Source organism: Suncus etruscus, chromosome 16 (assembly GCF_024139225.1).
Source record: "Suncus etruscus isolate mSunEtr1 chromosome 16, mSunEtr1.pri.cur, whole genome shotgun sequence".
NCBI lineage: Eukaryota > Metazoa > Chordata > Mammalia > Eulipotyphla > Soricidae > Suncus > Suncus etruscus.
This window is the reverse complement of record NC_064863.1, coordinates 61396983-61973698: the sequence shown is the minus strand read 5'-3', so window position 1 is coordinate 61973698 and position 576716 is coordinate 61396983. Positions and strand designations below refer to the sequence as shown.

At 35.6% G+C, this 576716-nt stretch overlaps 1 protein-coding gene, 1 non-coding gene and 1 pseudogene across 2 annotated transcripts; all 3 read left to right on the top strand.

Annotated features, from left to right (window-relative positions):
- Nucleotides 1-79671: 79671 nt before the first annotated feature.
- On the top strand, nt 79672-80077 carry LOC126032266 (protein transport protein Sec61 subunit gamma-like; annotated as a pseudogene).
- Nucleotides 80078-267533: 187456 nt separating this feature from the next.
- Nucleotides 267534-516259, top strand: ADAMTS3 (ADAM metallopeptidase with thrombospondin type 1 motif 3). The gene is made up of 22 exons (XM_049789927.1): nt 267534-267644; nt 269119-269146; nt 289044-289450; nt 383471-383627; nt 445216-445415; nt 469747-469830; nt 470721-470877; nt 471609-471714; nt 472070-472213; nt 472888-473020; nt 475801-475914; nt 478375-478520; nt 480001-480176; nt 482609-482742; nt 484614-484737; nt 489974-490054; nt 492598-492761; nt 495992-496157; nt 499684-499816; nt 503988-504195; nt 505775-505892; nt 515424-516259. Exons 1-22 carry the CDS (start codon nt 267576-267578, stop codon nt 515981-515983), a joined length of 3609 nt encoding a protein of 1202 aa, XP_049645884.1. The 5' UTR covers nt 267534-267575; the 3' UTR covers nt 515984-516259.
- A 13081-nt stretch (nt 516260-529340) lies between these two features.
- Nucleotides 529341-529445, top strand: LOC126033109 (U6 spliceosomal RNA). The gene has a single exon (XR_007504263.1). It is a non-coding gene; the product is annotated as a U6 spliceosomal RNA (small nuclear RNA).
- Nucleotides 529446-576716: the final 47271 nt, after the last annotated feature.

Genomic DNA, 576716 nt, shown 5'->3' with positions numbered 1-576716 from the left:
TGCTAGAGGTAAGGTGTCTGCCTTGCAAGCACTAGCCAAGGAAGGATCATGGTTCGACCTGCAGGCATCCCATATGGTCCCCCCAAGCCAGGGGCAATTTCTGAGCATTAGCCAGGAGTAACTCCTGAGCATCAAACGGGTGTGGCCCGAAAAACCAAAAAAAAAAAAAAAAAAAAAAGTGCATCTTGTAGAAGCAGACTGGTGTGAAGCAAAAAAGGTTTGTCATTGGTGTGAGGAAGAAGAAATTGGGAAATAAATTGGTGTTGAAAAATTGTATTTCTGAGACTCAATAATGAATAACTTTATAATTTAACAGTGATTATATAAAAACATAAAATAAAAAATTCTACCATATGAATTTTTGGACATATGATTTTCCTGTGACTATTTACTCATTTAAAAGATGAGGACAGCCTAATTATTATTAGGCTTGTTGTAAGACATAAATACAAAGGTATTGAAATTGTACCTGGGAGCTAGCAATTATTGCTATTTTAAAGATCTGATGCAGTACTGGAGGAAAAAAACTGGAGGAAAGGCTTTGGTCTTGCATTGGCTGTAGCAATAGTAAATCTAGTTCAAATGCTCAGCCATATATGCTCCCCATATATGAGATCACTGCCAGGTGTGGCACTAAGTCACCTCTGCTTCATTCCACAAATAAAAAATATCTTAGGCCTGCTGGTTTTTTTTTTTTTTTTACTGAAAGGGATGAACATTGGGAATTTCAAAATGTATGTATTTTAAATAAGCACATATCATTGTAGCATATATGTATGTATTATGTAACTACAAAAATGGAAACCAAATCTGTTGAAATAAAATAGTAAATCTCTTTGGAAGGCAAGAGACTGTTTTGCATATATATAGCCACTGGAAAAAAATCTGAACATCTTGAGTCTACTTTTAGTATTCTGTATTTTTATGCTATGTTTTCTTCAATTTTATTTACTAGTACACCACAAAACAAACAAGGGCAAGCTTCTTTATTCTTTCAAAGCAATTGTTTTATATGAACACATAAATAAACAAAAAATAACAAAGAACAAGCTTCTTTCTTCTTTCAAAGCAATTGTTCTTAAGATAACATTTCTAACTTTAATCAAATTTAGTGGTTTAAAGTGCTGATAAACTTACAACATATAGCTCAGTAATTAAGGATTTTCTCCCTATCTGGCACCAGTGGTGATTAGTCATAGCCTTTAACAAATTACGTTGTATGCTCAGTGCTTAGGATTTTTTTTAATTGCTTGAGTCTGAAGACAGTAATAGCTTTTTTCAAGTGTCTTTGTTTCTTAGAATGTGTTGTTTATAGATGGAAATGCATCAAAAGTTTTCTCATTTCTTTCTTTTCATATTTTTTAATTTGTCAATGCAGGATTTTGCATATGGTTTTAGTTACCATAGGGATCCAGAAACATTCCACCGAGGTCATAGATGTTCCATATGTCAGAGTTTCAAATGGGATGCAGATGTTGCTAAAATAAATATCTATCTTTTGAGTAGCTTTATACTAAGACATATCAAGTATAATTTTTAAGATGATCAATGTTATAGGAGTTGTTTTTCTCAAAATTTATGTGATTAGGGAAGGTACTGAGGCATCTCTAAAATAATTAGAATTTAGAAAATTTTAAGTGAAAGAATTTAAGTTGATTACTTATTTTTATTTTGGTATTGAAAAAGATATTCATTAGTTAATAATAATATAGGAAACATGAATGTGGTATTGGCATATCTATGCATATTTTTAAATTGTCTTAGCCACAATTTTAAGAGCAATTATTAGATATTAATCCATACTATATTATTATCCAATGCTAGAATTATTGTATAATGTATCTATTATTTTATCAATACTGTTCTAACATACATTTTTAAATAGGAAAATTTATTTTATCTTTTGTTTGCAAAGTCTCATTAAATTAATGAAAATCAAAATACTTTATATTATTGTGAATATTTTAAAGGAATATAGAAGTATAATCTACAATTTTAGAAAGAGTAAAAATAGTTAGAAATACAAGTAAACATAATCTTAAAACACATAAATATATTCCACAAAGCTATGATTAAGTGTAAATACTGAAAATTATTGGTTCAGAAAAGGAATTAGAATAATTGCTGAAACATCTGAATCCAGCAGTGATTAAAGTAGACAAACTTTATGATTGCTAGTTTTTAATTTTTATAAGCATATATAATAAATTTTTGAATAAGTCTATTTAAGGTTTAGAGATAAAAGAAAACAGTTTCCCACCTTTCAAGAGTTAATATAACATACAGGGGATGAGGTCTGAGAGTTGTCAAAAGGCTGATTGGTTTATGTCATAAATTTGAGGACTGGCTGTTATTTAATTTCTCCCTACCTTCTTTCCTTCCTCCTTCTTTAGTTTATTTTCCCTCCCATTTCTTGCTTCTTCCTTTTCTTAATTAATTCTGTAATAATATTTTGAGCCAAATTTATAATTCTTAACATATTGAATACACAATTATAGAAGATAAATATATTTTTTTATTTAATGCTTTATCTAGTTCACATTCAGTGGTGTTATGAGACCTCGTGAGAACCTCATGATGAAGTTCAGAGGGCCCACGAAGGCTGCACCCTGGCAGTGTTGGTTAGACAGGTATGTGGTGCCAGTAATTGAAATTTAGGGTCTCAGACAGCTAGGCATGTGCTCAACTTCTTACTAAAAATATTAATTATCGGGGTCAGAGCGATAGTACAGCAGTAGGGCATTTGCTTTGCACTAGGCTGACCAGGATGGACCTGGGTATGATCCCCGGTGCCCCATATAGTTCCCCAAGCCAGGAGCGATTTCTGAGTGCATAGCCATGAGTAATCCCTGAGCATCTCTGGGTGTGACCCAAAAACAAACAAAAAATTTAAATTATCATTAATCTAAACCTAAAAAATTTTCAGTGACATCTCAAAATAAGTACATATGAAAATAAATACAATGATTTAATTTACTTAACTAATCTAATTTAATTAATAATACAATTCACAGTAATATAAATACATATATTTAAATATTAATAAATATATATTTATTTAAAATAAATATTTTATTTTATAGATAAATTATACAATTATTCATAATTTTTAGTAAATTATAAAAAATTTATTCTTTATTCTAAAATTTACCTATGTAAACCTTATGGAAATATTAAAATCAGCCATGTATGGTTTTTAAGATTACTTTTTTACCATTATGAGAAAACCATTTATGATATACAAAAATGAAGATGACTTTTTTAAATTTTTATTTTCATCATAATGGCTTACATATCTTTCACAGTAGTATTTTAGGTACATATCAACATTGAATCAGGGGAATACCCATCACCAAATTTGTCCTCCCCCCATCCCAATTCCCCTTCTGCAACCCATATACTCCACCATCACTCCCCGGACTGCTAGAGTAGGTGGTCCCCTCTTTGTCCTGCTCACTATTAGTGATCATATATCTGTTTGGTCCTGGTACCCTCCACTGTCTCCCCCTCTATTTAAGAAGCGGAGCTAGATAAATCGAGTTATGTGGCTTTGTTTGAAGGGAAGAAAAACAATAGATTGGTGTATAAAATAAGAGAGAGAGAAAAAAGAAGTCAAATATGCTGAAAATAGGCGGAGTCCCTTCCAGAGGATTCTAACCTCAGTTTGAGAGAGGATGTAAAAAAGGCAATTGAAAACACCCACCACAATACAGAAAGAAATATCAAATTAAATATCCAGTGAGCACCCACAGCAATAGACAAGCACCACAAACAGTCTTGGCTCTGAAATCAACTCATGCCGGAGTGCAAAAAGAAAGAGAAAGATAAGATAATATAAAATAATACTGGAGACATCAACTTCAATCTCTACACTAATATGAAGATGTCAAAAAATCGATCATTCTCTACAGATGACTGGTTGATAGAACCATGACCGGGCAGTATGTATTCTGGGGACCAACAAGAAAGCCCTAGTCTAGGGTCCGGTCTACGTCCTGCATAACAAACATGACCTCCAATGCCAGAGTCCTGACTGAGGCAATTGCAACTGAATGGGTCTTCTGGAATAATAACGAAAGACGATATCCCAGACCTCCATCCGAGCTTCAGCGCAAGGGCCAAGACACTAACCACCAGAAGACAGATTAAAATGACATTGAGGAAACAGAACTTCTAAAATCACAAAGAAAGTCATCATCATAAGTTCCACTCCATGACCTGTACACTGACTGAGACCCCTAGATTAAGGGGTCTGTCTTTATCATCCAGATCGGAGCAGAAGTCTTCCATACGGCACAAAAACACCAAGGGGAGAGTAAATGAACGTGAAAGGAGTCTATAGATAATCCCATGACAATATACTCCAAGGGTAGGGAAACCCTGTATCTCTTAGGCCAAGGAGATTCCCATTTCGGATGACCCCAACATTTACTGTGCCTATGTGGGGGCAGAGGGAGAGACAAAAAACACTAAATAATCCTTTCTTTTTTAAATTTTTAAATTTTTAATTTTTTTATCTACTTTTGATCGAATTCTTTGTTTTGGGGTAAATATTGAAGTAGTTGTCCATTTTTTAATTATATATTTACTTTTTCTTTCTTCTTTTCTCTTCTTCCTCCTTGCGCCTTGTCATATTTCCTATCTCAAGACCATGGAAACTATGTGGTGCATATTTTTATGGCTGCAGTGCTCACTGAATATCTTATTTGATTCCTCTTTTTGAACTGCTGTGGTGTTTCACCTTCTTCTTTTCCCCCTCATCTCTCAAACCAAGGACGAGAGCCTCTAGAATGACTCCGCTCATAATCGGTGTAGTCGATTTTTACCACATTATATTACCTTTCTCTTCCTCAAACAAATCCACATAACTTGATCTTTCTAGCCCCCGCCTCCCCAACTAGAGGGGGCAATAATGGAGGCACCAAGACCAAACAGTTATAAGCCCACTAAGTAATTAACTAGACACAGAGGGGACCATGCATTCTAGCAGCCCCTGGGGGAAGAGTGGAGGATATGGGAGGCAGGATGGAACGGTTGTGGGAGGACAATTTGGTGGTGGGAATTCCCCTGAATCAATGTAAATATGTAGCTGGAATATTACTGTGAACGATATGTAAGCCACTACAATTAAAATAAAAATTATGTTAAAAAATCGATCACTCGATAAATAAATATGTAGAAAAATAATTATTTTATGCTTTTTTTTTCTTTTCTTTTTCTCCCGCATAGGCACAGTAACTAATGGGGATATTATAGAGGGAATTCCCTTGGCCTAGGAGATACAGGGTTTCTCCCCACCCTGAAGTGTACTGTCATGGGATTAACTATAGACTCCTTGAATGATCATTTACTCCCCCCTCGGTGTTTTTGTGGTGTATGGAAGACTTCTGCTTTGTCATGGATGGTAAAATCAGACCTTTGTATCTAGAGATCTTGGTGACTGTGCAGCTCAAGGAATGGAGCTTATGATGAAGTCTTTCTTTGTGGTTCTAGCAGTTCTGCTTCTTCAGTGTCATTTTAATCCATTTTCTGTAGTTGGTGGTCTTGATGGAGCCTGGGATAAAGTCTTTCGTTATGTTTCCAGAAGACCCATTCAGTTGCGGTTGTCTCAGTCAGACCTCTGGAATTGGAGCTCTTGTTTTTGAACAGATCGTAGACCAAAAGCTAGGCTAGAGCTTTTTGATGCTGTTGTTGTTGTTGGTCCCTGGATGTGTACTGTCCCATCCTGGTTGTAACATCCAGTTCTCTGTATATAGCAATCTTGGCTTTTGCACAGATCAGAGGGTGACATGTTTTCTGATTTTGTCTTATTATTGGCTGATGAGGAAGGACAACTTGCTCTTAGATCAAGTTGTTCCCATTTCCTCGTTGTCAGGTTATCAATTTAGCACTGGCATATGTTGATGTCAGAGCAGCATTATGCATGCCCTGGAGGGTATTGGGCTCCTGGAGCTGTTGTGGAGAACTCTGTCGTTTCTATGTCTGGGGTCCAGGAGTCAAGGCTGGATGGTCGGTGTCGAGTTCCCCCAAAATGAAAATTTTTATCACTAATCTAAACCTAAAGAAATTTCAATGACAGTTCAAACTGTACATATAAAAATGTGGCCAGTGGCTTCAAGTCCAAATGCTGGCCTCTTTTACTGAATCAGTTGGTGATAGATCCTAGTCACTCTAATGTAAGAGAGATTACCAGTAGATGTGCAGGAATGTTTTTTAGCTGTTTTATAAAAACAACTTAGTTACAAAGATTTATTGACCAGTGTTAATGCTATAAAGATGATACATTTAATGAAATGAATTTGGTTTCTAAACAATAGAATATAATTCAATTATATCTGTGATATATAAATTTCTGTTTGCAAAGACCATGACCAAAATGATAAGCTAAAGGAATAGAAGCTTTTTATATAATATTGTAAAAGGGTCAATACTGGATCGTGGCTTTGAGACATATGCAAAAAATTTAAGTCAGATTCACACACACACAAACACACACATGTAGTTCATATGATAAAAGAAAACAAATAAATCAAAGTATTGTTATCATAAATCAATTTGCTATCATTAAGATAGTATAAAATATTAAGAAATGATAGCAAATAATGCTTTTGAAGTGATAAATTTATAGTTTATTATTGAAAACTTTCAAAAGTTTTATGAACTGTTTTCTGCTAGTTATTTTTTTTACTATTTATTGTTTTCTCAAATAATACCACATGATCATTTTATGCAAAAAAGAATATTTTAAAAGATAAATGGTATAGGGCTAAAATGAGAAAAGAATGATGACTAAAGCATAATATTTTATGACTACAATATAATACTCTGAAAATATGTGGTGAGATATAATATCTGTGTCAAAATAATGCTCTAAATTTTGCAGTACTAAAACTTGTCCTACATTATGGAGGTTCATTGTGGGTCATTGCCTCAAGTACATGATGTGCTGTGTAAAGTTTGAAACTAGTAATCTTAATGGTACTTAAAATGGTAGGATTGTGATGTGGTCTGGACAAGATGCCACAAGATGGAATACCAGAAGGAAAACATTACCATCACACTGTTTGCCTTATAATCATTCCTATATCTACTTTAGGTTTCTAGCTAGTTTGTTTTCAATTCAGATATCTCCTAACTATTTGGGTCAATACAGTGGATTCTTAAATACAGTAGATTCTCCTTATTTTTTCTTGTCATACAAATAGTTTATTTTTCGAAGTGTTTAAACTCACAAAGATTATATCATTGGTTCACAAAAGAAATTTATAGGAAATGTCACAAATACATTTCAATTTTGAGCCATCCCCTTTTCTTACCTTTATTATAATACAATGATTTACCAAGTTGCACATAAAACAGTGATTTTAGTCATTAAATATTCAAACACCAGTCCCACCACCACTGTGACGATCCTTTCTCTAGTATTCCCATTCACCCAACCACCACTGTAGTCTGCTTTCATTCAAGCACTTATTGCTTGCAACACAAAGACAACTGGAATCATTAAATCTTAAATCAATATAGGTCAATTTAAAATTATTTGTTTATATCTCTCCATGATAATATTAAAGTCATTGTCTGTGGTTTGGTGCTAGTTGAGCCTTCTGTGCTATTGGTTAGGAATCCTGAGGTGGGTAGATTACTATGTAACTTTCCCATCAGATTTCCTGTGATACTAGGACTGACACTCATGATCTTGAGACCAAAAGTGACCATGAGGTCAAGGATTTTTAGATCTAACACAAATAAAATTGTTTGGAGATTTGATAAGGTTAATTCACAGAGCTGGGCCCTTCCTGTCAGAGTGTGTTCAGGGCAATGTTGGACTGCAGTAGTTCATGTAGAAAGGGGAATATGGGCCCCCTTTTCTGAGAAGGTCACAGATGTATGAGCCTGGATCAGAATACCTAGGAGGTATTTCTGGCCATTATTTTCTTCTCATAAGCTTCTCAAGAGGAGAGGGCTTCCACAATTCTGTTGACTACAAATTAATCAGTCAAATATTTTCATGATTTAATGTAAACATCTGGGTTTCAAAAATGTTGATATTTTTCCTGAAATCTATTTTTGCAATATTCTCTTGAAAAAAATAAAACACCCAAAAATGACTATGATGAAAATTTAATTTTCTTATGGCAACTACAATAAGTAGTGAAATAGTGGCTCCTTCTTTCATTTGAGGCAAGCACTCTATCAGTTACCACCATCTGGCTACCTTCACATAACTAGTTTTTATGAGTTTGTGACTCAGAAAGGAGACTTACTTTAGTAGAGCATCACTGTAAAAATTTAGTTTTTAATAAAATCATTGACATATATCATGATACCAGTTTTATATGTGCAATCGGATGATTTCAGCTCTATATATTGTGAATTATCAACCTCTTTAATACCAGTAATTCTAATTTTTTTTTTTTTGGTACTTGGGTCACACCCAGCATTGCTCAGGGGTTACTTCTGGCTCCACGCTCAGAAATTGCTCCTGGCAGGCTTGGGGGACCATATGGGACGCCAGGATTCAAACCTATGACCTTCTATGCCTTGCCTCCATGCTATTCCTCCGGCCCCTAATTTGTTGTTTTTAATGTTTTTTATTTGTTTGGTTTGGGGCCACACTTCATAATGCTAAGGGCTTATGCTTGACTCTGCATTCAGAGATTACTCCTGGCATTCCTCAGGGTGCCAGGGATAGAACTCAGTTCCGCTGCATGCAAGGGAAATGCCTTTCCCACTAAGTACTATTGCTACAGTCTCAGTAACTGTAATTTTTTCTTTTTATGAGAAAATTTCAAATATAACCTCTTAGAAACATTTAAATAATCAATACAGTAGTATAACCATCATTGCTACAGCCTTCCAACAGTAATAAAGCTTGCCAAATAAGTTATGGGGGCCTTTTCTTTAAAGTTTTCAAGGGTGTCTTGTGTAGAGGGAATGTGCTATTTGAAAATTAGATATTAAATATTAATCTTTAAACTCCTTTGTTTATTAGCACAACATTATATTCTGAGACCAGTCTTTACAAACCTCTGTCATCTATTTTAATACTATCTTTAGAAAAAAAGAAACTAATTTTATATGTTAATAAATCCAGATATAGGACAAATAAATGACTTGTATAACTAATGGAAAATGTCTATTCCTGAGCCTACTTTCAGATTATTTAACATATATTACTGTTTATTTGATATTCATTGAGGACCTTGGGAATAGAAGTACTATAGTGAATCTGCAAAGTAAATGTGTCACCGGGAAATCCCATTGTAGCCACTGCCCCTCAGTGGTGAACAGATCATGTGGCAGTGACTGGGTCACATAAAAGCTTGTTTATTTTTCCAAGAGAAAAGAAAACATTTGAGTGTAGAATCTGGATTTAAAAGATAGTAACAACAGGTTACCAACATAGTGCTCTTATAGGTAGGATTTTATAGCTTCTGGTTCCAGTTAGTTACTATCTAAATTAGGACATGGGTATCAATTTGGCAATCACCAAAGAAGCAGAAGAGGGTGGTTGTAAAGTAAAAATCACAAGTTGTGAGACCACCACAGGTACCATATTTCTCACCCCCATGCAGCCAGGTCAGAAGAAGCAGGGTAGCAGTGAAAAATTAATACTAAGTCAGTCAGGAAAGGATGATCATGGCATTCACGACCTTTTGCCTCATGCTCTCTCTGCCTCAGTCCCAAGCCAGAACTGCTCTTTCTATATTTAAACCAATTCCCTATACCAGAATGGGGAAGATTGAATAATCCAGATGAATTTTTACATACCAAAAGAGAGATTTAGGGGAAAGAGGAAATTTGAAGTCAATTACTTGGTACCATCTTACATTCCCACCCTTTCTGTTTAAAACAAAACAAAAACAGTGAGAAAAGTTACAAAAATTTTATTCTACTTTTTTTCTGACGGAGGAGGGAACCCCAGACCAAAACTTAAAAGAGTGGTTGTTATTTTGCACAGTAAAAGTTGGCTGTAATAGCGTCAAAGTTTAAATTGTATACATGATTCTCAAAATAATCAGCTTTTTCCATATCTTTGGCTTGTATATCTCAATATTAGAACCTTTCTGTAGATACACTTAATTCAAAAATTCTTAAACATTCTCACACTGAGCCTGTAATATGAACCTAAAACATCCGAGTTCCTTTTCATAAACTTCCTTAAACAAAATCACAGGAATATTTCTGCATATATAAATAGTTTGAAAATAAGTTTGTTAAAACATTCTTATAATGAGCACTGTAATAAGAGTCTTTAGTATCCAAGCTTCTTTTCCATTGATTTATGTGCAAAAGAAAGAACATTTTTGCAGACATAATTTGAAAATAAGTTACTAAATAATATACACAATCAAACATCATAGCAAATGGGAAACATTTACTAGGATAGCTGAGAACTTTTAAAATCTAGCAAAATTGTGCATTTCCCCAGAACCCTGCAAACTAATATTTAACCACTAACGTTGGTTACAAAAAATTTTGTTTGCAGTAGGGCATAGAACAAAGCAGTAACTATAAAAGCTATACAGGTAGAACACACAGTTTAACCAGCAATAAAGTGACGGATGATATTAGAATTGATAGATTAACCTAGAAGAAAGTTATGAGGTTCTGAAAGCAGCTTCTCCATTGGGCTTCTGATGGCCTTGGACCCTCCATCTTCTCTAGTTAGGCTGCTTAATTAAGTCACCTGGGATGGAAAGAACTTTGTTCCTGAGCTGAAATCTGCGTTGGGGGACCAATCATCTGCCTGCTATTGGTTCCCATCTAATAGAGCTTTCTTTTTGGCTTCTACCCATCAGTGACTTCGACAAACTGCTGCAGGTTGGGAGGCCGAGGTTCTTGCACAAAGCACCTTTGGTAGATTTTTACTTTACAATCAACTTTGGTAGAAGAAAGACAGTAGGCCTCGATCTCTGGGACACTGCTCTTTCCCCTTTACTGCTTGCTTATGTACCGCATGAAGGGATCTGTGCCGCATTCAGAACAGGAGCCATGTGCACCAATGTTCCAGTGATGGGCTCAGCACACTCAGTCCAGATGAAGGAGGCTGAGATGGTGATTAGCCACCAGTCAAGGCACTCATCATTGTTTGGGTCTTCTCGGGTCCCTAGGTCCTAGGTTGCTTTTCGAGCACCAGTTGTAAAATAAAAATTAAAATCCAAGAGACGACCCCAGACACCATATTTAAAAGCCCCATGCAGTCAGGTCTGAAGAAGCAAGGTAGCAATGAAAAAATAATTCCAAGCCAATCAGGATAGGATGATCATCGGTGGCTTTTGCCTTGTGCTCTCTCTGCCTCAGCCCCAAGCCAGAACTGCCTTTTCTTTTATTCAAACCAATTCCCCATACCAGGAGAATGTTGAGTAATGCAGGTGGGCTTTTACATACCAAAACAGAGATGGGGAACACCTTTGTTTGGGGTTGATTGCTTAATATCATTTTACAGAGGAAATCTCCATCAATACATGTTGCTGCATAAAATGTTGCCCCATTTCAAATTATCTCTGCCATTCTTTATTTCCCTCTCAGGTAATTATTTGATCTGTATTGAAGCATATGCAAAAATCCTGAAAGCGTTCAACACTGGCTTTCTGCCCAGGAGTTTTTCTATTTTATACTGAGCAGGGGTTTACACCTAACATATGCTGAACATACTTTCATAGAAGTTTATATTTAGGTATGAGAAATAGAAAATAAATATGTACATCATTTTAGAGAGTTGACATGTGCTAAGAAGAAAATAAGGCCCATTAAGACAATCTGGGTGTTCATTTTTATTTTTCATTTTATTTATTTATTTGGTTTTAAGGCCATACCCAGTGATACTCAGAGGTTACTCCTGGCTATGCGCTCAGAAATTGCTCATGGCTTGGGGGGACCATATAGGACACCAGGGTATTGAACCATGGTTCATCTTAGGTTAGTGCTTGCAGGGCAAGTACTCTACTGCTTGTGCTACCACTCCGACCCAGGGTGTTTATTTTTAGAAAAGGGAGTCTGAAATGACATCCAAGATTGGAACATTTATATAATCAATAAATTCAATTATTTTTCAAAACTTACAAATATATGCAGTTATGGTGGCAGAAATGAATTATTCAAATTACAGTAAAGGTGTTATAAATGAAAGCTTGTAGACGAAAAGCAAAGAAAGAAAGAAAGCTACCTTACAGGGAGCATTCTAACTGCCACTGGAAGACAAAATTTTAATCTCAAGAAATTATATATTTGATTTAGGATTTAGAAGGTTACTTTGGTTTATTTGTAAAGAAGATTCAAGGAGAAAGTGGAGGAGGGACAAGATTTGTATAAACTAATTGAAAAGTAGTTCTTGTGGGCCCGGAGAGATAGCACAGCGGCGTTTGCCTTGCAAGCGGCCGATCCAGGACCAAAGGTGGTTGGTTCGAATCCCGGTGTCCCATATGGTCCCCCCGTGCCTGCCAGGAGCTATTTCTGAGCAGACAGCCAGGAGTAACCCCTGAGCACTGCCAGGTGTGGCCCAAAAACAAAACAAACAAACAAACAAAAAAGAAAAGTAGTTCTTGTAATTTCAATATTGTTAAGATGAAAAGTGAGAAGTATGACAGTTTATGTTGGAACAAGAGTAGAAAGGACTTAATAAAAAAACTCAATTGATAAGAAAAAATTATGAATTAAGGTTGGAGCTGGAGTGATAGTAGGGTGCTTGCCTAGCATATTACCAACTCAGGTTTGATCCATATGATTGCCTGAGAACTTCCAGGAGTGATCCCTGAGCACAGAGCCAGTAGTAATCTCTAAACATCTCAGGTATGGCCTAAACATTAAAAAAATATAAGCTCACCACAAAGAGTGATGAGCTTAGTTAGAGAAATAACTACATTGAGAACTATCCTAACAATGAGAATGTATGAGGGAAATAGGAAGCCTGTGTAGAGTACAGGCAGGGGTGGGGTGGGGAGGAGGGAGAATCAGGACATTGGTGATGGGAATGCTGCACTGGTGATGGGGGGGGTGTTCTTTACATGACAGAAACCCAACCACAATCATGTTTGTAATCAAGCTGTTTAAATAAAATATTATATAAAATAAATAAAATACACATACACAAAAAATACATGATTCTTACTTGGGAATTGAGCAAGGGATATTATTGTGGTAATTTGTGAATGTTAGAAAAAAGCATATCTTATTTGAAAAATAGCAAATTAAATATTTTCTATAAATGATAAGGCATACCTGTCCAAAGGAAAAAGCTTGAGTTCTAAGCATCAATATAGAGTAAATATAACAAAATTGTTGGCCTTAAAGGGCTGATTGTCTGATAGGAAACACCAAAAAAATTAATGAGGGGGTCAGAGACATAATATAGGGGTTAAAATGCTTGACTTATATGCAGCCAATACTCGTATGATCATCAGCAATGGGAAACATCTTCCAAACACTGCCAGGAGTAAGCCCTGAATGTGTAATACCACTCGTAGGTGTTTCCCCTAAAAATGTCAAGAAAATCACTTAATGGATGAAGCATAGTTGTGTGGACCTGAAGCCTAATAAGTCTGTAGCAGATGCCAGAGGTCTAACAGTCTCTAGCAGTCTCTCTAGAGGCCTGAACAAGGATGCAGCCTGCCTTTGCTAGGTTAATCTGAAAGGTTACATGAGGCATTGTGACAAGTCAAAGGGAACACTGAGGCCTGTAACCTTGGGGAAAAAAAAAACATATTTTAGACAGAACATATTCTAGACACATTCCGTGGGTTGGGAGATGCAATATTTGTTATCTATGTAGCCAGGTGCTAGGGGAGTTATGTTAGGGGATCATTGTTAACTATGTAGCTAGACGACTTGAGGAATCTTAGGGAAAAAAAACTTATGCTGTTATCTGTGTAATCACAAGCCTTGAGAAGCTGCTCCAACAAAGTGTTTTGTTCAATATTTCTTTTTTTTTTGTTTCACTTAATTCTTTTTTTAATATATTTTTTATTTAAACACCTTGATTACATACATTATTGCGTCGTTTGGGTTTCAGTCATGTAAAGAACACCACCCATCACCAGTGCAACGTATCCATCACCAATGTCCCAAGTCTCCCTGTTCCCCACCCAACCCATGCCTGTACTCTAGACAGGCTTTCTATTTCCCTCATACATGCTCATTATTAGGATAGTTCAAAATGCAGTTATTTCTTTTTTTTTTTTTTTTTTTTTTTTTTGGTTTCTGGGTCACACCCGGCAGTGCTCAGGGGTTACTCCTGGCTGTTTGCTCAGAAATAGCTCCTGGCAGGCACGGGGGACCATATGGGACACCGGGATTCGAACCAACCACCTTTGGTCCTGGATCGGCTGCTTGCAAGGCAAACGCCTGTGCTATCTCTCCGGGCCCCAAAATGCAGTTATTTCTCTAACAAAACTCATCCCTGTTTGTGGTGAGATTCATGAGGTGAGCTGTAACTTCCAGCCCTTCTCTCTTTAGTGTCTGAAAATTATTATCGCAAGAATGTCTTTCATTTTTCTTAAAATCCATAGATGAGTGAGACCATTCTGCATTTTTCTCTCTCTCTGACTTATTTCACTCAGCATAATAGATTCCATGTACATCCATGTATAGGAAAATTTTATGACTTCATCTCTCCTGACAGCTGCGTAATATTCCATTGTGTAATGTACCACAGTTTCTTTAGCCATTCATCTGTTGAAGGGTGTCTTGGTTGTTTCCAGAGTCTTGCTATGGTAAATAGTGCTGCAATGAATATAGGTGTAAGAAAGAGATTTTCGTATTGTATTTTTGTGTTCCTAGGGTATATTCCTAGGAGTGGTATAGCTGGATCGTATGGGAGCTCGCTCGATTTCCAGTTTTTGGAGGAATCTCCATATTGCTTTCCATAAAGGTTGAACTAGATGGCATTCCAACCAGCAGTGGACAAAAGTTCCTTTCTCTCCACATCCCCGCCAACACTGCTTGTTCTTATTCTTTGTGATGTGTGCCAATCTCTGGGGTGTGAGGTGGTACCTCATAGTTGTTTTGATTTGCATCTCCCTGATGATTAGTGATGTGGAGCATTTTTTCATGTGTCTTTTGGCCATTTGTATTTCTTCTTTGTCAAAGTGTCTGTTCATTTCTTCTCCCCATTTTTTGATGGGGTTAGATGGTTTTTTCTTGTAAAGTTCTGTCAGTGCCCTGTATATTTTGGAGATTAGCCCCTTATCTGATGGGTATTGGGTGAATAGTTTCTCCCACTCAGTGGGTGGCTCTTGTATCCTGGGTGCTATTTCCTTTGAGGAGCAGAAGCTTCTCAGCTTAATATATTCCTATCTGTTAAGATCTGCTTTTACTTGCTTGGAGAGTGCAGTTTCCTCTTTTAAGATGCCTGTAGTCTCAATGTCCTGGCATGTTTTGCCTACGTGTTGTTATATATATCTTATAATTTCGGGTCTAATATCAAGGTATTTAATCCCTTTGGATTTTACCTTCATACATGAGGTTAACTGGGGGGTCTAAGTTCAATTTTTTGCAAGTGGCTAGCCAGTTATGCCAAGACCACTTGTTGAAGTGGCTTTCTTTGCTTTATTTAGGATTTCTTGCACATTTATCAAAAATTAGGTGATTGTATGTCTGTGGAACATTCTCAGAGTATTCAAGCCTATTTCACTGATCTGAGGTACTGTCTTTCTTCCAATACCATGCTGTTTTGATAACTATCACTTTGTAGTAAAGTTTAAAGTTGGGGAAAGTAATTCCTCCCATATTCTTTTTCCCAATGATTGCTTTAGCTATTCTAGGGTGTTTGTTGTTCCAAATGAATTTCAAAAGTGCCTGATCCACTTCTTTGAAGAATGTCATGGGTATCTTTAGAGGGATTGCATTAAATCTGTACAATGCTTTGGAGAGTATTGCCATTTTTTTTGTTCTCTCTTTATTTATTTTTTTTTCAATAAAACATTATTTATACAAGTACAACAATTTTAACCAATGGGAGCATAAACACATTTTGATGGCGGGAAGGATAATGAGGAACCTGGCAGGATGGGGGGTGGGGAAGCAAATTCTTAAACAAATAGCTGATTGATATTTACACAAATACAATTATTTGTTTAGCCTATTTTCCATTTAGATCTATCTTTTGTGCAAGCAATAAGGATCATAATTTAAACTTTACAAAAACATATCTATAACTACATGCTTGAGAGCAGTTACAAAAACAGGTTCCATGGAAAGGTTAAGGAATCTGGTTAAGCCAGATTCTTTGTGCTGAGCTAAATTTATTTGCAGAGTTTTCTGTTGGTTCGGAGCTATGCAAACTTTTGTGGTTTGAATCAGGCAGGTGGTGAAAAATTCATTCAGAGTTCCTTTGATATGTGGGGTGCTCGGTCTCCCACATCTCCCCCTGTTTAGTATACAATATGGAAGGGACAGACGTGCCTCGGTGGACTGGCCACACTGGGTGAAGAGGTGTGGGGCTTCCAGTCACCGCATCTGCTACCCTTGAGTCAGTCGTTTCCAAAGCTTGGCAAGGCTCAAGCGCACAGATTGAGGTCTATGCGCCAGCTCCTCGATAACTTCTAACTTAAGTGGTGGAGAGTTGGCAGGAGGGGAGATGTCAGGTGTCAGCTGGTCTTCTGAGGTGCATAGTTGTTGGTACAGAACCTTTGAGTCCTTTCTGGTTGCTTCATCCACTTGATTCTTTACGAAGGTGGTGAGTTTGCGAAAAGCCCAAGGACCAAAGGAAACTAGCAACATAAAGCCAATGAAGGGCCCCAAAAAGGCTGGGAGCACTGTTGTTATCCATGGAGTGGTAGAAAACCAATTTTTGTACCAGCTCTCACTCTGCTCTATATCTTTTTGTCTATTTACTAAATTATCCTCTATGTGTTGAATGCTATCTCTAGCTAAGCCGAATTTATTTTAAAAAGCAACATTTTACTCTAAAGATGACACAAATTCCCCCCTCCCTCAAAAAAAATGTTAATTTTGAACCACTGCGGTAATTCTGCACTCTTTGCTAGGAAATCAACAGTAGTGTAAACTTCTTTAAGTTTGTAAACATTTTTAGCAACAGTTATAAGGCATTAGCAGATTCTAGAGTATGAACCAATGAATAAATATTTGTGCTTACACCAATAACACCTAGGCCTTTTAATAAGGCTAGGGTGATGGCATTGTTTGATTTTTGTACTGCAGCGGGGGAGAGACACAAGATTATATTTAAGAGGTAATAAGGCAATTTTTGATCTAACAGTCAATTTAGACATTAAAACAACCAAAACACAGTGGTACTAGGACTAAAGAAACAAATGTAAAACAATGGGGGAGATAAGCTAGTGAAACAGGCAAAAAACGTTAAATTGGGGGCAATCATGAACTGAAAGGAGAAATCAACGGCAAGAATTTGATTACAATTTTAGGGGGAATCATATTGGGTACCAAAAGGCAAAGTTCAAGTTCCACCACCTGTTCCAAGGTGATGCCGAAGTGAGGCTTGGGGCTGGATTGCAGGGCGAGGGGGTCAGAGACAGGCAGGGGGTCGCCAAAGCAGAAGGGCGGTTGAGATGAATAGCAGATAGACAGGGTCAGTGATGGTGGAGGCGTTGACCATCTGCAGGATGAGGTTCGAGGTGGAAACTGGACCAACAGGTTTGATGGTTAATCTAGGCATTAACAAAGCTAATAGTCATGATAAGCAAGAAACATTTTAGTAACAATATGGGGAGAATGTCCAGTGGAGCTGGGGGCTTCAATGAAGATGGAAGTGTTATTAACCACAATGGTTTGATTGCAAATGTTTGATAGTTGGACAGGGGGGGCGCATATATGGTCTGAGTAAGCAAGTTCCCACGCCCATGACCTGTGTCAAAGGTATGCCTTGATGAGTCTCAGCTCCCCGGTGGAGGTCAGCAGGGTTGTTGGTAGCAGTGGGCATGCTGAAGGTTTATAGAAGGGCTGCCAGGCAGAGTATCATCCAGCATTCCCCTTAGGCAGAGTCAGTCAGAAAAGTATTGCCATTTTAATGATGTTAATCCTGCCAATCCATGAGCAGGGTATGTGTTTCCATTTCCATGTGTCCTCTCTTATTTCTTGGAGCAGAGTTTTATAGTTTTCTATGTATAGGTCCTTCACATTTTTAGTCAAGTTGATTCCAAGATATTTGAGTTTGTGTGGCACTATTGTGAATGGGGTTGTTTTCTTTTTTTTTTTTTTTTTGGTTTTTGGGCCACACCCGATAATGCTCAGGGGTTACTCCTGGCTATGTGCTCAGAAGTTGCTCCTGGCTTGGGGGACCATATGGGACACCGGGGGATCGAACCGCGGTCCGTCCAAGGTTAGCGCAGGCAAGGCAGGCACCTTACCTTTAGCGCCACCGCCCGGCCCTTGTTTTCTTAATGTCCATTTCTTCCCCATTATTATTGGTGTATAGGAAGGCCATTGATTTTTGTGTGTTAATTTTGTAGCCTTCCACCTTGCTATATGAGTCTATTGTTTCTAGACGCTTTTTGGTAGAGTCTTTGGGGTTTTCTAAGTAGAGTATCATGTCATCTGCAAACAGCAAAAGCTTAACTTCTTCCTTTTCTACTTGGATTCCCTTGATATCTTTTTCTTGCCTAATCTCTATAGCAAGTACTTCCAGTGCTTTGTTCAATAGGAGTGGTGAGAGAGGACAGCCTTGACTTATGCCAGAATTTAGAAGGAAAGCTTTTAGTTTTTCTCCATTGAGGATAATATTTGCCACTGGCTTGTTGTAGATGGCCTTAACTATATTAAGAAAGGTTCCTTTCCTTCCCATCTTGCTGAGCATTTTGATCAAGAATGGGTGTTGGACATTATCAAATGCTTTCTCAGCGTCTTTTAATATGATCATGTGATTTTTATTTTTCTTGTTGTTGATGTTGTGTATTATGTTGATAGATTTACGGATGCTAAACCATCCTTGCATTCCTGGGATGAAACCTACTTGATTGTAGTGGATGATCTTCTTAATGAGGCATTGAATACTATTTGCCAGGATTTTATTGAGGATCTTTGCATCTGTGTTCATTAGTGATATTGGTCTGTAATTTTATATTTTGGTAATATCTCTCTCTGGTTTAGGTATCAAGTTTATGTTGGCTTCATAAAAGCTATTTGGAAGTGTTCTCATTTCTATTTTATGAAAGAGTCTTGCCAGGATTGGTAGTAGTTCCTCTTGAAAGGTTTTAAAGAATTCATTAGTGAATCCATCTGGACCTGGGCTTTTGTTTTTGGGCAGAAATTTGATTACTGTCTTAATTTCCTCAGTAGTGATGTGGTTGTTTAGATATACTACATCCTCTTCATTCAACCATGGAAGATTAGAAGAGTCCAAGAATTTATCCATTTCTTTCAGGTTCTCATTTTTAGTGGCATAGAGTTTCTCAAAGTAGTTTCTGATTACCCTTTGAATATCTGCCATATCAGTAGTGATCTCTCCTTTTTCATTCCTAATATGAGTTATCAAGTTTCTCTCTCTCTCTTTGCCAGTGGTCTATCAATCTTTTTTATTTTTTTAAAGAACCAACTTCTGCTTTCGTTGATCTTTCGGATTGTTTTTTGGGTTTCCACTTTGTTGATTTCTGCTCTCAGCTTTATTATTTCCTTCTGTCTCCCTATTTTTGGGACCTTTTGTTGAGCACTTTCTAATTCTATTAGTTGCGTCATAAAGCTATTCAGGTATGCCCCTTCTTTTTTCTTTATGTGTGCTTGCAAAGCTATAAATTTTCCTCTCAGTACCACTTTTTCTGTGTCCCATAAGTTCTGATAATTTGTGTCTCTATTGTCACTTGTTTCCAGGAAGGTTTTGATTTTCCCTTTGATTTCATCTCGGACCCACTGGTTATTCAGTATTAGGCTGTTTAACTTCCAGGTGTTAAAGTTTTTCTTCTGTGTCCCTTTGTAGTTTACATATAATTTCAGGGCCTTGTGGTCAGCATTGGTAGCCTGCAAAATTTCTATCCTCTTGATATTATGGAGGTATGTCTTATGTGCTAGCATGTAGTCTATCCTGGAGAATGTCCCATGTTCATTAGAGAAGAATGTGTTTCCAGGTTTCTGGGGGTGAAGTGTCATATATATATATATATATATATATATATATATATATATATATATATATATATATATATATAATTAGGCCTCTTTCTTCCATTTTTCTTTTGAGGTCTAGTATATTCTTGTTGGGTTTTGGTCTGATTGACCTATCAAGTGTAGACAATGACTTGTTGAGGTCTCCCACAATTACTATGTTGTTATTGATACTATTTTTCAAATTTGTCAACAATTGTATTAAATATTTTGCTGGCCCATCATTCGGTGCATGTATGTTTAGGAGAGTGATTTCTTCCTGCTGTACAAATTCCTTGATTAATACAAAATGTCCATCTTTGTCCCTTATAACTTTCCTGAGTATAAAGTTTGCATCATCTGATATTAGTATGGCCACTCCAGCTTTTTTATGGGTGTTGTTTGCTTGGATGACTTTCCTCCAGCCTTTTATTTTGAGTCTATGCTTGTTCTGACTATTCAGGTGCATTTCATGTAGGCAGCAGAAAGTTGGGTTGAGTTTTTTGATCCATTTAGCCACTCTGTGTCTCTTAACTGGTGCATTTAGTCCATTGACATTGAGAGAAAGAATTGTCCTTGGATTTAGTGTCATTTTTCTATTGAAGTTTAGTGTGTCTGTTGGTCAGTCTTGTCTTAAAGTAGGTCTTTCAGTTTTTCTTTTAAGACTGGTTTTGAGTCTGTAAAGTTTCTGAGCTGTTGTTTGTCTGTAAAACCATGTATTGTTCATTCAAACGTGAAAGTGAGTTTTGCTGGGTGCAGCATTCTAGACGAAGCATTTATTTCATTGAGTTTTGTCACTGTGTCCCACCATTGCCTTCTGGCCTTGAGTGTTTCTTGTGAAAGGTCTGCAGTAAATCTCAAAGATGTTCCTTTGAATTTATTTATTTATTTTTGATCTTGCTGCATTCAGAATTCTGTCTCTATCTATGGGGTTTGTCATTGTGACTAGGATGTGTCTTGGGGTGTTTTTTATGGGGTCTCTTTTAGTTGGTACTCTTAGAGCATGCAGGATTTGATCGCATGTATTCTTTAGCTCCGGTACTTTCTCTTTAATGATGTTCTTGACCATTGATTCTTCCTGGAGATTTTCTGGGACTCCAATGACTCTTAAGTTGTTTCTGTTGAACTTATTATAGACTTCTATTTTCACCTGTTTCCATTCTTTGAGTAATTTTTCCATTGTTTGATAATTTGCTTTAATGCTTTTCTAGTCTCTTCTGCTGTATGGAGTTGTTATTCATCTCATCTTCCAGTGTACTAATTCTATCCTCAGGTGCTGTTAACCCATTGGAAAGCTCATCCATGTTTTTCTTCAATTCATCTACTGAGTTTTTTAGACCTGTTATTTGACATGAAATTTCAGTTTGGAGTTTTCTCATTTCTATCTATCTTCATATTCTCTTGGTTCTTATTAGTGTTCTCTTCTATACTTCCTTTGATTTCTTTAAACATCTTCCATATTTTGACTCTAAACTCCTTATTTGAGAGACTGACTAGTCGGCTGGCCATGTCTGGTCATCTGAGTTGCCGTCTTTATTCTCTATGTCTGGTGCTGGCCTGCTTTGTTTCCCCATTGTCACACTTGTATTGTGGATTTTTCTACGTGTTGTGGTTGTATTCATTGGGTCAATGGGCATGTAAACTCACCTCCAGGGAAGGCTAGCCGTCCACAGATAAGCCACACACAGGATGAAATCAGGCCGAAAATGCAGCACAGCACAGAAGACAGGCAGATAGGGGTGCTGGCACCTGAGTTCCAGCAGAGTTCAGCGGCTTCCCCTTTCTGGGTGTGTAAACTCACCTCCAGAGAAGGCTAGCCGTCCACAGATGAGCCACACATAGGATGAAATCAGGCCAAAAATGCAGCACAGCACAGAAGACAGGCAGATAGGGGTGTTGGCATCTGAGTTCCAGCAGAGTTCCTGCTCTATACTTTTTTTTACTGAACTTTGTTCCCCGCCCCCCCCCCCCATGAACAATATATAAGGATCTGCTCTCTTTATAATAAACAGAAGCTAGCTGGTTCTCACTAAATTTCCTATTTTCTTTGTGTGTGCTCTTTGTTTGTATGTTTTAAACCCATATTCCCTCTGAGAAATGAACGCACATTTGTGGTTTCCCTGCAGGGGCAAGGGAACTCACACATGTGGGTGTTCATCTCTGAGGTCATCACATGCTAGGCCCAGCCCCTCACTGCCACATACCACCCTTCACACACTTGACACAACAGAATTGACAACAGCAGCAATGAGGCAATCAAATTTCTGATGATATGATAGAGACATAAACAAAGTGAGAAGATAACATTCAGTATTGTTATCTCCTAATCAAGAAGTGAACAGAAATTTTTAGCAATGAACTCAATTTGATGCCTCATGTATGTCCAGTTGCCACATTTCCAAGACAACCACTTTATTTGTCACCAGGTAACTAATCTCTTATGGGGATAAGACTGGATTTTTTTTTCTCTTTTGGTTTTTGGGTCACACCCGGCAGCGCTCAGGGGTTACTCCTGGCTCTAGGCTCAAAAATTGTTCCTTGTAGGCTTGGGGGACCATATGGTATGCCGGGATTTGAACCAATTACCTTCTGCATGCAAGGCAAACACTTTAACTCCATGCTATCTCCCCTGCCTCATATGATTGGATTTTATTTTTTTCAGAAGCCTCTTTTCCTAACATTTAAAGTACCCCATTAGATCTTTGATTTTCCTTTTATACCAAATCATGGAAAAAATGGATATAGAACCTGTAACCTGTGTGAAAATATATGTCTTTCCTACAAATATGTTCATGGTTTGGTTTCAATAACCCCCCTACAACAGTGAATCCTATACCATTTCTAATCTTTTTTTTTTTTTTTTGCCACACCCGTTTGATGCTCAGGGGTTACTCCTGGCTAAGCATTCAGAAATTGCCCCTGGCTTGGGGGGCCATATGGGATGCTGGGGGATCAAACCATGGTCCTTCCTTGGCTAGCACTTGCAGGGCAGACACCTTACATTAGAGCCACCTCACCGGCCCCACCATTTATAATCTTATTTCCACTCTCATATCTCTTTTCTCTCTCAACTACAACTCAAAACCTTTCAACTGTTTCTTAATAATGCATATGAGCCAAGTTTTTGTTTCTTTTCTTATTCTCTTTACTTTCTGGCACTTACATCTTGGAGTATGCTAAAATTTCTAGCTGTAATTTAAAAAGCATTGAGGTACCATCTCACACCACAGAGACTGTGAGATGGCACACATGACAAAGAACAAAAACAATCAGTGCTGGCGGGAATGTGGAGAGAAAGGAACTCTTATTCACTCACTGCTGGTGGGAATGTGGTCTAGTCCAGCCTTTATGGAAAACAATATGGAGATTCTTCAAAAACCTGGAAATTTAGCTCCCATATGATCCAGCTATACCTCTCCTAGTGATATAGCCTACGAACACAAAAATACAATAAGAAAACTCCCTTCCTCACACCTATATTCATCGTGGCACTATTTACATTAGCCATTACTTTTTATGACTGAAACCCAACTACAATCATGTTTGAAATTATGGTGTTTAAATAAATATATTATCATTAATTTTTTAATTTAAACACCTTGATTACATACATGATAGTGTTTGGTTTGGGTTTCAGTCATGTAAAGAACACCACCCATCACCAGTGCAATATTCCCATCACCAATGTCCCAAATCTCCCTCCTCCCCACCCGACCCCCGCCTGTACTCTAGACAGGCTTTCCATTTCCCTCATACATTCTCATTATTAGGACAGTTCAAAATGTAGTTATTTCTCTAACTAAACTCATCACTCTTTGTGGTGAGCTTCCTGAGGTGAGCTGGAACTTCCATCTCTTTTCTCTTTTGTGTCTGAAAATTATAATTGCAAGAATATCTTTCATTTTTCTTAAAACCCATAGATGAGTGAGACTATTCTGTGTTTTTTTCTCTCTCTCTGACTTATTTCATTCAGCATAATAGATTCCGTGAACATCCATGTATAGGAAAATTTCATGACTTCATCTCTCCTGACAGCTGCATAATATTCCATTGTGTATATGTACCACAGTTTTTGTGTTCCTAGGGTATATTCCTAGGAGTGGTATAGCTGGATCGTATAGGAGCTCGATTTCCAGTTTTTGGAGGAATCTCCTATCGCTTTCCATAAAGGTTGAACTAGACGGCATTCCCACCAGCAGTGGATAAGAGTTCCTTTCTCTCCACATCCCCGCCAATACTGTTTATTCTCATTCAAATAAATATATTATTAAAATATATAAAAAATTAGAAAGAAATTGCTCCTGGCTTGGGGGACCACATGGGATGCTGGAAATAGAACTCAGGTCTGTCCTGGGTCAGCCATGTGCAAGGCAAAATGCCCAACTGCTGAGTTATCACTCTGGCTCCTATTTTTATCTTCTTAGTTGTACCCTATACACTTTAATTATTTTCTCTCTAACATGCTCTGACATCTAAAATTTTCCTTAAAACTGCATTAAAATAAATGTAATATATGCTGTTTTGCCAATTTAAGTAATTTGATGCATTGTTAAACATCATCATGAATAGCTTTTCCTATTAAAAAAGTTGAGAAAACATTTCATCCACTAACTTGAAACTCACTATATTTTCATTGATTTTTATTGGAAAATAAAAACAAGAGCACCAGAAAGATATTACAGCAAGTAGGGCTTTGCCTCACAGGAGGCCCACCTGGGTTCTATCCCCGGTAGCTCAGGTGGTAACCTGAGCCCAGCAGTAGTTGGGCTTTGTGTGAAGCCAGGAGTAAGCCCTGAGCACAGACAAGTGTTTCTCTCCACCAAAAAACAAACAAACCAACCAACCCCCCTCCCAAATCCCCAAATTAAAAGCAATAGTCACAAATATCTTATCTTCTTATATATCTAATTGCTTCTAATTAGGCATGAACAGAATAAAGATTTTGTGGTCTAACAAAACCAAGTAAAAAAAAATCTAAGGAAAGGATTTTGAAAATGAAATCTGGACATGATAATGTAACATACTGAAGATACATGTTAAAGAAAAGTAATATATGTAAAGAGTAAAAAAATGTCAAAATTCCTGGCTTTTTCATCGACACTTAAGAGCCTTTTGTTGTTGTTTGTTTTTGTTTTTTGTTTTTGGGCCACACCCGGTGAGGGTCAGGGATTACTCCTGGCTATGTGCTTAGAAATTGCCCCTGCCTTGGGGGATCATATGGGACACCAGAGATCGAACCATGGTCCATCGTAGGGTTTGTAAGGCAAACGCCCTACTGCCTGTGTCACCACTCCAGCCCCAACACTTAAAAGCCTTTTATAGTAAATTTCAGACACAGATTCAAGATAAATTGTATTTTGAAACCAAGCTGAATTTCTTATTTTCTATGTGCTAACAAAAAAATCTAAAATAAAATTAGTAATTAGTACAAACGTTTTTCTTTCTTTTAATCTACCATTAAGCCCAAAGCATTTTGTTTCATTATTTATTTTTGTATTAAAATTTTATTATCTTGTGTAATATTTATCTGCATAAGACACATGAATTTCTCATGTAAAATGGTACCTAAAATGGTATCTATGCTTTTTTTTTTTTTTTTAAATATATGTAGCCATTTGGTGTCACTGTTCACCCTATTTCTACTCTGTCTTGACTAGTCTAAGAGCCATTTGGGTAGAAAACCTGTCACATTTGGAAAGAACTATACCGTCAGAAAGAAATTAGATAGTTTTTCTTTGTCTGTCTGCTGTTCCAAGTTTCTGCTGGCATTGCCAGTTACTTAGAGGGATAAGTGTGGGGCTTGTTCAGCTGTCAGTGAGTATAAAGAAGGTTCGGTGGAATGTATGCCAGCCTATCCTTTTTGTCATAGAGACAGTAACCTGATGCTGGATAGGTCCTGGGGTCACTCCACTGAGACCTCCACAAAGGAAGCAGCATAAGCTTAAGAAGAAGACAATGTTTGTAAGACAGTTGTGAAACCGATGGCATTAAACTACTAGGAGAAGCTCATATTTTCCATCTTTGTATTTATGGTATTAATTGTCTTTGAGGACAAAATAACTCCAGGTAATACTATCCACAGAAGATGAATTTGTTGCACTGGTGGTATAACCTACCCCCACAGCATACTTTATTTTTTTTTTTTTAAAAAAGCTGAAACTTTTCATTATGAAACGTATGATATAAGAAAGTATGTCTGGAGTGAGCCCATACTTAATAAAAGTAAAAAGAAAATCAAAGTAAATCAAAGTAAGAAGTAAACAAATTCTACAAGTAATTGTTTTATATACATATCATTATAAATTTAGGAACTGCCATAGAAATTAATAATTGTTTGTCAGACTTTCAGGGTTAATACATATTTATTTCTAGATAGATGGCAAAAATCAGTGACTTTTTTCCAGAAAATTAGCACAGTATTTTCAGACTGTGACCTTTATTTATAAGAAAAGCATGTATTAAAGAACTAGTATAGAAAGGGATTTCCCTTTCCCCTCTTTTGATGTTTATTTAGCGATTATGTTGCTATGTTAAGGGCTTTGAATACATTATATCATTCAATACTTATAACAAATTTGAGGGCAATTCTATCAATCATCTTCATTTTATGAAATTGAGGCTGAGAGAGTTATTGAAGCAAGGTTAACAGCTGGAAAATTGCAAAGCCAAGTTGAAAACAGACCCTGCTTAATTTGTTCAACATTATACTATATATATTTTTTAATGATAGAGGTGCAAAAAACAATGTAAAAAGTTGTCTTACCCTCAAATCTGTTACTGATAACAGGCTAACATTTGAAACTGATTATTGAGCAACTGGTACATTTCTAAGAAACTAAAGAGATACAAGACAGACACTCTAGCATGCAATTTTGCAGGATAATGTTAACCATGATAACAATATAAAAATGTTTTCATGCAGATGTTCGCACTTAGCAAGATACAATATATAATTTTTTTTTGTTTTTGGGCCACTCGCGGCGGTGCTCAGCGGTTACTCTTGGCTGTCTGCTCAGAAATAGCTCCTGGCAGGCATGGGGGACCATATGGGACACCGGGATTTGAACCAACCACCTTTGGTCCTGGATCGGCTGCTTGCAAGGCTGCTACATACTCATGTAATAGCCTCATCTTTATCATGTGTCATGTTTTGAAAAATAGATTCTGTCATTTACTAAGTATGTGACCTTGTTCTTTGTTCATTTCTCTAATTTTCATTTTCCCATTTTCAAATAAGAATAATAACTTCCTATTCATAAATTTGGTGTAATGATTAAATGACTGTATATATATAAAAGATAGGATGATGCACCACAAGTTCTCAATTGTCAGCTACTATCATTTTGAATACTTTCTAGATTATCTAATTTCTCATAACAGAATTACTACCCAATAAGCACTGTTATCAGTGCTTTCTGTTTACTAAAAAGTCAATGCCAGTAGAAATTATTCACCCAATACTCATCAGATAAGGGGCTAATATCCAAAATATACAAGGCACTGACAAAACTTTACAAGAAAAAAATATAACCCCATCAAAAAACGGGGAGAAGAAATGAACAGACACTTTGTCAAAGAAGAAATACAAATGGCCAAAAGACACATGCAAAAAATGCTCCACATCACTAATCATCAGGAAGATGCGAATCAAAACAACGATGAGGCATCATCTCACACCACAGAGACTGGCACATATCACAAAGAACAACAACAATTGGTGTTGGATGCTGGTGGAAATGCCATCTAATCCAACCTTTATGGAAAACAATTTGGAGGTTCCTAAAAAAGCTGGAAATTGGACTCCCATATGATCCAGTTATACCGCTCCTAGGGATATACTCTAGGAACACAAAAATACAATTAAAAAATTCCTTCCTCACACCAATATTCATTGCAGTGCTATTTACAATAGCCAGACTCTGGAAACAAACAAGATGCCCTTCAACAGATGAATTATATATATATATATATATATATATATATACATATATATAATGGAATATTATGCAGCCATCAGGAGAGATGAAGTCATGAAATTTTTCCATACATGGATGTACATGGAATTTACTATGCTGAGTGAAATAAGTCAGAGGAAGAGAGATGCAGAATTGTATCATTCATCTATGGGTTTTAAGAAAAATAAAAGACATTGTTGTAATAATTTTCAGAGACAATAGAGATGAGGGCTGGAAGGTCCAGCTCACGATATGAAGCTCACCACAAAGACTGATGAGTACAGTTAGAGAAATAACTACACTGACAACTAACATAACAATGTGAATGAGCGAGGGAAGTAGAAAGCCTGTCTCAAATACAGGCAAGGGGGCAGGGTGGAGAGTTGAGAGATTTGGGGCATTGGTGATGGCAATGTTGCACTGTTGAAGGGGGGTATTCTTTTATGACTTAAACCCAACTACAATCATGATTGTGATCAAATTGTATAAATAAAGATATTTTTAAAAAGTCAATGCCAATAGCAAGTCGGTAGCATCGCATTCACGAGTGAGAATGCTGAGGCTAAGCTTAAACCCAGAATGTTTGCCACTGGAATCATCTTCCCTTTCTACCACCCTAAGGCTCATGAAGATTATCATCAGCTTTCTTAACTTGTTTATTTACTTCTTTAATTTTTTTTAATGTGTGTGTGGTTTTTGGGCCACACCCAATGCCACTCAAGCATTATTACTGTCTCTGTGCTCAGAAATCGCAGCTCCTGACTTAGGGGACCCCAGGCTCAAACCCAGGTCCGTCTTGGGCCAGCCACATGCAAGACAAATGCCCTACCGCTGCACTATTGCTCCGGCTCCACTTTTTTTTTTTTTTTGGTTTTTCGGGCCACACCCGTTTGACTCTCAGGGGTTACTCCTGGCTAAGGGCTCAGAAATTGCCCCTGGCTTGGGAAGACCATATAGGACGTCGGGGGATCGAACCGAGGTCCTTCCTTGGCTAGCACTTGCAAGGCAGACACCTTACCTCTAGCGCCACCTCGCCGACCCCTGCACCATCACTTATTATCAGGAAAACATAAATCTAAACAATGAGATATCCTCACTTGTGGGTGAGGTATATCAAAAAGACTAGTTAGTATTTTTTTTTAATATAATTTTTATTTTGATCATAGTGTCTTACATATTGTTGACAATAACATTTTAGGTACATATTTACATAAAATCAGGGGGGATTCCCATCCCCAAATTGTCCTCCCTACCCCTCCGTTGTTGTCCTACCTCCCATTTCCTCTTCCCTCACCCCCAGGGCGGCTAGAATATGTGGTCCCCTCTGTATCCAACCCACTACTTAGTAGTCTTGCACCTGTTTGGTCTTGATGCCTCCCTTATCTCCCCCTCTAACTGTAGGCAGGACTAGCTAGTTCAAGTTGCGTGGTTTTGCCTGAGAAGGAGAAGATAAATAAACTGGGGTAAGAGTCTAATACTCCCAAAATGGGTGGAATCCTTCTAGAGGCTCTCATCATCGATTTGGGAGATGAAGGAGAGAAAGAAGGTGAAACACTCCACCAGTACCAAAAAAAGTTAGTTAGTATTTTTATTGTAAATGTATTTTCTGCATTTTGCGGTATCTTTAGCTCTAAAGCTAGTTGAAATATTCATTATTGAGCAAGTACTTATTGTGAGTCAGTTTTGTATCAGGCATACTTCAAGGAGCCTAGCTTTATCAGTAAACAAAACAAAGTCTGTAATCTGCTGCAGTAATTTTCTAGTAGTAGTAAATAGTGAAATATATATTTTAAATGTCAAGTGTTCTTAACACACACACATAGAAATAATATAGGAAACTGTGGAAGGTAATGAATATGTCTTTGCATCCATGGTTTTACAAGTATATAATTAATTCCAAACCTAATTAGTTTTCTATACTAAATAAATATCATTTTCGGTGTCAATCACGAGCCAGTAATTTGATTGGAAAATGTGTTTTTTTGGGGGGGGATCTCACACTCTGACTTACTGATTAAATCACAAGAGTGGAACACTGAGAAGAAGAAATAATCTGGAAAAATGGTAATGGAGTTGATTTCTAATAATATGTTGAATTTGAGAACAAATCCAATAAAACAATGACAAAACTTGAATCATTTGTAAATGAAAAGGGGCTGCTTGGGTGTAAGAAGTGGAGCTGGAAATTTAGTAATTACTTTCTTTTTTTTTTGTCAGTTAGTTTTATTTTTAATTTTTATTTTGACCAAAGTGGATTACAAATCTTTCACAGTAATTTTTTAGGTACATGGTGACATTGAATCAGGGGCATTCCCACCACCAATGTTGTCCTTACACCACCCCTGTTCCCAAAATGCATCCCATATCCCCCTCCTTTTTCTTAGAGGGATAAATGGTGCAGTGGTGTTTGTAAACTTGCTGACTGAACAAAGATGAGAAAATAGTATGAACGTAGAAGATAGATTTTGAGAATTAAGAAAGTAAAAGAATAATCAGGTGAAGTTATCTAACAAGTGAGAACCAAGAAATCACAGAAAGAGGCAGAGACCAAAAGAGCAGTAAGAATAGCTGTGAGTTCAAGAATAATGAGATAAGAGAACATTATTTATTTAAGTAATAAATACAGTTGAAACTATGATAATGTAGCAACCATACGATCCAGCTATACCACTCCTAGGAATATACCCTAGGAACACAAAAATACAATACAAAAACCCCTTCCTTACACCTATATTCATTGCAGCTCTATTTACCATAGCAAGACTCTGGAAACAACCAAGATGCCCTTCAACAGACGAATGGCTAAAGAAACTGTGGTACATATACACAATGGAATATTATGCAGCTGTCAGGAGAGATGAAGTCATGAAATTTTCCTATACATGGATGTACATGGAATCTATTATGCTGAGTGAAATAAGTCAGAGAGAGAGAGAAAAACACAGAATGGTCTCACTCATCTATGGGTTTTAAGAAAAATGAAAGACACCCTTGTAATAATAATTTTCAGACACAAAAGAGAAAAGAGCTGGAAGTTCCAGCTCACCTCAGGAAGCTCACCACAAAGAGTGATGAGTTTAGTTAGAGAAATAACTACATTTTGAACTGTCCTAATATTGAGAATGTATGAGGGAAATGTAGAGCCTGTTTAGGGTACAGGCGGGGGTTGGGTGGGGAGGAGGGAGATTTGGGACTTGGGTGATGGGAATGTTGCACTGGTGATGGGTGGTGTTCCTTTTATGACTGAAACCCAAACACAATCATGTATGTAATCAAGGTGTTTAAATAAAAAAAAAGAAAAAGAAAAAAAAAAAGAAAAAAAAAAGAATAGCTGTGAGTTCAAGAATAATGAGATAAGAGAACATTATTTATTTAAGTAATAAATACAGTTGAAACTATGATAATGTAGCAACCAACTGCAAAAAGATGAAAGATAGCAAATGGTAGAAAATGGAAGCAGAAATAGATTAATAGCTGGAAGAGGCAATAAGTAATTCCAAAACATAGTTGACATAGGTCTGTTCCCAACTGGTCTTTGTGTAGATAGAACCCTACCTATGAACTTAATGAAGGTAATTATTAAAAAACATTAAATTATAATTTTGGGAGAAGCAACAGTTGACTTTCATAACACAACCACAGGGCAAAGAGAAAGTGCTGGCATTAAGGCACTTGCCTTACATGCTGCCTTCCACTGTAAAAATTCCCCCAGCATTCCACATAGTCCTCCAACCACTGCCAGGAGTGATCCCTGAGCACAAGGCCAGGAACAAGATCTAAAAACTGCTGGTTGGGCCCCCAAAACAATAGCAACAACTATATCTATATGTGTATAATCTATTTCTATATAAATCCACTCATCTAGAAGAAATTGTTGTGTCAGTTGTCAAGTATAAATTAGAATATACACTGTACCCTCCAATGTGAAAACTTTATCTGACTATACTCCTTCACATAGTGATTTATTTTTGCTGTCAGCAAGATAGGAACATTATCATCTGGTAGGTAGCAGTTTTGAAGCAAGGGAGAAAATGAAGCATACTGTTACAAGGTTACATTTATTTTAGGAAAATATCATTTTGGCAGAGAGACACTGTGATTTGTCAAGCAGATTAATGTCAGGAAAGGAAAGTTCTAATCTTATGGTGGAGATTTTAATATAACTCTCAGATAGGTTGGCTGCAGCCTGTGACTGCTATAGAAGTAAAATCTCAGATTATCAGTAAGAATCTAATTGGAATAATGATGAAGTTGAAGAATCTGGAAGACTCTATTTGTTCATGTTGACTGCCCCACATAGAAAATGCTTATTTATAGAATAACCTGTGTATATATAATACATTAGCATACTTTTGATTTGTCTTTAGGTTGGTTATATATGTAAAGTAGAGAAATAAGAGCATTTTTTCTCTATTAATTATATTTTTATATTTTCTTTTTTTATATTTTTATATTTTCAAAGTAAGCAAAATGCATTAACAGAAAAAGTTGAAGCATTACACAGAGTTAGAATTTTTCCTTAAACCATTAAGAGCTGTTTCAGTTGAAAGTATATTTAATGCCAAGCTCATTATTTTATATTTTAATTTCATTAAAGCCATTGTGATTTACAAGTCCTTCATAGCTTGGTTTTAGACATAAAATAAATCAGGGCCAATCCCACCAACAGTGTCCACCTCCTTCTACCAATGTTCCCCAAGTTAGATTCCAGACCACCACCACCCCCACCCTGCCAGGATAACAGGCCTGTTTTAAGTTTAGATTGTTAAAGTTTGGGTCTCTTAATTCCATAGTTGTTGCCTTTGAGTTTTATATTTAGTTCTATCCTTTTTTAACACTATCTATGCACCTGAGATGGGTTGGCCCCTGGCCCTCTAGCATCCATCTTTCCACATTTGTATTTCTTTTCTTCCACTTAGTTTCTTTTCTTCTTTCTATACTCTGCCTCCAAGGGTGGTAGAGGCAACTCCCATTTAGACCATTTCATTTCTTTATGCAGTTATTCTAAATACAATATATAAGTGATATCATTCTGTTTTTCTTCTTCTGGTTTAATTCATTTACATAATATCTTCCTGTTCCATCCATGTAGCTGAAAACGGTATGATTGCATCATTTCTTACACCCCTGTAGTATTCCATTGTATAAATATATATATAGACAAAATTATACTTATGTGTGTCTATATACATATATATCACATTTATAATCCATTCATTTATTGTTGAAAATCTAGGTCGATTCCAAGTGTTGGCTATTGTACTGAGTGTTGTTGTATATAGTCTTCCCCGTTAATATAACTTCTGCTTACTGCATTACAAATCCTTTTCTATATTTTCACTCACTTACCCCCTGATCTGTCATTTCTCCCTTTTTAAGCCTTTTGACCCTTAGTTATTAAATTCTCAGGAATTGGAAGGTTTCCCCCAACCCCCAACCACTGCCAGCCGGCTCCCAAAGCAAAAGGACAACCTCCCAGCCCACCTTGCCTCAGTTTAGGAAGAAGCTGCTGCCACTGCCGCTGTTGATTTACTCTCAACGGCCCCTTTTCTCCTACCTCACTTCTCTGTAAACTGTTGCTGAGTACCAAACTTTGCTTTGAGAGACCCTTGCCACGAGGACATTTCCTAATTTGTGATTACTGCGAGCCATATTTCAGACTCCAAAGACCATGCCACAGGCTAAAACTGTACTCCGGATTTTATTCCCCCTAGACTATTTCAAAAGACTTAAAGAGAATATGTATATTTCCTTTGTACATTTTTTAGATATATTTCCTTAATGGATGATTCTTATTGTGAATTTTTCTTATGTAGATATAGTTTTCTCTATCTCTTTTTTGAATTTGTTTAGTAAGAAATTCTAGTGCCTTAGGTAAGTTTCTATTAGTTTTGAGTTCATGTTAGAACCAGGTTATAGAGATTGTAGCTTGATATTTTTATTCCCATTTGCATCAGTAGTATCATGTGGCATTCATTGAACCTTTTTATATAGGCACATAAAAATGGGAAAACCTTACATATAGAAAGAAGTTCTTATCTAATATGGATAGGAACTCATAAATTTTATATTGCAGGGGGGCTTTTCATCCTGAATATTTGTCATAGTGACTTGATTTAGGCTTCAGTCAATTGGACATCAGCCATTCATCCTGGAACCTTGGATCCTATCTTTGGAACTGGCATGGTTTTCTACACTATCACCAGGAATCAGACTTCTACTGGCAAAGGTCTTAATGCTGCACTGGCACTGACTTGCTCCTTGTTCATATGACAACCTGATGACTTGAAAACAGCAAGAACTTGCTTTCAGGTGGGTTTTTCTACCTCACATCCTAATGGTGAGATGAAACCAGAAGATGCCCCATGATACCTTGACTTCAACATAGGATTTGTGCAAAAATGAAGATATAATGACAGAAGCCTGAGTGCAACAACCATGATTGAGCAGAATTTTCCTGGGATCATGAAGAAAGACTTTGGGGTTAGCAACTTAGTATGCCTGAACCCTGAAGTTGGTCTTATGCCAGGAGGCTTCATGGGAAGGTCTTCTTCTTTTTAGGCCAAAGATTTTTCTTTCTATTTTCTGCAACTTTTGCTGTGCCCATGTAAAAAAACTGCCACACCCCCTTTTTTTTTTTATCTTTTAGATAGGGGTTCCTGCCTTTTTCATAGAAACATGGAACTTAGATTACTTTGCTTTATCTTATATTTCTGCATTTTTCTATAAAATTAAAAAGGGGAAAAATAAAAAAGAATGGGGCCAGGGGTCAGGTGGTTTTAGGTGCATTGACAAAGATAAAAAAAGGACAGAACATAAAATCCAAGCCAAATTTAACAAAAATAGAATCAAGAGAACCAAACTATAACAATCTAAACTTAAAATAGGCCTGTTATACTGACAGACCAGGTGGCAAATGGTGGTAGAGGATGCATTCTGGGAACATTGATGTAGGAAGGTTGAAATGGCAGGTGGAATTGGCCCTGATTTATTGTATATCTGAAATCCAACTATGTATGAAGGACATTGTAAATAATCATGGTTTTAATAAAATAAAATTTTGAAACGATGTTTGGCTTTGGTAAAGCTTCATTTCATCTCTAAGTTATTGAAAACTTCTGTATACACCTTACTACAGTAGTCAGTGAAATGCTTTAAATGAAGGCAATAGTTGTATATTATTCAGCATATCTACAAAACACAGTGCAGTCATCATTTTAACCGTAGTAAAAAGAAGTTTAAAAACTGCACAGAGAAACCAAATTCCATGTTACTAATGCTTTGGGAATTTTAAATCACAAGTTTAAAATTTTAATATAGATAAATTATATTAAATGTTTCCAGCTTGCCACAGTAAGAAAGTTGACCCAGTTTGAGTAATGAATGAAACCGCTGACAGATTACAAAAGTACATATGCTGGGGGCTGCCTAATATGTGCATAAGTTGCTGCTACTTTATCAAATTGTAATATCTCTCCTTTCAAAATCTTAGACAGCTTATGCACACCATCTGCTCTCTGTCTTCCTTCTGTGTTTTTCTTAATCTAGAAAAATGGTTCTTGAAATTCTTACAAGACTCTTTTAAAACGTTTGCCACATATTTTGAGAAGCATCTGGTTGGAAAAACTCCTGCTTGCTGTTTTTGTTCCCAGTTTTCTTTGTGTGCCATGTTTCTTGTAAATCTAGTTTTATTAAATTCAGGGGCAAATGCTTTTACATTTGCTTCAATACATATTTATTATAAGTCTAATAGCTCAAAACTAGTTGCTAAGGATCATTGAGTCTCAGTGTCAGACAAACTTGACTAATTTATTTACTATCTAATGTGCACAAGGTTACATTGAAAAAGTGATGTCTTTTTTTTTTCCTTGATGATTTCAAGATGAGCTTTGCCCCTTTAAGAAGTCCTGAATACCTTGAATACTTTCTCAATCATTTACTCTGACTTCATAATGAAGCTTTGGGATAGTTATAACTTATGTAATTTTTACTTTAGCAAATAAGGTACATGCTATTAAGACAATTTTTCAAGGAGCTAAAAAATAATAAGTAAAGGTAACTGGAATCTTAGTAGAAACAGAGTTGCAATTATGTTAACTGTAAATGTTGTTTGCAACTTTTTAGATTAATTTTTCGTATTAATTATTAGACACATTAAAATTGGGAGTTTCAAAACCTATTTAGAAAAAATTAGATGAGACATTATAACTAGAAATAATATTAATATTTAACACTTCTGTGGTGTTAACTATAAAACTATGTGTTAACTATGAAACTATGTGACTATGAAAGAGGCACTATACTAAATGCTTGTTATATTAACTTTTTTAATTTATGAAGATTTTTTATATAAATTCTTTTACTCATTGTAGAGATAAGTACATTGGGACACAGGTTAAGTCTCTTGATCAGTGTCATTTGGCTGATAGAAATCAGAGTGAAGATTCAAGTATGAGCAATTCAGGATCTAAATCTTAACTATTATGTTGTGCCACTACTAATATGCATTCCTATTTCTATTGCTTGACATTCTTCTCAGGCTTAAAGTAAATTTAAATTTTTTTGTTTGGTTGGTCTTGTATTTTGGAGGCTACACTCAGCCGTACTTCTTGTTTGTTCTGAGAGATCACTCAGCAAACTCTGGGGACTATATGGGTTACTGGAGATTGAGTCTGAGACTACAGCTTGCAAGCAAGTGCCTGACCTAATGTAGCTTACCTGACTTAATTTTTTTAATTTAATTTAATTTTATTGAAACCATTTTGATTTACAAAGTTCTTCATAGTTGAGTTTCAGACATACAATGAATCAGGGCCAATTCCATCACTGATTGTCCACCTCTGTCCACAAATATTACCCATGTGCATCCCATAGCACACCCCCCTGCACCTAGCCTATCAGTATAACAGGCCTATTTTAAGTTTAGATTGTTAAAATTGCATGTGTTTATTCCATTTTTGTTGACCTTGGCTTGGATATTTAGTCCTGTCCATTTTTAACACCAATGTTTCTGAGACCATTTGTTCCCTGGCCCCATCCTTTCATAATTGTTTTTCTCTTCCTTCACTTAATTTCTTTCCCTCCCCTTGTGGAGTTAACCTTTGCGAGTACTTTGTATATCATAGATCATGTATATCAAACATTTAATTGATGCATTGAGTGCAAAACTTTTCTCCAACTCAGTTAGATGTCTTCTAATTTTAGCCTATATTTGCCTTGACATACAGAAAGTTTTAGTTTGATGTAGTCCCATTTATTAGGACTTGATTATGTAGACCTTGCCAATGGGCTTCTGGTAATGGGACACTTCTTTGAAGTCTAAATCTTGGAGTGTTCTGCCTGTGTTTTCTTCAATGTGCATTATGGATTCAGATCTGATCTCATGGTCTTTGACCCACTTTGAGCTGACTTTTGTGTAATGTGTTAGATATGAATTGATCTTTAATTTCTTACATATGGTTACCAATTGTCCTGTTACCATTTGTTAAAGAGGTTGTCTTTATTCCATTGTATGTTCTCAGCTCTTTGTCAAATATTAATTGAGCATCTACTTGGCAGGTTGTCACTGAATATTCTATTCCAACCCAGTAGTCTGAAAGTCTCTTTGTTCCAACACCAAGCTGTTTTGATCACTATGGCTTTTGTAGTAGAGCTTCAAGTTAGATAATGATATGTCTCCAAGTTTCTTGTTTTTCAATATGGACCTGGCAATCCTTGATATTTTTTGTTTAAAAAAATCCTTTATAATCGATTGTTTTAAGTCTATGAGGAATGTTTTCTGAATTTGAATAGGGAATACATAGAATCTATATAATAATTTAGATAAGTAGGTCCATTTTGATAATATTGATTATTTCACTCTAAGAGCATGGAAGGTTTTTTCATTTCCTTAGGTCTTTTTCCATTTCTTTCATACATGTTTTAAAGTTTTCATGATATAGGTCTCTCACTTCTCTTGTTAGGTTGATTCTTAGATACATAAGTAGTTTTGGACACTATTTTAAATGGGATGAACTCTTTCTGATCTCTTTCTAATCTGAGTCATTAGTTGTACAAAGAAATGCAACTGTATTTTGTATATTGACGTTGAAGCTGGTCACTTTGCTTTATTGGTTTATTGTTTCTAGGATTTTTTTATGGACTTTTAAGGTCTTCGGTGTATATCATCATGCTATCTGAAAATAGAGATAGTTTGACTTCCTCTTTTTTAATTTGATTTCCTTTCATTTCATTCACTTGTCTAATTGTTATTGCTAGGACTTCTAATATTATGTTGAATAAGTGTAGAGTCAGTGGACATCCTTGCCTAATGCCTGACCTTAGTGGACATGCTCTCAGCTTTTTGCCATTAAGAATGTTAGTTGTGGGGCCAGAGTGATGGCTCCGCCATATGGCATTCGCCTTGCACACAGCTGACCTAGGATGGACTGCAGTTTGATCCCCCAGCATCCCATATGCTCCACAAGCCAGGAGTGATTCTGAGCGCATAGCCAGGAGTAACCCTTGAATGTCACCAGGTGTGCCCCCCCAAAATGAATGTTAGCTGTGGGCTTTTTATAGATAGCTGTTACTATCTTAAGAAAGGTTCCTTCCACATTTATTGATGGTTTTAATCATGATTTCTGCTCTGCTCTCTATTATTCCCTTTCTTTTGCTTATGTTTGAGTTCCATTTATTTATTTTGGTCCAACCCCTCTGGGTTCCTTTTCTGTTGTTCTTGGTTTTCCAGACATTTATGTGTACCTTTAGGTTTTTGATTTTGTCTTTTTTTCTTTCCCTATGTAAGCCTGTATTGCTATGCATATATTCCCAAGTATTGCTTTTACTGTGTCCCATATATTTTAGTGATTTGTTTCTTCATTATCATTAATCTCAAGGAATTTCTTTAGTCTTCCTTGATTTTTTTTGATCCAGCTATTGTTGAGCAGCATGTTGTTTAGTCTCCAGTTGTTAGATTTCCTCAACATCTTATTTTTATAATCAATTTTGATCTCTGTGGCACTGTAGTTTGATAGGGTGATAGGTATAATTCTTTTGTTTGTGAATTTATGTTAGACTTGTGTCCTAGTATGTGGTCTATCCTAGTGATTTTTTCATGTGCACTTGGGAAGAATGTGTATTCAGCTTTTTGAGGATGAAAGCCATGTATACATCCATTAGTCTCAACTCTTCTAGTTTCTCATTTAATGCTCTTAAGTTTTTGCTAATGTTCTGCCTACTGGATCTGTCCAGTGTGAGAGTGGCTTGCTGAAATCGCTCACTACTATCATGTTTATGTTCATTTGTTTCTCTAGGCTTGTGAGCAAAAGCCTTACATACTTGCTGCCTCTACATTTGGTACATATATGTTGATTAGATTTATTATTTCTTTGTCTATTGCTCCCCTGATCAATAAGTAGTATCCATCCGTGTGTCTAATTACTTTCTTGAGGTAGAATGCCATTTAGTCTGATATAAGTATGGCTGTTCCCAGATTTATCTAGTAGATTTTTCTAGTTTTCTAGTAGATTGTATAATTGTTTCCAATCCTTTTATTTTGACTCCGTGTCTAACCTTAGATTTTAATGTGTGAATTGATTTTTCAATAAGTTTAAAGTCGAAGATTATGTTTAATTATTTGCCTTAATTTTGTCTACTTAATTTGTAACAAGTTTTCTTGTTATTTTAACTAAATAAAAACTGCCAAGCTTAATAACCTCTTATATTTATAAATTTACAAATATTTATATTTGCTTTGTTTACTAAACAATAAAAATACAGAAGAAACAGTTTAGGCTACAAGTCAGTACAAGTGGGTTTAAATTAATGACTTTTGAATAATCTCTCAGCCTCTATAAGCTTTAGTTTTTAGGTTTATAAAACAGCAGCAATAATAGTAACCATCTAAAGTATAGGAGTATTATGACAATAAAATGATATATTTATAAAGTATCCTTAAAAAAGTAAAGAGCATTGACCTAAGACCAGGAGGTCCTTTCACATCACCTAACACTAAGTGGAAATCAGAAGATGTATTGTCCTTTGAACTATAAAAATAAGAGCACTAAGTACAGAAAACTGACTTTGACAACCGTGTCTGGGCAGAACTTACCTTGAGACCATTAAGGAAAACCCTACTCTAGGCTATAGCCCAGGTCTCTTACAAAAGTCAAGATTTCTTAGTACAGAGGCCCAATTCTGACAACAGAGACTGAGCAGAACTTTTGGAACCATAATTTCCTAGACTTCGGCTTAGGGAACGAGCAAAAACATGGAGCACATGATACAGAAAACTGAACACACCAACAATGTTGAAACAGAACCTCTTGCTTAAAGTCTCTATCCTAGGCCTTGTCCTAGGACCTGCGCAAATACCAAGATTGCTTGCTACAGTGGCCTGATTTTTTCATCCACAATGGAGGGGAAAGGTTCCTGACACCACAAAAAAAAAAAAAAAAATCCTGGGATATGGCAATGAGAAGATATGGAGCCAGTGGTTGTTCCCATGACAATATGCTTCAAGAGTGGAGAAACCCTGAATCTCTTAGGCCAGGGGAATTTCCTTCCTTCCCCAATACTTACTGTGTCTATACAAAAAAAAAAAAAGGTGAGGTAACACCAAACCCTGCCACTCCAGCACTTTTTCTGGTTTTGTTTTGTTTTGTTTTTGTTTGTTTTTTGAGATTATTTTCCTTCTCTTTTTTCTTCCACTTTTTTCTTTCTTTTTCACTCTTGTGGATATTATTTGGTAATATTTTTCTTTTTTTTTCTTTTTTTTTAGTAGTTGATATCAAATTTTTTCTTCCCTTTTCCTTAACCTTTTTATCTCCAACAGAACAGCATAACTTGAATCATTCAGCCTCATAAATTGAGGGGGGGGGTAAAAGGATGATACCAGGACCAGTCATATGAACATGTAGTGTAAATAAAAAAATGACCAGACTGGAACACCAAACAGAATAGATACCCAACCTACAAGCTGTAGGTTTAAAAACTGTAAAGTGGAGACCAGTTACACTAGTATTCTGGGGGGATAAAGGAGGGATATACGGGAGACATACTGGGAACAGGAGTGGAGGGAGGACAACATTGGTGGTGGGAATGCCCTTCATTCATTGTCACTATGTATCGTAAATAATTCTGTGTAATGAACTTCAGTCACAATAAAAATTAAAAAAAAAAGTAAAGAGCTATTTACAAATGTTCAGTAATCGTATTTAACAACCACAATAATAATGATAATATCTAAATATAATTTGAAATTTCTGGAGGATATTTTTTATCAGCAATATATTAAAATAAATGAACACAAAACTGTCAGAATCTATTGAAGAACACTTTAGTAATGGTGGTAAAAAATGAAAATTTAATAATACCCACCATAAAGAAAATTTCTATGTATTTCTATTGAGATCTTTTTCTATTTTTTAAATGTATTATTTGGCTTCTTCTAATCTAATGTCAACAAATAGCTAAGCAAATTTATTTTTATCCCCTTTCTCATTTTATTATTATTTTGATACCTCTTTTAAAACTTTTTATTGAGATATTGGTATGAATAATAGCACTAATAATAGATTTGTATGCATATGATTTTCTAACACCACAGTCACAACTACCAATGTTCCAAAGTTTCTTCCTAATCATACCTTCTTCAGAAGTTCAACACTCATGTGAAAGACCATAGACCTTTATTAAAGGGTCCCTTATACTCCACCTATGAAAGAGTATTCTGTATTTTTCTCTCTCTATAATTGACTTCTCTCAGTTTGAAAACCACTGGTTCTAATTATGTAACAGTGAAGTTCATCATTCATATATTATTATTTACTGTACTAATTTGATCACATTAATATTCTATTACATATATTTCACAATTTTTCATGCACTCCAAAGTTATGATCCACAAAATGAAAAGAATAATGGGGAAACCATGTAGGTAAATTGCAATTGTGAATAGGAAGAAAAATCTAGGCATATCTTCAAAGCCATCAAAACACCTGAGCCTGCTCAATGAGGACCTAAAATCAACACTTAATTCTTTGACAACAGAAATCTAAAAGGCATTAGTCATCAAAATTAAGCAATAAATAGATAAGTAATTCAGCCAACTCAAATGGAATTGAAGGAATGGAATTATGTTAGCCAACCAGAGTAGCAGAATCACAGAGGTGGAGAATCATATAGTTAAAATTAAATTAAAAGTATGAGCCAATATTGATAAAGAAGTTAAAAAAAGAGAGAGAGACAAAGGATAGAAGAAAATGTAAGGTATTAATGAACAAAAAAAGAGAAATAATCTCCAAATTATAGGAATACCAGAAGTGAAGTAAAAGGGGAAGGGGAAGAACAAGTGGTGGCATGGATATTAGCAAAGTATTTCCCCAATTTCTGGGAAAAGAAAGCTGCACAAATCCAAGAAGCCAAAATAATTCCAAACAAAAAAGACTAACCTTAACAACACCAAGACATATAGTAATCAAAATGGCAATAAAACAAAGAGAGATGGACTTCTTAAATCAGTAAGGGAAAAGAAAAACCTTAAATGTAAAGTAAATAACAGGAATCACATCAAATATCCTATATGAAGCTATCCAGTCAAAGTGGATGACATATTCAAGTTATAGCATGAAAGAAATTTTAACCTAGAGCCCACTACCCAGTAAACTTCTCATTTATATGGGAGAGAGGTATAAAAATTCTCAGACAAAAAAAACTGGCAACATTTGCAAAAAATCAAACTGATTTTAAATGAAAAAAATTACAGGTCACTTATAAAAACAAAATAACTCGGGGCCGAAGCAGTGGTGCAAGCAGTAGGGCATTTTACTTGCACACACTGACCTAGAATGGACTGCAGTTTGATCCCTTGGTATCCCATGTGGTCCCCCAAGCCAGGAGCGATTTCTGAGTGCATAGCCAGGAGTGACCCCTGAGCGTCACTGGGTGTGGCCCAAAAAGCAAAATAAATAAATAATAAAAACAAAATAACTTGTGAACAGCACCAAACTTACACAATTTAATGACAGAACAGTGCTTTCTGTCATTAGTTTTCTTGAATGTCAATGAACTAAACTCTCCCATATAAAGACAGAGAGTAGAAGGTTTGATCAAAATACAAATCCCAACCATTGGCTACTTACAGAAAACACATAAGGTCTCAGGATAGACATGGGCTTAGAATAAAAGAGTGTAAAACAATTATACAAGCCACTGGAAAACAAAAATCTGGGGCAGCCATATTTATTACAGACCAAATTGCATTCAACTGAAAGAAAGTAATTGAGACACAGATGGACACTATCTATTGATCAGTTATAAGTATTAACTTCAATCAACATATATATATACCAATTTTTGTGTCAACAAAATATGTAAGCCTTTTGCTCATAAACCTAGAGAAGCACAGGATGCAGATGTAATAGTACTGAAAAATTTTAATACATTAGTCTCATCACTAGATAGATCCACAAGGCAGACATAAAGACCTAAATGAGAAACTAAAAAAGCTGGCAGTGGATTTATAAAGGGTCTTTCATCCTCAAAAAATTGAATATACATTATTCTCTGACAAACATGGAACATTATCCAGGATAGAACACATTTTAGGATGTAACTCTAACTTAAAGAAATTCACAAATATAAGAATCATACCAGGGGCCTGGAGAGATAGCACAGCGGCGTTTGCCTTGCAAGCAGCTGATCCAGGACCAAAGGTGGTTGGTTCAAATCCCGGTGTCCCATATGGTCCCTCGTGCCTGCCAGGAGGTATTTCTGAGCAGACAGCCAGGAGTAACCCCTGAGCAACGCCGGGTGTGATCCAAAAACAAAAACAAAAACAAAACAAAACAAAAAGAATCATACCAGGCATCCTATCAGATCACAATGCCACTGGGATAGAGATTGATGGTAAAAATAAGATGTGAAGAAACTTGAACACCTGGAGAACAAAGATCATGCTGCTTAATAACAGCCGAATCACAAAGGATACTAAAGAAGAAATAAAGTATGTCATTACTTGATACCAGTAATAATGAAGAAACAAATTACCAAAATATATGGGACATAACAAAAACAGTAATTAGAAGAAAACACAGAGTAATACAGACCTACATCAGGAAAGAAGAAAAGTATGAAGTCAAAAACCTAAAGGAACACTTTAAATATATGGAAAACCCACAGCAAAAGAACCCAAAATCAAGTAGAAAAATAATAAAAAATAGAGATAAAAATGATACAGAAACAAAATAAAACAATACAAAGAATTACCGAAATAACATTGATACAAAAATCCTCAACAAAATTCTAGCAAACCATATCCAATAGCACATCAAAACAGTTATACATCATGATCAAGTGGGTTTCATCCTGGGAATGCAAGAATGATTCAATATAGGCAAATCAATCAATATAATGCACCATCCATAAAAGGAAAGACAAAAATCATATTATTGTATAAATTTATGCAGAGAAAGCATCCTCAGAAAATTAGGCTTGGAAGGAACCTTCCATCAAGAAAGTAACAGCTATCTATAAAAAGCCCACAGCCAACATTATTATTATTGGTGAAAAACTGAAAGCATTCCAAACAGGCACATGAAAACTGCTCATTATTACTTATCATTAGGAAAATCCAAATTTATACAAGATAAAATATCATGTTACACCGGTGAGTATACACATATCAAAAACAGTGGGAACAACTTATTTTGGTGGGGATGTGATGAAAAATGGAACAATCATTTACTATTAGTGGGAATACTGCCTGGTCCAACCCCTATAGAAAACCCTAAAAGACACAGTATGTAAGGTTCTCAGTAAACTCAGGATCGAACTTCCAAATAACCCAACAATTCCACTTTTGGGTATCTATCCCCAGGACAGAAAAAATTCATCCAAAATAATGTATGCACACTGCTCTTCATCGCAGCACTTAGTACAACTATAGCTGAGAATTGTAACAAACCTAGATGTCCAACAACAGATTAATGATTTTAAAAGGTGTGTTACATAGATACAATGGAATACTACACAGCTGTAAGGAATGAGGCAATCATGCAGTTTGCTGCAACATGATGCAATTGGAAATATTATGTTAAATGAAATAAGCCAGAAGGCTACATACAAGGTGTATGTATATATCTACTCTAAATATCACACAGAAGTGATATATTAAATATAAGTGATATATGTGGTATATAGAATAACTGCATGTATAAATGCAGTTTTTTAAATTAGAGTTATAAAGAACACTCAGGGCTCAGGATAGTAAGGAGAAGAAAAAATATTGAGTGGATAAAACAAATATGAAAGGACAGGAACAGGGGCCAAGTGGTATCAGGTCATAGATGGTATAAAGAAAGGCATAACTAGATATATTATCACTAACAGTAAGCTAGACAAAGAGAGGACCACCTATTCTAGCAGCCCAGGGGGTGATGATGGGGGATATGGGTTGCAGGAAGGGAATGGGGATGAGGGAAGACAAATTTGGTGATGGGTATTCCCCTGATTCAATGTTAATATGTACCTAAAATACTACTGTGAAAGATATGTAAGCCAATATGATCAGAATAAAAATTAAAAAAATAAATAAATAAAAGAAAGGCAGAACTAAATATCTAAGCCAGAGTCAAAAACAATGAAATCATGAGGCCCAAACTTTAACAACCAAAATTAAAAAATGGGCCTATTATACCAGCAGGCTGGGGTTGGGTGGTAGAATGAGATTGAGTCTGGGGTCATTGATGGAGGATGATTGGCACTGGTAGTGGTGTTGGTTCTGAAACATTGCATATCTATAATCCAACGATGAATAACTTTATATATCACATTGGTTTAATGAAAATTTAAAAATTCCACATACTAATGGAAATTTAAAAAAAATAATTGCACTGACATTTTATATGAAATAAAATATTCTCCCAACTTTCACCAATTTTGTATATTGTCAGTAGTAGTTCTGCACATACTAACATGCTTTAGTATTTTCTTTAAATTTGAGGATTGGCACTTACATTAGAAATTCTAGCAAAACTGGGGCCGGCGAGGTGGTGCTAGAGGTAAGGCATCTGCCTTGCAAGTGCTAGCCAAAAAAGGACCACGGTTTGATCCCCCGGTGTCCCATATGGTCCCCCCAAGACAGGGGCGATTTCTGAGCGCTTAGACAGGAGTAACCCCTGAGCATCAAATGGGTGTGGCCCAAAAAAACCAAAAAAAAAAAAAAAATTCTAGCAAAACTGAATCATCATTCCAGCTTAAGTTAAATACCTGTCTTGTAATTTGTTACAAAGATAATCTTGAGAATATTTGAAACAAGAATCTCATTTGGAGAAGTCAGCATCAGCATCCTTCTGTCCTGCTCACAGAATATGCCATAGAAAATTCTGTAGTAAGTCTAGACAAAATATTTTTTGATGCTTTGAGCATATCCCTCCCAATAAACATTATTGCCAAGGGGTTAATTGGACTCCAAGATCCCTCCTTATGAGGTTTGAAAGTCTGTGATATAAATTCCATCTGTTTCTTGAAATGATTTTGGGGTTTGGCAATAAGATGTGTTGGCTTGAAAATTGTTTTAAAAATCATTTTTAGACTGGTACAGGTATATATTTTATAGTTTCAAGACTATACTTCAGCATTGTCTTAAATGATTTAAATTAGAAATCATTCCAGCTCTGCTTAAGATACCATTTTTGTTCTGAATAGGAATACCACAGAGCCTTATCCTAATTGAAAAAGTATAGTTCTTATACTGTAGTGTATGTGTAGTACAGTCTCCCTTCAGTTATAATGCTGTGAGAATTGGAATTGCATATACAGCAAATTTTCTGAAATATTTCTTCACTATACTTCTCTCATTTCAAGAAACTGTCTACATACTATCTTCATGATCTCTAGAATTCTGCCAATATGTCTGTTAACTTTACATGAATAATTGTCATATCATAAAGTCAGATTTTTTTTTAAAAAAAGTAAAATACAACTTTAAAGGTGAATATTTAGGAAAATTCAGTCTGAGAATGGAAGCGAGATCCAGAGTTTCATCTCTACTATAGCCATGGAAGAGAAGAGTTTGCTTCTCCTGTTTTTTTTTTTTTTTGGTCCAAAATCCTGATTTTACATATTTCATAGTCATTCTTAAAAAGGAAATGTTTTTGGTCTATATCTTTGCCCTCTTGTGTTCAGAAAAATCTTTGAATTTTTATTATGCCCACTCTATTTAGACTTATTTTTTTAATGTGGCTTAAAATACTAAACCTTTGGGCCAGAGAGATAGCATGGAGGCAGAGCGTTTGCCTTGCATGCAGAAGGACGGTGGTTCAAATTCCGGCATCCCATATGGTCCCCCAAGCCTTCCAGCAGCGATTTCTGAGCGTAGAGCCAGGAGTATCCCTTGAGCGCTGCCAGGTGTGACCCAAAAACAGAACAAAACAAAACAAAACAAAAAAAAAACAAAACAAAAAAACTAAATAAAACAAAAACTAAAACTAAAACTTTGTTATGCAATGGATCCCCCTTGAATTCTGTTTCTAGTCAAGAAATATTCCTTAGCTCACACACACCACTTCTAGCAAGGAATTCTATTCCTTCATCTGCACCAAACACTCAGGAAACTTGCTATTTGGACTGATGCCAACTCTTTCGATTTGATTCTATGAAGAAAAAAGCTTAGACATCTTTTTTTTTTTTTTTTTTGGTTTTTCAGGCCACACCCGTTTGATGCTCAGGGGTTACTCCTGGCTAAGTGCTCAGAAACTGCCTCTGGCTTGGGGGGACCATATGGGATGCCAGGGATCGAACCGTGGTCGCAATCTTTCCTTGGCTAGTGCTTGCAAGGCAGACACCTTATCTCTAGTGCCACCTTGCCGGCCCCTAGACATCTTTTTCAACTTTCAAAAAAAAAATGAAATGTCCCATCTATGAGGATATTAGATTAACTTCTTTTTTTTTTTTTTTTTTTTTTGGTTTTTGGGCCACACCCGTTTGACGCTCAGGGGTTACTCCTGGCTATGTGCTCAGAAATCGCCCCTGGCTTGGGGGGACCATATGGGACGCCGGGGGATCGAACCGCGGTCCTTCCTTGGCTAGCCTTTGCAAGGCAGACACCTTACCTCCAGCGCCACCTACCCGGCCCCGATTAACTTCTTTTTTATAATATGTCTTATCATTGAGGTAACATGATTATAATAATATATTAATTGTTAATATTCATACATTTTGTTTGTTTTGGGGTCACATTTAGTAGTTCTCATGTCTTACCCCTGGCTCTGTGCTCAAGGATCACTCCTGGAAGGCTTGGGGGAACATGGATTGCTGTGATCAAACCATGTTAGAGGCAAGCCTCTTATGTTTTGGGGGTATAAAGTTACTGAACTCAAGGCAACTTCTTTATCTGCCTAACTTAATAGGAAGTTTGAAGCCTTGATTTGACCTTTGCATTAAAAACACAGTCATGCTCCTTCCTGAACAGTAAGAGAGGGAACCAGGCTCTGTCTCTAGAACAGATGATGATAATTTTAGTAGCCTCAAATAATTTTTTGAGCAAAGTGAATCTGAAACACCAATTTCTGGGAAAAATATTTTATTAACTCTACTCTCATGTTCTCTTCTAGTCTTTTTGACCTGCTGCTACTTCCATCAATGATAAATTTGTGTCTGAAAATATTTTATCATCCCTTCCAATTCAGGCTTCCCTATTAATATATTTGGACTTTTCAAAAAGAAGAAAACAGAGCCTCCTTAACTCTATAAAGATTGTTGGAATCATGACAGAGTAAGCATCTGGAACTATTTCTTGCTTTTGTGGATGCCTGATGTCTTGGGATAATATTCCTCCCAACTGCCCTTTTGAACATGCCCATCATCCCAAGAGCTAGATAAAGAAAAAGTTCTATATTCACCTGCTTTTTCACTCAGGACTGTGTCCTGGCTTTATTTTTTAACAGATCTTCCATAGCACCTTCTCATTATCATCACCGTCTTTAGCCTCTTTAAATGTTAGTGCTTCCCTTCTTTATAGTTTCCCTTTGAAATGGGAGTTTGATTTCAAATTACCAGGTACATTTTCATCTATGATCTCTATAAGGTGATTTTGGGGTAAATACATGTATTAGACTTCAAATCCAGAATATGGTAACATTGACTTTGGCTTTTATGCAAGTTAAGTGACTAATTGAATGAGTGCTGTATTCTTTTACTTGTTCTCTAACAAATATAATGGTAAAAGTCAAATGCAGATTCCAGCCTGAATGTAATCAATAGTCTACTCCAAGCTACTGCTACTATCTGATCAATTGCATCTGTGAGCAGACATATGCTTCAGTATGGTAGGTAATTTTTAATATTCACCACCCAACATCGTGGCTGGCACTCATTCTGTCAACTGAACTGCTTTTGAATGAATAAACACACCCTGGGTACAGTTCAAGGGCACACGTGGAATTTTAGACCAAGTCCTGCATTCTACCAACAGTTTAATTATGAGTTTTAGAAAAGATGATAAAATTAAAGTATCAGCTCAGGTGACACTGATACACATCAGACATCAAAGTGACTATGAAATACTTCCACCTGGGACTTCAAAATTCTATTAAAATTATAACCTTGGGTTTAATTTATGGAGGTATTTCTAAGGGATGACAGAACAGCTAATGTCACTGAAAGACATTTATTATCTTTCTCAAGAGAAGGAGCACATCATGCCATACAGGGGCACAGGAGATACATCAGATTTGAGTTAGGGGCCAGAAATTGCTTTGATAGATATTCTCCAGAAAGGCAAAACAAGATAGGGGAAAGGAGTGCTTGATTTAGTCATTTGTTAAATGCATGGGCTCTGAGCTATAGGAATAGTCTTAGTCCTCTAATGCCTAAATTTGGGTGATTAGAAAGGTATAGTTGGCAGAATAGGTATTCTATTTTTTCTATATGAAATATGTTTTTAAAGTAAAATTTTAAGTATTTTTAGAGGTTAGCTAACTATGAAAGGGCTCATGTTACTCTTGATGTCTATCAGGTGCACCTGATAGAAAATAATGCATCATATCATATAGAAATTTATTTTAAATCTATTTTAATATACAAATAAATAATTGCCTACCAATTCTATATCCATTAAACTCTTTAGTCTAACCAGTCATCTAAGATGAGATCAGGAAAATGAATTTTGAAAATATGTGCTTGGAGAGTAGATGATTACTACAGATGACAGTTGCTTTCCTCGTACCAATAAAAATAGAGTTGGAAAGAGCAGTGAGTTCTTCTTTCTTCCCTTTAAATGTAGTGAGAAGAGCTTCTGTATGGTCTCTCTAAGAGTTCGAAGGTTTGTATTTACAAAAGATCGCTGCTTTACATCTCATGGTCACTTAATCAGTTCAAGGAAATGTGTAGACCATATAGTGAAGTAGATAGGACACAGATAAAAAAGAGGCAAGCTGATATTATTTAGGTCCTGTCCAGTGGTTGTACCTGGAGAATAGGCATCCAGAATTGCTACCTTGAATCCTTAAAACCTATAGAATGAACTGCAAAGAACAACTCTAAAGAGAAATGTTATTTTTGTCCAGGCCAAGAGAATTGTCAATGTCCAGAATTGTCAACTGCCAGGTGACCTTTCAACCAAACTAAACAGCAGCAGCAGCAGCAACAACAACAACAACAACAAGAAAATGAGCTATAAATATCTGCTAGTTTCAAGAAGCATGAAGGCACCTTACAGTAAAATCTGTTTAAATAATACCTTTCACCCTTAATACTTCTTTCTTTTCTTATATAAAAATGTTCCTATATGTTTAAAAACATAGGGTAGAGACTGAGCATACCATCCATTTTATCCCATTTCTATTATGAATTTCTTGCCAAAGCATATAAAAACAAGTTCTGTATATTTTTCTCACAAAACATTTCTAATTTCTAAATACAACTTCATTTTTCAGTTAAAATATTGTAGTTCATGCTGTTATTTTTTAAAATGACAGAAAATTAATAATAAAATATACAACAGTGTTTACTAATGGACTGGAAATTAAGCAACAAAGGATACAAGGCAATATACCTCTACAAAAAAGAGATATACAGTGTTTTTATGTAGTTGAGGAAGAGTAGAGTTTTGAATAAGTTGTATATAGGATGAATACTTTCTCCCACTTAGTGGGTGGCTCTTGTATCCTGGGCACTATTTCCTTTGAGGTGCAGAAGCTTCTCAGCTTAATATATTCCTATCCTACCCATCAGATAAGGGGCTAATATCCAAAATATATACAAGGCACTGACAGAACTTTACAAGAAAAAAACATCTAATCCCATCAAAGAATGGGAGAAGAAATAGGCAGACACTTTGATAACGAAGAAATACAAATGTCCAAAAGGCATATAAAAAATGCTCCACATCACTAATCATTATGGAGATGCAAATCCTAGGAACACAAAAATACAATACAAGAAGCCCTTTCTAACACCTATATTCATTGTCAAGCTATTTACAATAGCCAGACTCTGGAAACAACCAAGATGCCCTTCAACAGATGAATGGCTAAAGAAACTATGGTACATATACACTACCAATAATCAAATCAGTTCAATAAACTTGAATATTATGAGGCTGACCCTCAGGTCAATTAATTTTTGATAAAAGGGCAGAAAATACAAAGAGGAGCAAGAAAGGCTCTTCAACAAGTGATGCTAGGAATACTGGTCAACTACATGCCAAAAAGTGGCCAATACTAGGGCGAAGCCTAGGATAGAGTCTTTCATTATGTTTCCAGAAGTTCTGTTCAGTTGCAGTTGTCTCAGTCAGACCTCTGGAATTAGAAATCTTGGTTGTTGTACAGGTCTTAGGCAAAAGCCTAGATTAAGGTCTTTTTTACTGGTCCTGGGATAAGTTCTGCCCAGTCATAGTTGTTACAGTCAGTCTTCTGTAGTTAGCGATCTTGGCTTTTTCAAAGATCAAAGGATGATATGTCTTCTGATTTCATCTTATCATTAGGTGGTGAGGAAAGACAACCTACTCATAGAACAAGTTGTTGCCATTTTCTCATTGTCAGGATGTCATATCAAAACTGGTGCATGTTGGTGTCAGAACAGTATTAAGAATGCCCCAGAGAGAGTTTGGTTTCTGAAGCTGTTGTGGAGAACTGTGTCAGTTCTATGTCTGAGATCTTGGGTTCAGGGTTGGACGGTTGCTGTCTAATCACATGGAGTCTAAGTTGGAACCACATGACATATGTTCAAAGTGGGAGGTGCCCTTGTATTGTAAAATGTATGAGTTTTTATTTCTAGTAGATAAGAGCTTGTTTCTATATGTAAAAAATTCCCTTTTTTAGTATGCCTGTGCAAAAACAAATAGTGCTATATTATATTGCTGGTGCCTTCGGAAGTGAGATTGTCAGGCTCCATCATCTCTGTGCCCTGGTTTTGATCTGAGTTTTAATCCTGGGAAAGATTTTTTCTTGAAGGTTTTTGTACCAAACAGAACCAAAACAGATGAAGTTAAGGAGGAGAAGAAATAAAAAACTAGACTCTCTCTCTCTCTCTCTCTCTCTCTCTCTCTCTCTATATATATATATATATATATATATATATATATATATATACACACACACATATATATATATAAATGTGTGTATAAAGGAAAAATAAATAAAAATGAGTTTAAAAGAAGTAATTAAGGAACAAAGTGATGCAGGAGACTACCTCACATTTGGGGATAAACAGGTTAAGAGGTAGTATTATAGGGGCCGGAGAGATAGCACAGCCGTAGGGCTTTTCCTTAGATGCAGAAGGATGGTGGTTCAAATACCAACATCCCATATGGTCCCCTGAGCCTGCCAGGAGTGATTTCTAAGCGTAGAGCCAGGAGTAACCCCTGAGCACTTCTGGGTGTGACCCAACAAAACAAAAAAAAAAAGAAGTAGTATTATAGAGGTCTTAAACTTATAAAGAAAATATAGGTTTCCCCATTGTCTTTTGAGATATTTTTGTGGAATATAGAATCCAGGGCACATTTTCATCACACACCCAGTTCTTGTTGAGTATTAGAAATGATTTGCAGCACTTTCAAATTACTGAATAAATTTTTCAACCTTAAGTAGGAAGGGACAAAACATTCTCAGACAAAAAGAAACTTGCAGCATTTGTGATATCCAAATAGATTCTAAGGTCACTTATATAAACGAAATAACCAATTGTAACAGCAACAACCTTACACAATAGCCTACATAATAGCTAAAAAGCCTTTTATGTCAATAGTTTTCTTAAATGTCATGGACTAAACTCTCTTATCAATAAACACAAAGTAGAGTGTTAGGTTAAGAAACAAAACTCAACCATTTTATGCTTATATAAAACACATCAAAAATTTCAGGATAGACACAGACCTAAAGTAAAAAGATGGAAAACATTATACAAGCCACTGGGGGAAAAATCTGGGACATCCATAATTATTTCAGACCAAATTGCAATAAATTTCAAAAAGTAGAGAGAAGGGCCAGAAAAATGCATGGAGGTAGGGCATTTGTCTTGCATGCAGAAAGAGGGTAGTTCAAATCGCAGCATTTCATATGGTCCTCAAGCCAAGAGTGATTTCTGAGGGCACAGCCAGGAGTAACCCCTGAACATCACCGGGTAAGACCCAAAAACAAACAAACAAACAAACAAACAAAAATTAGAGAGAAAAGATAGACACTACAATTGATCAAAGAAAGAATAAATCAAGAAGTACTCTAATCAACATATATGCACAAAATGTTGGGTCAGCAAAGTATGTAAGGCTTTTGCTTACAAACATAAAGAAACACATGAATGCAAACATGACAGTAGTGCAAGATTTCTTTTTTGTTTGTTTGTTTGTTTGTTTTGGGTCACACTCAGCAGCGCTCAGGAGTTACTCCTGGCTCTTCACTCAGAAATCGCTCCTGGCAGGCTCGGGGGACCATATGGGACCATATGCCTTCTGCATGCGAGGCAAATGCCTTTTCTCCATGCTATCTCTCCAGCCCCAACAGTAGTGCAAAATTTCAATATGGCAATTTCACTACTGGATAAATCCACTAGGCAGAACATCAGTAAGGATATAAGAACCATAAAAGAGAAACTAGAAGAGCTAAGACTCATGAATTTATAAAAGGTCTTCCATCCTCAAAAATTGAATATACATAAGTTTCTGTGTGCATGGAACTTTCTATAGGATAAATCATATTGTAGGATCTAAGACTAACTTGCAAAAGTTTACAAATTTAAGAATTATACCAAGCATGCTATTAGATCACAATGCCACAGAGATAGAGATTGATGGTAAGAAAATGTAAAGAAAATCAAACACCTGGAGGATTAACAACATGCTACTTAAATACAGTTAAATAAAATAGGAATATCAATGGAAAATTAAAAGATTCCTTGAAACTAATGATAATGTAGAAACAAATTACCAAAATCTGTGGGACACAGTAAAAGCAGTAATTAGGGGAAAATACTTAGTGATACCGACCTGCATAAGGAAAGAATGAAAGAATGAAATCAACAACATAAAAGCACACCTTAATTATATGGAAAACCAATAGCAAAGGAATCCAAACACAAGTAGAAAAAAGCAATAATAAAAACCAGAGCATAAATCAATGACATAGAAAAAAATAAAACAATTCAAAGAATCACTGAAATTAAGAGATGGTTTCTTGAAAGAATAAACAAAACAGACAAACCATTGGCAAGACTTAACAATGGAACAAAGAAAAAGTGCTCAAATAAAATTGACCAGAAATGCATGGGGAGAAATTACAACACAACCCCCAGAAATTTAACAATATGAGAACTTATTATGAACAACTCTACTCTGTTAAGATAGAGAACTTAGAAAAAATGGACAGATTTCTGGATATCTATAGCCTCCCAAAATTGAATTAGCAGAAAATAAATAGCCTAAACCACCCACCATAAGCAAGGAAATTGAAACAGTAATAAAGAACACCCCAAGAATAAAAATCCAGTACAGATGAGTTTATAGGTAAAAAAAAATTTAAATTGACCATTGACCCTTAGCCTCTTCCAACATATTGAAGATATGAGAACCCTCCCTAATACTTTCTATGAAGCTAACATTATGCTCATTCCCACAGCTGAAAGTGATACTACCAAGAAAGAAGACTAGAGAGCAATCTCACTGATAAACATTGATACAAAAAGCTTCAACAAAATCTTAGCAAAACAAATCTAGCAGCACATCAAAATAGTTATACATCAGATCAATAGAGAAATCCAAAGTCAAACATATGTTGTTGGGAAAATTGTTCAACTACATGTAAAAAATAAACTCATACCTTTCTTTAACAACATTCACAAAGGTCAAATCAAAATTAATTAAGGACCTTGACATTAGACCTGAAATCTGGGCTGGAGAGAAAGCATGAAGGTTGGGCATTTGCCCTGCATGCAGAAGGACAGTGGTTCGAATCCCGGCATCCCATATGGTCTCCTGAGCCTGCCAGAAGCAATTTTTGAGCATAAAGCCAGGAGTAACCGTGAGAGCTGCCCGGGTATGACCCAAAAATAAAAAATAAATAAAAAAAAACTAAAAAACAAAACATTAGGCCTGAAATCATAAGGTACATAGAGAAAAACTTAGGTAGAACAGTCCATGACACTGATCTAAAGGAATATTTAAGGAAGAAAATACACTGGCCCAGCAAGTTGAAGCATGATAAATAGATGGGACTACATCAAATGGAGAAGCTTCTGTACCTCAAAGGAAAAGTGTCTAGGTTACAAAAGTTGCCCACAGAATAAAGAAACTATTCACCCAGTACCTATCAAATAAGGGTTAATATCTAAAATATGCAAGGCAATGATAGGATTCAGCAATAAAAAAAACATATAACGCCAACAAAAATAAGAAGAAATAAACAGAATATTTCTCCAAGAAAATATATGGCCAAAAGGTACATATCACAAAGAATAAGAACAACCAGTGCTAGCAATGATACAAGCAGAAAGGATCTCTCTTTCACTACTGGTGGAAATGCTGACTGGTCTAATTTTTTAGAAAACAATATGATTATTCCTCAAAACTCTAGAAATTGATATTCTACATTATCTAGCAATACCATTGCTATCAATATAGCTCAGGAGCCCAAATATACAATGCAGAAAAGCACTTGGCATTCTTGTATTCTTTTTTTTTAGGGAGGGGGTCACACCTGGCAGAGCTCAGGGGATATTCCTGGCTCTATGCTCAGAAATTGCCCCTGGCAGGCACAGGGGACCATATAGGATGCCTGGATTCGAACCACTGTCCTTCTGCATGAAAGGCAAACACCTTACCTCCATGCTATCTTGTATTCTTTTACAGCACTATTTACAAAAGCCAGAATTTGAAAACAACTCAAGTGTCTCTGAACAAATGAGTGTTTATCAAAACTATGGTACATCTACACAAATAAATACTATGCAGTTGTTAGGAAAAAAGAAGTCATTAATTTATATATGGATGGATCAGGAGGTTATGTTAAAGAAAATGAACCAGAAAGAGAGATAAACATAGAGTACTCTCACTCATTTGTGAGATAGAAGGGAAAATATATAGTTGGTATAATATCCAGATACATTGGAAATGGGGGCCAGCAGGACCAGTTCATGTGGTATGAAGCTTGCCACAAGTAGTGGAGCAGTGAAGTTATGGTAGAGAATGGACCACTATGATATGATAGTTTAAATTGATCACTCTGAATAAGAACTGGGTGCTTAAATGCTTAAAGTCATGTACACAGTACTCTTTCTTTAACAATAGTATAAACCATAGTGTCCACAAAGGAGAGGAGAGAGATAAGTAAAATGTCTGCTTCAGAATAAGGCAGCGGGGAGAATGGGAGGGAAACTGGGGACTCTGGTGGCAAAAATGTGCATTATTGAAGGGTGATGTATATTGTAAGAATAAAACTCAATCAGAAACATTTTTGAAATAAAGGACAAAATTAAAAGATATTCAATTAAATATTACTAAAATCTTCCTAAAATGAGAAAATGTGATTTAGCATCCATTTATTAAAAATCTTTAATTAAAATAAGGATAGAAGCATATCTCAGTATAATAAAATTCTTATACAAAAAGTTGTTAACATCTGGTTCTATAGCAAAAATATTTGAAAAGCTTTTTTCAAAGATCAAGCATATGATAAGGAAGTATTTCCACACTCATCACTGCCATTTAACATTATATTAGAATCTCTATCAAAACATATACAAGAGGCCCAGTGGGGCCCACTGTGAGAAACTGTGAGTGCTGCTTATATGTGTTTGTCTCCTATCCTGTCTCCTGAACCTGTTGTGAGTAGGCCAAAAAGGGCCGAGAAAATTCACTCTCCCAGAGGCTCACTCATGGACCAGAATGCCAAGGAACTGCTTCCAAACATGAAAACTGGCTAGAAGCAGTACTGCCCAGAAGGCAGGTACCCTGTTTGTGACGTCAGGCTGGGAAAATCTACACCTGCCCAGTGGTTTCAGACTGTGAGAAACTGCGAGTGCTGCCTGTGTGTATTTGTCTACTGTCCTGTCTCCTGAACCTCTTGGGAGTGGGCCGAAAAAGGCCCAGAAAATATTTTCTCCCAGAGGCTCCAGAAGAGCATGGCCGCTCTGCTTCACTACATGGCCATGCACTCTTTCTAATAAAAGAACACCACTGCAACAAGAAGAAAAAAATCACACTAGGAACTGTGCTGGATCACTGAAGCCCAGCATTTCTCTCAGGACTGTCTTCTCTGCTGCGTGCTCGGGCCTAAAATTTGATCCTGTGTGAGGCTTCATACATGGAGGGCTCCCCTTCCTTGGAGATGAGTCGAGCCACCCAGAAAGGGCGGAGCCAGAGAAGCGCGGCCGCACACATGATTTCTCCAATGAATACCACCGCAACATGTAGAAAAACCCACAATACAAGTGTGACAATGGGAAAACAATGCAGGCCAGCATCAGACATAGAGAATGAAGAAGACAATACTAATGACCAGAAAACAGCCAACCAACTAATCAATCTCTCAGATAAGGAATTTAGACAAGAAATATGGAAGATGCTCAAAGAACTCAAAGAAGCTATGGATAGTGTTGAACAAAACACTAATAAGAACCAAGAAAATATGAAGACAGAAATCAGAAAACTTCAACCTGAAATAACAGGTCAAATAACAGGCCTGAAAAACTCAGTAAACGAATTGAATGACAAAATGAATAAGCTCTCCAATAGGGTAACAGAAGCTGAGAATAGAATCAGTGCTGTGGAAAATGAGATAAATAGCTCCATACAGTGAGATAAATTGAAAAAAAAAAAGCAAATGAACAGACAATGTAAAAATTAGTCAAAGAATGTGAACAGACAAAAATAGAAGTCTACGATAAGCTCAACAGAAAAAAAATTAAGAATCAATGGAGTCCCAGGGACCCAGGAAGAAAATTTTCAGGAAGAATCAAAGGTCAAGAACATCATTACAAAGAAACTTCCAGAGCTAAACAATATATGTGATCAAATCCTGTAGGCCTGAAGAGTACCAACCAAAAGAGACCCCAGAAAAAATACCCCAAGACACATCCTAGTCACAATGACAAATCCAACAGATAGAGACAGAATTCTGAAAGCACCAAGATCAAAAAGGGAAATTACATTCAAGGGAGCATCCTTGAGATTTACAGCAGACCTGTCACCAGAAACACTCAAGGCCAGAAAGCAGTGGTGGGACATAGTGACAAAACTCAATGAAATAAATGCTTTGCCTAGAATACTGTACCCAGCAAAACTCATTTTCAGAGTAGAAGAAGAATACATAATTTCATAGACAACCAACAGCTCAGAAACTTTACGAACTCAAAACCAGTCTTAAGAGAAAACTAAAAGACCTAATTTAAGATAAGACTGACCAAAAGACACACCAAATTTCGATATAATGATGGCATTAAGTCCTAGGACAATTCTTTCTCTCAATGTGAATGCACTAAATGCACCAGTTAAGAGACACAGAGTGGCTAATTGGATCAAAAAACTCAATCCAATCTTCTGCTGCCTACAAGAAATGCACCTGAATAGTCAGAACAAACATAGACTCAAAAAAAAAAAAAGCTGGAGAAAAATATTCCAAGCAAACAACACCCATAAAAAAGCTGGAGTGGCCATACTAATATCAGATGATGCAAACTTTATACTCTGGAAAATTGTAAGGAACAAAGATGGACATTTTGTATTAATCAAGGGGTATGTACAGCAGGAAGAAATTACTCTCCTAAACATACATGCACCAAATGAGGGGCCATATTTAATAAAATTGTTGATAAATCTAAAAACTAATATCAATAACAACACAATAATTTTGGGGGACCTCAACATGGCTTTGTCAACACTGGATAAGTCAACCAGACTGAAACCCAACAAGAATATAGTAGATCTTGGGGCCAGTGAAGTGGTGCTAGAGGTAAGGTGTCTGCCTTACGAGCGCTATCCAAGGAAGGACCATGGTTCAATCCCCCAGTGTCCCATATGGTCCCCCTAAGCCAGGGGCAATTTTTGAGTGCTTAGCCAGGAGTAACCCCGGAGAATAAAATGGGTGTGGCCGAAAAAAAAAACCAAAAACAAAAACAAAGAAAAAATATACTAGACTTGAGAAAAGAAATGGAAGAAAGAGGCCTAGTATATATATATGACACCCCATCCCCAGAAACTGGATACACATTTTTCTCCATTGTACATGAGACATTCTCCAGGATAGACTACATGCTGGCATATAAAACATACCTCCATAATATCAAGAGGATAGAAATTTTGCAGGCTACCATCGCTGACCAAAAGGCTCTGAAATTATATGTGAATTCCAAAAAGACACAGAAGAAAAACTTTAACAACTGGAAGTTAAACAGCCTCATACTGAATAACCAGTGGGTCGAGACTACATATCAAAGAGGAAATCAAAACTTTCCTGGAAACAAATGATAATAAAGACACAAACTATCAGAACTTATGGGATACAGCAAAAGCAGTACTGAGAGGAAAATTTATAGCTTTGCAAGCACACATCAGGAAGGAATACCTTATAGGAATACCTTATCAGGAAGAAATACCTGAATATCTTAACGACGCAGCTCATAGAATTAGAAAGAGTTCAACAAAAGGAGCCAAAAATAGAAAGACAGAAGGAAATAACAAAGCTGAAAGCAGAAATAAACGAAGTGGAAACCCAAAAAACAATCTGAAAGATCAATTAAAGCAGAAGTTTGTTCTTCAAAAAAATAAACAAGATTGATAGACCACTGGCAAACCTAACAAAGAAAGAGAGAGAGAGAAACTTGATAACTCGTATTAGAAATGCAAAAGGGGAGATCACTACCAATAATGCAGAGATTCATAGGGTAATAAAAAACTACTTTGAGAAACTCTATGCCACTAAAAATGAGAACCTGGAAGAATTGGATAAAATCTTGGATTCTTATAGTCTTCCACGCTTGAATGAAGAGGATGTAGCATATCTAAATACCCCATCACTACTGACCAAATTAAAACGGTAAGCAAATATCTGCCCAAAAATAAAAGCCCAGGCCCAGATAGATTCACTAATGAATTCTTTCAAACATTCCAGGAGGAACTACTACCAATTCTGGCAAGACTCTTTCATGAAATTGTAAAAACAGGAACACATCCAAATAGCTTTTATGAAGCCAACATTACCTTGATACCTAAACCAGACAGAAATGCTACAAAAAAAGAAAATTACAGACCAATATTGCTGATGAATGCAGATGCAAAGATCCTCAACAAAATTCTGGCAAATACAATTCAATGCCTCATTAAGAAGATCATCCACTACAATCAAGTAGGTTTCATACCAGGAATGCAAGGATGGTTTAACATCCATAAATCTGTCAACATAATACACAACATCAACAACAGAAAAATAAAATCACATGATCATATCAATAGACACAGAGAAAACATTTGATAAGGCCCAACACCCATTCTTGATCAAAACTCTCAGCAAGATGGGAATGGAAGGAGCCTTTCTCAATATAGTGAAGGCCATCTACCACAAGCCAGTGGCAAATATTGTCCTCAATGGAGGAAAATTAAAAGCTTTCCCTCTAAATTCTGGCACAAGACAAGGCTGTCGTCTCTCACCACTCCTATTCAACATAGCACTGGAATTCCTTGCTATAGCGATCAGGCAAGAAAAAGATATCAAGGGAATTCAGATAGGAAAGGAAGAAGTCAAGCTCTCACTGTTTGCAGATGACATGATACTCTATTTAGAAAACCCTAAAGACTCCACCAAAAAGCTTCTAGAAACAATAGACTCATATAGCAAGGTGGCAGGCTATAAAATTAACACAAATAATTAATGGTCTTTCTATACACCAATAATAATAGGAAAGAGGGCCGGGAGAGATAGCACAGCGGCGTTTGCCTTGCAAGCAGCCGATCCAGGACCAAAGGTGGTTGGTTCGAATCCCGGTGTCCCATATGGTCCCCCGTGCCTGTCAGGAGCTATTTCTGAGCAGACAGCCAGGAGTAACACCTGAGCACCGCTGGGTATGGCCCCCCCCCAAAACAAAACAAAAAAAAAACAAAAAAAAATAGGGAAGAAATGGACATTAAGAAAACAACCCCATTCACAATAGTGCCACACAAACTCAAATATCTTGGAGTCAACTTAACTAAAGATGTGAAGTACCTATGCAAAGAAAACTATAAAACTCTGCTCCAAGAAATAAGAGAGGACACATGTAAATGGAAGCACATACCCTGTTCATGAATTGGCAGGATTAACATAATTAAAATAGCAATACTCCCCAAATCATTTACAGATTTAATTAGATACCTCTAAAGATACCCATGACATTCTTCAAAGAATCGTATCAGGCACTTTTGAAACTCATTTGGAAAAATAAACACCCTCGAATAGCCAAAGCAATTATTTGGAAAAAGAATATGGAGACATTACATTCCCCAACTTTAAACTGTATTACAAAGCAATAGTTATCAAAACAGTTTGGTGTTAGAATAAAGACAGACCCTTATATCAGTGGAATAGACTTGAGTAATTAGAGACTGCTACCCAAACATACAATCATCTAATTTTTGATAAAGGAGCAAGAAGTCCTAATTGGAGCAACGAAAGCCTCTTCAACAAGTGGTGTTGGCACAACTGACTAGCCACTTGCAAAAAAGCGAAGTCAGACCCCCAGCTAACATCATTTATGAAGGTAAAATCCAAATAAATTAAAGATCTTGATATCAGACCTGAAACCATAAGGTATATAGAACAACACGTAGGTATAACACTCCATAACATTGAGACAAAAGGCATATTCAAGGAGGAAACTGCACTCTCCAAGCAAGTGAAAGCAGAGATTAACAGATGAGAATATATTAAGCTGAGAAGCTTCTGCACCTCAAAGGAAATAGTGCCCAGGATACAAGAGCCACCCACTGAGTGGGAGAAACTATTCATCCAATACCCAGCAGATAAGGGGCTAATATCGAAAATATACAGGGCACTGATAGAACTCTACAAAAAAAAAATCTAATCCCATCAAAAAAATGGGGAGAAGAAATAGACAGACACTTTGATAAAGAAGAAATACAAATGGCATAAAGGCACATGAAAAAAATGCTTCACATTACTAATCATCAGGGAGATGCAAACAAAAGCAACTATGAGGTATCACCTCACACCACAGAGACTGGCACATATCACAAAAATAAGAACAAGCAGTGTTGGCGGGGATGTGGTGAGACAGGAACTCTTATCCACTGCTGCTGGGAATACCAGCTAGTTCAACCTTTCTGGAGAGCCATATGGAGATTCCTCCAAAAACTGGAAATTGAGCTCCCATATGATCCTGTTATACCACTCCTAGGAATATACCCTAGGAACACAAAAATACAATACAAGAACCCCTTCCTTACACCCTATATTTATTGCAGTGCTAATTTACAATAGCCAGAATCTGGAAACAATCAAGATGCCCTTCAACAGATGAATGGCTACAGAAACTGTGGTGCATATACACAATGGAATATTATGCAGCCATCAGGAGAGACTAAGTCATGAAATTTTCCTATGGATGTACATGGAATCTATTATGCTGAGTGAAATAAGTCAGAGAGAAAGAGAAAGACGGAGAATGGTCTCACTCATCTATGGATTTTAAGAAAAATGAAAGACATTTTTGCAATAATAATTTTCAGATACAAAAGAGAGAAGGGCTGGAAGTTACAGCTCACCTCATGAAGCTCACCACAAACAGTGATGAGTTTAGTTAGAGAAATGACCACATTGCGAAATATGCTAACAATGAGAATATATGAGGGAAGTGGAAAGTCTGTCTAGAGTGCAGGTAGGGGTGTGGAGGGGAGGAGGGATATTTGGGTCATTGGTGATGGGAATGTTGCACTGTTGATGGGGGGGGGGGTGTCATCTGATATGACTGAAACCTGACCACAATCATTTTTGTAACCAAGGTGTTTAAATAAAAAAAAATTCCATCCCCCCCCAAAAAAAAACATATACAAAAAAAGCAAAATAAGTTAAATAAACCTATAAGATAATAGGAAATAAGAGAAAAAATGATGAAACTTATTTCTTATTTATTTTTTAAAATGGTTATTTTACCAAAGTACTGCTAAATATTTAAAGTAATATTCATAAAGTCCGATTACTCAAAGAAATAAAATAGAATAGGCATTATTCAATAAAATCAAAGAAACATCAGTGATATTTTAATGGAACTGCAAAGATCCTGCATATCCAAACTGTATCTGAGAAAAAAGACAAATAGGTATTAAGTTCTCTGACTTCAAACTATATACAAAGCAACAATAAAAAGAACATTAAGGAATTGGAATAAAAGTAAGTATGCAGATCAATAGACTGATAATGACTGAAATGACAGATCAAAATTAAACTCACTTTTATATGGGCTATTTATTTAGGGCAGACAACTCATGAGCTTATAAAAAAGACAGAAAAATCCACCCCTTTGTTTAGGACACCTTTATATGGAAGACTTGCCCATCTTTGAACACCTGAGATGTGTACTCTCAGATATCCCCCTTTTGTGGTGAAGGTAACATGCATTTGAAAAATTTTAAACTTGTGCTCAAATGCTGTAAAAAATGTCTAAACAAATATTGACTCAATAGATATAAATCAATAGGGCCAAACAGAAAGTACAGGAGTTAAGACGCTTACCTTGTAGGCAGCCAATGCCGCTTCAATCACTAGAATCACATAACATTGTCTGAACACAAAAGGAGCAATTCTTGAGTATATAGTCATGTATAAGCCTTGATAAAAGTAAAGTGTTAGGTTCAATATACTCAATAATAAAAATAAAATAAATAAGGTATTTAATTAAAATTTAAAAAAATAATCAATAAAAAATAAAAATTTAATAACAATTTTTGGGGGGTTTTGGGTTTATACCCAGCAGTGCTCAAGGGGTTGGTCCTGGCCTCTACGCTCAGAAATTGCTCCTGGCAGGCTCGGAGGACCATATGGGATGTAAGGATTCTAACCACCGTCCTTCTGTCCTTCTGCATGCAAGACAAACACCCTACCTTCATGTTATCTCTCCGGCCCATTAATAACAAATTTTAATGATGAAGTTTGTTTGTTTTTTGAGCCACACTCTGCAGTACTCTGAGGGACTATCTAGCATACCAGGTCTCAAACTCAAGTTGGCTGCATGCAAGGTACATATCCTAACCACTGTACTATAGATCTAGCTCCTTATAATGAACTTTTAAATGTATAACACAAGAAAAGCATTTTAGAGATATTACAATATACCCGTCCATAGGTTCACCATCAAAAAAGAAACGAATATGCTAGTCAGTGTTTTACAAGAATATTTTTGAGATTTGTCTCATTAAATTTGGCATTGTAAACATACAGAGGTAATAGAAAACACACATGGAGATTTTTGTTAGGGTAAATTTTTGTAATGTGTTACCATAGAGAATAAATTTCTCCCAATAATAGCAAAAACTGAATAATGTGTTTTTGCTTATTTTTAAAGGAAAGACCTCTGGCAAGAGGAAGAACTCAAGTCATAGAGCACATGCTTTGTCTGTGCAAAGCCTGAATTTGATTCCCAGACTTGGTAACCTCCCAGCACTGCCAAGCTGAGGATCAACTTGTCAAACCTTCACCTCAGGGCTGAGTTACCAGGTTACCAGGGTTCCTGAAAACTCATGGAGTGATCTCTATCTATGTTTTCATATGTTTACATATGTTTTATATGCAAATATATAAATCTATCAAATAAAAAGCATAGCTTTAATGTTTTGAAAACTTTAAAATTCATTTAAACATTTAATTTAATGACATCATTTGTGATTAACAATTTTATTGTGATAAAATAGAATTTTAATTTAGGGTCCAGAGAGATAGTGCATTTATTTGCCTTGCACGCAGCCAATTCAGGACGAATGTTGGTTCAAATTCCGGCATCCCATATGGTCCCCTGTGCCTATCAGGAGCAATTTCTGAACACAGAGCCATGAGTAATCCCTGAGAACCAACAGGGTGCTCAAAAAATCAATCAAACACACAAACAAATAATTTTAATTTAAAATTTTATTAATTGAAATTTGTATTACTAATGTTTTAAGTGCTTAAATATTTAAACATTAAGTGCTAAATATTTGAAACATGTCTAAACTACACTAATCAAGCTTAAAAAGTGCTTCTAAAATGCAGAATGGTCTCACTCATCTATGGGTTTTAAGAAAAATGAAAGACATTCTTGCAATAATAATTTTCAGACACAAAAGAGGAAAGAGCTGAAAGTTACAGCTCACCTCAGGAAGCTCACCACAAAGAGTGATGAGTTTAGTTAGAGAAATAACTACATTTTGAACTGTCCTAATAATGAGAATGTATGAGGGAAATGGAGAGCCTGTTTAGAGTACAGGCGGGGGTTGGGTGGGGAGGAGGGAGACTTGGGACATTAGTGATGGGAATGTTGCACTGGTGATGGGTGGTGTTCTTTACATGACTGAAACCCAAACACAATCATGTATGTAATCAAGGTGTTTAAATTAAAAAAAAAAGTGCTTCTCAAGGAAGCACTCTAGGGTTGGAAGGATATTGGGGACATTTTGGGGGAAAGTTGACAGTGATCATGGGATTGTTTGGAGGACATTGTATTACTGAATATATAAATAACTGCATCTAATAATAGTCTTGAATAGCTTTGTAAATCATGATTCATATCTTAAATTTTTTCTATATATGTTAATTATATTTTTAGAAATTCAACTTTACTACCAATAATCTAATAAATATGTGTAAATGATATCACTTATATAGTCTAACATCTTGTTATTTTTATTGTAATATATTTGTAATATATAATAATTATATTCTAATAGTTACACACATACTTTTAATGCTTGTTTAATTAATATGTGAATCAATAATCTATAAATTACTATAGTGTATACTATATATTTATAATATATACATATATATTTACCTGTGTAAATATATATAGATATAAATATATATAAATATATAATATATAAATATACATATAAATTGAAAGTTAAGAATTCATAGAATTGACACGTTTAGGATTCATAAAATAAGATAAAATAAAAAAACAGACAATTGCTGTTATAGTAAGGTAAAAAGGCCAGATGTCTTAGCAAGACTAATTCCTGAGATAGAGCCAGGAGTAAGACCTGATGATAATGGGATATGCTCTCCACTCCCGCCAAAAAAAAAATAAATAAATAAAAAATTAAACCAAGTGGAGTTTTTCTGCTATTCTGTTATTTTTTTGTTTGTTTGTTTGGGGATAACACTTGGGAGGGTCTTAGGGCTTACTCCTGACTCTGCATTCAGGCTCACTTCTGGTGAGCCTAGGGAGATCAGATTGTATCAACTCATTCAAGGCAAGTGCACTATTCACTGTATAGTCTCTGCAATGACCTTTTATAGTTTTTAACTTTAAATATAATTTTTATTTTAATTATAGTGGCTTACATATCATTCAAAGTAATATTCCAGGTACATATTTACATTGAATCAGGGGACTTCCCACCACCGAGTTGTCCTCCCACAAACGCTCCCATCCTGCCTGCCATATCCTCCACTCTCCCCCCAGGAGCTGCTAGAATGTATGGTCCCTTCTGTGTCTAGTTTATTACTTAGTGATCTTATAACTGTTTGGTCTTGATGCCTCCATTACTGCCCCCTCTAATTGGGAGGCAGGACTAGAAAGTTCAAGTTATGTGGTTTTAAAGGAAATCGTCAAAGCTTCTAAAGTATTGGGCAAAAGCAAAACAGAACTCTGAGCATTTAAAATCATTAAAACACTAATGCTAAATTGTGTTGCAGTAATAATGAAGAGAACTACAAGAGAATTATATGTATGTTATGTAACTGTAAACATACACATTTAGCTAAAGAATCAAAACTTTGCAAGTTGAAAAAATGAACTACAATTTTACCTAGTACTCAGAAGAAATTTCTGTTGACATTTAGACATCTAGCATTCATTGTTGTGGTTGAGCAGGCTGGAGCTATTGAAATTTTTATTTCTTTGACGTTCCTTCTAGTCTCAAGAAACTTAGAACCTTATATTAACTTCCAGGATTTCAATGTTCACAATGATATTCTGCAACATTTAAAAATAAGTCAGAAAATTATTTTGAGGAGTATTCAGTTTACTGTTTCAGTGATGGAACTTCAGGGTTCAATAGCATCTGCAATTTTTTTTACTTTATTTCTTGTATTTTTTCTAAAATTCTTATGAGTCAGTTGTTAGACTGCTCAAATTTGTCTTTTATGCCTTTCACTTTTCTTTAGTGATCTTTGCTATTTCTTTCTGTTTTCTGAGACATGTCCATATCCTAATTTTATTTTCTAAACTTTTTACCAATTTTTAATTTGCCAATTTATTTTAAGTGATTATTTTATAGTAGTATGATTAATAAAATGTGAATCTGTTAGTTCTATATGTTGGAGATTATAATCATTGGCATTGCTATTATTATCTCCTTATTTTTCTTTTTATTCTAGGATTTTTTATTTTTTAAATTATGGTTCTGGGCTCAGAGGTCATAGTACAGAGGTTAAGACACTTGCCTTGTGTGCAGTCAAACTCTGTTTTATCCTCAGCACCACATATGGCCCTGCCCTCTACATCACTGCCAGGAATGAGTCCCTGAACACTGATTCAATACATTTATTTATTTAAGACAGGCACATCTGGCAGTGCTTAAATGCCACACTGGCTTTGTGATCAGGGGCTAATCTTAGCAATACCCAGTGAACCACTGAGCATGATCAAGTGTGGCCCAAAAGCCAACCAAAAAAAAAAAATAATGGTCTTAATTTTTTCAGCCATAATTTATTTTAATTGCCAATAAAAAATCTGATTTTTGACCTTTATATTTTATTTCATTTTCAAGTTGGCAACCTGTCATGCTGATGATCAGATGAAGACCAGGAGACATAAAAATATCAGGACATCAGACATCTGTTTTCTGAAGTTCTTCATGTCCTCCAAAAAAATGTTTCATTGTTCAAGTCTAAGAAGGTCTCTGCTTCTCCCATCTGAGATGGGTTATGTTAATGAGAGATGGAATGAGCCTCAATTCTTTGAAAATAAACCCATTGTTTTATTACCACCACCCCCCAAACAATCTTTCCTATGTTCTGGCAGGATATATTGGCTTACTTTTTTTCTGAATTCTCTCTGTAAATGTTCTACATCAAACTTTACTTTGATGCCTCATCTGTTTTTCATTCTACCTTACCTACCTACCATTTTCCAAAGTTTTGTAAATTCTAATGGCTAATCTCACCCTCTTTATATTTTTGGATCTTTTTCTGCCTGTCTCAGTTTTAATATATCCATGGAGCATCTGCTCTATGCTATGGAAGGTAAGACAACTATTGAAGACCAAAGACTCTGCCCAAAATGAACATAAATTTAATGGCAGATGAAAGTACATACAAGTTATAATGGAGCAGTGAATCATATTATATAGAACAAGGTTTTTATAGATGTATTATAAGACATATAGTAGTATAGACTTTATTATTATATATGTGGTTTATTATAGAGTATTATATAAGTATTAAGAGACCTCTAATGGTAAAAACATTTTGATAAAAAACATTTTGAACTTGGGGAAGGAAGAACTTGATAAAAGTACATAGCATTGTTCTTTCTCATTTTTTACGCAAGATATAGATTATCTTATCAATTTGATATAACATAAATTTATGCAACATCAAAAGATATGGCAATTTAGACAGACTATTAAGGAAATGACTAATGCAAAAGTAAATGTCAAAAAAGAGTGGAAACCACCTAATCAGAGTTTTACACTTCATGTGTGGAGTGATAATTGTAAAAGAATTTATACAATGCATAGCAAGTGGACCTCATAAACTATTTTATTGATAAGAAAACCAAGTGCTATTAATTCAATATTTCCTAAGTCACCCAAAGAAGAAGTATAGGAATCTAGCACGGATATAAAGAATCCATGCTCAAGTTCCCCTGATAGTCAGGTGGTCTGCATCTAATTTATGATAGCACTTTACAACTTCCTATGCTCATATAATTAAAATCATCCACATATGTAGGTAGGTTACCATAAGCAAACTGTAATGTATGATTGTGAAACAGAATACATTCTTTTGCATAAAAATTGCAGCCTTCATTCACTGTTTAATTTGTTAGTTAATTCATTCAGCATTTCAATCATTTTTTCCCTATGTAGAGGCCAAATATGGAAGTTCAGGTGGGAGGAAGCTTTCTTCTCCCAAAGAGCTTAATTTGTGGATAGGGACTCAGTTATATTAAGTGATCATATGTAACTAAAGCAAGTAATTTGATTATTTAAATTTTGGAGTTCATAGCTATTCTATGCTAGTGTTTCTAATTTTATTTTGTTGTTGCTGTTGTTCTTGTTGTTTTTCTGTTATTTCAATATGAAAAACAGGGTTAATATATTTTTCCTGATAAGCTTCACTGATAACTCTATAGTTAAGTAGATATCTAACAAAGTTCACAATAGTAATTTTTCAAGTTATTAAAACATATTTTAGATATAAAATAATCCCAAATACAGTTTTTCAGAACATTTTCACTCTTAATTTATAAGCATTTTCTTGAGTTAATATTTATTCTTCTTAGTCTTAATTCCTAATAAACCCCATTGTCTTCCTACTACTTAGAATCTTATATCAACTCATCCCTCGCATGCATTGTTTTTCTTTCAACACAAAAAACATAAATTTGAAGTTAAAAATATATGTTCATGGCCCTGTTCCATAACTTCCCTTCATGTTGAATAAAGTTTGTTTCAGAAACACAAGAGGCAGACAGGAAAGGGCAGGCCAATTTCTTTTCCCAATACTTTGGCACATATGTTTCTGCTGGATATTTCCCACATGCAAGTGTGATCATGAAGACAAAGGAAGACATTATTTTTCCTTGAAGAATATGCTGGCATTGGATATTTTTGTTGGAACTGGACTTCTGTGAAAGCTGTACCGAATCAGAAGAAAACCTTGATGGAAAGTTTCAGCATCATTCTGCCTTCCTACCTTTTTTTTTTTACCTCCAAGGGAAAAAAAATCCCACAGCGAATATGCAGTACATTCCAGGAGAGTTGTTCACTACTGTGCTTTAGCAGCCCTTAAAATACATTGAAAAGTAATCACATTAATCTTGTGGTGCCTGCCATTCCATATCTTTTTGCCTTCCAGTATCTCCCATGATTACTACTGTTGTTGCCATTATTAATATCGTGTGCATTTCATTGTGCTTTCACACAAAATCTTGGCTTTAGTTTCTGAAAATGTCAAAGAACTAAGTGCTGTAAAACTTAAAGGAAACGTTTTAAACTAAAACTGAGCAGGTTTAATCTGAACTTCATTAATGGCTTTCTTGAAGCCAAAAGCAGTCTTGGGAGGCCTATTAGCATGATCTTGAGCAGCCAAAGGCCCACATAGTTACTCAGAACCTAAAAATGCCTTACTTGAGCTGGCATCATTCCCTGAACTGTGCTGTTTGAGGTCTTTGCTGGGTCCAGGTAAAACTCATATCTTATTTATATCTCTTGATTCTCTCAGTTTAAAAAATGTATAAGATAGAGATAACTCTTTTGTAGAACTAGCAACCAGATGAAGGGTCTTCTCAGTTGTCAGGATTAAGTAAATTTTTCCACTTGTAACAACCTTTCACATTATATCCCAATCTTTATTAGTTTACATTAGTTTTATTAGTGTACCAAGTTTATTATTCTATAGTCAAACATAAAATATGAGATCCATAAGAAATCTAGCTTATTATACATACTGGAATGTTTCTGCATCTTAATGGAAAGGAAATTTATTTATTTAAGACAGGCACATTCTGGAGTGCTCAAATGACATACTGGTTTTGTGATCAGGAGCTAATCTTAGAAATGCTCAGTGGACCACATACATGAAGTGTAGAGAATCTAACTGGGGTTAGCTGCATAAAAAGCAGGTGTCTTCTCTCCTATAATATCCCTCTGGTCTCTGGAAAGGAAAATTTTAGTAACTTCTGAGTCCTATGATTGAGGAATATATATAGGTATGAAAAAAATTACTTGGTTATTGCCAGATTCCAACTGATTCTTTCTACTTGTTCCACCTATACCCACCCAATTTTTCTCTAGCAACCACCATTTTGTTGTCAGAGTCAGTTTGTTTTTCTCTCTGTCTTCCTTATTTTATTTTATATGCTCTATGTCCATCCATGTTGTTACAAATGACAATGCTTCATTTGCTTTTAAAATAGTTGATATTACATATATGTACCACATTTTTCTTCTTTTATCCATTAATGGGCACTTAGATATTTACATGCCTTGATTTGTATAAATAGTGCTGCAGTAAAGATAGGGAACAAACCTCTTGTGGAATTAAATAAATAAATTCAATTGTATAAGGGGTTGGATACCTTCTCAATAAAAATTTTTCACCAGGTTACAAGTATAGTCTATTTTTATTTTACTGCTCTTCTCCTCCTAACATTCTTTCTGAGAAAAAGATGATGAAATACCTAGATTACTTATCTTTCCTATGAAGAGCAGAGCTTCAGAGTCCTAGCCACTTCCCTGGGTAGCCTGCCAGAGATGAGTAGAGAGAATGTGGTAGATTCCTTTTTAGGGGCTGTTGCCTTCCTCAGACCCTTCATATAAGTCATCTGGGGACCACTACCACCATCAAGAATTCAATTCCTTCTTGTTTTGAGGAATTTTTATTTTTTATTGAAGCTGAACCAGACAATATTCCTACTGATGAACATGGTTATTTTCTCACCACATCCTTGCCAACATTTTGTATTTTTGATATGACAAAACATACCCAGTATTTTTGATATATGTCATTGTCACTGGTATGAGATATATCTCATTGTTGTTTTGATTTGCATTTACTTGATAATAACTGATGGTGAACACTTTTTATTAGACCTAATGACCCTCTGTATATCTTCTTTGAGAAAGTGTCTGTTCATTTTTGTTTGTTTGCTTATTTTTTTGCCTTTTTCAGCTACACCCGGTGATGCTCAGGAGTTACTCCTGGCTATGCTCTCAGAAATCGCTCCTGGCTTGGGGGACCATATGGGATGCTGGGGGATCAAACTACAGATCGTCCACAGACGCCTTACTCCTTGTGCCACCACTCTGGCCCTGAGTGTCTGTTCATTTCTTTTTCATATTTTGGAATGTGATTATTCATTGTTAAATTCTATAGGTGCCTTATAAATATCTTGGCAATTAGCACTTTATCTTATGCATTGTATGCAATAATTTCCCCCTTTTCCAAAGAATTTTTAATGCAAAAATTCTTAATTTGTTGGGACCAGAGAGATAGCACAGTGAGCAATACATTTGCCTTACACACAGCCAATCCAAGTTTGATTCTCAGCATCCTATATGGTCTCTTGAGCTTGCCAAGAGTAATTTCTGAGTGCAGAACCAGGAATATCCTTTGAACACTGCTGAATGTAGCCCCCAAACGAATAAACAACAAAAAAAGGATTCTTAATTTGTTGTAGTTCTATTTGTTTACTTTCATTTTTGTTATCTTTGTGATGGAAAACCAAATCATTAAAGACACCTGGGTTGGAGAATATTCAAGAAAATATGTATTCCTCATGTATGCTCTTGTATTTAAATGTTGAGCTAACATGACTTAAAACCGCTACAAAAAATTTACCAGTCTTTCAGAAAGCACATTTTACTATTATGAAAGTATAAGGAAAGGGGTTTTGACTCTCAATATGTAATATTTATATTAAAATAATTACATTTTAAAGCAAAATTAGAATGCATTTTTCTTTCAGAAAGAAAATATCACCAGAATTTCAGATACTTCATCATGACTGGGAGTAACCTGACTGAATTGTGGGTGACAACTCCCATCTAAGTTGTCTGTTCTAATGTTTGCCCTACAAGAGAAGAGAATAAATAATGAGAGCTCCTCTGCATGACTTGTCAATTTTCCCTGCCAGCTTCTCTATAATACCTATGTCATAGGAGCAAAAATTCTTTTCCACTTACAAAGACTGCTGTGAAACCTTCATGTAAAATGACATTTTTAAACCAAACTGCCCACATATATTTTATCATTTAATGAAAAATATGTTTGATCTGTTCCAAATTAAACCAAAAGGAGATTATAAGTGGAAATTTGTAGTTGGGTTGTGAGGATGCTTTTCAGGATGATGTGACCTGGCCAACTGACAGCTCCGACCAAGTAACAGGCAGTTCTATTTTCAGGCAGAGGTGATTGGAAAACAGTGTTTTTTGTTTGTTTGTTTTGTTTTGCAAAAAAATGCATTCTGGGTGGAGTTCACTCTCTAGTTTGGGATTCAGCCCTCTCATTTACACTGTCTTTGTGACTTAGTGGGGTTTCTTGCCTTATAAAACCTGACAGCTGACTCAATATTGTTTCTAATTGTGAAATATCAACATGTTATTTTTCTCATTTTTTGGACTTTATATAGTAAGATGCTGTGTGGAATTATTAGGTGAAAAACTAAACTATTTCCCTGAGAACTGACTCATTTTGCTGATATTGCTAAGACTATTTCTCAGCAACTGTTGGAAAGTTAAGTAGAGTATAACTCCATGTTTTTTTCTGTACAAAGCCAATAGGTTAACACTCTTACTCAATAAAGGTTTATTTTTTTCATCTCATGTCTAAGTATGTAGGAAGGTCATATGATTCTAAAAGGGTATTTATTTTATGTGATTCAATTTGACTCGTTATTGTTATTAAACAAGCAATTCAGAAGCATGTTGTTTTGTTTTCATATTTGTGTTTTTACCTAATTTCTTTTTACTGTATAACCTTGTGATTTTTTTAATAAAATGTGCTTTATCTGATTTAAATCTTCACAATTCAAATATTTTTATTTACATCTTAACATATAACATCTTTGAGAATGTTACAAGTGCATTTGAGAATATTATTTATTTACTTTGGGATGGGACATTTTTTTTTTATTGGGGGCGTACACACAGCAATGGTCAGGTTTGGTTACTCCTGGCTCTGAGTTCAGGAGTCATTTCTGGCAGGTTACAGGTAACCATCTGAATACTGGGGAAAGAACCTGGCTCAGCAAGCTCCCTACTTGCTGTACATCATTCTGGTCTTGGGATAGGAGTTTTTGTATAAAATCACTAGTCGCGAAGAGGGGGTGATAGCACAGCAGTAGGGCATTTGCCTTCCATGTGGATGACCTGGGATGAACCCGGGTTCAATGTACGGCGTCCCATATGGTCCTCCGAGCTTGCCAGGAGTGATTTCTGAGCACAGAGGCAGGAGTAACCCCTGAGCGATGCCCGGTATGGCCCCAAAACAAAAACAAACAAACAAAAACCAAACCTAAAACCCAAAACCCACTAATCTCTTGGATTTTGGGTGGCGGGTCCTACAGTAAGTGTTGTGTTTGTTGAGTTCTCCAAACAGTAGGGTTGTAAGGATTGCCTTAGCCTGCACGTAGTATTGCGTTCAAAGCCTCATCCGTCTTTTTTGGGGGTGGTGGTGGTGGAGGGATTTACACCAGGCATTGTTCAGGGCTTACTTTTGACTCTGCGCTCAGGAATTATTTTAGCAAATTACTCAAAAGGATTACACAGGAATTACTCAGCGAACCATTTAAGATGCCAAGGAGCAAACCTGGGTCTGCATGAGTAAGGCAAATGCTCTACCAGCTGTACTTCCACTCCAGCTCCTCATGCTTATTTCTTACTTTTTTTTTTTTTTTGGTCATTGTGCCGTCTTTTGTACCTTCCTGCTGCAGATCTCAAAAGAAGAGCTGTAAGGATTATCTCTACTCAGGCAGTCCTGGGATTTGAAGTTATGACCTTCTACTTGCTGAAAAAGTGTGTTAAGTCATAAAGAAGACTTCTTTTGCTTTCCTTAAGTATAATTCTAGTCACGTTGATTTTATAGATTCTATTTGACCCTTAATTGTATGTCTCGTGATTTCTTAGCTATGACACTGTAACCACTATCTTTTAAATAGATGCAGAAACAAATTCAGTGTGCACAGAGAAAACTTCATACAAGCATAGAGAAGTCATGGAGAAGGCATGCCATTTACAAATTGAAGCTATTACAGTGAAATAAGGTGTTGTGTTTTTTGTTTTGTTTTGTTTTTGAGATTGCATCAATATTTCCAAATTTCACATGGAGCCAAAGCTGCCATTTAGAGCCAAGACTAATAATGTTATCAATGGGGAGAAACAGAACTGAAAAGAGAGGGAAAGAGAATAGATAGAACCTTTGTCAGTGGTAAATTATCTTGATGACATGTTTAAAAAATTTGTAGAGTACTCTGTTCCACAAAATTGAGTTAAAGTTTTCCAGACAACATGGCTAATAAATGTTTAATCAAGAAAAATAAAATGTTTGGCCGAAGAGATAGCATGGAGGTAGAGCATTTGCCTTGTATGCAGAAGCACAGTGGTTCGAATCCCAGCATCCCATATGGTCGCCCGTGCCTGCCACGGGCGATTTCTGAGTGCAGATCCAGGAGTAACCCCTGAGCGCTGCCGGGTGTGACCCCAAAACCAAAAAAAAAATGAATAGCTGGTTCTCTTATTTGAGGGTGTCTCATGTCTAAAGAGTTTTCTTAGTATTTTTTTATTTATTTTTTTAATGGTTTTTGGGCCACACCCGGTGACGCTCAGGGATTACTCCTGGCTATACGCTCAAAAGTCACTCCTGGCTTGGGGGACCATATGGAAAGCCGGGGGAACGAACCTTGGTCCATCCTAGGCTAGCACTGGCAGGCAGAGACCTTACCTCTAGCCCCACCACGCCGGCCCCGTCTAAAGAATTTTTTGAGTGAGTTTGTTCCAACAGATGTCAACTGTGAATGGGTCATTTGTGGGGGTTTTGTTTGTTTGTTTGTTTGTTTAGGTTAAGTTTAGTGCATTATTTTCCCTCTTTTTTTCTTTCTTTTTTTTTTTAAATAAAATCTTTATTTAAATACCATGATTACAAGCATGATTGTAGTTGGGTTTCAGTCATAAACAGAACACCCCCTTCACCAGTGAATGGGTGTCATTTGTAAGTGAAAAGATAGCGAACTGCTAGAACCTCAGAATGAATTCATCAACTAAACTAGACACTTGTATCCAGACCTCAGGTCTTCTACTTTATCTGAGGATATACTAATGAAAACTTAGGTTCGGAAATTTCATTTGAAGAAATAAGATTTTGAATTAAAATCACATTTTTGTAATCTTTTAAGTAGTAATATCTTTTAATAGAATACTATGTTCTATTATACCTTATTTTAAATTTTTTGCTTCCCTCCCTTTTGCCCTCTTTCTCCTTCATCTACACTTCTTTCTACCTTATACTTGTTCTTAGCATTTTAAATTTCTATAAATAATCTCATTATTTTAATACTTAAAGTAAAGTTCTCCAAATACATAAAACCTTAGAGGAAAAACTGGAAAGAGCGCTTTGTTGTCATTGTTGTTTATTTTTGGTTTTGTGAGTTTTTTGGGAGGGGGTTGTTTTGTTTTGCGCCACACCCTGTGATTACTCAGGGGTACTCAGAAATTGCTCCTGGCTTGGGGGACCATATGGGACGCTGGGGGATCAAACCAAGGTCCGTTCAGTTCTAGATCAGCTGTATGCAAGGCAAATGTCCTGCCACTGCACCACTACTCCGGCCCCTGTTGTTTATTTTTGGACCATACCAGAGATGCTTAGGATTTATTCCTGTCTCTGAGCTCATGGATCATTTCTGGAGTGACTAGAAGACCATATAGATGTCAGGGTTCAAACCCAGGTTGCCAGTGCACAAGGCAAGTGTCCTACCTGCTATATTATCTATCATTGTGGCCCTAGGGAAAAATGTTAGCTTATTTTATGTTTTATCTTCAACTTTTATTTTTCTTTTAATAATCAAAACCACTGTTGCTAAAAAGAAAACCCCAACATCTGTAGGGTTCTGTGCTTAGTTAGGTATTTATTTCTATGCCCACAAAATTTTGTCTTCGTGTGCATTTTACCTTTTTCTTTTCAAATATCCCTGATGGCATAATATATTTTTAAATTAATATCCAATTAATATTCACAATTAGAATTTTACTTTTTCCCATACATATATTCATTTTTTTCTGAAATTTATTTGACATGAACTTTCATCCATCCCCCAAAGAGATATTTTATCATAGCTATCATAGTCTATTATACTAAATATATTATGGTCTTCTAGTAAAGTTTTCTTATTTGTGTTATTTCCTTTACTCTCTGTTCTTCTTCAACCAGGTCTAACAAATATTACCCCACAGTGTTTCTAGAAACTTGTTTTCTAGAAACCAAGGAATCCAAGGGATTCCCAATAGCACTCTTCTCATCACATCACCATCATTATTATTATTGGTTTCTGGGCCACACAAGGAAGCACTCAGGGATTACTCCTGGCTATGTGCTCAGAAATTGCTCTGGCAGGCTCAGGAGACCATATGGAATGTTGGGATCAAACCTGGGTCCAACCCAGGTCAGTAGCATGCAAGGCAAGCGCCCTATCACTGTGCTATCACTCCAACCCCCATAACATCTATTTTTCAGAATTTTCTATACACATCAGAATAGTAAGTTTTCATGTGGCAGGTTTTTTTTTTGCCTATTTTGAGTAGCTCATATGATACAGTGATTTTATTTGTAATAGACACTAGAGCTAATGTCTCTAACCCCATTATTCTGCATAATGTTGACTCTTAAAATAATATCTGTCATCAAAGAATGAACATAATACCCAAGGTAAATTTCCATATTCCTTTAAAAAATCTTTCTAAATATTTTAGCTAGTTGGTAATAATTTCATTTGGATAATATTAACTGCTAATAACATATGGGGTGGGGAGAAAATCTTCTAATGATGTTGTTTTATGTGATAAAATAACACTTGAAATATCTAATCAAATATCTTGAAATATCTAATATCTAATCAAAACTCAAAGGAAAGAGAAGAAAATAAACTTCAAAATTTTAATATATCTTCTCCTTGATTTTAGATATTGACAGCAACACAATACTACTTTTTTTGGGGGGGGTCACACCCGAGAGCTCAGGTGTTACTCCTGGCTCTATGTTCAAAAATAGTTCCTGGCAGGCTCAGGGACCATATGGGATGCCAGGATTCAAACCACTGTCCTTCTGCATGCTAGGCAAACACCTTATCTCCATGCTATCTCTCTGGCTCCAACACAATGCTACTAGAACACTTTAACACCCTAACCATACCAACTGGAATGCATCAATATTGAAAGCAACAAGGAAATAGCAATCTAATGAGGAGTCAGGATAGCTGTGCTTAATTAGGCATTTAAAGTGCTCTCTGCTTCCAAAAGTTTGATACATTATTCTCTAGAATATTTTACTACAGAACATTTTTTTTTTGTCCACACCCGGCAGTGCTCAGGGGTTTTGCCTGGCTACATGCTCAGAAAATCGCCCCTGGCAGGCACGGGGGACCATATGGGATGCCGGGATTCGAACCACCATCCTTCTACATGAAAGGCAAATGCCTTACCTCCATGCTATCTCTCCGGCCCATAACATTCTTATGATAAACCATTTGCTGTGGCATGAAACAAGTGTTGATAAATCACAAAGATTAGAATTACGTCAAGTATCTTTTCAAACAGCAGTGCTATAAAGTTCAAAATTAGCCAAAGGTAGAAAACTGGAAAAGCTTAGACATTTATAGATTAAACATAATTTTCATAGCTATTTAATAAATAAATAAAAAATCAAAGAAGAAATAAAAATTCATATGCAAAAATAAGAATGAAGGTATGATCTATCAGAACATATCAATACCAAAATATCATAAATAAGGGGAAAGTGTGTAGCAAGACAAGTGTACAAGAAGTTCAAATAAACATAAACTGATATCTTAAGGAACTTAAAAAATACCAAACTCAAAGGAAAAAATTAAATTGAGAGTAAAAATTTTAAAAAATAAATAAGTGCAAAAGATCAAAGAAACCATATCTGATTCTTTGAAAAATAAATAAGATTAACTTAGGTTCACAAAGAAAAAGACAAAACTTATTAATAGCAGCCACAAATAAAGGTAGAGAAATTAACAACTGTTATCATTGAAATAAGAATTAATAGAGAGAGTCCCGGCTGGGTGACAGTTTTTCAAACAGACCTCATGGATCAGGTAATGCAGTTTGTTGAGCCCAGTCAGCAGTTTGTGAAGGACTAAATTCGCCTGGTTAAAAGATGCACCAAACCTGATAGAAAAGAATTCCAGAAGATTGCAAGGGCAATAGCAATAGGATTTTCTATAATGGAATTTATTGGCTTTTTTGTGAAACTGATCCATATCCCTATTAATAACATCATTGTTGGTGGCTGAATACCTTTACAGAAGAATGTTTTCCATCTTGGAGACTGGTGAAGATGTGAGACTTGGAGAAGAAGACTTGGAGTAAATACTTGCCTATATATTTTGTTTTTCCCTTTTTGTTCTTCCAAGGTGTTTTCTATGTCTAAATTAAAATAATTTCAAAATAAAAAGAATTAATAGAGAATAATATTAACTATTTAAATAACTATTGAATTGAAAACCTAGAAAAATGGGCGAATTTAAGAATTATGCAAACTTCTTAAACTTAATAAAAATGAACAAAAGGAAACCTAAAATAGCTTATTCCAAGCAAATACATTGAAATAGTAATGAAAATCTCACCTCTATGATATATCAAGTCTGGATTCTAGTGATTCAAGTCTCAAGACAAATGAGTAGAAAAAGATGATATGGAATATGCACAATAAAATTTTGTTCAGCTATGATAAAAAGTTGAAATCATGTCTTTTAATTCAACATGATGGAATTGGAGAGGGTATTGCTAAATGAAATAATTCATAAAGGTAAAAAGAAATACCAGATGATATAATTAATTTTCATTGTATAATGATACAAAGTAAGACAGCATAAAATGCAAAACATCCTTAAATTCAGATTCCAGAATTTTGATTCAAAGGGGTTTTTTTTATATAGAATAGGCTAAATGGCCCAATGGACTGTTGGGAAGTTCTGTTAGTAGTTTGGTTGTGGCCATATCATAGAAATATGAATGTTTATATTTATATTACATGTTACAGGAATGTTTAAACTGTAAATGTTTAAACTATAAACTGGTATTACTTCAATAAAAATACATTTAAATTAATTTATTTTTTATTCTTTAAGACTTCATATAATATTTTTTAAAGTAGTCAAAATTTTGTTTATTTGAAGAAATAGTAGGTCATTTTACTCTGCAGCTAATAATTTTGAGTTTCAGGAAAGAGGTTTCCTAGTTATCGCTCTCAAGTTAATTTTACCATTTGGCTATCAAAAGAAATGCCCATTGGACCAGAGCAGTGGCACAAACAGTAAGGCTGTGAGGCATAAAGCAGTAAGGTAAGCCTTGCCCATGCTAGCCTAGGACGGACCACGGTTTGATTCCCTGGCATCCCATATGGTCCCCAAGCTAGGAGTTATTTCCGAGTGAATAGTCAGGAGAACCCCCTGAGCATCACCGGATCACTAGGTGTGGCCGAAAAACCAAAAAAGAAAGAGAATAAAAGAAAAAGAAAGAAAGAAAGAAAGAAAGAAAGAAAGAAAGAAAGAAAGAAAGAAAGAAGGAAGGAAGGAAGGAAGGAAGGAAGGAAGGAAGGAAGGAAGGAAGGAAGGAAGGAAGGAAGGAAGGAAGGAAGGAAGGAAGGAAGGAAGGAAGGAAGGAAGGAAGGAAGGAAGGAAGGAAGGAAGGAAGGAAGGAAGAAAGAAAGGAAGAAAGAAAGAAAGAGAAAGAGAGAGAAAGAAAGAAAGAAAAGAAAGAAAGAAAGAAAGAAAGAAAGAAAGAAAGAAAGAAAGAAAGAAAGAAAGAAAGAAAGAAAGAAAGAAAGAGAGAAAGAAAGATAGAAAGGAAGGAAGGAGGGAAGGAAGGAAGGAAGAAAGAAATAGAAAGAAAGAAAGAAAGAAAGAAAGAAAGAAAGAAAGAAAGAAAGAAAGAAAGAAAGAAAGAAAGAAAGAAAGAAAGAGAAAGAAAGACAGAAAGAAGGAAGGAAGGAAGGAAGAAAGAAAAAGAAGGAAAGAAAGAAGAAAGAAAAAAGAAAGAAAGAAGAAAAGAAAAAAAGAAAAAAAAAGAAATGCCCATAAATATTGTGAGCAATGTTACAGGAGATGACTATATTTCCAAGTATTTGTTGGACATCTTTTTAAAATCTGTTACTAGTTGCACAAGGAGAATGCAGAGCTTGAGATAGCACAGAGGAGACATCAAAGGTGTTTGGGGTATGTTTTGGGCATCCATTCCTACATTTGTATGAGCATCCTCCATATTTCTATTCTAAACTCCTTATCTGAGAAACTAGTTAGGTGGTTGGTATTTTTTGGGTCATCAGAGCTACCATCCTCATTTTCTATGCATGATGTTGTCCTGCGTTGTTTCTCCATTGCCAGGCTTATAGTGTGGTTTTTACTACATGTTGCGATGAGGTTCATGGGCTAGAAGATGTGCACGGACGCTCACCTTGGAAACCAGGAAACCAGGAAACCAGGAGGAGCACAGGTGCAGCTCTTTATAGTGTCCCCTTGTGCCAAACACAGGCAGGAATGAGCCTCCAGTCCTTGTGGGTGGAGACAAGCCTACCTCTGTAACATTTCATTATTTGTAAAATCTCTGGATACTCCACATTTTGAACGAGTCAGTATTAACATTTTTCTCACTTCCTGTGCAACTTCCACCCCACCCACATACACTTCTGTTGCTTTCATAATCCTGAATCTGACATTGTGAATTGGTAGGGAGGTGTTAGCAAATTACTTCATTCATCAAATAGGTATTAAGTGCCTTCCACATACCAAATCCTATGCAGGTGTGTTGGTGAGTAGGGATGAAGGTTATTTGAGTTTCTTTCTCTGTTCACACTTAAGTCTAGAGAGATGATGAGCGGAAGTTTAATGAGATATTGGAACCAAGTCATGTTATTCATTTTTATGATGATCGTTTGGCTATAAAATGAAGATGAAAGAACAGTGTTATGTCAATAGTATAAGCACATTAATGTTCTTCCAAGACAGTATTACGGGTATTGCTATATCACGTGAATACAACTAGTTTCTACTACTGATTTTATTTAAAACAGGAAAATTAAATGACCTGAAAATATCTATTTGTATAAGTTGATTAGCATAGAAGAGGTGACTGCAAAAATAAACAATAGAATAGAATGGTATGGAATTCAGAAAACATAAGAAACCAGTTATTAGTGCTTATATCTTCAATGTCACAGAATTATGGAAAATGAGGCTTCTAGTAAATTCCTAGTTTGGAGTCAACAAAGACTTTTGTATTGTGAGACAATATTCTCTCCATGTCACCTTTGCTTAAACATTGCAACTGGAGTTGGTGAAATCATGAGAATCAGGAGTTATTGTTATTGTTGTAGGATTCTTATTGTTATTGTTCTTTCTGTCCTCCTAACAAAAACCAATCCCAAGATTGGAAGAGTGTCCTAGGCAAAACAGTATAGAACTTAGGATATAAATAAACAGGAAAAAATTCTTTAAGAAAGAATCAAATAGATTATGGATGAGCAAAAAAATGCACCCAGAAAAAAATAGAATTAAACTGTTTCAGGATTTCTAGAGGTAAAAGATAAAGTTTTTACTTTAAGGATCCTGCTGATTGACTCTGAAATATTCCAGTCTCTTCTCTTAATGTACTCATTGAATTTGATGTGTTTAATAATTTATCTTAATGTCTATGTCAATTTAAACAATAACTCATTATGTTGGGAACTCAGGTTAGGAGAGCAATTGTTATACTGAATAAATGATCAACAACCTGTGATGGCCATCACTTTTGGATGCCAAGGTGACCCTGAAGCTTGGATAGTTTGTGTGTGTTCTTTTGCATCCTCATATGTTTATCTTATTCTGTAACCAACCTCTGCTAAACATAGGCCAAAAGTGCCAATCTGATTGTCTTTTGATGATTGGTATGATCATTAGAATTATTTCTATGCTTTTGACAATGTTAAGGTAGCCACATGGCAGTTGACAACAGCGATTGGGGACAAGAAGAATGAGTGATTTCACGTATCTGATATGGCTGGTAATTTGATAATGACACTTGAAGTATACCTTCTTAGCTTATTAAACATAAATAGGTAAAAGTTCAGTGGGCTATAATATCATTTAAATCATAATTGATTATCATTGTCATATTATCAAGTATTGTTAGCAATATTTTAACTTATAGAAAGATATACAGGGGGCCGGAGAGATAGCATGGAGGTAAAGCATTTGCCTTTCATGCAGAAGGTCCGTGGTTAGAATCCCGGCATACCATATGGTCCCCTGAGCCTGCCAGGAGCGATTTCTGAGCATAGTGCCAGGAGTATCCCCTGAGTGCTGCCAGGAGTGACCGAAAGAAAGAAAGAAAGAAAGAAAGAAAGAAAGAAAGAAAGAAAGAAAGAAAGAAAGAAAGAAAGAAAGAAAGAAAGAAAGAAAGAAAGAAAGACAGAAAGAAAGAAAGAAAGAAAGAAAGAAAGAAAGAAAGAAAGAAAGAAAGAAAGAAAGAAAGAAAGAAAGAGAGAAAGAAAGAGAGAAAGAAAGAAAGAAAGAAAGAGAGAGAGAAAGAAGAAAGAAAGAAAGAAAGAAAGAAAGAAAGAAAGAAAGAAAGAAAGAAAGAAAGAAAGAAAGAAAGAAAGAAAGAAAGAAAGAAAGAAAGAAAGAAAGAAAGAAAGAAAGAAAGAAAGAAAGGATGGAAGGAAGGAAGGAAGGAAGGAAGGAAGGAAGGAAGGAAGGAAGAAAGAAAGAAAGAAAGAAAGAAAGAAAAAGAAAGAAAGAAAGAAAGAAGGAAGGAAAGAAGGAAGGAAGAAAGAAAGAAAGAAAGAAAGAGAGAGAGAAAGAAAGAGAGAGAAAGAAAGAAATATAGGCAAGCATGATGATACATTTTAAAAGAAATTTTAATATTTGTTTACTCTATGGTGGCAGATATTAAAATACAGGGCTTCAAAAGAATAAGCTTGTGCTACTGAGCTATATTTGCAACCACTAAGCATGCTTCATTATTGTTAACAGATAATTTTAGTTAAATATACCTTCAAAGAGTACTTGTGTATATATTAGAAGTATATAACTATTATAAATTGTTCATATATATATATATATATATATATATATATATTTAGCACATTAAAAGGATCCCAATATTTAGATACCTTCAACATACCCCCAATCACTTTATTATATTTAAATGGTCTCCTGACTTCTGGGAAAATTTTAAATTTGTCTTTTTTTGTTTTTAAGGAATGAGAGTCATGTTTGTTTTTGTAGTTAATCATTGGACCTGCTAATAATATCTATTAAGAAAGCAAAGAGAAGAATTAACAAGGAAATGGGAAATATTAAACTAAAGATGAGGATTAAGATTTGACAACAAAACAAAAAAAAAGTAGACAGATAACTGTAGGTAGAAAAAACAACTAAAGGAAATAATATTGAAACAACCAGAAAACTATCTTAAGATTTTATGCAGAAGCAGGTATGAGGTTGAGATAAAATTTTCCTCATCAGTTGCTGTGCGAGTGAACCTAGAAAGATTACTTTAGGGAGCATGTCAGTGAGAAATTAAAAGCAGCAATGTCACAAACATCCTTGAGGCTTAGAACAATGAAATCACTATAATTGTAGCAGAGGCATTATGGGCTTAATCTAAAGAATTCCAGGTAGGTTTGCTCATAAGTTTAAAATTAGCTATTCAGCTAGCTGAAGTTGGTTGATCTGGGGATATCCTGAGCATAATGTATTAAGAATCTCTCAGATGCCTATTGTTAGCTAGCCCTGTTATAGTCTCATGGAAAAGTCAAGGTTGCAAAAAAAGAAAAAGAATAAAAAGTACCAAGTAAATTTTTGACTATGCTGTTGTTTTCTGTTGACCATAGCATGTCACAAGGATAAGTCCACCTTAACCACAAGGTTAAGTCACTATAAGAGGGCACCAACAAATGCACATTATAGGAAGGTGACATCATTCAAATTACATCTGCAGTTGAAAAAGTTGACCCTTTGGTGTTTGCCCACCAGAGAACTTTTTCACTATTTGTTATAAAAATTGATGCCAGATGTTCCTAGATGGCATAGAATAGATGGCGGCAGCTAGTTTGATTGGCATTTATATCTTATTTTTGCTCTCAGTCCCTGATTCTTAAAGATATTACTTCCAATATATTGGTCAAAACAGTTTAGTAGAAACTAAACTGATAAAAATATAATTCTTCAAATATATATAAATTTTTTTTTTGTTTTGAGTTTTGAATCATCCACAGCTATGCTCAGGACTTACAGCTCTGTGCTCAGAGATCATTCCTGGTAGAGCTTTGAGGACCATATGCATGTGATGTTAAAAGAGTGGTGTGGCCATGAGAAAGGCATGTGCTTTAACCTCTGTACTATCTCTAACCCTCAAAAGCAGGGGTCTCAAACTCGCAGCCCGCAGGCGTTTGTGGCCCTCCGTACAACATTTTGTGGCCCTGCCCTAGAGGAATCCTTTTTTGTTTTGTTTTGTTTTAGTGTTTGGGACACACCCCCAATGTTCAAGGCTTACTACTGACTTTGCACTCAAGGATCACCCCGACTTTGCCTCCTGTGGCCCCAGGTAAATTGAGTTTGAGACCACTGCCAAGTTTTATTCTCATGTTTGAATGCTTGAAAAGTTTTAGTTTAATTGATTTCTATTTTTAATACAAACTACTTAAGAGAGGATAGGCCAAGTCCCTGTCCTGTTCATGCCATGCCAGTCACACCCACCACTCACAACTGCCACTTGTCAATGAATCACCTTCTTCACCAACTAATGGTCGCTGCAGAGACCAACAAACCAACTAAAGTACCAGTATGCCATTATTTGGGCTGACAGCCCAGAACTGTTTTTGGATTGAATATGGGAACATTTCTCTGAATATCTTATATTGCTAGAAGGCCTGGCAGCCAAAGCTACATCCCAAAAGCCTCACTATCAGCTACAAAGCTTGTAATTCCTGGAATGTGTGGCCACATATTGTGTAACAACTACAAATTTTTTCAACATTGTCATTTCAGGAGAAACACACCAATTTTGATGTCAGGATGGCTTCAGAGCACCTAATGATCAGAAACAAAACAAGTAACAACTATAAAAAAATTAAAAATCAACTAGCAACAAATTACTTAGCAAATCTTCTGACAATGATTTGATGAAATGACTTGCTTGTGAGATGTATTAATTTTCAAATTTTTTCTTACTCCTCTACTTTTTTTCTTTCTACTAACTTTGTTACCACTTAGCTGTATATAAGTAATATAAAGTATATTATTTTGTTCCCACTATGGGGATAGGTTTAGAAGTAAAAAGGAACATGGGTATAATAAAAGAGAAGAGATAGTACAAATATAATTCCATTCACAATGTGCCTTGGAAAATCTTAGAGTCAACTTAGCTAAAGAGGTAAAAAGACCTAAACAAAGAAAATTAAAAAACAGTGCTTCAAGAAATAAAAGAGGACACAAGAAAATGTAAACATCCACTCTGTTCACAGGGTGGGAGAATTAACATAATTAAAATGGTCATTAAACATTAAAACATCCCAAAGCACCATAAAGATTCAATGCAATCCCTGTAAATTTACCCATGACATTTTTCAAAGAAGTAGTAGATCAAACACTCTTGAAGTTTGTTGGGAATAATAAATGTCCACAAATAGCTAAAGCAATTCTTGGGACAAAAAAGATGGAATTGCTTTTTCCAACTTTGAACTGTACTATAAAGAAGTAGTCATTAAAACAGTATAGTACTGGAATAAACATAGATCCTCAGATCAATGGAATAGACATGAATATGCTGAGACTGGTATAAAATATTCTGAAACAGGTATAAAGTCAATCTTTGAGAAAGGGGCAAGAAATACAATGTGGAACAAGGAAAGCTCCTTCAACAAATGGTGCTGGAAAAACTGGCAAACTACATGTCAAAAAGTGAACTCAGGCCTCTCTTTAACACCATGCACGAAGGTCAAATAAAAATGGATTAATAATCTTGATATAAGACCTGAAACTATAAGGTAAATAGAGGAAAATATATACAGAATATTCCATGACATTGAAGTTAACGGCCTCTTCAAAGTGAAACACTACTGTTCAGATACCTGGAAGCAGAGATAAACAAGTGAGATAAACTGAGAAGCCTCTGCACTTTGAAGCAGTGCTTCTCAATTATTTTATGTCATGTCCCCCATGGAAGAAGAAAACATTTTTCACGCCCCCCCCCCGCATGATTGTAAATAGTATCTTGATTAAAGAAACCTTTAACCTGCAAAACAAAAATATATAAAATAATTTGAAGGCGACATGGGAATGACATGGCTCCATGCAGTAGGCTTTTTGGCCAAGATTAAGGGAAGATGCAGCCTCAGCTTCCCCACCCCCCAAGTCTTTTTTCTCCTTCCTCCCGGTCCCCAGTGTTACCCCTTGCCGCCTACTTTGGGTCCCAGCAAGAGGGTTCCAGCGAGGAGTAGTTTAAAAGAGACCCCAAGCTTCCCCGTTCCTGCAGGAGATGGGGAGGGGACTGGTGAGCTTCCCACTTCCAGCAATTAGGAAGCAAACACCTCTGGGGGAGTCGGAAGCTTTAGCAGGCAACACGGGAATGACATGGCTCCATATGGTAGGCTTTTTGGCCAAGATTAGGGGAAGATGCAGCCTCAGCTGCCCCCCCCCCACAGCATTCTCTATTCCCATTTTCAAACCACACAGGGGCTTCTGCCTCACACGAAAAAAAAAAAATATATATATATATATATATATAATATCAGTTAATCCACTTTCATTATACAGTACAGATAATTAAATAGGATATTATAGGGGTTCATATATGTTTAAAATATACATAATGTCTATGTTGTATTATTACCCCCCCCCACCATTGTCTCACCACTATACAGGCTCATTTCTAGTCCTTTACTCTCACCTTCACTGTTTATCATCCCACATGTAACCATTTTTACCCTCAGCTCTTCACTCTTTATGAAGCAGATTAATATTCTCTCTCAAGCTAACAACTGGCAGCCAGCTCCCAAAATTAAAAAATAGACTCTCCGCCTGAGAAGAAACCAAAACTCTGTTCTTATCAATCTATTATCAATGGACTCCTATCTTCCAACTCTCTTCACTGGATACCTGTGCTTCCTACCATAACCAGTTTCCAAGACGCTCCCAGTCAAAGACATTTCCTGATATGAGGTGCTGTGAGTTGTTTACAGACTCTAGATGGCCAAATCACAGACCAATGTGGTGTCCAGGATACAACACCCCCCCAACTATTTCTAAAACATAAAAGGGACACGTGTATCTTTTTTGTGTATCTCAGTTGTATTCCCTTAACATCTATAACTCTTTTCTGAATATCCTCTTATATAGTGACAATTTTGCCCACTGTTCTTTTTTTCTGATTGTTCATTTGCTTTTTCCCCCATTGAGAGTGTTTTTTTAACCTTCTTTTTTAAAATTTTTTATTTAAACAACTTTATTACATACATGATTGTGTTTAGGTTTCAGTCATGTAAAGAACACCCATCACCAGTGCAACATTCCCATCACCAATGTCCCAAATCTTCCTCCTCCCCACCCAACCCCAGCCTGTACTCTAGACAGGCTTTCTATTTCCCTCGTATATTCTCATTGTTAGGATAGTTCAAAACGTAGTTATTTCTCTAACTAAACTCATTATTAAGATAGTTCAAAACGTAGTTATTTCTCTAACTAAACTCATCCCTGTTTGTGGTGAGCTTCATGAGGTGAGCTGGAACTTCCAGCTCTTTTCTCTTTTGTGTCTGAAAGTTATTATTGCAAGAATGTCTTTCATTTTTCTTAAAACCCATAGATGAGTGAGACCATTCTGCATCTTTCTCTCTCTCTGACTTATTTCACTCAGCATAATAGATTTCGTGTACATCCATGTATAGGAAAATTTCATAAGTTCATCTCTCCTGACGACTGCATAATATTCCATTGTGTATATGTACCACAGTTTCTTTAGCTATTTGTCTGTTGAAGGGTATCTTGGTTGTTTCCAGAGTTTTGCTATGGTAAATAGTGCTGCAATGAATATAGGTGTAAGGAAGGGGTTTTTGTATTGTATTTTTGTGTTCCTAGGGTATATTCCTAGGAGTGGTATAGCTGGATCGTATGGGAGCTCGATTTCCAGTTTTTGGAGAAATCTCCATATCGCTTTCCATAAAGGTTGAATTAGACGGCATTCCCACCAGCAGTGGATAAGAGTTCCTTTCTCTCCACATCCCCGCCAACACTGCTTGTTTTCATTTTTTGTGCTCTTAACACCCAGTCTACTCAGCAACAACCTGCTTGCAGGGCAGATTGCTCTGCATCTAATGGTGTGCTTAAACTAGAGCATGCTCCACATCAGCCTGACTTCGATGAAAGAAATGCATAGAATCCAGAATCTTTAAATATAGTAACCTGATACCAACAACAGCTAAATGTGTGAAAAAAGTTTCACCGGGAACACAGGGAACTCGGGTTAGACAGACTGGTATGCCTGGAGCCCAGAGTAGGTCTTATGCCAATATATTTCTGGGATGAGGCCTTGTAATTAGGCCAAGGATTTTTTTATACATTCTGTGACAAAAACTCAATTATGAATAATTTTGTAACCATGGTGCTTAAATAAAGTAATTATTAATAACAACTTCATTTTTTGGTGATCAGGGAAACCTGGGTGGCAAACATGCCTGCTATATAAGTAGAAGGCCTCAATTTTGATCCCTTGTGCTGCATGTATGTAGCACATTGTAGACTGGTAAGCAGCACATTGGGGTCTGCAAACCCCCACCATGAGCACTGCAACTCAACAGATCTGTGAGTACCAAAGCTAGTATGCATGCCCCACTACCACCCAACTCACCATAAACAAGTGTGTGAACACTTCAACTGACGGACTTCAGCTTCCCACGAGCAACATTTTTGAGTGGGCACACACCTGATATGTGACGTTTGATAAGTGCGACACCAAATGTGCATGATACATTTATATGACCTTGGGTCATTGCAACAACTTCAATAGAAGGCAAGGTAAGGAAACAAACAGATGTTTTTATATGATATAAAAATGACATAAAATGATACATAAAATGGTAAAAATGATATAAATATGATAAAAATCATATATAAATGATATAGAAGGGATTCATTACATGAGTTACCCTGATACAAAGTGTAAGAGATAGGAAATATCATAGGTGATATATTTTTGGTAAGGTTTTAGTTTCCTCAATTCCATGATTAAATAGATATATGGGTCATGATTGCTAAAAAATATATTTCTGGGCCAGAGTAATATAATGGGTAGAGCATTTGCCTTGCATGCAGCCAACTTGTTTTCTTTCTTTTTTTTTTTAAGGAGGTCTACTTTTATTTTTTAGGTAAATTTTTTTTTATTTAACCAACTTTATAACATACATGATTGTATTTGGGTTTCAGTCATGTAAAGAACACCACCCATCACCAGTGCAGCATTCCCGTCACCAATGTCCCAAATCTCCCTCCTCCCCACCCAACCCCACCTGTACTCTAGACAGGCTTTCTATTTCCCTCGTACATTCTCATTATTAGGATAGTTCAAAACGTAGTTATTTCTCTAACTAAACTCATCCCTGTTTGCAGTGAGCTTTATGAGGTGAGCTGTAACTTCCAGCTTATTTCTCTTTTGTGCCTGAAAATTATTATTGCAAAAGTGTCTTTCATTTTTCTTAAAACCCATAGAGGAGTGATACCATTCTGCGTCTTTCTCTCTCTCTCCCTCTGACTTATTTCACTCAGCATAATAGATTCCATGTACATCCATGTATAGAAAAATTTCATGACTTCATCTCTCCTGACAGCTGCATAATATTCCATTGTGTATGTACCACAGTTTCTTTAGCCATTCATATGTTGAAGGGTATCTTGGCTGTTTCCAGAGTTTTGCTATGGTAAATAGTGCTGCAATAAATATGGGTGTAAGGAAGGGATTTTTGTATTGTATTTTTGTATTCCTAGGGTATATTCCTAGGAGTGGTATAGCTGGGTCGTATGGGAGCTCAATTTCCAGTTTTTGGAGGAATCTTCATATTGCTTTCCATAAAGGTTGTACTAGACGGCATTCCCACCAGCAGTGGATAAGAGTTCCTTTCTCTCCACATCCCCGCCAACACTGCTTGTTCTCATTCTTTGTAATGTGTGCCAATCTCTGGGGTGTGAGGTGGTACCTCATAGTTGTTTTGATTTGCATCTCCCTGATGATTAGTGATGTGTAGCATTATTTCATGTGTCTTTTGGCCATTTGTATTTCTTCTTTGTCAAAGTGTCTGTCCATTTCTTCTCCCCATTTTTTGATGGGATTAGATGTTTTTTTCTTGTAAAGTTCTGTCAGTGCCTTGTATATTTAGGAGATTAGCCCCTTATCTGATGGGTATTGGGTGAGTAGTTTCTCCCACTCAGTGGGGGGGCTCTTGTATCCTGGGCATTATCTGAGAGACTGACTAGTTGGTTGGTCATGTTCAAGTCATCAGAGTTGCCATCTTCATTCTCTATGTCTGGCGCTGGCCTGCGTTGTTTCCCCATTGTCACACTTGTATTGTGGGTTTTTCTAAGTGTTGTGGTTATATTCATTGGCTAAGTGATGTGCATGTTTGCTAAGGGGAGCGGAGCGGCCATGCTCCTCTGGCTCCTCCCTTTCTGGGTGTGTCAAGTCACCTCCACGGAGGGCTCACAGGAAGGCAGGCCATCCGCTGATGAGCCACACACAGGATGAAATCATGCCAAAAATGGAGCACAGCACAGAAGAGAGGCAGATAGGAGTGCTGGCATCTGAGATCCAGCAGAGTTCAGTGGTTCCTCCCTTTCTGGGCGTATTGACTCACCTCCACTGAAGGCTCATGGGAAGGTGGGCCAATGGCAGATGAACCACACACAGGATGAAATCAGGCTGAAAATGCAGCACAGCATAGAAGAGAGGCAGATAGGGGTGCTGGTATCTGAGATTCAGCAGAGTTCAGTGGCTCCTCCCTTTCTGGGTGTGTCGACTCACCTCCACAGAAGGCTCATGGGAAGGCAGGCTGTCTGCTGATGAGTCACACACAAGATAAAATCAGGCCAAAATTGCAGCACAGCATAGAAGAGAGGCAGATAGTGGTGCTGGCATCTGAGATCCAACGGAGTTCAGTGGCTCCTCCCTTTCTGGGTATGTCAACTCACCTCCATGGAAGGCTCACGGGAAGGTGGGCCATCTGCAGATGAACCACACACAGGATGAAATCAGGCCGAAAATGCAGCACAGCATAGAAGAGAGCAGCCAACTTATTTTCAATTTTTGGCATCCCATTTCATATGATTCCCCAATCTTGCCATCAGTAACCACTGAGTGATGCTGGATATGTGTGGCCCCAAAACAAACAAACAACAACAACAACAACAATAAAAAGTGTATTTATTTCTATATTTGTAATAAAACTCATTGTACATAGGCCAATGGTGAGACTTCATAAGTCATGATTTATGATTTTATGTTTCATAAAAATTATAATTAATTTGGATGTATCATTCATGAAAAAAACAATATGACTTAAATTATTAAAGACAAATTATTTAACTTTGAAAGCACATACTTATAGTATGTCTTCATATTTATCTTTTCCTTCATTTCTTTGAAGAGATGACTTTGTTATCTATATATGTAAAATAATTTAAAAATCATTACTCTCTAATGATAATTACAACAGATAACTTTAATTTATCAATACTAGTCACTATACATTTTATTTCTTTTTAAGTTTGATTTTGTAAAATACAAGTAAAGTGTGAATTAGATAACCATGATTTTGTTTCTATCACCACTCTAAGGGAATATCCAAGACAGTTAATTGCCACATCCTATAATTTGGCAGAGATGGCTAATAAAGTTGCATAGATAGAGCAAAATTATTTTAGTTAGATTTCAAAATAACTAGGGTAAAAACATAGCCTGGTGTAAATTTATTTATTTCAAATGTCTAGTCAAAACAATGAAGAATAGTGAACATAAACAAAATGCTTAGAAATTATTATAAATAATGTTAGCAGGACAAATGGAAAATTAAGAAGTAAATCAATGTTGTTTACATTATATGTATTGTAGACCAGGAAGACAAAAATGTATCATAAAGAACCTTTCTATCACAATCCTTAATAAATGAGAGGAACCTTAGTGCTGTAAGAGACCAGAAAGAAAAAAACCCCAAAACCTGGCAGTCACCCTGAAAGCAGCAACAGATGTTTCCTTTCAAAAATGATTACCACTGGGAAGAATTAGTAACAGTAAGAGCCTGCAGAAAATAAGGGACCCTCATTGAAGAGGATACTCTAAAATAACTTACTGAGGCCCAACTGTCCCTGTGTGATACTAAAACTAAACTCAATTAATTCCTTAAGGAATTGACCATAAGAAAGACAAGTGAAAGGACTCCTTGTGAATTCAAGCACTGCAAAGTAGACAACAGAGAAAGTTATTTTTTCCCAGAAAAAAGTTTTTTGTTAGTCAGCAATTTATAAAGTCCACTAGGACATTTATGGAATCAAGAATATAAGATATTTAAGAGTGCCACTTTTGAAGATTAAATTGTTTATTGGGGCATTCTTTGGTAGGGAAAAATACAAATGTGGCTTCCCTCACACATCTGTACTTCCAGAAGTCCTAACAGCCATAATCACAACCAGAGCCAAACATCAATCCAGCACCACAGACTTAATATAACTTTTAAAAGAGAGGCAAGAATAGCAGCAAAATCTTATGTATGTAGAAATCTCATAGATGATCACACTGGGTCACGTCTGGAAGCAGGCTGGGGCATGTCCCCCACCCTGCTGAAGCCCTGGAAGCTGCACTCAAAGACCCACTCTATTACAGCTGTCATACCAATTGTCCATCTTTGCCACTTTGCCATTAATCTCTACAGAGACTTTTAACCAGAAAAAATTATAGATGTACTCATTTTTAGTTTGTTTTTGTTTGTTTGTTTGGGGGCTACACCTGGTGGTGCTCAGGGGTTGCTCCTGAATTTTCACTCAGAAATCACTCCTGGGGGCCAGAGAGATGGTTCAGTGGTAGGGCATTTACCTTGCATGTGGCTTACCCAGACTGGACTGAGGTTAGATCCCCCTGCATCTCATATGGTCCCCTAAGTCAGGAGCGATTTCTGAGCACAGAGCCAGAAGTAACCCCTGAGTGTCACCATGTGATGCACCAAAATCCCCCCCCCCCAAAAAAAAAAACAAAACAAAGAAAAAAGCAGAAATCATTCATGGAAGGCTCAGGAGACAACCATATGGGATGCCAGAGGACCAGGTCGACTGCATGCAAGGCAAACACCCTACCAGCTGTGTTATTGCTAAGGCCTTGGTATACTTGTTTTGTGGAAGGCAGCTTTTTGTGACAGCAGGAAACCCCTCACCTCCCCCACCAATGTGTCTGTACTTCCAGAAGAACTGGCATCCATAACCATGAACCACCACTGTTGCCATATGAGCTCATCAGTCCAGTTCCATAGATCCCAAAGTCCAGGATCACATGGCCTCTTATGTGACCAAGCAATATCTCCATAACTTTAATATTGACTTCCCAGTATAAATTTTATTAGAAATTATCATAAAAGCAATATAAGCCCAACAAACAGAATCAACAATAGAATGTTCAACTAGCAATAAATAGCTTAGTAAACCTATAGGCAGTGACATAATGACTCTATTGGGAAATACGACAAATTTTAAAAATTTTCTTTTAATGAAGTTTTTCAATAATCCCATTACCATTTATACTTAGCAATATTAAATACCTGCCAAGGGGCAAGCTTGGGGGATGTTGGAAAACTGGGATCAACAGTTGAGGGAATATCACTCTGGTGGTGGAATTGGTGTTGAAACAATAAATGCCAGAAATAACTGTATTATGAACAACTCTGTAAACCACAGTATTTATTTATTTATTTATTTATTTTTATCTTTATTTAAACACCGTGATTACAAATATTATTATAGTTGTATGATTACAGTCATGTAAAGAACACCCCCCTTCACCGGTGCAACATTCCCACCACCAATTTCCCAGATCTCCCTCCTCCCCACCCCCCTAGACCTGTACTCGAGACAGGCTTTCTACTTCCCTCATTCATTCACATTGTTATGATAGTTTTCAGTGTAATCATCTCTGCAACTGCACTCATCACTCTATGTGATGAGCTTCATGTCCTGAGCTGTACCTACCAGCCCTCATCTCTCTTGTCTCTGAGATACTGTTAAAAATGTCCTTCATTTTCCTTAAAGCCCATAGATGAGTGAAACCATTCTGCGTCTTTCTCTCTCCCTCTGACTTACTTCACTCAGCATAATAGAGTCCATGTACATCCATGTATAGGAAAATTTCATGACTTCATCTCTCCTGATGGCTGCATAATATTCCATTGTGTATATGTACCACAGTTTCTTCAGCCACTCATCTGTTGAAGGGCACCTTGGTTGTTTCCAGAGTCTGGCTATTGTAAATAGCACTGCAATGAATATAGGAGTAAGGAAGGGATTTTTGTATTGTATTTTTGTGTTCCTTGGGTATATTCCTAGGAGTGGTATAGCTGGATCGTATGGAAGCTCAATTTCCAGTTTGTGAAGGAATCTCCATATTGCTTTCCATAAAGGTTGTACTAGACGGCATTCTCACCAGCAGTGAAAAAGAGTTCCTTTCTCTCCACATCCCTGCCAGCACTGCTTGTTTTCCTTTTTTGTGATGTGTGCCAATCTCAGTGGCGTGAGGTAAACCACAGTATTTAAAATAAAGTTAATATTAAAAAGAATTTAAATATGTCATATTCTTTGTACAGCAAGTGATCCATGTCTCTGCTCAAATTTTATGTTCAGATTTTTGTCACCTTTTTTTTTTTTTTTTTTTTTTTGGTTTTTGGGTCACACCTGGCGGTGCTCAGAGGTTACTCCTGGCTGTCTGCTCAGAAATACCTCCTGGCAGGCACAGGGGACCATATGGGACACCGGTATTTGAACCAACCACCTTTGGTCCTGGATCGGCTGCTTGCAAGGCAAATGCCACTGTGCTATCTATCCGGGCCCTCTGTCACCCTTTTCAAAGCTCTCAAATCTTTTTCCATATGCTCCCTGTCTCTCTCTCCTCTCCTTTACCTCTCTCTCTAACTCTCTCTTTCTCTCTCACACACTCCATTTATGCAGGAAATTAGTATTCTCTTGATGATTTGGAGTTTAATGTTTCTCTATACTAAAAAATATCACTTGCTAAGTCACTTTCTAAGATTTCTAGGTAAGAATTCTAGGTTCATCTCACTGACTTAAAACAAGATAAAAAAAAAACTTTAAACACTTGGCAACAGTTGCCAAAAATGCCTGATTTTTTTTCCTTCTACAGAAACCCTGGAAAGCAGAGCAGTAAGCATGGTGTTGAACTACCAAGTTGTGAACTTTCAAAGTGGTGACAGACTAAGGAGGCTCTATATATAATACAGCAAGTACGGCATTTTTCTTGCATGTGGCCCACCTGGGTTTAATTTCCCATATCACAAATGGCCCTCCAAGTTATGCCATGAATAAACCCTGAGTACCTCTGCATATGGCTTAGCAATGGATGGCAGGGGCTACTCTCAGCTAACTTTCTTTTAGTGCACATGTGGAAAATGTTCTAAATTTCACCCAAGTGAAGAGACTATTGTGAATACCTGATTAAAGTGGGGAGCTGAATTCAAGAAAAGTGCTTCCAACTCTCTACTGGACCCTCCTCGGAGAAATGCATGGGTAGCCCAAGACTGGCAAAGCCAGTTATCATCTTATGGCTTGAACACTCACATCTCGCCAGCAATCAAACTGATCTTGGGATTCACTTGCTGTGTATGGCATGAGAGATGATCTCTGCCACTTGTTGCTAGATTGCTAGGCTGGAGCTAGGAATTTCTCTTTGCAAAAAAGCAAAGTCAGTTCTAACCTCAGCACAGGCTTTGCACTCATTGCTTTCCCTCACAGAAAGGTGTTTCAGGGGTGATATAGTGAAGCAAAATGGTTTTATTTGGGGGGTGTGTGTGTGTCACATCTGGCGGCGCTCACGGGTGACTCCTGGCTTTGCACTCAGAAGTCGCTCCTGGCAGGCTCGGGGACCTAATGGGATGCCAGGAATCAACTCCAGGCTCGTCCTGGGTCAGCCGCATGGAAGGCAAATGCCTTACTGCTGTGCTATCGCTCTAGCCCCTAAAGTGGTTTTTATTGAATGAAATTTACTTTAGCAAATGGGAGAGAAACGACAAAAGGGCAGTGCATGTTTAAGTGAGAGCATGGACTTTCTCTGATGAGGGGAAAATAGAAAAGGCAAAAACAGACAAGTTAGATATATATTCAAAGGAGAAAACATGGGCACGAAGAAGCAGATCCTGAGTGGCTTTTATGTCTAAGTTCCTCCTTTTGGATTTTTTTCTGGAGTTCTCTGAAGTCAATCTGACATCACAGGGAAAACCTTGCACTGTTATTTTTTTTTATATAAACTCGTAGATTCTTCTGGAGCTTCCTCTTTTCTGAAGGGTTCATCTATCTTTGGGTGAAGCTCATTGGTATCTTATTTTCTCCTTTCCAAAGAGCTCAGGATTTAAGTGTCAAAGGAACATGGTCTTCACACCTTAGTACTACTTCACAGTGAGCAATATCTTAGCGTATTATTTCCCAAACATACTCTACCAGGACCCACCCCCTACCTATCTCTATGTAACAGAAACAGGGAGAAAAGGGGAAATGGACAAGAAAAAAAGATGAGAAATTCTGGTGTAAAAGGGACAGGGTTCCTGGCAGATTCCTTCCTCAACTTATAGTAAAAGGTCTTGGTTGCATGACTAACTTATACCTCTTAAGAATAGAAACCATGGAAGAAATTCTTATTTTTTCTCTCCCTCCATTTTTTTCCTCCCTCTCCTCCTTCCTTCCCTTCCTCCATCCCTTGCTGCCTCCCTCCCTCTTTCTCACTTTTTTCTTTCAAAATAAATTTATTTTTAAAAATTTATTTGCAGAAATTCAGAAAGAAAGAAAAGTAATGTTAAATGACTTTTAAGAGATTATATCCATTATCTGCATTATTTTGCACTCTCTATATATCCATATATAATACATTTAATATTCATATCCTCACCTTTAGATTCTTCTGGAGCAGGGGTCCTCAAACTTTTTAAACAGGGGGCAGTTCACTGTCCCTCAGACCATTGGAGGGTCTGACTATAGTAAAAACAAAAATTATGAATGAATTCTTATGCACACTGCATAGATCTTATTTTGCAATGAAGAAACAAAACAGATACAAATACAACATGTGGCCCGTGGGCCATAGTTTGAGAACCACTGTATCTGGAGCTTCTTTTCTGAGGGGTCCACCCTCCTCCAGACTTTGCCTCAGTTTCTGCATCTCCAAAGAGCTCAGGAATTGCATCTCAATAAGTGCCTCTTGTCTTTGGGTTACTTCAAAGCTCAACAATTCTTTATAATTTTCTTACTTACCCAAAACTTATTACCAGGGCCAACCTAGGTTTTTTAACTTTTGACTCTCAACTGGACTTTAGAATATTATTATTGAACTGACAATAATTTATCTGAAGACTTCATAGAACTCTGAGAACCATGTATGCTCTAGTTATACCTGAAGATTTAATATATTAAGACAGGAGATGACTGTCACTTTTCTATATTGACAATTTTATGTGACTATATTATATATTTATAGCTAATATATTTTATCTATGATTATTTGTGAATTATAAGTGTTGCTTTTGTCAAACATATAATTACTTTACCCTTTACCAAGAACAGCTGATTTATGAATAGTTTTAAAAACAGTCACAGGTAGTCTCAGAGTTGCTTTTTAATGGAAATTAGCTTTACCTATTTAAGAAAAAAGAGTGCTTTCCCCCATCTCTGCCCCTCCCCCAATCGGATCTTTGAGGCTTCCAGTGGCTGCTAAAGGTTGGGGACTTTCCCCGTCTCTGCCCCTCCCCTGACTGTGCCTCCGAGGCTTCTAGCACCTACTGATGTAGGGGACCTTCCCCCCCCCCCCCCCCCGGTCTTTGCCCCTCCCCCCATCACTTCCCTGAGGCTTTCAGGGCTGGCAGACAGTAGGGGACCTTCCTCTGTCTCTGCCCCTGCCCCACTGTGTCTCTGCACCCCTGGGATGGGCTAGGAACTACAGGCGGGAGGGGCTTCTGGCAGAGGCCTGGAGGGGGCAGAGCTCTGCTGACTTCCACATAGGGGAGGACAAGGGAGCCAGGTTCAACAGCGCCCTTCACCATTGTGGCCAGGTGTAGTACTGCATGGCTGGCAACAAGAAGGGGCAGCAACTAATTAGGCTCCGCTAGAGGGCACTCTAGAGGCCAAACCTCAGCCAGCCCACCCAACAGTCCCACCCAGAACTACAATCCAGAGAAGGGACCCAGCCCCACACCACAGGGAGCAAAAACAGGCCAAAATCCAACATGCTTTAATGTTGAAAACACTCAGTAAAATAGGGTTAGAAGGAACCTTCCTCAAGATAGTTACAGCTATCTATGAAAAGCCCACAGAAAACATTATCCTTAATGGCGAAAAACTAGAAGCATTTCCATTAAGGTCAGGAACTAGGCAAGGCTGTCCACTCTCTCCTCTCTTATTCAATATAATCTTAGAAGTCCTAGAAATAGCAATCCGGCAAGAGACGGGAATCAAAGGAATCCAAATTGGGAAAGAGAAACTCAAACTATATCTTTTTGCAGATTATATGATGATATACATTGAAAATCCTAAAGAGTTCACAGTAAAACTCCTAGAAACAATTAACTAATACAGCAAAGTGGCTGACTACAAAGTCAATACACAAAAGACAGTAGTGTTTCTCTATACAAATAACGAAACTGAAGAGAGAGATTAAATATATAATTCCATTTAAAATAGTATCAAAATATTAGGTACCTAGGAATCAACCTTACAAGGAAAGTGAAGGACCTATACCAGGGAAACTTCAAAACACTTCAGAAAGAAATTGAAGAGGATCTAAGGAAATGGAAGAACATCCCATGCTCATGGGTAGGTAAAATTAACATAGTTAAAATGACTATCCTACCCAAATTACTATATAGATTTAATGCAATCCCTACCAAAATTCAGACATCATTCTTTAAAGAATTAGAGCAATCAATAACAAAATTCATCTGGAACCACAAAAGACCCAGGATAGACAAACACATATTGAAAAACAAGAAGCTGGGTGGCATCTCTTTACCTAAACTGCAACTATACTATAAAGCCATAGTGATCAAAACAGCATGGTACTGGAACAAAGACAGGATCTCAGACCAATGAATCAGAACAGAATTCCCAGATATAAACCCCCAGATATACAGCCAACTAATATTTGACAAAAGAGCCAAGAACTTGAAATAGAACAAAGAAAGTCTCTTTAACAAATGGTGTTGGTACAACTGGAAAACCACATGTAAGAAATTGAAAATTGACTCATACCTTACTCCTTATAGAAAAGTCAACTCAAAATGGATCAAAGACCTTGAAATAAGACCTGAGTCTATAAAGTTTATTGAAAAAAAAAATAGGCAGAATACTCGAAGACGTCTATATCAAAAAGGTCTTTGAGGATGGATCACCAATGGCAAGAACTTTAGCATCAAACATAAACAAATGGGACTACATCTAACTAAAAAGCTTCTGCATGGCAAAAGAAACCCTACTTAACACAAGAAGACAGTTAACTGAATGGGAAAAAATCTTTGCACTCAACATGTCAGATAAAGGGCTGATATCTAGAGTATACAAAGCACTCAGAAAGCTGAGCCCCCAAAACCAAATAAAGCCATAAAAATGGGGATATGAGATGAATAAAAACTTCTTTGAGGAAGACTGAAGGATGGCCAACAAACACATGAAAATATGCTCACCTTCACTCATTATTAGAGAAATCCAAATCAAGACAACAATGAGGTACCACCTTACACCGGTGAGGATGGCTCACATCAAAAATAATAGAAACAATCTCTGTTGGCGGGGTAGTGATATAAAAGGCACTCTCATCCACTGCTGGTGGGAATGCCCCCTAGTCCAACACCTATGGAGAACAGTCTGGAGAGTGCAAAAGGAAATTCAGAATTGAGCTGCCATTTGATCCAGCAATTGCTCTCCTAGGTATCTACCCCCAAGTTGGAAGGACATTTATCCCAAAGTATGTGTGAACCCCACTATTTATTGCAGCACTCAGTATAATTAGCCAAGTCTTGGAACCTTAATGTCCAAAAACAGATGAGTGGATATTAAGATGTGGTATCACTAAACAAAGGAATACTACATGGCAGTCAGAAATGATACAATCACAGACTTTGCAGCAACGTGGATGGACCTAGAACATATTATGTTAAACGAAGGAAGCCAGAAGACGAAAGATAAACACAGAATGATAGCACTACTCTGAAATATCTAGAATAGGCACCAAATATATAACCAAAAACCCACAATTAAATAACAGGGTGTAATAGAATAGAAACCTCAAACACTGTAATAATCACCATATACTGGGAAGCAGAGCCCAAAACAAAGGAAAGAGAAACAACATGAGGCCTGACTACACATTATATCATAAAGAAACCAGCAATAGCAGAAACAGCAGCATAGAGAGAACAGCTATGTAATTATTGTTTTACTACAATGGCCAATAATAATTAACTAGGGATCTTATACAGGAATACAGGTAAAGATTATGATGGGAAATTATTGACTCCAATGGAAACATTTCAAAACATTATGGTTGAATGCCTTAACCTTACCACATTTAAAATAACCTCTTAGTTTTTCTGCCCATAGGGGCTCCTGGATACAAAGGGTGAACATCCTACGGTGGTACCTCGGTGCTGAGTCACATGAGGCACCATACTCAACTTGCATTATGAAAAGGTCCGTATATAACTCTTTAACATACCCTTTATCTCTAGAATATGTCTTCTTTTAGGACCTGAAGTGCATGACCAGCTGGACCACCGAAGCAACAACCGTGACCTACAGATTTTTACTACGGGGCCTAAGCATTGAACATGTTCAAGCAAACTAACATGCCCTTGCTTTTTTACCCTCTCTTCTCATTACTTCATATTTTTGTTGGTGTTGTTGTTTAATTGTTGGTTTGTTTTGTTCTGTTTTGTTTTCAATTTTCTCTCTTCTTGTCTCCCTCTTCTTCCACCTTATTCTCCTCATTACCATCAATTCAATCCATGTCAAATAAAAACCACACACTTACCTCCTCTATAGGAAAGGGAAGAAAGCTGATATATAGAGTGCTGCAGACAATACTGCAAAGGGTAAACACCTATATAGATAGACCTCACTAACACAATGGTTAGTACTCGAGACACGAAACCTATACATATCCAAAAGTTGATCTATTAGTTTCCTTTCCTTACAAGTACTATACCTACCTATCTTTCTGTACTCAATGTATCCCTTGCCCTCCCCACCCCTCTATATTAATATATACCTAAGCTAACTTCTATATGTTTATATGGGGTCAGGAGCACACAGAGATAGGAATCCTCCTTAAGAGACAAACCTAAACCACAAACAATCCATACTTATACCATATATAACCCCTCCCATGTACTATCCCATCTCCCCCCCTCAGAAACCTGACTATCACTTCACCCCTTAATCCAATCCCTGATATCCCCACCATGATATAACTCTTCACCCTCAGTTCTTAACCCATTAGGCATCAAGACCAACCTCTTTTGTTGTTTTTTTTTTTTTGGTTTTTTTTTTTTTTTTTTTTTGGTTTTTGGGCCACACCCGGCGGTGCTCAGGGGTTACTCCTAGCTGTCTGCTCAGAAATAGCTCCTGGCAGGCACGGGGGACCATATGGGACACCGGGATTCGAACCAACCACCTTTGGTCCTGGATCGGCTGCTTGCAAGGCAAACACCGCTGTGCTATCTCTCTGGGCCCCAAGACCAACCTCTTACACCAACGAACCAGTACCCAGTTCCCAAGTGAAGAGACACTCACTCAAAGTCACACCCCGTTCCCGGCAAGAAAATACAATCAACACCCCGACTGACTCATACAGTGTGGCCCTCCTAATCACCTCTCCCTATTGTGGACTGTGGCTTAATACCGGATTAGCTCCAAAAGGACTCCCATTGCAAGAACTCTACCCAAGACCTCCCTGCCTGGAGCCCACACCTCACGAGGAAATCTCAAAAGACAATGGGGAAGCCTATACTATCATCATAAGTATAGACCTATATAATACTACTTCTTATACTGTTTCTGCCCAAATGTAATCTCCTGTATCACTTTCTCCCCTTTTCTTTTTTTTTCTTTATTCCCCCCTTGTTCATTTTTTTATTATAATTTGTTTTGTTCTACTTTTTGTTTTTTGATTTGGTTTGTTTTGTGCTTCTTTTGGGTCACAGCTGGCGGCTCTCGGAGGGTTCTTCTGACTCTGTGCTTGGAAGTTGCCCCTGGTGGGCATGGGGGACCATGTGGGATGCCGGGAAGTGAACTACTGTCCTTCTGCAGGAAGGACAGACACCTTGCCTCCATACTATCCCTCCTGGCCCCACTTTATTCCTTTAATTATGTCCTTTATTTAATCCTTTTATTTTCTTTTAAGAAACTTTTTTCTTTAGATATGTCTGAGAATATATATTTTTAGTTTCTGTCATGGGTCTGTTTTCTTCTCTCTCCACCCCCAAATCCACTAGCAATATAATGTAGCACCACTTCTTCCTGCAAAGGCATATTAAATATAGGGGAAATTTATTTACTAGGAATAAGAACTTATACTTTTTTACAACACAGGGACATCTCTCATTCTGAATGTATGTCATGGGGAACCAACCTAGACTCCAGGTAAATAGGCACCAAACGTCCAGCCTTGACTCCTGGACCCCAGACATAGAAACGACAAAGTTCTCCACAATAGCTCCGGGAACCAAGTCCCATCCAGGGCATTCATAATGCTGCTCTGACGCCAACATAAGCCAGTTCTAAATTGATAACCTGGCAACGAGGAAATGGGAATAACTAGATCTAAGAGCAAGTTACCCTTGCTCACCAGCCAAGGATAAGACAAAACCAGAAGACATTTCACCCTTTGATATGTGCAAAAACCAAGATTGCTATATACAGATGACTGGTTGTTACAACCAGGACTAGACAGTACACATCCCGGGACAAACAACAACAACAAGTTCTAACCTAGCTTTTGGTCTACAATCTGCTCAACAAACAAGATCTCCAATTCCAGAGGTCTGACTGAGACAACCGCAAGTGAATGGGTCTTCCAGAAACATAATGAAAGACTCTGTCCCAGGCTCCATCCTAGGAGCAACATAATGACCTAGAACACCAACTACAGAAGATGAATTAAAACAACACTGAAGAAGCAGAACTGCTAGAACCACAAAGAAAGCCTTCATCATTAGCTCCATTCCTTGAGCTGCACAGTCACCAAGATCTCTAGATACAGAGGACTAATTTTACCATCCATGATGAAGCAGAAGTCTTCCATACACCACAAAAGCACTGAGGGGAGAGTAAATGATCATGCAAGGAGTCTATAGTTAGTCCCATGACAGTATACTTCAGGGATGGAGAAACCCTGTATCTCCTAGGCCAAGAGAATTCCCTTTATAATATCCCCAATAGTTACTGTGCCTATGCAGGGGGAAAAAAAGATTAAAAAAAAAGCACAAAATAATCATTTTTCCACATATATATTGATTGATTGATTTTTTGACATCCTTATTTTGGTGTAGATATTGAAGTTGATGTCTCTTTTTTTTATTTTATATTACTTTATCTTATCTTTCTCTTTCTTTTTGCATTCCAGCATGATTTGAATTCAGAACCGAGACTATTGTGTGGTGCTTTTCTTTATTGCTGTAGGGCTCACTGGATATTTAATTTGACATTTATTTTATATTGTTATGGTGTTTCAATTACCTTTTCAAGTCCTCTCTCAAACTGAGGTTGATAACCACTAGAAGGACTCCTCCCATTTTCAGCATATTTTTATTTATTTATTTATTTATTTTTTTGCTTAATCTTTACCCCATTCTATTGCTTTTCTTTCCCTCAAACAAACCACATAACTCGATTTATCTAGCTTAGCCACTCAAATAGAGGGAGAAACAAGGGAGGGCACCAGGACCAAACAGATGTATGATCACTGAGAGTAAGCTAGACAAAGAGGGGACCACCTACTCTAGCAGCCCGGGGGGTGATGGTGGGGGATATGGGGTGTAGAAAGGGAACAGGGAAAGGAGGAGGACAAATTTGGTGGTGGGTATTCCCCTTATTCAATTGTAATATGTACCTAAAATACTAATGTAAAAGATATGTAAACCACTATGATCAAAATAAAAAAAAAAAGAAAAGAAAAAGGAGTGTACTGAAGATACTAATAAATTTCAAAAGGTCCATTTACATGATTTAGAGTTTATATATTTTGGGCATTTTTCTAGACATAATTTTGTCTTGTCATTTCGTTAAAGAGTAGCTAATATTTCAAATATTGGATGAGTCAGTTGAATAATAACTTACGGCAACTACCAAATCTTGTTCACAAATTGGAAGGTTAAAAGTAAGTGTGTAGAAACCAGTTGTTCTAAAAATCAAGAACTTCAGTCGTAAAAAATGATCAGACTAAAACACCAAACCCAAAGTCAATGTCAACAGAATCAATACCCAATCTACAACAAGCTATACACAGAAAGGAAAAGTTAACACTAGCAGAGGGGTGGGGGTGGCAAGAGAGGGAGATATGGGATGCATGCTGGGAATAGGGGTGGAGGAAGGACAACACTGTTGGTGAGAATGGCCCTGATTATTGTCACCATGTACCTTAAATATTACTGTTACTATGGAAGATTTGTAATTCACTTTGTTCACAATAAAAATTAAAAAAAAAACAAGTTCAGTTATCAATGCACCATAATACATATTTAACTAATTAAGTAACTAATAGGAAACCTAACTTTAGGAAGGAAATTACTTCATAAAATTTCCAATGTGAGAATTATCAAATTCTGGAGTGTCAACTCTAAATTACCAGGCAAGGAATAGTTTCATCAGGTTCCTTCCTTCACTTCCAAGTTCGTTTAACAAAAGCAGAAATTCTTCTCATGTGTTCCAAATTCAGTTAATGCAGAAAATTATCTATAAAATTTGGCATTTGTAATCATTTCACACTCCCTTATTTTATTTATTTTATTTTATTTTGGTTTTTTGGGCCACACTCTGTGACACATAGGGGTTATTCCTGGCTATGCACTCAAAAATCGCTTCTGTCTCGGGGTTACATATGGAGACATGGGGATCAAACCAAGGCCCAGTCTGGATTGTCTGCATGCAAGGCAAACACCCTACCGTTGTGCTATCACTCCAGCCCTTATTATTTGTTTTTAAATTTAATTTTAGACCACAATCTGAAGTTCTTTGGGTTTACACTTAGCTCTGAGCGCACTGATTATTATTGATAAAGTTTATGGGGCCATATGGGGTGACAAGATTGGCCACTTGCAAAGCAAGCATCTTACTCATTGTACTATCTCTTCCAATCCTCAAATTTTTGGTTTAATTTAAATTACTAGCAGAATTTTAACTTACATTTTGAAAACAAATTATACCTAGGTTTTAAAAATATACATAAATCATTTCATTTAAAGACCATGTATTACAAGTTGATCATAGCATATTAATTTATAAGTAAGTGGAAGCAGAATTATTTTTAATGAGAAAGAAAAGAAATAGAGAAAGAAAAAAAAGAAAAGAAAGAAAAAGAAAGAAAATAAAAAGCAAGCAAGAGGGACCGGAGAGGTAACATGGAGGTAAGGCAAATGCCTTGCATGCAGAAGGTCGGTGGTTTGAATCCCAGCATCCTATATGGTCCCCTGAGCCTGCAGGAGCGATTTCTGAGCATAGAGCTAGGAGTAACCCCTGAGCACTGCTGGGTGTGACCCAAAAACCAAAAGCCAAAAAAAAAAAAAAAAAAAAAGCAAGCAAGAAAGACAGAAAGAGAGAAAGAGAAAGAGAAAAAAAAATAACAAAAATTTTGATCTATTTTTTTGTTTCTGAACATGAGGTGGCTCCAAATACATGATGGCATCAAAATTGGTGTGTTCCTATTGGGATGTCTGTATTAAAAGATTTAGAATTGTCTCTGAATTCCAAGCTCTGTGGCGATAATATGGTTTTCATGGATGATGTTTCTGGCTGCCATGTCTTCTAAAAGTACAAGAAGGTAGAGAGGTAGAGGAGGGTGGTTGCACTCAACCCAAAAGGAAAGTCCTGGTAATAGCATATGAAATAGTGGCATACCTGGAATTCTGGTCAGATTGTTTCTCTGCAGATATTCTAACTGCCATTTAAATTAATCATCTGGCCTGCACAAAATGACAACATATCCCAAATTAGATTTTAAAAATTGGTACTCCGGAGATATTTATAATGGTTATTTAAACTGTTTTCTTCTGAAAGCATTATAAAAACTTATATATATATATATATATATATATATATATATATATAAAATTGTATGACTGAGATTGCAGAAAGCACTTCACACTGGTCAATATGCTGAGAAGGTGCTATGGTAGAGTGAATATTGGATAGAAACAAAGAAGTTAGGAAGTGCAATGACTGTGAAAGGCTATGGGCTAACAGGATGAATAACTGCTAAATGGAAATAAAAGTGCCCAAGAAATGTGGTGTATATATGTATACATATTCTGCTATATGCATATATACACATAATAGTATTCAGCTACATGAGAAGATTAAATCATGCCATTTATTTTTATGTGGATAAAATTAGAGGGTATTATGACAAGTGAGATCAGTCTGAAAGAAAAGACATTAACAGAATGATCTCTCAAATTGTCTAAAGAAACATATTGAAGGAACAACAAATGGCCAAATGGAACAGAACTAAAAGATTGTTCTAAGCTTGGAAGGGGTGGGTGAGATAAAGATAGGAAGAGTTCTGGGACACTGGTGAAAAGAAGCAGGCATCCTGGTGGTAGGTATAGTATTAGAACCATATATGCATGAAACTATTAATAGTAGTATTTAAATCATGGTTTTCAATAAAAATGAGGAAAGATAAACAAAAATGAATATATAAGGCTACCTAAATGTAAGAGGTTATTACCATGTATATGAATAATGTCCTAGCTAATCAAGATAAGGAGCATTTTTTTAATTTTGAGGACACATATAAACACTTGGCATGTGATAAGATTAATCAGGTTTTTTCAACTTATTCTCTAGAGTGGGATGTGAAACGGATAGATTGTGAAGAAACAAGATATATTTAATAACTTCCTGAACATTTTTCTATAATACCCTTTACCATGTCACCTGAAGATGGGCTATCTAAGTACAGTTTAAGAACATAGACTAGAAATTCTAAAGAATGAGTTGAAGTCATTTTCTAACAATGAAACTTAAATTTTTTTGTTTCTAATTTTATTTACTATAAAAATTAGGGGAAGTGTGTCCACTTTGTATATTAAAACTAAAAGCAAGGGAGCTGTGTGTGTTTGTGTGTATGTGTTAAGTGTAAATAGCGCCTTAACTATAGAAATACAACTCAAGTCAGCTTAGCTATTTAATCTTTGTGTGTCTACTAGGACTAGACTAAAAGCATCCAGAAAAAGTGAACTATGATACTTTGTCAACAAATTGTGTAAAAATTAAAGAATTTTGCTTTTAATTGGACAGACCATCCTGTATTGTGAATTTTCTTTTCCATTTTTGGCATTTGAAGGGTAAATGGCACTGTTGTGGAGATTAGTGGGGGAGGAGTGGATCAGACTGCTATGACATAAACAGGCTGACAGCTTGATGACCACATTGCAAAGTTTTCTGTTTTCTGATTTCCTCCTCCACATGCCTGCTGTGCAGCTCAGAAAGAATAAAAGAATAAAAGGAGAAAGACAGAGGCTTCTAGGTGGAGATTGAATTTGTGGGAATGTGGGAGGTACTGTGAAAAATAGAATGGGAATATTTGACTGTTAACAGCTATGAAATAAAATTTAAGAGGAATTACTGCTATTGATTTTTTATTTTCCCCTGGGGGCCAATTCATATTAATGAGATTTCCCAGTTATTTGTGGGTTAATACATCCTCACGAAGAGCAGAAAAATAAAGAAGTAGAATAATTGAAAGAAACTTGTAATAAATAGATGCCAGGGCATCTATTTTAAGGACCATTATGTATCAATAGTGCTTTATTTTTCGGAACTTGTTATAAAGTTAAATTCTTGTAGTTATATTATACAAGTCACAAAAGATATAATAAAACTATGATTTATTTATTTTAGTTATAAATATCTAGCAGAATATTCTGCAAATAGTAGTTGCATTCTAAATTTTATAAAATTAAAAAATAAGATATCAAATAGAAAAATAAAATAAAAGGAACAGTACAGAAAGTGAAAAAGGAGAGAGAGAAGGCAGGAGGAAAAGACACACAAGCTAGTGTTTACTTTTAGATATTTAAAGAGGACTGAGATCAATTAATTTCTTAAAGAACTCTTGAAAAATGTAATACGATATTCCTTCAAAAAATTTAGTGACTTTTGATTATTTGAGTTGAGATATTCTAAAGGCCAAAGATGTTTATATAATAGGATTACCTTGAAAGTGTATGTCTTTGAGATATTAAAAAATGTGTTAAAAAGATTGAATTTAAATAGAACTTAATTTTCCAAAGAACCATATTCAATAGTTTAAAATGTCATGTGTTTCAACAAACATTTTGCATAATGCAATTAAAGTTGCATTGCATTATTCTTTAAGAACAAGTCTGAGGGATGAGAAAGTCAACGTTAATAAAGTTATAGGTACTGCTTTCCGGCTTTAGGACTGAAACTTAAAAATAAAAAAATCTAGTGATTGAATACAGATCCAACCAAGGCCTATTTAGAAAAATTCAAGTTCTATTTGGTTTAATGAATGAATTAGTAATTTCTAAAAGTATGTTTTTATCCCTTTGTCAAGACAAGAGTATTATAATTAAGAGTCATCTTCAAGTTCTTAGAAGCTTGGTTATAGTATTTCTTTTAAATAGATAATTCCATTTTATATTTACTTTAAATATAAGGAAAAAATTGTAATTTAGTGTATTCATTTTTGTTTGTTTGGTTTTTGTTTTTGGGTCACACCTAATAGCGCTCAGGGGTTACTCCTGGCTCTGCAGCCAGAAATTACTCCTGGCAGGCTCAGGGGACCATATGGAATGCAGGGAATTGAACCCAGATCTGTCCTAGGTCAGCTGCATGCAGGGCAAGTGCCCTCCCACTGTGCTATCTCTCCATCTTCAACAGATTCAGTCTTAAGCAGAAAATAATACTTTCAATATAAACTTTTCACCTGTTTTTAATTCCCTAGTACATTCTATAAACTAAACCATTGCGCTATTGTTAATCGGAACACCTTTCAAAATTTTCTTAGCCTTTTGAGGTTGGTAATATTTTTATTGTTAAGCAATTTAGTTGCCATATTCATTATAATGAGATTTTGGAAGCTAAATGTGTAAAGTTTCATAACTTTGAAAGAAAATATTATACTTGTTAAAAAGGTGGTTTGCTGAAGTTTAACTACTCGCTCTGCAATGTACCATTTTTTACATATATTTCTATCTTTATAACTTCATCCTATAAGGAAGAAAACACTACTTTCCATTACTATTTTGATTAGCACCCATAGAAATATATCTTTTAAAAAGTGTGATATTGTAAATATCAAGTAGAGCTAAAATGGTGATGAGAGAGAATACCTTCAAATAACTTCATTTAAGGCAACTTGTCTCTATTTTAATTATAAAGAAAAATATACCAGTCTGTGAAGATTATCTTATAATAGAATAGAGCTAATAAACTTTAGATTTTTATAATATTTACATACAGACTGAGAAAATTAAATTGTTCAGAAATATTTTAGGAAGATCAAATACATTTCCATCTTTAAAGTTTATAAATATAAATCTATACTTGTAACTTCTCTGTTTAAAGGTTAAACTAGATTTCTTTCAATATGTATTTTCTAGCAATAGATAATATGGAATATGACTCCTAATTATTACATACAAAAATACTATATATAAACAATATATAGTTATACATGTGCATATTTTAGCATGCACTTTGTATATATTTTACATATAAATCCTGTAAGCAATAGGACCTGATACACAAAAAATTCAATAACTGTTGATATTAAATTAGTAGCTAGCACTGAAGCAGTATTATTTGAACAAATGGAAGATGGACCCATGATCCATACATCTTTTGCTTTTTTAAAACTGAGCCTGTATTATTATATCATTATTGTGAAGTATATTGACTTTCATAAGACAGAAAAAATAATTCCCTAGGTTGGTAAAAACTATGGTAGTTATAAAAATAAAAGGAAGTGGTGGAAAGAATGAAAATTGGGTCTATTTTTTAGTGGAAGGAATGGCAAAATTCCCACAAATTCCATAATACTCTAAGTCACTGATAACCCCATTGAAACTTTTTCTTAAGCGATTATTCTTGCTGACTCAAGGAAATCGTTCAAGTAGTAGATCTAAAACCAAGTTTGATTTGTCTACAAAAATCAAACAAGTGAACTAGAGTGATAGCACAGTGGTATGGTGTTTGCCTGACACGCAGCTGACCCAGTACAGGCCTCAGTTCGATCCGCAGCAACCCATATGGTCCCCCAAGTCAGGAGCGATTTCTGAGTGCATAGTCAGTCACTTGATGTGGCCCAAAAAACAAAACAAAACAAAACAAAAACAAAATATTAAACAAGGCCCTAAGTTTAAGTTTTGTCAAGCTGAGTTGTAATATAGTTTTATTCTTAAACTCTGTTAATATAAAGTCTTTCTTTTTTTGTTTTTCCTTTGTTTGGTTTTTTTTGGGGGGCACACCTGGTGACACTCAGGGGTTACTCTTGGCTATGTGCTCAGAAATTGCTCCTGCTTGGGGGACCTTAGTCCTTCCTAGATTAGTGCTTGCAAGGCAGACACCTTACCTCTAGCTCCACCACTTGGCCTAATATAAAGTTTTTCTAAATGAATTAACTTCCCCAGTTTAGGGGCTAAAATAGGTACTATATGGAAGAAATGAAAAATAATGAATAAACACAGCACATTTGTATTAATCTAAAGATGTAGCCCTTATATTTATCAAATGCCTGATTTTTCCTAAGTGGCATGGCCTTTTATATTAGTTTAAAGAAAAGAAATGTTATTATTTTATTGAATAGAAGTTTGTTTTATTTTCTTAAAATTTAAAGCTTATTCAATTGATTATCTTCAGACTTTCTAATAAAAATGGTCTGAAATAAAATATAAAACATTTTCACTTAAAGTGATTTATTTCTTGAGAAATAGCCAACTGTGCATAGAAATCATATTCTCATCACATTGGTGTTTTATTATGAGACTATATTTTAACTCTTTCCAAGGAAGACTTGTAGGCAGAAACTTACCAGTTCTAGGATAGTTATGTAAATAATTGCTTAGAAGGAATTTAAGACTACTTATGATTTTTTTTGCGTATCAAAGTGTGTAGAATTCTATTGCAGCAGTATTTGTGACTATTCAATGGATTTTGTAAAATATTAAGTAGTAATATTAAGATAAGTGGCTTGAATTAAATTGGCCAGAAATGCTTTTGCAAATGAGATTCATGTGTACTTTTGGAGGCATATGCAGAAATATTCTCACCCCTATTGTTCAGTAAGTGTTTCAAGAAATGACAAAATAAAGTTTTAAAGAAAAGTATGCCAATTTGAAATACAGGCAGGTAGTTTTCCTCCCTGTAGTGGGGACTACTCCTCATGCAGATAGAAAATCTTAAAGGTCAGCTAGCGGACACCAGAGCCCTCTTTCAGTGGAACAGAGTTGATAGGGGTTGAGGTTAAGTGACAAGCAGGTTCCTACTGTTAAGTACTTTGCTGCCATGACAGGGAGACTATAGAGGTGGAATGGCCTGGGGAAATCAGAGATCTTTTAGGAGTGTTTGGATCTGCACTGACTGGCTACAGCCTGGGCTCTGCTCTCAGCCTCAAGCAAAGTTCTAGAGATCAGAATCTCTGCCAACTCTGCAGAGGGGTAAGACAGACTTCCTCTGGGACATTCCTAGGGTTAGATGCCCAAGGCTATCCTTCAGATCATCATGCTAAACTGACCTTCTCATCTTTACATTGGCCAAGCGTGGGTAACCCTGATGTGACAGGTAAAGTATTAATGCCTCTATTGGAAAATCACCTGCTCTGTCCTTGACCAATTCCCAGATTCTCAGTAAATAATGGGGTGCCCCAGATGGAGATTTCTGTAGTCTTAGTGGATTTATGCAAAGAAGCAAGCCGAGTTTCTTTAACCATCTGGCAAGTTCAATGTAAGAGTGGAGAGAAAAGTTGTTTTCTGTAGGTGCTTGAATTAAATTTATTCTAGTGGGCTTAACTTAAAGCCCATTCCTCATGGGTAACCTATATGAAAGTGTACTTGCTGGTTTTAATAGACTGATCATAAGAAAGTAAAAGCTGTACATGCGATCACTAGTCTGGCAAGAACTTTATCGGGGAGAATTTATGCTAAATAGAAGTCATTGAACCTAGTGGGAGTTCTCAGTCTCCTCCAGTAAATACATATAAAGAGCATAATTTGAGGAGGACAGACCTTACACAGATGCCTAAATGCTCAGGGAATAGGTATATGCTATAATGCTTTGATTTCTGCTCCATGACCTGATTGGTTTAAATAATATTTCCCAATCTAATTGATCTGCTCTTTTTCAGGTGTTTAAATTGCAGACCAAACCAGTGAACTACCTCATTAAGAGGTAAGGCAGCATGAGTTTTCACTCCTTTTTATTGTTAGGATCTAGTTATAGAAGATGGACCTTCATCCACACCCACCTTGAGTGGCTGCTAAAGTGGAGAAATCTCTGGGAAAATGTAAAACAGGAAGGTCTGCAGGAAAGCTGCCAGGAAAATAAGGGCAAGAAGGGCCACAGGAAATCAATTAGCTAAGGCCATTGACATAGATTGGAAATTACATTATGCCCATTTAACCCAGATGTCAGGGTAAGTAGAAATAATTAAGCAGAAACTAAAGAATATGGGCAGTATGAGGAAAGGAACAAAAATTATGGCTTTCCTGGTAATGTTAAGGGTAAAAGAATTAACACCAGGTGTAGGAGGCATTTCTGTCTGACCCAGTGCAGGAAAGGTAACTGGATTTTAGGGCTCTGTGTTGTTCTCTCCACCCCACCAGCTATTTAAGTTGCAGGATTGAAGGAGGAGCAGGAACCTCCTTTCTCTTCATGGTGGGAAGTTACAGGCTGAATAAAAAGGACCCAGTGCAGATCAAGCTGATTCAGCTCTCAGGACCAGAACAGAATGAAGTAGTCCTGGAGTTCCTGCTGACTTTGCAGTAACTGCAGGATAACCAGCAAGAATGAACATCTTCTTACTCAGACTATGAATGGGGGGTTGTGGGTTAAATTGTCACCCCATAGATCCCTCTTCTAAACTTTGACTTACATAATTTGTTTGGGGGTTCTGGGTTTCTGTCTCCCACTACTGAGACATAAGTGTTTGAAAAATTTGGTACCAACCCATGTTTTGCCACTGCTTTAGCAAACCAGATGATTTTTGCATTATGGTCATTCTTCTGCTCTAGGTGTCATACCTGGTAGGAGAAGGTGGTTGGGAACAAGATGAACAAAGTTATCATCCCCATTGGAAGAGGACTGTTCCCCTTCTTATTCCAGCTCTTGTAGCAGCTGCTATTGTTGGCTTCACTGGCATGAGAATGGCCTCACTTGTCAAGAGAGACAAGCAACTAAAACAGCTCTCCCAACAAGTGGACACTGATATGAGAAGATAACATTTTTCTATCAGGATGTTAGAAGAACAAGTTGCCTCCCTAGCTGAAGTTGTTCTTCAGAATAGGCAGGGACTGGACATACTCTTCCTGATAGAAGGAGGGCTGTATATGGCTCTAGGGGAGCACTATTGTTTCTATGCTAACAAATTAGGAGTCATTCATTAGACACTACAGCAGGTGAAGAATAGTTTTCAGGAGCAGGAAAGGCGATAAGATTTTGCCTCCTGGTATAAACACTGGTTCACTCAATCACTCTGGAAAACCTCCTGGATAACAGCCTGGCTGTGCCAGAGTTCTTTTTTTTTTTTTTTTTTTTTTTTTTTTTTTGATGATTTTTTAGTAGGTCTTTACATAATTAATTTTCTCACCCACTTTATTCAGGCATGCATAGGTGCAGTTAAGATGCTTGTTCGAAAGTCCTAGTATGTGCCCACTAGTATAAACAAGTGCAAGGAACCTCAAGGAGAGTCAATGATTTGATTCAGGTCCATAAGAAGAGGAGGAAATGTGAGGTCCTAGGTTCTGGACAAGGAGGGATGCCATTTTGTAAAGGCCACACGGAAGGCTTCTCTTAAATTTTGAACAAGGAGGGAAACCATTTTGTAAGGATCACATGGTGTAATCCACATGATAGGTTTTTTCAAGCCTATTTTCATTAACACTTCCCCATGCTACCTGGCCATACCAGGTATCTTATTGGGGAAAGATACAGGGAGCAGTAGGAAAGTACCCCTAGACAACAGCCAATCATTTTAAAGATCATCAAAAAGCTAGAACCTCCCTATATCTCTTCCCTATATAATCCTATTCATGACCTTGGGCAGGGTTTATCTTCTAGAGAATGACCCTGATTGTCTGTTTTGGGGCTTGTTGGTAGTTGGATTAAAGTTTTGTTCAGCTTAAAAGAAAGTATGACAATTTGAATAGTGGTATTGTTCATTCATTCATAAGTAAAAGAAAAAAGTAAAAATATAATAGATTTAGGAAGGACAGTAAAAATAATCAGTATAGTTAACCTATTCTATAAGTTAGCAAAATTGAGCTATATGAAGAGAAATAACTTGTCAAACTTAGACTTTGATAAACAAGGCTGGAACTCTATTTTTTTGTATTTCATATTAGTTATCTATAATAAAAAATTTAAATTCACATACCCTAGGCATCTGGAATTTTTAATAAATTATGTGATACACAGTAAATAAAACTATCACAAATACAAAAAACCCCATCATTTTAGAGAAATGTATTTTACATCAAACATCCAGCAAGGGATTGATTTGCAGAACATATAAAGAACACATACAAACAACTCAATAACAAAATATACATTTGAGTAAACATTAACTAGATACTTCTTCAAAGGTAACATAGAGATGATAGATATTTAAAACTATTATATATATAATTTATTAATGTAGAAAAGCAAACTTACACCACTTTGAAACATCATTTCACTATATAAAAAATACTGAAACCAAAATCCTGGCATTGTGAGGAGAAAAAGGAATTCCTGTAAATACAAGCAGTAACTTAAATTGGTGCTCCCCCTATGGAAAATGGTATTAATTTTCCTTAAGAAAAGTAAAATTTTAAATACTGCGTAATCTAGCAATCTTATCACAGAAAATGAAAAGTGTTGATGCAGAAGAACCTTTGCATTCTATGTTGATAACAAGCACTTCAAAATAGTCAAAACATACAATCAATCTAAATGTCCATCAGTGGTGATTGGATTAAAAAGTTGTGACATATACACTCAATGCAATACCATCCAACTGTTTAAAAAGATAAATTGTGGGCTAGAGTGGAAGTAAGGTATTGACCTTATATGGTAGCTATGACCCTAGTTAAAATCCCCCAAATCATGTATGGTCCTCTAACACTTCCAGGGGTCACTGCTAGATATATTCCCCAAACTCAAAATAAAAGAGTCAGATTTTGTGTCTTTTTAAAAATTTTATACACAATGATTTACAGAATTGTTTATAATAGAGTTTCAGGCATACAATATTCTCACTTCCAATCCCAGTATTCCATGACCCCAAATTCCTCTATCAGTTACTACACACTTCCTCTTATCCCTCAACTTGAATCATTGACAGACACATTCAAAATATCTGTAATATTTTAATTTTAATCATCTGTCAATATAAACTTATCATAGTTCAGGTCATATTTTTAGTAGTGTTGGGCCTAATCATGCTTTTTATGAGAACATAAATAAAATTTAAGGTGATTGTACTAATTAAGGAAAATAAGGGTGCAGAAAACAGTTTCTGGATGGTTTTTATTATATGTGAAATATAAGTAACAAAGCAAATGAATTGGCAAAACACAAATGGATAATATAAATTGTACTCTGCAAAAATTATAGTGATTATTTCAAAGGAAAATGGCCTTGAGAGAGGGTAGAGGATATTATTTTAATAGTTTATGGGCATTGAATTTTGATATGTGCAGTGAGACATACACATATAGGGATATTAAGATTTACTTACCTAAATTTAGTAGCATGAATGTAAAGCAAAGGTATATCAATAAAATTTAATTCTAAAAAAGTTTAATTGTAAGAAAAATATCTGTTGCATTGTAACAGGGTAAAAAGAACATTTGAAATTGTGTTTGACATATTTAGTTTAATTGAGAAAATGGAACTATATTTTATAGTCTACTATATAACAGGATAGCAAAGAGAAAAATAAACCAGGACATTTTGGTGTTAAATTCTGTAAATAAATGTTAGTGAGACAAATTGTAATGATCATTTTACAATGCATTAAAATAGTAAATAATTATTTTTATACCTGAAACTAATATGTTTTATGTCAATTAGAAAAAATGAAATAAAACAGTTAGTTATAATAAAAGTGACTCCAACAACTTTAAGGACTGATATTAGGTTGGTGAACTGAAAACACAGCATTTATGTAAGAAAAATTAAACATAAAATAACGTATGTTTCTTAATTACAATGTAGCAATAAATAATTGTGATATGTAGATACCAAATTTAGAACACTAATGATGCAATCTTGTAGAGTTACTTATCAGTTTACTAATATTTCACTTTTTAAAGTGCTTGTCTTATTCTTTAAACTCCATTATTTTACAAAGTTTAACATATATTAAATAATTACTGCTCAATTATATAAGCTTTAGCAAGACTTGTCTGTAACTTAGAATATGATTGTATATTTTATGATCCTACCTATTGCTTTTGCCATTGCACCACCCAAAAACTGATTTAAAACAAAGGTATAGAATATTGTTTAAGTTGTAAAAATATAATATTTCACATGAGCATGGTTTTTAAACTCTCTGGTAGGGACCTCTCTTCTCTTTCACATTCATTTCTCATGCCTCATTTCCACCAGATGCAATTTAACCCACTTCTGCTTGAGCTCTGTCACTCTTAAACCCTACCACTTACCATCATATACAAACTCAGGTCAATTTACAACACTTTATACAAACATTGTCATGCTTGCCTGCTTGCCCATATTCCTTTCATAGTAGTGAAATCTCACAAAGTTCAAACCTCTTCTAATATAAACCATGCAAGTTCTAGGGACTTCAGATTCTCTTAGCGAACAACTTAATATATTTCTCCTAATTTCAATACAAGTTGAATACTTCCAATTCTGAATACAGACTATAATTAGAAAATTCAGAAATGACCATTCTAGTACAAATAATATTCCTGAATTAACCTAGAGTATGAATAACTATTTTATAAATTGTCACTGAAATGCTTGAATACGAATATATTATAGGGCACTAGCCTTGCATGTAGCCAACTCAAATTTTATCTCAAATTGGTCCCTTGGGCATCGCCAGGAGTAGTTTCTGAGTGCAGAGCCAGGAGCAATCCTGATTTTCACTCAATGTGGTCCTAAAACAAAGAAATTTTTACAAAAATCTTAATCCACAAGTTCCCATTAAACTCTCTTACCTGTATTTCTATGGCAATAGTATATACACTACATCATAATATAGCTTCTGTTTTATTAATTTGAGTTAATCTGTAGAAAAATATTCACATCAAAGATCCATCAATATTAAAGAATAACCATTATGTTAGATGTCTCAAAGAATCTTATGAGAGGCAAGTAAATATCATCTGAATAGAGAACTTATTTAAAAATCTCAGTATAGCTCCACAAATTATAATCAGTTATTATAAAATGTGAAAATTCTCAAGATTACATGTTCTGTTTTGAGATTAATCACTTCAAAAGGACCTAGAGGGTTTCAGTTTACTTGCCTGAAAATAACTACCACCTAACATCAATTAAAGAAAACTGTAGGTGCCCTTAATTCCCCTCTGATAGTCTCCAAATGCTGTTTGTATAGAGACAGTCTTCAGTGGAGACATTTCTTTTTTACAATTCTATATAATTTTGGCTTAGCTGCCTGGGGCACTCAAAACAACTGGAAGCTCAACCACAAAGCCATGTGTTTCTTTTGAATTGCCAAACAAGGTCAGTCAAGAGATGGCCTGATCTAGACTTCCAGTCTAATTATTCTAAACAGAATTGTCTATTTCTGGTACATAGTCCATAGTACCCATTTATACTTGAACATATGAAACACAGGACAAAAAGATAACAATGGACTCTAGTGATTGGTTTACATGCAGACTCATCTATACCTGGCACTTTTCTAATCGTCCAATCACCATCAGAAGACTCCAAGTTTTGAACCAGTAATAGCTCCCTAGTGTCACTAGTTTTAACCTCAAACCAAAAAAAGAAAAAAGTTGAAAGCATATTTCAGGGGAGTAGTCAAACTTGATAATGAGTTCAGTAATTCTGTGTTTTATTTTTTTTTTTCATGTTATTCTAGGCTAGTAATTTAAGCAGTGATTATTAATAAGGGGAAGAAAGTAGATACTTACTGAGGCAAGACTGGGAAGCTTCTCTGGTTTTAGGTTGGTTGCATAAACAGGAACTGTGAAGGAACTTTATTATAATGTTATGAGGGCTTTAGGTCAATAGAGATGTATATTGGGGGGAGGGATTTCAAGAGTTGCTCAAGGAGCAACTGGGACCATTCCCAGAATTCTCAGCCAGTATATGTTTGAATGATAGGGCCCAAGTAAGTGGTTCTTTTTCCATCCCTAGGAGACAGGGCCATCTTAGTAGTATTCAGGGGCTTCAAGATCCACACCTGAGATCTGAGATGTTCAGAGGTTTGTAAAAGTATGCCCAATAATGGTTTGGGGGATTGCATGTAATGCCAGGGAATGAAGATGGCTTAGATGCACCTTAATTCCTCTATCTGCATAGTCTAAAATGCTATATTTTACTTTTTAAAAATGACCTTTCTGGGTTTGGACTTAAACACCAAACCCAAAGTCAACAACAACCAAATCGATACAACAAGCTATACACAGAGGGAAACAGTTACACTAACACTCCAGGGGGCAAAGGAAAGAGATATGGGACACATGCTGTGAAGGGGGGTGGATGGAGTACAGCACTGGTGATAAAAATGGCCCTGATTATTTGTCACTATGTACCTCAAATATTACTATGAAAGATTTGTTATTCACTCTTGGTCACAATATTTAAAAATACTGTTTGAATTAAGAAAAAAATAAAATAAAATACAAATGACTTTTCTTTTTTCTATTAATATTTTTCTATTGTATTTATATGTACATGCATATGATTTTATTCAGCAATTCTGAGTAAGACATAGTAAGACTTTTATATTAATCTACTGTAGCCATAATGATAATATATCTAAGTTATCATAAACAGGAAGTTGACCTATGAACACTTTTACAGGTAAAATTTATTTTTCAGAAATTAAGCATGTCCTGGCTACTTCCCTGCTGTACCACTTTATCATGTTTGTTTACATATCTCAAGGAGCTCTCTCCCTTTCATAAAACTCTCTTAAGATAGAAGGGGAGCATTGCCTCAGTTTTTGTATCACTAATATTATTACATCTATGTATATATAGTGCATATATTTATACTCATCTCTTTCCACAATAAATACATTTTGTAGCAAAGGAACAAACTGTGAATTTATTTTTCCAACATTAACTAACATCCAACTCTTCAACCATCCTTAATCCATGGCCAACAGAATAATAAGAAATTCTCTTCCCTTTTTAATACCTTCCAGCTCAGATGCTTTGTCATACATTACCTAGTATAATTCTTGAATTTCAAGCAAGACTTTTCCTAAGAAATCCCCTAGGAACTTGAGTCCCCAGAACATGTGCGGAATTGGTATAAATCATCTCCTTCCTATCTACATTTTTTAAAATGGACTCAAATGCACTTTAATTCACACTGAAATGAGAAAGAAATATTTTTTTTATTTTGTTTTTGGTTTTTGGGTCACACCCGGCAGTGCTCAGGGGTTACTCCTGGCTGTCTGCTCAGAAATAGTTCCTGGCAGGCACGGGGGACCATATGGGACACCGGGATTCGAACCAACCACCTTTGGTCCTGGATCGGCTGCTTGCAAGGCAAATGCCGCTGTGCTATCTCTCTGGGCCCAAGAAATATTTCTTGATAACAAGAGAAGAGCTTAGTATATATTAGTATAGATATGTATAGATTAGTTTCATTTGATAAGTATTTTATTGATCTATTTTTCATCTTGCTCATGTTATATTCATAGATATTTATGTATATCCAGCTAAATTTTTCCGTCCACTATTTTAAAAACATCTCACAGAAGATACTTTGTTTCACTCATCTTTTTAGCCTTAGAAAATAAAAATATACATGATTCTTCAATAAATACTTGTTAAAGGAGCAAATAAATAAATAAATGGTGGGTTTTGTTTGTTTGTTTCAGTGACTGAACTGCTTAACTTTATAATACTCTTAGCATTTGTGAATAAGTCTGCTGTAGTTAAGAATTATGCTACACCCAGAAATCTGGAATGATGATTAGGAGACAAAGGATGAGGATTCAATAAGTTTAGTAACAGAATCATATTTTAGCTATCCTATTTTCATAAGCAAGTCTACTTGAAGTGTATCCCAAATTTATAATTAATTGGTCAGGTGTTTACTATTACTCAAAAATAAATAATCTTACTAACAATATCATGAAATGGATTTATCTTTTTTTTACCAACTCTTTTGCCATCCAGGCTATAACATTAATTTAATTTTGTAAGATATAGTAACTAATTATTTCAGAGTTTAAGTAATAGAATTATGACATATATGACATATAATCTTTAAAATGCTATGACATATATGACATATAATCTTTAAAATGCATTAAAATTTGGAATTTATAGCCAGAGTTTATGAAAGATTTCTAAACAAGGTGATGCTAGAAAGAAGTTAACCTGAACCTAAATCTCATTCCAAATATTCTTTCTAGTATGCCATTTTTGCAAAAGTTTCTGTGGAGCACTTAAACATGAATCAGGCATAGAGTATTTTCAAATTGCACATATTGTATATAGGTATACTTCAAGATAATAAAGTCTGATGCAAGGAAAAAATTGGCAATGCCATTAGAGAAATGCAAATAATTTTCAATAGCATAGAGTAGTGAAAACTAATTTTCTCTAGAAGAGGGAAGAAGTCCTCACAAATTGTTGAATAAAAGGACATTTAGGATGCCAAAAATTTGAATTGTAGGAAAAGATGATTTTAAGTTGAAGAAAACACACAAGCAAGTGCATAGTCTGTATTGAAGCTCAGGAAACAAGTGACAGTTTGGCCGGATCTTGAATGGGTGTAGTGCATAACATGGTTAGAAAGGTCAATTGGGGCCAGATTATGAGGAACTAAAACTCCAGACTAAAGCATTCAGATTTATTATGGAGAAATGATTACAAAAGATAAAATGTTTTGAGTGCATCCCTGATATTGTTGGTCAAGGAGATTTGAGATACTTGGATTGTGATGTACTATTATCCTCCATTTTAATGAACTCAAATTTTTCTGCACCTGTTTCTTTGGCTGATGTCAGGAAATCCTTTGATATTTCCCCAGGGTAATAGTTTCCTTATACACCTCAAAAAGGGAAACTGAAGATCCTATGTGCATTTCCAAGAAATGGACTGTCCCAGGGCAGTGAGCCCTGATTTCTTTCTGACAAAACAGGTCAGCTTTGAGCAGGATACTCAATTGATAGCAATGGGAAAAGCAGATATTCCATCTGCCAACAATCAAACACATAAAATCACACAGGAATGTACAGTATTCTGGTTTGAACTACATAGGCATTTGCCTGAACCAGAGAAAAAGACCTGCCTATTTATGTCCCCTGGTAAGGACATTAGTGAGGAAAACTTTGATGTTTAAGCAATCATATAATTGACTCTACTGTTAGATCCAGAAACCCAAGGTTGGTTTCAAGAATAAACACTGAACATTTTTAATGGCACCATGAATAAATGAAGGCATCTGGTAAAAAAAAATGCTAAGCAAATAGATAGAATAATATTTATGAACTATTCTGCTTCTAAAGATTTTTAACTTTGTCTCTAAAAAGTTACATTGCTGGTGTTTCTGAATTAATATTATTAATGCACCAAAAAAACAACATTAAAAACAAATAAACGGGATTCTCCAATGGTGCTTGGCAACACTTAGCCCAATACTTAACCCATTAGGCCATGTATAAACAAATTCCATAACTTCATTTTTCCTAACAACTGTGTAATATTACATTATGTATATGTATCAAAGTTTTTTTTATTCACTAATCTATTCTCAGGCACTTGGGTTGTTTCCAGATTATGGGTATTTTAAATAGTGTTGGAAAGAAAAAAAGAGTTCAGATGCCTTTACTGCATTGTATATTGGGCCCTGGACTATATCCACAGGAGTAAAATTTCTAGGTCACATGAGAGATAACTTTTGTGAGTATTGTCCATACTGTTTTCCAAAAAAGACTGGAACAATATACATAACCCATCAGCAGTAAATGAAATTGTCTCCCCACATCTATGCCAGCACTGATTTCCCGTGTTCTTTCTGTTGTGTGCTAGTCTCTCTGGTGTGAGTTAATATCTCACTGTTGTTTTGATATGCAACTCCCTGATGACTCATTATGTATAGCATTTTTGTGTGCCTATGGCCATCTGTATTTCTTTTTTGAAAAAGTTTCTTCTCATCTATTCTTATTTTTTGATGAGCTTAGGTGATTTTCTTATCAATCTTTACCAGTTTCTTATGTATCTTAGATGTTAATTCTTATCAGATAGGGTATTTTGTGAATAGTTTTTACTATTCCATAGACAGTCTTTGTATACTGCTGAAGCTTCTTAAGTTTATTATAGTCCCATTGGGGGGGGGTCACACCCGGCAGCACTCAGGGGTTACTCCTGGCTCTAAGCTCAGAAATTGCCTCTGGCAGGCATGGGGGACCATATGGGATGCCAGATTCGAACCACTGTCCTTCTGCATGGAAGGCAAACACGTCTTACCTCCATGCTATCTCTCGGGCCCCTATTATAGTCCCATTTATTTATCTTTTTTCCCACTTGCTTGCCTAGTGGTGTTTATCCCTGAAGATGCCTTTAGTTTCTTTCTTCTCTCTCTCTCTTTCTCTCTTTCTTTCTTTCTTTCTTTCTTTCTTTCTTTCTTTCTTTCTTTCTCTCTTTCTTCTTCCTTCCTTCCTTCCTTCCTTCCTTCCTTCCTTCCTTCCTTCCTTCCTTCCTTCCTTCCTTCCTTCCTTCCTTCCTTCCTTCCTTCCTTCCTTCCTTCCTTCCTTCCTTCCTTCCTTCCTTCCTTCCTTCCTTCCTTCCTTCCTTCCTTTCTTTCTTTCTTTCTTTCTTTCTTTCTTTCTTTCTTTCTCTTTCTTTCTGCCTTTAGTTTCAATGTCATGAGAGTTCTGCCTGTTTTCCAATATATACCTTGTGGTTACAAGTCTGATATCAAGATCTTTAATTCATTTTTGATTTGACTTTTATGTATGACATTAAAAAGCGGCCTGAGGTTTTTTCGTTTTGTTTTGTTTGGGAGCCACATCCATTGATGCTCAGAGTTACTTGGCTCTGCATTTAGGGATCATCTCAGATGATGCTCAGGGGACTCAACTGGAAGTCAGAGATCAAATTCACATTGCCTACATGAAAGGTAAATGCCCTACCAGCTGTATTATTGCTTTAATGCTGTGGAAGGAGCCTCATAGCTCAGGTCCGGAGGATTGGGGAATGCTGGACTGGAAGTGACGCCGACCTGTGTGGAAATAATCCACACAGGTTAGGGAGATAAACAGGTTCAAGGACTTCCACCACAAGCTATCTGCCAGTAGACAAATGGGCACCAGTAGGAAGTCAAACAAGTCTTGGGCCCAAACCAAAAGAAGTCTCACTGACCTGAGGTCTTTATTGGACCTCTCCCATGGGTGAAGAATAGATAGGGGTAGAGTGCCAATTCAGAGGTTTTTCTAACCAGGTGGGACAAATACATGTGAAGAGGAACTAAAGAAATATCTTGATTAGAATGAGAACCTGTTACTCCAACATATTACCTGAGTCCATTTTTATGCGTATAGCTGACCAATTTTCCCAATACTTATTGAAGAGGCTTTCTTTGCTCCATTATCAAAGATGAAATGATAAACCTGAGTGTTTGTCTCTCAGAACATTTTTTCTTATATGAATGCTCTTGATATTTTGTGTGCCAATTTTTATGTCAAGTACTTCTAGTACTATGTTAACTAGAAGTGATGAGAGTAGAAAATGTTGACATATGCAAGATCTTATAGAAAAGACTTACTTTTTCATCATTGAGTATAATACTTATTGTGGTTTTGTGGTAAATGGCTTTTTTGACAATACTGAGGAAATTTTTTCATAATACTGAGGAAATTTTCTTCAACTCCCATCTTGTTGAGAGTTTTTATTATTATAAAGCTACTGGAGCTTGCCAAAAACTTTCTTTGCATCTATTGATATGATCATATGATTTGTTTTATTTCTTTTATTCTTTTTATTTTATTATGTGTATCATGTGAATGACTTGTTTATGTTAAACCATCCTTGCATACCTGGAAGAATCCTACTTAGTCATGGTATATGAACTACTTAATGCATTGAATTCTCTTTGCTAGTATTTTGTTGAGGGATATCAACCTATAGTTCTTTTTTTTATAGTGTCTCTGTCTGCTTTTGTTATCAGGGTGAGTTAGCTTTATAGAAGTTATTTGGTAGTGTTTCTATTTCTTTAATTTCCTAAAAAGACTGAAAAGCATTGGTAGTAGGTCTTCTTTAAATGTTTGAAACAATTCACTAGTGAATTCATGTGGACTTGGGAAGACTTTTGATTACATTTTAATATTCTCAATGGTTAAAGGTCTATTCAAGTATTCCAATTCATCTTGATTCAACCTTGGAAGGCTATAGGAGTCCAAGAATTTATCAATTTCTTCCAGAGTCTCTAGTTTTGTGGAATAAAAATCCTAAAAGTAAAAATAATAATAACAATAATAAATGAAGGTAATATATATATATGTATATAAAAAATATCCAAGGTTTTGTGCTTTTTGCATTTTTGTTTTTTCCCTCTGCCCTGGCACAGTAAATATTGGGGTCATTCGAAACGGAATTCACTTGCCCTATGAGATATGGGGATTCTCCGTCCTTGGAGTATACTGTCATGGGATCAGTTCTAGTCTTTGCTCAGGACCATTACTCTCCCGGTGGTGTTTTTTTGTTTTGTTTTGTTTTTTTTGTTTTTGTGTGTGGAAGACTTCTGCTTTGTCCAGGGTGATACATTCAGAGCTCTGTGTTTAGTGGTCTCAGTATCTGTACAGATCCTGAGGTGGGCCTTATGGTGAAGTCAGTCTTTGTGAATCTAGAGGTTCTGTTGCCTCAGTGCCATTTGAATCCATCTTCTGTGGTTGGTGATCTTGGTCTTTGTACTGTCCCCAATTATTCTTTTTTTGTTTTTTTTTTTTTTGTTTTTGTTTTTTTGTTTTTTTGTTTTTTCTCTTCCTTTCTTTTCTTTCGTTATGTGCTACACCATGTTTCTTATTTCAAGACCACGGCGAGTTTTTTTGGTTTATATGTTTGTTTGTTTTTGTTTGTATTTTTTTAATCAGTTTTTTGTGGTGCTTATCGATGTAACTGGAGACCTCACTGGATATTTGACACTTCTTTTGGTACTGATGGGGTGTTTCACCTTCTTTTTCTCCTTCATTTCCCAAATCAACGAGGAGAACCCCTAGAAGGATTCTGCCCATTTTTGGGGTATTAGACTCTTACCCCAGTTTACTCATTTTCTCTTTTTCAGGCAAAACCACCCAACTTGAACTGCTAGCCCTGCCCCCACTTAGAGGGGAAAATAAGGGAGGCACCAAGACCAAACTGATGCAAGACTACTAAGTAGTAGGTCAAATACAGAGGGGATCACATATTCTAGCCACCCTGGGGGGGAGGGAAGAGGAAATGGGAGGTAGGACAAAAACGGAGGTGTAGGGAGGACAATTTAGGGATGGGAATCCCCCCTGATTTTATGTAAATATGTACCTAGAATATTATTGTCAACAATATGTAAGCCACTATGACCAAAATAAAAATTATATAAAAAAAATCCTAAAAGTAGTATCTGACTATACTTTGAATTTATGTTGTATCTGTTGTGACATCCCTCATTTCATTTTTAAAAATGAATCAATTTTTTTTTATAATATTGCAATTAGGTCAGACTTATAGAACAATAGGTAAGGCCAATTCACATCCCATATGATCCTTGAGCCACTACAGGAGTAATTCTTGAGTAGAATTAGTAGTAACCCCTGAGCATTTCCAGGTTTGGCCAAAAATAAAGAAACAAAAATTTGACTGTCAGAATAGTTTTGAAACATAGATAGAAAAAATCTAATTTATTGCAAAGGAACACAATTTTCAAGGATCTCATCATTAGAATTGGGGCTGATTTATTATTCTTTACTTCACTTGTATATCTAATAGATTTTATCAGTTTCCTTTGACAATATTATAAGAACTTTCCCCTTGTTATTATTTTGTTATAGGAATTTATTGTCTTCTATCAGATTGTGGTTTCCTTATTTATTTGTTTTATCTTTAGTATTTTTTTTATTATAGAGCATCTATCAAAACTCTCCTTTTCCTTTCCTATACAATTTTCAGCCAGAGCTATAATACCATGTATGGGGCTTGCTTTGCATGCCACTGACCTAGATTCAGTTCCCATCATTTTACATGGCCTCCCATGTACAGAATACAGAATCAGGAATAATCTCTGAGTGCTGCCAAGTGGACAAACTCCCAAATTAAATAAAATTAACATTCTAAGTTCTTGTCTTTGTTGCTTATATTTTTTACAACTTCATTGTTCCCTATTACCTACAATACAGAAGTTATCTTGATTGAGCATATTAAGTAGATTATTTTCCTTCAATTCATTATTTACTAGCACACTCCTAATGCTATCCAAAAATAATCATATTTCTGTTTTCACATTTTTTTAGTTTCTACTCTGCCATTCCATTCTATGATGTATAAGGCCATTCTTCTAATCTTCAAATATAAATTTAACCTTTTCCTTGGTTTAGATTTTTAATCAGATTAGTAATAAAGAATGTTAGATTTTTAATCTTTTTTTTAATTTGTTACTCCTTTTATTTCTTTTTTTTATTTAAACACCTTGATTACATACATGATTGTGTTTGTGTTTCAGTCATGTAAAGAACACCCCCCATCACCAGTGCAACATTCCCATCACCAATGTCCCAAGTTTCCCTCCTCCCCACCCGACCCCCGCCTGTACTCTAAACAGGCTCTCCATTTCCCTCATACATTCTCATTATTAGGACAGTTCAAAATGTAGTTATTTCTCTAACTAAACTCATCACTCTTTGTGGTGAGCTTCCTGAGGTGAGCTGTAACTTCCATCTCTTTTCTCTTTTGTGTCTGAAAATTATTATTGCAAGAATGTCTTTCATTTTTCTTAAAACCCATAGATGAGTGAGACCATTCTGCGTTTTTCTCTCTCTCTCTGACTTATTTCACTCAGCATAATAGATTCCGTGTACATCCATGTATAGGAAAATTTCATGACTTCATCTCTCCTGACAGCTGCATAATATTCCATTGTGTATATGTACCACAGTTTCTTTAGCCATTCATCTGTTGAAGGGCATCTTGGTTGTTTCCAGAGTCGTGCTATGGTAAATAGTGCTGCAATGAATATAGGTGTAATGAAGGGGTTTATGCATTGTATTTTTATGCTCCTAGGGTATATTCCTAAGAGTGGTATAGCTGGATCGTATGGGAGCTCGATTTCCAGTTTTTGGAGGAATCTCCATATTGCTTTCCATAAAGGTTGAACTAGACGGCATTCCCACCAGCAGTGGATAAGATTTCCTTTCTCTCCACATCCCCACCAACACTGTTTATTCTCATTCTTTGTGATGTGTGCCATTCTCTGTGGTGTGAGGTGGTATCTCATCGTTGTTTTGATTTGCATCTCCCTGATGATTAGTGATGTGGAGCATTTTTTCATGTGTCTTTTGGCCATTTGTATTTCTTCTTTGTCAAAGTGTCTGTTCATTTCTTCTCCCCATTTTTTTTGATGGGATTAGATGTTTTTTTCTTGTAAAGTTCTGTCAGTGCCTTGTACATTTTGGAGATTAGTCCCTTATGTGATGGGTATTGGGTGAATAGTTTCTCCCACCCAGTGGGTGGCTCTTGTATCCTGGGCACTATTTCCTTTGAGGTGCAGAAGCTTCTCAGTTTAATATATTCCCATCTGTTAATCTCTGCTTTCACTTGCTTGGAGAGTGCAGAGATTTTTAATCTTTAGAATGCCTGGACTCATAATTTCAGCGCTAAATTATAGGCAGCCTTACATTATTACTTAACCTTACATCTGAAGAGTGTTCCCAAATAAATTTACATATCATAAATCAAGGGTTATTTGTGGTGCAATTTTTGGAAAGTCAAGTTCTGAACAGTATTTTTTTTTCAACTTTTTAAAATCTTTCTTAAACTTTTTTTTTAAACCCCAGCAGTGCTCAGGGGTTATTCCTGGATGTGCATTCAGAAATCACCTGGATGTGCATTCAGAAATCACCCCTGGCAAATTGTGAGACCATATGGGATGCCAGAAATCAAACTGGGTCCCTCCTGGGTCTGCTGCAAGCAAAGTAAACACCCTACTGTTGTGCTATCGGTCTGGCCCTAGTTCTGAACAGTTTTATAAATGTTTTCAAAAAGAACTTCAAAATAATTTTTATTTTATTGTTGAGGGTTCTACTCCTGGTGATATCAAGAGACTTTGCCCCAAATTATAAGGGTTGAGTAAACAAAAAATGGCAGGGTTAAGAATCGAAACTAGAGCTTTACACATGTACATATTCATTTTTATCAGTTGATCCACATTAACACAATCAAAACTCATATTTGGGAGTTTTTAAATTGTATATTATCACTTTATTTAAGCATTGTGCTTACAAAATTGTTCATGGTTGAGTTTCAGTCATAAATTTTACACCACCCTTCACCAGTGCACATTTCCACCACCAGTATCTCTAGTATCTCTTCTACCTACCCTCTCCCATTTTGCCTCTCTCTCTCCCTCTCTCTCTTTTCTTTTTTGACACAGTGGTTTGCACTATTTCTAATGAAAAGTTACCATGCATTTCACTTTATCCATTTCCAGCACCAGTTCTTGAAAAGAGTGATCAGTTCCATCATGTTAGGGACTTTTAAAACATTTTGTTAAAGAGTTAAATTTTTTTCACATACTAAATATGAATTAAAGATGGAATAAAGTTTAGATAATTATTTTATCCCAAAACCAAATAGATTATGTAGCAATTGCCCAGTATTTGTTATTTTGTTTTAGACATTATTTCATAAACTTTTTATTTTTTTTTGCTTTTAGGGCCACACCTGGTGACGCTCTGGGTTAGTCCTGGCTATGCACTCAGAAATCACTCCTGGCTTGGGGAACCATATGGGATGCCAGGGATCAAACCATGGTCTGTCCTAGGCTAGCCCGTGCAAGGAAGATGCCTTACGGCTCGTGCCAACAGCTCGTGCCACCACTTCGGCCCCTATTTTATAAACATTTTATGCATAATTTTATGTAAAATTTTTAGCTGTTTGTGAGGTAGGTAGTTGTGTTCTCATTATCTAGAAATATAATTGAGACTCATAGAAATTAAGAAATGTATCCAAAATCACATCGCTCATAAATGGTGCTTAAGTTATAATAAAGTACTTAAGAATCCATATTCATTTGGGGGGACACATCTAGCAGTGCTCAGAACTTAGTCCTGACTTTGCACTCAGATCACTCCTGGTGGGTATGGGGAACCATGTGGAATCTTGGGGATAGAACTTAAGTTGGCTATATGCAAGGCAAATGTCCTACCCACTATACTTTGCTCTGGCTCCCAGAGCCATATTCTTAACTACTCTTTACTATGGTCTAATTGTGTTCTCCCATTCCCTTCTGCCCAATCTCCAGAGTGATGGTACTAGGACTAAAAGGTCCGGAACTATGAGACAAAAGTTTTTTCTGTTTAAAATTTTGTGGTGTTTTGTTTTATTATAGCAGCACTGGACAGAATATTTCAGAGTAGTCTAGGTTCCTTGAAGGGGCATCTGTTCTCCATTGTTATTTGTAAATATAAATGCATACTTTGTGGTAGAATATATTTATTTTATTGCTGATAATATATCACCTTGATAAAATGTAAGACAGTTTGTTCCAAAACAAAAAATAGCTCTACTCTATTATAAACAAATTCGAATATGCCTTAATGATGTGAGAACATTGAGAACTGTGATTTATATAAAACAAAATATATACTGTGATTGGGACCCAGAAAAGCAGTCCTACGTGGGAGAGTATTATGACTATAAATCCAAAGCACACATTCAACACTGAAAACATAAGATCTAAGCTATCATCACTGAACTGTGTAATTTACCTGTCAAGGTAGCAGGCGGATGGAGTGAAGATGGAGGTTTGAGGTATGATGGTATATATGGGAACACATGGTAAGAGTTGAGACTTGTGGTGGGATTAGAGTTGAAATATTAAAAGCCGACAACTCAACTATCAATAACCTTGTAAATAGCAGTTCTTTAAACTTAAATTTTTTTTTTGAATTGGGGGCACACTCAGCAGTGCTCAGGGATTATTCCTGTCTTACATTCAGGAAATACTCCAGGCAGACTCAGGGTATGGCAGGATTGAACCTGGATTGGTTGCATGCAAGTCAAGCACTCTACTCACTGTACTATTTCTCTGGTCCCCTAAATTTTTTTTAACCAAAGAAGTTACAAGATTATTGATGATAAGATAATATCAAGTTGTCATTCAAATATTATGATTTATACTTTAATAAATGAAGATATATTGAACTAATATTTTCTACCAATAATCATTCTTTTTTTTTTTTTTTGGTTTTTGGGCCACACCCATTTGACGCTCAAGGGTTACTCCTGGCTATGTGCTCAGAAATCGCCCCTGGCTTGGGGGGACCATATGGGATGCCGGGGGATCGAACCGCGGTCCTTCCTTGGCTAGCGCTTGCAAGGCAGACACCTTACCTCCAGCGCCACCTACCCAGCCCCCAATAATCATTCTTTTCAAAAGAAATGCCTATTATTTTTTCTAACTCTTGTCAGACTTTAGATTGTACTAATTGTTTTTTCATTTTGGAATTCTATAACTGAAAGTTATATAGATAAAGTTTGGGGAAAATTCCACATTTAGAGTTATAGCTTTAAAACCATATTGTAGAATGTTACAAAAACATAGCTGACCAGCTGATCTTAGTTTTCAGTGAAAACAAATAAAGAAAGTGGATATTCTATGAACATGAATGTTCAGTCAACAAATACGTGAATTTGAGAATAATTAACTTTTGATGTATAATTAATGTTGTGTAATTTAAATGTTTAATTTAGTATTTTTATTAATATTAATTAAGATGCCCACTGTCCCTTGAAAATATATACTATTAAACAGGGGAATTAGGAATGATTAAGTTGGTAAATTATAGCACCTTAGGACATTAATCTTTACTGTGGATGGACTGTAGACTAAAAAAATCTCTGACCAAAAAGAGAGTACAATTGTGTATCCATTCTCTCTCTCTCACCCCTCTCTCTCCTTCCCTCTCTCTTTCTCTCTACTACTTTCTCCCTCTTTTCCTCTCTCCCTCAATCCCCTCCTTTTCTGTTTTCTCTTTCTTTTCTCTCTCCTCTCTCTTTAGTTTTTGGGCCACACAGGACCATGCTCAAGAGTTACTCCTAATTCTGTGCTCATAAGTTGCTCCCGGCATGCTCTGAGGTCCATATAGGTTGCCAGGAATCAAACCCAGGTCCTCCAGGATCGGCTGCATGCAAGGCAAAGACACTACTGCTGTGCTTTCTCTCTGGCCCCTCTCCTCTCTTTTTTCCTTTCTCTTTCTCTCCTCTCTCTCTTCTCTTCACTCTCTCGAGAAAAGAAAAAAATGTGTATCCATAGGTGGATTGAACTTTGAAAGAAGAAAGATCATTCTAATCTGGCCAAAAGGCCTTACAAAATTCAATGTTTTTAGTTAAAAATTAGCTGTAACAGCAAAACCTATTGAGAGGCCTAGTTTAAAATGCTTGTTTTGAAGTCAGGTGCTTTGGAACTCATTGTGCCAATTACTGGTAAGTAGTCCGTGTACTCAGCAGTTGATCTAAAAAAATCGCTTTAATGAAATAACCTTTATACATTAAGCACTCTTTTAGGAATATAGTTATGAAAATAGTTTACAAAGGTAACCTTTGATGTCAAGGGGTTAGTTTAATTTTGAGACAATAATCTATGAAAAAGAAGTTATCCATGAGTCTGGGACACATAGACCCATTATGGGCACATGGTAGAATAACAGAAAATATTGCTCGAAGATTGACAAAAGTTTCTTTTACACCCTTCCCCTCAACACATTCTAGGTATTCAAGGAACAAGTGGAGGTACTTATGTACTAAGGTTAGTAGAAGAGAGGCAGTTTTGGCCTAGATATATGGTATCATCTATCTTGACACAATATCAATTTTAGATCAGAGACTACATCAGGTTCTCATTCTGGAAGGACAAATGGAGCTGAAAATACAATCCTCAGAATATTTCATCAGGGCCTCATGTAATAGAAGTTCTGGCATCTTTTATTAAATGCTTTGTGAAATGATGTTCCCTAAGAAACATTAGTGAGATATAGAAAATAGAATGTGAGGTCCATTTTCAAAGAGTAAGGTTTAACATATTTCCCATTACATCTTTATGTACCCTTAATTTAACGCCCTCTACTGTATAAAATACAACCATGAAATACAAAACAAAACAAAAAACTCATTGTTACCCTAAAATGAGAGAGGAGAATGCCAGATCCCTCATCAATAGGGGAGTAGTATCGTTAGGGAAGGATTATTTAGTGTCAAAATAATAATGAAAGACTAGTCATTTGGTAATTGTTTGCTAAGTGGCACTCAGAATACTGAATATAGTTCCAATTTGCCTCAAAGTTCAAATTTGAAGGCACAAATCTTAGACCCTGGTTTCATATTGTTTTCAGTCAGTCTGTATTAATTCTATTTCTACATCTTACAATCCTTTTCTCTTAGAGTAGTGAAAATCTGATTCATCATTTAAAACTCATTATTTACTACCAACTTAATAACTTTTCAAACTTTTTTCAGTTCAAGAAAATGGAATTTTTCTTCTCTAAACCTCCAAGGTAGGTATGTTTGTAAATATAAAACAGTAGATATCAATTGGAGGTGATTCTGTCCATGACCATGGTGCCATCTTGCCACATTTTTGCTTGTCATCATTGGGAAAGAGTGTTTATTACTATCTTATAGAGTATGGAGGCCATAGAATTGTTCATAATTCTTGTAATGAACAGAATACATTTATTCTATCTTGTGCCCCTGGTGCTGAGGCTAAGAAACCCTAAGAAGAGATAAAGAAAATAGCATAGTGTATATGTAGGTCTCCAATAAATAAGTTTATGATAAAATGAATTGAGAAAAGTAGAGGGTATTTAATAAGTTCAGGTACATTGTTTCTGGGACATATCTGGTTAAGGCTTTTATAGTTTTATATCTGCCTACAAATGACTCCGAATTTCTGAAAGCCATGAGTGACATTTCATCACTTTGGTAAGAGAAACAATCCGTTTAAAAAATATTTATAGCACTAGATTCTAAAGGGTTTAAGATGATCAATCTGCATGCACTTGACTAAATCCAATACCTGGCACCACATATGGTTTCCCAAGCATTGCCAAAAAATGATCCCTAAGCACTGCTTGGTATGTTCCCCCAAAATTTACATAATTTTCTCTTGTTATAAACATGGTTTTTTAACATTTAAAACTCCTGACAATGAATTCCCTAGGTGATTCTATTATTCCTTGGGTAGAGGTTGTAAGGTTCCATATATTATAGTCAGTTCAAGGATTTGCTATTAGTCAAATGCTGTGAATCAGTATCTTCTTCAGGATTAGAATCTGCTTCCCACACAAAAACATAACACAAATGCCTCTAAAACTCTTAAAATAAAAATAAAATCTTCCAAAATTTAATAACACTATTTAAAGTGCTTCTTGACTGCTCAATCTCTAAATGAATCTTCATCCATCATAACACTGGATTTCCTCTTTGTAGAGAAAGCATATGTTTATGTGGTTTCTGTAAGAAGTAATGATCAGCTAATTTATTTATTTATTTATTTTTGGTTTTTGGGCCATACCTGGTGACGCTCAGGGGTTACTCTTGGCTATGTGCTCAGAAATTGCTCCTGGCTTGAAAGACCATATGGGACACTGGGGAATCGAACCGTGGTCTGTCCTAGGTTAGCCGAGTGCAAGGCAAATGCTCTACCACTGCGCCACAGCTCCAGCCCCTGATCAGCTAATTTTAATGGTAATTAGTTTAGAATCTTCTAGCCAAATTTTAAGTGTGGGTATTTTCAAATGTCTTGAAAAAATGATTGGCAGTGTATTAATATAATCTGTGAAATATTTGTTTCATAAGACAAAAACTAGAATTATACATTTATTATAATTCTATCATCTGAAACTAAAGATAAAAAATAAATAACAATTTTGAATAGACTCATTTCTGATTTTTGTCTGACCTTTCTCTTTCACCAGTTTCTTCTTTTTTTGGGTTAAAAGTCCTCAGTAGGCTGCTCTGTGTTGAGATTCTGTGGCATTTGGGTAATGAATTGACTATATAACACCTGGAAAGAAAAAACACATTCAATTATAATTTCTAATTTAAAGTAAATTATAATTAAAACAAATTATTTGTGCATATGTTAAAGGATAAAACTAAAATGGTAGAAGATGTTATAGAATCCTTTATCAGTTCTGAATTTGACACATATGATGTTCTTTTTCTTTCCATTTTTTATCTTTCTTTTTTCTACCTTTTATAAAATTAAGAAAAATTAGGTTCCTGTCTATTCAGGTCAGAAATAAAAATGAGTTAAATAGACTGGAAAGTATATAAACATTTTTCTTGGGTGGTCTTCCTGTAACTTATTCTGTTTTTTTTTTTAACTTTCTTTCTCCTTATCACCTATATTTTAAAGTATTTCAACATCAGACAGATAAGCAATCTGAGGGGAAACAGCTTCTTAAACTCTACCTAAAGAGAGGGCAAAAAGAAATGCTAAGGGTAGTTAATAAGGGTGGTTTTAAATTTTCTCTCAAGCATTCAGTACAAGGCTAACTTTCAATGCTGTCTAATAAAATGAACCAAGAGTGAAAAGTTCAATATTAGGCTTTCCTGTGGAGCTGGATTCATGAGATCCTAAGAGCCAACATCAGCGGAGTGACAGAGGGTGTTCATGTTTCTGTCTAGTCTGTGGTGGACTGCTGAGATGGCTACTTGAAGCAAATAAAGTTCCCCAAACCAAAATTTAACCTGCATCTCAGAAGTTCAGTGACCTAAGGTGAAAGACCTTACTTCAAGTCTCCACTAACTTCCTCTGTTTTTCACCAGTCCCTCTCCCTAAATTGCCTCCTTAAAGCTAAACAAACAAAAAACGTCAAAACACCAGACTTTTCAACAAAAGTCATTTTGTTTTCTACTTACTGTTGTGTATAATATATGAAAGTTGCAGTCATGGCAGAAGGAAACTTACATTAAATTAACATTCCCCCAAACAACTTAAAATCAATGGATGTGTTTTCCTCCAGAGAAATCCATAATTACCTTGGCTTCAGCACAGCAGAAAATAACAGAGTATCATAGACAGCTTTTTGAACTGACTATAGTTCACATCAAGGTCCACATATGCTGCAAATCTCTGAAATGGCAAGTAACTATCTTGGACCTACCAAGTCATTTAGCAATTTAAGTGAGCTACACCAGAACCTCCAAATACTTTGGAAGCAAGTGTTCATTTCTCATTGGGTTTCCTGAAATGATCAGCAAAATGAAAGATTAGAGCTTTAAGCCTGTAGCTGTAGAATTGGAGTTTCCCGATAAAAAATAGCACACCCAGTCAAATTCGAATATTTAATAAGAAATGTACCATTTTAATATAGTATGTCCCAAACAATGTTAACTAAAACATAAACTTTACACTTTATTATACTTTAAAAAGTATAACTATATTTACCATATTTGCTGGTGTATAAGATGACTGGCTTATAAGACGACCCCCTAATTTTGCAGTTAAAACATAGGTTTAGGCCTATATTCGCTGTATCAGACAGAACGTTCCTGTGCTGCAACTGTATGTACCACAGTGAGCCAATCACAACAAGCAACGGTTCAAAGGTTATACTGTAATAGACTTCCTCTCTGACTCTGGCCAATCTGAGTAGGCTTTTTACAGTGTAGATTCGGGTCCAGAACATTGTCTAATTTGCATGCATCAAAGGCCTGCTTGGATTGACTGAGTTAGAGGGGTGGTCCGAGCAGCCTTGCAGTGATTGGTGCAGGATTGAGTTGGAAAATTTGTTTCATGGCAATATCCAGACGATTTTCATTTAGTGGCATATCAAAACATTTTTCGGGATATACTCGGCGTATAAGACGACCCCAATTTTCAGTTGATTTTTTTTTTGTTTCAAAAGTCGTCTTATACTCAGGAAAATATGGTACTATACTTCTAGTATAAGTAGGTTTACACTATACTTCTAGTAAAAATGCATTTGTTATTTATCTGAATTTCAAATTTAACTAGATGTCTTGGCTTTTCATTTTTTATTTACTGCCTTGCAAATCTATGAAGATATTTTAAAATCTATTGATTTCACTTAACTTAATTATATTTATAAAATGTTTATTGGCAGCACTGAATAACTAAGTGTTAAGTGTGTTATCTCACACACAATCAGATATTAAATAGCAAAGAAAACTTATTTTAACAACATAAAAAACTGCTTGCAGTTTGGAAAAAAATCTGAGTGTAAAATTTATCCTCATTCTGAAAGAAGGTTGTATAGCCACTATATATTTTTTTTACTTTTTTCCCCTAATTCATATTTATTTTTTAAACTAACATTGCACTATTGCATTGTATAGCTTCAAGTGTCATTTAATGTGTCATTAAAATTTAAATTCACATTTTATAAAACTACTGTATATATAGTCAACATATATATTATTATGCAGGCATATATTTAAGTCTGAATACTCAAGTACCTATAGATAAGTATATTATTATATTTATATAAGTACCTATATATAAGTATATAAGTACCTATATAGGTATAAATAAATATATAAGTATAGGATAGTAAGCATATGGGGCCTAGGAGATAACTCAAAGAATTAGAGAAAGTGTCTTTCATGTATACGGTCCTGTGTTTGATAATTTAAATCACAATGTTTTGTGAGTATCCTAGAGTACAGTCCTAGTCAGCCTGACTCTTCATGCCCTATCAGGCACCTAAACAGTTCAAGCCTTTCACCCTCAGGTTCACATGGCTGGACTGAATACCATTGGTAGAAACTCCTAGGCCCCTAACTATGGCTCAGAGTCTCTGTGTCTGCTTTGTGCTAGGAGACACATTGTTCTAAAATAGCTAGTGAATAATAATAAAATAAAATAGCTGAGCCTTCCTAAACCTGATGCATATTTTATAAGTCTCATACACAGGCTGGTCCTGTTGGTGCAAAATTATAGCATCTTAGATCATTGGTGGTCAGAAATTGTATTGATAATTGGGGATTAAATTTACCTTTCATATTGTCATAGGAACTGGACAGTTGATCTAAAGTTGACCAAAGTTGGCCAAACTTTAGAGTAACTACAATAAAACAATTCTTGTTTTTCTTCAAATTTTGGCTATTATAAATAGTACTGAAATGAACATAGGCATGCTTGCATCATTTCAGAATGTTTTTGTTTGAGGGATGAATTACAGGGTCAATGAGAATATTTTTTCTTTCTTTAATAACTTTAAGAACTATGATTACAAACAAGTTTGTACTTGGGTTTTAGTTATAAAAAAGTACACCTCCCTTCACTAGTGCAACATTCCCACCACTAATGTTCCCATCTCTCTCCTCCCCATTCCCTGCCTGTATTCAAGACAGGCATTTTATTTTTCTCATTACCATTGTCATGATAGTGACATGATGTGATGTGAGAAAAAGAAATGTGTTCAAGAGAGAACCTGAGCTTTTCCAGAGTACCCATTTCAGTTTGTGATAGAGATGTAGGTCTATCTTCAGAAAGGAGAATGTGCTTACAAAATCATCTTAAACATTAATATTGATGCTGCAAATTAAGATGCTCTCTGTCCCTTGGTGAAAGTTTATGTAATTTTTCTGTGTTTCATTCATTTTTGTTCTTTTTTTTTTTTGAGCCACACTCAGATATGCTCAAGACTTAGTTTTTTTCTTGCTTTGTGCTCGCTTCCAGAAGGACACTGAGGATCAAATGATGTACAAGGGATTGAACTCATGTTGGCCTTCTGCAAGGCAAACACCCTTCTAGATTTACTATATCTCTTAATGTCTACACACACACACACACACACACACACACACAAACACATACAAAAGTATAGGGACAGGAGCAATAGTACAACAGGTGGCATCATTGCCTTGCATATGGTCAATCTGGAATCAATTCTTGGCACCCAATAGGCTCCATGAGAACAGCCTGGAGTGATTTCTGAACCCAGATTCATGACCTCAGTACTGCCAGGTGTACCTAAAACCAAACCAGTTCAACTAGTATAAAAACTTGGTAAAGCAAAAAGCTGGGTGGCATTTCTCTACTGAACCTGAAGCTATATTTCAAGGCCATAGTGATCAAAACAGCATGGTACTGGAACAAAGATAGAGCATAAGACCAATAGATTAGAATGGGATTTCAAGAGATAAACCAGATACATAGTCAACTATTATTTGACAAAAGAGCCAAGAACTTGAATTGGAACAAAGAATGTCTCTTCAACAAATGGTTTTGGTACAACTGGAAAACCACCTGTAAAAGAATGAAACTCGACTGATACCTCACTCCTTATACAAAAATCAACTCAAAATGGATTAAAGACCTTGAAATCAGACCAAAATCTATAAAGTTTATTGAGTAAAAAATAGGCAGAGTGCTCGAAGACCTGTATATCAAAAAAGTCTTCGAGGATGGAGCACCAATGGCAAGAACTTTAGTATCAAACATAAACAAATGGGACTACATCAAACTAAAAAGCTTCTGCATGGTGAAAGAAACCCTACTTAATACAAGACAGTTAACTAAATGAGAAAAAATCTTTGCACTCAACATGTCAGATAAAGGGCTGATATCTAGAATATACAAAGCACTCAGAAAGCTGAACCCTCCAAAATCTAATAAAGCCATGGAAAAATGGGAAGATGAAATGAATAGACACTTTTCCGAGGAAGACCGAAAGATGGCCAATAAACACATGAAAACATGCTCACTTTCACTCATCATTAGGAAAATCCAGATTAAGACAACAATGAGGTACCAGCTTACACTAGTGAGGATGGCTCACATCAAAAATAACGGGAACAATCTTTGTTGGCAGGGATGAGGTATGAAAGGAACTCTTATCCACTGCTGGTGGGAATGCCCCCTAGTCCAACCCCTATGGAAAACAGTCTGGAGAGTGCTCAAGGAACTCAAAATTAAGCTGCCATTTGATCCAATAAGTGCTCTCCTAGGTATCTACCTGGAAGTTGGAAGGACCTTCATTCCAAAGTATGTGTGCACCCCACTACTTATCACAGCATTCAGTATAATAGCCAAGTCTTGGAACCAACCTTGATGTCCAACAACAGATGAGTGGATCATTAAGATGTGGTATCTATACACAATGGAATACTACATGGCAGTTAGAAATGATACAATTGTAGACTTTGCAGCAACATGGATGGACCTAGAAAATATTATGTTAAATGAAGTAAGCCAGAAGATGAAAGATAAACACAGAATAATAGCACTATTCTGAAGTACCTAGAATATACACCATACATACAACCAATACTCCATGATCAAATAACAGAATGTAACAGGGTAGAAACTCCAAACACTTTAATAATCAACATATACGGGGGAGTAGGGCCCAAAACAAGTGGAAGAGGAACAACACAAAGCCTTGACTACACATTATACCATAAAGAAACCAGCAACAGCAGAAACTACAGTATAGAAAGAACAGGTAAGTAATAAGGCTCTTACTACAAAAGCCCATAATAATATCTAAGGGATCTTATACAGGATTACAGGTAAAGAATACGATGGGAAGTCAATGACTCCAATGGAAGCATTTCATAACAATATATTTAATGCCTTAAGCTTACTATATTTAAAATAACCTCTCAGCTTTTTTCTTCACAGGGATTCTTGGATACAAAGGGTGGATAACCTAAGGTGAAACTGTGGTGCTCAGTCACATTAGATACCATACTCAGCTTGCATTATGAAAATGTCTTGATAAAATACTTTAACATAACCTTTATTTCTAGTTTATTTCCTCTTTTAGGAACAGAATCATGTGATCAGCCAGACCACTGAAGCAGCAACTGTGATCCACAGACTTATACTACAGGGTCTACTCATCAAACACATTCAAGCAAACTAACATTCCCTTGCTCTATTCTTCTCTCTTCTCACTACTTCTTTTTTTCCTACTTTTCTTCTACTCTCTCCTCCTCACTGTTATCAATTCAATCCTTGTCAAATAAAAACCACACTGCTACCTCCTATTTAGGAAAGGAAAGTTGTTATATAAGATGCTGTGGACAATGCTGCATAGAGTAAACATCTAGTACTCAAGGTGCGGAACCTATATGTATCCAAAAGATGACCTATTACTTTCTGTACCTTACATGTACTATATTTACCTATCTTGCTGTACTAAGCTTATTTCTTGCTTTCCCCCCTCTTTTTCTAAAGCTATACCTAAGCTAACTACTATGTTTATATGTGGGCATGACCACACTGAGATAGGACTCCTCCTTGAGAGCCAAACCTAAATTGTAAACAACCCATACCTATAGAGTATAAAGCCTCTCTTATATACTATCCCTTCTTCCCCCTTCATAAATCTGACTATCTCTTCACCCTCCAATCCCAACCCAGTTTTCCACCTTATTAAAACTCTCCACCCTCAATTCTTAATTTATTAAGCATCAAGACTGACCTCCTACCCCAATGAGCCGGTACCCAGAACCCAAGCGAAGGGACACCCACTCAGACCCACACCTTGTACCCAGCAAGAAAATACAAGCAACACACTGCTGACTCATGCTGTGTGGCCTCCTTATCACCTCTCCCTAACGTGGACTGTTGTTCATTACCAGACTTAGTTCCAAAAGGATCCTCACTGCAAGTACTCTATCCAAGACCTCTCTGCTGCAAATCTTTTCTCAATTTCAAGAAGGCCAGAGGGTGAGATAAAAATACACCCTGGAGCCCACACCCCACAAGAAAATCTCAAAAGACAATGGGGAAGGGAAAAAAAGGCAATGGGGAAGCCTATATTTCCTTCATAAGTTTAAGACCTATACAATACGACAGCTTAATCTGTTTTTCCCCAAATGTAAGGTAGTCTCCTGCATCACTTTGTTCCTTTAATTACTTTTTAAAATTCGTCTTAAAAATTATTTTTTCTTTATATATATGTGAGAATATATATTTTAATTTTAGTCTAATTTTTGTTTCCTTCTCTTTCCACCCCCAAATGCACCAGCAATATAAGGTAGCACCATCTCTTCCTGCAAAGGCATACTAAAGAGGGGGGGATCTTACATATAAAAACAAGCTCTTATCTACTAGGGATAAGAACTTATTCTTTTTTCCCTGCAGGGGCACCTCCCACCTTGAACATATGTCATGTGGACCCAATATAGACCCCAGGTGATTAGACACTGACTGTCCAGCCTTGAACCCTGGGTCCCAGACATAGAAATGACACAGTTCTCCACAATAACTCCCCTCCAGTTCATCCTTAATACTGGTCTGGCACCAACATGGGCCAGTTCTAATATGATATCCTGACAATGGGTAAATGAGAACAACTTGATCTAAGAACAGGTTGTTCTACCTTACCATCTAACATTAAGACAAAATCAGAAGACTTGTCACCCTTTTATCTGTGTAAAAGCTAAGATCGCTATCTACAGATGACTGATTGTGACAACCATGACTGAACAGAATGTATTTTGAGAGCAACAACAACAACAACAACAACAAAAAGCCCTATTCTAGGTTTAAGTCTACGATCTATACAATATCCAAAATCTCTAATTCCAAAGGTCTGACTGAGACAACTGCAAGTGAACGGGTCTTCTGGAAACATAATGAAAGACTCTATCCCAGGCTCCATACTGGGATCAGCGCAATGACCAAGACCACCAACTAAAGAAGACAGATTAAAACGAAAGTGAAAGAACAGAATTTCTAGAATGACAAAGAAAGTCTTCATTATAAGTTCCGTTCCTGAACCTGTGCATATACCAAGATCTCTAGATTTTATCACCCATGACGGAGCTGAAGAGTTCCATACACCACAAAGGCACCGAGGGGAGAGTAAATGAACATGCAAGGAGTCTATAGTTATTTCCATGGCAGAATACTTCAAAGGAGGAAAAACCCTGTAGCTTTTATGCCAAGAGAATTCCCTCTCTAATGTCCCAATATTTACTATGCCTGTGCAGGAAAAAAAAAACACACACAAAATAATCTTTTTTTTTTATTTATCTATTTATTTATATTTTTGATTTCTTTGTTGGGTTTGAATATTGAAGTTGTTGTCTCTAATTTTTTTTTCCTTTTTCCTTTTTGCGCTCTGTTATGTCTTCATTTCAGGACTGTGGTTATTATGTGGTGCTTGTCTTTATTGATGTAGTGCTCACTAGATTTTTTTGATTATTTTTTATGTGAGATCTCCTTTTGTATGGTTGTGGTGTTTCACTTCCTTTTTCCCTTTTGTCTCTCAAACTGAGGTTGAAAGCCTCTAAAAGCACTCTGCCCATTTTCAGCTTATTTTATTTTTACCCCATTTTATTGCTCTTCTTTTATTCAAACAAAACCACATAACTTGAACTATCTAGTACTGCCTCTCAAATAGAAGGGAAAAGAGTGGAGGTTATCAAGACCAAACAGTTGTATGATCACTAAGTAGTAAATTAGACACAGAGAGGACCACTTATACTAGCAGCCCCAGAGTTGAGGGTGGGGATATGAGATGCAAGATGGGAACGGGGGTTGAGGGAGGACAACTTTGGTGATGGGAATTCCCCTGACACATTGTTAATATGTACCTAAAATATTACTGTGAAAGATATATAAGCCACTTTGGTCAAAATAAAAATTATATCAAAAAAAAAAGACTAGATAAACAGTTAAAAAATTGGGAAAGCAATAACAAATGACCAAAGTCAACAGAACTGAGTTTGATAAAGGAAATTTTGGGGGGTAAATAGGAGTGGTCTATAGACATTTATGGAAGGAGGGATGCTAACACTTCTGTTGTAGGCTGTGGTCTTGTAAAGCACTTTTCTATGACACTAGCCACAACTGGAGAATAAGAGATTGATAGCCCTTCTTGCAAAATACTGGGATGAGGAGAAAAGAGTACCCATACTCAAAATATAAGATGTTTTGAGGTATTCTGCAAGAACTCTGAAACAGATTTTAGGAGTCAGATACCACCAGAATAATAGACCACCAGAATTGGTTTTTAAGACATAAAAGAAAATTATTCCCATTTCAAGAAATTACCTGGGAAGTAAAACATGGTATGAGTGATATATATGAAGTTGATTTGTTTATTAAGAGACTTCATTTTGCAGAAGAAATCTGGCTTACAGCATCATTTTTATCTTGGTAGTTGGAAAGCTTAAAGCTACAAGTATTTTAATGAGAAATCCTAAAGTCCGGGCCGGAGAGATAGCATGGAGGTCAGGCGTTTGCCTTTCAAACAGAAGGTCATTGGTTCAAATTCTGGCATTCCATATGGTCCCCCAAGCCTGCCAGGAACAATTTCTGAGTGTAGAGCCAGGAGTAACCCTTGAGTGTTGCCGGGTGTGACACAAAAACCAAAAAAAAAAAAAAAAAGAAAGAAAAAAAAAAGAAATCCTTAAATCATTAGAAGCTGTCAGGAGAGTGAAATCAAGTTACACCACCTTTTTCACTTAATGGATTTTAGCGCTCTCCTTTAGTATTTACTATTATAAAATTTTGTGTGTATATATATTCTAGTGATCTGGATTTGTAGATAAGCTGGGATTTAAATATGCCCAGGCATGTGCAAGGAGCCAAAGGGCTGTCTGCCAGAAGTATGCTCAGATGAGTGACTAGAAAGGCTTTGTGAAAGGTAGAGCCATTCATAAACTTGGCTACAATAGAAGAACAAAACTGAAGGGAAAAGTTAACCAATAATGAATCTACTTTGTCTCTTACTTTGTTACTGGTCATATGTATCTAGGACTACTGAGGATAAGTAAAAGTAAAACTGGGGTGAGAGTAGAGTTGTTTTATTAAACTCCTGCATGAAATAAAAGATCACTGCTTAAGTTTTATGAGACAGATTATTGCTTTGCCTACATATGGACACTTAAGTTTCTGAAAATTCACCACCATATCTATTGAAAGACAGTGGTGCATTGTAGGAGATTATCTTTGGAATTTGGCAGCACAGATTAATGTGTGAAGAAATAGTTTTGTTAAAAGCAGTAGTAGGAATGTCTGGCAAGCACTAAAATACACAGAGGAAATAACGGTGGTTGAATACAGTTGTATATTCCCCTGGTAATGGGAGAACTCCCAGCATAAAAACAAACAAACAAAAAAAAAACAACTAGCAAGACTTCCTGCTTAATTAAGTTTCAATCAATGTTCTCTAAGCTCTCTAGGCCTTAACTTGGCAATAGTGTATACCGACTGAATACAGGATTATAGTATCCACTTTTAGAAAGAATCTTGCTGAGTCCATTTCACGTGTCCCAGTTTTTATATATGATATACTAGAATACTAATCAATTTCTTCCTTCTCCTCCTTGGCTCCTTCTGATAACTCTATCATGCTTTCAGTAAGATTCTATCAATTTGATTTATTAAGAATACACCTCCCTGCCCCTGCCTGAATGGTTACCAACTGCGAGAAACTGTGAGTGTCACCTGTGTGTGTTTTTCTACTGTCCTGTGTCCTGAAACTCTCTTCAGTGGGCCTAAAAGGGCTCTCCTAGACTTGCTGGGGGCCTGAAAACCAAGGGACACAGAGTCTCCGAGTGAAAACCGGCAGTAGAGAGAGCTGGCAGAAAGTCAGGTCCTCTGTCTGTGTTGTTAGGCTGGAGAATTCTGCCCCTGCCCAAGTGGTTACCAACAGCGAGAGACTGTGAGTGTCGCCTGTGCATGTTTTTCTACTGTCCTATGTCCTGAACCTCTCCTGAGTGGGCCGAAAAGGGCCCAGCAAAATCGTTTTCCTAGAGGCTCCAGAAGAGCATGGCTGCTCAACTTCACTTTGTGGCCTTACACTCTTTCTAACGAATGAACCCCACCACAACTTGCAGGAAAAAAAATCACACTACAAGTGTAACAATGGGGAAACCTTGCAGGCAAGCACCATGCACAGAGAATGAAGGTGATAGATCTGATGACACAAAAATACAAACCATCTGATTAACCTCTCAGATAAGGAGTTTAGAATAGAAATATGGAGGATCCTCATGGAAATCAAAGAAAATATAGCTCTAGCTGAACAGAACACAAAGACAGAAATCAGAAAACTTCAAACTGAAATACCAGATCTGAAAAACATAGTAGCTCAACTGAAAGAATCAATGGATAGCCTCTCCAACTGGGTAACAGGAGCCAAGGATAGAATCAGTGAACTGGAAGATCAAATGCAGAACAACTCCATACAGCAGAAGAGACTGGAAAAGAACCTTAAGGCAAATGACCATACAATGGAAAAAGTACTCAAAGAATGTGAACAGATGAAAATACAAGTCTTTAATAAACTCAACAGAAACAACATAAGAATCACTGGAGTCCCAGAGACCCAGGAAGAGGATCGGCAGGAAGAATCAACAATGATACCATCACAGAAAACTCCCAGAGCTAAGGACTGCATGCAATCAAATCCTGCATGCCCAAAGAGTCCCAGATAAAGAGTCCCAAAGAAAAACACCCCAAAACATATCCTAGTCACAATGACGAATCCTACAAATATAGATAGAATACTGAAAGCAGCAAGATCAAAAAGGGAAATTACATTCAAAGGAGCATTCATAAAATTTAGAGCAGACATGTCACAAGAAACTCTCAAGGCCAGAAGACAGTAATGGGATATTGTAACAAGACTGAATGAAATGAAGACTTCACCAAGTATACTACACCCAGCTCGACTCACATTTAGGTTTGAAGGAAGAATACATAGATTCACAGATAAACAACAACTCATAAACTTCACAGAAACAAAATCAGCCTTAATGAAAAAAACTGAAAGGTCTACTTTAAGACAAGAGATACCAACAAACACATGAAACTTATACACAAAGATGACATTAAATCCTATGACAATCATCTCCCTCAATGTCAGTGGACTAAATGCACCAATTAAGAGATACAAAGTGGCGAAATGGATCAAAAAGATGAACCCAACCTTCTGCTTCCTTCAAGAAACACACATGAATAGTCACAACAAATATAGACTCAAAATCAAAGGCTGGATAAAAATCATCCAAGCAAACAACACCCTTAGAAAGCTAGGGTGACAATATTAATATCTGATTAAACCAACTTTAGACTCAGAAAAAATTTTAAAGGACAAAGATGGACACTTTGTACTAATCAAAGGATATGTGCAACAGGAAGAAATCAGACATGTATGCACCCTATGAGAGACCAGCAAATTATCTAAGACAATTATTGACAAATTTGAAAGAAGACATCAATTATAACACAATAATTGTGGGAGACCACAACACGACCCTGAAAACACTTGATAGATCAACCAAACTGGAACCCAACAAAAATATACTAGCCCTGAAAAGTAAATGGAAGAAAGAGGACTAGTAGATATATATAGGACACTCCATCCCCAAAAACCTGGATTATACATTCTTCTCCAATGTACATGGGATATTCTCCAGGATAGAGCACATGCTGACACATAAAACATAACTCCATAAAATCAAGAGGATAGAAATTTTGCAGGCTATCTTTACTGACCACAAGGCTCTGTAATTAGATGTGAAATACATAGGGACACAGCAGAAATACTTTAACAACTAGAAATTACACAGCCAGCTACTGAATAAACAGTGGGTCTGAGATGAAATCAAAGAAGAAATTAAAACTTTCCTGAAAACAAATGACAGTAAAGACACAAACTACCAGAATCTATGGGACACAGCAAAAAGGTCCTGAGAGGGAAATTTATAGCTTTGCAAGCACACATCAGGAAAGAAGAAGAGGCATAAGCTTAATGACACAGCTTATAAAATTAGAAAATTATCAACAAAAGGAACCAAAAATAGGGAGACAGAAGAAATTAACAAAGCTGAGAGCAGAAATCAATGAAGTAGAAGCCCAAAATCTATCCAAAAGATCAACAAAAGTAGAAGTTGTTTTTTTGAAAAAAATAAACAAGATTGATAGACCATTGGCAAAACACACAAAGAAAGAAAGAGAAAAACTTGATAACCCATATAAGAAATGAAAAGGGGGAGATAACTACAGATATTGCAGAAATTCAAAAGGTAAAAAAAAACTTTATGCCACTAAACAGGAGAACCTGGAAGAAATGGATAAATTTTTGGGCTCTTATAACCTTCCACGGTTGAGTAAGGAGAATGTAGCATATATAAACACCCCATCATTATTGAGAAAATTAAAATGGTAATCAAATGTCTGCCAAAAAATAAAAGCCCAGGCCCACATGGATTTACTAGTGAATTCTTTCAAACCTTTCAATAGGAAATACTACCATTCCTAGCCAGATTCTTTCATGAAATTAAAAAAACAGGCACACTTCCAAACAAATTGTATGAAACCATCATCACCTTGATAACAAAACCAGACAGAGATGAAGCCAAAAAAGAAAATTATAGATCAATATCCCTGATGAACACAGATGCAAAGATTCTCAACAATACACTGGCAAATAGAATCCAATACCTCATCAAGAAGATCATTCATGTCTGGAGGAAGGAGAAAAACCTGAAAATGGAATATGAGGATCAATGATGCAGACTGCTGGGTTTGATGAAGTTGGACTTTTATAAGTAGATTCATTAAGGAATACAAAGAAAATATTTAAAGGGATCAATAATGGTGTCTTCTCATTGCACAATGAGAAGTCTGTGGTTTTTTTTTTTTTTCATTATAATCAGCTTTTTACCTAATGCAGAAGAATAGTCTTGGCCCTGCTGTGCTGCTTCTGAGAAAACTGAGGACCTGAAGGGAGCCCTTTACTGTGCTTCTCTGTCTTTTCTGAATTCTTGCAGCTCTCCTCCGAGCCCTGGGAAGTGAACCAAAAAAAAAAAAAAACTGCATGCTGAAGCTACCCAGCTAGAGAGTGAGTAAGAAATAGCTGACTGTGGGGATTGCCAGGTGGAGTGCTGATTGCTCTACCTGCAGTCTCCGCCCTGCTGTGCATCTTCTGAGGAAACAGAAGACCTAAATTGAGCCCTGTCCTGTGCTTCTCTGTCTTTTCTGAACCCTTGAAATTCTCCTCAGAGCCGTGGGAAGCGACCCCCCCCAAACTGCATTCTGAAGCAACTCAGCGAGCGAGTGAGTGAGTAAGAAATGGCTGAAATGGCTGACTTTACAAGCCCAGAAAGGGGAAGCTGTGGAACTCTGCTGGAACTCAGATGCCAGCACCCCTATCTGCCTGTCTTCTGTGCTGTGCTCCATTTTCAGGCTGATTTCATCCTGTGTGTGGCTCATCGGCAGACAGCTCGCCTTCCTGGAGCCTTCACTAGAGATAACTTTACAAGCCCATAAAGGGTGGAGACAGAGGAGCACGGCTGCTCTCCTTTGCTTCCTGGCAGTGCACATCATTTAGACAATGAATACAACCACAACACGTAGAAAAACCCACAATATAAGTGTGACAATGGGGAAACAATGCAGGCCAGTGCCAGACATAGAGAATGACGATGGCAACTCTGATGACTTGAACATGACCATCCAAATAGTCAGTCTCTGAGATAAGAAGTTTAGAGTCGCAATATGGAAGATGTTCAAAGAACTCAAAGAAAGTATAGAAGAGAAAACTAATAAGAATCAAGAGAATATGAAGATAGAAATCAGAAAACTCCAAACTGAAATTTCAGGTCAAATAACAGGTCTGAATAACTCAGTAGATGAATTGAAGAAAAACATGGTTGAGCTTTCCCACAGGTTAATAGCAGCTGAGGATAGAATTAGTACACTGGAAGATGAGATGAATAACAATTCCATACAGCAGAAGAAATTGGAAAAAAAGCCTTAAAGAAAATTATCAAACAATGGAAAAATTACTCAAAGAATGGGAACAGATGACAATAGAAGTCTATGATAAGCTCAACAGAAACAACTTAAGAATCATTGGAGTCCCAGAGACTCAGGAAGAAAATATCCAGGAAGAATCAAAGGTCAAGAACATCATTAAAGAGATACTACCAGAGCTAAAAAAAAATACATGCGATCAAATCCTGCATGCCCGAAGAGTACCAACTAAAAGAGACCCCCCAAAAAACACCCCAAGCCACATCCTAGTCACAATGATGAATCCCACAGATAGAGACAGAATTCTGAAAGCAGCAAGACTGAAAAGAGAAATTACATTCAAGGGAACATCCTTGAGATTTACTGCAGACCTATCACTGAAAACACTCAAGGCCAGAAGGCAGTGGTGGGACATAGTGAGAAAAGTTAATGAAATAAAAGCTTCGCCTAGAATACTGCACCCAGCAAAACTCAGTTTCAGGTTTGAAGGAACAATACATGGTTTCACAGATAACAGCTCAGAAACCTAACAGACTCACAAACATTCTTAAAAGAAAAACTGAAAGACCTACTTTAAGACAATACTGACCAACAGACACACCAAACTTCAATATAAAGATGGCACTACCTCCCAGGACAATTCTTTCTCTCAATCTCAATGGATGAAATACACCAGTTAAGAGACACAGAGTGGCTAAATGGATCAAAAAACTCAATTTAAACTTCTGCTGCCTACAAAAAATGCACCTGAATAGTCAGAACAAACATAGACTCAAAATAAAAGGTTGGAGGCAAATCATCCAAGCAAACAACACCCATAAAGAAGCTGGAGTGGCCATACTAATATTAGATGATGCAAACTTTATACTTAGAAAAGTTATAAGGAACAAAGATGGACATTTTGTATTAATCAAGGGATACATACAGTAGGAAGAAATCACTCTCCTAAACATACATGCACCGAATGAGGGGCCAGAAAAATATTTAATAAAATTGTTGACAAATCTGAAAAATAATATCAATAACAACACAATAATTGTGGGAGACCTTAACATGGCATTGTCAACACTTGACAGATCAACCAGACTGAAATACAACAAGAATACACTAGGCCAGAAAAGAGAAATGGAAGAAAGAGGCCTAGTAGATATATACAGGACACTCCGGATACACATTCTTCTCTAATGTACATGGGACATTCTCCAGGATAGACTACATGCTAGAACATAAAACATAACTCCATACTATCAAGAAGATAGAAATTTTGCAGGCTACCTTCACGAACCACAAGGCCCTGAAATTAGATGTGAAATACAAAGGGACACAGAAGAAAAACTTTAATACCTGGAAGTTAAACAGCTTAATACTGAATAACGAGTGGGTCCGAGGTGAAATCAAAGAGGAAATTATAACCTTCCTACAAACAAATGACAATGGAGACACAAACTATCAGAACTTATGCGACACAGCAAAAGTGGTACTAAGAGGAAAATTTATAGCTTTGCATGCACACATCAGGAAAGAAGAAGGGGCAGACCTGAATATCTTAATGACGCAGCTCATATAATTAGAAAGTATTCAACAAAAGGACACAAAAATAGGGAGACAGAAGAAAATAACAAAGCTGAGAGCAGAAATCAAAGAAGTAGAAATCTGAAAAGCAATCCAAAAGATCAACGAAAGCAGATGTTGGTTCTTTAAAAAAATAAACAAGATTTATAGACCACTGGCAAAACTAACAAAGAAAGAGAGAGAGAGAAACTTGATAACTCATATTAGGAATGAAAAAGGAGAGATCACTACTGATAAGGTAGAGGTCCAAAGGTTAATCAGAAACTACTTTGAGCAACTCTATGCCACTGAAAATGAAAACCTGGAAGAAATGGATAAATGTTTGGACTCTTATAATCTTCCATGGTTGAATGAAGAGGGTGTAGCATATCTAAATACACCCATCACTATTGAGGAAATTAATACAGTAATCAAATGTCTGCCCAAATACAAAAGTCCAGGCCCAGATGGATTTACTAATGAATTCTTTCAAATCTTTCGAGAGGAACTTCTACCAATCCAGGCAAGACTCTCATGAAATCGAAAAAACAGGAACACTTCCAAATAGCTTTTATGAAGCCATCACCATGATACCTAAACCAGACAGAGATGCTACGAAAAAAAAAATTACAGACCAATATCGCTGATAAATACAGATGCAAAGATCCTCAACAAAATCCTGGCAAATAGGATTCAATGCCTCATTAAGAATATCATCCACTAGGATCACGTAGGTTTCATCCCAGAAATGCAAGGATGGTTTAACATCCATAAATCTATCAACATAAGACACAACATCAACAACAAGAAAAATAAAAATCACATGATCATATCAATAGATGCAGAGAAAGCATATGATAAGGTCCAAAACCCATTCTTGATCAAAACTCTCAGCAAGATGGGAATGGAAGGAACCTTTCTCAATATAGTTAAGGCCATCTACCACAAGCCAGAGGCAAATATTGTCCTCATTGGCGAAAAACTGAAAGCCTTTCCTCTAAATTCTGGCACAAGACAAGGCTGTACTCTCTCACCACTCCAATTCAACATAGCAACTGGAAGTACTTTCTATAGTGATTATGCAAGAAAAAAATATCAAGGGAATCCAGATAAGAAAGGAAGAAGTCAAGCTCTTGCTGTTTGCAGATGATATGATACTCTGCCTAGAAAACCCTAAAGTCTCTATGAAAAAGCTTCTAGAAACAATAGACTCATATAGCAAGGTGGAAGACTACAAAATTAACACACAAAAATCAATGGCCTTTCTATACACCAATAGTAATAAGGAAGAAATGGACATTAAAAAAACAAACCCATTCAGAATAGTGCCATACAAACTCAAATATCTTGGAATCAACTTGACTAAAAATGTGAAAGACATATACAAAGAAAACTATAAAACTCTACTCCAAGAAATAAGAGAGGACATTTGGAAATGGAAACACATACCCTGCTCATGGATTGGCAGGATTAACATCATTAAAATGGCAATACTCCCCAAAGCATTGTACAAATTTAATGTGATACCTCTAAAGATACCCATGACATTCTTCAAAGAAGTGGATCAGACACTTTTGAAACTCTAATAAACTCCCTAGAATAGTGTAATTGCCTCTGCTCCTGCCCTTTACTGGGAGAGAATTCCGGCCAGCAGCTTTCTCTCAACCAGGACAGAGGCAGAAGGCAACTACAAATAATTCGCGAGTGTTAAGCTCTTTTGTGAACACCTAAAAAATTAAGCTGTAGAAGTTAGTAAAGGGCTCAGGGTGACATGTGCCAGTCGAGAGACTTTATTAAGGGGAGAACAGGGTTTTTATGCCCTGCTCCAGTGGGAGGAGTAGTAACATAGGATTGAAACATAAACCAATCAGATTTGTACAAGTACAACAATTTTAACCAATGGGAGCATAAATTCCTTTTTTGGTTTAGTGCGCATACTGCACATACACATTTTGATGGCGGGAAGGATAAGGAGGAACCTGGCAGGATGAGGGGAGGGGAAGCAAATTCTTAAACAAATAGCTAATTGATATTTATGCAAATACAATTTTTTGTTTAGCCTATTTTCCATTAAGATCTTTCTTTTGCACAAGCAATAAGGATCACAATTTAAACTTTACAAAAACATATCTATAACTACATGCTTGAGAGCAGGCACAAAAACAGATTCCATAGAAAGGTTAAGGAATCTGGTTAAGCCAGATTCTGTGTGCTGAGCTAAATTTATTTGCAGAGTTTCCTGTTGGCTCAGGGCTATGCAAACTTTGTGGCTATCAGGCAGGCAGTGGAAAATTTATCCAGAGTTCCATTGAACATGTGGGGTGCACGGTCACCCACAGAATAGCTAAAGGAATCATTGAAAAAAAGAATTTGGGAGGAAGTTTTTTCCCACATTTAAATTGTACTGCAAAGCAATAGTTATCATAACAGCATGGTTTTGGAATAAAGACAGGCCCTCAGCTAAGTGGAATAGGCCTGAATACTAAGAGAATGTTCCCCAGACATACAATCACCTAATTTTTGATAGAGGAGCAAGAAATCCTAAATGGATGAAAAACCTCGATATCAGACCCGAAACCATAAGATATACAAAACCACAAGTAGGTAAAACACTCCAGGACATTGAGACTAAAGGCAGCTTCAAAGAGGAAACTGCAATCTCCAAGCTAGTGAAAGCAGAGATTAACAGATGGGAATATTTTAAACTGAGAAGCTTCTGCACCTCAAAAGAAATAGCACCCAGAATTCAAGAGCACCCCCAGTGAGTGGGAGAAACTATTCACCCAATGCGCATTAGACAAGGTGCTAATCTCCAAAATATACAGGGCACTGACAGAAGTTTTAAGAAAAAAACATGTAATCCCATCAAAAAATGGGGAGAAGGAGTGGACAGACACTTTGACAAAGAAGAAATACAAATGGCCAAAAGACACATGAAAAAAAGCTCCACATCACTAATCATCAGGGAGATGCAAATCAAAACAACTATGAGGTACCATCTCACACCCCAGAGATTGGCATACATCACAAAGTATGAGAACAAGCAGTGTTGGCGGGGATGTGGAGAGAAAGGAACTCTTATCCACTGCTGGTGGGAATGCTGTCTAGTTCAACCTTTATGGAAAGCAATATGGAGATTCCTCCAAAAACTGGAAATTGAGCTCCCATACGACCCAGCTATACCACTCCTAGGAATATACCCTAGGAACACAAAAATACAATACAAAAATTCCTTCCTTACACCTACATTCATTGCAGCACTATTTACCATAGCAAGACTCTGGAAACAGCCAAGATACCCTTCAACAGATGAATGGCTAAAGAAACTGTGGTACATATACACAACAGAATATTATGCAGCTGTCAGGAGAGATGAGGTCATGAACTTTTTCTATACATGGATGTACATGGAATCTGAGTGAAATAAGTCAGAGAGAGAGAGAAAGATGCAGAATTGTCTCACTCCTCTATGGGTTTTAAGAAAAATGAAAGACATTCTTGCAATAATAACTTTCAGACACAAAAGAGAAAAGAGCTAGAAGTTACAGCTCACCTCATGAAGCTCATCACAAACAGGGATGAGTTTAATTAGAGAAATAACTACGTTTTGAACTATCCTAATAATTAGAATGTACGAGGGAAATAGAAAGATTGTCTAGAGTACAGGCGGGTGTTGGGTGGGGAGGAGGGAGGTTTGGGACATTGGTGATGGGAATGTTGCACTGGTGATGGGTGGTGTTCTTTACATGACTGAAACCCAAACATAATCATGTATGTAATAAAGTTGTTTAAATAAAAAATTAAAAAAAAGAACACATAAGTTGAATTGTAGTTATAAAAGTAATGAAGGACATCAAAATTTAATAACCATATATATGTGTAGGCAGTAGCAGGGGATTCGTGAAAAAATTGCTATAAATAAAAAGTATTAAAATTTTCTCTCTTGTCAATTAAAATTGGTAACATTAAAATGAAGCTATCTTATAATTTTTAATGTTATATAGTAAAATTAATTCAATTGTACTTTATTTATTTAAAACAGTTTTCAATTAAGTAAACAAAGACTTAGTAAGAGTATTAGAGTTTGAAAGTAATATTTGCACAAAAAATAATTAATGTGTTTTTGAGATTATTCAATATAATTGTGATAAAGCGAAGCATTATTTTAAATTTTTAAGTATACAATAAAATTGTTCAACATAAGAATAATTATATAAAATTATATTTTAAGCCAGTGGTCCTCAAACTATGGCCCACGGGCCACATATTGCATTTGTATCTGTTTTGTTTCTTCATTGCATAATAAGATATATGCAGTGTGCATAAGAATTTATTCATAAGTTTTGTTTTCACTATAGTCAGACCCTCCAAGGGTGTCTGAGGGACAGTGAACTAGCCCCCTGTTTAAAAAGTTTGAGGAGCTTAAAATTTAAGCTATCAATAAGTACCAGTATGTTGAATGTACATAATATATAACTTTTATGTGTACTCATATAGTCATTACATAATGTTAAAAAAAAGATCACTCATTATGATCAAGTAGGTTTTATCCCAGGAATGCAAGGATGGTTTAGCATCCATAAATCTATCAACACAATATACAACATCAACAACAAGAAATATAAAAATCACATAATCATATAAATAGACACAGAGAAAGCATTTGATAAGGTCCAACACCCATTTCTGATAAAAAAAAAAACCTCTCAGTAAGATGGGAATGAAAAGAAACCTTTATCAATATTGTCAAGGCCATCTACCACAAGCCAATGGTAAATATTATTCTCAATGAAGAAAAACTAAAAAGCCTTCCCTCTAAATTCTGGTACAAGACAAGGGGTGTCCTCTTTTACCACTCCTATTCAACATAGTGCGGGATGTACTTGCTATAGTGATTAGGCAAGAAAAAGATATCAAGGGAATCCAAATAGGAAAGGAAGAAATCAAGCTTCACTGTTTGCAGATGACATGATACTCTACTTAGAAAGCCCTAAAGACTCTACCAAAAAGCTTCTAGAAACACCTCAAAGGAAATAGTGCCCAGGATACAAGAGCCACACACTGAGTGGGAGAAACTACTCACACAATACCCATCAGATAAGGGGCTAATCTCCAAAATATACAAGGCACTGACAGAACTTGACAAGAAAAAAAAAACATGTAATCCCATCAAAAAATGGGGAGAGGGAATGGACAGACACTTTGATAAAGAAGAAATACAAATGGCCAAAAGGCACATGAAAAAATGCTCCACATCTCTAATCATCAGGGAGATTCAAATCAAAACAACTATGAGTACAACCTAACTCCATAGAGATTGACACACATCACAAAAAATAAGAACAAACATTGTTGGCGGGATTGTGAAGAGAAAGGTACTCTTTCCACTGATTGTGGGAATGTATCTAGTCCAATCTTTATGAAAAGCAATATGGTTATTCCTCCAAAAATTGAAAATTGAGCTCCCATATGATCCAGCTATACCACTCTTAGGGATATACCCTAGGAACACAAAAATACAATTTAAAAATTTCTTCCTTACACCTATATTCATTGCAGCACTATTTACCATAGCCAGACTCTGGAAACAACCAAGATGCCCTTCAACAGATGAATGGCTAAAGAAACTTTGGTACATACACAATGGAATATTATATAGCAGTCAGGAGAGATGAAGTCATAAAATTTTCTTATACATGGATGTATGTTGAATCTATTATGCTGAGTGAATTAAGTCAGAGTGAGAGAAATAGACACAGAATAGCCTCACTCATCTATGAGTTTTAAGAAAAATGAAAGACATTCTCGCAATAATTTTCAGTGACAAAATAGAGGAGGGCTGGAAGTTCCAGCTCACTTCCTGAAGCTCACCACAAAGAGTGATGAGTGTAGTTAGAAAAATAACTACATTGAGATCTAACCTAACAATGAGAATGAATGAGGGAAGTAGAAAGCCTTCTAGAGTACAGGCAAGGTTGGGTTGGGGAGGCTGGATATATGGGACATTGGTGGTGGGAATGTTGCATTGGTGAAGGGGGGTGTTCTTTACATGACTGAAACCTAATCACAATCATGTTTATAATCAGGTATTTAAATAAAGATATCTATCATGCTGAGTGAAATAAGTCAGAGGGAGAGAGATGCAGAATAGTCTCACTCGTCTATGGGTTTTAAGAAAAATGAAAGACATTTTTGCAACAATCATCAGAGACAAAGAGAGGAGGGCTGGAACTTCCAGCTCACTTCATGAAGCTCACCACAAAGAGTGGTGAGTGCAGTTAGAGAAATAACTACACTGAGAACTATCATAACCATGCGAATGAATGAGGGAACTGGAAAGCCTGTCTAGAATAAAGTTGGGGGGTAGGGTGGAGATATATTTGGGACATTGGTGGTGGGAATGTTGCACTGGTGAAGGGTGGTGTTCTTTACATGACTAAAACCTAATCACAATTAGGTAGAAATCAAGGTATTTAAATAAAGTTATTTTTTAAAAAAAGAATATACCTCCCTCACTTCTGATATTTTCTCTTTAAAATTTTTCATTTACTGACTCCAAATTTCTTCTTGGTATTGAATCTCCACTTGCACATATTATATTCTAAAAATAACTCTGTTCTATATTGATATGTCCTGTCTACTAGTGCCATTGTTTCTGAATAAAGTATATGTTCACTGTTTTAAGTTTTGTTTGGATGTGATTTTCCTTAAGAGAAAGATTGAGCCCAGGTGACTACTTGCAAAACAAGTACTCCTGAACTATTTCTCTGGTCACCCAGTACTGTTTCTGAAAAATATGTATTAGCTAGATTAATACAGTACTTAACTTTTAATGTTTAGTGCAATATATTTTATATCTCTTTGGAATTAACTAATGAAAATTCTATAATGAATTTATCCATTGTGATGTTATAGACTGATTTATTAAAAATATTACCCCTTCCTTGTGTGACATATATACTTTTAACAACACCCAAAAATATTCTTAATTCTCGACTGTTTTTAGGAAAAAAATGGAATTTCCTAGATTTGAAGGATAATATTCTAATAGGTCTCTAAAATCAGTGTATATGTAGACGTGACTTCCTATACAGTGGTCCTCTCTGACTGCCAAGCCTAATCCATAAACAATTCATCTATATAATGTATATAAGCCCTCTGATATATTTCCCCTCCTCCACACCAGAGCCACTTCTACTCCCTTGTCTCCCAATCTGGATTCGTTATCTTCCCCTTAATTAACCTTCTTTACCCTCAGTTCTTTAATTCGTTAGGCACCAAGACGGACCTCCTGCCCCAACAGATTCTGCCCTTTTGCACACCCCTACAAAGCTCATTATTACTCCTTAACTCTCTCACCCCCAACCATAAGTACCTCACATTTACCCTTTTTAACTTCAGAACTACACAGTTCTGATCACAGACCAAAGTCATGCATTGGATTTAACAACCCCCAACTATTTTAAAAGACATAAAATGGACACATATGTCTTTTAAATATTTCATGTGTGTTTTCTTTAACAGCTATAACTCTTTCTAAATATTCTTTTACACTGACGATTCTATCCACTTTTTATCTTGTCTTCTCTTTGTGAACTGTTCAATAAGGAATTTTGGTGAAAGAATCCCTCAGTTTAATGCTTATGATTGAACCATGTCATGGGGATTGTTGGACTTGTTCTTATGGCCCCCATATGCGCCAATAGCGCCATGTGGCATTGTTCCTTGTTTGCATCGGCACATTAAAATGGGAAAATACTATACATACAAATAAGTTCTTATCTAATAGAGATTGGAACACACAAATCTCATAGTACAATGGGGCCTTAAACCCTGAACATTGATATAATGACCTGGCACAGGCCTCAGAAGAATGGACATCCTCCATTCACCCCTGAACCAGGGAAGCTATCTATGAAACATCCAAGGTTTTTTTATAGCAACACCTGGAAGCAATCCTCTACCAGGAAGACCCTACCACGGCTCTGTTATCGACCTGCTCAAAAGAGACTTCCCTTAACACTAAGAAGACTTGACAACAACAACGTCCTGCTTACAGGACAGAGTTCTCTGCATTGCCCTTTAATTATGAGGTGAAACGAGAGGATGCTGTGCACCATCCTGATTGCAATATAAAATATGCAGATTCCAGGATCTCTAATACAGAAACATGATACTAACAACAGAGACTGCGTGAAAAATAAATGTATTGGCACTACAGACAATGACCTGGATTGGACAAACTAGTTTGCCTGGAGTCTAGAGTTGTTCTTATGCTAGAAAACTTCAGGGGTAGGGTCTCCTTGTATTAAGCCAAGGCTTTTCCTTTCTATGTCCCTCATATTTTGGTGGGCCTATGCAAACAATAATTGCCACTCTAACACCGTTTTTACTGTGCTCCTTTGACTATAATCCTTAAGAAAAACAACCCACTTAAACTTTTGAGGTTAATTTAAACTAATATGTATGTGCATGGAGATTTAAAAAAGTACTTTGCCTTCAATATTTAAGGAGTTACATAAGTTTTATGTCTTTAGATTGCTTTGTGTGCTGCTAAGAAATATTATGTATTACAATCTGGGGACTTGAGCGACAAAGTAATTGTACATGGGTTCTGTTTTATTTTTCTTAATGTTCTTTGTCTGAAAGTTCAAAGTTAAGATATCAGCAATGGGACTACTGAGAATTCTGTTTATGGGTGATTGTCCTTCCACTGTAACTTTACCTTGTCCTCTTTCTTTGCATCTTTGTTCTCATAATTAAAAATAAAAAATGAATTACAAAAATAATCATAATAATATTTTAGTGAAATAGAGGACTCAAACTTTTATGCAAAATGTGTCAAAATCTGTTTCTATAGAGTGGCATATAAAAATATAAATTACATTATCTATGAAAAAAATATTACGCCTCAACTTTTCTTGGAGAAAAATTTGCTAAATTTAGAATTAAAATACAAAATAAAATACCTAGCAAAAAAAGAAAATAGATTGCTTAAAAAACAGGAGACTTTAAATATTTCTAAGTTTCTATCACTGTCTTTAAAAACTACTCTTTAAAAGAAGATGATTCACGAAGGATGGTGCAATGTCGCTGGACTGGGTCAAAATTATGGGACTTGTCTGAAAAATTATATTAGGAGTCTAATTCAATTCATAAGCAGAAGCAGCCAAAACTAAGAACTAGAGCATTGCCAGAAGCTGAGAAAGAAGGACAGAAGAAAAAGCATCAGAGCTAACAAGGGACAAGAACACAGAAAACTATTTGTAAGGATCTCTCCATTGCTTCTGGATAGTGTCCCCTTAGTATAATAAATACTGCATGTCATTATTTAAGCATGAACTCACTACAATGTTGTATAGGTGATTTTTATACTTGATACTGCAACCCTAATTTTATATTCTATACATGAAAGTGCAGTTTTCTCTCATGAAGGTAAAAAATGTTGATTTCTAAAATGGCCTCTCATTATAGATTACAATTATTTTTTGTTTTGTTTTGTTTCGTAGACCTATGTCTATTCCCATTTCCCACCCACAACTTAGTCATGGAGAATATCCTGACAAAGACTAAAAACTAAAAAATAAGTTCATGCATCTAGTCTTTTGTTTTAGAAGTAATATTCCAGATTGAGAATGGAGTCTAAAATTTTACAGTTCTCTGGGAGTCATAGCAGGAAGACTTAACTGTTAAGCATCTCAAAAGTAAGGAAAAATGGTGGAAATTTATCTAAGTTTTAAATGATCAGGTAAAAGATACGTGGTATCTTATAAGGTCTACTATATATGGTTTACTACTTACGTACTATGAATCAAATATTTGCATGGAGAAGTATACTTGAACTATTTGAGAATGAGATGCGACGTGTCCTTTTTTCTCTGACTCAGAGCTATGCTATTTGACTTGAAAATTTAAGATACTTGAAACAAATTTTTTTGTATTTTCAAACAAGGCCATTTTCTCTTTTGCCAAAAGAGGGAACTCTTACAATCTCAAAAAGGGAAAATAATATAAAGTAAATATGATGTGAATGGAAGAAGTTAATGGGTTGGGCACCTTCTGAGAGACTTAATTTTCTGAATCACCTGATTAGGAGAAGGAGAAGAAACAGAAAATCAAAAGATAGATGTCTGCAGGAAAAGAACCTTTCATTTGTTAGTCCTTTAAAAATCATCCAAATATATCTTATTTTAAATTAATTTTAAAAGTATCCTTTTGTTTTGCACTTTAAAGTCTTTTATGGGACAGAGAAATAGCACAGCGGAAGTGTGTTTGCCTTGCAAGCAGCAGACTTGGGACCAATGGTGGTTTGAATTCCGGCATCTCACAGCTCCTGTGTCTGCCAGGAGCGATTTCTGAACCAGGAGTAATCCCTGAGCACTGCTGGGTGTGGCCCAAATCCCCCCGAAAAGTCTTTTATATCACTAGACAATAACTATTGAGATCTTAAAATCATTTTCACTGTGGTTTCATTCCCTAGAACTTTCTTTTTGTGAAGAACATATTTACAACAACACTTAAACATGCTTGCATAAAATTAGGCACTATTTAATGAGAAAAAATAAATAAAATTTAGTACAAGATTTATAATACTGTGCAGAAAGGGTACATTACTTTTACCTCCGGTGAGATTTACATTTATTTGAAGAAAAAATTAACAAACATTGCATGTTTATATTTTTTTAAAAGTGTGTTCAATTTAACAATTGATCTGCTTAGAGTTTTATTTTTCACTCTTTCAGAGTATTTATCTATCAATAGACTTAAAAAATAAAAAGTCCTCTTACCAGTTTGAAAAAGTTACAGAAGACTGGTGTTCATCCATTTTCTCCTTATAAGATTTTAAGGCAGTGAAATTTCTAGGGGACTATAAATCAGACAGGCAAGTAGGAACCGCATAGCAATGAAATCTTGAGATGTACGTAATAAATCAAGAGTCAAGATTTTAGGACTTTAGGTGTTACTTCATCACAGATGAGTCTCACATGTAAAGTTCTGTCAGTTCCTGTATATTTTGGATATTAGCCCCTTATCGGATAAGTATTGGGTGAATAGTTTCTCCCACTCTTGTATCCTGGACAGGGAGATGCAAATCAAAACAACTCTGAGGTACCATCTCACGCCACAGAGATTGGGGCACATCACAAATAATGGGAATAAGCAGTGCTGGCAGGGAGGTGGAATGAAAGGAACTCTTATTCACTGCTGGTGGGAATGCCGCCTAGTCCAACCTTTATGGAAAGCGATATAGAGATTCCTCCAAAAGCTGGAGCTCCCATAGGATGCAGCTATACCACTCATAGGGATATACCATTGGAACACAAAAATACAATACAAAAATCTCTTCCTCATACCTATATTCATTTCCTCTCTATTTACAAATGTCAGACTCTGGAAACAACCAAGATGCCCTTCAACAGACTAATGGCTAAAGAAAGTGTGGTACATATACACAACACTGTTTTTTACTTGAGTTTGTTAATTCTTAAATTTAAATTATATTATTTAAAGGCCATGTATCACGTAGTTGACATAGCTGTTCATAATACATTTATTTCCATGTAAGTGGGAGAAAATTTATTTTAAAAAAGACAAGAAAAAAATGAAAGGAAAAAAAGTACAGCAGCAATAACATTTGTCAAAATAATTGTATCTCATAATAAAGTCATTAAGTCGTCAGAAGATTTAGTAAACTCTTGTTACTTCATTTGTTTCTAAACATTAGGTGACTTCAGGTACACACTGACATCTAAATTGATGTGGAATAATAGTGATAAATGAGGAATAATATTAATATATATATATTATGAGAAATAATAGTAATTAAAAATTAGCTTTCACAACTCTGCCATCCAGGAATTCTAAATACTATTCCTTAAATGGCTGCTTTTGTAAAGTATGTGTTTGACTGCTAAGGCTTCTGGAAAAGCAAGAAGTTAAGGGGACGGTGCCTGCACTCACTCCAAAAAACTCCTGATAATGTCAAGCCACATACTGGCCTATCTAGACTTTTGGTCAGATTTGTTACCAGTGGGTTTTATTTATTTATTTTTGGTTTTTGGACCATACTACTTCTGGCTATGTGCTCAGAAAATGCTCCTGGCTTAAGGGACCATATGGGATGCCAGGGGATCAAACTGTGGTCTGTCCTAGGTCAGCTGAGTGCAAGGCAAACGCCTTACTGTTTTGCCACCACCCCAGCCCCTTGCCAGTGTTTTTTGATATATAACGTTCTCACCTGTGTGAGTACATCTCATTGTTTTGATTTGTATTTCCCTCAAAATAAATGATAGCGAGTATTTTTTCATATGCTTCCTGATAATTTATACGACTTCTAGGGATGTATGTACCTGTTTATCTTCTCTTCCCATTTTTTGATTGGACTATTTAGTTTTATTGTTGAGCTTTATTCATGTTTTAAAAAATTTGGGTGCTAGTCTTTTATATGTTGTATTCTGAAATATTTCCTCCTATTTAGTTATGAGTATTTTTCAATGCAAAAATATACTTTTTTATGTAGCTCCATTTGTTTATTTGTGTTATCTTTACCAATCAAGTAAAATCATTGAAGTTATTCATGCAATCCATATCTTGAATAGTTCTGTTTTCTTTAATGCATTTTATGGATCCTCATCTAATCTCAAGGTCTTAGCTTTTTCTTTTCTTTTCTTTTTTGTTTTTTGGGCCACACCCATTTGATGCTCATGGGTTACTCCTGGCTAAGGGCTCAGAAATTGCCCCTGGCTTGGGGGGACCATATAGGACGCCGGGGGATCGAACCGCCATCCTTCTTTGGCTAGCGCTCACAAGGCAGACGCCTTACCTCTAGCACCACCTCACCGGCTCCGAGGTCTTAGCTTTTTTTGTGGAGTTAGATATAGATACAATTTAATTTTTGCATGTGACCATCCAGTTTTCCCATCACCATTTTTGAGGACTATTTCCTCATTCTCCTTCAGCTCCTTTACTGTAGATTAATTGCCCATTAATCTGAGAGGTTATATGTGGATTCTATTCTATTGCCATGAAAATCTATCTTTAGTTCAATATCATTCATTTGAATTATTGTAGCTCTATAGTATAATTATTAGTTAGAAAATGCTATACCTCTAATATTTTACCCTAAGATCTTTGGTTATTCAGAAAATTTATGATTCGACACAAATTTTAGTAGGGTATATTCAAGTACTTGAAGAATAGCATTTAAATTTTGATGACAATTGCATTAGCCTGAAAAATGTGTTCAGTTGGACTGTCATTTTGACCATGTTAATTCCCCCATCCAAATATCATTCCCCCATCCAAATATAAACCAGCCCAATCTGCTTTGCTTGACAAAGCAGATAAAATCAGATGAGTATTCGGTGAATATGGACATAGACTTGCCATGCTAAATCTTCACAAAAACTGCACCACCTTGCATTCCCACCAACAGAGAGAGATTGGTTGGGATACAGGGGAATTGTATAGTTTTTTTTTACTTGAACAAAGCCTATAGCAGTTCAAATCCTGAACCTCTGGGCTCTATTTTATCTCCTGTATCTGCTCCTTGGATCTTGTTCTGTGGCAGAGATTTCCTACTGCATTGTAATTTTGCTGGCTTTTGAATTTGGAGACCTGAGAGTTGGTAGTTTGCCTGTGATATAATTCCTGTTACCAGCTGATCTGTGTATGACCTTAGTCCTGGACTGCCACAAAACTCTCCAACTACTTGGCTCTTCCTGGCAGCCAGAGCTGAAGGCCACCAGCAAAACCTTTAATATTCTTTCAATCTCAGCTTTAGTTACCTCTACTGTACCTCTAGAAATGATGTCTGAGCACAAGACCAGGACTAAATCCTGAGTACCACTAGTCATAGGGGCCCAAGCCCCCTAAACATAAATAAAATAGAATTCCTCTCATATGGGCAGAATTTTCTATGCTAGTATATGGCAGAAATTAGGTAATATTTTAAAATTATTTAGGCATCAAATCAGTTATCAAAAGAGTGAGTCTTCTGGCTTGATCTAATCAAATTAAATAAGATTTTTGAAAATAGGATCTCTGTATTTTAAGATCTTATAAAGGCAGGAAAATGCAAGCAGTAAAGACTTTCATCTTTTTTCCTAACTTTCAAGAAGCAAGATGCCATAAATTTTTCATCCCCTAGACAATTTTATCAACAACCTGACAGAGCTGGTAGACTGCCAATCATTAACAAGAAGAGCCTCAAATAAAAAAGTAAACCGTCTGATATTTTAATTTCAGTTGTTAGCACAAAATCCTCATCAGTAGAACCAGCTGAGATTTGTCCAGACTTTTAACCTTCAGATGCTGTGAAATAATAAATGGATATTTTCTTTTCTTTATTTATTTAAACACCTTAATTACATACATGATTGTGCTTGGGTTTCAGTCATGTAAAGAACAACACCCATCACAAGTGCAACATTCCCATCACCAATGTCCCAAGTCTCCCTTCGCCCCACCCAACCCCCGCCTGTACTCTAGACAGGCTCTCCATATTCCTCATACATTCTCATTATTAGGAAAGTTCAAAATGTAGTTATTTCCCTAACTAAACTCATCACTCTTTGTGGTGAGCTTCCTGAGGTGAGCTGGAACTTCCAGCTCTTTTCTCTTTTGTGTCTGAAAATTATTATTACAAGGGTGTCTTTCATTTTTCTTAAAACCCATAGATGAGTGAGACCATTCTGCGTTTTTCTCTCGCTCTCTGACTTATTTCACTCAGCATAATAGATTCCGTGTACATCCATGTATAGGAAAATTTCATGACTTCATCTCTCCTGACAGCTGCATAATATTCCATTGTGTATATGTACCACAGTTTCTTTAGCCATTCGTCTGTTGAAGGGCATCTTGGTTGTTTCCAGAGTCTTGCTATGGTAAATAGAGCTGCAATGAATATAGGTGTAAGGAAGGGGTTTTTGTATTGTATTTTTGTGTTCCTAGGGTATATTCCTAGGAGTGGTATAGCTGGATCGTATGGGAGCTCGATTTCCAGTTTTTGGAGGAATCTCCATATTGCTTTCCATAAAGGTTGAACTAGACGGCATTCCCACCAGCAGTGGATAAGAGTTCCTTTCTCTCCACATCCCCGCCAACACTGTTTATTCTCATTCTTGGTGATGTGTGCCATTCTCTGGGGTGTGAGGTGGTATCTCATCGTTGTTTTGATTTGCATCTCCCTGATGATTAGTGATGTGGAACATTTTTTCATGTGTCTTTTGGCCATGTGTATTTCTTCTTTGTCAAAGTGTCTGTTCATTTCTTCTCCCCATTTTTTGATGGGGTTAGATGTTTTTTTCTTGTAAAGTTCTGTCAGTGTCTTGTATATTTTGGAGATTAGCCCCTTATCTGATGGGTATTGGGTGAATAGTTTCTCCCACTCAGTGGGTGGCTCTTGTATCCTGGGCACTATTTCCTTTGAGGTGCAGAAGCTTCTCAGTTTAATATATTCCCATCTGTTAATCTCTGCTTTCACTTGTTTGGAGAGGGCAGTTTCCTCCTTGAAGATGCCTGTAATGTCCTGGAGTGTTTTGCCTATGTGCTGTTCTATATATCTTATGGTTTTGGGACTGATATCGAGGTCTTTAATCCATTTGGATTTTACCTTCGTACATGATGTTAGCTGGGGGTCTAAGTTCAATTTTTTGCAAGTGGCTATCCAATTGTGCCAACACCACTTGTTGAAGAGGCTTTCCCTGCTCCATTTAGGATTTCCTGCTCCTTTATCAAAAATTAGGTGATTCTATGTCTGGGGAACATTTTCTGAGTATTCAAGCCTAATCGACTGATCTGAGGACCTGTCCTTATTCCAATACCATGCTGTTTTGATAACTATTGCTTTGTAGTACAGTTTAAAGTTGGGAAAAGTAATTCCTCCCATATTCTTTTTCCCAATGATTGCTTTAGCTATTCGAGGGTGTTTATTGTTCCAAATGAATTTCAAAAGTGTCTGATCCACTTCTTTGAAGAATGTCATGGGTATCTTTAGAGGGATGGCATTAAATCTGTATAATGCCTTGGGGAGTATTGCCATTTTGATGATGTTAATCATGCCAATCCATGAGCAGGGTATGCGTTTCCATTTCCGTGTGTCCTCATTATTTCTTGGAGCAGAGTTTTATAGTTTTCTTTGTATAGGTCCTTCACATATTTAGTCAAGTTGATTCCAAGATATTTGAGTTTGTATGGCACTATTGTGAATGGGGTTGTTTTCTTAATGTCCATTTCATCCTTATTACTATTGGTGTATAGAAAGGCCATTGATTTTTGTGTGTTAATTTTGTAGCCTGCCACCTTGCTATATGAGTCTATTGTTTCTAGAAGCTTTTTGATAGTCTTTAGGGTTTTCTAAGTAGAGTATCATGTCATCTGCAAACAGTGAGAGCTTGACTTCTTCCTTTCCTATCTGGATTCCCTTGATATCCTTTTCTTGCCTAATCGCTATAGCAAGTACATCCAGTGCTATGTTGAATAGGAGTGGTGAGAGAGGACAGCCTTATCTTGTGCCAGAATTTAGAGGGAAGGCTTTCAGTTTTTCTCCATTGAGGATAATATTTGCCACTGGCTTGTGGTAGATGGCCTTCAGTATATTGAGAAAGGTTCCCTCCATTCCCATCTTGCTGAGAGTTTTGATCAAGAATGGGTGTTGGACCTTATCAAGTGCTTTCTCTGCATCTATTGATATGATCATGTGGTTTTTATTTTTCTTGTTATTGTTGTTGTGTATTATGTTGATAGATTTACGGATGTTAAACCATCCTTGCATTCCTGGGATGAAACCTACTTGATCGTAGTGGATGATCTTTTTAACGAGGCATTGAATCCTATTTGCCAGGATTTTGTTGAGGATTTTGCATCTGCATTCATCAGTGATATTGGTATGTAATTTTCTTTTTTGGTAGCGTCTCTGTCTGGTTTAGGTATCAAGGTGATGTTGGCTTCATAAAAGCTATTTGGAAGTATTTCTGTTTGTTCAATTTTATGAAAGAGTCTTGCCAAGATTGGCAGTAGTTCCTCTTGGAAAGTTTGATAGAATTCATTAGTGAATCCATCTGGACGTGGGCTTTTGTTTTTCCGCAGACATTTGATTACTGTTTTAATTTCATCAATGGTGATCGGGGTGTTTAGATATGCTACATCCTCTTCCTTCAACCGTGGAAGATTATAAGAGTCCAAGAATTTATCCATTTCTTCCAGGTTCTCATTTTTAGTGGCGTAGAGTTTTTCAAAGTAGTTTCTGATTACCCTTTGAATCTCTGTCATATCAGTAGTGATCTCTCCTTTTTCGTTCCTGATACGAGTTATCAAGTTTCTCTCTCTCTCTTTCTTTGTTAGGTTTGCCAGTGGTCTATCAATCTTGTTTATTTTTTCAAAGAACCAACTTCTGCTTTCGTTGATCTTTCGGTTTGTTTTTTGAGTTTCCACTTCGTTGATTTCTGCTCTCAGCTTTGTTATTTCCTTCTGTCTTCCTATTCTTGGGTCCTTTTGTTGAGCATTTTCTAGTTCTATTAGCTGTGTCATTAAGCTACTCAGGTAAGCTCCTTCTTCCTTCCTGATGTATGCTTGCTAAGCTATAAATTTTCCTCTCAGTACTGCTTTTGCTGTGTCCCATAAGTTCTGATAGTTTGTGTCTTTATTGTCATTTGTTTCCAGGAACCTTTTGATTTCCTCCTTGATTTCATCTCGGACCCACTGGTTATTGAGCATGAGGCAGTTTAACTTCCAGGTGTTAAAGTGTTTCTTCTGAGTCCCTTTGGAGTTCACAAATAATTTCAGAGCCTTGTGGTCAGCGAAGGTAGTCTGCAAAATTTCTATCCTCTTGATCTTATGGAGGTATGTTTTTTTTTCCTTTTTTTTTCCTTTCTTTCTTTTCTTTCTTTCTTTCTTTCTTCTTTCTTTCTTCTTTCTTTCTTTCTTTCTTTTTTTTTTAATGCATAATTTTTTTTTATTTAAACACCTTGATTACATACATGATTGTGTTTGGGTTTCAGTCATAAAAGGAAAACCACCCATCACCAGTGCAACATTCCCATCACCCAAGTCCCAAATCTCCCTCCTCCCCACCCAACCCCCGCCTGTACCCTAAACAGGCTCTTCATTTCCCTCATACATTCTCAATATTAGGACAGTTCAAAATGTAGTTATTTCTCTAACTAAACTCATCACTCTTTGTGGTGAGCTTCCTGAGGTGAGCTGGAACTTCCAGCTCTTTTCTCTTTTGTGTCTGAAAATTATTATTACAAGGGTGTCTTTCATTTTTCTTAAAACCCATAGATGAGTGAGACCATTCTGCGTTTTTCTCTCTCTCTCGACTTATTTCACTCAGCATAATAGATTCCATGTACATCCATGTATAGGAAAATTTCATGACTTCATCTCTCCTGACAGCTGCATAATATTCCATTGTGTATATGTACCACAGTTTCTTTAGCCATTCGTCTGTTGAAGGGCATCTTGGTTGTTTCCAGAGTCTTGCTATGGTAAATAGAGCTGCAATGAATATAGGTGTAAGGAAGGGGTTTTTGTATTGTATTTTTGTGTTCCTAGGGTATATTCCTAGGAGTGGTATAACTGGATCGTATGGGAGCTCGATTTCCAGTTTTTGGAGGAATCTCCATATCGCTTTCCATAAAGGTTGAACTAGACAGCATTCCCACCAGCAGTGGATAAGAGTTCCTTTCTCTCCACATCCCCGCCAACACTGTTTATTCTCATTCTTTGTGATGTTTGCCATTCTCTGGGGTGTGAGGTGGTATCTCATCGTTGTTTTGATTTGCATCTCCCTGATGATTAGTGATGTGGAACATTTTTTCATGTGTCTTTTGGCCATGCGTATTTCTTCTTTGTCAAAGTGTCTGTTCATTTCTTCTCCCCATTTTTTGATGGGGTTAGATGTTTTTTTCTTGTAAAGTTCTGTCAGTGCCTTGTATATTTTGGAGATTAGCCCCTTATCTGATGGGTATTGGGTGAATAGTTTTTCCCACTCAGTGGGTGGCTCTTGTATCCTGGGCACTATTTCCTTTGAGGTGCAGAAGCTTCTCAGCTTAATATATTCCCATCTGTTAATCTCTGCTTTCACTTGCTTGGAGAGTGCAGTTTCCTCCTTGAAGATGCCTGTAATGTCCTGGAGTGTTTTGCCTATGTGCTGTTCTATATATCTTATGGTTTTGGGGCTGATATCGAGGTCTTTAATCCATTTGGATTTTACCTTTGTACATGATGTTAGCTGGGGGTCTAAGTTTAATTTTTTGCAAGTGGCTATCCAATTGTGCCAACACCACTTGTTGAAGAGGCTTTCCCTGCTCCATTTAGGATTTCCTGCTCCTTTATCAAAAATTAGATGGTTGTATCTCTGGGGAACATTTTCTGAGTATTCAAGCCTATTCCACTGATCTGAGGACCTATCCTTATTCCAATACCATGCTGTTTTGATAACTGTTGCTTTGTAGTACAGTTTAAAGTTGGGAAAGTAATTCCTCCCATATTCTTTTTCCCAATGATTGCTTTAGCTATTCGAGGGTGTTTATTGTTCCAAATGAATTTCAAAAGTGTCTGATCCACTTCTTTGAAGAATGTCATGGGTATCTTTAGAGGGATGGCATTAAATCTGTATAATGCCTTGGGGAGTATTGACATTTTGATGATGTTAATCCTGCCAATCCATGAGCAGGGTATGTGTTTCCATTTCCGTGTGTCCTCTCTTATTTCTTGGAGCAGAGTTTTATAGTTTTCTTTGTATAGGTCCTTCACATTTTTAGTCAAGTTGAGTCCAAGATATTTGAGTTTGTGTGGTACTATTGTGAATGGGGTTGTTTTCTTAATGTCCATTTCATCCTTATTACTATTGGTATATAGAAAGGCCATTGATTTTTGTGTGTTAATTTTGTAGCCTGCCACCTTGCTATATGAGTTTATTGTTTCTAGAAGCTTTCTGATATAGTCTTTAGGGTTTTCTAAGTAGAGTATCATGTCATCTGTAAACAGTGAGAGCTTGACTTCTTCCTTTCCTATCTGGATTCCCTTGATATCCTTTTCTTGCCTAATCGCTATAGCAAGTACTTCCAGTGCTATGTTGAATAGGAGTGGTGAGAGAGGACAGCCTTGTCTTGTGCCAGAATTTAGAGGGAAGGCTTTCAGTTTTTCTCCATTGAGGATAATATTTGCCACTGGCTTGTGGTAGATGGCCTTCAGTATATTGAGAAAGGTTCCCTCCATTCCCATCTTGCTGAGAGTTTTGATCAAGAATGGGTGTTGGACCTTATCAAATGCTTTCTCTGCATCTATTGATAGGATCATGTGGTTTTTATTTTTCTTGTTATTGATGTTGTGTATTATGTTGATAGATTTACGGATGTTAAACCAGCCTTGCATTCCTGGGATGAAACCTACTTGATCGTAGTGGATGATCTTCTTAACGAGGCATTGAATCCTATTTGCCAGGATTTTGTTGAGGATCTTTGCATCTGCATTCATCAGTGATATTGGTCTGTAATTTTCTTTTTTGGTAGCGTCTCTGTCTGGTTTAGGTATCAAGGTGATGTTGGCTTCATAAAAGCTATTTGGAAGTGTTTCTGTTTGTTCAATTTCATGAAAGAGTCTTGCCAAGATTGGCAGTAGTTCTTCTTGGAAAGTTTGATAGAATTCATTAGTGAATCCATCTGGACCTGGGATTTTGTTTTTCGGCAGACATTTGATAACTGTTTTAATTTCATCAATGGTGATGGGGGTGTTTAGATATGCTACATCCTCTTCCTTCAACCGTGGAAGATTATAAGAGTCCAAGAATTTATCCATTTCTTCCAGGTTCTCATTTTTAGTGGCATAGAGTTTTTCAAAGTAGTTTCTGATTACCCTTTGAATCTCTGTCATATCAGTAGTGATCTCTCCTTTTTCATTCCTGATACGAGTTATCAAGTTTCTCTCTCTCTCTTTCTTTGTTAGGTTTGCCAGTGGTCTATCAATCTTGTTTATTTTTTCAAAGAACCAACTTCTGCTTTCGTTGATCTTTCGGATTGTTTTTTGAGTTTCCACTTCGTTGATTTCTGCTCTCAGCTTTGTTATTTCCTTCTGTCTTCCTATTCTTGGGTCCTTTTGTTGAGCATTTTCTAGTTCTATTAGCTGTGTCATTAAGCTACTCAGGTAAGCTCCTTCTTCCTTCCTGATGTGTGCTTGCAAAGCTGTAAATTTTCCTCTCAGTACTGCTTTTGCTGTGTCCCATAAGTTCTGAGAGTTTGTGTCTTTATTGTCATTTGTTTCCAGGAACCTTTTGATTTCCTCCTTGATTTCATCTCGGACCCACTGGTTATTGAGCATGAGGCTGTTTAACTTCCAGGTGTTAAAGTGTTTCTTCTGAGTCCCTTTGGAGTTCACAAATAATTTCAGAGCCTTGTGGTCAGCGAAGGTAGTCTGCAAAATTTCTATCCTCTTGATCTTATGGAGGTATGTTTTATGTGCCAGCATGTAGTCTATCCTGGAGAATGTCCCATGTACATTGGAGAAGAATGTGTATCCAGGTTTCTGGGGATGGAGTGTCCTATATATATCCACTAGGCCTCTTTCTTCCATTTCTCTCCTCAGGTCTAGTATATTCTTGTTGGGTTTCAGTCTGGTTGACCTATCCAGTGTTGACAAAGCCGTGTTAAGGTCCCCCACAATTATTGTGTTGTTGTTGATATTATTTTTCAGATTTGTCAACAGTTGTATTAAATATTTTGCTGCCCCCTCATTCGGTGCATATATGTTTAGGAGAGTGAATTCTTCCTGCTCTATGTACCCCTTGATTAATATAAAATGTCCATCTTTGTCCCTTACAACCTTCCTGAGTATAAAGTTTGCATTATCTGATATTAGAATGGCCACTCCAGCTTTTTTATGGGTGTTGTTTGCTTGGATAATTTTTCTCCAGCCTTTTATTTTGAGTCTATGTTTGTTCTGACTATTCAGGTGCGTTTCTTGTAGGCAGCAGAAGGTTGGATTGAGTTTTTTGATACATTTAGCCACTCTGTGTTTCTTAACTGGTGCATTTAGTCCATTGACGTTGAGAGAAAGAATTGTCCTGGGATTTAACGCCATCTTTGTTTCGAAATTTTGTGTGTCTTTTGGGTAGTCTTGTCTTAGATTAGGTCTTTCAGTTTTTCTCTTAAGACTGATTTTGTGTCTGTGAAGTTTCTGAGCTGTTCTTTGTCTGTGAAGCCATGTATTCTTCCGTCAAACCGGAAATTGAGTTTTGCTGGGTATAGTATTCTGGGTGAAGCATTCATTTCATTCAGTCTTGTCACAATGTCCCACCACTGCTTTCTGGCATTGAGTGTTTCTGGTGACAGGTCTGCTGTAAATCTCAGGGAAGCTTGCTTGAACGTGATTTCCCCTTTTGATCTTGCTGTTTTCAGAATTCTGTCTCTATCTGTGGGATTTGTCATTGTGACTAGGATGTGTCTTGGGGTGGTTGTTCTGGGGTCTCTTTTGGTTGGTACTCTTCGGGCATGCAGGATTTGATCACATATATTCTTTAGCTCTGGAAGTTTCTCTTTAATGATATTCTTGACCGTTGATTGTTCCTGGAAATTTTCTTCCTGGGTCTCTGGGACTCCAATGATTCTTAAGTTTTTTCTGTTGATCTTATCATAGACTTCTATTTTCATCTGTTCCCATTCTTTGACTAATTTTTCCATTGTCTGCTCATTTGCTTTAAGTTTTTTGTCCAATCTCTTCTGCTGTATGGAATTGTTATGTATCTCATCTTCCACAGCACCAAGTCTATTCTCAGCTTCTGATACCCTGTCCCAGAGCTTATCCATTTTGTCATTCACTTCGTTTACTGACTTTTTCAGTCCTGTTAGTTGACATGTTATTTCAGTTTGGAGTTTTGTGATTTCTGTCTTCATATTTTCTTGGTTCTTATTAGTGTTCTGTTCAACTCGATCCATGATTTCTTGGAGTCCGTTGAGCATCTTCCATATTGCTAGTTTAAAGTCCTTATCTGAGAGGTTGATTAGTTGGTTGGTCATTATCTGGTCCTCAGAATTGTCATCTTCATTCTCTATGTCTGATGCTGGCCTGCGTTGTTTCCCCATTGTCACACTTGTATTGTGGGTTTTTCTACGTGTTGTGGTGGTATTCATTTTCTATATGATGCAGGCAGCACACTCCTCTGGTTCCTCCCTTTCTGGATGGGCTAACTTGCCTCTAAGGGAGGGGAGTCCTCCGTGGATGAAGCCTCACACTGAGTCAAATCTTAGGCCTGAGCATGCAACATAGAAGACAGTCCAGAGAGAAATATTTGCTTCTGTGATATAGCACCGTTCTTAGTGTGATTTTTCCTTCTTGTTGCAATGGAGTTCTTTCCTTAGAAAGAGTGCACGACCACGTAGCGAAGCCGAGCGGCCGTGCTCCACTGGAGCCTCTTTTTGCCCCACTCGCAAGAGTTTCACGCAAGAGGACAGTAGACAGACATAGACAGGTCACACTCACAGTTTTTCACAGTTGGGCCCCACTGTGCCGGTGTACTTTCGCGGATTTTCCCCGCCTGGTGTCACACACAGGGAGCCGGCTTTTGCAAAGCTTAGCCGGTTTTCATGCTCTGTCGGATATTTTCTTAGTATCTAATTATGTAGAAAATTGTATGTAACAAAAATTTATGTAGCAAATAGGTATTCTTAGAGGTAAAAGTAAGAATAAAACGATACACCATAGTTGTCAGACTTTTGGATTGGGGAAAACTAGATGACTTTTGGGGTAACTATGGTGAGCCTAATGAAAGACAAAAAAATAAGATCTTATGCTGAAAAGACTATGTTCCTTTTTTTGTATTTGTGCTAGCGTTAGAATGCTATAGCTTCAATCAGTAGTAAAACCCATCAGCTTCTAAGAACCACAGGATAATCTGATTAATTTGGCAGTGCAGAACCTGAACAATACCAAATTTTTGGGCCCTTGCATTGAATTTCCAGGTAGGGTTGACCCAGAATTTCTAGTAAGGGCTCCAGAAGGCCTCCTGAACATCATTTTGGAATACCTTCCCCCATACACACACCCTAAAGTAAAGCCCATCTAAATAATTCCTTACAAGAAAGCAGACATCTTGTTCTATGTTGTCACTCCCAAGAATTGATTAGTGCTCCATGTACAGTTCTGGAATGTTGAATATAAAACATCATGCTTCCAGGCTTATTTATAATGTATGCATTTAAAATGTATGGATGTACTCAAAATTTATGTACACATGTGCTCTGACATGTGAAGATCAGATCTTTGATAATGAAAGTCTACTCTAGGTATGAATCTATGATGGTAAACATTAATGAGAAAACATAGGCAAATAGACCAGCCTGTTGCTGAGAAATCTGAGAAATGAGATTTAGCAGGTGGAGAGGCTGAGGAAGACTGATCAGTTGCTAAAATAGGATGAGTTTTCCTGTGGGGGGAGAATCTTAAACTAGAATTTGAATCAAAAAAAGAGGGCATCCTATGTCTGATTTTTTTTTCACTCTCTTTCCAGGTAGGTTCTGAACCTTTCCCTAGTAGTGAATTAAGTATGACCTTTTAGTCTAAGATATACTTTCCTACAAAGGATATCAGATGAGTCCAAATGGTTTTACATCTAGTCTAAAAAATCATAATGTAAGGCTGGTTACCTGTTCAATAAACATAATTCCAAAACCTTTAATATAAAGACTCAGCTGAATTAGATATCTTGAGATTATTTTCTGAAACACACAGAGCAATACAAATGTGTCTAAAACAGCTGTGAAATATTATTTATACTGCAGGGTGATATCCTTGTAGAGCTATGGTGTTTTTTCCATTAACAGAATAGACACAAAAGAAATAGTTGGGGAAATGATATTTAAAATGATGAAGACTCCTTCACAGTACAAGGTTTAGAGCCTGAAGTCTTAGGACTGGCTAGCTGAACTTCCATAGTTCACAGTAAGTTGATGAACACAGGAATCCCAGTGAAAGTTGGGAGATATTAAACTAAGTGCTGACTTAGTCAGTTGAAAATGTAGACATAATAGTTCAATCTTATATTTGAATAATGCACTATGTCTTGTTTGCCAAGGTTGAGGCCCTGAAATTCAAGTTGAAGAAGATATTGTTAGAATATGAGACATATCAGGGTCTTGTCTGAGAGAAGTAGTTGGCAGTCACAGAGGGACAGCAGCCAAAGACAAGAATGATAGGAACAGAAAAACCAATTGCTAAGATAATTTGACTTTTATAACAGATGGTATCTGCAATCCGTTCAAGTATAAAAGTATAGACACAAGCCAATATCTGACAGCACATCATCTAACGAATTGACATCGTATAGTTAAATCTAAACAATACAAATATTTGAGTGTGTTTATATTCACAAAATTGTCATACTTAATCACATATAAACATAAAAATTTTTGCTGATAAACTAAACTTTGAAATCAGTAAATTTCTGATTTTATTCACAATAGTATAAACATGATATTTTGGTGGCAGCAAGGAATGAAATGTTTTATTTCAATTGTTTCCTAGTAACCAAGGAACTAAGTCATTGTATCTCAATATAAATATTTTATATACTCTAAAGTATTTCTTTTATTGAAAAGGTTAAATTTACGACAGATTTGAAGAAGCTATTTTATTATTTAAAATGCCGACTACATAATTTAACATTTGATTATAGCATTAGTAGCTATAGATAATTAACCATGCTATCATGAGTTAAACAACCTCTCTGAGGGTGTGGTTATTTGAAATAAATTATCATAAGGACTGGAGAAGTAAGCCCTGAGCACAGCTGAGCATGACCCTCTAAAATCAACAGCAAAAAAAAAAAATTAATGATTAGCTAAATAAGAAAACCAGCAGGGTTTCTTATCCACAGTGCTTCATTCCAAAGTGAAATGTCAGCTTATGTACAAAATCAACACTATACTTATTTGCTATATATGTGTTAATATGAAAAAATTAGAATTAAAAAGAAATACTAACTTCTGAGGAAAATTTATTTTTGTGCTTTTACTCTGCTCTTAAAATATAAAAATATTTGCCAATATTGCCTTTTCTTTAAGAAAGAATTGAAATACACTCCTGCTGTGCCCTTTCTCACAACTCCTGCCTATGTTTTGTATGGATCCCCAAGTTCCCAGAACCATGCTGTTGAGATGAACACACTGTCTGTAAACCCCTGGATAACTGTCAAGTCACGATGCAAACTTCAGGTTGTTCTGTATAAAAATGCAAAATAAATGCTTTTATTAACAAAAAAAAAATTTGCCAATACTACCCAAATAATAACTAGGCAAATTCTTAAGTATACGTCATATAACTTAAGAAAAAGAATCTACTGAACTTTGAAGTTTTTTCTCCCTTCATCCATATGACACTAGAAGGTAATTGCCATAAGATTTGCACATATGATATCATAGTATGTTTTGTTTTGGGGTCACAGGTGCTTGGGAGTTACTCCTGGCTCTGAGCTTAGGGGTCACTCCTCTCATAACTCTGGAACCATATGAGATGTGCAGGATCAAATCTGAGTTGTGGTGCATTGGTGATAAAGTGGTGAGCATAGCTGCCTTCCAAATCTTGGTTGACTGCATGCGTGTAAGGCAAGTGCCTTACCCAGTGTACTATCACTTGGGCCCACGTTTCATAGGTTTTGTGCAATATATGTATATACACACATATGTGTATTTGCTGTTGAAAGGAAAGTCATCATAAGGGTTGGAGAAGTAAGCCACTCTCTGCTACTTTGTGGGCTTTTCTTTTTGGGCCACAATTGGTGGTGCTCAGGATTTATTTCTGTTTCTGTGCTCTCTGATATCACTCTTGGTGGGCTAGGGAGACCAAAGGGGATGCTAGGATTGAACAGGAGTCTGCTGTGTGCAAAGTAAATTTCTTATTCAATGTACAATTGCTTCAGCTTTGCTATCTTTTTTAAAATTCAGTAATTTTTGTAACCCATTCTAATATTCGACTGCATTAATGCTTCCCACTGTGTTCATTCTGTCCATATTAGTGGTCAGTTATTACTAGTTTTCATTTAGTTTATAGTTTTGTTTTTGCTAGTATCTAGGCTTTTATGAACATTCTTATATAAGAATTTTTCTAAAGGAATGATAATAAACCTTTATAGCAGGACACCACAAATAAGAACTGTCTTTCTGATTCACTAAATCTTGTAGATGGACTATTGTAGTCAAAGGTAATTGCCTAGTGCCTCTCAGTCTTCCTTTTTGTTCAGAGGAAAGAAATTTGATATGCCTGTCACCTAAAGCAAACTATATGTGTCCCTTCTTAGGAAGGCTCTTCTAAAGGTATGCATTAAGCTCTTTATACTTACCAATATGTTTCATTGCCTGAATATTACAATTGTGTCATATAGGCAAATGAAATGGGAATTTAGTTTACTTGACTTTTAAATTTTGCATATTTTTTTTTTTTTTTTTTTTTTTTTTTTTTTTTTTGGTTTTTGGTTTTTGGGTCACACCCGGCGATGCTCAGGGGTTACTCCTGGCTGTCTACTCAGAAATAGCTCCTGGCAGGCACGGGGGACCATATGGGACACCGGGATTCTAACCAACCACCTTTGGTCCTGGATTGGCTGCTTGCAAGGCAAACGCCACTGTGCTATCTCTCCGGGCCCAAATTTTGCATATTCTGATAAAAAAATTCTATGTTGGTGTCCTATATTAGTGTCCTACATCAGTCTACTGCTACTAACATACAGACAATCTCAAAGTTGAGAGCAACATTCAGACAAAATGTATTCTCTCACAGATCTTTAACCAGAGTTTGGCAATAGTGGTATTTGTTCCTTTTAGAGTATGAGGAAGAAATTGTCCCATGCCTAGATTCTAACATCTAGGTTCACCAGTGATTATTGGCATTGCTTAGGGGAACTTTGTGGTACTGAGGATTAAGCTGAAGTTGGATTTGTGCAAGGCAAGTGCCTAAGCCCTATAATATTTTTCTAATATTCCATAATTTTCTTTCATTATTTTGTCTATTTGGGCAAAAAAATTTAGGGTAAAAAATGGCATTTAAGTATTTGGATTTTATTGTATTTAAACAGTAATTTGGAGAAAATCAGTGCCTCAGTGAGTTGAATCTAAAAATAATTTAATGTCTTCCCATGTTATGAAATATATTCTATAGTTAGTGTTTATAGTTTTCTTCAAGATAGATAATACATTGTATTAGTTTATGCCCAGATATTTTATGCCAATTTTACTAGCTAGTATAAATGGAGTAATCTTTATTGTTATCCCAATCAGTATTTTATTAATTAAAAATATTTTCAATATTTTTCTATTTTATAAGTTGCATTATTGTTTCTAGAACTTGCTCTTTTTATTACTGTATTTGCTGGCGTATAAGACGACCCCCTAATTTTGCAGTTAAAACATAGGTTTAAGCCTATATTTACTGTATCAGACAGAACGTTCCTGTGCTGCAACTGTATGTACCACAGTGAGTCAATCACAACAAGCAAAGGTTCAAAGGTTATACTGTAATAGACTTCCTCTCTGACTCTGGCCAATCTGAGCAGGCTTTTTACAGTGTAGATTCAGTACAGAACATTGTCTAATTTGCATACATCAAAAGCCTGCTTGGATTGGCTGAGTTAGAGAGGCAGTCCGAGCAGCCTTGCAGTGATTGGTGCAGGATCAAGTTGGAAAATTTGTTTTGTGGCAATATTCAGGTAATTTTCATTTAGCGGCATATTTGAAACATTTTTCGGGATATACTCGGCGTATAAAAGGACCCCTGATTTTCGGTTTGACTTTTTTTTTGTTTCAAAAGTCTTCTTATACGCTGAAAAATACGGTATATCTTTATATATGTATATAAACCATATATATATTTATATATATATGATTTAAGCCATATCCTTAAACAGGACCAATTTTCCATCTTCTTTTCTAACTATTAATCTCAAGTCACTTTCTCTTTTATTAATTGGCTCAAACCTTCAGAAAAAACTGATGGACATTCTTCACTTTATAAGGAATATCTCTCATGTTTCTCTGTAATGTAAGATGCTTGAGGAATACATGTTATTGATGTTTCTAAGTAAGGATTTAGCATTATTATTTTATCAAATCTTTTCTTATAAATTTGGGTTATCCTTTGTGAAATTGCCTTTATGGAACATCTGGTCATGATCATATGCCTTTATTTCTTATTCCTCTTGGTAAAATGATAATAAATAATAATAAATTATTTCCCAATGTTGAAAAAAGTCACTTATATTATTGAATTCTGCCTTCTTATATTTTATTTTAAAATTCATAGTTATTTTAGAAATAAGATTGGGTTTTAGTACCCTGTATGTGATTATCAATGTTAAACTTACCTTTTAAAAAAGATTAGGAGGGGAGACAGAGAGAAAAGTACAGCAGGAAAGGCACTTGCCTTGCACATGGCAGATGCAGATTCTAGCACAGATTTCTCTTATTGTACTTCAAGCACTGATAAAGAGTTATCTTTGAGAACAGAGCCAAAGCTTTGCTGGATATGTTCGCCCCCAAAAGATCCAAAATATTATAAAGGCTGGAGAGATTATACGCAGAGGGCTTAAAGTATCTATCCTATGCTCCACCAAATCATTATTACCATGTATGATCTCCAGAGCACTTTCAGGAGTCACTACTAACAGTACTCCAGTAAGTGGGATATAAAGAAACATAATAGGGGAATGATAATTGCCCAAAGGCAATTGAAACTGAGAATTGCGCTTATGTAGAATGTTTATCACTGTGGAGGTATAAGGGAAAAATAGCATAGTGGGGACAGTGGGACTATAAGGCAATGGTGGAGGGAAGTAGATACTATTGAAGATTAATGAGATAAATTATTTATGCATGAGGCCATGCTGTAGTGTACAGCATTTTCTACTGTCTCCTCTGGTCATGCATCTTAGATCTATTTTATTATAAGTTTTCTTAATTATCCTATGAGTTATTTTATTTGCTTCTTCAAGTTTGCCTAAAAATGAAAGACATTTATTAATACTATTTCTAACTAAAATGTATTGGTCAATTAATTAACACAATTATATAATCTTAGTAGTGTACTTTTTTTTCTTTAATTCACACCTGCATTTTGTTCATTAAAAAATTGAAAGGATCAAAATCTAATTTCAGAAAATATTTATTTTTCTTTTCTATCAAGTGTTTTAAGCGTAGACTAGCATCAAAGAAGTACTTCCAAGTGAGTTATATTTGGTCACTGTCAGGTCTATCTAAGATATATAAATTAAATTAAATGTTTTATTTCTCTAAAAGAAAATAGAGTAAAAGCATGAATAGATTAATAGGAGTCATGTCACATATCAAAATAAGAATACCACATACCACATGCCTTTATTTTTCAACATTAAGTCTAGGGTGATTATTACTAAAAAAGCTTAAAACAGTTTAAGTTGTCGTCCAACTATAGGAGAAAGGATACACACACACACACACACACACACACACACACACCAAACAAGAGCAAAATGAACAAAGGATTATTTTCTTTGTTAAAGTCTTCTAGCAAATTTACCTCATAGTGATAAGGAAAATTACAACTACCCAGGGGTTTCTAGAGCCTGTCTTTTGCTTGCCAGTTGCCACAACCAAGTATCTTAGAGATTTCACTAAAGTGCTTAAGCATTTGAGGCCATGTTTCTTTGAGAAACATGGCAATAAGTGCTGGGAACCATGAATTATTAGAAGAAAATAGCCTCCAGATAGCATTCACTTAATTGAAGCCTCAGAGTTCGGTTGGGAGGAAAAAAAGGATGATAATTCAGCTGACTTTATGCCCTTTCATTGTATTTAATAAATCTGTAGTTTAATAAGCTTTTTAGTACTCTTAATTTTGTTAATTTGTTTTGTGCATTAGATTATGTAACAAATGTTTATTTTTTCATTTGGATTTAGGAAATGTAATGGAGGCTATCAAATAAAAAATTATTTCAAAGGTGTGAACAAGAATATAATTCAGAGGTACAGTACATATCACTCATTTTTTAAGGTTATGGGTTTAATTCCCAGCACTGCAAAAATAATACCAATAATAATGATTAGATAAAATAACAAAATATGTAATCATACAAACATACATATATAAGAAATACATACATAATAAAAAACAAGGTTTAAAACCGCTAAAATTTTCTCTGCCTTTATGACCACCTTAAACTTTTTAGGAAATTTATTTGACAGGTATCTCCAATCTTCATATGTCATGCTTTTGGTACATTGCCTTCCACTAAGGAGTATTAAAATCATGATTAGTTAAAATGGACGCAAATGTCATATTAAAGCAGTTTGTGGAGAAAATGGTTTTAAACATCTTAAGTCTTTAGGATTTCTCTACAGTTCTATTTTTTAAATTAATATCTTTAAGCATGATTACAAACATGTTCGTCATTGGGTTTCAGTTATAAAAAAAATGAACAACTCCCCCTCCCCCCAGTACAGTTCTGTTTTTAATTGATTCAGTGAAAAATTGTTGGTACAATTTCTTAGATTTCTCATTGAAGAGTATTTACCAGTCTACCATAAATACTTGAGTATAAGCCGAGTTTTTTTCCAGCAAAAAATTTGTGCCAAAACCCAAACTCGGCTTATACTCGGATAATACAGGTTATGTGATTCAGTGCATGCCCACCGAATTAAATGCACATAGTCTACAGTCATTTTCTGCCATCTGCTATGCTTTAGCTCAGTTCATAAGTTGCCGCTGAGCTGAAGAGGTAGGCGGCTGAACTGAACTGTATGCCACTGAGCTATTTAACACACAATATTCTGTGCTTTGTAAGAGACCAATAGCAGTGATGATATCTGCAAATTCAGTGATGATGACAATATCTATGCTGATACCATCACATCAGATACAGCTAAAGCTCTATTTGGACATACAGATGAGGAGGAGAAGGAATTCAGTTTTGAAGGATTTTAACCTTGTGACTTAGCTTGATTACCTGTTAAGCTACTGTTTTCTGCACTTTAAAGTTTTAAAGTTATTGTTGCTAGTTTACAGTTTTTTATTGCAATAAACACTGAAAAATATTTAACCTACTAATTCCTCAATTATTGTAATTGTTTTGGGTATATATTTTTATTTTTTAAATTTAACAGTGGCTGCTGCATTTTCCACCTCAGCTTATATTTGAGTCACTAAGTTTTCCCAGTTTTTAGGGCAAAATTAGGGCTTATACTTGGGTTGGCTTATATGCGAGTATATACAGTAAATATATGGGTATAACAAGAATATGTTTGGGGGAGGTTGGGCCATATCCAATGGCACTCAGGGGTTATTCTTGGCTCTATGCTCAGAAATCGTTCCTAGCAGACTCAAGGAACCATATGGAATGCTGGAGATAGAACTCAGGTCATTCCTGGGTCAGCCACATGCAAGGTAAATGCTGTACCTGCTGTGCTATGGCTCCTGCTCCAGAATTGTAAATTTTAAAAGAATAAAAATCATATTTTCTTCAGATATTTTCCCTTTTTTAATTAAATAATCTATTTAAACACAGTGATTACAAACATAATTGTAGTTGGATTTTAGTCATAATAAGAACACCCCCCTTCACCGGTGCAACCTTCCCATCACCAATGCCCCCATTTCTTCCCTCCTCACCCCCGCCTGCATTTGAGACAGGTCCCCTCTACATCCCTTACTCACTGATATTGCTATGATAGTTATCAGTGTAGTTATTTCTTTAACTGCACAATTACTCTTTGTGGTGAGCTTCTTATATGAGCCAGTCCTTCCGGCCCTCGATGTTTAGAATTATTTCAATGTCTTTGATTTTTTTTAAATCCATAAATGAGAGACTATTCTATGTGTCTCTCTCTTCCTCTGACTAATTTCACTCAGCATAATAGATTCCATGCACATCCATGTGTAGGAAAATTTTATGACTTCATCTCTCCTGACAGCTGCATACTATTCCATTGTGTATATGTACCACAGTTTCTTTAGCCATTCATCTGCTGAAGGGAATCCTGGTTGTTTCCAGAGTCTGGCTATTGTGAAAAGTGCTGCAATAAATATAGGTTTTAAGAAAGGATTTTTGTGTTCCTAGGGTAATTCCCTAGGAGTGGTATAGCTGGATGAAATGGGAGCTCAATTTCCAGTTTTTTGAGGAATCTCCATATTGCTTTCCATAAAGGCTGGACTAGACAGCATTCCCACCAGCATTGGATGAGAGCTCCTTTCTCTCCAAATCCCCACTAACACTTATTGTCCTTGTTCTTTGTGATGTGTACCAGACTCTGTGGTGTGACTTAGTACCTCATTGTTGTTTTGATTTGCATCTCCCTGATGATTAGTGATGTGGAGCATTTTTTCATGTACCTTTTGGCCACTTGTATTGCTTTGACAAACTGTCTATTCATTTCTTCTCCCCATTTTTATGGGGTTAGATTTTCTTTTCTTATTAAATTCTGTCAGTACCTTGTATATCTTAGATATTAGCCCCTTTATGTGATGGGTATTGGATGAATAGCTTCTTCCATTCTGTGGGTGGCTTTTGTATACTAGGCATTATTTTCTTCGAGGTGCAGAAGCTTCTCAGCTTAATATAGTCCCATTTGTGTATCTCTGCTTGTTTATCTTGACTTGTTTAGAGAGTGCTGTTTCCTCCTTGAAGATATCTTAGTTTCAATGTCCTGGAGTGTTATAACTACATGTTGTTCTATATACCTTATGGTATCAGGTCTGATATCAAGGTCTTTAATCCATTTGCATTTGACCTTGGTGTATGGTGTTAACTGGAGGTCTGAGTGCATTTTTTGCACTGACAAATTGTGCCAACACCACTTGTTGAAGAAGCTTTCCTTGCTCTATGTTGCATTTCTTGCCCATTTATCAAAGATTAATTGATTGTATATCTGGGTAGCATTCTCTGAATATTCTAATCTATTCCACAGATCTGAGAATCTCTCTATTTCAATACCATGCTGTTTTAATGACTATTGCTTTGTAATACAATCTAAGTTGGGAAAAGTGATGCCTCCATGTTACTTTTCCCAAATATTGCTCTAGCTATTCTTGGGTGCTTATTATTCCAGACAAATTTCAGGAGTGTTAGATCCACTTCTTTGAAAATGTTATGGTTATCCTTAGAAGAATTGCACTAAATCTGTACATTGCCTTGGGGAGTATTGTCATTTTAATGATGTTAATCCTCCCAATCCATAAGCAGGGTATATGACTCCATTTTCACGTGTCCTCTTTTATTTCATGAAGCAGGCAGGGTTCTGTAATTTTCTTTGTACAAGTCCTTCACATCTTTAGTTATGTTGAGTCCAAGATATCTGAATTTGTGTGGCACTAATGTAAATGGGATTTTTTAACATCCATTTCTTTTCTATCATTATTGGTGTATAAGAAGGCCATTGATTTTTGCATATTAATTTTGTAGTCTGCCACTTTGCTATAAGAATTTATTGTTACTAGAAGTTTTTTGGTGGAATCTTTAGGGTTTTCTAAGTATAGTATCATGTCATCTTCAAATAATGAGAGCTTGACTTCTTCCTTTCCTATCTTGATGCCCTTGATATCTTTTCTTTGCCTATGGCAAGAATATCCAGCGCTATGTTGAATAGGAGTGGTGAGAGAGGGCAGCCTTGTCTTGTACTGGATTTTAGAGGAAAGGCTTTAATTTATCTCCATTGAGAATAATAGTTGTGGGCTGGAGAGATAGCATAGAGGTAGGGCATTTGCCTTGCATGCAGAAGGACAGTGGTTCAGATTCTGGCATCTCATATGGTACCCCATGCCTGCTAGGAGCGATTTCTGAGCGAAGAGCAAGGAATATCTTTTGAGCACCACTGGGTGTGACAAAAAACCAAAGAGAGAGAGAGAGAGAGAGAGAGAGAGAGAGAATAATATTTTTCATTGCCATTGACTTGTGGTAGATAACCCCTGAGCACCGCCATGTGTGACCAAAAACCAAAAAAAAAAAAAAAAGAGAGAGAGAGAGAGAGAGAGAATAACATTTGCCATTGGCTTGTGGTAGATTGCCTCTTCTATATTTAGAAAAGTTTGTTCTTTTCCCATATTGATGAGGGTTTTTTTTTTTTATCAAGAATGGGTGTTGAACTTATCAAATGCTTTCTCTTTGTCTATTGATATGATCATATGGTTTTTATTTTTCTTTTCGTTGATATGGTATATTATTATGTTGATTGATTTACAGATGTTAAACCATCCTTGCATTCCTGGAATGAAACCTAATTGGTCCAGGGAACCTCACTCTCGGCTTCCTTTAGGGATTCTCTGCTGGGGTTGGTCTCAAACCCATGGTGCTCAGGTGTCCTCAGCAATGATGTTGGTGACCAGACTCACACTGTTCAGGGCACCTCAGTCTCTCAGCCTCCTTGGGGAATCTGAGGTTGGTGTTGAGGTTGGTCTCCTCAGGTATATTTCTAGAAGTGAGAATTCAAAAGTAATTTAAAAATTCAAATAGAATAGTTTGTTCATACTTTATTTTATTGGTTACTTTTTATTTGTATTATATATCGTCATTTACTATGATATTGCTTATTTTCCATACTCTATTTTGAAATTCTTAAAGTATAATATTTTTATTATGAGATGCTTTTTCACACTAATGTATTTTCTTCTTGGAAAAACACATCATAAAAGACAATCACATACATTAGCACTAGCAATAGCAGCAGCAACAGAAAAATAAAAATAAACTTTTTTAAAAAAACTTTAAATTCTTTTTTGAAGGACAGGGGACACCAGTCTGTGTTCAGAATTTTATTGGGGTTCTGTACCCCTGCCTTATCCACTACACATTTTCTCTGGCTCTCCACAAATGTACAATTAAGGTAGATTAAGATTCTAAAATTTATATCTGCAGAAGCTTTTTCCCTTTATATATTTTTCCTTTATTTAAACATCTTGATTACATATATGATTGTGATTAGGTTTCAGTCATGTAAAGAAAACTCCCTTCACCAGTGCAACATTCCCACCACCAATGTCCCAAATCTCCCCCGATCCCACCCCACCCCCACCTGTACTCCAGACAGGTTTTCCAGTTCCCTCATTTATTCACATGATTATGGTAGTTCTCTGTGTAGTTATTTTTATAATTACACTCACCAATCTTTGTGGTGAGCTTCATGAAGTGAGCTGGAAGTGCCAGCTCTCTTCTCATGGTCTCTGAGGATTGTTGCAAAAATGACTTTTATTTTTCTTAAAACCCATAGATGAGCGAGACTATTCTGTGTCTCTCACTCTCCCTCTAGATTATTTCACTCAGTAAGATAGATTCCATGAACATCCATGTATAGGAAAATTTCATGACTTCATCTCTCCTGACTGCTACATAATATTCCATTGTATATATGTACCACAGTTTCTTTAGCCATTCGTCTGTTGAAGGGCATCTTGATTGTTTCCAGAGCCTGGCTATTGTGAATAGTGCTGTAATAAATATAGGTGTGAGGAAGGGGATTTTGTATTGTATTCTTGTATTCTTCGGGTATATCCCTAGCAGTGGAATAGATGGGTCAAATGGAAGCTCAATTTCAAGATTTTGGAGAAATCTACATATCACTTTCCATAAAGATTGGACTAGATGGCACTCCCACCAGCAGTGGATAAGAGTTCCTTTCTCTCCACATCCCCGCCAGCACTGATTGTTCTCATTCTTTGTGATGTATGCCAATCTCTCTGGTGTGAGATGGTATCTCATCATTGTTTTGGTTTGCATCTCCCTGATGATTAGTGATGAGGAGCATTTTCTCATGTGCCTTTTGGCCATTTGTATTTCTTTTTTATCAAAGCATCTGTTCATTTCTTCTCTCCATTTTTTGATGGGATTAGATGTTTTTTTCTTGTAAAGTTCTGTCAGTGCCCTGTATATTTTGGATATTAGCCCCTTATCTGATGGGTGTTGCGTGAATAGTTTCTCCCACTCGGTGAGTAGCTCTTATATCCTGGGCATTTCTTTTGAGGTGCAGAAGCTTCTCAGTTTATTGTATTCCCATCTGTTGATCTCTGCTTCTACTTGTTTGAAAAGTGCAATTTCCTCCTTGAAGATGCCTTTAGTCTTAATGTCATGGAGTGTTTTACCAACATGTTGTTCTATATACTTTATGGCAGGGAAACTCAAACTTTTTAAAAGGGGGCCAGTTCACTGTCCTTCAGACTGTTGGAGGGCCAGATTATAGTAAAAACAAAAATTATGAACAAATTTATGCACACTGCATATATCTTATTTAGAAGGGAAGAAACAAAATGGGAATAAATATAATATGAAGACCCCTGCTTTATGGTATCAGGTCTGATATCAAGGCATTTAATTCATTTGGATTTTACCTTTGTACATGATGTTAACATGAGGTCAATGTTCGCTTTTTGCAAGTGGCTAACCAGTTCTGCCAGCATTACTTGTTGAAGAGGTTTTCCCTGCTTCACTTAGGATTTCTTGCTCCTTTGTCAAAAATTAGGTAATTGTATGTAAGGGGAACATTGTCTGAGAACTCAAGCCTATTCCACTGATTTGAGGGTCTGTCTTATTCCAATACCATGCTGTTTTGATAACTATTGCTTTGTAGTACAGTTTAAAGTTGGGGAAACAATTCCTCCCATTTTCCTTTTCCCTAGGAGTGCTTTAGCTATTTGAGGGTGTTTATTGTTCTGGATGAACTTCATAAGTGTTTGATCCACTTCTTTGAAGAATGTCATGTGTATTTTTAAGGGGATTGCATTAAATCTATATAATGCTTTGGGGAGTATTGCTATTTTAATGATGTTAATCCTGCCAATCCATGAGCAGGATATATGTTTCCATTTCCGTGTGTCCTCTCTTATTTCTTGGAGCAGGACATTATAGTTTTCTTTGTATAGGTCCTTCACGTCTTTGGTCATTGACTCTAAGATATTTGAGTTTGTGTGGCACTAATGTGAATGGGATTGCCTTCTTGACTTCCTTCTCTTCCATATCATTATTGGTGTATTGATTTCTGTGTGTTAATTTTGTAGCCTGCCACCTTGCTATATGAGTGTATTGTTTCTAGAAGCTTTTTGGTAGAGTCTTTAGGGTTTTCTAAATAGAGTATCATGTCATCTGCAAACAAAGTAGTCTCTGATTACCTTTTGGATCTCTGCAATATCTGTCATGATCTCCCCCCATTTTCATTTCTAATATGGGTTATCAGATTTCTCTCTCTCTCATTCTTTGTGAGTTTTGCCAATTGTTTATCAATCTTTTTTTTTTTTTTTGGTCAGTCTTAGAAAGCATGCTCACTAAATATTTTTTATTGTCATTGGTATATATTAGGTATATTAAGCTAATTAAAAACGGAAAACAAGGGGCTCGAGAGATACCATGGATGTAGGCGTTTGCCTTTCATGCAGAAGGTCATTGGTTCGAATCCTGGCATCCCATATGTTCCCCTGAGCCTTCCAGGAGTAACCCCTGAGCGCTGCCAAGTGTGACCCAAAAACCAAGAAAAAGAAAGAAAGAAAGAAAGAAAGAAAGAAAGAAAGAAAGAAAGAAAGAAAGAAAGAAAGAAAGAAAGAAAGAAAGAAAGAAAGAAAGAAAGAAAGAGAGAGAGAGAGAAAGAAAGAAAGAGAGAGAGAGAGAGAAAGAAAGAAAGAAAGAAGGAAGAAAGAAAAAAGAAAGAAAGAAAGAAAGAAAGAAAGAGAAAGAAAAAAGAGAGAGAGAAAAAGAGAGGGAGGAGGAAGGAGGAAGGAAGGAAGGAAGGAAGGAAGGAAGGAAGGAAGGAAGGAAGGAGGAAGGAAACAGCTGGGGCTGGCATGATAGCGCAGCCGCAGGGCATTTGCCTTGTATGCGGCTGACCCAAGACGAAGGAAGGAAAAAAAGAAGGGAGGGAGGGAGGGAGGGACGGAGGGAGGAAGGAAGGAAGGAAAAAAGGAAGGAAGGAAGGAAGGAAGAAGGAAGGAAAACAAGCTGGGGCTGGCATGATAGCACAGCCGCAGGGCATTTGCCTTGTATGCGGCTGACCCAAGATGAAGAAAGGAAGGAAGGAAGGAAGGAAGGAAGGAAGGAAGGAAGGAAGGAGGGAGGGAGGGAGGAAGGAAGGAAGGAAGGAAGGAAGGAGGGAGGGAGGGAGAAGGAAGGAAGGAAGGAAAGAGGGAGGGAGGGAGGAAGGAAGGAAGGAAGGAAGGAAGGAAAAGGAAGGAAGGAAGGAAGGAAGGAAGGAAGGAAGGAAGGAAGGAAGGAAGGAAGGAAGGAAGGAAGGAAGGAAGGAAGGAAGGAAGGAAGGAGGGAGGGAGGGAGGGAGGGAGGGAAGGAGGAGGGAGAAAAACAAGCTGGGGCTGGCATGATAGCGCAGCCGCAGGGCATTTGCCTTGTATTTGGCTGACCCAAGACGGTCCTGGGTTCTATCCCTGGCATCCCATATGCCAAGAGCGATTTCTTTTTTTTTTTTAATATAATTTTTATTTTGATCATAGTGTCTTACATTATGTTGACAATAACATTTTAGGTACATATTTACATAAAATCAGGGGGGATTCCCATCCCCAAATTGCCCTCCCTACCCCTCCGTTTTTGTCCTACCTCCCATTTCCTCTTCCCTCACCCCCAGGGCGGCTAGAATATGTGGTCCCCTCTGTATCCAACCCACTACTTAGTAGTCTTGCACCTGTTTGGTCTTGATGCCTCCCTTATCTCCCCCTCTAACTGTAGGCAGGACTAGCTAGTTCAAGTTGCGTGGTTTTGCCTGAAAAGGAGGAGATAAATAAACTGGGGTAAGAGTCTAATACTCCCAAAATGGGTGGAATCCTTCTAGAGGCTCTCATCATCGATTTGGGAGATGAAGGAGAGAAAGAAGGTGAAACACTCCACCAGTACCAAAAAAAGTGTCAATTATCCAGTGAGGACTCCAGCTATATCAATAAGCACCACAAAAAACAGACGAAAAACAAAGCAAAACAAACAAACAAACAAAAAACAAAACAAAAACAAACAAACCAAAAACACGCCATGGTCTTGAAATAAGAAACATGGCATAGCACATAACAAAGGAAAAGAAAAGAATAGAAAAAAATAAGTATAATTGGGGACAATTTCAATAATCACACTCAAACAGAGAAATCGACCAAAATAGATAGGTAAATAAAAATAATAAAAACAATAATAAATGAAGGTAAAAGATATATATATGTATATATATACATATATACATTATATACCAAGGTTTTGTGCTTTTTGCATTTTTCTTTTTTTCCCCTCCTGCCCTGGGACAGTAAATATTGGGGTCATTCGAAAAGGAATTCACATGGCCTAAGAAATATGGGGTTTCTCCGTCCTTGGAGTATACTGTCATGGGATCAGCTCTAGACTTTGCTCAGAATCATTTATTCTCCCGGTGGTGTTTTTTGGTGTGTGGAAGACTTCTGTTCTCTCCAGGGTGATACACTCAGAGCTCTGTGTTTAGAGGTCTCAGTATCTGCACAGATCCTGAGGTAGGACTTATGGTGAAGTCAGTCTTTGTGGTTCTAGAGGTTCTTTTACCTCAGTGTCGTTTTAGTCCATCTTCTGTGGTTGGTGACCTTGGTCTTTGCACTGAACCTAGGATGGCACCTAGGTTAGCGCCTTTCTTTGTGCTTCCAGAAGGCCCATTCTGTTGCAGTTGTCTCTGTCAGACCTTTGGGACTGGGGATCATGCTTATTGTGCAAGTCATAGTTCAATCCCTAAACTAGGGCTTTTTTATTGGTCCCAAGATGTATACTGTCTGGTCGTGGTTCTAGTAGCCAGTCATCTGTAAGTCACGATCTTGGCTTTTGGACCTACCAAAGGGTGCCGAGTCTTCTGGTTTTGTCTTGTCGTTAGCTGGTAAGGTAGGCTAATCTGTTCTAAGGTCAAGTTGTTCACATTTTCCTCTTTGTCAGGATATCATGTTAGAGCTGGCCCTTGTTGTTGACCCCGCAGTATTAAGGCTGTCCCAGATGGAGTTTGTTTCCTGCAGCTGTTGTGAAGAGCTGTGCCGATTCTATGTCTGGGATCCAGGGTTCAAGGCTGGATGACTGGCATCTAATCATCTGAGGTCTAAGTGATTCCACATGACATATTTTCAAGGTAGGATATACCCCTGTATTGTAAACAACTATGAGTTCCTATCTCAGTAGATAAGAGCTCTTTATTTCATATGTAAGATTTCCCCATTATTTAGTGTGTCTTTGCAGGGGGAGGTGGAGCTACATTGTATTGTCGGTGTGGTTGGGGGTGGACAGAGGGGATAACAGAAACAGGTCACATACACAAAAATGATAAAAAAATAATAATAAAAAAATAAAATAAAATAAAATAAATAAAAATGCATGTGCTCGCAAATGTATATATAGGACCAACATTTAAAAAAATAAATAAATAAATTTAAGAGAAAAAAAAGAACTAAAATGAGTTAGCGAAGTTTTTAAAGGACCAAAGTGGTGCAAAAGACTACCTTACATTTGGGGGGGAGCAGGTAACGAGGTGGTGTATTACAGGTCTTATGCCTATGTTGGAAGTACAGTTTTTCCCATTGTCTTTTGGGTTTTTCTTGTGATGTGTGGGTTCCCAGGCATCTTCTTATCACACCCCCTGACCTTCTTCAGGTTGGTAAAAATTTGCGGCAGGGAGGTCTTGGAAGAGTTCTTGCATTGGGGATACTTTTGGACGTAGGTCCTGTTTCAAGAAACAGTCCACGTTAGGGGGAGTTGGTAGGGAGGGCCTCGCAGCATGAGTCTGCAGGGGAGTTGGCTGTCTTTTCTTGCCTGGGACGAGGTGTGGATTTGACTGGGTGTCCCTTCTCTTGGGTGCTGGGTACTGGTTCATTGGGGTAGGAGGTCGATCTTGTTGCCTAATAGATTAAGGACTGAGGGTGAAGTGTTTTAATATAGAGGGAGGTCTGGATGGGATTGAGGGGTGGAGGGATAGTTGGATTTCCAGAGGGGGGAAAGGGTAAGGTGTATGGAAGGGGTAGGGCGGGAGAAAAGAGAAAAATACATTAGAAAGAAAGGGAGAAGAGAAAGGATAGAAAGTAAAGAAAAGAATAGAAAAGAAAAAAATAACCAAGAATGTGGTGAGAAGAGAGGAGAAAATAGCAAGGGAATGCTGGTTTGCTTGAATGTGTTCAGTGAATAGAGCATGTAGTTTGGGTCTGTATGTCGCTGTTACTGCTTCGGTGGTCTGACTGGTCACGTGCTTGAAACCCTAAAAGAAGGTAAACCTAGAGATAGAGTGTATGTTAAAGAGTTTTCTCAGGGCCATCTCGTAGTGCAAACTGGGTATGGTATCTCGTGTGGTATCCCGAGTTGCCATCTTAGCTTGTCCGCCCTTTGTATCCAAGAACGCCTGTGGACAGAAAAGCTGAGAGGTTATTTTAAATATAGTAAGATAGAGGCATAATACGTAGTTTTATGGGATGTTTCCATTGGAGTCAGTGGTTTGCCTTGGTATTCTTTACCTGTGTTCCTGTATACGATCTCTACAGGATTATTATGGGCCATTATTGTAGAAGGTTAATTACGTACCTGTTCTCTCTATGCTGCTGTTCTGGTGTTGCTGTTTTCTTTGTGGTATAATGCGTAGTGTAGAGTTTGTGTTGTTCCTTTTTCATGTGTTTTGGGCACTGTTCCCAGGTATATGTTGACTATTACAGTGATTGGAGTTTCTACCCTGTTAGACCCTGTTATTGATTGTTAAGTATTAGTTGTAATTGAGATGTATGTTCTATGTGCTTCAGAATAGTGCTACCATTCTGGTTTATCTTTTGTCTTCTGACTTACTTTGTTTAACATAACATGATCTAAGTCCATCCACGTTGCTGCAAAATCTGTGATTGTATCATTTCTGACTGCCATGTAATATTCCATTGTGTATAGATACCACATCTTAATGATCCATTCATCTGTTGTTGGACATCGCGGTTGGTTCCAAGATTTGGCTATTATACTGAGTGCTGCGATAAATAGTGGGGTGCACACGTATTTTGGAATGAATGTTCTTCCAACTTGGGGGTATATACCTAGGAGTGCAATTGCTGGGTCAAAAGGGAGGTCAATTCTGAGTTCTTTGAGTACTCTCCAGACTGTTCTCCATAGATGTTGGACTAGGGGGCATTCCCACCAGTAGTGGATGAGAGTTCCCTTTATACCGCATCCACGCCAACAAAGATTGTTCTCAGTATTTTTGATGTGAGCCATCCTCACTGGTGTAAGGTGGTATCTCATTGTTGTCTTGATTTGGATCTCTCTGATGATGAGTGAAGGTGAGCATGTTTTCATGTGTTTGTTAGCCATCCTTCTGTCATCCTCAGAGAAGTGTCTATTCATTTCTTCTCCCCATTTTTTATGGCTTTATTTGGTTTTGAGGGGCTCAGTTTTCTGAGTGCTTTGTAAGTTCTAGATATCAGCCCTTTATCTGATATGTCTAGTGAAAAGATTTTTTCCCATTCTGTTAACTGTCTTCTTGCATTAAGTAAGGTTTCTTTCGCCATGCAGAAGCTTTTTAGTTTGATGTAGTCCCATTTGTTTATGTTTGCTGCTAAGGTTCTTGCCATTGGTGCTCCATTCTCGAAGACCTATATATCAAAAAGGTCTTCGAGTGTTCTCCCTATTTTATTCTCAATAAACTTTATAGATTCGGGTCTGATTTCAAGGTCTTTGATCCATTTTGAGCAGACTTTTGTATAAGGAGTGAGGTATGGGTTGATTTTCACTTTCGTACATGTGGTTTTCCAGTTGTGCCAACACCATTTGTTGAATAGGCTTTCTTTGTTCCATTTCAGATTCTTGCCTCTTTTATCAAATATTAGTTGGCTGTATATCTGGGGGTTTATGTCTGGGAATTCTGTCCTGACCCACTGGTCTGAGGTCCTGTCTCTGTTCCAGTACCATGCTGTTTTGATTACTATGGCTTTATAGTATAGTTTCAAGTTAGGTAAGGAGATTCCACCCAGCTTCTTGTTTTTCAGTATGTGTTTGGCTATCCTGGGTATTTTGTGGTTCCAGATGAATTTTGTAAATGATTGTTCTAATTCTTTAAAGAATTGTGTCTGGATTTGGATAGGGATTGCATTAAATCTATATAGGAGTTTGGGTAGAATAGTCATTTTGATTATGTTAATTCTACCTATCCATGAGCATGTGATGTTCTTCCATTTCTTTAGATCGTCTTCAATTTCTTTCTGGAGTGTTTTGAAGTTTTCCTGGTATAGGTCTTTCACTTCTCTTGTAAGGTTGATTCCTAGATACCTGATATTTTTTGATACTATCTTAAATGGAATTGTATTTTTAATCTCTCTCTCCTCAACTTCATTTTTTGTATATAGAAACGCTACTCTCTTTTATGTATTGACTTTGTATCCAGCCACTTTGCTGTATTGGCTGATTGTTTCTAGGAGTTTTACTGTGGACTTTTTAGGGTTTTTAATGTATATCATCATATCGTCGGCAAATAGAGATAGCTTGTGTTCCTCTTTCCCTATTTGAATTCCTTTGATTCCCTTCTCTTGTCGAATTGCTATTGCTAGAAATTCTAAGGTTATATTGAATAAGAGTGGAGAGAGTGGACAGCCTTGCCTAGTTCCTGACCTTAGTGGGAATGCTTCTACTTTCTCGCCATTAAATATAATGTTGGCTGTTGGCTTTTCATATATAGCTGTAACTATCTTGAGTAAAGTTCCTTCTAATGCTATTTTGCCGAGTGTCTTTAACATGAAAGGATGTTGGATTTTGTCAAACGCCTTCTCTGCATCGATTGATATGATCATGTGGTTTTTGTCTTTCGTGTTGTTGATGTGATGTATCAAATTGATTGATTTGCGTATGTTGAACCAACCTTGCACTCCTGGTATGAATCCCACTTGGTCGTGATGTATGATCTTTTTGATGAAGTGTTGGATTCGATTTGCTAAGATTTTGTTAAGTATTTTTGCATGTTCATTAGTGAGATTGGTCTGTAGCTTTCTTTTTTGGTGGTGTCTTTGCCTTCTTTGGGAATGAGTGTGATATTAGCCTCATAAAAGGAGTTGGGGAGGATTCCTGTTTTTTCTATGGTTTGGAAAAGCTTATGGAAAAGTGGTAGTAAGTCTTCTTGAAATGTTTGATAGAATTCACCTGTAAATCCATCTGGGCCTGGGCTTTTGTTCTTAGGGAGTTTTTTAATTACATCTTCAATTTCCTCTGAGGTGATTGGTCTGTTTAGGCTTTGTAGATCTTCCTTTTCCAGTCTTGGAAGAGGGTGTTTGTCTAAGAATCTGTCGATTTCTACTGGGTTCTCTAGCCTAGTTGAGTATAGTTGTTCATAGTATGATCTCATGATATGTTGTATTTCTTGGGGTTCTGTTGTAATCTCTCCCCTTTCATTTGTGATCCTGCTAATTTGGGTGTTTTCCCTCTTTTTTTGGTGAGTTTTGCCAATGGTTTGTCTATCTTGTTTATTTTTTCGAAAAACCAACTCCTGGTCTCATTGATTTTTTGTATTGTTTTCTTGGTTTCGATGTTGTTTATTTATGCTCTGGTTTTTATTATTTCTTGCCTTCTGGTTGTGGTTGGATTTCTCTGTTGCTGTTGTTCCAATTCTTTGAGGTGATCTTTTAAACTGTTGGTTTTGTTATTTTCCTGTTTCTTGACATAGGCCTGTATTGCTATGAGTTTCCCCCTAATTACTGCTTTTGCTGTGTCCCATAAATTTTGACATGATGTCTCTTCATTGTCATTTGTCTCAAGGAATCTTTTTATTTTTTCCTTGAGTTGTTCTTTGATCCAGCTGTTGTTGAGCAGCATGTTGTTTAATCTCCAGGTACTAGTTTTTCTCCATTGCTTCTTCTTGACATCAATTTTAACCTCTGTTGCATAGTGATCTGAAATGGTACTTCTTATGATCCTTACCTTTGTGGTCTTATATAGGTTGGCTTTGTATCCTAATACATGGTCTATTCTGGAGAAGGTTCCATGTGGGTTTGAGAAGAATGTGTATTCTGCTTTCTGGGGATGGAGGGCTCTATATAAATCTATTAGCCCTAAATCTTCTAATTTTTCATTTAGAGCTCTTATTTCTTTGCTATTTTTCTGTTTGGTGGATCTGTCCAGTGGTGATAGTGGAGTATTGAGGTGCCCTACTATTATCACATTTCCCTTCATGTGTTTCTCCAGGTTTGCCAGTAGTTGCCTCACATATTTTGCTGACTCTACATTAGGTGCATAGATATTGACCAGGGTTAGTGTTTTTTGATCTAATGTTCCCCTGATTAGTAAGTAGTGTCCCTCTTTGTTTCTGATCACATTCTTGAGGTTGAATACAATTTGGTCTGATATAAGAATGGCTGTCTCTGCTCTTTTTTGTTTTCCATTGGCCTGAATAAATACTTTCCATCCTTTTATTCTAAGCCTGTGCTTATCCTGTAACTGTAGGTGTGTTTCTTGCAGACAGCAGAAGTCCGGTTTATTTTTCCTAACCCAGTTCTCTACTATGTGTCTTTTAAATGGAGAGTTTAGTCTGTTCACATTTAGGGAAATTATTAATAGAGAGGACTGGTGTGCAGTTGTATTGTGTGGAGTGGTTGTTGTTACAATCTGGGGTTTGGATTGTGTAATTCATCTCTGAGTAAGTCGCTTAGGATCGGTTTAGTTTGCACAAATAGTTCAAGTTCATTCATGTTGAGAATGTTTTTAGTCTGCCCTCCCATATGAATGATAGTTTTGCTGGGTATTGGACCCTGGGTTGGAAATTTCTTTCATTCAGTCGTTTAAATATGTCTTTCCACTGTCTTCTTGCTTGAATTATTTCAAATGGAAGATCCGGTTTGATTCTTATGTCCTTTCCTTTGTACTTGAGTGTTTTTTTCTCCCTTATTGCTTTCAGGAGTTCCTCTTTCTCTTTGTTTTTTGCCATTTGGATTATTATGTGTCTTGGTGTGGGTTTATTAGGGTCTATTTTATTAGGGACTCTCTTGACTTCCTGAATTTGTCCTGAAGTGTCTTTCCAGAGTGTGGGGAAGTTCTCTGTTATTATCTCCCTGACTACCTGTTCTTCCCCCTTCCCTATTTCCTCCCCTTCTGGTATACCCACAATTCTTAGATTGTTTCTTTTGTCCTTGTTCATTAGATATTGGATTTTTCCTTCCAGTGCTTTGCTTTTTATTTCTTTGTTGGTTTCTTGATCATTTTTTGATTGTAGTTTTCCTTCGAGTTCTTCGATGTGCTTCTCCAACTCTGTGTTTCTGCTCGTAAGGCTTGTTACTTTGTCTTTTAAGTCCTTCACTTGTTTTTGTATGGACTCTCTCATGTTCTATGACATTTCTTCTTTAATTTGGCTGATTCGTTCATCCATGGTTTTCTTATACTCGGTTGTTAGGGTTTCTTTCATTTCTTTTAGGAATTCTTGCATTTCCTTTCTCATGACCGCTTTTAGGTCTTCTTCCCGTGGATCTGTGCGTTTTGGTGGACTTGGAAACTTGATAGGGTTTGTCATGTTGTCTCCAGTTATTAGGGATCTCCTTGATTTATGCATAATTCTTTGTATTTAATGGTGTGTTTTGGAGTGCTGTGGCTTCTAATTTCGGCCTGCTTTGGTCCTCTTCCTGAAGGTGTTTCTAGAGGGTGCTGTTGGGTGGGCTTGTTGAACCTAGCTCTTTGTCCTCCCCTTTGCTACCTACAGTTCAGCCTTCCTGCAGTGGTTATTATAGCTTTTCTACTCCTTATTTCTGTCAGCGGTGCAGTTCCACTCCAAGCCACAATGGTTCCTGGCGCTGTTGAGCCTAGCTCTCAATCCTCCCTCCTTTCTCTGGGAGTCAATGGAGCTCCGCCCCCTCCAAACCTCCCTTGAAGGAGTTCCCTCAGTCCAACCCTTGAGGCTCTGCCCTCGCCCTTGGGGAGTCCCTGGTCCGCTCCAGGGCCCAAGGGGCTGGACTGCTCTAGGTCACCTGAGAGTCCAGATGGCTGGCCCTGTCTCCCCCGACTATTCGGGTTGCTCAACTTGCCTTTCCAGGCACCCACCTGGGGGATGGGACTCACTGGGGTGGGGGAGCCGGTCCTGATGAGAAGGAAACAAAGTCTCCCCCAAGCCGCACGAGGGAGCGAACTCTCACCCAAGCCGCACAGGAAACACAGTCTCTCCCAAGCCGCAGGAGGGAGCAAAACTCTCACCCAAGCTGCACAGGAAACAAAGTCTCCCCCAAGCCGCACAAGGGAGCAAAACTCTTACCCAAGCCGCACAGGAAACACAGTCTCCCCCAAGCCGCAGGAGGGAGCAAAACTCTCACCCAAGCCGCACAGGAAACAAAGTTTCCCCCAAGCCGCACAAGGGAGCAAAACTCTCACCCAAGCCGCACGGGAAACACAGTCTCTCCCAAGCCGCACAAGGGAGCAAAACTCTGTTTATCAATCTTGTTTATTTTTTCAAAGAACCAACTTCTGCTTTCGTTGAGCTTTCGGATTGTTTTTTTTTTTTTTTTTTTTTGGTTTTCCACTTCATTGAGTTCTGCTTTCAGCTTTGTTATTTCCTTCTGTTTCCCTATTTTTGGTTCCTGTTGTTGGTCATTTTCTAATTTTTTGAGCTGTGTCATTAAGTTATTTAGGTATGCCCCTTCTTCCTTCCCGATGTGTGCTTGTAGAGCTATAAATTTTCCTCTCAGGACCGCTCTTGCTGAGTCCCATAGATTCTGGCAGTTTGTGTCTTCATTATCATTTGTTTCCAGGAAAGTTTTGATTTCCTTTTTGATTTCATCTCGGACCCACTGGTTGTTCAGTAGCAGGGTGTTTAATTTCCAATTGTTAAAGTTTTTCTTCTATGTGGCTTTGTAATTCACATCTTATTTCAGAGCTTTTTGGTCAGCAAAGATAGTCTGCAAGATGTCTATCTTCTTGATTTTATGGAGGTATGTTTTATGTGTCAGCATGTAGTCTATCCTGGAGGATGACCCATGTACATTGGAGAAGAATGTGTATCCAGGTTTTTTGGGATGGAGTGTCCTATATATATCTACTAGTCCTCTTTCTTCCATTACTCTTTTCAGGGCTAGTATGTTTTTGTTGGGTTTCAGTCTGGTTGACCTATCAGTGTTGATAGGGCTGTATTGAAGTCTCCCACAATGATTGTGTTATTATTGATGTCTTTCATATTTTTCAGTAACTGTATTAGATAATTTGCTGGTCTCTCATTGGGTGCATATATGTTTAATAGTCTGATTTCTTCCTGTTGCACATATACCTTGATTAGTACATAATGTCCATCTTTGTCCCTTACCACTTTTCTGAGTATAAAGTTGGTGTCATCAGATATTAATATGGCCACCCCAGCTTTTTTGAGGGTGTTGTTTGCTTGGATGATTTTCCTCCAGCCTTTAATTTTGAGTCTATGTTTGTTCTGACTATTCAGATGTGTTTATTGTAGGCAGCAGAGGGTTGGATTCATCTTTTTGACCCATTTTGCCACTCTGTGTCTTTTAATTGGTGAATTTAGTCCATTGACATTGAGGGAGATGATTGTCATAGGATTTAATGTCATCTTTGTAGATAAGTTTGCTGTGTTTGTTGGTCTCTCTTGTCTTAGAGTAGACCTGTCAGTTTTTCCTTTAAGGCTGCTTTTTTATCCGAGAAGTTTCTGAGCTGTTGTTTATCTATGAAGCTATGTATTCTTCCTTCAAACTAGAATGTGAGTCGGGCTGGGTGCAGTATTCTCGGTGAGGCATTCATTTCATTCAGTCTTGTCACATTATCCTACCACTGTCTTCTGGCCTTGAGAGTTTCTTTTGACATGTCTGCTGTAAGTCTTAGGGATGCTCCTTTGAATGTAATTTACCTTTTTGATCTTGCTGCTTTCAGTATTCTATCTCTATCAGTGGGATTGTCATTGTAACAAGGATGTGTCTTGGGTGCTTTTCTTTGGGTCTCTTTTCGCTGGTACTCTTCTGGCATGCAGGGTTTGATTGCATGTAGTCTTTAACTCTGGGAGTATCTCTTTGATGATGTCTTTGACAGTTGTTTCTTCCTGGAGACCTCCTACCTGGGTCTCTGAGACTCCAATGTTTCTTATGTTGTTTCTGTTGAGTTTATCAAAGACTTCTATATTCATCTGTTCGCATTCCTTGAGTACTTTTTCTATTGCCTATTTGTTTGTCTTAAGGTTCTTTTCCAATTTCTTCCTCTGTGTTGAGGTTTTTTGCATCACATCTTCCAGTACTCCAATTCTCTCCTCAGCTGCTGTTACCCTGCTTGCGAGGCCATCCACTGAAGTTTTCAGTTGAAGTACCGTGTATTTTAGATCTGTTAATTCGGTTTGGAGCTTTCTTATTTTTGTCTTTGTGTTCTGTTCAGATCAATCTATGCTTTCTTTGAGTTCTACAAACATCTTCCATATTGCTATTTTAAGTTTCTTATTCAAGAGCTTAATCAGATGGTTGGAATTTTTTAAGTCATCCGCACTATTGTCTTCATTCTCTGTGCATGGTGTTTGCTTGTGAGATTTCCCCATTGTCACGCTTGTAGTGTATTTTTTCCTGCGTGCTGTGGTGGGGTTCATTGGTTAGAAAGAGTGCGTGGCCACAAAGCAAAGTGGAGCAGCCGTGTGGTGCTCTTCTGCTGCCTCTAGTTGACAGTTTTTTGAGGGTGAATTCCCTAGGCCTCTGAGGAGACCTTTAGGTGTTCAGAAACACAGACAGGCACAGGAGAAGTTTCCCTTGAAGTCCTCAGAATGATCAAAGGCGCAGCAGGGCTGAGTCTCCACAGGCCAGAGAGCTCAGCTTATTGGATGGCGACCCACACAGCCAGATTTTACTCACTGGGTATCTTCAAAATGCAGGTTTTTGGGAGGTGCACTCCCTAGGCTTCTTAGGAGACCTTCAGGTATTCAGAAACACAGACAGGCACAGGAGAGTTTTCCCTTGAAGTCCTCAGAGTGATCAAAGGCACAGCAGAGCAGACAGAACCTTTACCTCTTGATGATCTTTCCTTAATGATGGTCCCTTTAGTTCATTAGTGCTCCTGAAACAGTTTATTATTCTCTGGAATGAAATATTTTTAAGCGGAGAGAGTGAAGAAAAGAATGCTATAGCTATAATGGGGCCAGAGTGGTGGTGCAGTGTTAGGGCATTTGCCTTGCATGCAACTGACCTAGAACAGACTGTGGTTTGATCCCTCAGTGTCCCTCACTAAGTGCCAAACCTAAATTATAAACAATCCATGCCTAAAGTTTATATAAACCCTCCTACATATTAAACCTCCTCCCCTTTTTAAAAATCCTTCAATCCCTTCACCCCCTGATCTGATATCTCTCCTTATTTAATGCTCTTTACCCTCATTTCTTAACTCATTAGCTACCATACTGACCACCTGCCTCAATAAGCCACCAACTACCTCTCAAAGTGAAAGGACACCCTCTCAGCCCTACGTCTTGTCCCCAGCAAGAAACTACAACCAATTCTCCTGCTGATTCATGCTTCATAGTCCTCCTTTTCACCATCGCCCCCCAAATGTGGACTGTAGTATGAGACTGGACTGCACCAAAAGGACCTCCAGTGCAAGAACTCTACCCGATCCTTTTCTGCTGCAAATCATTTCTCAAACTCAACAAGGCCATGTGTGATGAAAATGTGCCCTGGATTTTATCCCTCACAAGAATATCTCAAAAGACTTACTGGGGAAGCCTATATTTCCTTTATATGTTTAATACTGCTATAATACCTACCTCTTACGTTACATCACATTTACATTACAATACCTTACCTTACATTTGGGACATCATTTTAGTACAACATTTTTCTCTTTAATTACTTTATTAAATTAATTTTTATTTATTTCTTCTCTCTATATATATATTTTTCTATTTTTTAACTTCACCTGTTTTGGTTCTTCTTGGTTCAAAAACCAACAAGAAAAAGTCTTGCCTGGGATAAATGCTCAGGTCAAAACTAGGGTACAGAGATTGTGTAGACTGACATTCTCATCCCCAAATATACCAGCAATATAATATGGCACCATTCCTTTTCTCAAAGGCATACTACAAAATGAAGGGGAATTTTACATATAGAAATAAGCTCTTATCTACTAGGAATAAAAACCCATACATTTTATAATACAGGGACTCCTCCCACCCTGAACATGTGTCATGTGGACCCAACTTAGACTCCATGTTATCAGACATTGACCATCCAATCACGAGCCCTATATCCTAGATATAGATCCAACACAGCTTCCTGCAACAGCACCAGGAACAAACTCCTCTTGGAAAATTCCTAATACTCCTCTAGCAACAACTTATGCCAGTTTTGATATGACATCCTGACAACAAAGAAACGGCAATAACTTGAGCTAAAAGCAAGTTGTCCTGTCTCATCACCTAATTGTAAGATGATATCAGAAGACACGTCATCCTTTGATCTGTGCAAAGACCAAGATTGCTAATTACAGAAGACTGACTTTGACCATAACTGGGCAGAACTTATCCTGGGACCAATAAGAAAGACCCTAGCCTAGGCTTTGGTCTATGATCTGTACAACAACCAAGATATCTAATTCCAGAGTTCTTACTGGGACAATTGCAACTGAGCAGAACTTCTGGAAACATAATGAAAGACTCTATCCTAGGCTTTGTCTTAGGATCAGTGCAAAAATCAAGACCACCAATTACAGAAGACTGATTAAAACAACAGTAATGGAACAGAACTTTTAGAACCATAAAGAAAGTCTCTATCTAGGCTTCATCCTATGACCTATGCAAATCCCAAAATCTCTAATTCCAGAGACCTGATTTTATCATCCAAAGTAGCATAAAGTTTCCTGGCACCATAAAAAGACCTGGGGGTGTGAAAAAGAGCATGTACAGAGCCTGTACAATATGCTTCAAGGGCAGAGAAACTCTGTATCTCTTAGGCTAAAGAAATTCCCTTTCTAATCTCTCCAATATGTACTGTGCCTATGCAAAAATGTTTTGAAAAGAGTACATTTTCTTTTTTCTCTCTTTTTTTCTTTTTATTTTATGCTTGTGGTTACTGTTTAGTTGTTGTCTTTATTGCTGTGGTGCTTTATTGTAGATGCTGGTTTTGGTTTGTTTGATTTTGGGGGGGGTTATTTTGTTTTTTCGTTTCTGCTTTTAGTAATTTTTGGCCTTTTTGTTATTTTTTCTTTCTTTTATTCCTTTCTTCTTTTAAATTGATAGTTATAACCTCTAGACCAGTGGTCAGCAACCTGCAGCTCGCAAGCCACATGTAGCTCTTTACACTTCTAATTTGGGCTCTCAAAATAAATTTTAATTGTGGTTTTGGCGAGATTTAGCTGAGTTAATAAAAAAAGTTTGCTGACCACTGCTCTAGACGAACTTCTCTCGTTTTTTTTCCTTTCCTCTCTTTTCATTTTTTTTTCAAACAGAATCATATAACTTGAAATATCTTGTATTGCCTCATAAATTGAGGGGGAAAATGGATGGTACTAAGACCAAACAGTCATATGAACATTGAATAAAAATTAAAAAATGAGGATCTGGAACAGTGCTGCAAGTTGCAAAGGTGTATGCCTTGCAATGCTAGCCTAGGACAGACTGTGGTTTGATCCCTCAGCATTCCATATGGTCCCCCAAACCAGGAGCGACTTCTGAGCACATAGCCAGGAGTAACTCCGGAGCATCACTGGGTGTGGCCCAAAACAACAACAACAACAATGCAAGAAAGAAAGAAAGAAAGAAAGAAAGAAAGAAAGAAAGAAAGAAAGAAAGAAAGAAAGAAAGAAAGAAAGAAAGAAAGAAAGAAAGAAAGAAAGAAGAAAGAAAGAAAGAAGAAAGAAGAAGGAAGGAAGGAAGGAAGGAAGGAAGGAAGGAAGGAAGGAAGAAAGAAAAAGAAAGAAAGAAAGAAAGAAAGAAAGAAAGAAAGAAAGAAAGAAAGAAAGAAGAAAGGAAGAAAGAAAGAAAGAAAGAAAGAAGAAAGAAGAAGGAAGGAAGGAAGGGAGGAAGGGAGGAAGTGAGGAAGGAGTAAGAAAGAAAGAAGAAAGTAAGAAAGAAAGAAAGAAAGAAAGAAAGAAAAGAAAGAGAAAGAAAGAAAGAAAGAAAGAAAGAAAGAAGAAGGAAGGAAGGAAGGAAGGAAGGAAGGAAGGAAGGAAGGAAGAAGGAAGGAAGGAAGGAAGGAAGAAAGAAAGAAAGAAAGAAAGAAAGAAAGAAAGAAAAAGAAAAGAAAAGGAAGGAAGGAAGGAAGGAGGGAAGGAAGGAAGGAAGAAGGAAGGAAGGAAGAAGAAAGGAAGAAAGAAAGAAAGAAAGAAAGAAAGAAAGAAAGAAGAAAGAAAGAAAGAAGAAAGAAGAAAGAAAGAAAGAAAGAGAAAGAAAGAAAGAAAGAAAGAAAGAAAGAAAGAAAGAAAGAAAGAAAGAAAGAAAGAAAGAAAGAAAGAAAGAAAGAAAAAAAGGAAGGAAGGAAGGAAGGAAGGAAGGAGGGAAGGAAGGAAGGAAGGAAGGAAGGAAGGAAGGAAGGAAGGAAGAAAGAAAGAAAAAACGAAAATGATCAGACTTAAATATCAAATCCAAAATCATGGCTAACAGAATCGATGCCCAATCTACAAGCTATACATAAAGGGGACCAGTTATACTAGCAGTCCCCCCATACTGGGAACAGGGGTGGAGGGAGGACAACACTGGTGATGGAAATGCCCGTGATTCAGTGTCACTATGTACCTTAAATATTATGTACAAGATTTGTAATTCACTTTGGTTATAATAATCATTAAAAAATGAAATGTTGGACCAGAACTTTGGCCAGTGTTTCAACCTTAGTCCACACTATGCATGTAAATCATTTAATTTTATTTTTGGTGGCTATACAGTCAGGTGTTTGTTCAGAGGCTGAATTTCAAATACTTTCAAATTGTCACTTTTTTATAACCTTTTGATAAATATTCAGTGAGTGTGGTAGAAAGTGGAAGAAGAGAGTCTTTGCATAGAACCAGCACTTTTTATTTTATAATATGTAATGTATTTTAACTATTGTACTGATATGAACCATTTTCCAAAAATAGTTCATTATGAGTGCTTGTAATAATTTGATACACCCGTCTTTTTGCTCAGTTCAATGAAATCTGCAATAAACCATATTGCATCTTGACTATGATGATATTTATATTCCTTGATATCTATGATATTTATAAGATTCAAATAATTCTTTCCTCATTCTACATATTCAGAACAGTGCCTTTGGCTTAAAGTTAAAAACCATCCCTGGCATGTGAAAGGAACTCACTGAAGCCAGATTGGTTGTTATTTATCAAAGGAAGCCTTGCATAAACTTTGGGAAACTTGACTCTCTCAGGAAGTCATTACACACTACATCAAAAATAAATTAAATGCCTTTTGCTTTAGTTAGAGTCATGTATTTCTTATTCTAACCCAGTGAAAATTCAAAGCAGCTGACTGTTATATAACCATTCTCTTATAAAATAATTATTACTGTACTGTTAGAAAATTGCCTTTAATTTCTTTTTATGATGAATTATTCTAGTTCCTTTTGTGGCTATCACTTGAAACAAATATTTACTTCATTTCTAGAAAACAATACTACACAAATTTGTGTGGAGATAGATATGGGTATGATTATATCTATTATAGGCAGATGAGTTAGGATATATGTCCTTCTATTATAAATAATTAATAGGAATATTCATCTTTTATGAATCTGTTAGGGATGCAGTTGTTGAGAAGTATTTTAAAAAACAATCAAAAAATCGTTTTGGGGAAAATTTCCATATTACTGCAATACTTATTTAGTTATTCACAAACTTTAGCTTATTTGTGATATGGTCACTGATTTTTTTTTTTTTTTTTTTGGTTTTTGGGCCACACCCGGTGACGCTCAGGGGTTACTCCTGGCTATGCGCTCAGAAGTCGCTCCTGGCTTGGGGGACCATATGGGACGCCGGGGGATCGAACTGAGGTCCGTCTCCTAGGCTAGCGCAGGTAAGGCAGGCATCTTACCTCGAGCGCCACCGCCCGGCCCCTGGTCACTGATTTTTTGACTAACTTTATTGCATTTATTCATGATTACCAAATGAGAGATAACTCATTAATCTTATCTTCAGAAAGTAGGACTATTTTAAAAGTATAGATATGTTTATATACTCCCAAATTATTTATTATTTGTCTTAAATTCAAATGTACTGAGAATCCTATTATGTTATTAATTAAATTTTGTAACCTTAGTGGTAGAATTTAAAGAGTACAATCAGTGCTGGCGGGGATGTGGAGAGAAAGGAACTCTTATCCACTGCTGGTGGGAATGCTGCCTAGTAGAGCCTCTATGGAAAGCGATAAGGAGATTCCTTCAAAATCTGGAAATTGAGCTCCCATTCGACCCAGCTATTCACTCCTAGGGATATTCCCTAAGAACACAAGAATACAATACAAAAACCCCTTCCTCACACCTATATTTATTGCAGCACTATTCACAATAGCCAGGCTCTGGAAACAACCAAGATGCCCTTCAACAGATGAATGGCTAAAAAAACTCTGGTACATATACACAATGGAATATTATGCAGCTGTCAGGAGAGATGAAGTCATGAAATTTTCCTACACATGGATGTACATGGAATCTATCATGCTGAGTGAAATAAGTCAGAGGGAGAGAGAGAGACACAGAATAATCTCACTCATCTATGGGTTTTAAGAAAAATAAAAGTCATTTTTGTAACAATCCTCAGAGACAATGAGAGGAGGGTGGAACACCAGCTCACTCCATGAAGCTCACCACAAAGAGTGGTGAGTACAGCTATAGAAATAACTACACAGAGAACTACCATAATCAAGTGAATGAATGAGGGAACTGGAAAGCCTGTCTGGAGCACATGTGGGGGTGGAGTGGGATGGAGGGTAATTGGGGACATTGGCAGTGGGAATGTTGCACTGGTGAAGGGGGTGTTCTTTACATGACTAAAACCTAATCACAATCATTTATGTAATCAAGATGTTCAAATAAAGAATAAAAAAATAATAAAATTAAAAAAAACATCCTCCATATTTTCATTAAACTCATAATCTGAGAGACTTACTAGGTGGTTGGCAATTTTTGAGTCATCAGATTTGCCATCTTCATTCTCTATGCCTGGTGTTGGCCTGCATCGTTTCCTCGTTGTCATGCTTATAGTGTGACATTTTCTTCATGTGGTGGTGGTGTTCATTGGCTATAAGATGTTTCTCTGGCTTCACCCTTTGTGGACAGGACTGCTCACTTCAGAAGAAGAGTCCTCAGAAACAATGGCTGATAGGATCAAAATCCCAGGCTCAGGATAGCAGAGAGAAGGCCGAAGATATCTGCCATGTTTCAGGTCAAACAGCAGAAATCCTTGTTTTTGACTTTTGGGTCACACTCGATGGAGCTCCTGGGCTACTCTGGCTCTTCATTCAGAAATAGCACCTGGAAGACACCAGGGACCATATGGGATGCCGGATTTGAACCACCATTCACCCTGGGTTGGCTGCATAAAAGGCAAAGGCCCTACCACTGTATTATCTGTCTGCCCCCATAATCCCTGTGTTTTATAACCATTCTCCTGTATAGATCAGAAACAAAAGTATTCCCAAATCATTTTTGGTGCTTGTTTAATTTTAATTTTTATTAAAACATTTTTAGAGTAATATATAGTTAGGTTTTAGACATACAATGTTTCAGGATCTATCACATCACCAAAGTAAACTCCCTCCACCAATGTTCCCAGTGTCTTTCTCATGCCACCATGCCCTTGCCCAGCCTGTCAGCAGATCAGGCCTATTTTTAATTTTGGTTGTTAAAGTTTGGGTCACATAATATAAATTCTTGACTCTGGCTTGGATATTTAGTTTTGTTCTTTCTTAAGAGCACCAATGCACCTAAGACCACTTAGCCCTGTCTCCATCATTTCATATTTGTGTTTCTCATACTCCATTAAATATTTTTCCTTCTTCACACTTTACTTTGGGTATTTACTTAGAGTATTCTAGACACCCCCTATTTAAACCATTTTATGAATTATTCTAAAGATTATTTATACTTGATGTCATCCTATATTTATCATTCTTTATGACTTATTTTATTTAACATTATATTTTCCAGTTCCATCCATGTTGCAGCAAATTGCATGGTTGTATAATTTATACAACTTTGTAGTAGTCTACTGTATATATATTCCACATTTATAGGACTCTCAACATTTTTTAAGTTGACTTCTATGTACTTGATGATTTTTCGACACTATTTTATGGCATTTTTTTATCTTTCTCCACTGAGTCATTGGCTTGATCTTTCTCCACTGAGTCATTGACTAGAAGCACATCTTCCAGCCAATGAACACTACCATTACACATAAAAAAAATACACACTACAAGTGTGATAATGGTAAATAATACTGGCCAACATCAGGCATAGAGAATGAAGATGGTAACTCTGATGACCCAAAAACTGCCAATCACCTAGTTAGTCTCTCAGGTAAAGAGTTTAGAAAAGAAATGTGGAGGATGTTCATAGAACTCAAAGAAAACATAGATCAAGTTGAATGGAACACAAATAAGAATCAAGCAGATATGAAGATAGAAATCAGAAAACTCCAAACTGACATAGCAGGTTTGAAAAACTCAGTAGATGAAATGAAAAACTCAATGGAAATTCTTTCCAACAGAGTAAGAGAAGCTATGAATAAAATCAGTGAGCTGATTGATGAGCTGCATAACAACTCCATACAGCAGAAAATATTGGAAAAGAGACTTAAAGGAAATGATTAGATAATGGAAAAATTTCTCAAAGAATTTGAACAGAAAAAAATATAAGTCCTTGATAAACTCAACCGAAACAACATAATAATCATCAGAGTCCCAGAGACCAAGGAAGAAAATCCCCAGGAAGAATCTGCAGTCAAGAATATCATTTCAGAGAAACTCCCAGAGATAAAGACTGCATGCAACCAAATCTTGCATGATTGAAGAGTACCAGCTAAAAGAGACCCAAAGTAACAGCACCCCCAGACCACATGCTAGTCACAATGATAAACACCACAGATAGGGATAGGACTACTGAAAACAGCAAGATCAAAAAGGTCAATTACATTCAAAGGAGATCTTTAAGATTTACAGCAGATCTGTCACCAAGAAACTCACAATGTCAGAAGGCAGTGGTGGGACATAGTGACAAAATTCTCATAAAATGAATGCATTCCCTAGTATACTGCACCCAGCACGACTCACTTTCAGGTTTGCAGTAAGTCTACCATAGCTTCACAGATAAACAGATGCTCAGAAACCTTTACAAACTCAAAACCAGCCTTAACCAGAAAAAACTGAAATGTCTACTTTAACAAGAATGACCAACAGACACACCAAACTTATACACAAAAGATGACACTGAATTCCATGACATTTATCTCTCTCAATGTCAATGGACTAAATGCACCTGGTAAGAGGCTCAAAAGAGTGGCTAACTGTATCAAAAAGCTGAATCCAACCATCTGCTGCCTAACACGAAATACACCTGAATAGTCAGAAACAAACTAAAATCAAAAGGCTAAATCAAGGCTGGAGAAAAATCATCCAAGCAAAAAACACCCTTATAGAAACTGAAGTTGGGCCATATTTTAATATCAGATGACACAAAATTTAGATTCCAAAAGTTGTAAGTGATTTTGTATTAATCAAAGGATATGTAAAGCAGAAAGAAATCACCCTCCTAAACATATACGCACTCAATGAAAGGCCAGAAAAATATTTAATAAAATTGTTGACAAATCTGAAAGAAGATATCAATAGCAACACAATAATTGTGGGAGACCTTGATAGGTTAACCATACTAAAATCCAAAAAATATACTAGCCCTAAAAGAGAAGTGGAAGAAAGTGGACTAGTGATATATATATCGGCATCCATCCCCAGGCATCTGGATACACATTCCTCTCCAAATCACATGGCCATTCTTCAGGATAGACCACATGCTGGTCCCAATATACATATCTCCATAAAATCAAGAGGGATAGAAATCATGCAGACTACCTTGGCTGTATCACAAGGCACTGAAATTAGATGTGAACTACAAAGGGACACAAAAGTAAAACTTTAACACCTGTAAATTAAACAGCTTACTAATGAACAACCAATGGATCAGAGATGAAATCAAAGAGGAAATATAAACACCTCCTGGAAACAAATAACAATGAAGATACAAATTATCAGAATTTATAGGACATGGCAAATGTTGTACTGAGAGGAAAATGTATAGCTTTGCAAACACACATCAGGAAGGAATGGCCTACATGAATAGCTTAATGACACAGCTTATAAAATTAGAAAATGATGAACAAAAAGAACAAAAAATAGGTAGGTAGTAGAAAATAACGAAGCTTAGAGCAGAAATCAATGAAGTGAAAATCCAGAAAACAATCTGAAAGATCAATGAAAACAAAAGTTGGTTCTTTGAAAAAATAAACAAGATTGATAAACCACTGGCAAAATTCACAAAAAGGAAGAGAGAGAAACCTGATAAACCAGAAATGAAAAGGAATAGATTAATAGAGATATTGCAGAGACTCAAAGAGTAATCAGAAACTACTTTGAGACACTCTATGCCACAAAACATGAGAACCTCGAAGAAAATGGATAAATTATTGGATTTTTATAACCTTTCGTGGTTGAGTCAGGATGATGTAGCATATATAAACAGCCCCATCACTACTGAGTAAATTAAAATGGTAATCAAAAGTCTTCCCCCAAACAAAAGCCCAGACTCAGATGGATTCACTAATAAATTCTTTCAAACCTTTCAAGAGGAACTACTAACAATCCTTTTCCAGATCTTTCATAACATTGAAAAAATAGGAACACTTCCAAATAGTTTTTATGAAGCTAACATCACCTTGATACCATAAGCAGACAGAGATGCTGCCAAAAAAGAAAATTACAGACCAATATCTCTGATGAACACAGATGCAAAGATCCTCAACAAAGTTCTGGCAAATAGAATCCAATGCCTCATCTAGAAGGTCATTCACCAGGACCAAGTAGGTTTCACTCCAGGAATGCAAGGATGGTTTAACATCCATAAATCAATCAACATAAAACTCCATACCAACAAAAAGAAAAAGAAAAATCATGATCCTATCAATTCATGCAAAGTAAGCATTCGATAAGCTTCCATACCCATTTTTGATAAAAACTTTCTTCAAGATAAGAATAAAAAATGTTTTTTCTTATGTTCTGTCAACACCTTGTATATCTCAGATAATAGACCCTTATCTGATGGGTATTGGGTGAATAGTTTCTCCCATTCTGTGGGTGGTCTTTGTATCCTAGTCACTGTTTCTTTTGAAGTGTAGAGGCTACTCAGTTTACTGTAGCCCCATTTGTTTTTCTCTGCTTGAACACTTGCTTGGACTGGATATATCCTCCTTGACGATTCCTTTAGTCTCAATGCCATGGGGTGTTTTGTCTATGTTTTCTTTTATATCCCTTATAGTTTCAGGTCTAATATCAAGATCGTTAATCCATTTTGATCTTAGTTCATGGTGTTAAATAAAAGTCTGAGCTCACATTTTTGCTTGTGGTTGGGAAAACTTTCCCAACATCACTTGTTGAAGAGGCTTTCCTTGGTCCATTTTGTGTTTCATGCCTCTTTATCAAAGATTAATTCATTGAATATATGAAGGTTATTCTAGGAATAGTCTAGTCTATCCATTGACTCCCTCCATTTTTGTATTTAACTCTTCAACTTTGAGTCAATACCTGCATGGTCATGGTCAGCAATTCAAACTTCAGCTTCAGTCTAAATGAGGTTAGATAATTTTTTTCTTTTCTAGTTCTGTTAGTATATTGTGAATCTTCAATATTAGCCCCTTACCTGGTGAGTATTGGATAAATAGTTTCTCTCATTCTGTGGGTGGCTTTTGTATCCTAGGCACTATTTTCTTTGAGGTGCAGAAGTCCTGTTTGTTTATCTCTGCTTCCACTTGTTTGGAGAGTGCTGTTTCCTCCTTGAAGATGCCTTTAGTATCAATGTCATGGAGTGTTTTTTACCCATGTGTTATTCTATATAGTATATACCTTATGCTTTCTGGCCTGATATCAAGGTTTTTAATCCATTTTGGATCTGACATTTGTGCATGGTATTAGATGGGGGTCTGAGTTCATTTTTTTGAAAGTGGCTAACCAATTGTGCCAACACCACTTGTTGAAGAGACTTTCCTGACTCCATTTTGTATTTCTTGTCCCTTTATCAAAAATTAATTGATTGTATGTCTGGGGAACATTCTCTGAATGCTCAAATCTATTCCACTGATTTGACAATTTTTTTATTCCAATACCATGCTGTTTTAATAAATGATTAAAACATGCTGTTTTAATTGGATTGTAATATAAATTAAATTTTGGGTAAGTAATGACTCTCAATTTTTTTCCCTAGGATTGCTTTAGTTATTCATGGGTGTTTATTGTTCCAAATTAATTTCAAAAGTGTTTGATCCACTTTTTGAAGAATGACCTGGGAATCTTTAGAGGGATTGCATTAAATCTGTACAATGCCTTGGGGAGTGTTGCCATTTTAATGATATTAATCCTGCCAAACATGAGCAGTGTATGTGTCCCCATTTCCTTGTGTCCTCTCTTATTTTTTTGAAGCAGACTTTTGTACTTTTCTTTGTACAGTTTTTTTTACCTCTTTAGTTGACTCCAATATATTTGAGTTTGTGTGGCACTAATGTGAATGGGATTGTTTTTGTAATGTCCACTTCTTCTATATCATTATTGGTGTATAAGAAGGTCATTGTTTTCTGTGTTCAATGTTAATTTTGTAACCTGCCACTTTGCTATATAAACCTATTGTTTCTAGAAGCTTTTTGGTAGAGTCTTTAAGGTTTATCTAAATATAGTATCATGTCATCAGCAAACAGTGAGAGCTTAACTTCTTCCTTCCCTATCTAGATGCCCTTGATATTTTTTCATGCCTAATCACTAGGGCAAATACTTCCAGAGCTATGTTGAATAAGAGTGGTGAGAGAGGGCAGCTTTGTTTTGTACCAGAATTTAGAGGAAAGGTTTTTAGTTTTTCTCCATTGAGAATAATATTTGACATTGGCTTGTGGTGGATGACCTTGACTATATTGAAAAATATAAGAAAAAAATTTAAGGCCATAAAAAATGGGTATAAGAACTGAACATTTCAAAGAAGAAACATAGATAGCCAAGAGGAACATAAAAAAATGTTCCACATCACTAATCATCAGGAGATGCAAATCAAAACAACAGTGAGGTATCATCTTATGCCACAGAGAATGGCACACATCACAAAGAACAAGAACAATCAGTGCAGGCATGGATGCAAGGAGAAAAGAACTCTCATTGGTGGTGGGAATGCTGTCCAGTCCAGCCTCTCTAAAAAACAATATGGATATTCTTTAAAAAGCTGGAAATTGAGCTCCCATATGATCCAGCAATACCAGTCCTAGGTATATACCCTAGAAACACAAAAACACAATACAAAAAGGCCTTCTGCATTTGTATGTTTACTGCTGAACTATTTACAATAGTCAGAACAAACCCAGGTGCCCAACAAATAAGTGGCTATAAAAAAAACTGTGATAAATGTACACAATGAATACATCTACACAGCCCTGTGGGCTGCCCTACAAACTCAGCACCCCTTTATTTCAACTCTTATTCTATTCTTCCACCATTGGGAAGAATACATAAGGAATACTATTCAGCCATTAGGAAATATGAAGTCATGGATTTTACCTAAACATGGACAGACATAGAAACCATTATGCTGAGTAAAATGAGTCAGAGGGAGAGAAATAGATACAGAATAGTCTCATTCATCTATGGGATATAAGAAAAGTAAAAGATTGTATGGTAATAATACCCAGAGATAATAGAAATGAGGGCCGGAAGGACCAGCCCATGATATGAACCTTACCACATAGAGTGGTGAGTGCAGTTAGAGCACTAATTGCATTGACAACCCTATGACAATGATAATGAGAGAAAGAAATAGAGTGTGTGTCTCAACAGGCAGGGTGTGGGAGAAGAGGGAAATGGGGAACAATGGTGGCAGGAAAGTTACACTGGTGAAGTGTGGTGTACATTCGGTGACTGAAAACCAAGTACAAACATTTTTGTAACCTTGGTGCTTAAGTAAAGAAATTATTTTTTAAACTATGGAGGGATCTTGGCATGCAGGAAGGATTGGAGAATGGGAAGAGAAACAATTCCACTGAAATGTGACTAAGGCAAGGTATCTAGAACAATGTTTCTCAGATGATTTTCTCATGCTAAATATTTTTATATTTTTATTACTGTTATAAAGAACAATACAAGTTGATTGCTGTGAAAATATAATTAAGAAAACAACAAACAAAATACATATCTTTTTATTATGGTTTTCCTTTGGGGTCAAACTGGATGGTGCTCATGGGATTACTTCTGGCTCTGCAATCAGAAATTACTCCTGTTAGGCTCAGAGAACCATGGATCCCCAATCCCATGGATCGAACCCAGGTCGGTCATGTTTTTTCCATTGAAGTCAATGGCATGAAATTACATTTCTGTGTTTTATTTTACTCATTTAGATATCTACTGTGAGGAAAAGTTAATATCGAAGACATTTCTGAGTTCTGAGATATCATGAATCAGTGTTTCCAGTTGTGTCCCTTTTTAGTAGTATGTAAAAGAAAATAAGTAGAGAATCAATAGTTTGGAGCTCAGAAAATGGTTCCTGAAGCCTGAATCTGTCCAGTGGGCTGTCCCAGAAATTCAACAGCCCTTTATTTCAACTCCTATTCTATGCTTCCATCATTGAGCAGAATAAGTAAGGAAATGCTTAACTGTACACCCACTAAAATTCTTCAAGAGAGATCTTTTAATAACTTGTTTTCTGTTTTTTTTTAACACATAGATTTCATCTAACTACAGAGATAACTTCTAGATAATACACCCTTTTTTATCTTTGCCTAAAGGTGTTAGAAGATTGCCTGATACCTGCTTCTAAAACAAATATGTTGTAATAGAATAAATGACATATTATACTCAGCCACTTTGCATAGTGATAGTTAAATTGTAAAGAAACAAACCACAAAATTCTGGCACTTTTCCCAGGCTACTGTCATTGTTGCTTTTTAGTTGTTCCTTTCAGTTTATTTTTATTTTTATATTTTTGTTTTTAAGGCCATGGGTTACTCCTGACTCCATGAATGCAAGGCACATGCCTTACTGATTGTATTATCATTCTGGCACCAGTTTTAAAACTGCTGTAGTGGTGATGGTTGCCACTGCTGCTGCTCTGGTTGCTGGTACCACCCTCTGCTGGTAGGGGAAGATATGCAGTGTCAAGGATAGAAGGAACCCAGGGCTTTACACATGTAAAGCATGGGCTCTAGCCCAGGACCTAGTGATCACTTTTGACTCTGAAAAATATGGCTCCTTTACTGAACTTTCTCATCACAGCAGTAATTCGATTATTTCAGTTGACAGTGCTAGGAAGTAATTCAAGTGATTGAGCTCATATCTTGCATATGCAAGATTTTGGGTTTGCTCTGGGCACTGAGGGACCCTAGGAACACTATCTGGATGAGTTCTGGCCTCCTAAATACCTCAGCTGTAGTTTCACAGCACTTAGGAAACAATAAAAAAAATGATGAAGATAATTTCATATTATTGTCAATAAAATAAAAATAATTATAATAAAAGTTAAAAATCAAAAGAGTGATGCAATATTAGTAGAATAAAACTATTAAAATATTTAAATAGCTAAAATTTATAGTAATTTCTTAACTCTCTTTTGGGCTTATTATCTTAATTAGAAAATTATTTTCAGCATACTATAGTTATGCTGCTCATAAATTCAGAAATTAGCATCTATTCATTTTCTAAGTTTTAATTCTTATTTTAGTTCTTTTCTTTATGTTTTAAAACGTCAAGATTTAGATATAAGGAGTTTGTAATATTTTAAAAATTATCAAAAATGTACTTTAATGATCATTTTCAAATTAGAAAAGTAATAAAAGCAAGACACATTTCTTCCTGGAACTTTCTAGATGCAAACTTGGAAGTGAGGAAAAAAATTCTGAAAATTGTCCCTTAATCAATCAAATATTTATCAATCTCTTATATAGAAAAATAGTCTAAAGGCATTTAACCATGCTCAGAAGATAACTTATCCAGGAAGAAACTCTCAAAACAGTCCATTTAATGGGTATAATCTTTCACTGAGAAAAGTACACAGTGGAATTCAATCTCTGGCTTGGCTAATTGCCAAGTATTAGGATAAATGTTTTAGGAGATGCTAGAATGAGATCTTGAAGAATGACTATAAGGAGGGAAGTAGTGGGTGTGGGGCAAGGTAGAATGACATATTTCAGTGAAGAGGATAAGTTTGTACACAAATATAATGAGAACAGTAGGAAAGAAGTCTGAGTATTTAGATGCAACGGGTATATCCTACTAAGCACTAAATTTTGTGCTGTAACCAAGTGGGAAACCTTTCCTAAGATGGAAGTGACTCTAATAAGCAAGGTTACTAGAAATGTCAATGAGCACCAATAGTGTGGGCACTTTGCGAAGGCATTTCATTTACTCTTGATCCATTCTCTCCTAGATATTTTTGACTTCAGGTCAGGAAATGGAAATTTAGCAGGTTTAGTTACCTTCCACATAGTGGTAAAGCTAATAAGTGGTCAAGCTGTCTGAGAATCTAATTTCCTGACTTCAAAATTCCTGAAAACTGCTCATTTTCCACTTCAGCACAAGTTCTCCAGAAGGCCAGACATGTTGTGGGTGGGAAAAGTTCTCATCTCCTTGCTCTCAGGCTACCCAACCTCTAATGCTTCCTTCAAAAGGTTATCCTCGAGGGCATTTTATGTGCAGGGAGATGGGAATTTACCTAACTTCAGAACACTGGGCCTTTCCTTACCAACAATGGCCTCACAGGGTCTGCCTTCAGTCTTTTCATCCTTTCCATCAGGTCTGGCCCAGCAGTTCACAGGCTACAAGAACAAACTTAATTAAATTCAAGTGAGTGTTGTTAGGAAGACCTGACAGGCACAGTTGTTTGGGGCTGAATAATTGAGTTGTGAGGGTTTTTTTTTTTTTTTTCTTTGCCTTCTTGGTGGTAAGCTTTTTTTTTCTTCTGGGTGGGGGTGTTGTTTTGTTTTCTTTGGGTTTCTAAAGATGACCCTGACACTTTTCATAAAGCTGTTTTCTAGTAGGAACGCCCTCCATCAAAGAGATGCAGTTGGGTTGCCAGGCTACCATGAGAAAAGAGAACTCCAAAGTGACAATGCCGACCTCTGCTTGGAGGATCCAGTGTCTATACTGGCTCAGTACAAAATTGCGTCCTATAGACCTCACAGCTAGAACTCCACAGTGTCACTACCTCAACCCTAGACTGTTAGGAAGGGACGGCTTTGCTAGAACTAAGCTCATAGCCTCTCAACTACAATTCAAAACCGAACTATAGCAAAATCAGCAGTGAGGAAAAAATAGGTCATTTAGAGAGCTTTTTAAAAATAGTATTTATAATAAACACAGAGGAAATCAATGAAAAGGTTTGGATTTTGCTTTCCCTGCAATTTTCTGGCACAGAAGAAGAATGATGCTGGGCCAGAAGGCAGCGGTAACAATGGTTTTGTAGCTTATTTGCTGATATGTTTGGGTATGATCACTTGTAGTTTATGGCTAGATTATATCAGTCTTTATTACCTCAAATTTTAACTCCCTAAGGTAGGGTATTTACATAAGATTTTTTCTTGGACATTTGAATATTATAAAACATACAACTCAGTATTCTTTAATTCTTTCTTCGCCACTGATTATAGTCATCCAGTTTTTAGTTTCCGAAATTAAAATTTTCAGTTTGAAGTGTAAAATGCACATGCTAGATTGAATATATGTTCAGTATATATCACACATATTTAATATATATCCGTTGTTCTTTACATGTAAATAGCACTCAAAAAATAAACTGGTAATTTTTTAATTTCCAATCTGTGTATATAGGTTTTTAGGAAGAACTTTAACTTGAAAATATGCACATTTATTTTACTGCTACACCATATTCCCACAGTGGTTCAGATTTATTGATGTGTTTATAAATTAGCTGTGCACTAGACAGTTTTTACTTCTTTTTTTCTGAAAATATTTTTTAATTTTTTATTTTTAAATATGAGAACAAAGATGCAAAGAAAGAGGACAAGGTAAAGTTACAGTGGAAGGACAATCACCCGTAACATAATTCTCAGACGTCCCTTTGCTGATATCTTAACTTTGAACTTTCAGCCAAAGAACATTAAGATAAATAAAACAGAATCCATGTACAATTACTTTGTCCCTCAAGTCCCCAGATTGTAATACATTATAATATTTTTTAGCAGCAGACAAGGCAATCTAAAGCCATAAAACTTATGTAACTCCTTAGACATTAGAGGCATAGTATTTTTTTACATTTACATGTACATGCATATTAGTTCAATGGTCCTCAAACTACGGCCCACGGGCCACATATTGTATTTATTCCCATTTTGTTTCTTCACTTCTAAATAAGATATATGTAGTGTGCATAGAAATTTATTCATAATTTTTGTTTTTACTATAATATGACCCTCCAACAGTCTGAAGGACAGTGAACTGGCCCCCTGTTTAAAAAGTTTGAGGACCCCTAACAAAAGTTTAAGTGGTTTTTTTTTAAGCATTAGAGTCAAAGAAACACAATAATAATGGTGTTAGAGTGGCAATTGTTGTTTGCATAGGCCCACCAAAATATGAGGGGCATGGAAAGGAATAACTTTGGCCTAAATACAAAGAGACCCTACCCTTGAAGTTTCCTGGCTTAAGACCAACTCTAGGCTCCAGGCAAGCTAGATCATCCAATCCAAGACATTGTCTGTAGTGCCAACACACTTTTATTTTTCACATAATCTCTGTTGTTGGTATCATGTTTCTGTATTAAAGATCCTGAAATCTGCATATCCTACTTTGAAGTCAGGATGTGGAGGATCCTCTAGTTTCACCTCACAATTAAAGGGCAATGCAGAGAACCCTGTCCTGTAAGCAGGTCGTTGTTGTTGTTAAGTCTTCTCAGTGTTAAGGGAAGTCTCTTTTGAGCAGGTGGATGTCTGAGCAGTGGTAGGGTCTTCTGTGGTAGAGGATTGCTTCCAGGTGATATTATAGACAAACTTGGATGTTTCATGGATAGCTTTCCTGGTTCAGGGGTGAATGGAAAATGTCTTTCTTCTGAGGCCTGTGCCAGGTCATTATGTCAATGTTCAGGGTGTAAGGTCCCTTTGCACTACAAGATTTGTGTATTCCAATCTCTATTAGATAAGATCTTATTTGTATGTATAGTATTTTCTCATTTTAATGTGCCTATGCACCAAAGAAACAATGCCACGTGGCATTATTGGCGCATATGGGGGCCATAAGAACAAGTCCAACAATCCCCATGACATGGTTCAATCAACAGCATTAAACTGGGGGACTCTTTCACCAAAATTCTTATTGAACAGCTCACAAAGAGAAGATAAAAAGTGGTTAGAATCGTCACTGTATAAGAGAATATTTAGTAAGACATAGCTGTCAGAGAAAAAACACATAAAATATTCAATAAATACGTGTCCATTTTATGTCTTTTGAAATAGTTGGGGGTTGTTACACACAATGCACGGCTTTGGTCTGTGATTAGGATTGTGCAGTACTGAAGTTAAAAAGAGTAATGTGGGTTAGTGATGTTTGGGGGGGGGGTGAGAGAGTTAAGAAGTAAAATGAGCTTTGTAGGGTTGTGGGAAAAGACAGAATACAAAATGGACATTCTGGATACGCAAAACATAACATAAGGATAGGGAATACTCATAAATACATGCAGTGCGCACCCCTGAGTGGTTTTCCACATGTAGACTGGTCAGAAATTGACAGTGACAAATTTAGTGCAACCAAGCAAATCTCAGCATACCCCAAATTAGGACCCACCATTTCTGGCCGCCTGAGCTGAAACCTAGTGAAGGCCTGGAGGCGGGGGGCAAAAGAGGGGATGGCTGAGGGCCTATCAAGGCTCCCAGTGCACCCAAATTAGGGAGAAGGTCTTCCACATGGGGTCTCCCCAAACCCCATGCCTACTAGAGCTAGCCTCCAGATCAAGAAATAATCGATAGAGAGCCGGAAGTCAGGATCTGTCCGCCCTCCACCCTGTACCCTTCCCACCCTAGTGCTGGGGGAAGGGCAAGGAAAGCTTGGGACCCCATCCTGGAGGCACCCCCACACCTACCTTGTCTGGCCATCTGGGCTGCCACCCAGAAAGGCCTGGAGGCCGGGGGCAGAAGAGGGGACGGCTGGGGGCCTATCAAGGCTCCCAGCGCACCCAAGTTAGGGAGAAGGCCTTCCACATGGGGTCTTCCCAAACCCCATGCCGGCTAGAGCTAGCCTTCAGATCAAGAAAGGATCGATAGAGTGTGTTTACTTCTTTTTGCAGTGTTTCAATTTAAAAATTTTTTCCTCTCATAGTAGTATGGAACTACTCAGTACATCACTGATATTTTAAATAGGTTATTGTATATTGCTTTATTATCTCCATTTTCCATGATATAGATTGGGTAAACATTGTTTCCACATATCACACATAATAACATGGTTTTTATATGACAAAGTCTCACACTGTATTTGCCAGAACTACATTTCTTCTCACAAAAACAAACTGATACTACTAGTATAAATGGGATAAAATTTTTACTTTTAATGACTCAGTTTTATTTCTTTCTTTCAAAAAATTTGAGGGAGTTTTCTTCTCTGAGTTTCCAGACAACTCTCTAATGTAATACATCTTTTGACCATGTCCATATATGAAGTTATTGACATTTTTCTATAGTTCTCCTATTCAGAAAACACTTTCCAAAGTTTTAAGCATTTATTATACAGTACAAATAGTGATTCATTTAGTTAAAGAAACTATGGTAAAAGTTTGAGATTTATAAAGAAACTGATAATATTCCAAACAAATATGTGAGTTCAAGGTCTATGAGTTAAACATAATTGTCCTTATATTGTATTGATAGATTTTTATAAGTGATCAATTTACAAATGAATTTATATGCTACCATTACCATTTGTAATGCAAAACTTTCCCTCTACATTAGGGGTTTTATTAGTTGAAAATTGTTATGTAACAGTATGTGTATAAAGAAGTTGTGACATATATCATGGATAATATATACATATTATTGTATATATGATATATTGAAAACAGAGTACTACTCAACTATACAGAAATATTAAATCTTATATTTCACTATAACTTGAATGGAACTGGAACTGGCCTTATTAAGCAAAGCATGTTAAAAGGAGTAAGTCAAATATTGAATGTTCTCATTCATATGTGGAGTATAAAGAAACTAAAAATGGGAATATATACTACTCAAAGAGGGGCTGGAGATATAGAATGGAGGTAAGGCGTTTGCCTTTCATGCAGATGATCATTGGTTTGAATTCGGCATCCCATACGGTACCCTGAGCCTGCCAGGAGTGATTTCTGAACATAGAGCCAGGAGTAGCCCCTGAGCACTGCCAGGTGTGACCCCAAAACCAAATAATAATAATAATAATAATACTCAAAGAAAACAAATCGCGGTTTTACCAACAAAACTGAGTATGTCAGAAGAGTAGAGGGTGTATAAGATTGAGTTTAGGGATATTGATATTGTAGAGTAATATTGTCACTTTTGTAATGAATGTAATAGAATAATATTATATGTCCAGAACATAAATATTAATACTCTTATAAATCATAATACCTCTATTTTTAAAAATATAAACAGAAATTGAGGGTTTTAGAAGTGCTTGATTACTGTCCTATGACCTTTTCTTTCTTATGGCCTCTGCAAAAAGAAATAAAGGAAGGAATGTAGAGGTGTGTGGGTAAATATAAATATTTGCCCTGTGAATATCAGCTATAAAACATTGTGTTGAAAAATTCACAGACTATGTTACATTTGGAAATAAAAACATCAGCTGTGCTAATGGGGAAGTTTTAGTTGTGGAAATATACTGTAGAAAATAACTCATTAGAAATGGAATCAAATCAATATTAATTATGCAAATAAATAAAAAAGCTGAGAAGCTAGAAAGGACTATGTTAGAAAAAGATAGAAAATGTTGGGATCCTTGGATGAAAGTAAAAGAAGTACCAGAAAGACCTAGGGTCTTAGAGCAGAAATTAGAAATTTGAGTATGGAAATGGTGAGATGTAGTCACACAAGTGGAAATAGTTGTTGCCCAAAGAGGCAATCAATATTTAGCCTTTTTTCCTTCTCCCATTTTCTGACATCCAACTTTTGCTTCTCCTGTCCAAACCCAGAAATCTCATTGATAAGGGAGTTGGAGAAATGAAAACTGAAGGTTTCTGTCCCCCTATAGACTAGAGCAAATAAAAAGAATTAATGAATTTGAGAGATACTAATCCGGTACCAGCACTTTTATTGACTTTTTAAATTCAGAGTCAACTATGGAAACAACTTGTTTAAGTTTCTAGTTCTGGTTTTGCCACTTATTTGATATGTATTGTTGTACACATTATTTAATATCTCAAAATTTTATCCATTACATCTGTCAAATAAGAATAGAGTAGTAATGTAGTTATATAATTTATAAGATTTGTAATACTAGATAAAGACTAAATGGAATAATATATTTAGCATGGCCTCTTTATTGTTGTGTGTAAATGATACTATAAAATAACAAAGTTAACACTGTCCTTAAATGAATGTGTACTTTGTTCTAGGGAAATAATTGCATTGATAAATAATAATATAAATAATAACATAAAGGACTACCTACAAAAAGAAGAGGAAACTATTATATATTAGCTGTGTAGAATTATTATATTCAGCTTTCAAGTTATAAACTGAAGGGTCAGAGTGATAGCACAGTGGTAGAGCATTTGCCTCACATGCAGTAGACCAAGGAAGGACCCAGTTTCGATCCCCGGCAATAACTGAGTGCAAAGCTAGGAATAACCCCTGAGTGCTGCAGGATGTGGCCCTAAAACAAACAACAAATAAACAAAAAGTTATAAACTGAGATGCTACTGTCAGAAATTACTTATAAATACTAGTAATAAGATTAATTATTTTAAGTTATTTTTAAATAACTCCTATTAAGGTGTGTGAGCAAATGAACATCTTATTTTTTATATTTATACTTTTCAAATTATAAATGTAATTTTTATTATAAGGAATTACAGTAATATAAACTGATACAATGAAAACAACTGACATTGTTGGTAATCCTAATGTTCAGAGATGCCCATATAATATTTGAAATATTTCTGTTTGTTTTGTTGTTGTTGTTGCTTGGGCCACACCCGGTGATGCTCAGGGGTTACTCCTGGATATGTACTCAGAAATCGCTCCTGGCTTGGGGGACCATATGGGACGCCGGGGGATTGAACCGTGGTCAGTCCTAGGTTAGCTCTGTCCAAGGCAAAAGCCCTACCACTTGCATCACTGCTCAGAAATATTTCTTACAGTTATCTTTTAATAAAAGTATAGACTATGCTTATAAATTAATTTTAAAAAACAATTATATTTAAGTATAAAATTTGATTTTAAAGTCCATATAAAATATTACAAAATGTAATTAAATATAAATTAAAATGATTTTTTTCGATATTTATCTATACTTCTAAATTGTTTATTTGCTTATGTTTGGACCTTTGGTGAATTTACACCTTTTCACAATAGGAATAGTGAGGGGGTGCTATAAACCAAAAGTCAAACCCAAATGCTTTCAGGGTGAAGTAAAATTCCTAAAATGCAGCTAAGTACATGACCACAGATTGGTAGAACCTGTGAGAATATTGAATGATGTACATATGATCTTTGAAAGAACATTCAAACACTAGCACCATAACAGACCTTGCCAAGATTTGGCATTGAGTTTACCATTTTTAGACTCTGAACTTCAATTATAGTGTCCCAGAACACATACCTGTAGAAGATTGAATGCGCGACCTAGTTTTTCCTCAGTGATTTTTGCAGTGATTTCAGGTTGGATAGAATTAACCTCCCAATTTCTTGGCTAAAAACTCAGTATAATGATTTTGTTTGGCTTATGGTGTATGCCAGTTGCAATCTTAGATTTTAAGGAACTTAGTATATTTCCAGTGTTATCATGTAAGAAAAAGACACAGACCACTCCATCTTTTTCTCCTTATAACTTCACAGTTTCTCCTTGGCCTTTGCCCTGTCTCTTAATACAAAGGAATGTTTACATACATTGTGTGTTTAATGTTAAACCAGAAGTCAGTCACAGATGAATAGGAGAGAACAATCCTCCTCAGAACCGTCTCTGAAGGTTGTCACAAAGACTCCCAGTAGCAAAGCAGAACATTTCAAAGATTTTATTAGATGCAGACCACCATCACCAAACCACTGATGCTTGATCACAGACAACCTTACAACTAGAATCCTCTTCCTAATAATCTCAGTTATCATTTTTGCTCCCAAAGTCTGGCCTGGGAATAAATTGGATTGTTTTTGGAGGACAGGCCTATCTCATTGTAGGTAGCTGATACTGGAATAAATTTATGCCCACATAGTAACTCATATCACTCTAGTACTGTCTTAGACTAGTAAACAACTAGACTTGAATTTGGTGATATTTTTGCACCATTGTCATCCAATAATTAAGTGAAAAGTTGGCTTTGGCTAGTTCATTTGTATTAGTAGAAAGCTGCAATACCTAAAAAGGAGAGAATACCAGCTGGGATTCTAATATGAAGTAGAGTTATCCTGTTACTCCAGAAAATTTTGTTATAAATTCTTATTTATATATGCCAATGAAATGTTATAGGTTTTTTCCTATATAGTAATAGCTTAATATAATATAAAATAATTTTTAAGAAATATATATATGGTATTTATATTCCCTTACCAATGCATGATGTAAAACTGCCTTATATATTACTTGGAACCATACAGCATCTCAAGCATCTCTGGGTTTAGCCTGATAGCCCTGTGCAAGGCTATATGTGCTCTGGAGGTTAACAGGTTGTTCTGTGATCCTAAGCATCATGGACCAAAACAGCGTAACATCTACGGGCCCTAACACAGAATTGCTGGTCTATTTGAGTAACACTGTGTATGCCATGAGTATCTCTGAACATAGCTTGAGAAGAACAAAACAAAGCAAAGCAAAACCGAACAAAGCAAAACAAACTATCTCACTGTTAGATCTTGCATTTTCCAACTTTGTTCACATTAAGAGAAGCACAAGCATTGCACTCCATTCAGTAGACCATCGCTATTCCATCACCAAGCACTCAATCTTTATCATTGCTCAAGCTCTTCTTTTTTATTATAAGACTAAGAATAGGTCTATCCTAGCCTTTATTCCTGTCTTAGTAGAGTTCTTTAGTAAATAAATAAACCTTATTTTAAGAATGTTCTGTGAACAGACACTAGCTGGTAGAGTTGAAAAGGAGAGAAAAACATTTTGAGAAATAGTTAAGATGCTTGAATGATATCACCAAAATATGAGATTCATTCTCGTTGTTTTTATCTCTCTCCAGGCTACTCATTGACCTTCTTTTTACTTCCTCCTTTATTCCTTATTGGTTTCAATGTCCTTTCAAGATCTTTCTATGTAGTCAACACAACCATTTGGGATGCCAGGGATCAAACCTGGTTCCATCCTGGGTTGACCACGTGCAAGGTAAATACCCTACAGTTGTGCCATCATTCTGGCCCCTAGGTTAATTTTTTAAGGGAGGCACATCCTGTGATGCTCAGGGGTTACTCCTGGCTATGTACTCAGAAATTGCTCCTGGCTAGGGGACCATATAGGATTCCAGGAATTGAACCAAGGTCTGTCCTGGATCAGCCGCATGCAAGGCAAATGCCCTATCACTGTGCTATCACTCCAGCCCCAGATTAAATATTTTAAAATAATTTATTTTATACATGTCTACTTTTTAAAGTTACAGAAAAAATATGTTATAGATGAAAAGGAGTTTTAGAAAAAGGAAAGGGAAAATTGGCAAAAAGAAAAAAAAATAAGGCAGAGTATGAGGAAGTAAAAATGAGATGTCAGAGAGGAAACCTTTATAAAGAAGTTTAAACATTGATTTTGTGAATCTTTGGTATTAAAAATAAAATAAATTAATCATGGAAATTTGATCACATAAGTGAAATATTTTTAGGCTAAATTTAAAGATAATAGCAATTTGGAGAGAAATTTTATTATTAATTAACTATTATTAATAAAAATAGAATGCCTACTACACATTTGCTCAATGAATAAATCCATTTTAATGTGTAAAATTTTGCAGGTCTCCTATGACAATAGTGAAACCACAGTATCAGAAAGGAAATAGAAAGAGAGTGAAAGAGAGAAGCAAAATGCCTGCTCCAGAGACAGGTGGGGGTAGAGAGATAGAAGGGAAGTGGGGGACACTGTTGGTGGAAAAGTTGCCCTGGTGAAGTCCAATGTATCTTCTATGACTGAACCCCAACTGTGAACATTTTTGTAACATGGTGCTTAAATCATATGAGGAAAATAAAAGAGCTTCTGCAAAATTATAGTGAGAATTTTGTTAAAGAACATGATCAAAAGAAGTGTAAATGATTAAAAAGCATGTGAGATTAAATGTTAATTCTTGGGTTTGGAAGATAGCTTAAAGGTTGGGATCATGTGATAAAATCTTGGGTTAAATTTTTAGTATATACCACTACGTTTCGCTGGGCCTAGCACAAAATTAAGCAAACAAAGTACTAAGTCTTAATTATAGAATATTTTGCATAAATGTTTTGTATATGCTTAATTGCCTCAGCCAGTGGCTTTCAATTACCAGGGGCCAATACACAAAAATTTCCTTCATGTCAGATATTAAAGTATTGTCCATCACTTAATTGTTTTTGTTTGGTTTGAGGGCCACCCTTACCTGTGTTCAGGCTTACTCCTGGCTCAGAAATCACTCCTGGCAGGACTTGAAGGAAGAGATGGAGAAACTGGGTATCCTGGAGATACTGGGGAGTGAACCTAGGTGGGTAGCTTTCAAGGCAAGCACCCTATTCACTATTATATTTCCAAAGTTTAGTCTTACATTATTTTCATGATTATTTAGAGATGCAAAAACTAGTAAAGAGACTGGTCATTGAGCAATAAGCAATATTTAAGGAAACCTGAATAATAGAAAATATATGGCTATATAATAAAGACTTCTTTGAGGTAAAAACTGCTTCTTTTCTTTTATACCTAAAATTCACAAATTTTAAATTTTGGGGGTGGTCACAGCCAGAGATACTCAAGGGTTACTTTGCCTTTGCTCTCAGGAATTACTCCTGGCAGTGCTTGGGATAATATAATATGCCGGTCATTGAACCTTGGAGATTGAAACTTGGTTAGCCACATGCAAGGGATGAGTCCTATTATCTGTAACTTTTTTCCAAACATGAAAGTGGAGAGAGAGAGCTTCAGAGGGGTGAAACTGAAAAAAACTCCTCAGTCAGATGATCAAATTTACCAACATAAATCCAGATCATGTTTACAGCTTTTACCCTTGATAGTTTTTGATAAAAAATAGAACTCAACTACAGTGGTTTTCCTCCCTAAAAATGATTAATCTTAATGTGTCAGCAGGAAAATAGCAGATAAATTTCACCTTAGGGACATTTTAAAAATTACTTGTACTCCTCACAACTGTCAAGGTCATCATAATGAAGTCAATTTCTCAAAATTGTCACAGGCATAACTTAAACTGAAATGATTACTAATATGGCAACCTGAATAAGATCCTTGAGCCAATATGTACAACTCTTAAGCACCATTTGGAATCAGCTAGTATTTCAGAGCCAGAGCCTCTAAGAGTATACTTAAAACCAAAGAAAAATATGTTAGAGATAGCTATTTAGAAGATAGCAGAGGTATTGTTTATTTAATATTATTTTTATTTCTGATATAAAAAAGTTCCTCTGTTATCTTAAAGGAGTCAATAAGCTACCTAAAAAGTATTTCAAACATTCTTGTAGGTGCAAGTGACAATATGACACAGCTATCATCAGTGAGAACTAAAGATAAAAAATTTTTTTAGTCACTGTGAAATTACAAAGGTATTTGTGATTGGGTTTTAGACATGTTTCAACACCAATCCCTTAACAGTGTGCATTTCCCACCATCAGTGCCCCAAGTCCCACTCTGCCTTTGCCTCTCACTTACCAGTATGTTTCAAAGATAATTTTTAGTGGGCAATAATTTAGTGACAATGAAACAGTAATCCTGAGTACAAGGTCCACACATAGAAGAGGCTGCAATGGAAAGATACACCACCAGTTGCTTGAAAAAAATTGGGGAGCCTGGAATGTTTAAAAGGACAGAGTATAGAAGGTTTAACATGTGCTCTACAAATGCTCTACATTTGCTTGCTAAGCCATTTGCTCTACAGGGATTAAGTTGTATCCTTAGACCTTAAAAAAGTTTTGAGAATCTCTACTTGTAATAAACTACTAAAATAGGGTCATTTTTAGTAATTTACATTCAATGAGGTGAAAAATATTCTTTATCAATATAATTTTCTATACTGTGCAATTTTAGAAAGAAATTCTTTTTTGGGAGGGCACACCCAGTGACATTCAGGCATTACTCCTAGCTATAGGCTCAGAAATCGCTCCTGGCTTGGGGGATCATACGGGATGCTGGGAGATCGAACTGTAGACCGTCAGAGGTTAGCCGCGTGCAAGGCAAATACCCTATCACTGCGCAACCACTCCGGTCCCAGAAAATAATTCTTAACAAGAATAGAGGAAGGTAGAGCTGATTTAGCATATCTGATCAGTTCCTAATGAAGCTATCTGTAGAATTGTCAGTAAAGAAACATACCATTAAAAAAAATAAAAAATAAAAAAAAAAGAAACATACCATTATAATATTCTGATAATCTGGTCTTTCATAGCCAATTTTTTCTTTTGGTTTAGAAGAAGACTTGACAACTGATGGCATGTATTTCTTATTATAGATCAGTCATTCACTATCCAATGAATATAAAAAGGTATTCATTAAAATTATATGTTTTATACATTATTCACTGTTAAATATTGATTTAAGGTAACTAATTCTGTCAAGGGAAATAATTAATGTCATGTAAAATAAACAAAACCAAAACCCATTAAAAAAAAAACCAAAACAAAACTAAAGCATAAAAACAGAAATTATTTTTTGAATTGTCATAGCAGGAGATAGTGATTTGATTTACAAAATCTTTGTGAGTGGGTCACGGTTTATGCATAACCACTACCTTAGAACCAAATGAAAAAAATATTTATTTTATTGATTTTGTCCACGCAAATGTCTTACAATTTGATAGTTCTAGATTTGTTCTAGATAGTTCTAAACTTGTTAAAATTTATAATTCATCAGATGTAATGTTTTGTTTGTTTTTTGGGGGGCCAAACCTGGCATTCTTCAGGGGTTATTCATGGATCTGCCCTCAGAAATCGTTCCTGGCAGGTTTGGACCATATGGGATGTACTGGCCATGTGTAAGGCAAATGCCCTACCCTCTGTGCTATTCTCCGGCCCCAAGAGTCAAATACAACTTTAAAAAAAATATTTCTACCACCGAGTCATGTCCCTGACTCTGAGAGAATTTGTTTTGTTTTGTTTTGGGGACACACCCAGTGACGCTCAAGGGTTACTCCTGGCTATGTTCTCAAAATCACTCCTGGCTTGGGGGACCATATGGACACCGGGGGATCGAACTGCGGTCTGTCCTAGGCTAGCGCTCTCAAGGCAAACGCCTTATCACCTGCGCCACTGCTCTAGCCCTACGAGGATTATTTTAATAAATTTCTTTTGAAATTAATTTGTTTAGTTTGAAATATTTATCTTATTCCTATTTTTATTGTCTTTCCTGTAAAAAAAATTAGGTATTTTTATGTTTTGTGTGTACTTATATTTATATATTTTATAAAATTATGAAAATTATAAAACTTGTCTGTCCATGGCATATATAATGTATATACTATATTCAATGTGTTTGCTTTATGGTTCTTTTATTATTTAATTATTTTAATGTACAAATGAAATCTATTATAAAGAATGGACTTTCAATATGGTTTACTCTTTAGATTTTAAATATAATTGTTTTGAAGTGGAATTGAATTAGGACTTTTTATTAATATGTAGAGAGAATTTGTCCTTTAGGGGAAAAAAAGAGCTCAAGAGATCTCTGAAGTTCTGGAACATAGTTGCAGTTGTTTTCGAAGATGATGGGAGTGGGAAAATGTGAAGAGAGAAGCATAGACTTTCTTTTTTTGTTATTTTGTTTTGGTTGGTTGGTTTTGGGCCACTACTGGTGGTGCACAGAGGTTACTCCTGGATCTGCACTTAGAAATTACCCCTGGCAGGCTGGGGAAGGGGGTCTATATGGGATGCTGGGGATAGAATCCAGTTTCAGCCATATACCAGGCAAACACCCAACCCACTGTGCTATCTCTCCAGGTCTTATTGCATAGGCTTTCTTCCATTCATGAACAAAGTGAATCTATCTCTTTCCCAGATGTCAAAGGACAAACTAGCTTAGTTATTAAGCACAGTTTTTAGAAACCTTATGGCCAGATATAGAAATATAACAGAAAGCACGGCTCATGTGCAATGTCAGGAGAAAGGACATTAGTGTTAAAAGAAAAATAAGTTCTACATTAACAAATATTATTAATAAAACATTAAGTAATAATCAGATGACTTTAAATGATCAATGAAGTCTAAAAGTGGGTAATAAGTTTTACCAATTCGAGAAACCAGAAAATAGTAATATTTTTCCACATGACAAATATGAAGAAAGAATTTCAGCTTGCTTGAACAAACAATTGAAATGAAAAAATGCTTGATTGGCTGCATGATGTACTGTAGGCAAAATCCTGAGAACAGTTCAAAAAGCCTGGTAAAATCCCACCAGCACAATATGGAGCACATTAATACTTCTAAGGAGCACACTTGGTTCCGGGATGCCCAAAGATTCATTTACTTCCTGCCTACTTGGCTTTCTGATGAAGACTGGGATTCTTCTTTGGCGGGCGTCTAACAAAGGCAGTCATGCCAGGCAAAGAATGGTGGTTGTCTGCCAGGGAATTCCTGGCTACAACTTGCTGTCTTTGGCTTCAGATACATTCTATTTCTCCCCAGGCCACAGTACCTCTGAACCAGCAATCTATGATTACAGTAAATTGCAGTGTGTGTGTGTGAGTGTATGTGTGTGTGTTAATGATACTGGAAGGTTTAAACAGAGATCCAAACAATCTGACAGTTTCCTATCAGCTTTTGATTGTGAACAAAAAGTTTTCTTTGTATTTGATATGCTAGAGGAGACAACAAAAAAAAATAAAAAACACCAGGAAAAAACAATTATTTTAATGCAAAGGAAGGAATATGCTTTGAAGAATGAAACTTAATGAGATAAAAAGGAGTAAAATGTATTTACTGAATAAAATGTTAAAAAATACTATATTTTTTGTAATCATTATAGTCAGTGATGTAAAGAGACCTATTTAAGAGTTATTGATTAAACTCTAATAACAATTATTTTAAGGAAATAAGAAAACAATTCCAAATTAACATCAATGAAAAAAGGAATATAAATTGTTATGATATTTTTTAAATTTTAAATTTTATTTTGCTTTTATTTTTTTATTTTAAAACTTTGACATGGTCTATAAATTTCCCACTGGCTCAAAGAAAAAGTGATATTAAAGTGATAAAAGAAAAAAATGATATGTAAACAAGAAAATCAATATATAGATGATTTTCAAAGAATTTCAAAAGACTAATTATCAGAGAAGTAATTTGAAATTGTGTAAATTTTTAGATTCTGCCTGTCCAGGTAAGTTTTTGTTGCTGTTTTATAGAGGCTATTCCAGCAGTGCTTGACCTAGTGATTAGGATCAATGACTCAGTTCTTATGCCTCAAGGTACTTGAGTCAGCAGGCTACACCCAGTAGTTCTGGTAGTAATTTCCTGAGGGTGCCAAAAATTGAACGCAATATCTCAAACATGCGAGGCATCTTCGCTGCCATATCCCTACCTGTAAACAACAAGTTACACAAACAAATTCTTCCAAACTTTCAGAAAGAATTAATAAAAAGTCTAGAAAAACAAAAAACTGTCTAATTCAGCTAATAAAAATCTTACAATTATAAGAATATGCTTTCTAGAGTAACTTTAAAGTTTGGGAATTTTTGAAGCCATGAACAGCTACATCCACCAAGGAAGAAAAGCTGTAGAGGGGCCAGAGAGGTGGCACAAGCGGTAGGGCATTTGCCTTAGACTCAGCTAACCTAGGACAGACAGTGGTTTGATTCCCACGGCATATGGTTCCCCAAGCCAGAAGTGATTTCTGAGAGCATAGCCAGGAGTAACCCTGAGTATCAAAAAAAATGCAGTTTTATAACTGTGTGACTTCTATCCCATTTGAAAGTCAAGAAAATAAAAGATCTCCATCATGGAAACATCAACATAGTAAAAAAAAATGTGAATTATGTATAAACTTGAGATGTAATGGGTGATAGGAATGGGTCAGGAGAGATAGCACAGCAGCATTTGCCTTGTAAGCAGCCAATCTAGGACCAAAGGTGGTTGGTTCGAATCCTGGTGTCCCATATGGTCCCCCGTGTCTGCCAGGAGCTATTTCTGAGCAGACAGCCAGGAGTAACCCCTGAGCACCTCCGGGTGTGGCCCAAAAACAACCCCCTCCCCAAAAAAAAGTCCTAGAAAAAGCTTAAAGGGAAGGCACAACTATAGGCAAAAAAAAAAAAAAAAAAAAAGGAATTTAATAATCTACAAAATTAGTTATAATTCTACATTCCCTTCTGTCCTTTCTAATTTTCTTTTCTCTTTGTTCAATCTTTTGTTTGTTTACTTGCTTCATTATTTTTAACATAAAAATATATAAGAAACTTCTTGGAAAAATAAAATTAACCATAAGATTTCTCCTCAGATACTATAATGCTATCATAATAACAAAATTCTAAATTGTATGCATTTTTGTGTATATACACAAAACTGTTTTGATATAAGTGTAATTCTATGTATATATATGTTTATACATATATAATTTGTTATATATAAATATAAATGAAAGACAAACGTTACATCAGAAAATGGGTAGATAATTTAAAATCAAGTTAACTAATAACAAAGTTTTTTTTATTTATTTCTGCTTTGCCTTGAAGAAGTCTTAAAAAAGAAGTAATTGGGAATGGAATTGAGGCTACACAGCGGGTAGGGCATTTGGCTTGCACAGAGCCAGGTTTGATCTCAGCAATTCCATATGGTCTGGTCTCCTGTGTAATGCCAGAAGTAATTCCTGAAAGCAGAGCCAGGAGTAACCACTAGGCATCACTGGGTGTGGGCCAAAAGTTAAAAAAAAAAAAGGCAATTTATACTAATTTAGGGGTATATAAATTTATTAGGAAGATGAAAGAGGATTCATAAAATGAGAAATGGCTTTTCTGAGAGATCTCTTCACTGAATAAATAGGTATTGCATACTTAAGTGTCTTGTCATTTAGCAAGTTAATTAACTTCTACCTTTGCATGATTTATAAGGATTTTGTTTTGTTTTGACCATACTCATTGAGTATAACAAACTTAGATTCTTAGCTCAATTGAATATCTTTGTAGAATGTTTTACATAAGTTCAATAGGTATTTAAAGAAACTTTCTTTTTTTTTTGAAACTTTTTTTTCTTTATTTAAACATCTTGATTACATATATGATTGTGATTAGGTTTCAGTCATGTAAAGAACACCCCCTCTTCACCAGTGTAACATTCCCACCACCAATATCCCAAATCTCCCTCCATCCCACCCCACCCCCACCTGTACTCTAGACAGGCTTTCCAGTTCCCTCATTCATTCACATGATTATGGTAGTTCTCTGTGTATGGCTCATTATTCATGTTTGGTATTTTTGGTAATAGTGGATTTTCTCTGGGTAATCAAAATATACTTTTATTTGAATTTTCTGGCACTAAAGGGCAAATATTAATGCATGTATAACTTATTAAAGTGTTTTGTATGCTTTAAAAACAAACTAGAGCTTGAAGAATTTAGACTATGTTATTGAATGAGTATATACACAGTATATTTACTAAAAGCATTTTTATGAAGTGGTAAGTGAATTTTTTATGTTTAAATGTTAATGTTGATTATCTGTTAGGTGATATTTTCAACTTGCTTTTGATTAACAGATATGGAGCTTTGTTTATGTAATTCCTGACTTACTTGTATACATTATGATACAAACACTAAGAAAGGCAATAGTAGATATGTGAAAAGTATCTTGATAGTACTGATAGAACATATGATTAGGGCTCTGTTGTATTAAATATTAAATGTAAAGTTCTTGTTGGTCATGGATGGAAAAAAAGGATGATGAGGCCATTCTCTGCCTGACCGGCACCTGCAGCCCCTATGGCGACGGGTCTGTAGGTATCAGGAAATGATCCACAGCAGTCAGATGAAGTTCAGGAGCTTTATTAAGGCCCTAACTACCGTGTACATATCTCACATGGCTTCTAAGCTAACCAGCCTCTGCACTCAACCTGTCTCTCTCCTCTTCATGCTGCTTCTCTCCTCTGAGTCTCTGTCTCTCCCTACTCCTAGGAAAACACTTAAATTACCAACAGACCCTCTCCAGGTGAGATAGGCAGGAAGTTGGGCGAAGGGTAATAGGGCTCCAGTTGGAAAAAATTTTATTCTTTTTTGGGGGGTGGGGCACACCCATTGACTTTCGGTGGTTACTCCTGGCTATGAGTTCAGAAATCATTTCTGGCTCGGGGGACCATATGTAACGTTGGGGATCAAACCAAGTCCGTCCTGGGCAGTGGCGTGCAAGGCAAACGCCTTACAGCTGTTCTATCACTCCGCCACCCCCCAGTTGAAAATTGTTTTGTATTAATAGTTCCATTATGCAGGTTCTATTTTTCCAAGAAAGGAAAGTTTAGTCCCATTATGCAGGAAAAGGAAATTTTGTACCTCAGTATTCTGATTTGGAACTGATTCCATCAACGAGTTTAAAGTGTTCCCACCTCTTTGGAAAGGCATAGTAGAATTATATCTTCAGTTTGTTCCTTTTGAACCCCTAATATGGTAAGCATTTGTGAATTTTGATTTCTTTATATCTCCTTTCCCCCACCACAGTCTATAAACAAGAGAGATTCCTAACACAACAGTGTCACCTGCACAAAAAAATGAAAGATAATTAAGATGTAAGCAAAAGCATGCAATTAACAATGACTATTAAAAGGAATATAAAAGATCTGGATATTTACAGAGATTAGAAATTTGCCTTGTTGTATTCCCACTGCCACATGTCTTCCTGGTGGTCCCTGCACCAAAAATGCCTGAACAGAACCACATCCTCAGGCACTGAATCCTTCAGCCAGTTTGCAAAGTATTGCCAGAAATGACCTTGGGAACACTGTTTGGAAGCCTCCCAAAAAACACGATTTCTAAAAGAAAATTAGAGCAAACACACAGAGATTTGGAAGACCAATAAGTAAATAATCTAGAAGAGTCAAAACAAATGATTCTGGAAGAGTTAAAACAAAAATTAAATAATCTTTGTCAAATGCAGAAAAGAAAGAATATAATAGCAGAAAAAAAAATAGGTATGCAGATCTTCACCAGACTGAAGATATTTAAAAGTTAACTAACATGGGGTCGGAAAGATAGCACAGCAGTGTTTGTCTTGCAAGCAGCCGATCCAGGACCTAAGGTGGTTGGGTCAAATCCCGGATTGCCATATGGTTCTTCCCCCCCTCCCCCCCCCCCCCCCCCCCGTGCCTGCCAGAAGCTATTTCTGAGCAGATAGCCAGGAGTAACCCCTGAGCACAGCTGGGTGTGGCCCAAATGCAAAAAAAAAAAAAAAAAGTTAACTAACAGATTCTGGATTTGAAGAGTACTTTGAATGACATTCTATATAACAAGAAAACCATAAAAAGTACACTTAATCTTTTTTTTATAGTTTTTATTTTGACCAAATGGGCTTACATATCTTCCACAGTAATATTTTAGGTACATATTAACATTAAATCAGGGGCATTCCCATCAGCAAAGTTGTCCTCCCTCTACCACCGTTCCTATCTTGCATCTAATATCCCCCACCTTCACCCCCGGGGTTACTAGTATAGGTGGTCTCCTCTGTGTCTAGCTTACTACTTAGTGATCATACAACTGTTTGGTCTTGGTACTCTCCATTATTTCCCCTTCTATTTGAGAGGCGGAACTAGATAGTTCAAGTTATGTGGTTTTGTTTGAAGAAAAGAAAAGCAATAAAATGAGGTAAAAATCAAATAAGCCAAATATGGATGGAGTCCTTAGAAGCTCTCAACTTTAGTTTGAGAGCAGAAAGGGAAAAAGAAAGTGTAACACCACAGCAATATAAAAGGAAATATCAAGAAAATCCAGTGAGCACTACAGCAATAAAGACAAGCAGCACTTAATAACCACGGTCCTGAAATAAAAACATAACAGAGTACAAAAAGGAGAAAAAAATTGGGGACAACTACTTCAATATCCAAACCAAAACAATGAAAAAAAATAGATAAATAAATAAAAAAGATTATTTTTGTGCTTTATTTTTCTGCATACACACAGTAAATATTGGGGACCTTAGAAAGGGAGTTCCCTTATCCTAAAAGACAGAGGGTTTCTCTATCCTTGAAGTATACTGTCATGGGAATAACTATAGACTCCTTGCATGTTCATTTACTCTCCCCTCAGTGCCTTTGTGGTATATGGAAGACTTCTGCTCTGTCATGGGTGACAAAATAAGACTTCTGTATCTAGAGATCTTGGTACCTGCACAGGTCAAGGAATGGAGCCTATGATGAAGTCTTTAAAAAGTAGACTTAATCTTAAGGGAAAAAAGATGCCAGAAAATTCAAGACATAAAGTAAGTAATGAGTAATGGAAGAAGAAATAGAGAAAAATGATTTAGGGAAAATAAGGAATTACAAAGAAATATCAGGCAACATTAGAAGACTAAGTACCAGGATAAATGAACATTTCAGAAATGGACATTTCAGAAGGAGAGAAGAAATTTGTTGAAAACTATTCAAACTTAAGGCCAGAAATAACCATAGCTCTTCAGGAAGCTTAGGGAATAATAATAGTGAAAAATTGAAACATTTATAATTAAGCTCTACAACAAAACAAGAATGTCCACTTTCACTGACTGATAAATCATCCTACCTAGATTAACCGACAAGCAAAACATAAAAGTAATCTTAATTTGAGGATAAAATATGCTAATGAAGTCATATGATGTTTGAGGAGCCCTAAATACTTCAAAAAGTATTAAAATCAAAAATAGAAAAAATATTGGTTCAGTAAAGGATATAAAATAACACATAAATCTGCTTTTTAGTTTTGGGTTTTGGGTCACACCCGGCAGTGCTCAGGGTTTACTCCTGGCTCTATGTTCAGAAATCATTCCTGGCAGGCACTGGGGACCATATGGAATGCTGGGATTCGAACCACCGACCTTCTGCATGAAAGGCAAAAACGCCTTACCTCCATGCTATTTCTTCAGCCCCATAAATCTTCTTTTCTATATACAATAAATTAATGAAAATGATGTTATAGAAATTACATCATTTGGAATTGTCATATATGTACTTTATTCTTTCTTTTTTGCCATTTTTAAGGAATAATTGATCAGGGCCAGAGAGATAGCATGAAGGTAAGGTGTTTGCCTTGCACACAGAAGGTCAGCAGTTCAAATCTCAGCATCCCATTTGGTCCCCTGAACCTGCCAGGAGTGATTTTTGAGCGTAGAGACAGGAGTAACCCCTGAGCGCTGCTGAGTATGACCCCCCAAAAAATTTTAAAAAAGAATAATTTATCATAAGCTTCTGAATTCTATAAATTTTAGAATAAAGTATGTGTATGTTTAATTGTTGTAAACCTCCATAAAGTCAGTCCTCCACCTGAAAGAATACTTACTGATTACTCCCACTTTTCTTTCCCTTCCCCTCAGTTACCACGTAGTTTTCAATAAACCTAATTTTCTTGCTTATTGACAATTTATTTGCTCTTGTGATTTATATTTACATATGTGTAAAATGTCTTGTAATTGTCTTTATTCATTTATATTCTTTTTTTTTTAATTTTTTTTTATTTAAACACCTTGATTACATACATGATTGTGTTTGGGTTTCAGTCATAAAAGGAACACCACCCATCACCAGTGCAACATTCCCATCACCCAAGTCCCAAATCTCCCTCCTCCCCACCCAACCCCCGCCTGTACCCTAAACTGGCTCTCCATTACCCTCATACATTCTCAATATTAGGACAGTTCAAAATGTAGTTATTTCTCTAACTAAACTCATCACTCTTTGTGGTGAGCTTCCTGAGGTGAGCTGGAACTTCCAGCTCTTTTCTCTTTTGTGTCTGAAAATTATTATTACAAGGGTGTCTTTCATTTTTCTTAAAACCCATAGATGAGTGAGACCATTCTGCGTTTTTCTCTCTCTCTCTGACTTATTTCACTCAGCATAATAGATTCCATGTACATCCATGTATAGGAAAATTTCATGACTTCATCTCTCCTGACAGCTGCATAATATTCCATTGTGTATATGTACCACAGTTTCTTTAGCCATTCGTCTGTTGAAGGGCATCTTGGTTGTTTCCAGAGTCTTGCTATGGTAAATAGAGCTGCAATGAATATAGGTGTAAGGAAGGGGTTTTTGTATTGTATTTTTGTGTTCCTAGGGTATATTCCTAGGAGTGGTATAGCTGGATCGTATGGGAGCTCGATTTCCAGTTTTTGGAGGAATCTCCATATCGCTTTCCATAAAGGTTGAATTAGACGGCATTCCCACCAGCAGTAGATAAGAGTTCCTTTCTCTCCACATCCCCGCCAACACTGTTTATTCTCATTCTTTGTGATGTGTGCCATTCTCTGGGGTGTGAGGTGGTATCTCACCGTTGTTGTTTTGATTTGCATCTCCCTGATGATTAGTGATGTGGAACATTTTTTCATGTGTCTTTTGGCCATGCGTATTTCTTCTTTGTCAAAGTGTCTGTTCATTTCTTCTCCCCATTTTTTGATGGGGTTAGATGTTTTTTTCTTGTAAAGTTCTGTCAGTGCCTTGTATATTTTGGAGATTAGCCCCTTATCTGATGGGTATTGGGTGAATAGTTTCTCCCACTCAGTGGGTGGCTCTTGTATCCTGGGCACTATTTCCTTTGAGGTGCAGAAGCTTCTCAGCTTAATATATTCCCATCTGTTAATCTCTGCTTTCACTTGCTTGGAGAGTGCAGTTTCCTCCTTGAAGATGCCTGTAATGTCCTGGAGTGTTTTGCCTATGTGCTGTTCTATATATCTTATGGTTTTGGGGCTGATATCGAGGTCTTTAATCCATTTGGATTTTACCTTTGTACATGATGTTAGCTGGGGGTCTAAGTTTAATTTTTTGCAAGTGGCTATCCAATTGTGCCAACACCACTTGTTGAAGAGGCTTTCCCTGCTCCATTTAGGATTTCCTGCTCCTTTATCAAAAATTAGATGGTTGTATCTCTGGGGAACATTTTCTGAGTCTTCAAGCCTATTCCACTGATCTGAGGACCTATCCTTATTCCAATACCATGCTGTTTTGATAACTGTTGCTTTGTAGTACAGTTTAAAGTTGGGAAAAGTAATTCCTCCCATATTCTTTTTCCCAATGATTGCTTTAGCTATTCGAGCGAGGGTGTTTATTGTTCCAAATGAATTTCAAAAGTGTCTGATCCACTTCTTTGAAGAATGTCATGGGTATCTTTAGAGGGATGGCATTAAATCTGTATAATGCCTTGGGGAGTATTGACATTTTGATGATGTTAATCCTGCCAATCCATGAGCAGGGTATGTGTTTCCATTTCCGTGTGTCCTCTCTTATTTCTTGGAGCAGAGTTTTATAGTTTTCTTTGTATAGGTCCTTCACATATTTAGTCAAGTTGATTCCAAGATATTTGAGTTTGTGTGGTACTATTGTGAATGGGGTTGTTTTCTTAATGTCCATTTCATCCTTATTACTATTGGTATATAGAAAGGCCGTTGATTTTTGTGTGTTAATTTTGTAGCCTGCCACCTTGCTATATGAGTCTATTGTTTCTAGAAGCTTTTTGATAGAGTCTTTAGGGTTTTCTAAGTACAGTATCATGTCATCTGCAAACAGTGAGAGCTTGACTTCTTCCTTTCCTATCTGGATTCCCTTGATATCCTTTTCTTGCCTAATCGCTATAGCAAGTACTTCCAGTGCTATGTTGAATAGGAGTGGTGAGAGAGGACAGCCTTGTCTTGTGCCAGAATTTAGAGGGAAGGCTTTCAGTTTTTCTCCATTGAGGATAATATTTGCCACTGGCTTGTGGTAGATGGCCTTCACTATATTGAGAAAGGTTCCCTCCATTCCCATCTTGCTGAGAGTTTTGATCAAGAATGGGTGTTGGACCTTATCAAATGCTTTCTCTGCATCTATTGATAGGATCATGTGGTTTTTATTTTTCTTGTTATTGATGTTGTGTATTATGTTGATAGATTTACGGATGTTAAACCAGCCTTGCATTCCTGGGATGAAACCTACTTGATCGTAGTGGATGATCTTCTTAATGAGGCATTGAATCCTATTTGCCAGGATTTTGTTGAGGATCTTTGCATCTGCATTCATCAGTGATATTGGTCTGTAATTTTCTTTTTTGGTAGCGTCTCTGTCTGGTTTAGGTATCAAGGTGATGTTGGCTTCATAAAAGCTATTTGGAAGTGTTTCTGTTTGTTCAATTTCATGAAAGAGTCTTGCCAAGATTGACAGTAGTTCCTCTTGGAAAGTTTGATAGAATTCATTAGTGAATCCATCTGGACCTGGGCTTTTGTTTTTCGGCAGACATTTGATTACTGTTTTAATTTCATCAATGGTGATGGGGGTGTTTAGATATGCTACATCCTCTTCCTTCAACCGTGGAAGATTATAAGAGTCCAAGAATTTATCCATTTCTTCCAGGTTCTCATTTTTAGTGGCGTAGAGTTTTTCAAAGTAGTTTCTGATTACCCTTTGAATCTCTGTCATATCAGTAGTGATCTCTCCTTTTTCATTCCTGATACGAGTTATCAAGTTTCTCTCTCTCTCTTTCTTTGTTAGGTTTGCCAGTGGTCTATCAATCTTGTTTATTTTTTCAAAGAACCAACTTCTGCTTTCGTTGATCTTTCGGATTGTTTTTTGAGTTTCCACTTCGTTGATTTCTGCTCTCAGCTTTGTTATTACCTTCTGTCTTCCTATTCTTGGGTCCTTTTGTTGAGCATTTTCTAGTTCTATTAGCTGTGTCATTAAGCTACTCAGGTAAGCTCCTTCTTCCTTCCTGATGTGTGCTTGCAAAGCTATAAATTTTCCTCTCAGTACTGCTTTTGCTGTGTCCCATAAATTCTGAGAGTTTGTGTCTTTATTGTCATTTGTTTCCAGGAACCTTTTTATTTCCTCCTTGATTTCATCTCGGACCCACTGGTTATTGAGCATGAGGCTGTTTAACTTCCAGGTGTTAAAGTGTTTCTTCTGAGTCCCTTTGGAGTTCACAAATAATTTCAGAGCCTTGTGGTCAGCGAAGGTAGTCTGCAAAATTTCTATCCTCTTGATCTTATGGAGGTATGTTTTATGTGCCAGCATGTAGTCTATCCTGAAGAATGTCCCATGTACATTGGAGAAGAATGTGTATCCAGGTTTCTGGGGATGGAGTGTCCTATATATATCCACTAGGCCTCTTTCTTCCATTTCTCTTTGCAGGTCTAGTATATTCTTGTTGGGTTTCAGTCTGGTTGACCTGTCCAGTGTTGACAAAGCCGTGTTAAGGTCCCCCACAATTATTGTGTTGTTGTTGATATTATTTTTCAGATTTGTCAACAGTTGTATTAAATATTTTGCTGGCCCCTCATTCGGTGCATATATGTTTAGGAGAGTGAATTCTTCCTGCTCTACGTACCCCTTGATTAATATAAAATGTCCGTCTTTGTCCCTTACAACCTTCCTGAGTATAAAGTTTGCATTATCTGATATTAGTATGGCCACTCCAGCTTTTTTATGGGTGTTGTTTGCTTGGATAACTTTTCTCCAGCCTTTTATTTTGAGTCTATGTTTGTTCTGACTATTCAGGTGCGTTTCTTGTAGGCAGCAGAAGGTTGGATTGAGTTTTTTGATCCATTTAGCCACTCTGTGTCTCTTAACTGGTGCATTTAGTCCATTGACGTTGAGAGAAAGAATTGTCCTGGGATTTAACGCCATCTTTATTTCAAAATTTGGTGTGTCTTTTGGGTAGTCTTGTCTTAGATTAGGTCTTTCAGTCTTTCTCTTAAGACTGGTTTTGTGTCTGTGAAGTTTCTGAGCTGTTTTTTGTCTGTGAAACCATGTATTCTTCCATCAAACCGGAAAGTGAGTTTTGCTGGGTATAGTATTCTGGGTGAAGCATTCATTTCATTCAGTCTTGTCACAATATCCCACCACTGCTTTCTGGCATTGAGCGTTTCTGGTGACAGGTCTGCTGTAAATCTCAGGGAAGCTTGCTTGAACATGATTTCCCCTTTTGATCTTGCTGTTTTCAGAATTCTGTCTCTATCTGTGGGATTTGTCATTGTGACTAGGATGTGTCTTGGGGTGGTTTTTCTGGGGTCTCTTTTGGTTGGTACTCTTCGGGCATGCAGGATTTGATCACATATATTCTTTAGCTCTGGAAGTTTCTCTTTAATGATGTTCTTGACCATTGATTCTTCCTGGAAATTTTCTTCCTGGGTCTCTGGGACTCCAATGATTCTTAAGTTGTTTCTGTTGATCTTATCATAGACTTCTATTTTCGTCTGTTCCCATTCTTTGACTAATTTTTCCATTGTCTGCTCATTTGCTTTAAGTTTTTTGTCCAGTCTCTCCTGCTGTATGGAATTGTTATGTATCTCATCTTCCACAGCACCAAGTCTATTCTCAGCTTCTGATACCCTGTCCCAGAGCTTATCCATTTTGTCATTCACTTCGTTTACTGACTTTTTCAGGCCTGTTAGTTGACATGTTATTTCAGTTTGGAGTTTTGTCATTTCTGCCTTCATATTTTCTTGGTTCTTATTAGAGTTCTGTTCAACTCGATCCATGGTTTCTTGGAGTCTGTTGAGCACCTTCCATATTGCTAGTCTAAAGTCCTTATCTGAGAGGTTGATTAGTTGTTCAGTCATTATCTGGTCCTCAGAATTGTCATCTTCATTCTCTATGTCTGATGCTGGCCTGCGTTGTTTCCCCATTGTCACACTTGTATTGTGGGTTTTTCTACGTGTTGTAGTGGTATTCATTGTCTATATGATGTAGGCAGCACACTCCTCTGGCTCCTCCCTTTCTGGATGGGCTGACTTGCCTCTAAGGGAGGGGAGTCCTCCGTGGATGAAGCCTCACACTGGGTCAAATCTTAGGCCCGAGCATGCAACAGAGAAGACAGTCCAGAGAGAAATGTTTGCTTCTGTGATATAGCACTGTTCTTAGTGTGATTTTTCCTTCTTGTTGCAATGGAGTTCTTTCCTTAGAAAGAGTGCACGGCCGCGTAGCGAAGCGGAGCGGCCGTGCTCCTCTGAGCCTCTTTTTGCCCCACTCGCAAGAGTTTCACGCAAGAGGACAGTAGACAGACATAGACAGGTCACACTCACAGTCTTTCACAGCTGAGCCCCACTGGGCTGGTGTACTTTCGCGGATTTTCCCCGCCTGGTGTCACACACAGGGAGCCAGCTTTTGCAAAGGTTAGCCGGTTTTTTTCTCATTTATATTCTTATTTCACTTATAATCACCTCAAGAGCCATCCATTTCTGTCCCCAAATTAATTATTTTATTTTTCATTAATGGCCATAGTTGAATTCTATTGTGTATATATGCCATCAAGTTTGTATCAGTTATATATTAGTATATATATGATAAATATTGTATGTAGTACATAGTATATTTTATAGTGTATATTAATATATATTAATGCCATATTTGGGCTGCTGTGGAAAATGCTGCTATGAACATAGGGATAAAAATATGGTACCAGTGGCATTTTTATATTTCCAGATAAATAGCTGAAAGTAGAATTGATAGACCAAATGTGTATTTTTATTTTATTTTATAACAAATAAGTATTTTATTTTTATTTTATTATTTTATTTTATTTTTATTTTTAAGTCAATCTCCATAATAGGATTGTGCATCAATGTACATTCCCAGCAGCACTGTATCAGGGTTCTTTTTCTTCTATATCTATGACAAAATTCACTATTCCCAATCTTTGTGGTTTTAATTTGTCCTTTCCAATAATTAGTGAGATTGAACTTTTATATTTCTATGAAACATCAGTAATATCTCTTTTGGAGAAGATTCTGTTCAGGTCTTTTTGCCCATTTGTAAACTAAAATCGCTGTTTTTTTATTGTTTTGTTTGTTTTGTTTTTGTGTGTGTTGAATTATTTATTTATTTAGTTTGCTTTTTGGGCCACACCCAGTGACTCTCAGGGGTTACTCCTGGCTATGCAATCAAAATTGCTCTTTGCTTGGGAGACCATATGGGACACTGGAGATCTATCATCAGTCCGTCCTAGGTTAGCTGCACTATTGCTTGTGCCACTGCTCTGGCTCCAGATTATTTAAGTCATGATTTTAACCCTAAAAATAAACTTTTGGTAAACATTGAGGGCACTTCAAATATTTTCAGAGAGGATGAAAACATAGAACTTTTTTAGCCTCTCTAGATGTCAATTTTTATATCTAGAAGTAATATTTCAAGAGACCCTTCTATGTAGATATAAAAAAACAAATACTGTAATGATCAGACATACATTCTATATGAGTCTAAAAACTTATAATGGAAATTAAAATTATTTAATTCTTACTCTGATTTGTGGCAAATGAATTAATTTACATTTAATATTTATCACTCAAACCAGTATTTAGAGATAGTTATGGTTAGTGTTTTATTAAGGACTTCAAATAACTCTTTCAAGTTTGCTTGTCTTAAAAAAGAAAGACTTGCAGTTCCTTGGATTCTAATATGTAACTACTAATAGAAAGCAAATTGTAGGCAAATGTCCATGCTCAGTATTTGATACCAGTTATTTGAACACATCAGACTTGCTGCACCTCAAAAATAAAGTCTGTCATGTGTTCTGTCTGGCAGCAAACATTCCTGAGACAGACTGTAGATTGTAATCTATTTTTTAGAAATTAATAATCAACCTTTCTTAACCTGGTGCATGTTACATGCTCATTGTGAAGGCACATGGCTTAAGTGGCTTAGTTAAAACATATTTAACCTCCTAATCATGACCCAGAGATGCTCTCTGCTTAGTTCTACCTAGTTCTCTAAATTATATGTTAATTGTTTCTAATGGATGTTTAGTAGCAAGGGGAAAAGTTAGATGTTTTCCTAAATAAGTCTATGCCTGGTTTTAATGTCAGATGGTTCCTATTTTCTGTAATTATCTATCAATAGTGGATTCTAGAGTCTTATAACTCACTTAGTCTCAGAAGACTAGTACTATCAATACCACCAAACAAGTTGTTAAAATTGCCCATGACAAACTTTCTGATTAGAATATACATTGATTAGGTACAAAATCAGTTTGAACAACATTTTTTGTGAAACTTTGGAAGGAAAAAATTGATGCTAGATTTCCACATTAGGACTACTGTGCTGAGAAATGTACAAAATATGTATTTTCAGTAAAATCTCTACAGGCCAAATTTTATGTGTATCTAGTAATCTTCTAATATTGGGAGGAAAACTATATTTTAAATGGAGATTTTTTTCTCAGTATGAATTATCACAAGTAGGCATTTTGTATAAATATTGAAAGTTTTTCACCAAGGCAATGAACTTTAAAGATATTTTTTTGTTTTTTTTTTCTTGAACTTTAAAGATAAATGGAATTTTACTTGCATTTTCCTTTAAAATTTAATCTTTTTATCTTATTTATCATCTGCCTGAGAATCTATTTTTGATAAAGTCCCAAATTTTCAGAACAGAAATCATTGTTTGTTTTATTTTATTTTTGTTTCTCTTTCAAAAATCCTAGATTCTAAGATTGTGAGTTGTATTTATTTAGGGAATGTTTGTGGGCTTCATTTCATAACTAATTTTTCATTCTTTGGTAAATTATTTTCTCCTGTCCATTTTCTTTATGCAAATAGCTCTTAATTTTACCATGAGAAAGTTACTTGATACCTTAAGGAATGAATAAAACTAATAATTAAAGAACTGTTCTTATTAAAGAATAGTGGACATTATTTTTGATAGTATAAAATTAAAATGACTTTTGGTAACTTGGTGAAATACCAAGTTTTATTTTTCCCTAAAAAGCACCAGTGTGCAATGAATAATCCAAGGTCAAGAAAATGAGAGCCTCGCTGACTGTCTCCTGTGTTGTGCTGCATCCTCAGCCTGATTTCATCCTGTGTGTGGCTTCATCTGTGGACAGCTAGTCTTCCCTGGTGGTGAGTTGATCCGCCCAGAAAGGGAGGAGCCAGAGGAGAACATAATTTAGCCAATGAATACAACCACAACATGTAAAAAAACCCACAATACAAGTGTGACAATGGGGAAACAATGCAGGCCAGCACCAGGCATAGAGAATGAAGATGGCAACTCTGATGACCAGAACAGGGCCAACCAACTAGTCAGTCTCTCAGATAAGGAATTTAGAGTAGAAATATAGAGGATGATCACAGAACTCAAAGAAAGTATAGAAGAGAACACTGATAAGAATCAAGAGAATATGAAGATAGAAATAAAAAAAACTCCAAACTGAAATTTCAGGTCAAATAACAGGTCTGAAAAACTCAGTAGAGAAATTGAATGACAAAATAGATGACCTCTCCTACAGGGCAACAGCAACTGAGGATAGAATTAGTGCACTGGAAGACGATATGAATAACAACTCCATACAGCAGAAGAGATTGGAAAAAAAAAAGCCTTAAAGCAAATGATCAAACAATAGAAAATTACTCAAAGAATGGGAACAGACGAAAATAGAAATCTATGATAAGCTCAACAAAAACAACTTAAGAATTATTGGAGTCCCAGAGACCCAGGAAGAAAATCTCCAGGAAGAATCAATGGTCAAGAACATCAATAAAGAAAAACTACCAGAGCTAAAGAATACAAGTGATCAAATCCTGTATGTCCGAAGAGTACCAACTAAAAGAGATCCCAGAAAAAACACCCCAAGACACATCCTAGACACAATCACAAATCCACAGATTGAGAAAGAAATCTAAAAGCAGCAAGATCAAAAAGAGAAATTAAATTCAAGGGAATATCCTTGAGATTTACCACAGACCTGTCACCAGAAACACTCAAGGCCAGAAGACAGTGGTGGGACATAGTGACAAAACTCAATAAAATAAATGCTTCGCCTAGAATTCTGCACCCAGCAAAATTCACTTTCAGGTTTGAAGGGACAATACATGGTTTCACAGACAAACAACAGCTCAGAAACTTTACAGACTCAAAACCATTTTTAAAAGAAAAACTGAAAGACCTACTTTAAGACAATACTAACTAATAGACACAATAAACTTTGATAGAAAGATGGCATTAAACCCCAGGACAATTCTTTCTCTCAATGTCCATGGACTAAATGCACCACTTAAGAGACACAGAGTGGCTAAATGGATCAAAAAACTCAATCCAACCGTCTGCTGCCTATAAGAAATGCACCCAAATAGTCAGAACAATCATAGACTCAAAATAAAAGGTTGGAGGAAAATCATCCAAGCAAACAACACCCATAAAAAAGCTGGAGTGGCCATACTAATATCAGATGATGCAAACTTTATACTCAGGAAAGTTGTAAGGGACAAAGATGGATATTTTGTATTAATCAAAGGAATATGTACAGCAAGAAAATATCACTCTCCTAACATATATGCACAGAATGAGGGGTCAGCAAAATATTTAATAAAATTGTTGACAAATCTGAAAAATGATATCAATAACAACACACTAATTGTTGGAGACCTCAAAATGGCATTGTCAACAATTGATAGGTCAACTAAATTGAAATCCAACAAGAATATACTAGACCTAAAAAGTGAAATGGAAGAAAGAGGCATAGTAGATATATATAGGACACTCCACTGCCAGAAACCTGGATATACATTCTTCTCTAATGTACATAGGACATTATCCAGGATAGACTACATGCTAGCACATAAAAAATACCTCAATTATATCAAAAGGATAGAAATTTTGCAGGCTAACTTTGCTGACCACAAGGCCCTGAAATTATATGTGAACTACAAAGGGACAAAGAAGAAAAACTTTAATACCTGGAAGTTAAACAGCCTAATGCTGAATAACCAATGGGTTCAAGATGAAATCAAAACCTACCTAGAAACCAATGTCAATAGAGACACAAACTATCAGAACCTATGGGACACAGCAAAAATGGTACTGAGAGGAAAATTTATAGCTTTGCAAGCACACATCAGGAAAGAAGAAGGGGCATACTTGAATAGCTTAATGATGCAGCACATGGAATTAAAAAGTGCTCAACAAAAGGACCCCAAAATAAGGAATCAGAAGGCTATAACAAAGTTGAGAGCAGAAATCAATGAAGAGGAAACACAAAAAACAATCTGAAAGATCAATGAAAGCAGAAGTTTGTTCTTTAAAAAATAAACAAGATTGATAGAACACTGGCAAAACTAACAAAAAAAGAGAGAGAAACTTGATAACTCGAAATAGGAATAAAAAAGGAGAGGTCACTACTGATATGGCAGAGATTCAAAGAGTAATCAGAAACTACTTTGAGAAACTCTATGCCAGTAAAAATGAGAACCTGGAAGAAATGGATAATTTCTTGAACTTTTATAATCTTCCACGGTTGAATGAAGACTGGCAAGACTCTTTCATGAAATTGAAACAAAAGGAACACTTCCAAATAGCTTTTATGAAGCCAACATCACCTTGATACCAAAATCGGAGAGAGATGCTATCAAAAATGAAAGTCACAGACCAATATTGCTGATGAACACAGATGCAAAGATTCTCAACAAAATCCTGGCAAATAGGATTTAATGCCTCATTAAGAAGATCATCTACTACGATCAAGTAGGTTTCATCCCAGGAATGCAAGTATGGTTTAACATCCGTAAATCTATCAACATAATACACAATATCAACAACAAGAAAAATAAAAATAACATGATCATATCAATAGATACAGAGAAAGCATTTGATAAGGTCCAACAACCATTCTTGATCAAAATTATCAGCAAGATAGGAATAAAAGGAACCTTTCTCAATATAGTTTAGTCCATCTATCACAAGCCAGTGGCAAATATTTTTTTCAATGGAGAAAAACTAAAAGCCTTCCCTCAAAATTCTGGCACAAGACAAGGCTGTCCTATACCACCACTCCTATTCAACATAGCACTGGAAGTACTTGCTATAGTGATTAGGCAAGAAAAAGATATCAAGGGTATCCAGATAGGAGAGAAAGAAGTCAAGCTCTCGCTGTTTGCAGACGACATGATACTCTACTTAGAAGACCCTAAACACTCTACCAAAAAGCTTCTAGAAATAATAAACTCATATAGAATGTGGCAGGTTACAAAATTAACACACAAAAATTAATGTCGTTTCTATACAACAATAATAATAGGGAAAAATGGACATTAAGAAAACAACCCCATTCACAATAGTGCCACACAAACTCAAATATCTTGGAATCAAGTTGACTAAAAACGTGAAGGACCTATAAAAGAAAACTATAAAAATCTGCCCCAAGAAATAAGAGAAGACACACAGAAATGGAAACACAAACCCCGCTCATGGATTGGCAGGATTAACATCATTAAAATGGCAATACTCCCCAAAGCATTGTACAGATTTAATGCTATTCCTCAAAGATACCCATGACGTTCTTCAAAGAAGTGGATCAAACACTGTTGAAATTCATTTGGAAGAACAAACACCCTAGAATAGCTAAAGCAATCATTGGGGAAAAGAATATGGGAGGGATTACTTTCCCCAACTTTAAACTCTACTACAAAGCGATAGTTTTTAAAACAGTGTGGTTTTGGAATAAAGACAGGCCCTCAGATCAGTGGAATAGGCTTGAATACTCAGAGAATGTTTTCCAGTCATACAATCACCTAAATTTTGATAAAGGAGCAAGAAATCCTAAATGGAGCAAAGAAAGCGTCTTCAGCAAGTGGTGTTGGCCAACTGGCTAGCCACTTGCAAAATATTGAATTTAGACCCCCAGCTAACATCATGTATGAAGGTAAAATCCATATGGATTAAAGACCTTGATATCAGACCCGATACCATAAGATATATAAAACAACACGTAGGCAAAACACTCCATGACACTGAGACTAAAGGCATCTTCAAGCAGGAAATTGCACTCTCCAAGCAAGTGAAAACAGAGATTAACATATGGGGATATATTAAGCTGAGAAGCTTCTGCACCTCAAAGGAAATAGCGCCCAGAATACAAGAGCCAACCACTGAATGGGAGAAAATATTCACCCAATACCCATCAGATAAAGGGCTAATCTCCAAAATATACAGGGCACTGACAGAACTTTACAAGAAAAAAATCTAATCCCATCAAAAAATGGGGAGAAGAAATGGACAGACACTTTTACAAAGAAGAAATACAAATGGCCAAAGACACATGAAATAATGCTCCACATCACTAATCATCAGGGAGATGGAAATCAAAACCACTATAAGGTACCACCTCACACCACAGAGATTGGCATACATCACAAAGAATGAGAACAAGCAGTGTTGGCGGAGATGTGGAAAGAAAGGAACTCTTATCCACTGCTGGTGGGAATGCTGTCTAGTTCAACATTTATGGAAAGCGATATGGAGATTCCTCCAAAAACTGGAAATCAAACTCCAATACACCCAGCTATACCACTCCTAGGAATATATCCTAGGAACACAAAAATACAATACAAAAATCCTTTCCTTACACCTATATTTTTTAATATTATTACTTTTTTATTACAGATACTTTATTTTATATCCACTATAACAGTTCAATAAGCAAAACATTGTGCTAATATTCCTTTTTAGTATTTTTTATTTATTTAAACATCTTAATTACAAATGTGATTGTGTTTAATTTCAGACATGTAAAGAACACCCCCCTACACCAGTGCAACATTCCTACCACCAATGTCCCAAATCTCCCTCCATCCCACCCCACCCCAACCTGTACTCTAGACAGGTTTTCCAGTTCTTTCATTCATTCACATGATTATGGTAGTTCTCAGTGTAGTTATTTCTAGAACTGCACTCACCACTCTTTGTGGTGAGCTTCATGAAGTGAGCTGAAGTTCCAGCCCTCCTCTCATTGACTTTGAGGATCATTGCAAAGATGACTTTTATTTTTCTTAAAACCCATACATGATTGAGAATATTCTGCGTCTCTCTCTCTCCCTCTGACTTATTTCACTCAGCATAATAGACTCCATGTACATTCATGTATAGGAAAATTTTATGACTTCATCTCTCCGGATGGCTGCATAATATTCCATTGTGTATATGTACCATAGTTTCTTTAGCCATTCGTCTGGTGAAGGGCATCTTGGTTGTTTCCAGAGCCTGGCTATTATGAATAGTGCTGCAAAAAACATAGATGTGAGGAAGGGGTTTTTGTATTGTATTCTTGTGTTCCTAGGGTATATTCCTAGGAGTGGTATAGCTGGATTGTATGGGAGTTCAATTTCTAGTTTTTGGAAGAATCTCCATAACACTTTCCATAGAGGTTGCACTAGACAGCATTTCCACCAGCAGTGGAAAAGAGTTCCTTTCTCTCCACATCCCTGCCAGCACCGATTGTTCTCAATCTTTGTGATGTGTGCCAATCTCTGTGGTGTGAGATGGTATCTCATCATTGTTTTGATTTGTATCTCCCTGATGATCAGTGCTGAAGAGCATTTTTTCATTTGCCTTTTGGCCATTTGTATTTCTTTTTTATCAAAGTGTCTTCTCATTTCTTCTCCCCATTTTTTGATGGGATTAGATGGTTTTTTTGTTTGTTTGTTTGTTTTTTGTAAAGTTCTGTCAGTGCCCTGTATATTTTGGATATTAGACCTTTATCTGATGGGTATTGGGTGAATAGTTTCTCCCACATGGTGGGTGGCTCTTGTATTCTGGGCACTATTTATTTTGATGTGCAGAAGCTTCTCAGTTTAATGTATTCCCATCTGTTGATCTCTGTTTCCACTTGTTTGGAAAGTACAGTTTCCTCCTTGAAGATGCCTTTAGAGTCAATGTCCTGGAGTGTTTTACCTACATGTTGTTCTATATACCTTATGGTATCAGGTCTGATATCAAGGTCTTTAATCCATTTTGATTTTACCTTCATACATGATGTTAACTGGGGGTCTATATTCACTTTTTTTGCAAGTGGCTAACCAGTTCTGCCAGCACCACTTGTTGAAGAGGTTTTCCCTGCTACACTTAAGATTTCTTTTTTCTTTGTCAAAAAGTAGGTGATTGTATGTCTGGGGAACATTGTCGGAGAACTCAAGCTTATTCCACTGATCTGAGGGTCTGTCTTTATTCCAATACCATGCTGTTTTGATAACTATTGCTTTGTAGTAGAGTTTAAAGTTTGGGAAAGTAATGCCTCCCATACTCCTTTTCCCCAGGACTGCTTTAGCTATTCGAGGGTGTTTATTGTTCCAGATGAACTTCATAAGTTTTTGATCCACTTCTTTAAAGAATGTCATGGGTATCTTTAAAGGGATCGCATTAAATCTGTACAATGCTTTGGGGAGTATTGCCATTTTAATGATGTTAAACCTGCCAATCCATCAGTGGGGTATGTGTTTCCATTTCCATGTGTTCTCTCTTATTTCTTAGAGCAGGGCTTTATAGTTTTCTTTGTTTAGGTCCTTCACTTCTTTGGTCAAGTTGACTCCAAGATATTTGCGTTTGAATAAGATTGCCTTCTTAATGTCCATATCTTCCTTATCACTATTGGTGTATAAAAAGGCCATTGAGTTCTGTGTGTTAATTTTGTAGCCTGCCTCCTTCAGGTTTGAAGGAAGGATACTTAGCTTCATTGATAAACAACAGCTCAGAAACTTCACAGATGAAAAACCAGCCTTAAAGGAAAAACTGAACGGTCTACTTCAAGATAAGAGAGACCAAGAAACACAGCAAACTTATCTACAAAGATGACATTAAATCTTATGACAATCATCTCCCTCAATGTCAATGGACTAAATTCACCAAATAAAAGACACAGATTGGCAAAATGGGTCAAAAGATAAATTCAACCTTCTTCTGCCTACAAGAAACACATCTGAATAGTCAGAGCAAATATAGACTCAAAATCAAAGACTGGAAGAAAATCATGCAAGCAAACAACACCCTCAAAAAAGCTGGGGTGGCCATATTAATATCTGATGACATCAACTTTTTACTCAGAAAAGTGGTAAGGGACAAAGATGGACACTATGCACTAATCATGGGATATGTATGTACAACAGGAAGAAATCAGACTATTAAACATATATGCATCCAATGAGAGACCAGCAAATTATCTAATACAATTACTGACAATTACCACACAATAATTGTGGGTAACCTCACCACGACCATGTCAAAACTTGATAGGTCAACCAGACTGAAACCCAACAAAAACATTCTAGCCCTGAAAAGAGTAATGGAAGAAAGAGGACTAGGAGATATATAGGACACTCCACCCCAAAAAGCCTGGATACACATTCTTCTCCAATGTACATGGGTCATTCTCCAGGATAAACCACATGCTCACACATAAAGCATACCTTCTTAAAATCAAGAGGATAGAAATCTTGCAGGCTACCTTTGCTGACCACAAGGCTCTGAAATTAGATGTGAACTACAAAGCCACAGAGAAGAAAAACTTTAACAATTGGAAATTAAACACCCTGCTACTGAACAACCAGTGGGTCCAAGATGAAATAAAAAAATAAAAACTTTCCTGAAAACAAATGATAATGAAGACATAAACTGCCAGAATCTATGGGACACAGCAAAAGCGGTCCTGAGAGGAAAATTTATAGCTTTGCAAGTACACATCAGGAAGAAAGAAAGGGCATATCTGAATAACTTAATGATGCAGCTCATAAAATTAGAAAACGACCAACAACAGGAACCAACAATTGGGAGACAGAAGGAAATAACAAAACTGAAAGCAGAAATCAAAGAAGTGGAAATCCAAAAAACAATCTGAAAGATCAACGAAATCAGAAGTTGGTTCTTTGAAAAAATTAACAAGATTGATAGACCATTGGCAAACTTCACAAAGATAGAAGAGAAACCTGATAACCCGTATTAGAAATGAGAAGGGGGAAATCACGACAGATACTGCAGAGATCCAAAGGGTAATCAGAGACTACTTTGAGAAACTTTATGCTACTAAACATGGAAACCTAGAAGAAATGGATAAATTCTTGGACACTTTTAACCTTCCACAATTAAGTAAGGAGGATATAGCATATCTAAACATCCCCATCAATACTGAGGAAATTGAAACTGTAATCAAACATCTGCCTAAAAAGGAAAACCCATGCCCAGATGGATTTACTAATGAATTTTCTCAAAATTTTCAAGAGGAGCTACTACCAATCCTAGCCAGGCTCTTCCATGAAATTGAAAAACGGGAACACTCCCAAACAGCTTCTATGAAGCCAACATCACCTTGATACCAAAACCAGACAAAAAAAGAAAATTACAGACCAATATTCCTGATGAATGCATATGCAAAGATCTTCTACAAAATCCTGGGAAATAGGATCCAATGCATCATCAAGATCATACACTACGACTAAGTAGGTTTCATCCCAGGAATGCATGGATGGTTTAACATCAGTAAATTTATCAAAATTATACACAACATCAACAACAAAAAATTAAAATCACATGATCATATCAATAGATGCAGAGAAATCATTTGATAAGGTCCAACACCCATTCTTGATCAAAACTCTCAGCAAGATGGGAATGGAAGGAAACTTCCTCTATCTAGTTGATGCCATCTACCACAAGCCAATGGCAAATATTATCCTCAATGGAGAAAAACTAAAAGCCTTTCCTCTAAATTATGGTACAAGAAAAGGCTGTCTGTTCTCACCACTCCTCTTCAACATAGTACTGGAAGTGCTTGCTATAGCGATCAGGCAAGAAAAAGACATCAAGGGAATCTAGATAGGAAAGGAAGAATTCAAGCTCTCACTGTTTGCAGATGACATGATACTCTACTTAGAAAACCCTAAAGACTCTACCAAAAAGCTTCTAGAAACCTTACACCTATATTAATTGCAGCACTATTTACCATAGCAAGACTCTGGAAACAACCAAGATACCCTTCAACAGATGAATGGTAAAGAAACTGTAGTACATATACACAATGGAATATTATGCAGCTGTCAGGAGAGATGAAGTCATGTAATTTTCCTATACGTAGATTTACTTGGAATCTATTATGCTGAGTGAAATAAGTCAGAGAGAGAGAAAGATGCAGAATGGTCTCTCTCATCTATGGATTTTAAGAAAAATGCAAGACATTTTTGCAATAATAATTTTCAAACACAAAAGCGATGAAGGCTGGAAGTTATAGCTCACCTCATGAAGCTCACAACAAACAGAAATGAGTTTAGGTAGAGAAATAACTACATTTTGAACTATCCTAACAATGAGAATGTATGAGGGAAATAGAAAGCCTGTCTAGAGTACAGGTGGGGGTCGGATGGGGAGGAGGGAGATTTGGGTCATTGGTGATGGGAATGTTGCATTGGTGAGGGGTGGTGTTCTTTACATGACTGAAACCCAACTATACTCATATTTGTAAACAAGGTGTTTAAATAAAATATATAATAAAAAAAGGAAAAAAGAAAAAAAAAAGGAAATTGAATAACTTTCCTTCAAGTCTTCTTTCAGAGTGGAATTACTCTTCTAAAAGCAAATTATAAAATAAAAATCTTGTGTGTCCAAGTTCATGATTGTAAGATGTTTTTCTTTGAAGGAAAACTGTAGAACTAACATTGACTGAACTAGTAGCCAAAGCATGAACTTGATGATCTGGTAGGACTTTTCATCTCTAATTTCTTAATTCTTTGTTTGTTGCTGTTGTTGTTTTGGGGTCATACTCAGCAGAGCTCAGGGGTTACTCCTGGCTCTATGCTCAGAAATCGCTGTTGGCAGACTCAGGGGACCATATGAGATACTGAGATTCTAACCAACGTCTTTCTGCATGCAAGGCAAATGCCTATCTCCATGCTATCTCTCCAGCACCTAATTTCTTAATTCTTATATTCATAAGTTTTCCTGCTTGATTCTTTTATTGCTTTTGTGTTTATTAAGGGAACTTTCAAAAACTTTGGCAAAAGTTGCAAAGAACTTATTCACTGATAGTAGAGGGGAAAGGAAAATATTTTCCCCTTCCTTTTAATTCATGACAAATTCCCTCATTAATTGAATAAATATTTTTTGAGTGTCTACAATGTGTTAGGATCTGATGTATGCATGAAAAAGTTTGGCATTCTAACTCCTAACCAGCCTGATGCCATGTTTAAAAAACGTGGAGTAATATATATATATATGTATATATTATATACATATGTAATATGTATATATGTATATATATACATATATACATACATATGTATAAATACGTATGTATATATGTATATATATGTATGTATATATACCTCATAAATGACTAGTAATCCATAGATAAAAAATCTATGCATTAATTAGAAACTGAATAACTCTACATATACACCTACTTGTCTCATTCCTCTTTAGTTAAGTCTTAAAGCACGTTGTATGAGATAGAGCAAATAACTTGAGAAATGGCTACTCACTGTCTGATAGTGGTGGGTTCCATTCACCTACTTTAACGTCGCATTAATTAGTTTCAGACTTCAAGTAACCAGGCCCTGGAACAAAGCTCATGAGAAGAAAATTTTACTTTCTCTGAACATCTTCAAGATGCATAATATTCTGTAATTTCCATATTATATAGAAATTTTGTTAGACACTGAATGTGACTGAAAGTTGTTATCCTTGAAGAGCTTGCAATTCAGAGATAGTATGTGTATATTTTGTTTGACATTTACGATACAATAATACTTACATAGCAAGTGAGTTGAAGTGATAATATCTCAGGTTTTTATGACCATGAGAAAAATTTAAAATTATAACCTGATTAAAGAATATTGATAGCACCTATTCAATACATTGAAAGAGTGGAAAAATATTTCATTAAAATTCCAAACTTATGCTCATGAAGATAAAATACAAAGTGTAGAGAATAAGAAAAGTCACAGACATAAAGAAAATATTTGCAGAAAAGTTTTTACAGTTGAAATTGACATAAAGGACTTTTATTTTAACTATACAAAGAACTATTAAAACAGTAAGAAAAGATTTTAAAAAATGGACTCGAGGTCTTTAAAGACCATCATCAAAGAAAATATATGTAGATGGCAAATAATCATATATATGATGCTCCACTCATCTGGTATCAGAAACATTCACATTCAGAAGATAAGATATAACTACATAGCAGACACACCAAAAACTGGCAAACACGTGGAGCAATAGAAATTCTGATTGCTGATAAAAAGGCAAAAAGACACAGATAGTAAGGAAGACACTTTAGTAATTTCTTTCAAAAACTAAACAAACTCAAAGCACAAGTCTAGCAATGCATTCTCTTTGGTATTTACTTTCTGGAATTTAAATGTTATATCTACACTAAATCCTGTTCTTGGATCTATTTTTTGTTTTTGTTTTTGTTTGGTCACACAAGCGGCTCTCAGGAGTTACACCCGTCTTTGCGCTCAGAAGTGGCTCTGGCAGATAGAGGGACTGTAAGGAATTTCGGGTCCGTCCTGTGTTGGCCGAGCGCAAGGCAACGCCTTACCGCTGTGCTATCACTCCGGCCCCTGTTCATGGGTCTCTAATGCAATTTTACTTGTTATTACTAAACGTTTGAAGGTGGGGCGGGAGCAATAAGAGAGCAGTAGGGCATTTGCCTTGCAGGCGGCCAACCTGGGACTGACCCTGGTTCCATCCTGGGCACCATATAGTCCCCCTAATCTGCCAGGAGCGATTTCTGAGCGCAGATCCAGAAGTAACCCCTGAGCACCGCCGGGTGTGTCCCAAAAACAAAAACAAAGTTGAAGGTGTCAAAGATGTTCTTTAGGTGAAGGGACAAACTGTGGAACATCCAGAAAACGGTACAGTTACTCAGTGCTTAAAAGGAATTAGCTCTCAAGTCTTAAAATGATATGGGTAAACCTTAAATGCATGTTACAGAGTGAAAGCAGCCAATCTAGGAAAACTATTTATTACATGATCTTAAGTATATGACATTCTGTAAAAGGCAAATCTACAGAGACAGTAAAAAGATCAGTGGTTGTTAAGGACTGGAATGAGGGGAAGGTTGATGACTGTGGAACACATGAAACTTTTAAAGCAGTGAAAATATACTTATTAACAGTAGAATGGAAGATACATGCCCTTATATATTTGTTTAAGTCCATGAAAATTCAAGAGTGAATCATAACTTAAATAATAAACTTTGATTGATAATGATGTATTAATATACATTGCTTATAACAAATGTATGATTGTATATGACACATTTCAGACAAAGTTGACAAGATATGTACATGCATGTATGTGAGGTTTATAAGAAATCTCTGTATTTTCCCGTTAGTTCTATTGTGAACCTGCTCTTTAAAAATCTTCACAAGGGTTCGGGAGACAGCCTAGTGGTTAGGGAAAACCATGACCTGGAACCTGACATAGAATCCCAAAAAGTTCAAAATTGCCCTCAACCTACTCACAAATACCACCAGGTATGGCCCCAAATGCTCTGATCATCTCTTCTCTAACATTAAATGACACCATGCAGTTCCACCTCTTTTTGATCTAGCACAATTTTCTGGCCTAGTAGGCTGAATATTCAGAAGTAGAATGACTGAGCATTGCCTGAGGGTTCCCCACCTACAAAAAGATGTCTTCATTAAAAATAAAGTGCAGAAAATTTAAAAAGCAAACTCAACACACTTAAAAATAAATATTTTGCTAAAAGAAATGACAAAAAACATTTAATATATAATAGATATTTGGTAACAGAATACTGTCAAATTATATGACATATAATATTGACCCATGAAGTTCTAACAGCATGAGTTTCTTGCTGTTTTTTTCTCTCACCTTCTAATTTCTGTCAGTATACGGATTCACAGAAGCAATGTTTAGACAACTAATTCTATGAACTTAAAGATAGTTCAGAATCTATTATGCTGAGTGAAGTAAGTCAGAGGGAGAGAGAAAGATGCAGAATGGTTTCACTCACCTATGGGTTTTAAGAAAAATGAAAGACATTTTTAACAGTATCTCAGAGACAAGAGAGATGAGGGCTGGTAGGTGCAGCACATGACATGAAGCTCATCACATAGAGTGATGAGTGCATTTGGAGAGATGACTACACTGAAAACTATCATAACAATGTGAATGGATGAGGGAAGTAGAAAGCCTGTCTTGAGTACAGGTGTGGGGGTGTGGGGAGGAGGGAGATCTGGGAAATTGGTGGTGGGAATATTGCACTGGTGAAGGGGGCTGTTCTTTACAAGACTGTAATCATACTATAATCATATTTGTAATCATGGTGTTTAAATAAAGATAACTATAAAGAAAAGAAAGTGTTCAAGTGGATGGCTTCTCCAAAAAAAACCAAACCTATATAAATATATGATTTTTAAAAAATTATTTATCTACTAAAGCTATATTTAAAAAATAAAACAACTTATATATTACAATCATAGTTATAGATTTTATTATTTTTATTTGTTTTGGGTCACATCTGGCAGTACTTAGGCATTATTTTTGGCTTTTCATTCAGGAATTACTCCTGTTAGTGTTCTTGGGATGCTGAGGATTAATCCAGGTTGGCTGCATGCAAAGCAAGCACTCTACCCATATATTATCACTCTGGCCTTAGATTTAGTTGTGTGTGTGTGTGTGTGTAAAATCTATAAGTACCTCCTGTAATAAAATGTCCTTGTTGTAGACAGGAAGACGTATTGCTATGAAAAATCAGTATGAACAACTATGTGAATATGAATGAATGTATGAAAAGCAACCCTGTAGCTAACAGAAAAAGAGGTTAGGGAAAGATTCAGATCCTGTGTTGGCTGCTAGGGATTAGTTTGTGAAAGGAATTGGATAACTTCATTGCTTTGATTTCAAATATTATCTCCTGTAAAATGAAAAGTTTGTCATGTTATAGCTATTTACACTTTCCTACTTTTCTTAGAACTTGCCAAATTTTATTATCAGCGAGCCATCTGCACATATGTCACACAGTTTTATATTTAAAAAACTTCATTTAAGCCCTTACTATGTGTTATGTGCTAGACAGTGTAATATATGATTATGTTTTTATTCATATTTTTCAATAACAGTATTATCATATTGATTTAAAAGTTGAAAAACAGAGGATGAATCTGCTTGTAAATCCTACCTATCTGACTCAATCAATGTTCATTTAACTTAAGTAATTGTAGTCTTTGATCTTTGTAATAATTGGTCTTCGCAATATATTGCTCAGAGGTAAAAGCATAAGAGGAAGGCATTCTATGGTCACATGGATATGAAGACCAATGAACATGAATATGAAGTCTTTCAGAATCACAATGCAGCTAGGACATTAAAATCTCTGTGAAGTTCTGAAATAGAAAAACTAATTTTGTTTTGTTTACTTAACTATTTTATCTACTTTAGTTGACTGTTAGAAAATTCTGTTTTTTTCTTTTACTTGAAAAGAATAAAATTTAGCATAGTTTTGGCTGTCTTTTAAACATATTTAAAACCAATATGTTTTAAAGTATATTGGGATATTTATTTAATTAGAAAACGTAGTTATAATCCAAAAAGTATAAGACATATATTTTTGACTGGCACACCCAGCGATACTGAAGGCTCTGCTCAGGAATCACTCCTGGAGGGCTCAGGGGACCACAAGGGATCAATTGGAAACACGGCTGGCCATGTATAAGACAAAAGTACTACCTGCTGTACTATCATTGCAGCCCTTATTTATATACTCTAAATGACTATTAGCATGAGGGTCAAGATTTTTGGAATGTGAAATCAGTGAAATACATTTTGATCAAAATTTTAGGTGTAAGTCCCAGAAAACTAACGGGATAGATAATATTTGAGTTCTGCATAGTTGTACTGGATCACGAAACCAAATCTTTTTGGATAACAAAGTAAAATACATCTCTCTCTGTGGAAAATCCTAACAACATTTAAATCACTGTTTACATGAAAGCTACCTAAATTTCTTTCTTTCTTTCTTTCTTTCTTTCTTTCTTTCTTTCTTTCTTTCTTTCTTTCTTTCTTTCTTTCTTTCTTTCTTTCTTTCTTTCTTTCTTTCTTTCTTTCTTTCTTTCTTTCTTTCTTTCTTTCTTTCTTTCTTTTTCTAATATGTTTTTGGTTATTATATTTCCTCAACTTTTTAAGTTAATATCTTTATTTAAACACCTTGATCACAAATATGACTGCAGTTGGGTTTCGGTCATGTAAAGAACACTCCCCCTTCACCAGTGCAACATTTCCATCACCAATGTCTCAAATCTCCCTCCTCCCCACCCCACCCCACCGCCTGTACTCTAAACAGGCTTTCCAGTTCCCTCCTTCATGCACATTGTTAGGATAGTTCTCAATGTAGTTATTTTTCTAACGCACTCATCACTCTTTTTGGTGAGCTTCATGTAGTGAGCTAGACCTTCCAGCCCTCCTCTCTTTTGTTTCTGAAAATCATTGCATGAATGTCTTTTATTTTTCTTAAAACCTATAGATTAGTGAGACTATTCTACGTCTATCCTTCTCCCTCTGGTTGCTACCTGAATTTCTTATTGTACCATAACAAATATCTGAACTTTGTAGACTGAACTCCCAAAGGACTAATATAATACCATAGCTTGATATTGTATATGTCCTTCCTTAAAATCAGAGAATTATAAGACTTTTGTAAAATGTCTCATAGAAGGGAACAATCAAAATAGAGTAAAACTGTATAATATCTCATAGAAGAAGGGAATCAAAATAGAGTGCATTATCTTATTAAATACAGTTGAAAATGAATCTAAAAACCTTAATTCTCTGATTTGCAATCTAATATTCCTTTACATCTTTGTCCATTACTGTTGGACAGAGCTTTATTTATGAAACATGAGAATCATTACTTTTTTTTTTATTTTTTGGGCCACACCCGTTTGATGCTCAGGGGTTACTCCTGGCTAAGTGCTCAGAAATTGCCCCTGGCTTGGGGGGACCATATGGGACGCCGGTGGATCCAACCGCGGTCCTTCTCTGGCTAGCGCTTGCAAGGCAGACACCTTACCTCTAGCGCCACCTCGCCTGCCTCAGAATCATTCCTTTTTAATGAATGAAAAAAACTGGACAAAGAACTAAGCAAAAAACTGTATAGCAAGTTTGTAATAGATTATAAAAAACGATGTGGCTTTAATTGGAGGAAAATGTGGTGTCTTCTTTACTAAAAGAAAATGATAATTCCCACCAATAGCTAGAAAACTAATCTAATATCCCATGTTCCTAGGTGAGACTCATTTGTTTTTTAATTTTTAATTTATATGTAGATATGGTTTGTAGATCTGATTTGAGAGCTAGCAGATTACTTATCACACAAATCTTAGGATGTGTAAGCAAAGACAATGCCTTTAAATCACCAAAGCATAAAAATCTATTCAAACTCATACCATCAAACAAAAAAATCACTAGTTTAGGATGTAATCTTTAGAACTAGCTTCTGCAAATTTGATTTTGGACAGGTCACTGCAAGACTCCAGTTGAAGTCTTAAAGATTATATCTTAATTGAGTGAGATAAAGTTTCTTTCCTCGTAGACTGTTTTGAAGAAGGGTTGTCACAAACTGGCCAGTGAAAGATTTGTCTTTCCCCAACTCTGCTCCCTGGCAAGCACCCCTAGGAAGGAGTCTACTACAGTTAGGTGGACCTGAGCAATGATTCTAGCAAACTCCTTTTGGATCTGTCTCCTGAGCCAGGTTGAAGTGATCGCAGGCTAGGAAGCGCCAATCAAGGCGAGCAGAAATCATTTGATCAACTTAAATCTAGGTGAGAGGAAGAACCCAGGCCTGTGCACTTTAGTGATAAACAGAAACATCCAGAGGCGCCAAGACCTGGTATCTTTTAACAAAGCATGTGAACGAAATTAAAGCACAAACAAGAACTTGCAAAAGAGAATGTGGGGGAAAGGCCTCCCTCCACTAAACCTAGGAGATATCTGGGGATCTGGAGAGGAAATAACCAGAGGTTAAAACTTGGGGGGATGGGGGTGTTCCAGGGGATTCTCTGGAAACAAGTTTCCAGACTGGAGGTGAATTTCCTAAAGCTCTGGAATGGCTCTCGGACCCTCCCCCTGCCTATAATTAACTCAATGCCTACCGCCGGCCACATCGGGGACCCTGGGCACCCCAACCTTGGCCACCTCCACACCTCCCACCTTCCCATCTGGCAGGGCCCGGGAGAGGACTCCAGGTCGGGGTCCGAGTCCGGCTGTCTTGGAGCCTGGGAGTGATTTCCAGCCTTCTTTCTTTCTACCTTCGCCCCACTCAGCCCCGAGCGATTCTTCCCAATGCTCCCCATTCCTCCCGATCCTCCCCCGCCGGCCGCGCCCTCCCGGGTGCAAAGAGGGGGGTGCGCGCCGGGCTGGGGCCCCGAGTGACGTGGGCGCTGCGGCGGGAGGGGCGGCCAGGGGTGGGTGGCTGCGCGTTTCCCGAAGCCTTTTTAGCGCCCCACGGGTCGCAGGCAGCGAGCAGACGGAGGCTCCAGCCGAGCCACAGGAGCCCCGCGAGCGCCCCATTTCCCTCCTCCCGCCTCTGCTCCCGCTCCTCCTCCGCCTCCTGCTCCTGCGCCTCCCGCCCCGCCGCAGTGCGAGCCGCCGACTCGCTCGCCCGCCCGCAGCCTCTTCTTTCTCCCGCTCGCTCTGGCCCGTCGCTCTCTCCGACTCTCTCTGTCCTACTCCGGGGCCCCCCTCAAGCATTCTCCGCGCCGATCATTGGTGCAAAGAAGCCGAAGCTGAGCCGCTTTGGGGAGTTGAACTCCCCCGGCCCCTTCCTTCTTCCTTCCTTCCTTTCCCCCAGCTCCCCAGCGCAGCCCCTGCCTTGCCCCGCGGTACCTTTTTTTTTTCCCTCTCCCGCACGCTCAGATTTTTGGGGAGGGGATTTTGGGGGGGGGTGAGAAGGTGAAGTGGAGAGAACTTGCCCAGCCGAGGGGCCAGTTTCCCGAGCTTAGATTGATTGCCTTTTCATTTCAAGCCAGGCACAGATTTTAATTTTTTCCCCCCCAAATTTTGCATCTCTTCTTTTTTTTCTTCCTCCCTTCTTCTTTTATTATTCTTATTCTTATTCTTATTCTTCTATTTCTTTTTTTCTTTTCTCTAAAGAAACTTAGTTGGCTGGGGGATTTGTGTGCTCTGGGCATCGCTTGGGTTATTTTTTTTTTTTCCCCCTGGGAGTTGAAAAGTGAACTCGACTCGGAATGGTTGTCCTGTCACTTTGGTGGCTAGCAGCCGTCCTGGGAGAGATGAAGACCTCAGCGGATGGACAAGTAAGTGGCCAAGAGTCACCTTAGAAAGAGTGACCCCATTCTCCCCCCCCACCCCACTTCCTCATCTCCTCCCATCCCTCTTCTCTATCATCCTCTCTTTCTCTCCCACCTTTCCCCCTGTAGTTTCCTGCCCCCCACCCCTCAGCAGTGGCTTTCCCAGGGCTGGGCGCTGTGTGCGGGACTTTGGGGTGTGTGTGTGGGGGTGTGTCGGCTGCGGGGCGGGGGTTGGGGTTGGGGGGATTGAATTGCAGGAGAAGTTGGGATTGCCACTTCTGGGAACCCAGACTCGTCCCACCTAGGGCTTCACCACTTGGCAGCGTCCCTAATTCCTGGTGAATTAACTGCAGCAGCGTCCCCTCGGGACCCTTTGGGGTTCCCCTTTCCCGGCCGCTGGGTCCAGGACCCCGGGGCTCTGCTAAACTGCTGCCCGAGCAGGATTCGAGGGGCTTTTCTCTCTCTCTGCAGACTGACTCACAGTTTTTTTCGGGCAGCACCAGGCTGGGGTTTCAGGAAGTTTTTGGCTGGGACCCGGAGCCATCCAGCAGACACGTGTCCTGGGAGGGAAGGACCGCCCTGGGGCCAGGGTTTGACAGTTGGGGAAGGGGTGGCCTGCGGACTTTTCTACCCAGCATTTTCCTGGGCGCAAGCTGGAGGCGCCAGGACTTTGCTCCCCACCCCCAGCTGCTCAGCCCCTTGTCTTTTAAAAGCTAAATCAAGTACCAGAGAGAGCAGCTCCTTTTCATTGTGGCCCAGCCCCCAGCTTCCCAGGTGAACCCCAAGGCTGTCAGGAGCGTTCTTGGGGATAGCTCCGCCAAGTAGTAAATCACCTGTTTACATAGCCTTTGGGACTTTGGCTACAGAGTTGCTCTGTGGGTTTCTTTGTGGCCTCTCTGATCTGTCTGCTCTGACCTAGAGGGTCAAAAACTCAAGAAGTAACTTCGCCCGTTCCAATGGGATAAATCAGGCAGGCTCTCTCTTTTAATAGGGCTTCTTTGCTGATGTCTAAGTTCAGATGGTTCTTTTTTGTAATGTGGACCCAGTTAGTATCTGGAGATGTTAGAAGACAGTGTTAAGTGTCAGTATTTATTTTTGCTGGTTTCTTAATGTTAACATGAAGACGATCAAACAACTCCGTTATTGACTTGACTTAACGCGACTGTTAACAAAAAACACCTACAAACTGAGGTGCAGCCTCTAGGCATCAGTCCCAGCCTTCAGCATCAACTGATTAATGGTGGAAACACACACACACACACACACACACACACACACACACACACACACACTCTCAAGATAAGATGAAACCCAGTAAACACACACACACACACACTCAAGATAAGATGAAACCCAGTAAACACACACACACACACACACACACACACACACACACACACACACACACAAGATAAGATGAAACCCAGTAACTGTTTCTTTTCTTTTCTTTTTCTTTTTTTTTTTTACTCCCTCTTTCCAGGCTATTAATGAAGAAATGGTGCAAATAGGTAAGCCTTGTTCTCAGATGTCACTCTTATCATAGTAGAAAGTAGGGAATGAGGTAAGCTAAGCAAAATAATGTTTCTGAAATCTCTCCCATAGGTGGCTAAAGTTGTTTGCTATCATGGTAGTTTAGGAACATTGCTATTTTTCTTTTTCATCAGGTTGAGTTTTAATGATGTAATGATACAAGAGAATAAATAATATGATAATAAATAAATTATAAATAATGCAAGAGAATAAATTTTCTCTTGTATTTGGACTTTCTATTGGACTTTTAAATCAATTTTTTTTTGCATTAGACACATTTGGTACTTCCGACCCACATGGGGATTGGAAAAGGGTAAGGAGAAAAAAAATCTGTGTGTGTAAGATTAGAGCAGCGCATCTTACTAGAAGAGAAGGCAAGATGTAAGACTTCAGTACAAAATATGAGTAAATTTTACCTCAGCTTCTCTTAGTTCATGTGCTTAAAAATTATTTTCTAAATATGTGTAAAAAAGCTGTTTACATACTGTATCTAAAATTTTACTATTATATAATGAGGTGAAAATTATTTTAGGGGATCAGAGCCTTTGCAGGGGTCTCAAACTCAATTTACCTGGGGGCCACAAGAGGCAAAGTCGGGGTGATCCTTGAGTGCAAAGTCAGTAGTAAGCCTTGAACATTGGGGGGTGTGACCCAAACAGTTAAAACAAAACAAAACAAAAAAAGATTCCTATAGGGCAGGGCCACAAAACGTTGTACAGAGGGCCACAAAGGGCCCGGCCGCGAGTTTGAGACCCCTGGTAGTGGATAGGGCATTTACTTTGCACATGGCTGAACTGAATTCTATTCCTGGCACCCTATGGTCCAGTGAGCTTTCCAGTGTAACACCTGATTACAGAGCCAGGAGTAACTCCTGAGCATTGCCTGGTGTGTCACCTCCCCCCCCCTAAAAAAAAAAGAAAAAAATTTTACCCATTTTACAAGTGATGAGATTGAGATCCTGAAAGGGTAAGTAACATATCAAGTCAACCCAAATTTTATAGTTGTTTTAGAAGCTGTTTATAATTGTTCTGTATTCAAAGACCAGAAGTCATAGGCAAGAAGCCAGGCACCATTCAGTCTTTAAAAATGCATTTAATTTGAAAAGATAAAGGTTTATTTTTGGTCAGAGTACTTAGAATGTGTAAAGTATTCATTTTCAGGATATACTGTAAAGTCATCTTTTAAATGAATATTTATTACAGACATTTTTACAAAGTTATTGCCCATATGCTATGTAGTGGACTCAGTCTTGGTTGCTTTATAGTATCATTGTTATACAATTGTCACAATCAGCCACGCTCCAAGGTAGGAACACCATTGTGTTTATTTTAGAAATGAAGTAAATGAAATGAAAGAGGTTTAGGATGCTTCTTCTGCTAGTGCTTAGTGGAGAGCTAGAGTGATTCCATATTTGTAGTCTGAAGAGGGGAACCTAAGATTGTAAAGAATCTTGTGAACCCAGGATTGTACAGATCAGACATGCCTGAGTAGCTTGATGTAGATTAGCAAATGTCAGAATACTTCTTTCTGCTCTCTGTTTAGAATCGCTGGATCTCTTATCCAAATGTAGGCCTCAATAGTAAGAAAAAAGCAAAGCAGAGAGTAGAGTAATGAACAAGAGCTGCATTATAGCACAGCAAGTAGGGTGTTTGCCTTGCACACTGCTGACTGGGTTTCAAACTCAGGTATCCCATATGATTCCCTGAGCCTGCCAGGAGTGATTTCTGAGTGCAGATCCAGGAGTAAATTCTGAATACATGACCCCCGAAAAGAACTACATTAAAATATAGTGTATATGAAATTATGTATTTTATTACTTATACATTTAATTTTAACATAAAGTATCTGGTTTTTAACATATAATAAGAGAGTTGAATTTTAGTTGTCTACTCCAGTAGTGTTTGGGGCCTATAGCTGGCATGGTGTTTAGGGGTCACTTTTTGCAGTGCCCAGAGGATCATGCAGTATTGGGCATGAAACCTGGTGCTCCCATATGCAAAGCATGTGCTCCTGCCCTTCGAGCTAGATTTCTGGTTCTTGAAAAGCCTTTTTAAAAGGGGGTGGAGCTATAGTACAGTGGGAAAGGCACTGACCCATGTTTCATCTCCAGCACTAAATACAGTTACTGAAATATTGACAGGAGTGATTATTGGTAATCTATTACTTCAGAAAATAAATAGTACAGGTTGCTAAAATTGGAATGAGGAAAGTATTAGCAGTATGGAAGAAAGGAGGGCAGGGTTTTAGAATTATTAGATTGATTGCTCGTAAATTCTTCAGATTTGGGATTTTTCTTTTTTATTATCATATTTATTTTTTGGAGAACTTTATTTTTTTTATCATTTTTAGTTATTATTTTTTGTTTTACCCTGTAATGCTCAGGAGCTATTCTAGGATCACTATTTGATTGGCAGTCCTGGCATTGTTCAGTGGATCATGTAGTGCTGGGTCTTGAACCTGTGCCTACAGCAAGCAAAGCATGTACTTTAACTTTTTGAGCTATTACCCTAGCCTTATGATGATTGTGTGGAAAGAAAAAGTAAAGAAAGTAAATGGATTTGATTCATGAGTCTTGTGGTAGCAAAAGTTTAGCACTCTCAGTTGGGAATAATTGTGTTACAATAATTTAAGTAGCTTTTCAGAGGGATTTTAAACACATTTAAGAACTTAAAAGCACTGGTGAAAAATATTTCCCTTTTCTGTCTCTGTACATTAAGGAGTTGATAATTTGGCAGTATGGTAAAATGCATTTCTCTGCATATTAATATTTTTTCCAAAAACTGAGTTTTTCTAATATAATTTAGAAAAGAATTAAAAATATGTCTGATGAGCTTTGCCCTTTTGGACTAGGGTGACTTTTACTTAGATGACAGTTTTTTGTTGCATATAGGATAGAATATTTGTAATTCATCACTTACGTAGTATATCATACTGGATATTGCTTCTTTCCTTCTCTCTCCACTATTAGTATTTGGGAAAGTAGGATTCATCTACAGATAATAGAAAAATTTGAACTCTGACCTAATTCTCTGATCCTTTGTCAACCAGACAAGTATTATGTGCATGCCTCTCTCACTGCTACCTGTCTCCATCCATCCATCCCCCACCCATTTATTCATTTATCCTCCCATCCATCCATCCATCCATCCATCCATCCATCCATCCATCCATCCATCCACCCATCCACACATACCTTATTGCACATGTTTGAATGTATATGTATTGTGCGTAAGTTTGTGTTATGAGGCAATTAATAGACTTTTTGGTATATCAGAGACTTCTTTTATTTCTGACTTAGAGTATGGCCTTGGTAATATTCCTAGACTAATTGTAGGTAGCTGGCTGGCTTGGGTAAGAAGATTTGCTCTGTGACACATGTGGCTTAGGAAATAGTAGTAGTTCTATAATATACATATTATATGATTATCATATATTTATTATATTATAATATTAAAATATAACAACAATAATAAGAAAATCTTAAAAGAATGCTCTTATTTCTTTTGTTTCATAAGCCACCACTTTAAGATAGCCTGAATATCATTAGAGGAAAAAACAATATGAAGCCTTGGTGTTAAGCTGTATTCCCTTCTGTACTATCTGTTTTAGAATTGGGACACAGTCATCATTCTGTACCTTTTTTGTTTCTAAAGATTCAAATTCTGTTACATTCTTTCTAGAAAATTGCTAACCCAGTCTGTGCAAATATAATATACTATGGGGACAGAGAAACAGTACAGTGGGTAAAATGTTTGTCTTGCATGTAGTTGATCCCAGTTCTATCTCTGTCATTGCCTATAGTCCCTTAAGCAGAAGTGATTCCTAGGCACAGAGACAGGATTCAGGAATGGCCCTCAAACCAATATATATACATATATATATATTTATCAGTGAATTTTTAATCTATCTATCATCTATCATCTCTTTCTATCATCTTTATCTATCTGTCATTATCTAATTTACCTGGGTGCTGGATTTTTTAAAATGTGTTTGATCTGTGTTCTACAGGCTTAATTTATTTTCAAGAAAATGAGGTTGACAATGTGTATAGGGTCTGTTTTCTTTTTTTTTAAATAACTTTATTTATTTATTTATTTATTTATTTGGATTTTAACCACACCCAGTGGTGCTCAGGGGTTGCTCCTGGTTCTGCAGTCAGCAATTGCTCTTGGTAGGCTCTATGGGCCATATGGAATGCCAGAGATGGAACTCAAGTCAGCCACTTTCTAGGCAAATGTTCTTTCCACTGTGCTATCACTCCGGCCCCAATAGGGTTTATTTTAAATGTTCTCAAATTCTCCTTGGAATTTTTTTTAAGTTTACCCCACAAAACTCAGGGAACTAGGTATATTGACTGTGAATCTATTTTATCTTTTATATGTATTTGGCAAGTGAATTGAATTGTGTGTCATATTGGCATACTTTTTAGGACTGATATAGAACAAATGAGATCATTTGTTCGTACTAGGAAAAATGAGATAAATTAAGTAAAATATTTTAATCTAGGTTACAAGACTGAAAGTGATGCATTGGAAACTAAAATGTATAAAATGTATAATGTTAGCTACCTGACAAAACATTATTTTTCTTTGTGAATAAGGATTATGTTCTTGGCTTTTTTGAGTTAGCTACCATTGAAGATCAACATGATGTTAAATAATTTAAATTTCTTAGATGAGATGTGAATTGCAACTTCTCATCTATCACTTGCATTTCATTATGACTGTTTATCTAAAATGTTTCTTCCACATACTTCCCTGTGGGTTTTCTGGTTGTGTGTCACAGTACCAATCAGAAATGTTATGAAACCCAAGTGACCACTGCTTCCAGTATGATTATTTGTAAACATTTCCTACTTGTGGGTAACTAACTCAGATTACCTTGGAAATCCTTAGGGGCCAAGTCCAAATTGCTTGATAAGATTAATAGAAGTCTGGTTGTACTATTTGTACTGGAGGTTAACAATGATGAGTTACATGAAACTCTTTTTTTTTGGGGGGGGCACACCCATTTGATGCTCAGGGGTTACTCCTGGCTAAGTGCTCAGAAATTGCCCCTGGCTTGGGGAGACCATATGGTACGCCGGGGGGGTCTAACCGTGGTCCTTCCTTGGCTAGTACTTGCAAGGCAGACACCTTACCTATAGCGCTACCTCTCCGGCCGCAAATGAACTTGTAATGGCCAAAAGAAACTTAATTTTCAGAATTTTAGGACTTTTTCATTATTCTTTTAAGGAGAGCAATTCACCCCCAAGCCATGTTTTTCTTTTTTTTTTAATATAATTTTTATTTTAATCATAGTGGCTTACATATTGTTGACAATAACATTTTAGGTACATATTAACATAATATCAGGTGGATTCCCATCACCGAATTATCCTCCCTACACTTCCGTTTTCATCCTACCTCCTATATCTTCCTCCCTCACCCCCGGGGCTACTAGAATACGTGGTCCGCTCTGAGCCTAGCTTACTCCTTAGTGGTCCTACACCTGTTTTAGTCTTGGTACCTCCCTTGTTTCCTCCTCTAACTGGGAGGCGGTACTAGATAGTTCCAGTTATGTGGTTTTGTTTGAAGAAGAGAAAAGTGATAAACTGGGATAAAAAATCAAATACACCGAAAAAGGGCAGAGTCCTTCTAGAGATCTCGGTATCTGCACAGGTCAAGGGATGGAACTTATGATGAAGCCTTTCTTTGTGGTTCTAGAAGTTCTGTTCCCTCAGTGTCATATTTTTTATATATTTTATTTAAACACCTTGATTACATACATGATTGTGTTTGGGTTTCAGTCATGTAAAGAACACCACCCATCACCAGTGCAACGTTCCCATCACCAATATCCCAAATCTCCCTCCTCCCCACCCTACCCCTGCCTGTACTCTAGACAGCAAGCCATGTTTTTCTATCACTATTATTTCAAGTGATTGAATTGTTTTGTAATAATTTTCTTTAGTTTCCCTGAATTCTTCAGCTATTTGTTTATAAGCATTATCACAAATTCTTTATAAATGTCATTTTATTACCCTTTTAAGCATACTCTCCCACTCAGGTGATACTTTTAAATTATTATTCATTATTTACTTTAGGGGAAGGTTTGGCCATACTACCCTGAGTAGAGGTGCTCAGGGTCTATTCCCAGTTTATTACATGGGGGTTACTCTATATGTGATTATATATGCTCAGGATCACTCCTGTGTGCAGTGCCTGTGCTCAGTTCTTTAAGTCTTTCTGGCACCTCAAAATGTTATTTTAACTTATTAATAAACTTTATGTAATTGTTTTTCTAAGAAAATCCATTTTCATAATATGATGAATAGTGTTGTTTATAGAAAGTTGCCTGCTTTTCAACTTACTGCTTTGAAAAATACAGAGAATTAATTACTGAATGAAACCAAATTAAAATGATAAATTATGATAAGAGCATTTGATAAAGTTGTTATAACTTGTATTCCTACTTGCAATATTAGAAAGTGTTAATTTTTTTTTATTTTGAGTGAATTTTGACTATATTTTTCTTGACAGTGGAATGTAGTAGAATATTTGGAGGGGCTAGAGCTGTGGCACGTAGTGGTAAGTTGTCTGCCCTGCCATCGCTAGCTTAGGACTGACTGTGGTTCCATCCCCCGGCATCCCATATGGTCCCCCAACCCAGGAGTGATTTATGAGTGCATAGCCAGGACTAACCCCTGAGTGTTACCGGGTGTGGCCCCCCCAAAAAAAAAAGAATATTTGGATAAGTATTCTCTGAAAAGTGCAATGAATTAACTATTTTTCTCATTAGGGACCATTATTTTTTTTTAAAGTGTTTAGTAGTTTACTAAATTTAATTATTTCATAGAAGAAAGTTTGAGAATTGTGCATATGTAGGATAGTAAAGTGTGGGAAATGTTTCTTAGTTTAGAAATCTCTGTTCCCACATGTAATTGATCAATTGTAGATTTCTAAATAGGTTTACATGACTTTGCTGAATATTTTAACTCCCTGGGAGAGATTTTGTGGTAAAATGTCAGTCTATTGTTTATGAGAATGATTGCCACAAATTTAGCATGATGAATCTTGATGGAATTTATACTGAATTGTGAATAGCACAAGATAGTCTTGTCTTGGTTTTGAAGTAATCAATAAAACAAAAATAATATTTGGAAAACTTGTAAAAAGTAAAATAGGACTAAGTAAATGAATCTTCAGAAACTGGCCTTTGAAACCTTTTACATATTTTTTATATTTAGTACATATATTTAATGTGTATATATACAAATGAAAATAAGAAAATAATTGAAATATTTATTCATTTGCATTTGTATAAACTTCTTTTATATGTGAAGTCTAATACTTACTTAAAAATCAAATCAGAATATCCTGAATATCTATATTCATTACATGTTCTCCATTAACTAGGGGCACAGACTCTGTTTCAAACCTGATTTCAAATGACAAAATTAGTTTACTTACTCCCAGATGGCTTTACCCTTTCAAAACATCTCTTCTTATATCTAAAATAGGCATACTACCATTATTTACATTATAGAGTTATAAAGCTTGCAATAGTCTACAGGGGTCCTCAAACTTTTTAAACAGGGGGCCAATTCACTGTCCCTCAGACCATTGGATGGTCTGAATATAGTAAAACCAAAACTTATGAACGAATTCTTATGCACACTGCATATATCTTATTTTGCAATGAAGAAACAAAACAGATACAAATACAATATGTAGCCCACGGGCCATAGTTTGAGGACCACTGGTAGTACATGGTAAGCCATCAGGATGATAGGTATTATTATTTGTGAGTTTACTTTTTACTTCAACCCCAGAACTACCTCATTTTCTTATCCACATTTTTGATATCCCCTCTTGCTAACTTGAATTTCCAGTAACCATAATTGCTGTGCTTGGTTGGAGTTGCTAACCTTTGAATCATTCTGTTCTTCAAATGACAGGACTTTTCGAGTTCTATTTTCATGCATTATTCTTATATTTATATCTCTGTGTAATGTTGCTTAGGTCAAAGAAGTATAACACTAGAGGGAAGTTAATGTGTAAGGAATTACAGAAATGATTATTTTATGTAGATCCCATGTTACCTTATTTTATGTGTATCAACATCCTTCATCTTTTTTTCAGTTGACTGAATTTCACTGAGTTAATGTTCCTGTAGTTGTCGTGATTACTTTGGATGCAAATATTAGAAAGCCAATGTAAGTTTTAGGAAACTTGCAAAAAGTAAAATTTAGTTGTATATAGAAATAATTACCAGGAGTGATTTCTGAGCGCATAGCCAGGAGTAATTCTAGAGCATCTCCAGGTGTGGCCCAAAAACCAAACCCCCTTCAAAAAAAATCAAAAAACAAAAACCCCCAAAATCCTCAAGATTTATCAAGGATAGATAGATCTAGACTCAAGGAGTGACAGAATTTTTTCTCTCTCTTGTCTCTCCTTCCCTCTCTCTCCCTCATAAAGTTCATATCCCCATCCTCTTTTTACTATATTTCTTATTTTTTCTCTATGTTTGTAAAATTGGTGTCATTTTCCCAAACCCCTTCCTCAGTATGTCATCAATATCTCTAGTGTGTCACCAACAACCGTAGAATAATTTAATTATTCACTTTTCCAGACTTTTGTGATACCTCTTGTAAAATATACTGATAGGGCCTTTTTTGGCTACCTGGCTTGAAACTCAGGTTCATTCATTAACTGTTTGTTGTGGTTATGGGGTGCAGCATTTTGATCATCTTGGATTAAGATAACATGAATGATAATTGAGATGCAATTATAGAAGAATGGATACAAGGAGGCACACCTCTTTAGTAATGCCACAACTGTAATGGCTTGCAAGAACACTAAGTGAGAAAATAATGAGATCATTAGGAATAAAAATCCCCCCATGTTTATGTCTCAATCTTTGGAATCTGTGAATATCTTATATGATGTGATAAAGAATGTTTGTAGGCAAAAGTTAAAACTGATAATCAGTGTTTATTATTGTGATAGGAAGTTAACCAGAAGATCTCTATAAATGAAAGGACATGAAAGAGAGAACTTAAGAGGCTTAAAAGATAACAACAAAAATGTCTTAATACTATGTTGTTGTCTTTGAAGATGGAAGAAGAAAACCATGAGCCAGAAACTTCCAGTACCTGTGGAAGGTTCCAGAAATCCCTAGATTTTCAAAATAACATTGCAGATCATGATTTTAATCCTTTGAGACCTATTTTAGACTTTTGACCGCTAGAGCTGTAGGATGATATTATATTATATTGTTTTAGACTGCAAAGTGAGTGATACTTTTATTATAGCAGAAAAATGAATCCAATAGAGTGGCCTAATAGACTGCCTCAATTTCTCATACTTTTATAAATCTGGGAGTCAGACCCATAGACTTAGAAAATATAATTACCACCATAAGAATATTTTGAGTGGAAAGCATTAAAAATGCTACCCACATTACTTATTTGTTTTATTTTCCTTAACTAAAGTCAATTTTAGGGGACACGTGGGCATTTGGAAACAAATGCTAAATTTCCTGAATTTATATTTATACTCAGTGTTATTTTTAGAATTATTATTATTATTATCAACACATTTAAAATATTAATTTTAAGAATGCTTAAATCTTTACATCTATAAAATCTCAAACGGTGCTAGGTACAACCAATGGAACCTCTTTATAGAGTATAAAATGTTAAGAGTTTAATATTTGAGCCTCAACTTAAAAATTCTTTACTTTGTTATCATATTATTGATAAAATCATTATAAGATGTAGCAAAAAAGGAAATTACTTGGAAAAATTTTTTGAAACAGTATATTCAGGTTTGTCCCCCTACTCTTGAAAGATCTTCATTTACCTGATTTCGTGTTACGAAGAACTAAAGAACATGCTGTTCTTTCCTGAATGACTCTCTTGAACATAAACATTGTGTAATTTTTACAAATATTTATTAGAAATACAATTTTAAAAAATGAGGAGAATTTTGAAGTTCACACTATTTGCTCTTTCTTAGTAATGAGTCAAAAACTAGTCTCTACCCCTCAATTTTCTTGGTCAAGAATCTCTGGTGATGAAAAGAGGTTTGCAACTACTAAAAGGCAGCAAAGAATTTCTCTGCTTTGTGGTGATGAGAAAATGCCTCGAGAAGATGAAGTGAGGAATAAAGACTGTGTTCAGAATTCCGGCCTGTATCACCATGAATTTTTAATTTATCTGAAAGAAAATATGTGGTTTTCTTGTCTCTTCTGTGTTTACAGCCTGAAAGCCCTTTGACATGTGATGTCTTCTTTAATGTTCACTGGTTACCCCTCTCATATCTTTTCTGGAGCAGCTGGCTCCTGTCATTTTTGATGAAAGTCATTCTCTTACTCTTGGCTCAGGATTTGGAAATGTTGAGCTGTGTCTGTAACTGATCTTAAAAATGCTTACTTACTTTATTTTTGTGGCCAGATTGTTGTATACTGATCATTTGTACCTGATCAATGACATGGCCTATGTGTACCTTCTCTTTATAGTTAGATAATTATTCATTCTTGAATGAGAATCCTGGTTTGGGGTTGTTTTGTAGTTATAATAATATGGACTTTAGGGCTTTTGTTAACATGGACCTTAAGATATGGGCCGGAGAGATAGCATGGAGGTAAGGCCTTTGCCTTTCTTGCGGAAAGATGGTGGTTCGAATCCCAGCATTCTATATGGTCCCCTGTGCCTGCCAGGGGCAATTTCTGAGCATAGAGCCAGGAGTAAACCCCTGAGGGCTGCTGGGTGTGACCCCTCCCAAAAAATATATCCCAAACACTATGTTGTTCAGGAATGGAGAACAGGAAAAGCCTAGGGGTGCTGGGATAGATTCTAAATTGACTTCTGCTATAATAGCTCTAGCTAAATAATAGGGTAGTGTAATCATATCACATATTACTGCGTATTAAAATACTATTAAAAAAATAAAATACTATTAGCTAAACCTTAGTTTATGAAACTGGGACTTGATTGCACATGAAGCTATAATTATTTTGGGGATCATGAAAAATTTGGAAGCAGTAAAATGTTTCTGAACATGTAAGGATAAAAAATTAATTCAAAAATATGTAATGAATCTGAGATATGATAGTGCTCATCTGTGTTACATTTCTCTGACTAAAAGAGGTTAGAAGTTGAAAAAGTTTAGACTCTGAGAGAAATGAAGCCCTTTATATCTTTTACCTCCTTTTGGCCCCCATTATTCATTCTTATTTTGCAGGTAACTTCTTTAAGACTTAGTTTTCAGAATTTGATTGTAGGATGCCAAAGAGTGAATCATTCTGACACCAGAATTTAAATTTAGTGCTATCTACTTCCAGACCTTTAAACATTAACCATTCTATCCTATTTCTTTTCTTGCTTGTGAACTGGAGTCACTGCATCAATCACAAGTGTTCCAATATGTTGTGTGCATGGAGTAGTTTTGGTTTTTGTTTGATCCGAAGAAATGTTAATGATTACTGGCAGCTTTGTACTTCTGTTTCTTTAGGTCCTAGCAATGTTGATTGTACTACTGGAGTTTTTAATGTTCTATAGAGTGTTCTTTTTAATGACTTGGGGCCATATAATATCCTGTAGGTGCTATCAGTGGTGTGATATTTAATGACAATGTAAGAACAGTGCCAATCTTCAGTTATTAGCTCATGTGACAAAATAGTTAAAGTGTGTTCATTTTATACTTTGAGGGATTCTCAAGAAACCCTACTTCCAGAAATAGCTAATTGATCACTTTTCTCCACAGACACTGGTGACAGGAAACATAGTAATATACTACATCTCTGTCCCCCCAAATGTAAAATCTCTACAAGGGCAACATAAGCATAAAATCTTTGTACCCATGGATATTTTTATTAATTATATACAGGCAAGTCAATTCAATGAGATCTAGGAATCTAATTAGAGGAATGTGTCTGAATTAGTTAGCAGGGAAGGCTTCTAGAAAACATGGTACTTGAGATAGATTTTGTGGGCTGTTTGGATTTACACATTCAGAAACAAAGCAACAGATTCCCTGGAAGTACAGTAAACTAGGGCTTCAAGGGAAGGTAGGATTAAGTGGGATTAAGCCGAGGCCACATTGGAATGTTTCAGTAGAATAATATGAGAAATGATGTTGAAAAGAGATTAAGAGGAATTGGGTCAGAGAGATAGTTTAGTAGATAGTATGCTTGTTTTGTACAAGACCAATCCAAGTTCCATTCCTTACACAACATATGTTCTCAGTATTAAGAGTGATCCCTCACTACAGAGCCACAGAAGCCCTAAGCATCACTGGATATAACCTCAAGGATCCTTCCCTCCAAGAAAGAAAGAAAGAAAGAAAGAAAGAAAGAAAGAAAGAAAGAAAGAAAGAAAGAAAGAAAGAAAGAAAGAAAGAAAGAAAGAAAGAAAGAAAGAAAGAAAGAAAGAAAGAAAGAAAGAAAGAAAGAAAGAGAGAGAGAGAGAGAGAGAGAGAGAGAGAGAGAGAGAGAGAGAGAGAGAGAGAGAGAGAGAAAGAAAGAAAGAAAGAAAGAAAGAAAGAAAGAAAGAAAGAAAGAAAGAGAGAGAAAGAAAGAAAGAGAGAAAGAGAGAAAGAAAGAGAGAGAGAAAGAGAGAGAAAGAGAGAAAGAGAGAGAAAGAAAGAAAGAAAGAAAGAAAGAAAGAAAGAAAGAAAGAAAGAAAGAAAGAAAGAAAGAAAGAAAGAAAGAAAGAGAAAGAAGGGAGGGAGGGAGGGAAGGAAGGAAGGAAGGGAGAAAGAGAGAAAGAAAAAGAGAGAGAAAGAGAGAAAGAAGAAAGAAGAAATAAATAAATTAGGGAGAGAGTACAGAAGACTTTCAATAAAATTTAAAATAGTTTAGACAGTAAAGCTTATTTTTTCTATGCTCTTGGTTTTTATGAAGTAAGGTTTAGTTAGTAGATGATAGTTCAAGTAATATTCAGGTTTAAACTACAACATTGAAAAGATATCAATTTTATGAATCCTTTTGAGCTTGGATTGATGACAAACTATTGAAACTATTTAGAGAGAATAAACAGTAGTCTTAGTAACTTGCATTTATTGACCTCTTACTATGTGCCAGTGCTGTAAGAATTTTGAAATAATTCAGCCACTCAGTTTTTATAAGGCTATAAATTAAATACTAGTATCCTCAGTTTTACAGAAGTATTTTTATATTCTTATATAAAGAGCGTTAAGTGATCAAAATCACAAAAGTAGTAAATGGATCTAAGGATTTTAGATCCAGTGCTTTACAATAATTTTACTGGCAGTAATGTTGACAACATATTGGTACAATTTGTATAATATTTGGTAGCAACAAATTTTATCAGCGAAATTTGGGTTTGGAAAAAAAGCTAGCTTTTTAGGTAAGGATGAAAAAGACTTGAATGTTTTGAGTAATTAGAAGAAAGGAGTTTACAATAAGAGAACTTTTGAGGAAAAATCAGGAGCACTTGAATTGAAGTTATCTTTTTGGCCTGGGGTTTGGGAAAATCAGCATATTAATGAATAAAAATAATCAAGTCAGGAAGACAATCTGGATACTCAGGTGAAAAAAAGAAGTTTGTTTTGTTGTTGTTGTTGCTGTTGTTTGTTTTGTTGGCCACACTTGGTTGTGTTCAATGGTCATACCTGGCTTTTTGCTTAGGAATCATTCCTGACAGTGTTCAGTGGGGCACCATATGAGATTGCCAGGATCCAACTTAGTTTGACCATACTCACTGTACTATCCATATGACCCCGCAATAATTCTCAGAGACAAAGGAGATGAGGGCTAGAAGGTGCAGCTCATGACATGAAGTTCACCACAAAGAGTGATGAGTGCAGTTAGAGAAATAACTACATTGAGAACTATCATAACAATGTGAGTGAATGAGGGAAGTAGAAAGCCTGTCTCGAGTACAGGTGTGGGTGGGGTGGGGAGGAGGGAGATTTGGGACATTGGTGGTGGGAATGTTGCACTGGTGAAGGAGAGTGCTCTTTACATTACTGAAATCATACAACTATAATTATATTTGTAATCACCGTGTTTAAATAAAGATAATTAATAAATAAAAATAGAAGTTTTACTCATATATCTAAACAGTTGATAGGATCAGAGACATAGCAAAGGTACTTGCTTTACAATGTGGCTGACCTCAATTTGATCACTGGCAACACATATAATCCCCTAAATACTATCAGAAGTGGTCCCTGAGCACAAGGCTAGGAATAATTTCTGAGCACCACTAGGTGTAGCCTCAATCTACCCATATAAATTTTTTAAGTGAAGATATTAAGACGTGGACTGTTTAGATTTTAATGCTAGATTTATTATTGTTATTTTTTCTTTTAATCGTTTTTTCACTACGGACCAATACAAATGCATGTTAATGAACCAAATGATTAAAGAAGGGAAACTTAGAAAAATCAAAATGAGTGGACATTAAAACAAAAATACTCAGTATTTCAGGGATTTTATATACAAAATTAGAACATTGTCTCTCCAAATCTTTTGATATAAGTTTTGTGATGTATGAATGCACACACACACACACAAATATCACTAACACATACATATTCATATGAATGTAAGAATCTGGTTGTTTCATGAAGTATCAGGAGGAAGACGACCTCCAAATTATAATTTCAAAGTTGGACTCTGCAACAAAGAATTTAACTATGAGAAAGCAAAAGAATTATTTGTTTTATAGACTGTCAACAGAAAAGTTTCAGTACTTGTTCTTAAAGGTAGTTCAAACATTTTCAGGAGATCCTATACAAAATAACCCTTCTCTTGCATATCTGGGTGTTGCATATGTTGAGAAGCAGCAAATGTATTAAATGTGTGGTACATAGCAAATGGGAGAGGGGAAGAAGTCTTTACTTGAAGAGTTTGTGAGCCAAATTAACAATGCACTCCTTCCTCTTTTCCCCAATTGTTGTCAGGCTCTGTTATACAGAAGAGAACACAGTTTCTCTGCCAGGATCATTTGTAACATCAGAATGAGGAGAGAGGTATTGAGCTTTGCAAACTCTTATTATTCTCAGTCTTAGCAATCACAGATGTCATTCATTCTTCTGGGAAGGATGGACTGAGGGATTCAGATTCCTACAGAATACTCCAAAGAAAAGTCTGTTCTTTGGAGAGTAAGTCAGGTTGAAGGCACCAACTAATTTAAGAAAACATAATTCCATCTACTGGCAATGTTTTCATTAATTATTGGGAAGAGGTAAGGAATAGATGTTTTTTCAAGGTCTTCTTAGTTTTTGACTTGCCTAGTTGTAATTCTGTGTATCCAGAGGGATTGCAAAGTGGCAGCTAATTTCCTGCTGTGTATGTATAAGGGGGTCTGTTCTGCATTCAGTAGGTCTGTTTTAATGATTAGAAACTTTTTGTTGTTTTTGCTCATAGGAACTTTAAATATAAGAACTGGATTTAAAAAAAAATCTAGTCACTTAGAGTCTATCCAAAATTTATAAACTAAATTCATGCTGTCGAAGTAGGTAATAATTTGTGTCATTAGATTTGCTAGCATTCATTGTTTCAGGATAAATTATTGTTTAGGAAATGACAAAGAATCTAATATCATTATTCATTATTCATTTATAGTTTCAAGTTTTGTTTTAGGCTCTGGGGAATAGTACTGAAGAGAACAGATATACCCTCCTGTTTTCTTGAAATTAATATATGAGTGGAATAGAAATAACAGTTTATTGAGTGTCTTATCATGGGATATTTGGGGAAAAAAGTAAATATTTCTATTATTTATCTTTTAGCTGTTAAAGAGTGATTAGTTGGTCGCTGTTGGTTAAGGACAGACTTCACTTGAGGGTCATTTAAGTCAATACCTGAAAGAATTGAGTCAACTCTGTGACTCATTGGAGTAAGACATTTTGGCAGAGGCCCCAGCAAACAGAATGGCCTTGATATGTGAGAGTTCCAAGTATAGGATCTAGAAAGCTATTTTCCTCTAAGTGGCATGTTTTTTGAGAAGAGTGATATGATCAAGCATTTAGTTATCTTGGCTTTGTTTAAAGACTAACCTAAAAAGGGAAAAAAACAGAAGCAAGGATAGTTGAGGCTCTAAACTGAGACAATAGTAATTTGGATCATTGCAATAACAAGAAGAATGCAAGCATTGATCAGAGTATATGACATTTTGAAGGTAGAGTAATAGAGTTTGTTAAAATATTAGATTTATAAAATAATAATAAAAATCTTGTAAGTAGGAAAACAAGACAAACAAAACTCCAAAGCAGAGTAATAGATAATATGAATACCCAATAACAACGACAGCAACAAAAATTTGTCATTTGCATCCCTAATCTCAAAATATTAAGTAAAATGAGTTAAATTTAATTTCAATGATACTGTCAAAGTGTAATTCTTTATACATAATTAGTGAAAACTAAAATATTCAATGTAGTACTATTCCTTATAGAAGAGTTTGCCATAACAAAATAAAGAGAGAAATTAATGTAATGCTGGATCTATGTGCATGAAATCATAGAGCTTGGTCTAGGAGTCTGAAAAATAATTAAGATTTGGTTGATGGGTAAGAAAAGTTAAGGATGGTTTAGTTACATTTTAATTTGTGAAACAGGGATGATGGGGTAGCCAGATACTGACCTAAGAAAGGAGAACATCATGGTAGGAGGTTAGATATGACGTTTATTTAAAGGAAATGTAAAATTGAGATGCTTAGTGAATATCTATGTAGAGAGCATCCATTGACAAATGAATTACCTAGAAGAATTCATAAAGCCCAGAGTAGAGAGATGATTGTTATGGCATTCAGAGTCAGATGGGATGAGTTCACTAGTCTAAGAATTTATGTCTGAGAGAAATGTCTAGGGACAAGAACAACACTGTGTGTGTATAGGTTATAAAAATATAGTACCTTGGAAGGAAGTGAAAGGTGAGACCAGGGAAGGAAAGAGGAAACCAGAAGAAATGATGTCTTAGAAAGCAAATGTGGCTCCTCTCACTTCTTTCCCTCCTTCCCTCACCCTTCCTTCCTTCCTTCCTTCCTTCCTTCCTTCCTTCCTTCCTTCCTTCCTTCCTTCCTTCCTTCCTTCCTTCCTTCCTTCCTTCCTTCCTTCCTTCCTTCCTTCCTTCCTCCTTTTCATTCTTCCTTTCTGTCTTTCTTCTTTCTTCCCTCCCTTCCTTCCCCTCCCTCCCTCCCTTCCTTTTTCCTTCCTTCCTACCTTCCTTCCTCTTTTTCATCCTTCTCTCCCTCCCTCCTTCCCTCCCTCTCTCCTTTCCTCCCTCTCTCCTTCCCTCCCTCCTTCCCTTCCTCCCTCCATTCCTCCCTTTCTCCCCTCCTTCCTCCCTCTTTCCCTTCCTCCCTCCCACCCTTCCTTCCCTTCCTTTCTTGTCCCTCTCTCCCTCCTTCCTTCCCGCCTCCCTCCCTCCCCCCTCCCTCCCTCCCTCCCTTCCTCCCTCCCTCCCTCCCTTCCTCCCTCCCTCCCTCCCTTCCTCCCTCCCTCCCTCCTTCCCTCCCTCCCTCCCTCCTTCCCTCCCTCCCTCCCTTCCTTCCTCCCTTCCTTCCTTCCTTCCTCCCTCCCTCCCTCCCTCCCTCCTTCCCTTTCTTCTCTCCCTTCCATTGGTGCATGTATGATGCCAGGCTCTCACCCACCCACCTCCTCTGCATAAAAAAAAGGAAAAAAGAGAAACAAATGTGATATGAAATATGAAATGCAATAGTGAAAGAAAGAGGAATAACCTGGATTAGACCTTTTATCTTGGCCATTGTTTTGGCAACATCAAATTACTAGTAAACTCAACAAGAGCTTGATTTGGGTGAGTTCAAAAAAGTCAAGCATGGCAAAAGAATTGGATATATCTAAAAGAAAGCAAAGTGATGGGGCATTAAATAGAAGCAAATATAGTTAAGACTTTTTGATGAAGATGGGGGATATGGGGCTGGAAATAAAGTACAATAAATAGGATGTTTAAAGTGTAAGTAGGCACCCTGGGTTCAATCTTTGGTACCTTATATAGTCCTTAAATGTCACCAGAAGTTAACCCAGAGTGCAGAGCCAATAGTAAGCCCAGCAATTCTGAACACCTCCATATGTGGCCCCCAAACCAAACCAAACCAAACCAAGCCAAACCGAACCAAGCAAACAACAAAGATGAGAGATAGATGGCAGCATAATTTTAGACTCAGAAAGGTAGAACTGAAACTTTGCTTTGCCACAATACATGCTAAATATTAACTGTCCTAGATCTGACTTCTCACTTATGAAGTAGAGATAGTATAACCTATCTACTATGGTTGTTGTGGAGTAAGAGGTTATATATCCTTGAGCACAAAACATAAAGCACATTAATTTTGTTGATAAATGACAGGTAACTCCTTTGTCAATGCAGCAAGTTGCCCCTCAGCATTCCAGGGGAATAGTAATTGGAGGAACTGCCAATTGCTTCTTTTCTCTTGACTGTTTGAAAATTATTTATTCAGGATTTAATTTCAGAAGTATTTCTTATGTAGACATTTTAGGAATGCTTTATTATTTAGCATTTGAGAAGATAAAGATTCATAGAATTATACCACCTTTATTTTGAATACAATTGTAACCCTATTGTCTGCCAGTAGAAAAATGGAACTGTCTCAAACAATGTAGGTGTAGCTGGTCTATGCTTGTATACTTGGGCTTTTGCTGTGCTCTTAGGTATGAAGGAACCTTTCTACATTTTTCCAAAAATTTCTAGCTTCTTAATCCAGGCACCATTGTATTGTCTAGACTTAGGTTGTATGAATTCCAGTGGATATGGGAGACTCATACATTGAAATTAAGCAATTTTTCTTTCTATAAATTGTGAGCTGTTGGTTAGAGAAAGAGTTATCATAGGATTATTGATTTAGCTAGATGTTCATGGGCTTTGGGTAGTAGGTCACTAAGGTAGAACATGTTAAAGCATAAACAAATACAACTTTTCTGGTTACTTGGACTCCTAACTTTCTACATGTTCAATATAGTAATCTTATATGTATGAAACAGATCCTACTGATACAAGACCCTGGTGGGTACAAAATTTTGAATAGAGTGTGTTTAGAATCCTGAGTTGAAAGAAACATATGTGGTTCTCAAGGAACTAATGCTTAATTTGCAGTAGACTTAGTCAACATCTAAGAGCTTGATTTATACTTTAGTGTGGAAATTTCCCTGCCCTCTCATTTTTTCCAAATATTTGAACTATTTTCCTCAATATCAAGTTCTCTAAGTGGAAATTTGAAAAAAGTATTCATTATGGATTTGGTTCTAAAGGAGGTCAAATCATTTGAGACTGTGTATACACTACTCAGTTTAGGTCCTTGACAGTGATATTGAGAGCACACAGTCAAGGATGATGTTTTTGATGCATCTAAGATTAGAGCTAGTAACGTCTCTATGGTGACAATCTCACTCCTCTCTTACATTATTCCTAGTAAAACTTGACAATGTTATTTGCTGTAAGCATTTAATAAAGACATTTTGTTTAAATAGACTAGTCATTCTAAGTGGCATAAACATAACAAACATGAACTCAAAGAGTTATAAAACACTTTCATTTACTTTTCCCCTGCACATTAAAATATTTAGAGATCAGAAAAATAATGAAAACAGTGATTCTATAAGAATATTTCACTAGCATAGGTTGTGGGCTCATTTTCAGGCCTTATATTCTAATTTTTTGAATGACACATGGCATGCAATTTCTTTAGGTGAGTAATATTTGAGAGGTATTAAAGTACCTATATGCAGTTTGAAAATTTTTTACTCAGATAATCTAAAAATATTTTATTATGTAAACTGAGGTATAATCTTGGAAGGCAGGCATTTGATGCCTATTATGTTCTGTTGTTTTTTTTTTTTTCTTGTTGAATAGGGTTCTACAATTATATTTTTCACCCAACAGATTTACCAATAAGGAACCAGAGAGAGTATGAGCTGGTGACTCCAGTCAGCACAAACCTAGAAGGACTGTATATCTCCCATGTTCTTTCTGCAAATCACAAAAAGAGGTCAACAAGGGATGTGTCTTCCAACTCAGAGCATTTGTTCTTTAACATCTCAGCATTTGGGAGAGATTTTCATCTTCGACTAAAACCCAATTCTCAGCTAGTAGCACCTGGGGCTGTTGTGGAATGGCATGAGACTGCTCTTGTTCCTGGGAATATAACCAGCTCCATTAATGATCATCAACCAGGTGGTACTTCTGAAAGAATCTGGAAAACCGAACCTTTGCAGACTAACTGTGCTTATGTTGGTGACATCATGGACATTCCAGGAACCTCTGTTGCCATTAGCAACTGTGATGGTCTGGTAAGACGTGTTCCTTTTTATATGTTTGAGTTTGCAGGTGTTTGAGACTAGACCATGACTGCATCCTGGCTTGAAGGGTAGAGAGGTGAAAAGGAAGCTTCAATAGGATAATTTAAGTTCAGGATGAAACATTCAAAGACATTTTACTGTCACGTGTAAAATGTGTACTCTAGCCTAATTTATGACAGGCAGACAACATTATTCCAAGAAATAAAAAACAACTGTTTAGCTTTTTTTGCTTCTATTTTACTAGTATTACATTGAGGAATTTTGTTTTCTTATTTCTTTCAAAACATTCTGAAAATGTTCTCAAAAAATAGATTCCACTAAAGCTATAGAATTTCACTTATGTGGAGACTTTGTCTATCTTCTTAAAAGTATTTTGAAAATCTTACTTTGTTTTACCGCAGAATACTAAAATGGGAAGTAAGTATATTTCCTTTGAGAATTTATTCAAATAGCACTACTTTATGAATAAGTTGTAATTCTCTCTGGATGATGATTTTGAGTCTTCATTTTTCAAACAGAATACCCATAATTGCTTCCCAGTTTTGTTATTGAGGCCAATGAAAACTGACTATATTGTTTATTGTGTATCTTCAATGTTATTTTGAAAAAAGTCTGTCAATATTTATGTCTCTTCCTCTCACAGTTGACCCTAAGTTTTTGTTCATAAGAAGCAACCTTTTTCTTTCTGTGGTTGCCAGGCTGCTGTTTCTTGGGAGTTTAGATCAATTATTTTTTGTTTTGTTATAGCTTCTAGGAGCTCTCAAAATATTCCTTACATATCTGCTCAGAATTATTCGACCTTGACTGTTTTTCTAACAATACTTAACATACACTTATTATCTTCTCTATGCATATATTCATCTATTAGGATTTATGATAATATATGATTCACCAAATTCTAGCGAGCTCATACTCATTGTTTTTGACCTTGTGTAGTGTTCTGTCTTGATGTTTTCTAGAATATTCAAAGGCACCATAGAAAACTGAACAGAGTTCATGTAACAGGTCAAGCCTCATAGTTAAATTTGATAAGTGTAGAATCCATGCTTTCATATTTGTTGCTGGACCTTGATTTTGAGGCCTAAGACAAAAGGAATACTTCAAATTTTCATTCTATGCAATGGTTGCATAGAACTAATTCATTGAATATAGAATGTAAAGTAGAAAGTACTTTATAGAGTAAAGTATTTGCTGAAAGAACTTTTTTAAATACTACTGAGATAGGAAAGGAATAAAAGAATACATAAAATGTTACAGTTTATAATATGTTTAAATACAATTAATATAAAATTTCAGCGTCATTTTTTTCATTTTATAGACAAAAATCCGAATTTAATATCAGCTAGCAGAAAAACTTTAGGAAAAAAGGTGAAAATGAGATGTTTGCTTAAAGTCAGTTTAAGGAGAATGAAAGACAAGAAATAATTTTACTCAATTATCACAGTGATTTGTAAACCTAATATGTAGTCGTAACTTTATTATTGTTCATGCCACATTATTTAATGATAGATATCTAAGTTTTGGACAATAGTAAGTTGTTATAAGGAAGAAAAAGACATATATTAAAGTGTATGATAACTATTAAAATTGCTTTCTTGGAATCGGAGGATAGCATGGAGGTAAGGCATTTGCCTTTTATTCAAAAGGTCATTGGTTCGAATCCCGGCATCCCATATGGTCCCCTGAGCCTGCCAGGGGTGATTTCTGAGCATAGAGCCAGGAGTAAACCCTGAGCGCTGCCAGGTGTGATCCAAAAAAAAAAAAATTAAATAAATAAATAAAATTGCTTTCTCAGTTTTAAGATATGTTAACTATAGAAACCATTAATAATTCTGTGTATATCCCATCAACAGTGTACACTTCAAGTATTTTTCTCTGAGAGGTAGTTGATTTTTATAAGAGCCAATTATAAATCAATAACTCTTCCAGGCACAGTGAAATGATTGCTATACCAAAGCTATAAATTTATCATTAAGTTTAAGTGTCAAAATGCCTGTCAAATAAAATAAATTTAAATGTTCTATATAAAATATGTGAAGCATTATAAATATATTTAATATGTATTGATGTATTAATTTATATGTCAGATATTTTTAACACAAATGAATATTTTTATATAGATTATGTTTAATTAAAATTATGATTAATACTTATTGGCAGTATCATCTAGAGCAGGGGTCCTCAAACTTTTTAAACAGGGGTCCAGTTTACTGTCCCTCAGACCATTGAAGGGTCTGACTATAGTAAAAACAAAACTTATGAACGAATTCTTATGCACACTGCATATATCTTATTTTGCAATGAAGAAACAAAACAGATACAAATACAATATGTGGCCCGCGGGCCATAGTTTGAGGACCACTGACTAGAGAGATTTTTGTGACAGTATAGAATTTTGACCAGAGATAAGTGGCTCAGGATCGCACCATGAGCCATGAAAAGAGTGATTCTGGCCTATACCTGTGATGAGTATACTCACATACTATGTAAGTATGCAGATATAAAAGCCTTTACTGGAATGTCTAGTTCACAGTATTTTGTTCCAGGAAGGAGAATGATAAATGATTAGAAGAAAAGTAGGAATATGGATAATTGGTCAACAAACTGGAGGGACAACATAGGCAGCTATTTTATTAGGCTATGAATAAATTTCTAAAATTTCAATGAATGGTATTTAGCAGAGTTGAAGATGGAGTTCATGAATTAAAATAAAAATAAACTTGATTGATTAGCTCATTCATAAATCTTTTATTTATTTATTTATTTATTTATTTATTTATTTATTTATTTATGGTTCTTTAGCAAGCTATACCTCCTTAAATTGTAAAGGGAAACAGAGAATTATGAATGTTTATGGCTTATAGAAGATTAGCATGTTGAGAAATAAAGCTATATGGCTATAATAAGATTTGAGTTATAGTGGTAAAATTACTTTCACTTCTGGCCTGATAATATTGGGAAACCCTCTCACCAGTTAAGTCTCCTGATATGGAAAAGACATTATTGAAGACTATTTTGATGTAAATCTACTCCTTTTAATTTGGTTGATTTTAGAGTGGTACATAAGGAATTCCAGTGCTCTGTGTTTATGTGTTCTGTGAAGCTGTTCAGCACTTAGATAACTGGTCAAACAAACAAAATGAATATTTTAAGGAAAAAAAGGATATTTTGTTTCAATTAATGTAGACATTAAATTCCTTTTCTCTCTGAGTGAAAAGTCTACCTGTATTTTCCCCCTGATGCTGCCTAGTGACTTGTTCTATGAGTTTGAAATGGGTAGTGGCAGACTGAATTAATTTATATTGAATCGAGTACTTTATTTTAAAGACTGGTGACGCTCAAAGTACACACCCAAGATCAGGTTTTTGAATGATAGAGAAAATGACACTGCTTTTGGAAACTTTTATTTTTAGTAATTTACCATTATTTATTTTAGTATTGGGTCTGAGGTTTAAAAAAAATAAAATGAGTGGTGTTTCAAAACTCATTTTTAAATTTAATTTTCCTAGTAGTTTTATTGCACTTTATAGAACTATCAGTCGAAGACCTGTTGGGGAGAAGAAAGCCTGTCCGGACAAAAAAATCAAGCAAACAAACAAAAATAAACAAACCCTCAACCCCCCCCCCCAAAAAAAAATACCACAAAAACTTGTTCTCCATTAGAAGGAGTAAACAGGGATGTTTAATTAATTTTACCCCTCTGGACATCTGACACTAGACTGAAATTGCCAAGGCAATCTCCTATTCAGGGTAACTATATGAAATCATCATTTTAATATAGCTGTTATTGAGGAGACAGAAAAGTATCTAAACAGAATTTACAATCATGATGTGTCTACATAGAGATAATGCATACAGTCATGATGTGATTTAGACAGCGATGATGATGTGATCTAGACAGATAATAATGTGACTAGTCAGAGATAATGAGTAGTAATTAAAAATATTTTTAAGTTATCATCAAAATTGTCTGTACTAATATGTCTAGACCAGTTTTTTTGTTTGACTTGACTAGCATCTGTTCCTTATTAGGATGATCATTGTAATGACTGCATTTTCCTTTTACAAATTATTACTATCTATCAAAATATTTATTTAAACCAAAGGAGAGAACAGAGATGGTAGGAAGACGATTCTAAGTGCAGATTAGAAAGTGGGACAACAGCAAGAAGGGGGAAGAAGGGATTACTTCAAACCTCAGGGGAACCCTGGGTTCTGGGTTTGGAAGACATTTAACCAACTCTTTATGCTCACATTGATCCCTTACTCTCATCTTTTCTATATCACTTCTATCCTGAGGGCAGGTAGAGCTGCTAGGGAGTGGAAGGAAGTGTTGCAAGTGTTTCTGTCCTTCACTTTTCAGCAAATAAATTATGCAGGCCTCAGCTCCTTCAGAGTGGGGCTAAATGACAGCTCTGGGGATCCTTGTTGTTATACAGTAATATAAGGAATTAGGACACTGGACCCATATCCATATTTTTGATGCTGGTGTCCCTTTTTTGCCAAAGGGCAAGGTTAAATAAATAACACGCCATGAAAGCTTCATTTCAGACAAATCTTTAAGACAACAGAAGCATTCCCACTGTCCTGAAATAATCAGGCCGGGGCTTCACCACCTGACCTGAGCAGGAGGCAGGATTCTAGAGACAGGTGGGCACCCTGGGCTCCATGGAACCCCTGGAGCAAGGAACTAAAAGTGCTGTTACAGCCTCTGCCATGTACATGGACACAGGTGCACATGCTGCTACAGAGGGGCTTGGTCTCAGTGCATGTATAAATGCTCCATTTTATTCCCTGTTGTACACACACATATATGGTCATACACACTAACATGTCTCTCATGACACATAAATATGTGTAGATACTAAGCACAGTCACAGCTATCCCCCTCACAGTCTCCACCCCTTCCAGGCTAGCTCTACTTCTGGCTGCTGTCAGATTCCAGGCCAGAAGTTTCTGGAGCTCCATTTCTGCTCCAGTCTTCATTACTTAAAGGGGAGAATTATTGATATTTGTTCATAGGATTGTCATAGCTTTCTTGACAGTATCAAACTGGAATAAATACCACTTCTCAAGGTTTTTCCTTAAAGAACTTAGTCAAGTCCAAATTATATTGGTTGCTTCTTTATTCCTTTCTTATAAAAATATTAAAGGTTCCCAATAGTGTGCATTCTCCCAGATGTCAGCTACTCTTGGTGTTTCTTGTGATCTTATGCTAAAGGGTATTGATATGGTTGATGTCTGCCTTTTTGAAATGAAAGCCCTTGGATAGGAGTCATGGTGCAGCAGACATTCTCATGTTTAAAGAGAAGACTCTTCTGGATGAGAATTTTAGCAGAGTATAGTTCCTCAAAGTTTTGTTATTGGCTTTCTAACCCTGTTAAATTACATTTGTGCTTAGGGACAGATGGCAGCTCACAACTGCATTTTGTGGTATGTGAATTTGGTAGCATTTGGTAGATTTTATGTATGCGTTTCATAATATGAGGGTATTGAATTTAATTGACATACAGAGTAGTGCTGTTTGTGTAGTTAGTGTAGTTTCCCAGAATTGTCATTAGAGGACCTATTGGAAGTGCAAGAACTGACCACAGTGGTTCCCCTTTATTATCCAACTCAGTGGTTTTCTTGTGGGCTGTTTTAATAACCAGAGGAGTTTTATCTAGCACAGAAGTTTTCAACATTTTTTAACTTTGGGAATTGTCCTCTAAATTATTTTGGGTGGTCAAGTAAAATTATACATAAAATGGATAAATTCAAGAAAGAACTGTTTAAGACAGTTTGAGAGATAGTCTTTATCTTCACAACTAGAGACTATTCTAGTTTCAAGCATGTAGCCCATTAGACTATTAAAGCAGGGATTCTGTAAGCTAGAGGTAACAATTTGGAGGGACATAAACAGGATATTGTTTCTAAAATATATTTGCATCTAGTTAATATCAAAGACATTATACCTTTCATACTTGAGGTTTTGGCCCATTGAAAGCCTTTTGGACAAATGCAAAATGGCATAAAGAAAATTTTCAACATCCTTGCCTTCAGAAATTTTTCCCTTTGGGTTAATCCCTTGAAAACATGTCTAAGTCATTCCTATTCTAGAGTCTTTCAGAAAAGAACTTTAAAATTTTTTATTTTGAAATAAATATGAGCCAACATGACTGTAATTGAGACTATTTGACCAGCAACTTTAAATGCAGCTCAATCTGGTAAAAATAGGTACAAAAAAGAATTATTGATCTAATTCAAAGTTCTAGCCTGTAAACTAGGAATGGGAAAAAAGGGAGCTTCATAAATAGGGTCAATTTATTAACTTTAGTTTTTTTTGTTTTTGTTTTTGTTTTTTTTAATTTTTGGGCACACCCGGGTGACACTCCTAGCTATGGGCTCAGAAATCCTGGCCTGAGGGACCATATGGGACACCAGGGGATTAAACCGCGGTCTGTCCTAGGCTAGCACGGGCAAGGCAGATGCCTTACCCCTTGCACCACTGCTCCGGTCCCAACTTTAGCTTTTTATAGTGTATTCAGAAAGCATAGTATTCTAAGACTGTTCTTAAGATGTTGACATTTAAACACATGTTTTTAAGGAAAAAATTGGTTTTTAAAGATTAATTATTTCCCACATTTTTCTCTTGGAAGGTGCCTGTAGAGTATTTTTCCATAAATAGCGTGATATATATATATATATATATATATATATATATATATATATATATATATATATATATCAGAATGAAGACTAGTGAGAAACCTTTAGTTTTATTGAAATAAGAAAGCCAGAACTATGACAAATTTCATTGCTTCTTACCCTGAGATTTGACCAAGCATAGCCCCATGTATACTTACCATATTTGCCGGTGCATAAGACGACTGGGCGTATAAGACGACCCCCTAATTTTGCAGTTAAAACATAGGTTTAGGCCTATATTCGCTATATCAGACAGAACGTTCCTGTGCTGCATGTGCTGCATGCGTTCCTGTGCTCATGTACCACAGTGAGCCAATCACAACAAGCAAAGGTTCAAAGGTTATACTATAATAGACTTCCTCTCTGACTCTGGCCAATCTGAGCAGGCTTTTTACAGTGTAGATTTGGGTCCAGAACATTGTCTAATTTGCATGCATCAAAAGCCTGCTTGGATTGGCTGAGTTAGAGAGGCGGTCCAAACAGCCTTGCAGTGATTGGTGCAGGACTGAATTGGAAATTTTGTTTTGTGGCAATATTCAGACAATTTTTGTTTAGCAGCATATTGAAACATTTTTCAGGATATACTGGGTGTATAAGACGACCCCTGTATTTCGGTAGACTTTTTTTTTTGTTTCAAAAGTTGTCTTATATGCCGAAAAATACAGTACTTGTCTATTCCCTGTCTAAAGATCAAACTACGGTCAGCCAGGAGATGTGAGCCTGATAAAATATTTAAAATTATTTTAGGATGGAATATTTTGGGGCTAGAGAAATAATTCTGTGGCTTTGGATTGTACATATTATATATATTTATAATCTTCTAATCCTTTTTCCTAACTCTTTTGTTCTGTGATAGTTGTTAATAGATTATGTAACAGATCTTTCTTTTTGCTACTCTAGAGTCTACCATGAAAACAAAATATGCTTACAGTGAGGAGATGCATTATCAATAGTGGTATGGAAGCAATTGGAGGGTAGAGATAAAGGTGACTTTCTGGGTTCTTGGTTTCACTATGAGAAAAAAAAACTATATTAAGTGTAAATATCATTAATAAAGTAGTTATTGGGGTGTTTGGTGAATGTTTTGATTACCTAATGGACTTTTCAGCCTGAATTTAAATATATAAGAGATTTTGGGAAGACCTTCTTCTTTGGGGTTTGTTCCTAAAGGTAGAAGAATTTTTAATGATTAAAAGCACATATTATTAGATTCTGGGGTGTCATATGAACATAGTGGAACCTAGCCGTAGCTTGTGAACCCATGAGAAAATGAAGAACCGCCCTTCTTGAGAGATTTTTCCAATGTTAGCAACCCTAACACAGTGGGAAACATTTTATTTAGCATTATCTTTGAAATGAGATGCTTTCGACATAGTGATTGGAATCGTGGAGTAATACTTCCTTTGGGTTTACAGGATACTTGATCCTGCTTAGTAGGTGCCAATATCTCATGCTTTTCTTCCTAGCTTCATAAAGTCTTTTATTTTGCATATCTGACTCTGACGGATGGCATTATCTGGCTGCCAAGACAAGAATGCAGACAAAGCATAGTGATACAGGTGCAGCTAAAGTTAAGTCAGTGTGAGATTTTTGACTCTGTTTGGTTGTATGCATATCAGTGTCACCTTTGACTTCAAATGATATAGGATCATAATAGATTACAGTAATGATGAGGACATTTAAAACCTTATTGATTCGATACTTTAATTACTGGTTTTATGCTTACTTGGAAATACTTATGAGAGTGATGTATAGCTTGGCCCTCTTTATGGAGCTTCCTTGTTCTTTCCCATTCCTAGTTTACAAGTTAGGACTTTAAATTAGATCAGTGATTCTTTTTATTCTGTCTGTTTGACTTTGTTTCAAATTTGTTGGGAAAAAATTTGTATGTATTAAGTAATCATTTTTTTTGTAATGAATAAAATCAAAATTTCTGATCAAATATCCTAGTGATATTTGATATGCAAAATCAAAATATCATACTGGCCATTATTTATTAATTCTGGTCTAGTGTGGAAAATTGCATGTATAAATGTTAATTTCACCAAAAAATTGAAAGGTAGTTGCTTTCTAATAATTTTTTTCTTTGTAAAATTAATCTGCTATAAGTAAATTTGGAGGTTTCCTTTAGGCTCCAAAGAAACTAATTGCTCTTAACCTTTTGAAAAATATTTCATCAGGCTCCTAATCAAATATGAAAATATTAAGTGTAAAAAAGAAATATATTTATATGTCATATAAGTGGATATAGACATTTGCACATATACATATATATTTACATTTTAATATTCTAGCAGTAGAAGGGGCTATTTATTCTGTGAATATGCTATTAGGGCAATACCATGTTGCTTTAACATAGGAATATTTTGCTGTTCTACTTATGAGATATATGAGTAACTTTTCCTCATCTATTTTACTTGAGTAATAGCAATTTAAATTGAAGATTATTCTCAAAGAGCTTGTTCCTTGAATGGACTTCCGAATTTCATGGAGGTCTTGTTCAGAGATTGCTAGTTGTTACCTCAGAGTATTTTATTTAGTAGGTATTAAGGGAGACCTGAAAGTTTGTATTTTTTATAAATTATCAGTCAGTGTTAAACTATAACCTGACTACCTTTCCTTGTATATGTACTATGTCACTGGATGCTTTTATCAGATTATCTACTTTCTCTGGCAAAGAATTTCAACATTTTCCCTCTTTTTGATCTATAGTACTGCTTTGATTATTGCTTACTGCCTAGTCATGATCTTAGTCAGTTTGACTCAACACCTGCAGTAGATTAACAACGCAAAACAACTTTCTTTCTTTTTCTCTGCTATATGCTTATTGGAAAGACTAGTGACTACCATTTTTCCAGGGCAAGTTATGGCAGAGTACAAAATTGAACTTGGACAAACTAATTTGTCTACTCATCAAGTTTCTTTTTTGATTCATGTGAAGATTTCTTGATGGTAGACAAAACTTTAAAGTGGACTCATGTTAAATAGCCTGAATTACTAGAGAGGATTTGAAAGTAAAGTCACTTTGCTTTCAAGAATAAGTAGTGGAACTATCCTAGAGTTCCACCTCACACAGAGGCCTTGGGATTCCAGTTGCCTCACACAGACCTTGAGATTCTCAGTTTCCTGTGTTTCCCAGTCTGGAAAGTGACATTATTTGGACTACCATCAATCAGCCTTGGAGACTGTCTACTCTCAAGTTCTGTGTTGAATGTATCTGCCTCTCAAACTGGATGATCTCATGAGATTTAATGACTTGAAAATGTGTTTTTTTGCTTTTGTTTTTGGGGTCACACCCGGAGGCGCTCAGGGTTTTTTCCTGGGGATTCTGTGCTCAGAAATTGCTCCTGGCAGGCAAGGGGGACCATATGGAATGCTGAGATTCAAACCACAATCTGTCCTGGATTTCCTGTACAACAAATTTAGTAAGTATTCAATGCTACAAATTTGATCTTTACCGCTGCCAATTCTTTCATAGATTCTGCAGTGATGTCATTTTGTGTGTGTTTGTGTGTGTGTGTGTTTTTTGTTTTTTTTTTTTTTTTTTTTTTTGCCTTTTTTTCTGGGACCACAACTGGTGGTGCTCATGGATTACTACTGGCTCTGCACTTGGGATTCACTCCTGGCAGGTTGGGTGATCATATGGGAATTGAATCTGGGTCGACCATTTCAATGCATGGCATTGTATTGCGTTATCTTCCTTTTTGTATTATCTTTCTGATCCTAATTCTTTTTGGTGACCTGTAAGTGGTCTTTTAAATCTCATTCCTACCATTTTCCATCTTTTACATGGAAGATAAGTTTGCTTTAAAATTTAAAAGCTTTTCTTTTTTTTAGAAGCCATCATTACTTTTCTATTAAAATCTAAACATCTTGGGGCCAGAGCTGTGGTGCAAATGGTAAGGCCTCTGCCTTGCCCGTGCTAGCCTAGGAAGGACTGTGGTTCAATTCCCTGGTGTCCCATATGGTCCCCCAAGTCAGGAGTGATTTCTGAGCGCATAGCTAGGAGTAAGCCCTTAGTGTCACAGGGTGTGGCTGAAAAACAAACAAAACAAAAAACAAACACAAAAACTAAACATCTTACCATGACTTAAGGTTTTACATAAGTAATGCTAATAATCACTGAGTATCACAATCCACCAAAATATCTTTAAAAATATAGTTGCTAGACCCCAAATCCTGAGATACTGATTAATCTGGTCGGGTATAAAGCTCAGTATAATTAGATTAAGTGCTATTTCAAATTTTTCAGATGCGTAAATATCTAGATAATACTATATTTTGAGAATTAACATGTTACAAAATTTGTTCCACTTATATTGCTTTCATTTTTTTGATTTTCTCTATTTGGACACTAGTTTTCTGGTGTGAGTTCAGTTAACAATTGACTGCTAAAGAAACATAAAGAGTTCTGTTAATGTGATACCATTATACTTAAAAATATGTAGTTAGACTAGAGAGATAGTATAGGATTTAAAGCTAGCCTTGAACACAAAGACATGAGCTAACCTCAGCCCTCCCAAGAAAATATGTTAATAAAAATATTATAAAAATATTATTTTGACCAATTTCTTATAAGAAAATGAAATATGCCATATATGAGATTTCCTGTCAAGATTATTACTATCTACTCCTTTTAGAGCTCTGTTCACATAACACACACATTTATTTGTTTATTTATTTAAATAAGTATTTCAAGGCAAGCACCTTACCCCCTGTGGTATCACTGTAGTCCCCATACATTGTTTTTTTGTTGTTTGATTTTTGGACCACATTTGGTATACTCTTGGCTTATTCCTGCAACTACCCTCCAGGATCACTCCTGAATGGATATGAATGTCTTATCTGCTCTCCTATTTCTTGGGCCTCCATATAAGGGTTTACTGTGTTTCTCACTGTACCAAACTGGAAATTCTATAGGAGTTGGAACTGTGCTCTTAATGCTTACTCGTGAAACCATAAAACCAGAAACCATATCATATACATAGTAGGTACACACAAATAAACATCTGTTGAGTTATACTGAGTGAGGACATGCAAACTAATTTCATGGCATCATAATCTACTATCAGCACCTTATCTATCTCACAAAGTTAATTTGATAAAGTTTCCTACCTTTGGTATATCTTTCTTTCTTTTTCCTCTGACCCTTATTACTCTGTCTTAAACCCTTTCATTTCTTTCTAGTCTTTTTTAATTTTTATAAGGCCAAGAAATGAAAGTTATATCTCTTCAGTTTCTTGGATTATTTTACTTCTTTAAATCTGCTATATTCTCAACATCATGTCTCTTGAAAACTTGGAATTTTATGTATTACTGTGAGTGAATTCTCTTTGTGCTGAACAGGAAATAAATAGGAAGATCTAGATAGAATTTGACCAACTCCCTCACTCACTTAGCAATTACTATTTTTGAGGCATGTTTTACAATAATATTCATATCAGGTTTTATGTATACATGGATCTAACAACACACCTTTCACAAAAGTGTCTCCTTCCTTCTACTTTTGTATCAAGGTCTCATCTTGTCTGGCCCATGTTCCAGCCATTGTTCAACTTACCAGTTCTTAGCAAGTGTTTTTTTTGAGCCTCTGGTACATAATAATATATATTGCAAGTCCTGGGAATGGGACACTGAGCAAAATTAGGCACAGTATTTGTTGTTTTGGTGTTAGATAAAATAGAAAGATTAAAAAATGTAACTGTGCTGATAAATATAATATGTCATAATTGCTTTAATTAAAAGGGACATTTTTTGAAGCTGGTAACAAAATCATGTCACTTAGGTTAGAGACAAGGAGGATTTGTCTGTTTAAAGGAGTTGAGTCAAAGTTTAAGGACAGAAAAGTATTTCCCTGGGTATATCTGTGTTGAACATATAATAGGAAATAAGACAAAAAAGATCAGTGGTTAGATGATCAGCATTAATAATAAAAATTTGGTTACTAAAAGGACCCTTATTTAGCACAGTGGTTCTCTTGAGCTACCATGAATATTAATATGAGTTACATTTTGTAATCATTGGCTATTGTGTGTATCAAAGATCTATCCTAAACAAATGATTTTATTCTTTTCCACTTGGTATTTGGAAGTCAGAGAAGTGTTTTGTCCTCTGTCTCCCAGAATACCTAGAGAAATGCATTCAGAACCTATTAATTTCATTGTAATATAATCCTTGTTCATAGTATATGCATCTAATATTTTAGGGAACTTGGGAAGCTTGGATTTGCATAAATGGCTCTTATATTAGTGATATAGTACAGGAGATAAAGTGTATGTTTGTATAGTGCACACTAAGTTTTGGGTTTGATTGCTAGCATGTTGTATGGTACCTTAAACACTATCAAGGGCGCAGATTCAGAAATAGCCCCTAAATACTGAGGTGTGTGTGTGTGTGTGTGTGTGTGTGTGTGTGTGTGTGTGTGTCACAATGGGTTTCCCTTTATATATGTATATATTATGTATGTACATGAATACAAAATGTGTTTTGAGGCTGGCAATTGAATATAATGACCAGAAATCAAGTAACTGAGCTATGAAAGAATTAATGGATGAGATCTGTGAATGTTAATAGCAATGAATAAATGAAACTGAGCTGTTTTCTATAAATTTTGGATTTCTCACCGAAGCAGGTAACAGAATTTCATTAGAGCAAGTGAAGAGCTGTGTCTGGCCTTATCCTCTGTCCTAAAGCAGTTCAGTCTCCACCCACAGTAGCTGCTTATAGTTTTAAATAGCACACCTACTCTCTCTGCCAACTTGGCTTACTGTAACTTGCCAGGGTTACAGTGGGGCCAGGGTGATTGCAGGCTGATGTCTTTGTGAGGCCAGACAAGGAGTTAGGAGTTGGCTTTCTGCCTGGGCACTGGAGCAAGGACACCATGGATCTCTGCAGCAGTTTCCTTCCTGTGGAGAAGTCCTTGAAAGCTGGTGCTTGGTTATCCCAGAGCCTTTGATTCCTTTGTGATACTTCACTGCCACTCTTCTACTCTTGGTTTCTTTCAGAAAGTTATTGGATTGCTACTCTTCACAGGTACATAGAGATGTTTAAAGGATCAGAAAGGTATCTCCATACCCACCCTGTCCAACTCAGTTATTTCCATTGAATTTTGGCTATGAGATAACACAGATGTGATACTAGTTAGGAGATACTAGCTCTGTGTAAGTCATGTGAGCAATTAAGATTTAACTCCTGAAGCATATAAAAAAGATGGGGAAAAGGGCAAGTGTGGAGATTAAACACTCAACATTCAGTTTGGAAATGGAAAGAATAAAAATAAACTGGGAAAATAGGCCTCAGGAAAGAATGCCAAAGGAAAAAGACCACTTTATTTTGTTGATCTTCACAGCTTTATTGAAGTCTGTGCTTGCCTTTACCCGTTTCTTTTTCTTGAGTGTGTGAGGTCAAGCCAAAGAGAATAAAGGTTTTTCCATAAATTTCTTTAGGTATCACTTCTATCATTATTATTAGATGATGTTATACTAGACTAGAGCATGACTGATAACTTCTTTTCCAATGATACAGATAGACTTAAAATGATATTAATAAAATATTTTTTCAATATCAGCTGACCTCTATTAACTGGTGGGGTTTCAGAGAGAAAAATCTAAGGGCAGAGTATTTCCTAAATTACATAAGGTGGTAGAATATTTCATACTTCAGGGAACCTTTGATTGTTTTCTTCTATGTCTTTCATCTGTTTGTGCTTCTAGGGTTTGTCTAGCATAGAATATCCTTCAATAAAGTGTGTCTCAAAGGGAGAAGCATTTACTCTAAAGAGAATTTGGGCCTTATACTCTGTTTTGTCTCTTTGAATGTGGAGTAGTTGCCCTTCTCAATACGGATCAATTAGAGCTATGAGTACACCATAGGGCAGTAAGAGTGTCTGGTTATTCTTCGGAATTTTCAGTCATTGAACATCAGGGGTCTTGATTAGTCCAGAATCATTTGTTTTGTAGATAAGGAAGGGTAAGACCAAGGAAGGTAGGAAGGTGGGATGAAATCAGTGTGATGCATTTTTAGTAATCAGACAAGAAATGATGGGAACCCAAAAGTAAAAAATTCTTCCTTATTTTCTCATTTAGCTCCTGGAACTTCTGAAATATTTTGGTGCAGCTTTAGGCTTTATCTAGTCTTGTTTCTTTTTTCTCAACTGACACAAATACTTGGCTGAAAAACATAAATTTCTTACCCATTTTATTATTTTATTAGAGCTACTTATACTGTGTCTAGTTCTCATGAAGTATAATTCCAATTTCTTACTTCAGGAGGTACATGGCTGTCAGATTAACAGTTTGCATTTTATTTAATAATGGAGGAAAAAAACACTGGTTAAGGACACAAAGAGTTAGCAGTACAAGTCTTAGCTTAGCAACATATCTACTACACTGATAAAACATTATGTCCTATTTTGTCATTAGATATTATTTTGTTACTAGTCTTATTTTCATTGGTTTGCTGATTTTAATTTAGTATTAATAAATCATTTAGGCAACTTGACCAAAGACATGAAGGACCTATACAAAGAAAACTATAAAGCCCTGCTCCAAGAAATAAGAGAGGACACACAGAAATGGAAACACATACCCTGCTTATGGATTGGCAGGATTAACATAATTAAAATGGCAGTACTCCCTAAAGCATTATACAGATTTAATGTGATCCCCTTAAAAATACTCATGACATTCTTCAAAGAAGTGGATCAAACACTTATGAAGTTCATCTGGAACAATAAACACCCTCGAATAGCTAAACACTCCTAGGGAAAAGGAAAATGGGAGGCGTTACTTTCCCCAACTTTAAACTGTACTACAAAACAATAGTTATCAAAACAGCATGGTATTGGAATAAAGACAGACCCTCAGATCAATGGAATAGGCTTGAGTTCTCAGACATTGTCCCCCAGACATACAATTACCTAATTTTTGACAAAGGAGCAAGATATCCTAAGTGGAGCAGGGAAAACCTCTTCAACAAGTGGTGCTGGCAGAACTGGTTAGCCACTTGCAAAAAGCGAACATAGACCCCCAGTTAACATCATGTACGAAGGTAAAATCCAAATGGATTAAAGACCTTGACATCAGATCTGATACCATAAGGTATATAGAACAACACGTAGGTAAAACACTCCAGGACATTGAGACTAAAGGCATCTTCAAGGAGGAAACTGCATTTTCCAAACAAGTGGAAGCAGATCAACAGATGGGAATACATTAAACTGAGAAGCTTCTGCACCTCAAAAGAAATAGTGCCCAGGATACAAGTGTCATCCATCGAGTGGGAGAAACTATTCACCCAACACCCTTCAGATAAGGGGCTAATCTCCAAAATATATAGGGCACTGACAGAACTTTACAAGAAAAAAAACATCTAATCCCACCAAAAAATGGGGAGAAGAAATGAACAGACACTTTGACAAAGAAGAAATACACATGGCCAAAAGACACATGAAAAAATCATCAGGGAGATGCAAATCAAAACAATGATGGGATACCACCTCACACCATAGAGATTGGCGCACATCACAAAGAATGAGGATAATCAGTGCTGGCGAGGATGTGGAGAAAAAGGAATTCTTATCCACTGCTGGTGGGAATGCCATCTAGTCCAACCTCTATGGAAAGCGATATGGAGATTCCTCCAAAATCTGGAAATTGAGCTCCCATTCGACCCAGCTATTCCACTCCTAGGGATATACCCTAAGAGCACAAGAACACAATACAAAAACCCCTTCCTCACACCTATATTTATTGCAGCACTATTCACAATAGCCAGGCTCTGGAAACAACCAAGATGCCCTTCAACAGACGAATGGCTAAAGGAACTGTGGTACATATACACAATGGAATATTATGCAGCCATCAGGAGAGATGAAGTCATGAAATTTTCCTATACATGGATATACATGGAATCTATCATGCTGAGTGAAATAAGTCAGAGGGAGAGAGAGAGAGGCGCAGAATAGTCTCACTCATCTATGGATTTTAAGAAAAATAAAAGTCATTTTTGCAGCAATCCTCAGAGACAATGAGAGGAAGGCTGGAACTTCCAGCTCACTTCATGAAGCTCACCACAAAGAGTGGTGAGTGCAGTTATAGAAATAACTACACAGAAAACTACCATAATAATGTGAATAAATGAGGGAACTGGAAAACTTGTCTGGAGTACAGGTGGGGGTGGGGTGCGATGGAGGGAGATTTGGGACATTGGTGGTGGGAATGTTGCACTGGTGAAGGGGGTGTTCTTTACATGACTGAAACCTAATCACAATCATATATGTAATCAAGATGTTTAAATAAAGAAAAAATTGTTTCAAATAAACTAAAAAAAAACAACTCTGGAAACTGAGCTTCATTGTGATCCTGCAATACCACTCCTAGGGATATAATCTAAGAATGCAAGAAAAATCATTTATTTATTAATTAATAAATTGACAATAACTAAAACAGTGATTCATAGTTTATTGGGTAAATACAAATTTGGTGGATAAATCTTAACATCTAAATACTTACCACAGTGCTTAGAACATACTATATATTAAACAATTTTAGTTTCTTTTGACATGCTCAATTTTTATAGTTATCTAGATAACATTATCATTTGCCTCAGATTTATTTATTTATTTATTTATTTATTTAGTGTTATTTGTTTTTTGGACTACACCTGGCTATGCTTAGGGCTTACCATTGGTTCTATGCTCATAGAACACATCTAGCAAGACTTGTAGGATCATATGTGGTGCCGGGGGTTGAATGTGGATCAATTGTGTGTACAATATGCATTTTTAACTAATTTACCAATTACTTGCCATAGTCCCAACTGAAAAAATTGTGAAGTATTATTAATATGTACTGATTGGGTGAGTCTAATATTTTCACAAGCAGAATATATATCTGTATAACCCTGATGACCAGTAGTTATCTATAAATGTTCACATTTTTTACCTTTTTCTTGCTCCTCTACTCCTTCCTCATCCTTCTTTGCTCTTTTTGCCTAATTTCTCCACCTACTTTGAAATAATTTGAAGAGATTATATATCAGTAAACATCAGCTGTTAAGACATTCAAGGAATACAAATATAAAAAGAAGCTAAAAAAATCAAGAATGTTAACTGAACAATATAAAACAGTTGAGAAATAGAATGTTCTAAAAATTAGTTGGATAAAGCTTAATTAAAAGCTATTTGTGTATTTTGAATTTGCATTTGTATTTTATTGTATTTGTATTTGTGTATTTTGTATTTAGGTATTTGTGCATAGAGAAAAATTATTTCTTCTCAATAGACTATAGGTTTGGTCCACTGTAATATAGTCTATAGTAAAGGTTTATAAACCAAACCCTAAGAAACTTGATAAACAATTTGAAAAACAAATTGTTTTTGTTTTACTTTTTGGGTCACACCCAGTGGCGTTCAGGGGTTACTCTTGGCTCTCTGCTCAGAATCGCTCCTGGAAAGCACGGGGGAGTCCTGTGTCGGCTGCTTGTAATGCAAAAGCCCTATGGATGCACTATCTCCTCGGCCCCCAATTTGAATTTTTAAATCACATTTTTGCCTTTTCTTTTCTCTTCTTTTCTTTTCTTTTCTTCCTTTCTTCCCTTCCCTTCCCTTCCCTTCCCCACCCGTCCCTTCCCTTTCCTTCCCTTCCCCACCCGTCCCTTCCCTTTCCTTCCCTTCCCCTTCCCTTCCCTTCCCTTCCCTTCCCTTCCCTTCCCTTCCCTTCCCTTCCCTTCCCTTCCCTTCTCCTTTCCCTTCTCCCTTCCCTTCCCTTCCCTTCCCTTCCCTTCCCTTCCCTTCCCTTCCCTTCCCTTCCCTTCCCTTTTCCTTTCCTTTTCCCTTCCCTTCCCTTCCCTTCCCTTCCCCTCCCCTTTCCTTTTCCCTTCCCTTCTTTTCCCTTTCCTTTTCCTTTCCTTTTCCCTTCCCTTCCCTTCCCCTTTCCCTCCCCTTCTCCCTTCCCTTCCCTTTCCTTCCCCTTCTCCCTTCCCTTCCCTTCCCTTCCCTTCCCTTCCCTTCCCTTCCCTTCCCTTCCCTTCCCTTCCCTTCCCTTCCCTTCTCCCTTCCCTTCCCTTCCCTTCCCTTCCCTTTCTTTTCTTTTTTCTTTTCTTTTCTTTTCTTTTCTTTTCTTTTCTTTCTTTTTCTTTTCCTTTTCTCTTTTCTTTTCTTTTCTTTTCTTTTCTTTTCTTCTTTTTTTCCTTTTCTTTTCTTCTTTTCTTTTCTTTTTTTTTTTTTTTTTTGGATTTTGGGCCACACCTGTTGACGCTCCTGGCTATGCGCTCACAAATCGCTCCTGGCAGGGCCAGAGAGATAGCATGCAGAAGGAGGTGGTTTGAATCCAGGCATCCCATATGGTCCCCCGAGCCTGCCAGGGGAGATTTCTGAGTGTAGAACCAGGAGTAGCCCCTGAGCTCTGCCCTGTGTGACCCAAAAACCAAAACCAACCAACCAAACAAACAAAAGAAATCACTCCTGGCTTGGGGGACCATATGGGATGCCAGGGGATCGACCACAGTCTGTCCTAGACCAGACAAGTGCCAGGCAAGTGCCTTACTGCTGCTTCACTGCTCCGCCCCCTCATTTTTGCCTTTTATTATCTTATACTAAAAATCTGGTTCTATGTTAAAGATATAATTCAGATATGCATGAAGAAAATTTAATGTCAATGAGTCATTTTGAGTGGGTTGCCTGTTGATATTTTTGGAAATAAGTAATGTTTTAAACTATTAGGTAGTAAAAATGAGTCATGTAGGGACTGGAGCTTTAGCACAGCAGTAGCAAGTTTGCCTTGCACTTGGCTGACCCGGAAGAGCTTTGGTTCTTCTCCTGGCCCACCAAGCCAGGAGTGATTTCTGAGTGCATAGCCATGGGTAACCCATGAGCATCACTGGGTGTGGCCCCCAAATAAGATAAACAATGAGACGTGTAATCATTAAAAATTAAAATTTCTATATAGAATTTTAATTCTATATTCATTAAAATTAAAATAATATATACATTGTTTCACATGCTAAATTACAAAAGGCAGATAGTGTTTTTCCTTACAAACTTCATTCTGAAGTTACATTTACATATAAATGTAGTTTTTGGTTTTATATTTCACAGTTCTTGAATATAAAGTGCCTATAAATTTTATAGGGTAATACTGCCTTCAAATTCTAGATATTTGGTAAATAAATAAGAACTATATAGACTATTATTTTCAGCAAACACAAATAAGGTGTTACTTTGGACTGGTGCTACAACTAAGATGTAAAGAGATTTCTTAGTTTAGAATTAATTGAAAATTAATTTTTTCTGCATAATATAATATATGCAGATTGAACATGTAATCTACACTTTCTCATATCCAAACCTTTATTCTTTGCTTTATGAAATATTATTGGTTTAGTATCTAAGATAAAGTTAATAATTACCTTGTTAAATCCAGGCATTATTTTGATAGAAGAACTCTTAAAATAATTTTTCTATTTGGGGCCGGAGTGGTAGCACAGCAGTAGGGCTTTTTATTGCCTTGCATGCCGCTGACCCAGGACAGACAGTGGTTCCATCCCCCCGGGGTCCCATACGGTTCGCATAGCCAGGAGTAACCCCTGAGCATCACTGGGTGTCGCGCCAAAACAAACACAAAAAATTTCTGATGGGTTCATGGTTATTATTTAATTTAACTTATTAATGAGGTTTTTTATTTATTTTTGGAGTGCCACACCTGACAGTGTACAGGACCTACTTTCAACTCCTTATTCTGGAGTTGCTCCTGATAGTTCTCAGAAGACTGTGGTGCCAGGATAGAACCTGGGCCTCTTGCATGCAGAGCTTATTCTTCAGCCTTCTGATTTATCTCTCCATCTCTCCATCTCCATGGTTGTATATATATATATTTTTTAATATAAATTTTTATTTTGATCATAGTGTCTTACATATTGTTGACAATAATATTTTAGGTACATATTTACATAAAATCAGGGGGGATTCCCATCGCCAAATTGTCCTCCCTACACCTCTGTTTCTGTCCTACCTCCCTTTTCCTTTTCCCTCACCCCAGGGCGGCTAGAATATGTGGTCCCCTCTGTATCTAACCCACTACTTAGTAGTCTTGCACCTGTTTGGTCTTGATGCCTCCCTTATTTCCCCCTCTAACTGGAGTCAGGACTAGCTAGATCAAGTTGTGTGGTTTTGTTTGAAGGAGAGAAAAGTAATAAACTGGGATAAGAGTCTAATACCCCGAAATTGGGCGGAGTCCTTCTAAAGGCTCTCATCATCAATTTGGGAGATGGAGAAAAAGAAGGTGAAACACTCCACTAGTACCAAAAAGAAGTGTCAAATATCCAGTGAGGGCTCCAGCTATATCGATAAGCACCACACAGAGCAGACAAAACAAACAAACAAATAGAAAAAAACAAAAACAAAAACAGACAAACAAAAATCACACCATGGTCTTGAATTGAGAAACATGGCATAGCACATAACAAAAGAGAAGAAAGGAAGAGAAAAAAAGTATAATTGGGGACTACACTTTCAATAATCACACCCAAACAGAGAAATCGACCAAATAGATTGGTAAATCAAAAAATAATAATAACAATAATAAATGAAGGTAATATATATATATATATATATATATATATATATATATAAAATAACCAAGGTTTTGTGCTTTTTGTATTTTTGTTTTTTCCCTCCTGCCCTGGCACAGTAAATATTTGGGTCATTCGAAAAAGAATTCACTTGGCCTAAGAGATATGGGGTTTCTCCGTCCTTGGAGCATACTGTCATGGGATGGTTGTATATTTTTAATATTTAAAACAATTGAAATGATTTCTAGTGTTAGGAAACAAGTTCACTTTAGATTTAGACATTTCTTTTATTTTTTAGACTTTGAAGTTGACATAGTAACTATTATAATGATTCTAACCTTTTATAAATATATTAAAACATTTTTAACATTCCTTACACCGTCAGAAATACTATTCAGTTTTGCTGGTTATGATTCATTTCTATACCAGTTTTTCAGAAAGATGTTATACAAGGTGTAGTGATTTGTGTATTATCAGTTTGATCAGGACAATCATAATATATTTATTCTGAGATTATTAATGAAAATGATTTCAAAGGACCATTCTTCTCATCACAGTTCCCGGTATAATTATAGACTTTGCAGGGTGTTTGAGTTCCTTTTACTGTTTTTTGCCACTGAGCCTCATTTAACCTTAAGTATTTTGTGCAAATGTTCTCATCATGGAAAGTTTCTGTCATCTTGTCAGGATTATAACCAGGACAATGTAGGTGGTGCTGCCTAATCTATTCAGTTGAGAAAGGAAATTTTATGAAAGCTAAACATTAATTGAATAGAAAGCAACCAAGTTAAAGATGCAGGCTTGCCTTGATGCTAAAAAGATCAAGATCTGTGGTGAATTGTAAGGATAAAGTTTAGTCCATCACATGTGGGTCAGTGGTGGGAGGGATGATTTTTTAGTCTTTTTTTCCAATTAAAAATTTGTGTGTAGGAGAAAGGATGTACTATTTCCTTCTTGACTGTGAAGGGTTCCTCTCTTGGGATTTTATTTTATTGTATCATTTCCAACAGTTGAATCTGCCATCTCACTTAAGTTGTTGTATTTCCATAAAAGTGTCCTTGCCTTTTTAAAATATGAAATTCTTGATTCTTCTCTGATAAAAGGACATTTGAAACTTTTTCAGTGGAAAATTAGGCTCTTGTCTTCTATATAGAAGTGTAATAATTTGTCATTATTTCAGGTAAATCAATGTTGCAGTTAAGCAACCTATAAATTTATATATTTTTATTGAAAGCAATCATTTGTGGTTATTATGACTTAATTTTGGGCAATATCTTAATATTTGTAATTGTATAGATATTCAAATAATTCCAATTTAAATAAGCTGATTGTTAACAGATTAACTGAAGCTGTAGGTAATATACTTGTGTGTTATTTAAGAAATAATCTGGGGTCTGAACTATAGTACAGTTGGTAGTGTACTTACTTTGCATTTAACCAACTTGGGTTTGATCCCCAGCATCCTAAAAGTTCCTCAAATTTTCCAGGAAAAATTTTCTGGCAGAAAACCAGGAATAACCTCTGAACATGTAGGGTGTGTCTCAAAAAAAAAAGATAGAAAAGAGAAAAGAAAAAGAATAGTATAAAGGGCATTAGAGATAGTACAGGGGATAAGGCATTGACTTGCATGTGGCCAACCCAGGTTCAATCCCCACCACCACATCTAGTACCCTGAGTACAAAAGGGCAATCCTTGAGCACAAAGCCAAGAGTAATCCCTGAGCACTCCTGGATACATCTCAAAAAGAAATGAAATATCACAAACTAACATTGATTATTATTATTATGTGTTTAACACTTTTTGAACTACCTTATATGCCTTATATTATTAAATTGTAATTACAAACCTGTGAACTCAGTATCACATTTTGTTTCAACAGTACTTTTCAATATAACCATGTGGGATTCGGGATTCATTCAAGGATGTAAATATAGTATAATGTATGCAAATAATTAATATAATATTACACAGAATGGTGAAAACCAAATTATAATACATAATTAATGACTGATAACAAGATTCAACATTTATTTATTTTTTTTTGTGATTCAAAACAATAGAAGGAGCTTCCCACAACATGCTAAAGGTCATAAATGACAAACCAGTAACAAACATCATATTCAGTGGTGAAAACTGAAAGCTTTTTAGATAAATGAATGAAAGGTAGTGCTTTCTAAGAGTTGATGATAATGAAAACTGAATATATAAAGAGCTTGAGAGTGTCACTAAACAAAAATTCCCTCATCATAATTAGGCGCAATAAGGTTCAGTAGAAGAGGTTGTGTGGGTAATGGGTGGACAGAAGGGAAAGAGTTTATGTAGGAGATCAAAGATGAAATATAGAAAACAGAACAGAAGAAAAATATTTGTTGAATTTGATCAAAAACACATTATGAACTACTAGCAGGATGTACATGGTGAGATTTGCAATCATTTGGGAGTTGTAGGAAACAACCAGAGAAAGTAGATGAGCAATGATTCATTTGCAATACAGGCTCATACAGGATGCTAACTGGGACTGGGATGGTCAATAGGATTGAGAATTTCCAGAGAGGACATTTCAAAAGTATGGAGTCTTATAAAATAGTTTTTAAAAGAGCAATTTTATGTTCACAGCAAAGTCTAGAAACATCTACAGAGATTCTGTGTCTTCTACCTGTATGATATAAAAAGAAAAATCGGCTTTTAGGATTTTACTAGGAGCCAAGAAGCAGATAGAAAGAATTGGCTCAGCAAATGAAAGGGAAACTACAAAAATAGAATGTTCTAGAGAAAACAAAGACTTTGAAATGTGTGTAAAATTTTGGCTGTGCTAGCTCAAATTATATCAAGTTAGTATTCTTTTTTTTTTTTTTTACTTTTTTTTGTTTGTTTGTTTTGGGGCCACACCCATTTGATGCTCAGGGGTTACTCTGGCTAAGCGGCTCAGAAATTGCCCCTGGCTTGGGGGGACCATATGGGACACTGGGGGATTGAACAGCGGTCCTTCCTTGGCTAGCGTTTGCAAGGCAGACACCTTACCTATAGCGCCACCTCTCCGGCCCCCAAGTTAGTATTCTTAAGTAGATATTCTCATAAAATCTACCAGTGATTATGACTAGTTTTTCTGGTTATAAAATTTCTAGTCATAAAATTGTTGATGAATAACCAGCTAAATATTTGAAAAAAGTTTTCTCTTAAAAATGTAGAATATTTTCCTTTAAATAACATTTAAATCCTTTTGACACAACTTTCTCTAAAATATGGCTACACTCACAGCTTGCTATAGTTATCCTAAAAATATCTGTTAGAAAAATTAAGGAAGGGGCCGGTGAGGTGGCACTAGAGGTAAGGTGTCTGCCTTGCAAGCGCTAGCCAAGGAAGGATTGCGGTTTGATCCCTTGGCGTACCATATGGTCCCCCCAAGCCAGAGACCATTTCTGAGCTCTTAGCCAGGAGTAACCCCTGAGCATCAAATGGGTGTGCCACCCAAAACCAAAAACAAAAAATAAAAAACAAATTAAGGAAAAAATAACTTTTAAGTACAAGCATTATTTATTTTAAAAATTATTAAAATATAAATCTCACCAGTAACTTTTATACTTAAAATAGTTATTGTTGCTAGGGCTGAAGAGATAACATGGAGGTAGTGCAATTGCCTTGCATACAGAAGGACTGTGGTTCGAATCCTGGCAGGTCCTCCAGGGCTGCCAGGAGCAATTTCTGAGCATAGAGCCAGGAGTATCCAGAGTGCTGCCGGGTGTGACCCCCCCCAAAAAAAACCCCAAAAAGTTATTGTTGGCATTTACATTTTAATAGATTTTTTTAATGAAAACAATGAGATAGTTGAGATTCAGTCATAAAATGCCCAACACCCATCCTTTCACCAGTGCATATTTCCCTCCACCTATGTCCCCAGTTTCCTCCTATCTTCCCCAACTCTTTCTGAAAGTTTCTCTTTGTCTCTGTCTCTTTCTCTCTCTCCTACACTCCTTCCTTTTATTTTCCTTTTAAACTCTGTGGTTTTCAATATTGTTACTGAAGGGCTATTATTCATATTACTTTAGATACTTTCATTACTCAGTTCTTGTTCAGGTGATCGTTTTCAACTATCCTTGTCATAGTGGTCTCTTCTATACCCTAACTGCATTCCCTTGCTCTTTGTGGCAGCTTTCTACCATGAACCAGTGCTTCTGATCCTCGTTTCTATTGTCATTGGATATCATTACCATACCATCATTTTTAATATATCCCACAAGTAAATGCTCTTATTCTGTCTATCCCTGTCTCTGATTAATTTCTCTCAGCATACTACTCTCCATATATATAAGTAAATTCCATGACTTCATTTTTTTTCTAACAGCTTCATAGTAGATGTACCACAGTTTCTCTTTATCCATCCATCTGTTCTCAGCATTTAGGCTATTTCCACATTAAGACAATTGTGAATTCTGCAACTAATGTAAGAGTGCAGATGCCTTTTTTTGTATTGTGTTTTTGAGCCCTCAGTTATATTCCCAGAAGCAGTATTACTGGGACATATGAGTGCTCAGTTTCTAATCTTTTGAGAAATGTCCCTATTGTTTTCCAAAATGGCTGGAACAGTCAGCATTCCCACCAGCATTGTATGAGAGTTCCTTTCTCCTCACATCATTGCCAGCACTGGTTGTTCTTGTTCTCTTTTATATGTGCCAGTCTCTTTAGTGAGAAATGATATTTTATTATCGTTTTGATTTGCATCTCCCTGATGATTAATAGCTGTGGAGAATTCTTTTTCATGTACCTTTTAGCCATCTGACTGTACTCTTTGAGTAAGTTTCTGTTCATCTTTTTTCGCAATCTTTTGATGGATTATATATATATTTTCTTGTTAAGTTCAACTAGTGCCTTATATATTGTAGACATTCACCCTTTGTCAGATGGATATTGCAGGAGTAATTTCTCATGGGCTATCTTTGTATTATAGTCACTGTTTCTTGTGAGGTACAGAAGCATCTTAGTTTAATAGAGTCCCATTTATCTATCTTTGCTTCCACTTGCTTGATCATTGGTGTTTCATCCTTGATGATACCTTTGGCTTCAGTAGCATGGCATGTTCTGCTTACATTTTCTCTATGTACTTTATGGTTTCAGATGTGACATCAAGATCTTTCATTCATTTAGATTTGATATTTGTAAGATGTTACTAAAGGAGGTCTAACTTCATTTTTTTGCATAAACAATTTTACCAACACCATTTGCTGGAGGCTTTCCTTGCTCCACTTTGAATTTCTTGTTTCTTTATCAAAGATTAGTTGATCACATACCTGACAGTATATCTCAGGATATTAAAGTTTATTTCATTGATCTGAGGATCTGTCTTTCCTCCAATGCCAGGCTGTTTTAATTACTACCAGTTTATAGTACAGTTTGAAGTTGGGGAAAGTGATGCCTCCTATCTTATATAGTTAATCATGAAGGTTTATTTTACAATATGAATTTCAGGCACGTTTGATCAATTTCTATGAAAACTGTCATGGCTATCTTTATAGGGATTGAATTAATCTGTACAATGTTTTAAGATTTAATTGCTATTTTAATGATGTTAATCCTCTCAATCCATGAGCAGGGAATGTTTTACAATTCCTATGTACTCTTATATTTCTTGAAGCAGTGTTTTGTAGTTATCTCTGTGTAGGTTTTTGACCTCTTTAGTTAAGGTGATCCAGAGGTATTTGATTTTCTGAGGCACCATTTTTTGAATGGGACTGCTTTACTAATTATTTATTCTTTTCTTTATTTACATATAGGAATGCCATGGAGTTTTGTGTATTAACTTTGTAGTCGGCCACTTTACTATGCAAGCATATTGTTTCTAGAAGCATTTTGTGTAGTGGCTTTTAAGTTTTTCTAAATATACTATTGTATCATCCACAAATAGTGAGAGTATGACTTCTTTCTTTCCTGTCTGAATGTCCTTGATATCTTATTCTTGCCTAATTGCTATACCAGTTGAGTCAAGTACTCTTTTGAATAGAAGTGGCTAGAGTCAGGAACCTTGTCTTGTGCTAGATATAAGAAGAAAGGCTTTTAGTTTTTCCCTATTGAGTATATTGTTTGTTGTGGGATTCTGGAAAATGGCTTTGACTACCGTATTTGCCGGCATATAAGATGACTGGGCGTATAAGATGACCCCCTAATTTTGCAGTTAAAACATAGGTTTAGGCCTATATTTGCTGTATCAGACAGAATGTTCCTGTGCTGCATGTGTTCCTGTGCTCATGTAGCACAGTGAACTAATCACAACAAAAAAGGTTCAAAGGTTATACTGTCATAGACTTCCTCTCTAATTCTGGCCAACCAGAGCAGGCTTTTTACAGAGTAGATTTGGGTCCAGAACATTGTCTAATTTACATGCATAAAAAGCCTGCTTGGATTGGCTGAGTTAGAGAGGTGGTCCGAGCAGCCTTGCAGTGATTGGTGCAGGATCAAGTTGGAAAATTCGTTTTGTGGCAATATTCAGATAATTTTCATTTAGCAGCATATTGAAACATTTTTCAGGATATACTCGGTGTATAAGACGACCTCAATTTTCGGTTGACTTTTTTTTTTTGTTTCAAAGGTCGTCTTATATGCCAGAAATACGGTATGTTGAGGAAAGATCCTTAAATTCCCATCTTGTTGAGAATTTTTGTCATGAACAGATGCTGGATTTGGTCAAATACTTTTTCTGCATCTATTAATATGATGGTATAATTTTTATATTTTATTTTATTGCTGTGGTATTATTATGTTGCACATATTGAAACCATCCTTGCATGCCTGGGAAGAATCCTACTTTATTATGGTATATAACCTTTTTGATGTGTTGTTGGATTCTCTTTGCTAGTATTTTGCTCAGGATCTTTGCATCTGTGTTCATTAAAGCTGGCTTGTAATTCCTGTCTTTTTTTTTTTTTGTGGTATTTCTTTCTGCTTTTTGTATCAGGATGATACAAATATAAAATGTTTGGTAGTGTTTCTGTTTCTTCAATTTCCTGAAGAGCCTGAAAAGCATTGGCAGTAGTTCCCCTTTAAAGTTTTGAAATAATTTACTAGTGAATCATCTTGTCCCTAGCTTTTTATTTTGGGAAGATTTTTGAATCTTTCAATTTATCTGATAATGATAGGACAATTCAGGTATTCCAAGTCCTCTTGGTTATATTTTGGGAGGTTATAGGAGTCCAACAATTTATACATTTTTCTTCTAGGTTCTCTCATTTCATTGCATAAATATTCTAAACGTCATCTCTGATTATCCTTTGAATTTGTTTTATGTCTGTTATGGCATATCCCCTTTAATTTCTGAAAAATTTATTAGGAGTTTTGAGTCTTTCTTTGAGTCTTACTAATGACTTATTGAACTTTTTTTCAATACAACCCAACTTTTTACTTTCACTAATCAATAAAATTAATTTTAATAATAAATAAAATTTTGGATTGATTTTTGGACTTTGAGTTTATTAATTTCTTCTCTAAGTTTTAAGTAAGTATTACTTAAGATTTAAGTAAGTATTCCTTCTGCCTGCTTTCACCTAATTTTATTGGTAATTTTTCAATTTCATAAGCCATGTAGTGAAGTTATATATGTGGGTTTGTTCTTTTTGTTGAATGCTCACAACACTATAAACTTTCCTATTAATACCAGTTTTGCTTTGAGCCACAAATTATGAAGGCTCATGTCATCATTATTTGTTTCTGAGAGTCTTTTGATTTCTTCTCTATCCACTGGTTGTTCAGTAGTGGAATGTTTTTATTTCCAGGTGTTATTCTCTATTTCTGTTTGTAGTTCACTTTTGTTTTCAGTGCATCATGGTCTGAGTAGATAGTTCATACAATTTCTATACTCCTGATTTTCTGTAAGTTTTTTTGTGGGGGCCTAGCCTGTAGTCTATCTTGGATTATGCCTCATATTCTTTGAAGAAGAATATGTATTAAAATTTTGGGGATTAAAAGCCCTGTGTATGTATATATGTTTATATATATCTATATATCTACTCCTGGGTGTATATATATATATATATAATATATATATATATATATATATATATATATATATACTAATACCCTCTCTTTCACTCCTTCTTTCAACTCCAGTGTTTATTTTTATAGTTTTAGCCTGGCTGATCTATCAAGAGATGATAGAGCTATGTTGAAGTCTTCACTTACTATTGTGTTGCAATTGATATCTATTCATGGTCTATTAGGTTCTTCAAGTCTATTGCATTTGGTTTTAAGTATATTGCTTGACTTTTATTGGGTGCATATATGTTTAGGAATCTGACTTCTTCCTGATGTACATATTCCTTGATTATTAAGAAATGACCTCTGTGTCATATAAACTTTTGAGCCTAGAGTTTATGTCTTCTGATAATAGTATTGCCACCAGAGCCTTTATGAGGGTGTTATCTATAAAGAATGATTGTCCTCCAACCTTTGATTTGAGTCTGTGCTTGCTCTGAATAATCATATGTGTTCCTTGCAGGCAGCATAATGTTAAATTGAATTTTTTAACACATTTTGTCTCTTTATATTTCTTAATTGGTACATTTAGTCTATTGACATTGAGACTGATTATTTTCATTGTTATATTGTGCTATTTTCTTGTAGAAGTTTGATGTATTTGTACGGACTGTCTTTTTTTTTTAATATTTTTTTATTAAGTAACATGATCATGGTTGGGTTACAGTCACAAAACAGAACACTCTCCTTCACCAGTGTAACATTCCCCGCTCCCCCCTTCCCATCCCCTGCCTGTATTTGAGACAGGGATTCTACTACAGATATTTGTTTTTAAGTTCAGTAAATTGTATTTTTTTTCCTTAAAGGATAAGAGTAGAAAAGTATAGTAAAGGTATGATAGTGGCAATCGCCGTTGTTTGCATATGTCCAGAAAAATATGGGGAAAATGGAAAAAAATCCTTGGCCTGATTTCAAAAAGGCTTCACCCCAGAAGTTTATTGGCATAAGACCGTCTCTGGGTTCCAGAGGACTGTCTTTTATCTTAAAATATCCTTTCAGCTCTCTTTTTGATGTTAATTCCTGAGCTGTTGTTTATCCATGAAGATGTATCTAAATGAGAATCTGGCTGTGTAAAGTGATTTTGGTGAGATACTCATTTCCTTGATTTTTTCCCCCCATATATTCATCATTGCCTTTGGGTCTGGATGTTTTTGTTTGGTAATTTGTTGTAAATCTTAAGAACTCTTCTTTGTATATGATTTCCTTTTTTTGATCTTGCTGCTGTTCAAATATATTATTTTCATCATTCTGAATAGGATGTTTCTTGAAGTACTTTTATTTGAATGTTTTTCAGTTGGTACTCATTGGCATCCAGAATAGCAGTCCATGGGCTCTCTCTCCAATTCTGGAAACTTCTTATCAATTATATTTTAGGCTCTTAATTCCACATAAGTATTGTCTTCCTGACCCATTGAAACATTGATGACTTTGATGTTGTTCCTCTTCAGTTTGTCCCCAAATTTTCTCTTCAGCTGTTGCATTCATTTTGACATATTTTGCCACCTTATGCTGATGTCTGGAGGTATTATGCATCTTTGACCTCACTGATTCTGTCTGAACAGCTGCTTCTCTCTGGCGAGGCTTTCCTGTGACATTTTCAATTGGTCTACCAAATTTTTCAGCTGTAATTTGTTTGAAGTTTCCTCATTTCTACTCTCTTGAGTCTTATTGACTGTTCCATGGGTTTCTTTGAGTTCTTTGAACATACTAAACATTTTCTCCCTGTTGATCAGGAGATTATATAGCTGGCTGATACTGGTTGGGTCTTTAGAGCTATCATCTTCACCCACATAGAGTGATGGGATCTGAACTGCTTTCCCATTGTGAACTTTGTAGTCTAGAGGTGTTTATTATGTATTTTTGTGTTGTTCATTGACTGAAAGAAATGCATGGCCATGGAGCAGAACAGGTCAAGTCTTCTCAGGGCACACTGACCAGGGTTTGAAAACTGAGTTTCTGAGTCACAAAGAGGGACCTTGCTGCTATTCTGTTTTACTACCTGTTTCTTGGGACTATGCACCTGGGAGAGATCTTCCTCTTTTCTTGTACCTGGTTCTTGTTCCTTCAGGGCAAACTGACCTGGGTGTGAAAATTTCACTTCTAAGTCACAAAGTTGACCCTGCTCCACTCTGTTTGCCCTCAGTTTCCAATGAGGAACTGTGTAGCTTGGTAGAGCCCATATCAGATTTTTAGCAACTAATCTCTTTTAATCTTTCCATTCACATTTTTATAGGCTTCTTTAGAATTATTAATATAAGTGAATCTTTGCTGAGGTACAAAATATAAGCTAACACCCAAGACTTATTTAGTAATTATTTTTAGAGATGATATTTGGAAGGTTAGTGGAAATATGTATAGGGTTTTTACTTTTTACTTTTACTTTAAAATATGTATAGGGTTCTAACTTTTACTTATTTAATTGTTAAGACATGTGTAATGTGTATGACATGTGTATTACCAATACATTAGTTTGTTTATGATATTTCATTGCTGTACTTTTGGAATTTAGCATAGAGTTGCATTTTATACAAGATGAATGATAGTGTACATTTTGATGTTAGTGTATATCTATGCTTATTGTGAACACAGTGCTTGTGTCTTTAAAATATGTGAACATTTTTATCATCTATGAATATTGGCAATAAAATATTTTACATGTAAGTCAAAGAGACTGGGACATTTTTTAACTCTCTATTGAATATTAGTAATGATGAGAACAAGTCTTTAGATTGAAAACAGGAAAAGAAACTCCAGGAAGCTTGTAAAGCTATGAGGATAAATGCAAGTGTGGGACTTGTGTTTCATGGAAGCTGTGTTGGGATATTTGTAGTGCTCATTAATACATAGTCCCTACAAATAATGGACTAAAAATATACCATTTTTCAACATTTCCAGTCATTACCTATTGGGGCTTTTTGGTTGTTTGCAAAAGACATACATGGTATCTTGCTAATTTGAGAAAAATGAAACACATTGGAGTCTGGTAAGTGCCTCAGAGAAATTGAAGAGGGCATGATTCAGTACAGTATATGAACCCAAATTTATTAGCCTGATGATTGGAATAATTTTAGCTCCAATATAATTGTTCTCTATGGCCCTTATCTAGATTCAGAAATCTCAGAACTCAGATTCCAGTGAGGTTATCTTAGATTTAAGTTGCCTTTTCAAGGATGACATGTAATTGATGGATTACCAGATAAACATGGCTTGGTTGTTCAGAGGAATCATGAGGCAGACAATGAGACATTGGACAGATAAACAAGAGGTCTGGTGCCAGGAAAAGTACTTTGTAGTTGAAAAGTTTGTCGTCTGTTGTTATATAAAAGTTATGAAACTTAATAAAGTCATTTATCTCTAAAACTAAACCTAAATTGACATACATTTACATGCAGATTCATGGTCCCATACATAACATACTTTTACACTTCTGAAGGATGAACCCTGTTTATTTTTTTTCCTTCAGTCATTACTCTTGTTGACATATAGAGTGAAATATTAGGCTTTTTACTTCCCCCAAAGGAAAAAATAATTCCAGAGATTCCCACACTGTATTCTTTTAGAATGTAACAAATATGGTATGAGCCTAGGTCATTTCTTTGTAAATGAAGACAGTTGATTTCTTTATTTTAGGTGAAGATATATGTTCTCTTGCATTATTTTTTTAGTAAATGTTCCTTGACCTACATGAGTCTTGTTTTGTTTTCAGACCTAATCCACAGTGCTCTGTGCTCAGGAATTACTCCAGGAGGACTCTGGTTACCACTTAGGATGCTAGGGGTTGAATCTGGGTCAACTGTATACGAGGCAAACACTCTATTCACGGTACTCTCTCTTCAATCCCAATAGGAGTTTGTTTAAAACATATCTCTAGGTAGATATTTTCTGATAATATTTATTTGAATATTTTTTTCTGGAGTACTATTTAGTTTCTGATTAAAACTTAGCATGCTATTATAAACACACACATTTATGGGTTAATAGGCCTGGTGGGGATGATTCTAGTTTTATCTAATTTTTCAGATGGTTATAATGCAGTGGTATATGGGCCATATTCTGAAAAAGTCTGCTGTAGATGATTTTGCTTTTCTAAAAGTTACTGCGATAAGTGTACACACCCCTCAAAATAGCCAGACAGCACTCACACTAAGTTACGGTGAGCTTGGTTGTCTAAGATAACTAAGCACATGGTGCTAGCAGAGTGATTTTGGACTGGCAGGCATCTTTATGTCTCTACATGGTACAGGAGGGTGCGCACAATGATTAATAGGCAATAGGAAAAAGATCCCTAGCTTTGGGAAGGTCAGATTAATGCTAGTCCTGTCTATGAGCTTGAAGAAAGGTGAGTTCTGAATGCCATGGTCACAACAATCCACAAGATGGAGTTATTTTACATGGGTAAAACAGTCCCTAGATGAACACTTGTGCGAACAATACTGTTTCACAAGACAAAACCCAAAGAAATCAGTTTATTCACTCAATTATAACTGGAACACACATGCACACACACACGCGCACGCACACACACACACACACACACACACACACACACACAAGCCACCACTCTATTGACCTTTAAAGTTATTGACCAGATTTTATTAGATCATTTTTCTAAGCCTTATAGCTGAAATTTTTCCTTGTACAAATTAAAAACTATATTCACCTCTATTATATATAAAAACTATAATTACCTATAGTTTTTGCATAGAGCAAATTTGCTTCATAGAAAGGAGTAGAATAAAAATACTATATTACTAATCTAGAAAATAGTGCTAATTTTCTCCATGAAAAATTTATGCTATTTAGTAGAACTAGTTTATTCTTCTATCTTTATTACAGTTATTATGGAATATCTTTATCTATCAAGATGAAGCTCCTTTTTCCAAAATTATCTCTTAAAATAGAAATACTTGGCTTTTTTTAAGCATCAGCAATTAAATGATGTGTTTTGTGGGAAAGTTACCTTTTTGGACAAGTAATTTAAAACAATTGCAATAAAAATAGTGTGATGGATGAAATTTCAGTTTTCTGTTTTGAAACTATTAATGAATTGTATTATAGTTTTCATAATGGAGATCTAAAATTTTATTTTTAGCAATAAACATATTGTATACCTTTTCTTATTCTAATAATGAATATACACATGGACTCAAACATAAAGTACCTAAGATTTGAACAGATATTTTTTCTGTACTTTGAAGGAAGTAGTTATTTTCAAAGTCAAATATTATAAACGCTTCAGAGTATTATTAATGCTAGTATTTATTTGAATGAATAAACACTTACCAGAATAGAACTGTTTTTTTTAATTAGCTTTTACCAGATTCTTTCAATTCTGATTTGTCAACAGATAGAACTGTTCTTTACAGTATTATGCTTTTATGTATCTGTAAAGAGACAAAGCAAAAGGAATTTTTAATGAAAGGTGTTGTTAATTATATCTCCTTGATATAAGACTATACTCATAATAAATTTGGAACCAAAGTTAATGGCTACAGAATGATGTAGCTGATTGTCATTGTATGTTTCCTAGAGAAAACTAATGAGATGTTCATTAGTCTTACTTTGTGGTAGCCATTATAATTTTGCTGTGCTGGTTTGTCCTCTGATTTTTTTCTACTTACATCTAGTAAGTTGTTTTTGGCTCCCAGATACCTCTTAAGAAGATCTTTGACTCTTGTGATGAAATAAGGTTTACTTGCTACAGCTTTCTAAGGATGTATTTTGACACAGGCTTCCTTTCTACTTCTCAAGAGAGAAGAAAATCAATATTAATTTTCTGCATGTTGTCTTGCTTATTTTTATGAACCTTGAGTCAATACAACTTATTAGTGCACATATTTAAATATAGTCATATTTTCTGTGAAAAGATACACTGAGCAAAGTTTCTACATACCTTTCATAAAGAGTATAAAGATTCCAGATCAATATTTGGCTCATAAGAAACATTCTTGTTTCTCCTCTTGTTGCTTTGAGAAAATTTTAATATTAATATATATATTTCCTCAGCTTTAAAATAACAGTGGTAATTATAGAAACAATATTACAAAAATCAGCTCTTAGATTCAGATAAGAATGAGAAAAGTTTCATTAATTCCAATCAACAATCAATAGTGTATTGGATATTATTTGCAAGGCTCTGTTTTGCTCTTTTATATTTATTTATTAGATGAGAGAGGGTGAGTTCAGGGTGGGTATGACAGTAGACTTTATTTATTTATTGGAAATAACTTATATTATAACAATTACCAATAATTGTTTATTCTCCATGGTGGTACTTGAATGTTGACACTTTTCATTCGGAAACATTTTCTCCTGTTAGTAAATCAGTCTCTTTAAGAAATGAAAATCATCTCCTTCCATTTTTTTTTATTTGTTATTGAATCACATCCAGAGGTGCTTGAGTTTTACTCCTGGCTTAAAAACTCTGCTTAAAAACTACTCCTGGGCTGGAGCGATAGAACAATGTTAAGGCATTCGTTTGCCTTGCACACAACCAACATGGGAGGAATGGCGGATCCAATCCTGGCATCCCATATGGCCTGTCAGGGTAATTTCTGAGTACAGAGTCAGGAGTAACTCCTTTGTGCCGCCCGGTGTGACCTAAAAACAAACCAAAACAAACAAACAAACAAACAAAGTTTACTCCTGGGAGGTTCAGGGGACCATATTCTCATGAACTTATGTCTTTTGCATGCAAGACAAATGCCCTATCAGCTGTGCTATGGCTCTGGCCCTAGTTTTCTTCTATTTATGTTTCATCTATTTAGCATTAGAAGTATGCTTACTTAAATTTTGACATCCCTTTGATTTTCTTGAAGTATTCACCTCCAACAGTAGACTACTAGAGATTCTCATTTTAGGCATTTGATAGATACTTAGATTGCCAAGTCATTTTTGTGACATAGACATAGAACTAAGATTTCCTTTTAATTTTATTTTCAAATAAGAGATAGATAAGTCTTTTTATTTGACTAAGCAGAATACATAACTTATCAAATACGTCGTTTACATCAGTTGGTCTTTCGCCTGAATGATGAAGACAAGTATTTTGGATATGAAGTAAATAAGGGCTGCAGAAAACCTGGTTCTACTATTTAAAGTTCTTATTACATTGGTCAAGTTTAACTGCTCTTTGTAGGTTACAGTTTTCTCATTTATAAAGCAGGAATAATATTTACTATAAATCTAGGGTGGAGAGTCTGGTTTAAGATAACATGTGTAAATCATGGGTAAATAATATGTATGAATAAACCAGGTGGTCCCCTCGTTATTGCCAGCACCACAACACCCAATCAGTATGATGGGGAGTGGCCCTTAGACTTTTTGAGCACCATTTGGGAGGGCTGAGCAAAACAATCAACTGATGAAGCAGAGAGCAGATAACTAAAACTTAAAACGATAGCAATTTGACTACAATGTATTGTATTACAGTACATTGATATTTGGATTATTATGTTTTCTATGATTCATTCAGTTAAAAATTATATCTGAAATCACTAATAATTAAACTGTATACTGTTAAGTTTTTAGCTTAAGCGGTTTATGAAAAATTCATTATGGTTTATGTATTCTTGAATAAAAACAAGTATTCTACATCTGTAGAAGTTCAAGAAATGGATTAACAAAATATACAAGAGGGGCATATTCAACTGTGTGAAGAAACTTTGGAAGATTGTGTTTCTTTAAACCACAGATATTATTCCCCTGTTTTAGTGTTTGTTGTCATACATACACATATGCTTGAGACTTAATGAAAACCTGGTGGCTACAGAGATAATCAGAAGTAGAACATACTAAATTTCTTTTTAACCCATTTCATCTAACATTTACAGACTGTTCAAGACATTTTGAGGAAACCAACCCCAGAATGAAACACATTAAATTTTTTTTAACATGGGAGTTAGATAAAAGAAGAAATGTTTCAATGAGAGTGACAATTATCATCTGACATTTTTCAAACTGAAAATAATTTTGGGGACCTTACTACTTTAGGAATGTATTCCTCCAACATCATATAAACCCAAATAAACCCATCTTTGACCATCTTACTACTCAAATATAATTTATGTGCCTCCATTGAAATTACTAAACTCTTTGTGCCATTGTGTCTATCATCACATATTTTTGAAAATAGAAGTTTTCTCACATAGGAAATTTGTGGGGACTTCATAATTTTTGAGTAGCCTATGGACATCCATACCACTTCTATAAGGTGAACAGAGAAATTCAAAAGAATAGAATTTCACCGGCCTCATCTCTTGTCTGATGTCAGAATGTAGAGCAGATGTAGTGACTCAAATGTAATTCCATCTGTATCTTAATGAGATTCAGGCAGATTCATCTGTCTTTTGGTCCTTTGTTCTGCTTTAAGCATGCTTTACTCAGGAAATACCAGTAAGATATAGATGGTCAGGTTTCTGAGTTTTGTAAAGGTAAAGGTAGTTCTTTAATATAGAATATTAAAAATTACATTTCAAATAGTAAAGGAGGTCATTAGCTTTTAGAATCTGACTCAAAAGAATTTCACTTATCAGAGAAACTAGAATAAGTACCCTTGTGTTACATGTACTGAAATTTATTAGTGTTGGGTTTTATTTTCAGGAATTATTACTTTGTTTATACAGAAAACTTAATGTATTTAAGGAAATTGCAAGATGGGCAAGAGAAGGAATAAATTTACTTTAGAATAGGAATGTAGTAAATAAATACTATTTAAATGAAAGTAAGGCACTTGGTTCTTTTTTTTTTTAACCCCTTTTATGTAAATCATTGTACTCTAGCAGTTTAAGAATGTAAAGCTTTCAAAGGATCTCCATTACTAATAGGTTTGTTCTCCACTTGAGACCACTGTAAACCAAGTGTGATTTAGCTACATTTGTGACAAATGAAGAGTACCTTTTGTGTAATTCCTAGTCAAGCATCTGTTGTGCTCCTGGAAATAAAAAGGGAGTGAATTGACATAAACAGAAACAAAGAATTTATACCATATTAATCACTCATATTTCTTTAACCAAGGTAAAATGACTTTGTTTAGCTATGTCAACTTCATTAACACATAACAAATTTGACCAACTTTATTGATGTATTTATTGTTTCTTGAATCACACATGATTGTGCTTAGGGCTTAATCCTGGCTCTCTGCTCAGGGATCATTCTGGGGTACATCAGGGCACTATATTGGAGAGGTGAGTGCCCTACATGTATACTATTACTCTAACACCTAAAACTGACCCAATTTAGATGCTTAGAAATAAATAAGAATTAGAGCACTTTCATAAATTTTAATAGCTACATGTAATGGTTACTACCCCAATTATGATAGAAAAATAACTTTATTTTGTTTGTTTTGTTTTGGGGCCACACCCAGTGGTGCTCAGGGGTTACTCCTGGCTCTGTGCTCAGAAATCATCCTGGTGGGCTCGGGGAACCATAGAGAATGCCTGGCATCGAACTCAGGTTGACCATGTGCAAGGCAAACACCCTACCTGCTGTGCTATTGCATCGGCCCCTCAAAAATAGCATCTATGTGATTTTGAAGTGACTTTCCTTTCTTCTGCTTCTAGTACCCTCTGACCTTTCTTTTATTCCAATTTTTGTTTTTCAAAATTTTATACAAATGGAGTCATACAAAAGGTAGTTTTGTATTTGGCTTATTTTATTATTGTACTTTTAAGATTCAGCCAATAATCTATAAGTTATATTTTTATTGAAGAATACTACACTATATATATGCAACATACATTGTTTATTCATTTACCATTTGAAGGTAAATGAATTTTGATTCTTTTAATTGGAAGACTTTAAAATAAAGCGGCGGTGAACATTAGGGTTAAAGTCTTTATGGAACAGTTTTTATTTCATTAAGTAAATATTTAGAAATAGAATTGCTGGATCATATAATAAGCCCATGTTTATCTTTATAAGAAACTGCCAATCTAGTTTTTGAACTGACTCCACTGCTTTTCATTGCTCCTAACAAGATTAGAGAGTTCTAGTTGCTCTACATTCTTGCCAGCATTAGGTAATATCATTATTTTTATTTTTTACAAACTTTATTTTGCTTACTAGGGATTTTTATGTTGATTACACATACTTGCTGGCATTGGGGAATAAGGGTTCACAAACATGAACGTGGTCCTTACACATTTTTAGTAGTGATCAGTGGTGTTCCATGGTTTAACTTTGATTTTTCTCACACTCCTGGCTGAGGTGCATTGGAGATTATATTGCAGTATTAGGGCCCTGGCAGCACTTAGGGATTACTCTTGGTTGTTTACTCCTGGCTCTGTTCTCAGAAATCACTTGGCAGGCTCAGGGGACCATTTAGGATGCTGAGGGTTGAAACAGGTTGGCAGCATGCAAGGCTAATAGCATCCTGCCCACTGTGCTAGCGCTCAGGCCCTGCATTACTGGGACTTTTAGACAGCAGAATCACTGAGAGCTTGTAGTTGTAAATTTGTGAATCAAATTTGTGGATTTAATTTGCAAGGTAGATGCTTTCATCTGAGCTCCTCACTTGACCCTGCTTAGCTTCTTAAAGCAAAAGTTTTTATAGTCTTATTAATATATATTATTATTAATATATATATGTATTTATATATATATTGTTTGTAACCCATCTAAAAAACTTGTCACAGACTTCACAGAGATAGTAAAGAGGCTAAAGTACATCTTTGGCATAGCATATAGTTCCAGGAGTGACCTCTGAGCACAGAAGCAGGATTAAATTCTGAGCATGGCTGAACTTGGGCCAAAAACATGAAAAAATAAATTTCCACAAACTATTAATGCTTTGGTTTCCAGAAATTTTGAACTTTTAGTTTGTATATTTGCTCTAATTTATTAGACAATTGTTGCCACATTATTATTTTCCAAATTGTTTTCCTAATTTCTTTGCCTTTCTCTATAATTTCTTTCATGAATTTCCAACAAGATATGTTTCAGATTTTGTTAGGAATTGTGTTAAACTTGTTTATATTTATGAAGAACCTATATCACTATTTTGTTGAGCTTTTTCTTTTTGTTTATTTAGATTTATTATTTTTCATGATTATATAGTTTTCAGCATACAGATCATTTATTTGCTTTTCTTAAATGATAACCTAATCTTCCTGAATTGTTATAAATGTTACTGTGGTTTATAATGTCTGCACAGTCATTGCTTTTATAAAACTTTCCTCCTTCCCTTCCTCCCTCCCTCACTCCTTTCCTCCCTCCCTCTCTCTGTCCTTTCTTCCTTTCTCTTCCCCTCCCTTTTTTCTCCCCTCCCCTCTTCCTTTCCTCTCCCTACCTCCTCCCTTTCTCTCTCCCTCCTTCCCTTCCTCTCTTCTTCCCTCTTTCCCCCATCTCTCCCTCCCTCCTTCCCTTCTCCATATGTAACACTAGAATGTGTTTCTTATATATGCTACCTGATAAACTATTGTTTTCTACTTCTTTTTGTGGTTGTGGGGGCCATGGTGGTACTCTAGGGACCAGGAATTGAATTCAGGGCCTTACACATACATGGTATGTATTATACAATTTGAGTCATGTCCCCAATCTCTTTTTATTATATATGTATGTATATATACTTATTAACTAATAGACAAATTTCTTCCTTATTTGTTTTGCTGTGGTCAAATATTATCATTAGCAAAAGTTTCTGGAGACACTTAAGTTCCTTTGTAGTTATTAACAAGAACTATTATGTAAATTAAAAAATTTCATCTCGATTGTTTTTATGCAACTTATCTGACATTTATTTGAGAACACTTGCTAACACAGCTCTAATTTTCTACTATTCATTGATGATTCATTAGAATACTAAATGAAAGAATTTTCTTGAATAGAATATACTTTTAATACCTTCCTGCAGATATATATTAAAAAGGAACATAATATTGTCAAATTACTCACTTGAAAGAAATTCACAGCATGAGCTAATAGACTAGATATTTTGGTGAAAATAGTAGCAAAGTACCCTTTTATAGAAATAAAATCTTGTAAATAACTTTCATGTTTCAAAGCACTGTTTTTGTGTCCTTAATATTTTTTTTATAAATCTATAATTTATATTGCTTAACATGTTATTAAAAGAAACTTTAACCAGGGATCTTTCAGATTTGGTATATTCTACTGTAACAAGATAAGAAGAAAAAAGATTGATATGTTAGTTTCTTTTTTATGGACTTCTCCGTTGGAACATTTTGGCTTTGGTAAAAACAAAAGACAATTTACAAATGACATGAGAATCTATTAATATCAGAATATTTATAAAATCATTTATTTCTGTATGCTACTTATATTGTCAAACATCAATGTTTTAAGAACTCAAGATTTCCATATGTGAAATAATATCTTTTAGAAAATCCTTTCTTGAAGCTTGCTTTTCCTTGAACTTATCTCTGGGATTTAAATAATCTGTATTACACCAAATAATTATGAACTTCCAATTAAGGGAGAAATGATCTATATCTGTTTTTTTGTCTGTGGAGAACATTGTTTTCTCTAAGTCAATATGGTTCTCAGGCTTTTGAGCTTGTGATTATAACTCTAAAAATTATCAGGCTGAAAATAATTTGGCTCATGTACTAATATGCTTACATTTATTATACTCTAATTAAAACTGAACAAACAAAATAATTTTGATTAATTTATATTAAAGTAATTATGAACCCATTAGACACCAACAAATAACCTTTACTGAAAATAGCTATATTAAAAATCAAAATTAGAATTAGTCATATGCTTTCATTTAATAATATATGTGGAAAATAATAACATAATAGCTTATTATTTTTATACATATTTGCCTTATAGTATGTTTTTCTATTGGAATGTAGAAAACAAATTTAGTTTTATAAATATTAAGTTTTAGAAACATCAGTTTTTATATATTTGATATTTTAACTGAGATAGCTTGCTTTTTTAGAAACATTAGTCTTTTAGATATTTGATATTTATCTTATATTAAGAGTTCAATAAATTATAGATTTTAGAAGTTAGTAAAAATGTAGAAACTAAAAACATCAAGTATTTTGTACTTTATGGCATTAAAATCTATTTGCACATTTAGTGGACTATTTAGCTATGCACAATTTTTTGATTTCATGCATTGGCCATTTGGAAAATATTAGTTCATTGAGTTATGAAATATCACAACATTAACATGTGTTAATATATTCTCTGATCAAATCAGCGACAGCCTGTGAGTTTTGGGAGGCTGTCAAGCTTAGAGTGGCAGATATTAGTATTCTAAAGTTTTAATTTTCACTTGAAAGCTTGAATTTTATCATTGGCAACATATCATTTTAGTTTTCCATGGAACAGCAAGCTCACTTTATTCTTTTTTAAGATTCTTGCCAGATATCCAAATTCGAATAACCATAATTTATGTTAGACATTATTTGAAGTAACTGTGGTATTCAATGCAAAAACTGACTAGTTCAACTTGCACTTTAAGCCATTGTAACAGAGGTGTTCCTTAATAGACTATATTTGTAGGCAATTGAAGTACAACACATTTATTGTACATTATAAATGTACAATACATTTTCAGATTTATGTCATATTGAATTGTTTTTGGAGGGGGAATGGTTTACACCACATCATTCAGTGTTCAGGGCTTCTGATTATGTACTCGGATTATTTCTAGCAGTGTTAAATTCACCATATTTCATGCCCTGGAATGAACCAGGTTGGTTGTGTGAAAGACAAACTTCTTAAACTCTTAAACTTCTTTTTAACTCTCTTTTTTTCCTCTTTTTTTTTCTCTTTTTAACTCTCTTCTTAACTCTCCTCTTAACTCTCTTCTTAACTTCTTCTTAAACTTTGTGACATTTCATCACCCTGTCACAAAAAGTTTTTTACTCAATATTTATTAAATATTTAATAAAATTGGAGGCCCAGGAAAATGGACTCCTGGTTTGTAATGCCTTCCTTGTAAGCATAAAGCCATTTGTCCAATCCTCACTGCCATGCCTTGTAGGTACCATATGTAATTTGATTTTTGAGCCAGGAATCTGATTTGTTAGTGATCCTCCAACAAAGCAAGAAATTTCTGGTCATGACTGAGTCAGGTATAGTTGGCACTATCGCTAAATCTTTTAGTGTCACCCCTGATAAGCACTACTAAAATTTCTGTGGGCACCATGACTAGCAAGTAATAGGATCCACATTGACCGCACAGTAAGCACTGTAATCAGAGTGTGTGAGTACCACTATTTTAGTGAGTCCTGGTATGTGCAGTACACACATGTTTGCAGACACCACAGTAAAGAAATTCAACCTTTTGCCACTACCGTGATTGACTATAAACATTTTAACAACAATCATGAAGGTAGCAAAAAACTTTAATACAGGTACATGGCTTTGTGTTACTATTGAAATAAAATTGTTATTGTTTTCTCAGGATATTCTTAATTTTAAGTTGTTTGTTTTAAAATAATTACTGGGTGGCAATGAAGAAACCCATAGCTATTTGGCAAAGTTGGATGCTACAGCCTTGATTATGCTGATATGTCAAAAATTTCACCCATTATTGCTTTTGAACCATCAGTGCAAATATAGACATGCTGAAGAGGAAAAAACACATGTATATGAAGATGTGAATGGTTTTGAACATGCAGTATTCCTTTAAGAGAATTATACTTAGGATTCATAGACCAAATTTTGAGGATCACTGATATAAGTCATAAGTACATAGTAGTACGGACATACATTTTTTTGTGTTTATTTCTTTTTGGGCTCAGTATAGTGTTCAGGGTTACTCCTGGTTCTGCACTCAGAAATTAATCCTGGCAGTGCATGAAAGATTATACGGGATGCTGGAGATATAACCTGGGTTGACTGCATGAAAGGCAAGTACTTTACCTTTTGTCCTATTGCTCCAGTCACTTTTTAAAAATGATTATTATTTTTTTTGCGGAGAGGTCACACCCGGCAGCACTCAGGGGTTATTCCTGGCTCTACCCTCAGAAATTGCTCCTGGCAGGCTCTGGGGATGTTGGCATTCAAACCACCGTCCTTCTACATGCAAGACAAAAACTCTACCTCCATGCTATCCCCCCAAAATGATTATTATTTATCTACATATATTTATTGGTTTGAATTTAAAGCAATGTGTAAAAAACAAGCATTTGTAATTTTCAATAAAGAAGAAAGGAATTAGATTTTATTAGTACTCTAAGCTGTTATCGGGTCCTTTGCAAGCCCCTGCACAGAATTTTTCATTATTCTCATGACAAATCTATTAGTTCAATCTTAATAGCTTAATTTTAGAAATGGTAACATGGATCCATAGGTATTAGATATTTAATTAATATATCTTTACGTGAGTTTTGTTTTGAAGAGCCCCAAAAGATATAGCAGTTGAACAAAAATGAGAGGGTTTGTAGTCTCATTTACTTTATAATATAGCCTATGTGATAATAAGATATAGCATAAACTCCTTGAATATTATATATATTTGACTTTTCTCTATAGGCTACAGGATAGCTGTGGGTGGTAGACACCAAAAAATACAATGTGAGTTCAGAGTTGTTCTATCTATAAAAGTACTGTTCAGGGGACATTAAATATGTAAAGAACTTTTTGGGGGTTTTGTTTTGTCTTGATTTGGGGCCATACCTGGTGGGGCTCAAGGGTTACTCCTGACTGAGCTCAGAAGTCGCTCCTGGCAGGCTCTGGGTACATGTAGGATTGCTGGGGATGGAGCTTAGGTCCATCCTTTTTCATCTGCATGCAAGGCAAACATGCATGCATGCAAGGCTTTGCTCCGGCCCCAAGTAAATAACTTTAATGAGCTGTGTTGAAGGCAATGATAAAGTATCTCTCAAAATACTTTACTATGCAACTTGTTACAGTGGTCTTAGCACTGACATATTCTGTAAAAATGTTTTAGAGAAATTATAACTCAAACAAACAGAACAAAGAAGAACCTAGATATCTAGACCAATGGTTCTGTTGTCTTTGAAAATGTTCAGAAAGAGCATATAGACAGAAAAAAGATGGCCAAGGATAAAACTTAAATTTTTTTTTATCAAATCACTATGAGTTACATAGTTTACAAAGTTCTTGATTACAGTGTTTTAACACCCATCCCTTCACCAGTGTTCATTTTCCATAACCAACTTCCCTAGTTACCCTCCCATCCCCCTAACACCTAACTTTACTTTCAGCCTGCCCCATGGCAGACATTTTTCTCTCTCTGTCTCTCTGTCTGTCTCTCTCTGTCTCTGTCTCTCTCTCTCTCACATACACACACATACACACACACACAAGTGCGCAAAAGGATAAAATTTGCTTAAGTAACACCATATTTAGTAACACTACATTAAATGGGAATATAGATGCACCAGAGAGATGAGGCTAATGAGAAAGGTTGCATCCAGAAAATAAAAGATTAGAATTATTTCTGAAAGCATCATTCTCTTTCAGCCTCATATTTTGTGCACCAGCAACTTTTTTCTTTAGAAAATTTCCCGAATCATGGGGTTGGAGAGATAGCACGGAGGTAATGTGTTTGTCTTTTGTGCAGAAGGACGGTGGTTCGAATCCCAGCATCCCATATGGTCCCCCGAGCCCACCAGGAACGATTTCTGAGCATAGAGCTAGGACTAATCCCTGAGTGCTGCCGGGTGTGACCCAAAAAACAAAAACAAAAACAAAAAAACAAAAACAAAAAAAAAAAGAAAAGAAAATTTCCAGAATCTGATGATTTTCTCTGCTTAAAGCAGTTCAAAACTAGGTTTTTCTTTGTCTTTTCCTGTTTTCCTTTTTACTCCCTCAAAATGTAAGGGCTATTCATCCATTCAACATGTACATCAGATTGTTATACATATAGTTCCCTGTCAATTAGTGCTATTCCTTGTCATACAGAGTACAGTCAAATTACCATGACCCACAGGTAGCAATGCCCTGCCATAATTTCAGCCTCTCCAGTCTCAATCCTTTATATTTCTCCATGGTATACTTTTCAATCAAAAACCAAGTTGCTCTCTGCTTAAACATTTACAAATTGCTTACATGGAACGTCTCTCCAAGTCCCCACATCTCTTGTATTTTCAGACAAACTTTACAGAACCAACCAATCTGAAAGCACACCTTCATTATCATAATCCATTTATTCATTATCTTTCCCTTTACGGTTTTTTTTTACTTGCCATATTAAAATAATTCTAATTTTCTCTGTATTTTATTGCCTTTGGAATTTACCCCATCCTCAATTATTATGGAGTGAATATATTTTTGATACTCCCAGGAATAACTATATAGTATATGCTCAATAAATATTTGAGTGAAAGTACATATCCAGACAAAGAAAGAAACCAGATCATGCAATACAGTGTTTAGTTCACCAGTGCACTGGTGTCTCAGTCTTATTGGAATAAGAACCAAACTCCTTTCCATAGTGAATACAATTTTGGATTTAGTTGAGACTGACTCCTGAAGTTTTTGTTGCCACTTCTTGGTGTACTACATTCCAGCTAATTGCCTTCTTGTTCGTCCTAGGATTTGTTAGCCTTACTTCTTACATTTTTTTCCTGGAATCTCCTTCCATATGTTGGTTGACTCTTTAGGATCCTTCAAGTTTTAACTCAAAGATTACTTATCAGAAAGGCCTTCCTGGATTACCCTCTCTTAAAGTATTATTTGCAGAATATAGGCTGTTTTTTTTTTAGCATTATAAGTATTAATAAGCAATACTGTTAGTTAACGTATTTATTAGCATCCTGCTAATAACATGGGTTGTTCAATTTCTTATTTTTGTTGTCTTTTCTGTCTTATTTATTTTTAATTTCTAGCATCTAATGGGGATTCATTTGTTCCTTTTAAAAGCTCACTACTGAGAGAATGAATGATTGAAATACTTTTGTCACTTTTGGGAGGGTGTTACTATAAATACTTGAGTACTCTTTTGGTGACACAGACAGTTTAAATAAATGCCTAGAACTTTTAAGATGAAGGTTTTACAGTTTGAGCATTAAATACTGACACCACCTTTCCAAACTGGCTCCTAGAATTCTGGTGCATTACTTTAGAGAGATTCTTTTTTGCACATTCTTGGATACTTAAATCTTTCAAACATTCAGGATGTTGTAACTTTTTTTTGTCAGATGTTGCCAGAAATATTTGAGTGATTTCGATGGCTAGATTCTCAAGGACACTTAGTGCCATATTCACTTTCCTAGCCCCAGTGTCTTAAACAAAGTTTGTCAATGGCTATGAAAAAAAAAATACCTACATAAAAGTTTTTAGACTTTTTAGTAAAATATTTTTCCATTTGTAAATTTAAAGTCAGAGTCTCTCCTATCACCATCTCCAAGAATCTTGAAGTTTAGCTCTTAAAAATGTTTGAATATGGACAACTTAGAGGAGAAATGAAAGAGTGATATCCCACATACTAAATCTAAGTTCTGCCTACCAAGCTAGAGGAAAAGAGAGGACCTATAGTCATTTATTCATCTAGTGTAGTTCCCTATTTGGATGAAGTTGGGATGGAAGTAGGGAAAGGCTCTGTGGCCCGGCATCCACCTTCACTCTTATTTTATTTTTGATAAAACAACCAGTGTTCAATGTGGCTCCAGAAGTTTTGGTTGGGGGATTAAAAAAATGAGCAGCAGGTAGCTGTGACGCAGGTTTTTGCATAGTCACTGGGCTGCACACACCTTAAGCCAACATAACCACTGAAAGGTGGCAGTGTCTGAACTGAATCTGTGCTTTTTAGATGCAGCAGCACCTTTTCAATAAAAACACATTTATACAGACTCCTTAAGAAGTTTAGACTGGAGTGCTGTCTCCAGAACCTGGTCCCACTCTGCCAAGCCCCATTTGTTTGTCTTGGCAGCCTGACTGTGTCTGCTTGGCTGGTGCTAATGCTGGGATGTTAAATTGATGAAACACAGAGCTCTTGATCCTTTTCAGTGAGGCTTCTATTTGGTTAATGGCAGGGTAGAGCTCTTTGCTGCTAGCCACCTGTAACAGGCCAAGTTAAAAAATAATATATAGAGAGTGCAGAGATGTGGAAGAGGAAATTTTTCTTAAAAAAGAGAAAAACCTTCTCCAATACTTCACTTATTGTTTGTTTGCTTGCCTGTTTTAATGTCTAAAATAGATTTTTAAATGCTGAGGAAAAAGTAAGGAAAACATATCTCACCACTATTTCGGGGCGTTAGCAAATACTTGACGATGAATGGCAAATGGATATTCTTGCAGGAGAATTAGAGATTTAAGAAACTGGTGGAAAATAGTTTATTACAATAATTAGCCCAGCTTTTCAGTGACATTTTCTTCTTTAGTGGCCAAGATAGAATTATTTTTTCTTCAAGTGACTATACCGTATGATTCTACAAGGTATCCTCAAGTATAAATAAATAAACTGGAAAAATGTGAAGGGGTTGGATTTTTGAGAATTGGACATTTCAGAGTTATGAACTAAGCACGCAAAGTGCACTCATGTTTATTTGATGTACTTAGTGTGTTAAGCTACCCATAATCATCAGTCTTCATCACTGTACATTGTTTCATAAACCATGGCCTATGTCTGGACTTTTTAGAACTAGCAACACAGAATGGAAACAAACATATCATCTCTCTAGTTTGTATTTCTCAAGTGGGTTTAAAATATTGTTTATGTTATTACAGGTGCTTTTAGTTTCCACGATAGGTGACTATCGATCCCTCACTTTTTTTTTTCAGTTTAGATTCAAAGCACCTCCTCAGGCACCCGAGGCAGTGTACATCAGGTCGGTGCATGCCTTACACTTAGCCAGCTCAAGTTTGTTTCCGTGACACTGAGAACAGAACTGTGAGTTAACTGGAGCACTGCTGGATGTAGGCCCCAAATAAAATCAAGACAAGCAAAAAAGTCACCTCCTCAGAAGAGTGAAAGCAGTAAAATCAGTTTGACTAGAGAACACAATGGGCTGGAATGCTGGTTATTTTATTTGCATACAGTTGATATGAGTTTGACCCCTGGCACTACATGACTCTTACTACTGCCTGAAGTAACCCTAGTGCATTGAACTGGGGGAACCTCTGGCCACTGCCAGGTGTTGCTCTTAAACCAAAACAAACAAACAAACCTTGATGAATAAACCTTTTCTACAGTTACCCTTGAAGCACGTATCTGCTTTATGAGTCTTACAATTACCATGAGCTGAAATTAGATCGATTTTATATCTCCTGTACTACAGTGTGAGTGTATGAAGACAGGAAGATTATTTTTCTAATTCATTGTCTAATTTCAGTATGCAGCAGGTTATTAGTGATTTAGCAAGTACATAACTTATAGGTTGAATGACTGAATAAATAAGGAAAGGAAAAAAAATAAAGGATCTAGTGGAGAGAGGAAGCAATTATTATTTCTTGGTAATGTTATTCATCACATCACTAGTCAAATCAGGATAGGAAAGTTCAGCAATTTTGCATATGCGAAATGTCTATTTGTACTTTAAATGAAAATTTGAATGGAAATTGCATTGTATATAGCAAGCATTGCTTAACCTAAGTAAATGAAATCTCTTTATTGTTAAAGATCAGAAAATATGAAAATATTTCAATGTGTAATTGAACTAAATGGTTGAGCAGAGAGATTGAACTTGTTTTATATAGTACTAGTAATCTAAGTTTGTAGCTTTTACAATTCAAAGACCATAAGAGTACATTTAAAATATTCCTGTCAACAGACCCTTTATTTTCAAAGGGAAGTTTATCAATTTTAGAATTTCTATTAGTTGCTTATATTTAATCTTGAGATATATTGCATTTCTGGTTCTATAGCACATGGTGCCATAAACAGATGGAAATAAAAAACCTCATGTTCATTCACAAAAGAGAAATGCTTGAAGAGGATGTTTGATATGTAACAGATGGTATGAGAAGTAGCTTGTCAAATTAAAATAGGCGATAATGGATTAGTGACTACTCTAATTAAATTTCAGTTACTTTCTCATAATTGTATATTTTCTTCTCCAAGCCTACGTTTTATATGATTCAAATCACATTTAGGTTTTGAATTAATATTTTACTACTTTGGCTATGCACTCATCTTTGTTTTATGTTTTATTAATTATTTTAATACATTTTATCATGTTGATATTTTAGAGTGAGAATATATTGAAAGCAAGGCTGTCATATATTCTGTAATTATTATGCTTACAATTAACAGTGTACTTGGCATTTAAAACCTGTTTTTGAGTTATATTTGTTGATTTTAATTGAATATTATTTATTTTTTGCTTAATAGGTATTTGGATACTTTCTGAATTACTCTTCTTATAGACTAATTATTTATTATTTTCTGCCTATAGATATGTGATTCTTTGACTCAAGGACCATGGGCTTATGAATTTTCAGGAATATTTCTTAAACATAATGGTTGTGATCATTTTTATATTTCTTGATTCATGAATAGATGACAACTTTTTAATTGTACCTTTTATGTTTGAGTGTTCCTTAGTTCTTTTAAAATAAATAAGGGTATTTTTTTTCACCTGATAGAGCATTATTTGTGGCAATTTTTTCTTTCTGACATATTATAGCTGAAGGACGTCTCTAAATTTAAAATAAGGTGGAAGATATTTTATGTTTTTGTTGTTGTTGTTGTTGTTTTGGTGCCACACTGAAGAGTTACTCCTGGCTCTAGGGGTCCGGTCACTCCCTGCAGGTTCAGGAGACCAGATAGCAGGAGACCAAGTCAGCCTCCTGTGTAAGGCTGTACTATAGCTCTAGAACATATTTTAGTTTTCTTAACTTCATGCCTTTTTAATATGGCTATAGCATGTCTTGTTTTTATTAATATATGATTTTGTTATGAAATATGCACCTGATTAATTTTCAAAATAATCGATCTTTGTGTCTGGGCATTTTTTAGCTATTGTTACAAGTTTAATTTCTTTCTTTTTAATTTTTACCCCTCCAATAAGTTTAATTTTTTTTAAACTCTTAGGTTATTTTTTTTCCTTTTTTTGTCTTTTGTCTTTTGGACCTTGTGACTTGAAGTTGTTCCATATTGTTAACATGCACATTATATAATATAATTTTTGCTCATGATAATAACATAATTTTTGCTCTTAACTCAACTTCATAAATCTATAGAAGAGCAAGATAAATTAGAAAGGGGTGTGTTCTTTACATGACTGAAACCCCAACTACAATCTTATCTTTAATCAAGGTGTTTAAATAAAGATATTAATAAAAAAAGAAAAGAAAATGGTTTTGAAAAGTGCCATTGAACAGAAAAAAAAAATTGTGATTTTTATGCCCCAGAACTAGAGTTAAAATGACAAGTTGAAATATGAAGGGTGAGATACTCAATATTTAACTTTTTGTTTCTTGCTTATGTCAAAATTTAGCATACGGGGCTAGTCAGGGTGTTAGATACTTGCCCTATGTATGACCAACCCTCATTCAATCCCTGGCTCCATACATATGATCTCCTGAAAATCCAGGAATGATGGGGAATAAGTCCTGAGATGTTGTTCAAAAAACTAGGAAAACAAAATGAATAAAAATGGGCTAGGGTCATATCTGGACATAGTAGGGCATTTGGATGGTGGCTCTAATGGTTCATATTGCATCATCAGGTGACAGATTTTAGACTTAAACTTGTGGTCTGAGAAGTACCATTGAGTGGTCCTTGCCCTTGAGCATTGTTGTGTGTGACCCTTCTAAAAATATAATATCTTTTCATAAATAACAAATCTGATAAAAAGTATTGATATTAGTAGGAAGTTGTTAAAGTATGATTTTAGATGTTTGTAATAAATCAACACTTTAAATTTCTATCTTTTTCTTATGTAATCCTATGATTATTCCCTTTCAGAAAATGATGAAACCTAAATTTTGAGAAGTTTGACTGATATTTTTCGCTAAGGATACAATATTCCAACTAAGCCTGTCAATTTTAATTGAACACCCTGATCTCAATCATATTGCTATGCTAATCCTTTGATATTATGCTGAGTGAAATAAGTCAGAGGGAGAGAAACAGACACAGAATAGTTACACTCATCTGTGATACTTAAAAAAAAAAGGACATTATTGTAATTAATACCCAGAAACAATAGAGATGAGGGCTGGAAGGACTGGCCCACAATATGAAGCTTACCACAAAGAGTGGTGAGTTCAGTTAGAGAAATAAATACATAAACAACTATTATGACAATAATAATGAGTAGGGGGCTATAGGGGCATTTGGTGGTGGGGAAGGTTACACTGGTGAAGGAGAGTGTTCTATTCTATAACTGAAAACCCAATAATAACATATTTGTAATCATGGTGTTTAAATAAAATGTATTATTTAAAACATTTGATATTAATCTATTTATCTTTATTATTTTAAAATCCTTTGCTATTAATAATGTATCTTTATCACTGATTTTGTATTTTATTATTGATTATTGAAGCTCTTAAGCCATTATACTTGTAGCCCATCTTCATTGAAGTACTGCAATGGTTTGTGTCTTACACAATTAGACTTCTAATAAGATAATCTCATGTTTCCCAACAAGGAGGAAAAAAGTCTGTACAATGATTACAGTATCCATTCTTAATTATTAAGGTATTTTTGATGGAACAGAAATTTCATATAGATTTGCCTTGATGAAAATCACTTCCTTCAGTATAATTACATGTGAAGCTGGAAGATTTCCACAGCTCAGATTCTGACTTCATAGATAGTAAATTAGATTATTCTATTTCAAGCACTAGTTCTTAGCTATTCAAACAATTCAAGTCAAGGTTGTTTGAAGGTACTATTTTTTGTTTCATTCTCTTAGGCTAGTCATCCCTTTTTCTATCCTCTTGAGTTCCATTATATTGTACTGAAATGTAATTTTTAAACTGAGATAAGTTTGTTATGATATAATAAACATGCAGTGATATGAGTCAACTTTTTTGTTTGTTTTGTTTTGTTTTGGGGCCACACACAGTGACGCTCAGGGGTTACTCCTGACTATGTGCTCAGAAATTGCTCCTGGTTTGGGGGACCATATGGGACACCAGGGATTGAATCAAGGTCCATCCTGGGTCAGTCATGTGTAAGGCAAATGCCCTTCCTCTGAGCTATCGCTCTGGCTCAATATGAATCAGTCTTGTGCTAACTACTGTGACTTAAGTCTTTGAAACAACTCTTTGGATTAATTTATATGCTGATCCTGGTTTTAGCCATGAAAATGTGGAACTTGTTGAGATTTAATAATTGGTTTTGTCAGACTTCAAGTATTGGATTTCACACCAGTGCATATTCAGCAACATAACTTTCTTGTTTAGTAACTTTAAGTGTTTGGTTTGAATTTTAAACATAAACCAACATTTAGTTAGTAGATTAATAAAATAGTAATATAATTATTTTACTACATATACTTGCTAAATATATTACTTTATAACAGCTAATCGTAACTCCTGTATCTTTTGGCCTTTGTTTGGTTTTGTGTCACACCAGTGGTGTTCTAGACTTACTCCTGCCTCTGTGCTCAGAGATTATTTCTGGCTGAGTGGGGTGGGTATGGGGCTAGAGAGGGCACCATAAGTGGTACTGAGCATCAAATTTAAGTTAGCCCTGTTCCAGGCAACTGTATTTCTGACTAACTGTACTATCTTTTTGACTTTACCTTTGGATTTTAAAATTATTTCATAGTTTAACAATAATTTAAGTGATTTCATTAATAATTGTTTTTATCATAAGTGATCTGTCCAAGATGTTTACATCAAAGGTGATTTTAAGATAAAGTTTCTAAGGAAGGGAGATAACACAGGAATTTGAGGCACATACTTTGCATGCCCTGGACTCCAGTTTGATCCCTGACACCACTTGCTTATTGGCAGCTATATCCTTGGATAGCCCTATGTACTACTTGGTACCTGTGTTGTGCTGCATGAGCCCTAGCAGAGTGCCAGGAGGGATCTGTGGAGACATCATCAGCTTAAGCACTATCACTTCTGACCCACCTTCTGAGACAAGAGTGATCCCAAGACTCAGACCTGAATCTGAGCCTGGTCTTCCCACCCAGAAAAAGAACAAAGTTTAAATTTCAAAATATTATGCAGGAATGTATCATTTGGTAGTAATGAAAGGTTAGTAATTAAAATATCAGTTGATCAATTAAACTTACCTGCTATATGATCCAAAATACAAAATTAATTTCATGAATACTTTTACTATATTGTCTACTTTTTGCAGTTGAGCATGAAATGTTATTTTCAACATCTTTTTTTTTGTAAAGAATCAGGTATGTGTGTGTGAGAGAGAGAGGAACGTGGATGAGAATCCATTATCCATTCCCAGTTTTAAACAAATAAGCAGTCAATAGAATTATAAAGATGAACACTGCTCTATTTTTCCTTTTCTCACTTTTTTTTTTTTGGCATATGTGCGGGCTATGGATGGATAGGATTTGTTCTTTAATTTCCAATGGGGAATAATTTGCCAGAAAAGAGAATCAATCACAAAAGAGTTTTCATTTTCCTCTACTAGCAAAAAATAAAAAGACAACAGTAAGGTGCAAGGACAATAAGGAAAGTATTTTGTTATTGCCATCTTTTGTTTCATTCAGGAATTCATTTCTACTCGTGTCAGCTAGCAATAACTACATATACATAGTAATAGTAAAGTAATTGTAAATCACAGAAATATTTTCCATTAACATCAATGAAATGATTTCTTCTTCAGTTTCTGCCTGTACAAATTCCCAATGTTCTCCCATGCCTCCCCAATATATGGGCAAGAGTTAAGGGAAGTCCAAGTGAAGGAGTTTACTGTTTTCAAAATTAAAGATAAATGCCTCCTTTTAAAAACTTATAGTGCACCATAGGAATATTGTAAGGACCTCCTGGGGACTCCTTCAAAGTATTCTGGGCAGAGGTTTTCAAACCTTAAAGACCTTTGGTTTCCTTCGAGAGGCTATATTAACAAAATGAAATATGGGGAAGCTAGGTAAAAGGTTAAATGAGAAAATCTAGAGAGATTCTTGTTGGATTTATACTATTTTTATACTCTAATGCATTCATTTTTGAATATAGGAAATAAATATAAATTGGGTGAAAATGTTTGAGTAAAATAGTAATACTAAATGAACAGCAATGAACAGGATGGTGAAGTCTCCAGTTTAGCAGAGATGAATGGTTACACATTTAGCTATGAGATATCTAGGGTCTCTTATTATTTTCACTTTGAAAAATAAAGAACAATAATACAAACTGTAGTTAAATATTGCTAAATTGTAGTTAACTATTGCATCTAGCTATTGAAGTCAGAAGCTATGCTTTTAAGACTAAGTTGTGTGCTTTATAGTTAATATCTCTGTCCAATGTATAAATGAAGAGAACATGACAAAGATGAAGAAAGTTTATAATAAAGCTTTTTCTCAATTAAATTTAGTAGTTACTTTTCTGTTTAGGACCTCAAAATTTGAGTTGTCTTTAAACTTAGCAAAACTGAGTAGGTTTTGCACCAACTTCTTTTTTTTTTTTTTTACACATTTTATTATTTTTATTTTTATTTTTTTTTGGTTTTTGGGCCACACCCAGCGGTGCTCAGGGATTACTCCTGGCTGTCTGCTCAGAAATAGCTCCTGGCAGGCACGGGGGACCATATAGGACACCAGGATTTGAACCAACCACCTTAGGTCCTGGATTGGCTGCTTGCAAGGCAAACACCGCTGTGCTATCTCTCCGGGCCCTGCACCAACTTTTTTTGTTTTGTTTTGTTTTTTGTTTTTGGGCCACACCTGGTGACACTCAGGTGTTACTCCTGGCTATGAGCTCAGAAATCTCTCCTGGCTTGGGGGACTATATGGGACACCAGGAATTGAACTGCAGTCCATCCTATGCTAGCACAGACAAGGCAGATGCCTTACCACTTACACCACTGCTCTGGCCCCTACAGCTACATTTTATTTTCAAACGTGCTTCCAGGAGGAATTTTCTGACTCTGTTTTATGTTAATTGAGTATATACTTAATGATTTTGCTCATAATTGCCTGAAGTTCTGTTGTCAAAGTCCAATAAATTTTAATTGAAGTAATATAGTTGTCTAGATAATCATCAAAATTAACTGCTTGAAAGTAGATCAGATTGAAAATTAGAGTAGGATTTGGAAGTTGGGTGAGGAATCTAATTGGAAGTCTTGGACTTTACCCATCAAGTGTGTTTTAGTAGCTTTTTTCTTTCTTTTCTTTATTCTATTGACAAAAAGGCAGCAAAGAGGGAAGAAGGAATTCTGATATATGATAAATCTTCAGATAAATTTTGAGTCTGGAGCTTTGTATGGTCTGCAATATGTTCTTTTTATATCAGCAATAAGAATATGATAGCAGTAGAACTGTGACTAAGAATATGACAGAAGTGAAAGAAAGGTGGTACTGGTATCTGGGTTTTGTTTCAATACCCTTTCAGTTGTGAATTTTCTCCTTATTCTGTAATCTGATTTGAGAGTTTGTTTGGTGTGTGAAAAATAATTTTTGTTGGCTTTTAGATATTTTGTTATTTAAAATAATCAATGTTAATTTTTAATTTAAATTGGCATATTTGGCAAGGACATTATAGGAGGAAGTAATGGGCAATATACCTACAGCTTTGATTCTGTCAAAACTAGAAGGGAATACATGGCAGATAAGCTATTTCAACTCTATCCAAAGAGCATATTTTTGTTAGTTGATGAATAATTCTTTACATGAGTAACCTAGATACTCCTTTTTCATAAATTTGCCTTGCATATATTGTTTAAGAGCTATAGTGCAATCAAGTCATTGTGGTCTCTTTGCCTTTGCAAGGGGGGTTAAGATAAACAATAGCCATGTGGCTTAATTCTGATTGGAGATGGGACTTCAACCATTTTGTTGAAATAAATAAATAAATAAATAAATAAAAAGATGTATCAAGGAAATTATTTGTTTCATATCTCCCTCCCCCTTTCCTATTGCAGTTAACTTGCAAACATAATGAGAGACATCATCGTAGTACATGGATATCTGATAAAAGGATGGCATGTTCTGAGATCATTGATAAAAAGTTGATCATCTGAGATTTCCTTTTACGTAATGCAGTATATATATTATCTTCAATCCTCTTTCATTATTTTGATTCATTTTCTCTTTTGTAACTTGCCTTCAAAGTATCCTAATTGAAGCAACTCAATACTTTTTTATTTATTTTAATCTACCTGTAACTCTGTCAGGCAATATATGATTGCACTTGTAGTAAATTTTTTTCTGATTTATTTGTGGGGGGGGCAATAATGTGATGATGCTTGGTCACCAAACTATTATTTTCGCTGGTATTTTGAAAGGTTGAGATGCTGCCACTGGCTATTAGAATATCACCCTCATTTGTTGAGATGTTATGTTTAGTTTGTGATAGTAAACTCCGAGTTCAGTCTTACTATTTAGCTTTCTTCCCTTCACTCCTAGATTTATCCTTATAAATATGAAAAGTATATGTTCATGCTTTCTTTTCATATATAGATTTAATACTTATAATAATTATTATTCTATGCAGTATTTATTTTTTATTTTACTGATATGTAATTCTCATGGCATATTGTTTGCCTAGTCAAGATTTAGTGATTCCTAATATTTTCACAGTGTTTTACAACCAATACCAAATCAATTTTAAAACATTTTCATCACCACTCTCCCAAAAATATATTCTGCCCAAATGAATAGTTTTTTTTTTGTTTGTTTGTTTTGTTTTGTTTTTGTTTTTTTGGGTCACACCCGGCAGCACTCAGGGGTTACTCCTAGATCTATGCTCAGAAATAGCTCCTGGCACGTTCAGGGGACCATATGAGATGCTGGGATTCAAAGCATTGTCCTTCTGCATGTAAGGCAAATGCCTTACTCTATGCTATCTCTCTGACCCCACAAATGAATAGTTTTACAATTTCTTTTCCAGATATTTAACTCTTGGAATCCATTGATACATTTTATTTTATAGTCTTGTCTATTCTAGAAATTTTGATCATTTTGTGTTCTTTTGTAACACTTCATTTACTTGGCATGTTTTTAGGATTTATCCAAGTTACGGTTAATTATTTATTAATTTTTGTTTTATTAATAGTACTCCACTATATGGTTATAGAACATTTTATTTGTCCATTTTTATGTAAGCTATATTTGAATTCTTTCTACTTTATGACTATTATTAATTATTAGGAAAAATCCAATTTATCCTTTTATTTTCCTTAGCTTGGATCATAATGATAAAGAGATAAAAACTATTATGCTGTTCTTCTCTGATTTTATCTAGCATTTTTGTGTGCTATTTACTTATGTGAAATGAAATATCTTAATTGTTCACTTAATTTCTCTAGTTATATTTGAGGTTCATAAAACAAAAAAGTAAAATAAAAGAAATCTAGCATGTATCCAGTGAAAAATATCCATACTTATAACTCTCTGATTAAAAAGGCAAAGAAAGTCACATCAGAACATGTTTTACACAGTTATTTTAAACATGGGTTTAGGTTTAAAATGGAAAATATAATGAGAAAATATCCTCAGATTTTTACTATTTATCTTTTAAAAGATTTTTTTTCTGTGAGCACTTATGTGTTTTTAGTCCTTATTGGAGGAAAAAAATGGGCCCATTTTATTCAGGCATACACAATAATAATTATACAGTTACTGTCTGCTTTTCCAGTTGTAAATGATAACCAAATTTGTAAGTATCTTGAAAGATGTGTTAATAAATATGATATTGATCAAATGTAAAGTGAGTGAAAAAGGAGTTTCAGAACAGGAGATATTAGCTGCAAGAGTTACCTCTCCCTGGATGGTTTTCCATGATGTTCATGGTCTGAGTGCCTAGAAAGATCAGGATTTGGCAAAATAACACAATTTGCATGAGCTTCTGCATAGCAAGTACACTAAGGTTCTGCCAACCTCACTTTAATTTAGCTTCCAACCAGCATCTGAGATCCACACAAAAACATGTGCTCCAGCTCATTGAACTGTCTTCCTGGCCCCCTGATATCCGCTTAATTTTCCTGTGTGGGAGCTGTTCCTTGCTACCCAGATCTTTGGGGAGTTGTAATTCTTAGGCTGAGGTAAGGTTAGTTTTTTTGCAGAATAGGAAGTTGATTCTAATCTTCACATGTTTTAAATTGTTTTATTGTGGGGCCGGAGAGATGGCATGGAGGTAAGGCGTTTACCTTTCATGCAGAAGGTCATCGGTTCAAATCCCGGCGTCCCATATGGTCCCCCGTGCCTACCAGGAGCAGTTTCTGAGCACAGAGCCAGGAAAAAACCCTGAGCACTGCCGGGTGTGACCCAAAAACCACACCAAAAAAAATTGTTTTATTGTAGAAAGAGAGCATTCAGGAAGACAGTAAATCAGAATATTTTTAAAAGACAAATAGAGCTCATTGAAAATGAACTTGGGCTTCTCCAATTAGAGTAGAAAGATCATTAAAGGAAAAATTTATGTGTCCTAAAGATCTCAAGAAATTGAGTACTGTAATTTAAAAGAGAAGGCAGTTGGTTACACACCCATGGTAGGTATGTGGGTATCTCACAGAATGGAGTGCTCTCATTGCTTTGTAAAGTTCATTAAGTAGGATCTTTTCTAAACTGTTTTAGCATAAGGTTCTCTGCTGATGAGTCATTGCTAGAGTTTTGTCAAGTGAGAATAACTTAATTTTGGTGGTTTCTTCATTATCTCTTTCCAGGAGCTTTACTCCTGCTGAAGGGGTCTGGCGTTAGTATTGAATGGCATATGCCTCGAGTCTTCTGCTCTGAGCTAGAAGCTGGATAAGTCATTTTACACATCAGATAGTATTTTTTTCAGGATTCTTAATTTTTACAGGTTTCTGAAATTTGTTATCAAGGGGCTTCCTTGAGGATTGTTCATCTCTACTTACAAGGACTGTTCATTTAGTGACTACTTTTCTGTATATTTCGGTTCCATAAATATAGCATTGCCTCTTTCGTGTTGGTATTCTGCGAAAAATAGAACTGTGATCTGTAGTATTAGTGGTTGGTTATATAGGACACCAGAATAACCAATGTAAATTTTTAATTAGCAGGATTTTGATTAATTTGAGGATTTTGACTTAAACGTGAAAATATGAACAAGAATTAGTTGACTTGGCAACATTTAGCATCTGGGGAGTAAATCAATTTCCCCAGTAACCTTAACTGTTAGTATTAAGTTACCTAATTTTATTATGGCTTGTACTTGATTGACTAAATATAGATTTGTGAATGAGGCTTAGGATGTTCAGGTATTTTGTTTCTGGAAAATCAATCAGTTAACATTTTTGAGGATTTACAAATAATTAATAATTATGCTGAATTGTTAAGAAACACACTGATGGTTCTTAACATATACGATGATGACATTCAGTAGATCATTATCCTGATGCAGGTAAAGACATTTTCATTACTAGATGTTAAGCTTCCTGATGTCAGGGACACACACTTTTTTATTAATCACTATATGTATATTTACTAATCATAGTTCTTTACTTTCAACAAATATTAATTGAATAAATTTAAATATAGCATTAAATAGTTATAGTAGCATAAGTGTAGTTTATGACTAAAGTGCTATTGTGGAAATCAGAGGGACATGAAAAGAGCTGACTTTTTCTTGGTGAAGGGGGAGTTTTAGATTTATAAATCACTTTAACAGTGATACAGTGTCCAACAGCTTTCATTAGACAGATAATAAAAGGAAACTAAATTATAAAAATATCTATAGTCATGATAGAAGAATTTTTTATACTTCATAATTCAACAAATAAAATATTAATTAAATATGTTATTGTGGTGTTATATTAGAATATATTAATATTCTATATACTAAATATATTTTTGTTTTGGTTTTCTTAATACTTATAAACAAAGAAGGAAACTAAAATTTAGAGATATTTGTAATTAAGCCCAAAGGGTCATCAGAAATAATCTATTTAAAAAAGATTATAGTAGGGGGCCGGGCGGTGGCGCTCGAGGTAAGGTGCCTGCCTTACCTGCGCTAGCCTAGGAGACGGACCGCGGTTCGATCCCCCGGCGTCCCATATGGTCCCCCAAGCCAGGAGCGACTTCTGAGCGCATAGTCAGGAGTAACCCCTGAGCGTCACCGGGTGTGGCCCAAAAAAACCAAAAAAAAAAAAAAAGAGTTTTAGGGCCGGGCGGTGGCGCTAAAGGTAAGGTGCCTGCCTTGCCTGCGCTAACCTTGGACGGACCGCGGTTCGATCCCCCGGTGTCCCATATGGTCCCCCAAGCCAGGAGCAACTTCTGAGCACATAGCCAGGAGTAACCCCTGAGCGTCAAACGGGTGTGGCCCAAAAACCAAAAACAAAACAAAAAAACAAAACAAAAAAAAAACAAAAAAAAAGATTATAGTACCCTTTGCCATTTTCCAAATGAATAATAATTGCTTCTCCATATTATATATCATATTATATAGTTTTAGTATATAATATCAGATCATTTATATTAATATAATATAATAGAAACATAACTTTTATTTATACTATTTACAATATATACCAGTCTACTTTTATGTGTAATTATGTTTCTCCAAGCATTGTGTTATTCTTCTACATAAGTTTCTAGCTACAGGCTTCGCTTGAGTGTTCTCTGGTTTCTTCTCACAAAACCTACCCTATTTTTCGGAGTATAAGATGACTGGGCATATAAGACAACACCCTACTTTTCCTGTTAAAATATAGGGTTTGGGCTATATTCACCATATAATGCTACCTCTCTTTTAATGCACACCAAATGGAAATTAAAAAAAACATAACAGAAAGAGAGCAAAACCCCTCAAAGGTTAACAGTATGTGTTTAATAAAGCTAGACTTTGGGGTGCCAACAATCATTTTACATTTGTCATTTGTAGTGAGTGACTGTTATTTTTAATTGTGATCTACATTGAGAGCAAGGAGAGGGGGCTCTTTCAAGAGTAGCCAGATGGGGTGCAGTGATTAATAGAGCACCTCCTCTGTGTCCCATAAATGATGAACAGTGGATTGAACACCAGAAAGCCACATACCCAGAGACTGGATGAGATGTGGCGATTGGTAACTCAGCTCCTCTGTGTGGAATGGAATGTGGTGGTAAGAGGGGGTTGGATAATTCGTCCCTGAAGCTGGAGTAAGTTTCAGCATGCCATATACTGGTGTATAAGATGACCCCCAACTTTTTTTAAACCACCATTTTTTAAAATTTTTATTGTGGCCAAAGTTAATTACAAATCTTTCACAGTGACATTTAAGGTACATAATGACAATAAATGAGGGGTAATCCCACCATCAATGTTGTCCTTCCTCCACCCCTGTTCCCAGCATGCATCCCATCTCTCCCTCCTTTAGCCCCCAGAATACTAGTGTAACTGGTCCCCACTTGTACAGCTTGTTGTAGATTGGGTATTGATTCTGTTGTCTTTGACTTTGGGTTTGGAATTAAAATCTGATCTTTTTTTTCCTTCCACAAAAAGGTCTTATTACCATCCATTTCTCTTCTCAATTTGTGAGGCTGAATAAGATGATTCAAGTCATGTGGTTCTATTGGAGAAAAAAAGAATGAATGAAAGAAAAAACTGGGAGGAGTTGGTCTAGTTATAAATAATGGTTCTATTGGAGATAAAAAGGAAAGAAAAAAGAATGAATGAAAGAAAAAACTGGGAGGAGTTGGTCTAGTTGTTATAAATATCTATTTGGAAGAAAAAAGGAAAAAAAGAAGAAAATGGTAACAAAACAAAAACAAAGACAAAACAAAAACAAACATAAACAAAGCAACAACAAAAACAAAATACAGAAAAGAACAAACAAAAACCAAAAGGAACAACTATGAAAAACAAACAGGCAACATACAAAAACAAAACAAAAAAACAATAAAAAAAACCAAACCAACAGCTATATAAATAAGTTTGTGGCGTTTTTTTGTTTTTTGTTTTTTGCATAGGCACAGTAAGTATTGTAAGTTTTGGGAAAATTAGAACAGGAATTCCCTTGGCCTAAGAGGTACCAGGTTTCTCTGTCCTTGAAGCATACTATAATGGGACCAACTACAGGCTCCATACACATTCATCTTCACACCCCAAGGTCTTTTTTATGGTACCAGACAATTTTCTGCTCAGTTGTAGATGATAAAATCAGGCATCTCTAACTAGAGATCTTGGTATTTATACAGGTCATAGGATGAAACCTATGATAGAGTCTTTCTTTACAGTTCTAGAGGTTCTGTTCCATCAGTGTTTTTGCAATCAGTCTTTTATAAATAGTAGTCTTGGGTTTTGCACCAATCCTAGGACAGCACCTGGGATAGTGTTTTTTCATTATGTTTCCAGAAGTTATGTTCCATCACAGTTGTCAAAGTCAGATGTCTGGGATTAGAGATCTTGGTTTTTGTATAGATCTTAGGCCAAAGCCTAGGCTAGGGTCTTTTTTTATTGATCCCAGGGTAAATACTGCCCAATTCTTGGCTGTCAAAGTCATCTTCTGTAGTTGGTGGTCTTGGTTTTTTGCACATATCAAAGGGCGATGTGTCTTCTGATTTCATCTTACCATTAGGGCAACCTGCTCTTAGATCAAGTTATTGCTGCTTCCTTTTGTCAGGACATCATATCAAAACTGACGCAAGTTGGTGCTAAGCAGTATTAGGAATTTCCCAGAGGGAGTTTGTTTTCTGGTGCTGTTGTAGGGACCTGTGTTGGTTCTAGATCTGGGATCTAGGTCTCGGGATTGGACGATTCCTGCTTGATCATATGGAGTCTAAGTTGGGTCCACATGACACACATTCAGGCTTAGAGGCTCCCCTGTATTATAAAATGTATGGGTTCTTGTTCCTGGTAGATAAGAACTTGTTTCTATACATAAAGTTTCCCTTTTTAAAGTATGCCTTTGCAATAAATGATGCTATTTATATTGCTGGTGTATTTGTGAGTAAGGATGTCAGGCTATACAATCTCTGTGCCCTGGTTTTGACCTGAGCTTTTATCCCAGGCAAGACTTTTTCTTGTAGGTTTACATACCAAGCACAACCAACAGGTGAAGTTAAAGAGGAGAAAGAAAAAATAAATATATATATATATATGTATATATATATGTATGTATAGTAGAAGAAATAACTAAAAATACATTTCAAAAAAGAATTAAAGAAAATAAGTTATTTAAGAGGCTCTTACATTTGGAAATAAACAGACTAAGAGGTATTATTACATTGGTATTAAACATATAAAGGACATATAGGCCTCCCCATTAAGTCTTTTGAGATATTCTTGTGGGGGATGAAATCAGGTCACATTTTCATCACACACCATGGTCTTGTTGAGTTTAAGAAATGATTTGCGACCATAAGGGATCAGGTAGTGTCCTTGGGCTGGGGTCCTTCTGGGGAATCGGTAGCATGTAACAGTCCACATTTCAGAGGGTGAGAGGAAGGGCCACAAAGTATGAGTCATCAGGACTGTTGGTTGTAGTTTCTTGCTAGTGCATGAGATGTGGGACTGAGAGGGTGTTCTTTTACTTTGGGAACTGGGTAGTGACTTATTGTGTCAGGAGTTCAGTCTCGTACCTAGTGAATTAAGAACTGAGGGTAAAGAAGGTTAAAAAAGGAGAGATATCAGATCAGGGTTGGAACCCCCAACTTTTAAGAAGTTTTTCATGGGTAAAAAAGTTATCTTATATGCCAGAAAATATAGTAGTTACCATAAAACGAGACTCTAACCACATGGCAAGGAAAGTTGTAATATGGCTTTATGAGGTATCTGATATATGAGGAAACATCTTGAAATGCTCATAGAGAGCAGACATTTGAATATGCTGTTTATATATGTCTTAGACATTATGGAAAAAGACAACTCATTATGTTCTCTGTAAAAGTTAGACTCAGAGAATGTCTCCTTTTTACACCTCTCCAAATCCCTAACATGAGAGTTAGAGATATGGCATTGACATAATGAGCATGAGGAAAAGGCCATATACATATTCCATATTTAGACTTGATAGCTTAAGTTGTAAATCAAAAGACCTATATTGTTCTAATTCAAACTTTTGAGTAGGCAATATAGTTTTGGAAAGAATAAAAAATGTAGCTTATAAATCCCCTTGACAAATTGGATTTTGTCAAATTTGAAATTTCTGGTCAATAGCCAGACAGATAGATCCATGAACTAGAGTGCATGTTTTTCATGCAGTTTGAATCCTAGTACTACCTGAGTTTGAATCCTAGTACTGCATAAATCTCCCCAGTACTGCCAGTTGTGAACCGTCACCAACCTAGCATCGCATTGAGCATTGCTAGTTGTGACTAACTTAAGAAATATATAAAGATAAATAAAACAATAGAAAAAAGGTTTGTGAATAAATATTGATAATATCTATTTGAAATACTACTAGTATACCAAGTTATAAGAAATTCTACAAACTAGTAATAAAATGTTGAAATATACTTTTCAAAAAAAGAAAAAAAGGATCTCACAAAAGAACAGCTATCGCATGTCAGCTAGGTCCTCAGCTAGGGGCAATTTATATAATAACATAAATGTTATAAAATGTTTATAAGTACATGAAAGTTTTGGTATATTCATACAATTAAATATTAATCAATAATAATAAAAAAAAGTTGTTCACATGTCTTTCTTGTGTAGATCCCTGGGTTCCATCTGTCAACACTGAATGTAACCAAATAACCAAATAAACAATACAAACTACTGATCATCCAACAACATAGTGGATCACAAAATCTTTATACCAAGAAGTCAGATTCATGAATTTACACACAGTTATTCATTTTATAAAACAACTCTATGATAGTCCAACACCAAGGTGTATTTCTAGAGATAAAAAACTTATTTTGACTAAATAAGCAGTAGGATAGCCAGGGTAGTAGAGCATATATGATAGACAATGCTTTAATGTCAGTATGACTCTATCTTCCACCCCTAACACTACATTGCTCACTCACATGGGACTTTGTAATGACATTTCTAAGCCCTCGCATAGACATGGAATCTGTTAAACCCATTTTATCACCAAACTGGGAGCGATCAGTTGCCCTGCCATATAAACACTCTGTTTATATGGTCTTTTTGGTAAAAACAAAACAAAACAAAACAAAACAAACCAACATGTGAAATGTGTGTGGCCTCTTTCTCATGATTGGAAAGAACAAATTGATAAGCTTTTCACTGTAAATTTATTTGTAGTGTTGGTTACATGAACATGTGCCATTGTATTGAACCCTTAAGATTTCCATTTTTATTATAGATAGGTTCATTTTACTTCAGTAACTGTAGAGAATGTACTTAATTTTTTTAATCGGATTCTAGCTAAGAAAAATGTAGAAACATAATTTGAATCTATTTTCTTCCATGGAGAATAGTACTGTTTTGATTTTGTTTATTGAACAAAGTGGGCACAGTGAACATTTTAATATTTTCAACTTGCTCCTTTTGTGTGAATTTTTTACCTAAGCTATGCTGTATCTTCACTTGAAGAAAGTGCATGCAAATAGAAATCATTGCATAGGAATATATACTCAAAAGATGATGCAAAGGTGAGATTGAGCATAGCTATGAAGGGATACTCAAAGTCACTTAAAATCTGCTTGCTGAAGGAATTCATTGGCAAGAGGTGAAATTTTTGTTCTGTGTGTGACAGAGTAAATAGTTCAGACTTTATCTTAGAGGAAATATATATTCACGAATCTGTGGATGATTTTATTCAAAATAATGAGTGAATTTTTGGCACTGCCTAAGATACTGACTCTGTGGATAATAAGCAAAAAGCTGGAGAAGCTGGAGAAACTTGTGGTTGGACCACTAGATATCTGATTGTGATATTTATATTATAGAGCAATTTATCTCAAATACAATTTTTTGAATATAATTTTGATGCAAAATAATTTATAACTCAGATGTTTGTATCTTGGAAAAGTTTGGAAATATGCAGGTTATTTTTACTCTTTTTTCAGTATAAATTGATAATTATTACTTTTTTGCGACAATGACAAGTGATCTTTATCTATATTATGAAGTTTAAAGTATCATTATTTAATTATTGAATGTAATTTTTTAATGTTAGGTATAAGAGCTTAATTAATGTTCTGCATGTATGTGAAATTTTGTCTTGTCATTATAAGATATATACCTTTTAAAATATTAATAATGTGAACTTACAGAGTGTTGGAATGTGGGAGGAAAAACCTGGAGTAGGAAGCCATATTTTTAGAGAATTATTGCTTTTGGAACTATATTTTAAAGTTTCAGCAAAAACATTTTTTCAGGAAAAGATTTATTTAAATAAAATTGCGATGGCATGGTAAGCTTACACCAGTAGCATAGCAACTATAGATACACATTTAATTTTGTAAGATGGCAAGAAAAATGTCTTAAGTGTAAGATGTATGTTAGTGCCAATTCAATAATGTAAAACATCACCCACATGAAGTAAAACCTCCAGTTATGATAGTGAACTCTTAAAATATTTCAGCCTACACAATAAATTTTCATTCATGTTTTTTTTAAAGAAGTACTGCAGGGGGTATTAACTTAGAGTACAGGTAACGAGACACTTGCCTTGCTTCTGGATGACCTCAGTTAATTTCAGAACCACATTTCCCCAAGCTTAGCTGGGTGCAGTCCTAGAGACCTTGATCATAGTCAGGATGATCCAGACAATCCTTGGCACCTCAGAGTCCTGTAGCACCATATCCCTGGACCCTCATATTGAATCACCAGCCAAATTGGCTGAGAAACATAAGAACTGGCCCCTGGCCTCTTGAGCACTGCTTGGGAGGCCAAAATAAAGGAAGATGAAATAAAAATAGTTACTTTAGAAATTTTAAAAGATCATAATGGTCATGGTTTATTATATACATAACATTTAAGAAATGTCTCATCTAAAAAAAGATTAAATCGTGGAAATGACTGCATTATTTGACTTAAAACTTATTCATACATAATTTTATTTAAAAATAACTAAAAAACTAAAGGTGATGGAGGAAAAAAACATGTGGCTTGGCACTAGAATGTCATAAAGCAAAGTTAATATACTTTATGAGTAAAGCTTTTTGAAAAATGAGCTAATTCTTAGGAACTTAAATATATTTCTCATTATTGCTTAAGGTAGTTACTGTAATAAAAGAAATTCTTGATTGCATTTTGTGAATACTTACAAAATGACCTTGAGGATTACTTTACTTTAAAATTAATCTATTTTATCACCATTTATTAAACACAAATATATAGTTTAATTTTTTACTTTCTCTGATATAATATAAGCCTTTACTTTTATAATTATGTGTGTACACTTAGAAGATTCCACTGATTTCAACATAGTAGGTTGTTATATTATATAAATTTATATAAATAAATGTATATTCTTCAGCCTGGTAAACTTAATGATTTTGATATCATATTCATAGTAAATTTTGTGACCTTAAACTTATAAAATATGAATTTAATAATCCTATTCTTAGATTGCAGTACACAGAGTGGGGAACCAATTGCTCAGAACTAAGGGAGTTTTCATGGCATGAAACTACAGTGCTCAAAATGGGATAGTTTCAGGAAAACTAGAAACAATTTAAGTCCTCAAGACAGTTTCAAGGGTCTGTGAATTCCAAGTTATTTCCATTATTATACTAAAACATTGTTTATTACTCTCCTCTTCACTCAGTTTGCAGCGAATTGTTTCAGGAACTTCATGGGTGTGATAGTACCTCTCAAGTGGTACCTATCAGTTGGTACTATCAGACAAGTATGTTAGTATCTAGTATGTTAGACCCCGTATTAGAATAAAAGGTGTGCAAAGAAGGCCATTTGCTATTCTTTGTTTTGAAGATCAGAATTATTTTTTATAAAACATTTATTTTTATCATAATGAACTTATTATTTTATAATATAATAAATTTTTATACTTTTGGGGGAAGGGTTGAGTATACTTAGCAATACTCAGGGTTTACTCTTGGCTTTGTACTCAAGATTTTCTCCTGGCAGGCTCAAGATATCTATATAGTATATATATATATACATGTATGTAGAGTTAAATAATTAATGATGGAGCTGGATGAAGATGGATGGATGGAGATACCTTTCTCTGCCATCCCAGGCCGCGTGGCTCTGCAACCCGCTGAAGCCAGCAGGTCTGGAGGTTCATGAGTGCAGCAGGTAGAAATCTCACTCACAGTCAGGCTTCAGGAAGTATCAGCTTTATTCATACCCTATCCACCACATGTGTGGCCTATATCATAACCAATTAAGCATTCAGCCATTCTTAGCTAGCCCTGCATCTTAGCTCCTTTCAGCCATCTTCCCTTTGACCTCCATGCTGGCAAAAGACCAAAAGACCCTAATCCCCTGGGTCAAAGGCCTTATCTTACCTTTCCAAGACCACTCCCAGGAAAAGGCGGGGTCTTGCAGGTAAAGATACATGCAATTTCCACTTCCCAAGAGCCCTCACAGGAATGGGCGGGTCTCAGGTAGATACACCTAAATCCAGGGTGGGGTTACACATGTATATATATATATATATATATATATATATATATATATATATATATATATATATATATATATATATATATATATATATATATGGAATATACATATATGGGATATTTATGTATATATATGGGATAAATAATAGATCTTATGTGGGTCGGCCAAGTAAGACAAGTGCTGTACCTACTGTACTGTCTCTCTTGAGCCTCAATATTTAACACATTTTATTTCAGTTTTATGTCTGTATTGCTTGGCTTTTGGGTCACACATGGCTATGCTCAGAGATTACCTCCCTGGCTCTGTGCTAGGTGATGCCGGGAATGGAATCTGGGGTTGATTGCATTTAAGGTTAAGGCTCACTTCACTATGCTATTGTTCCTGACACATTTCAATTTTGAATATAGGTAGTACCAAGAAACCTAATAAAATAAGTAAATGTTTTTGGGAGTGCCAAAATATTTAAAAAGTATAGAGTTTTATGAGTTAGAGTTATAGAAATAGTACTTTGCATTTTTGCTACATGAAAGAAAACTCTTTTATATATAAGCAATCTCCTTTATAAAGTCCTTCCCCAGACTCTGTTGTGGGAATATTCTTCCTCCTGTTAACAGTGTGTGTAGCATGCTACTCCCCTGTCTTAATTTTGAAATAAATAAGAGTATTGTCAGTTTACTCTATTAGTATCACCTTCAGTCACAATAGCTAAAATTTTGAAAAAAATAGCAACAACAACAAAAAAGAACTCAGATAATGTAAGCACCTGTCTTATAACTGGAAAAACACTTAAGTATTATGGAAACATTACTTGTTTTACCCATTCTACTTGTATTTTGTCATTCCTACTATTTGTGTATATCTTATTACTAATTTTAATGAATATAAACGTTTCACATGACTCTTCCGTGCTACTGTGAGAAATGAAGGCATTTTGTATTCTTCTCTTTAAGAGTTTAAGTCATTGTTGGTACTAATGAGTATTCCATTGAAATAATGAAATTCTCACTGTTCTATTTATTATAGCATTGCGTTGCTGCCTTGGGTCCTTGAAGAACTGGAACATAGTGGGGAATATGCAGATCTGGTTAGAACTGTAGACTGGTGAATATTAGAACTGTGGACTGGTGAATAAAACTCTGGTAGTGTTTTGTAATTTCTTCACTTCATAGATTTTTTTGAAATTTATTATGGACATGACCAATAAATCCCTTATGCCTGAAAGAAAGATAAATACTTGGGCAAATAAAACTAACAATATCATAAACTCTGTGTTGCAATGAATTGATACAGAATTTCTTTTATAGTCATTCTGTTGCTTTGAGAAAGTTTAGGAAAATTTTTGACAAGTCTCTTTGATATAAGTACTTCCATGATGCTTCTAATTAAAAAGTTTCATTTCCTGTCCCAGAGATAACTATCTTGATCGACATTTGTGAGGGATCTTTGTAGAAAGCTTATTGTACAGCTCTACTGCTTTGTTTTGTTTTGTTTTGCTTTGCTTTGGGGTCACATCCAGTAGTTCTTGGGAGCTAACTAACACTATAGGTGCTCAGATAATTCCCACTGCCAAAGACTGAACTCTGGCTTCTAGCACACAAAGCATGAATCCAGATTGTTGAGCTATCTCTCTAGCCTTCAGATTTACTTTTAACTGTTGTTATGTTGAAGAATGTTTCATGATGTGAACTGCCTGGAAAAACTCAAAATTTGAGAAAGCCATACCTTTTATTTAATATTTAGTAACACCCCCTAAGTACTATATACTGTTTTTAAGGAATGACAGTCAGTTGAAAGGTTTAGAATTAAATATAATTTTTATAGAATTCTATGTATATTGGGCAAAAGATTTCTATGTCTGAATTAAGATGTTTTCTTTTCTTTGTTTTTATTTTAAAAGTGAAAAGGATTTTGTTTTGATACCTATTTTTTGACATTTAATTTTTTTTATAATATCTTTATTTAAACATCTTAATTACCAATATGTTTGTGATTAGGTTTCAGTCATGTAAAGAACACCCCCCTTCACCAGTGCAACATTCCCACCACCAATGTCCCAAATCTCCTTCCATCCCACCCCACCTCCACCTGTACTCTAGACAGGCTTTCCAGTTCCCTCATTCATTCACATAATTATGGTAATTCTCAGTGTAGTTATTTCTAACTGCACTCATAACTCTTTGTGGTGAGCCTCATGAAGTGAGCTGGAAGTTCCAGCCCTCCTCTCATTGTCTCAGGATTATTTAGTGGAGAAGAATGCAGAAAATAGAGTACATGAATATAACCAGTTAATTGTGTATATATAGTCAGTTCTCATAGATAGAATATTTTCAAATTTGCTTAATAACTTTTATTTATATGCAGTCCCTAAGACAATATTTGGGCAACTTTTGCAGTCATTCATGGATTTATTAGAGTACAAGAAAAAAATGTGAGTTGCTGAACATATATGTCTAACTAAAGTCAAATAAGATGATTATCTGCCTTCTTGTTTTAGCTCTATTTCTGTAAACAAGTATACTTTTTTTTCTTTGTGGCACCTTTGTGAAATTTTGTGCTTTTTTTATTGGTGGTTTTGTTCTTTTATTTATCCCTGAACTCAGTACAAATGCATACTCTTTCCATAAGTGCATTGACATATTCTATCTAGTGAAAAAATTAGTTGATAAACAGACTATATAAATTTCAATCAAGTATGAACTATATAGTGTCATAGACTCAATGTTTATGATTAAGCAGTATATTTAAATGTTATTTTTGAATTGAAACATTTTATTGTATAAGTTTATTATTGACAAAAATAATGAAAATATTTTTATAATTATCTTTATTTAAAACTGTGATTACAAATATAATTATAGTTTCAAAATTACAGTCATGTAAGGAACACCCTCCTTCACCAGTGCAACATTCCCACCACCAATTTCCCAGATCTTCTTCCTCTCTAGGAATATGGTTCAACATTACATTTTCAATTTTTCTTTTGTTTTTATTTTTGGGCCACACTTTTGTTTTTATTTTTGGGCAGTACTAAGGGGTTATTCCAGGCTCTGTGATCAGGAATCAATTCTGGTGTGCTCGTAGACTATATGGATACCTTATCCACTGGACTAGCTCTCTGGCCCCAACATTATTCTTTGTTAATGGAAACTTCATAAAACAAAATTATTATAAATAATTTGAATTGACTATGTTTTTACAGATTATTGTATGCATATACACACATTAATATTTAAAAAATTAATATCTTTATTTAAGCACCATGATGACAAACAGTTTACAGTTGGGTTTCAGTTATAAAAAAGAATACCCCCATTCACCAGTGCAACATTCCCACCACCAATCCTTCCCTTCTCCCCCTCCCCACTCCTACCTGTACTCAAGACACACATTTTATTTAAAAGTTAAATTATAATGAAACATAAAGAGTTTTCTTATATTAAACATTTGGGCCCAGTTGTATTTCCATGTCAGTAAAACTGCATAAAAAACATAAAGTTAATGTTGTCATGTCATATTAATTTACTTTATCTATTCATTATTTTCACATAAAAAGTTTAATTTTATCCCAGAGGGATAGTAAAGAAGTAAGGGACCTGGCTTCCCCTGCCCCTGTGCCAAATTATCCAGGTTTGATACCTTGCCATGTTCATAGTCTTCCGAGCAGTGCTGCGAATGATCTCTGAGCACAGAACCAGGAGTAAGCTTTGAATACTGCTGGGTATAGCCGATGTATTTCCTCCCCATAATTAAATTTCTAGAAGCAGAAGTGACATATCAAAGAGAAAACATTTTAATAATTTTAATTTGTATTGTTAAATATTCCCATTGAAAGACTAATAATTTCTAAATTTAGCAATATTGTTCAAGAACATTGCTTTTCTATTATAATATATTTTTCTTCCTTGGGACACACCCGGTGACCCTCTGGGGTTACTCCTGGCTATGCTCTCAGAAATCGCTCCTGGCTTGGGGGGACCATAGAGAACGCTGGGATGGAACCTAGGTCAGTCCTGGTCAGCCGCATGCAAGGCAAATGCCCTACTGCTTCACTATCGCTCCAGCCCTGACCCCCTCACATTTCTTTAGCAATTTTCTAAGGAAGAACAAATATAAGTGCAAGTTACAAATGGAAGTATATAAGAAAAATTATTTAGCATAAACATATTAACCAAGAAAAACATTCTGATAGCAGGACATAGCTTATAATATTTGTTGCAGAACATTACCATAACTATGTGATATTTTTTTACACAACAAAAATGGAAGGAAAGATTCATTAAGATTAAAATTTGTGAAACATACAAATATTGTGCCGGATACATTCAAGCTTAACAAATTCAATAATTAAAATTAGCAAATGATTTTGCCTCATATTTAAAGAAAGTATTGGATTCAAGGCTTGATTTTATACAATGAGTATATATATGCACATATAAAGAAAACATGGTTCATTAGACCAATATATCCTAACTAATGGAGCATCTCAGAACAATGATTAGAAAAGAAATTGAGGATATAAGATGGAAGATGCAAAGGAAGTTTAATTTTTAGTAGGAAATAGAATTATAAAAGTCTTTATTCAAAGAGCTTGATCATGGATCTTTGCCACTACTGAACTTTTAGCTGGAGAGATACTTTAGTTTTTTAATGTAACTTGCAGGCAGGGTGTGGCTTATAATCAGGAGCTGACATTAATAATTAGGGTCAGCTTTGGTTAAAACTTGTTTTTTCCATTATGAGAAGATCATCAGAGGAAAATGTCAGTATATTTCAATACCATGAACTGTTTGGGGATGGTTGAGTCATTTGGCAGTCCTGTAATTGGAATAGGATTTCATTGAAAAACTGAGAACTCAGAAATATATGTTCTCTGCCTTCCAGCTGATCTATTTTTAAGGGTCAATTTTAAGACTAGGATATTGTTACCTGTATTCTGAAAAAATATATAAATATTCTGAATTATATTAAAATATTGGCATATAATACATATTTTGGTATAAGCTAAGCATGATTATAAAGGAGTGAAAAATAGACATTAATTTTATTATAGGTCATTGAAACCATCAGTCTAAAATAGGAGGTGGGCACAAATTCATTTAGAAGATAATTCAGTTTAAAGTTCTATAATTTTTTATTAGTTCTCTTTTTACCTAAATAAGATATTTTTCTTCATAGTATTTGCCATGGGAATCTATAAGTTATTAGGCTCTACTCCTTAATTCTTTTCATTCTTATTTACGTCCACTGTATTCTATTTGCTTATTTCTATTTCTTTCCTCATAACTTTTCCTTGACTTCCTCTACTTTGATTTTTTTTGCCTTATAGATATTCTAGTTAGTATAGTAAAATTATATTGATTAAACTAGAAATCAGTAGAAAATTTAACAAGCCAGTCACCATTGTTTAATTTCTTTATATTCGGATTATATTTCATATATTTAGATTTTCCATATAATTCAGCATTTCTCAACAAGGGACCATATGACCCTCTGTAGTCCTCCAGAATATTCCAGGGAAGCCACAGGCGATGCTCACATGTAGGAGTGGGCCATGCATAATACAACATGAAGGAACCACTGATATATTTTTATTAGTGAAATAGTTCAAGCTTCTTTTGTTATCTTCCTATTTACTTTTTGTTTTAAGTTCTCTTGTATGATTTTAGAACTGATTTTTGTTTCCTGTCAGAATTATTCTGGGAGTTTTGGAAGTGTTGTTTCTATCACTAGATCTTTTTTTCTCATAGCTACACAACTTTATCACAATAAATAATAATATCATGATAAATAATAATAATAGAGCCAAGAATTTTCTTTTACTCACTAAGTATTCTACTTCCACCTTGACTTGAATTGAATTATTTTGGTATTTTTTTCCCTTGTGGTGTAATAGACTACTCCAAACTTAGGGTGTTAAAATAACGAACAAGGTGAATAGGTAGGACACTTGACTAGAATATGACTGTCAATCCCTAACATCCATGTGGTATCCCTAGAATTACCAGAAGTAACTTAAAACTTAAGTGCAGAGCAGGAGTAATCCCTGAATATGGCCAGATGTGACCCCAAAACAATATAAGCAAACAAAAGATGGCATTATTATATTCTTAGATTTTATGTGTCAGGAATTCAAAGAGCATGGGTGAATGATCGTCTTTGCTCCAGAATGTCAGGGTTCTCATCTTGCAATGCTCAAAATATTGGGAGTAATTTGAATGGTTGACTTTTAGGACCATATAAAGTTTTCACCTTTCAATTGTCTGCTGGCTGAGCTTGGTGATCTTATCCTTGTACCCACACTTGATCTCTCCATGGGGATTGAGCGTCTTACACTATGGCATCAGGATTGAGAGGAAAGTGAGTGTTTTAGGAGATGAGGCAGAAACAGCAAGTCTTCTTCCCAGCTAATCATAGAAGTAAATCAACAATACTTCTGCATTCTTTTGATTACAGTGAGTCTCAAAGACTTTCGTGGATTCAGGGGCAGAGAAACTAAGACTTATCTTCTGAAAGAGAAGTGCGAATATCCTACAGAGGGAAGTAACAAGGGATGGGAGATTGTGTTGTGGGCCTTTTTCGGGGAGTAAAATCTACCACATTTACCAATTCATAGAATGGCCTGTTAAACTCAGTGGGAGTAAAATGCCTAAAATTACTGTTTAGAATTGGAAATTCAGACCATTGAATATCAAACCATTGAATCAGTAACTTCATTGATGAATCAGAAACTCCATTGATGAGATATCCAATAGGATCATATTTAACCTCTGAAAGATACTATCTTAGGAGGTATTAAACATGATGTGGACTTGCAAATAGCTCACCCTGTGGAAGAACAACAGATGCTAATAGAATTGTTTAAGCTACTGAGTTTCTATTTGCAAGCAGAATTTCTGTAAATCATATCTGTCATTACTTGTTTAGCTCTAGTAGTTAATTATGGTCTAATCTATCATTTTCCAGAACAGCAACTATATCTTCCATATTTATCTGCAAAATATAGTATAATGCTATCTTTAATATTTATTAATAAGTTTGATGTAGGATGGTTTGGAATAATTTTGATTCTGTTTTTTTTTCTTTGATTCTTTTGGTCCACAACCAGTAATGCTTAGGGGTTACTCCTAGCTATTCGCTCAAAAATCGCTCCTGGCTTAGGGACACTGGGGGATCAAACTGTGGTCCATCCTAGGCTAGCGCTGACAAGGCAAATGCCTTTCCACTCCGCACCACCACTTCGGCTCCATAATTTTGTACTTTGGTATGAATTACCATGATCAAAAATTATGTTCTTATAGTTATTTAAAATAAAATCAAATTTTATTCGGAGGTCTGGAGGAAGGGGTAGAAATTATGAGAAAGGGAGAGTAAAAGGAACTCATTTAAGAAAACATAAGCTTCTTCAAATTGCAGAGAAAACCCTGGTACACAAACTAGCTTGAGAATAGGAGAGTACACAACTCATGAGGGAGATATGACCAACATGTGTTGGAACACCATATTCTGCAGTACACATGCACCAAAAACCATTTTGTTTTAGATTTTACCTTCTCTTTTGTCTATTGCATAGTAGTTGGAATTTATAAGGCCTTTTCTTTTGTATAACAGCTATTTTAATGAATATGTTTTTACTGACTAAATGCATATTGTTTTAATTTGGTTTTATTAAAGTTTAATTTGAACACAAACTGAGTCATTTTATAATATTTTAAAAGCCTAAGACATGTTTATTTTATTTTTTCCTTTTGGCTTTTGGGTCATACCCGGCAGCACTCAGGGGTTACTCCTGGTTCTACACTCTGAAATTGCTCCTGGCAGGCTCAGGGGACCATATGGGATGCCGGGATTCAAACCACCATCCTTCTGCATGAATGACAAATGCCTTATCTCCATGCTATCTTCCCGGCCCTTTATTTTATTTTTAATATATGACTGTGATGCATTTTAATCATTAGAATTAATATACAGCTTCCATTTATTTCCTTTCAATTATCATCTTGTGAAATGTTTTATTATTAAAGAGAAAAATTCAAAATTCATTTTGAATGAAATATTATTTTTCTCAAATGATCATTTTCAGACTGTTACTTGCCATATCTGTGCTGCTTGTTAAAATCAGTTATTTCTGATCTTCGTTCCAGTCCTTTTGAATCAGACCTTGGAGCTGAAACATGGAAAAGTATCTGAGGTTGGAACATAATTTCTTTGGCAGTTTTTACTTTTTTAAGTTTTTTTTGCAACATCCAGTGATGCTCAGGGGTTACACCTGGCTCTTCACTAAGAAAAAACTCCTGGCAGAACTATAGAGTTTCATAAAGGGTTGCCAGTGGTTGAACCTAGGTCAGCTGCACATAAGGCAAGCTCCCTACATACTCCCATACTTTGTGGCTTGTTTAATATTAAATTTATGGTAATATTTTAATTTATTTACCTTGGGAAAAGTAAGTTGTATATTGTCAGGGAAATGCTTTTCAAGCTCATGTCTTTCTTGGGGGCACTAATGTATTGGAAGATAATTTAATTCAAAGTCATCTTTTTGAATATCTATTAAAATGTGACAACTTAAAAAAATTGAAATGAAACAGTGAAGATCTTAAGAGCCTTCTCAAAAGTCATATTAGCTATGAACATGACTTCTCAAAATTTATTCTAATTAATAGAAGAACTATGACCAGAACTCAAATCTTTAATCAAGCTGGGTACCTTTTTTAAGGTAATAGGTTAATTTAGCTGTATTTTTGGATATTAGATATGTCAGTGGTAAGATGATGAAGGAAATTCTGTTCATGCAATAGGAAAAGGTCTTTTGGTTTTCTGGATTTATCTTGTTAATAAAATGAATGGTTGCTTTTTTAATTCTGTCAAGGCCTATGTATTATAATTTAATATTTCCCATAGAGATTTTCTTGTATGTTTATATACTCATGATGTTTTATCATGAGAACAATTGGATGAAATGTCTCCATAATTAACTAAAGATATAAAATCAAAAACATGAATGCTAGGAGAGAATTTATTCTCTTTATAGTTAGAAACCAAAATTTTCTTTCAATGTATTGTAAATATTTAAATTCCATAAAAGTTGCAAAGTAGAAAAACATTCTGTCATAGGACTGTGTGTGTGTGTGTGTTGTGTGTGTGTGCGCGCGCGCGTGAGGGAGCATATGATATTGGCATTAGAACTGAGGACCTCACACTTGTAGGACAGGCACTCTGCCACTAAACCACCTAACTAGAGATTTTAAAACTTTATGACAATTAGGTTGAGTAAATTGGTTTTATTTTCACATTTTCAGATTTGCATTCTTTTTCCTTTTCTTTTCTTTTTTTTTAACATTTGTATCCATAATTGTTTCCTCTATAACTGTACAAGAAAGTGAAAGACAGGTGACTCATGAGATACAATTTCTTTTTATGTTGTTCAGTTAGTTAGCTGACTTTTAAAAATATAAATTCCATTTGAGAAAAAATATCCATTCAAAATGCATTTTGAAATTTTTCTCTGTAATAAAACTTTTCACAAGATGATAATTTATATTTATAAAAAAAAAGGTGAAAGAGTCCCTCAGTTTAATGCTTCTGTTTGAACCAAGTCATGGGGATTGTTGGACTTGTTCTTGCAGCCCCCATATGCGCTGATAACAACATGTGGCATTATTCCTTGTTTGCCTAGGGATGTTAAAATGGAAAATACTATACATACAAATAAGTTCTTATCTAATAGAGATAAAAACACACAAATGTTGTAGTACAATGGGACCTTACACCCTGAACATTGACATAATGACCTGGCACAGGCCTCAGAAGAATGGGTATTCTCCACCTCTGAAAGAGGGAAGCCATCTATGAAACATCCAAATTTGTCTATAACATCACCTGGAAGCAATACTCTACCAGGGAAGACCCTACTGCTGCTCTGACATTTATCTACTCAAAAGAGTCTTCCCTTAACACTGAGAAGACTTAAACAACAACAACGACCTGCTTAGTGGACAGGGCTTTCTGCATTGCCCTTTAATTGTGAGTTGAAAGTAGAGGACGCTCTGCACCATTTTGACCTCAATGTAGGATATTCAGATTCCAGGATTTTCAATACAGAAACATGATACCAACAACAGAGACTGTGTGAAAAATAAAATTGGATTGGCACTACAGACAATGACCTGGTTTGGACAAACTAGTTTGCCTGGAGCCTAGACTTGGTCTTATGTCAGGAAACTTCAGGGATAGGGTCTCCTTGTATTTAGGCCAAGGCTTTTCCTTTCCATGTCCCCCATACTTTGGTGGGCCTATGCAAACGATAATTGCCACTCTAACACCGTTTTTACTGTGCTCCTTTGACTCTAAACCAAAAAAAAAACAAAAAAAAAACCTCACTTATACTTTTGAGGTTAACTTAAACTTATATGCATGTGCATGGAAATGTGAAAAGCTACTATGCCTTCAAGTTTAAGGAGTTACATAAATGTTATGGCTTAGATTGCTTTGAGTACTGCTAAGAAATGTTAGAATGTGCTACAATCTGGGGTCTTGAGGAACAAAGTAATTGTACATGGGTTCTATTTTATTTTTCTTAATGTTCTTTGACTGTCAGTTCAAAATTAAGGTGTCAGCAGGGGGAATATATATTTATATATATATAAATAAATTTCAATCCCGAACCTCAGATCCCTACCTTAGAACTGGCACAGTTCCCTGCAGCAGCACCATGAAGTAAACTCCCCCCTCCCCCCTCAGGAGTTAATACTGCTCAGGTACTAATTTGCCCAAGGTAGGTTTATATGACATCCTGTTGGTGAAGAAACAGCAACAACTTGATCTAAGACAGTTCTTCTCAAATAGTGGGGCACACCCCCCATGGGTGGCACGAGGCTCCATAAAAGGGAGCACATTTGACCTCGGCAAACACTGTCATAACATGCTAAGCCCCGTGTTTATGTCTTTGTATGTCTCTGTAACTGAGAGTTCCTGTGTCCTGCTTCAAACCCCGCTTCGAAATCTATGCATTGCAAAACATGCTCATTGTAGCCATTAATACAGGCATCATCTCTGATTTAAAAAAAAATCAGCTCAAATTATTTTATATATTTTTGTTTTGCAGGTTAAAGTTGTTTTTAATAAAGATACTATTTACAGTCGGATGGGTGGGCGGAAAATGTTTTCTCCTTTCTAGGGGGGGCATGACAGAAAATAATTGAGAAGCACTGATCTAAGGGCAGATTGTGCTACCTCATCATCTAGTGGAGAGATGATATCAGAAGACACTCTGTCCTTTGATCTATGCAAAAACCAAGATCACTAAATACAGAAGACTGACGACTACAACCAACCATGACTGAACAGAACTTCTGGAATCATAAAGAAAGACTCTATCCTAGACTTTGTCCTTGGATCTGTGCAAAAACCAAGATCTCCAATTAGAGAGGATTGACTTTGACAACCATAACTGACAGAGCAGAACATTTCCTGGCACCAGAGAGAGAGACTATGAACAGGTCTGGAGCCTGACATTGGTCTCATGACTGTATGCTTCAATAGTGGAGACATCCTGTATCTCTTAGGCCAAGGGAATTTCCTTTCTAATTTCCCCAATTCTTAATGTGCCTATGCAAAACCAAATCAAACCAAACCAACAAACAAAAAACCCTCACCATACCATCCCCCTCTTTTTCTCTTTATTTTTTAAATTCATAGAACATGAATCATCTTTTCTGCCTCAGATTTCTATGTCTTCCTACAAACTGAGGGAAAAAAGTGAATGGCACTAGGTACAAAGCAGTCTCCTGAGCATTCAGGCAAAATAAAAAATGATCTGACTTAAATACCCAAGTCAAAGTTAATGTCATCAGTAGAATCAAGAGACCCAAACCACAACAAGCTATACACTAAATGGACCTGTTATACTAGCAGTCTAGTTCTTTCTGCCTCTTTCTTGTGTTTATTCTCTTATTTATTTATTTATTTTGACCCTACAGAATTGGACCATGCAGTCTGGTTTGACTACTCTTTCTTCCCCTTCCTGTTCCTCTTCTTTATTTATTCATAATTCTTTTGTTGCTTTATTGGCTACCATAATTATTATTGTTAATGATGCAATTTGAATTACTTATGATTTCCAAAACCACCAAAGTAAGTAAACCTGTTTAAGTTCATACAAATTTTCTTCCAAGATTATTGAGTCTATATCTTGAAATATATATTAATTAATATAGGTAGAATACACAAAGATGTGGAAACAATGTTCAAATAAAAGTAAATTGTTCTTTATTTTATGTTGTGCTACCATTTGTACTGTATTTTGTTAAAAATGGGAATGTTGCACTGGTGATGGGTGGTGTTCTTTACATGACTGAAACCCAAACACAATCATGTATGTAATCAAGGTGTTTAAATAAAAAAAATAAAAATAAAAACAGAAAAAAAGCAAGAGTTAGATATGAGTTGTCATATTTTGCTAATAGTTATAAACTGGTCATTTATTCTCATTTCTTTCATTTGCAGTTCTCTGTGGAACCTTGGGTAATACTAAATATATTATGTCTTTAGTTCTATAATTTATAGAACAACATGTTTTCTTATTTCAAATAAGATAAATTGTAACATTTCATTCAATAAGTAACTACCTTTTTCATTATGATATACATATGTAGTTTATATGGCTTCATAAACAAGATATTGAAAATCATGTGTCAGAAAGAAGGTAAAATCAGAGAAGGGAAATGAATGCTCAAGAAGACGCCATTAAGCAAGAATCTATGGCTAAGGTCATCTTAAAGGTTCAAGGAGAAAACAGCATTCTCCAAACAAGTGGAAGCAGACATAAACAGATGTGAATATATTAAGCTGAGAAGTTTCTGCACCTCAAAGGAAATAGTGCCCAGGACACGAGAGCCACCCACTGAGTGGGAGAAACTATTCAACCAGTATCCATCAGATAAGGGGCTAATATCCAAAATATACAAGGCATTGGCAAACTTTATAAGAAAACAAAAACATTTAATCTGATCAAAAAATGGGGAGAAGAAATGAACAGACACTTTTTTAAGAAGAAATACAAATGGCCTAAAGACACCTGAAAAAATGCTCCAATTCACTAATCATCAGAGAGATGCAAATCAAAATAACAATGAGGTATCATCTCAAACCATAGAGACTGACACATATCACAAAGAACAAGAACAATCGGTGCTGGAGGAGATGTGGGGAGAAAGGAACTCTCATTCACTGCTGGTGGGAATGCTGTCTAGTACAGCCTTTGTGGAAAACAATATGGAGATTCCCAATAAAACTGGAAATTGAATTCCCATATCATTCAGCTATACCACTCCTAGGGATATACCTTAGGAACAAAAAAAACGCAATTCAAAAAACCGTTCCTCACACCAATATTCATTGCAGAACTATTTACAGTAGCTAGTCTTTTGAAACAACCAAGATGCCCTTCAACAGATGAATGGCTAAAGAAACTGCGGTACAAAAGCCAACTTCAATATCTACAGAAGACTGACTATGATAACCATGACTGGGCAGAACTTATCCTGGGACCAAAAAAAAAAAAAAAAAAAAACTAGTCTAGGCTTTGGCTTATGATCTGTACAACAACCAAGATCTCTAACTCCAGAGGTCTGAATGAGACAACTGCAACCGAGCGGATCTTCTGGAAAGAGAAGGAAGAACTCTATTTTATGCTTCATCCTAGGATCAGGGCAAAAATCAACTACAGAAGACTGATTAAAACAGCAATGATGGAACAGAACTCTTAGAACCATAAAGAAGACTCCATCCTTGGACCTGTGCAAATACCAAGATCTCTAGATACAGAGGCAGGATTTTATTTGTCACGATGGAGTGGAAAGTTTCCAGACACCACCAAAGGACCAACGGGAGAGTAAAAAGAACATGTATGGAGCCTGTAGTTATTCCCATGACAATATACTTCAAGGGCAGAGAGACCCTGTATCTCTTAGGCCAAGGGAATTCCCTTTCTAATTTCCCCAATATTTACTGTGCCTATGCAAGAAAAAAAAGAAGAGAGAGAAACACAAATTAACTTTTTTATTGGTTTTACTATTGTTGTTATTTGTTGCTTGTTCCACCCCCCCACATGGGTTTTCTTTTTTGTGTGTGCTTTTTTATAATTTCAGGACAGTGGTTATTGTATGGTTGTTATCTGTATTGCTGTGGTGCTTTTTGAGTATTTTTGTTTGATTTTTTTTTTTAATTTTTTTACTATTGTTAGGTTTCTCCCTTTTTCCCTTTCTTCTCTTAAACTGATATTTATAGTCTCTAGAAGAACTCCTCGCATTTTTTGCTTGTTTGATTTTTGCCCCATTTTATTTATTATTTAGTTATTTATTTTCTTCAAACAGAACCACATAATTTGAACCATCTTATCTTGCCTCACCAATTGAGGAGGAAATAATGGAGGGTATCAAGACCAGACAGTCGTATGAACATTAAGACATTAAGTAGAAATCAAAAAACGATCAGACATGCTAGACACAGAGGGGACTACCTATACTAGCAACTCAGATGGTAAAGGAGGGGGATGTGGGATGCATGCTGGGAACAGGAATGGAGGGAGAACAACATTAGTGGTAGGAGTGCCCCTGATTCAATATCACTATGTACCTAAAAACTATTATGAAAGATTTGTAATCCACTTTGGTCAAAATAAAAAGTAAAAAAAAAAGAAAAAAGAAAAAAAAAAGAAACTGCAGTACATTTACACAATGGAATATTATGCAGCCATCAGGAGAGATGAAGTCATGACATTTTCCTATACATGGAATCTATTATGCTGAGTCCAATAAGTCAGAGGGAGAGAGATAGACACAGAATAGTATTGGGTTTTAAGAAAAATAAGACATTTTTCTAATAATTCTTAGAGATAATAGAGATGAGAGCTGGAAGGTCTAACTCACAATATGAAGCTCACCACAAAGAGTGGTGAGTGCAGTTAGAGAAATAAATACACTGACAGCTAACATAACCAGGTGAATGAACGAGGAAGTAGAAGCCTGTCTGAAATACAGGAGGTGGGAGATTTGGGGCATTGGTAATGGGAATGCCACATTGAGGAAGAGGGGTGTTCTTTATATGTCTGAAACCCAACTACAATTATGTTTGTAATCAAATTGTATAAATAAAGACATTAATAAAGAAAAAAGAATAAAATACTATGCCTTTAATGTTTAAGGCGTTGCATAAGTTTTATGGCTTTAGATTGCATTGTGTGCTACTAAGAAATATTATAATGTATTACAATCTGGGGACTTGAGGGACAAAGTAATTGTACATGGATTCTGTTTTATTTATCTTAATGTTCTTTGGCTGAAAGTTCAAAGTTAAGATATCAGCAAGGGGACTTCTGAGAATTATGTTATTGGTAATTGGCCTTCCACTGTAACTTTACCTTGTCCTCTTTCTGTGCATCTTTGTTCTCATAATTACAAATAAAAAATTAAAAAAAAAGAAAAAAGAATAAAAAGGTAGAATACCCATTTAACTGAATTTTTCTCCAGATATTGATTAATTACATACTGTCATTATTTAAAAAATTAACATTGAACAGTTTCTTGGGAGAAATAATGCTGTTAATATTACTATTTTTTAAAAAAAATCTGTAATCTCACTGAATGAGCAGTATGATACTGATTGGGTCCTTAAGAACAAATTGCTATTTCAATAGTGAGCATTCTGGGGCTCTTTTATATATAATCTCCATCAAAGACTGACCTTTTATCATTTTATATAATTGGATGAAAATGGTTTATTATAGTTCCAACCTGACCTGGCTCACTCTTGGTAGTGAGATAATGGAATAATAGAGAATCAACTATAGAAAATATCTTAAATTTAAGGAAATTTTGAAAGTTATATTTCTTACAACTCTTACAAGATTTTGATAAGAATTGAGTATATGAAAGTTGTGGTGTTGCTCTCTAAAAGAGAAACTGAAATATTATTGGCCAGTGCCATTAGGATCCAATCTATTTTCTAAATTGAAAGTCAAAATGATTAAACCATTTTCCTTTATTTTTATGATAATAGCACATGTCTGAATGGAGGGTTTACTTACCCTTTACATGAAGGTTATATCATTGGGGTTACCAATTTGAGAGGATTATAATCTGTAATTAATCAGGAATTATCAAAATAATGTTTATTGAATGAAATGTTAGCTATTCCAAATATATGGAATTTTATCATTTTATCATATTTGGTGGTATTGACATATTTTTCAGCATCTCTTGATTTCCAGACACTAGCACAGTTAACAGCAATAATTTAGCAAAATATTGAGAGTGACGAGCTATCAAAATATAGGTTAATTGCTATGAATTCATAAAAGGTAAAAATTTATTTTGGTTTTGGGTAAGATAAGAGGAGGCTTTTACTTAATGGCATATTGTTGGAAGATTATTTAAAAGATATTTGGTCTACACCTGGCAATACTGATCATGCACTCAGAAATCATTTGAGGCAGGCTTGCAGGACCATAGGGAATGCCAGGGATTGAATACAATCAACTTTGTCGAAGGCAAATAAATGCCCTTTCAACTGTATGATCTCTCTGGTCCCAATATCTTTGAGGATATTTTTGCTACTTTTTATTTTATTTGAACACTTTAAATACATCCCAAATATTAAGACTTAGTTCAAATAAATAATATCTTTGGCTTATAAATATTGTTTCTCAATAGTTTTCACTTTTATGTTGTAATTTTCTGCTATTTTACTTTCTGTAGCTTCTGTAAAATAACATAGATATTATAGGTAAAGAGATAATAGAAATGGTTGAAGTATATAGTTTGCATGTTGAAAATCCAGGTTAGATTCCCAGTACCTACCAAAGCATAACCAAGGAGCTATTGATGTGTACCAAATTGTGAATAGTTAGTGGCTTCGAGTATCATCAGCTGTGGCAAGAAGAAAGGAAGTAATTTAGGAAGAAAGGAAGGGAAGAAAGGGAGGGAAGGAGGGAAAGAAAGAAATTAGAAAGAAAAAAGAAAGAAAAAGAATAAAGGACTATCACTGAATTTCCTCTGAAATTTAAATGAAACTAGGAAATCATCTTTATACTGTTATAATTGCCATAGTAGTGATAAAATATAACCAGTTATTGTGTTGTTTTGGTATAAATAAAATAAATATTGGAAGAAAAAAACAGTGAAATGGTGATTATCAAACTTGTAATGAAATATATGAGCTAAGATAAAGTTTTTATATTAAAGTACAATGATCATCATTCTTGAATATTATGTTTTTCTCTTTCTCAATTACATATTTACTACGGTTTCCTGTTTCTTCTAATCACATTCTAGTTTACATAAAATTTGATATATAGTTTTATTACCAATTTCCTCTATATAAAATTTTAGTGTGTGTGTGTGTGTGTGTGTGTGTGTGTGTGTGTGTGTGTGTGTGTGTGTATGTTTTGGCCCAAAACTGCAGTGCTCAGGGCTTACTCTTGGCTCTGAGCTCATGGATCACTCCTGTGCTCAGGGACCATATGTTGTTCTGGGGATTGAATTGGGGCAAGGCAAATTCTTCAATCACTTGGGCCACCATAGTGTATATTTTTAAATTATCTATCATAATTTTTCTTTTGGTTTTTGGATCACACCCGGCAGCGCTCAGGAGGTTACTCCTGGCACTGTTCTCAGAAATAGCTTTTGGAAGGCTCGGGGGACCATATGAAATGCCAGGATTCAAACCACTGTCCTTCTGCATGCAAGGCAAATGCCCTACCTCCATGCTATCTCTCCAGTCCTCAATCATAAAATTTTTAAGCAAACTTTAATAAATATTTTTGGAAATATTAATGTCCTTTATACCTCTATGTCTGAAATTGATTAGTACAATTTAGTCTTTCCTTAGTGACTAATGCTTATTATTATTGGCATGTAAATCCTAGAGTTTCATGTTTACTGTAGAACTTTATAGCCTACAATGGGCATTTCATAGAAATTACTTCATATGAAACTCTATACCCCAAACTCCTTATTATTTGCCATTTACACTCTGCTAGAAATTAGTAAACCATCCATCTGGATTATTATAATTGGATACCAAATGTAAAGATACCTTTTAGTAAGATATATGACCTTTATGATAGCTTTTTATTAATGCTTAGATGCTGGGTTGGCTTAATCTTGACCTCTTGACAGTACTTAAATTGAGTGATATAGCTGGAAGCATTGACCAGATGAGAGAGGAGAATTATACAACTGGATTTTTAGCATATCATTATTTTAGAACTATTTCATCTAGAGTGCTATTAAAAGTCTACATAAAGACTTAATTAAAACACAGTTAAATATATTTAATATAAATTGCTTAATACTGTTCAAAACATATTAAAATTATCTATGTTATATTTTAGAAATAGTTTTTGGGAAAACAGTAAATATTTTCTATATAATTTTTGGAAATTGTTCAATGTTAAAACTGGGTAAATGTATCATAAAGTGAAAGAAAAATATTGTGTATCAATTAAGAGTAAATATTGATTATAATTATTTATCTATTGTGACTTTCAGCTTGATTTTGATGTGTGTATTCAATTTGTATGTATATTCAAGTGAAACATGTAATGCATGTAGAAATTGGCATGCACGAGGAAATAAAATATCTTAAAATTTTGAAGTAGCATTCTTTTTACAAAAGAATATATGTTTCAGAGGTAAAATATTACAAATCACAGCCATCACTGGTGTCAGTTTCCACATTCCACTGTCCCAGACTATCATTCCACCACTGTCCTCTCCAGCCTACCCCATTGCCAATTGAGTAGTCTATTATCAGACTCTTGAGGTTTTGTTTTCATTGCATATTGTATAGTCTCTTGCTTGCTTGCTTTTTATACCCCATATAGGTGAGTTCATCTGGTATTTTTCTCCTTTCGACTTATTTTTCTTTGTTTAAGCCTTTTAGACAAGATTTCATCTTTGCATAGTGGCTGAAAGAACCTTTAATACTTAATTTGTTTTTTCAGTGAAGGAAAATAGTTTTTGTTGAAACTTAGTTAGAAAGATCTGAGGGGGGAAAAGAATTGTGTGTTCACTCAGGCATCTCTAGAATGGACATACGGAAGCAAAGACACATACAGACAAACAAGGTATGTGTTTAAGGGAGAACACAAACTTTCAGAGCAAGTAAAGGGAACCTATTTACTTATTTTGTTTTGTTGTTTATTTTTTATTTTATTTTTTACCGCTTAAGTTATAATTTTATTTTTTTATATTTTAAATAATTTTATTGTGGTCAAAATGAGTTGCAATTATTTCATAGATATATTTAAGGCACATATTGACAATGAATGAGGGGCATTCACACCCCTAATGTTGTCTTCCCTCCACCCCTGTTCCCAGCATGTATCCCATATCTCCCTCCTTTATCCCCCATAATGCGAGTGTAACTGTTCTCCACTTGTATAGCCAGTTGTAAAATGGGTATTGATTCTGTTGTTGTTGATTATGGGTTTGATGTTTGAGTCTGATCATTTTTTTATTTCCACTAAATGTTCATTCGACTGTCTGGTCTTGGTACTATCCATTTTCCCCCCTCAAATTGTGAGGCTGAACAAGAAGATTTCAGTAATGTGGTTCTGTTAGAGATATATGAAAGATAAGGAATAAATGTATGAGGAAAATGGAGAACCTGTCTAGAGTACAGGCGGGGGTCGGGTGGGGAGGAGGGAGACTTGGGACATTGGTGATGGGAATGTTGCACTGGTGATGGGTGGTGTTCTTTACATGACTGAAACCCAAACACAATCATGTATGTAATTAAGGTGTTTAAATAAATTAAAAAAGAAAAAACAAAAACAAAAGCAAAAGGGAAAAAGAAAAGAAAAGGAACTAGTAGGGTTCATTCTAGGCATTATAAATTTCCCTTCAGAAGGAGAAACGGAAAAAAGAAGAAAAGAGTAACAAAGCAAAACAAACAAACAAAACCAAAAATAAACAACAATAGGGCAATAATAACAAAAGTACAAAAAGAACAAAAAAATGGGGCCAGAGGGATAGCATGGAGGTAAAGGATGCTTTGCATGCAGAAGGTCAGTGGTTCGAATCCCAGCATCCCATATAGTCCCCTGAGCCTGCCACAAGCAACTTCTGAGCATAGAGCCAGGAGTAACCCCTGAGCACTGCCGGGTGTGACCCAAAAACCAAATAAACAAACAAACAAATAGAACAAAATCAAGAAAAAATGACAAAACAAAATAGGACAAAACAAAACAAAGCGAAGAATGATGATTTCAGTAATGTGGTTCTGTTGGAGATATATAAAAAGATAAGGAATAAGAAAACAAAAGCAAAAGGGAAAAAGAAAAGAAAAGGAATTAGGAGGGGGTCAGTCTAGGTGTTATAAATTTCTCTTTAGAAGGAGAAACGGAAAAAAGAAGAAAAATGTAACAAAACAAAGCAAAATAAAACAAAAATATAATAGAGCAGTAATAACAAAAGTACGAAAAGAACAAAAAGGAAAACAAAAAAAGATAAAAACAAAACAAAGCAAAAAATTAATAAAAATAATGAATTAAAAAGTTAAGCTCCTGAGTTTCTTATTCATGCATTTATTTTGCCCTCGAGTTCATCCATGTGATTCTCAATGTGTGTAATTCTGCTATTGTGGTTTGCTAATATGGTTTTTAGTTTCCTCAGTTCTGTTTGTATGGACTTTCATTTTCTGATAAAGTTTATCTTTGAGTTGGATGAATTGTTCATCTATGGATCTCTGAATTTCTTTAGTTAGTGATTCTTTGAATTCCATTGTTCGCACATTAAATGCTGATTTTAGGTCCTCTTCTTTGTAAAATATGCATAGTCCCTTCTGGAGGACTTGAGAATCTGTTAGATTTCTCTCCATATTCCCAGATGGTGCCTTCCAGGGGTCTCAAACTCATTTTGGCCGCAAACGGCCCTCCATGGGCCGCAAACGGCCCTCCGTACAACATTTTGTGGCCCTGCCCTAGAGGAATCTTTTTTTGTTTGTTTTGTTTTAGTTGTTTGGGTCACACACCCCCAATGTTCAAGGCTTACTACTGACTTTGCACTTAAGGATCACCCCGACTTTGCCTCCTGCGGCCCCCAGGTAAATTGAGTTTGAGACCTCACTTTGCCTAATATTCATTATAACCTCTCACTGACTTAAATTTTTGAGTCTTTTTGAGTTTAGTTTGATGATTTTTTAAAATTTTTTTCTTATTTGAGCACTGTTCTTAAATACATTAATACAATATACAATATTTCAACTCTAATCCCAACACCAGCGTTGGCATTTCTCTGCCATTGTCCCAAGTTAGCTCCCATCCCCAAGATCTCCACCTTAACAGACACATTTAGATTTCATTGCTGTATTCAGTGTCCAATTCTTACAGTAGTGTTGACTCTAATGGTTTAGAGATATAGATATGCCTCATCTTTATACTATCATCTTTATACTTTATCATCTTTATCTTATACTATTAAGGGTTCCTGACCCAATCCATGTGTTACCTTCATATTACTTCTTACCTACTTATCCATTTCTCTCCTCGAAGTTTTCATTTCTGTCATATAAGGCAAAGTGTTTGTATGTCTTTTGATACTGTATGTTATTTTGTCTTATTATTTTTTATAAACACAGCAGGTAAATGAGACCATCTGGTGTTGTTTTTTCCTTCTAATTTATTTTACTTTGCATAATATCCTTCAGGTAAAAAGAAGTTGAGAGCAATTGCATACTTTCATCATTTCATGTGGCTGCGTAGTATTATGTTGCCTACATATACCACAACTTCATTGTCTACCCATTTGTTTTTGGACATTTTGCTTGTTTCCAGACCCTAATTATTGTACTGAATTCTGCAGTGTAATTTGGTGTGCTTATATATATATATATATATATATGTGTGTGTGTGTGTGTGTGTGTGTGTGTGTATTTGAATAATATTTTTTATGTTTTGGAAGTAGATACCAAGATGAGGAACTTATAGGTTATTATAGGAGCTTTATTCTTACTTATTAGAGAAATATTTATAATGTTTTCCATAGTAAATGAACTAGCAGCATTCCCAATCTTCAGTCAGTACATGTACAGTTCCTATAGTTATTCCCATGACAGTATACTTCAAGGGTGGAGAAATCCTGTTTCTCTTAGCCAAGGGAATTCCCTTTCTAATCTCCCCAATACTTACCTGCCTATGCAGGGAAAATAAAAAAGAAGCAGCACACAATAATTTTTATTTCGGTTTTGTTATTGTTGTTGTTTTTTTCCCCATTTTTTTGTGCTTTGTTTTGTTTTTATTTCAGGACCATGGTTATTGTGTGGTGCTTGTCTTTATTGCTATGGTGCTTTTTGGATTTTTTGTTTGATTTTTCTTTTTGTATTGTTATGTTTCTCTTCCTTTTTCCCCTTTTTTCTTAAATTGTTATTTATAGTCTCTAGAAAGACTCTGCCTATTTTTTGCTTGTTGCCCCATTTTATTTTTTTGTTCTTTCAAACAGAACCACATAACTTGAACCATCTTGTTCTTCAGCACAAATTGACGGGGAAATAATGGAGGGTACCAAGATCAAACAGTTGTATGATCACTAAGTAGTAATAAAAAATGATCAGACTTAAACACCAAATCCAAAGTCAAAGACAACAGAATAGATACCCAATCTACAACAAGCTAGACACAGAGGGAACAACTTATACTAGCAACCAGAGGAGTAAAGGAAAGGGATATGGGATGCATACTGGGAACAGGGGTGGAGGGAGATCAATTTTGGTGGTGGGAATTCCCCTGATTCAATGTCACTATGTACCTAAAATATTACCATGGAAGATATGAAATCTACTTTGGTCAAAATAAAAATTATTATTATAAAAATGTAGAAGCATATTTGCTGAAAAACCATGTTCTTTGGTAATATGTGCTTTCATTATATGTTGCTTGATCACAGAACAAAAGGATAAGAATGAATCTCATCTCCTTTGTCTAAGCTTAGTTATATTATTTTAGATTACAACACTATTAAAGTTTATATATAAAATTACTGCAGTCCATCTACATACCAATGACCAGTTTCCCTGTGTCATTTCTATTGTAATCTCCTCATTACCTACCATTCATTGATACATTTTGTAATCCCAATCTAGAAATTTTCATTGTTCAATACTATCTATTACTTTGTTTTGTTTAATGAAAGCCAGTTACATGAAAATCCCATATTTGAAGTACAGAATAAGCTAGTATAACACTAGAAAAAATACTTTCCTCTAGATCTGATATATATTCTGAATAATTAGTTTCCACATCAAGACATTATTCAACTTTGTTTTCAACTAGACATAAATCAATACTGTATATTACTACCTGACCTTTAAAGTAAATATATGAACTGTAACTGTTTTTCTGAAATATGCATACGTACCATAATATTCATTACTAATCATAGTCCTGGAATTTTCTAAAAATAGGAAATTAAAAAGAAACAGAAAAGGACAATACATAAGACTAGACTTGAATATAATGACATTTATTTTATTATAAAAGATAGTTTTAGTAGGAAAAATATATTGAATAATGAAGTCTAGGCTTCATTTAAAGAAGTTATTTAACAGACTAAACTTTTATGTATTTAAATATATACCATAGAACTCATTGTTTTATTACTGTGTAAAATACAAAATAATATTTAAAATATAATTTATAATATATAAAAATATAAAAACATACTTATCATGTCTGGACAGCAGTTTGGTGGTTGGTGATTCTGGGATGTTGGAAATAACTTCTTAGTTTATGAATCTCCATGCAATTTCATTTAGAGATAAAATACCAATTAAAATTTACAAGGGCACCTAGTAGTGGGATAAAATGTATGTGGTACATGATTTGTGTTTTTTTTGCATTTTGGAGTCACACCTAGCTGCGCTCAGGAGTTACTTCTGGCTCTGTGCTCAGAAATCACTCCTGGCATGGGGACCATATGGGATGCCTGGATTCGAATCACCATCCTTCCTGGATAAATTGCATGCAAAGCAAACACCCTACCACTGTGCTATCTCTCCAGCCCAATTTTGTTATTTTTTGTAATTTCTCTTTTCAATTTCATAGAAAGTTCTGTTTTTAACATATATATAATATGCACATATAATATGCTATAATATTAGCATTATAGATATTTGTTAGTAGTACATTTATTTAAATTTTATAGACAAAATTAAGAAATATTTGGTTTTGATTTATTGTATGTTCTTTATTTTATATAACTTAAAAATTAAAGAAATAGATGTTACTTAATAACGCTAATACATTTTATGCTTTCTCAGGCTGGGATGATAAAAAGTGATAATGATGAATATTTCATTGAACCCTTGGAAAGAGGTAAACAGATGGAGGAAGAAAAAGGAAGAATTCATATTGTCTACAAGAGATCAGCAGTCGAACGGTCCCCCATAGACATGTCAAAAGACTTTCACTATCCAGGTAGGCATCTTTACCTGTTTGAATACCTAACCTTAATTGTAAGATATAATGAAAACAGTTTTTTACAAATCAAAAGAATGTATTGGCCTGTGCTCTTGAATAATATAGGGTTGACAAAAATTTATACTTATAAATTATGAAATTTAACTTGCCTTTTTAAAACAGTAGAAGAATAAATATTATAGATTTTATTCTAGTGAATTAGTTTCTTTGATCTGTTTATAGATTTAAATCTTCACCTTAAAATTTTTTCTCTAACTGATGTTAAAACTTGAAAAAAATTTGCTTAATCAATGCTATATTTTTAACATAATTTTTATTTTGATCATAGTGGCTTACATATTGTTGACAATAATATTTTAGGTACATATTTACATAAAATCAGGGGGGATTCCCATCACCGGTTTGTCTTCCGTACTCCTCCGTTTTTGTCCTACCTTCCATATCCTCTTCCCTCACCCCCAGGGCTGCTAGACCTTACACCTGTTTGGTCCTGATGCCTCCTTTATTTCCCCCTCTAATTGGGGGGCAGGACTAGCTAGTTCAAGTTATGTGGTTTTGTTTGAAGAGGAGAAAAATAATAAACTGGGGTAAAAGTCTAATACACCAGGAATAAGCAGAATTCTTTTTTTTTAATTTATTTAAACACCTTAATTACATACATGATTGTGTTTGGGTTTCAGTCATGTAAAGAACACCACCCATCACCAGTGCAACATTCCCATCACCAATGTCCCAAGCCTCCTTCCTCCCCACCCGACCCCCGCCTGTACTCTAGACAGGCTCTCCATTTTCCTCATACATTCTCATAATTAGGACAGTTCAAAATGTAGTTATTTCCCTAACTAAACTCATCACTCTTTGTGGTGAGCTACCTGAGGTGAGCTGGAACTTCCAGCTTTTCTCTTCTGTGTCTGAACATTATTATTACAAGGGTGTCTTTCATTTTTCTTAAAACCCATAGATGAGTGAGACCATTCTGCGTTTTTCTCTCTCTCTCTGACTTATTTAACTCAGCATAATAGATTCCGTGTACATCCATGTATAGGAAAATTTCATAACTTCATCTCTCCTGACAGCTGCATAATATTCCATTGTGTATATGTACCACAGTTTCTTTAGCCATTCGTCTGTTGAAGGGCATCTTGGTTGTTTCCAGAGTCTTGCTATGGTAAATAGTGCTGCAATGAATATAGGTGTAAGGAAGGGGTTTTTGTATTGTATTTTTGTGTTCCTAGGGTATATTCCTAGGAGTGGTATAGCTGGATCGTATGGGAGCTCGATTTCCAGTTTTTGGAGGAATCTCCATATTGCTTTCCATAAAGGTTGAACTAGACAGCATTCCCACCAGCAGTGAATAAGAGTTCCTTTCTCTCCACATCCCCGCCAACACTGTTTATTCTCATTCTTTGTGATTGTGCCATTCTCTGGGGTGTGAGGTGGTATCTCATCGTTGTTTTGATTTGCATCTCCCTGATGATTAGTGATGTGGAACATTTTTTCATGTGTCTTTTGGCCATGTGTATTTCTTCTTTATCAAAGTGTCTGTTCATTTCTTCTCCCCATTTTTTGATGGGGATAGATGTTTTTTTCTTGTAAAGTTCTGTCAGTGCCTTGTATATTTTGGAGATTAGCCCCTTATCTGATGGGTATTGGGTGAATAGTTTCTCCCACTCAGTGGGTGGCTCTTGTATCCTGGGCACTATTTCCTTTGAGGTGCAGAAGCTTCTCAGCTTAATATATTCCCATCTGTTAATCTCTGCTTTCACTTGCTTGGAGAGTGCAGTTTCCTCCTTGAAGATGCCTGTAATGTCCTGGAGTATTTTGCATATGTGCTGTTCTATATATCTTATGGTTTTGGGGCTGATATCGAGGTCTTTATTCCATTTGGATTTTACCTTCATACATGATGTTAGCTGGGGGTCTAAGTTCAATTTTTTGCAAGTGGCTATCCAATTGTGCCAACACCACTTGTTGAAGAGGCTTTCCCTGCTCCATTTAGGATTTCCTGCTCCTTTATCAAAAATTAGGTGGTTGTATGTCTGGGGAACATTTTCTGAGTATTCAAGCCTATTCCACTGATCTGAGGACCTATCCTTATTCCAATACCATGCTGTTTTGATAACTGTTGCTTTGTAGTAGAGTTTAAAGTTGGGGAAAGTAATTCCTCCCATATTCTTTTTCCTAATGATTGCTTTAGCTATTCGAGGGTGTTTATTGTTCCAAATGAATTTCAAAAGTGCCTGATCCACTTCTTTGAAGAATGTCATGGGTATATTTAGAGGGATGGCATTAAATCTGTATAATGCCTTGGGGAGTATTGCCATTTTGATGATGTTAATCCTGCCAATCCATGAGCAGGGTATGTGTTTCCATTTCCGTGTGTCCTCTCTTATTTCTTGGAGCAGAGTTTTATAGTTTTCTTTGTATAGGTCCTTCACATATTTAGTCAAGTTGATTCCAAGATATTTGAGTTTGTGTGGCACTATTGTGAATGGGGTTGTTTTCTTAATGTCCATTTCATCCTTATTACTATTGGTGTATAGAAAGGCCATTGATTTTTGTGTGTTAATTTTGTAGCCTGCCACCTTGCTATATGAGTCTATTGTTTCTAGAAGCTTTTTGATAGAGTCTTTAGGGTTTTCTAAGTAGAGTATCATGTCATCTGCAAACAGTGAGAGCTTGACTTCTTCCTTTCCTATCTGGATTCCCTTGATATCCTTTTCTTGCCTAATCGCTATAGCAAGTACTTCCAGTGCTATGTTGAATAGGAGTGGTGAGAGAGGACAGACTTGTCTTGTGCCAGAATTTAGAAGGAAGGCTTTCAGTTTTTCTCCATTGAGGATAATATTTGCCACTGGCTTGTGCTAGATGGCCTTCACTATATTGAGAAAGGTTCCCTCCATTCCCATCTTGCTGAGAGTTTTGATCAAGAATGGGTGTTGGACCTTATCAAATGCTTTCTCTGCATCTATTGATATGATCATGTGGTTTTTATTTTTCTTGTTATTGATGTTGTGTATTATGTTGATAGATTTACGGATGTTAAACCAGCCTTGCATTCCTGGGATGAAACCTACTTGATCGTAGTGGATGATCTTTTTAACGAGGCATTGAATCCTATTTGCCAGGATTTTGTTGAGGATCTTTGCATCTGCATTCATCAGTGATATTGGTCTGTAATTTTCTTTTTTGGTAGCGTCTCTGTCTGGTTTAGGTATCAAGGTGATGTTGGCTTCATAAAAGCTATTTGGAAGTGTTTTTGTTTGTTCAATTTCATGAAAGATTCTTGCCAAGATTGGCAGTAGTTCCTCTTGGAAATTTTGATAGAATTCATTAGTGAATCCATCTGGACCTGGGCTTTTGTTTTTCGGCAGACATTTGATTACTGTTTTAATTTCATCAATGGTGATGGGGGTGTTTAGATATCCTTCAACCGTGGAAGATTATAAGAGTCCAAGAATTTATCCATTTCTTCCAGGTTCTCATTTTTAGTGGCGTAGAGTTTTTCAAAGTAGTTTCTGATTACCCTTTGAATCTCTGTCATATCAGTAGTGATCTCTCCTTTTTCATTCCTGATACGAGTTATCAAGTTTCTCTCTCTCTCTTTCTTTGTTAGGTTTGCCAGTGGTCTATCAATCTTGTTTATTTTTTTGAAGAACCAACTTCTGCTTTCGTTGATCTTTCGGATTGTTTTTTGGGTTTCCACTTCGTTGATTTCTGCTCTCAGCTTTGTTATTTCCTTCTGTCTTCCTATTCTTGGGTCCGTTTGTTGAGCATTTTCTAGTTCTATTAGCTGTGTCATTAAACTACTCAGGTAAGCTCCTTCTTCCTTCCTGATGTGTGCTTGCAAAGCTATAAATTTTCCTCTCAGTACTGCTTTTGCTGTGTCCCATAAGTTCTGAGAGTTTGTGTCTTTATTGTCATTTGTTTCCAGGAACCTTTTTATTTCCTCCTTGATTTCATCTCGGACCCACTGGTTATTGAGCATGAGGCTGTTTAACTTCCAGGTGTTAAAGTGTTTCTTCTGAGTCCCTTTGGAGTTCACAAATAATTTCAGAGCCTTGTGGTCAGCGAAGGTAGTCTGCAAAATTTCTATCCTCTTGATCTTATGGAGGTATGTTTTATGTGCCAGCATGTAGTCTATCCTGGAGAATGTCCCATGTACATTGGAGAAGAATGTGTATCCAGGTTTCTGGGGATGGAGTGTCCTATATATATCCACTAGGCCTCTTTCTTCCATTTCTCTCCTCAGGTCTAATATATTCTTCTTGGGTTTCAGTCTGGTTGACCTATCCAGTGTTGACAAAGCCGTGTTAAGGTCCCCCACAATTATTGTGTTGTTGTTGATATTATTTTTCAGATTTGTCAACAGTTGTATTAAATATTTTTCTGGCCCCTCATTCGGTGCATATATGTTTAGGAGAGTGAATTCTTCCTGCTCTACGTACCCCTTGATTAATATAAAATGTCCATCTTTGTCCCTTACAACCTTCCTGAGTATAAAGTTTGCATTATCTGATATTAGTATGGCCACTCCAGCTTTTTTATGGGTGTTGTTTGCTTGGATAATTTTTCTCCAGCCTTTTATTTTGAGTCTATGTTTTTTCTGACTATTCAGGTGCATTTCTTGTAGGCAGCAGAAGGTTAGATTGAGTTTTTTGATCCATTTAGCCACTCTGTCTCTTAACTGGTGCATTTAGTCCATTGACGTTGAGAGAAAGAATTGTCCTGGGATTTAACGCCATCTTTATTTCAAACTTTGGTGTGTCTTTTGGGTAGTCTTCTCTTAGATTAGGTATTTCAGTTTTTCTCTTAAGACTGGTTTTATGTCTGTGAAGTTTCTGAGCTGTTTTTTGTCTGTGAAGCCATGTATTCTTCCGTCAAACCAGAAAGTGAGTTTTGCTGGGTATAGTATTCTGGGTGAAGCATTCATTTCATTCTGTCTTGTCACAATATCCCACCACTGCTTTCTGGCATTGAGTGTTTCTGGTGACAGGTCTGCTGTAAATCTCAGGGAAGCTTGCTTGAACGTGATTTCTCCTTTTGATCTTGCTGTTTTCAGAATTCTGTCTCTATCTGTGGGATTTGTCATTGTGACTAGGATGTGTCTTGGGGTGGTTTTTCTGGGGTCTCTTTTGGTTGGTACTCTTCGGGCATGCAGGATTTGATCACATATATTCTTTAGCTCTGGAAGTTTCTCTTTAATGATATTCTTGACCATTGATTCTTCGTGGAAATTTTCTTCCTGGGTCTCTGGGACTTCAATGATTCTTAAGTTGTTTCTGTTGATCTTATCATAGACTTCTATTTTCATCTGTTCCCATTCTTTGACTAATTTTTCCATTGTCTGCTCATTTGCTTTAAGTTTTTTTTCCAATCTCTCTTGCTGTATGGAATCGTTATGTATCTCATCTTCCACAGCACCAAGTCTATTCTCAGCTTCTGATACCCAGTCCCAGAGCTTATCCATTTTGTCATTCACTTCGTTTACTGACTTTTTCAGTCCTGTTAGTTGACATATTATTTCAGTTTGGAGTTTTGTGATTTCTGTCTTCATATTTTCTTGGTTCTTATTAGTGTTCTGTTCAACTCGATCCATGGTTTCTTGGAGTCCATTGAGCATCTTCCATATTGCTAGTCTAAAGTCCTTATCTGAGAGGTTGATTAGTTGGTTGGTCATTATCTGTTCCTCAGAATTGTCATCTTCATTCTCTATGTCTGATGCTGGCCTGCGTTGTTTCCCCATTGTCACACTTGTATTGTGGGTTTTTCTACGTGTTGTGGTGGTATTCATTGTCTATATGATGCAGGCAGCACACTCCTCTGGCTCCTCCCTTTCTGTATGGGCTGACTTGCCTCTAAGGGAGGGGAGTCCTCCGTGGATGAAGCCTCACACTGGGTCAAATCTTAGGCCCGAGTATGCAACAGAGAAGACAGTCCGGAGAGAAATGTTTGCTTCTGTGATATAGCGCCGTTCTTAGTGTGATTTTTCCTTCTTGTTGCAATGGAGTTCTTTCCTTAGAAAGAGTGCGCTTCGCTACGCGGCCGTGCTCCGCTGGAGCCTCTTTTTGCCCCACTCCAAGAGTTTCACGCAAGAGGACAGTAGACAGACATAGACAGGTCACACTCACTAGTTTTTCCTAGTTGGGCCCCACTGGGCCCGTGTACTTTCGCGGATTTTCCCCGCCTGGTGTCACACACAGGGAGCCTGCTTTTGCAAAGCTTTACAGGTTTAAGCAGAATTCTTTTAGAGGCTCTTGCCATCGGTTTGAGAGACGAAGGAGAAAAAGAAGGTGAAACAGTCCACCCCTACGAGATGAGGTGTCAAATATCTATTAAGAGTTCCAACAATAACGCTAAGCACCCCAAAAACAGAACAAAACAAACAAACAAAAAATGTCATGGTCTTGAGAAAGGCATCCAAAACCCTTCATCCCTCATACCCATCCATACTTCCCACGGTATTAACACTCTTCACCCTCAGTCCTTAATCTATTAGGCATCAAGATTGACCTCCTACCCCAATGAACCAGTACCCAGTACCCAAACGAAGAGACACCCAATCAAACCCACACTTCGTCTCAATGCTATATTTTTATTTCAAATTATTAATTTAAAATATTGTATGCATAAGATTTACATGTTACAACTTTTATTAAAGTTTATCAATTAGGCTTTATTTGCCTTCACATTATGAAAAAATTACTACTAATTATGTTTTCATATTTCAAAAACTTCATTCCTAATTAGAAAACTAGTTATATTACATTATTTGTAGTAAGATGCAATATGTTTTCTACAGTCTTGGTTGTTGTGTATATGATTAATAAATAGTATGCCTTTTAGGCAATGGTTAAATGATTTTTAAAAAAGAATGTTCATATATTATGGAATAAAATATTTTTTAAAACAAAAATTATGAGAATTATTGGTTTAATACTTATAGTTTTATATGCTGGATAGGGGAAATAATAATACTTGAATAGAAGATTTAAATGATTTCAATGGGATGGACATTATTTTAAGAAATTACTTAAAGTATCAATTTCAGTAGAATCAGTTCAGTCATATCTTATTCTTAATTTTAAAAATACAGGCTCTATGAAATTTTCTATTGTGAAGTAGATCACATTATAGTAGTTGTGGTAAAAATTTTACAATATTTACTTAAATAAGTTTTTTAACGTTGATAGATTAAAGCAAAATACATTTTGTTGTTATTAACTTTCAGTTGCTTGATCCAAGGAGATTATAAGGGTTATGGTGTATGCTTTGCATATAGCCAACTCAGCTTTGATTCTGGACACTTTATCATACTCTAAGCTTTGCCAGATTAATCTCTGAAGGTCCCCAAGTACCTTACGGGGTCACTCAGGTGTCTTTTGAGCACTGCTAATGTGGTTTAATAAACACCAGTACTTAAGAACCCAAGTAGCACCAGAGACCCTGTATTGAACTGCAGGCCCTCTTAGCCAAGAATTATCAGGAGGGTGCCTTTGTGACCATTCTCTAGAGTTACTTTTAGGAGGTATTTCCCCAATACAACACAATTCTTTTAAATTAATTGAAATCTTGATTCAAAATTAAACTATTCAGTTATTTTAGATTCTTTCCTGTCAAGCCTTAGCATGAATTTAATACTTTTTGTTTCCTTAATTATGAAGGTCTGATTCAACTGAGATGTGGTGATATCATATTGCCTTTGGAGAATTTTAAATTATAGTCATGTAATTTATAAGTATAAATTTCTTGCTCTGTAAATAGAAATTCAGATTCATATATTTTAAACACCATACTGTAACTTTAATTTTTTCTTTTAACTTTTTGGTCACGTTTCTGAGAGCTGAGCATTAGTTTTTCCAAGTGAAAATTAAGAAAATGTTTTTATAATTTATTCATTATCTGAAAATTTAAAATTGAGCATCTTCTAGATTAGAAAGTTGTGATGAATTATTAATGAGAACTGTAGTCCCATGTAGTAGAGCGTTTTATTATGGATTGATGAGATTATTTGATGAAACACAAGAGTATCTTTTTCAATAAGTTATAAGAAGAAAAAGAAAATAAGTCTTAACATAAATAAAGATGGGGCCGGAGAGATAGCATGGAGGTAAAAGCTTTTGCCTTGCATGTAGAAGGTTGGTGCTTCGAATCCCGGCATTCCATATGGTCCCACAACCCTGCCAGGAGCGATTTCTGAGTATAGAGCCAGGAATAATCCCTGAGCATGGCTGGGTGTGACCCAAAAACAAAACAAAAACAAAAACAAAAACACACCTTATAAATAGATGTTTAAGAGCCTTGCCTTTATAAATGTCTTTATCAAAGGATGTACTTTGATAATAAGCAAGACACTTGAATTTTTAAAGTATTTTAGTGACTCCCTTGTAATTAAATATTTTGTATGTTGCTCATTGCCACATAATTATCAGGGCATTTTTCTTACAGCATAAGGTTAGTACTGATCATTCATTTGAGACAAAGTTTTTTCAAGTTTTTCATATGATTACCATGATAATTTGAACTGTGTAATATTAAGAGGAAATAGACAAAATTGTATTGAGATTGAAGTACAATTGAGTTATTTGATGAAGTATATATTGGAGATAGAAGGATAATGAGAGCAGGAGAGTGAAAGAGTTAGAATAAGAGAATAGAATAATTTAGGACTGAATTACAATTCTAAAACCAGAAGAGTAGAAAATTACCTTTCTGAAACCCACATTTTTAAAATAGAAATAATTATAATCTTAATGGAGAATCTAAGTAGGTATAATTTTGTTAATACAAGTGGAAGATAGGTTGGAACAGTGGTGAATTTTAAAAATGTATTGTGTGTTTTCATAATCTTGTTCTAAGACACATTTAAGTGAAGATGGGTAGAGATAAATTTTGGTTTCATATATCAATCAGTTTTGCCTCATGGAAATTTGGAATGTCTCTACTGCCTTCCTTTTTCCCCACACAATTTTGCATTAGTGAGAAGCAGAAGTACAGTTATATTGTACATAATTGGAGTGCATGAAATATATTTTCTTCTTATTCATAAAGGAGGGCATGGTTTTAGGTCATAATAAAAATCTCCATAAAATCAAAAGTTAGCACAAAACAAAATTGTGTTTCTATTATTTTAAGAACCCAAAACTATTCTTGACTGAATGCAAACATTTATTTTGTTCCCTTATCCTCTAAAAATATTTACCTGTTTGTTCTCTTATGCTTTAAAAATATTTATCAACTTTTCAATGAAAGTTATAGCTTTGTACCTATTGAAATAATATGTTAAAGGTATGATTCAACAATTCCAATATATTGAAGATTTTTTTGGTTCCTAGGAGGAAAGGTAGTATTACAGAATGTAGAAATATATACAGAAATGTTTTAAAATCTATTGAGCTTGTAAACTAACAAATGTAGTATTTTATCTTAAAATTTCTCTTTTATTAATAAAACTTACATCATGTTTTTATTTGACATTATATATCATGGCCTCTTCCAGTGAAGAACTGGTCAGTGTTCTTAACACATAGCATTCACAGATTCTGGCAAAGAATCACCATCCTTTCGTTAAACAACAAACATAAACTTGGCTTGCTTATGATAAATAAACTTGTCTACTTCATCATGGCCAGGCTGTGTGGTTTTGAGTTTTCTTACAGATTCTGATTTGGGAGTGTGGAAATCAAACCCATGTTTTGGCACCATTAGTTCAGAGAAAATTGTTTTTTGCTGTTTTTGAAATTTTCTTGGTGAAAACATGATTAATAAATCACTAGTGTTATAAAACTCACTTCCACTGTTAAATGAGTCATTCAAAACCGAAGTTATAAAATAATCCCTATATATGAATGCCTACTTTTTTATTATTAAAACGTTGGTTTCAGGCTGTAATTTTTGTTGTTGTTGTGGAGGAGGGGTATTGGATATATGACATCATTTAGCTTTTCATATTTTTAATTTAATCCCTAGGCCCTAAGGCTTCTCCCCTCAAATTACAACTATTCAGTCACCAGAAGCTTTGTGTTAAGGTAATTTTTGTAATTACTTCCTACCAGTGGGAAACAAGGAATAGTAAGCCTTTATCTTCTAGCTTCCTTTCAGGATTTTCATTTTCCTGCATGAACCCAAGTGCTTGTGTTGCTGGTGTGGTTGTCATGGTGCTGCAAAGGAGTGTCTTTGTCCCAGGTGGGAAACATGTACCAGTCAGAAATGATTTGGGAGTTGCTCCTGGTTGCCAGGGAATGAAACTATGAAACAAGAACTAGAATAATGGGAAGACTATTCCTTATTTTACTTACCCTAAGAAGTTTCTAGGCAGAGTCCTTCCTTCAATCTATGGACACATTAGTAGGTACTCTAAGTCTTTGTGTTTGGAAGTTCTCACGACCTATGGCCCCAACCAAAGTGAAAACATTGGGAGACTTTGTATTTCCTCCTAAGACTCCACTAATCAAACAAGAGAGATTAATTTTAGCAGATGTTTACTTATCAAGTGAAGCATGGAACATAACATACTAAACCATTAAGATCTGTCAAATAATGGCCGTTCTTCAAGGTAGACGTTAAATGCTGAATTTTTCACAGCTCTGAAGTTTTGTTAATCATATAATCTAAGGCTTGACCATTTGTCAAGGCTGCTACTATTAGATTAATATGAAAATATGAATCATATGTACAAAATTATTTTGGTTGGCTGTATAGATTTCATAATATATGTGTTTCTACAAATCATTGGCTAAATAAAAGCAATTAAAGATTGCTTTTAAATAGTTGATGATTGCAAAATTATGAAGAAGCAGAGTGAAAGAATTTTCAGAATGTGAAAAATTTCAGATATGAAACATAAAGGATAATATTTTAATTATTTTCATCAAAACATTTACTAGTTTATCTCATTATTAATAGATTTACTGAAACTTGCTTGGGAAATTATGGACTTGGTTAATGCTTTATAACTGGAACTCCCATTTTTTTAATAAAGATTTGACTATAGAACATTGAGGAAACTGTATTGAAAAATTCAGAACTACTACAGTACTATTTAGTTATTGACAGGACATTAATGAAAAAGAGCATTGACAGATTTTAAATACAGATCATGTTTGAAATTAAATTGTGATAAGAATATAATTAAACTAATTTAGGCCAGGGACAGGAGGAGCTCAGGTTACTTACAGTATGGAATTTATTACATTTTGATCTTGTATTAAAATTTCATATTAATCATATTGGCCAGCTGAATAGTTCAGACCAGTTCGATAATCCCTGAGTTCTGACCACCCCCAGTTCACCTGACCAGATTCTGTGCTCAATGTTGCAATAGATCACCCTGAGTTTTGATTAGGACTCTATTTAGTTCAGGTGATAAAGCCAATTTCTGTTATGGCTGACCCTTGTTCAACAGCTCCCTTGTTCAATAGCTCCCCAAGGAATTCATATTGCTTTGTTGGTGCACAGGAACAAAAGGGAGTCACAGTTTCCTTGGATCACTAGATTGATGTGAGAGGAGCCCACAAAGTAAGTATTCTGCAATTAGATTCTTCACAATAGAGTAGAAAGAAAAATTAACTCCTTAGAGTTCCTCATTGATATTTTATTTTATTTTTTCCCTTTTAAAATGTAGTTTATTAAATACAGTGGTAACAAGCTTGTTCATAACAGAGTTAACTTTTTTCACAGTTTATTATTTTGTTCATAATTGAGTTTCAGTCATATTAATCTTTCATCAGAACAAATTTTTCACATTGTCTATAGTTTCTCCTATCTTCGAGTCTGTCCTCTGCCTTGCAGTCTCACTGTAGTTTTCAATACTGCTGAAGGGATATCATGCATATCACTTTATCTTTTTTCAGCATCTATGTCTTGTCCAGAGTGGTCATATAGAATTACAATCATTATAGTGATAACTTTTCTGCCCTAACTACACTCCCCCAAATTTGTGTCAAGCTTTCTCCTAGGGACAGGCAATTGTCTTCCATGGCAATTGTTTCGATTATCTTTGAATATTAATAAGATGCCATATTTTATATACCACAAATTAGTGCAATCATTCTATGTTTATCCCTTTACCTCTGACTCATTTCACTCTCTTATTGAACGAGATCAAATTTTATGATTCATTTTCTTAACAGCTTCATCGTATTCAATCAGGGGTCTCAAACTTGTTGCCCTTCCCTAGAGGAATCTTATTTTGTTTTGTTTTGTTTTAGTTGTTTGGGTCACACTCCCCAATGTTCAAGGCTTACTACTGACTTTGCACTCAAGGATCACCCCGACTTTGCCTCCTGCAGCCCCCAGGTAAATTGACTTTGAGACCCCTGGGAGCAATTTTTATCTGCCTTTTGGCCATCTGTATTTTTTCTTTGAGGAAATGACTGTTTCTTCTCATTATTGAAGTATTGGATACTTTATTTTGTTCTTTGTTTGCTTTGTTTTGCTAAGCTCTACCAGTGACTTAGATATGTTAGATATTATCCCATATTCAGATGGTTATTGGGTGAATAGTTTCATTTCATGGATAATCTCTATATCCTAATCACTATTTCCTTTGAGGTGTAGAAGTTTCTCAGTTTAAGAAATTTAAGTTCTGGGGCTGGAGAGGTGGCACTAGAGGTAAGGTGTCTGCCTTGGAAGCGCTAGCCAAGGAAGGACCATGGTTTGATCCCCCGGCATCCCATATGGACTCCTAGCAAATAAGAATGTTGTTGGGTTTTATTCTCCTAAAAACTACTTCAGCTTGTAATGGTCAAATCTTTCTCTCATGGGGATAAAGCCCAAACAAAAACATATTAAAAATCTTTTAATTGATCTTTTGATGATGAAGCCTCATGTGTATATGCTATGAGAGAAATAAAGTATCGGAAACTCCTTTCATATGAGCTCAATCGCTTTCTGCAGCATACTTAACCATATGATTTGTAATCTACAATATATCATAATTATAGTTTTGGTATTCTAAATCAATAGAAAAACTTTGGAATTTTTGTTTTCCCACATCTATACTCCTGTATTTGCAATATTAATTCTCATTGACATGTTTTATTTTTATAAATAATATTTGAAAATATAAACTTATACTGACCTCTATTTGTTGCTATATAAAGAAATCCAATTTATTCACTTTGAGAATTATGAAGTGATTAAAACATTCTATACAAAATAGAAAATAGCAGTAGTTAAATAGGTGTCATGAACCCATTAATGAATTTTTGAAGATTTTTCTTCTTACAGTTAAAATAATATGATTGAAAGTAATAGTCACTGTGTCTAATCCTTCTTCAATACAAATAGGAAAGTCATCTAATATAGTCTCCCTCAGCTCTTGGCAGTAATAAAGAAAATTAAATAGACTATTTATGAAAGAAATTTTTATTTTAAATTCAGCAACCAAATATTGAAGAACAAGCTTAAATGAACAAACTAAAGGGAAAGACAATTAGTCCTCTCATGGCCTCTTATATTTCTACCTAGAAGAAGAATATAAATGGCTATTTAAAACAAAAGTTTTAATTAATATAAAAAGTTGGTACATTAGTTTTGTTTGTTTAGGTCTATATCTGGCAGTGCTTAGGGCTTAATCTTGACTCTGCATTCAGGGATTATTCCTATAGAAGCTCTGAGGACCAAATGAGGTGCCAGGGAATGAACCGGAATCAGATGTGTACAAGGCATACACCCTACATATTGTTCTGTCACTCCAGCCCCATCTATCACTCTAACTCAATTATATTAATATAGAACCAAACACATTCTTTATTAGCTTCTTTTTATTTTTAAAATTAAAGTAATATGGGGCCTGGAGAGATAGCACAGCGGCATTTGCCTTGCAAGCAGCTGATCCAGGACCAAAGGTGGTTGGTTCGAATCCCGGTGTCCCATATGGTCCCCCGTGCCTGCCAGGAGCTATTTCTGAGCAGACAGCCAGGAGTAACCCCTGAGCATCGCCGGGTGTGGCCCAAAAACCAAAAAAAAAAAAGTAATATTTGTTTTATTAATTTTAATTTTTCTTAATAATATATTTAAACAACATGGTTACAAAGATGTTTGTAGTAGGGTTTCAGTCATTAAAAAGTACACCACACTCTTCACCAATACAACCTTCCTGCCATCAATGCTCTCCTCATTCCTCCTCCCCCACATCCTACCTATCTTCCAGACAGGCATTTTATTTCTCTCACTCACTATCATTGTAATGATAGCTGATAGTGTGGTTATTTCTCTAAATGCGCTCATCACTCTTGGTGGTAAGGTTCATATCATGGGCTGGTCCTTCTGACCCCATTGTCTCCATACTGTCTTTTATTTTTCTTAAATCTTAAACTTATATTTCTTAAATCTTAAATCTTAAATGAATGACACTATTCTGTGTCTATCTCTTCTTCTCTGAGTTATTTCACTCAGCATAATAATTTTCATGTCCATCCATGTATAGGTGAATTTTATGACTTTATTTTTCCGAACAGCTGCATAGTATTCCATTGTGTATATATGCCAGTTTCTTTAACCACTCATCCATTGTCAGGCATCTGGATTATTTTCAGATTCTAGCTATTGAAAATAGCACTGTGAACATAGGCATGCAGAGAGCTTTTTGTATTGTGTTTCTGTGTTCTTAAGGTATATCCCTAAAAGTGGGATTTCTGGATCATATGGGAGCTCAATTTTCAGTTTTTTTGAGGAATCTCCATATTGTTTTCCATAGAGACTGGGCCAGACAGCATTTCCACCAGCCGTAAAAGAGAGTTCCTTTCTCCCCATAACCCTGCTAGCACTGATGCTCTTGGTTTTTTGTTTGTTTGTTTGTTTGTTTGTTTGTAATGTGTGCCAGTCTCGATGGCATGAGATGATACCTCATTGTTGTTCTGATTTGCATCTCCCTGATGATTAGTATTGTGGAGTATTTTTTCATGTACCTTTTGGCTATTCTTTGAGGATGTGTCTATTAATTTTATCCCCATTTTTTGAAGGAATTAGATTATTTTTCCTGTTAAATTCTGTCAGTACTTAATATATCTTAGATAATAGCCCCTTATCTGATGGGTATTGAGTGAGTAGTTAGTTTCTCCCATTCCATGGGTGGCCTTTGTATCCTAGTCTCTGTTTTTTTTGAGGTGCAAAAGAACTTTTCAGTTTAATGTAGTCCCATTTGTTTATCTCTGCTTCCACTTGCTTGGACTGTGCTGTTTCCTCCTTGCAGATGACTTTAGTCTCAATGTCATGGAGTGTTTTACCTACATTTTCTTCTGTATACCTTATTGTTTTAGGTCCGATATCAAGATCTTTAATCCATTTTGATTTGACCTTTGTGACTGGTGTTAGATGGAGGTTCAAGCTTGCTTTATTACATGTTATTCAGCCCCTTTTTCACAGTATTCCACCACCTTAACTGACTTTTCTAAAAACCATATTTTAAAACCAAAGGAAATTATTACAACTGCTACATTTTTTAGGGGATTGTTTGCCAAAGATGATCTGTGAAAAATAAAAAAAATCCTCAGTTATTTTTATATTTTTTGATCTGCCTTTAAAATTGGATCTTAGTCATCGACCTATGGACGTCTGTAGAATAAAAAATCCACTGGAATTTCTTTGGGGATATGAAGTTACCCATCTATTTTACTAATTTTTGGTCTACTATCTGTTTTAACCCATTTTTAATTGACTTTGGTATGGTGTGAGATTGGAGTCTTATTTTTTTTGTATGTGCTAACAATATTTGTCCAATGGATTTTCCTTCTTTCACTTAGCTCCTTCAAGGGTTAACTTTTAGAATTTAATACTCCTTTACTGCTCTGAAAGTCAGTTTTTATTTCATTATTATGCTGTTTTGATTACAAATAACTTTTGAATATAGTTTAAGGTTCAGGTATGAAATGCTTCCCATCTTTATTCTTAAAATTCATTAGATTACTTGAAGTGTTTTATAATTTCAAGAAATTTTAAAAGAATGCCATTAGAATTTTGATATGAATTGTATTGAATCTATATTATGTTTTGCAGAGTATAGTCATTTTGATAGTCACTTTTTAATTATATGTGAATAAGGGATATTATTTTACATTTTCTGTTGTGGCCTCATATTTCTTTCAGTATAGATAGTATATAAGCAAGTGTATAGGTTATTTTAATATAAGTCTTTCATATCCTTTCTAAGTTTATATATTAGACTTTTAATTTGGATTTTTAAAATATTATCTTCCAGTTCATTATTTGCTCATGAAAATTAAATAGATATTTGTGTTAAGTTTGTATCCTGTTTCTTTAATTTTATGAGCTTACTGTTCCTAAAAGCTTTTTTAGTTAAGTCCTTAGTGCCTTCTACATATGATCTTATATCATTTTACATCATTTGCAAATAGTGAGAGTTAAATTTTTTTTTCTCAATTTGGATATTTTTGATTTCTTTTAGTTGATCAGTTGCTGTGGTCTAGACTTCCTGTACTGTGTTGAATAACAGTGGAGAAAGTGTATATTCTTGTCTTGTGAATGATCTCAGAAAAAAAGCTTTTAGTTTCTCACTGTTGAGTATGACGTTCACTTTAGGTTTATTGTTTATGCCATTTATTCGCGTGAGTAAGTTCTTCTATGCCTTTTGAACATTTTTATCATGAATAAATAACTATTCTTGTGAGCCTAGCATTAATCCCACTTGATCATGGAATATGGTTCTTTTGATATATTGTTAAATTTGATTGACTAAGATTTTGTTAAGAATCTTTGCTTCTATACTGATATTTAATGCAATTTTATTTTTTATTAACATTTCTGCCTACTTTAGCTTTAATGTTGGTTCTGCAGAAGCCATTAGGAACGATTCCTGTCTCTTGGATATTTAGAAGATCTTTAGGAATATAGAAAATATATCATCTCTTTGCATTTGGCAGAACTCACTAGTGATATCATCAGGAATTGGACTTTGTTTGGGGGGGTACTTTTTATTACTATTTTAGTTTTCTTAGTTGTAGTTGCTCTGTTCTAGTTTTCTTCTACTCCTGATTCAGTCTTGAAAGATTTCATGTTTCTAAAATTTTCTCTATCTCTTCAGCCAATTAACATAAAATATATAGTAATTATTTTTGTTGTTATTGCTGACCTAATTAATTGTTTTTTTCTATCTTGTGAGTTCAGCTAAGGGCTTGTCAATCTTATTAATTAATTAATTAATTCATTTGTTTATTCATTCTTTCATTCTTGGATGGGTAAAGCTCTTGATTTTATTGATCCTTTGTATTGTTTCATTAACAGAAAGCAATAGAGGGATTTATATATATGTACTTTTATATATATGTATATATGGTAAGGGCACTCTGGTTATTCAGTGCTTAATAAATCAAATTAATCAATTAACGTTTCTTAGAGTATTTTCAGAGAAATCTTGTGATTTCTGAGATGTTAACTATTTTCCAAATATTTATATAAAAATGTTTGTATTGATGAGTTACTTAAAGATGGAAAGCAGTAAAGAGTGCAAGGTATATCAAAGAGGGTTACTTAGATTACCTAGGTTACAGAAATGAAAATGTTAGTGAAGGAAAGAACTTGTAAAATTGAGATGTGAGGTAATAGTGCCAGAGCTCAGGAGCTTCAGACATATTGGTGGTGTAGAGGTAGAATATATGAATATATTTAACTTACAAACCAACAACACTGAAAGCATGATATCCAGACTACAGCAACCAAATTAGAAAATGTGTCTATCAAGAAGGTAGGCTGTGGGCTGTGGGAAGGAGCCTTGAGACATGATGGAAGGAAGCTGATACTGGTGTAGGACTGGTGTTAAAATATTGTATGCTTAAAACTTAACTCTAAGTTTGTAAACCGCATTGATTTAATAATTTTAGTTACAAGGAAAAATGCATATCAACCTTTCTTATTCATATGTGAAATTTTAAAAATAGTGGGATAGATAAACCAGGGAAAAGGTAACATTTTGAACTCTAACCACAGCACTGAGTTTGCCAAAGGCAAGGGTTGAAGTGGGAAAGGTAGGGAGAATGATCTTCCAGCACACTATGGGGAAGGGACAATGGTACTTTGTGAAGGGTATAGTGTGTAACATATACTTTAGGAAGAGGTATGAAACTATACTTTTCCTTTTGTTTGTTTTCTTTGTGGGGGGGCACCCGGTGGTGCTCAAGGGTTACTCCTGGCTATGCACTCAGAAATCACTCCTGGCTTGGGGGACCATATGGGACTCCTGGAGATCGAACCATGGTCCGTCCTCACCACTCTGTGCCACCACTCCAGCCCTGAAACTTTACTTCTAAAACATAAAACAATTATATTATTAACAACGTTAACAGTGTTATTGCTATAAAATCTTTTAATTAAAGATTAAAATGCAAAGCAAGTGCCCTTACTGTATTTTAGCCCAGCTAATTTAAATTTTAGATGATGTATTTAATTAGCTGCTCTTGTATTGAACAGCACATTTTAAAATTTTATAACATGATAAATAACAGTTTCAAAAATTCCTAAACTTTTATAAAAAAATTTAGAATCTCCCAATAGTAATATTATGACAGAGTATAAAATAGATTACCTCAAATTTTTCTCTTTGTTCAACATTGCTTTTCAGGATCTTGTATAGAGTAAGCATTCAGTAAATATTGATTGGTTGCATACTGGGATGATTTGCATGCAAGGACATCATTGCTAAATTTCTCTAGAGAACATAGCTTCTTCTGCTCCTCTCCTTTTAGTACTTGGTTTATATTCTCAGTGCTCTGCATAAACAGTTTTTTTTAGAGATACTGGGAGATGTTGAAAAATGTCAATAAACTTCTATTTTCCTCTTGACTTTTTCTACTTCTACTTTTTCCTCTGGACTTTTGTTACTCAGACTCCTTTTGATTCCTGCAAATTTTGCGTGTTTACTTTCTCATAGTATTAAATGCATTTGAACTCATAATTATTTTTTATCCTGTGCTGTATATCAGAAGATATACTGTCTTTATAAGTAAATTCTTTACTTAAATCATCATGAGATACACAATTACAGAGTTGCTTATGATTGAGTTTCAGTCAGACAATGCACCTTCACCAGTACACATTTCTAGCTTTCCTCCTGCCCTCCCCCTGCTTCCTCCGTCCTGCCTCTCTGGAAAACCAACACTCTCTCTCTCTCTCTCATCATTTTTTCCTTTTATACACCGTGGTTTGCAATGTTTTATTATTTATTTATTTATTTATTTATTTATTTATTTATTTATTTATTTTGGTTTTTGGTTACACAGCAGCGCTTAGGGGTTACTCCTGGCTCTATGCTCAGAAATTGCTCCTGGCAGGCTCGGGGACCATATGGAATGCCAGAATTTGTACCATCGTCCTTCTGCATACAAGGCAAACGCTATCCATACTATCTCTCCGGCCCCAGTTTGCAATATTTTTATTGAAGGGGTATAATACATATCATTTTTATCTCCTTTTAATACCCAGTTCTTGTCCAGAGTGATAACTTCCAACTGTCATTGTCATAGTGGTTCCTTCTCTGCACTAACTACACTCCCCTGCTATTTGTGGCAAGCTTCCTATTATGGACCAGTTCCCCTCTACTTTGTCTCTATTAGATATTAATAAAACATGGCAGTGGCGCTAAAGGTAAGGTGCCTGCCGTGCCTGCGCTAGCCTTGGACGGACCGCGGTTCGATCCCCCGGTGTCCCATATGGTCCCCCAAGCCAGGAGCAACTTCTGAGCACATAGCCAGGAGTAACCCCTGAGCGTTACTGGGTGTGGCCCAAAAACCAAAAAAAAAAAAAAAACATTGCCTCTATTGGATATCCTTGTCTCTATTGGATATTAATACCATGCTATATTTTTATATCCCTCCCCTCAATAAGTGCATTCATGCTATGTCTATTACTCTCACACTGACTCTTTTCACTCAGAATGATAATCGTTTTTGTCCATGTATAAGAAAATTTCATAACTTATTTTTCCTAAAAGTTTTATTTTTGTTTTTGTTTTCTGGGCCATACCAGGTGGCGCTCAGGGGTCACTCCTGACTCTGCACTCAGAAATCACTCCTGGCAGGTTCAGGGGACCATATAGGATGGAACTCAGATCCGTCCTGGGTCGGCTGCATGCAAGCAAATGCCCTAATGCTGAGCTATATCTTTGACCCCTTATTTTTCCTAACAGTGTGTAGTATTTTATTGTGTAAGTATACTGCAGTTTCTTTATTCACTCATCTGTTCTCGGCCACTTGGTTTGTTTCTGGATTCTGGCTTTGTGAATAGTGCTGCAATAAATTTAGGTAAGCAGTGGGCTTTTGATTCATATTGTAAGAACCTCTCCTACTGATTAACTGTGGAGACATGGGCATTTAGACAGTTCCACATATCATTGTTTTATCTTCAAAAAAATGCTGCCCATTTCAAGATGATGCTAATGAAAAGATGCTCTACATAGGTGGGCAGCAGTTAGTAATGTCTGTCGCATCTTTTAATTTTCTTTTTGTCCTACTGCCAATACAGACCTGTATATTTTCTTGTGTTTGTTTAAAAAAATGTCAATTAATACTAGATTGCACTAGTATTAACTATTTCACTAGTTACTTTTGTTCATAATTCAGTAAGTTTTGTTCCAAGTACAGTAGTGATCTCCTAATTTTTCTGCTTCTACAACCTCCTCTCTGATATTTAGAAATTGAATGTACCAAATGGGGATTTGTATATTCACACCACATATAAACAACTGAGAATGTTTTTGTATTATTATAGCTTATGTATTTACATTATCAGAGCTTATTAACTATATAATAATCCTAAAAGGTACTACGAGTGTTATGGGACATGCATAAAGTCATAACTGATAAAAATGTCATAAAGATAATCTTGATAGAGGAGCTATTTTTTTCTCTATATCCAGTAATATATACTTTCACTATAAATTCCTTAATGCACTGCTGCTCTTTATTGAAGTACAAATTTTATTGAGTACTACATTTTATTGAAGATATAACGAGTAATCTTATTTATCATGTCACTATTTAACTTAAAATTCTATGATCATTCACCATTTATTATTGAGTAAAAGAAACAATTGTTAGTTTTGTCTTTGGTATCTGAGCCTCATTATTTTTTTAATATAATTTTTATTTTGATCATAGTGGCTTACATATTGTTGACAATAATATTTTAGGTACATATTTACATAAAAGCAGGGGGGATTCCCATCACCAAATTGTCCTCCCTACACCTCCGTTTTTGTCCTACCTCCCATATCCTTTTCCCTCACCCCCAGGGTTGCTAGAATATGTGGTCTCCTCTGTATCTAGCCTACTACTTAGTAGTCTTGCACCTGTTTGGTCCTGGTGCCTCCCTTATTTCCCCCTTTAAATGGGGGGCAGGACTAGCTAGTTCAAGTTACGTGGTTTTCTTTGAAGAAGAGAAAAGTAATAAACTGGGGTAAAAGTCTAATATGCCGAAAATAAGCAGAATTCTTCTAGACGCTCTCATCATCGGTTTGAGAGATGAAGGAGAAAAAGAAGGTGAAACACTCCACCAGTACAAAAAGAAGTGTCAAATATCCATTGAGGACTCCAACAATAACGATAAGCACCACAAAAAAAAAAAAAGAAAAAAATAACCCGCCATGGTCTTGATATAAGAAACATGGCATAGCACATAAAGAAAGAACAGAAAGGAAGAGAAAAAATAAGTATAACTGAGGACAACAACTTCAATAATCACACCCAAACAGAGAAATTGACCAAAAATAGATAGGTAAATAAAAATAATAATAATAATAATAAATGAAGATAAAATAATATATAAAAAATAAACAATGTTTTGTGCTTTTTTGTTTTTTTGTTTTTTCCCTCCTGCCCTGGCACAGTAAATATTGGGGTCATTTGAAAGGAATTCACTTGGCCTAAGAGATATGGGGTTTTTCCGTCCTTGGAATATATTGTCATGGGATTAACTATAGACTCTGTTCAGGATCATTTACTCTCCCGGTAGTGCTTTTGTGGTGTTTGGGAGACTTCTGCTCTGTCCTGGGTGATACAATCAGGCCTCTGTGTCTAGAGATCTCAGTATCTGCACAGATCGAGGGGTGGGACTTATGATGAAGTCAGTCTTTGGGGTTCTAGAAGTTCTGTTCACTCAGTGTCATTTTAATCCATCTTCTGTGGTTGGTGATCTTGGTCTTTGCACTGAACCCAGGATGGCACCTAGGATAGCGTCTTTCTTTGTGCTTCCAGAAGCCCCATTCCGTTACAGTGGTCTCAGCCAGACCTTTGGAACTGGGGATCATGGTTGTTGTGCAGGTCGTAGTTCAAACCCTAGACTAGGGCTTTTTTATTGGTCCCAGGCTGTATACAGTCTGGTCGTGGTTCTAGCAGCCAGTCATCTGTAACTGCGATCTTGGCTTTTGGACCTACCAAAGGGTGACAAGTCTTCTGATTTTGTCTTGTCGTTAGCTGGTAAGGTAGGATAACCTGCACTTAGGTCAAGTTGTTCCCATTTTCCTCGTTGTCAGGATATCATATTAGAGTTGGCACTTGTTGGTGACCCGCAGTATTAAGGCTGTCCCAGATGGGATTTGTTCCCTGCAGCAGTTGTGAAGAACTGTGCCGTTTCTATGTCTGGGATCCAGGGTTCAAGAGCCTCATTATTTTATTTAATATTTCATAATTCTTTAGTCACTCCTAATCCTCACCTTTCTTGGTCCTTATGGTTTGCTTACCTCCAAATTTCCTAAATGCACATTTTACCACTTTCCCTTCTTGTTCTTATAAATAGTAGGGACTATTTCTCTCTTTCACTTTCTTTCTCTCTCTATCTTTCTCTCTCTGTCTCTGTCTCTCTTTGGTTTCTGGTGTTTGGGCCACAGCTGCTGATACTCAGGGATTACTTCTGGCTAAGTGCTCAGAAATTGCTCCTGGCTTGGGAGACCACTGGGGATCGAATTAATGTCTCCTGGGTCAGCACCATGCAAGGCAAATGCCCTACTGCTGCACTATCGCTCTGGTCCCTGGACTATTTCTCTTATTCAGAATCTTGAGGTGGATTCTTTTAACGTACTATGCCTGTAAAACACTAAATTATCATTTATAAGATGATAATAAATATATCTGCCTTGAATTTTGTAGGATCTGAAATAGGCAGACAATAGTATTAGTCTCATATATGAGAACTAAATGAGATAACTTAGTTAAAAGCATATGGTTTGCCTAATTTAGTTATATGTATCATTTATTTTTCCCTGTATCGAAAAGTATTCTTTGAGACTAAAATTATTTTCTTTTCTTCAAATTTCATATTTAAAGTAACTTAAGAGTAGTCTAGTTCTCAGAACAAATATCGCGTGTAATTGAAAAGAGCATTATGAAAGACACATTAAATCATATAAAATTAGAAATGCTTTGAAGAAATGCTCAATTTTCTAAGAAATTCATTGTTCTACATAAATACTTTCCATAAAGATGTGAGCACAATTTTATTTTGTAATGGAATTGTGTCCTGTAAAGCAGAAATTCAGTTCTTATGGGTATTAGAAGATCTAATTCTTTTTTTTTTTTTTTTTTGGTTTTTGGGTCACACCCAGCAGTGCTCAGGGGTTACTCCTGGCTCTATGCTCAGAAATTGCTTTTGGCAGGATGGGGCAACCATATGGGATACTGGGATTTGAACCACTGACGTTCTGCATGCAAGGCAAACACATTATCTCCATGCTAAATCTCCAGCACCTAGATTATCTAATTCTAAGAGCTCTTTAATTTGTATATTTGTATAGTTTTCCTTATCATTAGCTCTAAAATAGTTCTATAGCCTTTAATGAACTTTCACAGGGGTTCATTATTTTTTCAAATAGCTTTTATTTTAGGCACTGTCCTCAAAATTTTTGCAACAGCATTATTTGGTTAACTTAATGTGCTTACAAATATTTGGAACTAAATAGGTAAAAAGTGGATCTTATTTGTATAACGAGGAAAGTTGCCTGCTAACTACTAGGCTTTTAATTTTGAAATAGTCATCAATGTACCTTTCACTTGTTACAAAAAAACATCATTTCCCCTTCCTAGATATAAGCCATTCTATTCCAATTGTGTCTGCTAACCAAAGTGAATATATATATTTTGGTGAGAGGGTAGCATGCTCCTAAGTGCAATTTCTCCCAAAACATGACAGATAAAAATTATGACACTCCTCCCAAGAAGTAGGGTTCTTTCCTATTGGAAAAGTTAGGGATTGTTTGCCATAGAAATGATAGTGCTTTGAGTTAGGAGATCTTCATTATCTCAGCCAACAGTGGCCTCCAGAAGCAATGACATCATTGTTGCTGCACTGACTTCAGAATTCAGGCAAGAGCCAGAAGGCTTGGAACTTAGGCTGCTGCTTTGTGAGACACAGAATAGAAAGGAAGACACAAAGAAGCTCATTTTGAGTCATGGCAGGATTTGCGACTCTTTTCTTGGCCCTTTGTAAAAGCATATGACTGAACTTGTAGAAGATTAACCCCCTTAACATTGCTATAAAAAATTAAACAGATGCAAAGCAGCTCCATCACCCTTTTTCCTCTCTGTTGTGAATTCAGTATTATGGTGGGCAGTGAATTATTTTAAATACCCTGAGAGACGCCAGGGCAGTCAATGGGAGCTGTGAATGAGGGCTCTCTGAAGCGATCAGTTGTGGGTTTTCTTGGGCTTTCACTGTGTTTTATAGCATTATTCCTCTGAAAGAGTTTCCTCTAAGAGTGGGGTCAGTCTAGAGACCTCTATAGTGCTTGAAGTAATCCACCCTTTAATCTGTTCCTTCCTGTGAGAAACTCAGTAAGAGAAAAAAAGAAGGAGCTGGTATTTATTTCCCCATATAAACAATTTAGACTGTTTACTTTTAATTTACTACTCTTCTTTGCTTGAAAGGACCATGTTTTCTACTTAGTTCTTTATAAAGAGAGAAGTTTCAAAAACTTAATACATTTTGAGTTGATAATTTTACCTAGTCATATATGAATACTGAAATATTGGTATTGAGAGCTCTCATATTTCATATATTTCTTATATTATGTAATCATTTTATCAACTCAGCAGACACTGTATATTTCTGAAAATAAGTCTATTCTGTTTCTTTTAACTAAATCATCTCTATGTATTTTTATTTCCATGTTGAGTTTATTGACATTCTCTGTATGGAAATGTTTGCTTATGTATTTTGTCATTCAAAGTCAAAATATTATGCTTCAGTAGACCATGTCAAAAAGCTCTTGACCTTTTAGTGACAAAATTAGTGATAGTATTAACACAAATAATGATTTGCTTTTGTATAAAATGGATATTTGGAAATGAATCGGCAAGAGAAGATATTAGCTTCTTTTTTATTACTCATTTTGGGAGGATATTGGGGCACACATGGTAGAGTTGAGGGTAACACTCAGGAATCACTACTGGTGGTGTTCAGGGCACCACATGGGTTGCCAGGTCAGTTGCATGCAAGGCCAATAAATACCCTACTGCTTTAGTATTGTTCCAGCCCCATGTTGCTTAATTCTTAAATGGAATAATGCATCCATGTGTCATATATGTATTAAAGGAAAATAACAAAGAAATATTTATTATCTGAGAGAAATTGTGAACATTTTAGTTCATATTTTCCTTCTTATTCTGATTTTTAAGTCCATAAATATTATAATCCATGGATTTATCTTGGATTAAATTTCAAACCTAACCCCAAGTCCCTTTAGTTTATTAGAAAATATTAGAAAAGGACATAGGGAATTATATTTTTTTTCCAAAATATCTAAATAATAAGGGTAATTTCTTTTATCAAGGTAAATCTTTTTAAGACAATTCACTCAGTGAATTATAGAACCCATATTTGGGTCCCTGTAACTCTTCATAATATTATTTTGTAAGCTGTATATCATTTTATATTTCCCTAGTGCATAGTGATTTTCCATCACCAGCACATAAAACAAGCTTAAAAATATTTGACTCACACTTATTCTTCTAGGATCCCAGGAAAAAAAGAGGTCATCATGTGGAAGTTAGGAAAGTATTATACTTTTTCAGGACTAATTACTTAGAAATAACTTTCTGATATTTATAGAATGGCATAGGAAATGAAGCACTTTCCTAGACAGGTGTTACTGCTATGCTTTAGAATGCTGGCAGCAGAAGTGCTACCAATACCTTCAAAGGAGAAAACATACCATTTTGCTCTTTTCTGTATAATTGATGCTAGCTTTGCCAATATGACTAAGCACTATAGGAAATTTAGTTATTTTTGGTTAAATATAATATATTAAGGCATTAGATAATAGGAAGTTAAGTGGGAAAAAAGAGTGAGGTTAAAAATAATATTTTTAGTCTGGGCTTTACCTTAGTCTTCTTAAAATTTCTGTGCCTCATTTTTCTGTACATTAGAAATAGGGGAAAACAGTATCTTTCTTATTGGATTTTTTTAATTGAATGTGATAAAGTGTTTAGATTAGCACCTGACATGATAGCAACATCATCATATTAAAATATATTTACTCTTATTTTCAGCAATAATAGTAAGCATTGAAGAGTCACAAGAACTCTAAGAGTAGTTTAGTATTTAATGCTAATTCTTTTTACTGTTGTTTTGGGATCTATATATGCTGTGTTTGGAATTATTCCAGTCAGTACTTGGGTGTGGGGTGGGTCATGCAGTGCTGAGATTTGAATGTGGGTCAGGAATAGGCAAGGCAAGTGCCTCATTTATTCTACTCTCTGGCCCATTGATGTAATCTTGTGCAGATCTTCTATAGGACTAAGTTTTTCCTTAAAACATGGATATTTTAGATGCATATCTGATCTTTCTTTCCTTTTTCTCTTTTTTATTAATATCTTTATTTAAACAGCTTGATTACAAATATAATTGTTGTTGGGTTTCAGTCATGTAAAGAATACCCCCCCCTTCACCAGTGCAACATTCCCATCACCGATGTCCCAAATCTCTTATTTTTAGAAAATTGTAAGTAAATTATAATAAAAATACTTTGATTTTTTTCAAATTTCAGATTTTATTATCTTTTTATTTTGTGAGTAATGCTTCTGGAATATGTCATACAGTTTTGTGGCTTTATGTTAAAATAGTAGGTGTGTGGGATTTCATGATTGATTGGTGACTATAAATATTAGCAAAACTCAGATTCTTAGAGCTGATGAGATCGTTTATCAGACAAGGAGCTTGCCTTGAAGAACTGACCTATTTTATATCTCAAACACTACATATCTCAAGCACCTAAGCACCTTTAGGAGTGATCACTGATCACAGCCACAAGTAAGCCCTGCATATAAGTAGGTGTGGCCCCCAAACCAACAAGTCAAAAAACAAACATAAAAACATCAGATTTTCTCATATCCTTATTAGTCTAAAATGTTTTTAGAAATTGTTTTTTATTAAGTGAATCCAGATCAAGATGGAAATGAGATAACATCTCAAATCAGTGACAATGACACATATCAAAAATAGTGGGAACAATCAGTGTTAGTGGGATGTGGTAAAAAAATATACTCATCCACTGTTGGAATGTTGTCTGGTTCAACTCCTGTGGAAAATGGCATGGAGTGTTCTCATAGACCTTTTAAGTAAGCTGCCAGATGATCCAGCAGTTTCCCTTTTGGTAACCTATCCCCAAGACAAAAAAATTCATCCAAAAGGATATATTCACTGCAGCATTTAATACAATAGCTGAGATATGAAATTAACCTAGGTGTTCAATAACATATGACTAGATTGTAAAGATATGGCTTATATATACACACTAAAATTGTAGCCATCTGCAAAGTACAATGAAATCATGTAATTTTCTGCATCCTGCTTGGAACTAGACAATAACATGTTGAGTGAAGTAGCCAGAGAAAAAGACCAAATATACAATGATCTCATGCATCTGCGGTATATAAGAATAACTAAACAAGGAAATTAAATGTAGTAAATGGTGAGATTACATCAGCCTTGACCCAGAATATAAAAAGGAAAGGGAAGAGAGGGAAAGAAATTAAGGGGAAGGAAGAAGAGGAGAAAGTAAAGAAATGGGAGGACATGAGTCAGAGGCCTTGGATATACCAGTGATGTGAGAGAATATTATAGCTTTATATCCAAAGCACAAATTCAACAACACTGAAAACAAATTACAACGACAGAACTTTGAAATGTGCCCTTCAAGGTGGCAAGTGAAGGGTGGAAGGTTGAGTGGGTGAGAGGGGACATTAGGAACATTGGTGGTAAGAATATTGTATGCCCAAGACTCAGCCTTCACTTAAAGTAAGTCAGTGCTCTTTAAATTAAAAACCTTAATAAAAATGAATTATGATAAACTCATGAATCTTACCCTTTCTATTTCCTTTTGGGCATTTCAGTTGCTTCAAATATATTTCTTTGAATCCAGACTATCTCCCTTCCTTCTTTGCCTCAGTGTCTTTACCTGGCTCTTTAAGATGAATATATAAACAACTTTTTCTTCAATATGTGTAATTTCTTCAGTAATATTTTCAGTTATTTTTTATCTATAGGCAGTAATTACCTAGCAATTACCTAGATTTAAGCTTTCATACTTTGATGTTAGAAAATTGCTTCTTTAGTCTCTGCTGCTGAAAAACATTCTAAAGGAACTTAAAAAAAAACTTTTTTCATCTTTCGTTAATTATAGACTGTGGAGTAGCAATGGATAACATTTTTGATTCAGTCTTTTAATCAACCAGGAAGAGACTGACTGGCCCTCCATATTTTGACCAACACTACTTAAGTTGCCCTAGGCACCAAATTCAAGTTAATTTCAGTGGGAAAAATTGATAATACACTATTCACTGTAGCAAGTTCACTCTAAAGCCGTAGATGCTTTTTCTTGCTAATTATAATTTTCAACTCTAGCTAAAATGAGCTAAGAGTCATTTATGACAAACTTAAAAGGCTTTTCAAATTTGTTTTGCAAAGTTTCAAACTACAGAGGTTTGACACCTCCTAGTTTACATAGCAGATGCAAACTTACAAGCAGACAAATGGATAGTGATGCAACTATTTGTTAAAGGCCTTTACTCAAAGGATTTTTTGTCATTCTGAGAAATGCCTTTACTCTCAGGCCCCAAGACTGGTAACTTACAAAATAGATATGGAGAATGTCAGTGACAAATGCCATTATCAAAGCTACTTTCTAGTAGGACATATAAGAAAGAGCAACTTGTCCTTCATTATGGAAGAAATATCCTGATACTTGTACCTAAAATTTTGTACTGAAGGCGCAAGATCAGTAGCCCAGCAGCTAGAGTGCACATGCCTTGCACATGGGCAACCTAGGTTCAATACCTGCTACCTCATATAATCTCCAGAGCCCAACAGTCGTAAACTTTACATATAATTGTTTTATAAACTCATATGGGACAACGGCTTCTTAGAATCTATTAGTAATATGAATTAAATTTTTTAGACAAGAGTGATACACTGTGAAATTGTGTGAAAGAAATTTGTAATAACCTTGGGGCAAAGTGAAAGTGATAGATAGGTGGTCTTAAAGATAAAAAACATCTTGCTGATTGTGTTTTTGTTGTAAATGAATAGAGGAAGAAATATCATGTATCAAGTAAATGTTATTAATATATTTTGTTTTGTTTTTGGGTTACACCCGGCAGTGCTCAGGGGTTATTCTTGGCTCTATGCTCAGAAATCGCTCCTGGCAGGCTCGGGGGACCATATGGGATGCCAGGATTCGAACCACTGACCTTCTGCATACAAGGCAAATGCCTTACCTCCATGCTATCTCTCTGGTCCCTAATGTTATTAATTTGATCCAATCAGCAAACAATATCTGGAACAGTTTGGCTATAATTATTATCTCTACTTTACAATTTTTATGAGAGCCCATTATCATTCTTTAAATCCAACTGTTTTCTGAATTAGGTTAGAATGGAGAGTTAAATGGAGAAATGATGAAACCCAACTACAATTGTATTTGTAATCAAGGTGTTTAAATAAAGAAATAAATAAAAAAATGGAGAAATGACAGGAACCATACCTCTTGAATTGAGCCATTTTCTCTAAATGACTAATAGGTATAGAATAGTCTTAAAGAGTGTTAATGTTTTTAATGAGGCATTGATTTAATGGTGCCACTGTTCTTTTCCATCATAACTCATGTCTTACCTAGGAAATTCATTTGGCACTTTGGGTATGCTGAGAACTTCTTAGGCTAGGATTTCTGATACCTCTTAGAATATTCATACCATATCCTTTAGAATGTATATTCTTTAGAGATATAAATTTCTATAGGCTATATTTGGGTATTCCAGTACTTCTGAGATAAAACACATTCAGATTTAGATATTCTTTGGCTTTAGACCACAGAAGCAGTCTGTGTTCTCACCAATTAGATTAGATGTTCGTTGGCTGATAGAACCACAGAAGCAATCTATGTTATCACCAATTATTCCGACATCTTAAAGATCAACCTGCTCTGTTGTTTACATCTATTCATTGATGCAGAATATATACTGATGTGAAAATGGACAAGAAGGAAGAAGACTGAGGTAGATTAAAAACAATGTTAGTTCAATAAACATTCCATTTGTGGCTTGTAGTGCTAATGATATGGATAATATCAACATTTATTATGTGTTGCTTATCACTTTTGCTATATAAAAGTACATTTTATATGACATTTATAAAAATCAAAACTTTTGTGTAATTTGTTTTTTGGGGGCCACACCTATCCATGCTCTGGGTTAACTCCTGGCTCTGCGATCACTCTTGATGGAGTACAGGGTTTCAAATGTCATGTTAGGGATCAAACTCAGAGCAGCTATGTGCAATGCAAGCACCTTATTCACCATACTTTCCCTTAAGCCTATAATTAAGACATTTTTATATCACTTAAGAAGCTTAAGAGAAAATGAAATTTCAGTGTTAATTCCTAATTAATTTATGAAATAAATCAATACATTAAAATAAATAATTTATTGTGGAAACTCAAGAGAATTATGATGTAATTAATCTCCTGGAATTTTGTAACAAATAATTTGTATTTGCACAACTTGAATCTAATATTTGTGCTTAAAAAATCAATGTTCATATTTTCTAGAATAGTATTTCTTGACCCCTTTTCCATTGTGGGCTCCTTCCTGTGGTTTGCTGTTTTACCAATTAGCACCCTAATCATGCCATGATCCCCCATTTATGTGATTTTAATTTGAATTTATTTTATATAAGATCATGAAATAATTAGTGAAGAAAGAGGTTTTTATAATGAAATGATCACTAAATTATTTAGCTGATCTGTCAAATATCTTAGTTTTTTTTGATAACTAAAGGAGCAGTTACCAATCAATAAATTTTGTATATGACATATTTGGAGTAAGTTGTTTTCTTTGAGAGTGTTAGTCACTTCACCTCCTCTTGTAAGTCACAGGAAAGAGACACCTTCTGGACAATTGTTTGATTTGTGAAGCAATTTATTTATTTTTTGAAGTTAATTTAATTTTATTAAAACATCTGTAATTTATAAAGTCCTTCATACTTGGGTTTCAGACATACATTGAATCAGGGCCAATCCCACCACCATTGTTGACCTCCCTCTGCCATGTTCATACAGTGCATTCTACCACCATTATTGCTCACCAGAATGCCACTATAAAAAGCCCATTTTGTTCAGATTGATAAAGTTTGGGTCTCTTGATTCCATTTAACTTTGGCTTGTATATTTAGATCTGTCCTTTTTTTGTCTCCACCAATGGACCTGAGACCATTTAACCCCTGGATGCCATTCTTTCATATTTGTGTTTCCTTTTATACTTAGTTTCTTTCCTTCTCCTTGCTATACACTGGATCCAAGGGTGTTCGAAATTATGCCCATTTAGGCCATTGAATTTCTTCATGCATATATGTTATTCTAAATACCATATATAAGTGATATCATACTGTATTTATCCTTTTTCTGGCTTACTTTATCTAACATATCTTCCAGTTCCATCCATGTTACTGAAAATTACATGATCACATCATTCCTTACAGCTATGTAGTTTCCATTGTATATATGTATCTCATCTTCATGATCCACTTGTTTGTTGTTGGACATCTAGGTTGATTCCAAGTCTTTGCTATTGTACTGAGTGTTGCAATGAATAGCGGTGTGCATACATCCTTTTGGATGAATGTTTTTTTGTCCTGGGGATAGATATCCCAAAGAAGGTTTTCTGTGTCATATGAAGTTTAATTTTGAGTTTACTGGAGCAAAGTTCTAAGGACACCTATTATAGGGAATGGGATACTAAAATGTCCCTGGGATTTTTGATCCTTTGTTTACTTCTATGTATAATTTTTTCTCCTTAAACTTGGGTGCAACTTGTGATAAATATGGAGGAATATCAAAAAGGAGATCATCCTGGGTGGATTTAACTTCATCAGAACACCAAATTAAAAGAAATTGAAGCATAGTGTCTTCTGACCTGAAAGAAAGACACCATGTTGCAAATTGCCTGTGGGGACTTCATAGTGGAATAAAACCAAATCTGTCAGAGGTAAAGTGTTAGATTATATCTTATTTTACCTAAAACAAAGATCATTTTTGGTTCCTTTGTATGTTTCTTTACAACTTGCATTTACCCCAAAACAGAGACTGCCTTTCTTGTAAACCTGGGTGGAACTGACACAGGATAGGCTGAGTGAGCTATCTGTCCTTAATGCTCCACCCAGAGGTGGTCTCTATACTCAATAAAAAATGGCAGTTCTAGCCGACCTGGGGTGAGGGAAGAGAAAATGGGAGGTAGGACAGAAACGGAGGTGTAGGGAGGACAATTTGGTGATGGGAATCCCCCCTGATTTTATGTAAATATGTACCTAAAATATTATTGTCAACACTATGTAAACCACTATGATCAAAATAAAAAAAAATGGCAGTTCTGGCAAGCAACTTGTTCTCCATATGAGGCAGAAGACTGTCAAACTACATGAGTTTCATCCTCAGCCTGGTTTGGATCATTTCCTGTGTGACCCTGATTCAGACTCATTTCCCTGGAATCGGAGAGATGTTGTGTTGGGGTGATTTTTATAGTAAAGTCTTGGCTAACTGCTTGCAAGAAAATGGGGAATTCAGTTATTCAGCCACAGAAAATAGCAACTTGTGATTTTAGAGGAGTATCCCAAAGGTTCAAATAAGAATTTTAGCATGCCTGACATCTTGACTTCAATTTGGTGTTAATCTGGAATTTAAACAAAACTAATTGAGCCCTGCCCAGATTCTAATCTAGAATGATGAAATACCAAATAAGTCTTGATTTAAGCAATTGACTTTGTGATTTGTATGTGAAACATAGAAAGCTAAGATGGTATGACATAGTGTTAATCATTCTAACTTCTGTGATCTAAATAAAAATTTCATGTTATAATAATGGTGGTTTGTAAGCATCACATATTCGTAGTAATATGAAAGAAAATACTTATGTATTAACAGTTTATAGTGAAAGCATCCTTTTTATATTGATTCTCAGGTTTATTATTATGGACCCACCTATCTAAGAGGTTTTCTCTGTCTCTGTTCTGAATTGTTATAGGTAGAAGGCTTTTTTAAAAATAATAATATGTATGTATGAAATTGGTAACATAGCTAGGCAGATAAAGTGTTATTCTTTGATAATATATTATGTATACTTCAATGTTATATTTTCGTGATAATTTTCCATAGAAGAAAACCAGTCTTTGTTGGCACTAGGTAAAAATTTAAAAAATAGAGTGAGGGGTTGTAGAGATCATACAATCTAAATTCAATTCTTAGCATACCATATGAAACTGCCATGAGCGATCTCTGAGTTCAGAGCCAGGAGTAAGCCCTGAATACTACTGGGTGTAGCCCAACTTTAAAAATATTCAATTAATTAATAAACACGTGAAAAAACCTGATTGGTAAGAAGAGAAGAGTATACTGGACCTGAGTATCAGCAAAATTTTCTTATAAAGAAAAGATAAATTTGCTTGGGAGCAGGACTATCAAAGAACAAGAGGAAGGGAAATTATGGACTTATGTGTGCTCTGAAATGATAGATGATACACGATGTCCCACTTCCTTGTCAGTTTTCAGAACACACAAAGTTCATCAAGCATTTTACCTCTCATGGGAATCAGGGAAAGAATAAACTTAGGGTTATGGTTAGGATGAGATGTTGAAACATTTTTTAGTAGAAAATGAAAGATAATAAAGAACTCATTTTTACTTTCTTTTTGTTTTAAGTTTGGAAACCATGCAGAAGTATTCAGAGCTTGTATCTGACTCATTTTATCTGTATAGGTTTATGTAATTATTCTATGAAGGGTTAATTTTATTTTTTATCATTTTTATAAGTTCCAATTTGTATACTGTAGTACCTATATATTGGATGCTTTTATAAGTGTTTTAATAGGTCATATCTTATCTTTTAAACTACATTTGTAGTTATGGATCAAACTGAATTGGTACTTGCTCTCATAGATTGAGTTTAGTGTGTCAATAAATAGATAGAGCAATATATTTATAAAATAGATGTTATTATCCTCATAGAGACATTAGTGGTCCTCTGCTGGTGGTTGGTGTGGTGGAAAAACATTCTGTGTCTAAAAATTAATATTAATGCTATTATAAATCATAACATCTCAATTAAAATATTAATATAAAATCCTGTCAGCAAAAATGGTACTGGAGTTTTTATGGAGCATTCCAAGATCATAGCACTCTTAAGAAAATTTATTTCTTTTTATATGGAGACTGGTGATGTTTTTTATTCTATAACTTTGTTATAATTTATTACTGATTCCTCCATTTTATTATAAAGATTACTTATTGTTTTTATGTTTTTACATATAAGATATATAATCTTTGAAATATAATATTTATACTTTCTAATTTTTTATTCAATACTATTTATTTAACTCAATTTTTATTTAAACACCATGGTACAAGGTTGTTCATAATAAGCTTCCCCACACACACACGGATAAAGTTGTTCATGATTGAGTTACAGTCATACAAAGTATAACAGACTTCACCAGAATACATTTCCTGCAACCAATGTCCCCAGTTTCCTTCTCACCCTCCCTGATGCCAACTTCCCTCTCACATTCCCTCCACCGCCTGTCTCTAGGGCAGGCATTTTACTTCAGTATTTCTTTCTTTCTCTTCCTCTCTTTTCTTTTATGGCATTGTGGTTTGTACTACTGCAAATGAAGGGGTGCCATAAATGTTCTTTTCATATTAGATCTTCTCTACTCCAACTGCACTCTCTGCTCTTTGTGGCAAGCTACCTACCATAGAAAGCACCTCCTGATTTTCATCTCTATTGTTTCAGGATATTGTGCCCACATTATCTTTTATTTTCCTATATCCCAGAGATGAGTGAAATTATTCTGTTTATCCCTCTCCCTTTGACTCATTTCACTCAGCATAATAGTCTCCATATCTATAAGCAAATTTTATGACTTCATTTTTGACGGCTCAATAGTATTCTATTGTGTAAATGTACCACAGTTTCTTTAGCCAAGTATCTGTTCTCGAGCACCTGCTCCCAAATTCTGACTATTGTAAATAGTAATGCAAAGAACATAGAAGTGCTGAGGTCATTTTTGTATTGTATTCCTAGAGCATATCCCTAGGAGTGGTATTGCTGGATTATATAGAACCTCAATTTCCATTTTTTAAAATGAATATCCATATTATTTTTCAGAAAGGTTGGACTAAATAGTTTGAGCTGTGAATGAAAGTCCCTTTCTCTCCACATTCACATTAGCACCAGTTGTTCTTGTTCTTTGTGATGTTTGTCATTCTCATTATACCTCATTGTTGTTTTGAGTTGCATCTTCCTGATGATTAGTGATAAAGAGCATTTTTCATGAGCCCTTTGGCCATCTGTATTTTTTCTTTGAGGAAATGTCTGTTCACTTCTCCCCATTTTTGATGGGGTTTTATTTTCTTTCTTGTTCAGTTCTGTCAGGACCTTATATATCTTAAACATTAGCCCTTTATCAGATAGGTATTGGGTGAATAGTTATTTTTCCATTCCATAGATAGTCTTTGTATCCTAGTTACTGTTTTCTTTGCAATGCAGGAGCTTCTCAGTTTAATGTAGCCCCATTTGTGTAACTCTGTTTCCACTTGCTTGGCCAGTGGTATTTTCTCCTTGAAGATGCCTTTAGTCTCAATGTCATGGAATGTTTAGCCTATATTTTCCTCTATGTACCTTATGATTTCAGGTCTGATATCAAGGTCCATTTTAATTGATCTTTGTGCATAGTGTTAAAAGTAATTTTTGAGTTTACCTTTTTTGAAAGTAATTGACCGGTTTTCTCAACACCACTTGCTAAAGAGGTTTTCCTTAATTTATCTTGTATTTGTTGCCCCTTTCTCAAAGATTAATTGGTGTTATATCTGAGGGTCAGTATCAGAATACTCAAGTCTAGAGGTGAGGTTCTGTCACTGAGTTTTCATAACCTTTTCTGTGATTCTGAGACACTCATCATATTAGATATGATTGGTTATATAGCTTCAATTTAGTTGGGAGAGAAGTCAGTATTTCTACTTATCATATCTGTCTGCTTCTACAATGATTGCTACCTATTGAAGATCTAAGCTGATATGAAACATTTGAGTAGTCTATCTGTTAAAACACAGGAGATACCAAATTTCAATATCAATCAAAGATCAGAGTGAGAAAAATTAATTGTATATGACACTTCAAGTGTTTATTCTTTGTGCTTTATACATATATATAACAACCTGTTATGTTATTTAACTGTATCTATTAAATAATTTATACTTTATTTTTAAAAATTGCAGACAATTATGCCACCCAATAATTCATATTTTATTTCTATCTTAAATGTGCTTCTATACTTCTGTTGCTGTTCATATGTTAGTTACATGATTACTCATCCCTTTCTCCATATAAGTTAGGTTTAGTTTTTGTTTTGTTCTTCTGTGCCACTTGTATTTCTCCTTACAAAATTTTATGCAGCACAATATTCTGTTCATAACATGGAATCCATACCTTTTTCATTTGATTCCCAGAAGCACAGAGAAAATTTTGCAAAAATTAAAAATAAAAGTGTTTGGCTTTTATTCTTTTTTTCTTCTCAGAATTTTAATATTTTCTCCTTTTTTCTTATTTTAATTGACCTTTGTGCATATTGTTAAAATGCTATATTTTCTTGGATAGAAATATTTATTTTGCATGCAAGTTTCTGTCCAGTACATCTCTTACTTAATTATTTTTCATTAGATCTGAGCTCAGAGTAATCTTTCTAGGAAGCCCTTTATGACCTGTGTATTGCATCAGGTCTATTAAGTACTCTGACTACCCAGTACCTTCTATTCCTGTCACTTACAGTAGTTTGGATTCATACACCTTTGCAGTTTTTAAATTTTATTTTAATTTTAATTTTGCTTTACAATACTATTAATAATTGTTTCTTATGAATTTAATTCCAACACCATACTCATTATCAATGTACCTCCCTCAAGGATTGACCCTCTATAGTTGTTTAATCTCTGGCTTTTCCTCTTCAACTCTTTAAGGGACAACAACTTCTCTGGTTTACTCATTACCTCCTTACAACCTGGCAGAGTTCCGAGAACATAATAGGCAGTCTAGATATATTTGTAGAATTAAATGGACTAAATACCCAGAATTGTTCTGACAGCCTGCATGCAATTCCTTTGGTAAAGTCATTGTGCAACTCAGGGAGGAAACAATTTACTCAGAATTGATAGGGATAGAGACAGTCATCATCATGGTGGCGCAGACAGTCTTTAGAACAAAGTTAGAAGGGTGAGATTATATTAAAAATTGAACAAACGGAGGGATTGATAATGAAATAGATAGCCAGGAACACCTGAACACACTTCAGGACAAGCAGGTGAGAACTGAGTCAATGATGTCCTTGTGTATATTTTGTACCACGTGAACTATGCGTAACAATTCTTAAGGGACTTATGAAGAACTGCAAGAATTAGATTGTAGTAGCTTTGTATAATTATCTACTTTCATTTAAAAGTAGCTACATCAAGGACCAGAAATTTAACATTTTCATAGTTTTAAGCATTAAATGTGTTTTTGAAAGCTCCTCTTCGTTAGCCGTTTCTGTCGCAAATTTTGATGTCATAGTAATATATTTCAAATTCAATTTTTAAGCATTTTAATCAAACAACTATGCAAAAATATAATAAGTCAACTGATTCTCATGAAATATATAACTGTAATAGCAATAACAATACTGCTAATGTAGACAGGATGGAAGAAACAGAAGTGGAAGAAAATTTAGTATAAGGAAAGAAATCTATTTATGGAAGTGTTTACTTTCATATTGCCTACTTAATAATTAATGACATCTTTTACTTTCTTCTATTTATAACTTTGTCATCCTTTAGCTACATAAATCATCCAACTTTTAAACAATTCATGTATAATAAATCTAGTACAGTCTTGAAGGAGATAATCCCTTGTGACAAGTTTCATACTTCTGGATTAGCTACTTAGTGCTAAAGACAGCTCTTGGCATGATGGCTCAAAGCACAACAAAAATAATAATAATAATAGGGAATTATTTGTCAGAAAAATGAAAGAAGCTATTTATGAACATTGCAGCAAGATAAATAGACTGCCATTCAGGTTTTTGTCTTGTCTTGTTTTGATGTTGTTGTTGTTGTTGTGTGTGTGTGTGTGTGTGTGTGTGTGTGTGTGTGTGTGTGTTTGGTTTTTGGGTCATACCTGATGATGCTCAGGGGTTACTTCCTGGCTATGTGCTCAGAAATCGCTCCTGGCTAGGGGGACCATATGGGACATTGGGGATAGAACCGAGGTCTGTCCTGGGTCAGCCGCATACAAGGCAAATCCCCACCATTGCTCTATCACTCTGGCCCCTCAGGTTTTTGTTTTGTTTTTGATGTTTGGTTTTTTGGGCCACAGCTGGTGCCATCAGGGGTTACTCCTGGCTATGCTCTCAGAAATCACTCCTGGTGTGGAGGATCATATGGCACTTGGTGGGATTAAACCGTAGTCTATCTTAGGCTAGCTCCGACCTCCTCAGGTTTTCTTAAATTAAATAAGTGCTTTAAATTTTGTTAGAGTAAAAATAGTATAGAAAATTATTCTGCAAGTTTTTCTTTATTTACTAAAATAATAATACTATTTGAAATTTTTTATTTTAGTTTTTAAACAATTTCTGTCTGGAAAAAAATTTTTTGTATGAATATCATACTATTCATATAAGAGCACTAACTAGTTGTCTGGAAAACATACTCTCAGATCAAGTTCAAGACATTGCTAGAACATTTTGTACACTCTTACATTTTGTACACAACTTAAAGCACTCTACATTAGTTTTGCTTCATTTTTTACCTTTAATTAGAATCATTTACGTGGATATTTATCACTTGAAGTTATTTGTGTGAAATTTATCATTATATGTGTCGTTTTTCTATTTTATGATTATGCCACAATTTTCTTAGGTATCTTATTGTTGATGGACAGGATCCAAGATGTCTCAGCTGCTGTTGTTGTTAGGAAAAGTCAGAACTAAATATCAAGCCTGAGTCAACAACAATGAAATCATGAGACTAAAACTAACAAAACTTAAAAGGTGCTTGTTATACTGGCATGCTTGTGGTGGCATAGGTTTTATTCTGGGAACATTGGTGGAGAAAGGTTGACATTGGTAGTGGGAATGACCCTGAAAAATATGTCTGCAGCCTAGTTCTTCAACTATGAAGAACTGTTTAGATCACAGGGGTTTCAATAAAAAATTAAATATAAGTAAATAATAACAATAAAATTTATTCCAGCAGAGAAAACATTTAAAAATTTTGCTTTGTGCAATTTTTCACCAAACAGAAATTGAAAAATGTAATAAAATGTAAGATGATAGAATCTTGGGCAAAAAGAATACTATCTTCACAGTGGTAGTGAGAGAAATAGAATGACTGTCTAGAATACAGACAGGGGTTGGAGTAGGAGGGAAATGGGCATTGGTGGTAGGAATACGCACTGGTGAAGGGCTGTCATTTTTATAATGAAACCCATATACAAACATGTTTATAATCATGGTGCTTAAATAAAGATACTAATTTAAAAAATAATAAAAAGAAATCTATCTTTAAAAATTTTTTATATTGAGACCAATGTGAATTACAAGTCTTTCATAGTTGTATTTCAGGTGAATAGTAACAGTAAATTAGGTGCATTTTCACCACCTGTGTTGACCTCTTTTCACCATAGTTCCCAGCATACATATACATATACATATACATATACATATACATATACATATACATATGCATATACCCCCTATACGTCACCCTTGGCCCCTTGGACTGCTAGTATAACAGGTCCATTTTTGTGTATAAGCTTGTTATAGTTTGAGTCTCTTGATTCTATGTTGTTGACTCTGGTTTGGATATATCAGTCTGACCATTAAAAAAATCTATCTTAATTGTACCTTTCATTATAAAAACTATATGTCAGGAATTTTACCTGTAATATAAATTTATCTGCTGCCATTTTTAAATAGGATAGTTAATCATAACCTCAAGAAGATTATAATTGCAAATGAAAATTTTATGTTTCTTTGCCAATGTAAATATTTTTTATAAAATGTGTGCAGTACTTTCCAATAATATGTTATATTATGATAGTAAAATTATTGTTCCTACCTGTTAAAATATTTCATTGTTTATGAAATGTTTTCATTTTTGTATTTTATGAATGATAATATTTTGGTTCATATTTTATTTACACATATCTACATATGTATGATGGGGCCTTTCCTGGGAGTGAAACTTCTATAGAAAATATTCAACATTAGTAGTTATTTTAGCTTTCAGTTTTCTTCAATATATGAGCAATACTATAAATTTCATTGGGAGGCCAGAGATTTATTACAGAGGGTAGGTCTTTTGCCTTGTACACAGTCAACCTGGGTTTGATCCCTAGTATCTCATACGTTCTCCCCATGTACAGTCAGGAGTAATTTCTGAGGGCAGAGAAAGGAGTAACTTTTGAGTACCATGAGTGTGGTATATGAATGGACGGTAGGATGGAAGGGAGGGAAGGAGTGAAAAAGTAAGGGAAGGAAAGAGGGAGAGAAGGAGGAAGGGAGAAAGAGTGAGGGATGGAGACAGGGAGGAAGGCAGGTAGGCAGGGAGGATGGATTGTAGACCACTTGTTAAAAAAATCTAATCGGGCGGGAGTGATGCTGCGGAGCGGTAAGGCATCTGCGGTTTGATACCCTGGTATCCCATATTGTCCCCCAAGCCTGAGCGATTTCTGAGCACATAGCCTGGAGTAACCCCTGAGCCTCACTGGGTGTGGCCCTCCCCCCAAAGATTTAACCAACGATTGATACTATTATTTTAATTTTAACCATTCTTGGGTGGCAATAAAATTTGTGGTGGTCTTTATTTATGGCAATTGTGGTATCTTATGCTTATTGCCCATTTAGACCAGACAAAAATTAATATAGGAGTCAGAGATAACTTAAAGGGATTGGGAGAATGTATGGCATTCTGTTGAATCAAATTTGAAGCCCAAACCTTGATCCTAGGCAATTATAAATGTAGTTTTTGTTGTCCCTCTAACTCTCCTACAAATCATGGATCTGAGCACCAAACTGCCGGGATCATATAAACACAGTCAAGGGTTGTCCCCTAACCACCACCCCTACTAGGGTGGCCTATTTAAAAAAAGTTAAGAAACCAAGTAGTTGAAATTTAATTTAAATGTTTTTTTCTGATGTGCTGAAAATATCTTGTTTCCCTCTCCAGTTGATACCTGGATGCAACTACACAGCTATGTTATTTTTATGCATCAGTGAGATAGAATCTCATAGGTATTAGCTTCTAAAACAATTTTTTCATATTCAGTAGAAGATATCATTGCTTCTTTGTTTCATTGCTTTTGCTAATATAAACTTTTTCAATTACTACTATTGAATGTCTCCTTCTGTAACATATTTTGTAGGTATGGTGAGTGCAAATAGAAAAGAGACATTGCCAATTCCCCAATAACAATACAGAAAAATAGGGAATAGAAGACAAAGAGAAATGTCATATAAATATGGAATGTTCATATAGCTGAATGAATAAAATGCTTTCATGTTGATTATTTTCCAAACTAGCTTCACAGAATTGATAATTATTTTATGCATTAAGAAGAATTCTTGAAGACTTGCATATCAGTATGTTACTTTTTTATTTGCCTTATTTAACCATAATAACATTCAATCTTTTAGAAAAATTAGAACCATAGAAAGGAATTCGATCATTTTTCTCTACATTGTGCGTGAATGCATGAATATGAATTTGTATTTTGAATTGGTGCTTTTTCATGTTTGTAACTTGTATACTTACTTATGGTTATTAATTTTATGACTGCTAGCTTTCTCAATTTTTCATGTCCTTGTAAGGAAATGTACATTTTTACCAGTAACCTTTATGTCAACTAATTATAAAAATATTGAAAACATACTTGTCATTTTAATATACTTTTTGTATACTATGAGGAATTTGATTAATATCACTTCTGTTGCTAATATTTAATCATATATAAATTCAGGTTTTCTTATCTCTGAACAGAGTAGGAGAACACTGATGAGACAGAAGAAATCTGGAGCCAGACTTGCTGATTCAAAAATTCCTTCTTCTGCTTAGTTGTGGTGAAGCAATTCATTGCCCCTAGCTCTTTTTTTTTATAAGATGGAAATAATATTAATATTCATTACAGAGAATAGCTGTGAGGATTAATATAGTCAAACTCATATATAGTGCCTAGAAATTAGTACTAATTTTGTTGTGAATTACATTTATCTTAAATGAGGAAAAAACAATCTGCAATAGCCATTTTTTTAAAACTGGGTTTCATCAAACACTTTTATACTTCAATGACATTATGAAGACAGTGGGAAGATAATACTGAGAATGAAAGGAAATATTTGTATGCACCTCACAAAAGAACATGTATTCAGAATACATGGTAAAATATCTAAAAACATGGCATTAATGGTCGCCCCCGGGGCATGCGAGGTTGGAGGTTGAGGGAGAAAAAAACTTAGCAGTAAGATGACCTCAAAAAAAATTTTTAAAGGCAAAGAATTTAATGAACATTCCACCAAATTTATACGAATTTCCAAAATAATTATTATCAATACATAAATAAAATAGAATTAAATTATGCTAGTAAGATAGCTAAAAGAAAATATAGTAAGTGGTGAGGTTATAGAGAAATGAGACGTCTCATTAGATTGCTGGTGTTATTGTTTGTATAGTGATTGCTGGTTAATGAGCATAATTTCTTTAAAGGTGTTAAAAAAGTTCTGGGGCCAAAGCAGAGGCACAAGCAATAAGGTGTTTGCTTGCACTCGCTAACTCAGGACGAACCACGATTGGATCCCTGGAGTCCCTTATGGTCTCCCAAGCCAGGTGTGATTTCTGAGTGCATAGCCAGGAGTAAACCCTGAGCGTCACCGGGTGTGGTCCAAAGAGAGAAAAAAAAAAAAGTTCTGGTCATATACTGCAAAGATATGTTATAACTTAATATTTTAAACTAAAAAATGGGAGCAAGAGTAAGTTTACTAATAATACAAATTTAATAAGTATAATGAATATAAAGTAGCATTAGTGTTAAATTCAGTATAGAAGATGAAAAGGAGAGTTTTCCAGGCTTAATATTTACTATATGACAATATGAGGATACATTTATAACTAATTTAATAATTTCCATCTTCAATTGACTGTATCTCATAAAGTGTGTTTCAGACTACCGTAAAAGATTTAACACATTAAGAAAAAAAAAATGTGAATATTTCTAAAGTTGAGAACTGATTAGACAGAATATCAAAATAAATCAATATTCAGGTGTGACACAGGATAATGAATAACTTATTTTTTAAATCATTGCCTTTTTTGGGCCGGGAAGGTGGCGCTAGAGGTAAGGTGTCTGCCTTACAAGCGCTAGCCAAGGAACGGACCGCGGTTCGATCCCCCGGCGTCCCATATGGTCCCCCCAAGCCAGGGGCGATTTCTGAGCACATAGCCAGGAGTAACCCCTGAGCGTCAAACGGGTGTGGCCCAAAAAAAAAAAAAAAAAAAAACAAACAAAAAAAAAAAAATCATTGCCTTTTTTAAACTGTAAATAAAATGCTTGCTTGCATTTTTAAATGATTGACATAATTGACCTTAACTCATTTTTTCTAGATAAATAAAGCAAAGTTATTAAAAAAAATACAAAAAAAAAGTAAAAAGAAAAAGGAAGAAAGTTTAAGAAAAAGAAAAGTACAGTAGCAAGTACATTTATGAAAATTATTGTATCTCTTTGGAAGTGATAAATATAAAATGTACTATTTCTTGTAAAGTAGATATATGTAGTTTCACTTGAATCGAAATTGTATTTGGGAAGAATATCTCAATGGGAAATGTTTATTACAACATATTAACATTAAATTGATAAAAATAAATTTTTGTGTAAAAGTCCATATGCTGGGGCCAGAGAGATACCATGGAGCTAAGGCATTTTCCTTGCATGCAGAAGGACTGTGGTTCGAATCCCGGCATCCCATGTGGTCCCCTGGGCCTGCCAGGAGCGATTTCTAAGCATAGAGCCAGGAGTAGCCCCTGAGTGCTGCCGGGTATGACCCCCCCCCCCCAAAAAAAAAGGTCCATATGCTGCCGATTAGTAAAATGTTTGGTAGTCTTTTAATATGGTGTATGTAAATGTGTGTGTCTGTGTTTCCAGAATCCAGAAAACTGCTAGCAATCTTCTCTTTGGAATATATATTAATATAAAACCATATAGTTTTGCAGTTGTATTGCAATGAATCATGTTTCTTAATTCCGTGAGAAAATGCAAAAGAGCAAGCACATTTATACTAGCTATTTTTGCTATGTTTTGCTGTCAAATATTAAGAGAAGAAAGTATCATTAAATATAAATTTCCATTTGACATTTGTTGCCTCCTGTAAGAACTGATGAGACAATATGGACTTTCAGTCACAGGGCTGAATCTTTGTAACATAGTGCTGCATTGCTTAATTTAATCTTCAGCATGATTTCCCTGTTGGTCCCTGTCAGAGCATAGAAACATCAAGGGAACATTCTATTTATAGTGTAAAGGCAATTAATTTCCTTGGATTGTAACACACATTTATCTCTATAGGGATAAACAAAAGCACATGCCATGAAGGCAGTCAGAATGATCTCATAATTATATAGCCTTCCCCCAGTGATAAAGATGGGAAAAATTAGGACTGTCCATCAGAAAACTATTAAGATTAGTAAGCCACATTGGGAACTTGGCTAATTATTTGCTCCATTTTTTGTAATTCCCTTGGAAATATTCATCATTATTATTATTATATAATGAAAATATAGGCATTATGTATATTCAAATAATTCTAATATTTTGGTAATAGTCAATAGTTTCTTTGTTTTTTTGTTTTTGTGGGGGGTCACACTTGGCAGTATTCAGGGGTTACTACTGGATCTGCCTCAGAAGTCGCTCCTGGCAAGCCTGGGGGCCATATGGGATACCAGGATTCTAACCGGGGTCTGTCCTGTGTTAGCTGCGTGCCAAGCAAACTCCTTACCGCTTATCACTCTGGCCCTAGTCAATAGTTTCTTAATTTTACCAACTTCATAAAAAATAAGAGTATTTTATATTTATCCATGATTTGTGTTTGTCTTATTAAAATTATGACACATTAAAAATCAACAATTAATCACTAAAGTATATTCATCCAATTCATATATTAGTCTCTGCCATATATTTTGTCAGCATTGCTGTCAGTTTCTTTAACATGTAATTATTATACCAGACATGGACATATAACTTCAGGTATATTCTAATTAAATGGTATCGCATATCTAAAAGGTGGGTGAAGGCTAAGTGCTTGTGCTCTTTCTTTGAAGATTTGTCGATATAAAGTTTTTGATGTCACATTCTGCATTTCATTACTTGGAATTTGTTTAAGCTTTCATGCTCATTACACTAATATTCTTGAATGTTAATTCAGAATATATTTGATTACTATAAATAAATATTTTAATTACAATACTTATAGCTATAACCCTAGGGCCTAGATTATCATTTGCACATCTATCCCTAGAGATCTAGGGAAACCCTTTCCATTTAATATTATTAAAGGAATAAACCAAATAGGAAAAACACAAAGGAGTTTCTCTAGACTTGTACTATGACACAATATTGTGTTGGTTTTTTCATATTGTAAATATATACTATATATGCCATATACTCATTCCACATACATACTTATACTACATATCCATGCATATATGTATAGTTCATGTTCTTTCTCTGTGATCTTTAGAGGTTTTTTTTTCACATTGAAAATAGGCAGGAGGTTCTGATTTTCATCTAATCACTAACCAGTATCAAACTGCAAGTTATTTATTACTATTATTTCTTTATCTTTTCCTAGATATTTTTTTCATTTTGTTCTTACCTATTTTCTCTTACTCTTTGGAGTTATTTACTTATTTTGGGGGGCATATATGTGTGGAAACTAGTAGCTTTGTAGAGGATGATGGGGCTGAGGGCCCCCCAGGATCACACTTGGTAGATATATGGTGGATATGTATATATATGGCAGGTGTAGGATTGAATGGGGGGACCAGGGGAATTGTGGTGCTGGGGATCTGGTACAAGGCACAATATTTCAATATCTCAATATTGTATGTGGAATAACACTTGTACTATCTCCCCCAGTCACCTTTTATATCTTTTGTAAAGCTTGGAACTTTTTCTTCATACCATTCTATTTTACTATTACCATTATCCATTCACCCAATCTATCTTCCAACTTTACATACTATAAATAACTGAATATACCTGAACTTCTAATGTAGTAGATATATATAACCTTAGTTTTCTTAGCTTTTACATAGGAGTAGAATGTCTGTGTTATATACTATATATTTATTTAACTTTATTGGATAGTAATTAATGGTTTACAAGGTTGTATATCAATAAATATTTTGACCTATAGTATATGCAGCTCTTCTTGATCCAAGTCCTATCTGAAGCTTGATAGTAAAGATTTTATTTTCTGGTTCAGACAATGTAGTACATACTTGTTATCTATTTTTTAATTTGTTCTTCCTTCTGTTTGAAAATTTTTTTTTTCTGTTTGAAATTTTTTTTTTGGCCACACCCGTTTGATGCTCAGGGGTTACTCCTGGCTAAGCGCTCAGAAATTGCCCCTGGCTTGGGGGGACCATATGGGACGCTGGGGGATCGACCCATGGTCCTTCCTTGGCTAGTGCTTGCAAGGCAGACACCTTACCTCTAGCACCACCTCACTGGTCCCTCTGTTTGAAACTTTTAAGGAATGCTCTTGAATTGGAGCTATAGCACAGAGGTAGAATGTTTGCCATGCCCGTGGCCAATCAGGATGGACCTGAGTTTGATTCTCAGCATCCCATATGGTCTCCCAAGCCTACCAGGATAGATTTCTGAACACAGAACCAGAAGCAACTCTTGAGTGCTTCTGGGTGTGACCCAAATAAAAAAAATTCTTTATAATTAATGGTTATTAGACTATTTCTGTTATTTTCTTTATTCTTTTTATGAATCATTGTAGAGGTTATTGGGTCATACCAATTTGTGCTCAGAGCATACTTTAAGTTCTGTGCTTAAGGATCACTTCAGGCAGTGCTCAAGCGACCATCTGTGGTACCAGGTCTCACACCAAGGTTGACTGTATGCAAGGCAAGTGACTTAACCCTGGCACTATAACTCAAACCCAAATGCAGTATATTTTTAAGGATAAAAATAAAACCCACTTAGCTATCTATCATAGTGTTTTATAGGAGTATTTCCATATTCCAAGCATAAATACTATTTTGAGAGGCATGGGGACACACCCAGCCATGCTCAGGCATTATTTCTGGCTCTTTGTTCAGGAATCACTATTGGCAGTGTTTGGAGCACCATATGGAATGTCGGGAATCAGCCACGTACAAGGCAAACTACTTTTGCTGCTGTATTATCTCTTTGGCTCCTGAAAAGATTCTTAAATATGCATTACAAATATCTTTTCAGCTCTTTGATGAAATGCTTTTAAGTAATATTTATAGTTTAAGCATAAAATTCTATTTTTTTTCTGTTGACATATCCGATGAAATATATTGAAATAGAGAAAGGTAGCGACAAGTTGAGTAATAACCCTTATTAAATTGCACATCAGACCAGAACAAGCATATTGTTATTTCACAGTTAACATTCATTCAGACTTCCTTGTGTTCTGTATATGAAAGAGGGAAGGAAGGAAGGAAGGAAGGAAGAAAGGAAGGAAGGAAGGAAGGAAGGAAGGAAGGAAGGAAGGAAGGAAAGAAGGAAGGAAAGAAGGAAGGAAGGAAGGAAGGAAGGAAGGAAGGAAGGAAGGAAGGAAGGGAAGGAAAAAGGAGAAAAGAAAGGAAGGAAGGGATGGATGGAGAAAGGGAGGGAGGGAAGGAGGAAGAAGATGAAAAAGAAGGAAGAAAAGAAAGAGAAAGAAAGGAAGAAAAAAGAAAGAAGGAAGAAAAGTAAAAAAAGAAAGAAAAAGAAAGGAAGGAAGAAAGAAAGATGAAAGAGCAAAAGAAAGGAAGGAAGGAATGGAGAGAGGGAGGATAAAAGGAATTAAGGAGGGAGCAAAGGAGGGAGAAAGGAAGGGAGGGAGGATAGAAGGAAGAAAGGAGGAAGGGAAGGAGGGAGGGAGGAAGGATGGAAAGAAGGGAGGGAGATGGAGGGAGGCAGGAAGGAAGGAAAAAAGGAAGGAAGAAGGAAGGAGGAAGGAAGGAAGGAAGGAAGGAAGGAAGGAAGGAAGGAAGGAAGGAAGGAAGGAAGGAAGGAAGGAAGGAAGGAAGGAAGGAAGGAAGGAAGGAAGGAAGGAAGGAGAAAACTAGAACTTAGTGCCAGGTAAAATTTTTCTGCACAAAAGCTTAGACTAGGTAATGGAGTTTGTAAAATATTAATAGTACCTGGTATATAATAGATGTTCAATAAATATATTTAAATGAATATGTGGTCTAATCCCCAGTAAAGTCTCAAATACTATATTTTATATTAAATGGTAAATAATTGTAGTGAAGAAGTTTTATGGAAATATAAGTAAGAAGCCACTCTGAATACAGTTCCAGGGGAATGCAGGAGAGAATAATACTGGTACAGTGTAAACGCCACAACCATACTCAACAGAGGTAGCATTTTAGAGGTAGAAGGGCTTTTGTAGGTCTATGGATAGACCTATAACCCATCTGGCTCAACCCGCTGGCCCAACCCAATGGCTGTGGTTTAAAGGCTCAGTTTTGTTAAATAAGTCACCATATATTATGTCAAGGTTCAGTTCCAGGAAATTGAAACCACACTAGCTATTTTAAGCATGAAAGGATTTAATATAAAGAATTAAGTGCACTTGAAATTTTTGGAAAGATTGACGAATAATCTCTCTACGTTGGGTTCCAGGGTGAATGCACAGATTGAATTCATGAGGCAGATTGGTCCAATGGCAGCTACTCTTTCTTCCCACATCATGGTAGTGCAAGTTAAATGAATTGCAGAGGTGCCTGAAAATTCCAGGAATTTGAATACAAAGATGTTCTTCTCTGAGGATAACAGTTTGCAATTACCGGCCACAGTTGCCAAATATCCTAGATTTGCGGATACCAAACTTGGCCAGTTACAGAAAACCCTGGTCCCTCTAGTATTCCTTGAGCACATTAAACCCTTATGAATTAAAGTTGCAAAAATTCTTCCTCCGATCCTGCTGGTAAGAGTTCTAGTTTTCTTTTATTTTCTCTTTCTTCTTTCTTTCTTTTCTTTGTTTCTCTCCTTTTTCCTTTCTTCTTTCTCCTTCCTTCCTTCCTTCCTTCCTTCTCTTCCCTTCCTTCCTTCCTTCCTTCCTTCCTTCTCTTCCTTCTTCCTTCTCTTCCTCCTTCTCTCCCTTTACCTCTCATGACTGACTACTTATAAATTGCATTTACATTTCACTGTATAGTTAAAAAAAAAACACTCAACCTACTCAAAAGCCTACTGAGAAAAATCAGTAAATGCTACCCAGATCCTTGGTTTCAAAGTAGATAATAGATACTACATCAATATGTTGCTTGCTTTCTTCTTTCTTTCTTTCATATCTTTTCTTTCTTTCTTTCTTTCTTTCTTTCTTTCTTTCTTTCTTTCTTTCTCTTTCTTTCATTCTCCTTTCTTTCTTTCTTTCTTTCTTTCTTCTCTTTCTTTTCTTTCTTTCTTTCTTTCTTTCTTTCTTTCTTTCTTTCTTTCTTCTTTCTTTCTTTCTTTCTTTCTTTCTTTCTTTCTTCTTTTCTACAGAAAACAGGAGGTGTGAATGTTGTTGACTGTGAAATAACTATATTAATTAGTCTAGTTTCTGGAAGTAGGAAATATCAAAACAACTAGTAATATATAGTGATTATTATTTTCTAATAATCACATATTAGTGGGGTGACCATATAAGTAATTGTTTTAACTAGGGTATAAACAGGGGAAAAGGCCATAAGCCAACTTACAAACATTTCAATTCTTCATTTTCATCTCTCGGTCTACTGTAGTGATCCGTATTTTCAATATAAAATTTTACTTTGCTTTTATTATTCCCATCCTCTTTTAACTTTACTCCTCACAATGTATCTGTTCTTTATAAATTTTTGGCCAATGTTTTTGGCCATAATTTGTCCAATGTCTAGAATGACTTTTCCTGTTTTACTTTATTTAACTTTTAACATATATAGTTGAGGTACCTTGCCTGAATACTGTGAAATACTCTTTCCAAATAAAGTGAGTAGAGTGGCTTCATTCTATTGGTATTTTGTATGAAAATACCAGCTCATATTTTTTTTTCTATTTCCCCTCCCTCACCAATGTTTTTTTTTTTATTTTTATAGATCTTTCTCTCCTATCTAGTTATGATTCCTTCAACTTGGGTGTCTTGTCTTTTATTTCTAAATTTATGTGTTGTTATGTAACAAAAAATACTTAGGCAGTGTTTGGAAATAGATAGGGACAAAAAGAGGATGATAAAATAAAGAGTAAGAAATAAAGATGAATTAGAGGTATTTAAAGACAAAGAAAGGAAAGGAAGATACCAAAATTTTTCAGTCATTCTGACATTTCTCCTTAGATTATGTTTTATTGTCAATCGACAGTGTATTATCAAACTACAGGAGGAGTTGAATGAAAACAATCCACACTCATTTATATATAGCCTTACTAATCATAACTTGGATAATTATTTTAATATTTGCAAAGAATTAGTACTTATTGACTTGTTGTGATTAAGTATTTTTACTTCATCTATGTCAATTTATCAAATGTCTCATTCCTCAATTTGTTTTGAACATGTTAATTAACTCCTGAATTAAATGCAAAAATTTTTTTTTTTTTTTTTTTTTGGTTTTTGGGCCACACCCGGTAACGCTCAGGGGTTACTCCTGGCTATGCGCTCAGAAGTCGCTCCTGGCTTGGGGGACCATATGGGACGCCGGGGGATCGAACCGCGGTCCGTCTCCTAGGCTAGCGCAGGTAAGGCAGGGCACCTTACCTCCAGCGCCACCAGCCCCGGCCCCAAATGCAAAAATTTTTTAAATTGAGAAATATGAATTTAGATATAGTAGGACCTAAAGTAGTATCATTTGTTACATTTTTTTAATTACAAGATGGCTCTTTTTTATGAATTATATTCACCCTACTTTGGCAGTGAGAAGATGTAGAGACACACTGGTTACTTGGGCTACTCCCAACTTGTTACTCTGGGTTATTCTCAATGGGCCCATGAAGTGTCAGAATCAAATGCTCCATATTTTTCACCTATCTCCCTGGACAAATTTCATACTGTTTCTTGCTTATTTGAGGGCAGATGACATAAAAAAAAAACTTACATATAGAATTTCTTTCATTTTTTTTTCTTTTTTTGGGGGGGTCACACCTAGTGAAGTTTAGTAATTACTCCTGACCCTGCACTCAAGAGTCACTCCTGGGCTGGAGTAACAGCACTGTGGTAGGGTGTTTGCCTTGCACGGGGCTAACCCAGGGTGGACCTGGGTTTGATTCCTGGCATCTTATATGGTCCCCCAAGCCTGCCTAGAGTGATTTTTGAGCCCAGAGCCAGGAGTAATCCCTGAACACAGCAGCCTGGTATGGCTCAAAAACAAAAACAAAACAGAACAAAACAAAACAACAAAAGAATCACTCCTAGTGGGGAACACACGTGATGCTTGATGCTAGAGAACGAACCTAATTGTCCTTGTGTAAGAGAGTCTCCCGTAACATATTTCTAGCCATCACCTTTGTAGCTTAATTTCTTAATTGTGAAATTAAAGGTTTAGCAGCAAAGAAATTAGACCTATGACTAATCACATGATAAAGAATAACCCTCATACTAAAATTTAGGACCCTTAATTTTAAATGAAGTTCTGACCTAATTAACCAGAGGAGTATTTTTGCCATCCTCTAGCATGACCCATTTATGTTATAAATGATGAAATGGAGCCTTAAATTTGGCATCTCTCCAAACAAATCATACAGTGCTCTTATAGCAGATATAAAATGGTTTCCTTTTTTTAGACACCTTTTTAAATTGTGTCTGCTGCATCTTGTGACTTTTACTTTCCCTGTTCATTCTTATTATTATATTGTTAATTCTGTGTGGACAATCTGTGTGTCTGCCTTCTTGACTGCTTTACTCCTGGTGGTTAGAACAGTGCCAGTTTATATGTGACCATGTTGTTTAAATATTTATTAGAAGGAATAAATAGCAAGTATGAATATTCATAATTTGGCAACATTTCTTGTTTAGGTTTTTATAAATAATTTCATATATCATGGGAAAAATTTGTATAACCAGTAAATTGCTGTGGAAATTTAAAGTGAAGAAATATTAAATCCTTAATAAAGAGACAAAGAATATTATTGATGAAAATACTCTGAACTTTGACAATAGTAAAATGTGACCCTATCTCTTTTTTATGCAGCTAAGCTTACTTGGGAAACTGACTTCTATATCTGGGTTTATTAATTATGAGAAAAAAATGAAATCATGCAATTTGCTGCTATGTGAGTAGACCTGGAAAGTATCATGCTGAATGAAATTAGTCAGAAGGAGAGAGACAGAATAATCTATCTCATATATAGGATATAAAGAAAGAAAGTTGAAGAAAGCTCAGAAGCAACAGAAACCTTATTCTCTTCTTCAGGTGTAAGCTAAGCACAGAGAAAGGATGGGGTAGATGAGAATTAAGATGAAAGAGGTGTTAGGAGTGAAGTGGTGGAGAGAAGTGGATCCTCTGTGGGGAGGGTATAGTGATGAATTGTGTTGTGCATGGGACCTACTATTAGTATCACTGTAAACCATGATGCCTAAAGTAAAAACTAAATTAGACCAATAAGAGAAAAGAATGTATTGGTAATAATTTATCTTTGTGTTTTGGGCTCACAAGCAATTATTTTCAGGTTTTGATTCTAGATCAGGGATCACCCTGGCAGTAAAGGGTTGGGGTGGAGAGAGAATACTGAACAGGAGATGGCCACATTTTATCCCCTTAATTCCTCTCTAACCCATAGTTTATTATCTCTTGAAATTGAAAAACCAAGGTTTCATTTTGGTTTATTTCATTGGAGCATAAATTATTCCCTCAATTCGTGATCTTCATTTTCTTACATTAAACATACAACAACATAATCAAATATAATTTTATGCCACTATTAAAACTAGGTAGCTGTAGTATTATATTTTGTCTATTTCATGTTTAGTAAAAAGAACTTCCTCTTTGCTAGTAAAAACAAAACGTTTGTTAGTTCTATTGGAATGATTTAGGTAATTTGTCCACCCATTAAATAATTATAAAAATAAAGAAAATAGAATATGGTATTTCATCATGCCTAGATCAATGCCTACTGCTAGAACTGAGTGTTGTAAAGTAAATGGAGAAGGGAGGGTAGGAAGGTATAAGTGTTGTAATTATATGTACTATTTGGAAAAAGATAGTTGTCCCATACTTTGAATTGTCAGATTCAACAAATAAGATAATTTTTTACTTAAATTTGAATTAGAAAATTATCTCTATTTTTAGCATTAAGTATTTGAACAGAATATTTGGAACATTTTTATACTTAAAACATTGTTTATTGGGTCTCAGTAGTAGTATAATGGGTGAGGCATTTGTCAGTGGGTATGTTGCATGATATCAATCTAAGTTCAATCCCAGCACTCTCTGTGGGTCCCGAAGCACTTCAGAAAAGATTCCTGAGCAGGGTGAGGAGATACTTCTGAGGATTGCTGGGGGTGGTCTAACACACACACACACACACACACACACACACACACACACGTACGTGCGCACACAAACACACACACATAAATAAAAAAAAAAAGCTGTATATTTTCCACTTGAAATGTAAAGAAAACTGTATTTTGTTGAACAACCATGTCCACACTCAGAAGTCACTTGAGAAAAAGTAAATCACACATGTAAAAATTATTCACAGATACAGAACAAATATACTAGAAATTCTGCTCTATATCTGTTCTCTGTGTATGTCTCTTCCATGGGCATGTGATTCAATTCTTGCCACTGAAAAATGTAATTAAATGCACCAAAGTGTTGAGAAAAAATTTTTGCTTATCCCCTAGAAAGACATTCTTGAATTTGTTGGTGTATATGGATATGACTTTTGAATTTGTATGTCATTTTGAAAGAATCAAAATAATCTGAAGACAAAGTGTTTACATGAAAAATGGCAGAATAGGGCCCGGAGAGGTAGCACAGCGGCATTTGCCTTGCAAGCAGCCGATCCAGGACCAAAGGTGGTTGGTTCGAATCCCGGTGTCCCATATGGTCCCCTGTGCCTGCCAGGAGCTATTTCTGAGCAGACAGCCAGGAGTAACCCCTGAGCACTGCCAGGTGTGGCCCAAAAAACAAAACAAACAAACAAACAAAAAGAATGGCAGAATATAGAGATATTCAAAAAACAGCATACTTGTTCTACTGACAAACTGGTTAACCCAGGAATCTCTCTATCTCAGGAATTCTTGGAATGCAAACTTAGATATTCCCAGTTTTTATATACACTTTGTTTTCTTTATATGCAGACAAAAGTATTCAAATTTGTATAGTATTAAAAACCAGAGTATATCTGTATTGTACATTAAAGCAACTTTTAGTGCCAATTCTTGTTTATTCCTAAAAACGTGACCACATTGGTATTTTTGAAGCCATGTAAATGTTATTGCGCTGTTTAATATGTTAAATATTTGAAAGATAAAATGAACTTTTACATATAAATACATGTTTAGCATTCTGATAATTTTTTTCTATGTCCTGAATTGCCTTTTAGTTTGGGCACTGAAACTAGACTAAAGATTTGTTGCTATCTAATTTGTAATGAGTGAAATTTTAATCTTTTTGCTAATGATAAAATGCTCAAGCCATGAAAACACCATTGTTTAAATTAAAATGTAAGAAGTTTTTCATTGGAAACACCATCAAATGTCCAATAAAACATTCATTGAAAGCAAAGGAACATATATATATATATATATTTAAAATTAGAGTTTGGGCAGAATAGAAATCACAGAAACATTATCGGTATAATAGTGACCCTATTTATAAGGAAATGTCTTTGATAATTGATAATAATATAAACTAAAATATTTGTGTATAATATAAACTAATAATACACTTAAAAGTGTAATATTTACGATGCATTTAATACTTGGTTGTAGAAATATATTATACCCAAAAACCACAAAAAAAATTATATCCATAGAGAGACCATTGTTGGATGATATGAACAAATCAGCACAGTTATTTACATGTACACTTCTGTGCTCCTGATGGCATTTTACACCTAATTTATCTCTGATCCTATGATTTCCACCTACACTGGAAAATTTGGCTAGTGACATTTCAGTTGCTTAGTGCTTATAATACACGTAGTATACCAAGTTAGATAGCCCTATTTTGCATTTATTTGCCCCCAAAATATAATTCCTTCTCTCTGAGTTGGAAAGCAAGATGCATTATAAAACAAGCTGCTGTGAGGCATTTCAGTGAAAAGTGTCTCACTTGGTCATTCACTCATTAACATAAAAAAACATGAACTTGAATTCCCAAAGGGAAAAGAAGTGTAGGTCAGTGTAGATAACATAATTAGTACTCTTAGTGTTATATGTATTAGGACTCTATTCATAGCTATTCACATTTATACAGGATCGAAGTGTTCTTGGAAGTGCTAGAAAGTTGAAGCCTGGTAGATTTCATCATTGCCATAGTCAGTACATGCCTTCGTTCAAGGGTCCCTTATAATTCTCCTGACATCATGTCCAGGTTCATGCAGTTAGAAAAAAGCAGTGTGCGAACAAGTAAAGGCACATTTATCAAGATGAATCATATGCATTTAAGAAGCTTTTGTGAAAACTTTCCCCCAAATCAGCCAATTTAACCCACCTGGTACAAATAGTACTTCTGAATATATTTCTTCCCTTTTTTTGGGGGGGTGGCTGGGGGGGGGATAGATGCCACACTCAGAGCTTACTCTAAACTCTGTGCTCAGAACTTACTCCAAACTGTTCAGAGAACAATTTGCAGTGCTGTGGATCAAATAGAGGTAGGCTGCAAAAGAAGACAAGCACTTTAATTCCTATATTACTTTTCAGATTCCAGCTACTTTATATATTTTTTTGGATTCCCCATCGTATTTATGTGAACCGCAGTGGCAAGGAAGACAAGATATAACTTAGCTGGTTAATTGTCACCTGCTCCTGAGGAAAGAGTGGTGAATTTTCTCATATCTGTCACACTATATGTTTAAGATTGAATTATCACCCCAAATGTATTTGATTTAGAATTTGTATCTTTCAACTTTTTTTCTTTTCTCCAATTAAATACCATAGGATTTTCTCCTGGGATAGAGAATAGTGTAAATATTACTAAGCATATATATTAATATGCTGTTTTTCATCTTGAAAATGTATTTTGTGTCTGTGTTCATAAACAATAGACTTGTCCAATCTATTTGACCTATTTGCTAAGTTCAGAGTTAGGGCTTAATAGTGTCAATTCTATTTGGGGGGAGTCACACCCAGCAGTGCTCAGGGGTTACTCCTGGCTTTAAGCTCAGAAATCGCTCCTGGCAGTCATGAGGGACCATATGGGATGCGAGGATTTGAACCACCGTCCTGTCCTTCTGCATGCAAGGCAAACACACAACCCCCATGCTATCTTTCCGGCACCAATCAATTCCATTTTTCATTCTAAAATCGTGCAATATCATTTGATTGGTCACCTGTGTGCCCCTTCATGCCATATTTTAATAAGAACACTGTATAGCAGAGATTTTATTTTTTTCAGATTATATATATGTATATATATATATATATATATATATATATATATATATATATAGTCACAATGTATGTAGAAAGTAGAAAGTACACAAAAGGCTTCAAGCAAAAAATTTCCAAATTATGAATTTATTTCTAATAGTAAAATGTAAGTTTTTTAAAAAAAATTAAAAGTTTTTAAAAGATTTTCCTGAAAATGTGTACTATCACTCTGGTCCCTAGTCTTTCTTTTGTTTTTCATCAATCACTCTTTAGTGACTTATTCAGCAATAGCCAATTAATTCATCTTGATTCACTTAGGTACGTCACTGGGATGCTCATGGGAAAACACCAAGTAACTATGATATGTAATACGAAAACAAAATTTTACCCATTTTTACCTCTTGAATTAGTTCACTGCCCTCTACAATCTCTCTCTAGGACTGTACAGACCTTCTTGGACTCGATTATCTTTATATTTCTCTTTATATTCTTATATGGACTGATTGAGAGAGAATTAGGTTTAGAGCTAGAGACACCTAAAATTACAGCAACATGTGTGTCTGCTTTTAAACTTTGAAACTTCTTGGAGGTGTCATTTATCAGTAAGAGGTATTATCTGATTCTCTGATATGTCTGCTTCAAATAGCAACTATGAAAGTGATCCGAGCACATGGAATTGTCTGCTACAACTTGACACAAATTCACCTATATTTTGGATATAAATCCAGTACAATTATGGTTCCCAGGGATAAAAACTACGGAGAATGGGGCCCGAGCAGATAGGGTCTTTGCCTTGCACATTGCCAACCTGGGTTCCATACCTGCCATCCCATAGGGTCCTCCAATTTTGCCAGGAGTGATTTCTGAGCTATAAATAATACCTGAGCATCATTGATTTGGCCCGATAAGCAAAACCAAACAAACAAAAAAACCTGAGGAGACTATGAAATTTTCTTATCTTCTCTCTACCACATGTCTGGATGCTCTTAGATGTTAATCCCATGTATAACTAAGTCTTTTTCATTTTATGCTAGTCTTTTAATCTATACTCTTCGATGTTAATCTCATGTATAAACTAAATATTTTTCATTTTTTGCTGTTTATTTAATCTATAGTCTTAGATGTTAATCCCACGTATAAATTAAATCTTTTCCAATTTTTTGCTAGTTTTTTAATCTATTAAATAAGTTCATCCAGTTAGGTTTAATTCTAATTTAATATTGAAGATAAATATTCTAGTTTAATCTCTTTGTATCTTTTTTGTACTCTGCTGGAGATATTGTTACTCTCATTCTTTCAAATTATTAGCAGTTTAGATATTTCTTACTAATTGCAGTTTTCCTCAAATCTGTTTATAAAGAAACATAACTTTAAAAATCAATTAACTTGTAACATATGTTATAGAGAAATATTTATTTAATCAAGGTGTATGGGCCAGAGAGGTATCACAGTGGGTAGAGTACTTGCCTTGCAATGTAGCAGACATAGATTTAATCCCTGAAACCCCATATTGGTCCCTTAACCCCACCAGGAGCGATCCCTGAGGCAGGTGTAAGCACTGAATACAGTTGGATGTGATATAAAAACTTAAAAAAGGTTCTATAAAATGTAATTGGTATATAAAGTGAAAAAAATGAAGGTTTTACTTATCAGAATACTGGCCATGTATAATCAATTACTTTTGGCCAATACTTATAGCTAAAAACCGTGCACTTGTTTTTATGAACTTATATTATCACACAAGCTTACAGGGTTGTTATCAGTGACACATTTTAAAGATGAATAAACAGGTTCAGAAATCTTAGGTGTCTTAAGTAAAATCACACTGCTAGAATATGACAGTCCCAGGATTGGAAGTCAGGTATATCTATTTACAAAGCCCTTGCTACTAGTCATTTTAAATTTGGAGTATAACTTTTGCATACTTTATATTCATTTCAAATCAAGATATGTAAATTTTTAGAACTGTTTGTAATTAATAGTCATATTTCTAAGAAAGAGTACCATTACTTACTCTTTTCTCTTTAAACTATTGGACAAAATGTATTCTATGCATACCTAAGAAATCATAGAAAATATTGCCCATCATTGGCAAAACTATGGGCTTAAATATACTTCACTGAATAAAGGCAATGGTCAAAAGAATAGGACTACTGCTTGTTGTTTAGCGGTCACACCTGGAAGCACTTAGAGCTATCTCTTAGCTCTGTTTTCCAGGGATCGCCCCTAGTGGGGCTCCATGAACTCTATGTGATGCTGAGCCTTGAACCCAGGTCGGCTGCATGAAACACGATATTTTTTACCTCTTTTACTAGAACTACAGCCCCAAGAATCTCTTCTTTATCAGAAATCACCTCTATAAAGAGGAATTTATGCCCAAACAGTGAATAATTAGCGCACAATGAACTGTGTTTGTGAAAGTTATTTAGCCATATTCATTCTTATATCAAACTTAATAATATGATACCAAATGCTAGCATATTTCTATTAGAAACTGCTTTTAACATTATATCAAGAAAAAGAACCATTTTTACAACTAGGAACTCTTGTATGGCATTCCTATGTGTGTGTTTGTTATTCCAATTTTTCAGTCTCGAGTGATGTGAAAAGACAGGCTGAAAAGTAAATCTGTTTACAGGTGTAGTCTCTTGCCCACAGTGTGGGTTTTTAGCTCTTAAAAACAACTTTTGAGAAAAGCTTTCTGTTTGATGCGGATAGTGGCAGGAGTTATTTATGTTTTGTGGAGCCAATGTGATTCCTCAATGAGGAGAAAATTCCCAGATAATGATCTAGCAGTCGGGCTTGGGTTAAAGTGAATTATAGTATAACTTTTAAATCTGAGTAGTCAGATTCAGAATTTATGCCCATACTTGTAGGTGTGTGTGTGTGTGTGTGTGTGTGTGTGTGTGTGTGTGTGTGTGTGTGTGTGTGTGTGTGTGTTCCAAAGGGTTTGAGTGTGATCTGTACTCTACTACTTCTAACCCAGTGGCTAGGGCTTGGTCATCAATCTTTCTAGCCAAGAGACACTTTCCCCTTCACCCTAAATGTTACTAAAACCACTAAGGTGGAAAGGAAAATGACTATTCATTAATGTCCAACACTGATTTAAATGGCATACAGGCCACAGCGCTGCATTAAATAAACCTTCATATAAAGCATGAGTCAGAAATGGTTCTGTCAAATTTGTTTTTGATATGTGGCTGTTTTAGACATCAAGGCAGTTTGTAAAATAAAATCCTTCTCAGACTTTACATATTTGAAATGGAAATGAATATACTTTCTGTTTTATACTAGAAATTATAATACTTTTATTTTAGTATCCTAATTTTGTATTTTATTTTTTAATTCTCCAAAGTTCTCTTGCCAAAAATATAGTTATCTGAAGTAATCTACATGCTTAGAATCTAAGAATATCTTCCTCACATTCTTGATAGATGGAGAGATAGACAGTAGATACAGATGTGTATTTATACATATTTCTGTGTACATGTGCCATATTTATTTATTTTAGTATATTTATGGAAAGATTCATATGAGATGTCCATTAGAAAGTACAAACAAGTACAAACTTTATTTTTAGAACTAAATTGTATGCATTTTAATTTTTGTTCAGTTATAGCAATTTTCTTACTCTTTATTTGGTGTTTTATAGATTTAGATCTATAGTAACTAAAATAACGTTATTTAGATCGTGACAAACATAGGTTTGGAGAAATATGGTGATTTATTTTTATTTTGCAACATTCCTTACATGGAAAAGGACCTCATATAGTATGTGGTGACCTATAATATTCGTTGCTATTGTGTTTCTGTGCTCTAATTTAATTTTAAGGCATGGCTACTGAAAAATGGCTGATTAAAATTTAGGTAAAATAGCAATTCTACTCTCCATGATTACAATAACAAAAATACACTGTGAACTCATTAACTCATTTTTAGTCCTAAATTTTTAATTTACTTCATAAGTACCTAAACAGAACATTTTATCTGCTTTCTATACTTTCCACAGGGGATATAGCTTAAAAACACTAATTTATTCTTCTCCCCATGGAACCCTCATCTTGGCATGAATTTCTGCACATCTAGTGTTACTATCTTACGTTGAATTATAGGACATCTCTCTGAACATATGCAAAGGCATGATATTTATAAACCAATTGAAAAGTAGTCTTCCTATGACTATGTTAGAATGAAATTCCTTCTAAATTATTATTATTTTGTAAGAAGTTCTAAAGAATGTCCATTAGAAAAGTGAAATTTCTGAGTTCCTTTTGTTCCTTAATAGATTCAAATCGGGAAGGCTTTGGTGACCTCGGTACTCTTTATAGCAACATTGATCAGCAACTGAATGAAACTATGAGGCGCCGCAGACATGCAGGAGAAAGTGATTACAACATTGAGGTGCTGCTGGGCGTGGATGATTCTGTGGTTCGTTTCCATGGCAAAGAACATGTCCAAAACTACCTCCTCACACTGATGAACATTGTGAGTAATGGTTCATTTTGGAACTTTTCAATTTCTTAATTCCGCTCCCTTCTCTTTTGTCTTGGGCCTCACCTGGTGGTACTCAGGAGTTACTATTGGCTCTGTACTCAGGGATTACTCCAGACACTTTTTAAAATTCTTCATTGCCACTAATTCCTGCTAATAACAATTATCACACAGAGAACAAATTACTAGTTTTGATAATAGAGATAATAGAGAGAGCTTATTATTGTGAAGATATTCAATTATTAACTTTCAGTTAATATTTTCAATTATTTTTGCATTATTTGTTAGATATGTTACAATGAGCATGCTCCTTAATAATCTCTTTATTTTTCTCTAATATCTCATATATTTAATGAGAAAAATAACAATTGCTATGCTAAAGATATCTATAAATCGAGTAAATCCAAGGTATGCACTCTGTAAAGTGTTGTATACATATGTAGAAGTACATCATGTTTTAATTTTTAACATAAAATTTACTACCAAAGTTATCTAAACTTTCCGGAAGGTTTAGTTCGTGCTTTAACTTCTTTCTGAATTCATTATGTGGTACCACACAAATACATAATTCTAGCAAAGAAAATCTTTATAGATGCCATCCCCACTTGTTTTATTCATAATTCCCTGAAACTGCAACTTTCTGTCAACTACGGAATAATCAGTGAAATTGTTTATTATAAGCACAAGAGGTTCTTGAAGTAATCAGCAGAGGTTTGCTACAGAACTTGTCCACACAGAATTTAAAATTTTGAATAAAAGGAAATAACAGTATGAGAAAGTTTAAAGTTAAACTAGAAAAGCTTGATTTTATAAAGACATATTGTAGGTACTATTTAACATAGTGTATACAATTTGAAGAAGGGAGACATGATAAAAGCCATCTACATTTAAATTATTTTTTGACTACTCATCACCAATCATTCAGTCAATGCAAGTGCCATCCTGACCTTCCAACCCCATGGAAACAGGACCCATACTGCCTTGAAGAGCCCCTAGAACTCACATCAATGGAGTTGAGCTGACCCTGCCCACAAAGGATGGAGCCTGCTCCCAACCAGCCACTCACACATCAATGCAGGTGCCATTCTGAACTCCTGTCGCTCCAGAACCCACATATCAGATGAAACATACTTTAGAAATAAAAACATTACAAAGGACAGAAATGGACATATGGTAATAATCAAGGGATATATACAACAGGAAGGAATCACATTCCAAAACATATTTCGCACCTGATGAGGGATAGCTTAATATTTAAAACAATTGTTTGCAAATCTAAAAGAAGACATCAATGGTAGCACAATAATAGTGGGAGACCTCAACACCATCCTGTCATCTTTTGATAGTTCAACGAGGCTGAAACCTAACAAGAATATACTATGAAAGGAGAAATGGTAGAAAGTGGCTTAGTATATATATACTAGTATATAAAATTACTGATATTATTGTTTGTATATATTTATATATATACTAGTGTATATAGGGCTCTCCATCTTTCCCTCTCTACCTAGAAAACTAGACACACATTCTTTTCCAATGAAAATGGGTCATTTTCCAACAGGCACTGAAATTAGAAGTGAATTACAAACAGACATAGGGGAAAAACTTTAATACCTGGAAATTAAACAACTCATTACTGAACAAACAATGGATCAGAGATGAATTTAGAGAAAAATATAAGGATTCCTGGAAATTAATGCAAATGAAGACACAAATTATCAGAATTCGTGAGACATAGCAAAAGTAGCACTAAAAGGAAAATTAATGCTTTGCAAGCACATCAGGAAGGAAGGAAGGAAGGAAGGAAGGAAGGAAGGAAGGAAGGAAGGAAGGAAGGAAGGAAGGAAGGAAGGAAGGAGGGAGGGAGGGAGGGAGGGAGGGAGGGAGGGAGGGAGGGAGGGAGGGAGGGAGGGAAGGAAGGAAGGAGGGAGGGAGGAAGGAAGAAGGAAGGAAGGAAGGAAAATGTAGCATAAAGAACTTAATGACACAAGTCATAAAATTAGAAAGTGATTAAAATGAACCAAAAATAGGTAAGCAGAAGGAAACAACAAAGCTTAGAGTAGAAATTAATGAATTGAAAATCCAAAAGATCAATGAAGGCAAGAGTTGGTTCTTTGAAAAATTAAACAAGATGATAAACCACTAGCAAAATTCACAAAGAAAGGGAGAAAAAGAAACTTAAAAACCAAATTAGGAGGGGAGGAGAGATAGCATGGAGGTAGGGCATTGGCCTTGCATGCAGAAGGATGGTGGTTCAAATCCTGGCATCCCATATGATCCCCTGAGCCTGTCAGAAGTGATTTCTGAGAGTAGAGCCAGGAGAAATCCCTGAGCACTGCCGGTGTGACCCAAAAACAAAAACAAAAAACTAAATTAGGGGCTGGAGTGGTGGTGCATGCTGTAGGGCGTTTGCCTTGCACATGCTAACCTAGGACCAGCCCCAGTTCAATCCCCCAGTATCCCATATGGTCCCCCAAGCCAGGAGCAATTTCTGAGCGCATAGCCAGGAGTAAACCCTGAGTGTCATCACATGTGGCCTTTCCAAAACAAACAAACAAAAACTGAATTAAAATGGAAAAAGGGGAGATCACTACAGATAGTACAGGGATTCAAAGGGTAACCAGAGTTGATTTTGAGAAAATCTATGCCACAAAACAAGAGAACTGAAAGAAATGGATATATTCTTGGACTCTTATAACCTCCAGGATTGAACCAAGATGATTTAGTATATCTGAAAAAATCACCACTATTGAGAAAATGAGAATGATGATTAAAATTCTTCCCCAAAACTAGAGCAAGGGTCCAGATGGATTCACTAATGAATTCTTTCAAACCTTTTAAGAGGACCAACTACTCATCTCTTTCAGCTTCTTTCAAGGAACTAAAGAAATAGAAACACTCCCAAATAGTTTTTATGAAGCTAACAGCCTGATACCAAAAGCAGACAGACACGCCTCAAAAAAAGAGAACTACAGACTAATATACTCGATGAACACTAATGTAAAGATCTTCAAAAAAGTCCTAGCAAATAGGACCCAACCGCTCATCAAGAAGTTCATATACCATGACCAAGTAGGGTTCATTCCAGAGATGCAAGGATGGTTTTTCATAGCAAGTCAATCTGCATAATATACCAACAAAAGAAAAATAAAAACCATATGACCATATCAAGAGATACAGAGAAAGCATTTTCACACTCATGATTCATACACATTTATGATAAAACTCTCAATGAGATGGTAATGGAAAGAACTTTTTGCAGAATAGTCAAGGCCATTTACCATAAGCCCACTCATTGGAGATAATTTGAATTATTTAATTTAATTTAATAATTTAAATTGAATACTCAAGTTTCTCTAAAATCTTGTATAAGAGAAGGCTGTCCCCTCTGCCAGTCCTATATAACATAGTCCTGAAGTCTTTTCCATAGCAATTAGGCAAGAAAAAAGATATCAAGAGCATCCTGAAAGGAAAGAAAGAAGTTAAGCTATCACTATTTACAGATGACATATATGACACGGTACTATATTTAGAAAAAATTTTAAGACTCTACCATAAATCTTCTAGAAGAAATAGATTGGTTTAGTAAAGTGGCAGCCTAAAAAATTAACATGCAAAAATCAATGGCCTTTTTATACACAAATAATGATAAAAAAGAAATTACATTAAAAAAATCCCATTCACATTGGTACCACAGAAATTCAAATACTTTGGAGTCAAGTTGGCTAAAGAGCTGAAAGACCTATCCAAAGAAAACTACAAAACACTGCTTCAAGAAATAAAAGATGACATAGGATATGAGGATATATATCCTGTTCATGAATTGAGAGGATTAGCATCATTAAAATGGCAATGCTGCCCAAAGCATTGTACAGATTTAATATAATCCCGCGAAATATACCCATGACATTTTTCAAGGAAGTGGATCAAACACTCCTGAAATTAATTTGTAACAATTAACACCCATGAATAGCTAAAGAAACCCTTAGGAAAAAGAAGATGGGAGGCATCACTGCCCCAAACTTTAAGTTGTATTACAAAGCAATGGTCATTAAAGCAGCATGGTATTGAAATACAGACCCTCAGATCAATGAAATAGACTTGATTAATCAGATAATGCCTCCCAGACATACAGTCAGTTAATCTTTGATAAAAAAGGAGAAAACTGCAAAATGGTGCAAGACAAGCTTCTTCAACAAGTGGTGTTGGAATAACATGCAAAAAAAATGAACTCAGACCTCTATCTAATAGCATGAACAAACACCAAATCAAAATGGATTACAGACCTTGATATCAGACCTGAGTCTATAAGGTATATAGAAGAAAACATAGGTAAAACACTCAATAAGTTGAGACTAAAGGCATCTTCAAGGAGGAAATACCACTGTCCAAGCAAGTAGAAGCAGAGATAAACAAATGGAACTACCGTATTTTCTGGAGTATAAGACGACCGGGCATATAAGACAACCCCCTAATTTTACATTTAAAACATAGGTTTAGGCTTATATTCACTGTTTAAGACAGAATATTCCTGTGCTGCAAACTGTATGTACCACAGTGAGCCAATCACAACAAGCAAAGGTTCAGAGGTTATGCTGTAATAGACTTCTCTGACTCTGGCCAATCTGAGTGGGCTTTTTACAGTGTAGATTGGGTACAAAACATTGTCTAATTTGAATGCATAGAAAGCCTGCTTGGATTAGCTGAGTTAGAGAGGCCGTCCCAGCAGCCTTGCAGTGATTGGTGCAAGATCGAGCTGGAAAATTCTTTTTGTGGCAATATTCAGACAATTTTCGTTTAGCGGCATATTGAAACATTTTTCGAGATATACTAGGTGTATAAGATGACCCCCGATTTTTGGTTGACTTTTTTTTTGTTTCAAAAGTCATCTTATACGCCGGAAAATACGGTATATTAAACTGAGAATATTCTGCACCTCAATGGACTCAGTGACTAGGACACAAAGGCCACCCATAGAATGGGAGAAATTATTCACTCAATACTCATCAGATAGAGGGGCTAATATCTAACATATACAAGATGCTGACAGAACTTAACAAGAAAAAACCTCTAACCCCATCAAAAAATGGAAAGAATAAATGAGCAGACATTTTCTAAAAAAAGAAATAGAGATGACCAAAAGGCACATGTGAAAATGTGCCACATCATTATTTAACAGGAGAAGAAAATCAAGACAACAATGAGGTATTATTTCAAGCCACAGAGACTATTACACATTACAAAGAACAAGAAAAATAGTACTGATGGAGATGTGGTGAGAAAGAAACTGTCATTCACTGCTGGTGGGAATGATATCTAATTCAGCCTTTATGGAAAACAATACGGATATTCCTCAAAAAACTGGAAATTGAAGTCCCATATGATCCAGCAATACCACTACTAGAGATATAAGTTACATTCACAAAAACACATTACAAAAAGCCCTCTGTATGCCTATGTTTGTTGCAGTCCTGTTTTTAGTTGCCAGAATCTGGAAACAAACCAGAGGCCCGACAACAGTTGAGGGGTTAAATTAACTGTGGTACATATACACAAAGGAATACTGGGTATCTGTTAGCAAAAATGAAGTATGTAATTTTCCTATATATGGATGGACATGGAAACTTTCATGCTGAGTGAAATAAGTCAGAGGGAGAGCAATAGGCATAGAATAGTCTCACTCGTCTGTGGGATTTAAGAAAAATAAAAGACAGTATGGTAATAATTCCCAGAAACAATAGAAATGACAATGGAAGGAATAGTCCATGATATGAAGTTTATCACCAAGAGTGATCAGAAAAATTAGAGAAATAACTATACTAACAACTTTCATAACAATGGTAGTGAGTGAGAGAAATAGAATGCCTGTCTTGAAGACAGGCGGGCTGTGGGGGGGTGGTGTCCAGAGGGAAATGGGGGCATTGGTAGCAAGAAGGTTGCACTGGTGAATGGGGTGTACATTTTATGACTGAACCCCAACTACATACATATTTGTAACCATGGTACCCAAATAAATTATTAGAAATAAAAAGATAACACAGTAATAAATCCAATTAAATTATCAGCTCATGCAAGTCATAATAATTGGGACTAAAGCTATTTTGTTCAGTCATGCAGATGCTAATGAGTAATCCAGTAATAACAAAAATTCAATGGTATGTGATAAATTTTTAAGTTATACACTTAAAAATAGGAAAATCAAGTCCTGTATGTTTTCTCAGGATCAGGCCAGAAAAGTTGAACAAGGATTATTCCCCTTTTATTTTTGTTATGTATCACATCTACCTGAACTTGCTTCCACAATACAAAAGACCAAATTCAGAATGAATGGAGGGGTACTGCTTTTCATGAGGGCATCAAAATGGCAAAGGACCATTAATGCAGCAGGCTGGATTTCATTTTCTGAAGCATACTGGTGGTGGTGGTGGCTGGTTTCATAAGTCATTTAGAAGAATCTGACGATTTAATTGACAATATATTTTATGTTTTATTGTGCTCTGCAGATTCTGTAGGTTTTGCTATTTGTTTGTTTGTTTGTTTTAAACCAACTGATCTGTGAAGAGCTGAAGATTTGTGGTAACTGCATGGAGTAAGGCTACTGTTGGCACATTTCCTGACAGCAAGTGTTCACTTCCTATTTTATGTGTCATGCTAGATTAATGCATGAGTGTTTTTGTTTTTTGTTTTAAGAATGGATGCTATTGAGAACTCAGCATACTGCAGTAAAATAACTTTCCAAGGTTCCAAGAGGCACCAGACCACCTGCATAGAACAATACTGCTAAAAAAAAATTTTAAATGATAATCAAATAAAAGCTTGGATTCACACACAGACACACACAAAAAGTCAATTCCATTTAAGTAGAGTGCAGAAGAATTAGTGTCTAGGAACTAAGTTAACAAAATACAGGGGTGATTGATAAATGAAAACTTTAAATCACTTTAGGAAGAGATGGAAGACCTTAGGAAATGGAACATATTCTATGCTATTGGATTTAAAGAATCAATATTGTTAAAATGACAATGCTACCTAAATTTTAATATATAATCAATGCAACTCCTATCCAAATTTAGATGACATTCTTCAAGAACCTTGAAAATTCAGTAATGAAGTTTGTATGGAATCAGAAGAGCCTTCATATAGAGAAAATCTACTAAAAAAATAAAAAAAACTGAGAAGTATTTGTTACCTTAATTGTAACTGTGCCATAAAGTGCAGTGATCAAAATTGTTTGATACTAGTATGAAAATAGGCTCTATGATCACTGGGACATTACAGAATATCCAAGGTCAAAAGTCCATAATTAAGGAAATCAACTTTTTATAAAGGAATTGACCACATGAAATAATAACTTTAGCAAATGGTACTGGGAAAACTGAATAACTACATGTAAATAATTAAAGTTGGATTTTGTTTCACGCCTTACACAAAAATTATTCAAAGTATATCACTGACCTTGAGATCCAACTGGAAACTATACAGTGAATTGAGGAAATGTGCATGGCACAGTGACAAGCCAGGGTCTGAGGGAAGATGTGAGCACTGATCGAGGGAGTTGATGGGACTGGTGATAGAACATTATATGTCTAATAAAACTTGACATTGTAATTCACAGTTATTTAATTAAATAAAATGTCCTAAATTGAAAAATATAGTGTTTTCATGAGTTAAATTGGGACTTAGGAGACTGAGGTTCAAATTCTTCTGTTACTTTTGGTTGTTTCTGTGACCTTAGATCAATCGTCACTTCTCTATTTATAAAACTTAAAGTCTCAACAAGATGTTTATTAATTCAGTAATTTCTCAGGAAACTGAAAATTTAGCTAATTTAATATTAAATTCTTCATTTTCATTGTTTTGCTTTGTTTTTGTTTTCAGAAAGGTACAGATAAATGTCAGTATTTCTAGGAATGATCTATCCTAAGAAAAAATGCAGACCTAATGTTTAATATGGTTTAATCTGAATTCTAGGTGTTAAGGAAAAACAATATGCTAATGACCATTAAAAGAACTACTATTACTAAAATTTAAGGGAAAGAAACAGAGCAATGTATTTATATGCATGTTGCAATGCAACTATTATTCCAATGATTAGCTATTTGAATAATCAGCCATCAGTTTTTAATTCTCACTATTTCTGTGAATATGAGGGTTGCTTTTGTAGTTCTAGCTTGGATCATATATGCATGCAGGAAGCTGCTGTCTGTCTGGAGAAAGGTTTTGAGTACTTTTTTTGCTCATGGATCTGCAGCTTAAGGAGAGGCTCTACAGAAACATGAAGGCTCTATTTTTGTTTAAAGTCCCTTAAAAATATTAGGAATTAGACTGAGTTTCTGTCTTAATCCTAGAGATTCTCCTCAAATTAAGAAAGCATCAGCGATTGGAACTATAGGAAAGGAAATAATAGAAAATTAAATTGTTTCTAAAGTAATATAAATATGGGTTTGGGGAACTGATAAATAACACCTATTTTTTTCCCCAACTTCAAAACCCACTGAAAGTTGGATGTTTCATCATCTGGGGAATTGTTTTATTGTTAATGAGAATTGAATTTCACATAAATTCACGTTTAGAGACAAAATGATTTTACTTGTTTGAAATAAGTACTGCTCAGCCGAGGGCATTTTGTTTCAAACTCTAACCCCTGGAGACATTTAGCAATGTTAGAAGAATTCTTAGTGGTTGTCACAATCAGGGAAGGAGTCACTCCTGTCTCCAGTGCTCCAGTGAGATAAGCCAGGGATGTTGCTAAATAAACATCTGAAGGCACTAAGACAGTTGTATAACAATGCTTATGTTTTATCATTTCTAAAATGTGAACTAAAGTCTCTTTGTAAATCGGACAATTTTTTTTCATGCTCTGCCTATCCTCCACAACTACTCTCTTTAGAATAGACAGGCAAATTGAAACAGATGAGATTGAAGAAAGAATCTCTTCCTCTCTTCTACCCCACTTCCTTTACTCTATTCCAGGGGTCTCAAACTCGCGGCCCGCAGGTTGTTTGCGGCCCTCCGTACAACATTTTGTGACCCGCGGCCGGCCTTCAAATATCGCAATATTCGCAATTATTCGCTTACCGAATAATCGCAATAAAAATCGCATTAGTAAGAAAAAATTGCATTAAACATTCGCATACCCCGAGCAGTTCCATTCTGGGTATGCAAATGTTTAATGCGATTTTTTGCGATTTTTTTCTTACTAATGCGATTTTTTATTGCGAATATTCGGTAAGCGAAATCCCTTATGTGGCCTTGCCTCACCCCGACTTTGCCTCCTGTGGCCCCCAGGTAAATTGAGTTTGAGACCCCTACCCTATTCTGTATCCTAATTCTAACTACTAGATTCAAGTTATTGAGATGAATGTGTTCTTACCTGGCTTAAATCAATCAACAAGATAGAAGTTGGAAGCAGGAAGTAAAGTAACCATTAGGCTATTCTTATAGAAATCTAAAGCCAAGCAATCTGGCTCTTCTTTTGTCTAACAGTGTTTAGATAACTTCATCTCCTAGTTTGCAGTGCTTTCTGACTTCCCTTGGTTCACAGGACTCATGCTGACCAAACTTGATCCATACATAAACACAGATCCTTTCTTCACTTGTCACATGGGTTCAGGCAAAAACTGGAAGAAAATTAACAGCAAAGAGTCTCTTTTGGGACCCTGGAGAAAACTCAGTTGGGCTGGAGATCCTGTTTATACTTACAAAACCTAAATGTAATCTCTATTATCACATGATGCCCTTAGGACTGATAGAAATGACCCTTGATTGCTAAACCAGAAAGAAGTAAACCCTGATTACTGAACCACTCACTGGGTGTATCCCTAAACAAAAAACAAGCCAAAGTGGAGAGGGGAGTCTATTTTCTTATGTTAATTAAAAGAGTTTAGTTCCTTAATCTCATTTGACACTTTAATTAACTAGCCAGCAAATTTATTATATACTTAGTTTACTGGTAGGCAATTTAATTTTCCTTTCACAATGCACATATTTGCTAAGTTTCTAAACAAAGTGAGTATATTTTATTTTTGGGGGGGGGTCTGTTATTTATTTGGGGGCTACTTTTAGCTCAGTGCTCAGGAATCACTCCTGGCAGTACTGTAGGAAGTTGGGGAAGGGGAGTCTAAGAGTTGGCTGTGTTAAAAAAAAAAAAAAAAAAAAAAAAAAAACACCTTAATCTTTGTTCTATGGCTCTGATTCTAAAGGAACTACTTTAGATGCAAATATTGTGTGTTTATGTTTTTTAAATTAAACTGAACACCCTTTCTTAAATGGGTAGCTTACAGTTCTTATTTCATGCTTTCTAATTTTGAGATTTTTAAATTAGTGTTAAGCTACATTTTTTTCAGTCATTTAAAGAACACCCATCTTCACCAGTGCAAGATTCCCATCACCAATATCCCAAATCTCCCTCCTCCCATCCCACCCCACCTGTTCTCTAGACAGGCTTTCTACTTCCCTCATTGATTCACATTGTTAGGATAGTTCTCAATGTAGTTATTTCTCTAACTGCACTCATCATTTTGTGGTGAGCTTCATGTCGTGAGCAGGACCTTCCAGCCCTCCTCTCTTTTGTCTCTGAGAATGATTTCAAAAATGTCTTTTATTTTTCTTAAAACCCATAGATGAGTGAGACTCTTCTGTGTCTATCTCTTTTAAATAAATAATTCAAATAAATTTAGTATTTAAATAAATACTTTAAAATAAAATAATTAGCCTCTGGGGGGGGGAAATTAGAGAAATAACTACATTTTGAACTGTCCTAATAATGAGAATGTATGAGGGAAATGGAGAACCTGTTTAGAGTACAGGCAGGGGTCGGGTTGGGAGGAGGGAGACTTGGGACATTGGTGATGGGAATGTTGCACTGGTGATGGGTGGTGTTCTTTACATGACTGAAACCCAAACACAATCATGTATGTAATCAAGGTGTTTAAATAAAAAAAATAAAAAATAAAAAAATAATTTTAATGAGTCATATTTTTTATATTTTATTTTTGATCAAAGTGGATTACATATCTTTCATAATAATATTTTAGGTACATATTAACATAGAAACGGGGGAATTCCCACCACCAAAGTTGACCTCCCTTCCCCCCCATTCCCAGTATTCATCTGATACCCCCCTCTTAAAACCCCCGAGCTGCTCTTATAAGTGATCCCCTCTGTATCTAACTTGTTGTAGGTTGGGTATTGATACTGTTGTTGTTGGCTTTGGATTTGGTGGTTAAGTCTGATCATTTTTATTACTATTTAATGATCATACAGTTATTTGGACTTGGTACCCTCTGTTATTTTCCCCTCAGTCATATTTTTAAAAGTATATATTGAGATGTGTTTATAAAATCGTCTACGGGTTTTTAAAAACATTCTCAAATAATTATAATATGATGCTGATGCATGCTGAATTGAAGATAGAATAGAGAATTTTGGTTGACGAACATTTCAAAGAACTGGACAGTGAAGCACTCTTTCCTCGTACCTTATTCACTTTTATTTGTTCCTGAAACAAACAAAATATAAAGGATACAGTAGCTTAAATGGAAAGACAAGATATCATTAGGTTCATATTTTTTCATAGTACTGTAAGGTGAGAGGCTTTCTATTAGCTGTAGCAATTTCTCAATGATTCAGCATCAGTAAAACTAAAGATGGAAGGAGATTGAGAGCTGAAAGCAGGCTTCTAAAACAGTGTTTTGTAGATAGGCAGTTTGTATTTGTTATAAAAGAACTGAAAACTCTTCTCACAATCTGTTCTTTCCTCCCAATTCAATGAAAAAGGAAATGGGAAGTTGATTGTGTATTATGAAAGAAATACAGATTTTTCAAATATCTACCTATGAATCAAACACAGGCAGAGGCTTTCCAGGAAAAACATTTTCCATCCAGTTTGTGGGAAATCCAATCATGGAGCCCAGTCTTCCATTCAGTGGGGTACTCTTGAATTTTCTTCAGAGCAGAAAATACCTCAAAGTGTGCTGAGATCAACATAGAACCTGGAATGGATTACTGTGTAGTCTTCATTTTCTTGGACCTTATTCCCTTCTGCCACTGAGCAACTGAGGCAAAATTGGAAGAGACAAGAGTGCTAACCTCTTTGAGCTGTTTTTATTGTCAGGAGTAAACGGGAATGGCAATTGGCACAAAGGTCTGCTTTCTTATTTTCTCTACCAGAGCAAAAGACTTCTAGTACTGACAGAGATAAAGCAAGGCCTGTCTCTTTCAGGGCATAGACAAAGACTGTTTGCATCTGGAGAAAAGGTAGAAGAAAAATCTGTACCAGAGCATTAAGGGAAAGAGAAGGTTTTAGAGGGAGCAGTATCCTTGCTGTAAAAAACACTCATGCTACTTTGTGGAGAGAATTATGTTAGAAAGAAAAAGCTAAGATCCCAGTTAACAGCCACAAGCATCAATTTACACAGCCAATTAAGTAAGCTATTTTCTGAGTGGAATCTATATCTTTTGGCAATAGCCAGGGCTTCAGTTGAATAACTATAAATGACACTTAACATCAACTTCATGAGAAACACCAAGTTAGAACAACACTGATAGGTCATTCCCAAATTCCTTTCCCCAAAAACTGTGATAGAGAATGAATTATTACTATTGCTTTAATGTAGAAAAAAAATAGGTCAAGGAGATGAGAAGGATGAAGAAAGGGAAAGGAAAGGGAAAAAAGAAAGGGTTTTTAGAAGACTGTCTTATTTAGAAAATTTGAGTTATTTTTATCTAAACTCAGAACTTGTGTCATATAAAAACACTTAAAATGTACCATTGTATGTTGATAGCAATATAAAATAATTTTAATTTGCTATTCTAACATTTTTGAACTGAGATATTTTATCTATTACCTAACGATAGTGATAGCTGCATATGAATGTTTTATGGGTATTTTCCATGAATATCTAATAGTTTGTACACAAGAAAGACAGCTTAGTAAATGAGCATTTTTTTCTTTTCATTAAGTGTCAAATGAGCATTCTGAGTAAATTCTAGATGATTTTGGTATGACTCATTAATTGGAAGGGGTACCCTCCTTCCATATACTTGACTCTTTTTGAGACAGTAAAGAATAGAATTTTTCAAGATGCTTTCCATCTCCTTTTATTTTTTATTAATTGTTTAAAAACTTGAATTATCATTAAGTTCTTTCCTTAAAGAAGAGGTAAATGATATATATGAACATATTTTTAAGACATCATAATTCATTTCCATTCTTAGATACTTAGTAAGTTATGTTTCAGAAATAGAAAATAAATGATTTGTGTTAGTTAAGTGTTTGATATAATCTCATATATTTTACTATATTAAATTATTATTTTGTAATACTACTACTAAAAATTATAATTCTTATCAACTGAGTTGCTAAGAATATTATCATTTTTGTGGGGTCACACCACGCAATGCTCAGGGGTACCAACTCTTCACTCAGAAATTATTCCTGGCAGGCTTAGGGGTCCACGTGGGATGCCTTGGATCAAACCCAGGTTGGCCACATGCAAGGCAACCTCCCTATGCACTCTGGCATGTTTCTATTAATTCAGTGGATGACAATAGGTCCCAAAAAGAAAGGAAGGAATCACAGTTATCACTCTTCTGGTTTGGACAGCACCAGTTCCATTTTACATAGATAGTGTAATATAAAAACAATAACTAGATTTTTGTGCAGTCATGGTTAGTAATGGCATATAGGATTTAAAAAAATCTGCTTTTATTTCTAGGTTCAAAAAATGGTTAATATTGTTAGAGAAAGAATTTTACTACTACCAACTAACATAGCCTTTGTTCTATATCATCTTGTATATGCTTTATATGAATTACATAATATTCCACAGTCTCAAATATACTCATTTTAAACCAATTTGCTGAAAATAATAATGAAATTTAATGAAGTTACATGATTTTCCCATAGTTTGAAGACTTTGAAAATAGGTGCCACAACAAGAACTTGAGGTCAGATCGATCTTTTGCCTTCAGAGGCTAATATTTTTTCTTTCTAAATTTGCTGATAGTATAGAAGCCAGGCGCTTTGCATATCTGTTGTCAAATAGAACATTGATTTTGTACTTGCCTTTATGATTTAGCAGAATATCATTGAAGTTGTTGATAGGAAAAATTCATTTACTTCTCCAAGAGCCAAATAAGATAACAGATTTGGTTTAAAATTCTCTGACAATGTGATGAAGCAGATTTTGTGATTAAGAAAGATAATTGTTTTGTCATTGTGTCAAGTATTCCTGTTAATACTTTGTTCTCTGTGCTGTTTCTTATCATTGGATAAATTATGAAGTGGTCTTGGCCTATTGTATAATGTTATATTCTCTAATGTCCTATAAAGAATTAAGTTTATATCTTCATCTCAGGATTTATCAAGTGAAAAACATTTTTTTCATTTGAAAAAATGCATTATACTGTGAATAAAAATTGTCTTTTTTCCTTTGGTTAACCTTTTTTTCTTTTCATTAACATTAATATCTATGATTTATGCCTTTTCTTTTATGCATAATATCTACCACCAAAGTGAAAGTTTCCTCTACCACTGTCTATATATTGCTTCTAGATACCCCTCTCCCCAATTTATGCCTATATCCTTGTCCTCATTCCTCATCTTTTTATTGAGGTTTATTGCAGCCTTTAATTTTTAATTTTTCAAAACCTAAAATATAGAAAAGCTTTGTAACTTGTAAGAAACATTTCTCTCTCTCTCTCTCTCTCTCTCTCTCTCTCTCTCTCTCTCTCTCTCTTTTGGTTTTTGGGTGCTCAGGGGTACTCCTGGCTGTCTGCTCAGAAATAGCTCCTGGCAGGCACAGGGGACCACATGGGACACTGGGATTTAAACCAACCACCTTTGGTCCTGGATTGGCTGCTTGCAAGGCAAATGCTGCTGTACTATCTCTCCCGGGCCCACATTTCTCATTTTTGAAGTAAGGGAATAAATTTTACCTGAACTTCATGAGTGTTTCAGTCCTTCCAAATGCCAGAAGAGCATAAAGCCTTGTAGGCAATTGTCATTTCTTGATCTATCCAAAGTTAACTTTAGTTCTTAAAGAAATAAATGCACAATTAACATAGAAAGACTAATTCATACTTACTGAAATGCCATCTGGGGCCAGCGACATAGCTCAAAGATCAGGGAACAGAGTTTTGCATTTGAAAGGTTCCAAGTTTCATCACCAGCACCTCTTTATTCTATCTCTACTCCTAGATTTGATCCCTACCTCCAGCACTATCACATTTAGTTCTTGATCTAGACCTGAGCTTTGCTACATCACTAGGTCCTAGTAGCATTAAAGTGCCTGATTCAGTCTGCTGTGTATGTATGATCAGGAGTGATCCTCGGGGTCTGTGGAGCATTGCTTGGAATACTCTTTACTAAATAAAAGATGATCTAGTCATTTTTTCATCATTTTTAGATTTAAATTGAATTTCTATTGAAGTAACATTGGGTTTATGATATATAGATTTTAGGTGTATCTTTTTTTTTATTTTGTTTTTGGTTTTGGGGCCACACCCGGTGGTGCTCAAGGTTTACTCCTGGCTCTGCTCAGAAATGGCTCCTGGTAGGCACAGGGGACCATATGGGATGCCGGGATTCAATCACCATCTGTCCTGGGTAAGCCGCTTTCAAGGCAAATGCCCTACCCCTGTGCTATCTCTCCGGCCCCTCAGGTGTACCATTTTATAAATCAGTACATACATATATATGTTATGTATGTATTGCATATATATATATATATATATATATATATATATATATATATATATTGCATTGTGTTTAACACCAAAAGTCTAGTTTCCAGCTATCACAATAAACTCATTTTATCCATTTTATCTGGTTTAACCACCCAATTTTTCCCTTCCTCTCAGGTAATCACTACTTTGTTTTATACTCAGAGTTTCTATTTTATAGCTCTTCCCTTCAAGTTACTTTTGTTTTGTTTTTGTTTTTGTTTTTGGGTGGGGGATTTGGGTCACACCTGGCAGCACTCAGAGTTTACTCCTGGCTCTGCATTCAGAAGTTGCTTCTGGCAGGCTCAGGGAACCATATGGGATGCCGATTTCAAAATGGGGTCCATCCTGTATTGGCCACATGCAAGGCAAACACCTTACCGCTGTGCTATTTCCCTTCTTCAAGTTTTTAATCTATATTAGTCTTTTACTGTAATGCAGTTTTCATTGAGAACAGATTTTATGGATATGTGTATGCATATATTTTCAAATATGTCTATTACTAAAATTGAACAGATGGCATGATAGAGGTGAACTAGTGTCAGGTAAGGAAACATTTGGAGTTTATCATCCATTTAAAGAAGCAAAAGTGGATAAAAAAGAAGCAAAAGTAGATAGAGTATTGTATGTAAAATATGAAGAGAAGGAAATTAAAAATGAAACATTGAGACAGTAATGTGAGGGACAGACATATAAATAAAAGGTGATATTGCTAAAGAAGCAGAATAGTTTTGTTGAAGATCAGAGTGGTAGTCGATTAAACATTAAGTTTTATTCTGAGGGAAATTGAGAATACTAATAAAAGAATTAAAGTAATTCCACGATAAGGAAGAAACAACTGGGGAGATTCACTTGATTTTTTTTGAGCAAATATTTTCAGTGATAAGAGGCTTAAAAGAAGTTAGAAAGGAGCACTTCACTTTGACAAAGAAAAAGATATGTGAGGTTTTTTGAGGGAAAATCAGGCATTGGTATGATATAGACTTTTGAATTTGGACTCTGCTAATCACTTGTGTAGAAAATGATATAACTTTCTGGGTATCAGTTTTCTTCCAAAATAGTCCTTTTGAAAGAAATGGTAAGAATATCTTCTTTTCAGGATTTAGCTTTTACTAATTTTATGCTTTTTTCCTCCTTGCCTGGGTTGCTTATCTTTATAATAGGCACATACCCATATCCTTATGTCTGGGTCTCCCTGTTCTGTTCAATGAACTTACTTGCCCTCTCATTCTTCGTTTTATCAATAGGTTCTTATAGTACCTATTTCTATTTGAATAACTTTTCCCCATGTCTTTTATATGTTTTTGTGCTGCTCATCTATTTCAGGTAATAGGATATATTTACGATAAGAGTAGAGACCCAAACCGAATTGTTATTATGTTTGTTACTTTAATATTGTTAATTCAGTTTTTAATCTCTAGACTATTGGCCACACAGCTACTCCAGAAAATACTTAATGAAACTTTTTGTAAAGTCACTTTTTATTAATCTTTTAATAGAAGTAAAGGAAATGAGTTGATTGAAGGGAAAAAGACAAACTCTCTATTAAAGGAATATAAGGTTTAAAGAGGCAAGTCCATGTATAGTAGGTACTTTTAGCTTGGGACTTTAAGCTCTTCAGAAGTAGTTGGATATTTATAGGTAGAGTAGTATATTTCCCTAGTTTTTCAGAATTGTATCCTCAAAATCATCCAGTCTTTACTGTTATAACTTACATTACAAAAATCTATATATTTTATATTGATAGGTGTACTGGTAATGGATAATTTTGACCTCTATTTGAAAGGTCAACTACTTTAGGCTATCTCTTTTGTGAATGTATATATACATGTATATATATATATATATATATGAATTTATTTTTTTAACAGACCTAAAGGGACAAATATACTACAATGACCTCATTGACCTCTTTTACGCATAAGAAATTCCAGACACTAACATAGGAACATGCCTAAAGTTACCTAATTAAGAACCCAAGAATTCTAGCTACGGAGCTCACAAACTTCACCACTGAGCTATACTGACTCTCAAGATTTAATTCACTGATCTGAAAGAAAAATTAATGTTGGTTATTAAAGCCAGACAAAGCTGTTCATCAGCTAGTCTGACAAAGCAGGTCAGATTGTCCTGCCAGGGAAATGTCCTGGGAGAAATTGTCCCATCCGGGAACAAAACTGGAAGGAAGGAATTTTCCTTTCAAGGAAAGGAATACTTGATTTGATTGTACCTCCCCCATCAACACACATTATTGGCAGCCTATTCGAATTTAAGGTCATCTGAAAATTGAATTAATGTTCTGTTTACCCCCCCTTTTTCAGGTAATTTCATTAGAAATCTGAATTCAACCATGAACACCTCAGAGAAAATCTACCCTGGCTCTAATATGATTGACTCTAACAGTGAAAGGGCATTCAGTTTTGCATAGACAAACTTTGTCTAGCATTATGTAATATGAAGTACATGAATTCTTATGTACTTTAAAATTTATGCTTTATACTTTTCTAAAACTTCAAGAATCAACCCCAGAAAAGGGGGAGACCGTGGATAAGATAATTACCTTGCACAATCTGACCTAGGTTCATTCTCACCACATCACCACGGTGTGGCCCCCAAACCAACCAACCAACAAACAAAACCAAACACTATGAATTTTCACAACCCTTTTTATTTTCTTTCCAGTGATCTCTATCCCCTCTATTTTCCCAGTGTTTTTACTAGTACCATTTTATTGATCACCATAAAATCCTTAGTTATAGGAAATTCAGAATTTAATTTCTCATTTCTTAAAATATACATTAACAGGATAATTAAGAGACAGTAAATTTTTTAAGTTCTCTTAAAGTGATTAGTTTGTGAAATCATGCACTATTGGTCACTTTAAAATACAATCTTCTGTGCTTACTAGCAGTATTGTATACTTTGCAATTGTAGCAGTGTGATGAAAACTAATTCTGCATTTCAATTGCCAGTGTTTAGTCTCTGTTTTGTGTAGAAACCATGTAACTTGGAGAAAAGTAACTTATCAGGACAGTAGGTTCTGTAGATATAAATAGAATAATAATATCTCTAAAGTTTTTCAAGGGTTACTTGAATTAATATTTATTAAATAATCAAAACAGTATATGCCCTGTAAAGATCTATATGATATTGACTATTGATGCTGCTGCTATTTTTTTGGGGAAAAAAATGTTTTCCTTGTCACCAAATTTTACAACAATACATCCTCACAGATTCAACGGATAATTAGGTTTATAAGCTAAATTTTTCCACATGTAATTTATTCATTTATAAAATGTGTGATTAATTGGTATCTATGATTTTTTTTATCACTGACATAGCATATTAATCAGATAGAATTAAAGAACTATATAGAGATAGATGCCTTTGATATTTTTTTGGTTTTTTAGAGTAAAAGGATTCTGTTTCACTTTGGCTAGAATTTTTTAGTTTCTTATTTAAAGTTATTTTATTTTGATATAAATCTAGGAAAAGGTAGACATATCAACAGCTGTATAAATAGTTCAGGTGTATTAAGAATGGTCTTTACCATATTGTAAAGTGTTGATACTGCCATCTGCTGGGCATAGTCTAAATTTTTATAGATGTGTTTACCTTCATCCATACCTGTTCTTTATTTTGTCTATTTATAAATAAATTAATTTCCTGACTTATAAAATTATAGTACTATTTAAAGTATATTGGTTTTAAAGTGTACTAAATACAAATGAGTTTATTAATTTTATGGTGATTATATACTATACTAGCTCAAACATCTCTGAGTTCTTAATACCCCATCTACTTGTTTTTGTTTTGTTTTGTTCATTGGACCACTACCAGTGGTGCTAAGGGCTTATTTCTGGCTCTGCACTCCTGGAATTCTTAAGAGACCATATAGGATGACCCATATCTGCCATGTGCAAGGCAAATGTCTACCAGCTGCAGCTCCAGCCCCAGAAAATAATATACTTTCATCTAACATCGTATTTTTATTTTAGAAGTTCATTTTTTGATATTATACTCATTAACTGATAGTACCCTTTTGCAAACCCCAAACAAAACCAAAATCATTAAATATATTCCCAATTTTATTGTATTAAGCTCACACTATGTTGTGTGTGAATTCATGGTGCTGATTTTCAACATATTCCTTCCATTACACTCTTAGAATGTCCATTAGTCTCTATTTTTTTCCCAACATATTTGAATGTTTGAACCAATTTCATGCCAGTGACAATAGCACATATCAAAAATATTGGGAGCAATTTGCTGAGATGTGGTGAAAGGAGAACTCTCATTCACTGCTGGTGCGAAAATTGCCTTGTTCAATGCCTTTGGAAAATGATTTAGGGAGAGTTCTCCGAATTGAGCTGCCATCTGACTTAACAAGTCCATTTTTAGGTATCTGCCCCCAGAATTTTAAAAAAAAGCACTCAAAAGGACATAAGTACACCATTATTTATTCCAGTACTTCATACAGTAGCTAAGTTATATAATTAGCCTCAGTGTCCAATGGCAGATGAAGGGATTATGAACATGTGGTACATGTTCACAAAGGAATTTTATGTAGTTGCAAGAAACAATGAAATCATGCGATTCACTGTAATCTGGTTGGAATTGGAAGAATCAAGTTGAATGAAGTAAGCCAAAAGAAAGACAAGGATAAGATGATCTAAATTATCTGTGGTATATGGAATAACTTGATGCAGAAATGTAATATAGTAAAGGAATAGGTCTAGATCACCCTTGACTCCAGAACTTAAGGAAGAGAAGGACAGAGAAGAAAAGAATTTAAGGTAGTAAGAAGATGAGAAACGAAAGTAATGGGGGGGACAGGGAATTGGTAATGTGGGAGTGTGCTATTTCTGTACATCCAAAGCACAGACTCAAAAATTAAAAACATGATATCAAAGCTGGAAACACTGAACTTTGTAATGTGCCTGCCAAAGTGGCATTGATGATGGGAATTGATTGGTTATAGTCTTGGTGTTGAAATATTGCATGCCTAAAACTCAAATATTAACAACTTTGTAAATCACAGTTGTTACTTTAAGTAACAAAACAAAAGAGCCATCCTCATTATAAAATGGAAGGAAGAGATGAACATGATGACGATGAACCTATTTATGCCTATTGGATATGCTTATCATTCAAACTTCTGGAAAATCAAATTGAATTGAAGTTGGTTTTCCATGTTCTTTCAGTTTTGGTGAATGCTTGCTCTCTCTTCCTGGAAAAGTTTAGCTTGACCTTAACCCTTTCTACTAGTATTTTCCAATTTAAGTAATATTTAACACAGTGATTTTAAGTAAGTTTCTTTATATTCAACACTACAGTTTACAGAGTTGCTCAAAATGCAATTATTTCTAGCATTTAATGTTCCAATACTAATCCTACTACTAGTGTAACATTCCCTCCGCCATTGTCCCCAGTATCCCAACCTCCCCCAAGCCTGCCCCTTGGCAGCTACAAATTATTTACTCAATATTGCTTGTTACAACTAATTGGTAATGCAATTATTTTTAAAACTCGATTAAGAGAAAAGTTTTGAAAATTGTCATATCTGGAGATGGGGTCAATTATGTCATTGTCTGAAGATTACTAAGCCCGTTATTGCTAGTTGAGCATTTTGTTAGTGGTTTTTCTTGTTGAGTTTATGCAGTTTCTATAATAACTTCACATCCAATTTGATATATCCCTACTGAGTCACACAGTCTAGTACTTCAAAAATCTGTGAAACTGGGCCAATAAGCTCATATGATAGCAAAAATATATTGTGGTCATGGCTTCCAGGACTTCTGGAATTATAGGTATGGATGGGAGTGTGGGTAGCGGTGGCACACCCTGTCTCCAAAGAGCCCTATAGATGTCAAATGAGTCTCTGGCACTGGCTGATGGGAAAACATGGTGGCAGCTCTGGATCAAGGGCATAACTACCAAGACTTCTGAAAATACAGAGCTATGGGAAGAGGTAGCTTAACTTGACTCTGAAGAGTCCTGAGATGCCAATAAAAGTTAGGTCTCTATGCAGAGATTAGTGGAAATGTGGTGAATTTGAATCATTGGCATGGTGGCATTTGTTGAGTATGTCTGTTGATACAACTGATAAGGCTTTCGAAAGGCAGGGAACATGCTCTGCTCCCCTTTTTAGGGGCCCCAGAGTGATCATCTGCGAGGCCAGTAATACCCTGAATTTTTATGGTTTGGTTTGCCTCTTTCAAGAATTAGATGAGTCTATGGTATTGGCTGTTGGCAGCTCTGAATCACGGGCCTATTCACATCGATTTTTCACTAACTATAAATGTTGAACATTAAAAATATACATTAATATTAAATATTAATATTTAAATTAATATTAATATTAATTAACAGTGAATCAATTTTGTTTAGAGACATTTTAGGGCTAATATTCATAACCTATTTTTATGATTAATACTATCACCCAATAACTAAAATATTAAAGTACTCCTATAGTTAGTCTTCTTAATAACTAATGCTTTAGCTGACCCACTCCTTTGTAGAGGGAAGGGAAGTTAAGGCATCATAGAAAAATTTCCACAACTTCCGAATATTGACTCCATTTCCATTGGTGCCCTGAGCCAGATATAGTACCTTGGCTACAAACATGATCATCCTGTAGGGCTGATTGATGTCTGTTTTTCTTTCTTTATTAGGCTAGTCATCACTGTCTTGTGGTTTTTTAAAGTGAATGTGAAAGTTTGCGTACATGGACTCTTTCTAAATCTGTAATAGTTTATAATATACATGCATACTCTCTATCTTGGTATAATATAGCTTACAAAATCAGCAATTCACTTAATCAAGAATCACTTTAGGGTCTGGAGCAGTTGCACAAGCGGTAGGGCATCTGCCTTCCATATGCTAACCCAGAATGGAGCATGGTCCATTTATTTTACCCAGAATGGAGCACGATCCCCTGGCATCCCATATGGTCCCCCAAGCCAGGAGTAACCTCTGAGCATAATCAGGGTTGGCCCAAAAAAAAAAAAAAAAAAGAATCACTTCACTCTAAAGCTAAATATAGCAATTTAACTCAAGTATTTAATTTGAACTAAAATCCAAATGGATTAAAGACATCGATATCAGACCCAAAACCATAAGATATATAGAACAACACATAGGCAAAACACTCCAGGACATTGAGACTACAGGCATCTTCAAGGAGGAAACTGCACTCTCCAAGCAAGTGAAAGCAGAGATTAACAGATGGGAATATATTAAGCTGAGAAGCTTCTGCACCTCAAAGGAAATAGTGCCCAGGATACAAGAGCCACCCACTGAGTGGGAGAAATTATTCACCCAATACCCATCAGATAAGGGGCTAATCTCCAAAATATACAAGGCACTGACAGAACTTTACAAGAAAAAACATCTAATCCCATCAAAAAAAGGGGAGAAGAAATAAACAGACACTTTGACAAAGAAGAAATACAAATGGCTAAAAGGCACATTAAAAAAAAAATGCTCCACATCACTAATCATCAGGGGGATGCAAATCAAAACAACGATGAGATACCACCTCACACCACAGAGAATGGCACACATCACAAAGAATGAGAACAAACAGTGTTGGCGGGGATGTGGAGAGAAAGGAACTCTTATCCACTGCTGGTGGGAATGCCATCTAGTTCAACCTTTATGGAAAGTGATATGGAGATTCCTCCCAAAACTAGAAATCGAGCTCCCATACGATCCAGCTGTACCACTCCTAGGAATATACCCTAGGAACACAAAAATACAATACAAAAACCCCTTCCTTACACCTATATTCATTGCAGCACTATTTACCATAGCAAGACTCTGGAAACAACCAAGATGCCCTTCAACAGACGAATGGCTAAAGAAACTGTGGTACATATACACAATGGAATATTATGCAGCTGTCAGGAGAGATGAAGTCATGAAATTCTCCTATACATGGATGTACACTGAATCTATTATGCTGATTGAAATAAGTCAGAGAGAGAGAGAGAGAAACGCAGAATGGTCTCACTCATCTATGGGTTTTAAGAAAAATGAAAGACATTCTTGCAATAATAATTTTCAGACACAAAAGAGAAAAGAGCTGGAATTTCCAGCTCACCTCAGGAAGCTCACCACAAAGAGTGATGAATTTAGTTAGAGAAATAACTACATTTTGAACTGTCCTAATAATGAGAATGTATGAGGGAAATGGAGAGCCTATTTAGAGTACAGGCGGGGGTCAGGTAGGGAGGAGGGAGATTTGAGACATTGGTGATGGGAATGTTGCACTGGTGATGGGTGGTGTTCTTTACATGACTGAAACCCAAACACAATCATGTATGCAATCAAGGTGATTAAATAAAATAAATAAATAAATTTATTGTGTTTCATTTTGGGGTTCACACACAGTGGTGTCCATGACTTTTAGCTTTGTGTTTAGAGATCAAACTCACAATGGCCACGTGCAGGTAAACACTGTGCCACTGTACTATTTTTCTAACCCTATGAAACTAAATTTAAAAAATAATTTGTTTTTATTACATGGCAATTCTTTAGCTGTACATTTTTGTGCAATTATTTTCATTGCCTTTTATTAAGAATACATTTTCTCTAGGTGAATGAAATTTACCATGATGAGTCCCTTGGAGTACATATAAATGTGGTCCTGGTACGCATGATAATGCTCGGTTATGCAAAGGTAAGCTATCTTAAAACATTAAGTATTGGGTTAGTATATTGGGTTAGAAAGTTAAATTGCTAAGGCTATTTCTAATATAAAAGATAGATATGTATTATGTAGAAAACCTCTCTTGTGAACTTAGAAAGAGACACTGCCACAATAAAGTGATCTCTGAGCAAATAATGGATCATTTCTTTGTATGCATATAATTTGCTTTATTTAACACTGTCTAATGAAATTGGAGATAGTGTAGTTTTCCTTGGTTTTTGATCATGACTACTCAAAATCATATATATATTATATATATACACACATATATATAAACCTTCTAGTCTAAATTTTTCTACTTATTTGTTCTTAATACCTAAAAAATGTAAAATCTAAGTTGAGTTAGCAACTATTATTATTTATATTTTTTGATTTGGGAAGCCTCACCTGGCAATGCTCAGGACTAACATCTGCCACAAAGAAAGCACCTCTGGTGGACATGGGGAACAATATGGAGTACTGGGTATCAATCCTGAGCCAGATGCATGGAAATTAAGTGCCTCATTGACGGCACTATTTATCTGGCTCTAGATCCGCAGATATTTAAATAAACAGATTATTTGTGCAAATAATTATAATTGAGTTGCTTCCCAGTAACAACTTTTAGTAGTATCACATATTCCCATAAGTGGGCTAATTATAAATGGCTAATTTAGCCAGCTAAACACTGGATAATACCAGTATTATCGTCATGAAGTTATCTTCAAGGGTATTTAGAAAGCAGATAGACAAATAAGTTTCAATAATATTATTGTGCATTGTTTAATTCCTGAAATCCCAAATGTTTACCCGGGGAAAAGTTATTAAGGTAGCTTTTGATAAAATGATATGTATGATTTTAACATACTGTTTTCTCTTAGTCAATTAGCCTTATAGAAAGAGGAAACCCATCCAGGAGTTTGGAAAATGTGTGCCGCTGGGCTTGCCAACAACAAAAACCTGATCCCAACCACTCTGAACACCATGACCATGCAATTTTCTTAACTAGGCAAGATTTTGGACCTGCTGGAATGCAAGGTATTTCTATTCATATGTAGAAGAAGAACTTAAGGACATGACTTTTCAAAAGTAATTCTAAATCTGGGAATTTTTTCAAATACCCACATCTCCACCACTATGTTTTGCCACATCAGCCATGCTTGTATTCTTTCTCTTATTTCCAGTGACTTCTGTGGAAGTCATGTTGTTAAATGCCACTGAAAAATTATGATAATTCTACTTGCCTTTAAAAGAATAAAAGTGTACATTTGGGATATGGAGAGGAAGCTGTAAAATATGGCCTGTTAACTATTTGAGTGGTAATTGCAATGGTTTTGCAGTTCTCCAGCTATAAAATGGTTTCCAAAGTCAGCTTCCATTTACCTAATAAGTTTTGTTGTAGGTTTTTTTTTTGGGGGGGGGGAGTAAATTCATTATTTTTTCCCAATAGATGGAATGTTGGCTCTCTTCAATGATTTGAAGGACTGTTTACTACAATAGAAAAAAACAGGAATAAATTAGTGAGTAGAAAAGAATGGTTAACCTCATACAGTTCTTTTACTTGGGAAAGAAGAAAATTAAAACTCAATGAATGTTTTTTAGAACTCACTGCCTTTGACTTTCCCAAGAGGACATGACACAGTGCTAGCAGCAAAATAATACTGCCTCTGTGTCTTGAAAAGATGCCCTACTCACACCAATGTTCCTGCAGTAATTCTTACTGACTTTTCTCATAAAATGAAAATAAAAGTAATTGTTATTTTCTACAGGATATGCACCCGTCACAGGCATGTGTCATCCAGTAAGAAGTTGTACTCTAAATCATGAGGATGGTTTTTCATCTGCTTTTGTAGTCGCCCATGAAACCGGCCATGTGTAAGTCACAACTCTAATGGAAAAAAAGGTCTTTTCTTCTTAGTTTCTCTCAGCATTGTTCACATTTTGGACAGAGTGCATGCCAACACGTAACTCTTTTCCCTGCCAAGTGTGAGGATCTGAGAACAGTGAAGCGGGCAATACACTGACACTAAATGAGTGACTGACTCGCCAAAATGTAGACAACCAGAGAAGTATTTCTGTCAAATTACTTTCTCTTTCAGTTCCTGTAACTCCTCAATAAAATCCCTTGTAGGTTTAAAAATGCACATTTCCCTGTACTAATTTTTTCAGAGGAAACAAAAGCTGTAGTCCCTATGACTCTCGCCGCTGAGGTTTCATTTTTGTGTTCTAGGTTAGGAATGGAACATGATGGACAAGGCAATAGGTGTGGAGATGAAACTGCAATGGGAAGTGTCATGGCTCCCTTGGTGCAAGCAGCATTTCATCGTTATCACTGGTCCCGATGCAGCGGCCAAGAACTGAAAAGATACATTCAGTAAGTCCTTTGCTGCTCAACATGCAAACTGTCCTGTTAGAAAAGAAATACTGACAAAAAATGGAGTCTGATGAGTTAACTCACAATACTAAGCAAGTGAAAGCTGCTATTTAAAATAAATATTTTCTCCTGATTCAGAGCATTTGACTCAGAATGCTTTAAATGCTGATTTGAATTTGACATCAAATTTAATTTTGCTAGATTTCATTATGTAATCATACAGGAGGCAAGTAAAGAATTTACAGCATTTTAAAATATCTTTTCTTTTAAACAGATTTCCTTAAAAAATGTACTTTTGGGGGAACTTTAATATTGGGTCAAATTTGAGATTCCAGAGAAGATGGTATTATGATATCTGCATAAATAGTATGAGTTTCATGCTTCTCTATCACGGTATGGGGACCATGGTGAGGAAAGATTTATCTAAGGGCCTGAATATGGCTACCTCAGCCACCTCAGCCCTTTTATACTGCTAAATTATGTTTTATTTTCCTGAAATGAATAGGAGGAAGGTCATTTTTTCTAAATAAAACTGAAACAAAAGACATTAAAGTATGTATTCTTTTGTGACAGGTGGTCTGATGAAATTCTAGAATACATAACTCAATAATAATTTCCTATTGTCATGATTGAAATTGACTTTTAACTATATGCAATGTATTTTCTTCCTGTAGTTCCTATGACTGTCTCCTTGATGACCCTTTTGAACATAATTGGCCCAAACTCCCAGAACTTCCTGGAATTAATTATTCTATGGATGAGCAATGTCGTTTTGACTTTGGAGTTGGTTATAAAATGTGCACTGCGGTATGTTGCTCATAATCAACTTATGTTCATCTTGAAATTTTTTTTCATAACTCTTGCTTAGAGAATTTTACAGATTCAAGTGTGCAATTATAAAAATATCTGCCAGTGATTTTGTGTTTGCTGTGTCATACATGAAAAGCTAAATGTTTTTTTTAATTTATTTAAACACCTTGATTACATACATGATTGTGTTTGGGTTTCAGTCATGTAAAGAACACCACCCATCACCAGTGCAACATTCCCATAAAGCTAAATGTTTTAAATACTGTCTTATTCAATTCTGTGCCCGATTAGAAGAATTGGTTTAGTTTTATAGATAAAAAAATATACAAGACCCCAAAGATTAAGAAATGGGGCCCGGAGAGATAGCACAGCGCCTTGCAAGCAGCTGATCCAGGACCAAAGGTGGTTGGTTCGAATCCCGGTGTCCCATATGGTCCCCCGTGCCAGCCAGAAGCTATTTCTGAGCAGACAGCCAGGAGTAACCCCTGAGCACCGCCGGGTGTGGCCAAAAAAAAAAAAAAAAGAAATGACATATCACTCATCTGGTAAAAAAGGGACATTAAAACTAAGATTGCTAAATTCCAAACCCTTTGATTTTGGAATGTGAATCGATCAATTTTAAGCTTCAAATAGTTTATTTTCATTAATTTCTTGTACTGGTATGGTGCCATGTTAGAAACACAGGCTATATAGCATGGCATTTAGAAATGTGGGCTCCAAATTCAGACTTTGGATGTCATCCAGGTCAGGATCTGATACTGTCTAGATGACTTTAAGTACTTTACTACAATTCTCTGGCTTAATTTCCTCAGGCATAAAAATGTGAATAATGATAGCATTCATTGCTTAGAATTTGTTTCAGCATAAAATTTGATAATGTATCTAAATGGCTACACACAATATAGAAATACAGTAAATGCTGTCATGGCAAGCCAATATTCTGTGTATCTATTCAGATCAGAGGTATGTTTAATTAAATTTTCATGTTGATATTTAATAGTTTCTTTTAAATACATGGTAAGAAGAAAAGGGTCTTTTTAATGAACTTTACATATTAAGCATGAAAAGACAGTATTTCCTGTGCTAGAAAGAAGTTGAGTTGCTATTTGAAATATTTCATGTGCAGATAACTGCAGCCATTTTATATGTCTATATACTCTCATCTCTATATCCACTGTCAACTCCTAATTTCCTGGATAATAACTTAGATATGGTTATTCAAAATTTTTTACTTAATACTGTGAAATAGTAATTTTAAATATAAAAATTAAAACAAAAAATCCCAGATTTGAAGAATGTGTGATGTTTACATTAGACAGGAGGCAAGTAAAGAACATGCAGGACTTATAATTTTGCTTTATTATATATTTTGATGTTATTATTTCTTTAGAAAATATAAAACAGGAGGCCACAATGAGAGTACAGCAGATAGAATGTTTGCCTTGCACATGGCCAACCCAAATTTGATTCCTGGCATTCCATATGATACCCTGAGCCTACCAGAAGGGATTACAAGGAGTAATCCCTGAGCACCACAAAAAATAAATAGAAAGAAAATAAAAATCATTCTTAGTATTGAGAAAACTAAAATTGATTTTGCTCTGACTCTGTTTCTGTCTCATTGAAATCATAATGAAAAGTAACAAGCCTTATCTTGTTATACCTACATCTGACACAGATTATTCTGAGGACCAGATATATGAACCATATATTTTGTGTCATTTGTTGTAGTTGAACCTGGAATGAATATCTTCCATAGAAAGATTGGGGACTAATATATAATTTGTCATCTATTAGCTAGGACTTTATACTTCAGGAATAAAAGAGAAACCATTTTATAGCTGGAGAACTGCAAAACCATTGCAATTAGTTTTAATATAAATTTTATGTTTAATATATATTAGAGTTAGGTTAATGAGTTTATAATGCTGTTGAAATTTATGGTCTTGGTGTACACAGCTACTTCACCATTGCCAAAGTGCCCAAGACCTCTTATCCATGCCTCTGCAAAGTGTTTATCAAATAAAAAAATTGACCAAGGCACATAAACAATGCATGCTGATTATACCCACATACCTTTGACTTGTTAAGTCTTTTGTTTGTTTGTTTTGTTTTTGGAGGGGTCACACCCAGTGATGCTCAGGGGTTACTCCAGGCTATGTGCTCAAAAATCACTGCAATCTTGGGGGGACCATATGAAACGCCGGGGGATTGAACCACAGTTCGTCCTAGGCTAGCACGGGCAAGGCAGACCCTTGCCGCTTGTGCCACCGCTCTGGCCCCAGACTTGTTAACTCTTAAATATGCATTCTTCTCAGTCTTATGATTATAAGATAAGGGGATCGTTTTATTTTTTTTCCAGTTTTTTATTAAGGAGCTGTGGTTTACTAAGTTCTTAAAATCCTACTATGGCAAGCAGAATTATTAAAAGTGAGTTAGAGAATTTCAGGCAAAAAATATTTCTATTTTATTTAAAAATGAAAAGCAGAATAAGCATTTTCTAGTTGGAATTCTTAGATAGTATATTTTTTTTCTGAAGGGACTTGGGGACTGAATGACACCCAGTTGTGCTCCAAGAGACCTAATGAAATCCATCACATACAAAGCAAGAGCCACACCTCCTCTAATATCTGACCACATTTATTTAAAATGTAACACTAATTTGAAATAAAAGATCCATAAACAGGACATGAAGATACTGAGTAGAATAGACATGGTTAGGTTCTCATGGCATTATATCTTGGTTTCATTGAGATTTTTAATTCTCTTCCTTCTAGTTCCGAACCTTTGATCCATGTAAACAGCTCTGGTGCAGTCACCCTGATAATCCCTACTTCTGTAAAACCAAAAAGGGTCCTCCACTAGATGGGACTGAATGTGCTGCTGGAAAAGTGAGTATATGTGGTTCTACAATGAATAATCAAGGTCCAGTGTATAATAATCCTCTTTAAAAATCTGGGAAGTAGGCCAGAGTGTAGAGCCAAAGCACAGCAGGTAGGGCACTTGCCTTGCTCGTGGCCAACTTGGGTTCCATCCTGGCATCCCATATGGTCCCACTAACCATGCCAGGGATAAATCCTGAGTGCAGAACTAGGAGTAATCCCCGAGCACTACTGAATGTGGTTTCAAAACCAAAATTAATAAATAAAAATTTGGGAAATTATTTGTATAGCTGTATTTTTATGTGAACACTATAGTGCATGAAATGTATTGCTGCTCTAACAAATTGACACGCATCAACAGTGGTTTAAAACAAGAGAATGCATTTTGTCATAGATCTGGGAGTCCTAAGTTCAGAAAGAACAAACCAAGGTTTGTCCTGGGTCAGCCTCATGAAAGGCAAGTGCCTTACTACTGTGCTACCACTCCGGCCCCACTTTTTTTTTAACTGATGGCATTCTTGGACCTGTGCCTGTATTATTCTAATTTTTAATTTCTATTCATGTGACCTCCTTGTTCCCTTCATTTTTCTGTAAGTCTTCTATCTCTTATAAAGATACATGTGATGACATTTAGAGCTTACCTAGATAATTCAGAATAATCTTCATTTTATTATTACTTAATTTAACATATGTGAAGACTTTATTCCAAGTTTGATAATATAGATTTTAGTATATCAAGTAAGATATCAGATTTCAGGGGCTGGAGAGATAGCATGGAGGTAAGGCGTTTGCCTTTCATGCAAGAGGTCATCGGTTCGAATCCCAGCGTCCCATATGGTCCCCCGTGCCTGCCAGGAGCAATTTCTGAGCATGGAGCCAGAAGTAACCCTGAGCACTGCCGGGTGTGACCCAAAAACCACAAAAAAAAAAAAAAAAAAAAAAAGATATCAGATTTCAGAATCTGATAGTTTTAAAGTCACTATTCATCTCACTTCTGAAACTAGGAAGCTGCTAACTGAGCCCTTTCTAAGGCATTTGATTTACTTGCTAGCATTCCACACCAAGTTCAATGAACTTACAGTATATTTGGCTTTGCTTCTTGGGGAAAGATGCCCAGAAGTTTTGAATCTCTAATCGTGGAGTCAGTATTGAATGCTCAGAAATGGGATATGTGCCAATTTATGCTATCAAAGAACACCAAAAGTAAAACAAAGGCATATTAATACTCACATTGACTTGATTGACTTGACTAGATGGAAAAGAAGGTCTTATAGGACTTAGCAGCTTCAAAAAATTTTACAAAACTGCTATCTCTATAGTTCTTTAAAAACTGTTTTAGAGGTATATAAGCTACATAGTATGAGAATTAATCATCATAATCAAACCTATCATTACTTGTATGTAAATGTTATAGAGACAATGTTAAACACTAAAATAATCTTTTGCTTCAGAAAAATTTACTAAAGTTGATTTGGTTAAGATTAATATAGTTTGTTGCTTCAGGTAAATTTACTAATGCTTATTTGATTTTAAAAATTTAAGAGCAATAATTAGCTGGCTCATATTCATGAAAGTGGAGTCCTATGAATATATTTGAACATTTAATTTCTCTAAAATTATTTGTGTGGTATTCAGCTTTATCAGTTTAAGTTTTAGGAAACACTTTTAGCTTTTTATGAGGAAATCAAAATTATTGAAGGGAGATGCCAGGGATGAAGGGATAATATGGCAGGTAAGATGCATTCCTTGCACAGCGTCCATGCAGGCTTGATTCCTGGCATTCCTTGAGTCTGCAGGAGTTATCTCTGAGCAGTCAGGAGTAAATTCTGATAAGACCCCAAAACAACAACAAAATGAGGGAGGAGAAAAGAGCTAATACCTTTAGAGATCTGCTGTGTTTTGGGCATTGTGAGCTGTGTGCCTCTAGGCTATTATGATTCTAAGTAATTTCTATTTAATTATTTCAGATGACCTTAGACTACTTATGTTGTAATTTTCTTCAGGTAAATGTTAAAGATAATATAGCTGGCCCTTTTGTTTTTCAGTATCATTGAGAATATAAATATATATATAAATATATATATATATGTGTGTGTGTGAGTGTGTGTGTGTGTGTGTGTATCCATTATTTCAAATTAGAATATATTACCCTTGAAAATCCAAAAGGGGATAAAGGGTAAAATAACACTAACTATGCAAGCTAGGTATTCAAAAACTTTTATGATTGTTACTGACTGAAACATTTATTACTGATATTGTTACTGATTGAAACATTTATGAGTAAATGTTATTCTTTCATTTTATTTTGGTATAAAATATAAGTCTAAATTTATGAAGACATAAAGTGTACCTTCTTGTTAAAAATTTTTAGATGATTTCCAATGCATTCTAACTAGAATGATAAAAGAAGTTAACTCTTTTAATTGATGGTGCAAAAGATTACATAGGTGCCTTTGTCATTCTCTTTAGTGGTGCTATAAGGGCCATTGCATGTGGAAGAATGCTAACCAACAAAAACAAGATGGCAATTGGGGCTCATGGACAAAATTTGGGTCTTGTTCCCGAACATGTGGAACTGGGGTTCGTTTCAGAACACGTCAGTGCAATAATCCAACGTGAGTATAACTCCTATAGCTATGGTTATTATTCAACATAATGTCTTTATATTCAGTTCCAGGAATTACATGTAAAATGTATGTGTATGCTATTTAAATCTCTAAACTTATCTTGGAAATAATAATCAGTGATGTAAGTGATAGACTTTGTGAAAAAGTAAAGATATTTGAAGAAATGGATGCTTAGAAACATAAAGGAGTAGAGTCAGAAAGCTGATCCTTATGCTTTTAGGTACCTAACTCTGGGATTTAGTTCTGCAGTAGAAAGCACACAAGCATCAGGGCTGAAGCAGCACTTTCTAAAGAGGCCTTTGACTCCTGACGTAGGTGAGGAGTGTGTCAAGCAGGGCAACCAAAAAAGCAAGGAACTCAAACTAAATTTATTGAATCCCATCTGAGTGTTGAGCAAACTTTATTTTCTGGAAAAAAAATAACATAACATGAAACTTAATAAATTTTTTCTGGTCAAGGGCATTACATGCGAATAGACCTTTCTTTTAGTCTATCACAGGAAAATGACTCTGATTATTTCTTTTGTAAAAGACTCGGGGTCACATGACTGTCTTCATAGGAAGAAATGATAGTCATGGTAACAAAAAAGAGAAAACGTTATGTAACATTATAACGTGTAATCTAATAAAGACAACCGAATTTCACTACAAACCATTCTCTAGTCTACTGAAAGCAACTGAAGTGCCCATTGTCAGTTGGTTGGATAAAGGAGATGCACACACATAAATATATATCATGGAATACTATTTAGCTAGAACAATCAAAGATGAAATCCTGACATTTGCAGCAACCTGGATGGACCTGAAGGGCACCTGTACATAATGAAATCATCAACAGAAAGGACACACTCTACATAAAGTAAACTTTTAAAACTGTAAGACTAATTAGTAGTACCAAAGGGAAAGGGGAAAATAAATAGAGAATCTAATTTTTATAAGTGTTTATTTGTATGATGATAACTTAATAATAAGATATATTTTACTATTTAATAATGATGAGCAGAATGAGGAATACTATAATGCATTGTTACCTCCATAAAAATAAAATATGTTGACACAATTCTATTAATGTTTTTCTAGGAAAGTAAAATTATTATTTCTATTTTACATAGGATGCATTGTATATGCTTGGTGTCTCTTTGGGTTGCATTATCTGTATTTTGTACATGATAGAAAATACAAATTTTCAGAAATTATATATATTAAATTTTTTCTGTACATATGCTATACATCTAAAATATACTCTTTGAAAACCCTTCTTAAATTGGACTTTGTGCCTATCTCCCTCCCCTGCCACTTCCCCAGGAAGAGGGCAGCGTTTTGGGAAAGGGATTGAAATGAGGAAGTCTGAATTCATTCACTTCTCTGGCTGCTCAGAAATTCTGGCTCTCTGCCTAGCAGCACTGTCTGCACGCTTCAGTTGCTGGCTGAGAGCCAGAGAGGCATTTTAAATGTTGTCCTTTCTTTAGGCCCATCAATGGTGGTCAGGATTGTCCTGGTGTTAATTTTGAGTACCAGCTCTGTGGTACAGAAGAATGCCAAAAGCACTTTGAGGACTTCAGAGCCCAGCAGTGCCAGCAGCGAAACTCCCACTTTGAATACCAGAATAGCAAACACCATTGGTTACCCTATGAACATCCTGACTGTAAGTAGACACGCACTCTTTTCTTGCAATGTGGATCTTAAAGTTCAGACTGTCGGCACCAAAAACCTGGACTCTTGATTCCCACTTAATAAGTTAGAAAACTTGTTGATTATAGCACTAAGTTAGTTCTCCTGGGTTTCCGAGGATTAAGCAAACATACTCCTTTCGTCTGAGAGCTGAGGATTGTGGAATAGATCTTGGCAAACTCCTCTACCACACCACTTCTGAAAAGAACAGTGAAAATTTACACATTGGAGCAATGTTGAGTTTCCTTTCTATTTTTACCCAAATCCTCTAGTATTAAATACTTTGGATTCTTATGCTCTTCTCATTTTGAATAACTGTGATTGTTGCTGTTGTTTTTTTACACTTAAGAAAGGAAAAAGGAATGAATTATATTTAATAGCAAAGACATTTTATAACCTTTAATATTTGTACTTACTGTATACTATTTCTTCAAAATGCATTTGGAAATTTTCTTTCAGTGTAATCCTTTAATTTTAATATTTATAATCGCTTTATTTAAGCACTGTGGTTACAGAAATGTTCATAGTTGGATTTCCGTAATAGAATGTACAACGACCTTCTCCAGTGAAACTTTCCTGCCACCAATGTCCCTCATTTCCCTCCCACCTTGTACTCCTGGCTATCTCTAGAGCAGGCATTTTGCTTCTCTGTCTTTCCATTTTGACACCGTGGTTTGCACTATTGTTAATGATAGGTTGTTATGCATGACACTTTATCCCTTTTCAGCACCCAGTTCTTTTCCAGAGTGATTGGTTCCAACTATCACTTTCGTAGTAGTCCCTTCTCTACTCTAACTAGACTCTCCGCTCTTTATGGCAAGCTTTCAACCATGGACTTCTCCTCCTGATCCTCTTCTCTACTACCTCTGGATATTACTACCATACTATCTTTATATATATATATCCCACAGATGAGAAAATTATTTAAAGTAATCTTTTTTTTACCCTCCAAAATGGTCAGCTAGATCTCTTGAGTTGTAAACTTACCACTATATATTTTACTGGGATGAATATCATAGTTAAATGATCATCTTGTGATTTGATTCACTTCTGAGTTCAATCCAATTGATTTTTATCATCTTATCTTTTTGGTTTTGGAGCGATACCAGGCAGTACTCAGGATTTAATTCTGGCTCTGCACTCAGGGCTCATTACTGGTGAAGCCCTGGGGGACATATAGTGTGCCAGGATGAAGCCTGGATCAGCCAGGTGCAAAGCAAGAATCCAAATAGAAGTACTGTCTCCCCAGGCCTTAATTGCTCTTTTAAAGAGACTATGTTGGGCCAGGGAAATGGTGCAGGGTTTTTAAGGCTTTTCTTTATACATAATCCCACTTTGGTTTTCAGCAACTTATATGGTCACTGAAGTATATATAAAATAATCCCTTAGCACAGAGTTTGGAGTACACCCTGAGCACAGCTGGGTGTGACCCCCTAAACAAACAAAATAAAATAAGAGGAAAATGTATGTGTAAGAATTGAAAATTATGGTGCATTGAAGAAATATATTATTTTGCTTTATTTTATATATATCAGATGTTACATTTAATTAATTGACAATTAGCAAATGCAAAATCTATACTTAGTCATTGCTTTAAAAGAAAGAGAAATCCTTTGGCCAAAAAGATAGCACAGTGGTAAGGCGTTTGCCTTGCACACAGCTGGCTCAGAATGGATGGTAGTTCGAATCCCGGCATCCCGTATGGTCCCCCGAGCCTATCAGGAGCAATTCTGAGTGCAGAGCCAGGAGTAACCCCCGAGCGCCACCAGGTATGACTCAAAACCAAAACAAAACAAAACAAAAAAAATCCTGGCCCCAAGAGATAGTTCAGTGGGTAAGATGATTGCTTTGCATGTGGCAAACATGGGTTCAATCCCCTGCATACAATATGGTCCCTTGAACTGCCAGGAGTGATTTCTGAGTACAGAGATAGGGAGTAATCCTTGAGTACGGCCAGGGATAATGCCCTTCTCCAAAATAAAGAAGCCCTTTCAGCTCTTCATGGATCATTAAAACAAAATTGTTTCTGTATTACATTTTATTGAAGAGATTTGGATAAATCTAGGTGAACATATAACCACAGTTTTATAGGAAAGTTCCAATTTATTCCTGTTCTGTAAAATTACTAATAGTTTCTCCTTTTACTCTTAGATGTACTCAGAGCTATACACTCTTAAGTAGTTCACACTAGATACACAGCAGTTTTGATGGCCAATCATTTGGCCACCCTAGTTAAAATATGACAAATCTGCATACTTTCTCCCTATTTTTTACTAACATTTTAATACCATTTTTTGTTTTCATAAAACCAATTTGAAACATTCATATTTTATGAATAATAAAACCTTGACTTTTTAAACATACCACCTAATGCTAATAGCTGAATAAATCTTCTATTTTATACAGCCAAGAAAAGATGCCACCTTTATTGTCAATCAAAAGAGACAGGAGGTGTAGCTTATATGAAGCAGCTGGTACATGATGGAACACGATGTTCCTACAAAGATCCATATAGTATATGTGTCCGGGGAGAGTGTGTGGTAAGTACACATTATTCCCAGCCCCAAGGCTTTATACATTATTAATGTAATTCTACTATCATTCATTTACATGTTTCAAGAAATATCACTTCCTGATCTGTGAAATTACATTACCCTGAGAGTCTACAAATAGTTCAGTAGGGAAAATTTGGATAAAATTGCACTTATAATATCAACTATTGGTCACTGGCAAAATCAGGATTTAAATAATTTTCCTAATTTTCAGCCGAATGCTTTCTAAATTGCTCTGCTGCCTCTAGGCTAAGATGGCAACTTGGGAATAATGTCTTTGCTTTTGAGTATTTTACTAATAGTTATGATTCAGATATACAGTCTAAACAGCTTTAATGCTAAATATTTTCTTTTTTTTTGTTTGTTTGTTTGTCCTTTTTTGGACCACACCCTCTGATGTTCAGGAAAAGTACTTTCAACTCTTCTGAGTTATTCCTCTCCGTGTAGGGGACTACGTTGTGCCAGGGATTCCATAAGGACCTCTATCTATCCTTGGCAATAAGCTCTCTCAGTCTGCTCAGCTATTTTCTTAGCAATAAATGTGTTAAGTACAGTCCTCCTCAGGTTCACAAGTTACAGTGATATGAGCTTACTCCCATAAGTTAATGTAGAATTAATATATACATTATTTTTTCTTTTAATTTCCCTTTTGTACTTCAATACCACTAGTGTTAAATTAATAAATTTCAGAACACAGATGCCTCATAATGTAACAAAAATTTTTTTAAAGATCAGAGTAATAGGATAGGAAGGATGCTTACCTTACGTATAGTGATAGCTCATATGGTCCACTGATCCCTACCAAGAGTACAAAGCCAGTTGTATGTAAGACTACAACGAAATCGATTCCTAATCTACAACAAGCTAGACACAGAAGGGACCACTTATACTAGAAGCCCAGGGGGGGGGGGGAAGAGGGGCGATATGGGATGCATGCTGGGAAAAGGGGTGGGGTGGAGGGAGGACAACATTGGTGGTGGGAATGCCCCTTATTCAATGTCACTATGTTCCTAAAATACTACTGTGAATGATTTGGAATCCACTTTGGTCAAAATAAAGATTATTAATAAGAAAAACAAACAAACAAAAAACAAATGAATACTGCTAGATGTGTTCCTCAAAATCAAACAAAATATCAAAACAATAATTTTACTAAATGTAAAATCTGTATTTTCCCTCCCACAATATTTAATGCACTGGAAGTATTTTATCCTTGTTTTTCTTAGCTAATTTCTTCCCAAACTATGAGTAGAATGGTGTATCAAGTGCCATTACAATACACTGATATATTAATGACCTGTTGCTATAGTTCAGTAAGACTAGTTCCTTGATTAATTAATAAGAAATTATAAAACTGACATAATGTCCTCGAAAGTTCCTACTTTGTGAATATTTTATCATTTTCCTCCTGTTATGTAACACTGGCACACCATTGATTTAACTAATGTTCCCAGACCCATTTTCCATGAAACTTTCTGTTTCATTATTCATCTTTATAATTAATAGAACAAAGGAAAAGCAATATTTTGTTTTCTCTCTCTCATCAGCATTAACTACATCTGTGCCCCATAAATGTTTGATAATTAAAGCCATGTGTGTGTTTTTACCTTTTTTTCTCATTTCCCTTCATTTATACAAGGAAGGTAATAATTTAGAAGAAATTTAGCTTAGTATACAATTTAACCTAGAATACTGTCATTTGATTTTAAAATAGCTCATTGAGAGATTGTGCTGTTAAAAACTAAGGCTTGGATAAAAGCCATCAAACTTTGCTGATTACTTCATTACTGAAATAGTTCTTTAGTATGCTGACTTTAATTCGGTGCATGGAGCTAGATGCATGTAATTATGTTTTCTAGAAAGTGGGCTGTGATAAAGAAATCGGTTCTAATAAAGTTGAAGATAAGTGTGGTGTCTGTGGAGGAGATAATTCTCACTGTAGAACTGTAAAAGGAACATTTACCAGAATACCCCGGAAACTTGGTAAGTTAAAGTCTCTCATATATCTCATGTCCTTTTGTTTTAAATTCTTGGTTTTTGATAATTCTTTTAAAAATGGAATATTGTCTCTAAGTGATGCTTTTAAAATTGCTTTTTTACATATTTTGTACTGAAAATATTTTTTATCAGTAGCTTTAACAATTAGTGCTCCATAGCATTGATGACCCATAAAAAGTTTAAAAATATGATAGAACTGAGGATAACAACCAATCTAAAAAATGTGTCTGTCAAGGAGGTGAGAGTGAAACTAGGCACATTGGTGGAGAGAAATTGACACTGGTAGTGGAATTGGTTTGGAATAATATATGCCTGAAACCCAGCTGTGAATAATTTTTGTAAATTATTGTGCCTTAATTAATTTTTAAATAAATTTAAAAAATTAAATTTTTTTGGTTGTTGTTTAGTTATTGGGCCACACCCAGCAATGCTCAGGGTTTTTATCCCAATTCTGTGCTACATGGTCCCGCGTGGCGTTACACCAGGACTTTAAGATGCTGGTATTGGGAATCAAACCCAGACATCTTGCATGCAAGCCATTTTATCAGTCTCTTTAGCTATTTCTCTAACCCCTTTATGGAAAAAAAATTGTCTGTTAATGTTAAATAAGAAACAAATAAGATAAGTATTAATTTTCATACTAGTAAAAGTTGTGAGGTTTTTTTGGGAGGGGGCATTTGTTTGGTTTTGGTCTTAACCACCCAGAGGTGCTCAGGGGCCTTTTTTTTTTTTTTTTGGTTTGTTTTTTCAGACCACACGCTCAGGGGTTATTCCTGACTAAGCGCTCAGAAATTGACCCTGGCTTGGGGGGACCATATGGGACGCCAAGGATCGAACCACGGTCCTTCCTTGGCTAGCACTTGCAAGGCAGACACCTTACCTCTAGCGCCACCTCACCGGCCCACTCAGGGGCCTTTTCAAGTGTGATTCTTGGAAGTTGCTATTAGTAGAGTTTATAGTGATGAGGTTAGAGGCTGAGCCTTTTTCATGTAAAGCATGTTTTCCAGAAAATTAAATTATCTCTTTGGTCTTCTATTGTTTTATTTTTTTTTGTTAGACTTAATTATTGGAAATTGTGCTTAAGTCTTCTGATGAATATAAATTAATTACTTATCAAATATTTCAAAAAATCACAAATATATCTTAAAATATTTTTTATTTTTATTTGGAGAGGCTTTGGGGCTTACTTTAGATACTCAGGGCTTACTTTGGCCTGTGCTTAGGGATCACTTCTTGCAGTGCTAAGGTTCTTGTACAGTAGTACCAGGATCAAACCTAATCACCCTATTGTAAGCAAGTGCCTTAAGCCCTACACTGTCTCTCCACCCCTTTATTTTTAAAATGAACATTTATCCTATTCTAAAACTAATATTGATAGCTCATATAATTTTTAAATTTATATTATACCAAATAATACAGATTCAACCAAAATATAGACAGAGGTATAATTGCCTATGTAGATAAACTTCTATGTTTACATATAAATTGTTACATAATGACTTGAACTTAGACATGTCAAAATTTTGACAGAGGAAACAGAGAAAACAATAATATGCAAAGTTAATAATAGTTCTATAAAAAGTTACTGAAATTTATAAATGTTTCTATGTCAACATTTACAACTAGAGGTTTGACAGTGTTACAAGATGAGCATTTTATTTGGAAAAAGATTTATGATTTAGCATTTAAATATAAATATTGTTTCTCTTGAGAAGTTTCTGATATAATCTCTTATAGAAAATGAAAGAAAAACTAAATCAGAAGAAAGTTTGCTATGTTTTAGCATATTGTATTATGGTAATTTCTCCTTTTAAAAGAAAAAGAAGTATTAAGAAGTATTCAAAGAGAATAATTATTTTAGTTCTTTCACCATTATGCATTAGCTACCCAACTCGAATGTCACACATTCCATCTCTGGTTTTTTGTAATTGGAAGGCAGGTGGCAGACCTTGGTATATTGTAATCTTTTTCTCTTAGACATTTGCACTGTAATTTTACTGTCTTCACTTTTCCTGCATGATAATTTACTAATTTTTACTTTCAAAGTTATTTTAAAAAAGCACAAGTTGTCACTAGTTATGATTTGGGAATAGTAAAATGTAATTCTCTAACTTAGGAAATAAGAGTAAAATATAATGCTGTAACTTGTGAAATAATCTTTTGCTTTTTATATAGAAGTTTTATACTATTGTTTTAGGTGTATGGGGCCGGTGAGGTGGCGCTAGAGGTAAGGTGTCTGCCTTGCAAGCACTAGCCAAGGAAGGACCGAGGTTCAATCCCCCGGCGTCCCATATGGCCCCCCCAAGCCAGGAGCAATTTCTGAGCACTTAGCCAGGAGTAACCTCTGAGCATCAAACGGGTGTGGCCCAAAAAAACAATATATATATATATGTTTTAGGTGTAAAATAACTCATTTAGTTTCCTTTGAAAGTGAGTCAATCTTTAAAGAATATACTGTAAAAGAATTTAAAGATCATTCTGTGCCATATGCTGTACTATGTGTAATATAAACTCGTGATACTTTTTTTCAGGTATCTCAGGTTGGTGAATCAAAGCCATAGAACAAAAAGAATCCTTTTTTTTTTTTTTTTTGGTGCTTGGTTCACACCCGGCAGCACTCAGGGGTTACTCCTGGCACCATGCTCAGAAGTCGCTCCTGGCAGGCTCGGGGGACCATATGGGATGCCGGGATTAGAACCGATGACCTTTTTGCATGAAAGGAAAATGCCTTACCTCCATGGTATCTCTCTGGCCCTACAAAAGGAAAATTTTACAGATTCTTACCAATCAAAAATAATCTAACATCTATTTCTTTACACCAATGTTGTTATCTCAATCATTCAATAGACTAATTAACCTTTTTCAACAGGGAAACATTTAAGCAAGAGGTGCCATAAAGAATTCAAGTTGCTGGAAAATGAAATCTGCAAGTATTCAACTTCAAATCACCTATCTCATTTTTCATTCACACGTAGTCTTACTTTCATTGACTATTAACTTATTGACATCTATTATAAATAATTTTAATTCAAAGTATAAAATTTTCATGGTGTATTTTATATTTTACCAAATAAAAATATATTAAATTTAAGCCATAGTCAATGAAACAACAAGACTTTTAGGAACATAAAATTTTCACTAATGAAAAACATTCTATTTAAGGGAAGACGAGAGGTGCCTTCACTTTACCCAAAGGAGCTCGTAATGTTTCTCTTGCCGAAACAAGGGAAGCTAAAAATGTATTGGGTAAGTTATAGAAAAATGCAGAAAAGAAGGGCATCCATAAATGGTATAAGCTGTTTTGCTGTACTTGACATCTTATGCATGTAACTTCGATCCATTATATATATTCAGGCAATAGACAAAACTAAACTGAACGTTACCAACTTTCAGTACTAAAATCAGGAACCACAACATTAGGGCAGTAATAAATAGTGAGAAAGTTGGTGGATCTTCCTATAAGTATATATTAATTATTATTGTGAAAATGACAAAATTTCCTTCTAAATTTATCATCAGTTATGTATTTGGCAATTTATATCAATATCAATCCTACATTATATAAATTAGAAATTTCATAATATAGATATAATTTGTAAATTATTTCTATACACGTTTATATTTGAAGTGAAATCTAACTTTTGTTTGCCTTATTATTGACTTATTATAGGAAAGTAATGCATTATGTTTAACATATTTGTTTTATTAGAAATTAGACTAAAAATTTAGGGCCAGAGCGATAGTATAGTGGGTGGGTGTGGCAGACCCGGATTCAACCCGCAGCATCTCAAATGGTGCCCAAGCCTGGCAGGAGCTATTTCTGAGCATAGTGCCAGGAGTAACCCGTAAGCCCTCGAGTGCAGCTGGGTATAGCAAAAAAAAGAGAGCGAGAGAAGAAAGAAAGAAAGAAAGAAAGAAAGAAAGAAAGAAAGAAAGAAAGAAAGAAAGAAAGAAAGAAAGAAAGAAAGAAAGAAAGAAGGAAGGAAGGAAGGAAGGAAGGAAGGAAGGAAGGAAGGAAGGAAGGAAGGAAGGAAGGAAGGAAGGAAGGAAGGAAGGGAAAGAGAGAAAGAGAGAGAAAGAAAGAAAGAGAAAGAGAAAGAGAGAGAGAAAGAAAGAGAAAGAAAGAGAGAAAGAAAGAAAGAAAGAAAGAAAGAAAGAAAGAAAGAAAGAAAGAAAGAAAGAAAGAAAGAAAGAAAGAAAGAAAGAAAGAAAGAAAGAAAGAAAGAAAGGAGAGAGAGAAGAAAGGAAAGAGAAGAAAAAAAGAAAGAAAGAAAGAAAGAAAGAAAGAAAGAAAGAAAGAAGTAAAGAAAGAAAAGAATAGAAAAAGAAAAAGAAATTAGATTGAATTAAAAGAACCTGAGCTTTAATACAGCGGGTAAAGTTTTTACTTGCACGTAGTCAATCTGGATTTGCTCCTTTGAGCACCACCAGGAGTAATTCCTGAGTGTAGTCAGGAGTGCATCACCAGGTGTGCCACCCACAAATCAAATAACTATATTTGACTGACTAAAAAAATTTAGTCACTTTCTTATAGAGACAGTATACAATGTAATCAGATATTAGATATTAGATAAAATTTGATAAAAACTAATTAAATTAGATCAAAGATACAACGTATATTTTAAAACCCTTAAAATATTTTATAGCCTACTTTAGGCTTTAAAATGAATTGCTAAATAAAAGAAAAATAATTACATATTATTTGTAATTTAATTTTAAATTTAATTAAATTAATTACAAATGTAATTTGTAATTTACAAACAATGTTTATTCATAGATGTATGATTAGAATTGTATTTTGAAATCACACATGGACAAATGCACACGCATATATATGTGAAGAGAATCACAGTAAGTTCAACAACTACGAACTAAAAATTGACCCCATTTTAAAGAGTTGATTTAAAAACCAAAAATCACAAAGAGAGACACAGTAAAATGAAGCATTTACCTAAATTATAATTGACGTAATTTGCAGATGAATACAAGATAAATAATTAATAGATAGAATATAAGATTAACTTTCTTCTTACTCCTTAACAGCTTCCGGCTAGATGTTACAAAGGCTTCCAATGCTTTGAAATTAATTTCTGAAACTGCTTCTTCTAGTTTATGGATGCCCTCTTCTGCTTGCAGAAGTAGTCAGAATGTAAAGCTAGACTGACCATGGTTGTTGCTTTTTTCTTCTTTGCTTCCACCTATATTTGCTACACATGCAAAGGGTACCTTAAGATGTTTGATATACCCCCTGGTGCCAGACATGTGTTAATCCAAGAAGACGAGGCTTCTCCTCATATTCTTGGTAAGTGTTTCTGTCCACTTTCTCTGCTTTAACATGCACTTAAACATTTAAATGTCAAAGAAATCTTATACATATATTGCTATATATATGTAGATGTATATCTGTATGTATATATCCTTATATACATGGATACTCAAGATTCAAAATAATTATACATAAATGCTTGATTACGTGGTTTTATTAGTAATTTCTCCCAACTATCCATTCTTTATAACAAGAAATAAATATCCCAAAATAAAGCTTAATTACAGGATTTTAAAAAATCAGTAGATAAAATTGTATTTGTTGTACTTTTTTGCTGTATTTTTTGTTGTACATTTTGCTGTACAACGGATGTGAAAAATTAACGTTAATAAAATGCAATAAACTAAGTAATAATATCAGAAAAATTTGCTCTATCTATACCGACAAATTAATTCTGATATTTGGTTGGTGCAGTACTATAGTCTTTACCTTATTTTTATTGCATTTTATGTTCCTTGGCTGAAAATAACCACATGTAAATATAACTTGTTTAATGTAAATATTCCTAATATCCATTATAGGTCACGTTTCTGACTAGCACATGTAGATACATTACATAAATATTTATGACTTCCAGTTGAAGATTCTTTTCTTTGTTAAAGAATCATGTAGATACGTTTTGAAGGAATTATTTTTAAAGTATATTTGTAAGTGTAAACATTACACATGTTTTTAACCTAAGCACCAAGATTTCTGAAACTCAAGCATCATGTATCATCCTCATAAATATTTGACAAATTATTTTTTGTTTGTTTTGGGTCCACACATAGTGTTGCTCAGGGCTTACTCCTGGCTCCACACCCAGATTCACTCCTTTTAGGGCTCAGTAGTGATGAAATACTAGGGATTCAAGCCAGGTTGGCCACGTGCAAGGCAAGTGCCTTATCCACTGTACTATCAGGTTCTTGGCAAGTTAATCTTCATTTTTTTGGTTTTTGGGTCACAACGGCAGCTCTTAGGGGTTACTCCTGGCTTCATGCTCAGAAATTGCTCCTGGCAGGCTCGAGGTACCATATGGGATGCCAGGATTCGAACCAATGACCTTCTGCATGAAAGGCAAATGCCTTACCTCCATGCTATCTCTCCAGCCCCGGCTAATTAATCTTAATGTGTGATTTTAAAAGTAAATTGTTTTATGATATTTATATAATTATGTATTTTTTTTAGTTTTTACCTTACATTCACTATTAGCTTCTCTACCAGTCTAGCAGTCAGTCATACTATCTTCAGTATTGATTTTTTAATTTTTGGATTTAAATGATTATCTCTTAACAGCAGAGCATTTGCCTTGTGAATGTGAAGCTCTGACTTCAATCACCATAACCAAGCATACACACAGTGAAGCTAAAAAATTATCCTCAAGAGAATTATACTATCTTAACTATTCAAAGGAATAATTGGTATTTTGAAGTTACTGGATTTTTAAAATACATTTTTAAGAATGGAAATAATTTACGACATTTTATTTTCTAACATATTTACTATATGCCAATACATACCTCCAAACCCCAAATTCTGTTTACGTTTAATCCTTAAAGGAATTATTTAATTTTATAGAGAATTCCATATTTAATTTATGTTGAATAAAAATTCTATATTTAATAAGAAGTTTTCTTCGGTCACATTAAATTGTTGATATGGTCTTGTAATTTTAAAACTATAAGAGCTAGTATATATTGACTATGCATGTTATTAATTAGTTCTGCTACACAGGTACTTAAAATATTTTGACTAACTTGGAAGGGGGTGTAGGAGCGATAGCACTGAGCAGTAGGCCGCACACGTGGCTGACCCATGACAGACCTGGGTTCCATTCCCGGTGTCCCATATGGTCCCCAGAGCCAGGAGTAACCCCTGAGTGTCACCAGGTATGGCCCAAAAACCAAAAAAAATTTTTTTTTACTAATTTGAAAGTGATATACAATAATAAACCATATTACATATAGGCTACTCTGCCATCAGTGATTAATAGTAGGTTAGAAGCAATTGATCCTTTGATGGTATGCTCAAAATGGGGATATTTGCCCATTTTTTCTATTTTTTTTCTCTGAGAGGTCAGTGATTGACTGCATGGTACTGAGGACCACTAAGAACATACCTGGAGGTGCTGGTGGAGGTGGGGAATGTAGTGTTTGGAATCAAATTCATGACCTGTGCACAAAAGTATGAGATCGAGCTCTTTGAGTTATTTCCCTAAACCCTGTTATCGGTGAGATTCTAGAGTTCAGAGGTGTTTTTAGGAAGGAGGGTAAAGAAATCTTTGGTTTTAGGAGGAAGAGCAGAGGCAGGAGAGGGGAACATCCTGGCTCCAGTTTTTGTCTTTTGTCATTTATTTTTTTACTGGATAGGAATATTTATTAAGGATTTTGAATATCCAGTGAGGAAACAGTCATATGAAAAGCACAATTAATTTAATTGTTTTAGTGCTAATAAACAGATATTTTTTAACATAAAAGGGGATAATCAGAGCTATAATATGGTCAAATAAAATTGTCAGTTACACATATTCCTTCCTTTAGCTATTAAGAACCAGGCTACGGGCCACTATATTTTGAATGGCAAAGGGGAGGAAGCCAAATCACGAACCTTCATAGATCTTGGTGTGGAATGGGATTATACCATTGAAGATGACATTGAAACTCTTCACACTGATGGACCATTACATGATCCAGTCATTGTTTTGGTATGTTATTTTATTGACTTAACTTATTTTATTATATAACTTTATAATTCAGTTATCAAAAATTTTTTACAATTAACATTGAATATTTATTGCTCATTATTTATAATTCTATTGCTATGCTCCTGATTATTCTGTGCAACTTTATCGCATACTTCATTACATGCACTTTTATAAACTCAGTAAGAGTTTTATGACATTTTGCTTTAGAAATCATATTATATGTTTTTTGGTTTTTTTTGTGTTTGTTTGTTTTTTTGTTTTGTTTTGTTTTTGGACCACACCCAGTGATGCTCAGGGGTTACTCCTGGCTCTCTGCTCAGAAATAGCTCCTGGCAGGCACGGGGGACCATATGGGACACCGGGATTTGAACCAACCACCTTAGGTCCTGGATTGGCTGCTTGCAAGGCAAACACCGCTGTGCTATCTCTCCGGGCCCAGAAATCATATTATATGTTAAAGAAATAAAAGCCCCTAGAATTCTACTATTCAGTCATATTTACCATCTCTGATGCTCCTATTTCTCCCAATAAACCTGACTATATAGTATTCTTTTTTATGTATGAAATTTAGATGTTCTCTTTGCATTTAATTTTCTCAAAATATTATTTTACCTTCGTTCTTATGTAGTGATTTTACAAGATATAAAATTTGAGTTTGCTAATTTTCTTTTTTGAGGGGAAAGGGTCACACTTGACAGTACTATGCTTTACTCTTGACTCTGGTTAGAAGTCTCTAGGCAATGCTCAGGGGACCACAAATGGTACCCAGGGATAAAACCAGGATCAGCTTGTAAAGCAAGTTCTTATCCGTGTTCTCTCTCTCTCTCTCTCTCTCTCTCTCTCTCTCTCTCTCTCTCTCTCTCTCTCTCTCTCTCTCTCTCTCTCCTCTCTCTCTCTCTCTCTTTCTCTCTCTCTCTCTCTTTCTCTCATGATTTCTTTTTGTACTTTTTTTTTATATTATTGTATGGCGTTTGGAGAATTTGCAGAGTTATCACAAAATATGATGTTTTGATTACACCACACACATATATCCCTGAGGTAGCATAAAGCATACAAGGTTTACTTGAATAATACCTTAGCCAGTGTACAGGTGGGCTGTGATCAGGAAGGAGAAAAAAAGCAAGGATTCTCCTTTGGGAGAATTCATTAGAGTGGATGATGATGATACAAGCTTATAGCACATTGGAAAGCTCTGAAGAGTGGCAGTAGCCATTTGGAATTGTTAAAACCACAAACCAATGAGTGTGATCTGTTAGGGACATACAAAGAAAGCAAACTGTAAAAATGAAAAAAAAAAAAAGAAAGAAAACTGTAAACAACTGGAGATTGACTTGTTTGGACAACAGGACAAACAACAGGATATTTAGCATTTACATTTGATCTCAGTGGGCATTAGAACAAAGGGAATTAGCCTGCTGCAAAGAAATAAAGGATAGATAAAGCTCATCTTTTGATGATGTAATATTTGTTTTCTATGCTCGTAATTTATAATGGCATCCTGATTGATCTCATTTCTCTGTATACATTTGTTTTCTCTGGGTCTTTTTGAAGACTTTACTATCCTCTGGTTTTGATTTGGTTACACAGCTAGTTGTCAGTGATTTGGATAGTGTGTGGTATTCTTGTTATGCATCCTACTTGATGTTAACTATGCACCTAGTTATGTAGGTTTATTCAGTGATGTGTTCAAGTTTGTTATATTCCTCACCAATGCCATAGGTCTTCTCTGTTCTTATAAATCACTTACATGTTGTTTAGTTACTTAATTTTATTTTTGTGCCATACCTGATGGTGCTCAAAGGTGCACTCAGTTCTGTCCTTTGAGGTCATTCCTGATGCTAGAAGAATCATGCAGTTTCATGGATTGAACTTAAATATTCCACATGCAAAGCATGTGCTTAAGCCTATTGAGGCATCTCTCTGGAGCAGTTTATCATTCTTTTTATTATTTATTCTATTCTATTTATTTATTATTTTTTATTTTATTCTCCTTGAGATCGAATCATTTCTGTGGAATTGCAGTGGACTCACTTTTATGCAATGTCCTATTCAGTGGGATTATCCTGTTAAATTTGCATGTCAGATGCTAATTCTTTTCTAGAAATTCCAAGAGTTTTTTAAATAATATTTGAGGCACTGGTGATTTATGATAGTATTGATAATAGGGTTTCACGCATACCATGTCTGGCACCACATCCTTCCCTAGAGTGTTTAATTCCTTCTACAATTATCTTATTACTATGCCCTTAGACATCATCTCACCAGGGTAGGCTCAGTACTGTAGACCAGTTTTTATGTTTATTGTTTATTATTATTATGTTTATTATTAATCTGTGATTATATTCTGTTTATTTTTGTTCTTTATGTTTAGCGTTTTCTTTATAACCTTGGTCTCTGTGTTCATATTGACATCTTCTATGAACTGTGAACTCCCACTTCAATTATGGTTTTTATTCTACTATTTCTTAAAAACTTTTCTTTTAGTTGTACCTTATATATTGTAATTGATCATTTTTAGGGAACTATGCTATCTTCATTGGAGACTTCATTTCAGTTTTGTTCTAACTGGCAATTGTTTACACTGTCATTTCCTCCTATCCCTTGAGGCCTGCTTATGTTACATAACATATTAGTCAATATACATTAGCAACTTTCATTTTCTCTTAGTTTGTAGGTAAAACATGTAGGACCAGCTTAAACCTTGTTAAGACTCAAGCTATAAGATTGCTCTTAGCCATGGCCTTAGTTACATTAAGACTTAAATGGGAAGAACAGACTTTCTTATTCTTTCATGCAGTTGTTGAAGTATCTCAGAATATAGTTCACAAGTTTTTTGGGGGGGATACCTAGAATACCCTTTACCCCATAGACTAGAGAGAAGGAAAGAAAGTGAGGGGAGAAATAAAAATAAACAGATGGAAAACAATGAGAGGTAGGGGTCAAGTAGATGTGGGTATAGAGGAGTGTCAACAGGACTTGGGTATAGAGGTGTGATATAGTTTTATATCAAAACTAGAGTCCACAGTATTGAAATAATTATAATCAAACTTCAGGAAGCAAACTTTAAAATGTGCCTGTAAAAATCGTGGCCCGGGGTACAGGATGAGTGGTGGGAAGGAATTTGACAATAGTGGAGAGAACTTGAAAGTGGTGGTGGGATTTTAGAGACTAATGAATCTGGGTTCAAACTCTTTTGAATTATTTGCATATCTATTTCATGTATATATTAGATTATACCTCAGGAGAATGATACCCGCTCTAGCCTGACATATAAATATATCATCCATGAAGACTCTGCACCTACAATCAACAACAACAATGTCATCCAGGAAGAATTAGACACTTTTGAGTGGGCTTTGAAGAGCTGGTCTCAGTGTTCCAAACCCTGTGGTGGAGGTAATAGTTGAACTTATTTATTATATTACAGTGTCATTTATACAACATCAATCTTTCTGCTTCTACCTCAGATCCTCTTCAGTTGACAATTGTCTTTGATTATCTTCAGTTGAGATCAAAGTCAGAAATATAGCAACCAAACTGTAATTGTATAGCATTTTGATCTTAGAATATACAAAAAATAGGAATCAGTTCAGAACAATGGTTGATTTTAAAATTGTCATGTTTTTGTCCTTGGGATTATTTACATCTAACATTCAAACAGTGGTACTCTTAATGATTTTACTCCTTCCTTATTGTCCTATATTAGTGTCCTCTGAAATTTACCTTTCTTCTTCCCCATCTTTACTTAAAATTATTGCATTTCTTTTTTTATTATTTCTAATAAGAAATAAGCTACTAGTTGTACTCGGTTGAAATGCTTCATGTATTAATGCATTAAAGTCCACAGCGGTTTTCTGAGATTTGTACTATTACCCTAGAGCTGATAAGAAAATGAAAGCACAGGAATTTTCTCAAGCCTTAAAATATAAACTCAAGATGTTAGACTTCTAAGTACATACTTTTATGCTGCCTCTCTGCTCTCTCTAGGGGAAATTTAACAAGCTATTCTCACAGATTCTCAGTATCCTCCATTATCCTTCTTCTAGTTCTCAAGAGCAAATGCTCCCAAACTGAGCTGATTTAGATAGATTCCTCCCCAAAGGCAGAAAGTGAGGGGCTGTCACAACAATACTACTTGAGAACAAATGAAACATTCATAATAAGAATTTCTTGGGCAAATAATTCATACATACTTGTAATGAGTCATATTATAAAATATAAAGTTTTCATGAGTTTTTACATTTAAGTTCATAATTTTAAGCTTAAAGATATTATTTAAAAAGTGATTTTTGGGGTAGAGGACATATGTGTTTTTAAGTATTATAAATAATACTTTATTCTTTATAAGATATTTATGCTTCTATAATTTGTATCTGTCCTTCTACTGTACCTTCAAGATCTACTTGGTCATAGGATTTGTCAGGTAGACCTTTTTAATATCTATCACGTATATTCCTTCCTCAGTAGGCTTCCTTCTCAATTTTGGAAAAGCATTATAAAATATCAGCTACTCAGCTAATTTTGATTATTTTCTTCTTTTATTTACAGGTTTCTTTTCTTCTTAAATAAGTGAATGAGTAGAATTATATTTCTCTGATTAAAGTTTTTTAATCTTTAAAGTATTTTAGTCCTTAATGTGTTTTTTAGAAGTCAAGTCATTTAGTTATCATTTTTGGAAATATGACTAACTTAAGCATTATGAAACTATTTAAACCCTAATTATAGGAGATTTTTATAAAATAACAATTGGCCTATGTCTTAAAAACATTAAAACAAAGGAACTCAGAAACTACTGATAAAAAACAATGCATAATACTTGGTAGGAAAAATAGTACTCTGAAGAACATTATAGGGGCAACTGATAAGTTTTGTTTTGTTCTTTAGTTTTTGGGTCACATTCAGTGATGCTTAGGGCTTACTTCTGGCTCTGCACTCAGAAATTACTCAGGTAACTCTGTGGGGTGCAAAGGATCAAACTCAGGTCAGTCTTAGGTTGGTGGTGTACAGGGCAAACACCCTACGCGTTATAATATTTCCCCAGCCCCAGGTAATAAGTTTTAACTTTGTTCTGTATATTTATGTTAAATTTTTTACATTAGGTGTTAGATTCTGTTTACATAAAATAATTGTTATGAGTTACATGCTAAAATAATTAGAAGTGAAAGAATAGATTGTTAGCAATTTACACTAAATTGGTTCAACATAACTTTATATCACTTCATACTATATAAACACACAATATAATTAATAAATGTATATATTTAAATATATCATCAAATATAGTGGCAGCACAAAATTAACCCATATGCAGGGCACACAAATGTTCATTGTGTCTTCTTTTACATAATTTTTAAAAATAAATAATTAAAATATATTTACATATATTTTTCAAATATTTAATTATAAATGTCAAAGTTGATATAAATATATATACAAATATAAATATAAATAATATCCTGCAGTGAAAAACACAAATATGTGTTTGGATTTTTTAATTTTTTAGTTTTTGGTTTGGTGGCCACACCCAGTGACGCTCAGGGATACTCCTGGCTAAGTGCTCAAAAATCGCTCCTGGCTTGGAGGATTATATGGGACTCTGGGGATGGAACCCAGGTCCGTCCTGGGTCAGCAAATGCAAGGCAAACACCTTATCATTGCGTTATTGCTCCGGCCCCATGTGTTTGGCTTTTAAGGCTTTAATATGATTTCCCAACTCCTTTAAACATGATGCTTGCAATCATTTAAAGTGACTTTCAGTTTTCTGTATGTAATTTCTTTTGCTTCCAATACTGCGGTGCTTTTTCTTCTTTACCCAGTATTACTTTAAGTTAAAGATTCTGCTCAAGTAAGTATTGAGACTTTACTTTTTTTTTACAACCATTGTTATTTACAAAGTCCTTCATAGTTGGGTTTCAGACATACAGTGAATCAGGGCCAATCCCATCACAAGTGTCCACCTCCCTCTATCAATGTTCCCCAAGTGACATAGCATCCCCCACTCCCATACCAGTCTGCCAATCTAAGAGGCCCGTTTTAAGTTTAGATTGTTAAAGTCTGAGTCTCTTGATTCTATTGTTGTTTGCCTTTGTCATAGATATTTAGTTCTGTTCTTTTTTAACACTACCAATGCACCTGAGACGGTTTGACTCCTGGCCTCCATCCTTTTATATTTCTGTTTCTCCTCTTCCACTCAGATTCTTTCCTTTCCTTTTGTACTTTGGGGCTAGGGGTGTTTAACACAACTCCCATTTAGACCATTGCGTTTCTTCATGCAGTTATTCCAAATACTACATATTAGTGATCTCACATTGTATTTATTCTTCTTCTGGATAACTTCATTTAACATAATATCTTCTCAGTTCCATCCATGTTGCAGTGCATAACTGTGTCATTCCTTACAGCTACATAGTATGTACCACATCTTCATGATCCACTAGTCTGTTGTTGGACATCTAGGTTGATTCCGAGTCTTAAGGCTATTGTACTGAGTAATGAAATGAATAGCAGTGTGCATACATCCCTTTGGATAGATATTTTTATGTCCTGGGGATATATACCCGAAAGTTGGATTCTGGGTTATATAGCAGCTCAATTTTGAGTTTAAATAAGTGTTCTTTGCTGTGTGTACATTGTTAGAGACCTTTGCTTTTTTCAATATTCCTTTGCTGCCCTCTACAGAGATGTTGTTTATATGTCATCTACTGGGTAATGTCAGGGTGGCTCTATGAGCTCTTTCTCTCTAGTCTGCATATTTTAGTGTTCATTTTCAAGTATGCAATTTATACTTTAATAATTTATTATGTGTTAAACATAGACTCTAAATATATAAAATATTTAAATTTTATTTATGAAACCAGAGCCTAAAATAGTACCTAGCTTATTTTGTGGTCTCCAGAGCTAAATGATTGTATTTTCCCTCCAGGTTTTCAATACACCAAATATGGATGTCGTAGGAAAAGTGACAATAAAATGGTCCATCGCAACTTCTGTGAGGCCAGCAAAAAGCCAAAACCTATTAGAAGAATGTGCAACATTCAAGAGTGTACACATCCTGTGTAAGCATTTATTCTAATAATCAAATCCTTATGACAAAATTATGAGCATTTAAATGTCAATAAGTCGAAAACTAATACATGAAAACTTGGTCACACTGATTTAATCATTTTATAGTGATTTTATAAAACTATAATATCCTGCTATTTATCATATTCACACTCTTCAAAAGAAATGAAGGAGCAAACATTCACCTAATATGTATGCTTCTGCTGGTATTTTGTAACTGCTTGTTTCTGTCTCTCAAAATAATCAACTTTGCTTCTATTTGTTGATGGTTTTTGTTTGAGAGATGGAGAGATTTTAGGTTTATGTATATTAAATTTCTTCTGGAGTATACCAAGTTAGCGTTCTAAATTGAAATCACTTGACTACCCTTTTTTTTTTCTTTTTTATGGGTTTTTTTGGGTCACACCCGGCAATGCTCAGAGGTTATTCCTGGCTCCAGGCTCAGAAATTGCTCCTGGCAGTCACGGGGGACCATATGGGACGCCGGGATTCGAACCAATGACCTCCTGCATGAAAGGCAAATGCCTTACCTCTATGCTATCTCTCCGGCCCACTTCACTACCCTTAATTCTACCTTCCACAATACTTCCAGAATTGAATATATACATATATATTTTTGGTTTTTGGGTCACATCCAGTGATACTCAGGGGTTACTCCTGGCTATGCGCTCAATAATCACTCCTGGCTTCGGGGGCCATATGGGACGCAGGAGGATTGAATTGTGGTCTGTCCTAGGTTAGCTGCTTGCAAGGCAAACACCCTACGCTGCGCCACCGCTCTGTCCCCAGAGAACTGAATATCTTAATAGTTATTAAGTTATAGAAATATCAGTTTACATTATTTTAGCAGCATAAACTTCTAAACAGCTTCATGATTGTGTTTCTTTTAGATTTGATGAATTTTAGGATTTTTGCATTATTATGGTCCTCGAAAAAATCTATAACTTTTAATATCTTATTTTGGTACCTATTATCTTGAAATTTTAGTTCCTTTGGTACAGAAATTGTCTTAATGCTTTTTTTCTGTCCTCAACAATTATTCTATGGGCTTCCATACTTTAAAACATATCTTTCATGTCTAAAGAGATAGTACAGGAGGTAAGGCTTTTACCTTGCATGCAGTTCACCCAAATTCAAGCCCAATCATGTCATATTTTCCACTCCCCCAACCTCTACCCGGAGTGGTTCGTGAGCAACAGAACAGAGCCAGATGTGGCATATATATATAAAAGAACAAAAATATATTATTTTAGTTCTGGGATTTTTTTCATATCTTCCTTGAGAATAAACTTTTTCCAGTGTTCTTTCTATCTAGTATTTATAAAAATCTTTCTAGAAAGTTTTAATTTTATTTTTATTTTTCTCTCATCTTACTTCTCTATTTATTCAAGGTTCTATTTTTTGTTTTGTTTTTGTTTTTTGTTTTTGGGTCACACCCAGCAGCGATCAGGGGTTACTTCTGGTTCTACACTCAGAAATCACTCCTGGCAGGCTCAGGGGACCATATGGGATGCCAGGATTCAAACCACCGTCCTTCTGCATACAAGGCAAATGCCCTACCTCCATGCAATCTCTCCAGCCCCCTCAAGGTTCCAATTTTTGCAATTATGTTATTAATACTAAGAGAGCTGTATTTTCTAAGATCTCTGTTTCATTCTTTGAATGTTCCTTTTCCCAAGGCATTAAGTTCTTATTTTTGAGACCTATATCTATTATCTTTTCTAGAATGTTAAAAAAATTGCTTCTATGTTCATATAATAATTCTTTTAGGTTTTTTTCTCCCTCCATTTATGTTACAAGTTTTCTATGTCTACATGTGGATGTTCATATATAGATTATAGTGTACTTGGGCGAGCTAGAAAAGTATTATAGTGGGTAGGATTCTTGCCTTGCAAGCAGTCAAACCTGTTCAATAACTGTCATCACTATGTTCCCATGAGCCATAGCAAGAGATACCTGAACTAAGAGCCGGGAATAAGCCTTGAGCACAGTTATATGTGTCTCTCAAACAAACAAATAATAATATTGTGAGGACATTTATTTAAATTTTGTTTTTGTTTATTGGAACACAACCAGCATCGGTCAGTAGTTAGGACCTACTCTTGGTTCAATTCTTAGTGGTTACTCCTATCAGTGACTGAGGGACCATATAGAATTAGGGATTGAACCAGATCTCCCCATCCCAATTCATAGCTCTGCCCAATGAACTATCTCTCTGGCCCAAAGCACAGTGTTTCAAGGACTTTTAGAAGCTTACTTGTTTAAGTCTTGTTTTCTAATAGACTTCATTTTGTTGTGAGCTAGGTATACTACTTCATTTAGGGTAACAAAAACCCCTTAATTATTTTTATAACTAGGGATTTATGAATATGAATGTAATTATCATATGTATTATACAATTATAGATCAAAATTAATTTCCTACCTAGGAACCTATAAACTAGTTATGGAGTTTTGGAATTTATGATCTGTGGTCATATCCTCTTGCTTTCAATACTCTCTCATCTCTTTTCTCCCCAAGTCTTACTCTTGGTTTAAAAAAATACCAAAAAACTTAGGGCTTACTCTTAACTATATTCTCAGGGATCACTGTTAACATGTCTTGGAGAATGATATGTAATGGTAGAGATTGAATCCGGATCAGCTACTGGCAAGGCATGCACCCTACTTGCTAAACAATAGTCCTCTGCTTTTTTGTCTATCTTTCTTATCCACTATTTAAAATCATGGGTCACTATCTACAAAGATATATTTTAATTTTTCTTTGGGAAAGAGAAAGGGTGATCATCCCATGCAGTAAGGTTCGGGAAGTCTAACAGTTGGCATATTTTCCATCAATCCTGAGGTTTCAGCATTATTTTCTCCCATCTATACTTTTACTGGATACTGATTAATTATTATTTAATTATAATTTTATATTTTTATTATTTAATTTATAATTTTATTTAATTATTATTTGTGGGATTTCAGGAAGGAATAAAGGTAACCAGAAGTGTCTTAACAGTGAAGTGAACTCATTCACTTAACAGAGAAGTGTACAGAAAATATCTGCCTACGAGTCACTATTAGGAGTACTTAAAACTGATTAAAAATTTTTACTTAGTAAAATACTTTTAACTGTAAGTTTTGTAAGTTAGAGCAATCTTATTTTATAAATTCCTAATATTTTCAAATAATATCTCTATTTAAGCACCATGATTACAATATAAATACCTAATATGCCAAGACTTTAACATGGTTATATTTTAGTACTCTATATATGTTGAAAAAATCATAATAAATATAAATATATAATATATCTTTGGAAATATTTCTCTCAGGCACATTTATGGAAGCAGCTACACACTTAACCAAAATCCAGGTGAACAGTATTTTTTTACACCCACTTGCATTCAGAGAAAGAACTGAATTTTTAGAAATGTTGGATATGTCAGGTAGCCTTCTCAGCAACAACCGTGAAGCAGTCATCTCAGAATGTTAAAACATGATTGAACTTGGGATTTTAATTTTTAAAAATTATTGGGACCACGAGCAATAGTACAGTGGGTAGGATGCTTGCCTTACATGTGGCTATCTAAGTTTGGTCACTGATATCTCATATGGTCCCCTGAATGCCCAGCCAGGAGTAACCCCTTGGCATCACCAGATATGACCTCAAACAAATGAGAACCACAACCAAATTTATTTATATTGGCAAGCACCATGTAGATTCCTGTTTTATTTCCTTTTAGACATTTAAAGTCATTAGTCATGAGTTACTGAAAAGTAGTATTATTTCTGCCTATCCTGGCAACCTTAAGATGAGTTTCAAAATCCTTCCTAGACAATTCTTTTAAAAAAGGTGATAGTTTTTAGAGCCACTAAGAGCTGAATCAATACTTGGGCATTAAAATGATAGTGTCAGGGTAAAGCCTGATGGGTGTGACTACAACACAATAATAATAATAATGATAACAATAATAATGTCATGCCTATCATTTATTAAAAGTATTCTTAGACATTTGCACTTAAGGATTCACTTATTTTTCAGAAACTATTTCTGGAACTATAATGTTCCCCATTTGGTTTTGCACCAGAGTGCCAAAAAGGTTAGACTTGCAGTGTGAAAGGTGCGCATATATTTGTCCCAGTAACAATGTTGATTTTTGATCTCTCACACCTTCAGTTGGGCTGCAGAGGAGTGGGAGCACTGTACCAAAACCTGTGGGAGTTCTGGCTATCAGCTTCGCACTGTTCGCTGTCTTCAGCCACTCCATGATGGAACGAACCGCTCTGTTCACAGCAAGTACTGTGTGGGTGACCGTCCTGAGAGCCGCCGGCCTTGTAATAGAATGTCTTGCCCAGCACAGTGGAAAACAGGGCCCTGGAATGAGGTGAGTGTGTGATTGCTGTTCACTTTTGTATGTCATTCATGTGCATATATGTAAACATATGGAGCATTTTTTACTATATCTTAAATATTATTTGTGTGAATAAAGAAGCTGTCACATTTTGTTGTCATTAAGCTCCTGGAAGTATTAATATAAAATAAAATATATTTTATAAACATTGCATGTAAAATTAATTGGTGAAGGCAAACTTTGTTTGAGTGATTTATTGCACAAAGGAGTGGAAAGGCACAGAGACTGGCCTTTTAATACTTTTGTGGACTTCATTATTCATAGAAGATAAATTCCAGTCCTTAACTCCAAACAGGAGGCTCTGAATAAATTTTATTTTGCATTTCAACTCTGACAATATGAGTAAACTTACCACAAAAGTTTGTATCTCCTAGAATTTGATTATTTTTTCCATCCCCTTCTTCTCATCTAATATCTTCTTATTTACCAAGGCTCATTTCTAGGATCAAAATACCAGTAGGTACCTTTTCTGTAGTTCTTTCTCTGCATTCCAGAATCAAAGAACCTACCTCTATAAGTTTATAGTGTCCTTTATAGCAAATTATTAGGTCTCTTGTTTTTGACTTTCTAGCTGACACATTTCTTTAAAAAAAAATGTGTATTTTAGAGTCTGTGCTACTTTAGTACCCTACTTTAGTACAGTAAATAGGTAGAATGCTTGCCTTGTAGTAGCCAGCAGAGAGTTGATCCCAGTACCTGATGTGCCCTCCCACTCCCAAGCACTGCCAAGAATGATTCCTGAACACAAGACAAGGAGTAAGCCCTGGATGTGTCCCCTCCCTGTAAATAAAGTGTGTGTGCCTGTCCAAATGATGTTAGTTGGTGATTGGATGACTCAGTGTTTTGATGCTTATGTTAACCATATGCCGTCTAGTGTTTGACTTTCCTATGCACACATTTTTTTGAAGAAATTGAGTGCTTTAAGGATGGAGTTATAATACAGCAGATAAGGCACTTGGCTTGCACACAGCTGACCTGAGCTAATCTCCAGCACCCTGAGCTCTACCAGGAATGGATCTCTGAGCACTAAGCTAGGAGATAGCCCTCAGCACAGCTAGTGTACGCAAAAATAAAAACATCGATTTATGAGAAGTATAATTTTAAAGACATTAAAAGACATTATGTTATCCAATGTGGCATGTCAGTCAATTTTCATCTGTAAAGTCAGAGAATGAGCAACTCTATACCACAAGATTGATAACTTGTAAACAGTGTTAAGATTTATGTATAATAAAAATTGCTTCTTTACAGCAAATTCTTACTTTGTGCCAAGTGTAGTTGCTTTGCATACACTGACACTTTTAGCCTTCATTTGTTTCTACAATAATCTTTTAACACAGTAATTATTATTGCAACTTTCAGGTAAAGAGGATTGTGCCCTGGCTCATAAAAGGTAGACCATCTACAAAAAAAAAAAAAAAACATGAATTCATAGCTGTGTGAACATGTGTTCATGGATATATGTGCTTGTGTCCATACATTTTGGGAAAAAGGAAAATTGTTTCTGTGGATTAGACATCTTTAATTTTAGTCTTTTTTTCTTTTTCCTAAGTGTTCTGTAACCTGTGGTGAAGGAACGGAGGTCAGGCAGGTCCTGTGCAGGGCTGGAGACCATTGTGAGGGTGAGAAACCAGAATCTGTGAGAACCTGTCAGCTACCTCCCTGTAATGGTAGGTATGACACTAGATATTTTCACCTCTCTGACCATGGTGTTAAATTCTCAAAAAAATAAATTTTGTATTTATGGGAAAGCTGTGATAACTTCCTATCTAGACAAAAGGAAACTTTTGTTGACTGTCAAAAACTAATTTCATGAAAAAAATTTGATTATAGTATCCTAATATATTCTGATTTTTATCTTAGTGTTTCTTTCATCCTAGTTAATTACCATGCTGCATTAGCTTCCCAAGATTTCATTAGGAGATAATACAAACTGTGTTATGTTTATGTAACTTATGTCCATTTGTGTTTATCAGGAACCAATGTCTTCTCTGTGATTTTCATTATATCTTCATAAGAGTAAAAGCTATAAATTTTCAGAAGTCCTTAAAATATATCACTGATTTATTTACTTTAGCCAATTTGATAAATATCACACTCAGAATGCTATTTTCAAAAAAGATTAGGAGTCAGCATCATTTCCTGAAATGTATTCCCAAGTGCTTCCATAGGCCACATTCTCCCCATCTCAGGACACAGAAAAAGTGAGAAAGGACCACAGAAGCCCACCATACACAGAATAGATGTTCCACAAAACCTGGCCCCACCCAAAAGTTAGGAATCAGAGCCTTTTTCCAAAGGTGCCAAGATGATATCCCTTCCTCAATAGATATCCCCTTATTTTTTCACAGCAAAGGGGAGTGCTGGGGGTGAAGTAGAAAAGCACAACACCAGACAACAAAAGTAACTGTAGTAAAGCCATGCCATGTACATTGCTGATAGTGAACAAAGATTGTAATCCTGGGGACTCAAGGACCCTCTATAATCTCTCTGAAAAGGAATTCAGACTAGAATATTTTAGTGTATTTAACAAGTTCAATGAAATAATGGAATGAATGAGTATGAAAATAGAAATCAGAAAATTACAAACAGAAATGACAGAATTGAACAAACTTGATATGCAAAATTAAAAACACATTGGAAGAACTCAATTGGACAGAAGCAATGAGTGAAAACAGATTCAGTGATATCTAAAATGAGGTACAGAAAATCTCCAGACAATAAAAGAAAATAGGAAAAAGCCTCAAAATAAGCACACAGATGACTAGAGAAATTTGGGGTGAATTCAAGAGAGAAAAAAAAACATAAAAATCATCACAGTCTCAGTGAAACAGAAGGTAACCCTGTGAAGAAGCAACAATCAGACATCAATGCTGAGAAATTTCGAAAGCTGAAGAGTTCATGCATTCAGATCCATAAGGTCCAAAGGATAACCACTGAAAAGATCCAAATAAAAACACTCCAAGACACATTCTAATCAGAATGCTAAATATCATACAGATAGAATACTGAAAGCATCAAGATCATAGAAGGAAATTAAATGCAAAGGAGAATTCTTTAGATTTATAGTAGAGGCTGGTGAGATAGTACAGTTGGTAGTATGTTTGCCTTGCACACAGATGACCAAGGTTTTACTCTCAGCATTCCAGATTTTTCCCTAGCACCACTCAGGACAAATTCCTGAGTCATAAGCCTTCATTATTGATTGCTGTGGACAAAAACAATACAAAATAAACAACAACAAAAGGATTTAGTTAATGAAACACTCAAGGCTCGAAGACAGTGTGGGATATAGTTAAAAAATTCAGTGAAATGAACACCTCATCAAAAATACTTTTTTTTATGAGCGAGCCAAACTCTCATTCAGATTTAAAGAAATGATAAACATTTTCACAGCTACACAACATTCAAGAGCAACATAAACTGAAAACCATCTTTAGAAGTAGAGCTCAAGGGATGATTAAGACAAGACAAATCCCACAAGCATGCCAAACTTCTGCAGAATGATGGCTCTGTGACAGTAAAATCTGTCAATATCAATGAACTAAATATACCAACTAAGAAACACAGTGTCAGGATTGATTAAAAAAAATGTATTTTAGGGGCCGGAGAGATAGCATGGAGATAAGGTATTTGCCTTGCATGCAGAAGAACAGTGTTTTGGATCCCGGCATCCCATATGGTTCCCTGAGCCTGCCAGGGGTGATTTCTGAGTGTAGAGCCAGGAGTAATCCCTGAGCACTGCCAGGTGTGACCCAAAACAACAACAACAACAACAAAATTGTATTTTTAGCAGTATTTTAGTAAGAAACATACCAGAATAGTCAAAGCAAACATAGACTTCAAGTCAAAGTTTGTAACACAATTCTTTTTTATATTAATAATTTTTATTTTGACCAAAGTGGATTACAAATCATTCACATTAGTATTTTAGGTACATAGTGACATTGAACAGAATTCTTCAAGCAAACATCTCCCTCTAAAAGCCAGGGTTTCTATAATAGTATCAGACAACATAAACTTCAGACTGAAAAATTTTATGAGACAGGTCATTTTTAATGCACAAGAGATATGTACATCAGGAAGAACTCACAATCCTAAATATATGGTCATGTAATGAGGGACCAGCAAAATACTTAAAACAACTACTAATAAAATTGAAGAAAGACAATGATAGCAATGCTCTAGTAGTTGGAGATTTGGAATCCATTCTGTTACCATTTCAATAGATCAATTAGACTGAAATTCAGTAAGGGGATATTTGCTTTGAAGGAAGAAGTTTAAGAGAGATGTTTAGTATATAGAGATATATATGTATTTATATATATATATATATATATTTATCTATGTAGGTAGTTCTGTGAAAAGGGCTTTACATTTTCAAAAAGTCAAATTCTTGAATGCATATGGGACATTTTCTGGGTTATACCATATTCTGGAAAACAAAACATATTTCCACAGCCAGAGTATAGGAATCATACCAACTATTTCTTAGACTATGGTGCACTTAAAAATAAATGGAAATAAAAAATTAAATACCTAAAAATGGAAAACCAAACACTCAGATATTTAATAGATCTTTATTGAACAAACAGTGAATAAGAGTGGAAATTAAAAGAATCCTAGAAACAAGCGAGAATAAAAACACTATCTAGCAGAACTCTTGGGACACAGCAAAAGCATTCTAAAATGAATGTTCAAAGGTATGCAAGCATTTATCAGGAAGGAATAAAGAGCCCACAAAAATAACTTGACTGTACAACTTAAGAAACTAAAAAAGTGGCCAACAAAAGGCACCCAAAGCAAGCAGGAAAAAGGAAATAATAAAACTTATAGCATAAATCAATGAATTGTAATTCATAAAATTAATCTGAAAGATTAATGAACCAAGAACTAGTTCTTTGAAAAAATAAACAAGATCAATAAAACACTAACAAGACTAAACAAAGATAAAGACCCCTAATAACCCTAGACAGTTATGAAAGGGAAGATACACAACATATACTACAGAATTCAAAGTATCATCAGAGATTACTTTGAGAATCCAAATGCCACAAAACAAGAAAACCTAAGCAAAACAGATATACTTGTTCATCTTTAAACTCCCGTGGTTGAACCAAGATGATCTAGAATACCTAAACAGACATATCTCTATCAAGGAAAATGAAACAGTAATCAAAAGTCTACCCAAAAGCAAAAGCCTGGATGGATAAATTTGTGAATTTCTTCAGACCTTTAAAAAGGATCTACTGCCAAAGCTTTTCCAGCTCTTCTAAAAAATTGAAGAAACAGAGAACCCCCCGAAAAGGTTTTATGAATCAAATACCATCCCCTTACCAAAAGCAGCAGACACCACTAGAAAAGATAATTACAGGCAGATATCCTTGATGGAAACAGATGCAAAGATTTTCAACAAAATACTAGCAAATAGAATCCAACAATTCATCCAAAATATTATATACCATGACCAAGTGGGATTTATCCCAAGGATGATTTAACATAAGCAAGTCAATAATAGCAAATGCCACATCAATGAAAAATTATATATCAATAGATATATAAGCAGTTGATAAGATACAGCACAAGATAAATGCTCTCAACAAAATGGAAATTGAAGGAACTTTCCTCAACAGAATCAAAGTCATTAACAAGCATACTCAGTGGGGGAAACTGAATGTCTTTCCTCTAAGATAAGGCACAAGAATGGTAACCCACTTTTACTACTTCTATTTATTATACTACTGGAATAGTTGCCATAGCAAGTAGGCAAGAAAAGAAAAGAATATTAAGGACATCAAGATAGAAGAAATCAAGTTTTCACTATTTGCCGATGACATGTACTATATTTAGAAAGTCGCAAAGACTAAAAAAAGTCCTAGACACAATTTTTATGTAATAAAGAGACAAGCCACAAATTTAATATGCAAAAGTCCATGGCAAATAATGAAAATTCCATATGTAAATACTAAAAGAGAAGAAATATTTTAAAGCATAATTTTGTTCACAACTGTCCCTCAGAAAATTGGAATCAACCTAATATATGCAAAGGAATACTACTTTGCCATAAGAAAAGAATAAGTCATGAAATTTGCTGCTACATGGAAGGACCTGATGAGTATCTTGCTGAATGAAATTAATCAGAGGGAGAAAGATAGACATAGAATGATCTATCTCATATGCAGGATATAAATAAGCATAATAGTAGAATAGCAAATTCCCAAAGACAATGAACATGAGAACTGGTATTCAGTAGCAAGCCTGCCACTTGAGGGTGTTGAGGGATAGGATAGGGAACATCTCTGTGTGAGAAGCATTCTATTAAGAGGAGGAGTTAGTGATGAAATGTAGTAAAGTGTTATGAACCCTATCAACAACAGTAATATAAACCTCAGCTCAAAGACTTAATAAAAACTAAAAATAAAAAGTCATTTTTTTTGAGAAGCAGATTGGTGGGTGGGAGGCAACGGCGGGGGCAGTGGTGGCAGGAAGTGATTGCTGTTGAAGCACTGTATTCCTGAAACTCAATCATGAGTAAGCTTGTAATTTTACAATGACTAGATAAAAAATTTAAATAAAACTCACAGCAGTGTTTTTCTAAGTAAAATGATAGCTATTTTCATGATAGCTATATTTGTTTATCAGGGTGATTTAAGAATACAACTCGGGCTAGAAAGATAGTGCAGATAGTGTATGGCTGTCCTGGGTTCAATATGGCACCACATCTGATCCCTGAAGACCCACCAGATATGATCCCTAAATGCAAAACCAGAGGTAAGACCTTGGCAATGCTGTGTGGCCCAAAGGATAGTAAATATATACCCTACACCTATGCTAAATTAATTTCATTAATTTTCTATTTAAAAATAAAATATATGTTTCTATCAGCCTTCCTCCTTTTTCCTTTTTCTGTCACTTTTTTTAAAATCTTTCTGTCTTATTCTGCATCTCTGTTTTGTTCTCTAATTCACTGTCCTTGCTAATCTTATTCTCTCTGACTTGAAGTTGTTTGCTTCTGGCAGGCATATTAATCGCTCCTTTTATCTGTTACACATCTTTTCAGCCTCATTCCTCTTCTACTTCCTCTTCATCCATTTCATATGTCTTTGCTTCTCTCTTCCCATTTCTTCCAGCATCTCTTCACTAGTTTTGTCTTTCATTTCTTAACAGCTTCCCCTCACACTCGTTTTTGTCTTCCTCTTGTTTTTGTCTCTTTTAACTTACTTGGTTTGAGGATCCTCTAGTCCTTTCTCTTCACCCTCTCCTTTTCTCCCATTCTCTCCATGCCTAATGTTTCTCCTCTCTCTGACCCTCGATATCTCCAATCTCATCTTCTGAACCTTCCCCAAAATTCTCATAGCTCCTGTGACTCTGCTGTTTCAATGATTTTCTTTTCCCTCTTCTCTTTTCCCTTTCTTACAACTTTCCTTCCTATTGTTAGATCTCGTTTATTTTCTCTCATTGGTTTCATTGCTTGTTTCAAATATTCTCCCTGAGGCTGGAGCAGTAATCCAGTAGATAAGGTGTCTGTATGTTTTTTATGTGGCCAGCCCATGTTCAATTTTCATCACCATATAAGCACAACCCAGGTTCAATTTTCATCACCATTTATGGTCCCCTGAACCCTGCCCAAACTAATTCCTGAGAGCAGAGCCAGAATTGAGCCCTGAGCAAAGCTCAAGAAACAAACACACTAAAAAAACTTTCTTCTCTACTCTCCTCTTGTCCCCACCTCCTGCCTCACTGCTATCTTCTCTTAAATCCAGTTACAGACATTGCTCTTCCAAACTAGTGATATATGGGATTATTAAATGTTCTTTCCCTTGTCCTGCATACTTACTATTGTAAGCCAGTGATTCAATATTCTCAGCTACAGAATGATAGTTTATTTTTGTCAGGAAAAAAGGGCAACCTTTTATTTTTTATTAAATGCCTTTTTTTTTTTAAAGAAAATGTCAGGTTTCAAATGATCATTTAAATTTTTTTTAATTTGAAATATATGCTAGCATTTACAAATATGACCATGAGAGGGAGACAAAGGACATACAGATTTATCAGTATTCTTTGGAAATATATTTAACAACTTCTGGGTTGGTATTTTGTTTGTTGTTTGTTTGTTTTTGTTTTATTTTGTTTGTGATGCCACACCCAGCTATGCTTAGTGCTTACTTCTGGCTACATTGATAACTCCTTTGTGGGTATCGGGGAACTAAGATCAAACCCTCGTCAGCTACATGCAAAGCTACCTTACCCGAATTGCTCCAACCCATATTTAAAAGTTTAAAATGTAAGTCAAAGGTAAAAGTACAGACTTTAAAGGTTAGAAGCTGCAAAATTTATTTTCCCTGACATAGGTCTTTCTTTCTAACATAGGTCTTTCTTCCAGGAGGCCAAGTACTTTGTTAGGAAGCTTTAATGGTCTTAACAGTGATTTCTATAACTATGTCTAATGTTCAATCAAAAAAAAAAATAGATTCTTTTCTGTACTGTAAAGGAAAATGTTTCCGTTATAATAGAGGTGATGAGTTGGCATAATTATATTAGTTATTTTTCATATATATTAGTGATTTTTAGCTACTCTCTTGCACAGAAATCTAAGCCCCAAAGTTAGTTATAAGAATTTTTAAAAGCCACATACTTCTTTCACAGTTTTGTCACGTAATAATTCCCTTCAGAGTCTCAAACTGCAATAGGAAGCAAATGATCTTTTGAGACGTCATGCAGAACCTCTGCTGGATTTCTTATAATAATTTGGCCATCGAGTGAGAAGGCTAACAAGCTTTCTTAATTTTAATGAATGGCTTCAATAGCTGTCTTTTTATAGGCCCTGTATTGATTGTATTGTGTAACTGTGCATGGAAACCTTTTCCATCTGATCTGTGGCAAACTGACATAAAATTAGTATCTTCCTGTTTTCATGCTTATTTTATCTCTCATTTCTTCTCTACACTGTAGTGCATACTAACCTTAAGAAGCAGATTGTGAACTGGTATCTCCAGTGTTTAATGCAGACATTTACATACAACTTAGAGAATTCTCACCTGAACTCTGACTCAGAGATAATATAGCTCATTTTTTAGTGAGCCGTGGAATGGGTTATGAGGTCAAAGTGAAAAGGGAAGGAAGAGTTCAGTAAAGTGCTCTTCTTCTATGACCTACAGTAAAAAACACATGGAAAGAATAGGTCATTTTCTCATGTTAAGATATAGGCATAGAGGGCCCGGAGAGATAGCACAGCGGTGTTTGCCTTGCAAGCAGCCGATCCAGGACCAAAGGTGGTTGGTTCGAATCCCGGTGTCCCATATGGTACCCCGTGCCTGCCAGGAGCTATTTCTGAGCAGACAGCCAGGAGTAACCCCTGAGCACTGCCGTTGTGGCCCAAAAACCAAAAAAAAAAAAAAAAAAGGCATAGGCATAGAAAAAATAATTCAGGCTCAAGGATATGACTTAGAGATAGAGCACATAACTTTTATATATCAGACCCTTTGATCACAACACTGAAAAAAAAAGATAATTCAGATATAAAGATTATATCTCTTCATGATGTTTATCAGAAAGGTAATATAAATTTAAATAATTATTCTGCCTCATATGAAAATATTTAAGCAAGTCATGCTATGTAACTCTCAAGGAACTTCGGAGTTCCACAACATGGGACATGGACATGGTAAGTACCAATGCTGGTGATTTTAAATCCTCTGATGACCAGCCAAATGGCCCACCTCATTTTAAATTTTATTAATGAATTTACTTTTTATGGTGCAGTATCAGGGACAGCCTTCTGCCTGAGGCTCAGAAGACACGAATCTAACAGGAAAATTTTTCTGGAAACTGGGTTAAATAGGAAATAGGCAATGTAGGAAAGCCAGGGGCCTTACAGCCATCCCCTGGCAAAGAGAAGGTGAGAGAGAGAATTGAGATTGTGACCAAGGCAAGAAATCATTCAAGAGAGAGGACCAGGGAGGAGAGGGAAAAGGCAGGAGGAGCTACGGTGTATCAGAAACCACTAGTCCAGACAAAAGGTTTTCTAGCAAAGCCATCCAGGAAGTGCTATCAGCATCTGGAGAAAACCACCCTTGTTGAACTCCACCTAGGGTTTTTTAATGCCCCCCCCCCTCAACTGCCTCTTTTTTTGTTTCGTTTTGTTTTGTTTTGGGGCCACACTTGGTGACGCTCAGGGATTACTCCTGGCTACAGGCTTAGAAATCCCTCCTGGCTTGGGGGACCATATGGGTCGCCAAGGGAACGAACCACGGTCCATTATAGGTTAGCAAGTGCAAGGCTGATGCCATACCACTTGCTCCAGGGGTTCCTTTTTACCAGATTTCTCTGCCCTTAAAGAGACAGCCCACTTTATGGCAGTGCAGTGGATCAAATCTTGGATTCTTGCATGCAACATTCCCAGACCTCTTCTTTCTGTTTACATTATATGGGAAAAAAGATTTCCATTTCTTAAGTTACATAGCAAGTTCTCTGCCTAGAAATATGCATTGCATATTCATTTTAAGTGAGTACATTATGCAAATGCCATAGTTTCTGAGTTTTTGCATTTATTATTTAGATATTCCACATAGACTATGCCCTGGAATAGATGGAAGTAAATACAAAATTCATGAACAGTGAATATATCTTAACATTATTTGTGTGTGTGTGTGGGAGAGAGAGAGAGAGAGAGAGAGAGAGAGAGAGAGAAAGAGAGAGAGGAGAGAAGGAGAGAGAGAGGGAGAGAGAGAGGAGAGAGAGTGGGGGAGAGAAAGAGAGAAAGAGACAGAGAGAGAGAGAGAGAGAGAGAGAGAGAGAGAGAGAGAGAGAGAGAGAGAGAGAGACCTCCCAAGCAGAGTTCAGGAGTCTCTGGGAATTCTCTTGATTCTTACCCATCCCCGGATAGTGGTTCAGTGAGAGGTTCTATAGATCTAGTGTTAGTTTGGCCCTATGATGCCAGAACTTTTCCTGGCTACTCTACTTATGTTCTGTTTTCTCCAAGTCCACACTTAGCAATATCAAGAGTCTCTAGGGTGACCATGAGCGATGCTGGGGGACCATGTGGTACCAGAGGTCAAACCAAAGCTTAATTCCTTGTATTTGAATTCAAATGGTCTTATAAGAAGTTCCTGGCAGATATTTTAAAAAATCTGTATAGTCATAAACAATTTAAATCCCTTTTCTGTGTTTAGTTCATCTAATTTTTTTTTAAATTTTTGCAGATGAGCCTTGTTTAGGAGACAAGTCTATATTCTGTCAAATGGAGGTGCTGGCACGATACTGTTCCATACCCGGTTATAACAAGTTATGTTGTGAGTCCTGTAGCAAGCGTAGCAGCACCTTGCCACCACCTTACCTTCCAGAAGCTGCTGAACCTCATGATGATGCTATTTTTAACCCTAGTGACCTCCCTGGATCTCTCATGATGCCTACATCCTTGGTTCCTTATCAGTCAGAGGGGCCAGCTGAGAGGAAGAAATCTACAAGTAGGATCTCTTCAGTAGGAGGTCCAAATGCATATGCTGCTTTTAGACCCAATAGTAAATCAGATGGTGCTACCTTATCCCTGAGGAGATCTCAGCAAACGGGAAGGAAGACTCTGAGACTGCTCTCCCCACCCACGAGGAGTGGTCACCTCAATTCATCTTCACAAATGGCTGCTGCACCCTTTCTCACAGTCAGTGATGCCATCGTTGCTTCTTCTCAGACAAGAACCTCAACAAGAGATCAAAAGACTATTGACAAAAGACGTCCAGTAAGATTATCCACCCTGGAAAGATGAAAAAATGAATCTCAAAGGTTAGAAATCAGAGGGAAATGTGGACAAGTTTCCCCTCCTCATGGTGCATATAGTTTGTTTAAAATGAAAAATCTCTCCAGATCATCAACTCATCTTTTGTCTGTATGTGGAAGAACAAAAAGTGCTGGTTCACTTTCTTGTTGCTTTCTTCCTTGTTTTATTCTGAAGTGACTCATTTCCCAGAATTTAATTAGAAGAAAGCACCAAAGATAATTAATTTGTAGAGGGAAAGTTAAGTTGCTAATTATGTTGGTCACTTGTAAAGCAGAAAAGAAATTGGAACTCTGAGCATTTTTTTTTAAAAGTTACAGTGAAAAATAAAAAGAAATGCCCATGGTTTACACTTAAAAGGATTTTAAATGGAGTAAAAATTCTTTGACTTATATTCCTATTTATCTATATTAGAAATATTGTATGAGAAAATTGTAGCTGTTGTGTAAATACTGTATATTGCAGAAATCAGTATTATTTTAAGAGATGTGTTCTCAAATGATTGTTTACTATATAACATTTCTGGATGTTCTAGGTGCCTGTCATTGAGTTTTGCCTTATTTAAAAATTGATTTTCAGAGCAGAATATTACAAAGATTTAGGGTTATAGCTACTCACAATGCAACAGATTTTGTTCTGTGGTTTAATCAACAATGTGATCCCAAAGTTCTAGAAAAATAAAAGATAGGATTAGGTAGTATAGATTTCAGCTTACCTGTTACCTTCCACTTTTAAAATAAATAGGAATAGAACTGTTAATGTCTTTGTGATCACAGAGAAGAAATCATAAAATAGCCTATGCAAGACAAAACTAAAAGTTTTTACCAGTACCTCAAAAGGCACCACTGTAAATGTCTAAATTCTAGTGGTGTTGTTGTTTTTCATTTTTTCATTGTTGACATATATGAACAGGTACTCTCAATATATTATGTAATAATAACAAAAGGAAAATGTTCTGGGGACTATTTGTTTGTATGTTGATAGCTGAGAAAGGCAGATTTGTACTGGAATTGATATTCAAATTATAGTAGGGCTCTGGAATTTTGGAAGCAGATTCACAAACATATTAACCAATGGCTGCAATATTTATTTTCTGTGTGGTTCATACCCAAATGTTTATGATCACAATGCATTTGACTGCAATAATGTACTAATATTCAAAGGTCACCTTGCTCACAGTGAAACCAGAAATGCTCTCTCCAGGGAGTAAATGTAAAGTACTTGTATATAGAATTCAGAATTGAAGATATTTATTAAAAGTTGATTTTTTTTCTTGATAGTATTTTTATGTACTAAGTATTTACACTAATTAATGACATATTTTTGTAAGCTAGAGAGATACAATTAGAAAGACATGCTTGTTCTGTGTATAGAGGAGACATTTAAGCAAACCACAGCATCCAAATTAAAGAGCTAAAATTAAATAATATTAATGTGATGCAAACATTTTGCATTTTCAGTGTCATTGATACAATTTTGCTGAGTTGTTCCCCTTCAACAAATCATAAGAGTATAGACACAGGTGTCTAGCTGGTACCTGAAATAGTGAATTAGAAACTTTTGAAGTATGTGAAAGAAAAAAATAAAAATGTGAAAGAAAGATTTTATAAATTATCCTTAAAATAAAATATTTTCATCATATTATTTCTTCAATGTTGCCTGACCATCTAACATATGCAATCTGAAATGTAGACACATTAGCTTTTCACAGCATAGAATATGCAAGATGTTTGCATCTCAACCAAGGTAAACTGACAACTTTACTTATTGAGTTTATACTTCTCAAGAATTGCTGCTGCTTTGTGTATGACTTGTAAAAGTCAAATGAATTAATTGAATTCCAGAACTTAAAACAATTCCTGAGTTACAAGTAAAATTCATAGAAATTTTATTTTCTGGATAACTTCCCAAAACAAAATTCTCTCTAGTTTGCTTGCATGTGCATATGTCTGGCCCACAGGGGAATATAGATAAAACTGGTCGCACAAACACCTCCCATATTGATGTACATAGTCGTTATACTTCTGTTATTTGAGCTTCCTTTTCTACTAAGCTAAAATTTTCTTTTTATCAAAGTGTACACTACTGATGCTGTTTGTTGTAATGGGAGCATGTAGCAATAAAAACTGTTAGCAGATTATGGATCTGTCTCTTTCTAGATTTTTATCATTTGATATATTACTAATTGAAATGTTTTTCTTCCTGAGTCTCTGGGACTCCAATGATTCTTAAGTTGTTTCTGTTGAGCTTATCACAGACTTCTATTTTCATCTGTTCCCATTCTTTGAGTAATTTTTCTATTGTTTGATCATTTGCTTTGAGGCTTTTTTCCAATTTCTTCTGCTGTATGGAGTTGTTATTCATCTCATCTTCCAGTGTACTAATTCTATCCTCTGCTGCTGTTAATCCATGGGAAAGCTCAACCATGTTTTTCTTCAATTCATCTACTGAGTTTTTCAGACCTGTTATTTGACCTGAAATTTCAGTTTGGAGTTTTCTCATTTCTATCTTCATATTCTCTTGATTCTTATTAGTGTTCTTTTCTATACTTTGTTTGAGTTCTTTGAACATCTTCCATATTGCAACTCTAAACTCCTGATCCGAGAGACTGACTAGTTGGTTGGTCATGTTCAAGTCATCAGAATTGCCATCTTCATTCTCTATGTCTGGTGCTGGCCTGTGTTGTTTCCCCATTGTCACACTTGTATTGTGGTTTTTTCTACGTGTTGTGGTTGTATTCATTGGCTAAATGATGTGCACGGTGGCGAAGGTGAGTGAAGAGGCCATGCTCCTCTGGCTCCTCCCTTTCTGGCTGTGTTGAGTCACCTACACGGAGGGCTCAGGGGAAGGCAGGCCCTCCGTTGATGAGCCACACACAGGAAGAAATCAAGCAGAAAATGCAGCACAGCATAGAAGAGAGGCAGATAGGGGTGCTGGCATCTGAGATCCAGCAGAGTTCAGTGGCTCCTCCCTTTCTGGGCGTGTCGACTCACCTCCACGGAAGGCTCACGGGAGGCAGGCTGTCCACAAATGAGCCACTCACATGATGAAATCAGGCTGAAAATGCAGGACAGCACAGAAGAGAGGCAGATAATTGAAAATGTTTTTCCCCATACAAATATAAATGACACCAAATTCATTTGCTATTTAGACATTTCATAAAGAGGCTTTAATAAAGTATTTGTATCTCCTGTTCTTACATTGGTATATACCATGATACTTATTTTTTAAATTAAAAAATACATATAGGTTGGGGCTGGGCAATGGCACAGTGGTAGGGTGTTTGCTTTGCATGCAGCTGACCCTGGACTGACTGCCGTTCGAACTCCCAGTGTCCCATATGGTCCCCCAAGCCAGGAGCAATTTCTGAGCACATAGCCAGGAGTAACCCCGGCCTAAGCAATACCGGGTGTGGCCAAAGAATACAAATAAATACATGTAGGTTAACAGAGTGAGAAGTTTGTTTAAACCTGTTTGAGAGAATTGTGAAAGGGTAGAGAAAAAGAGTGACAATGTCAGAATGTACATAAAGGATATATGTATTTCTCTTTTTGTTTGTTTTTGAGGGCTTTTTTTTTGGGGGGGGGGTAGATTCAGCGGTGCTCAGGGCTTGCTCCTGGCTCTGCTTTCTGGCAGGCTCTGGGAACCATAAAAGATGCTGAGGCTTGAACCTAGCTAGTTTGGCTGCATGTAAGGCTCCCTACCCACTTGAGCCCCTAAGTCAGGAGTGGCGTTCAAGTTCGACACAAAGAGCCAAAATTTTAAGCTGTGAGAGTCAGAGAGCCACACCAGGCAGTGACCTGCCAAAACAGACAAAAGCTCACACAAAAGCATCTAATTTTAACAATAACATATTAAACACATATTGCATTTTGCCATTTTGAGTGAGGGTCAAAATCCTGCAGTGATGGTGAGGGTGTGCTGCGTCCACCACACTAAGAACTTAAGGAAAAATGTGACCCATCATGTGACACACGGGTCCCCCGCTCGCTGGCCCGTGCAGTTGTTTCCGAGGGATGGGAGACGGGACTACGCGCTTAGAGATCTCTCCTCAGAGGTCCCTCCTCAGAAGCAGCAGAACAAAATCCAAACTTGGCAAAGAGCAACAGGATACAAAAGAATGGTAAGAGGCAAAGAGCCGCATTCATTTTGGGCGGGAGCCGCATGTGGCTCGAGAGCGGCGTGTTCGCCACCCCTGCCCTAAGTGTTATGTTTTTAAACTGTGTAATCTAGAGTATTTGTGAAAGAAAAGTTGCCTCCCTACATTGAACCCTGATTACCAGAGAATTGGAGGAAGCACATCCATTACTCTTTACCCAGCACTGTGATGAAAGGAGCTTATGTTGAGGGGTACAATACATGATGCATTGGGGGACACTTTAATGTAGTGATTGCCAGTTTAAACTGAAAAGGCTTTCCTAGATTGGATTCCACATACCACATAAGCCTGAATTACCAGTTCACTGGTAATGAAACTGTCCAACACCATTGTGTGTTTGTTGTATCCACTGGAGTAATATAAACTGTTAGCCTAAGGCCTACCACATTATATTACATACATACTACAGATCACCTTCATTTTGTGTTTTCCACCACTCCTCATCCTCATTTTTTTTTTACTCCTTTCTAGGGTAAAATACACTTACCAGCTAGTTTTAATCATGGTCACTGAGTTTGCTGATGAGGATTAAGAATTCAGCTTCAGAACTCTAAAGGATAAATCACAAAAATTTAAAAATTGATATGTAAGACATGAATTAAAAAACATCTAGAGTCTGGCTGGGGGATGGGAGGAGGGAAGGTTTAGTCTAAACCAAACAATGGTTGTGCCATTGTGAGACTAAAGTTGGGATGGTGGTGCATCTAGAACTAGATCCTGACTGAAAATTGGAAAAGCCAGTAGCAATGCCAATATTTTTACAAGGACTGTCTGAGATCCCTAGCAAGTCAAATCATTGTTCAAATGAGGAAAAGTGACCTTTTCTCTAGAAATGTCAAAGAAAAATGATTTAGTCAGATTCAGGGTTCAGAAATCACATCAAAGGGTCTAGAAGTTCTTATTGCTGGGGTGCAACAAAGGCTTTTTTAATCCTTGAGGCCAGTATAACTAAGAAGGTTATGGAAACTACCACTTAGTTTTTCATAATTACTGGCAAGCATTTCTCAATTTTGTTTCCCAAAGAGAAGTCCCCTTCATCAAAGTCCAGGAGTCATGCTAGAAACTCTAGTAAGTCAGGGTATTGATTATCCTCTCATTCTTCCTTGAGCCACACTCAGGTTTAGTCATCTAAGTTCATAGGAGAAAAAGATAATCTTCCAAGATTACCTGATCATCTAAGGCTGCAGGGAGATGAGAATAATAATAGACATTCTCTGGAGGCATTTCTCAAACTTCAAAGACTCTAAGAGGGGCTAGAACAGTGGCTAGGACATTTGTCTTGCACACAAATAGCCCAGGTTGGATCCTTGGCATTCCTGTTGCATCCATGTGGTTCCCTGATTCCTGCCAACTGGAGGGAAATGTGCACTGGTGAAAGGTGGTGTACATGGTAAAACTGAAACTCAATCACAAATAATTTTGTTACTACAATGTTTAAATAAAATATTAAAAAAAAAAAAACCAACCCACCTCTTCAGACTGAAAAACAAGTTGGCTTATCATCACCACCAAAAAGAAAGCGCTAAGATCCTCAAGAAACTAGTAGCCAAATGAGACTTTTCCATAAGGATATCCCCATTTTTATTAGTCAAGAGACTCAGAATGTACAAATGCACCCCTTTAATGAGGGCCTTGCAAGACCCAAGGACTTACTGGGGCAGTAATGCAAAGTTTACAGGATCTAGTTTATAAAAACAAAAATGCAATAGAAAGTCGTTCTGTTTTCCAACACACACAAACTGTTTGGATCTCTGTAAAAACAAAATTTTTATGTTGAGGAATTCAAGATTTTTCTTTATATCTCTTTTCCTGTGAAGCCATGTAGCTATCTATTACATATGGTGATGCTCATAAACACATCCTAGGTGTTCCACTTCACTCCCCAGTAGTTTCTGATTTTTTCTAGGCTGAGTTTTTGCCCATTCTCCACCAGCAGCTCCAGTATTTCCACTTTCTAGTTTTACTGATCCTTGGCTAAACAGGGGCTCAACTTGACTCAACCAAACCTAATGGAATTTTCTGGATGTTTTCTAAGAAACTTCTGAAAATAATTTTTCAATATTTCTATTAATATTTTTATATAATGAAAAATTTCTATGATGTGTGTTGTGTGTTTGTTTGGGGGATGGATAGGACTTGGGGCAGAGTTTTAGTGAGTGAATGAGTGTCTGTGTGTGTGTCATTTTTTTCTTTTTTAACCATAAATTTTACATTTAAACAATCTCAGATGTTGGAGGTTGGCATCCTCTTAAAATGGGTTCTTGTGCCTTTCATCTGGGGAGGCAGCCCTGAATAGGTGAGTCTTGAATACCTTAAGTTCAGAATACACCTTCTTCTCCTCCAAATATTTGTCCCTTGGTTTTTTGTGCTACTTCTTACTTTGCTACATTTCTATAGTTAAAGGTTGGCTTACTTGAATGATTGATGGGTTGTTTTTTTTTTGGGGGGGGCGGGACATTATTTTTTTTTCTGGATTTGATTTTAAAATATTTTATTAAAACAGTTATGATCTACAGAATCTTTCATAGTTGAATTTCAGATATACAGTGAGTCAAGGCCATCCCCATCCCCATTGTCAACCTCCCTCCACCAATAGAGAATGCATCCTATACCACAGCCCTTTGCTCTCTATCCTGCCAGTATATCAGACCCATTTATATTTGGATGGTTAAAGTTTAGGTCTCTTGGTTCTATTGTTGACTTTGGCTTGGATATTTAGTTCTGTCTTTATTTTCTTCCCACCAATGCATCTGAGACCTCTTAGACCCTGGCCCTCAGTCTTTATTTCTCCTTTCTTCTTGGTTTTATAGGAAAAAAAACAAAGAAATCTAAAAACAAAAACAACGAAGAAATATGTCTTCCAAGGTTCTGTGAGAAAGGAGGGAGCCCCTATTTAAAAGATAAGAAATATAAAAAAAAAATAAATAAAAATAGTGAGTGTGTGTGTGGCAGGGGTTTTTGTTGTTTGGTTTTTGTTTTGTTTATTTGTTTGTTTACATAGGCACAGAAAAAGATGGTGAAAATAGAAAGGAAAAACCTTTGGCCTTAAACAGGAAGATCCTACTCATGAAGCATCCTGCCATAAGACCAATTACAGACTCCAGCATACTAAGTTGTTTAACCCCAAAGTCTTTCTTTGTGGTCCCAGGAAAAGTTTTTCTCAGTCACGGTTGCCACAGTTAGGTTTTTATAATTAGAGAATAATTGTACAGATATATGTCAAAGTCAAGGTGACACAGAGTCCTACTTTCTTTTATTTATTTATTTATTTATTTATTCATTCATTTATTTATTTATTTTGGTTTTTGGGTCACACCCATCAGTGCTCAGGGGTTACTCCTGGCTCTATGCTCAGAATTTACTCTTGGCAGGCTCGGGGGACTATATGGGATATCGAGATTCGAACCACAGTCCTTATGCATGCAAGGCAAATGCCCTTTCTCCATGCTATCTCTCCAGCCTCGACTCCTACTTTCATATTACCAATAGGTGCCAATGCAGGAAATCCTGACCTGAAAATAAGTTGTTGCTGTTTCCAAGCCATCATCAGAGTGTCATATGAATTCACTTGAAGCAAGGACTGCATTAGAGCGTTCCCTGGCAGAAGTCCTATTCCTGGTGTTGGTGCAGAAAACCATGTCAGTTCCATAGATGAGATCCAAGGTTCAGGGATGAATGGTCGATGCTCGACCTTCTGAAGCCTAAGCCAAGTCACTATGACAAATGTTCAGGGTGTAAGGCCCTGCTGCAATATAAAATGTATATGTCCTTATCCCTATTAGATAAGAAATTGTTTCCACATGTAAGAATTCCCCCATTTTAATGTACCTATAAACAAAGGAACAATTCCACATGATACTACTGGTGCATATAGGTGTAAAAATAACAAGCTAAACAATCCCAACAACCTGGTTTTAACATGAGCTCAGAAATCAAGATAAACTTAACTACTAGAATTTCCTACTAAACAGATCCAAAAAAAGGAATGGAGAAAACTGCCTCTACATTAAAAAATAAAACATTCTTAAAAAGTGTTTCAACTCTTCCCACAAAAAAAAAAAATAAATAAATAAATGAAGTGGCAAGAGTAATAATACAAACACACAAAAAGCCAAAAGTACATTTTGGGTTTTTGGAGTCACAACCAGAGACGCATAGGTGTAACTTCTGACTCTGCATTCAGAATCTCTCCTGGCAGGCTCAGGGGACCATATGAGATGCTTGGAACTGAACTACCTGGGTAGGCCATTTATAAGGCAAATGCCCTAGTACTATGCTATCTCTCTGGCCCCCAAAAGTACATTCTGAAGTTTAGAAAATCATGATTTTTATTCTATTAAAAAAATAAAAATAAATATTTTAATGAAAAATAAAGTTTTCATTTTAATGAAAAAATAGTCAATAATGCAAAAATGCTTCAAATTATCAAATAATAAATCTACATTAATTTTCTTTGCAGAAATTTTGACATTGCTCTGTACATTTCTTTCTTTCTTTTTTTTTTCGGGCCACACCCATTTGATGCTCAGGGGTTACTCCTGGTTAAGCACTCAGAAATTGCCCCTGACTTGGGGGGACCATATGGGACGCTGGGGGATCGAACCGTGGTCCCGATCTTTCCTTGGCTAGCGCTTGCAAGGCAGATACCTTATCTCTAGTACCACCTCACCAGCCCCATCTCTGTACATTTCTTTATGAAAAAATGTACTTGTATATATGATCTAAAATATAAATTATTGTAGGGCCATAGAGATAGCATGGAGGTAGGGCTTTTGTCTTGCATGCAGAAGGGCGATGGTTTGAATCCCGGCATCCCATATTGTTCCCTGAGCCCGCCAGGAGCGATTTCTGAGCATAGAGCATGGAGTAACATTAGAGCGCTGCCGGGTGTAACCCAAAAACCAAAAAAAAAAAAAAATTGTAAACAGATCAAAAATGTGAAATCAAAAGGCTATTACTGGCTTAAAAATAAAAACAAAGGTGGGCCGGAGAGATAGCATGGAGGTAAGGCATTTGCCTTTCATGCAGGAGGTCATCGGCTCGAAATCCAGCGTCCCATATGGTCCCCGTGCCTGCCAGGAGCAATTTCTGAGCCTGGAGCCAGGAATAACCCCTGAGCACTGCTGGGTGTGACCCAAAAACCACAAAAAAATAAATAAATAAAAACAAAGGTAAAGGTTAAAAATGTACATTTTATAGAAAACTGCTTAACATACTTAAAACCATTAGCACACTAGCATTAAGTTTTGTTTTTATTTTGGGGGATTACACACCTCACAATATTCAAAATTTACTCCTATATGCACAGAATCCAGGATCTTTAACTATAGAAACCTGACACCAACAACAGCGATTGTGCAAAATAAAATTATACTGGGACCATGGAGAATAATTCAGGGTTTGGGCAACCTAGTGTGCCTGGAGCCTAGAGTTGGTCTTATGCCAGAAAACTTCAGGGATAAAGTTTCCTTGTATTTAGTCTAAGGCTTTTCCTTTCCATACCCCCCTTATTTTTCTGGGTCTATGCAAACAACAACATTTGCCACTCGAATGCCGTTTTTACTGTCTTTCTTATCTTTAAAAAAAAGAGCTTACTAAACTTTCTGCTAGGACTTTAATGAGTTCATCAGTGATTCAATAATTTTCAAAAATATACTTGCTACTGAACTTTTTCTTCTTTCCTTTCTCTTCCATCTCTTTAGGTTTTTTTTTCTATTTTTTTTAATAACTTTGCCTTTGTTCTTCCTGAAATAAATGTATTATGATCCATTGTGCCAACTATGTGATGTATTTTCTTTAAATAAATTTAAAAAATATATTTATTCCTAGCTCTGCACACAAGTTACTCCTGGAAGTACTCAGGTATGATCTGGAATGTCAGACATAGAACTCATTTCTGCCACATGTAAGGCAAGTGGCCAATCTTTGATATCATCTCTCAACCTCAACAAGCCAGCATGTTTAACACATTAACAAATATGAGAAAACTATGCCTCTCTAACAGGAGAAAACATTCATTTGGGTCCCCAGACACTTTGGGCCACATAATTCACTTAGTACCAGAGATAAAGTCTTAAAAGTTATTGCAATATTGATGATTAAGCAAATAAACATAATCAACTAAAATAGCTTGTTATCAACAATCAAAACTATAAAACAAATTATCATTATATTTTGATGATTTCTTTAGAATTTTGAGATTTTGCTTAAGAATTAAAATTACTCCCTAAAATTCTTCATTCTGTTAAATGAAACATGCTTAAAAATTGTTGATTTACCTTATGGCAGCTCTACTAGTACTCAGCTAAGACTGATTGGAAAAGTTGCTTTTTTTTCAGTCAATTAATAGTCTTGGTGGTTTTTGTTTTTGTTTTTGAACTTTGCAAATTAAAAATTGGGAATTTAAAGCATGTCAAAAAAAAAAGTGTACACAGAGACTGGAGAGATAGTATAGTAGGTAGGGTACACGACCAACCCCAGTAAAATCCCCAACATTCCGTATATTCCCCTGAACATTGCTGGTCTGGCCCAAAAGCCTGCCCCTGCAAAAGTGTACCCAGTTTAATGATACCCTTGATGATAAACCTGCTATCTCTAAAAGAAACAAACAATGAAATGAGAACAGTGAAGGGTGCTGGTATAGTTGGTGTACAGGAATCGAATACCTCTAAATGTGCAAATCCAAAGAGGAGGCTCAAGCTTCCTCCTCAGTGTGAACTCAAGGCAATCATCCAAGTTCACTGTGATTCTCCCTGGGAGATTGACCATGCCAGTGTCAGTTCATACATGGCCTTGATCTTAATGACCTTTTTCTCTTCTGTCCCTTCCTAGCTACCGTGTCTTGAACTGTGTTGAACTGAAAATGCTCCAACAATTTGACTCTGTTTGGGGGAAGGAAAATGGGATTCCCTATTCTTAGAACATGAGGCTAGAACCACTTCTTCCCCTATTAGAGCTCCTTTCAAAAAGTAATTTGAATCATCAAGCGACACAGTTACAAAACCGATCATGATTGAGTTTCAGTTACACACAGGGCACATTATCTGTCACCAGTGTGGCCATTTTGCTTCCCATCCTTCCGTTTGCTTCCCCTGAAGACATTTTGCTTCTCTCTCTGTGTCTCTCTCTCCTCCCCTCTCTCTCCTCTCCTCCCCTTTTCCCCCTCTATCCCTCCCCTCTCTCTCTCCTCTTTACTCTTTTTCCTCTCTCCCCTCTCCCCTCTCTCTTGCCTCTCTCCACTCTCTCTTCCCCTCATTCTTCTCTCCCCTCTTTATCTCCTCTCTCCCCCGCTCTTCCCTCTCCCCTTTCTCTTCTCTCCCTTCTCTCTCCCCTCTCTCTCCTCTGCTCTCTCCCCATTTCCCCTCTCTCTTCCCTCTCTCAACTATCTCTCCTCACATCTCTCTCTTCCCTCCCCTCTCTCTCCCAACTCTCTCCTCCTCACTCACTCCTACCCCCCGTCCCACCGCAGGGTTACTGAAGGAATGTAATGCAAATCACTTTACCTCTTTTTGCACCCAGTTTTTATCCAGAAAGATCATTTTCAACTATCATTGTCATATCTGTCCCTTCTCTGCCCTATCTAAACTTGGTAGCCGAGCTTTCTATCATGGACTGTTCCTCCTTGTCCTCATCTCTATTTTCTTTATTTTCTTTTTTAAATATAATTGTTATTTTAATCATAGTGGCTTACATATCATTGACGATAATATTTTAGGTACATATTAACATAAAGTTAGGGGAATTCCCATCACCGAATTGTCCTCCTTCCAACTCCGTTCCAGTCCTACCTCCCATATCCTCATCCCTCGCCCCTGGGGCTGCTAGAATAAATGGTCCCCTCTGTGCCTAGTTTACTACTTAGTGATCTTACACCTGTTTGGTCTTGGTACCTCCCTTATTGACCCCTCTAATTGGGAGGTGGGACTAGATAGTTCAAGTTATGTGGTTTTGTTTGAAGAAGAGAAAAGTAATAAACAAGGGGAAAAATCAAATACTCCAAAAATGGGCGGAGTCCTTCTAGAGGCTCTCATCCTAGGTTTGAGAGGAAGGGGAAAAAGAAGGTGAAACACCACAACAGTACAAAAAGAAGTGTCAAATAAAATATTCAGTGAGCACTCCAACAATAAAGATAGGCACCACATAAAAGCCATGGTCTTGAGATAAAAAACATGGTAGAGCACATAAAGGAAGAAAAGAAAAAAAGAAAATAAATAAATATAAATGGAGACAACAACTTCAATAACCACACCAAAACAAAGAAATCGACAAAAACAAGATAAATAAATAAACATTGTTTTGTGCTTTTTGCCTTTTTTCTTTTTTTCTTCCCTCCTGCACAGACACAGTAAATATTGGGGTCATTTGAAAAGGAATTACCTTGGCCTGAGAGATACAGGGTTTCTCCACCCTTGAAGTATATTGTCATGGCTGATCTCTAGATACATAGGTCTGATTTTATCACCCAGGACGGAGCAGAAGTCTTCCATACGCCACAAAAGCACCAAGGGGAGAGTAAATGAAGTTAATCCCATGACAATATACCTCATCTTTATTTTCTTTGGGTACTATTATCATACTATCTTTTTGTTATATTCCACAAATAAGTATGATTTTTCTATGTCTATCCTTATCCCTTTAACTCATTTTACTCAGCATATACAATCCATATCCATCCAGGTATAAGTCAATTCATAATTTCATTTATTCTAACAGCTGCATCGCATTCAATTTTGTAAATGTACTACAGTTTTTATCCACTCATCTGTTCTGTGCACTTGGGTAATTTCTAGATTCTAACGACAGTGAATAGTGCTACAATGAACATAGATGTGTCACAGTATTCGAGAATCATATGAACCTTTTTATTTGAGGTGTATTTGAGGAATGTCCATATTGTTTTCAAAAAAGGCTGGACCAGTCTACATTCCCATCAGCAGTGAGTGAGAATCCCTTTCACCCAGCATCCATGTCAAAACTATTAGTTCTTGATTTCCTTAAAATGTGGCAGCTCCTGTGATGTGAGGTCAGATCTCATTGTAGTTTTCATTTGCATCTCCCTGATAATTAATGATGTAGAACAATTTTTAATTAAACTGCAGATTAAAACTATGACCTTTCAGCCTTTAGGTTGTTAGCAATCCACCTGGAGCTGAGTAGTGTTTTTCCTTCCTTTAAAAAAAAATTGAGCAAGTGCTCGCTTTGGCAGCACATATACTAAAATTGGAACAATAGAGAAGATTAGCATGGCCCCTATGCAAGGATGGCACGCAAATTCGTGAAGCGTTCCATATTTAAAAAAAAAATACTGAGTAGGAGAGAGAGTACAGTGGATAGGGCAATTGGCTTGCATGCAGCAGACACCGAATTTGATTCCTGACATCCCAAATCTTCAAGCACCTTTATGATGCGCCCCCCAATTTTTTACTTAATCCTCACCATAACCCAAATATTTTGTTAAGGAGAAAACTATTATTCACAACATAGTGTTATTCATACTCAAATCCTTCCCTTTAGGATCACTCCTCAAGCTTACGCTAAAATAACAAAGCTCGTGTATAGACCACTTATTTGAATGGATAAATAAAGCTAAAATTACAAACAAAGCCACACAAAAATGTTTTTCAAATTGACTCTTTGAGATCCATAGGTAAATGATCAGAAATAGCTTGAAAGAGAAAACAAATTTCTCCATGGCTGATAATAAAGAGCAGTGTGTCTGCTTCTTAGTTCTTGGAGACCAAAAGACAAAAAAGACAAGAGTTGTAAACTAGAGGAGCAGTCACAGTGACCAGACTGAAAGTGTGAGCATGAAATTAGGCTACTGGGTTAAATGCTGGCTCAATAGCTAACTACTTGAGACTCACATGAATTACTTAAAGTGTCTAAGTCTGAGGTTAAATGTTTTTCCTTCTACAAAATGAGGATGATAAAGATACATACATCAGGGGCTAAATATTTAAGTTTAAAATTAGAAAATTCTGGAACAACAATGAACACAGGGCCTGCCAGATACTAACTTCCAATAAACATTCCAATTACTTTTATTACTTTTTTTCCAGAGACTTTTCTTAAGCTACCCATAATATATTTCTCCTCTTATGGAAAACCAAGATGACTCAAAGATTTTATTTAAAAAACTTTTAGTTTTACTTTTTGTGGTTTTTTTTGTTGTTTTGTTTTGTTTGTTTTTTTCCCTCCTCCCTACCTCACCCCCACCTGTAGTCTAGACAGGCCTCATTCATTTACATTTTTATGATAGTTCTCAGTGTAGTTATTTCTCTAACTGCTCTCATTACTCTTTGTGGTATTTTGGGATTAATGTCAAGGATCATTTCAAATAAATTATCATTTCTGATCATAATTGGTCTGCCAGGGAACTAACCTGAGCCAGTTGTATGCAAGGATAACATACTACTATTGTTTCAGCCTCTGATTAAAAACTTTTATAGTGACTTGTTTATTACTCTTTATTTGAGTTGTTATGTTTTTGTAACTCATGGGTTACTCCTAGCCCTGTGCTCAGAGATTGATCCTGGAGGGTTCTGAGGACCATATGGGATGCCAGGAATTGAACCGGTATCTGTCCTGTGTTGGCCATGTGCAAGGTAGACACTCTACCATTGTGCTTTAGCTGTGATCCCTGTCTTTTACAGTTTTCATTAAGATCTAGAAGTATGCATTATTCATGTACTTACTTCAGAATGACTTTATTCTTTCTAGTTTGTAAGTACTGATATGGAACATATATTTTATATTTTCACATTTTAGTATTTTCTAGGGTCAGGAACTAATTAAATTTTATCCAGGAAGGACTTGTATATATCAAGTCTTAATATTCTTTGTTTTGCAGGGAAACATGTAGAACAAAAGGGGACTTTTCCAAGATTGAATTCAAGTCTACCTAGAACTGAGATTAGAACAGAGATTATTAGTCTTCTAAATCTTGATCACTTTGTCCATGTCCAGAATGCTTCATTTTTAAAATATGATTATTTTATTTAGGCACTGTGGTTACAACTGTTATCATTGAGTTTCAGTCATATACCATGCACCACCCTTCACCAGTGCACATTTCCCACCCCCAATACCCCCACTCTCCCTTCCACCCCCCAATCTACCTCTGGGATAGGCATTTTATTTCTCTCACTTTTACTCTCTTTCTCTCTCTCTCTGTTTATCTTTTTGTACTGTTAAATTATCTATATTTAAACACAGTGATTACAAATATGATTATAGGTGTATGATTACAGTCATGTAAAGAACACCCCCCTTCACCAGTGCAAGATTCCCACCACCAATTTCCCAGATCTCCCTCCTCCCCACACCTGTACTCGAGACAGGCTTTCTACTTCCCTCATTCATTCACATTGTTATGATATTTCTGTGTAGTTATTTCCCTAACTGCACTCTTCACTCTATGTGATGAGCTTCATGTCATAAGCTGCACCTACTAGCCCTCATCTCTCTTGTCTCTGAGATACTGCTAAAAATGTCTTTCTTTTTTCTTAAAACCCATAGATGAGTGAAACTATTCTGCGTCTTTCTCTCTCCCTCTGACTTCTGTTTATCTTTTTTGACACTGTTTTGCATTATTGTTAATAAAGGAATACCAGGCAGATAATTATCCCCTTTCAGCACCCAGTTTTTGTCTAGAGTTGTCAATTTCAACTTTCACTGTCATATCCTAACTACAGAATGCTTTATTCTTTAAAAGCAAGGATCTTTGGGGTGTTAGGTATTTTCCTTGCACCTGGTTAAACCCCCCCCCCCAGTGATCCTATATGTCCATAAAGCCAATCCTAAATTTGATTTTTACCCTCATATATGGTTACCTGAGCACTTCCAGGAGTGATCCTTGTGTGCAGATCCCTAAGTAAGCCCAGAGCACAGCCAGGTATGGTCCCAAACAAACAAAAAAATTTCAAGAATATGATTTTTGTTGTGGAGGAGGAATTTCAAGCCTGTTCTAATCTTTTTTTTTTTTTTGAAGCAAGTTGGCTACTTAGACTTTATTAAGTATCCTCACTAATTTTCTATATTTCCAAATATTTTCATAAAAAAAAGCCTGTTCTAATCTTCATTAAACAATAAAGAATCAAGTTTCTGCTTCAACCTTCTTTTGGCTTTTCACTGCTCTTTGATCACCTTTCTTCATTCACTACCAAATTTCTTTGTCTCTGCTCTTCCTCATACCTCACTAGAATTTACTATTAAATCTACTACAATATGCCTATGACAAACTACTACAAAAAATGCTTCCACAAAGAGCAAGGGTTTAATAACTTTTTATTAAACTTTGATTATGCACCAGATATTGTAGGTGCTTGGACTATGAACTAATATATGAACTGCCCTTTGCTTAAAGCTGACATTGCATGGCAGAAATAAATGACAATATTCATAAAACCTTGATTTTTAATGTAATATGTTAGAACCTGATAAAGAAGACCACTTTGCAATTTGAAATAAGATTATGATGTTAGAACCATTTTAGATGGTGACAGCACATGCTCGGAGGAAGTGAGAGAATTCTCTAGAAAAAAGTATACAAAGAGAATAGAGCATAGAATAGAAAGTCCCTTCAGTGAGATAATATCTGCATATTTAAAGACTAGCAAAATAGAATGGCAGGCTAGATGGGCGGGGGATGAGGAGGGAGATTGGGGCATTGGTGATGAGAATGTTGCACTGGTAAAGGGGGTGTTTTTGATATGACTGAAACCCAACTACAATCATGTCTATAATCAAGGTGCTTAAATATATTATTAAAAATGGATACAAAACTTAATAGAATCTCTGAGGGCATTAACATTTTGACATGTATTTTCCTAGAATTTCCATAGTACTTCAAATATTATAAAATAAAAAGTTTCATAGACATAAAACATACTAATGAGTTAAGTCCAGTTAACTCCCATTTGAATTCTACTTTCTGTTCATGAAAGGTGGAACAGATCACTTGAATTTACTTTCTTCATCTACAAAATAAAGTGGAAATTCTTTTAATGGGTTTTAGAATCAAATGACCTTTTGTGTGTGAAAGTGTCCTTTAATGAAATTATAAATACTATAATTCTTTTTTATATTACACATTCCAAAAACTTTCCTTTTATCTGAAATTATACAAATTGTAGAGAACCTTGTGAAACATCTAGAAAACCAATCTCTGATTCACTTTTCTCAGTTCCCTTGACTGAATTTTATTGGTGGATGAAAGCAAACTATTTGAGTTCCTTTGTCCTCTGTTTCCATTTTTGGATTTTAACATTTGAATGTACAGACCACTCAGGGTCCATATTATTGCACACATAGGTACTCACCAGATAGATTGCAAATGAATTCAAATACAACTTCTTGGGTTTTAACACAGATTTTGTTAATAAAGTTTGCACCTACCTCTAAGGTTCACATGAATGAACTCATTAGCTAGATTGCAAATGAATTCAAATAAAACTTCTTAGATTTTAATACTGATTTTGTTAATCAAAGTTGTACCTACTTCTAATTTCACATAAGTAGACATCAAAAATATATCACAATATTGTTAGTAACTGGAGTTCAGAACAATAGTTCAGCAGGGAGGAAGGGTATTTTTCTTACACTTAGCTGATTAGACTTTAATCCCAAGAATCCCATGTAGTCCCCTACCATGAGTTATCCCTGAGAGAAAACATAGGAATAAGTATTGAGCAAAATATGACCCCAAATTTTTCGAATCAAAATAAAATATTCCTAATAGCCTACTAGTAAAGTGAGAGTTTAAAATACAGGAGGTATTTATTTGTTACTTGATTTGTCATTCTTTATTTTTTATTTTATTTTATTTAGTTTTGAGTCATATCTGGCAGCCCTCAGGAGTTTCTCCTTGCTCTGCACTCAGAAATCACTCCTGGCAGGCTCGGGGACCATATGAGATGCCGGGATTCAAACCATCGTCCTTCTGCGTGCAAGGTAAATGCCCTATTTTTATGCTATTTCTCCAGGCCCAGTCATTATTTCTTGATTTCTCCTTTTATTGTTTTATCTGATTAATTTCATTAACTTATTTAAAATCTATTTTTACATGTATTTATTTATCCTAAACAGAAAACCCACAATAGGGGCTGGAGAGATAGCATGGAGGTAAGGCATTTACCTTTCATGCAGAAGGTCATCGGTTTGAATCCTGGCGTCCCATATGGTCCCCCGTGCATGTCAGGAGTAATTTCTGAGCACGGAGCCAGGAAAAACCCCTGAGCACTGCCAGGTGTGACCCAAAAACCACAAAAAAAAAAAAAAAGAAAAAGAAAACCCACAATAACAAAATAATATTTAGATGCTGTGAAGTGTCTATGCTTAGTTCAATTTGATATGATAGAAATTGCAAAATAAAAAAATAAAAATGAAAAAAAAACATAAAAGGTATTTTCATTCATGCTATGTAGTAAGTCTATCCTTACCAATACATGTGAAAATTAGCATCTAAATTTGTTTTCCTTGGTTTAATTAAAATAGCAAAACTGTTTCTAATCATTATAGGGCAGATAGTAGATTTTTCAAATAGATTTTACAGGAATTAGGGTCCCTTGATACTTATAAGCTCATAATAACTTTGAGACAAATCAATATGGCCCATCCTGTAGTCATGGCAACTAAGATAGTCTTAAGGAGGGCACATTTCAGAATTCTCAGCATGCAAACAAACACATTTCCATGTTGAAAAATACTTTTTGATGTTCTTAACCCAGAGAGTGTTCTGTTCCACCCTTTTGATGAATATAAGGTGTAACTCAATGTTACTCACTGAGATAATTATCACTAATAAATATTTATGATTTGTTATTAACAAATGTAAGTTTTAAAAGGAAGCAACAGAAGAATGAAAGAGTTTAGTCTCTAAACTTTTTGACATATTGATCACTTTCCTTTGAGATGCTGTTTTCTTTTTTATCATTTTCCCCCTAATTTATGCTCAGTTGATACAGCTCAGAGGCACACTTACCTCTCAATTTTCAGAAGAAAAATTGATACAACTATGCAAAGCAATAAGAACTGTAACCTGCAGTTCTTAAATTACAGCTTTTATACGGTATTTAACTTGCAAAACAGAATTGCAATGAGGCTTCAGAACTGATATCTGATGTCAAATAATAAAGCTAAATATGGCAACATAAACAATACTATCAGTATTGTAGACTCTTAATCAGAATATTAACCCAGGTACAATTATTACAAATTATAGAGGGATAATTTTTCTCTTTTTCAAAATAAATAAGTTAAGAAGCAACTATTTTTCAGTTATAATGGTAATAAAGGCTTCAGGGGTCTCAATTCATAAATATTGCTCAAAATGTCACAACATCTAGGTAAATTAAATTTTTAAGAATTTGTTATATGGGTCAGTCCTGATTGCCTGCCTCTTGTGGCCATTTCATGTCTGCATCTGGTCCCTCACATCATCAACCCTTCTCTTCCCAACCAGAGTGTATGCACCAGCATCTGTGCGAAGACATTTCAATTTATATCATATAATTTTAGGGAGATTGGATCTAGCACTTCTTTTTCATCAAAGTATACAGCTCAAAACTCAGCTCATTAAACCAATGCAATACTTTTTATCATACTTATTAACCTCGGTTGTTTAGAAAAACAAACTCTAAAGCAGGTATAAAAGTCACCTTTTATACAAACAGTTCAATAGACCATTTTCTTAAACACTGTAAAACCAGCATTCCAACCCACCAAATAAATGAACAATGTGGAAACTAAGAAAGACACCTGCAGTTTGGGATATGTAGAGGAAACCTGGCTAATTTCCAATTCCACCCAAACACCTGAGCCTTATAGATGAGGTCCTAAAATTAACATTTAATGCTTTAGCAACAGAAATCAAGAAGTCACTAGCCTGAGAAATTAAGCAATCTATATAAATGAACAATGCAATCAATTCAAACAAGAACTCTTTCAGAAGATAGAGGATCCATACAAATGGAGCTGAAGAAACTAAAAAAATGGTGGCAAGTCATAGTAACAGAATTACACAGGTGAAGAATCTCATAGATGAGCTCGAAGACAAATTGCAAGCCAGCAGTGATAAAGAAGTCAAAAAAGAAAGGAGAGAAAAAAAACATTGGAAGAAAATGTAAGGTACTTAACGAACAAAGACAAAAAAATTTCTTCAAATTACAGGAATACCTGAAAGGGAGGAAAAGGGAAAGGGAAGGAACACGTAGTGAGGGAGATAATAGCAGAGAACTTTCCCACCCTATGGAAAGAAGCTGCTCTACAAAACCAAGAGGCAGAAAAAGTGCCAAACAAAATAGACCCTAACAGAACAAGAGCAAGACATTTAGCAATTCAAATGGAAAAAAAAACAACAGAGAGATGGAATTTTTTTTTCCTGTTTATGCTAATTTATTTTTTCTCAAGTTTTTTTTCTTTTTTTTTTTATTTAAACACCTTGATTACATACATGATTGTGTTTGGGTTTCAGTCATAAAAGGAACACCACCCATCACCAGTGCAACATTCCCATCACCCAAGTCCCAAATCTCCCTCCTCCCCACCCAACCCCCGCCTGTACCCCTAAACAGGCTCTACATTTCCCTCATACATTCTCAATATTAGGACAGTTCAAAATGTAGTTATTTCTCTAACTAAACTCATCACTCTTTGTGGTGAGCTTCCTAAGGTGATCTGGAACTTCCAGCTCTTTTCTCTTTTGTGTCTGAAATTTATTATTGCAAGAATGTCTTTCATTTTTCTTAAAACCCATAGATGAGTAAGACCATTCTGCGTTTTTCTCTCTCTCTCTGACTTATTTCACTCAGCATAATAGATTCTGTGTACATCCATGTATAGGAAAATTTCATGACTTCATCCCTCCTGACAGCTGCATAATATTCCATTGTGTATATGTACCACAGTTTCTTCAGCCATTCGTCTGTTGAAGGGCATCTTGGTTGTTTCCAGAGTCTTGCTATGGTAAATAGTGCTGCAATGAATATAGGTGTAAGGAAGGGATTTTTGTATTGTATTTTTGTGTTCTTAGGGTATATTCCTAGGAGTGGTATAGCTGGATCATATGGGAGCTCGATTTCCAGTTTTTGGAGGAATCTCCATATTGCTTTCCATAAAGGTTGAACTAGACGGCATTCCCACCAGCAGTGGATAAGGGTTCCTTTCTCTCCACATCCCCGCCAGCACTGTTTGTTCTCATTCTTTGTGATGTGTGCCATTCTCTGTGGTGTGAGGTGGTATCTCATTGTTGTTTTGATTTGCATCTCTCTGATGATTAGTGATGTGGAGCATTTCTTCATGTGTCTTTTGGCCATTTGTATTTCTTCTTTGTCAAAGTGTCTGTTCATTTCTTCTCCCCATTTTTTGATGGGATTAGATGTTTTTTTCTTGTAAATTTCTGTCAGTGCCTTGTATATTTTGGAGATTAGCCCTTTGTCTGATGGGTATTGGGTGAATAGATTCTCCCACTCAGTGGGTGGCTCTTGAATCCTGGGCACTATTTCCTTTGAGGTGCAGAAGCTTCTCAACTTAATATATTCCCATCTGTTAATCTCTGTTTTCACTTGCTTGGAGAGTGCAGTTTCCTCCTTGAAGATGCCTGAAGTCTCAATGTCCTGGAGAGTTTTGCCTATGTGTTGTTATATATATCTTATGGTTTGGGGTCGGATATCGAGGTCTTTAATCCATTTGGATTTTACCTTCATACATGATGTTAGCTGGGGGTCTAAGTTCAATTTTTTGCAAGTGGCTAGCCAGTTGTGCCAACACCACTTGTTGAAGAGGCTTTCCTTGCTCCATTTAGGATTTCCTGCTCCTTTATCAAAAATTAGGTGATTGTATGTCTGGGGAACATTTTCTGAGTATTCAAGCCTATTCCACTGATCCGAGGGTCTGTCCTTATTCCAATACCATGCTGTTTTGATAACTATTGCTTTGTAGTAAAGTTTAAAGTTGGGGAAAGTAATTCCTCCCATATTCTTTTTCCCAATGATTGCTTTAGCTATTCTAGGGTGTTTATTGTTCCAAACAAATTTCAAAAGTGCCTGATCTACCACTTTGAAGAATGTCATAGGTATCTTTAGAGGGATAGCGTTGAATCTGTGTAACGCCTTGGGGAGTATTGCCATTTTGATGATGTTAATCCTGCCAATCCATGAGCAGGGTATGTGTTTCCATTTCCACGTGTCCTCTCTTATTTCTTGGAGGAGAGTTTTATAGTTTTCTTTGTATAGGTCTTTCACATTTTTAGTCAAGTTGATTCCAAGATATTTGAGTTTGTGTGGCACTATTGTGAATGGGGTTGTTTTCTTAATGTCTATTTCTTCCTTATTACTATTGGTGTATAGAAAGGCCATTGATTTTTGTGTGTTAATTTTGTAGCCTGCCACCTTGCTATATGAGTCTATTGTTTCTAGAAGCTTTATGGTAGAGTCTTTAGGGTTTTCTAAGTAGAGCATCATGTCATCTGCAAACAGTGAGAGCTTGACTTCTTCCTTTCCTATCTGGATTCCCTTGATATCTTTTTCTTCCCTAATCGCTATAGCAAGTACTTCCAGTGCTATGTTGAATAGGAGTGGTGAGAGAGGACAGCCTTGTCTTGTGCCAGAATTTAGAGGGAAGGCTTTCAGTTTTTCTCCATTGAGGATAATATTTGCCACTGGCTTGTGGTAGATGGCCTTAACTATATTGAGAAAGGTTCCTTCCATTCCCATCTTGCTGAGAGTTTTGATCAAGAATGGGTGTTGGACCTTGTCAAATGCTTTCTCTGCATCTATTGATATAATCATGTGGTTTTTATTTTTCTTGTTGTTGATGTTGTGTATTATGTTGATAGATTTACGGATGTTAAACCATCCTTGCATTCCTGGGATGAAACCTACTTGATCGTAGTGGATGATCTTCTTAATGAGGTATTGAATCCTATTTGCCAGGATTTTGTTGAGGATCTTTGCATCTGCATTTATCAGCAATATTGGTCTGTAATTTTTTTTTTCGTAGCATCTCTGTCTGGTTTAGGTATCAAGGTGATGTTGGCTTCATAAAAGCTATTTGGGAATGTTTCCACTTGTTCAATTTCATGAAAGAGTCTTGCCAGGATTGGTAGTAGTTCCTCTTGGAAAGTTTGATAGAATTCATTAGTGAATCCATCTGGGCCTGGGCTTTTGTTTTTGGGCAGATTTTTGATTACCATTTTTATTTCATCAATGGTTTTGGGGGTGTTTATATATGCTACATCCTCTTCTTTCAACCGTGGAAGATTATAAGAGTCCAGGAATTTATCCATTTCTTCCAGGTTCTCATTTTTAGTGGCATAGAGTTTTTCAAAGTAGTTTCTGATTACCCTTTGAATCTCTGTCATATCAGTAGTGATCTCTCCTTTTTCATTCCTAATACGAGTTATCAAGTTTCTCTCTCTCTCTTTCTTTGTTAGGTTTGCCAGTGGTCTATCAATCTTGTTTATTTTTTCGAAGAACCAGCTTCTGCTTTTGTTGATCTTTCGGATTGTTTTTTGGGTTTCCACTTCGTTGATTTCTGCTCTCAGCTTTGTTATTTCCTTCTGTCTTCCTATTTTTGGGTCCTTTTGTTGAGTACTTTCTAGATCTATTAGCTGTGTCATTAAGCTACTCAGGTAAGCTCCTTCTTCCTTCCTGATGTGTGCTTGCAAAGCTATAAATTTTCCTCTCAGTACTGCTTTTGCTGTGTCCCATAAGTTCTGATAGTTTGTGTCTTTATTGTCATTTGTTTCCAGGAAACTTTTGATTTCCTTTTTGATTTCATCTCGGACCCACTGGTTATTGAGTATGAGGCTGTTTAACTTCCAGGTGTTAAAGTTTTTCTTCTGAGTCCCTTTGGAATTCACAAATAATTTCAGAGCCTTGTGGTCAGCGAAGGTAGTCTGCAAAATTTCTATCCTCTTGATATTATGGAGGTATGTTTTATGTGCCAGCATGTAGTCTATCCTGGAGAATGTCCCATGTACATTGGAGAAGAATGTGTATCCAGGTTTCTGGGGATGGAGTGTCCTATATATATCCACTAGGCCTCTTTCTTCCATTTCTCTCCTCAGGTCTAGTATATTCTTGTTAGGTTTCAGTCTGGTTGACCTATCCAGTGTTGACAAAGCAGTGTTGAGGTCCCCCACAATTATTGTGTTGTTATTGATATTGTTTTTCAGATTTGTCAACAGTTGTTTTAAATATTTTGTTGGCCCCTCATTTGGTGCATATATGTTTAGGAGAGTTATTTCTTCCTGCTCTACATACCCCTTGATTAATATAAAATGTCCATCTTTGTCCCTTACAACCTTCCTGAGTATAAAGTTTGCATTATCTGATATTAGTATGGTCACTCCAGCTTTTTTATGGGTGTTGTTTGCTTGGATAACTTTTCTCCAGCCTTTTATTTTGAGTCTATGTTTGTTCTGACTATTCAGGTGCGTTTCTTGTAGGCAGCAGAAGGTTGGATTGAGTTTTTTTGATCCATTTAGCCACTCTGTGTCTCTTAACTGGTGCATTTAGTCCATTGACGTTGAGAGAAAGAATTGTCCTGGGATTTAATGCCATCTTTATATCGAAATTTGGTGTGTCTTTTGGTCAGTCTTGTCTTAGATTAGGTCTTTCAGTTTTTCTCTTAAGACTGGTTTTGAGTCTGTAAAGTTTCTGAGCTGTTTTTTGTCTGTGAAACCATGTATTCTTCCGTCAAACCGGAAAGTGAGTTTTGCTGGGTACAGTATTCTAGGTGAAGCATTCATTTCATTCAGTCTTGTCACAATATCCCACCACTGCTTTCTGGCATTTAGTGTTTCTGGTGACAGGTCTGCTGTAAATCTCAAGGATGCTTGCTTGAATGTAATTTCCCCTTTTGATCTTGCTGTTTTCAGAATTCTGTCTTTATCTGTGGGATTTGTCATTGTGACTAGGATGTGTCTTGGGGTGGTTTTTCTTGGGTCTCTTTTGGTTGGTACTCTTCGAGCATGCAGGATTTGATCACATATATTCTTTAGCTCTGGGAGTTTCTCTTTAATAATATTCTTGACCGTTGATTCTTCCTGGAAATTTTCTTCCTGGGTCTCTGGGACTCCAATGATTCTTAAGTTGTTTCTGTTGATCTTATCATAGACCTCTATTTTCATCTGTTCCCATTCTTTGACTAATTTTTCCATTGTCTGTTCATTTGTTTTAAGTTTTTTTTCCAATCTCTCCTGTTGTATGGAATTGTTATGTATCTCATCTTCCACAGCACCAAGTCTATTCTCAGCTTCTGATACCCTGTCCCAGAGCTTATCCATTTTGTCATTCACTTCGTTTACTGATTTTTTCAGGCCTGTTATTTGACATGTTATTTCAGTTTGGAGTTTTGTGATTTCTGTCTTCATATTTTCTTGATTCTTATTAGTGTTCTGTTCTATTCTATTCATGGTTTCTTTGAGTTCTTTGAGTATATTCCATATTGCTACTCTAAAGTCCTTATCTGAGAGATTGATTAGTTGGTTGGTCGTTAAATGGTCATCAGAATTGTCATCTTCATTCCCTATGTCTGATGCTGGCCTGCGTTGTTTCCCCATTGTCACACTTGTATTGTGGGTTTTTCTACGTGTTGTGGTGGTATTCATTGGTTATATGATGCAGGCAACACACTTCTCTGGCTCTGCCCTTTCTGGATGGGCCAACTTGCCTCCAAGGTAGGGGAGTCCTCCGTGGATGAAGCATCACACAGGATCAAATCTTAGGCCCAAGCACGCAGCAGAGAAGACAGTCTGGAGAGAAATTCTTGCTTCTGTGATCCAGTACAGTTCTTAGTGTGGTTTTTTTCTTCTTGTGATGGTGTTCTTTTTTTAGAAAGAGTGCACGGCTCTGTAGCGTAGTGGAGCTAAGTGCCTTCTGGAGCCTCTTTTCAGCCCACTCTCAGGAGGTTTACGCAACAGGATAGCAGAGAGACACACACAGGCAGCACTCACAGTTTTTCACAGTTGGGCCCCACTGGTCAGGTGTAGTTTTCACTCGCTCGCTGGGCAGCTTCAGAATGCTGTATTTTTGGGGTTCACTTCCCAGGACTCTGAGGAGAGTCACTGGCTCGCTGGGTAGCTTCCGAATGTAGTTTCTTTGGGGTTCGCTTCCCAGGGCTCTGAGGAGAGCTTCCAGAGTTCAGGAAAGACGGAGAAGGGTAGGACAGGGCTCCCTTCCGGTGCTCAGTTTCCTCAGAAGAAGCACAGCCGGGTGGAGACTCTGCAGGTAGAGCAATCAGCACTCTGCCTGGAGACCCCCACATCCAGCCATTTCTTACTCACTCACTGGCTCGCTGGGTAGCTCCCGAATGTAGTTTCTTTGGGGTTCACTTCCCAGGGCTCTGAGGAGAGCTTCCAGAGTTCAGGAAAGACAGAGAAGAGTAGGACAGGGCTCCCTTCAGGTGCTCAGTTTCTGGTTCGTTTCCCAGGGCTCTGAGGAGAGCTTCCAGAGTTCAGGAAAGACAGAGAAGGGTAGGACAGGGCTCCCTTCTGGTGCTCAGTTCCTCAGAAGAAGCACAGCCCAGTGGAGACTCTGCAGGTAGAGCAATCAGCACTCTGCCTGGAAACCCCCACCTGCAGCCATTTCTCACTCACTCACTGGCTCGCTGGGTAGCTCCCGAATGTAGTTTCTTTGGAGTTAGCTTCCCAGGGCTCTGAGGAGAGCTTCCAGAGTTCAGGAAAGACAGAGAAGAGTAGGACAGGGCTTCCTTCCGGTGCTCAGTTTCCTCAGAAGAAGCACAGCCCGGTGTAGAGTCTGCAGGTAGAGCAATCAGCACTCTGCCTAGAAACCCCCACCTGCAGCCATTTCTCACTCACTCACTGGCTCGCTGGGTAGCTTCCGAATGTAGTTTCTTTGGGGTTAGCTTCCCAGGGCTCTGAGGAGAGCTTCCAGAGTTCAGGAAAGACAGAGAAGGGTAGGACAGGGCTCCCTTCCAGTGCTCAGTTCCTCAGAAGAAGCACAGCCCAGTAGAGATTCTGCAGGTAGAGCAATCAGCACTCTGCCTGGAAACCCCCACCTGCAGCCATTTCTCACTCACTCACTGGCTTGCTGGGTAGCTCCGAATGTAGTTCTTTGGGGATCGCTTCCCAGGGCTCTGAGGAGAGCTTCCAGAGTTCAGGAAAGACAGAGAAGGGTAGGACAGGGCTCCCTTCCAGTGCTCAGTTCCTCAGAAGAAGCACAGCCCGGTGGAGATTCTGCAGGTAGAGCAGTCAGCACTCTGCCTGGAAACCCCCACCTGCAGCCATTTCTCACTCACTCCAGAGAGATGGAATTTTTAAAGTAGTAAGGGTGAAGAAAAGGGTGAAGAACATAAGAATCAACAAGATTTTTCATTTGCAACAACCCGGGCAAGAAAAGAGTGGGATGACATATTAAAACTACTGAATGAAAGAAATTTCAACCTAGAAAACTCTCATTTACATGGGAGGGAGGATTAAAAACAGTCTCTGACAAAGAAGAAAGTTTGTGTTAACCAAACCACTCAAAGAGCAATTACATTAATAAAATTCCCAATTGTAGCAACAATGAGCCAACACAATATAATGACACAACAACCCTTTCTGTCAATAGTTTCCTTAAATGTCAATTGACTAAACTCTCGCATCCAAAGGCACAGAGTAGCAGGTGGGATCAGGAAACAAAACCCAGACTTCTGCTGCCTGCAGGAAACACACTTGGGTGTTGGACAACCAATATACCCAGAATTTGTAGTCGGTTTTTTGATGGTATGTCTCATGGGTGGAGACACCCTGGTGTATATCTTAGTACAATAGAATTATCTTTCTAATTTCCCCCAACATTTGATGTGCCTAAGCAAAAAATAAATAAATAAATAAAAAGCCATCTGCTCCTCCCCCATTTTTTTTCTTTGTTTAATTTTATTTATATTCTAGAAAGGAGCTCTTGCCTTTTTCATAGAACCTTAAAACTAGAATCATTTTGTTCTGCCTCATACTTCTATGTCTTCCTACAAATTGAGAAAAAAAAAACAACAAGTGGAGGAGGTCCAAGGGCCAAGCAGTCTGAAGAGCATTGAGTGGGGAAAAAATGGTTCAGATCTAAGTACCTAAGCTAAAATCAACAACAATAAATCAAGAGACCTAAATTATAGCAAGATAAACATAAAATAGACCTACTACACTGGTAGTTCTGGGGGCTGGAGGTAAAGATATGGGATGCATGAGGGGAACTATGGTGGACGGAGGTCAACACAGGTGGTGGGAATATTCCTAATTCAGTCACTAAATGCCTGAAATACAACTGTGAAAGACTTGTAACTCACAATGGTTTCAATAAAAAAATAATTCAGGATAAACACAAGCTCAGAATAAAAGGATGAAAAACAATTATACAAGACACTAAAAACAAAAAAAGTTGTACAGTCATACTTATATCAGACCAAATTGCATGCAAACTGAAGAAAGTAATTAGAGACAAAAGAGGGACACTACTTATTTGTCTGGGGAACAATAGACCAAGAAGTACAAACTCTGATCAACATTTATGCACCAAATGTAGAGCCTGCAAAATAGGTAAGGTTTTTACTCACAGACTTAGGGAGAAAAGGAACCTTTGAGAGCATAAAAAGCAGCAGTGGCTGAACCTTTGGATCCCATCTTTGTTACCTGCATGGTTTTCTGCACCAGCACCAGAAATCAAACTTCTGCCAGGGAAGGCCCTAATGCTGGCCTGGCACTGACTTGCTCCATGGTGGATTTATATAACACTCTGAAGACTTGAAAACAGCAACAACTTGTTTTCAAGGCATGTTTCCCTGCAGCACCACCTAATGGTAAGAAGAAACCAGAGGATGCTTTGTAACCCTCTGACTTCCACATAAAATCTGTGCAAAGACAAAGATATCTAATTAAAGAAGCCTGACTGCAACAACCTTGATTGAGGAGAACTTTTCTTGGAACCATGAAGCTTTCTTTGGAGTTAGACAATTTAATGTGCCCAGAACCTGTAGTTGGTCTTATGGCAGTTTGCTTCATGGATAGGGACACCTTACCTATTAACAAATATTTTTCTTTTCTAATTTCCCTAACTTTTGATGCACCCATGTAAAACTGCCACTCTCCCTTTTTATCCTTTATATAGGGCTCCTACCTCTTTCATAGAAACTTGGGACATGAATTACCTTGTTTTACCTCATATTTCTTTTTTTTTTTTTTACAGTTTTTTACTTTATTTAAAGAAAATTCGCAGATTTGACATAGTCGATCATAATACATTTGTTTCCAGATAAGTGAAAGCAAAGTGATTTTAGAAAATAGAAAAAAAAATAAAAGAAAGAGAAGAAAGTTATAAAAAGATAGAAAAAGTGCATATTTATGCATTTTTATTTAAAATTTAATAAAAAAAAAAAAAGGAAAGGATGGGGCCAGAGGCCAAGTGGCCTCAGATGCATTGGTGGAAGAAAAAATAGTACAAAACTAAATATCCAAGCCAAAGTCAGCAATAAAATAGAATCAAGAGACCTAAACTAAACTTAAAATAGGAGTGTTATAATGGCAGGCCAGGTTGTTAAAGTTGGTGGTATGAGATGTACTCTGGGAGCAATGGCGGAGGGAGGTTGACATTGGTGGTAGAAATGGCCCTGATTCACTATATGTCCAAAATACAATTCTGAAGGACTTAGTAAATTACAATAATTTCAATAAGATAAAATTTAAAAAGGAAATAAACTAAAAGAAAATCTATTTTGCTGCATTATAGGTGTTCACTTATAGAGGTGCCTGTAAAAATGTATAGCAAAATTCAAATTTGACTTACATATTCATGTGGACCAGAAAAAGAAAGAGGTTGTACAGTTTCTTTTTGTAAGGCTGATGACTGTGGTTACATGCTCTTTCAAAATAATAATGAGTACATTAAAGTCACAGCAGTAATATATAAAAGCAAGCAAGCAGACAGGAAATAAAAGTAATCTTAGGGCAACAAACAAATCTTCCTTAAAGACATTTGTTTTGAATAGAAGGCTAAATAATGAAAAAATATATAAATCATAAAATTTACTAACTGAGAGAGGGCTCTAACTTTTAAAAAATAATATTTTATTCCTCAAAGTGGTTTTCCTCATAAAGTTTTGTGTAACTTTTTTTGTGTGTCAAAATGTCAAGAACAATTTTTAACTTAAATTTTCATAAGTGTTGGGGGAAAGGGTGTGAATTTTTTTTTATAAAAGTATTATAAAGAAAATAAGTGTTACCAAATTTTCTGTTGTATATGGAGTAAATTTTGCTCTTGGAATTTGATCTTGCCTTTTCCTTCTCCACTACACGCAAGGTTCTCCTCTGTCTGGAGACAACTGCTGCCACCTGCTCTCACTCTCTCTGTGCTTCACTGCCTTTCCTTCCAAGTATCTTTGCACTAATTTTTGCAGTTGGTAATAGTGGCAGTGTAATAGCACCCCTTTTCTAATGACAACACTCTTATTTATAGGGTGGGGAATCAAACAGCACATTGCCAAAGATGTTCTTGCTAACATTGGATGGACATATATATATATACACACACACACACACACACACACACACACACACACATATATATCCAAGTATCCAGGACCCCGCTATTTTTATTTTTAATTTTTTTAGTTGGGGGGCACTGTTAGCAATGGCTAGTGTTTATTCCTGGATCTGTGTTTAAGGATCATTTCTGTCAGACTTGGGAGACCATAGGTGATGCTGGGAATCAAACCAGAGTTGGCTATGTGCAAGCTAAGTGCTCTACCCATTGTACTATCTCTCTGGCCCAAGCACCATTATTTTTACCAAAACTAATGTCCTGTATTTTTTTTGTGTGTGTGTGGTTTTTGGGTCACACCCAGCAGTGCTCAGGGGTTTTTTCTGGCTCTGTGCTCAGAAATTGCTCCTGGCATGCACGGGGGACCATATGGGACGCTGGGATTCGAACTGATGACCTTCTGCATGAAAGGTAAACGCCTTACCTCCATGCTATCTCTCCGGTCCCTGTCCTGTATTTTTTTTTCTAATTTCTATCTCTAAATACCTGCTGTGTGTGTTTTTAAAACCAAAACCAAAGACTTCTCATTCAATCCCCCAAAAGTGCCATTAGGCACACACACAGTCACTTTAAGGAAAAGACCTAACAGGTTTTGTAAAAGAAAAGTCTAACGCTTTCACCATTCCTTTAATATATTTACAAAAATGACCTATATATAGATTTATATACACATATACACACATATATAACTGTATATGTGCCTTCATATGATTTGACTTAAAACAATAGATTATAGGAGTAACAATATTTCCATATATAGTAATAACTATTTGACAATCCACTATAGAAGCATGAATTGCTAGTTAGAGGTTTTCTTGATAATTTGGGATAGTTTTATTGGGGGGGGGGATAATTGACCATGCTCAAATTTGGATACACTTCTCAAAAATCTGTTTTATTTTATATTCAAAACAAAACCTGCAAGTAACACCAAATCACATAAATCACTAAATATAAAAAAGGGCTATAACCAGATTTTTACTAATTTAACTTATGACAATTTGGCATTATTTTAAGAATGCATTTGTGGGTGAAATTGTCCTAATTCACTGTCACTATGTACCTTAAATATGACTGTGAAAGACTTATAATTAAAAACAAATTATAATTGTGAATTATTCCTTCTTATTTTCTTTAAAATTCTTTGGAATTGGAAACCAGGATAAACTGCTAATAATAAATGCCAAGAATGAGAATACCTACAATGAAAGAAAGATTGTATGAACAGTTTCATCAATCATTTATACACCTAAATGCTAAAGCAGTAAATTATACCTAGAAGCTATGTTGCCTATCGAGGTTGAATTCATGAAGAACTATTTCTTTGCTCCTGCTATTTAGATAAATTAATCATTGTTGTTGTTTTCTGACCTCCCCCCGGTTCTTTAATAAGACTCATTTTCTCCTGGTTATTAGCTATAGCTGTTGGATCCTTAAAATTATACTGAAACCTCAATGCATGTAAATATATTCATACTAACTTCAAGCGAAAGAAACATGAAAGTTCGGCAGTATATTATAGATTTTATTATTATACCACATTTCTCTGTTTAATGCCAGCTTTCTACTTTGCATTTTTTCTCTTGGCTCTATTTTTCTGTTATAGAGCCTTTTCATCAAAAGCCAGGCTTCTCATTACCTGATCATTATTTCATTTTACTTTGTTGTCACTAGTAGAACATTTGCTGGTTGTGTACATTAATAACAATATGTATGAATATAGCAAAAATGTAGGCAGAACACTCCATGAATTGAAGCTAAAAGATCTTTAAGAATGAAACATACTGCCAAGCAAGTTGAAGCAAAGATAAATAAATAGACTACATTAAAGAAGTTTCTGAACCCTCAAAAAAAATATGGCTTGGATATAAAGACAGCCTACAAAAGGAGAAACTATTCACCAAAATACCCATCAGATAACGTGTTAATACTTAAGGTATACACTGCACTGGTGGAATTTAGCAAGAACAAAAATAACATCTAACCCATCCAAAAATGGGGAAAAGAAATGAGCAGACATTTCCTCAAAGAAGAAATACAGCGGTCATAAGAAATATGAAAAAATGCTCCACATTACATCAGTAGTCATCGGAGAAATGCAAAGTAAACAACAATGTGATATCATCTTATACCACAGAAACTGGCACACATCACAAAGAACCAAGTGCTGTCATGGAAACCAGGTTAAGGGACTTTCCCTTCACTACTGTTGGACTGTAAGCTAGTGCCTTTCTCTACTTAATATTTATCCCTATGGTATAGATATGGCAATTTATATAGAAATAAGCATGCATGGCATGACACCCACTCAAACTTTGTTTTAATCCTTAAGTACGGACAGGTCAAAGATTTGTGGGTAAACAATATGGGTATCTCCTCATAGAACTAGAAATTGAACTTCCATATGACACTGCAATACCAAGAAATATATTGTGGAATCCCAAAGGACACAAAGCAGAAAAATCTTCTGCATTCCCTAGACTCATCACAGCACTCTTCACGATAGCCAGAATCTGAAAAATCTAAAGTGCTAGAGATAGATGCAGTGGATAAAGAATCTGTGTTACATCTGTACAATGAAATACTATGCAGCTGTTATAAAAAAAAATTAGGAAATGAATTTGCTTTTTCATGGTGGATATGGAGAGTATTATGCTGAAAAAAATGATTCAGAGGGGAAAGGAATAGACATATTGCACCCATTTGTGGATTACACAAAAAAGTCTATCTATATTGTAATAATATCCAGATACAATAAAGATAAGGGCCAGAAGGATTGGTCTATGTTAGGAAACTTGCACTAACAACAGGAGAGTGCAGTTAGGCAGAGAAGAAACTACTATGACAATGATACATTGAAGATGATCACCCTGGACGAGCATTGTGTGCTGAAACTAGCTAAAGTAATATGCCATAATAACCCTTTAATAATAAATTTTGCAAACTACAGTGTCTAAAAGGAAATAAAAGGAAGAGAGAAAGTGAGGGAGAAAGATTATACAAGAGAGAAAGGAGAAAGAAAAAAGAAAGGAGAGAGAGAAAGAGAGAGACAGAGAGAGGGAGAAAGAGAGAGAAGATAATGTCTGCCAAATAGGTAGGCAGGGAAGAAGGCCTGGGAGGGGGCAGGCAGGAAGGAAAGTCGGGAAACTGGTAGTTGAGAAGAGTGCACTGTGAAAGCCTTTTACACACTAGATTACTGAAACTCAATTATTAACAACTTTGTAACTAAAAAAAAAAAACATATTATGAACAACCTTGCAAACTATGCTGTTTAAATAATTTTTAAAAATAAAAAATTGATATTTATTAACTATTAAAATAATTTAGCCGATTCAGACTTAAGCCACCTTGTTCAGAGAAACCTCTAAAATGCATAATGTCAAATATAAAAATGATTATAAAATTTTTCTACCACAACTATTTATAATTAGCTTCATTTATCAAGCTTATTTTGTTTTATATTTCTTATTTATTTAATTGCCAATGTAACTATCCATTTTTATTATTTTCTATTTAAAAATGAGAAATATTCTAAATTACTGAAGAATTTAATAGGTTATAAATAAAAAATAATTCAATGAGAGTGATGTAAATTCATCTACAAAATATTGTTGGCATACATTTCAGATATATATTTATAGAATTAATGTCTATATATAATTTTTTCTTTTTTTTCTTTTTGGTTTTTGGGTTTTGGGCCAGACCCGGTGATGCCCAGGGGTTACTCCTGGCTATGCGGTCAGAAATTGCTCCTGGCTTGGGGAACCATATGGGACATGGGGGAATTGAACTGCTGTCCATCCTAGGCTAGTGCATGCAAGGCAGAAGCCTTATAGCCTATGCTTCTGCTCCGGCTCCTAATTTTTTCTTAATAAATAAACTTGTTGACATTTGGTAAACCACCCATACTATTGTTATAGGAAGTTGGGAGACTGAATAAATAAAATTTTAAAGTGAAAGTTATTAATAATTGGGGGAAAATCAGAATTTCACTTAGCTAAAATATATTTTTTCTATAGCACTGATTTTTTTGATAGCAAGCAATCATAGTCAAAATATACATGTATGTACACTACCTCATTAAAAGAAACAATACTTATGTAGCTGGAGATATAGTAGAGTATGTCTTGACAAATAGCTGACTTAGATTCAATCACAAGAATCCCAGATGTTACCCCAAATCCTGACAGGAGTGAGTCCTGAGTGCAGAGTCAGGAAGAAGCACTGAGAACCAATAGGAGAGGCCTCCATACAAACTAACAGCAGCAACAAAAGCATTATTTATTTCAATATTCTTTATAACTTTTAAAATTTATTTAATGTTGAGAGAGGATTTTAGGACACAAAGCAAATAAATACCTAACTAGACACTTCAATTCTTGTTTTTTAAAATATATGACTCACAGGGACTTAAAGTTTTTTAGGGGTTCTACTTTCAAAGTTTTGGACCACAATTTTTTTAATACAAAGAAATAGCAAGTTTATAAAAGTAAAGAATGGCTTCTGCAATTTTGTCCTAATTTCAATCTTACTACAAAATATCACTATATGTAAATCTACTTCAATATCAGTAGTTATACTAATCATTAATTATTATATAGATACTTGTAAAGAAAAGGTCAAATATGTATAAAGTCCCACGTCTTCAAAGCACCTCCAGTTTAAGTAAGTGTCAACTATATGCAAAGATGAAGAAGCAAAACAAAGGTAAAGATAGAGATCGGAAATGAAAAGGAATACTCAATATGGCAGGAACGATGACCTTGAGAGAAAAACAAACAAAACCAAGGATTAAGGAGAAAACACCAAACAAATAAACATAAACCTTTTAATATGTGCAAAAGAAAAGAATAATAAGTCACTGGCCAAGGAGGGATGTCTATAAAATAAACCTAATAAAATAGGCTGACTTTAGAATATAAGATTTAGAGCAAATAGTTTTTGCTTTGTAAACCCACCTTCAAGTTTGGTCTCTAGTAATCATTACTCATGCACTGCCAGGAATGATCCCTGACAAAGACCCAAGGACCTGTAAGTTCTAAGTACTGCTGAGAGTGGTAAAAAAAAAAATCAAATGAAGAGGAAAGAAAAGAAAGAAAGAAGGAAAGAAAGAAAGAAAGAAAGAAGAAAGAAAGAAAGAAAGAAAGAAAAAGAGAAAGAAAGAGAAAGAAAGAAAGAAAGAAAGAAGAAAGAAAGAAAGAAAGAAAGAAGAAAGAAAGAAAGAAGAAAGAAAGAAGAAAGAAAGAAAGAAAGAAAGAAGAAAGAAAGAAAGAAAGAAGGAAAAAGAAAGAAGAAAGAAAGAAAGAAAGAAGAAAGAAAGAAAGAAGAAAGAAAGAAAGAAAGAAAGAAAGAAAGAAAGAAAGAAGAAAGAAAGAAGAAAGAAAAAAGAAAGAAAGAAAGAAAGAAAGAAAGAAAGAAAAAAGAAAGAAAGAAAAGAAAGAAAGAAAGGGAAAGAAGGAAAGAAGAGAAAGAAGAAGGAAGGAAGAAGAAAGAAAGAAAAAAGAAAGAGGAAAGAAAGAAAGAAAAAGGGATGAAGGAAGGAAGAGAAAGAAGAAAGAAAGAAAGAAAGAAAGAAAGAAAGAAAGAAAGAAAGAAAGAGAAGAAAGAGAGAAAGAAAGAAAAGAAAGAAGAGAAAGAAAGAAAGAAAGAAAGAAGAAAGAAAGAAAGAAAAGAAGAAAAGAAAGAAAGAAGAAAAAGAAAAAAAAGAAAGAAAGAAAGAAAGAAAGAAAGAAAGAAGAAAAAAGAAAGAAAAAAGAGAAAAAGAAGAGAAAAGAAAGAAAGAAAGAAAGAAAGAAAGAAAGAGGAGAAAAGGCAAGAATGAAGAAAGAAAAGAAAGAAGGAAAAATAAAGATTAAATGGAAAGAAAGAAAAATAAAATAGAAAATGTTCATCAAAAGATTGTCAAAAGACTAGGAGAAGAGTAGAGCAGTGCACTTAGGGTATAAAAGGATCCACTATGACAAGGATAGTTGGTATTGGTCACTCTCGACAAGATTTGGATGCTGAAAGAAAATAATGTGATATGCATGGTATTCTTTTGTCAGCAACAATGCAAATCACAGTTTCTAAAAGTAAGTAAAAAAGGAGAGAGAAAGAGAGAGGAGAGAGAGAAGTAAAATATCTGCCAAAGAGGCATGCAGGAATGGGGAAATTGGGGGACATTGGTGATGGGAAATGTGCATTAGTGAAGGGTGGTGTACCTTGTATGACTGATAAAGTCATGAAAAATTTTGTAGCCATAATGTTTTAATAAAGTAACTTAAAAGTTTAAAAAAAGTTTGTCAGGGAAGGGGAAATTGACCAGGCCCGACTGGAGGCAGCTGCTCCGCCATTACCGGGGCGGGGACAGGCTCGCTCAGAGGGGAACCACGCTGTCTAAAAAATGCTTGTCAAAAGAAATTCACTATGAAATATTTAATCTTTATTAAAATGGTATATCAGGAAGATGATGAAGTTGCTCTAGTTGTGTACCTAATATTCATTTATTTTCTAACTTTGTATAATTTTTCTAATGCTCTGACCAACTTAGTCAATCTAACCACAATCTGTTCTAAATGTATATATAGACAGTAACCTAAGACTGATTGCCTAATTACATGCTAAAATAATAAGCAGTGTCTGATAAATAATAAGCACTGTTTTACCTGTTTCTGTTCATTTAGGTAATAAGAAATGTTGGTATTTTCATTTAGCTCACTGTATATATATATATATATATATATATATATATATATATATATATATATATATATATATATATATATATATATATATATTATATATATATATATATATATATATAATTCCATTAACAATTTATTTGTTCCTTTAAAGAGCATCTAATTAGAATTTGGGGAGAAACTCTCAAAGAAGATCAGGGATCCCTAAAGCTATGTGTGTCAGGACTGGGGAAGGTATGTGGCCCTAGAGATCAAATAAAGGATGATGTGGTCAAAAATAAGAAAACTACAAGCAGAAATGTCAGAGCTAAGTGAAAAACTCCATGGAAGGAAGGTCTCAACAATAGAACAACAACTTGTGGGAAAAACAGTGAACTCCAAAATGAAATGCAGAAAAATCTCTGAACAACAACAAAAGATAAAAAGAATCCTCAAAACAAATGAGTGACAGACTAAAGAACTTTAGGACAAACTCAAAAAATATATATTTATATTCAGGAAGGACAGGAAGTTAATCCCAATGAAGAAGCACCAAAGACATCATTGCTGAGAAATTCCCAGAACAGGAGAGTGTGTGTACCTAGGTAAAGGAGTTTCAAACGAAACCAACTAAAAGAAATCCAAATAAAAAGATTCCAAGATTTATCCTAATCAGAATGATAAAAGCCTAACTTAAAGATAGAATACTGAAAGCAGCAAAATCAAAGAATGAAATTACATACAATTGAGTGTCATAAGATTTAAGGAAGACTTAGCAAAGGTGATATACCAGGCCTGAAGACAATGGTGAGATAAAGCTAAAAAAAAAACAAAAACAAAAACAAAAAAAAAAACCCTCGATAGAATGAAAACACAAGAATATCCAGATAGACTCTTCTTCAGATTAGAGGGAAATATACACAGCTTCATTGATAAACAACACGGGAACTCCTTAGACCCAAAACCACCTTTAAAAGAAGAATGGAAGAGGCTACTTTAAGGCAAGATGGATAGCAAAATTCCACAGAAAGATGTCACAAAACTTCATGACAATATTCTTTCTGAATGTCAAAGATCTAAATGCACCAAATAAAAACACAAAGTGGCAAAATGGGTTAAAAATTATATTCAACATTCTGCTTGAATTAAGCATATTTGATCACATCAGGAAGAGATTATTTTATAAGCACCCACTGCGGGACAAGCAAAATATTTAAAACAAGTGCTAATAGACTTGAAGACATTAATAACAACACAATAGCAAGTGGAGATTTCAACATAGTCTGTCACCTCTTGAGAGATCAACCAAACTAGATCTCAGCAAGAAAATATTAGTTTGGAAGGAAAAATAAAAGATATAGGTTAATACACACACACACACACACACACACACACACATTCACGCATATGGGATATTCTCCAAAATATATCACATGCTTGGCCACACACATACTTCCATAAAATCAAGAAGATAGGAATTGTATCAGCAAACTTTTCAAACCATGTTTCAAACCATTCTCATTAGAATGAAAATACAAATGAAATACTCATTTGTGGTATATAAAAAATAGTATGAAAATAATACCGAATAAAATAGAATTAAATAACAAACAGAAACCGAGAATAAAAATTCTAAAAATTAAACAGCTTACTACTGAACAACCAAAGCTTGATTTTTTAAAAATAATATCTGTATTTAAACACCGTGATTACAAACATGATTGTAGTTGGGTTTCAGACATAAAAGGAACACTCCCCTTCACCAATGCAAAATTTCTACCACCAATACCCCTATCCCCCCCTCCAACCCCACCCTCTGTTTGTATTGAGACTTCTCTCACTCATTAACAGAAGACCAGGACTTAGGAGACATTGGTTCTTGTAGAGAATCAGATGTGCACCTTCCTAAATTGTATATGAAGGGGGGCTGTGCTGTATTTATACCTGGAAAATAAATTTGAGCTCTGAGCAGCAACACTGGATACAACGTTGGTTTCCTCTAGGAGTTGACTCTCATTTTGGAAATTTCACAAAGGTAAATGTAATCTTGGAGTCTATTAGTGAACTAACATTTGCTATTTTAAAACAAGTATTAATGTAAAGAGTTTTATTCCTCTTGACTGAAAGTAGTTTAAATATGTTTGACTTGGGTCCTTTCTCATCAAATCCTTAGACTTTCATTTTAATCTTAATTATTTTCATCTGAAACTGTAACTGTCCTTCAGTCAAAAGTTGCCTTTTGAAAAGTACAAAGAAGTCATACACGATTAAATAACTCATTTCTGGTCAAATGGCCAGAGAGCTTTCAACTTGGGAGAAGGAACTCAATGCTGTCAGCAATTTTTTTAATTTGATTTATGGATAATCGTACAATTTCTGATGGCTCATCACTTATCAGAGAACAAATTAATGGAAGAAAGCCTGCACGCAACAGCACACATTAAACATGAGCATATCTTTCCAAGTGAATCTCATTTAATTCTCCTTCCAGTAAGCCTAAAACAGTAAGACTTCAGAGATTTCTAGGCATATTAATTCATTTATTCATGTATCAGTCAAAACAAGAATTAATCAAATATTGTTTTGTATTATGTTGTGCCTGTCCAGTGTTAGTCAGAAATCTGGGAGTCATTTCTGATGATACATGGCCTGACAATTAAGTTCTTAGGTCCATGAGTTGTTCTGGGGTTCATGAGATAAATGGGAAGTCACCAGGGCACACTCAGTGATGCTCTAGGGGCCATGGATAATCAGGGAAATAGATTTGAGACCTTCCATATATCAAACATGTTCTCACATTTTAAAGTATCTCCTAGCCCTAAACAGTTAAGTCTCTACCTCTATTTTTTTAATTATATATGCTGTGTATATGTTTATATGTATCATGTAAGTTGCTAATTATATTTAGATAATATGTGATTTGTCAACTATTGCTCCACCAAGAGAGATAAAAAACAATTAAAGTATTTTGAATGAAAAGAATTGCTATATTTATTTCATATGAGAAATACTTCAATTATTATACTAGAGAGATAAAACTACCTCGAGACGGGCTGGAGATAGTACAGGTAAGGAGCATGCTTGTCTTGTACATGGTTGAAACTAGATTTGCTCTCTGGCAGCCCCCTATTATTGCCCAAGTACTGTCAGTAGTAATTCTTGAGTGCAGAGCTAGGAGTAGTAACCCTTGAGCATTGCAGGTGTGGCTTCAAAATAAAATCACCAGTAAATAAATAAACCATAAGAAATTCTGACAAAAATTCAATATAATATTTTCTAATGTCTGTAGTTTAGATGCGCATTGCATTAAAGAGAGACATATTACAAAATAGTAGATGGGGATCATGTTAAATATGATTACTAGTCTTGCAGATAATTAGTATATTGAAGAACAAAATTATATAAAGTTGGCCAGAGAGGTGGCATAAGCAGTAAGGCGTTTGCCTTGCATGCAGCTAACCTAGGAAGGACTGCAGTTCAATCCCCCGGTGTCCCACATGGTCCCCCCAAGCCAGGAGCAATTTTTGACGTGAATAGCCAGGAGTAACCCCCTGAATGTCACCGGTGTGGCCCAAAAACCAAAAAAAAATTATATTAAGTTATAGTTTATTTGATAAATCATTTGAGCAGCATCCTTCTACTAAATAAGGTTTCTTTAATCCCTACACATAAAATAATCGTCTTTTAGATGATTCTGCATTTTTATTGGGCAGGGCCAGGCTGTTGGAGCATTATGGGAAAATATTTTACAAATATTCTAGTTGAGTCGGTACAATCAGATTTACTAATCAAAGAACAAAAAGATTCTCCACTGACAAAGAGTGGAAAGCTGAACAATCTAATGTACTGAGTGGGTCATAGAGTTTTTATGTCTCTCTGTAATTGAGGGGTGAAATAATAAATTAAAGGATTAGCTCGGCATTTTTTCCCCTGTTTGCCTGGAATTGGATTTACACCTCCTTTCTTCCCTTTTATGGTTAATTTGAAATTGGCATGGAGAACTTAAGGGCAGCATAGATGAGGGGAGAGTCCCTACCCTGAAAAGGAGCTAGACTGTCCTTCATTGTGAGTTACAAATTCTATGTAAATAAGATTATCGAGACTATCAATTTTGTAAAAATAAAAGAGAATCTGGGGTACTCTTCAAGTAGCAGTCTTTCTGTAAGTTAACATTTTATGGAATATATGAAGAACTTGGAACCTTGCTTAGCACCTTGGCTTCTCTCCTCAAGGTATCATTATCTATTCCAGTTTTATTAGTCAGTAAAAAATACCTCAAAGAAATTTTGTGAGGTTGGAGTGGTACAAGATGGTTGAAGTTTATTAAATTCTCATCAACTCCCAAACTCACCAAGTAAAATATTAATAAAATTCATATAGCAAGTTTTGCATATTCTTTTTTTTTTTTTTTGCTTCTTGGGCCACACCCAGTGATGCTCAGGGGTTACTACTGGATCTGCACTCAAAAATCGCTCCTGGCTTGGGGGACCACATGGGACATCGGGGGATCAAACCGAGGTCCGTCCTAGGCTAGCTGTGTGCAAGGCAAAGGCCCTACCGCTTGCAACACCACTCGGGCCCCAAGTTTTGCATATTCTAAATTTTCGGGTTATTTTTTTTTTCTTTTTGATCACACACTGCAATACTCAGGACTTAATTCTGACTCTGTAGTCAGGGATCATTACTGGGACTTGGGGAACCATCTGTGGTGCCTGGAAGGGAATTTGGTATGCAAGGCAAGTGTCTTTATTTTTGTACTATCTAGCACAACCTTTTGTCTTTCTGTGTAAACCATGCAGATAAATTAAGCAAAGACAAAATCTTCCAAGGACAAATAGCAGTATTTTTTTTTATATATTCTGGTTTTGCAAGCATAAATCTTGAGTCTTCAAAATCCAATTTGATATATGAATAAACAAAAATAATTTTTCTTTTGGTTTTGGGGCCACACCTGGTAATGCTCAGGGGTTACTCCTGGCTATGCACTCAGAAATTGCCCCTGGCTTGGGTGACCATATAGGATGCCGGGGGATCGAACCCGCGGACAAGTCTTGCGCCACTGCTCTGGTCCCAAACATAATTTATTATATAGTATTTGAAATTAAGTAATTTTAGTTTCTCACTTAGTAGGAGATAGTGCTTTAGTTGATATCAGTAGCATAAAATTAATTTTTTTAACAACTAATCAAAATTAGAGTCTCACATTACATTTTTAAAGTTTTACTTTTGGCCTCAGGACTAGATATTTTATAGGTCTCTAATAGTTTTATTCGTTAAGAAAAAATTTTTCTTAAGTAGATATAATTACTAGAAGAAATTGATGTAAAAATTGATGTAAAAAATGATGTAAAAAAAAGTAGAGCATTATGAGGGCCACTGATTTTCTTATCCTACTAGTATTATATAATCCTCTGGTGAGAGGTGTAATTTCCATATTTAATAGTTATTTACTATTGTCAAAATAATATGAATAATTTTAAATGGGAATTCACAGAATTTTTAGCTTTGTTGAAAAAAATAAAAATATTTTATAATGCATATTAATAAAACAATATGTTAGTTTTGTATATTAATTGCATAAACTTGGTTTTCCTATAAATTTTTTCAGATTATTATATAGTTGTCCTTTGTTAGTCCTCAAAAATCTTCCCTTTAGGGGCCGGGTAGGTGGCGCTGGAGGTAAGGTGTCTGCCTTGCAAGCGCTAGCCAAGGAAGGACAGCGGTTCGATCCCCTGGCGTCCCATATGGTCCCCCCAAGCCAGGGGTGATTTCTGAGCACATAGCCAGGAGTAACCCCTGAGCGTCAAACGGGTGTGGCCCAAAAACCAAAAAAAAAAAAAAAATCTTCCCTTTAATGTTTTGAGCACTTCTGTTCATTTAATTCTGAACTACAATGACTTTAAAACAACTATTTATATTCCCAATATTGTAAAGTTATAAATGTGGCTGGCACACTCCTTTAGAAAAGTATTTATTTTAAATTAATTTGTGAGAGTAAAGAAAAATATAAGTCATAGATATATAAAATATGAAATATATGTATTATAGAATACAATGGAGTTATTAGCAAATGATTGAACTATGTGGGAAAATGTTTTTATGAAAGTAAAATAGGAAACCACAAGAGATACAAATGCAGCTTTAGTTATGTAAATTGGCAAATAACTTAAATAGCATTAAATAGTAAACACATGTTAATTACAATTACATAACAGACTAGGGAAGAATTTCCAAAACAGGAGTCTATCATGTGTTACTGATAAGCGGACTTTATTAAGCAGTTGTTAATTCCACCTTTTGCACCCAGATTTGACAGGGATGTGTGTTGGGAGAAAACAGAAACCTGCTAGTCAGCTGAGGGTGGGATAATCTTCCCCCAAAACATTCAAGTAAACTTTTACTGAATGTCCAGAGCAGGCTTTTTCTAATATGTAAATTTGGTATGTGGGATGAAAACCCTTTAACATTTGGGAGAAGCTTTTACTAAAAATGTAATGAATGAAGATTATTCAGATATAGAGTCATCTCCAGAAATAACCTTTAAATTGGAGAAACCGATCTTAAGTCAGGGCAATTATTTAGAGGCAAGCTTTTGTCATGTGCTGTTAGTCTCATTCTCATGATCAGCTGAAACTCGTGGACATCAGGCTCTCTACCATTTCCTAATTAACTACATAAATCCTCTTTTGTTCCATATCTTTAGAATTCACAGCCATGAACATTTTCTATACATTTATGTAATGGTCTCTTTTTTTCCTACAAACTTGCTTAGTGCTAACTTGTTTGATTTCCTAAACCTAGGAAAACAAAAGCTGTTATCGTTCCCCTGTAACTCACACGAAGCTTCAAAAATATATCAACATGATTTCTTCTGTTTTTTTTTTCCTATCATTATCTATTCATTAGATTACCTATCAATCTCAATCTGAGTTAAGATTATCACTGTATCTTGTAGGTAGAGCTGTATTAAAAATGACATTTCAACTCCCAGATTTTCAAACACATGTACTTTCCCTTAATTGATTTTGATACATCAGGGGAGTTATAGAAATGATTTATATATTTGGGAGTTTTAAATGGCCTATCTATTCAAAGCAATTTTAATGTAGCTTATTCTACACAACCAGAGCCGACCTCAAGCTTAATACAAAATATTGTTTTTATCAGGCATTTAGCCCAAGTTAATATGCTGAAAATTTTTGAAGAATAAATTAAAAATATATTAGCATCAGTAAAGATTAAGTTATTATGTAGTCTCACCATTCACCCCTTTCACTAGAGTCCTTTCATACCATTCTATTTTTATAGACACCTTTATATAAAGAGCTAGTTGTAGTGTAACTTATTATTAAAGGCATTAATTATAATGTACCCAAAGTCATATCTGTGTGATTTGCTTCTGTTTTTTTTATATTGCCTGTGTTTATTTTCTTTTTTTAATTATCTTTATTTAAACACCATGGTTACAAGTATAATTGTAGTTGTATGATTACAGTCATGTAAGGAACACCCCTCTTCACCAGTGCAGGATTCCCACCACCAATTTCCCAGATCCACCTACTCCCCACCCACCCACACCTGTACTCGAGACAGGCTTTCTTTTTCCCTCATTCATTCACATTGTTATGATAGTTTTCAGTGTAGTTATTTCTCTAACTGCACTTATCACTCTATGTGGTGAGCTTCATGTCATTAGCTGCACCTACATGGAAGGATGGGGGGAAGTAAGGGTTGGGACTGAGGCAGTAACATATTAGAAATGAGCTTTGTAGGGCAGGGGAGGTGCATGGGGAGGAGGACGGGCAGACATCTGGCTTCCAGTTTCCTCTTTAATTCTGGAGACCAGCTCTTGCCAGGTATGGGGTTTGGGGAGCCCCATACCAGAGCCTTTTCTCCCTAGCCTGGGAGTGCTGGGAGGCTTGGCAGGCCCCCAACCGTCCTTGTCTTTTTCCCCTGACTCCAGGCCTTTCCTGGGTGCCAGCTCAGATGGCTAGAAGTGGGTTCAGGTAGACTCTTAGTGGTCCTCAGGTTCCCCCCTCCCTCCGTACTCCAGGGGGGAAGGTGCATGGGGAGTAGGGCAGGCAGACATTTGGCTTCCTGTTTCCTCCTTGATTCTGGAGACCAGCTCTTGCTGGTCCCCTGGACTTCAGTCTTTCCCTGGGCACCGGTCTAGGTGGACTCTATAGGGTTCAACAGGCTTTCCCCCTATCTCTCCCTACACTAATGGGAATGCGCTCTGGGAGGAGGGCAGGCTGTTCTAGCACTGGTTTATGTTGGGACAGTCAGTGGAAATTTTTTTCTCCTTGTTTTCATATTGATAGTATTGTGTGCATATATTCTATATATCCATGATTTGCTTTTGTTTTTATTTCTAATTCTTAGGATATAACTCACTTCTTGGAATAACATGCAAATGCCAAATAATTATTAAGCTGAGACAGATAATGCTATAGCATTATTACTTAACCTTGGTTCATGTTTACAGCTTTGCATCTTATTTAAGTGATAGAATGATATTGTTATTATTAATATACAGTTAAAATAGTTTGTATTGCTGAATTTTGAAAAAAATGCAAATAGAAGAAAATATATTTTGTCATTGCTTAAACTTGTAATCATTGGTCATTTGGGTATTGTGTAATAAATACACGAGTTAGGAAATAAGTAAGTTATGAAATGAGATCTGAGTATTATGAAGACATCAATAATAATAAACAGCATAAAACCTTCTTGATTAATGTTCTCAATAGGACTATAAGAAAATGTTCTCAATACAACAAGAGGAAAAAAGTGAAATAAATTATTTTGGGTAAGAACTCTCCCAAATAAGTCTTCTAATAGACCTCAGAGAACTAATTTCAATCAATTTATTCGAAATGATTTTACCTGTTGGGATTGAGTCATAAATTTATGTAACAATGATTAGATATATGTATGCTAGCTCCATGCTATCTACAGATCAGTGCTCAGAATATACAGATAAAAAAACAGTGATTGTGTCAATGTGGAAAGTATATAGTACATGAGAATGCAACTATTTTAGTAACTATAAAATATGCCTTTTTATTATAAAATTATAATTATATTATAATTATACAATATAAAATACATATATGCAACTTAAAAGAAAAGGAAACTACTGTATAAATAGAAAGTCAAAAAGTTGAAGTAATTAAGCTGTATTTTTTCCTCAAGAAATAGTATCTCCTCAATTAAGTTTGAGATTAAATTAGTAATAGCTAGCCAAATGAAAAAGGGGAAAACTTAAAAGCAAGACAGATGTTAATTGTTCAAGGAAATAAGACCTATATCTTTATAAGCTTTTAAATACCATTTGACAGAACATGTGTTTCTCAGAGAAAGTGTGCTATTTAATTAGCATAAAGATATAACTTTATGTCCAATTAAGCAAAAGATATTTCAGAAAATATTAATAATATGCTGCTTTGCCCTAATCTCTAACCATTTCTTTATTCACAAATTGGATAATTCCAGAAAGAGTTACAATTTCAAGATCACTATGCTGCTTAGTAGGCAAAACAAAACAAATAAAAAATAAAAAATTCCCACAAAATTTCTAGTTGGCTCTTTACATTGAGAACATAAAAAAGGGAGCATTAGAAGAAGGGCTGACTGGTGACTTAATCAGCCCCCACTATATACCTCATCCCCAGTTCTCTGGCGCCAGCAATTGACTAACAGCTGGCCCACAGCCCTGAAGGGAAATAGCTGACCAGTGGTGTGGTGTGATGAGTTCCCAGACACTCTATCTAGGGCTGCACATATATTTTCTAGTTAGTGAACTTCACTTAGAAAACACCACACTGCAAAGGACACAATGAGGAAACAATGCAGATGACCATTCTTAGATGATGATTGTAGCTCTGCAGACCTAAGAATTGCAGACTACCTTTATGACCTCTTGGGTAAAGACTTTAGAAAAGAAATCTGGAGAAAGCTCAAGAAGTCAAAGAAACCATGGACTGAACCACAAAGAGGAATCAAGAAGATATGAAAATAGAAATGAAAAAGACACCAAACTGAGATAACAGGAATGAAAAACTTGGTAGGCAAAATGAAAACCTCACTGGAAAGTCTCATCAGCAGAGTAAAGTGGCTGAAGACAGAATCAGTGAGCTGGATGGAAAATGAGATGCATAATAGATCCAAACAACAGAAGAGGTTGGAAAAGAACCTTAAAACAAATGATCAGATGATGAAAAAAATCCTTAAGGAACAGAAAATAATAGAAGTCTTTGATAAACTCAACAGAAATAGCATAAGAATTACTTGAGTCACAGAGGCCCAAGAAGAAAATACTCATGAAGAATCAATAGTCAAGAACATCACTACAGAGAACTAACAGAGCTAAAGAGTGCATGAAACCAAATCCTGCATGCCCAAAGAATACCATCTAAAAGAAAAGTATCCCAAAACACATCCTAGTCACAATTATAAGTACCACAGATAAGAATAGAATACTGAAGGTAGAATCTGGAAACAACTCAGGTGCCTGAAAAAAAGATGATTGGCTATAGAAACTGTGGTACATCTACACAATGGAATACTATACAGCTGTTAGGAAAAATTAAGTCATAAAATTTGCCTAAACATGGGTGGACATGGAAACTATTATGTTCAATGAAATAAGTCAGACAGAAAGAGATATACATAGAATAGGCACATTCATCTGTGGAATATAAAAAAATAAAAGGCAGTATGGTATTAATATTCAGAGACATATCAATCAGGAAAGAAGGACCAGTTTATGATTTATAGCTCACTGCAAAGATCTGTTAGAGTACTAAATTCAACTACAACTACCATGTCAATGATAGTGAGAGGGACAAATAGAAGGTCTGTCTCAAAGATAGGCAAGGGGTGAGGGAGTAGGAAAATGGAGTACATTGGTGGTGGGAAATTTCCACTGATGAAAGATGGTGTACATTCGATGACTGAAACCTAAATATAAACATTTCTGTAACAATGGTGCTTAAATAGAAATTATTTAAGTTTTAAAAAAAACCAAAAACATGAAAAAGAAAGAGTATACAATAAAAGGGATTTTTTAATGCTATGATACTTGCTGAAGCTATAGTGCCTTGCATGTGACCAACCCTTGCACATCGTCAACCTGGTCCCCTGAACTGTGCCAAGAGTGATCCCTTAGTGAAGAGACAAGAGTAAGTTCTGAGCACTGCCAGGAAGAACCCCATTCCTGTGAAACACAAAAAAGAATTTAATTTTATAAAACTTTTTTAAAAGGAAAAGTTGACCAGCAAATATTTACTTTACACAACCCAAATATAATTCCAAATACTCACCAATGGGAATAATATTACACAAATATATTTCTACTAGTGTCACTCTTATTGGTTTCACCACCTAAAAATCATTGTGAGTAGAAAAAGTTTAAAAGCCTTGTCTAACCTAACTACATTGTTTAAAAAGAGAAAAAAGGCACAGCCTGAACTACATTTCTATTTGCTCCTTTTTTTTTTCTTGTAATATATATTCCAGAGTAATGAAATGTCCAGGAGGGATTACTGTGAATTTAATGTGTTTGAATTTGTGGCCACAGAATAACAAGACACCATCAAATACAATTTCCAATTACTTTTTGCTTATTGATATGTACCTTAAGTACAATAGGATTTGAATATTTATTGAGATAACATTAATCTACACGACTATATTTGTCAGAGAACTACTATAACAGACTACTCATATTCTTCCACCACAGTTCATCAGACCCACTTACACACTCCTCTGAAAGCCATTGCAATATGGTTTGAGTACAAAGACTATTTCCATTCCATTTATTTGGTCTATGGTCCAATTCAAGTGATGGTGAAACTTATATCAATTTATCATTAAATAAAACATATCATTGTATACTTAAAAACTGATTTTAAGGTGGGTAACTGTTTTAGTTTGCAACAGGACTAGCTATGTAATAGGAAGATTTAGTTATTTCTCATAAAATAGAGGATAATATTAATGCAACTATATTTATATTAACATTATATTATAGGTAAATATACAACAACATAATAACAATAATTTAAATTAATATTATGTATAACTCTAATAATTAATTTGATTAAAATTTTAATTTGAGTCTTTTCAATAAGCATTTAGAAACACTTACCCTAATTTTATTTTATTGAAAATTTAACTTTTAGGGACTTAAGGATCCTGCTAAGATCACTGTGTCTGATTACTGAAGAAAATTAACTCTGAAATTGACCTCTCAATAAAATATTTGTTTCAATACAAAATGACTTATTAGAAACCTATCTTTTACCCAGATAATACAATAATGGCATTCCAACTCGCTTAATAGGAATAAGCTATTTTATGCATAAACTGTAATTAAATACAACAGTGAGATTAAAACTTAATTTATACGTGGTATTTTAAAGAGTTCAATAAAATGTTTTGAAATTTTAGATAATTTGCATTTTATTTTCTGGCAAAAATATTGATGTCAGCCATATTGAAAAAATAATTTTCCAAAAGATGAAATGCCTCAAGGTATTTTTCCTCTGAACATTTAATATTGGTAGACATTCTTGATATATTACATCGTTTATTAAGAAAGACTATTTTACTTTCTCTTGACACTTTTGTTTTAGTAAGGAACCAGAGAAAATTTAATTGGAAATTTTCTCCAAAAATGAGTTTTCTGAATCTCACTCTTCAGTTACCAAATTCAGTGATACTATTTGCAGGACAGCTCTTATTTTGATTTGAAAAATATTGTGTGATCTGAAACTAAGTTTTTTATTTATAATACTTTAAGTTAAGGTCTCTTATGTGATATTTGCAATAAATATAAACTATAAATATAAAATAAATAAATATATAAATATAGAATTGATTAATGCTTTTAGTTATTTATCAAAACAATATCATTTAGCCTTATTCTTTAAACAAGAAAAAGGCCCAGGTAACTCCCAGAACATGATATTACATGAAGTAACACTAAAGATCCCCCACAACCACTGTTGGATTCTCCTTAGTACAGCTGAAGAAGTCTTGATAGTTCCTACTACGTGTCCCCAAGAACTCAACCTCAGACCCATAGCATTCAACAAAATGGGCAAAATTGGCCAAGAATTGCCAAGAGTGATTTCCAAGCATCCTAAGCATTAAGAGTTCCCCACTCCAATAAATAAAATAAACAAGAATAAAACTGACAAAATATAGTGCATGTGAGAAAAATGATATCAATGACCAAATAAAAATAGTCCTCTACTTATTTGTTTTGGAAAAGCACCTGGTGATGTTCAGGGCTTACTACTGGCTCTGCCCTCAGTAATCACTCTTGGTAGAATCAGCAGATCATATGGAGAGCCGAGGATTGAGCCAGAATTAGCTGTATGGAAGGCAAACATTTTACCTCAAATTAAAGCATTCTTAATGAGTAAAAGTATATATATATATATATATATATATATATATATATATATATATATATATATATATATATATATATATGATTGTTTAGATGAGAAATGTGCCTCAGAGCACTGTCGTCAAAAATGTTTTTTAGAGGGGCCAGAGTGATAGCACAGCGGTAGGGAGTCTGCCTTGCATACGGCTGATCCCGGATGGACCTGAAACAGGAGCAATTTCTGAACACATAGCCAAGAGTAACCCCTGAGCATCACTGGGTGTGGCCTCAAAACAAAACAAAACAAAAAGCAAACAAAAAGACAAAGATGTTTTTTAGAGTCAAAGTGCCTTATACTATCTCAATTATAATCTATTATAAACATGGTAGAAATAGGATTTTTAAAATATCTTTTTATCTTTTATTTTTTATCTTTATATATAAATATAATCTATATTTATACCATAAACCTATCATGACCTTTTCTAACTTAATTATTTATATTTATATATAAATTGGGGGTGAAGACAGTGAAGATATCTATGTCTTAGTATTATACTCAGGTCTGAGTATTATTTAAGGCAACCTATTGGAAGCATTAGTACTATGTCTGATATACATTGGGCCATTCTTAAATGAGTGGCTAATATTATTAACTTATTGCTTCATAATTCATTCACTTAATTGGTATTGGTTAAGCATTTACTTACTGAGGCAAGTAATTTTCTATGAAAACAGCAATATATTTAGAAACATAGGTAGAATGCAGATTAAAAGGAAACTGTAGATTTGTCTTTTTCCAAGTAAAGTAGTATAACAGCTGCCATAACTATGGACATAGAAGGAATGAAGAAATAAAAGATGGGGAAAGATTTTACTCCACCAAGTGTGAGTACACATAAAGAACAAGATATGGAAAACAAAAAGATTTAAACACAAAGTCTGTTTTACTACTGTATTCTATGGTGTCACTAATAATTCTAAGAGACTATCGGAAAAGGCATTTCTTCTCACTGCCTTTTGTTATCTGATAGAAATCAACATTGCAAACATCTACATATAGTATTTCATATTTTGAATATAAGTGTTAAATATGTCAGATACATAATTTATATAATGCATGCCAAAATGTGTATAGTTGACACGCCACACAACTGGTTATTATTATAATATCTATTTGTATTTTATCTATTTATCAAAATAATACATGCTTTTGAAAACAAATTATTTCTTCATTTTTATTTTCTTTGTACTTTTAGAATGCACACGAATGCTTGATTACTAATTGAATAAAAAATCATGCATTCAGAATGTTGTAATATATTATAATATATTCCCCCTACTTACCCCATGACCTATTTTTACACAGATGAAATAACAGATTAAGTGAAGTACTACTTAGAATATGGCAACAATTGGCAGCACATGAGTGTTAATAGAGAAAACTAATTTTTATTTATAATTTGCCAAAGTAATGGGGAATACTGAAAGATGAACGTTTCAAGAATACTTTCACATTAAATAACTTAATATACTGGTAATTTTTTAAAATTCTCTCTACTGTCTACCAAGCTCAAAGTTACTCTATGTGACTACTAAATGGGAAATTAGGAGTTACATGAACGAGGACTATTTCTATGGAGCCGCACAGTATCATTTTCAGAATACTAATCACATTTGCCTTTATAGGAAATATAAACTTTAATTAAGTAAATGGTTTCTTTATTCAATGGTGTGCTTCAAAAGATGAAAACTAATCATATATGCTTTAATTTGTGAACAATTTTCACTTATTAAATTCACTTTATTGCTTCTAAAGCCACTATAATGGCTTAAGTAATGTCTGAAATTTAAATTATTCTCCAGGGAAAATTATTTTATAAAAAATAATTCCGGAATTGACAATATTAATCCGGAATATGCTTATCATAAAAATCTACCTACTCATGAATAAGAAAAATAAATTCTGTTTAATTCAAATTATATATATAATACAGGGACTTGAGAAATAGTATAGTGGGTGGGGGATTTGTCTTGCATGAGGCCATGAGTTTGATTCTTGACATCCCATATGGTCTCTGGAGTTCACCAGGAAGGATACTTAAATATAGTTCCAAGAGTGAACACTGAGAATTGCCAAGAGTGGCACTGGCACCCAAACAAAATATATATAATGTCCCAAACAAAATATATATAATGTAAGAAATATTTCATTACAAAAAGAGAGCCTGATGAACTGCAATTCAACTTAACTTTTATTACAGTTTTAAATGGTGAAAAAGAAATATATAATAAATGTAGATTACAATTGGAGTTTTGGTTTTTATATTTAGCATTAGTCAATTGTGAAAGTAATGATATTATACCAATGCATTTAAACCACTTATTCCTCTGAAATAGTCTGAGTAGTCTGTGTGTATTAGGAAAGTATACTCAAACTAAAATCCCTTGCAAATCAGAAACTTTTACAGATATATAGATGAGAAAGCAAGCAAGGCTGCTATGAAGTAAACATTAAGTCAGGAAACTATGTGAATTACAAATACTTAACTGAAGATAATGCAAACTTAGGAAGAAATCTAATTTCTTCTCAAATCAAACAGAGCAAGTCTTTTCAAATATGTTCTCAAGAGTAACCAGAATTTTCTAATTAAAATAAGAGAACTTGGAAGAATATTTGTTACAGTTCTTCCGAAGTCCACTTGGTAATTGGAACTAGCCACTGTCTTGGCTAGTGAGTTTTATCCAAAGTAACAAATACATATAATAAACTATAGGATCTGGGCCTATATGAATCCACAGATAATGATATGATTACGATATTTACCATGTTTGACAAATGGTAATGAATCTTAGGAATTTTGATGGCTACTGGGTACAGTAAACTAGTACTTTAAACCACAAACTAGCAAAAACAAAATTAGCATGACTGTAACTGTGTCGCCTAATTTACAATAACAATTTTGGAAGGGTTGAATATACATTGTGGCAGAAATAGATATCATAAATTAGTGACTCGAGTAATAGAGGGGGAAATTTGTACAATTAATCACAAGCTATGTTTTCTAAACCTAAATGTCTGCTTCCTTCTCATTTTGGAAAATTTCTTAACTGCTATTTAAATCTTGTTCAGGCAAGATTTCTGTCCTTTATTTCCTCTGGAATTTCTATGATCTGAATACTCTTCATTTAGGTATTATCATATATTTCTAATATCTCTATTTTTAAAAAATCATTCTTACTTATGCTTTTGGATGCTTTCAAAGATCTTACCTCTGCTTAAACTTATCTGATACTGGCTTTTTCCATCACCATAGGGGATAACTAGAACCTAGGACCAGGACAGTGAAGCAAGAGTATACATCCAAAGAGCTCTACCTAGGTTACAGGGTCAAAGGATTTTGGAAATTAATATATTTAATTATACATGCTGTAAAATTTCCTAGTTGCTATGCTTGTTTGATCTCAGGAGGGGATTTTGACTGCCTTAATACAGTAGAATCTAACCCTTCACGACGTATAAAGACAACTTTTGAAACCAAAAAGAGTCAACCGAAAATCGGGGGTCATCTTATACGAGTATATCCCGACAAATGTTTCAATATGCTGCTAAACGAAAATTGTCTGAATATTGCCACAAAACGAATTTTGCAACTCGATCCTGCACCAGACACTGCAAGGCTGCTCGAACTGCCTCTCTAACTCAGCCAATTCAAGCAGGCTTTTTATGCATGCAAATTAGACAATGTTCTGGACCCGAATCTACACTGTCAAAAGCCTGCTCAGATTGGCCAGAGTCAGAGAAGAAGTCTAACCAACCTCTGTATAACCTCAGTATAACCAACCTCTGGACCTTTGCTTGTTGTGATTGGCTCACTGTGGTACATACAGTTGCAGCACAGGAACATTCTGCTGATACAGCAAATATAGGCCTAAACCTATGTTTTAACTGTAAAATTAGGGGGTTGTCTTATATGCTCAGTCATCTTATGTGCCGGAAAATACGGTATGTCTCACACTTTAATCAAATCTTTTATTGCAACCTAGTTCTGAATTCAGTAGATTTTTTATGTATAACTTCTCCAGAAATTTGTGTTCAAAGGAGGTGGAAAGGCTACAAATCCGTGCAATAAAGTAAACTGGAGCAACTAGTAATTACTGTTTTATGGTTTGGCTAAACCCTAAATCTTCTGGTTTATGCCAGTTTTAAAATAGGCATTTTGGAGGTTTCTATGGCCTTGCTGAAAATTTGCCCAGGTCAGTTTGTGTCTTTGAGCATTAAATCAGTTTTCCTATTTCTTATGCACTTCCTTGTCAGCTGTGGTACTCTGGAAGATTAGCAGTAATACTCAGTATGGAAAAAAATCTATGTTTGCACAGATAGAGAAATAATTTTAGGAGAAAAATACTTGATTACAGTGAAAAGAGTCCGTCTGAGAGACTAGCAGTACCCAGTATCTAGAAATTTGGTTCAGATGATATGCAGGTTGTTAAGTTTAAATTCTCCAGCCTGCAAATCCAGATAATAGTCAATATTTTATCCAAGAGGTAAAGTCACTTACCAATAAAGCAGAATTCTCTGTTACTTGTCAGACTTGGAGGTCAGACTTCTTAATTTACGTCTTCACTGACTTAATGAGTTCCATCCATATTTGGACTACTTAAAATCCAAAAGTGCATATTCATCTTATTCAGAAAGCTCTCTCAGAAATATCCAAGATAAAAAAATATATTAGGTTGTCCTATCTCATCACCTAACAGTAAGATGAAATCAGAAAACATGTTGTCTTTTGATCTGTGCAAAAACCAACAGTGCTAACTACAGAAGACTGACTTTGACAACCATGACTAGGCAGAACTTATCCTGGGATTAATAAGAAAGATTCTTGTCTAGAACTTGTACAAAAATCAAGATCTCTAATTCTAGCGGTCTGACTTTGACAATTGAAACTGAGAAGACTTCTGGAACCACAATGAAGACTCTATCCTTGGCTTAGGCCTAAAATCTGAGCAAAAGCCAAGACCACTTATTACAGAAGACTGATTACAACAACAATGATGGAACAGAACTTCTAGAACCGTAAGGAAAGACTCTATTCTAGACTTTGTCTTATGACCTGTGCAAACACCATGATCTTTAGCTACAAAGGCCTGATTTTCTCATTCACAACTGAGCAGAAAGTTTCCTGGCACCATATAAAGACCTTGGGGTGTGGTAATGAGCATGTATGGAACCAGCCGTTGTTCCCATAGCAGTATGCTTCAAATGCGGAGAAACTCTGAATCTCTTAAGCCAAGGGAATACCCGTTCTTATTTCCCCAATACTTACTGTGCCTATGCAAAAAAAGGGGGGGGGGCACAAAACCTTTCTTTGCTTTTTTCTTTTTTTTATTTGTCTTTCTTTTCTTTCTATTTCACTCTTGTGGTTGTTATTTGGTGTTTTGTTATTGTTGTTGTAGCTGCTGCTGGGTGCTTTTTCTTTTTTCTTTTTGAATAGTTACTATCATTATATTTTTAACTGTTTTTTGTTGGATTTTTGTTATTGTTATGTTTTTCTTCATTTTTTGTCTACTTCTGTTAGAACAACACAACTTGAATCATCTTGTTTTGACTCATAAATTTAGGGGGGAAATAAAAATGTATGGTACCAGGATCAAATAGCCATATGAACATTGAGTGGAAATAAAAACAATATCAGACTTAAACAGCAAACCCGAAGTCAACAACAGAAACAATACCCTATCTACAATAACCTATACACAGAGGGTAACAGTTATACTAGCACTAGTATACACTAGCTATACACAGATGTGAACAGTTACACTAGTACTAATGAAGGAGGGAGACATGGGACACATGCTGGGAAAAGGGGTGGAGAAAGGACAACCCTCATGGTGGGAATGACCCTGATTCATTGTCACTATGTACCTTAAATATTACTGTGAAAGATTCGTTATTCACTTTTGGTCACAATAAAAATTGTTTAAAAAAAAAGAAATATCCAAGATAATGTTTCAGCACATATCTAAGTAATGTAGTGCAATTAAGTTAACATATAAAATTATTTATGAAACTTATTTTAGTTCCCATGTTATAGTCTTGCTTGCATAGTTTCATCTCTTCTTTAGATCTTATTTTGATCTTTCATTTATCATTCTGATATTATCTATTGTGTTGAGCAAATATTTGGTGGTAACATGCATTTAGGTCTATAAAATTATTATCTTAAAGAGAGTAGTCACATCAGATTTTTGTTTTTAGAATGTTTCTCATAAACTTTATTAAAAATACAGTTCATGAGACATCAGATGCCAGAAGGACCTATCTTTTATGACTCATAATGAGCCATAGGTGCCTAGAGAAATGAGTTATTGATATCCTATAACCATAGATTATTTTTTGTTTTGTTTTGGTTTGGTTTTGGGCTACATCTGGTAATGCTCAGGGGTTACACATGGCTCTGTGCTCAGATATCATTCCTGAAAGGCTTAGGGAACCATAAAGGATGTTGTGGATCGAACCCTGGTCTGTGTCAGGTCAGCCATGTACACGGCAAATGCCCTACAGCTGTGCTATGGCTCCAGCCCAGTGTAACCATGGATTTGAAACCAGCTTAACTCTTCCTCATTAGCATTCATTGGTAGGAGGATCAATAGCTCTTTTCCTGGTGTGTTGATAATCTAGGATTAACTCATATTTTTTACTTGTGACACATTACAAAATAATTTTGGTATTCTTGATTTAACTTTCTTAAGAATTTGGAGATAGTTGATTCAATGTTCTATTTTAATAGCAACATATTCTCTGAGCAGGTAATCTGAAAATGATGGGTCTTAGACAAGTTATCTCTTATAACAGAAAACTTCTGATCAATGTATTTGTTTTCATAGTTTATGGTCTAAATATAGAAATTGGAAACTATTTGATAATTCATCTATATTTTTATTTTATGTTGTTAACTTCTTATCTCTGTCTTTTCAAGACATGGTCATTAATCAAATGAGTTTTGGCATCGGCATTTAGTCTCAAGATGCCAGCACACATCCCATGGAGAGTTATCAGATCTCTGTTAAGTGACATGTATGAATTCAATCAACTCTCTTAGCCATTAATCACAATATACTGGTCTTCCCTGGGGTCTCTGATTGAAAAATGCCTTCTGTTAGGATACTCTTTTGATTTTTTAAAAAAAATTTTAGTACAGTATTATACTGTTTGTTTAAAATGTTTCACTACTCGGGCTATATATTTAAATCTCATGTCAACTTTAGAAAACTATCAATATTAACTTCTAGACCTAGCTAGACCTATATAGAACTTCTAAAACAATATTTGAGATTAGTGAATCCTATATATCTTTAGAAAATTGTAAATAAATGTGATTTAATGTTATAATTAATGTTATAGTGTTTTGTTGTAAGTTAATGTTATACATTGTTTAAATTAATATTAAAAAGGACATAAACCTCTTCAGATGATTCAGTAGGTAGGAGGAGTTGAGAAAAAATAAAATTGGTGATATACATTTGTTAGAATTTAAATGCAAAGATTTCATGTATAGGGCAGAGCCTGAGATGCTATATTCATAAATTATCCTGTTATGTGGAGCAAGCTTTATGTAGAAAGTCTTATGAAGGTTATTGTTTCTCAGAGGTTTTAACCTAGTATAGAAAGTTTGTTCTTAACAAAAAAAAAAAAAAGAAAGAAAGTGGGGCCGGAGAGGTGGCGCTAGAGGTAAGGTGCCTGCTTTGCAAGCGCTAGCCAAGGAAGGATCGTGGTTCGATCCCCCAGCATCCCATATGGTCCCCCCAAGCAATTTTTGAGCACTTAGCCAGGAGTAACCCCTGAGCATCAAACGGGTGTGGCCCAAAAAACAAAACAAAAATAAAAAGAAAGTTTGTTCTGATCTGTTACCTTGTTATTGAATACTTAAAAAGTACAAATTTTATCAGTCTGATTCATCTCTTTCCTACTTACCACCAATAAAACAATCCCTTCTGAACTAATATATCTATTCAATTTCTACAAATGTTGTACCTAAAATTAACCTGTCCTCAATAATGTTATGCATATTTTGCTGTTAGCATATTTGGGGGCTATAATTGCAATTTTCTTATGAGTGATGTGGAAGATAATAAGAACTGTACTAATAAATATTTTTGATATTTTATTTTGTTTTAGGGCCATGCCTAGTAGTATTCAGGGTTTATTTCTGGCTCTCTGCTCAGGGATCATGTAGTTTAATTTAAGGACAAGAGCATATATTGTGCTAGAAATCCAACTTAGGCTATTTGCAAGGTAAGCATTCTACCTGCTGCACTATATCTTCAGCCACTAAACATTTATTTTACTTTAAAAAGAAGTGGAACAGGGGGTGGAGCGGTGGCACAGAAGTAGGGCTTTTTGCCTTGCCCATGTCTGAAGTAGAATGGACTGCAGTTTAATTCCCTGTCATCTCATATGGTCCCCCAAGCCAGGAGCTATTTCTGAGCGAATAACCAGGAGTAACCCCTGAGCGTAACCAGGTGTGCCCCCCCCAAATAAAAGTGTAATAATATGTGAGTTCATGGCATATATTATGTCAGCTCCATAAGAATAATAGTAAATTAATCAAAACATTATTTAATTATTTAATTAATTATTAATTAATCAAAACATTATTTAAAGATTAATTTCATGTTGAAATGAAGAAAAGAAACTTTAGACACAAGGGCATAAGGCCATAAAACCATAAGCCACAAATGTACTTTGTATAGTTTTTATGGCACTTAAAATAGAAGTTCTTTTTTTTTTGTTTGTTTTGTTTTAGTATTGGGTCCACCTGGCTATGGTCAGAGGTTACTCTTGGCTCTGTACTCAGAAATCTGCATGTGGCAGGCTCGGGGGACCATATGGGATGCCGGGATTCAAACCACTGTCTGTTCTGGATAAACTGCATGAAGACAAATGCCCTACTGCTGTGCTATCTCTCTGGCCCAAAGTTGAATTTTTTTAATTTTAACAATAAAGTATAGTGGTCAGCAACTTACACATATTACTATCTAATTGATTTTTAACTTTGGAGAAAATCTGCAAACTCAAAATACAACTTTATTTCTAACTTACTTTCTTTTTCATCTGTAATCCTTTATAACATACAGATCCTATAACTCTGGCCCTAATCAGAGATTTGGATAATAGTCTTTTTTTATTCCATCATGCCGCACATTGAGTTCTATTTTATTTTTAAAATTACTTAAAGAAAATGCATCACATAGTTGATGTTGTTGATAATTTGTTTCCAGATAAGTGAAAGAAAAATTATTGGAAAAATAGAAAAGGGGACTGTAGAGGTGGCACAGTAGTAAGGCATTGGCCTTGCATGCTACTGACCTAGGATATACCATGTTGTCCCCAAGCTAGGAGCGATTTCTGAGTGCATAGTCAAGAGTAACCTCTGAACATCATCGGGTGTGTCCCCCACAAATAAAAGGAAGAGAAGAAAGTTTAAGAAAAAAAGAAAGGAAGAAAGAATAAGTACAGAAGCAAGCACATTATGAAAAGCATTGTAAAATATTGTTAAATCATTAATACAATAGCACTAAATAATGGTTTAGTGAGCACTTATAGTTAGCTGTTCATTCTTTAAATTGGTGTATTATACTATAGGAATGATAGCATTAAACATATGAAGTTCTCCAGAGATTCAAGGCACTATTACTGGTACTGTGGCATTTAGGGGCATGTACTCAGCTGATAGGCCTCCTGCAAGAAGGAAACTATGGGGAGAGGGTACTGTCCCCAAACCAATGAACCTAAAGTTTGGTCAGATTTGTGTCCCTGAAGTGTATCAGAGGAGCAGTGATGAAATAGAGCCATTGGGAAAATGGCGATTCTAAATGATAGAGGCTTCAGCATGGTAGGGGCTTGGCCTGCCTTCTCCTCCTGAGATAGCTAATTTTCTGCTGTATAATTTCTGCTGTTTTCTGCTATGTA

Coding starts and splice junctions, on each gene's coding strand:
- ADAMTS3 (XM_049789927.1), top strand. CDS start 267,576: ATGGTTGTCCTGTCACTTTGGTGGCTAGCAGCCGTCCTGGGAGAGATG. Junction 445,416..469,746: donor TCCTCACACTGATGAACATT/GTGAGTAATGGT, acceptor CATTTTCTCTAG/GTGAATGAAATTTACCATGA. Junction 478,521..480,000: donor CGTCAGTGCAATAATCCAAC/GTGAGTATAACT, acceptor TCCTTTCTTTAG/GCCCATCAATGGTGGTCAGG.